General features: G+C 40.4%; 13 protein-coding genes and 1 non-coding gene across 24 annotated transcripts; 6 read left to right on the top strand and 8 right to left on the bottom strand.

Moving 5' to 3' along the window:
• The first annotated feature begins 216,909 nt into the window (after positions 1–216,909).
• On the top strand, positions 216,910–230,313 carry LOC139940165 (uncharacterized). 3 transcript variants are annotated; one of them, XM_071936455.1, is made up of 6 exons: positions 216,910–217,119; positions 220,217–220,354; positions 222,663–222,827; positions 224,905–225,157; positions 226,381–226,589; positions 227,582–230,313. In XM_071936455.1, exons 2-6 carry the CDS (start codon positions 220,247–220,249, stop codon positions 227,858–227,860), a joined length of 1,014 nt encoding a protein of 337 aa, XP_071792556.1. In that variant the 5' UTR covers positions 216,910–217,119; positions 220,217–220,246; the 3' UTR covers positions 227,861–230,313. The 3 variants fall into 3 exon arrangements, with proteins under 3 accessions (XP_071792556.1, XP_071792555.1, XP_071792557.1); XM_071936454.1 differs by having other exon boundaries at positions 220,214–220,354; XM_071936456.1 differs by lacking the exon at positions 216,910–217,119 and adding an exon at positions 217,464–217,482.
• A 274-nt stretch (positions 230,314–230,587) lies between these two features.
• LOC139940164 (band 3 anion transport protein-like) lies at positions 230,588–271,678 on the bottom strand. 2 transcript variants are annotated; one of them, XM_071936452.1, is made up of 23 exons: positions 271,569–271,678; positions 262,548–262,678; positions 261,106–261,268; positions 259,995–260,266; positions 258,802–259,004; positions 258,082–258,263; positions 257,430–257,581; positions 256,869–257,049; positions 255,863–255,998; positions 254,660–254,776; positions 252,589–252,709; positions 251,455–251,850; positions 250,876–251,104; positions 250,155–250,367; positions 248,886–249,034; positions 245,840–246,034; positions 243,480–243,764; positions 242,401–242,493; positions 241,285–241,451; positions 240,198–240,451; positions 239,437–239,606; positions 238,733–238,903; positions 230,588–235,686 (listed from the first exon to the last, which is right to left on the bottom strand). In XM_071936452.1, the coding sequence occupies exons 2-23, from the start codon at positions 262,578–262,580 to the stop codon at positions 235,612–235,614; spliced, it is 3,957 nt and encodes a 1,318-aa protein (XP_071792553.1). In that variant the 5' UTR covers positions 262,581–262,678; positions 271,569–271,678; the 3' UTR covers positions 230,588–235,611. The 2 variants fall into 2 exon arrangements, with proteins under 2 accessions (XP_071792553.1, XP_071792554.1); XM_071936453.1 differs by lacking the exon at positions 271,569–271,678 and adding an exon at positions 264,312–264,720.
• LOC139939561 (uncharacterized) lies at positions 269,616–270,551 on the bottom strand. Its single transcript, XM_071935559.1, has one exon. The coding sequence runs from the start codon at positions 270,549–270,551 to the stop codon at positions 269,616–269,618; it is 936 nt and encodes a 311-aa protein (XP_071791660.1).
• Positions 271,679–272,555: 877 nt separating the features above from the next.
• On the bottom strand, positions 272,556–387,962 carry LOC139939427 (band 3 anion transport protein-like). 5 transcript variants are annotated; one of them, XM_071935324.1, is made up of 24 exons: positions 387,845–387,962; positions 382,599–382,777; positions 336,984–337,225; positions 317,574–317,760; positions 309,740–310,197; positions 306,429–306,478; positions 305,536–305,711; positions 301,671–301,754; positions 294,063–294,178; positions 293,080–293,278; positions 292,787–292,925; positions 291,788–291,938; positions 290,254–290,580; positions 289,675–289,879; positions 288,721–288,939; positions 287,942–288,090; positions 287,124–287,318; positions 286,298–286,708; positions 285,530–285,619; positions 284,270–284,436; positions 283,118–283,371; positions 281,194–281,363; positions 279,933–280,106; positions 272,556–278,682 (listed from the first exon to the last, which is right to left on the bottom strand). In XM_071935324.1, exons 3-24 carry the CDS (start codon positions 337,035–337,037, stop codon positions 278,626–278,628), a joined length of 4,032 nt encoding a protein of 1,343 aa, XP_071791425.1. In that variant the 5' UTR covers positions 337,038–337,225; positions 382,599–382,777; positions 387,845–387,962; the 3' UTR covers positions 272,556–278,625. The 5 variants fall into 5 exon arrangements, with proteins under 5 accessions (XP_071791425.1, XP_071791429.1, XP_071791426.1 ...); XM_071935328.1 differs by lacking the exon at positions 301,671–301,754; XM_071935325.1 differs by lacking the exons at positions 382,599–382,777; positions 387,845–387,962 and adding an exon at positions 343,666–343,770.
• Positions 387,963–392,889: 4,927 nt separating this feature from the next.
• On the bottom strand, positions 392,890–412,663 carry LOC139939895 (puromycin-sensitive aminopeptidase-like). Its single transcript, XM_071936052.1, has 17 exons — positions 412,392–412,663; positions 409,645–409,726; positions 408,621–408,820; positions 407,698–407,805; positions 406,115–406,312; positions 404,845–404,975; positions 404,571–404,641; positions 402,673–402,881; positions 401,705–401,809; positions 400,646–400,880; positions 399,289–399,428; positions 398,540–398,674; positions 397,397–397,616; positions 396,621–396,820; positions 396,009–396,116; positions 395,709–395,861; positions 392,890–394,613 (listed from the first exon to the last, which is right to left on the bottom strand). The coding sequence occupies exons 1-17, from the start codon at positions 412,512–412,514 to the stop codon at positions 394,425–394,427; spliced, it is 2,607 nt and encodes an 868-aa protein (XP_071792153.1). The 5' UTR covers positions 412,515–412,663; the 3' UTR covers positions 392,890–394,424.
• A 158-nt stretch (positions 412,664–412,821) lies between these two features.
• On the top strand, positions 412,822–430,037 carry LOC139939897 (ultra-long-chain fatty acid omega-hydroxylase-like). 2 transcript variants are annotated; one of them, XM_071936057.1, is made up of 11 exons: positions 412,822–412,972; positions 416,040–416,118; positions 417,148–417,351; positions 418,299–418,443; positions 421,395–421,567; positions 423,122–423,243; positions 423,933–424,197; positions 424,999–425,195; positions 425,725–425,858; positions 426,368–426,515; positions 427,271–430,037. In XM_071936057.1, exons 3-11 carry the CDS (start codon positions 417,166–417,168, stop codon positions 427,437–427,439), a joined length of 1,539 nt encoding a protein of 512 aa, XP_071792158.1. In that variant the 5' UTR covers positions 412,822–412,972; positions 416,040–416,118; positions 417,148–417,165; the 3' UTR covers positions 427,440–430,037. The 2 variants fall into 2 exon arrangements, with proteins under 2 accessions (XP_071792158.1, XP_071792157.1); XM_071936056.1 differs by lacking the exon at positions 416,040–416,118 and having other exon boundaries at positions 412,822–412,969.
• A 1,161-nt stretch (positions 430,038–431,198) lies between these two features.
• LOC139939896 (alpha-1,6-mannosylglycoprotein 6-beta-N-acetylglucosaminyltransferase A-like) lies at positions 431,199–484,155 on the top strand. Of its 2 annotated transcripts, none has more exons than XM_071936054.1 (16): positions 431,199–431,502; positions 434,307–434,595; positions 446,708–446,959; positions 453,505–453,569; positions 455,731–455,898; positions 457,805–457,975; positions 464,131–464,300; positions 465,419–465,553; positions 468,132–468,265; positions 468,762–468,886; positions 470,055–470,225; positions 471,086–471,232; positions 475,859–476,053; positions 476,991–477,090; positions 477,929–477,986; positions 479,285–484,155. In XM_071936054.1, exons 2-16 carry the CDS (start codon positions 434,355–434,357, stop codon positions 479,487–479,489), a joined length of 2,337 nt encoding a protein of 778 aa, XP_071792155.1. In that variant the 5' UTR covers positions 431,199–431,502; positions 434,307–434,354; the 3' UTR covers positions 479,490–484,155. The 2 variants fall into 2 exon arrangements, with proteins under 2 accessions (XP_071792155.1, XP_071792154.1); XM_071936053.1 differs by having other exon boundaries at positions 453,487–453,569.
• Trnan-auu (transfer RNA asparagine (anticodon AUU)) lies at positions 460,136–460,208 on the bottom strand. The gene has a single exon. It is a non-coding gene; the product is annotated as a tRNA-Asn (tRNA).
• A 12,217-nt stretch (positions 484,156–496,372) lies between the features above and the next one.
• Positions 496,373–525,116, top strand: LOC139940110 (uncharacterized). Its single transcript, XM_071936356.1, has 9 exons — positions 496,373–496,753; positions 511,925–512,068; positions 514,981–515,244; positions 516,022–516,144; positions 517,088–517,207; positions 518,392–518,523; positions 519,205–519,345; positions 520,240–520,388; positions 522,369–525,116. Exons 1-9 carry the CDS (start codon positions 496,453–496,455, stop codon positions 522,459–522,461), a joined length of 1,467 nt encoding a protein of 488 aa, XP_071792457.1. The 5' UTR covers positions 496,373–496,452; the 3' UTR covers positions 522,462–525,116.
• Positions 525,117–528,251: 3,135 nt separating this feature from the next.
• Positions 528,252–540,633, bottom strand: LOC139939726 (syntaxin-17-like). 2 transcript variants are annotated; one of them, XM_071935817.1, is made up of 7 exons: positions 540,470–540,633; positions 537,839–538,102; positions 537,208–537,273; positions 535,062–535,305; positions 534,205–534,389; positions 532,237–532,323; positions 528,252–531,812 (listed from the first exon to the last, which is right to left on the bottom strand). In XM_071935817.1, the coding sequence occupies exons 2-7, from the start codon at positions 538,001–538,003 to the stop codon at positions 531,537–531,539; spliced, it is 1,023 nt and encodes a 340-aa protein (XP_071791918.1). In that variant the 5' UTR covers positions 538,004–538,102; positions 540,470–540,633; the 3' UTR covers positions 528,252–531,536. The 2 variants fall into 2 exon arrangements, with proteins under 2 accessions (XP_071791918.1, XP_071791917.1); XM_071935816.1 differs by having other exon boundaries at positions 537,839–538,082.
• Positions 540,634–544,372: 3,739 nt separating this feature from the next.
• On the bottom strand, positions 544,373–556,797 carry LOC139939660 (doenitin-1-like). Its single transcript, XM_071935713.1, has 6 exons — positions 556,512–556,797; positions 547,204–547,365; positions 546,437–546,521; positions 545,669–545,706; positions 545,448–545,555; positions 544,373–544,557 (listed from the first exon to the last, which is right to left on the bottom strand). The coding sequence occupies exons 1-6, from the start codon at positions 556,585–556,587 to the stop codon at positions 544,451–544,453; spliced, it is 576 nt and encodes a 191-aa protein (XP_071791814.1). The 5' UTR covers positions 556,588–556,797; the 3' UTR covers positions 544,373–544,450.
• A 2,368-nt stretch (positions 556,798–559,165) lies between these two features.
• Positions 559,166–560,471, bottom strand: LOC139939318 (beta-1 adrenergic receptor-like). The gene has a single exon (XM_071935095.1). The coding sequence runs from the start codon at positions 560,469–560,471 to the stop codon at positions 559,368–559,370; it is 1,104 nt and encodes a 367-aa protein (XP_071791196.1). The 3' UTR covers positions 559,166–559,367.
• A 2,835-nt stretch (positions 560,472–563,306) lies between these two features.
• LOC139939721 (melatonin receptor type 1B-B-like) lies at positions 563,307–567,239 on the top strand. Its single transcript, XM_071935812.1, has one exon. It carries the CDS (start codon positions 563,356–563,358, stop codon positions 564,475–564,477), a length of 1,122 nt encoding a protein of 373 aa, XP_071791913.1. The 5' UTR covers positions 563,307–563,355; the 3' UTR covers positions 564,478–567,239.
• Positions 567,240–570,230: 2,991 nt separating this feature from the next.
• LOC139939949 (probable G-protein coupled receptor 21) lies at positions 570,231–572,255 on the top strand. The gene has a single exon (XM_071936118.1). The coding sequence runs from the start codon at positions 570,306–570,308 to the stop codon at positions 571,467–571,469; it is 1,164 nt and encodes a 387-aa protein (XP_071792219.1). The 5' UTR covers positions 570,231–570,305; the 3' UTR covers positions 571,470–572,255.
• Positions 572,256–576,716: the final 4,461 nt, after the last annotated feature.

Genomic DNA, 576,716 nt, shown 5'->3' with positions numbered 1-576,716 from the left:
ATGCTGGCATATTCCTGCGTCCATTTCTTAAAGGTTTAGGGCGACTTGCACACTTCTTGATAGGAAAAACCTCAAGTAGGCGGGGTTGCTCAGTAACGATTTCAACAGCCTCCACTATGGGAGTTTTGCGCACAGAGCTGTCGGAGAGGAAAACAAAATGTACAACGGTTAATTTCGATCCCGGTATCCTGCTCAATCTTCAAAATTTTACCACCACAGGATTGCCATGTTCAAGGGCTTTCCTCTCGTACCAAACTTAAAGCTCTGACGATTTTTAAGGTGGGGCCAGATGCGACGGCGCCAGCAGGCACCCACTAGAAATTGACGTACACTGTGCGTGTATACAGCGTATACAAAGACACGGCGCAGTCAGGGTTCCAACCGACAATAAGGGGGTCATTGAACAAAAATAGGCCGGACAATTAAAAACTTTCAGCTACGCTCTGGAATAACTCTGCAACCAAAAATGCTAAGGAGATGCAGTTTGTACCTTAGTCATGCTGGCATATTCCTGCGTCCATTTCTTAAAGGTTTAGGGCGACTTGCACACTTCTTGATAGGTAAAACCTCAAGTAGGCGGGGTTGTTCAGAAACGATTTCAACAGCATCCACTATGGGAGTTTTGCGCACAGAGCTGTCGGAGAGAAAAACAAAATGTACAACGGGTAATTTCGATCCCAGTATCCTGCTCAATCTTCAAAATTTTACCACCACAGGATTGCCATGTTCAAGGGCTTTCCTCTCGTACCAAACTTAAAGCTCTGACTATTTTAAAGGTGGGGCCAGATGCGACGGCGCGAGCAGGCACCCACTAGAAATTGACGTACACTGTGCGTGTATAGAGTGTATACAAAGACACGGCGCAGTCAGGGTTCCAACCGACAATAAGGGGGTCATTAAAAAAAAATAGGCCAGACAATTAAAAACGTTCAGCTACGCTCTGGATTAACTCTGCAACCAAAAATGCTAGGGAGATGCAGTTTGAACCTTAGTCATGCTGGCATATTCCTGCGTCCATTTCTTAAAGGTTTAGGGCGACTTGCACACTTCTTGATAGGAAAAACCTCAAGTAGGCGGGGTTGCTCAGAAACGATTTCAACAGCCTCCACTATGGGAGTTTAGCGCACAGAGCTGTCGGAGAGAAAAACAAAATGTACAACGGTTAATTTCGATCCCAGTATCCTGCTCAATCTTCAAAATTTTACCACCACGGGATTGCCATGTTCAAGGGCTTTCCTCTCGTACCAAACTTAAAGCTCTGACGATTTTTAAGGTGGGGCCAGATGCGACGGCGCGAGCAGGCACCCACTAGAAATTGACGTACACTGTGCGTGTATACAGCGTATACAAAGACACGGCGCAGTCAGGGTTCCAACCGACAATAAAGGGGGTCATTGAAAACAATAGGCCGGACAATTAAAAACTTTCAGCTACGCTCTGGAATAACTCTTCAACCAAAAATGCTAGGGAGATGCAGTTTGTACCTTAGTCATGCTGGCATATTCCTGCGTCCATTTCTTAAAGGTTTAGGGCGACTTGCACACTTCTTGATAGGTAAAACCTCAAGTAGGCGGGGTTGCTCAGAAACGATTTCAACAGCATCCACTATTGGAGTTTTGCGCACAGAGCTGTCGGAGAGAAAAACAAAATGTACAACGGGTAATTTCGATCCCAGTATCCTGCTCAATCTTCAAAATTTTACCACCACAGGATTGCCATGTTCAAGGGCTTTCCTCTCGTACCAAACTTAAAGCTCTGACGATTTTTAAGGTGGGGCCAGATGCGACGGCGCCAGCAGGCACCCACTAGAAATTGACGTACACTGTGCGTGTATACAGCGTTTACAAAGACACGGCGCAGTCAGGGTTCCAACCGACAATAAACGGGGTCATTGAAAAAAATCGGCCGGACAATTAAAAACTTTCAGCTACGCTCTGGAATATTAAACTCTGCAACCAAAAATGCTAGGGAGATGCAGTTTGTACCTTAGTCATGCTGGCATATTCCTGCGTCCATTTCTTAAAGGTTTAGGGCGACTTGCACACTTCTTGATAGGGAAAACCTCAAGTAGGCGGGGTTGCTCAGAAACGATTTCAACAGCATCCACTATGGGAGTTTTGCGCACAGAGCTGTCGGAGAGAAAAACAAAATGTACAACGGGTAATTTCGATCCCAGTATCCTGCTCAATCTTGAAAATTGTACCACCACAGGATTGCCATGTTCAAGGGCTTTCCTCTCGTACCAAACTTAAAGCTCTGACGATTTTTAAGGTGGGGCCAGATGCGACGGCGCCAGCAGGCACCCACTAGAAATTGACGTACACTGTGCGTGTATACAGCGTATACAAAGACACGGCGCAGTCAGGGTTCCAACCGACAATAAAGGGGGTCATTGAAAAAAATAGGCCGGACAATTAAAAACTTTCAGCTACGCTCTGGAATAACTCTGCAACCAAAAATGCTAGGGAGATGCAGTTTGTACCTTAGTCATGCTGGCATATTCCTGCGTCCATTTCTAAAGGTTTAGGGCGACTTGCACACTTCTTGATAGGAAAAACCTCAAGTAGGCGGGGTTGCTCAGAAACGTTTTCAACAGCCTCCACTATGGGAGTTTAGCGCACAGAGCTGTCGGAGAGAAAAACAAAATGTACAACGGGTAATTTCGATCCCAGTATCCTGCTCAATCTTGAAAATTGTACCACCACAGGATTGCCATGTTCAAGGGCTTTCCTCTCGTACCAAACTTAAAGGTCTGACGATTTTTAAGGTGGGGCCAGATGCGACGGCGCCAGCAGGCACCCACTAGAAACTGACGTACACTGTGCGTGTATACAGCGTATACAAAGACACGGCGCAGTCAGGGTTCCAACCGACAATAAAGGGGGTCATTGAAAAAAATAGGCCGGACAATTAAAAACTTTCAGCTACGCTCTGGAATAACTCTGCAACCAAAAATGCTAGGGAGATGCAGTTTGTACCTTAGTCATGCTGGCATATTCCTGCGTCCATTTCTTAAAGGTTTAGGGCGACTTGCACACTTCTTGATAGGGAAAACCTCAAGTAGGCGGGGTTGCTCAGAAACGATTTCAACAGCATCCACTATGGGAGTTTTGCGCACAGAGCTGTCGGAGAGAAAAACAAAATGTACAACGGGTAATTTCGATCCCAGTATCCTGCTCAATCTTGAAAATTGTACCACCACAGGATTGCCATGTTCAAGGGCTTTCCTCTCGTACCAAACTTAAAGCTCTGACGATTTTTAAGGTGGGGCCAGATGCGACGGCGCCAGCAGGCACCCACTAGAAATTGACGTACACTGTGCGTGTATACAGCGTATACAAAGACACGGCGCAGTCAGGGTTCCAACCGACAATAAAGGGGGTCATTGAAAAAAATAGGCCGGACAATTAAAAACTTTCAGCTACGCTCTGGAATAACTCTGCAACCAAAAATGCTAGGGAGATGCAGTTTGTACCTTAGTCATGCTGGCATATTCCTGCGTCCATTTCTAAAGGTTTAGGGCGACTTGCACACTTCTTGATAGGAAAAACCTCAAGTAGGCGGGGTTGCTCAGAAACGTTTTCAACAGCCTCCACTATGGGAGTTTAGCGCACAGAGCTGTCGGAGAGAAAAACAAAATGTACAACGGGTAATTTCGATCCCAGTATCCTGCTCAATCTTGAAAATTGTACCACCACAGGATTGCCATGTTCAAGGGCTTTCCTCTCGTACCAAACTTAAAGGTCTGACGATTTTTAAGGTGGGGCCAGATGCGACGGCGCCAGCAGGCACCCACTAGAAACTGACGTACACTGTGCGTGTATACAGCGTATACAAAGACACGGCGCAGTCAGGGTTCCAACCGACAATAAAGGGGGTCATTGAAAAAAATTAGCCGGACAATTAAAAACTTTCAGCTACGCTCTGGAATAACTCTGCAACCAAAAATGCTAGGGAGATGCAGTTTGTACCTTAGTCATGCTGGCATATTCCTGCGTCCATTTCTAAAGGTTTAGGGCGACTTGCACACTTCTTGATAGGAAAAACCTCAAGTAGGCGGGGTTGCTCAGAAACGTTTTCAACAGCCTCCACTATGGGAGTTTAGCGCACAGAGCTGTCGTAGAGAAAAACAAAATGTACAACGGGTAATTTCGATCCCAGTATCCTGCTCAATCTTGAAAATTGTACCACCACAGGATTGCCATGTTCAAGGGCTTTCCTCTCGTACCAAACTTAAAGGTCTGACGATTTTTAAGGTGGGGCCAGATGCGACGGCGCGAGCAGGCACCCACTAGAAATTGACGTACACTGTGCGTGTATACAGCGTATACAGAGACACGGCGCAGTCAGGGTTCCAACCGACAATAAAGGGGGTCATTGAAAAAAATAGGCCGGACAATTAAAAACTTTCAGCTACGCTCTGGAACAACTCTGCAACCTAAAATGCTAGGGAGATGCAGTTTGTACCTTAGTCATGCTGGCATATTCCTGCGTCCATTTCTTAAAGGTTCAGGGCGACTTGCACACTTCTTGATAGGAAAAACCTCAAGTAGGCGGGGTTGCTCAGAAACGATTTCAACAGCCTCCACTATGGGAGTTTAGCGCACAGAGCTGTCGGAGAGAAAAACAAAATGTACAACGGGTAATTTCGATCCCAGTATCCTGCTCAATCTTCAAAATTTTACCACCACAGGATTGCCATGTTCAAGGGCTTTCCTCTCGTACCAAACTTAAAGCTCTGACGATTTTTAAGATGGGGCCAGATGCGACGGCGCGAGCAGGCACCCACTAGAAATTGACGTACACTGTGCGTGTATACAGCGTATACAAAGACACGCCGCAGTCAGGGTTCCAACCGACAATAAAGGGGGTCATTGAAAAAAATAGGCCGGACAATTAAAAACTTTCAGCTACGCTCTGGAATAACTCTGCAACCTAAAATGCTAGGGAGATGCAGTTTGTACCTTAGACATGCTGGCATATTCCTGCGTCAATTTCTTAAAGGTTTAGGGCGACTTGCACACTTCTTGATAGGAAAAACCTCAAGTAGGCGGGGTTGCTCAGAAACGATTTCAACAGCCTCCACTATGGGAGTTTTGCGCACAGAGCTGTCGGAGAGAAAAACAAAATGTACAACGGGTAATTTCGATCCCAGTATCCTGCTCAATCTTCAAAATTTTACCACCACAGGATTGCCATGTTCAAGGGCTTTCCTCTCGTACCAATTTTAAAGCTCTGACGATTTTTAAGGTGGGGCCAGATGCGACGGCGCGAGCAGGCACCCACTAGAAATTGACGTACACTGTGCGTGTATGCAGCGTATACAAAGACACGGCGCAGTCAGGGTTCCAACCGACAATAAGGGGGTCATTGAAAAAAATAGGCCGGACAATTAAAAACTTTCAGCTACGCTCTGGAATAACTCTGCAACCAAAAATTGCTAGGGAGATGCAGTTTGTACCTTAGTCATGCTGGCATATTCCTGCGTCCATTTCTTAAAGGTTTAGGGCGACTTGCACACTTCTTGATAGGAAAAACCTCAAGTAGGCGGGGTTGCTCAGAAACGATTTCAACAGCCTCCACTATGGGAGTTTTGCGCACAGAGCTGTCGGAGAGAAAAACAAAATGTACAACGGGTACTTTCGATCCCAGTATCCTGCTCAATCTTCAAAATTTTACCACCACAGGATTGCCATGTTCAAGGGCTTTCCTCTCGTACCAAACTTGAAGCTCTGACGATTGTTAAGGTGGGGCCAGATGCGACGGCGCGAGCAGGCGCCCACTAGAAATTGACGTACACTGTGCGTGTATACAGCGTATACAAAGACACGGCGCAGTCAGGGTTCCAACCGACAATAAGGGGGTCATTGAAAAAAATAGGCCAGACCATTAAAAACAGTTATAAAAATGGGCTTTTTAGTTAGCCCGTTTTGGCACCCCTCATGTAGCCACTGTGATTCAATAGAGTGTATTTTTGTATTCATTTTACTCTCTGTACATGAGTATAGACTCTTCATAAAGGGTGCCAATTGGCAACCCTCATAGCCAAAGCAACTTTATGGTTTGCCTGTTTGTATTAATTTTACTCTCTGATAGACTCCTCACGAAGGGTGCCAATTGGCACCCCTCATAGCCAAAACAACTTTATGGTTTGCCTTTTTGTATTAATTTTACTCTCGGTACATAGTAGTATAGAATCTTTATGAAAGGTGCCAATCGGCACCCCTCATAGCCAAGTTACTTTATTGTTTGTCTTTTTGTATTCATTTTACTCTCTGTACATAAGAGTATAGACTACTCATGAAGGGTGCCAATTGGCACCCCTCATACCCAAAGCAACTTTATGGTTTGCCTTTTTGTATTCATTTTACTCTCTGTACATAGGAGTATAGACTCTTCATGAAGGGTGCCAATCGGCACCCCTCATACCCAAAGCATTTTTATGGTTTGCCTTTTTGTATTCATTTCAGTCTCTGATAGACTCTTCATGAAGGGTGCCAATCGGCACCCCTCATAGCCAAGTTACTTTATTGTTTGTCTTTTTGTACTCATTTTACTCTCTGTACATAGGAGTATAGACTCTTTATGAAGGGTGCCAATTGGCACCCCTCATAGCCAAACTGACTTTATGGTTTGCCTTTTTGTATTCATTTTACTCTCTGTGGGTGGGAGTATAGAATCTTCATGAAGGGTGCCAATTGGCACCGCTCATAGCCAATGTGGCTTTATGGTATGCCTTTTTGTACTTTGTGTCTTAAAATTATTGAAGATCGTTCAAGTGACAGTTTGGTGGAAAATAAAGTGCCATCTGAAACAATATTAATGCTTTTACCAATATGTCTGTTATTATTTCACAAATGTGGAGTTTTATGTGGTAAATCCATCGCAAAGCTAATTTTGAAGCTAAAAGAATGAGTTTCATGAAATGAACAACTTAAATGTTGCTTTGTTGAATTGTAACTTAGTAAAAATAACTGAGATAGAGAAACACATACTTTAGTTGCATATTTCCATGTTTCGAATTTGAAGGAAAAGTGGAAGTTTTCGACAAAGGTACGTTTTGGTAATGCAAAAACTGTGCTCGTAAAGCTACATCGAGTTTTTGATTGATTAAAAATAAGAATCATTAAAACAATTGTACAAAGTGAACAATTTGTCTGTGAAAATGTAAAAAATTAATGATTTTGGTGACAAAAGAGTAAATTGTTCATACAAAAATCAAACAACTGCAAATCCAATAAAGACAAAATGTTTCCTATTGTGTTAAGGGCTTTCTTTTCGTATCAAACATAAATTAATGACGCATGAACTGTGTTTCGTCATCATCAAACCTTGTTTTTTGACAGAAATTAGTATATTGGTCCGCAAACAAACAATAATCCTGTATTTCTTTCAATATTCTCAACACGGATCCTTAAAACAAACTAAAACAAAATTGTTCCTTTTAATATCAAGGGCCCCCTTTTGATCTTAAAATCAAAATAGTTGCTGGCAGTGTAAGCACTTTATGTAATCCACCATATACATAAACTGACAAATCCGTAGAAGTTTCAAATTGATCGGCCATCTGGGTCACGAGAAATAGTAAAAAAAAGATTACACATTTTGCATGGCATTGATGCAAACAAAAAATTTAACAAAACGCTCACTGAGCGATAAACTCTAAATGCAAAGTTAAGTTATTTATTTCTTATCAAATATGAGATTGCAGACATAAATATTTCATGGGATGCTTTCAACCATCATTATCATTAGAACGTGTAAGTTTTGTGTAAATCTGTGATTTTCACGATTTTGTTTCTTACCAATTCTGTAACGTTCCTTTAAACAGGCTACTATATTCTATGTACAAAAAAACAAGAGTTTCCCACAAGATTAGATACGAAAACAATGTGTTTTCACTAAGGCAGTAGCTCCCTCCTTTTCAAACAAAAGTGAACCCGCCTTCGTATTAGAGAGAACAAGTCTGACCTAGTTAATTAATGTAAACACTGTTTAAAACAATTACCAGATACATACCAGTTATACCAGTATGCGTGATAAATAATAACAACAATAATAACATATAACAATAAATATTATAGAGAAAATTAATTTTGTTTTTGACCCATACACCGATGTGTGTTAGCACTGTAAACTCAGGATACTTTCCCGAGTCCCGTGAACAAAAATATTCCGTGAACAAAATATCATGTTCCTCGGGTGGGATTCGAACCCGGGACCCCTAAAGTTCAAGAGCGGTGTATTATCAACTAGGCTACCGACGTTGCCCGATAACTAGAGGAAGTTTGAGTCCTAATGTTTTGGCAGCGGGTAAGACAAAACGGACAATAAAGAAATTGAAGAATGCAAACTTAATCTGGTGGAAAAATATAAAAGGTTACGCTCCGGAAGTGTCAGGCATTCAGGCGCCGGTTCAGTTAATGGCACACACTGGCCCCTCCCCTTTGCCATATAGAACCCTTCAGGATTTGCATCCGACCCAGAGCACATCCCCCCCCCCCTGCCTCGAACCCTAGCCACCACGCGGGCCCTGTCCCTTTAGGGGAGAAAACAAGGCAGATCCCAATCACACTGTCCCATCAGGGGCAGCAAAAAGCCTTGAATCTATATTAGAGACAGACGGTATTCGAACCCGGACCGGGTGATCCGAGTTGCTGAAACAGTCCCAGCACCTTACGCACTGCGCTACAGTGTTGGTGCTTAAAATCTGGTGTTTTCATGGTCATAATCAATAGACCGATTGCGCTCCGTGCCTCACGTGACATAGTGGGTAAAATGTAAACAAACACGGCGTACTGCATATAAACGTACTATAAGAAGACACGATTACTGTTGCAATTTCTGGCTCAATAAAGACTCAATTCGAAGAATAATCCGGATTTTGTCATTTGAGACCTTACGGATGGCTGAACAATGCCAGTCACAGGTAAAACAAACAGTCGCCCAACTAGGAAATTCCACGAGAATGTTAACACGATGTCATGTGTGGTTTCATTGCCCTCGTTGTAATGATTTTGTTGCTAATATTGTAAATACAAATCTCCTGAAGAAGCTGCAAATTCATTTATTTTCACCCTCAAGTTATTTTAAATTGGAAGGGGTAGCTAGAGTCGGACGCCTTAAAAATTGCGGTCTCGGCCAATGGTCCAGCCCGACTTCACGCCGTGTACAGCACAAAATCCACGGCGCGTGAGCTCGCTCTAACCTCAGTAATTTACGTAATCTAACAGTACTCTCAAAAGAACCCGTTTTGTAGAAGAATACTTTAAATATGAACAGCAAAAGTGATTTAAATCAACAGCACAACATTCAACTTAATAATAGGGCTTCGTTTTTAGTCGAAAATACAGCCGATTATGGCCCATCGGCGCGCGTTTCCCAATATCTTTCCTATGCAGCTTTGTTTTTCTATAACAAATTGAAAATAATATGATAACAAAAAATCACAAAAACAAAAAGCCTGGCAGAAATGTACAAACAGTTTGACTACATATATTTAAAGGGTCTATATACTTTTTGTAGACCAAAAAAACACAATGTCCACATATTTACATTAAACTGACACAGTTTAAATAGAATGATAGTAGAAAGCTTCCCTGAAGTTACCTCCTGAAGTGTTGTAGTTTTTGACAAATGAGTAAAACAATGTCATGAAAATAATTTTCAGTGATCATGAGACGAACATTATTTTAGCATGTAAAAACGTAATTCCATGACATTGTTTTACTCACTCAAAAACTACAGCACCTCAGCAACTATTACCATTATCTTCAAACGGTGAAAGTTTAATGTAATTTTGATATCTGTTGGTTTTACAGCTAAACAAAGCAAACTTGGCTGTTTGCGCAATTGCAGGGACGAGTTGTTTTCAGACGCAGTGAACCACCTCGAAAATTTCACAGAATCTCACATAATTGTGTGCTATGTGTAATCATTGATGAAGACATTTTAACTCGCACAACAAGTTTAAAATGCGACAATTGCCATGCCCTCACGTACAAAAACATATTGCCGTATTGCACTTGCACCCTTCAGCATCTGTGCGCCCCTACCCAGCATCTGCGCCCGTCCCAGCATCTATGGGTGAGACCAGGAAGCTTGAACCCAGCAAACTGTGTCCCTGGTGTGCCAAAGCAAGGGCTTGCTCTGTGTCCAAATGAACAGAGGAAACTTACCAAAGACAAACAAATTGATCCAGTTGAATATTGAAATAAGACTTCACATCATTCGGCCATCACAATCCTGTCCACTTGGGTTGCCTTTCTGACCATGATGTTGCCTTTGTTTCCTCGTAATACGCAAATGTACAGGTTTTACGAAGAATACCATCAAAAGTCAACCCACGGGCTGGTCCAGGGAGACTGCAAACAAACTAGTGTCGGCACTGAAGGCTTTGTCTTAAAGAACTGGGACGCTGACCGTAATACATACAGTGACTTCGATAGCATTCACCCACCTGAAGTACGGTTTAAGATGACCAAGTATTGTAGTAAATTAACTTCACCATTCTTTGTATGACGAACCAAGAATGTTCTTTATTTAAGGTTGGCATACTGCACAGCCATTTGGTGTTTGAGATGTATGTATACCCCCCAACACCCTCCTCATGTGTCTCCATTGTGTTCTGGAATCTCATGAATGAACTCCTTCGATGACTTTTTTGAGGTTTGGTATTTTAGAATTATATGGTCACCATCTGTCACATACCAGCAGTGTTCAGCGTTTGGTTTCTTGCCAAAGTGGTGGCAATTCAATGGCATACGCCAGCACAAAATATTCATGAGTAGTGGGCTCCCTGTGAAAGCAATCGCAAGCCCCCCTTTCTTCTTATTGTGTTTTCATTATGTTCTGTGTATGTCGATAAAGAATTATTTCCATGAGTTTACAGGTTGTGAATAGATCTGTACAAGAGTAGATAGTATGTTAACTTATGAGGTCATTTGGGCACACCTCCTGCCAAATTTCGGCCCGTGCAAAGTGGCAGCATTTCGTGTCAAACGCCACCACCAAATCATGAAACAGTTATGGTCGACTCATTGTAAAAGCAATAGCAATTACCCCCACCCCTTCAATGCAGAGCCATTCGTTGATCGAAATATGTGTTACCCCCCCCCCCCATATTTTGTCTTCGCTGTGTTCTGTGGAACTTAGAAATTAATTCTTTCGGGGATTTAAGAAGGGGATTGGGTAAATTTGTACATGAGAAAAATAGTGTGCTAAAGATTTTGAACATTGTGGACAAACCCCAAGGCACACCCCACCACTTAGGCATGTCGGGCAAAACTCAACTTGGTTTCGGTTGCTTGCCACAGTAGAAGCAGTTCGTGGAAAACGCCGACAATTTTTTTTAACAAAAGTGTTGAATCAGCACAGGCGCGGTTCTAATGGGGGAGGGGGCTATAGCCCCGCCCAAAAACGTTTAAGGGTAAGGGGAATACGGGTAAAAAATAAAAAAATAAAATTCCAGCTGTTTAAAATATCTAGCAAAATTCAATATGGCCGCCATTTTAAGTCCTAAATACGTTTTTCCTTGAAGGTTGTGTTTAAGTCGGTTTCAATGCGAAAATGTACAGTTCACACGGAATGGGATACTTTCGTAGCTGAACTGTTGATGTAAAGTTTCACGCATAAATATTACCTATAGCAATTAGGTAAATGTTATGGAAAACACTCGAATATTGTCATTACCTGGATGCATGTCCCAACATTTGATGTATTCACTTTTGAATGCTTTTTTTTTTAATGAAGACGATAATAAAACTCAGACAGGGAAAATGAAATTCAACCTATCGCTCTTGCGAGTTGCTCATAAACGATTTCAACAACCTCCACTATGATACCGAAAATGTGCTCCGAAACGAACTCAACAAGCCTCTCTATGTGATTTTTGTGCATAGAGAAAATCAGAAGTACAACGGGCCAATTTGACCAAAAATCATTGCTCAATCTAAACAAGTTTTGCACCATTGGATGGACAATTTCAAGGGCTTTCCTCTCGTACAAAAATTAGTGCTATGGGGATTTGGGATTTTCAAAGCGACGCTAGAGGCCAGGGAGTAGACCCGACACACCCCGAAACGATTTCAACAGCCTCCACTATGGGAGTTTTGTGCACAGAGCTGTCGGAGAGAAAAACAAAATGTACAACGGGTAATTTCGATCCCAGTATCATGCTCAATCTTCAAAATTATACCACCACAGGATTGCCATGTTCAAGGGCTTTCCTCTTGTACAAAACATGCTCTGACGATTTTTAAGGCGGGGCCAGATACGACGGCGCGAGCAGGCACCCATTAGAAATTGACGTACACTGTGCGTGTATACAACGTATACAAAGACACGGCGCAGTCAGGATTCCAACCAACAATAAGGGGGGTCATTCAAAAAAAAGGCCCGGACAATTAAAAACTTTCAGCAACGCTCTGGAATAACTCTGGAACAAAAAATGCTAGGGAGATGCAGTTTGTACCTTAGTCATCCTGGCATGTTCCTGCGTCCATTTTTAAAAGGTTTAGGGCGACTTGCTCACTTCTTGATAGAAAAAAGCTCAAGTAGGCGTGGTTGCTCAGAAACGATTTCAACAGCCTCCACTATGGGAGTTTTGTGCACAGAGCTGTCGGAGAGAAAAACAAAATGTACAACGGGTAATTTCGATCCCAGTATCATGCTCAATCTTCAAAGTTTTACCACCACAGGATTGCCATGTTCAAGGGCTTTCCTCTCGTACAAAACTTAATGCTCTGACGATTTTTAAGTCGGGGCCAGATGCGACGGCGCGAGCAGGTACCCATTAGAAATTGACTTACACTCTGCGTGTATACAACGTATACAAATACACGGCGCAGTCAGGATTCCAACCAACAATAAGGGGGTCATTCAACAAATAGGCCCGGACAATTACAAACTTTCAGCAACGCTCTGGAATAACTCTGGAACAAAAAATGCTAGGGAGATGCAGTTTGTACCTTAGTCATGCTGGCATATTCCTGCGTCCATTTTTTAAAGTTTAGGGCGACTTGCAAACTTCTTGATAGAAAAAAGCTCAAGTAGGCGGGGTTGCTCAGAAACGATTTCAACAACCTCCACTATGGGAGTTTTGTGCACAGAGCTGTCGGAGAGAAAAACAAAATGTACAACGGGTAATTTCGATCCCAGTATCATGCTCAATCTTCAAAATTTTACCACCACAGGATTGCCATGTTCAAGGGCTTTCCTCTCGTACATAACATAATGCTCTGAATAACTTAATAACTTAAGGCGGGCCAGATGCCACGGCGCGAGCAGGCACCCATTAGAAATTGACGTACACTGTGCGTGTATACAACGTATACAAAGACACGGCGCAGTCAGGATTCCAGTCAACAATAAGGGGGGTCATTCAAAAAAAAGGCCCGGACAATTAAAAACTTTCAGCAACGCTCTGGAATAACTCTGGAACAAAAAATGCTAGGGAGATGCAGTTTGTACCTTAGTCATCCTGGCATGTTCCTGCGTCCATTTTTAAAAGGTTTAGGGCGACTTGCTCACTTCTTGATAGAAAAAAGCTCAAGTAGGCGTGGTTGCTCAGAAACGATTTCAACAGCCTCCACTATGGGAGTTTTGTGCACAGAGCTGTCGGAGAGAAAAACAAAATGTACAACGGGTAATTTCGATCCCAGTATCATGCTCAATCTTCAAAGTTTTACCACCACAGGATTGCCATGTTCAAGGGCTTTCCTCTCGTACAAAACTTAATGCTCTGACGATTTTTAAGTCGGGGCCAGATGCGACGGCGCGAGCAGGTACCCATTAGAAATTGACTTACACTCTGCGTGTATACAACGTATACAAATACACGGCGCAGTCAGGATTCCAACCAACAATAAGGGGGTCATTCAACAAATAGGCCCGGACAATTACAAACTTTCAGCAACGCTCTGGAATAACTCTGGAACAAAAAATGCTAGGGAGATGCAGTTTGTACCTTAGTCATGCTGGCATATTCCTGCGTCCATTTTTTAAAGTTTAGGGCGACTTGCAAACTTCTTGATAGAAAAAAGCTCAAGTAGGCGGGGTTGCTCAGAAACGATTTCAACAACCTCCACTATGGGAGTTTTGTGCACAGAGCTGTCGGAGAGAAAAACAAAATGTACAACGGGTAATTTCGATCCCAGTATCATGCTCAATCTTCAAAATTTTACCACCACAGGATTGCCATGTTCAAGGGCTTTCCTCTCGTACATAACATAATGCTCTGAATAACTTAATAACTTAAGGCGGGCCAGATGCCACGGCGCGAGCAGGCACCCATTAGAAATTGACGTACACTGTGCGTGTATACAACGTATACAAAGACACGGCGCAGTCAGGATTCCAGTCAACAATAAGGGGGGTCATTCAAAAAAAAGGCCCGGACAATTAAAAACTTTCAGCAACGCTCTGGAATAACTCTGGAACAAAAAATGCTAGGGAGATGCAGTTTGTACCTTAGTCATCCTGGCATGTTCCTGCGTCCATTTTTAAAAGGTTTAGGGCGACTTGCTCACTTCTTGATAGAAAAAAGCTCAAGTAGGCGTGGTTGCTCAGAAACGATTTCAACAGCCTCCACTATGGGAGTTTTGTGCACAGAGCTGTCGGAGAGAAAAACAAAATGTACAACGGGTAATTTCGATCCCAGTATCATGCTCAATCTTCAAAGTTTTACCACCACAGGATTGCCATGTTCAAGGGCTTTCCTCTCGTACAAAACTTAATGCTCTGACGATTTTTAAGTCGGGGCCAGATGCGACGGCGCGAGCAGGTACCCATTAGAAATTGACTTACACTCTGCGTGTATACAACGTATACAAATACACGGCGCAGTCAGGATTCCAACCAACAATAAGGGGGTCATTCAACAAATAGGCCCGGACAATTACAAACTTTCAGCAACGCTCTGGAATAACTCTGGAACAAAAAATGCTAGGGAGATGCAGTTTGTACCTTAGTCATGCTGGCATATTCCTGCGTCCATTTTTTAAAGTTTAGGGCGACTTGCAAACTTCTTGATAGAAAAAAGCTCAAGTAGGCGGGGTTGCTCAGAAACGATTTCAACAACCTCCACTATGGGAGTTTTGTGCACAGAGCTGTCGGAGAGAAAAACAAAATGTACAACGGGTAATTTCGATCCCAGTATCATGCTCAATCTTCAAAATTTTACCACCACAGGATTGCCATGTTCAAGGGCTTTCCTCTCGTACATAACATAATGCTCTGAATAACTTAATAACTTAAGGCGGGCCAGATGCCACGGCGCGAGCAGGCACCCATTAGAAATTGACGTACACTGTGCGTGTATACAACGTATACAAAGACACGGCGCAGTCAGGATTCCAACCAACAATAAGGGGGTCATTCAAAAAATAGGACCGGACAATTAAAAACTTTCAGCACACGACTTGCACACTTCTTGATAGAAAAAAGCTTAAGTAGGCGGGGTTGCTCGTAGCCTTGATCAAGGCGCTACAGCCAGCCGCGACCCGCAAAATCCCACTCCCAATCACTGAATTCCACCAGCGCACCCCCATACATAACACAGTGCATATAATACGTGTACAGCGTATGTACACACCTATACCTACTGTACATACACATTACTATCTATATGGTACACATACGGTACATGAGTATTTCTAAAGTAGCGCCTTGATGGTTCTGTAACTGCCAAAATTTAGGGCGGAGCTCATTATGCTAATGTTTACTAACAACCCGGTCTCATTGGTTGTTTGTTGACCTATAAACTCACGCTGCGATGTCAATCACAACCATCTGCAAGCACGCGCACGTGCTCTCCGACGTAAACAACAAGCCTTGTGGCTGCTGTGCAAAAAAATTGCAATGGCGGCGGGCGCGAGGGAGAAATCCCTACCCTAAAACAAAGTTGTGTACTGTATATCAATGGTACGGTGTATAATTTGCAACAGTTCATCGTTGCACAGCTGCAGAAGCTTTCAACAAAATAAAACAACCAGGTTTATGCACCAATCATGGATTTAGAAATAAGAAGGAAGAAAATTAGACCATACATTGTGTGAAATGTGTTTGAGAAAGGTTCAAAAAGTATCAAGGTGTCATGGGTTTCCGGCAATGGCTACTTGGTTAGAATTCTTAGATGTTGGGCATACCCATCCCCTTGAAGCACAAACACTTAATAACATTACTGTTTTCCCATTTCAGACCAGATGAGATAAGAAACCCAGCTGTTTATTTTGTCTAGACATATTATTCGTTACGCTTCTCGCGGTAAATCAAAGTTGAGGATCGAAAATAAATTATGTGTTGGTCGAAAACATACCAGACGGTAGAAGATGGTGTGTGGCTTAACAACAACTACAAGTAAAGATCAATTTCAGAAACTAACTCTTGCCATACTACTTCACTACAACGTTACACTTATAGTAAAGCAGCTTCCCATTCAGGGACAAATCTACCAGCTACATTGTACTTATGATGCTAGTCCTCGTGTTATAATGAAACACAAGACATTAAAACGGGGCCAAGGAACCCCTCCTCTCTTCGAAGTTGTTCGACACCGTACCGACCGAACGAGGCTTGTCCGGCTCACACCGGTGGCTGGCCCGTATACCGTCCGGAAGCGCATTCAGACCCATTATACATCATAGCGATTCCCACTCATGTCCATACAGCTAGCGTACAGCGTACACACACGCACACACAAGTCAATGGGAAACTACACAACCATACACAAGTCAATGGGAAACTACACAACCATACACATGTCAATGGGAAACTACACAACCATACACAAGTCAATGGGAAACTACACAACCATACACAAGTCAATGGGCACTTCACAACCATAAACAAGTCAATGGGAATTGACACAACCATACACCAGTCAATGGGAAACTACACAACCATACACAAGTCAATGGAAAACTACACAACCATACACATGTTAACGGGAAACTACACAACCACACACAAGTCAATGAAAAACTACACGACCATACACAAGTCAATGGGAAACTACACAACCATACACAAGTCAATGTGAAACTACACAACCATACACAAGTCAATGGGAAACTACACAACCATACACAAGTCACGGGGAAACTACACAACCATACACAAGTCAATGAGAAACTACAGAACCATACACAAGTCAATGGGAATCTACACAACCATACACAAGTCAATGGGAAACTACACAACCATACACAAGTCAATGGGAAACTACACAACCATACACAAGACAATGGGAAACTACACAGCCATACACAAGTCAATGGGACACTTCACAACCTTACACAAGTCAATGGAAATTGACACAACCATACACCGGTCAATGGAAAACTATACAACCATACACAAGTCAATTGGAAACTACACAACCATACACAAGTCAATGAGAAACTACACAACCATACACAAGTCAATGGGAATCTACACAACCATAAACAAGTCAAAGGGAAACTACACAACCATACACAAGTCAATGGGAAACTACACAACCATACACAAGTCAATTGGAAACTACACAACCATACACAAGTCAATGAGAAACTACACAACCATACACAAGTCAATGGGAATCTACACAACCATACACAAGTCAACGGGAAACTACACAACCATACACAAGTCAATGGGAAACTACACAACCATACACAAGTCAATGGGAAAGTACACAACCATACACAAGTCAATGGGAAACTACACAACCATACATAAGTCAATGGGAAACTACACAACCATACACAAGTTAATGGGAAACTACACAACCATACACAAGTCAATGAAAAACTACACAACCATACACAAGTCAATGGGAAACTACACAACAATACACCAGTCAATGGGAAACTACACAACCATACACAAGTCAAAGGGAAACTACACAACCATACACAAGTCAATGGGAAACTACACAACCATACACAAGTCAATGGGAAACTGCACAACCATACACAAGTCAATGGGAAACTACACAACCATACACAAGTCAATGGGAATTGAGACAACCATACGCCAGTCAATGGGAAACTATACAACCATACACAAGTCAATGGGAAACTACACAACCATACACCAGTGAATGGGGAACTACACAACCGGCCATGCACACGGACGTGGCATGATTGCTGGCAGTAATACGTCATTCTCAATCGCGCCTGTGATTGGCCAATGTTTAGAATGACATGCCCAGATCATGCACGCCCTTTTACCGGAATTCCGATAAAGCTGTTACAGACCCATCAAGGCTGTTGGTTGAGCCTTGTGTGCGAGGTTGAAAGTAGAAAGACACGACCGTACTCACGACTTCGATATTATGTTCTCGATGTACAATTTACTGTACAATGTACTGTAAACATGTACGTTGTTCGTGTTGTACAGCGTGCAGACTGCCGAATTGTGCCGCGCCGGACCGGGCCGGGCCGGGGCACACTACGCCAACAGCCTTGAGTCAAGGCTAGGTTAATCAGAAACGATTTCAACAACCTCCACTATGGGAGTTTTGTGCACAGAGCTGTCGGAGAGAAAAACAAAATGTACAACGGGTAATTTCGAACCCAGTATCATGCTCAATCTTCAAAATTTCACCACCACAGGATTGCCATGTTCAAAGGCTTTCCTCTCGTACCAAACTTAATGCTCTGACGATTTTTAAGACGGGGCCAGATGCGACGGCGCGAGCAGGCATCCATTATCAATTGACTTATACTGTGCGTGTATACAGCGTATACAAAGACACTGCGCAGTCAGGGTTCCAACCGACAATAAGGGGGTCATTGAAAAAAATAGGCCGGACAATTAAAAACTTTCAGCTACGCTCTGGAATAACTCTGCAACCAAAAATTGCTAGGGAGATGCAGTTTGTACCTTAGTCATGCTGGCATATTCCTGCGTCCATTTCTTAAAGGTTTAGGGCGACTTGCACACTTCTTGATAGGAAAAACCTCAAGTAGGCGGGGTTGCTCAGAAACGATTTCAACAGCCTCCACTATGGGAGTTTTGCGCACAGAGCTGTCGGAGAGAAAAACAAAATGCACAACGGTTAATTTCGATCCCAGTATCCTGCTCAATCTTCAAAATTTTACCACCACAGGATTGCCATGTTCAAGGGCTTTCCTCTCGTACCAAATTTAAAGCTCTGACGATTTTTAAGGTGGGGCCAGATGCGACGGCGCCAGCAGGCACCCACTAGAAATTGACTTACACTGTGCGTGTATACAGCGTATACAAAGACACGGAGCAGTCAGGGTTCCTACCGACAATAAGGGGGTCATTGAAAAAAATAGGCCGGACAATTAAAAACTTTCAGCTACGCTCTGGAATAACTCTGCAACCAAAAATGCTAGGGAGATGCAGTTTGTACCTTAGTCATGCTGGCATATTCCTGCGTCCATTTCTTAAAGGTTTAGGGCGACTTGCACACTTCTTGATAGGAAAAACCTCAAGTAGGCGGGGTTGCTCAGAAACGATTTCAACAGCCTCCACTATGGGAGTTTTGCGCACAGAGCTGTCGGAGAGAAAAACAAAATGTACAACGGTTAATTTCGATCCCAGAATCCTTCTCAATCTTCAAAATTTTACCACCACAGGATTGCCATGTTCAAAGGCTTTCCTCTCGTACCAAACTTAAAGCTCTGACGATTTTAAAGGTGGGGCCAGATGCGACAACACGAGCAGGCACCCACTAGAAATTGACGTACACTGTGCGTGTATACAGCGTATACAAAGACATGGCGCAGTCTGGGTTCCAACCGACAATAAGGGGGTCATTGAAAATAATAGGCCGGACAATTAAAAACTTTCAGCTACGCTCTGGAATAACTCTGCAACCAAAAATGCTAGGGACATGCAGTTTGTACCTTAGTCATGCTGGCATATTCCTGCGTCCATTTCTTAAAGGTTTAGGGCGACTTGCACACTTCTTGATAGGAAAAACCTCAAGTAGGCGGGGTTGCTCAGAAACGATTTCAACAGCCTCCACTATGGGAGTTTTGCGCACAGAGCTGTCGGAGAGAAAAACAAAATGTACAACGGCTAATTTCGATCCCAGTATTCTGCTCAATCTTCAAAATTTTACCACCACAGGATTGCCATGTTCAAGGGCTTTCCTCTCGTACCAAACTTAAAGCTCTGACGATTTTTCAGGTGGGGCCAGATGCGACGGCGCGAGCAGGCACCCACTAGAAATTGACGTACACTGTGCGTGTATACAGCGTATACAAAGACACGGCGCAGTCAGGGTTCCAACCGACAATAAGGGGGTCATTGAAAAAATAGGCCGGACAATTAAAAACTTTCAGCTACGCTCTGGAATAACTCTGCAACCAAAAATGCTAGGGAGATGCAGTTTGTACCTTAGTCATTCTAGCATATTCCTGCGTCCATTTCTTAAAAGTTGAGGGCGACTTGCACACTTCTTGATAGGAAAAACCTCAAGTAGGCGGGGTTGCTTAGAAACGATTTCAACAGCCTCCACTATGGGAGTTTTGCGCACAGAGCTGTCGGAGAGAAAAACAAAATGCACAACGGTTAATTTCGATCCCAGTATCCTGCTCAATCTTCACAATTTTACCACCACAGGATTGCCATGTTCAAGGGCTTTCCTCTCGTACCAAGTTTAAAGCTCTGACGATTTTTAAGGTGGGGCCAGATGCGACGGCGCGAGCAGGCACCCACTAGAAATTGACGTACACTGTGCGTGTATACAGCGTATACAAAGACACGGAGCAGTCAGGGTTCCTACCGACAATAAGGGGGTCATTGAACAAAATAGGCCGGACAATTAAAAACTTTCAGCTACGCTCTGGAATAACTCTGCAACCAAAAATGCTAGGGACATGCAGTTTGTACCTTAGTCATGCTGGCATATTCCTGCGTCCATTTCTTAAAGGTTTAGGGCGACTTGCACACTTCTTGATAGGAAAAACCTCAAGTAGGCGGGGTTGCTCAGAAACGATTTCAACAGCCTCCACTATGGGAGTTTTGCGCACAGAGCTGTCGGAGAGAAAAACAAAATGTACAACGGCTAATTTCGATCCCAGTATCCTGCTCAATCTTCACAATTTTACCACCACAGGATTGCCATGTTCAAGGGCTTTCCTCTCGTACCAAACTTAAAGCTCTGACGATTTTTCAGGTGGGGCCAGATGCGACGGCGCGAGCAGGCACCCACTAGAAATTGACGTACACTGTGCGTGTATACAGCGTATACAAAGACACGGCGCAGTCAGGGTTCCAACCGACAATAAGGGGGTCATTGAACAAAATAGGCCGGACAATTAAAAACTTTCAGCTACGCTCTGAAATAACTCTGCAACCAAAAATGCTAGGGAGATGCAGTTTGTACCTTAGTCATGCTGGCATATTCCTGCGTTCATTTCTTAAAGGTTTAGGGCGACTTGCACACTTCTTGATAGGAAAAACCTCAAGTAGGCGGGGTTGCTCAGAAACGATTTCAACAGCCTCCACTATGGGAGTTTTGCGCACAGAGCTGTCGGAGAGAAAAACAAAATGCACAACGGGTAATTTCGATCCCAGTATCCTGCTCAATCTTCAAAATTTTACCACCACAGGATTGCCATGTTCAAGGGCTTTCCTCTCGTTTCAAACTTAAAGCTCTGACGATTTTTCAGGTGGGGCCAGATGCGACGGCGCGAGCAGGCACCCACTAGAAATTGACGTACACTGTGCGTGTATACAGCGTATACAAAGACACGGCGCAGTCAGGGTTCCAACCGACAATAAGGGGGTCATTGAAAAAAATAGGCTGGACAATTAAAAACTTTCAGCTACGCTCTGGAATAACTCTGCAACCAAAAATGCTAGGGAGATGCAGTTTGTACCTTAGTCATGCTGGCATATTCCTGCGTCCATTTCTTAAAGGTTTAGGGCGACTTGCACACTTCTTGATAGGAAAAACCTCAAGTAGGCGGGGTTGCTCAGAAACGATTTCAACAGCCTCCACTATGGGAGTTTTGCGCACAGAGCTGTCGGAGAGAAAAACAAAATGTACAACGGTTAATTTCGATCCCAGAATCCTTCTCAATCTTCAAAATTTTACCACCACAGGATTGCCATGTTCAAAGGCTTTCCTCTCGTACCAAACTTAAAGCTCTGACGATTTTAAGGGTGGGGCCAGATGCGACGGCACGAGCAGGCACCCACTAGAAATTGACGTACACTGTGCGTGTATACAGCGTATACAAAGACATGGCGCAGTCAGGGTTCCAACCGACAATAAGGGGGTCATTAAAAATAATAGGCCGGACAATTAAAAACTTTCAGCTACGCTCTGGAATAACTCTGCAACCAAAAATGCTAGGGACATGCAGTTTGTACCTTAGTCATGCTGGCATATTCCTGCGTTCATTTCTTAAAGGTTTAGGGCGACTTGCACACTTCTTGATAGGAAAAACCTCAAGTAGGCGGGGTTGCTCAGAAACGATTTCAACAGCCTCCACTATGGGAGTTTTGCGCACAGAGCTGTCGGAGAGAAAAACAAAATGCACAACGGGTAATTTCGATCCCAGTATCCTGCTCAATCTTCAAAATTTTACCACCACAGGATTGCCATGTTCAAGGGCTTTCCTCTCGTTTCAAACTTAAAGCTCTGACGATTTTTCAGGTGGGGCCAGATGCGACGGCGCGAGCAGGCACCCACTAGAAATTGACGTACACTGTGCGTGTATACAGCGTATACAAAGACACGGCGCAGTCAGGGTTCCAACCGACAATAAGGGGGTCATTGAAAAAAATAGGCTGGACAATTAAAAACTTTCAGCTACGCTCTGGAATAACTCTGCAACCAAAAATGCTAGGGAGATGCAGTTTGTACCTTAGTCATGCTGGCATATTCCTGCGTCCATTTCTTAAAGGTTTAGGGCGACTTGCACACTTCTTGATAGGAAAAACCTCAAGTAGGCGGGGTTGCTCAGAAACGATTTCAACAGCCTCCACTATGGGAGTTTTGCGCACAGAGCTGTCGGAGAGAAAAACAAAATGTACAACGGTTAATTTCGATCCCAGAATCCTTCTCAATCTTCAAAATTTTACCACCACAGGATTGCCATGTTCAAAGGCTTTCCTCTCGTACCAAACTTAAAGCTCTGACGATTTTAAAGGTGGGGCCAGATGCGACGGCACGAGCAGGCACCCACTAGAAATTGACGTACACTGTGCGTGTATACAGCGTATACAAAGACATGGCGCAGTCAGGGTTCCAACCGACAATAAGGGGGTCATTGAAAATAATAGGCCGGACAATTAAAAACTTTCAGCTACGCTCTGGAATAACTCTGCAACCAAAAATGCTAGGGACATGCAGTTTGTACCTTAGTCATGCTGGCATATTCCTGCGTCCATTTCTTAAAGGTTTAGGGCGACTTGCACACTTCTTGATAGGAAAAACCTCAAGTAGGCGGGGTTGCTCAGAAACGATTTCAACAGCCTCCACTATGGGAGTTTTGCGCACAGAGCTGTCGGAGAGAAAAACAAAATGTACAACGGCTAATTTCGATCCCAGTATCCTGCTCAATCTTCAAAATTTTACCACCACAGGATTGCCATTTTCAAGGGCTTTCCTCTCGTACCAAACTTAAAGCTCTGACGATTTTTAAGGTGGGGCCAGATGCGACGGCGCGAGCAGGCACCCACTAGAAATTGACGTACACTGTGCGTGTATACAGCGTATACAAAGACACGGCGCAGTCAGGGTTCCAACCGACAATAAGGGGGTCATTGAAAAAAATAGGCCGGACAATTAAAAACTTTCAGCTACGCTCTGGAATAACTCTGCAACCAAAAATGCTAGGGAGATGCAGTTTGTACCTTAGTCATTCTAGCATATTCCTGCGTCCATTTCTTAAAAGTTGAGGGCGACTTGCACACTTCTTGATAGGAAAAACCTCAAGTAGGCGGGGTTGCTTAGAAACGATTTCAACAGCCTCCACTATGGGAGTTTTGCGCACAGAGCTGTCGGAGAGAAAAACAAAATGCACAACGGTTAATTTCGATCCCAGTATCCTGCTCAATCTTCACAATTTTACCACCACAGGATTGCCATGTTCAAGGGCTTTCCTCTCGTACCAAGTTTAAAGCTCTGACGATTTTTAAGGTGGGGCCAGATGCGACGGCGCGAGCAGGCACCCACTAGAAATTGACTTACACTGTGCGTGTATACAGCGTATACAAAGACACGGAGCAGTCAGGGTTCCTACCGACAATAAGGGGGTCATTGAACAAAATAGGCCGGACAATTAAAAACTTTCAGCTACGCTCTGGAATAACTCTGCAACCAAAAATGCTAGGGACATGCAGTTTGTACCTTAGTCATGCTGGCATATTCCTGCGTCCATTTCTTAAAGGTTTAGGGCGACTTGCACACTTCTTGATAGGAAAAACCTCAAGTAGGCGGGGTTGCTCAGAAACGATTTCAACAGCCTCCACTATGGGAGTTTTGCGCACAGAGCTGTCGGAGAGAAAAACAAAATGTACAACGGCTAATTTCGATCCCAGTATCCTGCTCAATCTTCACAATTTTACCACCACAGGATTGCCATGTTCAAGGGCTTTCCTCTCGTACCAAACTTAAAGCTCTGACGATTTTTCAGGTGGGGCCAGATGCGACGGCGCGAGCAGGCACCCACTAGAAATTGACGTACACTGTGCGTGTATACAGCGTATACAAAGACACGGCGCAGTCAGGGTTCCAACCGACAATAAGGGGGTCATTGAACAAAATAGGCCGGACAATTAAAAACTTTCAGCTACGCTCTGAAATAACTCTGCAACCAAAAATGCTAGGGAGATGCAGTTTGTACCTTAGTCATGCTGGCATATTCCTGCGTTCATTTCTTAAAGGTTTAGGGCGACTTGCACACTTCTTGATAGGAAAAACCTCAAGTAGGCGGGGTTGCTCAGAAACGATTTCAACAGCCTCCACTATGGGAGTTTTGCGCACAGAGATGTCGGAGAGAAAAACAAAATGCACAACGGGTAATTTCGATCCCAGTATCCTGCTCAATCTTCAAAATTTTACCACCACAGGATTGCCATGTTCAAGGGCTTTCCTCTCGTTTCAAACTTAAAGCTCTGACGATTTTTCAGGTGGGGCCAGATGCGACGGCGCGAGCAGGCACCCACTAGAAATTGACGTACACTGTGCGTGTATACAGCGTATACAAAGACACGGCGCAGTCAGGGTTCCAACCGACAATAAGGGGGTCATTGAAAAAAATAGGCTGGACAATTAAAAACTTTCAGCTACGCTCTGGAATAACTCTGCAACCAAAAATGCTAGGGAGATGCAGTTTGTACCTTAGTCATGCTGGCATATTCCTGCGTCCATTTCTTAAAGGTTTAGGGCGACTTGCACACTTCTTGATAGGAAAAACCTCAAGTAGGCGGGGTTGCTCAGAAACGATTTCAACAGCCTCCACTATGGGAGTTTTGCGCACAGAGCTGTCGGAGAGAAAAACAAAATATACAACGGTTAATTTCGATCCCAGAATCCTTCTCAATCTTCAAAATTTTACCACCACAGGATTGCCATGTTCAAAGGCTTTCCTCTCGTACCAAACTTAAAGCTCTGACGATTTTAAAGGTGGGGCCAGATGCGACGGCACGAGCAGGCACCCACTAGAAATTGACGTACACTGTGCGTGTATACAGCGTATACAAAGACATGGCGCAGTCAGGGTTCCAACCGACAATAAGGGGGTCATTGAAAATAATAGGCCGGACAATTAAAAACTTTCAGCTACGCTCTGGAATAACTCTGCAACCAAAAATGCTAGGGACATGCAGTTTGTACCTTAGTCATGCTGGCATATTCCTGCGTCCATTTCTTAAAGGTTTAGGGCGACTTGCACACTTCTTGATAGGAAAAACCTCAAGTAGGCGGGGTTGCTCAGAAACGATTTCAACAGCCTCCACTATGGGAGTTTTGCGCACAGAGCTGTCGGAGAGAAAAACAAAATGTACAACGGCTAATTTCGATCCCAGTATCCTGCTCAATCTTCAAAATTTTACCACGACAGGATTGCCATTTTCAAGGGCTTTCCTCTCGTACCAAACTTAAAGCTCTGACGATTTTTAAGGTGGGACCAGATGCGACGGCGCGAGCAGGCACCCACTAAAAATTGACGTACACTGTGCGTGTATACAGCGTATACAAAGACACGGCGCATTCAGGGTTCCAACCGACAATAAGGGGGTCATTGAAAAAAATAGGCCGGACAATTAAAAACTTTCAGCTACGCTCTGGAATAACTCTGCAACCAAAAATGCTAGGGAGATGCAGTTTGTACCTTAGTCATGCTGGCATATTCCTGCGTCCATTTCTTAAAGGTTTAGGGCGACTTGCACACTTCTTGATAGGAAAAACCTCAAGTAGGCGGGGTTGCTCAGAAACGATTTCAACAGCCTCCACTTTGGGAGTTTTGCGCACAGAGCTGTCGGAGAGAAAAACAAAATGTACAACGGGTAATTTCGATCCCAGTATCCTGCTCAATCTTCAAAATTTTACCACCACAGGATTGCCATGTTCAAGGGCTTTCCTCTCGTACCAAACTTAAAGCTCTGACGATTTTTAAGGTGGGCCAGATGCGACGGCGCGAGCAGGCACCCACTAGAAATTGACGTACACTGTGCGTGTATACAGCGTATACAAAGACACGGCGCAGTCAGGGTTCCAACCGACAATAAGGGGGTCATTGAAAAAAAAAGGCCGGACAATTAAAACTTTCAGCTACCCTCAGGAATAACTCTGCAACCAAAAATGCTAGGGAGATGCAGTTTGTACCTTAGTCATGCTGGCATAATTCTGCGTCCATTTCTTAAAGGTTTAGGGCGACTTGCACACTTCTTGATAGGGAAAACCTCAAGTAGGCGGGGTTGCTCAGAAACGATTTCAACAGCCTCCACTATGGGAGTTTTGCGCACAGAGCTGTCGGAGAGAAAAACAAAATGTACAACGGGTAATTTCGATCCCAGTGTCCTGCTCAATCTTCAAAATTTTACCACCACAGGATTGCCATGTTCAAGGGCTTTCCTCTCGTACCAAACTTAAAGCTCTGACGATTTTTAAGGTGGGGCCAGATGCGACGGCGCGAGCAGGCACCCACTAGAAATTGACGTACACTGTGCGTGTATACAGCGTATACAAAGACACGGCGCAGTCAGGGTTCCAACCGACAATAAGGGGGTCATTGAAAAAAATAGGCCGGACAATTAAAAACTTTCAGCTACGCTCTGGAATAACTCTGCAACCAAAAATGCTAGGGAGATGCAGTTTGTACCTTAGTCATGCTGGCATATTCCTGCGTCCATTTCTTAAAGGTTTAGGGCGACTTGCACACTTCTTGATAGAAAAAACCTCAAGTAGGCGGGGTTGCTCAGAAACGATTTTAACAGCCTCCACTGTGGGAGTTTTGCGCACAGAGCTGTCGGAGAGAAAAACAAAATGTACAACGGGTAAGTTCGATCCCAGTATCCTGCTCAATCTTCAAAATTTTACCACCACAGGATTGCCATGTTCAAGGGCTTTCCTCTCGTACCAAACTTAAAGCTCTGACGATTTTTCAGGTGGGGCCAGATGCGACGGCGCGAGCAGGCACCCACTAGAATTTGACGTACACTGTGCGTGTATACAGCGTATACAAAGACACGGCGCAGTCAGGGTTCCAACCGACAATAAGGGGGTCATTGAAAAAAATAGGCCGGACAATTAACAACTTTCAGCTACGCTCTGGAATAACTCTGCAACCAAAAATGCTAGAGAGATGCAATTTGTACCTTAGTCATGCTGGCATATTCCTGCGTCCATTTCTTAAAGGTTTAGGGCGACTTGCACACTTCTTGATAGGAAAAACCTCAAGTAGGCGGGGTTGCTCAGAATAATTTCAACAGCCTCCACTTTGGGAGTTTTGCGCACAGAGCTGTCGGAGAGAAAAACAAAATGTACAACGGGTAATTTCGATCCCAGTATCCTGCTCAATCTTCAAAATTTTACCACCACAGGATTGCCATGTTCAAGGGCTTTCCTCTCGTACCAAACTTAAAGCTCTGACGATTTTTAAGGTGGGCCAGATGCGACGGCGCGAGCAGGCACCCACTAGAAATTGACGTACACTGTGCGTGTATACAGCGTATACAAAGACACGGCGCAGTCAGGGTTCCAACCGACAATAAGGGGGTCATTGAAAAAAAAAGGCCGGACAATTAAAACTTTCAGCTACCCTCAGGAATAACTCTGCAACCAAAAATGCTAGGGAGATGCAGTTTGTACCTTAGTCATGCTGGCATAATTCTGCGTCCATTTCTTAAAGGTTTAGGGCGACTTGCACACTTCTTGATAGGGAAAACCTCAAGTAGGCGGGGTTGCTCAGAAACGATTTCAACAGCCTCCACTATGGGAGTTTTGCGCACAGAGCTGTCGGAGAGAAAAACAAAATGTACAACGGGTAATTTCGATCCCAGTGTCCTGCTCAATCTTCAAAATTTTACCACCACAGGATTGCCATGTTCAAGGGCTTTCCTCTCGTACCAAACTTAAAGCTCTGACGATTTTTAAGGTGGGGCCAGATGCGACGGCGCGAGCAGGCACCCACTAGAAATTGACGTACACTGTGCGTGTATACAGCGTATACAAAGACACGGCGCAGTCAGGGTTCCAACCGACAATAAGGGGGTCATTGAAAAAAATAGGCCGGACAATTAAAAACTTTCAGCTACGCTCTGGAATAACTCTGCAACCAAAAATGCTAGGGAGATGCAGTTTGTACCTTAGTCATGCTGGCATATTCCTGCGTCCATTTCTTAAAGGTTTAGGGCGACTTGCACACTTCTTGATAGAAAAAACCTCAAGTAGGCGGGGTTGCTCAGAAACGATTTTAACAGCCTCCACTGTGGGAGTTTTGCGCACAGAGCTGTCGGAGAGAAAAACAAAATGTACAACGGGTAAGTTCGATCCCAGTATCCTGCTCAATCTTCAAAATTTTACCACCACAGGATTGCCATGTTCAAGGGCTTTCCTCTCGTACCAAACTTAAAGCTCTGACGATTTTTCAGGTGGGGCCAGATGCGACGGCGCGAGCAGGCACCCACTAGAATTTGACGTACACTGTGCGTGTATACAGCGTATACAAAGACACGGCGCAGTCAGGGTTCCAACCGACAATAAGGGGGTCATTGAAAAAAATAGGCCGGACAATTAACAACTTTCAGCTACGCTCTGGAATAACTCTGCAACCAAAAATGCTAGAGAGATGCAATTTGTACCTTAGTCATGCTGGCATATTCCTGCGTCCATTTCTTAAAGGTTTAGGGCGACTTGCACACTTCTTGATAGGAAAAACCTCAAGTAGGCGGGGTTGCTCAGAATAATTTCAACAGCCTCCACTATGGGAGTTTTGCGCACAGAGCTGTCGGAGAGAAAAACAAAATGTACAACGGGTAATTTCGATCCCAGTATCCTGCTCAATCTTCAAAATTTTACCACCACAGGATTGCCATGTTCAAGGGCTTTCCTCTCGTACCAAACTTAAAGCTCTGACGATTTTTAAGGTGGGGCCAGATGCGACGGCGCGAGCAGGCACCCACTAGAAATTGACGTACACTGTGCGTGTATACAGCGTATACAAAGACACGGCGCAGTCAGGGTTCCAACCGACAATAAGGGGGTCATTGAAAAAAATAGGCCGGACAATTAACAACTTTCAGCTACGCTCTGGAATAACTCTGCAACCAAAAATGCTTGAGAGATGCAATTTGTACCTTAGTCATGCTGGCATATTCCTGCGTCCATTTCTTAAAGGTTTAGGGCGACTTGCACACTTCTTGATAGGAAAAACCTCAAGTAGGCGGGGTTGCTCAGAAACGATTTCAACAGCCTCCACTATGGGCATTTTGCGCACAGAGCTGTCGGAGAGAAAAACACAATGTACAACGGGTAATTTCGATCCCAGTATCCTGCTCAATCTTCAAAATTTTACCACCACAGGATTGCCATGTTCAAGGGCTTTCCTCTCGTACCAAACTTAAAGCTCTGACGATTTTTAAGGTGGGGCCAGATGCGACGGCGCGAGCAGGCACCCACTAGAAATTGACGTACACTGTGCGTGTATACAGCGTATACAAAGACACGGCGCAGTCAGGGTTCCAACCGACAATAAGGGGGTCATTGAAAAAAATAGGCCGGACAATTAAAAACTTTCAGCTACGCTCTGGAATAACTCTGCAACCAAAAATGCTAGGGAGATGCAGTTTGTACCTTAGTCATGCTGGCATATTCCTGCGTCCATTTCTTAAAGGTTTAGGGCGACTTGCACACTTCTTGAAAGGAAAAACCTCAAGTAGGCGGGGTTGCTCAGAAACGATTTCAACAGCCTCCACTATGGGATTTTTGCGCACAGAGCTGTCGGAGAGAAAAACAAAATGTACAACGGGTAATTTCGATCCCAGTATCCTGCTCAATCTTCAAAATTTTACCACCACAGGATTGCCATGTTCAAGGGCTTTCCTCTCGTACCAAACTTGAAGCTCTGACGATTTTTAAGGTGGGGCCAGATGCGACGGCGCGAGCAGGCACCCATTAGAAATTGACGTACACTGTGCGTGTATACAGCGTATACAAAGACACGGAGCAGTCACGGTTCCAACCGACAATAAGGGGGTCATTGAAAAAAATAGGCCGGACAATTAAAAACTTTCAGCTACGCTCTGGAATAACTCTGCAACCAAAAATGCTAGGGAGATGCAGTTTGTACCTTAGTCATGCTGGCATATTCCTGCGTCCATTTCTTAAAGGTTTAGGGCGACTTGCACACTGCTTGATAGGAAAAACCTCAAGTAGGCGGGGTTGCTCAGAAACGATTTCAACAGCCTCCACTATGGGAGTTTTGCGCACAGAGCTGTCGGAGAGAAAAAAAAAATGTACTACGGGTAATTTCGATCCCAGTATCCTGCTCAATCTTCAAAATTTTACCACCACAGGATTGCCATGTTCAAGGGCTTTCCTCTCGTACCAAACTTAAAGCTCTGACGATTTTTCAGGTGGGGCCAGATGCGACGGCGCGAGCAGGCACCCACTAGAAATTGACGTACACTGTGCGTGTATACAGCGTATACAAAGACACGGCGCAGTCAGGGTTCCAACCGACAATAAGGGGGTCATTGAAAAAAATAGGCCGGACAATTAAAAACTTTCAGCTACGCTCTGGAATAACTCTGCAACCAAAAATGCTAGGGAGATGCAGTTTGTACCTTAGTCATGCTGGCATATTCCTGCGTCCATTTCTTAAAGGTTTAGGGCGACTTGCACACTTCTTGATAGGAAAAACCTCAAGTAGGCGGGGTTGCTCAGAAACGATTTCAACAGCCTCCACTATGGGAGTTTTGCGCACAGAGCTGTCGGAGAGAAAAACAAAATGTACAACGGGTAATTTCGATCCCAGTATCCTGCTCAATCTTCAAAATTTTACCACCACAGGATTGCCATGTTCAAGGGCTTTCCTCTCGTACCAAACTTAAAGGTCTGACGATTTTTAAGGTGGGGCCAGATGCGACGGCGCGAGCAGGCACCCACTAGAAATTGACTTACACTGTGCGTGTATACAGCGTATACAAAGACACGGAGCAGTCAGGGTTCCAACCGACAATAAGGGGGTCATTGAAAAAAATAGGCCGGACAATTAAAAACTTTCAGCTACGCTCTGGAATAACTCTGCAACCAAAAATGCTAGGGAGATGCAGTTTGTACCTTAGTCATGCTGGCATATTCCTGCGTCCATTTCTTAAAGGTTTAGGGCGACTTGCACACTTCTTGATAGGAAAAACCTCAAGTAGGCGGGGTTGCTCAGAAACGATTTCAACAGCCTCCACTATGGGAGTTTTGCGCACAGAGCTGTCGGAGAGAAAAACAAAATGCACAACGGGTAATTTCGATCCCAGTATCCTGCTCAATCTTCAAAATTTTACCACCACAGGATTGCCATGTTCAAGGGCTTTCCTCTCGTTCCAAACTTAAAGCTCTGACGATTTTTAAGGTGGGGCCAGATGCGACGCGCGAGCAGGCACCCACTAGAAATTGACGTACACTGTGCGTGTATACAGCGTATAAAAAGACACGGCGCAGTCAGGGTTCCAACCGACAATAAGGGGGTCATTGAAAAAAATAGGCCGGACAATTAAAAACTTTCAGCTACGCTCTGGAATAACTCTGCAACCAAAAATGCTAGGGAGATGCAGTTTGTATCTTAGTCATGCTGGCATATTCCTGCGTCCATTTCTTAAAGGTTTAGGGCGACTTGCACACTTCTTGATAGGAAAAACCTCAAGTAGGCGGGGTTGCTCAGAAACGATTTCAACAGCCTCCACTATGGGAGTTTTGCGCACAGAGCTGTCGGACAAAAAAACAAAATGTACAACGGGTAATTTCGATCCCAGTATCCTGCTCAATCTTCAAAATTTTACCACCACAGGATTGCCATGTTCAAGGGCTTTCCTCTCGTACCAAACTTAAAGCTCTGACGATTTTTAAGATGGGGCCAGATGCGACGGCGCGAGCAGGCACCCACTAGAAATTGACGTACACTGTGCGTGTATACAGCGTATACAAAGACACGGCGCAGTCAGGGTTCCAACCGACAATAAGGGGGTCATTGAAAAAAATAGGCCGGACAATTAAAAACGTTCAGCTACGCTCTGGAATAACTCTGCAACCAAAAATGCTGGGGAGATGCAATTTGTAACTTAGTCATGCTTGCATATTCCTGCGTCCGTTTCTTAAAGGTTTAGGGCGACTTGCACACTTCTTGATAGGAAAAACCTCAAGTAGGCGGGGTTGCTCAGAAACGATTTTAACAGCCTCCACTATGGGAGTTTTGCGCAAAGAGCTGTCGGAGAGAAAAACAAAATGTACAACGGGTAATTTCGATCCCAGTATCCTGCTCAATCTTCAAAATTTTACCACCACAGGATTGCCATGTTCAAGGGCTTTCCTCTCGTACCAAACTTAAAGCTCTGACGATTTTTAAGGTGGGGCCAGATGCGACGGCGCGAGCAGGCACCCACTAGAAAATGACGTACACTGTGCGTGTATACAGCGTATACAAAGACACGACGCAGTCAGGGTTCCAACCGACAATAAGGGGGTCATTGAAAACAATAGGCTAGACAATTAAAAACTTTCAGCTACGCTCTGGAATAACTCTTCAACCAAAAACGCTAGGGAGATGCAGTTTATACCTTAGTCATGCTGGCATATTCCTGCGTCAATTTCTTAAAGGTTTAGGGCGACTTGCACACTTCTTGATAGGAAAAACCTCAAGTAGGCGGGGTTGCTCAGAAACGATTTTAACAGCCTCCACTATGGGAGTTTTGCGCAAAGAGCTGTCGGAGAGAAAAACAAAATGTACAACGGGTAATTTCGATCCCAGTATACTGCTCAATCTTCAAAATTTTACCACCACAGGATTTCCATGTTCAAGGGCTTTCCTCTCGTACCAAACTTAAAGCTCTGACGATTTTTAAGGTGGGGCCAGATGCGACGGCGCCAGCAGGCACCCACTAGAAATTGACGTACACTGTGCGTGTATACAGCGTATACAAAGACACGGCGCAGTCAGGGTTCCAACCGACAATAAGGGGGTCCTTGAAAAAAATAGGCCGGACAATTAAAAACTTTCAGCTACGCTCTGGAATAACTCTGCAACCAAAAATGCTAGGGAGATGCAGTTTGTACCTTAGTCATGCTGGCATATTCCTGCGTCCACTTCTTAAAGGTTTAGGGCGACTTGCACACTTCTTGATAGGAAAAACCTCAAGTAGGCGGGGTTGCTCAGAAACGATTTCAACAGCCTCCACTATGGGAGTTTTGCGCACAGAGCTGTCGGAGAGAAAAACAAAATGTACAACGGGTAATTTCGATCCCAGTATCCTGCTCAATCTTCAAAATTTTACCACCTCAGGATTGCCATGTTCAAGGGCTTTCCTTCGTACCAAACTTAAAGCTCTGACGATTTTTAAGGTGGGGCCAGATGCGACGGCGCGAGCAGGCACCCACTAGAAATTGACGTACACTGTGCGTGTATACAGCGTATACAAAGACACGGCGCAGTCAGGGTTCCAACCGACAATAAGGGGGTCATTGAAAAAAATAGGCCGGACAATTAAAAACTTTCAGCTACGCTCTGGAATAACTCTGCAACCAAAAATGCTAGGGAGATGCAATTTGTAACTTAGTCATGCTTGCATATTCCTGCGTCCGTTTCTTAAAGGTTTAGGGCGACTTGCACACTTCTTGATAGGAAAAACCTCAAGTAGGCGGGGTTGCTCAGAAACGATTTTAACAGCCTCCACTATGGGAGTTTTGCGCACGGAGCTGTCGGAGAGAAAAACAAAATGTACAACGGGTAATTTCGATCCCAGTATCCTGCTCAATCTTCAAAATTTTACCACCACAGGATTGCCATGTTCAAGGGCTTTCCTCTCGTACCAAACTTAAAGCTCTGACGATTTTTAAGGTGGGGCCAGATGCGACGGCGCGAGCAGGCACCCACTAGAAATTGACTTACACTGTGCGTGTATACAGCGTATACAAAGACACGGAGCAGTCAGGGTTCCAACCGACAATAAGGGGGTCATTGAAAAAAATAGGCCGGACAATTAAAAACTTTCAGCTATTCTCTGGAATAACTCTGCAACCAAAAATGCTAGGGAGATGCAATTTGTACCTTAGTCATGCTTGCATATTCCTGCGTCCGTTTCTTAAAGGTTTAGGGCGACTTGCACACTTCTTGATAGGAAAAACCTCAAGTAGGCGGGGTTGCTCAGAAACGATTTTAACAGCCTCCACTATGGGAGTTTTGCGCAAAGAGCTGTCGGAGAGAAAAACAAAATGTACAACGGGTAATTTCGATCGCAGTATCCTGCTCAATCTTCAAAATTTTACCACCACAGGATTGCCATGTTCAAGGGCTTTCCTCTCGTACCAAACTTAAAGCTCTGACGATTTTTAAGGTGGGGCCAGATGCGACGGCGCGAGCAGGCACCCACTAGAAATTGACGTACACTGTGCGTGTATACAGCGTATACAAAGACACGACGCAGTCAGGGTTCCAACCGACAATAAGGGGGTCATTGAAAAAAATAGGCTGGACAATTAAAAACTTTCAGCTACGCTCTGGAATAACTCTGCAACCAAAAATGCTAGGGAGATGCAGTTTGTATCTTAGTCATGCTGGCATATTCCTGCGTCCATTTCTTAAAGGTTTAGGGCGACTTGCACACTTCTTGATAGGAAAAACCTCAAGTAGGCGGGGTTGCTCAGAAACGATTTCAACAGCCTCCACTATGGGAGTTTTGCGCACAGAGCTGTCGGACAAAAAAACAAAATGTACAACGGGTAATTTCGATCCCAGTATCCTGCTCAATCTTCAAAATTTTATCACCACAGGATTGCCATGTTCAAGGGCTTTCCTCTCGTACCAAACTTAAAGCTCTGACGATTTTTAAGGTGGGGCCAGATGCGACGGCGCGAGCAGGCACCCACTAGAAATTGACGTACACTGTGCGTGTATACAGCGTATACAAAGACACGGCGCAGTCAGGGTTCCAACCGACAATAAGGGGGTCCTTGAAAAAAATAGGCCGGACAATTAAAAACTTTCAGCTACGCTCTGGAATAACTCTGCAACCAAAAATGCTAGGGAGATGCAGTTTGTACCTTAGTCATGCTGGCATATTCCTGCGTCCACTTCTTAAAGGTTTAGGGCGACTTGCACACTTCTTGATAGGAAAAACCTCAAGTAGGCGGGGTTGCTCAGAAACGATTTCAACAGCCTCCACTATGGGAGTTTTGCGCACAGAGCTGTCGGAGAGAAAAACAAAATGTACAACGGGTAATTTCGATCCCAGTATCCTGCTCAATCTTCAAAATTTTACCACCTCAGGATTGCCATGTTCAAGGGCTTTCCTTCGTACCAAACTTAAAGCTCTGACGATTTTTAAGGTGGGGCCAGATGCGACGGCGCGAGCAGGCACCCACTAGAAATTGACGTACACTGTGCGTGTATACAGCGTATACAAAGACACGGCGCAGTCAGGGTTCCAACCGACAATAAGGGGGTCATTGAAAAAAATAGGCCGGACAATTAAAAACGTTCAGCTACGCTCTGGAATAACTCTGCAACCAAAAATGCTAGGGAGATGCAATTTGTAACTTAGTCATGCTTGCACATTCCTGCGTCCGTTTCTTAAAGGTTTAGGGCGACTTGCACACTTCTTGATAGGAAAAACCTCAAGTAGGCGGGGTTGCTCAGAAACGATTTTAACAGCCTCCACTATGGGAGTTTTGCGCAAAGAGCTGTCGGAGAGAAAAACAAAATGTACAACGGGTAATTTCGATCCCAGTATCCTGCTCAATCTTCAAAATTTTACCACCACAGGATTGCCATGTTCAAGGGCTTTCCTCTCGTACCAAACTTAAAGCTCTGACGATTTTTAAGGTGGGGCCAGATGCGACGGCGCCAGCAGGCACCCACTAGAAATTGACGTACACTGTGCGTGTATACAGCGTATACAAAGACACGACGCAGTCAGGGTTCCAACCGACAATAAGGGGGTCATTGAAAAAAATAGGCTGGACAATTAAAAACTTTCAGCTACGCTCTGGAATAACTCTTCAACCAAAAATGCTAGGGAGATGCAGTTTATACCTTAGTCATGCTGGCATATTCCTGCGTCAATTTCTTAAAGGTTTAGGGCGACTTGCACACTTCTTGATAGGAAAAACCTCAAGTAGGCGGGGTTGCTCAGAAACGATTTCAACAGCCTCCACTATGGGAGTTTTGCGCACAGAGCTGTCGGAGAGAAAAACAAAATGCACAACGGATAAAATCTCGATCCCAGTATCCTGCTCAATCTTCAAAATTTTACCACCACAGGATTGCCATGTTCAAGGGCTCTCCTCTCGTACCAAACTTAAAGCTCTGACGATTTTTAAGGTGGGGCCAGATGCGACGGCGCGAGCAGGCACCCACTAGAAATTGACGTACACTGTGCGTGTATACAGCGTATACAAAGACACGGCGCAGTCAGGGTTCCAACCGACAATAAGGGGGTCATTGAAAAAAATAGGCCGGACAATTAAAAACTTTTAGCTACGCTCTGGAATAACTCTGCAACCAAAAATGCTAGAGAGATGCAATTTGTATCTTAGTCATGCTGGCATATTCCTGCGTCCATTTCTTAAAGGTTTAGGGCGACTTGCACACTTCTTGATAGGAAAAACCTCAAGTAGGCGGGGTTGCTCAGAAACGATTTCAACAGCCTCCACTATGGGAGTTTTGCGCACAGAGCTGTCGGAGAGAAAAACAAAATGTACAACGGGTAATTTCGATCGCAGTATCCTGCTCAATCTTCAAAATTTTACCACCACAGGATTGCCATGTTCAAGGGCTTTCCTCTCGTACCAAACTTAAAGCTCTGACGATTTTTAAGGTGGGACCAGATGCGACGGCGCGAGCAGGCACCCACTAGAAATTGACGTACACTGTGCGTGTATACAGCGTATACAAAGACACGACGCAGTCAGGGTTCCAACCGACAATAAGGGGGTCATTGACAAAAATAGGCTGGACAATTAAAAACTTTCAGCTACGCTCTGGAATAACTCTTCAACCAAAAATGCTAGGGAGATGCAGTTTATACCTTAGTCATGCTGGCATATTCCTGCGTCAATTTCTTAAAGGTTTAGGGCGACTTGCACACTTCTTGATAGGAAAAACCTCAAGTAGGCGGGGTTGCTCAGAAACGATTTCAACAGCCTCCACTATGGGAGTTTTGCGCACAGAGCTGTCGGAGAGAAAAACAAAATGTACAACGGGTAATTTCGATCCCAGTATCCTGCTCAATCTTCAAAATTTTACCACCACAGGATTGCCATGTTCAAGGGCTTTCCTCTCGTACCAAACTTAAAGCTCTGACGATTTTTAAGGTGGGGCCAGATGCGACGGCGCGAGCAGGCACCCACTAGAAATTGACGTACACTGTGCGTGTATACAGCGTATACAAAGACACGGCGCAGTCAGGGTTCCAACCGACAATAAGGGGGTCATTGAAAAAAATAGGCCGAACAATTAAAAACTTTCAGCTACGCTCTGGAATAACTCTGCAACCAAAAATGCTAGGGAGATGCAGTTTGTACCTTAGTCATGCTGGCATATTCCTGCGTCCATTTCTTAAAGGTTTAGGGCGACTTGCACACTTCTTGATAGGAAAAACCTCAAGTAGGCGGGGTTGCTCAGAAACGATTTCAACAGCCTCCACTATGGGAGTTTTGCGCACAGAGCTGTCGGAGAGAAAAACAAAATGCACAACGGATAAAATCTCGATCCCAGTATCCTGCTCAATCTTCAAAATTTTACCACCACAGGATTGCCATGTTCAAGGGCTCTCCTCTCGTACCAAACTTAAAGCTCTGACGATTTTTAAGGTGGGGCCAGATGCGACGGCGCGAGCAGGCACCCACTAGAAATTGACGTACACTGTGCGTGTATACAGCGTATACAAAGACACGGCGCAGTCAGGGTTCCAACCGACAATAAGGGGGTCATTGATAAAAATAGTCCGGACAATTAAAAACTTTCAGCTACGCTCTGGAATAACTCTTCAACCAAAAATGCTAGGGAGATGCAGTTTGTACCTTAGTCATGCTGGCATATTCCTGCGTCAATTTCTTAAAGGTTTAGGGCGACTTGCACACTTCTTGATAGGAAAAACCTCAAGTAGGCGGGGTTGCTCAGAAACGATTTCAACAGCCTCCACTATGGGAGTTTTGCGCACAGAGCTGTCGGAGAGAAAAACAAAATGCACAACGGGTAATTTCGATCCCAGTATCCTGCTCAATCTTCAAAATTTTACCACCACAGGATTGCCATGTTCAAGGGCTTTCCTCTCGTACCAAACTTAAAGCTCTGACGATTTTTAAGGTGGGGCCAGATGCGACGGCGCGAGCAGGCACCCACTAGAAATTGACTTACACTGTGCGTGTATACAGCGTATACAAAGACACGGAGCAGTCAGGGTTCCAACCGACAATAAGGGGGTCATTGAAAAAAATAGGCCGGACAATTAAAAACTTTCAGCTACGCTCTGGAATAACTCTGCAACCATAAATGCTAGGGAGAAGCAGTTTGTACCTTAGTCATGCTGGCATATTCCTGCGTTCATTTCTTAAAGGTTTAGGGCGACTTGCACACTTCTTGATAGGAAAAACCTCAAGTAGGCGGGGTTGCTCAGAAACGATTTCAACAGCCTCCACTATGGGAGTTTTGCGCACAGAGCTGTCGGAGAGAAAAACAAAATGCACACCGGGTAATTTCGATCCCAGTATCCTGCTCAATCTTCAAAATTTTACCACCACAGGATTGCCATGTTCAAGGGCTTTCCTCTCGTTCCAAACTTAAAGCTCTGACGATTTTTAAGGTGGGGCCAGATGCGACGGCGCGAGCAGGCACCCACTAGAAATTGACGTACACTGTGCGTGTATACAGCGTATACAAAGACACGGCGCAGTCAGGGTTCCAACCGACAATAAGGGGGTCATTGAAAAAAATAGGCCGGACAATTAAAAACTTTCAGCTACGCTCTGGAATAACTCTGCAACCAAAAATGCTAGGGAGATGCAGTTTGTATCTTAGTCATGCTGGCATATTCCTGCGTCCATTTCTTAAAGGTTTAGGGCGACTTGCACACTTCTTGATAGGAAAAACCTGAAGTAGGCGGGGTTGCTCAGAAACGATTTCAACAGCCTCCACTATGGGAGTTTTGCGCACAGAGCTGTCGGAGAGAAAAACAAAATGTACAACGGGTAATTTCGATCCCAGTATCCTGCTCAATCTTCAAAATTTTACCACCACAGGATTTCCATGTTCAAGGGCTTTCCTCTCGTACCAAACTTAAAGCTCTGACGATTTTTAAGGTGGGGCCAGATGCGACGGCGCCAGCAGGCACCCACTAGAAATTGACGTACACTGTGCATGTATACAGCGTATTCAAAGACACGGCGCAGTCAGGGTTCCAACCGACAATAAGGGGGTCATTGAAAAAAATAGGCCGGACAATTAAAAACTTTCATCTACGCTCTGGAATAACTCTGCAACCAAAAATGCTAGGGAGATGCAGTTTGTACCTTAGTCATACTGGCATATTCCTGCGTCTATTTCTTAAAGGTTTAGGGCGACTTGCACACTTCTTGATAGGAAAAACCTCAAGTAGGCGGGGTTGCTCAGAAACGATTTCAACAGCCTCTACTAAGGGAGTTTTGCGCACAGAGCTGTCGGAGAGAAAAACAAAATGTACAACGGGTAATTTCGATCCCAGTATCCTGCTCAATCTTCAAAATTTTACCACCACAGGATTGCCATGTTCAAGGGCTTTCCTCTCGTACCAAACTTGAAGCTCTGACGATTGTTAAGGTGGGGCCAGATGCGACGGCGCGAGCAGGCACCCACTAGAAATTGACGTACACTGTGCGTGTATACAGCGTATACAAAGACACGGCGCAGTCAGGGTTCCATTCGACAATAAGGAGGACATTGAAAAAAATAGGCCGGACAATTAAAAACTTTCAGCTACGCTCTGGAATAACTCTGCAACCAAAAATGCTAGGGAGATGCAGTTTGTACCTTAGTCATGCTGGCATATTCCTGCGTCCACTTCTTAAAGGTTTAGGGCGACTTGCACACTTCTTGATAGGAAAAACCTCAAGTAGGCGGGGTTGCTCAGAAACGATTTCAACAACCTCCACTATGAGAGTTTTGCGCACAGAGCTGTCGGAGAGAAAAACAAAATGTACAACGGGTAATTTCGATCCCAGTATCCTGCTCAATCTTCAAAATTGTACCACCACAGGATTTCCATGTTCAAGGGCTTTCCTCTCGTACCAAACTTAAAGCTCTGACGATTTTTAAGGTGGGGCCAGATGCGACGGCGCCAGCAGGCACCCACTAGAAATTGACGTACACTGTGCGTGTATACAGCGTATACAAAGACACGGAGCAGTCAGGGTTCCAACCGACAATAAGGGGTTCATTGAAAAAAATAGGCCGGACAATTAAAAACTTTCAGCTACGCTCTGGAATAAATCTGCAACCAAAAATGCTAGGGAGATGCAGTTTGTACCTTAGTCATGCTGGCATATTCCTGCGTCCATTTCTTAAAGGTTTAGGGCGACTTGCACACTTCTTGATAGGAAAAACCTCAAGTAGGCGGGGTTGCTCAGAAACGATTTCAACAGCCTCCACTATGGGAGTTTAGCGCACAGAGCTGTCGGAGAGAAAAACAAAATGTACAACGGGTAATTTCGATCCCAGTATCCTGCTTAATCTTCAAAATTTTACCACCACAGGATTGCCATGTTCAAGGGCTTTTCTCTCGTACCAAACTTAAAGCTCTGACGATTTTTAAGGTGGGGCCAGATGCGACGGCGCGAGCAGGCACCCACTAGAAATTGACGTACACTGTGCGTGTATACAGCGTATACAAAGACACGGCGCAGTCAGGGTTCCAACCGACAATAAGGGGGTCATTGAAAAAAATAGGCCGGTCAATTAAAAACTTTCAGCTACGCTCTGGAATAACTCTGCAACCAAAAATGCTAGGGAGATGCAGTTTGTACCTTAGTCATGCTGGCATATTCCTGCGTCCATTTCTTAAAGGTTTAGGGCGACTTGCACACTTCTTGATAGGAAAAACCTCAAGTAGGCGGGGTTGCTCAGAAACGATTTCAACAGCCTCTACTAAGGGAGATGCAGTTTGTACCTTAGTCATGCTGGCATATTCCTGCGTCCACTTCTTAAAGGTTTAGGGCGACTTGCACACTTCTTGATAGGAAAAACCTCAAGTAGGCGGGGTTGCTCAGAAACGATTTCAACAGCCTCCACTATGGGAGTTTTGCGCACAGAGCTGTCGGAGAGAAAAACAAAATGTACAACGGGTAATTTCGATCCCAGTATCCTGCTCAATCTTCAAAATTTTACCACCTCAGGATTGCCATGTTCAAGGGCTTTCCTTCGTACCAAACTTAAAGCTCTGACGATTTTTAAGGTGGGGCCAGATGCGACGGCGCGAGCAGGCACCCACTAGAAATTGACGTACACTGTGCGTGTATACAGCGTATACAAAGACACGGCGCAGTCAGGGTTCCAACCGACAATAAGGGGGTCATTGAAAAAAATAGGCCGGACAATTAAAAACGTTCAGCTACGCTCTGGAATAACTCTGCAACCAAAAATGCTAGGGAGATGCAATTTGTAACTTAGTCATGCTTGCACATTCCTGCGTCCGTTTCTTAAAGGTTTAGGGCGACTTGCACACTTCTTGATAGGAAAAACCTCAAGTAGGCGGGGTTGCTCAGAAACGATTTTAACAGCCTCCACTATGGGAGTTTTGCGCAAAGAGCTGTCGGAGAGAAAAACAAAATGTACAACGGGTAATTTCGATCCCAGTATCCTGCTCAATCTTCAAAATTTTACCACCACAGGATTGCCATGTTCAAGGGCTTTCCTCTCGTACCAAACTTAAAGCTCTGACGATTTTTAAGGTGGGGCCAGATGCGACGGCGCCAGCAGGCACCCACTAGAAATTGACGTACACTGTGCGTGTATACAGCGTATACAAAGACACGACGCAGTCAGGGTTCCAACCGACAATAAGGGGGTCATTGAAAAAAATAGGCTGGACAATTAAAAACTTTCAGCTACGCTCTGGAATAACTCTTCAACCAAAAATGCTAGGGAGATGCAGTTTATACCTTAGTCATGCTGGCATATTCCTGCGTCAATTTCTTAAAGGTTTAGGGCGACTTGCACACTTCTTGATAGGAAAAACCTCAAGTAGGCGGGGTTGCTCAGAAACGAATCAACAGCCTCCACTATGGGAGTTTTGCGCACAGAGCTGTCGGAGAGAAAAACAAAATGCACAACGGATAAAATCTCGATCCCAGTATCCTGCTCAATCTTCAAAATTTTACCACCACAGGATTGCCATGTTCAAGGGCTCTCCTCTCGTACCAAACTTAAAGCTCTGACGATTTTTAAGGTGGGGCCAGATGCGACGGCGCGAGCAGGCACCCACTAGAAATTGACGTACACTGTGCGTGTATACAGCGTATACAAAGACACGGCGCAGTCAGGGTTCCAACCGACAATAAGGGGGTCATTGATAAAAATAGTCCGGACAATTAAAAACTTTCAGCTACGCTCTGGAATAACTCTTCAACCAAAAATGCTAGGGAGATGCAGTTTGTACCTTAGTCATGCTGGCATATTCCTGCGTCAATTTCTTAAAGGTTTAGGGCGACTTGCACACTTCTTGATAGGAAAAACCTCAAGTAGGCGGGGTTGCTCAGAAACGATTTCAACAGCCTCCACTATGGGAGTTTTGCGCACAGAGCTGTCGGAGAGAAAAACAAAATGCACAACGGGTAATTTCGATCCCAGTATCCTGCTCAATCTTCAAAATTTTACCACCACAGGATTGCCATGTTCAAGGGCTTTCCTCTCGTACCAAACTTAAAGCTCTGACGATTTTTAAGGTGGGGCCAGATGCGACGGCGCGAGCAGGCACCCACTAGAAATTGACGTACACTGTGCGTGTATACAGCGTATACAAAGACACGGCGCAGTCAGGGTTCCAACCGACAATAAGGGGGTCATTGAAAAAAATAGGCCGGACAATTAAAAACTTTTAGCTACGCTCTGGAATAACTCTGCAACCAAAAATGCTAGAGAGATGCAATTTGTATCTTAGTCATGCTGGCATATTCCTGCGTCCATTTCTTAAAGGTTTAGGGCGACTTGCACACTTCTTGATAGGAAAAACCTCAAGTAGGCGGGGTTGCTCAGAAACGATTTCAACAGCCTCCACTATGGGAGTTTTGCGCACAGAGCTGTCGGAGAGAAAAACAAAATGTACAACGGGTAATTTCGATCGCAGTATCCTGCTCAATCTTCAAAATTTTACCACCACAGGATTGCCATGTTCAAGGGCTTTCCTCTCGTACCAAACTTAAAGCCCTGACGATTTTTAAGGTGGGGCCAGATGCGACGGCGCGAGCAGGCACCCACTAGAAATTGACGTACACTGTGCGTGTATACAGCGTATACAAAGACACGACGCAGTCAGGGTTCCAACCGACAATAAGGGGGTCATTGACAAAAATAGGCTGGACAATTAAAAACTTTCAGCTACGCTCTGGAATAACTCTTCAACCAAAAATGCTAGGGAGATGCAGTTTATACCTTAGTCATGCTGGCATATTCCTGCGTCAATTTCTTAAAGGTTTAGGGCGACTTGCACACTTCTTGATAGGAAAAACCTCAAGTAGGCGGGGTTGCTCAGAAACGATTTCAACAGCCTCCACTATGGGAGTTTTGCGCACAGAGCTGTCGGAGAGAAAAACAAAATGTACAACGGGTAATTTCGATCCCAGTATCCTGCTCAATCTTCAAAATTTTACCACCACAGGATTGCCATGTTCAAGGGCTTTCCTCTCGTACCAAACTTAAAGCTCTGACGATTTTTAAGGTGGGGCCAGATGCGACGGCGCGAGCAGGCACCCACTAGAAATTGACGTACACTGTGCGTGTATACAGCGTATACAAAGACACGGCGCAGTCAGGGTTCCAACCGACAATAAGGGGGTCATTGAAAAAAATAGGCCGAACAATTAAAAACTTTCAGCTACGCTCTGGAATAACTCTGCAACCAAAAATGCTAGGGAGATGCAGTTTGTACCTTAGTCATGCTGGCATATTCCTGCGTCCATTTCTTAAAGGTTTAGGGCGACTTGCACACTTCTTGATAGGAAAAACCTCAAGTAGGCGGGGTTGCTCAGAAACGATTTCAACAGCCTCCACTATGGGAGTTTTGCGCACAGAGCTGTCGGAGAGAAAAACAAAATGCACAACGGATAAAATCTCGATCCCAGTATCCTGCTCAATCTTCAAAATTTTACCACCACAGGATTGCCATGTTCAAGGGCTCTCCTCTCGTACCAAACTTAAAGCTCTGACGATTTTTAAGGTGGGGCCAGATGCGACGGCGCGAGCAGGCACCCACTAGAAATTGACGTACACTGTGCGTGTATACAGCGTATACAAAGACACGGCGCAGTCAGGGTTCCAACCGACAATAAGGGGGTCATTGATAAAAATAGTCCGGACAACTAAAAACTTTCAGCTACGCTCTGGAATAACTCTTCAACCAAAAATGCTAGGGAGATGCAGTTTGTACCTTAGTCATGCTGGCATATTCCTGCGTCAATTTCTTAAAGGTTTAGGGCGACTTGCACACTTCTTGATAGGAAAAACCTCAAGTAGGCGGGGTTGCTCAGAAACGATTTCAACAGCCTCCACTATGGGAGTTTTGCGCACAGAGCTGTCGGAGAGAAAAACAAAATGCACAACGGGTAATTTCGATCCCAGTATCCTGCTCAATCTTCAAAATTTTACCACCACAGGATTGCCATGTTCAAGGGCTTTCCTCTCGTACCAAACTTAAAGCTCTGACGATTTTTAAGGTGGGGCCAGATGCGACGGCGCGAGCAGGCACCCACTAGAAATTGACTTACACTGTGCGTGTATACAGCGTATACAAAGACACGGAGCAGTCAGGGTTCCAACCGACAATAAGGGGGTCATTGAAAAAAATAGGCCGGACAATTAAAAACTTTCAGCTACGCTCTGGAATAACTCTGCAACCATAAATGCTAGGGAGAAGCAGTTTGTACCTTAGTCATGCTGGCATATTCCTGCGTTCATTTCTTAAAGGTTTAGGGCGACTTGCACACTTCTTGATAGGAAAAACCTCAAGTAGGCGGGGTTGCTCAGAAACGATTTCAACAGCCTCCACTATGGGAGTTTTGCGCACAGAGCTGTCGGAGAGAAAAACAAAATGTACAACGGGTAATTTCGATCCCAGTATCCTGCTCAATCTTCAAAATTTTACCACCACAGGATTTCCATGTTCAAGGGCTTTCCTCTCGTACCAAACTTAAAGCTCTGACGATTTTTAAGGTGGGGCCAGATGCGACGGCGCCAGCAGGCACCCACTAGAAATTGACGTACACTGTGCATGTATACAGCGTATTCAAAGACACGGCGCAGTCAGGGTTCCAACCGACAATAAGGGGGTCATTGAAAAAAATAGGCCGGACAATTAAAAACTTTCATCTACGCTCTGGAATAACTCTGCAACCAAAAATGCTAGGGAGATGCAGTTTGTACCTTAGTCATACTGGCATATTCCTGCGTCTATTTCTTAAAGGTTTAGGGCGACTTGCACACTTCTTGATAGGAAAAACCTCAAGTAGGCGGGGTTGCTCAGAAACGATTTCAACAGCCTCTACTAAGGGAGTTTTGCGCACAGAGCTGTCGGAGAGAAAAACAAAATGTACAACGGGTAATTTCGATCCCAGTATCCTGCTCAATCTTCAAAATTTTACCACCACAGGATTGCCATGTTCAAGGGCTTTCCTCTCGTACCAAACTTAAAGCTCTGACGATTTTTAAGGTGGGGCCAGATGCGACGGCGCGAGCAGGCACCCACTAGAAATTGACTTACACTGTGCGTGTATACAGCGTATACAAAGACACGGAGCAGTCAGGGTTCCAACCGACAATAAGGGGGTCATTGAAAAAAATAGGCCGGACAATTAAAAACTTTCAGCTACGCTCTGGAATAACTCTGCAACCATAAATGCTAGGGAGAAGCAGTTTGTACCTTAGTCATGCTGGCATATTCCTGCGTTAATTTCTTAAAGGTTTAGGGCGACTTGCACACTTCTTGATAGGAAAAACCTCAAGTAGGCGGGGTTGCTCAGAAACGATTTCAACAGCCTCCACTATGGGAGTTTTGCGCACAGAGCTGTCGGAGAGAAAAACAAAATGTACAACGGGTAATTTCGATCCCAGTATCCTGCTCAATCTTCAAAATTTTACCACCACAGGATTTCCATGTTCAAGGGCTTTCCTCTCGTACCAAACTTAAAGCTCTGACGATTTTTAAGGTGGGGCCAGATGCGACGGCGCCAGCAGGCACCCACTAGAAATTGACGTACACTGTGCATGTATACAGCGTATTCAAAGACACGGCGCAGTCAGGGTTCCAACCGACAATAAGGGGGTCATTGAAAAAAATAGGCCGGACAATTAAAAACTTTCATCTACGCTCTGGAATAACTCTGCAACCAAAAATGCTAGGGAGATGCAGTTTGTACCTTAGTCATACTGGCATATTCCTGCGTCTATTTCTTAAAGGTTTAGGGCGACTTGCACACTTCTTGATAGGAAAAACCTCAAGTAGGCGGGGTTGCTCAGAAACGATTTCAACAGCCTCCACTATGGGAGTTTTGCGCACAGAGCTGTCGGAGAGAAAAACAAAATGTACAACGGGTAATTTCGATCCCAGTATCCTGCTCAATCTTCAAAATTTGACCACCACAGGATTTCCATGTTCAAGGGCTTTCCTCTCGTACCAAACTTAAAGCTCTGACGATTTTTAAGGTGGGGCCAGATGCGACGGCGCCAGCAGGCACCCACTAGAAATTGACGTACACTGTGCATGTATACAGCGTATTCAAAGACACGGCGCAGTCAGGGTTCCAACCGACAATAAGGGGGTCATTGAAAAAAATAGGCCGGACAATTAAAAACTTTCATCTACGCTCTGGAATAACTCTGCAACCAAAAATGCTAGGGAGATGCAGTTTGTACCTTAGTCATACTGGCATATTCCTGCGTCTATTTCTTAAAGGTTTAGGGCGACTTGCACACTTCTTGATAGGAAAAACCTCAAGTAGGCGGGGTTGCTCAGAAACGATTTCAACAGCCTCTACTAAGGGAGTTTTGCGCACAGAGCTGTCGGAGAGAAAAACAAAATGTACAACGGGTAATTTCGATCCCAGTATCCTGCTCAATCTTCAAAATTTTACCACCACAGGATTGCCATGTTCAAGGGCTTTCCTCTCGTACCAAACTTGAAGCTCTGACGATTGTTAAGGTGGGGCCAGATGCGACGGCGCGAGCAGGCACCCACTAGAAATTGACGTACACTGTGCGTGTATACAGCGTATACAAAGACACGGCGCAGGCAGGGTTCCATTCGACAATAAGGAGGACATTGAAAAAAATAGGCCGGACAATTAAAAACTTTCAGCTACGCTCTGGAATAACTCTGCAACCAAAAATGCTAGGGAGATGCAGTTTGTACCTTAGTCATGCTGGCATATTCCTGCGTCCACTTCTTAAAGGTTTAGGGCGACTTGCACACTTCTTGATAGGAAAAACCTCAAGTAGGCGGGGTTGCTCAGAAACGATTTCAACAACCTCCACTATGAGAGTTTTGCGCACAGAGCTGTCGGAGAGAAAAACAAAATGTACAACGGGTAATTTCGATCCCAGTATCCTGCTCAATCTTCAAAATTGTACCACCACAGGATTTCCATGTTCAAGGGCTTTCCTCTCGTACCAAACTTAAAGCTCTGACGATTTTTAAGGTGGGGCCAGATGCGACGGCGCCAGCAGGCACCCACTAGAAATTGACGTACACTGTGCGTGTATACAGCGTATACAAAGACACGGAGCAGTCAGGGTTCCAACCGACAATAAGGGGTTCATTGAAAAAAATAGGCCGGACAATTAAAAACTTTCAGCTACGCTCTGGAATAAATCTGCAACCAAAAATGCTAGGGAGATGCAGTTTGTACCTTAGTCATGCTGGCATATTCCTGCGTCCATTTCTTAAAGGTTTAGGGCGACTTGCACACTTCTTGATAGGAAAAACCTCAAGTAGGCGGGGTTGCTCAGAAACGATTTCAACAGCCTCCACTATGGGAGTTTAGCGCACAGAGCTGTCGGAGAGAAAAACAAAATGTACAACGGGTAATTTCGATCCCAGTATCCTGATTAATCTTCAAAATTTTACCACCACAGGATTGCCATGTTCAAGGGCTTTTCTCTCGTACCAAACTTAAAGCTCTGACGATTTTTAAGGTGGGGCCAGATGCGACGGCGCGAGCAGGCACCCACTAGAAATTGACGTACACTGTGCGTGTATACAGCGTATACAAAGACACGGCGCAGTCAGGGTTCCAACCGACAATAAGGGGGTCATTGAAAAAAATAGGCCGGTCAATTAAAAACTTTCAGCTACGCTCTGGAATAACTCTGCAACCAAAAATGCTAGGGAGATGCAGTTTGTACCTTAGTCATGCTGGCATATTTCTGCGTCCATTTCTTAAAGGTTTAGGGCGACTTGCACACTTCTTGATAGGAAAAACCTCAAGTAGGCGGGGTTGCTCAGAAACGATTTCAACAGCCTCTACTAAGGGAGATGCAGTTTGTACCTTAGTCATGCTGGCATATTCCTGCGTCCATTTCTTAAAGGTTTAGGGCGACTTGCACACTTCTTGATAGGAAAAAACCTCAAGTAGGCGGGGTTGCTCAGAAACGATTTCAACAGCCTCCACTATGGGAGTTTTGCTCACAGAGCTGTCGGAGAGAAAAACAAAATGTACAACGGGTAATTTCGATCCCAGTATCCTGCTCAATCTTCAAAATTTTACCACCACAGGATTGCCATGTTCAAGGGCTTTCCTCTCGTACCAAACTTAAAGCTCTGACGATTTTTAAGGTGGGGCCAGATGCGACGGCGCGAGCAGGCACCCACTAGAAATTGACGTACACTGTGCGTGTATACAGCGTTTACAAAGACACGGCGCAGTCAGGGTTCCAACCGACAATAAGGGGGTCATTGAAAAAAATAGGCCGGACAATTAAAAACTTTCAGCTACGCTCTGGAATAACTCTGCAACCAAAAATGCTAGGGAGATGCAGTTTGTACCTTAGTCATGCTGGCATATTCCTGCGTCCATTTCTTAAAGGTTCATGGCGACTTGCACACTTCTTGATAGGAAAAACCTCAAGTAGGCGGGGTTTCTCAGAAACGATTTCAAAAGCCTCAACTATGGGAGTTTTGCGCACAGAGCTGTCGGAGAGAAAAACAAAATGTACAACGGGTAATTTCGATTACAGTATCCTGCTCAATCTTCAAAATTTTACCACCACAGGATTGCCATGTTCAAGGGCTTTCCTCTCGTACCAAACTTAAAGCTCTGACGATTTTTAAGGTGGGGCCAGATGCGACGGCGCGAGCAGGCACCCACTAGAAATTGACGTACACTGTGCGTGTATACAGCGTATACAAAGACACGGCGCAGTCAGGGTTCCAACCGACAATAAGGGGGTCATTGAAAAAAATAGGCCGGACAATTAAAAACTTTCAGCTACGCTCTGGAATAACTCTGCAACCAAAAATGCTAGGGAGATGCAGTTTGTACCTTAGTCATGCTGGCATATTCCTGCGTCCATTTCTGAAAAGTTTAGGGCGACTTGCACACTTCTTGATAGGAAAAACCTCAAGTAGGCGGGGTTGCTCAGAAACGATTTCAACAGCCTCCACTATGGGAGTTTTGCGCACAGAGCTGTCGGAGAGAAAAACAAAATGTACAACGGGTAATTTCGATTCCAGTATCCTGCTCAATCTTCAAAATTTTACCACCACAGGATTGCCATGTTCAAGGGCTTTCCTCTCGTACCAAACTGAAAGCTCTGACGATTTTTAAGATGGGGCCAGATGCGACGGCGCGAGCAGGCACCCACTAGAAATTGACGTACACTGTGCGTGTATACAGCGTATACAAAGACACGGCGCAGTCAGGGTTCCAACCGACAATAAGGGGGTCATTGAAAAAATCAGGCCGGACAATTAAAAACTTTCAGCTACGCTCTGGAATAACTCTGCAACCAAAAAAGCTAGGGAGATGCAGTTTGTACCTTAGTCATGCTGGCATTTTCCTGCGTCCATTTCTTAAAGGTTTAGGGCGACTTGCACACTTCTTGATAGGGAAAACCTCAAGTAGGCGGGGTTGCTCAGAAACGATTTCAACAGCCTCCACTATGGGAGTTTTGCGCACAAAGCTGTCGGAGAGAAAAACAAAATGTACAACGGGTAATTTCGATTACAGTATCCTGCTCAATCTTCAAAATTTTACCACCACAGGATTGCCATGTTCAAGGGCTTTCCTCTCGTACCAAACTTAAAGCTCTGACGATTTTTAAGGTGGGGCCAGATGCGACGGCGCGAGCAGGCACCCACTAGAAATTGACGTACACTGTGCGTGTATACAGCGTATACAAAGACACGGCGCAGTCAGGGTTCCAACCGACAATAAGGGGGTCATTGAAAAAAATAGGCCGGACAATTAAAAACTTTCAGCTACGCTCTGGAATAACTCTGCAACCAAAAATGCTAGGGAGATGCAGTTTGTACCTTAGTCATGCTGGCATATTCCTGCGTCCATTTCTGAAAAGTTTAGGGCGACTTGCACACTTCTTGATAGGAAAAACCTCAAGTAGGCGGGGTTGCTCAGAAACGATTTCAACAGCCTCCACTATGGGAGTTTTGCGCACAGAGCTGTCGGAGAGAAAAACAAAATGTACAACGGGTAATTTCGATTCCAGTATCCTGCTCAATCTTCAAAATTTTACCACCACAGGATTGCCATGTTCAAGGGCTTTCCTCTCGTACCAAACTTAAAGCTCTGACGATTTTTAAGGTGGGGCCAGATGCGACGGCGCGAGCAGGCACCCACTAGAAATTGACGTACACTGTGCGTGTATACAGCGTATACAAAGACACGGCGCAGTCAGGGTTCCAACCGACAATAAGGGGGTCATTGAAAAAAATAGGCCGGACAATTGAAAACTTTTAGCTACGCTCTGGAATAACTCTGCAACCAAAAATGCTAGGGAGATGCAGTTTGTACCTTAGTCATGCTGGCATATTCCTGCGTCAATTTCTTAAAAGTTTAGGGCGACTTGCACACTTCTTGATAGGAAAAACCTCAAGTAGGCGGGGTTGCTCAGAAACGATTTCAACAACCTCCACTATGGGATTTTTGCGCACAGAGCTGTCGGAGAGAAAAACAAAATGTACAACGGGTAATTTCGATCCCAGTATCCTGCTCAATCTTCAAACTTTTACCACCACAGGATTGCCATGTTCAAGGGCTTTCCTCTCGTACCAAACTTAAAGCTCTGACGATTTTTCAGGTGGGGCCAGATGCGACGGCGCGAGCAGGCACCTACTAGAAATTGACGTACACTCTGCGTGTATACAGCGTATACAAAGACACGGCGCAGTCAGGGTTCCAACCGACAATAAGGGGGTCATTGAAAAAAATAGGCCGGACAATTAAAAACTTTCAGCTACGCTCTGGAATAACTCTGCAACCAAAAATGCTAGGGAGATGCAGTTTGTACCTTAGTCATGCTGGCATATTCCTGCGTCCATTTCTGAAAAGTTTAGGGCGACTTGCACACTTCTTGATAGGAAAAACCTCAAGTAGGCGGGGTTGCTCAGAAACGATTTCAACAGCCTCCACTATGGGAGTTTTGCGCACAGAGCTGTCGGAGAGAAAAACAAAATGTACAACGGGTAATTTCGATTCCAGTATCCTGCTCAATCTTCAAAATTTTACCACCACAGGATTGCCATGTTCAAGGGCTTTCCTCTCGTACCAAACTGAAAGCTCTGACGATTTTTAAGATGGGGCCAGATGCGACGGCGCGAGCAGGCACCCACTAGAAATTGACGTACACTGTGCGTGTATACAGCGTATACAAAGACACGGCGCAGTCAGGGTTCCAACCGACAATAAGGGGGTCATTGAAAAAATCAGGCCGGACAATTAAAAACTTTCAGCTACGCTCTGGAATAACTCTGCAACCAAAAAAGCTAGGGAGATGCAGTTTGTACCTTAGTCATGCTGGCATTTTCCTGCGTCCATTTCTTAAAGGTTTAGGGCGACTTGCACACTTCTTGATAGGGAAAACCTCAAGTAGGCGGGGTTGCTCAGAAACGATTTCAACAGCCTCCACTATGGGAGTTTTGCGCACAAAGCTGTCGGAGAGAAAAACAAAATGTACAACGGGTAATTTCGATTACAGTATCCTGCTCAATCTTCAAAATTTTACCACCACAGGATTGCCATGTTCAAGGGCTTTCCTCTCGTACCAAACTTAAAGCTCTGACGATTTTTAAGGTGGGGCCAGATGCGACGGCGCGAGCAGGCACCCACTAGAAATTGACGTACACTGTGCGTGTATACAGCGTATACAAAGACACGGCGCAGTCAGGGTTCCAACCGACAATAAGGGGGTCATTGAAAAAAATAGGCCGGACAATTAAAAACTTTCAGCTACGCTCTGGAATAACTCTGCAACCAAAAATGCTAGGGAGATGCAGTTTGTACCTTAGTCATGCTGGCATATTCCTGCGTCCATTTCTGAAAAGTTTAGGGCGACTTGCACACTTCTTGATAGGAAAAACCTCAAGTAGGCGGGGTTGCTCAGAAACGATTTCAACAGCCTCCACTATGGGAGTTTTGCGCACAGAGCTGTCGGAGAGAAAAACAAAATGTACAACGGGTAATTTCGATTCCAGTATCCTGCTCAATCTTCAAAATTTTACCACCACAGGATTGCCATGTTCAAGGGCTTTCCTCTCGTACCAAACTTAAAGCTCTGACGATTTTTAAGGTGGGGCCAGATGCGACGGCGCGAGCAGGCACCCACTAGAAATTGACGTACACTGTGCGTGTATACAGCGTATACAAAGACACGGCGCAGTCAGGGTTCCAACCGACAATAAGGGGGTCATTGAAAAAAATAGGCCGGACAATTGAAAACTTTTAGCTACGCTCTGGAATAACTCTGCAACCAAAAATGCTAGGGAGATGCAGTTTGTACCTTAGTCATGCTGGCATATTCCTGCGTCAATTTCTTAAAAGTTTAGGGCGACTTGCACACTTCTTGATAGGAAAAACCTCAAGTAGGCGGGGTTGCTCAGAAACGATTTCAACAACCTCCACTATGGGATTTTTGCGCACAGAGCTGTCGGAGAGAAAAACAAAATGTACAACGGGTAATTTCGATCCCAGTATCCTGCTCAATCTTCAAACTTTTACCACCACAGGATTGCCATGTTCAAGGGCTTTCCTCTCGTACCAAACTTAAAGCTCTGACGATTTTTCAGGTGGGGCCAGATGCGACGGCGCGAGCAGGCACCTACTAGAAATTGACGTACACTCTGCGTGTATACAGCGTATACAAAGACACGGCGCAGTCAGGGTTCCAACCGACAATAAGGGGGTCATTGAAAAAAATAGGCCGGACAATTAAAAACTTTCATCTACGCTCTGGAATAACTCTGCAACCAAAAATGCTAGGGAGATGCAGTTTGTACCTTAGTCATGCTGGCATATTCCTGCGTTCATTTCGTAAAAGTTTAGGGCGACTTGCACACTTCTTGATAGGAACAACCTCAAGTAGGCGGGGTTGCTCAGAAACGATTTCAGCAGCCTCCACTATGGGAGTTTTGCGCAGAGAGCTGTCGGAGAGAAAAACAAAATGTACAACGGGTAATTTCGATCCCAGTATCCTGCTCAATCTTCACAATTTTACCACCACAGGATTGCCATGTTCAAGGGCTTTCCTCTCGTACCAAACTTAAAGCTCTGACGATTTTTAAGGTGGGGCCAGATGCGACGGCGCGAGCAGGCACCCACTAGAAATTGACGTACACTGTGCGTGTATACAGCGTATACAAAGACACGGCGCAGTCAGGGTTCCAACCGACAATAGGGGGGGGGGGTCATTGAAAAAAATAGGCCGGACAATTTAAGACTTTCAGCTACGCTCTGGAATAACTCTGCAACCAAAAATGCTAGGGAGATGCAGTTTGTACCTTAGTCATGCTGGCATATTCCTGCGTCCATTTCTTAAAGGTTTAGGGCGACTTGCACACTTCTTGATAGGAAAAACCTCAAGTAGGCGGGGTTGCTCAGAAACGATTTCAACAACCTCCACTATGGGATTTTTGCGCACAGAGCTGTCGGAGAGAAAAACAAAATGTACAACGGGTAATTTCGATCCCAGTATCCTGCTCAATCTTCAAAATTTTACAACCACAGGATTGCCATGTTCAAGGGCTTTCCTCTCGTACAAAACTTAAAGCTCTGACGATTTTTAAGGTGGGGCCAGATGCGACGGCGCGAGCAGGCACCCACTAGAAATTGACGTACACTGTGCGTGTATACAGCGTATACAAAGACACGGCGCAGTCAGGGTTCTAACCGACAATAAGGGGGGTCATTGAAAAAAATAGGCCGGACAATTTAAAACTTTCAGCTACGCTCTGGAATAACTCTGCAACCAAAAATGCTAGGGAGATGCAGTTTGTACCTTAGTCATGCTGGCATATTCCTGCGTTCATTTCGTAAAAGTTTAGGGCGACTTGCACACTTCTTGATAGGAAAAACCTCAAGTAGGCGGGGTTGCTCAGAAACGTTTTCAACAACCTCCACTATGGGATTTTTGCGCACAGAGCTGTCGGAGAGAAAAACAAAATGTACAACGGGTAATTTCGATCCCAGTATCCTGCTCAATCTTCAAAATTTTACCACCACAGGATTGCCATGTTCAAGGGCTTTCCTCTCGTACCAAACTTAAAGCTCTGACGATTTTTAAGGTGGGGCCAGATGCGACGGCGCGAGCAGGCACCCACTAGAAATTGACGTACACTGTGCGTGTATACAGCGTATACAAAGAAAAGGCGCAGTCAGGGTTCCAACCGACAATAAGGGGGGTCATTGAAAAAAATAGGCCGGACAGTTAAAAACTTTCAGCTACGCTCTGGAATAACTCTGCAACCAAAAATGCTAGGGACATGCAGTTTGTACCTTAGTCATGCTGGCATATTCCTGCGTCCATTTCTTAAAGGTTTCAGGGGACTTGCACACTTCTTGATAGGAAAAACTTCAAGTAGGCGGGGTTGCTCAGAAACGATTTCAACAGCCTCCACTATGGGAGTTTTGCGCACAGAGCTGTCGGAGAGAAAAAACAAAATGTACAACGGGTAATTTCGATCCCAGTATCCTGCTCAATTTTCAAAATTTTACCACCACAGGATTGCCATGTTCAAGGGCTTTCCTCTCGTACCAAACTTGAAGCTCTGACGATTGTTAAGGTGGGGCAAGATGCGACGGCGCGAGCAGGCACCCACTAGAAATTGACGTACACTGTGCGTGTATACAGCGTATACAAAGACACGGCGCAGTCAGGGTTCCAACCGACAATAAGGGGGTCATTGAAAAAATTAGGGTGGACAATTAAAAACTTTCAGCTACGATCCGGAATAACTCTGCAACCAAAAATGCTAGGGAGATGCAGTTTGTACCTTAGTCATGCTGGCATAATTCTGCGTCCATTTCTTAAAGGTTTAGGGCGACTTGCACACTTCTTGATAGGGAAAACCTCAAGTAGGCGGGGTTGCTCAGAAACGATTTCAACAGCCTCCACTATGGGAGTTTTGCGCACAAAGCTGTCGGAGAGAAAAACAAAATGTACAACGGGTAATTTCGATCCCAGTATCCTGCTCAATCTTCAAAATTTTACCACCACAGGATTGCCATGTTCAAGGGCTTTCCTCTCGTTCCAAACTTAAAGCTCTGACGATTTTTCAGGTGGGGCCAGATGCGACCGCGCGAGCAGGCACCCACTAGAAATTGACGTACACTGTGCGTGTATACAGCGTATACAAAGACATGGCGCAGTCAGGGTTCTAACCGACAATAAGGGGGTCATTGAAAAAAATAGGCCGGACAATTAAAAACTTTCAGCTACGCTCTGGAATAACTCTGCAACCAAAAATGCTAGGGAGATGCAGTTTGTACCTTAGTCATGCTGGCATATTCCTGCTTCCATTTCTTAAAGGTTTAGGGCGACTTGCACACTTCTTGATAGGAAAAACCTCAAGTAGGCGGGGTTGCTCAGAAACGATTTCAACAGCCTCCACTATGGGAGTTTTGCGCACAGAGCTGTCGGAGAGAAAAACAAAATGTACAACGGTTAATTTCGATCCCAGAATCCTTCTCACTCTTCAAAATTTTACCACCACAGGATTGCCATGTTCAAAGGCTTTCCTCTCGTACCAAACTTAAAGCTCTGACGATTTTAAAGGTGGGGCCAGATGCGACGGCACGAGCAGGCACCCACTAGAAATTGACGTACACTGTGCGTGTATACAGCGTATACAAAGACATGGCGCAGTCAGGGTTCTAACCGACAATAAGGGGGTCATTGAAAAAATAGGCCGGACAATTAAAAACTTTCAGCTACGCTCTGGAATAACTCTGCAACCAAAAATGCAAGGGGGATGCAGTTTGTACCTTAGTCATGCTGGCATATTCCTGCGTCCATTTCTTAAAAGTTTAGGGCGACTTGCACACTTCTTGATAGGAAAAACCTCAAGTAGGCGGGGTTGCTCAGAAACGATTTCAACAGCCTCCACTATGGGAGTTTTGCGCACAGAGCTGTCGGAGAGAAAAACAAAATGCACAACGGTTAATTTCGATCCCAGTATCCTGCTCAATCTTCAAAATTTTACCACCACAGGATTGCCATGTTCAAGGGCTTTCCTCTCGTACCAAACTTAAAGCTCTGACGATTTTTAAGGTGGGGCCAGATGCGACGGCGCGAGCAGGCACCCACTAGAAATTGACTTACACTGTGCGTGTATACAGCGTATACAAAGACACGGAGCAGTCAGGGTTCCTACCGACAATAAGGGGGTCATTGAAAAAAATAGGCCGGACAATTAAAAACTTTCAGCTACGCTCTGGAATAACTCTGCAACCAAAAATGCTAGGGAGATGCAGTTTGTACCTTAGTCGTGCTGGCATATTCCTGCGTCCATTTCTTAAAGGTTTAGGGCGACTTGCACACTTCTTGATAGGAAAAACCTCAAGTAGGCGGGGTTGCTCAGAAACGATTTCAACAGCCTCCACTATGGGAGTTTTGCGCACAGAGCTGTCGGAGAGAAAAACAAAATGCACAACGGGTAATTTCGATCCCAGTATCCTGCTCAATCTTCAAAATTTTACCACCACAGGATTGCCATGTTCAAGGGCTTTCCTCTCGTTTCAAACTTAAAGCTCTGACGATTTTTCAGGTGGGGCCAGATGCGACGGCGCGAGCAGGCACCCACTAGAAATTGACGTACACTGTGCGTGTATACAGCGTATACAAAGACACGGCGCAGTCAGGGTTCCAACCGACAATAAGGGGGTCATTGAAAAAAATAGGCCGGACAATTAAAAACTTTCAGCTACGCTCTGGAATAACTCTGCAACCAAAAATGCTAGGGAGATGCAGTTTGTACCTTAGTCATGCTGGCATATTCCTGCGTCCATTTCTTAAAAGTTTAGGGCGACTTGCACACTTCTTGATAGGAAAAACCTCAAGTAGGCGGGGTTGCTCAGAAACGATTTCAACAGCCTCCACTATGGGAGTTTTGCGCACAGAGCTGTCGGAGAGAAAAACAAAATGTACAACGGGTAATTTCGATCCCAGTATCCTGCTCAATCTTCAAAATTTTACCACCACAGGATTGCCATGTTCAAGGGCTTTCCTCTCGTACCAAACTTAAAGCTCTGACGATTTTTAAGGTGGGGCCAGATGCGACGGCGCGAGCAGGCACCCACTAGAAATTGACTTACACTGTGCGTGTATACAGCGTATACAAAGACACGGAGCAGTCAGGGTTCCTACCGACAATAAGGGGGTCATTGAAAAAAATAGGCCGGACAATTAAAAACTTTCAGCTACGCTCTGGAATAACTCTGCAACCAAAAATGCTAGGGAGATGCAGTTTGTACCTTAGTCATGCTGGCATATTCTTGCGTCCATTTCTTAAAGGTTTAGGGCGACTTGCACACTTCTTGATAGGAAAAACCTCAAGTAGGCGGGGTTGCTCAGAAACGATTTCAACAGCCTCCACTATGGGAGTTTTGCGCACAGAGCTGTCGGAGAGAAAAACAAAATGCACAACGGGTAATTTCGATCCCAGTATCCTGCTCAATCTTCAAAATTTTACCACCACAGGATTGCCATGTTCAAGGGCTTTCCTCTCGTTTCAAACTTAAAGCTCTGACGATTTTTCAGGTGGGGCCAGATGCGACGGCGCGAGCAGGCACCCACTAGAAATTGACGTACACTGTGCGTGTATACAGCGTATACAAAGACACGGCGCAGTCAGGGTTCCAACCGACAATAAGGGGGTCATTGAAAAAAATAGGCCGGACAATTAAAAACTTTCAGCTACGCTCTGGAATAACTCTGCAACCAAGAATGCTAGGGAGATGCAGTTTGTACCTTAGTCATGCTGGCATATTCCTGCGTCCATTTCTTAAAGGTTTAGGGCGACTTGCACACTTCTTGATAGGAAAAACCTCAAGTAGGCGGGGTTGCTCAGAAACGATTTCAACAGCCTCCACTATGGGAGTTTTGCGCACAGAGCTGTCGGAGAGAAAAACAAAATGCACAACGGGTAATTTCGATCCCAGTATCCTGCTCAATCTTCAAAATTTTACCACCACAGGATTGCCATGTTCAAGGGCTTTCCTCTCGTTTCAAACTTAAAGCTCTGACGATTTTTCAGGTGGGGCCAGATGCGACGGCGCGAGCAGGCACCCACTAGAAATTGACGTACACTGTGCGTGTATACAGCGTATACAAAGACACGGCGCAGTCAGGGTTCCAACCGACAATAAGGGGGTCATTGAAAAAAATAGGCCGGACAATTAAAAACTTTCAGCTACGCTCTGGAATAACTCTGCAACCAAAAATGCTAGGGAGATGCAGTTTGTACCTTAGTCATGCTGGCATATTCCTGCTTCCATTTCTTAAAGGTTTAGGGCGACTTGCACACTTCTTGATATGAACAACCTCAAGTAGGCGGGGTTGCTCAGAAACGATTTCAACAGCCTCCACTATGGGAGTTTTGCGCACAGAGCTGTCGGAGAGAAAAACAAAATGCACAACGGGTAATTTCGATCCCAGTATCCTGCTCAATCTTCAAAATTTTACCACCACAGGATTGCCATGTTCAAGGGCTTTCCTCTCGTTTCAAACTTAAAGCTCTGACGATTTTTCAGGTGGGGCCAGATGCGACGGCGCGAGCAGGCACCCACTAGAAATTGACGTACACTGTGCGTGTATACAGCGTATACAAAGACACGGCGCAGTCAGGGTTCCAACCGACAATAAGGGGGTCATTGAAAAAAATAGGCCGGACAATTAAAAACTTTCAGCTACGCTCTGGAATAACTCTGCAACCAAAAATGCTAGGGAGATGCAGTTTGTACCTTAGTCATGCTGGCATATTCCTGCTTCCATTTCTTAAAGGTTTAGGGCGACTTGCACACTTCTTGATAGGAACAACCTCAAGTAGGCGGGGTTGCTCAGAAACGATTTCAACAGCCTCCACTATGGGAGTTTTGCGCACAGAGCTGTCGGAGAGAAAAACAAAATGTACAACGGTTAATTTCGATCCCAGAATCCTTCTCAATCTTCAAAATTTTACCACCACAGGATTGCCATGTTCAAAGGCTTTCCTCTCGTACCAAACTTAAAGCTCTGACGATTTTAAAGGTGGGGCCAGATGCGACGGCACGAGCAGGCACCCACTAGAAATTGACGTACACTGTGCGTGTATACAGCGTATACAAAGACACGGCGCAGTCAGGGTTCCAACCGACAATAAGGGGGTCATTGAAAAAAATAGGCCGGACAATTAAAAACTTTCAGCTACGCTCTGGAATAACTCTGCAACCAAAAATGCTAGGGAGATGCAGTTTGTACCTTAGTCATGCTGGCATATTCCTGCGTCCATTTCTTAAAGGTTTAGGGCGACTTGCACACTTCTTGATAGGAAAAACCTCAAGTAGGCGGGGTTGCTCAGAAACGATTTCAACAGCCTCCACTATGGGAGTTTTGCGCACAGAGCTGTCGGAGAGAAAAACAAAATGTACAACGGCTAATTTCGATCCCAGTATCCTGCTCAATCTTCAAAATTTTACCACCACAGGATTGCCATGTTCAAGGGCTTTCCTCTCGTACCAAACTTAAAGCTCTGACGATTTTTAAGGTGGGGCCAGATGCGACGGCGCGAGCAGGCACCCACTAGAAATTGACGTACACTGTGCGTGTATACAGCGTATACAAAGACACGGCGCAGTCAGGGTTCCAACCGACAATAAGGGGGTCATTGAAAAAAATAGGCCGGACAATTAAAAACTTTCAGCTACGCTTTGGAATAACTCTGCAACCAAAAATGCTAGAGAGATGCAATTTGTACCTTAGTCATGCTGGCATATTCCTGCGTCCATTTCTTAAAGGTTTAGGGCGACTTGCACACTTCTTGATAGGAAAAACCTCAAGTAGGCGGGGTTGCTCAGAAACGATTTCAACAGCCTCCACTATGGGAGTTTTGCGCACAGAGCTGTCGGAGAGAAAAACAAAATGTACAACGGGTAATTTCGATCCCAGTATCCTGCTCAATCTTCACAATTTTACCACCACAGGATTGCCATGTTCAAGGGCTTTCCTCTCGTACCAAACTTAAAGCTCTGACGATTTTTCAGGTGGGGCCAGATGCGACGGCGCGAGCAGGCACCCACTAGAAATTGACGTACACTGTGCGTGTATACAGCGTATACAAAGACACGGAGCAGTCAGGGTTCCAACCGACAATAAGGGGGTCATTGAAAAAAATAGGCCGGACAATTAAAAACTTTCAGCTACGCTCTGGAATAACTCTTCAACCAAAAATTCTAGGGAGATGCAGTTTGTACCTTAGTTTTGCTGGCATATTCCTGCGTCCATTTCTTAAAGGTTTAGGGCGACTTGCACACTTCTTGATAGGAAAAACCTCAAGTAGGCGGGGTTGCTCAGAAACGATTTCAACAGCCTCCACTATGGGAGTTTTGCGCACAGAGCTGTCGGAAAGAAAAACAAAATGTACAACGGGTAGTTTCGATCCCAGTATCCTGCTCAATCTTCAAAATTTTACCACCACAGGATTGCCATGTTCAAGGGCTTTCCTCTCGTACCAAACTTAAAGCTCTGACGATTTTTAAGGTGGGGCCAGATGCGACGGCGCGAGCAGGCACCCACTAGAAATTGACGTAAACTGTGCGTGTATACAGCGTATACAAAGACACGGCGCAGTCAGGGTTCCAACCGACAATAAGGGGGTCATTGAACAAAATAGGCCGGACAATTAACAACTTTCAGCTACGCTCTGGAATAACTCTGCAACCAAAAATGCTAGAGAGATGCAATTTGTACCTTAGTCATGCTGGCATATTCCTGCGTCCATTTCTTAAAGGTTTAGGGCGACTTGCACACTTCTTGATAGGAAAAACCTCAAGTAGGCGGGGTTGCTCAGAAACGATTTCAACAGCCTCCACTATGGGAGTTTTGCGCACAGAGCTGTCGGAGAGAAAAACAAAATGTACAACGGGTAATTTCGATCCCAGTATCCTGCTCAATCTTCAAAATTTTACCACCACAGGATTGCCATGTTCAAGGGCTTTCCTCTCGTACCAAACTTAAAGCTCTGACGATTTTTCAGGTGGGGCCAGATGCGACGGCGCGAGCAGGCACCCACTAGAAATTGACGTACACTGTGCGTGTATACAGCGTATACAAAGACACGGCGCAGTCAGGGTTCCAACCGACAATAAGGGGGTCATTGAAAAAAATAGGCCGGACAATTAAAAACTTTCAGCTACGCTCTGGAATAACTCTTCAACCAAAAATGCTAGGGAGATGCAGTTTGTACCTTAGTTTTGCTGGCATATTCCTGTGTCCATTTCTTAAAGGTTTAGGGCGACTTGCACACTTCTTGATAGGAAAAACCTCAAGTAGGCGGGGTTGCTCAGAAACGATTTCAACAGCCTCCACTATGGGAGTTTTGCGCACAGAGCTGTCGGAAAGAAAAACAAAATGTACAACGGGTAGTTTCGATCCCAGTATCCTGCTCAATCTTCAAAATTTTACCACCACAGGATTGCCATGTTCAAGGGCTTTCCTCTCGTACCAAACTTAAAGCTCTGACGATTTTTAAAGTGGGGCCAGATGCGACGCGCGAGCAGGCACCCACTAGAAATTGACGTACACTGTGCGTGTATACAGCGTATACAAAGACACGGCGCAGTCAGGGTTCCAACCGACAATAAGGGGGTCATTGAAAAAAATAGGCCGGACAATTAAAAACTTTCAGCTACGCTCTGGAAGAACTCTGCAACCAAAAATGCTAGGGAGATGCAGTTTGTGCCTTAGTCATGCTGGCATATTCCTGCGTCCATTTCTTAAAAGTTTAGGGCGACTTGCACACTTCTTGATAGGAAAAACCTCAAGTAGGCGGGGTTGCTCAGAAACGATTTCAACAGCCTCCACTATGGGAGTTTTGCGCACAGAGCTGTCGGAGAGAAAAACAAAATGTACAACGGGTAATTTCGATCCCAGTATCCTGCTCAATCTTCAAAATTTTACCACCACAGGATTGCCATGTTCAAGGGCTTTCCTCTCGTACCAAACTTAAAGCTCTGACGATTTTTAAGGTGGGGCCAGATGCGACGGCGCGAGCAGGCACCCACTAGAAATTGACGTACACTGTGCGTGTATACAGCGTATACAAAGACACGGCGCAGTCAGGGTTCCAACCGACAATAAGGGGGTCATTGAAAAAAATAGGCCGGACAATTAAAAACTTTCAGCTACGCTCTGGAATAACTCTGCAACCAAAAATGCTAGGGAGATGCAGTTTGTACCTTAGTCATGCTGGCATATTCCTGCGTCAATTTCTTAAAAGTTTAGGGCGACTTGCACACTTCTTGATAGGAAAAACCTCAAGTAGGCGGGGTTGCTCAGAAACGATTTCAACAGCCTCCACTATGGGAGTTTTGCGCACAGAGCTGTCGGAGAGAAAAACAAAATGTACAACGGGTAATTTCGATTCCAGTATCCTGCTCAATCTTCAAAATTTTACCACCACAGGATTGCCATGTTCAAGGGCTTTCCTCTCGTACCAAACTTAAAGCTCTGACGATTTTTAAGGTGGGGCCAGATGCGACGGCGCGAGCAGGCACCCACTAGAAATTGACGTACACTGTGCGTGTATACAGCGTATACAAAGACACGGCGCAGTCAGGGTTCCAACGGACAATAAGGGGGGTCATTAAATAAAATAGGCCGGACAATTAAAAACTTTCAGCTACGCTCTGGAATAACTCTGCAACCAAACATGCTAGGGAGATGCAGTTTGTACCTTAGTCATGCTGGCATATTCCTGCGTTCATTTCTTAAAGGTTTAGGGCGACTTGCACACTTCTTGATAGGAAAAACCTCAAGTAGGCGGGGTTGCTCAGAAACGATTTCAACAGCCTCCACTATGGGAGTTTAGCGCACAGAGCTGTCGGAGAGAAAAACAAAATGTACAACGGGTAATTTCGATCCCAGTATCCTGCTCAATCTTCAAAATTTTACCACCACAGGATTGCCATGTTCAAGGGCTTTCCTCTCGTACCAAACTTAAAGCTCTGACGATTTTTAAGGTGGGGCCAGATGCGACGGCGCGAGCAGGCACCCATTAGAAATTGACGTACACTGTGCGTGTATACAGCGTATACAAAGACACGGCGCAGTCAGGGTTCCAACCGACAATAAGGGGGGTCATTAAAAAAAATAGGCCGGACAATTAAAAACTTTCAGCTACGCTCTGGAATAACTATGCAACCAACAATGCTAGGGAGATGCAGTTTGTACCTTAGTCATGCTGGCATATTCCTGCGTCCATTTCTTAAAGGTTTAGGGCGACTTGCACACTTCTTGATAGGAAAAACCTCAAGTAGGCGGGGTTGCTCAGAAACGATTTCAACAGCCTCCACTATGGGAGTTTTGCGCACAGAGCTGTCGGAGAGAAAAACAAAATGTACAACGGGTAATTTCGATCCCAGTATCCTGCTCAATCTTCAAAGTTTTACCACCACAGGATTGCCATGTTCAAGGGCTTTCCTCTCGTACCAAACTTGAAGCTCTGACGATTGTTAAGGTGGGGCCAGATGCGACGGCGCGAGCAGGCACCCACTAGAAATTGACGAACACTGTGCGTGTATACAGCGTATACAAAGACACGGCGCAGTCAGGGTTCCAACCGACAATAAGGGGGTCATTGAAAAAAATAGGCCGGACAATTAAAAACTTTCAGCTACGCTCTGGAATAACTCTGCAACCAAAAATGCTAGGGAGATGCAGTTTGTACCTTAGTCATGCTGGCATATTCCTGCGTCAATTTCTTAAAAGTGTAGGGCGACTTGCACACTTCTTGATAGGAAAAACCTCAAGTAGGCGGGGTTGCTCAGAAACGATTTCAACAGCCTCCACTATGGGAGTTTTGCGCACAGAGCTGTCGGAGAGAAAAACAAAATGTACAACGGGTAATTTCGATTCCAGTATCCTGCTCAATCTTCAAAATTTTACCACCACAGGATTGCCATGTTCAAGGGCTTTCCTCTCGTACCAAACTTAAAGCTCTGACGATTGTTAAGGTGGGGCCAGATGCGACGGCGCGAGCAGGCACCCACTAGAAATTGACGTACACTGTGCGTGTATACAGCGTATACAAAGACACGGCGCAGTCAGGGTTCCAACCGACAATAAGGGGGTCATTGAAAAAAATAGGCCGGACAATTAAAAACTTTCAGCTACGCTCTGGAATAACTCTGCAACCAAAAATGCTAGGGAGATGCAGTTTGTACCTTAGTCATGCTGGCATATTCCTGCGTCCATTTCTTAAAAGTTTAGGGCGACTTGCACACTTCTTGATAGGAAAAACCTCAAGTAGGCGGGGTTGCTCAGAAACGATTTCAACAGCCTCCACTATGGGAGTTTTGCGCACAGAGCTGTCGGAGAGAAAAACAAAATGTACAACGGGTAATTTAGATTCCATTATCCTGCTCAATCTTCAAAATTTTACCACCACAGGATTGCCATGTTCAAGGGCTTTCCTCTCGTACTAAACTTAAAGCTCTGACGATTTTTAAGGTGGGCCAGATGCGACGGCGCGAGCAGGCACCCACTAGAAATTGACGAACACTGTGCGTGTATACAGCGTATACAAAGACACGGCGCAGTCAGGGTTCCAACCGACAATAAGGGGGTCATTGAAAAAAATAGGCCGGACAATTAAAAACTTTCAGCTACGCTCTGGAATAACTCTGCAACCAAAAATGCTAGGGAGATGCAGTTTGTACCTTAGTCATGCTGGCATATTCCTGCGTCCATTTCTTAAAGGTTTAGGGTGACTTGCACACTTCTTGATAGGAAAAACCTCAAGTAGGCGGGGTTGCTCAGAAACGATTTCAACAGCCTCCACTATGGGAGTTTTGCGCACAGAGCTGTCGGAGAGAAAAACAAAATGTACAACGGGTAATTTCGATCCCAGTATCCTGCTCAATCTTCAAATTTTTACCACCACAGGATTGCCATGTTCAAGGGCTTTCCTCTCGTACCAAACTTAAAGCTCTGACGATCGTTAAGGTGGGGCCAGATGCGACGGCGCGAGCAGGCACCCACTAGAAATTGACGAACACTGTGCGTGTATACAGCGTATACAAAGACACGGCGCAGTCAGGGTTCCAACCGACAATAAGGGGGTCATTGAAAAAAATAGGCCGTACAATTAAAAACTTTCAGCTACGCTCTGGAATAACTCTGCAACCAAAAATGCTAGGGAGATGCAGTTTGTACCTTAGTCATGCTGGCATATTCCTGCGTCCATTTCTGAAAAGTTTAGGGCGACTTGCACACTTCTTGATAGGAAAAACCTCAAGTAGGCGGGGTTGCTCAGAAACGATTTCAACAGCCTCCACTATGGGAGTTTTGCGCACAGAGCTGTCGGAGAGAAAAACAAAATGTACAACGGGTAATTTCGATTCCAGTATCCTGCTCAATCTTCAAAATTTTACCACCACAGGATTGCCACGTTCAAGGGCTTTCCTCTCGTACCAAACCTAAAGCTCTGACGATTTTTAAGGTGGGGCCAGATGCGACGGCGCGAGCAGGCACCCACTAGAAATTGACGTACACTGTGCGTGTATACAGCGTATACAAAGACACGGCGCAGTCAGGGTTCCAACCGACAATAAGGGGGTCATTGAAAAAAATAGGCCGGACAATTAAAAACTTTCAGCTACGCTCTGGAATAACTCTGCAACCAAAAATGCTAGGGAGATGCAGTTTGTACCTTAGTCATGCTGGCATATTCCTGCGTCCATTTCTTAAAGGTTTAGGGCGACTTGCACACTTCTTGATAGGAAAAACCTCAAGTAGGCGGGGTTGCTCAGAAACGATTTCAACAGCCTCCACTATGGGAGTTTTGCGCACAGAGCTGTCGGAGAGAAAAACAAAATGTACAACGGGTAATTTCGATCCCAGTATCCTGCTCAATCTTCAAAATTTTACCACCACAGGATTGCCATGTTCAAGGGCTTTCCTCTCGTACTAAACTTAAAGCTCTGACGATTTTTAAGGTGGGCCAGATGCGACGGCGCGAGCAGGCACCCACTAGAAATTGACGAACACTGTGCGTGTATACAGCGTATACAAAGACACGGCGCAGTCAGGGTTCCAACCGACAATAAGGGGGTCATTGAAAAAAATAGGCCGGACAATTAAAAACTTTCAGCTACGCTCTGGAATAACTCTGCAACCAAAAATGCTAGGGAGATGCAGTTTGTACCTTAGTCATGCTGGCATATTCCTGCGTCCATTTCTTAAAGGTTTAGGGTGACTTGCACACTTCTTGATAGGAAAAACCTCAAGTAGGCGGGGTTGCTCAGAAACGATTTCAACAGCCTCCACTATGGGAGTTTTGCGCACAGAGCTGTCGGAGAGAAAAACAAAATGTACAACGGGTAATTTCGATCCCAGTATCCTGCTCAATCTTCAAATTTTTACCACCACAGGATTGCCATGTTCAAGGGCTTTCCTCTCGTACCAAACTTAAAGCTCTGACGATCGTTAAGGTAGGGCCAGATGCGACGGCGCGAGCAGGCACCCACTAGAAATTGACGAACACTGTGCGTGTATACAGCGTATACAAAGACACGGCGCAGTCAGGGTTCCAACCGACAATAAGGGGGTCATTGAAAAAAATAGGCCGTACAATTAAAAACTTTCAGCTACGCTCTGGAATAACTCTGCAACCAAAAATGCTAGGGAGATGCAGTTTGTACCTTAGTCATGCTGGCATATTCCTGCGTCCATTTCTGAAAAGTTTAGGGCGACTTGCACACTTCTTGATAGGAAAAACCTCAAGTAGGCGGGGTTGCTCAGAAACGATTTCAACAGCCTCCACTATGGGAGTTTTGCGCACAGAGCTGTCGGAGAGAAAAACAAAATGTACAACGGGTAATTTCGATTCCAGTATCCTGCTCAATCTTCAAAATTTTACCACCACAGGATTGCCACGTTCAAGGGCTTTCCTCTCGTACCAAACCTAAAGCTCTGACGATTTTTAAGGTGGGGCCAGATGCGACGGCGCGAGCAGGCACCCACTAGAAATTGACGTACACTGTGCGTGTATACAGCGTATACAAAGACACGGCGCAGTCAGGGTTCCAACCGACAATAAGGGGGTCATTGAAAAAAATAGGCCGGACAATTAAAAACTTTCAGCTACGCTCTGGAATAACTCTGCAACCAAAAATGCTAGGGAGATGCAGTTTGTACCTTAGTCATGCTGGCATATTCCTGCGTCCATTTCTTAAAGGTTTAGGGCGACTTGCACACTTCTTGATAGGAAAAACCTCAAGTAGGCGGGGTTGCTCAGAAACGATTTCAACAGCCTCCACTATGGGAGTTTTGCGCACAGAGCTGTCGGAGAGAAAAACAAAATGTACAACGGGTAATTTCGATCCCAGTATCCTGCTCAATCTTCAAATTTTTACCACCACAGGATTGCCATGTTCAAGGGCTTTCCTCTCGTACCAATATTAAAGCTCTGACGATCGTTAAGGTGGGGCCAGATGCGAAGGCGCGAGCAGGCACCCACTAGAAATTGACGTACACTGTGCGTGTATACAGCGTATACAAAGACACGGCGCAGTCAGGGTTCCAACCGACAATAAGGGGGTCATTGAAAAAAATAGGCCGTACAATTAAAAACTTTCAGCTACGCTCTGGAATAACTCTGCAACCAAAAATGCTAGGGAGATGCAGTTTGTACCTTAGTCATGCTGGCATATTCCTGCGTCCATTTCTGAAAAGTTTAGGGCGACTTGCACACTTCTTGATAGGAAAAACCTCAAGTAGGCGGGGTTGCTCAGAAACGATTTCAACAGCCTCCACTATGGGAGTTTTGCGCACAGAGCTGTCGGAGAGAAAAACAAAATGTACAACGGGTAATTTCGATTCCAGTATCCTGCTCAATCTTCAAAATCTTACCACCACAGGATTGCCACGTTCAAGGGCTTTCCTCTCGTACCAAACCTAAAGCTCTGACGATTTTTAAGGTGGGGCCAGATGCGACGGCGCGAGCAGGCACCCACTAGAAATTGACGTACACTGTGCGTGTATACAGCGTATACAAAGACACGGCGCAGTCAGGGTTCCAACCGACAATAAGGGGGTCATTGAAAAAAATAGGCCGGACAATTAAAAACTTTCAGCTACGCTCTGGAATAACTCTGCAACCAAAAATGCTAGGGAGATGCAGTTTGTACCTTAGTCATGCTGGCATATTCCTGCGTCCATTTCTTAAAGGTTGAGGGCGACTTGCACACTTCTTGATAGGAAAAACCTCAAGTAGGCGGGGTTGCTCAGAAACGATTTCAACAGCCTCCACTATGGGAGTTTTGCGCACAGAGCTGTCGGAGAGAAAAACAAAATGTACAACGGGTAATTTCGATTCCAGTATCCTGCTCAATCTTCATAATTTTACCACCACAGGATTGCCATGTTCAAGGGCTTTCCTCTCGTACCAAACTTAAAGCTCTGACGATTTTTAAGGTGGGGCCAGATGCGACGGCGCGAGCAGGCACCCACTAGAAATTGACGTACACTGTGCGTGTATACAGCGTATACAAAGACACGGCGCAGTCAGGGTTTCAACCGACAATAAGGGGGTCATTGAAAAAAATAGGCCGGACAATTAAAAACTTTCAGCTACGCTCTGGAATAACTCTGCAACCAAAAATGCTAGGGAGATGCAGTTTGTACCTTAGTCATGCTGGCATATTCCTGCGTCCATTTCTGAAAAGTTTAGGGCGACTTGCACACTTCTTGATAGGAAAAACCTCAAGTAGGCGGGGTTGCTCAGAAACGATTTCAACAGCCTCCACTATGGGAGTTTTGCGCACAGAGCTGTCGGAGAGAAAAACAAAATGTACAACGGGTAATTTCGATTCCAGTATCCTGCTCAATCTTCAAAATTTTACCACCACAGGATTGCCATGTTCAAGGGCTTTCCTCTCGTACCAAACTTAAAGCTCTGACGATTTTTAAGGTGGGGCAGATGCGACGGCGCGAGCAGGCACCCACTAGAAATTGACGTACACTGTGCGTGTATACAGCGTATACAAAGACACGGCGCAGTCAGGGTTCAAACCGACAATAAGGGGGTCATTGAAAAAAATAGGCCGGACAATTAAAAACTTTCAGCTACGCTCTGGAATAACTCTGCAACCAAAAATGCTAGGGATATGCAGTTTGTACCTTAGTCATGCTGGCATATTCCTGCGTCCATTTCTTAAAGGTTTAGGGTGACTTGCACACTTCTTGATAGGAAAAACCTCAAGTAGGCGGGGTTGCTCAGAAACGATTTCAACAGCCTCCACTATGGGAGTATTGCGCACAGAGCTGTCGGAGAGAAAAACAAAATGTACAACGGGTAATTTCGATCCCAGTATCCTGCTCAATCTTCAAAATTTTACCACCACAGGATTGCCATGTTCAAGGGCTTTCCTCTCGTACCAAACTTAAAGCTCTGACGATCGTTAAGGTGGGGCCAGATGCGACGGCGCGAGCAGGCACCCACTAGAAATTGACGTACACTGTGCGTGTATACAGCGTATACAAAGACACGGCGCAGTCAGGGTTCCAACCGACAATAAGGGGGTCATTGAAAAAAATAGGCCGTACAATTAAAAACTTTCAGCTACGCTCTGGAATAACTCTGCAACCAAAAATGCTAGGGAGATGCAGTTTGTACCTTAGTCATGCTGGCATATTCCTGCGTCCATTTCTTAAAAGTTTAGGGCGACTTGCACACTTCTTGATAGGAAAAACCTCAAGTAGGCGGGGTTGCTCAGAAACGATTTCAACAGCCTCCACTATGGGAGTTTTGCGCACAGAGCTGTCGGAGAGAAAAACAAAATGTACAACGGGTAATTTCGATTCCAGTATCCTGCTCAATCTTCAAAATTTTACCACCACAGGATTGCCATGTTCAAGGGCTTTCCTCTCGTACCAAACTTAAAGCTCTGACGATTGTTAAGGTGGGGCCAGATGCGACGGCGCGAGCAGGCACCCACTAGAAATTGACGAACACTGTGCGTGTATACAGCGTATACAAAGACACGGCGCAGTCAGGGTTCCAACCGACAATAAGGGGGTCATTGAAAAAAATAGGCCGGACAATTAAAAACTTTCATCTACGCTCTGGAAGAACTCTGCAACCAAAAATGCTAGGGAGATGCAGTTTGTACCTTAGTCATGCTGGCATATTCCTGCGTCCATTTTTGAAAAGTTTAGGGCGACTTGCACACTTCTTGATAGGAAAAACCTCAAGTAGGCGGGGTTGCTCAGAAACGATTTCAACAGCCTCCACTATGGGAGTTTTGCGCACAGAGCTGTCGGAGAGAAAAACAAAATGTACAACGGGTAATTTCGATTCCAGTATCCTGCTCAATCTTCAAAATTTTACCACCACAGGATTGCCATGTTCAAGGGCTTTCCTCTCGTACCAAACTTAAAGCTCTGACGATTTTTAAGGTGGGGCCAGATGCGACGGCGCGAGCAGGCACCCACTAGAAATTGACGTACACTGTGCGTGTATACAGCGTATACAAAGACACGGCGCAGTCAGGGTTCCAACCGACAATAAGGGGGTCATTGAAAAAAATAGGCCGGACAATTAAAAACTTTCATCTACGCTCTGGAAGAACTCTGCAACCAAAAATGCTAGGGAGATGCAGTTTGTACCTTAGTCATGCTGGCATATTCCTGCGTCCATTTTTGAAAAGTTTAGGGCGACTTGCACACTTCTTGATAGGAAAAACCTCAAGTAGGCGGGGTTGCTCAGAAACGATTTCAACAGCCTCCACTATGGGAGTTTTGCGCACAGAGCTGTCGGAGAGAAAAACAAAATGTACAACGGGTAATTTCGATTCCAGTATCCTGCTCAATCTTCAAAATTTTACCACCACAGGATTGCCATGTTCAAGGGCTTTCCTCTCGTACCAAACTTAAAGCTCTGACGATTGTTAAGGTGGGGCCAGATGCGACGGCGCGAGCAGGCACCCACTAGAAATTGACGTACACTGTGCGTGTATACTGCGTATAAAAAGACACGGGCAGTCAGGGTTCCAACCGACAATAAGGGGGTCATTGAAAAAAAAAGGCCGGAAAATTAAAAACTTTCAGCTACGCTCTGGAATAACTCTGCAACCAAAAATGCTAGGGAGATGCAGTTTGTACCTTAGTCATGCTGGCATATTCCTGCGTCCATTTCTGAAAAGTTTAGGGCGACTTGCACACTTCTTGATAGGAAAAACCTCAAGTAGGCGGGGTTGCTCAGAAACGATTTCAACAGCCTCCACTATGGGAGTTTTGCGCACAGAGCTGTCGGAGAGAAAAAACAAAATGTACAACGGGTAATTTCGATCCCAGTGTCCTGCTCAATCTTCAAAATTTTACCACCACAGGATTGCCATGTTCAAGGGCTTTCCTCTCGTACCAAACTTAAAGCTCTGACGATTTTTAAGGTGGGGCCAGATGCGACGGCGCGAGCAGGCACCCACTAGAAATTGACGTACACTGTGCGTGTATACAGCGTATACAAAGACACGGCGCAGTCAGGGTTCCAACCGACAATAAGGGGGTCATTGAAAAAAATAGGCCGGACAATTAAAAACTTTCAGCTACGCTCTGGAATAACTCTGCAACCAAAAATGCTAGGGACATGCAGTTTGTACCTTAGTCATGCTGGCATATTCCTGCGTCCATTTCTTAAAGGTTTAGGGCGACTTGCACACTTCTTGATAGGAAAAACCTCAAGTAGGCGGGGTTGCTCAGAAACGATTTCAACAGCCTCCACTATGGGAGTTTTGCGCACAGAGCTGTCGGAGAGAAAAACAAAATGTACAACGGGTAATTTCGATCGCAGTATCCTGCTCAATCTTCAAAATTTTACCACCACAGGATTGCCATGTTCAAGGGCTTTCCTCTCGTACCAAACTTAAAGCTCTGACGATTGTTAAGGTGGGGCCAGATGCGACGGCGCGAGCAGGCACCCACTAGAAATTGACGTACACTGTGCGTGTATACTGCGTATACAAAGACACGGGCAGTCAGGGTTCCAACCGACAATAAGGGGGTCATTGAAAAAAAAAGGCCGGAAAATTAAAAACTTTCAGCTACGCTCTGGAATAACTCTGCAACCAAAAATGCTAGGGAGATGCAGTTTGTACCTTAGTCATGCTGGAATATTCCTGCGTCAATTTCTTAAAAGTTTAGGGCGACTTGCACACTTCTTGATAGGAAAAACCTCAAGTAGGCGGGGTTGCTCAGAAACGATTTCAACAGCCTCCACTATGGGAGTTTTGCGCACAGAGCTGTCGGAGAGAAAAAACAAAATGTACAACGGGTAATTTCGATCCCAGTATCCTGCTCAATTTTCAAAATTTTACCACCACAGGATTGCCATGTTCAAGGGCTTTCCTCTCGTACCAAACTTGAAGCTCTGACGATTGTTAAGGTGGGGCAAGATGCGACGGCGCGAGCAGGCACCCACTAGAAATTGACGAACACTGTGCGTGTATACAGCGTATACAAAGACACGGCGCAGTCAGGGTTCCAACCGACAATAGGGGGGTCATTGAAAAAAAAAGGCCGGAAAATTAAAAACTTTCAGCTACGCTCTGGAATAACTCTGCAACCAAAAATGCTAGGGAGATGCAGTTTGTACCTTAGTCATGCTGGCATATTCCTGCGTCCATTTCTTAAAGGTTTAGGGCGTCTTGCACACTTCTTGATAGGAAAAACCTCAAGTAGGCGGGGTTGCTCAGAAACGATTTCAACCGCCTCCACTATGGGAGTTTTGCGCACAGATCTGTCGGAGAGAAAAACAAAATGTACAACGGGTAATTTCGATTCCAGTATCCTGCTCAATCTTCAAATTTTACCACCACAGGATTGCCATGTTCAAGGGCTTTCCTCTCGTACCAAACTTAAAGCTCTGACGATTTTTAAGGGTGGGGCCAGATGCGACGGCGCGAGCAGGCACCCACTAGAAATTGACGAACACTGTGCGTGTATACAGCGTATACAAAGACACGGCGCAGTCAGGGTTCCAACCGACAATAAGGGGGTCATTGAAAAAAATAGGCCGGACAATTAAAAACTTTCAGCTACGCTCTGGAATAACTCTGCAACCAAAAATGCTAGGGAGATGCAGTTTGTACCTTAGTCATGCTGGCATATTCCTGCGTCCATTTCTTAAAGGTTTAGGGCGTCTTGCACACTTCTTGATAGGAAAAACCTCAAGTAGGCGGGGTTGCTCAGAAACGATTTCAACCGCCTCCACTATGGGAGTTTTGCGCACAGATCTGTCGGAGAGAAAAACAAAATGTACAACGGGTAATTTCGATTCCGGTATCCTGCTCAATCTTCAAATTTTACCACCACAGGATTGCCATGTTCAAGGGCTTTCCTCTCGTACCAAACTTAAAGCTCTGACGATTTTTAAGGTGGGGCCAGATGCGACGGCGCGAGCAGGCACCCACTAGAAATTGACGTACACTGTGCGTGTATACAGCGTATACAAAGACACGGCGCAGTCAGGGTTCCAACCGACAATAAGGGGGTCATTGAAAAAAATAGGCCGGACAATTAAAAACTTTCAGCTACGCTCTGGAATAACTCTGCAACCAAAAATGCTAGGGAGATGCAGTTTGTACCTTAGTCATGCTGGCATATTCCTGCGTCCATTTCTTAAAGGTTTAGGGCGACTTGCACACTTCTTGATAGGAAAAACCTCAAGTAGGCGGGGTTGCTCAGAAACGATTTCAACAGCCTCCACTATGGGAGTTTTGCGCACAGAGCTGTCGGAGAGAAAAAACAAAATGTACAACGGGTAATTTCGATCCCAGTATCCTGCTCAATTTTCAAAATTTTACCACCACAGGATTGCCATGTTCAAGGGCTTTCCTCTCGTACCAAACTTGAAGCTCTGACGATTGTTAAGGTGGGGCAAGATGCGACGGCGCGAGCAGGCACCCACTAGAAATTGACGAACACTGTGCGTGTATACAGCGTGTACAAAGACACGGCGCAGTCAGGGTTCCAACCGACAATAAGGGGGTCATTGAAAAAAATAGGCCGGACAATTAAAAACTTTCAGCTACGCTCTGGAATAACTCTGCAACCAAAAATGCTAGGGACATGCAGTTTGTACCTTAGTCATGCTGGCATATTCCTGCGTCCATTTCTTAAAGGTTTAGGGCGACTTGCACACTTCTTGATAGGAAAAACCTCAAGTAGGCGGGGTTGCTCAGAAACGATTTCAACAGCCTCCACTATGGGAGTTTTGCGCACAGAGCTGTCGGAGAGAAAAACAAAATGTACAACGGGTAATTTCGATCCCAGTATCCTGCTCAATCTTCAAAATTTTACCACCACAGGATTGCCATGTTCAAGGGCTTTCCTCTCGTACCAAACTTAAAGCTCTGACGATTGTTAAGGTGGGGCCAGATGCGACGGCGCGAGCAGGCACCCACTAGAAATTGACGAACACTGTGCGTGTATACAGCGTATACAAAGACACGGCGCAGTCAGGGTTCCAACCGACAATAAGGGGGTCATTGAAAAAAATAGGCCGGACAATTAAAAACTTTCAGCTACGCTCTGGAATAACTCTGCAACCAAAAATGCTAGGGAGATGCAGTTTGTACCTTAGTCATGCTGGCATATTCCTGCGTCCATTTCTGAAAAGTTTAGGGCGACTTGCACACTTCTTGATAGGAAAAACCTCAAGTAGGCGGGGTTGCTCAGAAACGATTTCAACAGCCTCCACTATGGGAGTTTTGCGCACAGAGCTGTCGGAGAGAAAAACAAAATGTACAACGGGTAATTTCGATTCCAGTATCCTGCTCAATCTTCAAAATTTTACCACCACAGGATTGCCATGTTCAAGGGCTTTCCTCTCGTACCAAACTTAAAGCTCTGACGATTTTTAAGGTGGGGCCAGATGCGACGGCGCGAGCAGGCACCCACTAGAAATTGACGTACACTGTGCGTGTATACAGCGTATACAAAGACACGGCGCAGTCAGGGTGCCAACCGACAATAAGGGGGTCATTGAAAAAAATAGGCCGGACAATTAAAAACTTTCAGCTACGCCCTGGAATAACTCTGCAACCAAAAATGCTAGGGACATGCAGTTTGTACCTTAGTCATGCTGGCATATTCCTGCGTCCATTTCTTAAAGGTTTAGGGCGACTTGCACACTTCTTGATAGGAAAAACCTCAAGTAGGCGGGGTTGCTCAGAAACGATTTCAACAGCCTCCACTATGGGAGTTTTGCGCACAGAGCTGTCGGAGAGAAAAACAAAATGTACAACGGGTAATTTCGATTCCAGTATCCTGCTCAATCTTCAAAATTTTACCACCACAGGATTGCCATGTTCAAGGGCTTTCCTCTCGTACCAAACTTAAAGCTCTGACGATTGTTAAGGTGGGGCCAGATGCGACGGCGCGAGCAGGCACCCACTAGAAATTGACGTACACTGTGCGTGTATACAGCGTATACAAAGACACGGCGCAGTCAGGGTTCCAACCGACAATAAGGGGGTCATTGAAAAAAATAGGCCGGACAATTAAAAACTTTCAGCTACGCTCTGGAATAACTCTGCAACCAAAAATGCTAGGGAGATGCAGTTTGTACCTTAGTCATGCTGGCATATTCCTGCGTCCATTTCTTAAAGGTTTAGGGCGACTTGCACACTTCTTGATAGGAAAAACCTCAAGTAGGCGGGGTTGCTCAGAAACGATTTCAACAGCCTCCACTATGGGAGTTTTGCGCACAGAGCTGTCGGAGAGAAAAAACAAAATGTACAACGGGTAATTTCGATCCCAGTATCCTGCTCAATTTTCAAAATTTTACCACCACAGGATTGCCATGTTCAAGGGCTTTCCTCTCGTACCAAACTTGAAGCTCTGACGATTGTTAAGGTGGGGCAAGATGCGACGGCGCGAGCAGGCACCCACTAGAAATTGACGAACACTGTGCGTGTATACAGCGTATACAAAGACACGGCGCAGTCAGGGTTCCAACCGACAATAAGGGGGTCATTGAAAAAAATAGGCCGGACAATTAAAAACTTTCAGCTACGCTCTGGAATAACTCTGCAACCAAAAATGCTAGGGACATGCAGTTTGTACCTTAGTCATGCTGGCATATTCCTGCGTCCATTTCTTAAAGGTTTAGGGCGACTTGCACACTTCTTGATAGGAAAAACCTCAAGTAGGCGGGGTTGCTCAGAAACGATTTCAACAGCCTCCACTATGGGAGTTTTGCGCACAGAGCTGTCGGAGAGAAAAACAAAATGTACAACGGGTAATTTCGATCCCAGTATCCTGCTCAATCTTCAAAATTTTACCACCACAGGATTGCCATGTTCAAGGGCTTTCCTCTCGTACCAAACTTAAAGCTCTGACGATTGTTAAGGTGGGGCCAGATGCGACGGCGCGAGCAGGCACCCACTAGAAATTGACGTACACTGTGCGTGTATACTGCGTATACAAAGACACGGGCAGTCAGGGTTCCAACCGACAATAAGGGGGTCATTGAAAAAAAAAGGCCGGAAAATTAAAAACTTTCAGCTACGCTCTGGAATAACTCTGCAACCAAAAATGCTAGGGAGATGCAGTTTGTACCTTAGTCATGCTGGCATATTCCTGCGTCAATTTCTTAAAAGTTTAGGGCGACTTGCACACTTCTTGATAGGAAAAACCTCAAGTAGGCGGGGTTGCTCAGAAACGATTTCAACAGCCTCCACTATGGGAGTTTTGCGCACAGAGCTGTCGGAGAGAAAAAACAAAATGTACAACGGGTAATTTCGATCCCAGTATCCTGCTCAATTTTCAAAATTTTACCACCACAGGATTGCCATGTTCAAGGGCTTTCCTCTCGTACCAAACTTGAAGCTCTGACGATTGTTAAGGTGGGGCAAGATGCGACGGCGCGAGCAGGCACCCACTAGAAATTGACGAACACTGTGCGTGTATACAGCGTATACAAAGACACGGCGCAGTCAGGGTTCCAACCGACAATAAGGGGGTCATTGAAAAAAATAGGCCGGACAATTAAAAACTTTCAGCTACGCTCTGGAATAACTCTGCAACCAAAAATGCTAGGGAGATGCAGTTTGTACCTTAGTCATGCTGGCATATTCCTGCGTCCATTTCTTAAAGGTTTAGGGCGTCTTGCACACTTCTTGATAGGAAAAACCTCAAGTAGGCGGGGTTGCTCAGAAACGATTTCAACCGCCTCCACTATGGGAGTTTTGCGCACAGAGCTGTCGGAGAGAAAAACAAAATGTACAACGGGTAATTTCGATTCCAGTATCCTGCTCAATCTTCAAATTTTACCACCACAGGATTGCCATGTTCAAGGGCTTTCCTCTCGTACCAAACTTAAAGCTCTGACGATTTTTAAGGTGGGGCCAGATGCGACGGCGCGAGCAGGCACCCACTAGAAATTGACGTACACTGTGCGTGTATACAGCGTATACAAAGACACGGCGCAGTCAGGGTTCCAACCGACAATAAGGGGGTCATTGAAAAAAATAGGCCGGACAATTAAAAACTTTCAGCTACGCTCTGGAATAACTCTGCAACCAAAAATGCTAGGGAGATGCAGTTTGTACCTTAGTCATGCTGGCATATTCCTGCGTCCATTTCTTAAAAGTTTAGGGCGACTTGCACACTTCTTGATAGGAAAAACCTCAAGTAGGCGGGGTTGCTCAGAAACGATTTCAACAGCCTCCACTATGGGAGTTTTGCGCACAGAGCTGTCGGAGAGAAAAACAAAATGTACAACGGGTAATTTCGATTCCAGTATCCTGCTCAATCTTCAAAATTTTACCACCACAGGATTGCCATGTTCAAGGGCTTTCCTCTCGTACCAAACTTAAAGCTCTGACGATTTTTAAGGTGGGGCCAGATGCGACGGCGCGAGCAGGCACCCACTAGAAATTGACGTACACTGTGCGTGTATACAGCGTATACAAAGACACGGCGCAGTCAGGGTGCCAACCGACAATAAGGGGGTCATTGAAAAAAATAGGCCGGACAATTAAAAACTTTCAGCTACGCTCTGGAATAACTCTGCAACCAAAAATGCTAGGGACATGCAGTTTGTACCTTAGTCATGCTGGCATATTCCTGCGTCCATTTCTTAAAGGTTTAGGGCGACTTGCACACTTCTTGATAGAAAAAAACCTCAAGTAGGCGGGGTTGCTCAGAAACGATTTCAACAGCCTCCACTATGGGAGTTTTGCGCACAGAGCTGTCGGAGAGAAAAACAAAATGTACAACGGGTAATTTCGATTCCAGTATCCTGCTCAATCTTCAAAATTTTACCACCACAGGATTGCCATGTTCAAGGGCTTTCCTCTCGTACCAAACTTAAAGCTCTGACGATTGTTAAGGTGGGGCCAGATGCGACGGCGCGAGCAGGCACCCACTAGAAATTGACGTACACTGTGCGTGTATACAGCGTATACAAAGACACGGCGCAGTCAGGGTTCCAACCGACAATAAGGGGGTCATTGAAAAAAATAGGCCGGACAATTAAAAACTTTCAGCTACGCTCTGGAATAACTCTGCAACCAAAAATGCTAGGGAGATGCAGTTTGTACCTTAGTCATGCTGGCATATTCCTGCGTCCATTTCTTAAAGGTTTAGGGCGACTTGCACACTTCTTGATAGGAAAAACCTCAAGTAGGCGGGGTTGCTCAGAAACGATTTCAACAGCCTCCACTATGGGAGTTTTGCGCACAGAGCTGTCGGAGAGAAAAAACAAAATGTACAACGGGTAATTTCGATCCCAGTATCCTGCTCAATTTTCAAAATTTTACCACCACAGGATTGCCACGTTCAAGGGCTTTCCTCTCGTACCAAACCTAAAGCTCTGACGATTGTTAAGGTGGGGCAAGATGCGACGGCGCGAGCAGGCACCCACTAGAAATGGACGAACACTGTGCGTGTATACAGCGTATACAAAGACACGGCGCAGTCAGGGTTCCAACCGACAATAAGGGGGTCATTGAAAAAAATAGGCCGGACAATTAAAAACTTTCAGCTACGCTCTGGAATAACTCTGCAACCAAAAATGCTAGGGACATGCAGTTTGTACCTTAGTCATGCTGGCATATTCCTGCGTCCATTTCTGAAAAGTTTAGGGCGACTTGCACACTTCTTGATAGGAAAAACCTCAAGTAGGCGGGGTTGCTCAGAAACGATTTCAACAGCCTCCACTATGGGAGTTTTGCGCACAGAGCTGTCGGAGAGAAAAACAAAATGTACAACGGGTAATTTCGATTCCAGTATCCTGCTCAATCTTCAAAATTTTACCACCACAGGATTGCCATGTTCAAGGGCTTTCCTCTCGTACCAAACTTAAAGCTCTGACGATTTTTAAGGTGGGGCAGATGCGACGGCGCGAGCAGGCACCCACTAGAAATTGACGTACACTGTGCGTATACAGCGTATACAAAGACACGGCGCAGTCAGGGTTCCAACCGACAATAAGGGGGTCATTGAAAAAAATAGGCCGGACAATTAAAAACTTTCAGCTACGCTCTGGAATAACTCTGCAACCAAAAATGCTAGGGAGATGCAGTTTGTACCTTAGTCATGCTGGCATATTCCTGCGTCCATTTCTTAAAGGTTTAGGGCGTCTTGCACACTTCTTGATAGGAAAAACCTCAAGTAGGCGGGGTTGCTCAGAAACGATTTCAACCGCCTCCACTATGGGAGTTTTGCGCACAGAGCTGTCGGAGAGAAAAACAAAATGTACAACGGGTAATTTCGATTCCAGTATCCTGCTCAATCTTCAAATTTTACCACCACAGGATTGCCATGTTCAAGGGCTTTCCTCTCGTACCAAACTTAAAGCTCTGACGATTTTTAAGGTGGGGCCAGATGCGACGGCGCGAGCAGGCACCCACTAGAAATTGACGTACACTGTGCGTGTATACAGCGTATACAAAGACACGGCGCAGTCAGGGTTCCAACCGACAATAAGGGGGTCATTGAAAAAAATAGGCCGGACAATTAAAAACTTTCAGCTACGCTCTGGAATAACTCTGCAACCAAAAATGCTAGGGACATGCAGTTTGTACCTTAGTCATGCTGGCATATTCCTGCGTCCATTTCTTAAAAGTTTAGGGCGACTTGCACACTTCTTGATAGGAAAAACCTCAAGTAGGCGGGGTTGCTCAGAAACGATTTCAACAGCCTCCACTATGGGAGTTTTGCGCACAGAGCTGTCGGAGAGAAAAACAAAATGTACAACGGGTAATTTCGATTCCAGTATCCTGCTCAATCTTCAAAATTTTACCACCACAGGATTGCCATGTTCAAGGGCTTTCCTCTCGTACCAAACTTAAAGCTCTGACGATTTTTAAGGTGGGGCCAGATGCGACGGCGCGAACAGGCACCCACTAGAAATTGACGTACACTGTGCGTGTATACAGCGTATACAAAGACACGGCGCAGTCAGGGTGCCAACCGACAATAAGGGGGTCATTGAAAAAAATAGGCCGGACAATTAAAAACTTTCAGCTACGCTCTGGAATAACTCTGCAACCAAAAATGCTAGGGACATGCAGTTTGTACCTTAGTCATGCTGGCATATTCCTGCGTCCATTTCTTAAAGGTTTAGGGCGACTTGCACACTTCTTGATAGAAAAAAACCTCAAGTAGGCGGGGTTGCTCAGAAACGATTTCAACAGCCTCCACTATGGGAGTTTTGCGCACAGAGCTGTCGGAGAGAAAAACAAAATGTACAACGGGTAATTTCGATTCCAGTATCCTGCTCAATCTTCAAAATTTTACCACCACAGGATTGCCATGTTCAAGGGCTTTCCTCTCGTACCAAACTTAAAGCTCTGACGATTGTTAAGGTGGGGCCAGATGCGACGGCGCGAGCAGGCACCCACTAGAAATTGACGTACACTGTGCGTGTATACAGCGTATACAAAGACACGGCGCAGTCAGGGTTCCAACCGACAATAAGGGGGTCATTGAAAAAAATAGGCCGGACAATTAAAAACTTTCAGCTACGCTCTGGAATAACTCTGCAACCAAAAATGCTAGGGAGATGCAGTTTGTACCTTAGTCATGCTGGCATATTCCTGCGTCCATTTCTTAAAGGTTTAGGGCGACTTGCACACTTCTTGATAGGAAAAACCTCAAGTAGGCGGGGTTGCTCAGAAACGATTTCAACAGCCTCCACTATGGGAGTTTTGCGCACAGAGCTGTCGGAGAGAAAAAACAAAATGTACAACGGGTAATTTCGATCCCAGTATCCTGCTCAATTTTCAAAATTTTACCACCACAGGATTGCCACGTTCAAGGGCTTTCCTCTCGTACCAAACCTAAAGCTCTGACGATTGTTAAGGTGGGGCAAGATGCGACGGCGCGAGCAGGCACCCACTAGAAATGGACGAACACTGTGCGTGTATACAGCGTATACAAAGACACGGCGCAGTCAGGGTTCCAACCGACAATAAGGGGGTCATTGAAAAAAATAGGCCGGACAATTAACAACTTTCAGCTACGCTCTGGAATAACTCTGCAACCAAAAATGCTAGGGACATGCAGTTTGTACCTTAGTCATGCTGGCATATTCCTGCGTCCATTTCTTAAAGGTTTAGGGCGACTTGCACACTTCTTGATAGGAAAAACCTCAAGTAGGCGGGGTTGCTCAGAAACGATTTCAACAGCCTCCACTATGGGAGTTTTGCGCACAGAGCTGTCGGAGAGAAAAACAAAATGTACAACGGGTAATTTCGATTCCAGTATCCTGCTCAATCTTCATAATTTTACCACCACAGGATTGCCATGTTCAAGGGCTTTCCTCTCGTACCAAACTTAAAGCTCTGACGATTTTTAAGGTGGGGCCAGATGCGACGGCGCGAGCAGGCACCCACTAGAAATTGACATACACTGTGCGTGTATACAGCGTATACAAAGACACGGCGCAGTCAGGGTTCCAACCGACAATAAGGGGGTCATTGAAAAAAATAGGCCGGACAATTAAAAACTTTCAGCTACGCTCTGGAATAACTCTGCAACCAAAAATGCTAGGGAGATGCAGTTTGTACCTTAGTCATGCTGGCATATTCCTGCGTCCATTTCTGAAAAGTTTAGGGCGACTTGCACACTTCTTGATAGGAAAAACCTCAAGTAGGCGGGGTTGATCAGAAACGATTTCAACAGCCTCCACTATGGGAGTTTTGCGCACAGAGCTGTCGGAGAGAAAAACAAAATGTACAACGGGTAATTTCGATCCCAGTATCCTGCTCAATCTTCAAAATTTTACCACCACAGGATTGCCATGTTCAAGGGCTTTCCTCTCGTACCAAACTTAAAGCTCTGACGATCGTTAAGGTGGGGCCAGATGCGACGGCGCGAGCAGGCACCCACTAGAAATTGACGTACACTGTGCGTGTATACAGCGTATACAAAGACACGGCGCAGTCAGGGTTCCAACCGACAATAAGGGGGTCATTGAAAAAAATAGGCCGGACAATTAAAAACTTTCAGCTACGCTCTGGAATAACTCTGCAACCAAAAATGCTAGGGACATGCAGTTTGTACCTTAGTCATGCTGGCATATTCCTGCGTCCATTTCTTAAAAGTTTAGGGCGACTTGCACACTTCTTGATAGGAAAAACCTCAAGTAGGCGGGGTTGCTCAGAAACGATTTCAACAGCCTCCACTATGGGAGTTTTGCGCACAGAGCTGTCGGAGAGAAAAACAAAATGTACAACGGGTAATTTCGATTCCAGTATCCTGCTCAATCTTCAAAATTTTACCACCACAGGATTGCCATGTTCAAGGGCTTTCCTCTCGTACCAAACTTAAAGCTCTGACGATTTTTAAGGTGGGGCCAGATGCGACGGCGCGAGCAGGCACCCACTAGAAATTGACGTACACTGTGCGTGTATACAGCGTATACAAAGACACGGCGCAGTCAGGGTGCCAACCGACAATAAGGGGGTCATTGAAAAAAATAGGCCGGACAATTAAAAACTTTCAGCTACGCTCTGGAATAACTCTGCAACCAAAAATGCTAGGGACATGCAGTTTGTACCTTAGTCATGCTGGCATATTCCTGCGTCCATTTCTTAAAGGTTTAGGGCGACTTGCACACTTCTTGATAGAAAAAAACCTCAAGTAGGCGGGGTTGCTCAGAAACGATTTCAACAGCCTCCACTATGGGAGTTTTGCGCACAGAGCTGTCGGAGAGAAAAACAAAATGTACAACGGGTAATTTCGATTCCAGTATCCTGCTCAATCTTCAAAATTTTACCACCACAGGATTGCCATGTTCAAGGGCTTTCCTCTCGTACCAAACTTAAAGCTCTGACGATTGTTAAGGTGGGGCCAGATGCGACGGCGCGAGCAGGCACCCACTAGAAATTGACGTACACTGTGCGTGTATACAGCGTATACAAAGACACGGCGCAGTCAGGGTTCCAACCGACAATAAGGGGGTCATTGAAAAAAATAGGCCGGACAATTAAAAACTTTCAGCTACGCTCTGGAATAACTCTGCAACCAAAAATGCTAGGGAGATGCAGTTTGTACCTTAGTCATGCTGGCATATTCCTGCGTCCATTTCTTAAAGGTTTAGGGCGACTTGCACACTTCTTGATAGGAAAAACCTCAAGTAGGCGGGGTTGCTCAGAAACGATTTCAACAGCCTCCACTATGGGAGTTTTGCGCACAGAGCTGTCGGAGAGAAAAAACAAAATGTACAACGGGTAATTTCGATCCCAGTATCCTGCTCAATTTTCAAAATTTTACCACCACAGGATTGCCACGTTCAAGGGCTTTCCTCTCGTACCAAACCTAAAGCTCTGACGATTGTTAAGGTGGGGCAAGATGCGACGGCGCGAGCAGGCACCCACTAGAAATGGACGAACACTGTGCGTGTATACAGCGTATACAAAGACACGGCGCAGTCAGGGTTCCAACCGACAATAAGGGGGTCATTGAAAAAAATAGGCCGGACAATTAACAACTTTCAGCTACGCTCTGGAATAACTCTGCAACCAAAAATGCTAGGGACATGCAGTTTGTACCTTAGTCATGCTGGCATATTCCTGCGTCCATTTCTTAAAGGTTTAGGGCGACTTGCACACTTCTTGATAGGAAAAACCTCAAGTAGGCGGGGTTGCTCAGAAACGATTTCAACAGCCTCCACTATGGGAGTTTTGCGCACAGAGCTGTCGGAGAGAAAAACAAAATGTACAACGGGTAATTTCGATTCCAGTATCCTGCTCAATCTTCATAATTTTACCACCACAGGATTGCCATGTTCAAGGGCTTTCCTCTCGTACCAAACTTAAAGCTCTGACGATTTTTAAGGTGGGGCCAGATGCGACGGCGCGAGCAGGCACCCACTAGAAATTGACATACACTGTGCGTGTATACAGCGTATACAAAGACACGGCGCAGTCAGGGTTCCAACCGACAATAAGGGGGTCATTGAAAAAAATAGGCCGGACAATTAAAAACTTTCAGCTACGCTCTGGAATAACTCTGCAACCAAAAATGCTAGGGAGATGTAGTTTGTACCTTAGTCATGCTGGCATATTCCTGCGTCCATTTCTGAAAAGTTTAGGGCGACTTGCACACTTCTTGATAGGAAAAACCTCAAGTAGGCGGGGTTGCTCAGAAACGATTTCAACAGCCTCCACTATGGGAGTTTTGCGCACAGAGCTGTCGGAGAGAAAAACAAAATGTACAACGGGTAATTTCGATTCCAGTATCCTGCTCAATCTTCAAAATTTTACCACCACAGGATTGCCATGTTCAAGGGCTTTCCTCTCGTACCAAACTTAAAGCTCTGACGATTTTTAAGGTGGGGCAGATGCGACGGCGCGAGCAGGCACCCACTAGAAATTGACGTACACTGTGCGTATACAGCGTATACAAAGACACGGCGCAGTCAGGGTTCCAACCGACAATAAGGGGGTCATTGAAAAAAATAGGCCGGACAATTAAAAACTTTCAGCTACGCTCTGGAATAACTCTGCAACCAAAAATGCTAGGGAGATGCAGTTTGTACCTTAGTCATGCTGGCATATTCCTGCGTCCATTTCTTAAAGGTTTAGGGTGACTTGCACACTTCTTGATAGGAAAAACCTCAAGTAGGCGGGGTTGATCAGAAACGATTTCAACAGCCTCCACTATGGGAGTTTTGCGCACAGAGCTGTCGGAGAGAAAAACAAAATGTACAACGGGTAATTTCGATCCCAGTATCCTGCTCAATCTTCAAAATTTTACCACCACAGGATTGCCATGTTCAAGGGCTTTCCTCTCGTACCAAACTTAAAGCTCTGACGATCGTTAAGGTGGGGCCAGATGCGACGGCGCGAGCAGGCACCCACTAGAAATTGACGTACACTGTGCGTGTATACAGCGTATACAAAGACACGGCGCAGTCAGGGTTCCAACCGACAATAAGGGGGTCATTGAAAAAAATAGGCCGTACAATTAAAAACTTTCAGCTACGCTCTGGAATAACTCTGCAACCAAAAATGCTAGGGACATGCAGTTTGTACCTTAGTCATGCTGGCATATTCCTGCGTCCATTTCTGAAAAGTTTAGGGCGACTTGCACACTTCTTGATAGGAAAAACCTCAAGTAGGCGGGGTTGCTCAGAAACGATTTCAACAGCCTCCACTATGGGAGTTTTGCGCACAGAGCTGTCGGAGAGAAAAACAAAATGTACAACGGGTAATTTCGATTCCAGTATCCTGCTCAATCTTCAAAATTTTACCACCACAGGATTGCCACGTTCAAGGGCTTTCCTCTCGTACCAAACCTAAAGCTCTGACGATTGTTAAGGTGGGGCAAGATGCGACGGCGCGAGCAGGCACCCACTAGAAATTGACGTACACTGTGCGTGTATACAGCGTATACAAAGACACGGCGCAGTCAGGGTTCCAACCGACAATAAGGGGGTCATTGAAAAAAATAGGCCGGACAATTAAAAACTTTCAGCTACGCTCTGGAATAACTCTGCAACCAAAAATGCTAGGGACATGCAGTTTGTACCTTAGTCATGCTGGCATATTCCTGCGTCCATTTCTGAAAAGTTTAGGGCGACTTGCACACTTCTTGATAGGAAAAACCTCAAGTAGGCGGGGTTGCTCAGAAACGATTTCAACAGCCTCCACTATGGGAGTTTTGCGCACAGAGCTGTCGGAGAGAAAAACAAAATGTACAACGGGTAATTTCGATTCCAGTATCCTGCTCAATCTTCATAATTTTACCACTACAGGATTGCCATGTTCAAGGGCTTTCCTCTCGTACCAAACATAAAGCTCTGACGATTTTTAAGGTGGGGCCAGATGCGACGGCGCGAGCAGGCACCCACTAGAAATTGACATACACTGTGCGTGTATACAGCGTATACAAAGACACGGCGCAGTCAGGGTTCCAACCGACAATAAGGGGGTCATTGAAAAAAATAGGCCGGACAATTAAAAACTTTCAGCTACGCTCTGGAATAACTCTGCAACCAAAAATGCTAGGGAGATGCAGTTTGTACCTTAGTCATGCTGGCATATTCCTGCGTCCATTTCTGAAAAGTTTAGGGCGACTTGCACACTTCTTGATAGGAAAAACCTCAAGTAGGCGGGGTTGCTCAGAAACGATTTCAACAGCCTCCACTATGGGAGTTTTGCGCACAGAGCTGTCGGAGAGAAAAACAAAATGTACAACGGGTAATTTCGATTCCAGTATCTTGCTCAATCTTCAAAATTTTACCACCACAGGATTGCCATGTTCAAGGGCTTTCCTCTCGTACCAAACTTAAAGCTCTGACGATTTTTAAGGTGGGGCAGATGCGACGGCGCGAGCAGGCACCCACTAGAAATTGACGTACACTGTGCGTGTATACAGCGTATACAAAGACACGGCGCAGTCAGGGTTCCAACCGACAATAAGGGGGTCATTGAAAAAAATAGGCCGGACAATTAAAAACTTTCAGCTACGCTCTGGAATAACTCTGCAACCAAAAATGCTAGGGAGATGCAGTTTGTACCTTAGTCATGCTGGCATATTCCTGCGTCCATTTCTTAAAGGTTTAGGGTGACTTGCACACTTCTTGATAGGAAAAACCTCAAGTAGGCGGGGTTGCTCAGAAACGATTTCAACAGCCTCCACTATGGGAGTTTTGCGCACAGAGCTGTCGGAGAGAAAAACAAAATGTACAACGGGTAATTTCGATCCCAGTATCCTGCTCAATCTTCAAAATTTTACCACCACAGGATTGCCATGTTCAAGGGCTTTCCTCTCGTACCAAACTTAAAGCTCTGACGATTTTTAAGGTGGGGCCAGATGCGACGGCGCGAGCAGGCACCCACTAGAAATTGACGTACACTGTGCGTGTATACAGCGTATACAAAGACACGGCGCAGTCAGGGTTCCAACCGACAATAAGGGGGTCATTGAAAAAAATAGGCCGTACAATTAAAAACTTTCAGCTACGCTCTGGAATAACTCTGCAACCAAAAATGCTAGGGAGATGCAGTTTGTACCTTAGTCATGCTGGCATATTCCTGCGTCCATTTCTGAAAAGTTTAGGGCGACTTGCACACTTCTTGATAGGAAAAACCTCAAGTAGGCGGGGTTGCTCAGAAACGATTTCAACAGCCTCCACTATGGGAGTTTTGCGCACAGAGCTGTCGGAGAGAAAAACAAAATGTACAACGGGTAATTTCGATTCCAGTATCCTGCTCAATCTTCAAAATTTTACCACCACAGGATTGCCATGTTCAAGGGCTTTCCTCTCGTACCAAACTTAAAGCTCTGACGATTGTTAAGGTGGGGCCAGATGCGACGGCGCGAGCAGGCACCCACTAGAAATTGACGTACACTGTGCGTGTATACAGCGTATACAACGACACGGCGCAGTCAGGGTTCCAACCGACAATAAGGGGGTCATTGAAAAAAATAGGCCGGACAATTAAAAACTTTCATCTACGCTCTGGAAGAACTCTGCAACCAAAAATGCTAGGGAGATGCAGTTTGTACCTTAGTCATGCTGGCATATTCCTGCGTCCATTTCTTAAAGGTTTCAGGGGACTTGCACACTTCTTGATAGGAAAAACCTCAAGTAGGCGGGGTTGCTCAGAAACGATTTCAACAACCTCCACTATGGGAGTTTTGCGCACAGAGCTGTCGGAGAGAAAAACAAATGTACAACGGCTAATTTCGATCCCAGTATCCTGCTCAATCTTCAAAATTTTACCACCACAGGATTGCCATGTTCAAGGGCTTTCCTCTCGTACCAAACTTAAAGCTCTGACGATTTTTAAGGTGGGGCCAGATGCGACGGCGCGAGCAGGCACCCACTAGAAATTGACGTACACTGTGCGTGTATACAGCGTATACAAAGACACGGCGCAGTCAGGGTTCCAACCGACAATAAGGGGGGTCATTGAAAAAAATAGTCCGGACAATTTAAAACTTTCAGCTACGCTCTGGAATAACTCTGCAACCAAAAATGCTAGGGAGATGCAGTTTGTACCTTAGTCATGCTGGCATATTCCTGCGTCCATTTCTTAAAGGTTTCAGGGGACTTGCACACTTCTTGATAGGAAAAACCTCAAGTAGGCGGGGTTGCTCAGAAACGATTTCAACAACCTCCACTATGGGAGTTTTGCGCACAGAGCTGTCGGAGAGAAAAACAAAATGTACAACGGCTAATTTCGATCCCAGTATCCTGCTCAATCTTCAAAGTTTTACCACCACAGGATTGCCATGTTCAAGGGCTTTCCTCTCGTACCAAACTTAAAGCTCTGACGATTTTTAAGGTGGGGCCAGATGCGACGGCGCGAGCAGGCACCCACTAGAAATTGACGTACACTGTGCGTGTATACAGCGTATACAAAGACACGGCGCAGTCAGGGTTCCAACCGACAATAAGGGGGTCATTGAAAAAAATAGGCCGGACAATTAAAAACTTTCAGCTACGCTCTGGAATGACTCTGCAACCAAAAATGCTAGGGACATGCAGTTTGTACCTTAGTCATGCTGGCATATTCCTGCGTCCATTTCTTAAAGGTTTAGGGCGACTTGCACACTTCTTGATAGGAAAAACCTCAAGTAGGCGGGGTTGCTCAGAAACGATTTCAACAGCTTCCACTATGGGAGTTTTGCGCACAGAGCTGTCGGAGAGAAAAACAAAATGTACAACGGGTAATTTCGATCCCAGTATCCTGCTCAATCTTCAAAATTTTACCACCACAGGATTGCCATGTTCAAGGGCTTTCCTCTCGTACCAAACTTAAAGCTCTGACGATTGTTAAGGTGGGGCCAGATGCGACGGCGCGAGCAGGCACCCACTAGAAATTGACGTACACTGTGCGTGTATACTGCGTATACAAAGACACGGGCAGTCAGGGTTCCAACCGACAATAAGGGGGTCATTGAAAAAAAAAGGCCGGAAAATTAAAAACTTTCAGCTACGCTCTGGAATAACTCTGCAACCAAAAATGCTAGGGAGATGCAGTTTGTACCTTAGTCATGCTGGCATATTCCCGCGTCAATTTCTTAAAAGTTTAGGGCGACTTGCACACTTCTTGATAGGAAAAACCTCAAGTAGGCGGGGTTGCTCAGAAACGATTTCAACAGCCTCCACTATGGGAGTTTTGCGCACAGAGCTGTCGGAGAGAAAAAACAAAATGTACAACGGGTAATTTCGATCCCAGTATCCTGCTCAATTTTCAAAATTTTACCACCACAGGATTGCCATGTTCAAGGGCTTTCCTCTCGTACCAAACTTAAAGCTCTGACGATTGTTAAGGTGGGGCAAGATGCGACGGCGCGAGCAGGCACCCACTAGAAATTGACGAACACTGTGCGTGTTTACAGCGTATACAAAGACACGGCGCAGTCAGGGTTCCAACCGACAATAAGGGGGTCATTGAAAAAAATAGGCCGGACAATTAAAAACTTTCAGCTACGCTCTGGAATAACTCTGCAACCAAAAATGCTAGGGACATGCAGTTTGTACCTTAGTCATGCTGGCATATTCCTGCGTCCATTTCTTAAAGGTTTAGGGCGACTTGCACACTTCTTGATAGGAAAAACCTCAAGTAGGCGGGGTTGCTCAGAAACGATTTCAACAGCCTCCACTATGGGAGTTTTGCGCACAGAGCTGTCGGAGAGAAAAACAAAATGTACAACGGGTAATTTCGATTCCAGTATCCTGCTCAATCTTCAAAATTTTACCACCACAGGATTGCCATGTTCAAGGGCTTTCCTCTCGTACCAAACTTGAAGCTCTGACGATTTTTAAGGTGGGCCAGATGCGACGGCGCGAGCAGGCACCCACTAGAAATTGACGTACACTGTGCGTGTATACAGCGTATACAAAGACACGGCGCAGTCAGGGTTCCAACCGACAATAAGGGGGTCATTGAAAAAAATAGGCCGGACAATTAAAAACTTTCAGCTACGCTATGGAATAACTCTGCAACCAAAAATGCTAGGGACATGCAGTTTGTACCTTAGTCATGCTGGCATATTCCTGCGTCCATTTCTTAAAGGTTTAGGGCGACTTGCACACTTCTTGATAGGAAAAACCTCAAGTAGGCGGGGTTGCTCAGAAACGATTTCAACAGCTTCCACTATGGGAGTTTTGCGCACAGAGCTGTCGGAGAGAAAAACAAAATGTACAACGGGTAATTTCGATCCCAGTATCCTGCTCAATCTTCAAAATTTTACCACCACAGGATTGCCATGTTCAAGGGCTTTCCTCTCGTACCAAACTTAAAGCTCTGACGATTGTTAAGGTGGGGCCAGATGCGACGGCGCGAGCAGGCACCCACTAGAAATTGACGTACACTGTGCGTGTATACTGCGTATACAAAGACACGGGCAGTCAGGGTTCCAACCGACAATAAGGGGGTCATTGAAAAAAAAAGGCCGGAAAATTAAAAACTTTCAGCTACGCTCTGGAATAACTCTGCAACCAAAAATGCTAGGGAGATGCAGTTTGTACCTTAGTCATGCTGGCATATTCCTGCGTCAATTTCTTAAAAGTTTAGGGCGACTTGCACACTTCTTGATAGGAAAAACCTCAAGTAGGCGGGGTTGCTCAGAAACGATTTCAACAGCCTCCACTATGGGAGTTTTGCGCACAGAGCTGTCGGAGAGAAAAAACAAAATGTACAACGGGTAATTTCGATCCCAGTATCCTGCTCAATTTTCAAAATTTTACCACCACAGGATTGCCATGTTCAAGGGCTTTCCTCTCGTACCAAACTTAAAGCTCTGACGATTGTTAAGGTGGGGCAAGATGCGACGGCGCGAGCAGGCACCCACTAGAAATTGACGAACACTGTGCGTGTTTACAGCGTATACAAAGACACGGCGCAGTCAGGGTTCCAACCGACAATAAGGGGGTCATTGAAAAAAATAGGCCGGACAATTAAAAACTTTCAGCTACGCTCTGGAATAACTCTGCAACCAAAAATGCTAGGGAGATGCAGTTTGTACCTTAGTCATGCTGGCATATTCCTGCGTCCATTTCTGAAAAGTTTAGGGCGACTTGCACACTTCTTGATAGGAAAAACCTCAAGTAGGCGGGGTTGCTCAGAAACGATTTCAACAGCCTCCACTATGGGAGTTTTGCGCACGGAGCTGTCGGAGAGAAAAACAAAATGTACAACGGGTAATTTCGATTCCAGTATCCTGCTCAATCTTCAAAATTTTACCACCACAGGATTGCCATGTTCAAGGGCTTTCCTCTCGTACCAAACTTGAAGCTCTGACGATTTTTAAGGTGGGCCAGATGCGACGGCGCGAGCAGGCACCCACTAGAAATTGACGTACACTGTGCGTGTATACAGCGTATACAAAGACACGGCGCAGTCAGGGTTCCAACCGACAATAAGGGGGTCATTGAAAAAAATAGGCTGGACAATTAAAAACTTTCAGCTACGCTCTGGAATAACTCTGCAACCAAAAATGCTAGGGAGATGCAGTTTGTACCTTAGTCATGCTGGCATATTCCTGCGTCCATTTCTTAAAGGTTTAGGGCGACTTGCACACTTCTTGATAGGAAAAACCTCAAGTAGGCGGGGTTGCTCAGAAACGATTTCAACAGCCTCCACTATGGGAGTTTTGCGCACAGAGCTGTCGGAGAGAAAAACAAAATGTACAACGGGTAATTTCGATTCCAGTATCCTGCTCAATCTTCAAAATTTTACCACCACAGGATTGCCATGTTCAAGGGCTTTCCTCTCGTACCAAACTTGAAGCTCTGACGATTTTTAAGGTGGGCCAGATGCGACGGCGCGAGCAGGCACCCACTAGAAATTGACGTACACTGTGCGTGTATACAGCGTATACAAAGACACGGCGCAGTCAGGGTTCCAACCGACAATAAGGGGGTCATTGAAAAAAATAGGCCGGACAATTAAAAACTTTCATCTACGCTCTGGAAGAACTCTGCAACCAAAAATGCTAGGGAGATGCAGTTTGTACATTAGTCATGCTGGCATATTCCTGCGTCCATTTTTGAAAAGTTTAGGGCGACTTGCACACTTCTTGATAGGAAAAACCTCAAGTAGGCGGGGTTGCTCAGAAACGATTTCAACAGCCTCCACTATGGGAGTTTTGCGCACAGAGCTGTCGGAGAGAAAAACAAAATGTACAACGGGTAATTTCGATTCCAGTATCCTGCTCAATCTTCAAAATTTTACCACCACAGGATTGCCATGTTCAAGGGCTTTCCTCTCGTACCAAACTTAAAGCTCTGACGATTTTTAAGGTGGGGCCAGATGCGACGGCGCGAGCAGGCACCCACTAGAAATTGACGTACACTGTGCGTGTATACAGCGTATACAAAGACACGGCGCAGTCAGGGTTCCAACCGACAATAAGGGGGTCATTGAAAAAAATAGGCCGGACAATTAAAAACTTTCAGCTACGCTCTGGAATAACTCTGCAACCAAAAATGCTAGGGACATGCAGTTTGTACCTTAGTCATGCTGGCATATTCCTGCGTTCATTTCTTAAAGGTTTAGGGCGACTTGCACACTTCTTGATAGGAAAAACCTCAAGTAGGCGGGGTTGCTCAGAAACGATTTCAACAGCCTCCACTATGGGAGTTTTGCGCACAGAGCTGTCGGAGAGAAAAACAAAATGTACAACGGGTAATTTCGATCCCAGTATCCTGCTCAATCTTCAAAATTTTACCACCACAGGATTGCCATGTTCAAGGGCTTTCCTCTCGTACCAAACTTAAAGCTCTGACGATTGTTAAGGTGGGGCCAGATGCGACGGCGCGAGCAGGCACCCACTAGAAATTGACGTACACTGTGCGTGTATACTGCGTATACAAAGACACGGGCAGTCAGGGTTCCAACCGACAATAAGGGGGTCATTGAAAAAAAAAGGCCGGAAAATTAAAAACTTTCAGCTACGCTCTGGAATAACTCTGCAACCAAAAATGCTAGGGAGATGCAGTTTGTACCTTAGTCATGCTGGCATATTCCTGCGTCAATTTCTTAAAAGTTTAGGGCGACTTGCACACTTCTTGATAGGAAAAACCTCAAGTAGGCGGGGTTGCTCAGAAACGATTTCAACAGCCTCCACTATGGGAGTTTTGCGCACAGAGCTGTCGGAGAGAAAAAACAAAATGTACAACGGGTAATTTCGATCCCAGTATCCTGCTCAATTTTCAAAATTTTACCACCACAGGATTGCCATGTTCAAGGGCTTTCCTCTCGTACCAAACTTGAAGCTCTGACGATTGTTAAGGTGGGGCAAGATGCGACGGCGCGAGCAGGCACCCACTAGAAATTGACGAACACTGTGCGTGTATACAGCGTATACAAAGACACGGCGCAGTCAGGGTTCCAACCGACAATAAGGGGGTCATTGAAAAAAATAGGCCGGACAATTAAAAACTTTCAGCTACGCTCTGGAATAACTCTGCAACCAAAAATGCTAGGGACATGCAGTTTGTACCTTAGTCATGCTGGCATATTCCTGCGTCCATTTCTGAAAAGTTTAGGGCGACTTGCACACTTCTTGATAGGAAAAACCTCAAGTAGGCGGGGTTGCTCAGAAACGATTTCAACAGCCTCCACTATGGGAGTTTTGCGCACAGAGCTGTCGGAGAGAAAAACAAAATGTACAACGGGTAATTTCGATTCCAGTATCCTGCTCAATCTTCAAAATTTTACCACCACAGGATTGCCATGTTCAAGGGCTTTCCTCTCGTACCAAACTTGAAGCTCTGACGATTTTTAAGGTGGGCCAGATGCGACGGCGCGAGCAGGCACCCACTAGAAATTGACGTACACTGTGCGTGTATACAGCGTATACAAAGACACGGCGCAGTCAGGGTTCCAACCGACAATAAGGGGGTCATTGAAAAAAATAGGCCGGACAATTAAAAACTTTCAGCTACGCTATGGAATAACTCTGCAACCAAAAATGCTAGGGACATGCAGTTTGTACCTTAGTCATGCTGGCATATTCCTGCGTCCATTTCTTAAAGGTTTAGGGCGACTTGCACACTTCTTGATAGGAAAAACCTCAAGTAGGCGGGGTTGCTCAGAAACGATTTCAACAGCTTCCACTATGGGAGTTTTGCGCACAGAGCTGTCGGAGAGAAAAACAAAATGTACAACGGGTAATTTCGATCCCAGTATCCTGCTCAATCTTCAAAATTTTACCACCACAGGATTGCCATGTTCAAGGGCTTTCCTCTCGTACCAAACTTAAAGCTCTGACGATTGTTAAGGTGGGGCCAGATGCGACGGCGCGAGCAGGCACCCACTAGAAATTGACGTACACTGTGCGTGTATACTGCGTATACAAAGACACGGGCAGTCAGGGTTCCAACCGACAATAAGGGGGTCATTGAAAAAAAAAGGCCGGAAAATTAAAAACTTTCAGCTACGCTCTGGAATAACTCTGCAACCAAAAATGCTAGGGAGATGCAGTTTGTACCTTAGTCATGCTGGCATATTCCTGCGTCAATTTCTTAAAAGTTTAGGGCGACTTGCACACTTCTTGATAGGAAAAACCTCAAGTAGGCGGGGTTGCTCAGAAACGATTTCAACAGCCTCCACTATGGGAGTTTTGCGCACAGAGCTGTCGGAGAGAAAAAACAAAATGTACAACGGGTAATTTCGATTCCAGTATCCTGCTCAATTTTCAAAATTTTACCACCACAGGATTGCCATGTTCAAGGGCTTTCCTCTCGTACCAAACTTAAAGCTCTGACGATTGTTAAGGTGGGGCAAGATGCGACGGCGCGAGCAGGCACCCACTAGAAATTGACGAACACTGTGCGTGTTTACAGCGTATACAAAGACACGGCGCAGTCAGGGTTCCAACCGACAATAAGGGGGTCATTGAAAAAAATAGGCCGGACAATTAAAAACTTTCAGCTACGCTCTGGAATAACTCTGCAACCAAAAATGCTAGGGAGATGCAGTTTGTACCTTAGTCATGCTGGCATATTCCTGCGTCCATTTCTGAAAAGTTTAGGGCGACTTGCACACTTCTTGATAGGAAAAACCTCAAGTAGGCGGGGTTGCTCAGAAACGATTTCAACAGCCTCCACTATGGGAGTTTTGCGCACGGAGCTGTCGGAGAGAAAAACAAAATGTACAACGGGTAATTTCGATTCCAGTATCCTGCTCAATCTTGAAAATTTTACCACCACAGGATTGCCATGTTCAAGGGCTTTCCTCTCGTACCAAACTTGAAGCTCTGACGATTTTTAAGGTGGGCCAGATGCGACGGCGCGAGCAGGCACCCACTAGAAATTGACGTACACTGTGCGTGTATACAGCGTATACAAAGACACGGCGCAGTCAGGGTTCCAACCGACAATAAGGGGGTCATTGAAAAAAATAGGCCGGACAATTAAAAACTTTCAGCTACGCTCTGGAATAACTCTGCAACCAAAAATGCTAGGGAGATGCAGTTTGTACATTAGTCATGCTGGCATATTCCTGCGTCCATTTTTGAAAAGTTTAGGGCGACTTGCACACTTCTTGATAGGAAAAACCTCAAGTAGGCGGGGTTGCTCAGAAACGATTTCAACAGCCTCCACTATGGGAGTTTTGCGCACAGAGCTGTCGGAGAGAAAAACAAAATGTACAACGGGTAATTTCGATTCCAGTATCCTGCTCAATCTTCAAAATTTTACCACCACAGGATTGCCATGTTCAAGGGCTTTCCTCTCGTACCAAACTTAAAGCTCTGACGATTTTTAAGGTGGGGCCAGATGCGACGGCGCGAGCAGGCACCCACTAGAAATTGACGTACACTGTGCGTGTATACAGCGTATACAAAGACACGGCGCAGTCAGGGTTCCAACCGACAATAAGGGGGTCATTGAAAAAAATAGGCCGGACAATTAAAAACTTTCAGCTACGCTCTGGAATAACTCTGCAACCAAAAATGCTAGGGACATGCAGTTTGTACCTTAGTCATGCTGGCATATTCCTGCGTTCATTTCTTAAAGGTTTAGGGCGACTTGCACACTTCTTGATAGGAAAAACCTCAAGTAGGCGGGGTTGCTCAGAAACGATTTCAACAGCCTCCACTATGGGAGTTTTGCGCACAGAGCTGTCGGAGAGAAAAACAAAATGTACAACGGGTAATTTCGATCCCAGTATCCTGCTCAATCTTCAAAATTTTACCACCACAGGATTGCCATGTTCAAGGGCTTTCCTCTCGTACCAAACTTAAAGCTCTGACGATTGTTAAGGTGGGGCCAGATGCGACGGCGCGAGCAGGCACCCACTAGAAATTGACGTACACTGTGCGTGTATACTGCGTATACAAAGACACGGGCAGTCAGGGTTCCAACCGACAATAAGGGGGTCATTGAAAAAAAAAGGCCGGAAAATTAAAAACTTTCAGCTACGCTCTGGAATAACTCTGCAACCAAAAATGCTAGGGAGATGCAGTTTGTACCTTAGTCATGCTGGCATATTCCTGCGTCAATTTCTTAAAAGTTTAGGGCGACTTGCACACTTCTTGATAGGAAAAACCTCAAGTAGGCGGGGTTGCTCAGAAACGATTTCAACAGCCTCCACTATGGGAGTTTTGCGCACAGAGCTGTCGGAGAGAAAAAACAAAATGTACAACGGGTAATTTCGATCCCAGTATCCTGCTCAATTTTCAAAATTTTACCACCACAGGATTGCCATGTTCAAGGGCTTTCCTCTCGTACCAAACTTGAAGCTCTGACGATTGTTAAGGTGGGGCAAGATGCGACGGCGCGAGCAGGCACCCACTAGAAATTGACGAACACTGTGCGTGTATACAGCGTATACAAAGACACGGCGCAGTCAGGGTTCCAACCGACAATAAGGGGGTCATTGAAAAAAATAGGCCGGACAATTAAAAACTTTCAGCTACGCTCTGGAATAACTCTGCAACCAAAAATGCTAGGGACATGCAGTTTGTACCTTAGTCATGCTGGCATATTCCTGCGTCCATTTCTGAAAAGTTTAGGGCGACTTGCACACTTCTTGATAGGAAAAACCTCAAGTAGGCGGGGTTGCTCAGAAACGATTTCAACAGCCTCCACTATGGGAGTTTTGCGCACAGAGCTGTCGGAGAGAAAAACAAAATGTACAACGGGTAATTTCGATTCCAGTATCCTGCTCAATCTTCAAAATTTTACCACCACAGGATTGCCATGTTCAAGGGCTTTCCTCTCGTACCAAACTTGAAGCTCTGACGATTTTTAAGGTGGGCCAGATGCGACGGCGCGAGCAGGCACCCACTAGAAATTGACGTACACTGTGCGTGTATACAGCGTATACAAAGACACGGCGCAGTCAGGGTTCCAACCGACAATAAGGGGGTCATTGAAAAAAATAGGCCGGACAATTAAAAACTTTCAGCTACGCTATGGAATAACTCTGCAACCAAAAATGCTAGGGACATGCAGTTTGTACCTTAGTCATGCTGGCATATTCCTGCGTCCATTTCTTAAAGGTTTAGGGCGACTTGCACACTTCTTGATAGGAAAAACCTCAAGTAGGCGGGGTTGCTCAGAAACGATTTCAACAGCTTCCACTATGGGAGTTTTGCGCACAGAGCTGTCGGAGAGAAAAACAAAATGTACAACGGGTAATTTCGATTCCAGTATCCTGCTCAATCTTCAAAATTTTACCACCACAGGATTGCCATGTTCAAGGGCTTTCCTCTCGTACCAAACTTAAAGCTCTGACGATTTTTAAGGTGGGGCCAGATGCGACGGCGCGAGCAGGCACCCACTAGAAATTGACGTACACTGTGCGTGTATACAGCGTATACAAAGACACGGCGCAGTCAGGGTTCCAACCGACAATAAGGGGGTCATTGAAAAAAATAGGCCGGACAATTAAAAACTTTCAGCTACGCTCTGGAATAACTCTGCAACCAAAAATGCTAGGGACATGCAGTTTGTACCTTAGTCATGCTGGCATATTCCTGCGTTCATTTCTTAAAGGTTTAGGGCGACTTGCACACTTCTTGATAGGAAAAACCTCAAGTAGGCGGGGTTGCTCAGAAACGATTTCAACAGCCTCCACTATGGGAGTTTTGCGCACAGAGCTGTCGGAGAGAAAAACAAAATGTACAACGGGTAATTTCGATCCCAGTATCCTGCTCAATCTTCAAAATTTTACCACCACAGGATTGCCATGTTCAAGGGCTTTCCTCTCGTACCAAACTTAAAGCTCTGACGATTGTTAAGGTGGGGCCAGATGCGACGGCGCGAGCAGGCACCCACTAGAAATTGACGTACACTGTGCGTGTATACTGCGTATACAAAGACACGGGCAGTCAGGGTTCCAACCGACAATAAGGGGGTCATTGAAAAAAAAAGGCCGGAAAATTAAAAACTTTCAGCTACGCTCTGGAATAACTCTGCAACCAAAAATGCTAGGGAGATGCAGTTTGTACCTTAGTCATGCTGGCATATTCCTGCGTCAATTTCTTAAAAGTTTAGGGCGACTTGCACACTTCTTGATAGGAAAAACCTCAAGTAGGCGGGGTTGCTCAGAAACGATTTCAACAGCCTCCACTATGGGAGTTTTGCGCACAGAGCTGTCGGAGAGAAAAAACAAAATGTACAACGGGTAATTTCGATCCCAGTATCCTGCTCAATTTTCAAAATTTTACCACCACAGGATTGCCATGTTCAAGGGCTTTCCTCTCGTACCAAACTTGAAGCTCTGACGATTGTTAAGGTGGGGCAAGATGCGACGGCGCGAGCAGGCACCCACTAGAAATTGACGAACACTGTGCGTGTATACAGCGTATACAAAGACACGGCGCAGTCAGGGTTCCAACCGACAATAAGGGGGTCATTGAAAAAAATAGGCCGGACAATTAAAAACTTTCAGCTACGCTCTGGAATAACTCTGCAACCAAAAATGCTAGGGACATGCAGTTTGTACCTTAGTCATGCTGGCATATTCCTGCGTCCATTTCTGAAAAGTTTAGGGCGACTTGCACACTTCTTGATAGGAAAAACCTCAAGTAGGCGGGGTTGCTCAGAAACGATTTCAACAGCCTCCACTATGGGAGTTTTGCGCACGGAGCTGTCGGAGAGAAAAACAAAATGTACAACGGGTAATTTCGATTCCAGTATCCTGCTCAATCTTCAAAATTTTACCACCACAGGATTGCCATGTTCAAGGGCTTTCCTCTCGTACCAAACTTGAATCTCTGACGATTTTTAAGGTGGGCCAGATGCGACGGCGCGAGCAGGCACCCACTAGAAATTGACGTACACTGTGCGTGTATACAGCGTATACAAAGACACGGCGCAGTCAGGGTTCCAACCGACAATAAGGGGGTCATTGAAAAAAATAGGCCGGACAATTAAAAACTTTCAGCTACGCTCTGGAATAACTCTGCAACCAAAAATGCTAGGGAGATGCAGTTTGTACCTTAGTCATGCTGGCATATTCCTGCGTCCATTTCTTAAAGGTTTAGGGCGACTTGCACACTTCTTGATAGGAAAAACCTCAAGTAGGCGGGGTTGCTCAGAAACGATTTCAACAGCCTCCACTATGGGAGTTTTGCGCACAGAGCTGTCGGAGAGAAAAACAAAATGTACAACGGGTAATTTCGATTCCAGTATCCTGCTCAATCTTCAAAATTTTACCACCACAGGATTGCCATGTTCAAGGGCTTTCCTCTCGTACCAAACTTAAAGCTCTGACGATTGTTAAGGTGGGGCCAGATGCGACGGCGCGAGCAGGCACCCACTAGAAATTGACGTACACTGTGCGTGTATACTGCGTATACAAAGACACGGGCAGTCAGGGTTCCAACCGACAATAAGGGGGTCATTGAAAAAAAAAGGCCGGAAAATTAAAAACTTTCAGCTACGCTCTGGAATAACTCTGCAACCAAAAATGCTAGGGAGATGCAGTTTGTACCTTAGTCATGCTGGCATATTCCTGCGTCAATTTCTTAAAAGTTTAGGGCGACTTGCACACTTCTTGATAGGAAAAACCTCAAGTAGGCGGGGTTGCTCAGAAACGATTTCAACAGCCTCCACTATGGGAGTTTTGCGCACAGAGCTGTCGGAGAGAAAAAACAAAATGTACAACGGGTAATTTCGATCCCAGTATCCTGCTCAATTTTCAAAATTTTACCACCACAGGATTGCCATGTTCAAGGGCTTTCCTCTCGTACCAAACTTGAAGCTCTGACGATTGTTAAGGTGGGGCAAGATGCGACGGCGCGAGCAGGCACCCACTAGAAATTGACGAACACTGTGCGTGTTTACAGCGTATACAAAGACACGGCGCAGTCAGGGTTCCAACCGACAATAAGGGGGTCATTGAAAAAAATAGGCCGGACAATTAAAAACTTTCAGCTACGCTCTGGAATAACTCTGCAACCAAAAATGCTAGGGACATGCAGTTTGTACCTTAGTCATGCTGGCATATTCCTGCGTCCATTTCTGAAAAGTTTAGGGCGACTTGCACACTTCTTGATAGGAAAAACCTCAAGTAGGCGGGGTTGCTCAGAAACGATTTCAACAGCCTCCACTATGGGAGTTTTGCGCACGGAGCTGTCGGAGAGAAAAACAAAATGTACAACGGGTAATTTCGATTCCAGTATCCTGCTCAATCTTCAAAATTTTACCACCACAGGATTGCCATGTTCAAGGGCTTTCCTCTCGTACCAAACTTGAAGCTCTGACGATTTTTAAGGTGGGCCAGATGCGACGGCGCGAGCAGGCACCCACTAGAAATTGACGTACACTGTGCGTGTATACAGCGTATACAAAGACACGGCGCAGTCAGGGTTCCAAACGACAATAAGGGGGTCATTGAAAAAAATAGGCCGGACAATTAAAAACTTTCAGCTACGCTCTGGAATAACTCTGCAACCAAAAATGCTAGGGAGATGCAGTTTGTACCTTAGTCATGCTGGCATATTCCTGCGTCCATTTCTTAAAGGTTTAGGGCGACTTGCACACTTCTTGATAGGAAAAACCTCAAGTAGGCGGGGTTGCTCAGAAACGATTTCAACAGCCTCCACTATGGGAGTTTTGCGCACAGAGCTGTCGGAGAGAAAAACAAAATGTACAACGGGTAATTTCGATTCCAGTATCCTGCTCAATCTTCAAAATTTTACCACCACAGGATTGCCATGTTCAAGGGCTTTCCTCTCGTACCAAACTTAAAGCTCTGACGATTGTTAAGGTGGGGCCAGATGCGACGGCGCGAGCAGGCACCCACTAGAAATTGACGAACACTGTGCGTGTATACAGCGTATACAAAGACACGGCGCAGTCAGGGTTCCAACCGACAATAAGGGGGTCATTGAAAAAAATAGGCCGGACAATTAAAAACTTTCAGCTACGCTCTGGAATAACTCTGCAACCAAAAATGCTAGGGACATGCAGTTTGTACCTTAGTCATGCTGGCATATTCCTGCGTCCATTTCTTAAAGGTTTAGGGCGACTTGCACACTTCTTGATAGGAAAAACCTCAAGTAGGCGGGGTTGCTCAGAAACGATTTCAACAGCCTCCACTATGGGAGTTTTGCGCACAGAGCTGTCGGAGAGAAAAAACAAAATGTACAACGGGTAATTTCGATCCCAGTATCCTGCTCAATCTTCAAATTTTTACCACCACAGGATTGCCATGTTCAAGGGCTTTCCTCTCGTACCAAACTTGAAGCTCTGACGATTGTTAAGGTGGGGCAAGATGCGACGGCGCGAGCAGGCACCCACTAGAAATTGACGAACACTGTGCGTGTATACAGCGTATACAAAGACACGGCGCAGTCAGGGTTCCAACCGACAATAAGGGGGTCATTGAAAAAAATAGGCCGGAAAATTAAAAACTTTCAGCTACGCTCTGGAATAACTCTGCAACCAAAAATGCTAGGGACATGCAGTTTGTACCTTAGTCATGCTGGCATATTCCTGCGTCCATTTCTGAAAAGTTTAGGGCGACTTGCACACTTCTTGATAGGAAAAACCTCAAGTAGGCGGGGTTGCTCAGAAACGATTTCAACAGCCTCCACTATGGGAGTTTTGCGCACGGAGCTGTCGGAGAGAAAAACAAAATGTACAACGGGTAATTTCGATTCCAGTATCCTGCTCAATCTTCAAAATTTTACCACCACAGGATTGCCATGTTCAAGGGCTTTCCTCTCGTACCAAACTTAAAGCTCTGACGATTTTTAAGGTGGGGCCAGATGCGACGGCGCGAGCAGGCACCCACTAGAAATTGACGTACACTGTGCGTGTATACAGCGTATACAAAGACACGGCGCAGTCAGGGTGCCAACCGACAATAAGGGGGTCATTGAAAAAAATAGGCCGGACAATTAAAAACTTTCAGCTACGCTCTGGAATAACTCTGCAACCAAAAATGCTAGGGAGATGCAGTTTGTACCTTAGTCATGCTGGCATATTCCTGCGTCCATTTCTTAAAGGTTTAGGGCGACTTGCACACTTCTTGATAGGAAAAACCTCAAGTAGGCGGGGTTGCTCAGAAACGATTTCAACAGCCTCCACTATGGGAGTTTTGCGCACAGAGCTGTCGGAGAGAAAAAACAAAATGTACAACGGGTAATTTCGATCCCAGTATCCTGCTCAATTTTCAAAATTTTACCACCACAGGATTGCCATGTTCAAGGGCTTTCCTCTCGTACCAAACTTGAAGCTCTGACGATTGTTAAGGTGGGGCAAGATGCGACGGCGCGAGCAGGCACCCACTAGAAATTGACGAACACTGTGCGTGTATACAGCGTATACAAAGACACGGCGCAGTCAGGGTTCCAACCGACAATAAGGGGGTCATTGAAAAAAATAGGCCGGACAATTAAAAACTTTCAGCTACGCTCTGGAATAACTCTGCAACCAAAAATGCTAGGGAGATGCAGTTTGTACCTTAGTCATGCTGGCATATTCCTGCGTCCATTTCTTAAAGGTTTAGGGCGACTTGCACACTTCTTGATAGGAAAAACCTCAAGTAGGCGGGGTTGCTCAGAAACGATTTCAACAGCCTCCACTATGGGAGTTTTGCGCACGGAGCTGTCGGAGAGAAAAACAAAATGTACAACGGGTAATTTCGATTCCAGTATCCTGCTCAATCTTCGAAATTTTACCACCACAGGATTGCCATGTTCAAGGGCTTTCCTCTCGTACCAAACTTGAAGCTCTGACGATTTTTAAGGTGGGCCAGATGCGACGGCGCGAGCAGGCACCCACTAGAAATTGACGTACACTGTGCGTGTATACAGCGTATACAAAGACACGGCGCAGTCAGGGTTCCAACCGACAATAAGGGGGTCATTGAAAAAAATAGGCCGGACAATTAAAAACTTTCAGCTACGCTCTGGAATAACTCTGCAACCAAAAATGCTAGGGAGATGCAGTTTGTACCTTAGTCATGCTGGCATATTCCTGCGTCCATTTCTTAAAGGTTTAGGGCGACTTGCACATTTCTTGATAGGAAAAACCTCAAGTAGGCGGGGTTGCTCAGAAACGATTTCAACAGCCTCCACTATGGGAGTTTTGCGCACAGAGCTGTCGGAGAGAAAAACAAAATGTACAACGGGTAATTTCGATTCCAGTATCCTGCTCAATCTTCAAAATTTTACCACCACAGGATTGCCATGTTCAAGGGCTTTCCTCTCGTACCAAACTTAAAGCTCTGACGATTGTTAAGGTGGGGCCAGACGCGACGGCGCGAGCAGGCACCCACTAGAAATTGACGTACACTGTGCGTGTATACAGCGTATACAAAGACACGGCGCAGTCAGGGTTCCAACCGACAATAAGGGGGTCATTGAAAAAAAATAGGCCGGACAATTAAAAACTTTCAGCTACGCTCTGGAATAACTCTGCAACCAAAAATGCTAGGGACATGCAGTTTGTACCTTAGTCATGCTGGCATATTCCTGCGTCCATTTCTTAAAGGTTTAGGGCGACATGCACACTTCTTGATAGGAAAAACCTCAAGTAGGCGGGGTTGCTCAGAAACGATTTCAACAGCCTCCACTATGGGAGTTTTGCGCACAGAGCTGTCGGAGAGAAAAACAAAATGTACAACGGGTAATTTCGATTCCAGTATCCTGCTCAATCTTCAAAATTTTACCACCACAGGATTGCCATGTTCAAGGGCTTTCCTCTCGTACCAAACTTAAAGCTCTGACGATTGTTAAGGTGGGGCCAGATGCGACGGCGCGAGCAGGCACCCACTAGAAATTGACGTACACTGTGCGTGTATACAGCGTATACAAAGACACGGCGCAGTCAGGGTTCCAACCGACAATAAGGGGGTCATTGAAAAAAATAGGCCGGACAATTAAAAACTTTCAGCTACGCTCTGGAATAACTCTGCAACCAAAAATGCTAGGGAGATGCAGTTTGTACCTTAGTCATGCTGGCATATTCCTGCGTCCATTTCTTAAAGGTTTAGGGCGACTTGCACACTTCTTGATAGGAAAAACCTCAAGTAGGCGGGGTTGCTCAGAAACGATTTCAACAGCCTCCACTATGGGAGTTTTGCGCACAGAGCTGTCGGAGAGAAAAAACAAAATGTACAACGGGTAATTTCGATTCCAGTATCCTGCTCAATCTTCAAAATTTTACCACCACAGGATTGCCATGTTCAAGGGCTTTCCTCTCGTACCAAACTTGAAGCTCTGACGATTGTTAAGGTGGGGCAAGATGCGACGGCGCGAGCAGGCACCCACTAGAAATTGACGAACACTGTGCGTGTATACAGCGTATACAAAGACACGGCGCAGTCAGGGTTCCAACCGACAATAAGGGGGTCATTGAAAAAAAAAGGCCGGACAATTAAAAACTTTCAGCTACGCTCTGGAATAACTCTGCAACCAAAAATGCTAGGGACATGCAGTTTGTACCTTAGTCATGCTGGCATATTCCTGCGTCCATTTCTGAAAAGTTTAGGGCGACTTGCACACTTCTTGATAGGAAAAACCTCAAGTAGGCGGGGTTGCTCAGAAACGATTTCAACAGCCTCCACTATGGGAGTTTTGCGCACGGAGCTGTCGGAGAGAAAAACAAAATGTACAACGGGTAATTTCGATTCCAGTATCCTGCTCAATCTTGAAAATTTTACCACCACAGGATTGCCATGTTCAAGGGCTTTCCTCTCGTACCAAACTTGAAGCTCTGACGATTTTTAAGGTGGGCCAGATGCGACGGCGCGAGCAGGCACCCACTAGAAATTGACGTACACTGTGCGTGTATACAGCGTATACAAAGACACGGCGCAGTCAGGGTTCCAACCGACAATAAGGGGGTCATTGAAAAAAATAGGCCGGACAATTAAAAACTTTCAGCTACGCTCTGGAATAACTCTGCAACCAAAAATGCTAGGGAGATGCAGTTTGTACCTTAGTCATGCTGGCATATTCCTGCGTCCATTTCTTAAAGGTTTAGGGCGACTTGCACACTTCTTGATAGGAAAAACCTCAAGTAGGCGGGGTTGCTCAGAAACGATTTCAACAGCCTCCACTATGGAAGTTTTGCGCACAGAGCTGTCGGAGAGAAAAACAAAATGTACAACGGGTAATTTCGATTCCAGTATCCTGCTCAATCTTCAAAATTTTACAACCACAGGATTGCCATGTTCAAGGGCTTTCCTCTCGTACCAAACTTAAAGCTCTGACGATTGTTAAGGTGGGGCCAGATGCGACGGCGCGAGCAGGCACCCACTAGAAATTGACGTACACTGTGCGTGTATACAGCGTATACAAAGACACGGCGCAGTCAGGGTTCCAACCGACAATAAGGGGGTCATTGAAAAAAATAGGCCGGACAATTAAAAACTTTCAGCTACGCTCTGGAATAACTCTGCAACCAAAAATGCTAGGGAGATGCAGTTTGTACCTTAGTCATGCTGGCATATTCCTGCGTCCATTTCTTAAAGGTTTAGGGCGTCTTGCACACTTCTTGATAGGAAAAACCTCAAGTAGGCGGGGTTGCTCAGAAACGATTTCAACCGCCTCCACTATGGGAGTTTTGCGCACAGAGCTGTCGGAGAGAAAAACAAAATGTACAACGGGTAATTTCGATTCCAGTATCCTGCTCAATCTTCAAATTTTACCACCACAGGATTGCCATGTTCAAGGGCTTTCCTCTCGTACCAAACTTAAAGCTCTGACGATTTTTAAGGTGGGGCCAGATGCGACGGCGCGAGCAGGCACCCATTAGAAATTGACGTACACTGTGCGTGTATACAGCGTATACAAAGACAAGGCGCAGTCAGGGTTCCAACCGACAATAAGGGGGTCATTGAAAAAAATAGGCCGGACAATTAAAAACTTTCAGCTACGCTCTGGAATAACTCTGCAACCAAAAATGCTAGGGACATGCAGTTTATACCTTAGTCATGCTGGCATATTCCTGCGTCCATTTCTTAAAGGTTTCAGGGGACTTGCACACTTCTTGATAGGAACAACCTCAAGTAGGCGGGGTTGCTCAGAAACGATTTCAGCAGCCTCCACTATGGGAGTTTTGCGCACAGAGCTGTCGGAGAGAAAAACAAAATGTACAACGGCTAATTTCGATCCCAGTATCCTGCTCAATCTTCAAAATTTTACCACCACAGGATTGCCATGTTCAAGGGCTTTCCTCTCGTACCAAACTTAAAGCTCTGACGATTTTTAAGGTGGGGCCAGATGCGACGGCGCGAGCAGGCACCCACTAGAAATTGACGTACACTGTGCGTGTATACAGCGTATACAAAGACACGGCGCAGTCAGGGTTCCAACCGACAATAAGGGGGTCATTGAAAAAAATAGGCCGGACAATTAAAAACTTTCAGCTACGCTCTGGAATAACTCTGCAACCAAAAATGCTAGGGAGATGCAGTTTGTACCTTAGTCATGCTGGCATATTCCTGCGTCCATTTCTGAAAAGTTTAGGGCGACTTGCACACTTCTTGATAGGAAAAACCTCAAGTAGGCGGGGTTGCTCAGAAACGATTTCAACAGCCTCCACTATGGGAGTTTTGCGCACAGAGCTGTCGGAGAGAAAAACAAAATGTACAACGGGTAATTTCGATTCCAGTATCCTGCTCAATCTTCAAAATTTTACCACCACAGGATTGCCATGTTCAAGGGCTTTCCTCTCGTACCAAACTTAAAGCTCTGACGATTTTTAAGGTGGGGCCAGATGCGACGGCGCGAGCAGGCACCCACTAGAAATTGACGTACACTGTGCGTGTATACAGCGTATACAAAGACACGGCGCAGTCAGAGTGCCAACCGACAATAAGGGGGTCATTGAAAAAAATAGGCCGGACAATTAAAAACTTTCAGCTACGCTCTGGAATAACTCTGCAACCAAAAATGCTAGGGACATGCAGTTTGTACCTTAGTCATGCTGGCATATTCCTGCGTCCATTTCTTAAAGGTTTAGGGCGACTTGCACACTTCTTGATAGGAAAAACCTCAAGTAGGCGGGGTTGCTCAGAAACGATTTCAACAGCCTCCACTATGGGAGTTTTGCGCACAGAGCTGTCGGAGAGAAAAACAAAATGTACAACGGGTAATTTCGATTCCAGTATCCTGCTCAATCTTCAAAATTTTACCACCACAGGATTGCCATGTTCAAGGGCTTTCCTCTCGTACCAAACTTAAAGCTCTGACGATTGTTAAGGTGGGGCCAGATGCGACGGCGCGAGCAGGCTCCCACTAGAAATTGACGTACACTGTGCGTGTACACAGCGTATACAAAGACACGGCGCAGTCAGGGTTCCAACCGACAATAAGGGGGTCATTGAAAAAAATAGGCCGGACAATTAAAAACTTTCAGCTACGCTCTGGAATAACTCTGCAACCAAAAATGCTAGGGACATGCAGTTTGTACCTTAGTCATGCTGGCATATTCCTGCGTCCATTTCTTAAAGGTTTAGGGCGACTTGCACACTTCTTGATAGGAAAAACCTCAAGTAGGCGGGGTTGCTCAGAAACGATTTCAACAGCCTCCACTATGGGAGTTTTGCGCACAGAGCTGTCGGAGAGAAAAACAAAATGTACAACGGGTAATTTCGATTCCAGTATCCTGCTCAATCTTCAAAATTTTACCACCACAGGATTGCCATGTTCAAGGGCTTTCCTCTCGTACCAAACTTAAAGCTCTGACGATTGTTAAGGTGGGGCCAGATGCGACGGCGCGAGCAGGCTCCCACTAGAAATTGACGTACACTGTGCGTGTATACAGCGTATACAAAGACACGGCGCAGTCAGGGTTCCAACCGACAATAAGGGGGTCATTGAAAAAAATAGGCCGGACAATTAAAAACTTTCAGCTACGCTCTGGAATAACTCTGCAACCAAAAATGCTAGGGACATGCAGTTTGTACCTTAGTCATGCTGGCATATTCCTGCGGCCATTTCTTAAAGGTTTAGGGCGACTTGCACACTTCTTGATAGGAAAAACCTCAAGTAGGCGGGGTTGCTCAGAAACGATTTCAGCAGCCTCCACTATGGGAGTTTTGCGCACAGAGCTGTCGGAGAGAAAAACAAAATGTACAACGGGTAATTTCGATCCCAGTATCCTGCTCAATCTTCAAAATTTTACCACCACAGGATTGCCATGTTCAAGGGCTTTCCTCTCGTACTGAACTTAAAGCTCTGACGATTTTTAAGGTGGGGCCAGATGCGACGGCGCGAGCAGGCACCCAGTAGAAATTGACGTACACTGTGCGTGTATACAGCGTATACAAAGACACGGCGCAGTCAGGGTTCCAACCGACAATAAGGGGGTCATTGAAAAAAAAAAAGGCCGGACAATTAAAAACTTTCAGCTACGCTCTGGAATAACTCTGCAACCAAAAATGCTAGGGAGATGCAGTTTGTACCTTAGTCATGCTGGCACATTCCTGCGTCCATTTCGTAAAAGTTTAGGGCGACTTGCACACTTCTTGATAGGAAAAACCTCAAGTAGGCGGGGTTGCTCAGAAACGATTTCAACAACCTCCACTATGGGATTTTTGCGCACAGAGCTGTCGGAGAGAAAAACAAAATGTACAACGGGTAATTTCGATCCCAGTATCCTGCTCAATCTTCAAAATTTTACCACCACAGGATTGCCATGTTCAAGGGCTTTCCTCTCGTACCAAACTTGAAGCTCTGACGATTTTTAAGGTGGGGCCACATGCGACGGCGCGAGCAGGCACCCACTAGAAATTGACGTACACTGTGCGTGTATACAGCGTATACAAAGACAAGGCGCAGTCAGGGTTCCAACCGACAATAAGGGGGTCATTGAAAAAAATAGGCCGGACAATTAAAAACTTTCAGCTACGCTCTGGAATAACTCTGCAACCAAAAATGCTAGGGAGATGCAGTTTGTACCTTAGTCATGCTGACATATTCCTGCGTCCATTTCTTAAAGGTTTAGGGCGACTTGCGCACTTCTTGATAGGAAAAAACCTCAAGTAGGCGGGGTTGCTCAGAAACGTTTTCAACAGCCTCCACTATGGGAGTTTTGCGCACAGAGCTGTCGGAGAGAAAAACAAAATGTACAACGGGTAATTTCGATCCCAGTATCCTGCTCAATCTTCAAAATTTTACCACCACAGTATTGCCATGTTCAAGGGCTTTCCTCTCGTACCAAACTTAAAGCTCTGACGATTTTTCAGGTGGGGCCAGATGCGACGGCGCGAGCAGGCACCCACTAGAAATTGACGTACACTGTGCGTGTATACAGCGTATACAAAGACACGGCGCAGTCAGGGTTCCAACCGACAATAAGGGGGGTCATTGAAAAAAAGAGTCCGGACAATTTAAAACTTTCAGCTACGCTCTGGAATAACTCTGCAACCAAAAATGCTAGGGAGATGCAGTTTGTACCTTAGTCATGCTGGCATATTCCTGCGTCCATTTCTTAAAGGTTTCAGGGGACTTGCACACTTCTTGATAGGAAAAACCTCAAGTAGGCGGGGTTGCTCAGAAACGATTTCAACAACCTCCACTATTGGAGTTTTGCGCACAGAGCTGTCGGAGAGAAAAACAAAATGTACAACGGCTAATTTCGATCCCAGTATCCTGCTCAATCTTCAAAATTTTACCACCACAGGATTGCCATGTTCAAGGGCTTTCCTCTCGTACCAAACTTGAAGCTCTGACGATTTTTAAGGTGGGGCCAGATGCGACGGCGCGAGCAGGCACCCATTAGAAATTGACGTACACTGTGCGTGTATACAGCGTATACAAAGACACGGCGCAGTCAGGGTTCCAACCGACAATAAGGGGGGTCATTGAAAAAAAGAGTCCGGACAATTTAAAACTTTCAGCTACGCTCTGGAATAACTCTGCAACCAAAAATGCTAGGGAGATGCAGTTTGTACCTTAGTCATGCTGGCATATTCCTGCGTCCATTTCTTAAAGGTTTCAGGGGACTTGCACACTTCTTGATAGAAAAAACCTCAAGTAGGCGGGGTTGCTCAGAAACGATTTCAACAACCTCCACTATGGGAGTTTTGCGCACAGAGCTGTCGGAGAGAAAAACAAAATGTACAACGGGTAATTTCGATCCCAGTATCCTGCTCAATCTTGAAAATTTTACCACCACAGGATTGCCATGTTCAAGGGCTTTCCTCTCGTACCAAACTTAAAGCTCTGACGATTTTTCAGGTGGGGCCAGATGCGACGGCGCGAGCAGGCACCCACTAGAAATTGACGTACACTGTGCGTGTATACAGCGTATACAAAGACACGGCGCAGTCAGGGTTCCATCCGACAATAAGGGGGTCATTGAAAAAATAGGCCGGACAATTAAAAACTTTCAGCTACGCTCTGGAATAACTCTGCAACCAAAAATGCTAGGGAGATGCAGTTTGTACCTTAGTCATGCTAGCATATTCCTGCGTCCATTTCTTAAAAGTTGAGGGCGACTTGCACACTTCTTGATAGGAAAAACCTCAAGTAGGCGGGGTTGCTCAGAAACGATTTCAACAGCCTCCACTATGGGAGTTTTGCGCACAGAGCTGTCGGAGAGAAAAACAAAATGCACAACGGTTAATTTCGATCCCAGTATCCTGCTCAATCTTCAAAATTTTACCACCACAGGATTGCCATGTTCAAGGGCTTTCCTCTCGTACCAAACTTGAAGCTCTGACGATTTTTAAGGTGGGGCCAGATGCGACGGCGCGAGCAGGCACCCATTAGAAATTGACGTACACTGTGCGTGTATACAGCGTATACAAAGACACGGCGCAGTCAGGGTTCCAACCGACAATAAGGGGGGTCATTGAAAAAAAGAGTCCGGACAATTTAAAACTTTCAGCTACGCTCTGGAATAACTCTGCAACCAAAAATGCTAGGGAGATGCAGTTTGTACCTTAGTCATGCTGGCATATTCCTGCGTCCATTTCTTAAAGGTTTCAGGGGACTTGCACACTTCTTGATAGGAAAAACCTCAAGTAGGCGGGGTTGCTCAGAAACGATTTCAACAACCTCCACTATGGGAGTTTTGCGCACAGAGCTGTCGGAGAGAAAAACAAAATGTACAACGGCTAATTTCGATCCCAGTATCCTGCTCAATCTTCAAAATTTTACCACCACAGGATTGCCATGTTCAAGGGCTTTCCTCTCGTACCAAACTTAAAGCTCTGACGATTTTTAAGGTGGGGCCAGATGCGACGGCGCGAGCAGGCACCCACTAGAAATTGACGTACACTGTGCGTGTATACAGCGTATACAAAGACACGGCGCAGTCAGGGTTCCAACCGACACTAAGGGGGTCATTGAAAAAAATAGGCCGGACAATTAACAACTTTCAGCTACGCTCTGGAATAACTCTGCAACCAAAAATGCTAGAGAGATGCAATTTGTACCTTAGTCATGCTGGCATATTCCTGCGTCCATTTCTTAAAGGTTTAGGGCGACTTGCACACTTCTTGATAGGAAAAACCTGAAGTAGGCGGGGTTGCTCAGAAACGATTTCAACAGCCTCCACTATGGGAGTTTTGCGCACAGAGCTGTCGGAGAGAAAAACAAAATGTACAACGGGTAATTTCGATCCCAGTATCCTGCTCAATCTTGAAAATTTTACCACCACAGGATTGCCATGTTCAAGGGCTTTCCTCTCGTACCAAACTTAAAGCTCTGACGATTTTTCAGGTGGGGCCAGATGCGACGGCGCGAGCAGGCACCCACTAGAAATTGACGTACACTGTGCGTGTATACAGCGTATACAAAGACACGGCGCAGTCAGGGTTCCATCCGACAATAAGGGGGTCATTGAAAAAATAGGCCGGACAATTAAAAACTTTCAGCTACGCTCTGGAATAACTCTGCAACCAAAAATGCTAGGGAGATGCAGTTTGTACCTTAGTCATGCTAGCATATTCCTGCGTCCATTTCTTAAAAGTTGAGGGCGACTTGCACACTTCTTGATAGGAAAAACCTCAAGTAGGCGGGGTTGCTCAGAAACGATTTCAACAGCCTCCACTATGGGAGTTTTGCGCACAGAGCTGTCGGAGAGAAAAACAAAATGCACAACGGTTAATTTCGATCCCAGTATCTTGCTCAATCTTCAAAATTTTACCACCACAGGATTGCCATGTTCAAGGGCTTTCCTCTCGTACCAAACTTGAAGCTCTGACGATTTTTAAGGTGGGGCCAGATGCGACGGCGCGAGCAGGCACCCACTAGAAATTGACGTACACTGTGCGTGTATACAGCGTATACAAAGACACGGCGCAGTCAGGGTTCCAACCGACAATAAGGGGGTCATTGAAAAAAATAGGCCGGACAATTAACAACTTTCAGCTACGCTCTGGAATAACTCTGCAACCAAAAATGCTAGAGAGATGCAATTTGTACCTTAGTCATGCTGGCATATTCCTGCGTCCATTTCTTAAAGGTTTAGGGCGACTTGCACACTTCTTGATAGGAAAAACCTCAAGTAGGCGGGGTTGCTCAGAAACGATTTCAACAGCCTCCACTATGGGAGTTTTGCGCACAGAGCTGTCGGAGAGAAAAACAAAATGTACAACGGGTAATTTCGATCCCAGTATCCTGCTCAATCTTCAAAATTTTACCACCACAGGATTGCCATGTTCAAGGGCTTTCCTCTCGTACCAAACTTAAAGCTCTGACGATTGTTAAGGTGGGGCCAGATGCGACGGCGCGAGCAGGCTCCCACTAGAAATTGACGTACACTGTGCGTGTATACAGCGTATACAAAGACACGGCGCAGTCAGGGTTCCAACCGACAATAAGGGGGTCATTGAAAAAAATAGGCCGGACAATTAAAAACTTTCAGCTACGCTCTGGAATAACTCTGCAACCAAAAATGCTAGGGACATGCAGTTTGTACCTTAGTCATGCTGGTATATTCCTGCGGCCATTTCTTAAAGGTTTAGGGCGACTTGCACACTTCTTGATAGGAAAAACCTCAAGTAGGCGGGGTTGCTCAGAAACGATTTCAGCAGCCTCCACTATGGGAGTTTTGCGCACAGAGCTGTCGGAGAGAAAAACAAAATGTACAACGGGTAATTTCGATCCCAGTATCCTGCTCAATCTTCAAAATTTTACCACCACAGGATTGCCATGTTCAAGGGCTTTCCTCTCGTACTGAACTTAAAGCTCTGACGATTTTTAAGGTGGGGCCAGATGCGACGGCGCGAGCAGGCACCCAGTAGAAATTGACGTACACTGTGCGTGTATACAGCGTATACAAAGACACGGCGCAGTCAGGGTTCCAACCGACAATAAGGGGGTCATTGAAAAAAAAAAAGGCCGGACAATTAAAAACTTTCAGCTACGCTCTGGAATAACTCTGCAACCAAAAATGCTAGGGAGATGCAGTTTGTACCTTAGTCATGCTGGCACATTCCTGCGTCCATTTCGTAAAAGTTTAGGGCGACTTGCACACTTCTTGATAGGAAAAACCTCAAGTAGGCGGGGTTGCTCAGAAACGATTTCAACAACCTCCACTATGGGATTTTTGCGCACAGAGCTGTCGGAGAGAAAAACAAAATGTACAACGGGTAATTTCGATCCCAGTATCCTGCTCAATCTTCAAAATTTTACCACCACAGGATTGCCATGTTCAAGGGCTTTCCTCTCGTACCAAACTTAAAGCTCTGACGATTTTTCAGGTGGGGCCAGATGCGACGGCGCGAGCAGGCACCCACTAGAAATTGACGTACACTGTGCGTGTATACAGCGTATACAAAGACACGGCGCAGTCAGGGTTCCATCCGACAATAAGGGGGTCATTGAAAAAATAGGCCGGACAATTAAAAACTTTCAGCTACGCTCTGGAATAACTCTGCAACCAAAAATGCTAGGGAGATGCAGTTTGTACCTTAGTCATGCTAGCATATTCCTGCGTCCATTTCTTAAAAGTTGAGGGCGACTTGCACACTTCTTGATAGGAAAAACCTCAAGTAGGCGGGGTTGCTCAGAAACGATTTCAACAGCCTCCACTATGGGAGTTTTGCGCACAGAGCTGTCGGAGAGAAAAACAAAATGCACAACGGTTAATTTCGATCCCAGTATCCTGCTCAATCTTCAAAATTTTACCACCACAGGATTGCCATGTTCAAGGGCTTTCCTCTCGTACCAAACTTGAAGCTCTGACGATTTTTAAGGTGGGGCCAGATGCGACGGCGCGAGCAGGCACCCACTAGAAATTGACGTACACTGTGCGTGTATACAGCGTATACAAAGACACGGCGCAGTCAGGGTTCCAACCGACAATAAGGGGGTCATTGAAAAAAAATAGGCCGGACAATTAACAACTTTCAGCTACGCTCTGGAATAACTCTGCAACCAAAAATGCTAGAGAGATGCAATTTGTACCTTAGTCATGCTGGCATATTCCTGCGTCCATTTCTTAAAGGTTTAGGGCGACTTGCACACTTCTTGATAGGAAAAACCTCAAGTAGGCGGGGTTGCTCAGAAACGATTTCAACAGCCTCCACTATGGGAGTTTTGCGCACAGAGCTGTCGGAGAGAAAAACAAAATGTACAACGGGTAATTTCGATCCCAGTATCCTGCTCAATCTTGAAAATTTTACCACCACAGGATTGCCATGTTCAAGGGCTTTCCTCTCGTACCAAACTTAAAGCTCTGACGATTGTTAAGGTGGGGCCAGATGCGACGGCGCGAGCAGGCTCCCACTAGAAATTGACGTACACTGTGCGTGTATACAGCGTATACAAAGACACGGCGCAGTCAGGGTTCCAACCGACAATAAGGGGGTCATTGAAAAAAATAGGCCGGACAATTAAAAACTTTCAGCTACGCTCTGGAATAACTCTGCAACCAAAAATGCTAGGGACATGCAGTTTGTACCTTAGTCATGCTGGCATATTCCTGCGGCCATTTCTTAAAGGTTTAGGGCGACTTGCACACTTCTTGATAGGAAAAACCTCAAGTAGGCGGGGTTGCTCAGAAACGATTTCAGCAGCCTCCACTATGGGAGTTTTGCGCACAGAGCTGTCGGAGAGAAAAACAAAATGTACAACGGGTAATTTCGATCCCAGTATCCTGCTCAATCTTCAAAATTTTACCACCACAGGATTGCCATGTTCAAGGGCTTTCCTCTCGTACTGAACTTAAAGCTCTGACGATTTTTAAGGTGGGGCCAGATGCGACGGCGCGAGCAGGCACCCAGTAGAAATTGACGTACACTGTGCGTGTATACAGCGTATACAAAGACACGGCGCAGTCAGGGTTCCAACCGACAATAAGGGGGTCATTGAAAAAAAAAAAGGCCGGACAATTAAAAACTTTCAGCTACGCTCTGGAATAACTCTGCAACCAAAAATGCTAGCGAGATGCAGTTTGTACCTTAGTCATGCTGGCATATTCCTGCGTCCATTTCTTAAAGGTTTCAGGGGACTTGCACACTTCTTGATAGGAAAAACCTCAAGTAGGCGGGGTTGCTCAGAAACGATTTCAACAACCTCCACTATGGGATTTTTGCGCACAGAGCTGTCGGAGAGAAAAACAAAATGTACAACGGGTAATTTCGATCCCAGTATCCTGCTCAATCTTCAAAATTTTACCACCACAGGATTGCCATGTTCAAGGGCTTTCCTCTCGTACCAAACTTGAAGCTCTGACGATTTTTAAGGTGGGGCCACATGCGACGGCGCGAGCAGGCACCCACTAGAAATTGACGTACACTGTGCGTGTATACAGCGTATACAAAGACACGGCGCAGTCAGGGTTCCATCCGACAATAAGGGGGTCATTGAAAAAATAGGCCGGACAATTAAAAACTTTCAGCTACGCTCTGGAATAACTCTGCAACCAAAAATGCTAGGGAGATGCAGTTTGTACCTTAGTCATGCTAGCATATTCCTGCGTCCATTTCTTAAAAGTTGAGGGCGACTTGCACACTTCTTGATAGGAAAAACCTCAAGTAGGCGGGGTTGCTCAGAAACGATTTCAACAGCCTCCACTATGGGAGTTTTGCGCACAGAGCTGTCGGAGAGAAAAACAAAATGCACAACGGTTAATTTCGATCCCAGTATCCTGCTCAATCTTCAAAATTTTACCACCACAGGATTGCCATGTTCAAGGGCTTTCCTCTCGTACCAAACTTGAAGCTCTGACGATTTTTAAGGTGGGGCCAGATGCGACGGCGCGAGCAGGCACCCACTAGAAATTGACGTACACTGTGCGTGTATACAGCGTATACAAAGACACGGCGCAGTCAGGGTTCCAACCGACAATAAGGGGGTCATTGAAAAAAAATAGGCCGGACAATTAACAACTTTCAGCTACGCTCTGGAATAACTCTGCAACCAAAAATGCTAGAGAGATGCAATTTGTACCTTAGTCATGCTGGCATATTCCTGCGTCCATTTCTTAAAGGTTTAGGGCGACTTGCACACTTCTTGATAGGAAAAACCTCAAGTAGGCGGGGTTGCTCAGAAACGATTTCAACAGCCTCCACTATGGGAGTTTTGCGCACAGAGCTGTCGGAGAGAAAAACAAAATGTACAACGGGTAATTTCGATCCCAGTATCCTGCTCAATCTTCAAAATTTTACCACCACAGGATTGCCATGTTCAAGGGCTTTCCTCTCGTACTGAACTTAAAGCTCTGACGATTTTTAAGGTGGGGCCAGATGCGACGGCGCGAGCAGGCACCCAGTAGAAATTGACGTACACTGTGCGTGTATACAGCGTATACAAAGACACGGCGCAGTCAGGGTTCCAACCGACAATAAGGGGGTCATTGAAAAAAAAAAAAGGCCGGACAATTAAAAACTTTCAGCTACGCTCTGGAATAACTCTGCAACCAAAAATGCTAGGGAGATGCAGTTTGTACCTTAGTCATGCTGGCACATTCCTGCGTCCATTTCGTAAAAGTTTAGGGCGACTTGCACACTTCTTGATAGGAAAAACCTCAAGTAGGCGGGGTTGCTCAGAAACGATTTCAACAACCTCCACTATGGGATTTTTGCGCACAGAGCTGTCGGAGAGAAAAACAAAATGTACAACGGGTAATTTCGATCCCAGTATCCTGCTCAATCTTCAAAATTTTACCACCACAGGATTGCCATGTTCAAGGGCTTTCCTCTCGTACCAAACTTAAAGCTCTGACGATTTTTAAGGTGGTGCCACATGCGACGGCGCGAGCAGGCACCCACTAGAAATTGACGTACACTGTGCGTGTATACAGCGTATACAAAGACAAGGCGCAGTCAGGGTTCCAACCGACAATAAGGGGGTCATTGAAAAAAATAGGCCGGACAATTAAAAACTTTCAGCTACGCTCTGGAATAACTCTGCAACCAAAAATGCTAGGGAGATGCAGTTTGTACCTTAGTCATGCTGACATATTCCTGCGTCCATTTCTTAAAGGTTTAGGGCGACTTGCGCACTTCTTGATAGGAAAAACCTCAAGTAGGCGGGGTTGCTCAGAAACGTTTTCAACAGCCTCCACTATGGGAGTTTTGCGCACAGAGCTGTCGGAGAGAAAAACAAAATGTACAACGGGTAATTTCGATCCCAGTATCCTGCTCAATCTTCAAAATTTTACCACCACAGTATTGCCATGTTCAAGGGCTTTCCTCTCGTACCAAACTTAAAGCTCTGACGATTTTTAAGGTGGGGCCAGATGCGACGGCGCGAGCAGGCACCCATTAGAAATTGACGTACACTGTGCGTGTATACAGCGTATACAAAGACACGGCGCAGTCAGGGTTCCAACCGACAATAAGGGGGGTCATTGAAAAAAATAGTCCGGACAATTTAAAACTTTCAGCTACGCTCTGGAATAACTCTGCAACCAAAAATGCTAGGGAGATGCAGTTTGTACCTTAGTCATGCTGGCATATTCCTGCGTCCATTTCTTAAAGGTTTCAGGGGACTTGCACACTTCTTGATAGGAAAAACCTCAAGTAGGCGGGGTTGCTCAGAAACGATTTCAACAACCTCCACTATGGGAGTTTTGCGCACAGAGCTGTCGGAGAGAAAAACAAAATGTACAACGGCTAATTTCGATCCCAGTATCCTGCTCAATCTTCAAAATTTTACCACCACAGGATTGCCATGTTCAAGGGCTTTCCTCTCGTACCAAACTTAAAGCTCTGACGATTTTTAAGGTGGGGCCAGATGCGACGGCGCGAGCAGGCACCCACTAGAAATTGACGTACACTGTGCGTGTATACAGCGTATACAAAGACACGGCGCAGTCAGGGTTCCAACCGACAATAAGGGGGGTCATTGAAAAAAATAGTCCGGACAATTTAAAACTTTCAGCTACGCTCTGGAATAACTCTGCAACCAAAAATGCTAGGGAGATGCAGTTTGTACCTTAGTCATGCTGGCATATTCCTGCGTCCATTTCTTAAAGGTTTCAGGGGACTTGCACACTTCTTGATAGGAAAAACCTCAAGTAGGCGGGGTTGCTCAGAAACGATTTCAACAACCTCCACTATGGGAGTTTTGCGCACAGAGCTGTCGGAGAGAAAAACAAAATGTACAACGGCTAATTTCGATCCCAGTATCCTGCTCAATCTTCAAAGTTTTACCACCACAGGATTGCCATGTTCAAGGGCTTTCCTCTCGTACCAAACTTAAAGCTCTGACGATTTTTAAGGTGGGGCCAGATGCGACGGCGCGAGCAGGCACCCACTAGAAATTGACGTACACTGTGCGTGTATACAGCGTATACAAAGACACGGTGCAGTCAGGGTTCCAACCGACACTAAGGGGGTCATTGAAAAAAATAGGCCGGACAATTAACAACTTTCAGCTACGCTCTGGAATAACTCTGCAACCAAAAATGCTAGAGAGATGCAATTTGTACCTTAGTCATGCTGGCATATTCCTGCGTCCATTTCTTAAAGGTTTAGGGCGACTTGCACACTTCTTGATAGGAAAAACCTGAAGTAGGCGGGGTTGCTCAGAAACGATTTCAACAGCCTCCACTATGGGAGTTTTGCGCACAGAGCTGTCGGAGAGAAAAACAAAATGTACAACGGGTAATTTCGATCCCAGTATCCTGCTCAATCTTGAAAATTTTACCACCACAGGATTGCCATGTTCAAGGGCTTTCCTCTCGTACCAAACTTAAAGCTCTGACGATTTTTCAGGTGGGGCCAGATGCGACGGCGCGAGCAGGCACCCACTAGAAATTGACGTACACTGTGCGTGTATACAGCGTATACAAAGACACGGCGCAGTCAGGGTTCCAACCGACAATAAGGGGGTCATTGAAAAAATAGGCCGGACAATTAAAAACTTTCAGCTACGCTCTGGAATAACTCTGCAACCAAAAATGCTAGGGAGATGCAGTTTGTACCTTAGTCATGCTAGCATATTCCTGCGTCCATTTCTTAAAAGTTGAGGGCGACTTGCACACTTCTTGATAGGAAAAACCTCAAGTAGGCGGGGTTGCTCAGAAACGATTTCAACAGCCTCCACTATGGGAGTTTTGCGCACAGAGCTGTCGGAGAGAAAAACAAAATGCACAACGGTTAATTTCGATCCCAGTATCCTGCTCAATCTTCAAAATTTTACCACCACAGGATTGCCATGTTCAAGGGCTTTCCTCTCGTACCAAACTTGAAGCTCTGACGATTTGTAAGGTGGGGCCAGATGCGACGGCGCGAGCAGGCACCCACTAGAAATTGACGTACACTGTGCGTGTATACAGCGTATACAAAGACACGGCGCAGTCAGGGTTCCAACCGACAATAAGGGGGTCATTGAAAAAAATAGGCCGGACAATTAACAACTTTCAGCTACGCTCTGGAATAACTCTGCAACCAAAAATGCTAGAGAGATGCAATGTGTACCTTAGTCATGCTGGCATATTCCTGCGTCCATTTCTTAAAGGTTTAGGGCGACTTGCACACTTCTTGATAGGAAAAACCTCAAGTAGGCGGGGTTGCTCAGAAACGATTTCAACAGCCTCCACTATGGGAGTTTTGCGCACAGAGCTGTCGGAGAGAAAAACAAAATGTACAACGGGTAATTTCGATCCCAGTATCCTGCTCAATCTTCAAAATTTTACCACCACAGGATTGCCATGTTCAAGGGCTTTCCTCTCGCACCAAACTTAAAGCTCTGACGATTTTTCAGGTGGGGCCAGATGCGACGGCGCGAGCAGGCACCCACTAGAAATTGACGTACACTGTGCGTGTATACAGCTTATACAAAGACACGGCGCAGTCAGGGTTCCAACCGACAATAAGGGGGTCATTGAAAAAAATAGGCCGGACAATTAAAAACTTTCAGCTACGCTCTGGAATAACTCTGCAACCAAAAATGCTAGGGAGATGCAGTTTGTACCTTAGTCATGCTGGCATACTCCTGCGTCCATTTCTTAAAGGTTTAGGGCGACTTGCACACTTCTTGATAGGAAAAACCTCAAGTAGGCGGGGTTGCTCAGAAACGATTTCAACAGCCTCCACTATGGGAGTTTTGCGCACAGAGCTGTCGGAGAGAAAAACAAAATGTACAACGGTTAATTTCGATCCCAGAATCCTTCTCAATCTTCAAAATTTTACCACCACAGGATTGCCATGTTCAAAGGCTTTCCTCTCGTACCAAACTTAAAGCTCTGACGATTTTAAAGGTGGGGCCAGATGCGACGGCACGAGCAGGCACCCACTAGAAATTGACGTACACTGTGCGTGTATACAGCGTATACAAAGACATGGCGCAGTCAGGGTTCCAACCGACAATAAGGGGGTCATTGAAAATAATAGGCCGGACAATTAAAAACTTTCAGCTACGCTCTGGAATAACTCTGCAACCAAAAATGCTAGGGACATGCAGTTTGTACCTTAGTCATGCTGGCATATTCCTGCGTCCATTTCTTAAAGGTTGAGGGCGACTTGCACACTTCTTGATAGGAAAAACCTCAAGTAGGCGGGGTTGCTCAGAAACGATTTCAGCAGCCTCCACTATGGGAGTTTTGCGCACAGAGCTGTCGGAGAGAAAAACAAAATGTACAACGGCTAATTTCGATCCCAGTATCCTGCTCAATCTTCAAAATTTTACCACCACAGGATTGCCATGTTCAAGGGCTTTCCTCTCGTACCAAACTTAAAGCTCTGACGATTTTTAAGGTGGGGCCAGATGCGACGGCGCGAGCAGGCACCCACTAGAAATTGACGTACACTGTGCGTGTATACAGCGTATATAAAGACACGGCGCAGTCAGGGTTCCAACCGACAATAAGGGGGTCATTGAAAAAAATAGGCCGGACAATTAAAAACTTTTAGCTACGCTCTGGAATAACTCTGCAACCAAAAATGCTAGAGAGATGCAATTTGTATCTTAGTCATGCTGGCATATTCCTGCGTCCATTTCTTAAAGGTTTAGGGCGACTTGCACACTTCTTGATAGGAAAAACCTCAAGTAGGCGGGGTTGCTCAGAAACGATTTCAACAGCCTCCACTATGGGAGTTTTGCGCACAGAGCTGTCGGAGAGAAAAACAAAATGTACAACGGGTAATTTCGATCCCAGTATCCTGCTCAATCTTCAAAATTTTACCACCACAGGATTGCCATGTTCAAGGGCTTTCCTCTCGTACCAAACTTAAAGCTCTGACGATTTTTAAGGTGGGGCCAGATGCGACGGCGCGAGCAGGCACCCACTAGAAATTGACGTACACTGTGCGTGTATACAGCTTATACAAAGACACGGCGCAGTCAGGGTTCCAACCGACAATAAGGGGGTCATTGAAAAAAATAGGCCGGACAATTAAAAACTTTCAGCTACGCTCTGGAATAACTCTGCAACCAAAAATGCTAGGGAGATGCAGTTTGTACCTTAGTCATGCTGGCATACTCCTGCGTCCATTTCTTAAAGGTTTAGGGCGACTTGCACACTTCTTGATAGGAAAAACCTCAAGTAGGCGGGGTTGCTCAGAAACGATTTCAACAGCCTCCACTATGGGAGTTTTGCGCACAGAGCTGTCGGAGAGAAAAACAAAATGTACAACGGTTAATTTCGATCCCAGAATCCTTCTCAATCTTCAAAATTTTACCACCACAGGATTGCCATGTTCAAAGGCTTTCCTCTCGTACCAAACTTAAAGCTCTGACGATTTTAAAGGTGGGGCCAGATGCGACGGCACGAGCAGGCACCCACTAGAAATTGACGTACACTGTGCGTGTATACAGCGTATACAAAGACATGGCGCAGTCAGGGTTCCAACCGACAATAAGGGGGTCATTGAAAATAATAGGCCGGACAATTAAAAACTTTCAGCTACGCTCTGGAATAACTCTGCAACCAAAAATGCTAGGGACATGCAGTTTGTACCTTAGTCATGCTGGCATATTCCTGCGTCCATTTCTTAAAGGTTGAGGGCGACTTGCACACTTCTTGATAGGAAAAACCTCAAGTAGGCGGGGTTGCTCAGAAACGATTTCAGCAGCCTCCACTATGGGAGTTTTGCGCACAGAGCTGTCGGAGAGAAAAACAAAATGTACAACGGCTAATTTCGATCCCAGTATCCTGCTCAATCTTCAAAATTTTACCACCACAGGATTGCCATGTTCAAGGGCTTTCCTCTCGTACCAAACTTAAAGCTCTGACGATTTTTAAGGTGGGGCCAGATGCGACGGCGCGAGCAGGCACCCACTAGAAATTGACGTACACTGTGCGTGTATACAGCGTATATAAAGACACGGCGCAGTCAGGGTTCCAACCGACAATAAGGGGGTCATTGAAAAAAATAGGCCGGACAATTAAAAACTTTTAGCTACGCTCTGGAATAACTCTGCAACCAAAAATGCTAGAGAGATGCAATTTGTATCTTAGTCATGCTGGCATATTCCTGCGTCCATTTCTTAAAGGTTTAGGGCGACTTGCACACTTCTTGATAGGAAAAACCTCAAGTAGGCGGGGTTGCTCAGAAACGATTTCAACAGCCTCCACTATGGGAGTTTTGCGCACAGAGCTGTCGGAGAGAAAAACAAAATGTACAACGGGTAATTTCGATCCCAGTATCCTGCTCAATCTTCAAAATTTTACCACCACAGGATTGCCATGTTCAAGGGCTTTCCTCTCGTACCAAACTTAAAGCTCTGACGATTTTTAAGGTGGGGCCAGATGCGACGGCGCGAGCAGGCACCCACTAGAAATTGACGTACACTGTGCGTGTATACAGCGTATACAAAGACACGGCGCAGTCAGGGTTCCAACCGACAATAAGGGGGTCATTGAAAAAAATAGGCCGGACAATTAACAACTTTCAGCTACGCTCTGGAATAACTCTGCAACCAAAAATGCTAGGGAGATGCAGTTTGTACCTTAGTCATGCTAGCATATTCCTGCGTCCATTTCTTAAAAGTTGAGGGCGACTTGCACAGTTCTTGATAGGAAAAACCTCAAGTAGGCGGGGTTGCTCAGAAACGATTTCAACAGCCTCCACTATGGGAGTTTTGCGCACAGAGCTGTCGGAGAGAAAAACAAAATGCACAACGGTTAATTTCGATTCTAGTATCCTGCTCAATCTTCAAATTTTTACCACCACAGGATTGCCATGTTCAAGGGCTTTCCTCTCGTACGAAATTTAAAGCTCTGACGATTTTTAAGGTGGGGCCAGATGCGACGGCGCGAGCAGGCACCCACTAGAAATTGACTTACACTGTGCGTGTATACAGCGTATACAAAGACACGGAGCAGTCAGGGTTCCTACCGACAATAAGGGGGTCATTGAAAAAAATAGGCCGGACAATTAAAAACTTTCAGCTACGCTCTGGAATAACTCTGCAACCAAAAATGCTAGGGAGATGCAGTTTGTACCTTAGTCATGCTGGCATATTCCTGCGTCCATTTCTTAAAGGTTTAGGGCGACTTGCACACTTCTTGATAGGAAAAACCTCAAGTAGGCGGGGTTGCTCAGAAACGATTTCAACAGCCTCCACTATGGGAGTTTTGCGCACAGAGCTGTCGGAGAGAAAAACAAAATGCACAACGGGTAATTTCGATCCCAGAATCCTTCTCAATCTTCAAAATTTTACCACCACAGGATTGCCATGTTCAAAGGCTTTCCTCTCGTACCAAACTTAAAGCTCTGACGATTTTAAAGGTGGGGCCAGATGCGACGGCACGAGCAGGCACCCACTAGAAATTGACGTACACTGTGCGTGTATACAGCGTATACAAAGACATGGCGCAGTCAGGGTTCCAACCGACAATAAGGGGGTCATTGAAAATAATAGGCCGGACAATTAAAAACTTTCAGCTACGCTCTGGAATAACTCTGCAACCAAAAATGCTAGGGACATGCAGTTTGTACCTTAGTCATGCTGGCATATTCCTGCGTCCATTTCTTAAAGGTTTAGGGCGACTTGCACACTTCTTGATAGGAAAAACCTCAAGTAGGCGGGGTTGCTCAGAAACGATTTCAACAGCCTCCACTATGGGAGTTTTGCGCACAGAGCTGTCGGAGAGAAAAACAAAATGTACAACGGCTAATTTCGATCCCAGTATCCTGCTCAATCTTCAAAATTTTACCACCACAGGATTGCCATGTTCAAGGGCTTTCCTCTCGTACCAAACTTAAAGCTCTGACGATTTTTAAGGTGGGGCCAGATGCGACGGCGCGAGCAGGCACCCACTAGAAATTGACGTACACTGTGCGTGTATGCAGCGTATACAAAGACACGGAGCAGTCAGGGTTCCAACCGACAATAAGGGGGTCATTGAAAAAAATAGGCCGGACAATTAACAACTTTCAGCTACGCTCTGGAATAACTCTGCAACCAAAAATGCTAGAGAGATGCAATTTGTACCTTAGTCATGCTGGCATATTCCTGCGTCCATTTCTTAAAGGTTTAGGGCGACTTGCACACTTCTTGATAGGAAAAACCTCAAGTAGGCGGGGTTGCTCAGAAACGATTTCAACAGCCTCCACTATGGGAGTTTTGCGCACAGAGCTGTCGGAGAGAAAAACAAAATGTACAACGGGTAATTTCGATCCCAGTATCCTGCTCAATCTTCAAAATTTTACCACCACAGGATTGCCATGTTCAAGGGCTTTCCTCTCGTACCAAACTTAAAGCTCTGACGATTTTTAAGGTGGGGCCAGATGCGACGGCGCGAGCAGGCACCCACTAGAAATTGACGTACACTGTGCGTGTATACAGCGTATTCCATGACACGGCGCAGTCAGGGTTCCAACCGACAATAAGGGGGTCATTGAAAAAAATAGGCCGGACAATTAACAACTTTCAGCTACGCTCTGGAATAACTCTGCAACCAAAAATGCTAGAGAGATGCAATTTGTACCTTAGTCATGCTGGCATATTCCTGCGTCCATTTCTTAAAGGTTTAGGGCGACTTGCACACTTCTTGATAGGAAAAACCTCAAGTAGGCGGGGTTGCTCAGAAACGATTTCAACAGCCTCCACTATGGGAGTTTTGCGCACAGAGCTGTCGGAGAGAAAAACAAAATGTACAACGGGTAATTTCGATCCCAGTATCCTGCTCAATCTTCAAAATTTTACCACCACAGGATTGCCATGTTCAAGGGCTTTCCTCTCGTACCAAACTTGAAGCTCTGACGATTTTTAAGGTGGGGCCAGATGCGACGGCGCGAGCAGGCACCCACTAGAAATTGACGTACACTGTGCGTGTATACAGCGTATACAAAGACACGGCGCAGTCAGGGTTCCAACCGACAATAAGGGGGTCATTGAAAAAAATAGGCCGGACAATTAACAACTTTCAGCTACGCTCTGGAATAACTCTGCAACCAAAAATGCTTGAGAGATGCAATTTGTACCTTAGTCATGCTGGCATATTCCAGCGTCCATTTCTTAAAGGTTTAGGGCGACTTGCACACTTCTTGATAGAAAAAACCTCAAGTAGGCGGGGTTGCTCAGAAACGATTTCAACAGCCTCCACTATGGGAGTTTTGCGCACAGAGCTGTCGGAAAGAAAAACAAAATGTACAACGGGTAGTTTCGATCCCAGTATCCTGCTCAATCTTCAAAATTTTACCACCACAGGATTGCCATGTTCAAAGGCTTTCCTCTCGTACCAAACTTAAAGTTCTGACGATTTTTTAGGTGGGGCCAGATGCGACGGCGCGAGCAGGCACCCACTAGAAATTGACGTACACTGTGCGTGTATACAGCGTATACAAAGACACGGAGCAGTCAGGGTTCCAACCGACAATAAGGGGGTCATTGAAAAAAATAGGCCGGACAATTAAAAACTTTCAGCTACGCTCTGGAATAACTCTGCAACCAAAAATGCTAGGGAGATGCAGTTTGTACCTTAGTCATGCTGGCATATTCCTGCGTCCATTTCGTAAAAGTTTAGGGCGACTTGCACACTTCTTGATAGGAAAAACCTCAAGTAGGCGGGGTTGCTCAGAAACGATTTCAACAGCCTCCACTATGGGAGTTTTGCGCACAGAGCTGTCGGAGAGAAAAACAAAATGCACAACGGGTAATTTCGATCCCAGTATCCTGCTCAATCTTCAAAATGTTACCACCACAGGATTGCCATGTTCAAGGGCTTTCCTCTCGTACCAAACTTAAAGCTCTGACGATTTTTAAGGTGGGGCCAGATGCGACGGCGCGAGCAGGCACCCACTAGAAATTGACGTACACTGTGCGTGTATACAGCGTATACAAAGACACGGCGCAGTCAGGGTTCCAACCGACAATAAGGGGGTCATTGAAAAAAATAGGCCGGACAATTAAAAACTTTCAGCTACGCTCTGGAATAACTCTGCAACCAAAAATGCTAGGGAGATGCAGTTTGTACCTTAGTCATGCTAGCATATTCCTGCGTCCATTTCTTAAAAGTTGAGGGCGACTTGCACAGTTCTTGATAGGAAAAACCTCAAGTAGGCGGGGTTGCTCAGAAACGATTTCAACAGCCTCCACTATGGGAGTTTTGCGCACAGAGCTGTCGGAGAGAAAAACAAAATGCACAACGGTTAATTTCGATTCTAGTATCCTGCTCAATCTTCAAAATTTTACCACCACAAGATTGCAATGTTCAAGGGCTTTCCTCTCGTACGAAATTTAAAGCTCTGACGATTTTTAAGGTGGGGCCAGATGCGACGGCGCGAGCAGGCACCCACTAGAAATTGACTTACACTGTGCGTGTATACAGCGTATACAAAGACACGGAGCAGTCAGGGTTCCTACCGACAATAAGGGGGTCATTGAAAAAAATAGGCCGGACAATTAAAAACTTTCAGCTACGCTCTGGAATAACTCTGCAACCAAAAATGCTAGGGAGATGCAGTTTGTACCTTAGTCATGCTGGCATATTCCTGCGTCCATTTCTTAAAGGTTTAGGGCGACTTGCACACTTCTTGATAGGAAAAACCTCAAGTAGGCGGGGTTGCTCAGAAACGATTTCAACAGCCTCCACTATGGGAGTTTTGCGCACAGAGCTGTCGGAGAGAAAAACAAAATGCACAACGGGTAATTTCGATCCCAGAATCCTTCTCAATCTTCAAAATTTTACCACCACAGGATTGCCATGTTCAAAGGCTTTCCTCTCGTACCAAACTTAAAGCTCTGACGATTTTAAAGGTGGGGCCAGATGCGACGGCACGAGCAGGCACCCACTAGAAATTGACGTACACTGTGCGTGTATACAGCGTATACAAAGACATGGCGCAGTCAGGGTTCCAACCGACAATAAGGGGGTCATTGAAAATAATAGGCCGGACAATTAAAAACTTTCAGCTACGCTCTGGAATAACTCTGCAACCAAAAATGCTAGGGACATGCAGTTTGTACCTTAGTCATGCTGGCATATTCCTGCGTCCATTTCTTAAAGGTTTAGGGCGACTTGCACACTTCTTGATAGGAAAAACCTCAAGTAGGCGGGGTTGCTCAGAAACGATTTCAACAGCCTCCACTATGGGAGTTTTGCGCACAGAGCTGTCGGAGAGAAAAACAAAATGTACAACGGCTAATTTCGATCCCAGTATCCTGCTCAATCTTCAAAATTTTACCACCACAGGATTGCCATGTTCAAGGGCTTTCCTCTCGTACCAAACTTAAAGCTCTGACGATTTGTAAGGTGGGGCCAGATGCGACGGCGCGAGCAGGCACCCACTAGAAATTGACGTACACTGTGCGTGTATACAGCGTTTTCCATGACACGGCGCAGTCAGGGTTCCAACCGACAATAAGGGGGTCATTGAAAAAAATAGGCCGGACAATTAACAACTTTCAGCTACGCTCTGGAATAACTCTGCAACCAAAAATGCTAGAGAGATGCAATTTGTACCTTAGTCATGCTGGCATATTCCTGCGTCCATTTCTTAAAGGTTTAGGGCGACTTGCACACTTCTTGATAGGAAAAACCTCAAGTAGGCGGGGTTGCTCAGAAACGATTTCAACAGCCTCCACTATGGGAGTTTTGCGCACAGAGCTGTCGGAGAGAAAAACAAAATGTACAACGGGTAATTTCGATCCCAGTATCCTGCTCAATCTTCAAAATTTTACCACCACAGGATTGCCATGTTCAAGGGCTTTCCTCTCATACCAAACTTGAAGCTCTGACGATTTTTAAGGTGGGGCCAGATGCGACGGCGCGAGCAGGCACCCACTAGAAATTGACGTACACTGTGCGTGTATACAGCGTATACAAAGACACGGAGCAGTCAGGGTTCCAACCGACAATAAGGGGGTCATTGAAAAAAATAGGCCGGACAATTAACAACTTTCAGCTACGCTCTGGAATAACTCTGCAACCAAAAATGCTAGGGAGATGCAGTTTGTACCTTAGTCATGCTGGCATATTCCTGCGTCCATTTCGTAAAAGTTTAGGGCGACTTGCACACTTCTTGATAGGAAAAACCTCAAGTAGGCGGGGTTGCTCAGAAACGATTTCAACAGCCTCCACTATGGGAGTTTTGCGCACAGAGCTGTCGGAGAGAAAAACAAAATGCACAACGGGTAATTTCGATCCCAGTATCCTGCTCAATCTTCAAAATGTTACCACCACAGGATTGCCATGTTCAAGGGCTTTCCTCTCGTACCAAACTTGAAGCTCTGACGATTTTTAAGGTGGGGCCAGATGCGACGGCGCGAGCAGGCACCCACTAGAAATTGACGTACACTGTGCGTGTATACAGCGTATACAAAGACACGGCGCAGTCAGGGTTCCAACCGACAATAAGGGGGTCATTGAAAAAAATAGGCCGGACAATTAACAACTTTCAGCTACGCTCTGGAATAACTCTGCAACCAAAAATGCTTGAGAGATGCAATTTGTACCTTAGTCATGCTGGCATATTCCAGCGTCCATTTCTTAAAGGTTTAGGGCGACTTGCACACTTCTTGATAGAAAAAACCTCAAGTAGGCGGGGTTGCTCAGAAACGATTTCAACAGCCTCTACTGTGGGAGTTTTGCGCACAGAGCTGTCGGAGAGAAAAACAAAATGTACAACGGGTAAGTTCGATCCCAGTATCCTGCTCAATCTTCAAAATTTTACCACCACAGGATTGCCATGTTCAAGGGCTTTCCTCTCGTACCAAACTTAAAGCTCTGACGATTTTTCAGGTGGGGCCAGATGCGACGGCGCGAGCAGGCACCCACTATAAATTGACGTACACTGTGCGTGTATACAGCGTATACAAAGACACGGCGCAGTCAGGGTTCCAACCGACAATAAGGGGGTCATTGAAAAAAATAGGCCGGACAATTAACAACTTTCAGCTACGCTCTGGAATAACTCTGCAACCAAAAATGCTAGAGAGATGCAATTTGTACCTTAGTCATGCTGGCATATTCCAGCGTCCATTTCTTAAAGGTTTAGGGCGACTTGCACACTTCTTGATAGGAAAAACCTCAAGTAGGCGGGGTTGCTCAGAAACGATTTCAACAGCCTCCACTATGGGAGTTTTGCGCACAGAGCTGTCGGAAAGAAAAACAAAATGTACAACGGGTAGTTTCGATCCCAGTATCCTGCTCAATCTTCAAAATTTTACCACCACAGGATTGCCATGTTCAAGGGCTTTCCTCTCGTACCAAACTTAAAGCTCTGACGATTTTTAAGGTGGGGCCAGATGCGACGGCGCGAGCAGGCACCCACTAGAAATTGACGTACACTGTGCGTGTATACAGCGTATACAAAGACACGGAGCAGTCAGGGTTCCAACCGACAATAAGGGGGTCATTGAAAAAAATAGGCCGGACAATTAAAAACTTTCAGCTACGCTCTGGAATAACTCTGCAACCAAAAATGCTAGGGAGATGCAGTTTGTACCTTAGTCATGCTGGCATATTCCTGCGTCCATTTCGTAAAAGTTTAGGGCGACTTGCACACTTCTTGATAGGAAAAACCTCAAGTAGGCGGGGTTGCTCAGAAACGATTTCAACAGCCTCCACTATGGGAGTTTTGCGCACAGAGCTGTCGGAGAGAAAAACAAAATGCACAACGGGTAATTTCGATCCCAGTATCCTGCTCAATCTTCAAAATGTTACCACCACAGGATTGCCATGTTCAAGGGCTTTCCTCTCGTACCAAACTTAAAGCTCTGACGATTTTTAAGGTGGGGCCAGATGCGACGGCGCGAGCAGGCACCCACTAGAAATTGACGTACACTGTGCGTGTATGCAGCGTATACAAAGACACGGAGCAGTCAGGGTTCCAACCGACAATAAGGGGGTCATTGAAAAAAATAGGCCGGACAATTAAAAACTTTCAGCTACGCTCTGGAATAACTCTGCAACCAAAAATGCTAGGGAGATGCAGTTTGTACCTTAGTCATGCTGGCATATTCCTGCGTCCATTTCTTAAAGGTTTAGGGCGACTTGCACACTTCTTGATAGGAAAAACCTCAAGTAGGCGGGGTTGCTCAGAAACGATTTCAACAGCCTCCACTATGGGAGTTTTGCGCACAGAGCTGTCGGAGAGAAAAACAAAATGTACAACGGGTAATTTCGATCCCAGTATCCTGCTCAATCTTCAAAATTTTACCACCACAAGATTGCCATGTTCAAGGGCTTTCCTCTCGTACCAAACTTGAAGCTCTGACGATTTTTAAGGTGGGGCCAGATGCGACGGTGCGAGCAGGCACCCACTAGAAATTGACGTACACTGTGCGTGTATACAGCGTATACAAAGACACGGCGCAGTCAGGGTTCCAACCGACAATAAGGGGGTCATTGAAAAAAATAGGCCGGACAATTAACAACTTTCAGCTACGCTCTGGAATAACTCTGCAACCAAAAATGCTTGAGAGATGCAATTTGTACCTTAGTCATGCTGGCATATTCCAGCGTCCATTTCTTAAAGGTTTAGGGCGACTTGCACACTTCTTGATAGAAAAAACCTCAAGTAGGCGGGGTTGCTCAGAAACGATTTCAACAGCCTCTACTGTGGGAGTTTTGCGCACAGAGCTGTCGGAGAGAAAAACAAAATGTACAACGGGTAAGTTCGATCCCAGTATCCTGCTCAATCTTCAAAATTTTACCACCACAGGATTGCCATGTTCAAGGGCTTTCCTCTCGTACCAAACTTAAAGCTCTGACGATTTTTCAGGTGGGGCCAGATGCGACGGCGCGAGCAGGCACCCACTATAAATTGACGTACACTGTGCGTGTATACAGCGTATACAAAGACACGGCGCAGTCAGGGTTCCAACCGACAATAAGGGGGTCATTGAAAAAAATAGGCCGGACAATTAACAACTTTCAGCTACGCTCTGGAATAACTCTGCAACCAAAAATGCTAGAGAGATGCAATTTGTACCTTAGTCATGCTGGCATATTCCTGCGTCCATTTCTTAAAGGTTTAGGGCGACTTGCACACTTCTTGATAGGAAAAACCTCAAGTAGGCGGGGTTGCTCAGAAACGATTTCAACAGCCTCCACTATGGGAGTTTTGCGCACAGAGCTGTCGGAGAGAAAAACAAAATGTACAACGGGTAATTTCGATCCCAGTATCCTGCTCAATCTTCAAAATTTTACCACCACAGGATTGCCATGTTCAAGGGCTTTCCTCTCGTACCAAACTTAAAGCTCTGACGATTTTTAAGGTGGGGCCAGATGCGACGGCGCGAGCAGGCACCCACTAGAAATTGACTTACACTGTGCGTGTATACAGCGTATACAAAGACACGGAGCAGTCAGGGTTCCAACCGACAATAAGGGGGTCATTGAAAAAAATAGGCCGGACAATTAAAAACTTTCAGCTACGCTCTGGAATAACTCTGCAACCAAAAATGCTAGGGAGATGCAGTTTGTACCTTAGTCATGCTGGCATATTCCTGCGTCCATTTCTTAAAGGTTTAGGGCGACTTGCACACTTCTTGATAGGAAAAACCTCAAGTAGGCGGGGTTGCTCAGAAACGATTTCAACAGCCTCCACTATGGGAGTTTTGCGCACAGAGCTGTCGGAGAGAAAAACAAAATGTACAACGGGTAATTTCGATCCCAGTATCCTGCTCAATCTTCAAAATTTTACCACCACAGGATTGCCATGTTCAAGGGCTTTCCTCTCGTATCAAACTTAAAGTTCTGACGATTTTTTAGGTGGGGCCAGATGCGACGGCGCGAGCAGGCACCCACTAGAAATTGACGTACACTGTGCGTGTATACAGCGTATACAAAGACACGGAGCAGTCAGGGTTCCAACCGACAATAAGGGGGTCATTGAAAAAAATAGGCCGGACAATTAAAAACTTTCAGCTACGCTCTGGAATAACTCTGCAACCAAAAATGCTAGGGAGATGCAGTTTGTACCTTAGTCATGCTGGCATATTCCTGCGTCCATTTCTTAAAGGTTTAGGGCGACTTGCACACTTCTTGATAGGAAAAACCTCAAGTAAGCGGCGTTGCTCAGAAACGATTTCAACAGCCTCCACTATGGGAGTTTTGCGCACAGAGCTGTCGGAAAGAAAAACAAAATGTACAACGGGTAGTTTCGATCCCAGTATCCTGCTCAATCTTCAAAATTTTACCACCACAGGATTGCCATGTTCAAGGGCTTTCCTCTCGTACCAAACTTAAAGCTCTGACGATTTTTAAGGTGGGGCCAGATGCGACGGCGCGAGCAGGCACCCACTAGAAATTGACGTACACTGTGCGTGTATACAGCGTATACAAAGACACGGAGCAGTCAGGGTTCCAACCGACAATAAGGGGGTCATTGAAAAAAATAGGCCGGACAATTAAAAACTTTCAGCTACGCTCTGGAATAACTCTGCAACCAAAAATGCTAGGGAGATGCAGTTTGTACCTTAGTCATGCTGGCATATTCCTGCGTCCATTTCTTAAAGGTTTAGGGCGACTTGCACACTTCTTGATAGGAAAAACCTCAAGTAAGCGGCGTTGCTCAGAAACGATTTCAACAGCCTCCACTATGGGAGTTTTGCGCACAGAGCTGTCGGAAAGAAAAACAAAATGTACAACGGGTAGTTTCGATCCCAGTATCCTGCTCAATCTTCAAAATTTTACCACCACAGGATTGCCATGTTCAAGGGCTTTCCTCTCGTACCAAACTTAAAGCTCTGACGATTTTTAAGGTGGGGCCAGATGCGACGGCGCGAGCAGGCACCCACTAGAAATTGACGTACACTGTGCGTGTATACAGCGTATACAAAGACACGGAGCAGTCAGGGTTCCAACCGACAATAAGGGGGTCATTGAAAAAAATAGGCCGGACAATTAACAACTTTCAGCTACGCTCTGGAATAACTCTGCAACCAAAAATGCTAGAGAGATGCAATTTGTACCTTAGTCATGCTGGCATATTCCTGCGTCCATTTCTTAAAGGTTTAGGGCGACTTGCACACTTCTTGATAGGAAAAACCTCAAGTAGGCGGGGTTGCTCAGAAACGATTTCAACAGCCTCCACTATGGGAGTTTTGCGCACAGAGCTGTCGGAGAGAAAAACAAAATGTACAACGGGTAATTTCGATCCCAGTATCCTGCTCAATCTTCAAAATTTTACCACCACAGGATTGCCATGTTCAAGGGCTTTCCTCTCGTACCAAACTTGAAGCTCTGACGATTTTTAAGGTGGGGCCAGATGCGACGGCGCGAGCAGGCACCCACTAGAAATTGACGTACACTGTGCGTGTATACAGCGTATACAAAGACACGGCGCAGTCAGGGTTCCAACCGACAATAAGGGGGTCATTGAAAAAAATAGGCCGGACAATTAACAACTTTCAGCTACGCTCTGGAATAACTCTGCAACCAAAAATGCTTGAGAGATGCAATTTGTACCTTAGTCATGCTGGCATATTCCAGCGTCCATTTCTTAAAGGTTTAGGGCGACTTGCACACTTCTTGATAGAAAAAACCTCAAGTAGGCGGGGTTGCTCAGAAACGATTTCAACAGCCTCCACTGTGGGAGTTTTGCGCACAGAGCTGTCGGAGAGAAAAACAAAATGTACAACGGGTAAGTTCGATCCCAGTATCCTGCTCAATCTTCAAAATTTTACCACCACAGGATTGCCATGTTCAAGGGCTTTCCTCTCGTACCAAACTTAAAGCTCTGACGATTTTTCAGGTGGGGCCAGATGCGACGGCGCGAGCAGGCACCCACTATAAATTGACGTACACTGTGCGTGTATACAGCGTATACAAAGACACGGCGCAGTCAGGGTTCCAACCGACAATAAGGGGGTCATTGAAAAAAATAGGCCGGACAATTAACAACTTTCAGCTACGCTCTGGAATAACTCTGCAACCAAAAATGCTAGAGAGATGCAATTTGTACCTTAGTCATGCTGGCATATTCCAGCGTCCATTTCTTAAAGGTTTAGGGCGACTTGCACACTTCTTGATAGGAAAAACCTCAAGTAGGCGGGGTTGCTCAGAAACGATTTCAACAGCCTCCACTATGGGAGTTTTGCGCACAGAGCTGTCGGAAAGAAAAACAAAATGTACAACGGGTAGTTTCGATCCCAGTATCCTGCTCAATCTTCAAAATTTTACCACCACAGGATTGCCATGTTCAAGGGCTTTCCTCTCGTACCAAACTTAAAGCTCTGACGATTGTTAAGGTGGGGCCAGATGCGACGGCGCGAGCAGGCACCCACTAGAAATTGACGAACACTGTGCGTGTATACAGCGTATACAAAGACACGGCGCAGTCAGGGTTCCAACCGACAATAAGGGGGTCATTGAAAAAAATAGGCCGGACAATTAAAAACTTTCAGCTACGCTCTGGAATAACTCTGCAACCAAAAATGCTAGGGAGATGCAGTTTGTACCTTAGTCATGCTGGCATATTCCTGCGTCCATTTCTTAAAGGTTTAGGGCGACTTGCACACTTCTTGATAGGAAAAACCTCAAGTAGGCGGGGTTGCTCAGAAACGATTTCAACAGCCTCCACTATGGGAGTTTTGCGCACAGAGCTGTCGGAGAGAAAAACAAAATGTACAACGGGTAATTTCGATCCCAGTATCCTGCTCAATCTTCAAAATTTTACCACCACAGGATTGCCATGTTCAAGGGCTTTCCTCTCGTACCAAACTTAAAGCTCTGACGATTTTTAAGGTGGGGCCAGATGCGACGGCGCGAGCAGGCACCCACTAGAAATTGACTTACACTGTGCGTGTATACAGCGTATACAAAGACACGGAGCAGTCAGGGTTCCAACCGACAATAAGGGGGTCATTGAAAAAAATAGGCCGGACAATTAAAAACTTTCAGCTACGCTCTGGAATAACTCTGCAACCAAAAATGCTAGGGAGATGCAGTTTGTACCTTAGTCATGCTGGCATATTCCTGCGTCCATTTCTTAAAGGTTTAGGGCGACTTGCACACTTCTTGATAGGAAAAACCTCAAGTAGGCGGGGTTGCTCAGAAACGATTTCAACAGCCTCCACTATGGGAGTTTTGCGCACAGAGCTGTCGGAGAGAAAAACAAAATGTACAACGGGTAATTTCGATCCCAGTATCCTGCTCAATCTTCAAAATTTTACCACCACAGGATTGCCATGTTCAAGGGCTTTCCTCTCGTATCAAACTTAAAGTTCTGACGATTTTTTAGGTGGGGCCAGATGCGACGGCGCGAGCAGGCACCCACTAGAAATTGACGTACACTGTGCGTGTATACAGCGTATACAAAGACACGGAGCAGTCAGGGTTCCAACCGACAATAAGGGGGTCATTGAAAAAAATAGGCCGGACAATTAAAAACTTTCAGCTACGCTCTGGAATAACTCTGCAACCAAAAATGCTAGGGAGATGCAGTTTGTACCTTAGTCATGCTGGCATATTCCTGCGTCCATTTCTTAAAGGTTTAGGGCGACTTGCACACTTCTTGATAGGAAAAACCTCAAGTAAGCGGCGTTGCTCAGAAACGATTTCAACAGCCTCCACTATGGGAGTTTTGCGCACAGAGCTGTCGGAAAGAAAAACAAAATGTACAACGGGTAGTTTCGATCCCAGTATCCTGCTCAATCTTCAAAATTTTACCACCACAGGATTGCCATGTTCAAGGGCTTTCCTCTCGTACCAAACTTAAAGCTCTGACGATTTTTAAGGTGGGGCCAGATGCGACGGCGCGAGCAGGCACCCACTAGAAATTGACGTACACTGTGCGTGTATACAGCGTATACAAAGACACGGAGCAGTCAGGGTTCCAACCGACAATAAGGGGGTCATTGAAAAAAATAGGCCGGACAATTAAAAACTTTCAGCTACGCTCTGGAATAACTCTGCAACCAAAAATGCTAGGGAGATGCAGTTTGTACCTTAGTCATGCTGGCATATTCCTGCGTCCATTTCTTAAAGGTTTAGGGCGACTTGCACACTTCTTGATAGGAAAAACCTCAAGTAAGCGGCGTTGCTCAGAAACGATTTCAACAGCCTCCACTATGGGAGTTTTGCGCACAGAGCTGTCGGAAAGAAAAACAAAATGTACAACGGGTAGTTTCGATCCCAGTATCCTGCTCAATCTTCAAAATTTTACCACCACAGGATTGCCATGTTCAAGGGCTTTCCTCTCGTACCAAACTTAAAGCTCTGACGATTTTTAAGGTGGGGCCAGATGCGACGGCGCGAGCAGGCACCCACTAGAAATTGACGTACACTGAGCGTGTATACAGCGTATACAAAGACACGGAGCAGTCAGGGTTCCAACCGACAATAAGGGGGTCATTGAAAAAAATAGTCCGGACAATTAAAAACTTTCAGCTACGCTCTGGAATAACTCTGCAACCAAAAATGCTAGGGAGATGCAGTTTGTACCTTAGTCATGCTGGCATATTCCTGCGTCCATTTCGTAAAGGTTTAGGGCGACTTGCACACTTCTTGATAGGAAAAACCTCAAGTAGGCGGGGTTGCTCAGAAACGATTTCAACAGCCTCCACTATGGGAGTTTTGCACACAGAGCTGTCGGAGAGAAAAACAAAATGCACAACGGGTAATTTTGATCCCAGTATCCTGCTCAATCTTCAAAATTTTACCACCACAGGATTGCCATGTTCAAGGGCTTTCCTCTCGTACCAAACTTAAAGCTCTGACGATTTTTAAGGTGGGGCCAGATGCGACGGCGCGAGCAGGCACCCACTAGAAATTGACTTACACTGTGCGTGTATACAGCGTATACAAAGACACGGAGCAGTCAGGGTTCCAACCGACAATAAGGGGGTCATTGAAAAAAATAGGCCGGACAATTAAAAACTTTCAGCTACGCTCTGGAATAACTCTGCAACCAAAAATGCTAGGGAGATGCAGTTTGTACCTTAGTCATGCTGGCATATTCCTGCGTCCATTTCTTAAAGGTTTAGGGCGACTTGCACACTTCTTGATAGGAAAAACCTCAAGTAGGCGGGGTTGCTCAGAAACGATTTCAACAGCCTCCACTATGGGAGTTTTGCGCACAGAGCTGTCGGAGAGAAAAACAAAATGCACAACGGGTAATTTCGATCCCAGTATCCGGCTCAATCTTCATAATTTTACCACCACAGGATTGCCATGTTCAAGGGCTTTCCTCTCGTACCAAACTTAAAGCTCTGACGATTTTTAAGGTGGGGCCAGATGCGACGCGCGAGCAGGCACCCACTAGAAATTGACGTACACTGTGCGTGTATACAGCGTATACAAAGACACGGCGCAGTCAGGGTTCCAACCGACAATAAGGGGGTCCTTGAAAAAAATAGGCCGGACAATTAAAAACTTTCAGCTACGCTCTGGAATAACTCTGCAACCAAAAATGCTAGGGAGATGCAGTTTGTACCTTAGTCATGCTGGCATATTCCTGCGTCCATTTCTTAAAGGTTTAGGGCGACTTGCACACTTCTTGATAGGAAAAACCTCAAGTAGGCGGGGTTGCTCAGAAACGATTTCAACAGCCTCCACTATGGGAGTTTTGCGCACAGAGCTGTCGGAGAGAAAAACAAAATGTACAACGGGTAATTTCGATCCCAGTATCCTGCTCAATCTTCAAAATTTTACCACCACAGGATTGCCATGTTCAAGGGCTGTCCTCTCGTACCAAACTTAAAGTTCTGACGATTTTTTAGGTGGGGCCAGATGCGACGGCGCGAGCAGGCACCCACTAGAAATTGACGTACACTGTGCGTGTATACAGCGTATACAAAGACACGGAGCAGTCAGGGTTCCAACCGACAATAAGGGGGTCATTGAAAAAAATAGGCCGGACAATTAAAAACTTTCAGCTACGCTCTGGAATAACTCTGCAACCAAAAATGCTAGGGAGATGCAGTTTGTACCTTAGTCATGCTGGCATATTCCTGCGTCCATTTCTTAAAGGTTTAGGGCGACTTGCACACATCTTGATAGGAAAAACCTCAAGTAGGCGGCGTTGCTCAGAAACGATTTCAACAGCCTCCACTATGGGAGTTTTGCGCACAGAGCTGTCGGAGAGAAAAACAAAATGCACAACGGGTAATTTCGATCCCAGTATCCTGCTCAATCTTCAAAATTTTACCACCACAGGATTGCCATGTTCAAGGGCTTTCCTATCGTACCAAACTTAAAGCTCTGACGATTTTTAAGGTGGGGCCAGATGCGACGGCGCGAGCAGGCACCCACTAGAAATTGACGTACACTGTGCGTGTATACAGCGTATACAAAGACACGGCGCAGTCAGGGTTCCAACCGACAATAAGGGGGTCATTGAAAAAAATAGGCCGGACAATTAAAAACTTTCAGCTACGCTCTGGAATAACTCTGCAACCAAAAATGCTAGGGAGATGCAGTTTGTATCTTAGTCATGCTGGCATATTCCTGCGTCCATTTCTTAAAGGTTTAGGGCGACTTCCACACTTCTTGATAGGAAAAACCTCAAGTAGGCGGGGTTGCTCAGAAACGATTTCAACAGCCTCCACTATGGGAGTTTTGCGCACAGAGCTGTCGGAGAGAAAAACAAAATGTACAACGGGTAATTTCGATCCCAGTATCCTGCTCAATCTTCAAAATTTTACCACCACAGGATTGCCATGTTCAAGGGCTTTCCTCTCGTTCCAAACTTAAAGCTCTGACGATTTTTAAGGTGGGGCCAGATGCGACGCGCGAGCAGGCACCCACTAGAAATTGACGTACACTGTGCGTGTATACAGCGTATACAAAGACACGGCGCAGTCAGGGTTCCAACCGACAATAAGGGGGTCATTGAAAAAAATGGCCGGACAATTAAAAACTTTCAGCTACGCTCTGGAATAACTCTGCAACCAAAAATGCTAGGGAGATGCAGTTTGTATCTTAGTCATGCTGGCATATTCCTGCGTCCATTTCTTAAAGGTTTAGGGCGACTTGCACACTTCTTGATAGGAAAAACCTGAAGTAGGCGGGGTTGCTCAGAAACGATTTCAACAGCCTCCACTATGGGAGTTTTGCGCACAGAGCTGTCGGACAAAAAAACAAAATGTACAACGGGTAATTTCGATCCCAGTATCCTGCTCAATCTTCAAAATTTTACCACCACAGGATTGCCATGTTCAAGGGCTTTCCTCTCGTACCAAACTTAAAGCTCTGACGATTTTTAAGGTGGGGCCAGATGCGACGGCGCGAGCAGGCACCCACTAGAAATTGACGTACACTGTGCGTGTATACAGCGTATACAAAGACACGGCGCAGTCAGGGTTCCAACCGACAATAAGGGGGTCCTTGAAAAAAATAGGCCGGACAATTAAAAACTTTCAGCTACGCTCTGGAATAACTCTGCAACCAAAAATGCTAGGGAGATGCAGTTTGTACCTTAGTCATGCTGGCATATTCCTGCGTCCATTTCTTAAAGGTTCAGGGCGACTTGCACAATTCTTGATAGGAAAAACCTCAAGTAGGCGGGGTTGCTCAGACACGATTTCAACAGCCTCCACTATGGGAGTTTTGCGCACAGAGCTGTCGGAAAGAAAAACAAAATGTACAACGGGTAGTTTCGATCCCAGTATCCTGCTCAATCTTCAAAATTTTACCACCACAGGATTGCCATGTTCAAGGGCTTTCCTCTCGTACCAAACTTAAAGTTCTGACGATTTTTTAGGTGGGGCCAGATGCGACGGCGCGAGCAGGCACCCACTAGAAATTGACGTACACTGTGCGTGTATACAGCGTATACAAAGACACGGAGCAGTCAGGGTTCCAACCGACAATAAGGGGGTCATTGAAAAAAATAGGCCGGACAATTAAAAACTTTCAGCTACGCTCTGGAATAACTCTGCAACCAAAAATGCTAGGGAGATGCAGTTTGTACCTTAGTCATGCTGGCTTATTCCTGCGTCCATTTCTTAAAGGTTTAGGGCGACTTGCACACATCTTGATAGGAAAAACCTCAAGTAGGCGGCGTTGCTCAGAAACGATTTCAACAGCCTCCACTATGGGAGTTTTGCGCACAGAGCTGTCGGAGAGAAAAACAAAATGCACAACGGGTAATTTCGATCCCAGTATCCTGCTCAATCTTCAAAATTTTACCACCACAGGATTGCCATGTTCAAGGGCTTTCCTATCGTACCAAACTTAAAGCTCTGACGATTTTTAAGGTGGGGCCAGATGCGACGGCGCGAGCAGGCACCCACTAGAAATTGACGTACACTGTGCGTGTATACAGCGTATACAAAGACACGGCGCAGTCAGGGTTCCAACCGACAATAAGGGGGTCATTGAAAAAAATAGGCCGGACAATTAAAAACTTTCAGCTACGCTCTGGAATAACTCTGCAACCAAAAATGCTAGGGAGATGCAGTTTGTATCTTAGTCATGCTGGCATATTCCTGCGTCCATTTCTTAAAGGTTTAGGGCGACTTGCACACTTCTTGATAGGAAAAACCTGAAGTAGGCGGGGTTGCTCAGAAACGATTTCAACAGCCTCCACTATGGGAGTTTTGCGCACAGAGCTGTCGGAGAGAAAAACAAAATGTACAACGGGTAATTTCGATCCCAGTATCCTGCTCAATCTTCAAAATTTAACCACCACAGGATTGCCATGTTCAAGGGCTTTCCTCTCGTACCAAACTTAAAGCTCTGACGATTTTTAAGGTGGGGCCAGATGCGACGGCGCGAGCAGGCACCCACTAGAAATTGACGTACACTGTGCGTGTATACAGCGTATACAAAGACACGGCGCAGTCAGGGTTCCAACCGACAATAAGGGGGTCCTTGAAAAAAATAGGCCGGACAATTAAAAACTTTCAGCTACGCTCTGGAATAACTCTGCAACCAAAAATGCTAGGGAGATGCAGTTTGTACCTTAGTCATGCTGGCATATTCCTGCGTCCATTTCTTAAAGGTTTAGGGCGACTTGCACACTTCTTGATAGGAAAAACCTCAAGTAGGCGGGGTTGCTCAGAAACGATTTCAACAGCCTCCACTATGGGAGTTTTGCGCACAGAGCTGTCGGAGAGAAAAACAAAATGTACAACGGGTAATTTCGATCCCAGTATCCTGCTCAATCTTCAAAATTTTACCACCACAGGATTGCCATGTTCAAGGGCTTTCCTCTCGTACCAAACTTAAAGTTCTGACGATTTTTTAGGTGGGGCCAGATGCGACGGCGCGAGCAGGCACCCACTAGAAATTGACGTACACTGTGCGTGTATACAGCGTATACAAAGACACGGAGCAGTCAGGGTTCCAACCGACAATAAGGGGGTCATTGAAAAAAATAGGCCGGACAATTAAAAACTTTCAGCTACGCTCTGGAATAACTCTGCAACCAAAAATGCTAGGGAGATGCAGTTTGTACCTTAGTCATGCTGGCATATTCCTGCGTCCATTTCTTAAAGGTTTAGGGCGACTTGCACACTTCTTGATAGGAAAAACCTCAAGTAGGCGGGGTTGCTCAGAAACGATTTCAACAGCCTCCACTATGGGAGTTTTGCGCACAGGGCTGTCGGAGAGAAAAACAAAATGTACAACGGGTAATTTCGATCCCAGTATCCTGCTCAATCTTCAAAATTTTACCACCACAGGATTGCCATGTTCAAGGGCTTTCCTCTCGTATCAAACTTAAAGTTCTGACGATTTTTTAGGTGGGGCCAGATGCGACGGCGCGAGCAGGCCCCCACTAGAAATTGACGTACACTGTGCGTGTATACAGCGTATACAAAGACACGGAGCAGTCAGGGTTCCAACCGACAATAAGGGGGTCATTGAAAAAAATAGGCCGGACAATTTATAACTTTCAGCTACGCTCTGGAATAACTCTGCAACCAAAAATGCTAGGGAGATGCAGTTTGTACCTTAGTCATGCTGGCATATTCCTGCGTCCATTTCTTAAAGGTTTAGGGCGACTTGCACACTTCTTGATAGGAAAAACCTCAAGTAAGCGGCGTTGCTCAGAAACGATTTCAACAGCCTCCACTATGGCAGTTTTGCGCACAGAGCTGTCGGAAAGAAAAACAAAATGTACAACGGGTAGTTTCGATCCCAGTATCCTGCTCAATCTTCAAAATTTTACCACCACAGGATTGCCATGTTCAAGGGCTTTCCTCTCGTACCAAACTTAAAGCTCTGACGATTTTTAAGGTGGGGCCAGATGCGACGGCGCGAGCAGGCACCCACTAGAAATTGACGTACACTGTGCGTGTATACAGCGTATACAAAGACACGGAGCAGTCAGGGTTCCAACCGACAATAAGGGGGTCATTGAAAAAAATAGTCCGGACAATTAAAAACTTTCAGCTACGCTCTGGAATAACTCTGCAACCAAAAATGCTAGGGAGATGCAGTTTGTACCTTAGTCATGCTGGCATATTCCTGCGTCCATTTCGTAAAGGTTTAGGGCGACTTGCACACTTCTTGATAGGAAAAACCTCAAGTAGGCGGGGTTGCTCAGAAACGATTTCAACAGCCTCCACTATGGGAGTTTTGCACACAGAGCTGTCGGAGAGAAAAACAAAATGCACAACGGGTAATTTTGATCCCAGTATCCTGCTCAATCTTCAAAATTTTACCACCACAGGATTGCCATGTTCAAGGGCTTTCCTCTCGTACCAAACTTAAAGCTCTGACGATTTTTAAGGTGGGGCCAGATGCGACGGCGCGAGCAGGCACCCACTAGAAATTGACTTACACTGTGCGTGTATACAGCGTATACAAAGACACGGAGCAGTCAGGGTTCCAACCGACAATAAGGGGGTCATTGAAAAAAATAGGCCGGACAATTAAAAACTTTCAGCTACGCTCTGGAATAACTCTGCAACCAAAAATGCTAGGGAGATGCAGTTTGTACCTTAGTCATGCTGGCATATTCCTGCGTCCATTTCTTAAAGGTTTAGGGCGACTTGCACACTTCTTGATAGGAAAAACCTCAAGTAGGCGGGGTTGCTCAGAAACGATTTCAACAGCCTCCACTATGGGGGTTTTGCGCACAGAGCTGTCGGAGAGAAAAACAAAATGTACAACGGGTAATTTCGATCCCAGTATCCTGCTCAATCTTCAAAATTTTACCACCACAGGATTGCCATGTTCAAGGGCTTTCCTCTCGTACCAAACTTAAAGTTCTGACGATTTTTTAGGTGGGGCTAGATGCGACGGCGCGAGCAGGCACCCACTAGAAATTGACGTACACTGTGCGTGTATACAGCGTATACAAAGACACGGAGCAGTCAGGGTTCCAACCGACAATAAGGGGGTCATTGAAAAAAATAGGCCGGACAATTAAAAACTTTCAGCTACGCTCTGGAATAACTCTGCAACCAAAAATGCTAGGGAGATGCAGTTTGTACCTTAGTCATGCTGGCATATTCCTGCGTCCATTTCTTAAAGGTTTAGGGCGACTTGCACACATCTTGATAGGAAAAACCTCAAGTAGGCGGCGTTGCTCAGAAACGATTTCAACAGCCTCCACTATGGGAGTTTTGCGCACAGAGCTGTCGGAGAGAAAAACAAAATGCACAACGGGTAATTTCGATCCCAGTATCCTGCTCAATCTTCAAAATTTTACCACCACAGGATTGCCATGTTCAAGGGCTTTCCTATCGTACCAAACTTAAAGCTCTGACGATTTTTAAGGTGGGGCCAGATGCGACGGCGCGAGCAGGCACCCACTAGAAATTGACGTACACTGTGCGTGTATACAGCGTATACAAAGACACGGCGCAGTCAGGGTTCCAACCGACAATAAGGGGGTCATTGAAAAAAATAGGCCGGACAATTAAAAACTTTCAGCTACGCTCTGGAATAACTCTGCAACCAAAAATGCTAGGGAGATGCAGTTTGTATCTTAGTCATGCTGGCATATTCCTGCGTCCATTTCTTAAAGGTTTAGGGCGACTTGCACACTTCTTGATAGGAAAAACCTCAAGTAGGCGGGGTTGCTCAGAAACGATTTCAACAGCCTCCACTATGGGAGTTTTGCGCACAGAGCTGTCGGAGAGAAAAACAAAATGTACAACGGGTAATTTCGATCCCAGTATCCTGCTCAATCTTCAAAATTTTACCACCACAGGATTGCCATGTTCAAGGGCTTTCCTCTCGTTCCAAACTTAAAGCTCTGACGATTTTTAAGGTGGGGCCAGATGCGACGCGCGAGCAGGCACCCACTAGAAATTGACGTACACTGTGCGTGTATACAGCGTATACAAAGACACGGCGCAGTCAGGGTTCCAACCGACAATAAGGGGGTCATTGAAAAAAATGGCCGGACAATTAAAAACTTTCAGCTACGCTCTGGAATAACTCTGCAACCAAAAATGCTAGGGAGATGCAGTTTGTATCTTAGTCATGCTGGCATATTCCTGCGTCCATTTCTTAAAGGTTTAGGGCGACTTGCACACTTCTTGATAGGAAAAACTTGAAGTAGGCGGGGTTGCTCAGAAACGATTTCAACAGCCTCCACTATGGGAGTTTTGCGCACAGAGCTGTCGGACAAAAAAAACAAAATGTACAACGGGTAATTTCGATCCCAGTATCCTGCTCAATCTTCAAAATTTTACCACCACAGGATTGCCATGTTCAAGGGCTTTCCTCTCGTACCAAACTTAAAGCTCTGACGATTTTTAAGGTGGGGCCAGATGCGACGGCGCGAGCAGGCACCCACTAGAAATTGACGTACACTGTGCGTGTATACAGCGTATACAAAGACACGGCGCAGTCAGGGTTCCAACCGACAATAAGGGGGTCCTTGAAAAAAATAGGCCGGACAATTAAAAACTTTCAGCTACGCTCTGGAATAACTCTGCAACCAAAAATGCTAGGGAGATGCAGTTTGTACCTTAGTCATGCTGGCATATTCCTGCGTCCATTTCTTAAAGGTTTAGGGCGACTTGCACACTTCTTGATAGGAAAAACCTCAAGTAGGCGGGGTTGCTCAGAAACGATTTCAACAGCCTCCACTATGGGAGTTTTGCGCACAGAGCTGTCGGAGAGAAAAACAAAATGTACAACGGGTAATTTCGATCCCAGTATCCTGCTCAATCTTCAAAATTTTACCACCACAGGATTGCCATGTTCAAGGGCTTTCCTCTCGTACCAAACTTAAAGTTCTGACGATTTTTTAGGTGGGGCCAGATGCGACGGCGCGAGCAGGCACCCACTAGAAATTGACGTACACTGTGCGTGTATACAGCGTATACAAAGACACGGAGCAGTCAGGGTTCCAACCGACAATAAGGGGGTCATTGAAAAAAATAGGCCGGACAATTAAAAACTTTCAGCTACGCTCTGGAATAACTCTGCAACCAAAAATGCTAGGGAGATGCAGTTTGTACCTTAGTCATGCTGGCATATTCCTGCGTCCATTTCTTAAAGGTTTAGGGCGACTTGCACACTTCTTGATAGGAAAAACCTCAAGTAGGCGGCGTTGCTCAGAAACGATTTCAACAGCCTCCACTATGGGAGTTTTGCGCACAGAGCTGTCGGACAAAAAAACAAAATGTACAACGGGTAGTTTCGATCCCAGTATCCTGCTCAATCTTCAAAATTTTACCACCACAGGATTGCCATGTTCAAGGGCTTTCCTCTCGTACCAAACTTAAAGCTCTGACGATTTTTAAGGTGGGGCCAGATGCGACGGCGCGAGCAGGCACCCACTAGAAATTGACGTACACTGTGCGTGTATACAGCGTATACAAAGACACGGAGCAGTCAGGGTTCCAACCGACATTAAGGGGGTCATTGAAAAAAATAGTCCGGACAATTAAAAACTTTCAGCTACGCTCTGGAATAACTCTGCAACCAAAAATGCTAGGGAGATGCAGTTTGTACCTTAGTCATGCTGGCATATTCCTGCGTCCATTTCGTAAAGGTTTAGGGCGACTTGCACACTTCTTGATAGGAAAAACCTCAAGTAGGCGGGGTTGCTCAGAAAGGATTTCAACAGCCTCCACTATGGGAGTTTTGCGCACAGAGCTGTCGGACAAAAAAACAAAATGTACAACGGGTAATTTCGATCCCAGTATCCTGCTCAATCTTCAAAATTTTACCACCAAAGGATTGCCATGTTCAAGGGCTTTCCTCTCGTACCAAACTTAAAGCTCTGACGATTTTTAAGGTGGGGCCAGATGCAACGGCGCGAGCAGGCACCCAGTAGAAATTGACGTACACTGTGCGTGTATACAGCGTATACAAAGACACGGCGCAGTCAGGGTTCCAACCGACAATAAGGGGGTCCTTGAAAAAAATAGGCCGGACAATTAAAAAACTTTCAGCTACGCTCTGGAATAACTCTGCAACCAAAAATGCTAGGGAGATGCAGTTTGTACCTTAGTCATGCTGGCATATTCCTGCGTCCATTTCTTAAAGGTTTAGGGCGACTTGCACACTTCTTGATAGAAAAAAACCTCAAGTAGGCGGGGTTGCTCAGAAACGATTTCAACAGCCTCCACTATGGGAGTTTTGCGCACAGAGCTGTCGGAGAGAAAAACAAAATGTACAACGGGTAATTTCGATCCCAGTATCCTGCTCAATCTTCAAAATTTTACCACCACAGGATTGCCATGTTCAAGGGCTTTCCTCTCGTACCAAACTTAAAGTTCTGACGATTTTTTAGGTGGGGCCAGATGCGACGGCGCGAGCAGGCACCCACTAGAAATTGACGTACACTGTGCGTGTATACAGCGTATACAAAGACACGGAGCAGTCAGGGTTCCAACCGACAATAAGGGGGTCATTGAAAAAAATAGGCCGGACAATTAAAAACTTTCAGCTACGCTCTGGAATAACTCTGCAACCAAAAATGCTAGGGAGATGCAGTTTGTATCTTAGTCATGCTGGCATATTCCTGCGTCCATTTCTTAAAGGTTTAGGGCGACTTGCACACTTCTTGATAGGAAAAACCTCAAGTAGGCGGGGTTGCTCAGAAACGATTTCAACAGCCTCCACTATGGGAGTTTTGCGCACAGAGCTGTCGGAGAGAAAAACAAAATGTACAACGGGTAATTTCGATCCCAGTATCCTGCTCAATCTTCAAAATTTTACCACCACAGGATTGCCATGTTCAAGGGCTTTCCTCTCGTTCCAAACTTAAAGCTCTGACGATTTTTAAGGTGGGGCCAGATGCGACGCGCGAGCAGGCACCCACTAGAAATTGACGTACACTGTGCGTGTATACAGCGTATACAAAGACACGGCGCAGTCAGGGTTCCAACCGACAATAAGGGGGTCATTGAAAAAAATGGCCGGACAATTAAAAACTTTCAGCTACGCTCTGGAATAACTCTGCAACCAAAAATGCTAGGGAGATGCAGTTTGTATCTTAGTCATGCTGGCATATTCCTGCGTCCATTTCTTAAAGGTTTAGGGCGACTTGCACACTTCTTGATAGGAAAAACTTGAAGTAGGCGGGGTTGCTCAGAAACGATTTCAACAGCCTCCACTATGGGAGTTTTGCGCACAGAGCTGTCGGACAAAAAAAACAAAATGTACAACGGGTAATTTCGATCCCAGTATCCTGCTCAATCTTCAAAATTTTACCACCACAGGATTGCCATGTTCAAGGGCTTTCCTCTCGTACCAAACTTAAAGCTCTGACGATTTTTAAGGTGGGGCCAGATGCGACGGCGCGAGCAGGCACCCACTAGAAATTGACGTACACTGTGCGTGTATACAGCGTATACAAAGACACGGCGCAGTCAGGGTTCCAACCGACAATAAGGGGGTCCTTGAAAAAAATAGGCCGGACAATTAAAAACTTTCAGCTACGCTCTGGAATAACTCTGCAACCAAAAATGCTAGGGAGATGCAGTTTGTACCTTAGTCATGCTGGCATATTCCTGCGTCCATTTCTTAAAGGTTTAGGGCGACTTGCACACTTCTTGATAGGAAAAACCTCAAGTAGGCGGGGTTGCTCAGAAACGATTTCAACAGCCTCCACTATGGGAGTTTTGCGCACAGAGCTGTCGGAGAGAAAAACAAAATGTACAACGGGTAATTTCGATCCCAGTATCCTGCTCAATCTTCAAAATTTTACCACCACAGGATTGCCATGTTCAAGGGCTTTCCTCTCGTACCAAACTTAAAGTTCTGACGATTTTTTAGGTGGGGCCAGATGCGACGGCGCGAGCAGGCACCCACTAGAAATTGACGTACACTGTGCGTGTATACAGCGTATACAAAGACACGGAGCAGTCAGGGTTCCAACCGACAATAAGGGGGTCATTGAAAAAAATAGGCCGGACAATTAAAAACTTTCAGCTACGCTCTGGAATAACTCTGCAACCAAAAATGCTAGGGAGATGCAGTTTGTACCTTAGTCATGCTGGCATATTCCTGCGTCCATTTCTTAAAGGTTTAGGGCGACTTGCACACTTCTTGATAGGAAAAACCTCAAGTAGGCGGCGTTGCTCAGAAACGATTTCAACAGCCTCCACTATGGGAGTTTTGCGCAAAGAGCTGTCGGACAAAAAAACAAAATGTACAACGGGTAGTTTCGATCCCAGTATCCTGCTCAATCTTCAAAATTTTACCACCACAGGATTGCCATGTTCAAGGGCTTTCCTCTCGTACCAAACTTAAAGCTCTGACGATTTTTAAGGTGGGGCCAGATGCGACGGCGCGAGCAGGCACCCACTAGAAATTGACGTACACTGTGCGTGTATACAGCGTATACAAAGACACGGAGCAGTCAGGGTTCCAACCGACATTAAGGGGGTCATTGAAAAAAATAGTCCGGACAATTAAAAACTTTCAGCTACGCTCTGGAATAACTCTGCAACCAAAAATGCTAGGGAGATGCAGTTTGTACCTTAGTCATGCTGGCATATTCCTGCGTCCATTTCGTAAAGGTTTAGGGCGACTTGCACACTTCTTGATAGGAAAAACCTCAAGTAGGCGGGGTTGCTCAGAAAGGATTTCAACAGCCTCCACTATGGGAGTTTTGCGCACAGAGCTGTCGGACAAAAAAACAAAATGTACAACGGGTAATTTCGATCCCAGTATCCTGCTCAATCTTCAAAATTTTACCACCAAAGGATTGCCATGTTCAAGGGCTTTCCTCTCGTACCAAACTTAAAGCTCTGACGATTTTTAAGGTGGGGCCAGATGCAACGGCGCGAGCAGGCACCCAGTAGAAATTGACGTACACTGTGCGTGTATACAGCGTATACAAAGACACGGCGCAGTCAGGGTTCCAACCGACAATAAGGGGGTCCTTGAAAAAAATAGGCCGGACAATTAAAAAACTTTCAGCTACGCTCTGGAATAACTCTGCAACCAAAAATGCTAGGGAGATGCAGTTTGTACCTTAGTCATGCTGGCATATTCCTGCGTCCATTTCTTAAAGGTTTAGGGCGACTTGCACACTTCTTGATAGAAAAAAACCTCAAGTAGGCGGGGTTGCTCAGAAACGATTTCAACAGCCTCCACTATGGGAGTTTTGCGCACAGAGCTGTCGGAGAGAAAAACAAAATGTACAACGGGTAATTTCGATCCCAGTATCCTGCTCAATCTTCAAAATTTTACCACCACAGGATTGCCATGTTCAAGGGCTTTCCTCTCGTACCAAACTTAAAGTTCTGACGATTTTTTAGGTGGGGCCAGATGCGACGGCGCGAGCAGGCACCCACTAGAAATTGACGTACACTGTGCGTGTATACAGCGTATACAAAGACACGGAGCAGTCAGGGTTCCAACCGACAATAAGGGGGTCATTGAAAAAAATAGGCCGGACAATTAAAAACTTTCAGCTACGCTCTGGAATAACTCTGCAACCAAAAATGCTAGGGAGATGCAGTTTGTACCTTAGTCATGCTGGCATATTCCTGCGTCCATTTCTTAAAGGTTTAGGGCGACTTGCACACTTCTTGATAGGAAAAACCTCAAGTAGGCGGCGTTGCTCAGAAACGATTTCAACAGCCTCCACTATGGGAGTTTTGCGCACAGAGCTGTCGGAGAGAAAAACAAAATGTACAACGGGTAATTTCGATCCCAGTATCCTGCTCAATCTTCAAAATTTTACCACCACAGGATTGCCATGTTCAAGGGCTTTCCTCTCGTACCAAACTTAAAGTTCTGACGATTTTTTAGGTGGGGCCAGATGCGACGGCGCGAGCAGGCACCCACTAGAAATTGACGTACACTGTGCGTGTATACAGCGTATACAAAGACACGGAGCAGTCAGGGTTCCAACCGACAATAAGGGGGTCATTGAAAAAAATAGGCCGGACAATTAAAAACTTTCAGCTACGCTCTGGAATAACTCTGCAACCAAAAATGCTAGGGAGATGCAGTTTGTACCTTAGTCATGCTGGCATATTCCTGCGTCCATTTCTTAAAGGTTTAGGGCGACTTGCACACTTCTTGATAGGAAAAACCTCAAGTAGGCGGCGTTGCTCAGAAACGATTTCAATAGCCTCCACTATGGGAGTTTTGCGCACAGAGCTGTCGGACAAAAAAACAAAATGTACAACGGGTAGTTTCGATCCCAGTATCCTGCTCAATCTTCAAAATTTTACCACCACAGGATTGCCATGTTCAAGGGCTTTCCTCTCGTACCAAACTTAAAGCTCTGACGATTTTTAAGGTGGGGCCAGATGCGACGGCGCGAGCAGGCACCCACTAGAAATTGACGTACACTGTGCGTGTATACAGCGTATACAAAGACACGGAGCAGTCAGGGTTCCAACCGACAATAAGGGGGTCATTGAAAAAAATAGTCCGGACAATTAAAAACTTTCAGCTACGCTCTGGAATAACTCTGCAACCAAAAATGCTAGGGAGATGCAGTTTGTACCTTAGTCATGCTGGCATATTCCTGCGTCCATTTCGTAAAGGTTTAGGGCGACTTGCACACTTCTTGATAGGAAAAACCTCAAGTAGGCGGGGTTGCTCAGAAAGGATTTCAACAGCCTCCACTATGGGAGTTTTGCGCACAGAGCTGTCGGACAAAAAAACAAAATGTACAACGGGTAATTTCGATCCCAGTATCCTGCTCAATCTTCAAAATTTTACCACCAAAGGATTGCCATGTTCAAGGGCTTTCCTCTCGTACCAAACTTAAAGCTCTGACGATTTTTAAGGTGGGGCCAGATGCAACGGCGCGAGCAGGCACCCAGTAGAAATTGACGTACACTGTGCGTGTATACAGCGTATACAAAGACACGGCGCAGTCAGGGTTCCAACCGACAATAAGGGGGTCCTTGAAAAAAATAGGCCGGACAATTAAAAAACTTTCAGCTACGCTCTGGAATAACTCTGCAACCAAAAATGCTAGGGAGATGCAGTTTGTACCTTAGTCATGCTGGCATATTCCTGCGTCCATTTCTTAAAGGTTTAGGGCGACTTGCACACTTCTTGATAGAAAAAAACCTCAAGTAGGCGGGGTTGCTCAGAAACGATTTCAACAGCCTCCACTATGGGAGTTTTGCGCACAGAGCTGTCGGAGAGAAAAACAAAATGTACAACGGGTAATTTCGATCCCAGTATCCTGCTCAATCTTCAAAATTTTACCACCACAGGATTGCCATGTTCAAGGGCTTTCCTCTCGTACCAAACTTAAAGTTCTGACGATTTTTTAGGTGGGGCCAGATGCGACGGCGCGAGCAGGCACCCACTAGAAATTGACGTACACTGTGCGTGTATACAGCGTATACAAAGACACGGAGCAGTCAGGGTTCCAACCGACAATAAGGGGGTCATTGAAAAAAATAGGCCGGACAATTAAAAACTTTCAGCTACGCTCTGGAATAACTCTGCAACCAAAAATGCTAGGGAGATGCAGTTTGTACCTTAGTCATGCTGGCATATTCCTGCGTCCATTTCTTAAAGGTTTAGGGCGACTTGCACACTTCTTGATAGGAAAAACCTCAAGTAGGCGGCGTTGCTCAGAAACGATTTCAACAGCCTCCACTATGGGAGTTTTGCGCACAGAGCTGTCGGAGAGAAAAACAAAATGTACAACGGGTAATTTCGATCCCAGTATCCTGCTCAATCTTCAAAATTTTACCACCACAGGATTGCCATGTTCAAGGGCTTTCCTCTCGTACCAAACTTAAAGTTCTGACGATTTTTTAGGTGGGGCCAGATGCGACGGCGCGAGCAGGCACCCACTAGAAATTGACGTACACTGTGCGTGTATACAGCGTATACAAAGACACGGAGCAGTCAGGGTTCCAACCGACAATAAGGGGGTCATTGAAAAAAATAGGCCGGACAATTAAAAACTTTCAGCTACGCTCTGGAATAACTCTGCAACCAAAAATGCTAGGGAGATGCAGTTTGTACCTTAGTCATGCTGGCATATTCCTGCGTCCATTTCTTAAAGGTTTAGGGCGACTTGCACACTTCTTGATAGGAAAAACCTCAAGTAGGCGGCGTTGCTCAGAAACGATTTCAATAGTCTCCACTATGGGAGTTTTGCGCACAGAGCTGTCGGACAAAAAAACAAAATGTACAACGGGTAGTTTCGATCCCAGTATCCTGCTCAATCTTCAAAATTTTACCACCACAGGATTGCCATGTTCAAGGGCTTTCCTCTCGTACCAAACTTAAAGCTCTGACGATTTTTAAGGTGGGGCCAGATGCGACGGCGCGAGCAGGCACCCACTAGAAATTGACGTACACTGTGCGTGTATACAGCGTATACAAAGACACGGAGCAGTCAGGGTTCCAACCGACAATAAGGGGGTCATTGAAAAAAATAGTCCGGACAATTAAAAACTTTCAGCTACGCTCTGGAATAACTCTGCAACCAAAAATGCTAGGGAGATGCAGTTTGTACCTTAGTCATGCTGGCATATTCCTGCGTCCATTTCGTAAAGGTTTAGGGCGACTTGCACACTTCTTGATAGGAAAAACCTCAAGTAGGCGGGGTTGCTCAGAAACGATTTCAACAGCCTCCACTATGGGAGTTTTGCGCACAGAGCTGTCGGAGAGAAAAACAAAATGTACAACGGGTAATTTCGATCCCAGTATCCTGCTCAATCTTCAAAATTTTACCACCACAGGATTGCCATGTTCAAGGGCTTTCCTCTCGTACCAAACTTAAAGTTCTGACGATTTTTTAGGTGGGGCCAGATGCGACGGCGCGAGCAGGCACCCACTAGAAATTGACGTACACTGTGCGTGTATACAGCGTATACAAAGACACGGCGCAGTCAGGGTTCCAACCGACAATAAGGGGGTCATTGAAAAAAATAGGCCGGACAATTAAAAACTTTCAGCTACGCTCTGGAATAACTCTGCAACCAAAAATGCTAGGGAGATGCAATTTGTAACTTAGTCATGCTTGCATATTCCTGCGTCCGTTTCTTAAAGGTTTAGGGCGACTTGCACACTTCTTGATAGGAAAAACCTCAAGTAGGCGGGGTTGCTCAGAAACGATTTTAACAGCCTCCACTATGGGAGTTTTGCGCAAAGAGCTGTCGGAGAGAAAAACAAAATGTACAACGGGTAATTTCGATCCCAGTATCCTGCTCAATCTTCAAAATTTTACCACCACAGGATTGCCATGTTCAAGGGCTTTCCTCTCGTACCAAACTTAAAGCTCTGACGATTTTTTAGGTGGGGCCAGATGCGACGGCGCGAGCAGGCACCCACTAGAAATTGACGTACACTGTGCGTGTATACAGCGTATACAAAGACACGACGCAGTCAGGGTTCCAACCGACAATAAGGGGGTCATTGAAAAAAATAGGCTGGACAATTAAAAACTTTCAGCTACGCTCTGGAATAACTCTTCAACCAAAAATGCTAGGGAGATGCAGTTTATACCTTAGTCATGCTGGCATATTCCTGCGTCAATTTCTTAAAGGTTTAGGGCGACTTGCACACTTCTTGATAGGAAAAACCTCAAGTAGGCGGGGTTGCTCAGAAACGATTTCAACAGCCTCCACTATGGGAGTTTTGCGCACAGAGCTGTCGGAGAGAAAAACAAAATGTACAACGGGTAATTTCGATCCCAGTATCCTGCTCAATCTTCAAAATTTTACCACCACAGGATTGCCATGTTCAAGGGCTTTCCTATCGTACCAAACTTAAAGCTCTGACGATTTTTAAGGTGGGGCCAGATGCGACGGCGCGAGCAGGCACCCACTAGAAATTGACGTACACTGTGCGTGTATACAGCGTATACAAAGACACGGCGCAGTCAGGGTTCCAACCGACAATAAGGGGGTCATTGAAAAAATAGCCCGGACAATTAAAAACTTTCAGCTACGCTCTGGAATAAATCTGCAACCAAAAATGCTAGGGACATGCAGTTTGTACCTTAGTCATGCTGGCATATTCCTGCGTCCATTTCTTAAAGGTTTAGGGCGACTTGCACACTTCTTGATAGGAAAAACCTCAAGTAGGCGGGGTTGCTCAGAAACGATTTCAACAGCCTCCACTACGGGAGTTTTGCGCACAGAGCTGTCGGAGAGAAAAACAAAATGCACAACGGGTAATTTCGATCCCAGTATCCTGCTCAATCTTCAAAATTTTACCACCACAGGATTGCCATGTTCAAGGGCTTTCCTCTCGTACCAAACTTAAAGCTCTGACGATTTTTAAGGTGGGGCCAGATGCGACGGCGCGAGCAGGCACCCACTAGAAATTGACTTACACTGTGCGTATATACAGCGTATACAAAGACACGGAGCAGTCAGGGTTCCAACCGACAATAAGGGGGTCATTGAAAAAAATAGGCCGGACAATTAAAAACTTTCAGCTACGCTCTGGAATAACTCTGCAACCAAAAATGCTAGGGAGATGCAGTTTGTACCTTAGTCATGCTGGCATATTCCTGCGTCCATTTCTTAAAGGTTTAGGGCGACTTGCACACTTCTTGATAGGAAAAACCTCAAGTAGGCGGGGTTGCTCAGAAACGATTTCAACAGCCTCCACTATGGGAGTTTTGCGCACAGAGCTGTCGGAGAGAAAAACAAAATGCACACCGGGTAATTTCGATCCCAGTATCCTGCTCAATCTTCAAAATTTTACCACCACAGGATTGCCATGTTCAAGGGCTTTCCTCTCGTACCAAACTTAAAGCTCTGACGATTTTTTAGGTGGGGCCAGATGCGACGGCGCGAGCAGGCACCCACTAGAAATTGACGTACACTGTGCGTGTATACAGCGTATACAAAGACACGACGCAGTCAGGGTTCCAACCGACAATAAGGGGGTCATTGAAAAAAATAGGCTGGACAATTAAAAACTTTCAGCTACGCTCTGGAATAACTCTTCAACCAAAAATGCTAGGGAGATGCAGTTTATACCTTAGTCATGCTGGCATATTCCTGCGTCAATTTCTTAAAGGTTTAGGGCGACTTGCACACTTCTTGATAGGAAAAACCTGAAGTAGGCGGGGTTGCTCAGAAACGATTTCAACAGCCTCCACTATGGGAGTTTTGCGCACAGAGCTGTCGGAGAGAAAAACAAAATGTACAACGGGTAATTTCGATCCCAGTATCCTGCTCAATCTTCAAAATTTTACCACCACAGGATTGCCATGTTCAAGGGCTTTCCTCTCGTACCAAACTTAAAGCTCTGACGATTTTTAAGGTGGGGCCAGATGCGACGGCGCGAGCAGGCACCCACTAGAAATTGACGTACACTGTGCGTGTATACAGCGTATACAAAGACACGGCGCAGTCAGGGTTCCAACCGACAATAAGGGGGTCCTTGAAAAAAATAGGCCGAACAATTAAAAACTTTCAGCTACGCTCTGGAATAACTCTGCAACCAAAAATGCTAGGGAGATGCAGTTTGTACCTTAGTCATGCTGGCATATTCCTGCGTCCATTTCTTAAAGGTTTAGGGCGACTTGCACACTTCTTGATAGGAAAAACCTCAAGTAGGCGGGGTTGCTCAGAAACGATTTCAACAGCCTCCACTACGGGAGTTTTGCGCACAGAGCTGTCGGACAGAAAAACAAAATGTACAACGGGTAATTTCGATCCCAGTATCCTGCTCAATCTTCAAAATGTTACCACCACAGGATTGCCATGTTCAAGGGCTTTCCTATCGTACCAAACTTAAAGCTCTGACGATTTTTAAGGTGGGGCCAGATGCGACGGCGCGAGCAGGCACCCACTAGAAATTGACGTACACTGTGCGTGTATACAGCGTATACAAAGACACGGCGCAGTCAGGGTTCCAACCGACAATAAGGGGGTCATTGAAAAAAATAGTCCGGACAATTAAAAACTTTCAGCTACGCTCTGGAATAACTCTTCAACCAAAAATGCTAGGGAGATGCAGTTTGTACCTTAGTCATGCTGGCATATTCCTGCGTCAATTTCTTAAAGGTTTAGGGCGACTTGCACACTTCTTGATAGGAAAAACCTCAAGTAGGCGGGGTTGCTCAGAAAGGATTTCAACAGCCTCCACTATGGGAGTTTTGCGCACAGAGCTGTCGGAGAGAAAAACAAAATGCACAACGGGTAATTTCGATCCCAGTATCCTGCTCAATCTTCAAAATTTTACCACCACAGGATTGCCATGTTCAAGGGCTTTCCTCTCGTACCAAACTTAAAGCTCTGACGATTTTTAAGGTGGGGCCAGATGCGACGGCGCGAGCAGGCACCCACTAGAAATTGACGTACACTGTGCGTGTATACAGCGTATACAAAGACACGGCGCAGTCAGGGTTCCAACCGACAATAAGGGGGTCCTTGAAAAAAATAGGCCGAACAATTAAAAACTTTCAGCTACGCTCTGGAATAACTCTGCAACCAAAAATGCTAGGGAGATGCAGTTTGTACCTTAGTCATGCTGGCATATTCCTGCGTCCATTTCTTAAAGGTTTAGGGCGACTTGCACATTTCTTGATAGGAAAAACCTCAAGTAGGCGGGGTTGCTCAGAAACGATTTCAACAGCCTCCACTACGGGAGTTTTGCGCACAGAGCTGTCGGACAGAAAAACAAAATGTACAACGGGTAATTTCGATCCCAGTATCCTGCTCAATCTTCAAAATGTTACCACCACAGGATTGCCATGTTCAAGGGCTTTCCTATCGTACCAAACTTAAAGCTCTGACGATTTTTAAGGTGGGGCCAGATGCGACGGCGCGAGCAGGCACCCACTAGAAATTGACGTACACTGTGCGTGTATACAGCGTATACAAAGACACGGCGCAGTCAGGGTTCCAACCGACAATAAGGGGGTCATTGAAAAAAATAGTACGGACAATTAAAAACTTTCAGCTACGCTCTGGAATAACTCTTCAACCAAAAATGCTAGGGAGATGCAGTTTGTACCTTAGTCATGCTGGCATATTCCTGCGTCAATTTCTTAAAGGTTTAGGGCGACTTGCACACTTCTTGATAGGAAAAACCTCAAGTAGGCGGGGTTGCTCAGAAACGATTTCAACAGCCTCCACTATGGGAGTTTTGCGCACAGAGCTGTCGGAGAGAAAAACAAAATGCACAACGGGTAATTTCGATCCCAGTATCCTGCTCAATCTTCAAAATTTTACCACCACAGGATTGCCATGTTCAAGGGCTTTCCTCTCGTACCAAACTTAAAGCTCTGACGATTTTTAAGGTGGGGCCAGATGCGACGGCGCGAGCAGGCACCCACTAGAAATTGACTAACACTGTGCGTGTATACAGCGTATACAAAGACACGGAGCAGTCAGGGTTCCAACCGACAATAAGGGGGTCATTGAAAAAAATAGGCCGGACAATTAAAAACTTTCAGCTACGCTCTGGAATAACTCTGCAACCAAAAATGCTAGGGAGATGCAGTTTGTACCTTAGTCATGCTGGCATATTCCTGCGTCCATTTCTTAAAGGTTTAGGGCGACTTGCACACTTCTTGATAGGAAAAACCTCAAGTAGGCGGGGTTGCTCAGAAACGATTTCAACAGCCTCCACTATGGGAGTTTTGCGCACAGAGCTGTCGGAGAGAAAAACAAAATGCACACCGGGTAATTTCGATCCCAGTATCCTGCTCAATCTTCAAAATTTTACCACCACAGGATTGCCATGTTCAAGGGCTTTCCTCTCGTACCAAACTTAAAGCTCTGACGATTTTTCAGGTGGGGCCAGATGCGACGGCGCGAGCAGGCACCCACTAGAAATTGACGTACACTGTGCGTGTATACAGCGTATACAAAGACACGACGCAGTCAGGGTTCCAACCGACAATAAGGGGGTCATTGAAAAAAATAGGCTGGACAATTAAAAACTTTCAGCTACGCTCTGGAATAACTCTTCAACCAAAAATGCTAGGGAGATGCAGTTTATACCTTAGTCATGCTGGCATATTCCTGCGTCAATTTCTTAAAGGTTTAGGGCGACTTGCACACTTCTTGATAGGAAAAACCTGAAGTAGGCGGGGTTGCTCAGAAACGATTTCAACAGCCTCCACTATGGGAGTTTTGCGCACAGAGCTGTCGGAGAGAAAAACAAAATGTACAACGGGTAATTTCGATCCCAGTATCCTGCTCAATCTTCAAAATTTTACCACCACAGGATTGCCATGTTCAAGGGCTTTCCTCTCGTACCAAACTTAAAGCTCTGACGATTTTTAAGGTGGGGCCAGATGCGACGGCGCGAGCAGGCACCCACTAGAAATTGACGTACACTGTGCGTGTATACAGCGTATACAAAGACACGACGCAGTCAGGGTTCCAACCGACAATAAGGGGGTCATTGAAAAAAATAGGCTGGACAATTAAAAACTTTCAGCTACGCTCTGGAATAACTCTTCAACCAAAAATGCTAGGGAGATGCAGTTTATACCTTAGTCATGCTGGCATATTCCTGCGTCAATTTCTTAAAGGTTTAGGGCGACTTGCACACTTCTTGATAGGAAAAACCTGAAGTAGGCGGGGTTGCTCAGAAACGATTTCAACAGCCTCCACTATGGGAGTTTTGCGCACAGAGCTGTCGGAGAGAAAAACAAAATGTACAACGGGTAATTTCGATCCCAGTATCCTGCTCAATCTTCAAAATTTTACCACCACAGGATTGCCATGTTCAAGGGCTTTCCTATCGTACCAAACTTAAAGCTCTGACGATTTTTAAGGTGGGGCCAGATGCGACGGCGCGAGCAGGCACCCACTAGAAATTGACGTACACTGTGCGTGTATACAGCGTATACAAAGACACGGCGCAGTCAGGGTTCCAACCGACAATAAGGGGGTCATTGAAAAAAATAGTCCGGACAATTAAAAACTTTCAGCTACGCTCTGGAATAACTCTTCAACCAAAAATGCTAGGGAGATGCAGTTTGTACCTTAGTCATGCTGGCATATTCCTGCGTCAATTTCTTAAAGGTTTAGGGCGACTTGCACACTTCTTGATAGGAAAAACCTCAAGTAGGCGGGGTTGCTCAGAAACGATTTCAACAGCCTCCACTATGGGAGTTTTGCGCACAGAGCTGTCGGAGAGAAAAACAAAATGCACAACGGGTAATTTCGATCCCAGTATCCTGCTCAATCTTCAAAATTTTACCACCACAGGATTGCCATGTTCAAGGGCTTTCCTCTCGTACCAAACTTAAAGCTCTGACGATTTTTAAGGTGGGGCCAGATGCGACGGCGCGAGCAGGCACCCACTAGAAATTGACTTACACTGTGCGTGTATACAGCGTATACAAAGACACGGAGCAGTCAGGGTTCCAACCGACAATAAGGGGGTCATTGAAAAAAATAGGCTGGACAATTAAAAACTTTCAGCTACGCTCTGGAATAACTCTTCAACCAAAAATGCTAGGGAGATGCAGTTTATACCTTAGTCATGCTGGCATATTCCTGCGTCAATTTCTTAAAGGTTTAGGGCGACTTGCACACTTCTTGATAGGAAAAACCTGAAGTAGGCGGGGTTGCTCAGAAACGATTTCAACAGCCTCCACTATGGGAGTTTTGCGCACAGAGCTGTCGGAGAGAAAAACAAAATGTACAACGGGTAATTTCGATCCCAGTATCCTGCTCAATCTTCAAAATTGTACCACCACAGGATTGCCATGTTCAAGGGCTTTCCTCTCGTACCAAACTTAAAGCTCTGACGATTTTTAAGGTGGGGCCAGATGCGACGGCGCGAGCAGGCACCCACTAGAAATTGACGTACACTGTGCGTGTATACAGCGTATACAAAGACACGGCGCAGTCAGGGTTCCAACCGACAATAAGGGGGTCCTTGAAAAAAATAGGCCGAACAATTAAAAACTTTCAGCTACGCTCTGGAATAACTCTGCAACCAAAAATGCTAGGGAGATGCAGTTTGTACCTTAGTCATGCTGGCATATTCCTGCGTCCATTTCTTAAAGGTTTAGGGCGACTTGCACACTTCTTGATAGGAAAAACCTCAAGTAGGCGGGGTTGCTCAGAAACGATTTCAACAGCCTCCACTACGGGAGTTTTGCGCACAGAGCTGTCGGACAGAAAAACAAAATGTACAACGGGTAATTTCGATCCCAGTATCCTGCTCAATCTTCAAAATTTTACCACCACAGGATTGCCATGTTCAAGGGCTTTCCTCTCGTACCAAACTTAAAGCTCTGACGATTTTTAAGGTGGGGCCAGATGCGACGGCGCGAGCAGGCACCCACTAGAAATTGACTTACACTGTGCGTGTATACAGCGTATACAAAGACACGGAGCAGTCAGGGTTCCAACCGACAATAAGGGGGTCATTGAAAAAAATAGGCCGGACAATTAAAAACTTTCAGCTACGCTCTGGAATAACTCTGCAACCAAAAATGCTAGGGAGATGCAATTTGTAACTTAGTCATGCTTGCATATTCCTGCGTCCGTTTCTTAAAGGTTTAGGGCGACTTGCACACTTCTTGATAGGAAAAACCTCAAGTAGGCGGGGTTGCTCAGAAACGATTTTAACAGCCTCTACTGAGGGAGTTTTGCGCACAGAGCTGTCGGAGAGAAAAACAAAATGTACAACGGGTAATTTCGATCCCAGTATCCTGCTCAATCTTCAAAATTTTACCACCACAGGATTGCCATGTTCAAGGGCTTTCCTCTCGTACCAAACTTTAAGCTCTGACGATTTTTAAGGTGGGGCCAGATGCGACGGCGCGAGCAGGCACCCACTAGAAATTGACGTACACTGTGCGTGTATACAGCGTATACAAAGACACGACGCAGTCAGGGTTCCAACCGACAATAAGGGGGTCATTGAAAAAAATAAGCTGGACAATTAAAAACTTTCAGCTACGCTCTGGAATAACTCTTCAACCAAAAATGCTAGGGAGATGCAGTTTATACCTTAGTCATGCTGGCATATTCCTGCGTCAATTTCTTAAAGGTTTAGGGCGACTTGCACACTTCTTGATAGGAAAAACCTCAAGTAGGCGGGGTTGCTCAGAAACGATTTCAACAGCCTCCACTATGGGAGTTTTGCGCACAGAGCTGTCGGAGAGAAAAACAAAATGTACAACGGGTAATTTCGATCCCAGTATCCTGCTCAATCTTCAAAATTTTACCACCACAGGATTGCCATGTTCAAGGGCTTTCCTCTCGTACCAAACTTAAAGCTCTGACGATTTTTAAGGTGGGGCCAGATGCGACGGCGCGAGCAGGCACCCACTAGAAATTGACGTACACTGTGCGTGTATACAGCGTATACAAAGACACGGAGCAGTCAGGGTTCCAACCGACAATAAGGTGGTCCTTGAAAAAAATAGGCCGAACAATTAAAAACTTTCAGCTACGCTCTGGAATAACTCTGCAACCAAAAATGCTAGGGAGATGCAGTTTGTACCTTTAGTCATGCTGGTATATTCCTGCGTCCATTTCTTAAAGGTTTAGGGCGACTTGCACACTTCTTGATAGGAAAAACCTCAAGTAGGCGGGGTTGCTCAGAAACGATTTCAACAGCCTCCACTATGGGAGTTTTGCGCACAGAGCTGTCGGAGAGAAAAACAAAATGTACAACGGGTAATTTCGATCCCAGTATCCTGCTCAATCTTCAACATTTTACCACCACAGGATTGCCATGTTCAAGGGCTTTCCTCTCGTACCAAAATTAAAGCTCTGACGATTTTTCAGGTGGGGCCAGATGCGACGGCGCGAGCAGGCACCCACTAGAAATTGACGTACACTGTGCGTGTATACAGCGTATACAAAGACACGGCGCAGTCAGGGTTCCAACCGACAATAAGGGGGTCATTGAAAAAAATAGGCCGGACAATTAAAAACTTTCAGCTACGCTCTGGAATAACTCTGCAACCAAAAATGCCAGGGAGATGCAGTTTGTACCTTAGTCATGCTGGCATTCTTGCGTCCATTTCTTAAAGGTTTAGGGCGACTTGCACACTTCTTGATAGGAAAAACCTCAAGTAGGCGGGGTTGCTCAGAAACGATTTCAACAGCCTCCACTATGGGAGTTTTGCGCACAGAGCTGTCGGAGAGAAAAACAAAATGTACAACGGGTAATTTCGATCCCAGTATGCTGCTCAATCTTCAAAATTTTACCACCACAGGATTGCCATGTTCAAGGGCTTTCCTCTCGTACCAAACTTAAAGCTCTGACGATTTTTAAGGTGGGGCCAGATGCGACGGCGCGAGCAGGCACCCACTAGAAGTTGACGTACACTGTGCGTGTATACAGCGTATACAAAGACACGGCGCAGTCAGGGTTCCAACCGACAATAAGGGGGTCATTGAAAAAAATAGCCTGGACAATTAAAAACTTTCATCTACGCTCTAGAATAACTCTGCAACCAAAAATGCCAGGGAGATGCAGTTTGTACCTTAGTCATGCTGGCATATTCCTGCGTCCATTTCTTAAAGGTTTAGGGCGACTTGCACACTTCTTGATAGGAAAAACCTGAAGTAGGCGGGGTTGCTCAGAAATAGTCTTGGTTCCAAGACCATTGGTGTTGCGCGGTCACACACAACCAACGTTCCGATTATGCACGGCAAAAACTGTCCACGCTTGTAATGAACGAACGCTAGCGGGCGCTGTTTCTCTGATTTACGGATCTCACCATGTCCTGTGCTCACCATGGTCTTGGATATTTGCAAATTGAAGGCGTGGCCAGACTATGTAAATTACTTTTAATGTATGCAATATTCATATCACGTGACGAATTGAAGATGACTATTCAAACTAGATCGAGTCAAAGGTCAATATGATCGGCGGTCTATTTTTAATAATCTTTGCTCAAAGAGTGATTCCGTGGTCATTATAGGCCTATTAAAAGGAAAACAGTGAAATTTTAAGTATAGGTACCTATTCAGATTATGGATACGTGACGATTTGAAATCGTAAATAATGGTCAAAAATCGAACGTAAAATTAGCATTCAGAGAGTCCGTGTATCGGACACTGTATGGCCCCACGACGTGGAGCAATCGGAACGTGAAATAGGCCTTGTGGAATATCACGTACCGCCCATGCCGTGTCTCGTGGGGGTTGGAGGTGTTAAATCCCAGGCGCTATGAACTCCCAGCTTGCGGGTGTCGAATCCGTTGTTTCTTATGATCGCAACGTTCCAATATGCTCCATTTTAATTCATGGCCCCTAATTTCTTTTTGTTATGAGTTTTCAGGTAATTTTGATGATGTCAAAACGTAGGAATATCGCATTTTATTGTTATATTGACAGTGTTATTGTGTGAGTAGCTTAAAAAAATTATGAGAATTTTTTATAAAAGGTTTAAATAAAAATAATGCTAAAACAAAATTCCCTCAAAGCATAATTTTGTCAAACAAAGTATTATTTTTTTAATTCTGTGAATGAAGAGTTATTTTTGAGGTAATGATAAAACTGGGCAACTAGTGGAATTTAATGACCCGACTATTCGCCTCAAATAACTGGGAGTTGAATAGCAGTAGTCGCCGCTGGACAAGCAATCAAAACTCGAAATTTCTCATGAGTTATTCCAAAAGATATTGTTACGACTACATTCCAAAAAAATGTTATATGGTTACGTTCCAAGCTACGCAGCTACTCGGCTACGTTTACGTTCCAAGATAGGCTTAGGTCTACGTTCCTTCAAGTTACACTATAATATCGAAAGGTATGTTTTCAAGCACAAGTCAAGCTACGCTTACATTCCAAGATACGCAGCTACGTTTACGTTCCAAGATACGCTTAGGTCTACGTTCCTTAAAGTTACACTATAATATCAAAAAGTACGCTTCCAAGCCCGAGTCAAGCAATGCCTACGTTCAAAGATACGCAGCTGCGTTTATGTTCCAAGATGCTACCCTTCAGTCCAAGATATGCTTACGTTCCAAAAGATGTCAACGTTCCAAGCTACACAGCTACTCAGCTGCGCTTACAGATCTGCTTACGTTCCTTCAAGTTACGCTATAATATCAAAAGGTACGCTTTCAATCCCATGTCAAGTTACGCTTACGTTCCAAGATACGCAGCTACGAATTACGTTCCAAGATATGCTTACGCTCCACCAAAAGAAACTGTTACGTTCCAAGTTACGTAGCTACTCAGCTACGCTTATACACTCCAAGATACTAATAGGTTACGCTACAATATCAAAAAGTACGCTTACGTTCCAAGATATGCAGCTACGGTTACGTTTCAAAATACGTTCTCACAAAGACGCTTTTGAATCCCTCAAGATTTCCTTCCCCCAAGATTAAAAAACTTTCACTGTGAATAACACTACAGGGCCCACCAGTTAATATCTGTTTGGCAGAAAATACTGTACAAAATTTCTTTACTATCCAAAAATTTACTTGGGCACTACAAAATTTCAAATTTAATTAAAAATTGGCTGGCAACCAGTTTCTGCTAAGCAATACTATTTTGTGCTAACTATAAGCAAATTGTTTAGCCAATACAGGCTTCATCAGTGTGGGCCCTGGCACGTCGGGAGCATAACGCCACGATCGCATTTCAAGCTGCATATCATGGCAATGCAGTAGTCTGGATCTGAACATTATACATAGAAATGTTTGTGCTGGTACCACAAACCTTTCTTTATCGTATTTCCACCCTGTGTCAAAGTTTCAAATCCTACTGATCTGGACATTATTATACTCCGATAAAAACATATATACCCACACACAGAGTAAAGCAAAAGTCATGCAACGGAATTACTGCATGCATTGTACACTACATGCACAACACTGATGAATTATTCATGAGCCAGCCGCAACGCAGCCTCTGATTGGCTCCACCGGAAAGTCGGGGGAGATTTGCCGAAAAACAATTAAAAAGTTAAGACCCGTCGCTGCAAATATTCAAGACCATGGTGAGATCTAAATCAGAGAAACAGAGCGCCCGCTAGCGTTCGTTCATTACAAGCGTGGACAGTTTTTGCCGTGCATAATCGGAACGTTGGTTGTGTGTGACCGCGCAACACCAATGGTCTTGGGACCAAGACTACTCAGAAACGATTTCAACAGCCTCCACTATGGGAGTTTTGCGCACAGAGCTGTCGGAGAGAAAAACAAAATGTACAACGGGTAATTTCGATCCCAGTATGCTGCTCAATCTTCAACATTGCACCACCACAGGATTGCCATGTTCAAGGGCTTTCCTCTCGTACCAAACTTAAAGCTCTGACGATTTTTAAGGTGGGGCCATATGCGACGGCGCGAGCAGGCACCCACTAGAAATTGACGTACACTGTGCGTGTATAAAGCGTATACAAAGACACGGCGCAGTCAGGGTTCCAACCGACAATAAGGGGGTCATTGAAAAAAATAAGGCCGGACAATTAAAAACTTTCATCTACGCTCTGGAATAACTCTGCAACCAAAAATGCTAGGGAGATGCAGTTTGTACCTTAGTCATGCTGGCATATTCCTGCGTCCATTTCTTAAAGGTTTAGGGCGACTTGCACACTTCTTGATAGGAAAAACCTCAAGTAGACGGGGTTGCTCAGAAACGATTTCAACAGCCTCCACTATGGGAGTTTTGCGCACAGAGCTGTCGGAGAGAAAAACAAAATGTACAACGGGTAATTTCGATCCCAGTATCCTGCTCAATCTTCAAAATTTTACCACCACAGGATTGCCATGTTCAAGGGCTTTCCTCTCGTACCAAACTTAAAGCTCTGACGATTTTTAAGGTGGGGCCAGATGCGACGGCGCGAGCAGGCACCCACTAGAAATTGACGTACACTGTGCGTGTATAAAGCGTATACAAAGACACGGGCAGTCAGGGTTCCAACCGACAATAAGGGGGGTCATTGAAAAAAATTGGCCGGACAATTAAAAGCTTTCAGCTACGCTCTGGAATAACTCTGCAACCAAAAATGCTAGGGAGATGCAGTTTGTACCTTAGTCATGCTGGCATATTCCTGCGTCCTTTTCTTAAAGGTTTAGGGCGACTTGCACACTTCTTGATAGGAAAAACCTGAAGTAGGCGGGGTTGCTCAGAAACGATTTCAACAGCCTCCACTATGGGAGTTTTGCGCACAGAGCTGTCGGAGAGAAAAACAAAATGTACAACGGGTACTTTCGATCCCAGTATCCTGCTCAATCTTCAAAATTTTACCACCACAGGATTGCCATGTTCAAGGGCTTTCCTCTCGTACCAAACTTAAAGCTCTGACGATTTTAAAGGTGGGGCCAGATGCGACGGCGCGAGCAGGCACCCACTAGAAATTGACGTACACTGTGCGTGTATACAGCGTATACAAAGACACGGCGCAGTCAGGGTTCCAACCGACAATAAGGGGGTCATTGAAAAAAATAGGCCGGACAATTAAAACTTTCAGCTACGCTCTGGAATAAATCTGCAACCAAAAATGCTAGGGAGATGCAGATTGTACCTTAGTCATGCTGGCATATTCCTGCGTCCATTTCTTAAAGGTTTAGGGCGACTTGCACACTTCTTGATAGGAAAAACCTCAAGTAGGCGGGGTTGCTCAGAAACGATTTCAACAGCCTCCACTATGGGAGTTTTGCGCACAGAGCTGTCGGAGAGAAAAACAAAATGTACATCGGGTAATTTCGATCCCAGTATCCTGCTCAATCTTCAAAATTTTACCACCACAGGATTGCCATGTTCAAGGGCTTTCCTCTCGTACCAAACTTAAAGCTCTGACGATTTTAAAGGTGGGGCCAGATGCGACGGCGCGAGCAGGCACCCACTAGAAATTGACGTACACTGTGCGTGTATACAGCGTATACAAAGACACGGCGCAGTCAGGGTTCCAACCGACAATAAGAGGGTCATTGAAAAAAATAGGCCGGACAATTAAAAACTTTCAGCTACGCTCTGGAATAACTCTGCAACCAAAAATGCTAGGGAGATGCAGTTTGTACCTTAGTCATGCTGGCATATTCCTGCGTCCATTTCTTAAAGGTTTAGGGCGACTTGCACACTTCTTGATAGGAAAAACCTGAAGTAGGCGGGGTTGCTCAGAAACGATTTCAACAGCCTCCACTATGGGAGTTTTGCGCACAGAGCTGTCGGAGAGAAAAAAAAAATGTACAACGGGTAATTTCGATCCCAGTATCCTGCTCAATCTTCAAAATTGTACCACCACAGGATTGCCATGTTCAAGGGCTTTCCTCTCGTACCAAACTTAAAGCTCTGACGATTTTTAAGGTGGGGCCATATGCGACGGCGCGAGCAGGCACCCACTAGAAATTGACGTACACTGTGCGTGTATAAAGCGTATACAAAGACACGGGCAGTCAGGGTTCCAACCGACAATAAGGGGGGTCATTGAAAAAAATTGGCCGGACAATTAAAAGCTTTCAGCTACGCTCTGGAATAACTCTGCAACCAAAAATGCTAGGGAGATGCAGTTTGTACCTTAGTCATGCTGGCATATTCCTGCGTCCTTTTCTTAAAAGTTTAGGGCGACTTGCACACTTCTTGATAGGAAAAACCTGAAGTAGGCGGGGTTGCTCAGAAACGATTTCAACAGCCTCCACTATGGGAGTTTTGCGCACAGAGCTGTCGGAGAGAAAAACAAAATGTACAACGTGTACTTTCGATCCCAGTATCCTGCTCAATCTTCAAAATTTTACCACCACAGGATTGCCATGTTCAAGGGCTTTCCTCTCGTACCAAACTTAAAGCTCTGACGATTTTTAAGGTGGGGCCAGATGCGACGGCGCGAGCAGGCACCCACTAGAAATTGACGTTCACTGTGCGTGTATACAGCGTATACAAAGACACGGCGCAGTCAGGGTTCCAACCGACAATAAGGGAGTCATTGAAAAAAATAGGCCGGACAATTAAAACTTTCAGCTACGCTCTGGAATAAATCTGCAACCAAAAATGCTAGGGAGATGCAGATTGTACCTTAGTCATGCTGGCATATTCCTGCGTCCATTTCTTAAAGGTTTAGGGCGACTTGCACACTTCTTGATAGGAAAAACCTCAAGTAGGCGGGGTTGCTCAGAAACGATTTCAACAGCCTCCACTATGGGAGTTTTGCGCACAGAGCTGTCGGAGAGAAAAACAAAATGTACAACGGGTACTTTCGGTCCCAGTATCCTGCTCAATCTTCAAAATTGTACCACCACAGGATTGCCATGTTCAAGGGCTTTCCTCTCGTACCAAACTTAAAGCTCTGACGATTTTTAAGGTGGGGCCAGATGCGACGGCGCGAGCAGGCACCCACTAGAAATTGACGTACACTGTGCGTGTATACAGCGTATACAAAGACACGGCGCAGTCAGGGTTCCAACCGACAATAAGGGAGTCATTGAAAAAAAAAGGCCGGACAATTAAAACTTTCAGCTACGCTCTGGACTAACTCTGCAACCAAAAATGCTAGGGAGATGCAGTTTGTACCTTAGTCATGCTGGCATATTCCTGCGTCCTTTTCTTAAAGGTTTAGGGCGACTTGCACACTTCTTGATAGGAAAAACCTCAAGTAGGCGGGGTTGCTCAGAAACGATTTCAACAGCCTCCACTATGGGAGTTTTGCGCACAGAGCTGTCGGAGAGAAAAACAAAATGTACAACGGGTACTTTCAAACCCAGTATCCTGCTCAATCTTCAAAATTTTACCACCACAGGATTGCCATGTTCAAGGGCTTTCCTCTCGTACCAAACTTAAAGCTCTGACGATTGTTAAGGTGGGGCCAGATGCGACGGCGCGAGCAGGCACCCACTAGAAATTGACGTACACTGTGCGTGTATACAGCGTATACAAAAACACGGCGCAGTCTGGGTTCCAACCGACAATAAGGGGGTCCTTGAAAAAAATAGGCCGGACAATTAAAAACTTTCAGCTACGCTCTGGAATAACTCTGCAACCAAAAATGCTAGGGAGATGCAGTTTGTACCTTAGTCATGCTGGCATATTCCTGCGTCCATTTCTTAAAGGTTTAGGGCGACTTGCACACTTCTTGATAGGAAAAACCTCAAGTAGGCGGGGTTGCTCAGAAACGATTTCAACAGCCTCCACTATGGGAGTTTTGCGCACAGAGCTGTCGGAGAGAAAAACAAAATGTACAACGGGTAATTTCGATCCCAGTATGCTGCTCAATCTTCAAAATTTTACCACCACGGGATTGCCATGTTCAAGGGCTTTCCTGTCGTACCAAACTTAAAGCTCTGACGATTTTTAAGGTGGGGCCAGATGCGACGGCGCGAGCAGGCACCCACTAGAAATTGACGTACACTGTGCGTGTATACAGCGTATACAAAGACACGGCGCAGTCAGGGTTCCAACCGACAATAAGGGGGTCATTGAAAAAATTAGGCCGCACAATTAAAAACTTTCAGCTACGCTCTGGAATAACTCTGCAACCAAAAATGCTAGGGAGATGCAGTTTGTACCTTAGTCATGCTGGCATATTCCTGCGTCCATTTCTTAAAGGTTTAGGGCGACTTGCACACTTCTTGATAGGAAAAACCTCAAGTAGGCGGGGTTGCTCAGAAACGATTTCAACAGCCTCCACTAAGGGAGTTTAGCGCACAGAGCTGTCGGAGAGAAAAACAAAATGTACAACGGGTACTTTCGGTCCCAGTATCCTGCTTAATCTTCAAAATTTTACCACCACAGGATTGCCATGTTCAAGGGCTTTCCTCTCGTACCAAACTTAAAGCTCTGACGATTTTTAAGGTGGGGCCAGATGCGACGGCGCGAGCAGGCACCCACTAGAAATTGACGTACACTGTGCGTGTATACAGCGTATACAAAGACACGGCGCAGTCAGGGTTCCAACCGACAATAAGGGGGTCATTGAAAAAAATAAGGCCGGACAATTAAAAACTTTCATCTACGCTCTGGAATAACTCTGCAACCAAAAATGCTAGGGAGATGCAGTTTGTACCTTAGTCATGCTGGCATATTCCTGCGTCCATTTCTTAAAGGTTTAGGGCGACTTGCACACTTCTTGATAGGAAAAACCTCAAGTAGACGGGGTTGCTCAGAAACGATTTCAACAGCCTCCACTATGGGAGTTTTGCGCACAGAGCTGTCGGAGAGAAAAACAAAATGTACAACGGGTAATTTCGATCCCAGTATCCTGCTCAATCTTCAAAATTTTACCACCACAGGATTGCCATGTTCAAGGGCTTTCCTCTCGTACCAAACTTAAAGCTCTGACGATTTTTAAGGTGGGGCCAGATGCGACGGCGCGAGCAGGCACCCACTAGAAATTGACGTACACTGTGCGTGTATAAAGCGTATACAAAGACACGGGCAGTCAGGGTTCCAACCGACAATAAGGGGGGTCATTGAAAAAAATTGGCCGGACAATTAAAAGCTTTCAGCTACGCTCTGGAATAACTCTGCAACCAAAAATGCTAGGGAGATGCAGTTTGTACCTTAGTCATGCTGGCATATTCCTGCGTCCTTTTCTTAAAGGTTTAGGGCGACTTGCACACTTCTTGATAGGAAAAACCTCAAGTAGGCGGGGTTGCTCAGAAACGATTTCAACAGCCTCCACTATGGGAGTTTTGCGCACAGAGCTGTCGGAGAGAAAAACAAAATGTACAACGGGTACTTTCGATCCCAGTATCCTGCTCAATCTTCAAAATTTTACCACCACAGGATTGCCATGTTCAAGGGCTTTCCTCTCGTACCAAACTTAAAGCTCTGACGATTTTAAAGGTGGGGCCAGATGCGACGGCGCGAGCAGGCACCCACTAGAAATTGACGTACACTGTGCGTGTATACAGCGTATACAAAGACACGGCGCAGTCAGGGTTCCAACCGGCAATAAGGGGGTCATTGAAAAAAATAGGCCGGACAATTAAAACTTTCAGCTACGCTCTGGAATAAATCTGCAACCAAAAATGCTAGGGAGATGCAGATTGTACCTTAGTCATGCTGGCATATTCCTGCGTCCATTTCTTAAAGGTTTAGGGCGACTTTCTCACTTCTTGATAGGAAAAACCTCAAGTAGGCGGGGTTGCTCAGAAACGATTTCAACAGCCTCCACTATGGGAGTTTTGCGCACAGAGCTGTCGGAGAGAAAAACAAAATGTACATCGGGTAATTTCGATCCCAGTATCCTGCTCAATCTTCAAAATTTTACAACCACAGGATTGCCATGTTCAAGGGCTTTCCTCTCGTACCAAACTTAAAGCTCTGACGATTTTAAAGGTGGGGCCAGATGCGACGGCGCGAGCAGGCACCCACTAGAAATTGACGTACACTGTGCGTGTATACAGCGTATACAAAGACACGGCGCAGTCAGGGTTCCAACCGACAATAAGAGGGTCATTGAAAAAAATAGGCCGGACAATTAAAAACTTTCAGCTACGCTCTGGAATAACTCTGCAACCAAAAATGCTAGGGAGATGCAGTTTGTACCTTAGTCATGCTGGCATATTCCTGCGTCCATTTCTTAAAGGTTTAGGGCGACTTGCACACTTCTTGATAGGAAAAACCTGAAGTAGGCGGGGTTGCTCAGAAACGATTTCAACAGCCTCCACTATGGGAGTTTTGCGCACAGAGCTGTCGGAGAGAAAAAAAAAATGTACAACGGGTAATTTCGATCCCAGTATCCTGCTCAATCTTCAAAATTGTACCACCACAGAATTGCCATGTTCAAGGGCTTTCCTCTCGTACCAAATTTAAAGCTCTGACGATTTTTAAGGTGGGGCCATATGCGACGGCGCGAGCAGGCACCCACTAGAAATTGACGTACACTGTGCGTGTATAAAGCGTATACAAAGACACGGGCAGTCAGGGTTCCAACCGACAATAAGGGGGGTCATTGAAAAAAATTGGCCGGACAATTAAAAGCTTTCAGCTACGCTCTGGAATAACTCTGCAACCAAAAATGCTAGGGAGATGCAGTTTGTACCTTAGTCATGCTGGCATATTCCTGCGTCCTTTTCTTAAAAGTTTAGGGCGACTTGCACACTTCTTGATAGGAAAAACCTGAAGTAGGCGGGGTTGCTCAGAAACGATTTCAACAGCCTCCACTATGGGAGTTTTGCGCACAGAGCTGTCGGAGAGAAAAACAAAATGTACAACGTGTACTTTCGATCCTAGTATCCTGCTCAATCTTCAAAATTTTACCACCACAGGATTGCCATGTTCAAGGGCTTTCCTCTCGTACCAAACTTAAAGCTCTGACGATTTTTAAGGTGGGGCCAGATGCGACGGCGCGAGCAGGCACCCACTAGAAATTGACGTTCACTGTGCGTGTATACAGCGTATACAAAGACACGGCGCAGTCAGGGTTCCAACCGACAATAAGGGAGTCATTGAAAAAAATAGGCCGGACAATTAAAACTTTCAGCTACGCTCTGGAATAAATCTGCAACCAAAAATGCTAGGGAGATGCAGATTGTACCTTAGTCATGCTGGCATATTCCTGCGTCCATTTCTTAAAGGTTTAGGGCGACTTGCACACTTCTTGATAGGAAAAACCTCAAGTAGGCGGGGTTGCTCAGAAACGATTTCAACAGCCTCCACTATGGGAGTTTTGCGCACAGAGCTTTCGGAGAGAAAAACAAAATGTACAACGGGTACTTTCGGTCCCAGTATCCTGCTCAATCTTCAAAATTGTACCACCACAGGATTGCCATGTTCAAGGGCTTTCCTCTCGTACCAAACTTAAAGCTCTGACGATTTTTAAGGTGGGGCCAGATGCGACGGCGCGAGCAGGCACCCACTAGAAATTGACGTACACTGTGCGTGTATACAGCGTATACAAAGACACGGCGCAGTCAGGGTTCCAACCGACAATAAGGGAGTCATTGAAAAAAATAGGCCGGACAATTAAAACTTTCAGCTACGCTCTGGACTAACTCTGCAACCAAAAATGCTAGGGAGATGCAGTTTGTACCTTAGTCATGCTGGCATATTCCTGCGTCCTTTTCTTAAAAGTTTAGGGCGACTTGCACACTTCTTGATAGGAAAAACCTCAAGTAGGCGGGGTTGCTCAGAAACGATTTCAACAGCCTCCACTATGGGAGTTTTGCGCACAGAGCTGCCGAAGAAAAAACAAAATGTACAACGGGTAATTTCGATCCCAGTATCCTGCTTAATCTTCAAAATTTTACCACCACAGGATTGCCATGTTCAAGGGCTTTCCTCTCGTACCAAACTTAAAGCTCTGACGATTTTTAAGGTGGGGCCAGATGCGACGGCGCGAGCAGGCACCCACTAGAAATTGACGTACACTGTGCGTGTATACAGCGTATACAAAGACACGGCGCAGTCAGGGTTCCAACCGACAATAAGGGGGTCATTGAAAAAAATAAGGCCGGACAATTAAAAACTTTCATCTACGCTCTAGAATAACTCTGCAACCAAAAATGCTAGGGAGATGTGCACACTTCTTGATAGGAAAAACCTCAAGTAGACGGGGTTGCTCAGAAACGATTTCAACAGCCTCCACTATGGGAGTTTTGCGCACAGAGCTGTCGGAGAGAAAAACAAAATGTACAACGGGTAATTTCGATCCCAGTATCCTGCTCAATCTTCAAAATTTTACCACCACAGGATTGCCATGTTCAAGGGCTTTCCTCTCGTACCAAACTTAAAGCTCTGACGATTTTTAAGGTGGGGCCAGATGCGACGGCGCGAGCAGGCACCCACTAGAAATTGACGTACACTGTGCGTGTATAAAGCGTATACAAAGACACGGGCAGTCAGGGTTCCAACCGACAATAAGGGGGGTCATTGAAAAAAATTGGCCGGACAATTAAAAGCTTTCAGCTACGCTCTGGAATAACTCTGCAACCAAAAATGCTAGGGAGATGCAGTTTGTACCTTAGTCATGCTGGCATATTCCTGCGTCCTTTTCTGAAAGGTTTAGGGCGACTTGCACACTTCTTGATAGGAAAAACCTGAAGTAGGCGGGGTTGCTCAGAAACGATTTCAACAGCCTCCACTATGGGAGTTTTGCGCACAGAGCTGTCGGAGAGAAAAACAAAATGTACAACGGGTACTTTCGATCCCAGTATCCTGCTCAATCTTCAAAATTTTACCACCACAGGATTGCCATGTTCAAGGGCTTTCCTCTCGTACCAAACTTAAAGCTCTGACGATTTTAAAAGTGGGGCCAGATGCGACGGCGCGAGCAGGCACCCACTAGAAATTGACGTACACTGTGCGTGTATACAGCGTATACAAAGACACGGCGCAGTAAGGGTTCCAACCGATAATAAGGGGGTCATTGAAAAAAATAGGCCGGACAATTAAAACTTTCAGCTACGCTCTGGAATAAATCTGCAACCAAAAATGCTAGGGAGATGCAGATTGTACCTTAGTCATGCTGGCATATTCCTGCGTCCATTTCTTAAAGGTTTAGGGCGACTTTCTCACTTCTTGATAGGAAAAACCTCAAGTAGGCGGGGTTGCTCAGAAACGATTTCAACAGCCTCCACTATGGGAGTTTTGCGCACAGAGCTGTCGGAGAGAAAAACAAAATGTACATCGGGTAATTTCGATCCCAGTATCCTGCTCAATCTTCAAAATTTTACAACCACAGGATTGCCATGTTCAAGGGCTTTCCTCTCGTACCAAACTTAAAGCTCTGACGATTTTAAAGGTGGGGCCAGATGCGACGGCGCGAGCAGGCACCCACTAGAAATTGCAAACACTGTGCGTGTATACAGCGTATACAAAGACACGGCGCAGTCAGGGTTCCAACCGACAATAAGAGGGTCATTGAAAAAAATAGGCCGGACAATTAAAAACTTTCAGCTACGCTCTGGAATAACTCTGCAACCAAAAATGCTAGGGAGATGCAGTTTGTACCTTAGTCATGCTGGCATATTCCTGCGTCCATTTCTTAAAGGTTTAGGGCGACTTGCACACTTCTTGATAGGAAAAACCTGAAGTAGGCGGGGTTGCTCAGAAACGATTTCAACAGCCTCCACTATGGGAGTTTTGCGCACAGAGCTGTCGGAGAGAAAAAAAAAATGTACAACGGGTAATTTCGATCCCAGTATCCTGCTCAATCTTCAAAATTGTACTACCACAGGATTGCCATGTTCAAGGGCTTTCCTCTCGTACCAAACTTAAAGCTCTGACGATTTTTAAGGTGGGGCCATATGCGACGGCGCGAGCAGGCACCCACTAGAAATTCACGTACACTGTGCGTGTATAAAGCGTATACAAAGACACGGGCAGTCAGGGTTCCAACCGACAATAAGGGGGGTCATTGAAAAAAATTGGCCGGACAATTAAAAGCTTTCAGCTACGCTCTGGAATAACTCTGCAACCAAAAATGCTAGGGAGATGCAGTTTGTACCTTAGTCATGCTGGCATATTCCTGCGTCCTTTTCTTAAAAGTTTAGGGCGACTTGCACACTTCTTGATAGGAAAAACCTCAAGTAGGCGGGGTTGCTCAGAAACGATTTCAACAGCCTCCACTATGGGAGTTTTGCGCACAGAGCTGTCGGAGAGAAAAACAAAATGTACAACGTGTACTTTCGATCCTAGTATCCTGCTCAATCTTCAAAATTTTACCACCACAGGATTGCCATGTTCAAGGGCTTTCCTCTCGTACCAAACTTAAAGCTCTGACGATTTTTAAGGTGGGGCCAGATGCGACGGCGCGAGCAGGCACCCACTAGAAATTGACGTTCACTGTGCGTGTATACAGCGTATACAAAGACACGGCGCAGTCAGGGTTCCAACCGACAATAAGGGAGTCATTGAAAAAAATAGGCCGGACAATTAAAACTTTCAGCTACGCTCTGGAATAAATCTGCAACCAAAAATGCTAGGGAGATGCAGATTGTACCTTAGTCATGCTGGCATATTCCTGCGTCCATTTCTTAAAGGTTTAGGGCGACTTGCACACTTCTTGATAGGAAAAACCTCAAGTAGGCGGGGTTGCTCAGAAACGATTTCAACAGCCTCCACTATGGGAGTTTTGCGCACAGAGCTGTCGGAGAGAAAAACAAAATGTACAACGGGTACTTTCGGTCCCAGTATCCTGCTCAATCTTCAAAATTGTACCACCACAGGATTGCCATGTTCAAGGGCTTTCCTCTCGTACCAAACTTAAAGCTCTGACGATTTTTAAGGTGGGGCCAGATGCGACGGCGCGAGCAGGCACCCACTAGAAATTGACGTACACTGTGCGTGTATACAGCGTATACAAAGACACGGCGCAGTCAGGGTTCCAACCGACAATAAGGGAGTCATTGAAAAAAATAGGCCGGACAATTAAAACTTTCAGCTACGCTCTGGACTAACTCTGCAACCAAAAATGCTAGGGAGATGCAGTTTGTACCTTAGTCATGCTGGCATATTCCTGCGTCCTTTTCTTAAAAGTTTAGGGCGACTTGCACACTTCTTGATAGGAAAAACCTCAAGTAGGCGGGGTTGCTCAGAAACGATTTCAACAGCCTCCACTATGGGAGTTTTGCGCACAGAGCTGCCGAAGAAAAAACAAAATGTACAACGGGTAATTTCGATCCCAGTATCCTGCTCAATCTTCAAAATTTTACCACCACAGGATTGCCATGTTCAAGGGCTTTCCTCTCGTACCAAACTTACAGCTCTGACGACTTTTAAGGTGGGGCCAGATGCGACGGCGCGAGCAGGCACCCACTAAAAATTGACGTACACTGTGCGTGTATACAGCGTATACAAAGACACGGGCAGTCAGGGTTCCAACCGACAATAAGGGGGGTCATTGAAAAAAATTGGCCGGACAATTAAAAGCTTTCAGCTACGCTCTGGAATAACTCTGCAACCAAAAATGCTAGGGAGATGCAGTTTGTACCTTAGTCATGCTGGCATATTCCTGCGTCCTTTTCTTAAAAGTTTAGGGCGACTTGCACACTTCTTGATAGGAAAAACCTGAAGTAGGCGGGGTTGCTCAGAAACGATTTCAGCAGCCTCCACTATGGGAGTTTTGCGCACAGAGCTGTCGGAGAGAAAAACAAAATGTACAACGGGTAATTTCGATCCCAGTATGCTGCTCAATCTTCAAAATTTTAGCACCACGGGATTGCCATGTTCAAGGGCTTTCTTGTCGTACCAAACTTAAAGCTCTGACGATTTTTAAGGTGGGGCCAGATGCGACGGCGCGAGCAGGCACCCACTAGAAATTGACGTACACTGTGCATGTATACAGCGTATACAAAGACACGGCGCAGTCAGGGTTCTAACCGACAATAAGGGGGTCATTGAAAAAATTAGGCCGGACAATTAAAAACTTTCAGCTACGCTCTGGAATAACTCTGCAACCAAAAATGCTAGGGAGATACAGTTTGTACCTTAGTCATGCTGGCATATTCCTGCGTCCATTTCTTAAAGTATTAGGGCGACTTGCACACTTCTTGATAGGTAAAACCTCAAGTAGGCGGGGTTGCTCAGAAACGATTTCAACAGCCTCCACTATGGGAGTTTTGCGCACAGAGCTGTCGGAGAGAAAAACAAAATGTACAACGGGTAATTTCGATCCCAGTATCCTGCTCAATCTTCAAAATTTTACCACTACAGGATTGCCATGTTCAGGGGCTTTCCTCTCGTACCAAACTTAAAGCTCTGACGATTTTTAAGGTGGGGCCAGATGCGACGGCGCGAGCAGGCACCCACTAGAAATTGACGTACACTGTGCGTGTATACAGCGTATACAAAGACACGGCGCAGTCAGGGTTCCAACCGACAATAAGGGAGTCATTGAAAAAAATAGGCCGGACAATTAAAACTTTCAGCTACGCTCTGGAATAACTCTGCAACCAAAAATGCTAGGGAGATGCAGTTTGTACCTTAGTCATGCTGGCATATTCCTGCGTCCTTTTCTTAAAGGTTTAGGGCGACTTGCACACTTCTTGATAGGAAAAACCTCAAGTAGGCGGGGTTGCTCAGAAACGATTTCAACAGCCTCCACTATGGGAGTTTAGCGCACAGAGCTGTCGGAGAGAAAAACAAAATGTACAACGGGTAATTTCGATCCCAGTATCCTGCTCAATCTTCAAAATTTTACCACCACAGGATTGCCATGTTCAAGGGCTTTCCTCTCGTACCAAACTTAAAGCTCTGACGATTTTTAAGGTGGGGCCAGATGCGACGGCGCGAGCAGGCACCCACTAGAAATTGACGTACACTGTGCGTGTATACAGCGTATACAAAGACACGGCGCAGTCAGGGTTCCAACCGACAATGAGGGGGTCATTGAAAAAAATAGGCCGGACAATTAAAAACTTTCATCTACGCTCTGGAATAACTCTGCAACCAAAAATGCCAGGGAGATGCAGTTTGTACCTTAGTCATGCTGGCATATTCCTGCGTCCATTTCTTAAAGGTTTAGGGCGACTTGCACACTTCTTGATAGGAAAAACCTCAAGTAGGCGGGGTTGCTCAGAAACGATTTCAACAGCCTCCACTATGGGAGTTTAGCGCACAGAGCTGTCGGAGAGAAAAACAAAATGTACAACGGGTAATTTCGATCCCAGTATCCTGCTCAATCTTGAAAATTTTACCACCACAGGATTGCCATGTTCAAGGGCTTTCCTCTCGTACCAAACTTAAAGCTCTGACGACTTTTAAGGTGGGGTCAGATGCGACGGCGCGAGCAGGCACCCACTAAAAATTGACGTACACTGTGCGTGTATACAGCATATACAAAGACACGGCGCAGTCAGGGTTCCAACCGACAATAAAGGGGGTCATTGAAAAAAATAGGCCGGACAATTAAAAACTTTCAGCTACGCTCTGGTATAACTCTGCAACCAAAAATGCTAGGGAGATGCAGTTTGTACCTCAGTCATGCTGGCATATTCCTGCGTCCATTTCTTAAAGGTTTAGGGCGACTTACACACTTCTTGATAGGTAAAACCTCAAGTAGGCGGGGTTGCTCAGAAACGATTTCAACAGCCTCCACTATGGGAGTTTTGCGCACAGAGCTGTCGGAGAGAAAATCAAAATGTACAACGGGTAATTTCGATCCCAGTATCTTGCTCAATCTTCAAAATTTTACCACCACGGGATTGCCATGTTCAAGGGCTTTCCTCTCGTACCAAACTTAAAGCTCTGACGATTTTTAAGGCGGGGCCAGATGCGCCGGCGCGAGCAGGCACCCACTAGAAATTGACGTACACTGTGCGTGTATACAGCGTATACAAAGACACGGCGCAGTCAGGGTTCCAACCGACAATAAGGGGGTCATTGAAAAAAATAGGCCGGACAATTAAAAACGTTCAGCTACGCTCTGGAATAACTCTGCAACCAACAATGCTAGGGAGATGCAGATTGTACCTTAGTCATGCTGGCATATTCCTGCGTCCATTTCTTAAAGGTTTAGGGCGACTTGCACACTTCTTGATAGGAAAAACCTCAAGTAGGCGGGGTTGCTCAGAAACGATTTCAACAGCCTCCACTATGGGAGTTTTGCGCACAGAGCTGTCGGAGAGAAAAACAAAATGTACAACGGGTAATTTCGATCCCAGTATGCTGCTCAATCTTCAAAATTTTACCACCACAGGATTGCCATGTTCAAGGGCTTTCTTGTCGTACCAAACTTAAAGCTCTGACGATTTTTAAGGTGGGGCCAGATGCGACGGCGCGAGCAGGCACCCACTAGAAATTGACGTACACTGTGCATGTATACAGCGTATACAAAGACACGGCGCAGTCAGGGTTCTAACCGACAATAAGGGGGTCATTGAAAAAATTAGGCCGGACAATTAAAAACTTTCAGCTACGCTCTGGAATAACTCTGCAACCAAAAATGCTAGGGAGATGCAGTTTGTACCTTAGTCATACTGGCATATTCCTGCGTCCTTTTCTTAAAAGTTTAGGGCGACTTGCACACTTCTTGATAGGAAAAACCTGAAGTAGGCGGGGTTGCTCAGAAACGATTTCAGCAGCCTCCACTATGGGTGTTTTGCGCACAGAGCTGTCGGAGAGAAAAACAAAATGTACAACGGGTAATTTCGATCCCAGTATGCTGCTCAATCTTCAAAATTTTAGCACCACGGGATTGCCATGTTCATGGGCTTTCTTGTCGTACCAAACTTAAAGCTCTGACGATTTTTAAGGTGGGGCCAGATGCGACGGCGCGAGCAGGCACCCACTAGAAATTGACGTACACTGTGCATGTATACAGCGTATACAAAGACACGGCGCAGTCAGGGTTCTAACCGACAATAAGGGGGTCATTGAAAAAATTAGGCCGGACAATTAAAAACTTTCAGCTACGCTCTGGAATAACTCTGCAACCAAAAATGCTAGGGAGATACAGTTTGTACCTTAGTCATGCTGGCATATTCCTGCGTCCATTTCTTAAAGTATTAGGGCGACTTGCACACTTCTTGATAGGTAAAACCTCAAGTAGGCGGGGTTGCTCAGAAACGATTTCAACAGCCTCCACTATGGGAGTTTTGCGCACAGAGCTGTCGGAGAGAAAAACAAAATGTACAACGGGTAATTTCGATCCCAGTATCCTGCTCAATCTTCAAAATTTTACCACTACAGGATTGCCATGTTCAGGGGCTTTCCTCTCGTACCAAACTTAAAGCTCTGACGATTTTTAAGGTGGGGCCAGATGCGACGGCGCGAGCAGGCACCCACTAGAAATTGACGTACACTGTGCGTGTATACAGCGTATACAAAGACACGGCGCAGTCAGGGTTCCAACCGACAATAAGGGAGTCATTGAAAAAAATAGGCCGGACAATTAAAACTTTCAGCTACGCTCTGGAATAACTCTGCAACCAAAAATGCTAGGGAGATGCAGTTTGTACCTTAGTCATGCTGGCATATTCCTGCGTCCTTTTCTTAAAGGTTTAGGGCGACTTGCACACTTCTTGATAGGAAAAACCTGAAGTAGGCGGGGTTGCTCAGAAACGATTTCAACAGCCTCCACTATGGGAGTTTAGCGCACAGAGCTGTCGGAGAGAAAAACAAAATGTACAACGGGTAATTTCGATCCCAGTATCCTGCTCAATCTTCAAAATTTTACCACCACAGGATTGCCATGTTCAAGGGCTTTCCTCTCGTACCAAACTTAAAGCTCTGACGATTTTTAAGGTGGGGCCAGATGCGACGGCGCGAGCAGGCACCCACTAGAAATTGACGTACACTGTGCGTGTATACAGCGTATACAAAGACACGGCGCAGTCAGGGTTCCAACCGACAATGAGGGGGTCATTGAAAAAAATAGGCCGGACAATTAAAAACTTTCATCTACGCTCTGGAATAACTCTGCAACCAAAAATGCCAGGGAGATGCAGTTTGTACCTTAGTCATGCTGGCATATTCCTGCGTCCATTTCTTAAAGGTTTAGGGCGACTTGCACACTTCTTGATAGGAAAAACCTCAAGTAGGCGGGGTTGCTCAGAAACGATTTCAACAGCCTCCACTATGGGAGTTTAGCGCACAGAGCTGTCGGAGAGAAAAACAAAATGTACAACGGGTAATTTCGATCCCAGTATCCTGCTCAATCTTGAAAATTTTACCACCACAGGATTGCCATGTTCAAGGGCTTTCCTCTCGTACCAAACTTAAAGCTCTGACGACTTTTAAGGTGGGGTCAGATGCGACGGCGCGAGCAGGCACCCACTAAAAATTGACGTACACTGTGCGTGTATACAGCATATACAAAGACACGGCGCAGTCAGGGTTCCAACCGACAATAAAGGGGGTCATTGAAAAAAATAGGCCGGACAATTAAAAACTTTCAGCTACGCTCTGGAATAACTCTGCAACCAAAAATGCTAGGGAGATGCAGTTTGTACCTCAGTCATGCTGGCATATTCCTGCGTCCATTTCTTAAAGGTTTAGGGCGACTTACACACTTCTTGATAGGTAAAACCTCAAGTAGGCGGGGTTGCTCAGAAACGATTTCAACAGCCTCCACTATGGGAGTTTTGCGCACAGAGCTGTCGGAGAGAAAATCAAAATGTACAACGGGTAATTTCGATCCCAGTATCTTGCTCAATCTTCAAAATTTTACCACCACGGGATTGCCATGTTCAAGGGCTTTCCTCTCGTACCAAACTTAAAGCTCTGACGATTTTTAAGGCGGGGCCAGATGCGCCGGCGCGAGCAGGCACCCACTAGAAATTGACGTACACTGTGCGTGTATACAGCGTATACAAAGACACGGCGCAGTCAGGGTTCCAACCGACAATAAGGGGGTCATTGAAAAAAATAGGCCGGACAATTAAAAACGTTCAGCTACGCTCTGGAATAACTCTGCAACCAAAAATGCTAGGGAGATGCAGATTGTACCTTAGTCATGCTGGCATATTCCTGCGTCCATTTCTTAAAGGTTTAGGGCGACTTGCACACTTCTTGATAGGAAAAACCTGAAGTAGGCGGGGTTGCTCAGAAACGATTTCAACAGCCTCCACTATGGGAGTTTTGCGCACAGAGCTGTCGGAGAGAAAAACAAAATGTACAACGGGTAATTTCGATCCCAGTATGCTGCTCAATCTTCAAAATTTTACCACCACAGGATTGCCATGTTCAAGGGCTTTCTTGTCGTACCAAACTTAAAGCTCTGACGATTTTTAAGGTGGGGCCAGATGCGACGGCGCGAGCAGGCACCCACTAGAAATTGACGTACACTGTGCATGTATACAGCGTATACAAAGACACGGCGCAGTCAGGGTTCTAACCGACAATAAGGGGGTCATTGAAAAAATTAGGCCGGACAATTAAAAACTTTCAGCTACGCTCTGGAATAACTCTGCAACCAAAAATGCTAGGGAGATACAGTTTGTACCTTAGTCATGCTGGCATATTCCTGCGTCCATTTCTTAAAGTATTAGGGCGACTTGCACACTTCTTGATAGGTAAAACCTCAAGTAGGCGGGGTTGCTCAGAAACGATTTCAACAGCCTCCACTATGGGAGTTTTGCGCACAGAGCTGTCGGAGAGAAAAACAAAATGTACAACGGGTAATTTCGATCCCAGTATCCTGCTCAATCTTCAAAATTTTACCACCACAGGATTGCCATGTTCAAGGGCTTTCCTCTCGTACCAAACTTAAAGCTCTGACGATTTTTAAGGTGGGGCCAGATGCGACGGCGCGAGCAGGCACCCACTAGAAATTGACGTACACTGTGCGTGTATACAGCGTATACAAAGACACGGCGCAGTCAGGGTTCCAACCGACAATAAAGGGGGTCATTGAAAAAAATAGGCCGGACAATTAAAACTTTCAGCTACGCTCTGGAATAACTCTGCAACCAAAAATGCTAGGGAGATGCAGTTTGTACCTTAGTCATGCTGGCATATTCCTGCGTCCATTTCTTAAAGGTTTATGGCGACTTGCACACTTCTTGATAGGAAAAACCTCAAGTAGGCGGGGTTGCTCAGAAACGATTTCAACAGCCTCCACTATGGGAGTTTTGCGCACAGAACTGTCGGAGAGAAAAACAAAATGCACAACGGGTAATTTCGATCCCAGTATCCTGCTCAATCTTCAAAATTTTACCACCACAGGATTGCCATGTTCAAGGGCTTTCCTCTCGTACCAAACTTAAAGCTCTGACGATTTTTAAGGCGGGGCCAGATGCGCCGGCGCGAGCAGGCACCCACTAGAAATTGACGTACACTTTGCGTGTATACAGCGTATACAAAGACACGGCGCAGTCAGGGTTCCAACCGACAATAAGGGGGTCATTGAAAAAAATAGGCCGGACAATTAAAAACTTTCAGCTACGCTCTGGAATAACTCTGCAACCAAAAATGCTAGGGAGATGCAGATTGTACCTTAGTCATGCTGGCATATTCCTGCATCCATTTCTTAAAGGTTTAGGGCGACTTGCACACTTCTTGATAAGAAAAACCTCAAGTAGGCGGGGTTGCTCAGAAACGATTTCAACAGTCTCCACTATGGGAGTTTAGCGCACAGAGCTGTCGGAGAGAAAATCAAAATGTACAACGGGTAATTTCGATCCCAGTATCCTGCTCAATCTTCAAAATTTTACCACCACGGGATTGCCATGTTCAAGGGCTTTCCTCTCGTACCAAACTTAAAGCTCTGACGATTTTTAAGGTGGGGCCAGATGCGACGGCGCGAGCAGGCACCCACTAGAAATTGACGTACACTGTGCGTGTATACAGCGTATACAAAGACACGGCGCAGTCAGGGTTCCAACCGACAATAAAGGGGGTCATTGAAAAAAATAGGCCGGACAATTAAAACTTTCAGCTACGCTCTGGAATAACTCTGCAACCAAAAATGCTAGGGAGATGCAGTTTGTACCTTAGTCATGCTGGCATATTCCTGCGTCCATTTCTTAAAGGTTTATGGCGACTTGCACACTTCTTGATAGGAAAAACCTCAAGTAGGCGGGGTTGCTCAGAAACGATTTCAACAGCCTCCACTATGGGAGTTTTGCGCACAGAACTGTCGGAGAGAAAAACAAAATGCACAACGGGTAATTTCGATCCCAGTATCCTGCTCAATCTTGAAAATTTTACCACCACAGGATTGCCATGTTCAAGGGCTTTCCTCTCGTACCAAACTTAAAGCTCTGACGATTTTTAAGGCGGGGCCAGATGCGCCGGCGCGAGCAGGCACCCACTAGAAATTGACGTACACTTTGCGTGTATACAGCGTATACAAAGACACGGCGCAGTCAGGGTTCCAACCGACAATAAGGGGGTCATTGAAAAAAATAGGCCGGACAATTAAAAACTTTCAGCTACGCTCTGGAATAACTCTGCAACCAAAAATGCTAGGGAGATGCAGATTGTACCTTAGTCATGCTGGCATATTCCTGCATCCATTTCTTAAAGGTTTAGGGCGACTTGCACACTTCTTGATAAGAAAAACCTCAAGTAGGCGGGGTTGCTCAGAAACGATTTCAACAGTCTCCACTATGGGAGTTTAGCGCACAGAGCTGTCGGAGAGAAAATCAAAATGTACAACGGGTAATTTCGATCCCAGTATCCTGCTCAATCTTCAAAATTTTACCACCACGGGATTGCCATGTTCAAGGGCTTTCCTCTCGTACCAAACTTAAAGCTCTGACGATTTTTAAGGCGGGGCCAGATGCGCCGGCGCGAGCAGGCACCCACTAGAAATTGACGTACACTGTGCGTGTATACAGCGTATACAAAGACACGGCGCAGTCAGGGTTCCAACCGACAATAAGGGGGTCATTGAAAAAAATAGGCCGGACAATTAAAAACGTTCAGCTACGCTCTGGAATAACTCTGCAACCAAAAATGCTAGGGAGATGCAGTTTGTACCTTAGTCATGCTGGCATATTCCTGCGTCCATTTCTTAAAGGTTTAGGGCGACTTGCACACTTCTTGATAGGAAAAACCTGAAGTAGGCGGGGTTGCTCAGAAACGATTTCAACAGCCTCCACTATGGGAGTTTTGCGCACAGAGCTGTCGGAGAGAAAAACAAAATGTACAACGGGTAATTTCGATCCCAGTATGCTGCTCAATCTTCAAAATTTTACCACCACAGGATTGCCATGTTCAAGGGCTTTCTTGTCGTACCAAACTTAAAGCTCTGACGATTTTTAAGGTGGGGCCAGATGCGACGGCGCGAGCAGGCACCCACTAGAAATTGACGTACACTGTGCATGTATACAGCGTATACAAAGACACGGCGCAGTCAGGGTTCTAACCGACAATAAGGGGGTCATTGAAAAAATTAGGCCGGACAATTAAAAACTTTCAGCTACGCTCTGGAATAACTCTGCAACCAAAAATGCTAGGGAGATACAGTTTGTACCTTAGTCATGCTGGCATATTCCTGCGTCCATTTCTTAAAGTATTAGGGCGACTTGCACACTTCTTGATAGGTAAAACCTCAAGTAGGCGGGGTTGCTCAGAAACGATTTCAACAGCCTCCACTATGGGAGTTTTGCGCACAGAGCTGTCGGAGAGAAAAACAAAATGTACAACGGGTAATTTCGATCCCAGTATCCTGCTCAATCTTCAAAATTTTACCACCACAGGATTGCCATGTTCAAGGGCTTTCCTCTCGTACCAAACTTAAAGCTCTGACGATTTTTAAGGTGGGGCCAGATGCGACGGCGCGAGCAGGCACCCACTAGAAATTGACGTACACTGTGCGTGTATACAGCGTATACAAAGACACGGCGCAGTCAGGGTTCCAACCGACAATAAAGGGGGTCATTGAAAAAAATAGGCCGGACAATTAAAACTTTCAGCTACGCTCTGGAATAACTCTGCAACCAAAAATGCTAGGGAGATGCAGTTTGTACCTTAGTCATGCTGGCATATTCCTGCGTCCATTTCTTAAAGGTTTAGGGCGACTTGCACACTTCTTGATAGGAAAAACCTCAAGTAGGCGGGGTTGCTCAGAAACGATTTCAACAGCCTCCACTATGGGAGTTTAGCGCACAGAGCTGTCGGAGAGAAAAACAAAATGTACAACGGGTAATTTCGATCCCAGTATCCTGCTCAATCTTGAAAATTTTACCACCACAGGATTGCCATGTTCAAGGGCTTTCCTCTCGTACCAAACTTAAAGCTCTGACGATTTTTAAGGCGGGGCCAGATGCGCCGGCGCGAGCAGGCACCCACTAGAAATTGACGTACACTTTGCGTGTATACAGCGTATACAAAGACACGGCGCAGTCAGGGTTCCAACCGACAATAAGGGGGTCATTGAAAAAAATAGGCCGGACAATTAAAAACTTTCATCTACGCTCTGGAATAACTCTGCAACCAAAAATGCTAGGGAGATGCAGATTGTACCTTAGTCATGCTGGCATATTCCTGCGTCCATTTCTTAAAGTATTAGGGCGACTTGCACACTTCTTGATAGGTAAAACTTCAAGTAGGCGGGGTTGCTCAGAAACGATTTCAACAGCCTCCACTATGGGAGTTTAGCGCACAGAGCTGTCGGAGAGAAAAACAAAATGTACAACGGGTAATTTCGATCCCAGTATCCTGCTCAATCTTGAAAATTTTACCACCACAGGATTGCCATGTTCAAGGGCTTTCCTCTCGTACCAAACTTAAAGCTCTGACGATTTTTAAGGCGGGACCAGATGCGCCGGCGCCAGCAGGCACCCACTAGAAATTGACGTACACTTTGCGTGTATACAGCGTATACAAAGACACGGCGCAGTCAGGGTTCCAACCGACAATAAGGGGGTCATTGAAAAAAATAGGCCGGACAATTAAAAACTTTCAGCTACGCTCTGAAATAACTCTGCAACCAAAAATGCTAGGGAGATGCAGATTGTACCTTAGTCATGCTGGCATATTCCTGCGTCCATTTCTTAAAGTATTAGGGCGACTTGCACACTTCTTGATAGGTAAAACTTCAAGTAGGCGGGGTTGCTCAGAAACGATTTCAACAGCCTCCACTATGGGAGTTTTGCGCACAGAGCTGTCGGAGAGAAAAACAAAATGTACAACGGTTAATTTCGATCCCAGCATCCTGCTCAATCTCAAAATTTTACCACCACAGGATTGCCATGTTCAAGGGCTTTCCTCTCGTACCAAACTTAAAGCTCTGACGATTTTTAAAGTGGGGCCAGATGCGACGGCGCCAGCAGGCACCCACTAGAAATTGACGTACACTGATCGTGTATACAGCGTATACAAAGACATTGCGCAGTCAGGGTTCCAACCGACAATAAAGGGGGTCATTGAAAAACATAGGCCGGACAATTAAAACTTTCAGCTACGCTCTGGAATAACTCTGCAACCAAAAATGCTAGGGAGATGCAGTTTGTACCTTAGTCATGCTGGCATATTCCTGCGTCCATTTCTTAAAGGTTTAGGGCGACTTGCACACTTCTTGATAGGAAAAACCTCAAGTAGGCGGGGTTGCTCAGAAACGATTTCAACAGCCTCCACTATGGGAGTTTAGCGCACAGAGCTTTCGGAGAGAAAAACAAAATGTACAACGGGTAATTTCGATCCCAGTATCCTGCTCAATCTTCAAAATTTTACCACCACAGGATTGCCATGTTCAAGGGCTTTCCTCTCGTACCAAACTTAAAGCTCTGACGATTTTTAAGGCGGGGCCAGATGCGCCGGCGCGAGCAGGCACCCACTAGAAATTGACGTACACTTTGCGTGTATACAGCGTATACAAAGACACGGCGCAGTCAGGGTTCTAACCGACAATAAGGGGGTCATTGAAAAAAATAGGCCGGACAATTAAAAACTTTCAGCTACGCTCTGGAATAACTCTGCAACCAAAAATGCTAGGGAGATGCAGATTGTACCTTAGTCATGCTGGCATATTCCTGCATCCATTTCTTAAAGGTTTCAGGGCGACTTGCACACTTCTTGATAGGAAAAACCTCAAGTAGGCGGGGTTGCTCAGAAACGATTTCAACAGTCTCCACTATGGGAGTTTTGCGCACAGAGCTGTCGGAGAGAAAAACAAAATGTACAACGGGTAATTTCGATCCCAGTATCCTGCTCAATCTTCAAAATTTTACCACCACAGGATTGCCATGTTCAAGGGCTTTCCTCTCGTACCAAACTTAAAGCTCTGACGATTTTTAAGGCGGGACCAGATGCGCCGGCGCCAGCAGGCACCCACTAGAAATTGACGTACACTTTGCGTGTATACAGCGTATACAAAGACACGGCGCAGTCAGGGTTCCAACCGACAATAAGGGGGTCATTGAAAAAAATAGGCCGGACAATTAAAAACTTTCAGCTACGCTCTGGAATAACTCTGCAACCAAAAATGCTAGGGAGATGCAGATTGTACCTTAGTCATGCTGGCATATTCCTGCGTCCATTTCTTAAAGGTTTAGGGCGACTTGCACACTTCGTGATAGGAAAAACCTCAAGTAGGCGGGGTTGCTCAGAAACGATTTCAACAGTCTCCACTATGGGAGTTTTGCGCACAGAGCTGTCGGAGAGAAAAACAAAATGTACAACGGGTAATTTCGATCCCAGTATCCTGCTCAATCTTGAAAATTGTACCACCACAGGATTGCCATGTTCAAGGGCTTTCCTCTCGTACCAAACTTAAAGCTCTTCCGATGTTTAAGGTGGGGCCAGATGCGACGGCGCGAGCAGGCACCCACTAGAAATTGACGTACACTGTGCGTGTATACAGCGTATACCAAGACACGGCGCAGTCAGGGTTCCAACCGACAATAAAGGGGGTCATTGAAAAAAATAGGCCGGACAATTAAAAACTTTCAGCTATGCTCTGGAATAACTCTGCAACCAAAAATGCTAGGGAGATGCAGTTTGTACCTTTAGTCATGCTGGTATATTCCTGCGTCCATTTCTTAAAGGTTTAGGGCGACTTGCACACTTCTTGATAGGAAAAACCTCAAGTAGGCGGGGTTGCTCAGAAACGATTTCAACAGCCTCCACTATGGGAGTTTAGCGCACAGAGCTGTCGGAGAGAAAAACAAAATGTACAACGGGTAATTTCGATCCCAGTATCCTGCTCAATCTTCAAAATTTTACCACCACAGGATTGCCATGTTCAAGGGCTTTCCTTTCGTACCAAATTTAAAGCTCTGACGATTTTTAAGGCGGGGCCAGATGCGCCGGCGAGAGCAGGCACCCACTGGAAATTGACGTACACTTTGCGTGTATACAGCGTATACAAAGACACGGCGCAGTCAGGGTTCCAACCGACAATAAGGGGGCCATTGAAAAAAATAGGCCGGACAATTAAAAACTTTCAACTACGCTCTGGAATAACTCTGCAACCAAAAATGCTAGGGAGATGCAGATTGTACCTTAGTCATGCTGGCATATTCCTGCGTCCATTTCTTAAAGGTTTAGGGCGACTTGCACACTTCTTGATAGGAAAAACCTCAAGTAGGCGGGGTTGCTTAGAAACGATTTCAACAGTCTCCACTATGGGAGTTTTGCGCACAGAGCTGTCGGAGAGAAAAACAAAATGTACAACGGGTAATTTCATCCCAGTATCCTGCTCAATCTTCAAAATTTTACCACCACAGGATTGCCATGTTCAAGGGCTTTCCTCTCGTACCAAACTTAAAGCTCTGACGATTTTTAAGGCGGGGCCAGATGCGCCGGCGCGAGCAGGCACCCACTAGAAATTGACGTACACTTTGCGTGTATACAGCGTATACAAAGACACGGCGCAGTCAGGGTTCCAACCGACAATAAGGGGGTCATTGAACAAAATAGGCCGGACAATTAAAAACTTTCAGCTACGCTCTGAAATAACTCTGCAACCAAAAATGCTAGGGAGATGCAGATTGTACCTTAGTCATGCTGGCATATTCCTGCGTCCATTTCTTAAAGGTTTAGGGCGACTTGCACACTTCTTGATAGGAAAAACCTCAAGTAGGCGGGGTTGCTCAGAAACGATTTCAACAGTCTCCACTATGGGAGTTTTGCGCACAGAGCTGTCGGAGAGAAAAACAAAATGTACAACGGGTAATTTCGATCCCAGTATCCTGCTCAGTCTTCAAAATTTTACCACCACAGGATTGCCATGTTCAAGGGCTTTCCTCTCGTACCAAACTTAAAGCTCTGCCGATTTTTAAGGTGGGGCCAGATGCGACGGCGCGAGCAGGCACCCACTAGAAATTGACGTACACTGTGCGTGTATACAGCGTATACAAAGACACGGCGCAGTCAGGGTTCCAACCGACAATAAGGGGGTCATTGAAAAAAGTAGTCCGGACAATTAAAAACTTTCAGCTACGCTCTAGAATAACTCTGCAACCAAAAATGCTAGGGAGATGCAGTTTGTACCTTAGTCATGCTGGCATATTCCTGCGTCCATTTCTTAAAGGTTTAGGGCGACTTGCAAACTTCTTGATAGGTAAAACCTCAAGTAGGCGGGGTTGCTCAGAAACGATTTCAACAGCCTCCACTATGGGAGTTTTGCGCACAGAGCTGTCGGAGAGAAAAACAAAATGTACAACGGGTAATTTCGATCCCAGCATCCTGCTCAATCTCAAAATTTTACCACCACAGGATTGCCATGTTCAAGGGCTTTCCTCTCGTACCAAACTTAAAGCTCTGACGATTTTTAAAGTGGGGCCAGATGCAACGGCGCCAGCAGGCACCCACTAGAAATTGACGTACACTGTGCGTGTATACAGCGTATACAAAGACACGGCGCAGTCAGGGTTCCAACCGACAATAAACGGGGTCATTAAAAAAATAGGCCGGACAATTAAAAACTTTCAGCTACGCTCTGGAATAACTCTGCAACCAAAAATGCTAGGGAGATGCAGTTTGTACCTTAGTCATGCTGGCATATTCCTGCGTCCATTTCTTAAAGGTTTAGGGCGACTTGTACACTTCTTGATAGGAAAAACCTCAAGTAGGCGGGGTTGCTCAGAAACGATTTCAACAGCCTCCACTATGGGAGTTTAGCGCACAGAGCTGTCGGAGAGAAAAAAAAATGTACAACGGGTAATTTCGATCCCAGTATCCTGCTCAATCTTCAAAATTTTACCACCACAGGATTGCCATGTTCAAGGGCTTTCCTCTCGTACCAAACTTAAAGCTCTGACGATTTTTAAGGTGGGGCCAGATGCGACGGCGCCAGCAGGCACCCACTAAAAATTGACGTACACTGTGCGTGTATACAGCGTATACAAAGACACGGCGCAGTCAGGGTTCCAACCGACAATAAGGGGGTCATTGAAAAAAATAGGCCGGACAATTAAAAACTTTCAGCTACGCTCTGGAATAACTCTGCAACCAAAAATGCTAGGGAGATGCAGATTGTACCTTAGTCATGCTGGCATATTCCTGCGTCCATTTCTTAAAGGTTTAGGGCGACTTGCACACTTCTTGATAGGAAAAACCTCAAGTAGGCGGGGTTGCTCAGAAACGATTTCAACAGTCTCCACTATGGGAGTTTTGCGCACAGAGCTGTCGGAGAGAAAAACAAAAATGTACAACGGGTAATTTCGATCCCAGTATCCTGCTCAATCTTCAAAATTTTACCACCACAGGATTGCCATGTTCAAGGGCTTTCCTCTCGTACCAAACTTAAAGCTCTGCCGATTTTTAAGGTGGGGCCAGATGCCACGGCGCGAGCAGGCACCCACTAGAAATTGACGTACACTGTGCGTGTGTACAGCGTATACAAAGACACGGCGCAGTCAGGGTTCCAACCGACAATAAGGGGGTCATTGAAAAAAATAGGCCGGACAATTAAAAACTTTCAGCTACGCTCTAGAATAACTCTGCAACCAAAAATGCTAGGGAGATGCAGTTTGTACCTTAGTCATGCTGGCATATTCCTGCTTCCATTTCTTAAAGGTTTAGGGTGACTTGCACACTTCTTGATAGGAAAAACCTCAAGTAGGCGGGGTTGCTCAGAAACGATTTCAACAGCCTCCACTATGGGAGTTTTGCGCACTGAGCTGTCGGAGAGAAAAACAAAATGTACAACGGGTAATTTCGATCCCAGTATCCTGCTCAATCTTCAAAATTTTACCACCACAGGATTGCCATGTTCAAGGGCTTTCCTCTCGTACCAAACTTAAAGCTCTGACGATTTTTAAGGTGGGGCCAGATGCGCCGGCGCGAGCAGGCACCCACTAGAAATTGACGTACACTGTGCGTGTATACAGCGTATACAAAGACACGGCGCAGTCAGGGTTCCAACCGACAATAAGGGGGTCATTGGAAAAAATAGGCCAGACAATTAAAAACGTTCAGCTACGCTCTGGATTAACTCTGCAACCAAAAATGCTAGGGAGATGCAGTTTGTACCTTAGTCATGCTGGCATATTCCTGCGTCCATTTCTTAAAGGTTTAGGGCGACTTGCACACTTCTTGATAGGTAAAACCTCAAGTAGGCGGGGTTGCTCAGAAACGATTTCAACAGCCTACACTATAGGAGTTTTGCGCACAGAGCTGTCGGACAGAAAAACAAAATGTACAACGGGTAATTTCGATCCCAGTATCCTGCTCAATCTTCAAAATTTTACCACCACAGGATTGCCATGTTCAAGGGCTTTCCTCTCGTACCAAACTTAAAGCTCTGACGATTTTTAAGGTGGGGCCAGATGCGACGGCGCCAGCAGGCACCCACTAGAAATTGACGTACACTGTGCGTGTATACAGCGTATACAAAGACACGGCGCAGTCAGGGTTCCAACCGACAATAAAGGGGGTCATTGAAAAAAATAGGCCGGACAATTAAAAACTTCAGCTCTGCTCTGGAATAACTCTGCAACCAAAAATGCTAGGGAGATGCAGTTTGTACCTTAGTCATGCTGGCATATTCCTGCGTCCATTTCTTAAAGGTTTAGGGCGACTTGCACACTTCTTGATAGGAAAAACCTCAAGTAGGCGGGGTTGCTCAGAAACGATTTCAACAGCCTCTACTATGGGAGTTTAGCGCACAGAGCTGTCGGAGAGAAAAACAAAATGTACAACGGGTAATTTCGATCCCAGTATCCTGCTCAATCTTCAAAATTTTACCACCACAGGATTGCCATGTTCAAGGGCTTTCCTCTCGTACCAAACTTAAAGCTCTGACGATTTTTAAGGCGGGGCCAGATGCGCCGGCGCGAGCAGGCACCCACTAGAAATTGACGTACACTTTGCGTGTATACAGCGTATACAAAGACACGGCGCAGTCAGGGTTCCAACCGACAATAAGGGGGTCATTGAAAAAAATAGGCCGGACAATTAAAAACTTTCAGCTACGCTCTGGAATAACTCTGCAACCAAAAATGCTAGGGAGATGCAGTTTGTACCTTAGTCATGCTGGCATATTCCTGCGTCCATTTCTTAAAGGTTTAGGGCGACTTGCACACTTCTTGATAGGAAAAACCTCAAGTAGGCGGGGTTGCTCAGAAACGATTTCAACAGCCTCCACTATGGGAGTTTTGCGCACAGAGCTGTCGGAGAGGAAAACAAAATGTACAACGGTTAATTTCGATCCCGGTGTCCTGCTCAATCTTCAAAATTTTACCACCACAGGATTGCCATGTTCAAGGGCTTTCCTCTCGTACCAAACTTAAAGCTCTGACGATTTTTAAGGTGGGGCCAGATGCGACGGCGCCAGCAGGCACCCACTAGAAATTGACGTACACTGTGCGTGTATACAGCGTATACAAAGACACGGCGCAGTCAGGGTTCCAACCGACAATAAGGGGGTCATTGAACAAAAATAGGCCGGACAATTAAAAACTTTCAGCTACGCTCTGGAATAACTCTGCAACCAAAAATGCTAAGGAGATGCAGTTTGTACCTTAGTCATGCTGGCATATTCCTGCGTCCATTTCTTAAAGGTTTAGGGCGACTTGCACACTTCTTGATAGGTAAAACCTCAAGTAGGCGGGGTTGTTCAGAAACGATTTCAACAGCATCCACTATGGGAGTTTTGCGCACAGAGCTGTCGGAGAGAAAAACAAAATGTACAACGGGTAATTTCGATCCCAGTATCCTGCTCAATCTTCAAAATTTTACCACCACAGGATTGCCATGTTCAAGGGCTTTCCTCTCGTACCAAACTTAAAGCTCTGACTATTTTAAAGGTGGGGCCAGATGCGACGGCGCGAGCAGGCACCCACTAGAAATTGACGTACACTGTGCGTGTATAGAGTGTATACAAAGACACGGCGCAGTCAGGGTTCCAACCGACAATAAGGGGGTCATTAAAAAAAAATAGGCCAGACAATTAAAAACGTTCAGCTACGCTCTGGATTAACTCTGCAACCAAAAATGCTAGGGAGATGCAGTTTGAACCTTAGTCATGCTGGCATATTCCTGCGTCCATTTCTTAAAGGTTTAGGGCGACTTGCACACTTCTTGATAGGAAAAACCTCAAGTAGGCGGGGTTGCTCAGAAACGATTTCAACAGCCTCCACTATGGGAGTTTAGCGCACAGAGCTGTCGGAGAGAAAAACAAAATGTACAACGGTTAATTTCGATCCCAGTATCCTGCTCAATCTTCAAAATTTTACCACCACGGGATTGCCATGTTCAAGGGCTTTCCTCTCGTACCAAACTTAAAGCTCTGACGATTTTTAAGGTGGGGCCAGATGCGACGGCGCGAGCAGGCACCCACTAGAAATTGACGTACACTGTGCGTGTATACAGCGTATACAAAGACACGGCGCAGTCAGGGTTCCAACCGACAATAAGGGGGTCATTGAACAAAAATAGGCCGGACAATTAAAAACTTTCAGCTACGCTCTGGAATAACTCTGCAACCAAAAATGCTAAGGAGATGCAGTTTGTACCTTAGTCATGCTGGCATATTCCTGCGTCCATTTCTTAAAGGTTTAGGGCGACTTGCACACTTCTTGATAGGTAAAACCTCAAGTAGGCGGGGTTGTTCAGAAACGATTTCAACAGCATCCACTATGGGAGTTTTGCGCACAGAGCTGTCGGAGAGAAAAACAAAATGTACAACGGGTAATTTCGATCCCAGTATCCTGCTCAATCTTCAAAATTTTACCACCACAGGATTGCCATGTTCAAGGGCTTTCCTCTCGTACCAAACTTAAAGCTCTGACTATTTTAAAGGTGGGGCCAGATGCGACGGCGCGAGCAGGCACCCACTAGAAATTGACGTACACTGTGCGTGTATAGAGTGTGTACAAAGACACGGCGCAGTCAGGGTTCCAACCGACAATAAGGGGGTCATTAAAAAAAAATAGGCCAGACAATTAAAAACGTTCAGCTACGCTCTGGATTAACTCTGCAACCAAAAATGCTAGGGAGATGCAGTTTGAACCTTAGTCATGCTGGCATATTCCTGCGTCCATTTCTTAAAGGTTTAGGGCGACTTGCACACTTCTTGATAGGAAAAACCTCAAGTAGGCGGGGTTGCTCAGAAACGATTTCAACAGCCTCCACTATGGGAGTTTAGCGCACAGAGCTGTCGGAGAGAAAAACAAAATGTACAACGGTTAATTTCGATCCCAGTATCCTGCTCAATCTTCAAAATTTTACCACCACGGGATTGCCATGTTCAAGGGCTTTCCTCTCGTACCAAACTTAAAGCTCTGACGATTTTTAAGGCGGGGCCAGATGCGCCGGCGCGAGCAGGCACCCACTAGAAATTGACGTACACTGTGCGTGTATACAGCGTATACAAAGACACGGCGCAGTCAGGGTTCCAACCGACAATAAGGGGGTCATTGAAAAAAATAGGCCGGACAATTAAAAACTTTCAGCTACGCTCTGGAATAACTCTGCAACCAAAAATGCTAGGGAGATGCAGTTTGTACCTTAGTCATGCTGGCATATTCCTGCGTCCATTTCTTAAAGGTTTAGGGCGACTTGCACACTTCTTGATAGGAAAAACCTCAAGTAGGCGGGGTTGCTCAGTAACGATTTCAACAGCCTCCACTATGGGAGTTTTGCGCACAGAGCTGTCGGAGAGGAAAACAAAATGTACAACGGTTAATTTCGATCCCGGTATCCTGCTCAATCTTCAAAATTTTACCACCACAGGATTGCCATGTTCAAGGGCTTTCCTCTCGTACCAAACTTAAAGCTCTGACGATTTTTAAGGTGGGGCCAGATGCGACGGCGCCAGCAGGCACCCACTAGAAATTGACGTACACTGTGCGTGTATACAGCGTATACAAAGACACGGCGCAGTCAGGGTTCCAACCGACAATAAGGGGGTCATTGAACAAAAATAGGCCGGACAATTAAAAACTTTCAGCTACGCTCTGGAATAACTCTGCAACCAAAAATGCTAAGGAGATGCAGTTTGTACCTTAGTCATGCTGGCATATTCCTGCGTCCATTTCTTAAAGGTTTAGGGCGACTTGCACACTTCTTGATAGGTAAAACCTCAAGTAGGCGGGGTTGTTCAGAAACGATTTCAACAGCATCCACTATGGGAGTTTTGCGCACAGAGCTGTCGGAGAGAAAAACAAAATGTACAACGGGTAATTTCGATCCCAGTATCCTGCTCAATCTTCAAAATTTTACCACCACAGGATTGCCATGTTCAAGGGCTTTCCTCTCGTACCAAACTTAAAGCTCTGACTATTTTAAAGGTGGGGCCAGATGCGACGGCGCGAGCAGGCACCCACTAGAAATTGACGTACACTGTGCGTGTATAGAGTGTATACAAAGACACGGCGCAGTCAGGGTTCCAACCGACAATAAGGGGGTCATTAAAAAAAAATAGGCCAGACAATTAAAAACGTTCAGCTACGCTCTGGATTAACTCTGCAACCAAAAATGCTAGGGAGATGCAGTTTGAACCTTAGTCATGCTGGCATATTCCTGCGTCCATTTCTTAAAGGTTTAGGGCGACTTGCACACTTCTTGATAGGAAAAACCTCAAGTAGGCGGGGTTGCTCAGAAACGATTTCAACAGCCTCCACTATGGGAGTTTAGCGCACAGAGCTGTCGGAGAGAAAAACAAAATGTACAACGGTTAATTTCGATCCCAGTATCCTGCTCAATCTTCAAAATTTTACCACCACGGGATTGCCATGTTCAAGGGCTTTCCTCTCGTACCAAACTTAAAGCTCTGACGATTTTTAAGGTGGGGCCAGATGCGACGGCGCGAGCAGGCACCCACTAGAAATTGACGTACACTGTGCGTGTATACAGCGTATACAAAGACACGGCGCAGTCAGGGTTCCAACCGACAATAAAGGGGGTCATTGAAAACAATAGGCCGGACAATTAAAAACTTTCAGCTACGCTCTGGAATAACTCTTCAACCAAAAATGCTAGGGAGATGCAGTTTGTACCTTAGTCATGCTGGCATATTCCTGCGTCCATTTCTTAAAGGTTTAGGGCGACTTGCACACTTCTTGATAGGTAAAACCTCAAGTAGGCGGGGTTGCTCAGAAACGATTTCAACAGCATCCACTATTGGAGTTTTGCGCACAGAGCTGTCGGAGAGAAAAACAAAATGTACAACGGGTAATTTCGATCCCAGTATCCTGCTCAATCTTCAAAATTTTACCACCACAGGATTGCCATGTTCAAGGGCTTTCCTCTCGTACCAAAACTTAAAGCTCTGACGATTTTTAAGGTGGGGCCAGATGCGACGGCGCCAGCAGGCACCCACTAGAAATTGACGTACACTGTGCGTGTATACAGCGTTTACAAAGACACGGCGCAGTCAGGGTTCCAACCGACAATAAACGGGGTCATTGAAAAAAATCGGCCGGACAATTAAAAACTTTCAGCTACGCTCTGGAATATTAAACTCTGCAACCAAAAATGCTAGGGAGATGCAGTTTGTACCTTAGTCATGCTGGCATATTCCTGCGTCCATTTCTTAAAGGTTTAGGGCGACTTGCACACTTCTTGATAGGGAAAACCTCAAGTAGGCGGGGGTGCTCAGAAACGATTTCAACAGCATCCACTATGGGAGTTTTGCGCACAGAGCTGTCGGAGAGAAAAACAAAATGTACAACGGGTAATTTCGATCCCAGTATCCTGCTCAATCTTGAAAATTGTACCACCACAGGATTGCCATGTTCAAGGGCTTTCCTCTCGTACCAAACTTAAAGCTCTGACGATTTTTAAGGTGGGGCCAGATGCGACGGCGCCAGCAGGCACCCACTAGAAACTGACGTACACTGTGCGTGTATACAGCGTATACAAAGACACGGCGCAGTCAGGGTTCCAACCGACAATAAAGGGGGTCATTGAAAAAAATAGGCCGGACAATTAAAAACTTTCAGCTACGCTCTGGAATAACTCTGCAACCAAAAATGCTAGGGAGATGCAGTTTGTACCTTAGTCATGCTGGCATATTCCTGCGTCCATTTCTAAAGGTTTAGGGCGACTTGCACACTTCTTGATAGGAAAAACCTCAAGTAGGCGGGGTTGCTCAGAAACGTTTTCAACAGCCTCCACTATGGGAGTTTAGCGCACAGAGCTGTCGGAGAGAAAAACAAAATGTACAACGGGTAATTTCGATCCCAGTATCCTGCTCAATCTTGAAAATTGTACCACCACAGGATTGCCATGTTCAAGGGCTTTCCTCTCGTACCAAACTTAAAGGTCTGACGATTTTTAAGGTGGGGCCAGATGCGACGGCGCCAGCAGGCACCCACTAGAAACTGACGTACACTGTGCGTGTATACAGCGTATACAAAGACACGGCGCAGTCAGGGTTCCAACCGACAATAAAGGGGGTCATTGAAAAAAATAGGCCGGACAATTAAAAACTTTCAGCTACGCTCTGGAATAACTCTGCAACCAAAAATGCTAGGGAATATGCAGTTTGTACCTTAGTCATGCTGGCATATTCCTGCGTCCATTTCTAAAGGTTTAGGGCGACTTGCACACTTCTTGATAGGAAAAACCTCAAGTAGGCGGGGTTGCTCAGAAACGTTTTCAACAGCCTCCACTATGGGAGTTTAGCGCACAGAGCTGTCGTAGAGAAAAACAAAATGTACAACGGGTAATTTCGATCCCAGTATCCTGCTCAATCTTGAAAATTGTACCACCACAGGATTGCCATGTTCAAGGGCTTTCCTCTCGTACCAAACTTAAAGGTCTGACGATTTTTAAGGTGGGGCCAGATGCGACGGCGCGAGCAGGCACCCACTAGAAATTGACGTACACTGTGCGTGTATACAGCGTATACAGAGACACGGCGCAGTCAGGGTTCCAACCGACAATAAAGGGGGTCATTGAAAAAAATAGGCCGGACAATTAAAAACTTTCAGCTACGCTCTGGAACAACTCTGCAACCTAAAATGCTAGGGAGATGCAGTTTGTACCTTAGTCATGCTGGCATATTCCTGCGTCCATTTCTTAAAGGTTCAGGGCGACTTGCACACTTCTTGATAGGAAAAACCTCAAGTAGGCGGGGTTGCTCAGAAACGATTTCAACAGCCTCCACTATGGGAGTTTAGCGCACAGAGCTGTCGGAGAGAAAAACAAAATGTACAACGGGTAATTTCGATCCCAGTATCCTGCTCAATCTTCAAAATTTTACCACCACAGGATTGCCATGTTCAAGGGCTTTCCTCTCGTACCAAACTTAAAGCTCTGACGATTTTTAAGGTGGGGCCAGATGCGACGGCGCGAGCAGGCACCCACTAGAAATTGACGTACACTGTGCGTGTATACAGCGTATACAAAGACACGCCGCAGTCAGGGTTCCAACCGACAATAAAGGGGGTCATTGAAAAAAATAGGCCGGACAATTAAAAACTTTCAGCTACGCTCTGGAATAACTCTGCAACCTAAAATGCTAGGGAGATGCAGTTTGTACCTTAGACATGCTGGCATATTCCTGCGTCAATTTCTTAAAGGTTTAGGGCGACTTGCACACTTCTTGATAGGAAAAACCTCAAGTAGGCGGGGTTGCTCAGAAACGATTTCAACAGCCTCCACTATGGGAGTTTTGCGCACAGAGCTGTCGGAGAGAAAAACAAAATGTACAACGGGTAATTTCGATCCCAGTATCCTGCTCAATCTTCAAAATTTTACCACCACAGGATTGCCATGTTCAAGGGCTTTCCTCTCGTACCAATTTTAAAGCTCTGACGATTTTTAAGGTGGGGCCAGATGCGACGGCGCGAGCAGGCACCCACTAGAAATTGACGTACACTGTGCGTGTATGCAGCGTATACAAAGACACGGCGCAGTCAGGGTTCCAACCGACAATAAGGGGGTCATTGAAAAAAATAGGCCGGACAATTAAAAACTTTCAGCTACGCTCTGGAATAACTCTGCAACCAAAAATTGCTAGGGAGATGCAGTTTGTACCTTAGTCATGCTGGCATATTCCTGCGTCCATTTCTTAAAGGTTTAGGGCGACTTGCACACTTCTTGATAGGAAAAACCTCAAGTAGGCGGGGTTGCTCAGAAACGATTTCAACAGCCTCCACTATGGGAGTTTTGCGCACAGAGCTGTCGGAGAGAAAAACAAAATGTACAACGGGTACTTTCGATCCCAGTATCCTGCTCAATCTTCAAAATTTTACCACCACAGGATTGCCATGTTCAAGGGCTTTCCTCTCGTACCAAACTTGAAGCTCTGACGATTGTTAAGGTGGGGCCAGATGCGACGGCGCGAGCAGGCGCCCACTAGAAATTGACGTACACTGTGCGTGTATACAGCGTATACAAAGACACGGCGCAGTCAGGGTTCCAACCGACAATAAGGGGGTCATTGAAAAAAATAGGCCAGACCATTAAAAACAGTTATAAAAATGGGCTTTTTAGTTAGCCCGTTTTGGCACCCCTCATGTAGCCACTGTGATTCAATAGAGTGTATTTTTGTATTCATTTTACTCTCTGTACATGAGTATAGACTCTTCATAAAGGGTGCCAATTGGCAACCCTCATAGCCAAAGCAACTTTATGGTTTGCCTGTTTGTATTAATTTTACTCTCTGATAGACTCCTCACGAAGGGTGCCAATTGGCACCCCTCATAGCCAAAACAACTTTATGGTTTGCCTTTTTGTATTAATTTTACTCTCGGTACATAGTAGTATAGAATCTTTATGAAAGGTGCCAATCGGCACCCCTCATAGCCAAGTTACTTTATTGTTTGTCTTTTTGTATTCATTTTACTCTCTGTACATAAGAGTATAGACTACTCATGAAGGGTGCCAATTGGCACCCCTCATACCCAAAGCAACTTTATGGTTTGCCTTTTTGTATTCATTTTACTCTCTGTACATAGGAGTATAGACTCTTCATGAAGGGTGCCAATCGGCACCCCTCATACCCAAAGCAACTTTATGGTTTGCCTTTTTGTATTCATTTTAGTCTCTGATAGACTCTTCATGAAGGGTGCCAATCGGCACCCCTCATAGCCAAGTTACTTTATTGTTTGTCTTTTTGTGTTCATTTTAGTCTCTGTACATAGGAGGAGTCTCCTCATGAAGGGTGCCAATTGGCACCCCTCATACCCAAAGCAACTTTATGGTTTGCCTTTTTGTATTCATTTTACTCTCTGTACATAGGAGTATAGACTCTTCATGAAGGGTGCCAATCGGCACCCCTCATACCCAAAGCATTTTTATGGTTTGCCTTTTTGTATTCATTTCAGTCTCTGATAGACTCTTCATGAAGGGTGCCAATCGGCACCCCTCATAGCCAAGTTACTTTATTGTTTGTCTTTTTGTACTCATTTTACTCTCTGTACATAGGAGTATAGACTCTTTATGAAGGGTGCCAATTGGCACCCCTCATAGCCAAACTGACTTTATGGTTTGCCTTTTTGTATTCATTTTACTCTCTGTGGGTGGGAGTATAGAATCTTCATGAAGGGTGCCAATTGGCACCGCTCATAGCCAATGTGGCTTTATGGTATGCCTTTTTGTACTTTGTGTCTTAAAATTATTGAAGATCGTTCAAGTGACAGTTTGGTGGAAAATAAAGTGCCATCTGAAACAATATTAATGCTTTTACCAATATGTCTGTTATTATTTCACAAATGTGGAGTTTTATGTGGTAAATCCATCGCAAAGCTAATTTTGAAGCTAAAAGAATGAGTTTCATGAAATGAACAACTTAAATGTTGCTTTGTTGAATTGTAACTTAGTAAAAATAACTGAGATAGAGAAACACATACTTTAGTTGCATATTTCCATGTTTCGAATTTGAAGGAAAAGTGGAAGTTTTCGACAAAGGTACGTTTTGGTAATGCAAAAACTGTGCTCGTAAAGCTACATCGAGTTTTTGATTGATTAAAAATAAGAATCATTAAAACAATTGTACAAAGTGAACAATTTGTCTGTGAAAATGTAAAAAATTAATGATTTTGGTGACAAAAGAGTAAATTGTTCATACAAAAATCAAACAACTGCAAATCCAATAAAGACAAAATGTTTCCTATTGTGTTAAGGGCTTTCTTTTCGTATCAAACATAAATTAATGACGCATGAACTGTGTTTCGTCATCATCAAACCTTGTTTTTTGACAGAAATTAGTATATTGGTCCGCAAACAAACAATAATCCTGTATTTCTTTCAATATTCTCAACACGGATCCTTAAAACAAACTAAAACAAAATTGTTCCTTTTAATATCAAGGGCCCCCTTTTGATCTTAAAATCAAAATAGTTGCTGGCAGTGTAAGCACTTTATGTAATCCACCATATACATAAACTGACAAATCCGTAGAAGTTTCAAATTGATCGGCCATCTGGGTCACGAGAAATAGTAAAAAAAAGATTACACATTTTGCATGGCATTGATGCAAACAAAAAATTTAACAAAACGCTCACTGAGCGATAAACTCTAAATGCAAAGTTAAGTTATTTATTTCTTATCAAATATGAGATTGCAGACATAAATATTTCATGGGATGTTTTCAACCATCATTATCATTAGAACGTGTAAGTTTTGTGTAAATCTGTGATTTTCACGATTTTGTTTCTTACCAATTCTGTAACGTTCCTTTAAACAGGCTACTATATTCTATGTACAAAAAAACAAGAGTTTCCCACAAGATTAGATACGAAAACAATGTGTTTTCACTAAGGCAGTAGCTCCCTCCTTTTCAAACAAAAGTGAACCCGCCTTCGTATTAGAGAGAACAAGTCTGACCTAGTTAATTAATGTAAACACTGTTTAAAACAATTACCAGATACATACCAGTTATACCAGTATGCGTGATAAATAATAACAACAATAATAACATATAACAATAAATATTATAGAGAAAATTAATTTTGTTTTTGACCCATACACCGATGTGTGTTAGCACTGTAAACTCAGGATACTTTCCCGAGTCCCGTGAACAAAAATATTCCGTGAACAAAATATCATGTTCCTCGGGTGGGATTCGAACCCGGGACCCCTAAAGTTCAAGAGCGGTGTATTATCAACTAGGCTACCGACGTTGCCCGATAACTAGAGGAAGTTTGAGTCCTAATGTTTTGGCAGCGGGTAAGACAAAACGGACAATAAAGAAATTGAAGAATGCAAACTTAATCTGGTGGAAAAATATAAAAGGTTACGCTCCGGAAGTGTCAGGCATTCAGGCGCCGGTTCAGTTAATGGCACACACTGGCCCCTCCCCTTTGCCATATAGAACCCTTCAGGATTTGCATCCGACCCAGAGCACATCCCCCCCTGCCTCGAACCCTAGCCACCACGCGGGCCCTGTCCCTTTAGGGGAGAAAACAAGGCAGATCCCAATCACACTGTCCCATCAGGGGCAGCAAAAAGCCTTGAATCTATATTAGAGACAGACGGTATTCGAACCCGGACCGGGTGATCCGAGTTGCTGAAACAGTCCCAGCACCTTACGCACTGCGCTACAGTGTTGGTGCTTAAAATCTGGTGTTTTCATGGTCATAATCAATAGACCGATTGCGCTCCGTGCCTCACGTGACATAGTGGGTAAAATGTAAACAAACACGGCGTACTGCATATAAACGTGCTATAAGAAGACACGATTACTGTTGCAATTTCTGGCTCAATAAAGACTCAATTCGAAGAATAATCCGGATTTTGTCATTTGAGACCTTACGGATGGCTGAACAATGCCAGTCACAGGTAAAACAAACAGTCGCCCAACTAGGAAATTCCACGAGAATGTTAACACGATGTCATGTGTTTTTGCACGGAAAGTGTGGTTTCATTGCCCTCGTTGTAATGATTTTGTTGCTAATATTGTAAATACAAATCTCCTGAAGAAGCTGCAAATTCATTTATTTTCACCCTCAAGTTATTTTAAATTGGAAGGGGTAGCTAGAGTCGGACGCCTTAAAAATTGCGGTCTCGGCCATTGGTCCAGCCCGACTTCACGCCGTGTACAGCACAAAATCCACGGCGCGTGAGCTCGCTCTAACCTCAGTAACTTACGTAATCTAACAGTACTCTCAAAAGAACCCGTTTCGTAGAAGAATACTTTAAATATGAAACAGCAAAAGTGATTTAAATCAACAGCACAACATTCAACTTAAAGGAACACGTTGCCTTGGATCGGACGAGTTGGTCAAAACAAAAGCGTTTGTAACCGTTTTTTTATAAAATGCATATGGTTGGAAAGATGTTTTAAAAGTAGAATACAATGATCCAAACAAGTTTGCCTCGAAATTGCGTGGTTTTCCTTCTACTGTGCGAACTAACATGGTCGGCCATTTATGGGAGTCAAAATTTTGACCCCCATAAATGGCCGACGTGTTAGTCGACGAGGTAAAAGGAAAACCACGCAATTTCGAGGCATGTTTGTGTGGATCATTGTATTCTACTTTTACAACATCTTTCTACCCATATGCATTTTATAAAAAACGGTTACAAACGCTTTTCAAAGACCAACTCGACCGATCCAAGGCAACGTGTTCCTTTAATAATAGGGCTTCGTTTTTAGTCGAAAATACAGCCGATTATGGCCCATCGGCGCGCGTTTCCCAATATCTTTCCTATGCAGCTTTGTTTTTCTATAACAAATTGAAAATAATATGATAAAAAAAAATCACAAAAACAAAAAGCCTGGCAGAAATGTACAAACAGTTTGACTACATATATTTAAAGGGTCTATATACTTTTTGTAGACCAAAAAAACACAATGTCCACATATTTACATTAAACTGACACAGTTTAAATAGAATGATAGTAGAAAGCTTCCCTGAAGTTACCTCCTGAAGTGTTGTAGTTTTTGACAAATGAGTAAAACAATGTCATGAAAATAATTTTCAGTGATCATGAGACGAACATTATTTTAGCATGTAAAAACGTAATTCCATGACATTGTTTTACTCACTCAAAAACTACAGCACCTCAGCAACTATTACCATTATCTTCAAACGGTGAAAGTTTAATGTAATTTTGATATCTGTTGGTTTTACAGCTAAACAAAGCAAACTTGGCTGTTTGCACAATTGCAGGGACGAGTTGTTTTCAGACGCAGTGAACCACCTCGAAAATTTCACAGAATCTCACATAATTGTGTGCTATGTGTAATCATTGATGAAGACATTTTAACTCGCACAACAAGTTTAAAATGCGACAATTGCCATGCCCTCACGTACAAAAACATAATGCCGTTTAGCACTTGCACCCTTCAGCATCTGTGCGCCCCTACCCAGCATCTGCGCCCGTCCCAGCATCTATGGGTGAGACCAGGAAGCTTGAACCCAGCAAACTGTGTCCCTGGTGTGCCAAAGCAAGGGCTTGCTCTGTGTCCAAATGAACAGAGGAAACTTACCAAAGACAAACAAATTGATCCAGTTGAATATTGAAATAAGACTTCACATCATTCGGCCATCACAATCCTGTCCACTTGGGTTGCCTTTCTGACCATGATGTTGCCTTTGTTTCCTCGTAATACGCAAATGTACAGGTTTTACGAAGAATACCATCAAAAGTCAACCCACGGGCTGGTCCAGGGAGACTGCAAACAAACTAGTGTCGGCACTGAAGGCTTTGTCTTAAAGAACTGGGACGCTGACCGTAATACATACAGTGACTTCGATAGCATTCACCCACCTGAAGTACGGTTTAAGATGACCAAGTATTGTAGTAAATTAACTTCGCCATTCTTTGTATGACGAACCAAGAATGTTCTTTATTTAAGGTTGGCATACTGCACAGCCATTTGGTGTTTGAGATGTATGTATACCCCCCCCCCCCCCCCAACACCCTCCTCATGTATCTCCATTGTGTTCTGGAATCTCATGAATGAACTCCTTCGATGACTTTTTTGAGGTTTGGTATTTTAGAATTATAGGGTCACCATCTGTCACATACCAGCAGTGTTCAGCGTTTGGTTTCTTGCCAAAGTGGTGGCAATTCAATGGCATACGCCAGCACAAAATATTCATGAGTAGTGGGCTCCCTGTGAAAGCAATCGCAAGCCCCCCTTTCTTCTTGTGTTTTCATTATGTTCTGTGTATGTCGATAATTAATTATTTCCATGAGTTTACAGGTTGTGAATAGATCTGTACAAGAGTAGATAGTATGTTAACTTATGAGGTCATTTGGGCACACCTCCTGCCAAATTTCGGCCCGTGCAAAGTGGCAGCATTTCGTGTCAAACGCCACCACCAAATCATGAAACAGTTATGGTCGACTCATTGTAAAAGCAATAGCAATTACCCCCACCCCTTCAATGCAGAGCCATTCGTTGATCGAAATATGTGTTACCCCCCCCCCCCCCCCATATTTTGTCTTCGCTGTGTTCTGTGGAACTTAGAAATTAATTCTTTCGGGGATTTAAGAAGGGGATTGGGTAAATTTGTACATGAGAAAAATAGTGTGCTAAAGATTTTGAACATTGTGGACAAACCCCAAGGCACACCCCACCACTTAGGCATGTCGGGCAAAACTCAACTTGGTTTCGGTTGCTTGCCACAGTAGAAGCAGTTCGTGGAAAACGCCGACAATTTTTTTTAACAAAAGTGTTGAATCAGCACAGGCGCGGTTCTAATGGGGGAGGGGGCTATAGCCCCGCCCAAAAAAGTTTAAGGGTAAGGGGAATACGGGTAAAAAATAAAAAAATAAAATTCCAGCTGTTTAAAATATCTAGCAAAATTCAATATGGCCGCCATTTTAAGTCCTAAATACGTTTTTCCTTGAAGGTTGTGTTTAAGTCGGTTTCAATGCGAAAATGTACAGTACACACGGAATGGGATACTTTCGTAGCTGAACTGTTGATGTAAAGTTTCACGCATAAATATTACCTATAGCAATTAGGTAAATGTTATGGAAAACACTCGAATATTGTCATTACCTGGATGCATGTCCCAACATTTGATGTATTCACTTTTGAATGCTTTTTTTTTTTTAATGAAGACGATAATAAAACTCAGACAGGGAAAATGAAATTCAACCTATCGCTCTTGCGAGTTGCTCAGAAACGATTTCAACAACCTCCACTATGATACCGAAATTTATAAGTAGGCGGCTGTGCTCCGAAACGAACTCAACAAGCCTCTCTATGGGATTTTTGTGCACAGAGAAAATCAGAAGTACAACGGGCCAATTTGACCAAAAATCATTGCTCAATCTAAACAAGTTTTGCACCATTGGATGGACAATTTCAAGGGCTTTCCTCTCGTACAAAAATTAGTGCTATGGGGATTTGGGATTTTCAAAGCGACGCTAGAGGCCAGGGAGTAGACCCGACACACCCCGAAAATTTGAGACATTTAATGCATGATTCACACGGCATGTGGTGATTATTGGTGAAAACAAATATATGCGTTGAAATAAAAGCCCGGACTTATAAAAACTTTCAGCTATGCTTTTGAATCATTCTGGAACTAAAAACGATAGAGAGACGCAGTTTGTACCTGCCTCATCCTGGCATGTCCCCGATACCAAATTTCAAAGTTTTAGAGCGGCTTCCAGACTTCTTGATACCGAAAATTAAAAGAAGGCGGCTGTGCTCCGAAACGAACTCAACAAGCCTCCCTACGAGATTTTTGTGCACAAAGAAAATCAAAAGTACAACGGGTCAAATTGACCCAAAATCATTGCTCAATCTATTAAAACAAGTTGAGCACCATTGGATGGACAATTTCAAGGGCTTTCCTCTCGTACAAAAATTAGTGCTATGGGGATTTTCGAAGCGACAGTAGAGGCTAAGGAGTTTTGTGCACAGAGTGTCGGAGAGAAAAACAAAATGTACAACGGGTAATTTCGATCCCAGTGTCATGCTCAATCTTCAAAATTGTACCACCACAGGATTGCCATGTTCAAGGGCTGTCCTCTCGTACAAAACTTGATGCTCTGACGATTTTTAAGGCGGGGCCAGATACGACGGCGCGAGCAGGCACCCATTAGAAATTGACGTACACTGTGCGTGTAAACAACGTATACAAAGACACGGCGCAGTCAGGATTCCAACCAACAATAAGGGGGGTCATTCAAAAAATAGGCCCGGACAATTAAAAACTTTCAGCAACGCTCTGGAATAACTCTGGAACAAAAAATGCTAGGGAGATGCAGTTTGTACCTTAGTCATGCTGGCATATTCCTGCGTCTATTTCTTAAAAGTTTAGGGCGACTTGCACACTTCTTGATAGAAAAAAGCTCAAGTAGGCGGGGTTGCTCAGAAACGATTTCAACAGCCTCCACTATGGGAGTTTTGCGCACAGAGCTGTCGGAGAGAAAAACAAAATGTACAACGGGTAATTTCGATCCCAGTATCCTGCTCAATCTTCAAAATTTTACCACCACAGGATTGCCATGTTCAAGGGCTTTCCTCTCGTACCAAACTTAAAGCTCTGACGATTTCCAAGGCGGGGCCAGATGCGACGGCGCGAGCAGGCACCCACTAGAAATTGACGTACACTGTGCGTGTATACAGCGTATACAAAGACACGGCGCAGTCAGGTTTCCAACCGACAATAAGGGGGTCATTGAAAAAAATAGGCCGGACAATTAAAAACTTTCAGCTACGCTCTGGAATAACTCTGCAACCAAAAATGCTAGGGAGATGCAGTTTGTACCTTAGTCATGCTGGCATATTCCTGCGTCCATTTCTTAAAGGTTTAGGGCGACTTGCACACTTCTTGATAGGAAAAACCTCAAGTAGGCGGGGTTGCTCAGAAACGATTTCAACAGCCTCCACTATGGGAGCTTTGCGCACAGAGCTGTCGGACAGAAAAACAAAATGTACAACGGGTAATTTCGATCCCAGTATCCTGCTCAACCTTCAAAATTATACCACCACAGGATTGCCATGTTCAAGGGCTTTCCTCTCGTACCAAACTTAAAGCTCTGACGATTTTCAAGCCGGGGCATGATGCGACGGCGCGAGCAGGCATCCACTAGAAATTGACGTACACTGTGCGTGTATACAGCGTATACAAAGACACGGCGCAGTCAGGGTTCCAACCGACAATAAGGGGGTCATTGAAAACAATAGGCCGTACATTAAAAACTTTCAGCTACGCTCTGGAATAACTCTGCAACCAAAAATGCTAGGGAGATGCAGTTTGTACCTTAGTCATGCTGGCATATTCCTGCGTCCATTTCTTAAAGGTTTAGGGCGACTTGCACACTTCTTGAGAGGAAAAACCTCAAGTAGGCGGGGTTGCTCAGAAACGATTTCAACAGCCTCCACTATGGGAGTTTTGCGCACAGAGCTGTCGAACGTAAAAACATGTACAACGGGTAATTTCGATCCCAGTATCCTGCTCAATCTTCAAAATTATACCACCACAGGATTGCCATGTTCAAGGGCTTTCCTCTCGTACCAAACTTAAAGCTCTGACGATTTTTAAAATGGGGCCAGATGCGACGGCGCGAGCAGGCACCCACTAGAAATTGACGTACACTGTGCGTGTCTACAGCGTATACAAAGACACGGCGCAGTCAGGGTTCCAACCGACAATAAGGGGGTCATTGAAAAAAATAGGCCGGACAATTAAAAACTTTCAGCTACGCTCTGGAATAACTCTGCAACCAAAAATGCTAGGGAGATGCAGTTTGTACCTAAGTCATGCTGGCATATTCCTGCGTCCATTTCTTAAAGGTTTGGGGCGACTTGCACACTTCTTGATAGGAAAAACCTCAAGTAGGCCGGGATGCTCAGAAACGATTTCAACAGCCTCCACTATGGGAGTTTTGCGCACAGAGCTGTCGGAGAGAAAAACAAAATGTACAACGGGTAATTTCGATCCCAGTATCCTGCTCAATCTTCAAAATTTTACCACCACAGGATTGCCATGTTCAAGGGCTTTCCTCTCGTACCAAACTTAAAGCTCTGACGATTTCCAAGGCGGGGCCAGATGCGACGGCGCGAGCAGGCACCCACTAGAAATTGACGTACACTGTGCGTGTATACAGCGTATACAAAGACACGGCGCAGTCAGGTTTCCAACCGACAATAAGGGGGTCATTGAAAAAAATAGGCCGGACAATTAAAAACTTTCAGCTACGCTCTGGAATAACTCTGCAACCAAAAATGCTAGGGAGATGCAGTTTGTACCTTAGTCATGCTGGCATATTCCTGCGTCCATTTCTTAAAGGTTTAGGGCGACTTGCACACTTCTTGATAGGAAAAACCTAAAGTAGGCGGGGTTGCTCAGAAACGATTTCAACAGCCTCCACTATGGGAGTTTTGCGCACAGAGCTGTCGGAGAGAAAAACAAAATGTACAACGGGTAATTTCGATCCCAGTATCCTGCTCAACCTTCAAAATTTTACCACCACAGGATTGCCATGTTCAAGTTTCAGGATCGGCGGTCTACTTTTTGAGATATGGTGTTAACTAGGTTTGCTAATTAAATATTCATAAGCTTAATTAAGGCTTATTAATTAACAATTTTAATTTTTTTTACGATAAGAATTAAGCTTATGTTCTAAGCTTCAATTTGGTATAATAAACTCACTCTTTCGTATTATGGTTTAGGAGATTAGGCTGCCGCAAAAACGTGTACAAACGCTTTGGGATTTAGGGGAGAAACAAAGAATAATAATAAAAACAATAAAATTCTAGACGAAAACAATACCTGTTCCGACGGACGGTCGGAACAGCTAATAATAATAAAAATAATACAAATCTCGACGAAAACAATACCTGTTCCGACGGACTGTCGGAACAGCTAATAATAAAAATAATAAAAATCTCGACGAAAACAATACCTGTTCCGACGAACGGTCGGAACAGCTAACAATAAAAATCTAGACGAAAACAATACCTGTTCCGACGGACGGTCGGAACAGCTAATAATAATAAAGTCTGCCTACTAGAGGTATGGGCAATAGAGCCATAGCTCTATGGGTATGAACTATCAGATTATGAAATAAAATTCCGTTTTTTATGTACCGTGAAGGGTGTATTTACTTTACGTCAAAGGTGGTCTCTGTGCTATACGGTTAACGTAGTGTGTAGAAAATGGCGTGTACTCGAGCGGCTAATTAGGTATTAATTAGTGGACCGATTTAGCTTCCTCCATCCAAATGTGAAGTGTGCCCAATATCAGATGATGGAATAAAATGTTGTCTTTTCTGCACAAGGGTACATTTACTTTGGGTGCAAGTTTTGTTTAGTAACAGCAGGGGCGTCAATCCGTCTTGAAAGGTGGGGGGACATAACATTTACGGCGTGGGGTCCGGGGCCGCTTTAGGGCCCGGGATTTCTTTTTAGCCCGTAGATACTCTCTGGTGCAGTCTAGTGGATCTGAGGGGTGATGTTCCCCCTTTCAGATGTTGGAATTGAATGCCTATTTCAAGGTATGATGCACCTACTCTTGCTATCATGGTTATTGTACCTAAAAATCATAGCTTCGTTATATCCATAATGTTTCTGCATTCTAATGCTCAGACGGCGTTTCATCCCTATCATCACTAGTCTTGGCCCAAGACGATGGTGCTTGATTCTGGGGAGTGTACTACGCGCGGTTGAATCGCCAAAGCGCGCCCGCCACGGTATGATTCAGTTACGTGGACGCCTCGAAATTTAGACTACACTGTGCAAGCTATTGCACAGTGTAGTCTAAATTTCGAGCCGTCCACGTAAAAAATTCATAATATTTTCCAATTAAGATGGAACTCTTGGCTTTGTAATTGCCCATACCTTACGCGTGTTCTTTGTAAAGCATAATGTACGGCGTATAAAGTGCAAAAACTCGTAAATTTTTCCTATATTAAACTAATTGGGCTAAGCTAATTAGCAGACTTAACACGTTGGGGCGCTAATCTGATCATGGAGGAATAAACTAGTTTATTCCTCCATGATCTGATGTAGCCAAGGGTATGAGGAATGGATTTATGAAATAAAAATTAAAAAGATTTGCCAATTAAGATGGAACTCTTGGTTTTGCATATGCCCGTACCCAAACGCTTGTTCTTTGCATTGCATATAAACAGTGTATAAAGTAGAAAAACTCGCAAATTCTTCCCTTATTTAATTAATTGGGCTGAGCTAATTAGCAGACTTAACAAGTTGGGGCGCTAGTCTGATATAGCCAGGGGTATGAGAAATAGATTTATGAAATAAAATTTAGTAATATTTTCCAATTAAGATGAAACTCTTGGCTTTGTATTTGCCCATACCTTACGCGTGTGTTTAGTATTATCATACAACGTATAGTAAGAAATTCGTGAATGCTTCTCTTGATTAATTTAATTGGGCTGAGCTAATTAGGTAAGTTAACACGTCGAGGTGCTAATGTGATTTAGCCATGGGTATGTGGAACACATTTATGAGATAAATGATATTAATATTTTCCATCTTAAATGGAATTCGTTTGTTTAGTTTTTGCCTATACCCCACGCATGTATTAGGCATAATAGCGAATACAGTAAGTAATTCGCAATTTCTTTCCTAATTGGATTAATTGGGCTGAGCTAATTAGCGGACTTAAAACACTGGGGCGCTAATTTGATATAGCCAAAGGTATAATGAACAGATTAATGAAATAAAAATTAATTTAAATTTTCCAAATAAGATGGAACTTTTGCCTTTTTATTTGCCTATACCTTACTCATACAGCGCATACAGCACATAATGACGGTCGTTGACAGTTTTTTTTAAATTTGGTGCTAGCACCAAGTTTGTTTGCCAGCACCAAATTTGGTGTTGGGCCCAAATTTGGTGCTCACTTCAGCCTGGTATAATTATTGTTGTTTAGACTAGAGACGGACCGGAAGAGAAGAGACGAACACGAAGGTTGCGCTCAAACCGTCACTGTTGAATGTTTTCTATCAAGAGCTACATCTACAAACTACGTTGTGGAGAGACGGTTAACCTCTGATCAGTGCCGATTTCGTTTTGTTTGGTTGGGAACCGGTGATCCGATAAATGACGATTTCATAACAAACAAGGGGTTTTGTAAGTTTTTTTTTTTTTTTTTTTTTTGCATTATCCTGGATTCCCGGTGTCATGTGTTTTCAGTAGGATAACAGGAAAAATTTTCACAATCAAATTCAAAAACTATTTTTTTTTTTTTTTCAAATCATCTGTCCAATTTTTTTAACAATAACACTTTTAGTTGCGATAACTTAACCCTCCTCCCGACGGCCGCCAGGAGGAGGAGGGTTACGTTATCGCAACTATAACACGTTCACTTCATGGTGTGTTGAAATTTTCAAAAAAGTTTGGATTTTACGTTGCGAGAGACAGTCCGCCATTAACAGTGCTTATTATGCATGCACGACACTGGAGCAACGTCATATGTTTTCACACCTTTCATTGGTCGGTATTTTATTGAATTTTCAGAAGCTAGTATGGCGTGCAAAATAAACCCAAAATATTATTCAATTACTACTTAACAAATTTAATTACAGTTTTGTCCTAAGGCATTATGGCTACTTTATAGAATCCAGAGACATCATAAGGCATGAAAGTAAAGCACCCCACCCCACCCCCCTTGATGCACTCAAACTTCATAACAATCCGTTTTTCCCCATTTCAGACCAGTAATTTTTTATTTCAGGAGATAAGAAACCAATCTATGATATTTTCTCTTTAATGTAGACTTAATATATATAACGCTTATCGGAATTTATTACACTACAGTATGCATGAGTAAATCAAAAAAAAATTGTTGTCATTTTCACTTAAAATATTTTAATATCTTCCCCACATATGCACACCATAGAATCCAAAATAGTAACCACCTCACGTGATCCATCTAGTGACTTAAGCAGAATGAAACTCAATCTAGCAGATAGTAATTTTGTTTTGAACTTTCGAGGTTGGATGGTGTTTCTTTGAATCATTTGAATGTTGGCATAATAATGCACTAGTGATTAGTACCAAAAATCAATCATTTTATAAGTGTTTGAGCACAAACAGCGACAGGAAACTTTATTCTCAGCACCATTAAGCTTGATGAAAATACAGACCATGAGTAAACTGCATAGCTTCTGTCACTGGTGCAGCTTGCACAATTTCGCGATAAACGGGAATCAAAGCTGGGGACCTAAAACATATGAGGGTCGATAACCTATGACACTACGATGTAATTATATTACTAAAGTTTGTGCATAGAGTTATATATAAGAACTAGAGAGTGCACTTGCCTATAATATGCGCCCCGGCATGCGCCCAGGCGGCCATTTTCTAAGTTGACAAAACTGGCATCTCACAGCGTGTGTTTGTGCAGCCATTTTGTAAGTTGAACAAACAGCATCGCGTGAGCGTTCAATAAAAAAAACCTTAAATGTGTATTTCATATTCAACCCGTGTGCAGAATGACGCACTTGTTATCTTGCGGTCCCGTGGCGTTTGTGCACAAAGCATCACTCGTACGCCCTCTAGTTCTTATATATAGCTCTATGAGTTTGTGTAGGTGTGTTGAGCCCAATATTCAAAAGGCGCACATTAAAAAAACAATATGCAGTGTGCAACTTTTGGTATACGCCATAGAGTTATATATAAGAACTCGAGGCGCACGAGTGATGCTTCATGCACAAACGCCACAGACTACGAAGAATAGTTCCCAGACGCGTGTCCTAGAAAATTCATGCGTAAAATTCACATGATTGTTACTCAAAATCTGTGATACCTACTTGAACAATTCTAAGTGTAGTGCTGTGTGCAACTTGTGTAGCATTAGATCGGTAAGTTTCATGATGCAGAACGTTGCAGATGGTTGTTCAAGGAAGCGAAAGGTTGTGATATCGGTGGTGCTGGGGCCAAGGAAACGGAGTGGATTGGACCGATATGGGGCTAGCTAGAACTATGCGGTTTTCTTTTGCGATCATCTCCGGTAACCTCATAGACGTACTGTACATCTCTCGCGACAATAAAGAGTCTGCTTTTTTTCTGGTTCTTTTGGTTGTAAAGTTTTAATATTATGAATGCAAATCTTTTTTTTTTTTTTTTTTTTTTTTTTTTGCCAAAATTAGGCTCTATGTGTCCTTCGAACTCTCATTGGCCCTGTGGGTGACAGAAAATCCACTCCGCAATCTCAAAAATTGTTAAAAGAAACTACTCCGTTTCACCACTACACTATGAATTCCAATTGTCCCCGACCATGCGAGTATTTTTTCCCCAGGACAAACGTGGAGAATTATCTGCACCTGTTCGTCCTGGAAAGAAAAAGTACCCGATCGGTGCTTTGTGTACAACAACAGTTGGACGCGCGTCTGGGAACCACTCTTCGAAGTTCCCAGATGCGCGTCCATATGGAGTAGTTGGGGACTGAATTATGAACTTCTTAACATTTTTTGAGATTGCGGAGTGGATTTTCTGTCGGCCACAGGGCCAATAAGAGTTGAAAGGACACATATAGAGCCTAATTTTCCTGAGATAAAAAAAGAAAAAGATTTGCATTTACAAAATTGTACTTTATAAAAGAACCAGAAAAAAAGCAGACTCGTTATTGTCTTGAGAGATGTACATCTATAAGGTTCACGGGAGACGATAGCGAAACGAAACCGCATAGTTCTAGGAGTAATTTTTGACCCATCAATTCGACCTGGCCCTTGCTTTATGTACTGACCATACTGCATTCCATGGATTTAATTAAACTTGTGGTTTTATTGAAATGAGGCTGTTTGGCAAGCTTGATGAAGCTTGCGCGCACAATCTTCAAGAGTGGCAGTGCAAATCGTGTTTGTCGCTTTGGCATTCTTGAAAAAAAGTCAAACTCAAAAGCGAGGCGACTAGACTTGAAAAATGCAAACAGACAGCTCTGTCATCGGCTCAATGGTAAACATGTTCATGTTGAGTAATTATAAAACATAACATTCATAATTTCAATGTGTACACATTCACCAACTGTTTGTTTTTTCAACAGAAAATAAATTTTCTTTCTATTTAGTGTTTGCAAAATTGTTTTAATCAAAAATAAATCTGTACTAGTGCACAGTAATCTGTTCTCACATCAAATTCAACTTGTGCCCCGCCATCTTGTCCCTAATCTACATATTAAATCCACCTGGAGTACTTATTTGTCTTTGTACTTGTATTGTTTCAGAAGCTGTGACAGAAGGAGGTTGGTGCAGACAGAATGGGGTCTGAGGATGCAGCCAAGATCATAGGAGTCGTAGTATGCATTGTAGTCTTGCTGATAGTTATTCTTATACCATCATCATTCCATGGTGTTGAGTATTATCAGGTAGGCCTAAGGATGGACTAAAGCTGGCTGTGGCTGAGAATTGTCTGGGTTTTTTAAAGTGGGTTTGATCAAAGACACAAAGGAGTACTGGAATTTGTATTTGTTTATTTTTTTTTCCTCAAAGATTAAGGATGAAATGCACATTTTCATTATAATTATATAATTAAAATGAATATTTATATAGTGCTTCATACAGCGTTCTTCGTTGACAGTGGTGGAAACATATTAGGAACATATTAGGACCAGTCAAAAGTCCCTCCAATTGATCCAGCTGGCTAGTTCAGTGTTGAAAAGCATCCATTTTTCAATTAAAGTACAATGTATGGTCAAGTGAAAAAAGGTGGAGGACCAGTAACATGACAAGCTAACTGGCCATACTGACCGTTCACTAAAACTTTTATGGGCATCAGTCAATGTAGTGTGAACATTTATATTTATAAAAAGCCCTTAAAGCCATTGGACACTTGCGGCAAACAGTATTGTCCAAAGGCCCACACTTCGTGTATCACAACTGATATAAAATAACAAACCTGTGAATATTTAGGCTCGATCGGTCATCGGAGCCGGGAGAAAATAACGGGGAAAACCAACCCTTGTTTCCGCACGTTTCGCCGTGTCATGACATGTGTTTAAAATAAATCTGTAATTCTCGACAACCTGAATTGATAATTGTTTTAATGTGTCATGACATGTGTTTTAATGTGTCATGACATGTGTTTAAAATAAATCTGTAATTCTCGACAACCTGAATTGATAATTGTTTTAATTTTTCTCGAAAAGTAAAGGATTTCATGGAATGATATTTTAAGTGAAGTCTTTCACCATTACCTTCTGTAAACCCTGTCAGTTGTCTGTAAATCTGTGAATTTTTTTTTTCCCTGTTTCGAAAGTGTATAATGGCTTTAACAAAATGTAATACATATGTTCCATCTGATCACTGGAATCATGTTTTTGATATAAAGTAATATAGAACTTATGAAAAAAAACAGCTTTCCAGCTAATGCCTTAAAGACACTGGACACCTTCAGTAATTGTCGAAGACCAGTCTTCTCACTAGTGCTGGGCGAATAGTGAAATTTTGTTATTCGGATACCGCTGGGCAACTATCCGAAATTAACCGGATATTCGAATAGTTTTTTTCGCCGCTAGAGGGCGCTATAAAAAAAATACAAATTAAAAAAAAAAAATTTTTTGTCGCTAGAGGGCACTGTTCGTTTGTGAATGAGATCTTCTGGGCGGATTGATATTAGTTTTAGACAGTGTCACTCGGTTCATTCATAAAAATGACCTGATCTAATTTAAAGATGGCGATTTGCTTTTTCTTTTGATCGTGGATGACTCTACGTGAAGGAAAACTTTTGTAATCTTTGAACAAATTACGTCAGAATTGTCATTGTTTTGACTCTTCACGGAGGTGAGCATAGTTAAATACTTAATTTATGCTGTTTTATGCTGTCTTAATAGAAGTTTCATTAGGATTCAGACAAAACATTCATGTCAGTTGTCGCCCGACGTCCGCGGATATTAAAGAATATCCGGTTACTTGGTTGTAATTACAGAACTATCCGGTTTATAAACAGCTATTCGCGCCCTATGCGGATATCCGGTTAAGAAAAAAAAGGCATTCACGGTTATGGATAGGAAAACCTATTCGCCATTAACCGGATATTCAAATAATTCGCCCAGGCCTACTTCTCACTTGGTGTATCTTAACATATGCACCAAACAACAGACCTGTGAAAATTTGAACCCAATTGGTTGTCGAAGTTGCGTGATAATAATGGAGGACAAAAACACCCTTGTCACACAAAGTTGTGTACTTTCAGATGCTTGACTTCGAGAACTCAACATCTAATTTTGAGGTCTTGAAATCAAATTCAAATATTTCAGTGGAAAATTACTTCTTTCAAAAACTATGTAACTTCAGAGGGAGCCTATTCTCACAATGTTTTATACTATCAACAGCTCTCCATTGATTGTGAACAAGTATGTTTTCATGCTAATAATTATTTTGAGTAATTACCAATTAGTGGTCAGTGCCTTTAAGGTTTTTTTACTCGGGGCAAATTTTCAGACAAAATAGAGGCAACCACTTGCACTGCATGCACAAGGAACACGCCAGCGGCACAAGAGGCATTCGTTTAGCAGCTCTGTAACTCACTATCCTCAGGAAAATAATGAGAAAACTGAATGATTTGTCTTATTGGCGAATATAAGCTTGATCCATTATACTCGGAACATCAAATATTGAAACAACCATTTCTATGAGCTAACCTTGTGTCTTAATTCATTTCTATTTGCTTTTCAGTATGGTTTCAGTCGAAGGAAATCCACAGGGAATGTTGATACTGACACTGTTTACTCAGGCGGCCATTACCTGATAGGAATTGATCATGAATTTAAGATATTTCAAGCTGATGCCCATCTAGTTGAGTTAACTCAAATTGCTGTTTTTACCAGTGATAGATTGGAGGTAAGAATATATTGTTGCAGAAGTTGATATGAGTTTGACTTAAGTCGGGTTCATACTTCCTGCGAAGGCAAATGCGAAGGGAATGTTGACGTCACATGGCTGTCTTCGCAGTGAATGTTTCGCAGGGGTTGAATAGTTCACCGATTGTGAATTATTAGTTGGAAATTACGAAGTGACCATCAGCTGATTCACTTGTACCCTCAGCCGAGTCACTTCGTACCTTCAATGTGTATTCCTCAATAAGTTAATGTTCGTTGAGATACAAATTAATAAATAATAATTTTTGTTTGAATGTGTGAATGTCCTTTTATTGTGAAATTAATATTTTGAATAACTTAATTACCGCCAAGGACAACATCTTTCGCCCGTATTTTTTACAAATATTTTAAAGTCAAACAATAACGCAATCGTCAAAATGGCTTCTTGGTCACAAAAAATTAGTAATATGTTGTAGCTAGGAAATTTTTAGTGGTGGGCGCAGCTGAATTTAAACTTGGTCAGAAATTGCGAGCAGTGCGCACGTACTTTGTTGTAAGGATTGTTTTCAGGGCTAAATATTAACATTCTAATCGTGCCAAATACACATTATGTAAGATTCAAGAATCACAATTTTTAAGTATAATGACAACTATTATTACAAAAATGTGTTAATACAAAATAATTGTGATGCATTTGTTGTTGTGAACAGACTGTTTGTGAAATAGTGTCTGCTGTTTGCTTGTTGTAATCCCGCCGTGATGAAGTTGAACTTGAACTTTGAAGGTGGAGTAACTGTCTCGATAGTCTCAGGTACAGTTTCATTCTCAGCACTAACTGAAGCTGTATGAGATACTGTTATATCATCTTCCAATCTTTTCCGTTTTCCCAAAAAGTCGTCCAGCTTACGTTGCGAGGCCATCATAAAATTTACACAGTTCTCATTCAAGTTAAAAACCCAGCGCGCTGTAACACGTGTGGGCGAAGCGAGCGTGTTTACTTTCCTACATCCGGGACACGCGAACTTGTACACTAGACTAAGCTTGGGCGATATCTACCTTTTATTGCTCGAAATTCTGGCTGAAAAAAATTACAAACTGCATTTAAAATGACAAAACACGAAAAAAACAACATTTTAGTCTTGCAATGTGATCAATATAGCAGAACTTTTATTTTTTATTAATTTGGGGGGAAATTTTGTGGTGGGCGGCAGTCTATTTTTCAGCTGAAGTGCCGGGCGGAAAATGTCAGTGCTGGGCGGGCCCACCCACCGCCGCCCACAGTGGCTACAACGCTGTTAATAATTTGTTTGATTTGCTTTTATTTCATAATCATCCGATCACAAAGCTCAAAATAATCATAAACCATGCAGAAATCCCGATTTAGTACGAAGATAGGAAGTGTCTTTTGAGAAAGCACAAAGTTACTCATAAGAAGGTACAAAGTGTCTTGTAAAAAGGTACTAGGTGTCCAAAGTCACTTCGTACCTTTGAAGGGTACGAAGAATCCAGGGTACGAAGTGGCAAAGGTACGAAGTGTCTTGACACTGTATGTTGTGGTAACTTTGTCATGCATGTTTTTGAGACTGCTAACAAAAATCAGCTTATTTATTGTTTAAGTCATACCTAGTTACTAAGCTGAGAATCAATTCATACATATAGTGTATACAGTGAAGCCGAATATAGTCTCAGATCACTGGCTAGTGTATTCCAGCATTAAGTGTAAGGTAGTTGGAACCATTTCATTTCATTTAATTTATTAATTTCACAGGTAAAAATGTAGAATATAAGATCCCTATGTATTTACAATAGGAGGGAAAAAAGAAAGAGAACAAAAAGAAGTAAACTAAATTACTATCGCATTAATCTCCTGATGCCACAAAGTCCGTCCAAAATTTATGTTCTGTTATGCAATTTAACATCCATTATAGAGTGATTTTTTGTCAAATGACACATTAATTTATGCCAGCTTTTGAGCTGTACTGAAAGCTTGGAGCATACAGTATAGTACACACACATGCAATGCAATGACTTCCCAACAGCATTCCTGGATAAGGTTTCTAGACACTAAATTATTCAATGAAAAACCTTCTTGTCGGTAGGTGACCCTGGACTGTACTTTCCAGTACTTCCTGCGTAGAATGGATCTTAAGCTTCTTCATGATACCTATGATGTCTACTACAAGGATATCTTACGTAATAACGCCATTGATGAGTTGAAGGGCGCCACCAAGGACTTCTCCACGCGTGACTTTGGTGAGATTCGTGCTGATATAGAGAAAGTGATGTTCACTGCAATCAAGAGTCGATTGGAGGGAGACTGCTGCAAGTTCCAATGTGAAAACTCTCCAGAAGGTACAGTCTTTAAAGCCATTGGACACTTTCGGTACAGAAAAGAAGAAAACAAAAGTTCACAGATTTATAAATAATTTACATGGTTTACAGAAGGTAATGGTGAAAGACTTCTCTTGAAATATTATTCCATGAAATGTTTTACTTTTTGAGAAAACATTAAAACAATATCAATTCTTGTTAGTGAGAATTACGGATTTGTTTAAAACACATGTCATGACACAAGAGTGGGTTTCCCTGTTATTTTCTCCCGAATCCGATTGAGCCTAAATTTTCACAGGTTTGTTATTTTATATATAAATTGTGATGCACAAAGTGTGGGACTTGGACAATACTGTTTACCGAAAGTGTATAATGGCTTTAATCAAGTTGGATTGGATTGGGTAGAACTTGAAATAATTATGGCTGGATCACTCCCCAGTTTACACTCCCCTGCCGGGAAGCGGCAGCCAAGGGATCACCCTAATGGGATTCGACTTTTCAATTTCAAATATCACATGATTCCTTGACAATGACATTCAAATAGGCTCCGTTTTCAAGAACCAACAAATGTGTCAAAAAATCACTTTGGCAAATTGTTTTTTTGTACAAATTCTTGACATAAGCATTGCTGTTAACATTTTCAGCAATTTAAAAATAAAAATTCTAATAAAGCTATTAGCAGACCGACCAATCAATAGACTGATCCACTAAGCTCCGCCCCATTTCGTATTGACCAATCACAACGCAACGAAGGTCCGACAAATAAGGTCCGACATGCGTGTGCGTAGGCTTGGCGAGCGCGACAGTGTTGTGCAGAAAGGCACTGGAGAGGCTCACGTGTTCTTGCTCACACGTGCGTCGTGGGCGGAGCCTAATGGATCGGTCTATTGTATTCATTAATATACATGATGGCACGGTGCCACCCATGCATTATATGACTTTAGCATTTGCACAGACTGCAAATCTGTTGCCCTTTATAACTTGAACCTTTCATGAGTTGATGAATCTCAAGGTGCATTTATGGCTGTTTAGGAACATGCATGACTTTTATTTATTTATTTACATATATTTTTTTTACAAAAAATTAATGTAAGAAGTTGATCCTAACAGTTTCTTGAACATTTGCAGACATGCACAGTCTACTCTTGTCTCTAATTGGCACTAAGAAGTGTTGAAATATGTTCAATTTGATGAAATAAATGGAGGTCTGGGCTATACTTTATACTTCATTTTGTAATCATCAGGTTGCGTGAGAAACTGCAAACCCTATTCAGAGTGCACCATTGAAGACAAGGGATTCTTTGCTGATGTGCGCTTCTTCCAGCTCGGCTTTGTCAATATTCCTGATGATGTATTGAGCCGCAACTTACAAACTCTCACACAGCTTGAAGATGGGATAAGAGAGGGATACATACAAAAGGCTCAGCTTGCTAGGAAGGCCACAGAAGAGAAGGTAAGTAGGTCTGGAAACTTTGCATTGTTGAAGCATAACTAAGAGAGGTTTGCCGTAACTCAACGTGAATACATCTCTTTTGAGAAGTGTTGGTTCTTATTTTGTAAGGAACCTGTCATTGAAACTCAAAATAGATACTCGCATGGTGTTCCTGCAAAGTAATGCATGTGTGTTGATACACTTATTTGACATCACAACAAGCAAATTGAATTACGTCTTAACTTACAAAAAATATTAAAAACCATTAGAAGGAAACTCAATGTTCAAAACAAATAGGAAAATTTAACTTTTCACCGAGTGTTTATATTTTGCAATAATTCACAAACCAAATGCATTTACTATAACTCACACATAGATCCTTGTCATTTAAAATTTGTTCGCAATAAACACAGCTTAAACAAGGAAACTTGGCCATCCCACTCATTGAAAATCCTTTTAAAAAACTTTCTAAACAATGTGAACAATTTCAGGATGTAGACCCTAACCTTGTCCGCTGTGATATGACCTCGCCCTTTGTGGACAAACAGCAGGGCAAACTTATTTTTGGAGCGACACTGTGGAGTGCCCAATATTTATCCATATTTCACAGATGCCTGTCCAATAATAAATTGTGCAGCGTCAAAGCAGTAACCGGTGATTCATGGGGCTTGTTCCACAAATCAAATGATAAAGATCTCTCTTTATGTACAAATAGGTATCTCGCATAGCAAGGCAATACAATGATAAAGAAGACTATCCGTATGGACTGTAAAGGGGGTTCCCTGTTTCAGCCTCAGGAGTAATTGGCAACGTACCCCTGGATAATAGTTGATTTGTAGCCCATACCTTGAAGTGGCCTTCAGGCCTTGTGTGTCTGGCTACTTGCATAACAAAACAAATTAAAACCAATTAAACAAAATCCTTTGCAGTACATTTCTTCTGATCTAATGAAAATCTACTCACCTCATGTACCTTAATGTCTTACAATTGTCTTGCTTTCATTGCAAACCTAGGTGAAGGAAATTGAAAATTCTGCCGAGGAGAAAACCCAGAATGCAACAGCTCAGGCTGCCCTGCTGACGTCCCGAGCCTCTGCCGAAGCTCAAGCCCTTGTTGAGGATGCTCATAGTAGAGGTCTAGCCAAGATCTATGGTGATCTCGGCATCACAACCCAGGATCAGAAAGCCTCATTGAATTACATTAGAGTATTGAGAGATCACAGTAATGTCTTCATGTCAGTTAACTTCAATTCATTGGTTACAGGACCTGTTTATGGACACACTAACACTTAAATAGCTCTGATGATGTGATTTTTGTGTGTGTTAGGAGATGTAAAGGGTAAAATTGGCTCTATTTCATTCAATCTTAATGAGTGATGTCACAAATGGAGATCAGAGACTGCGAAGTAATATGCCTGTGATTATTTTCACAGAGCTCAGGAAAGTACTGAGTATACAGTGCTAACATATATCGGTGTATTTGAGTAAAAACAAAATTACTATTAACAAAATTTAGACTTGATTCAGAGATTTTGGATCTTGCAGACAAACAAAAAGTATCAGGTGAATTGATTTTATAAGTACTACATACCAAATCATACCAATTCAATAATAGTATTCAAATAATTTTAATAAAATGAAGAAATATTTTTCTACTCTTTTTCCCATTTATTTCGTAGTATAGAATTTGCACTAGCATCTATTTAAAACTTGCTACTACTGCAATCTTTTATAGAAATCTTTGTTTATTCAACCAATGGGAATTACAAGCTCATGGATTACAGCATTTTGAACTAGCGTCTATTTAAAACTAGCTACTACTACAATTTTCATTGAAATCTTTATTCATTCAACCAATGGGAATTACAAGCTCATGGATTACAGCATTTTGACTTATCATGTACAGACAAATGATTAGACGAAAAGATTTAAGAATGGATACCATTCAAAGACGATTTAAAACATGACAAGTTTAGAGGGCCATGAATGCTTTAACAGTCGTTTGAAACTGTTTTCGCAGCGAATTTTTTGCAGGAGTTGAGCACAAGAAAATTGGTGCATATTATTTGATGCAAAGTATTCATTGCAAGTTTGTGACGTCCAAATACTTTCCATAATCAATTGGTGACCTTTGAGTTCAGTAATGGCTGTAAAATGACATTCTGCCCCTCACCTGGGGCTTGTACTATAGACTGTGACCAAAAACATGTTTTAGGCTAATTCAATAGGTTCAGCATTTTCGTGGTTGTATCGCAGTGACTTAGCTGTTCCAATGATGTTGTGGCTCAGATGAATTAGATTGTTACGGTACCCACTGCTAAAATATAGTATTCAAACTGCCTCTAGCCACCGGGCAATCTCGGTGTTGGTAAGACACTGCTCTAGAATTGCAAAAGGCGTGGGTTGGAATCCCACCCTAGTAATATGCCTGTGATTATTTTCACAGAGCTCAGGAAAGTACTGAGTATACAGTGCTAACACATATCGGTGTATTTGAGTAAAAACAAAATTACTATTAACAAAATTTAGACTTGATTCAGAGATTGTGGATCTTGCAGACAAACAAAAAGTATCAGGTGAATTGATTTTATAAGTACTACATACCAAATCATACCAATTCAATAATAGTATTCAAATAATTTTAATCAAATGATAAAGCCATAACTTTAAACTAAAATAAAGGATGTATATATTGAGAACATTAATAACTGCACTAATGACATTAGAGTCCTGAGCTGATAAATTAAACCTCTCCTTAGATTTGTTATGGTGTAAATTTTGTGATATTAGTACGTAGCATTTGTTTTGTATTTTATTTAGAACTGAAATGTGGTATTCTAGCAGTAGTTGTGTGATTCACATGGTGTGGGCACAAAGTTTGGTTTCTCTTAGTGTTTCACACCGTTTTCTCATCATTTGATACATTTTTATATGTGAAAATATACTTATGGAACTAATCTTCATTAATAATACTCAGAGATCTTATGAATTTGATTGATATCTTTTTGTAGTTGTTAAATATACATGTATAATTGATTAGATGTACAATTAAATGTATTTAAATGTTAACCATTTGTGTTACAGATTGTTTAAACTGCTTGTAAGTTGGTACTAACACTAGTATTCCTGATTGAAAATATTACACTTGTAGGCACTCCCGAGTCATGCTGAAAAAATTCAGTGTCACTCCTAATCTATCCGGCACGCCTGTCTGAAACAGGTGTTGCATCCTTAAACAACTGCAGGGAACCATTTCATCCAGCCATTTTGTGTTGCAAAACACTCCGACTGAACATCTCTTGTGCACACTGAATGCTGATACTTTTTGTGTAGCATATTTTGCTGAGCTATTCAATGGAGATCATTCACTGAATTGTGTTGGAATTTAGTATGATATCAATTTTTGTCGTAAAGGTAAGGGTTTAAATCTCTTTTGAGTAGTGTTGCTTCTGAGAGGAATTGACTGGAGAAAGACGATCAGATCATACTCATCAAAACTTTGAGTTGTCAACCACTGGTTCTTTTTAGAACCATCACTATGGTGCTACAGATTTACACATGGTACTTCAGCACACATTCCCCGAGTAATAATAAGGTTCAAAGAGAAGTAAACAAGTAAATGTAGAAACTGATAAATATCACTTCTTGTGAACATTACTTTGTCATTTACGTGTAGGTGGTACAATCTCTTTCTTATCAAAATGGTTCTTTCAATTTAAAAAAAAAATCAAAGCAGTGACCAATTACTGATTGGTTTCTTTGTGTATTCTTTGATGTTAATGTTTTTTTGGTAAAGATAAAGAAGTATTTAATGGATGTTGCATGTGTAACTATAAATCCAGGCTTTCTGGACTAGTTGTCTTCTAACTTTGTATTCTTTTACCAGTGGCATAACCAGACATTTTATTTTGGGATGGCGGGGGTTCACAAGTGAGCGGAGGCAAAACCCATAATAATGGATTTTGTTTTGGGTCGGTTTTTTGGGCGTTTTTTTTTTTTTTTTTTGGGGGGGGGTTGGGGGTGGGATGAGGAGGTAAGAAATCCCATTGGGTGGGTGTAGAGCAAGGGTTCTGAGCAAGCGGGAGTGGGATGGTGGACCTCTGGTTATGCCACTGTTTTTTTTAAAACTAATCTTCTCAGGGCTGGAAATGTTTTTAATTCAAATTCAGAGAGTACCATGTAATAGTTGTTGAGTTATTTGTAGTTTAACAAAGGAGATTGTCTTACTCCAAATGATTGTTGTCAAATTAAAGATCCAACTAAAATAATATTATGGCATTATGTATTTTCTAAAGAGCTGATTTTCTAAGTATTTTCTGATTATGAATTGCTTTCCCTTCAGTTATTTCCCATAAACGTTTCCAAATTTGAAAAAAAAAAAAAAAAAACTTCCCCTAAAACCCATAAAATCATGAAACAGTACATACAGATTCTAGTCGAGTCTACATATCAACATTATGTACCACAAACGCAATATGTACTTATTTTATTGTTTCCCATCATAATGGTTTGAACAATATATATGATTTCTTAACACCATTTTTAGTATGATCATAAAGAAAAACAGTAATTTGTTTTTACAAAATACTTACAAAGTAACACAAAAATTCAACAAGCTGCATGTTTTGTCTCACATTTTAGTACAAAAATAAATAGAAGGAAATACACGTTTCCTATGGTTATTTATATCTACTTTTTGAAACACAAAAACTGTACATTTAAAGATTACAGATTTTTTAAGAAAAATCAATTAAACACAGTTAAGGCACAAAAAGAAGCGTTAGTTCATTGTCAAAATAAGATCAGAACAGATGCCTGGAAAAATAACAAAGTAGGACTTGTAGTATTGGTTTGTTGGCAAATATTTGTGGATTTACCTAAGGGTACTCCAAATTGTAATAAGCACTGTGTTCACTGCCCCCCCCCCCAAATGACCAGATGAGTCATACAGAAAATAAATCCGCAGGCACCTTATTGGGATTCGAACAAAAACTCTCCATTTTAGGGCAGAGTTCTCAAAGGGACACGTTGTCGATGAGATGACAAAAATATTAAAAATATTTGTTACGAATATAATATGGTTGGAAAGATGTTTTAAAATCAGGATTGTTTACTTATAGAGTTCCCTATTGCAGATTTTTTTTTCAAAAAATTGTATTTACTTTTCTTTAAGAATAAGTGACCAAGTTACAAGCGGTACTCAATTTGTTGGGTGCCTTGTGTGGAACCTTTTCCACCAATATAAATCCAATTCTGTATCTTAAAGTTTACAAATTCATAGTATTAAAACCTTTTTCTTATTACTTTTTGACAGCATCAAAATGAAATTTCAATAAGGCTGTTATAATGTTAATGTACAAGATTAAATGTGGTTGGCAAATCGAAATTGGGTGGAATTCACAGCAGTTCTAGAGTAGGATTTGTCAAGGTTTTGTTATAAGGCATCCCACCTCATCAAGTACAATAAATACAAACAATAGGTGATAAATATATATATAAATTTAATTGTGTGCATCTTTTTGTTTGCGTTGCTTTTTAAGTAACAGGCTTTCTGTTAACCCTTTGTTGCACAGATTAATTAAAAAACTAAAAAAAAAAAGAAAAAATCAAGAGTGTTTTTCTCAAAATTTGCCGATAGTGCACCGTTGAACATCACATGATATGAAAGCTCAACAATCGCTCTAAACAACCGAAACTGGCGGTATATGGGTGTTCATTTTTTTTTAAAACATGACGTTTCTCAAGGTGCAATTTGACATGTTTTTGGTGGGCGCTAGCGACTGCCTTAAGAACCAAAGAGTTTAGTGAACTAAATCAGTTGTTCCCTAAAAACAATTTATTGAAATATAAAATTTCAAGACCAACCACCATGGCCATGTACTGTGTGCAGCTCCAGTCTAGGTTCAACCCATTTCATTTATTCTGGTTGCAAAGCCAAGGACTCTCAGAAATGTGAACTTATTCACGGTACTAGCCAATAACCCAATGGAGAAAAGACAAGGAAGGAAGTTTAAGTTTTAGATGTGGAAAGAAACCCCAGAATAGGGGAAATCCTAGAAAAGGGACTGAAAACCAATCAACGTAGTGCTCCGGCATGATTGAAACCAGGGTCCTAGAGGTGGAAGGCATGTAATATTTCATTTCCAGCCACACTATGAGGACTTGAAGGTTGTGAATGAATAGAACCAAGGAACGGGATCCTTGTGTTGAAGGGTCAAGTAACTACTGCATTCTTCTGAAGATAGTGCACTAAAACCTAGATTTGGGCAATCAAACTTCTTGAGACATCAAATGGAAGCTAGGCTGGTGGCTGCCCCAAAAGGCATTTCCTCAATAATATCAATCCCATTCAATTTACTGTTAGTACCGTTATAACTAAGAGAGAGAAATTCACTCTGGATCATGAGTTGCTATAGTACTTCAACAGAAAGCACTGATTCCAAAGACGGCAATTAGCGTAAAGCCAAATCCTGCAAATACAAACATTCTTTGGTTTGAGATTGTTGATTTTGGTAGTACTGCTGGTTGTCAGACAAGTATTATACATGAATACCAGGAGCATGCATAGAATATCTTCAGTTGTGGATGTTGTTTCAACTAAACTGCCGATCTGATTCAAAAATGAACAATAATAAGAAAAATTGTAAATTAAAGTTAATTTTTACCTCATATTTTGATTTGTGTCTACTCAAAACAAAAATAACATAATGTAAATTTAAAATTAATCGGATAATAATAGTAATAGGTAACAACAGTAATGGTAATTGATGAAGAATTTGTGAAATAGTTCTAGTACGTAGTTCTTAGTTCAAACTATAGTGGTTGGCATAAAACATAAAAACAATAGCTAATGATGTTTATGTACTGCACACACAGAATAGCCTTGTCATTTGATTGGTGGAACATGGGTCAAGTGTCATACTTTATTTATAATATAGGAGTCCTATATTGATAAATATTGGATGCCTGGGGCACTTCCGAGCAACACCTTGCAGTGCCGCTTTCCAAAAATAATGGTTCTAATGGTTCCCTCCTTCATGGAGTTATCCATGTGTTTATACCGGGTTGTAGTTTTCAGAGCATGGGGTCAACAAGTTTTATATATTATTTTGATTTTGTTTATTGTGTAATATTGCTCAAATGACAAGGATCTATGTGTGAGTTGTAAAACAAATATATGCATTTTGATCATGCATTGTCGCAGAATATAACCACTCAGTGAAATCTGGCTTTTCCATCACTCAGTGAATAGTCCAGATTTCACTTTGTAATTATATTCTGTAACAATGCTCTCATATTCATCCAATATTTCTATAATACTCTACAGACACCCAAATGGTAAATGTCCTCTTTTTATAACGGCACAACTTAACATTGAGTGATACATTAATGCCCTATATCCCAACCTCGCTGCTGTCCATGGAGGTCATACAAATAATGATAATGTGCAACCCTCTGGTTCAACAGTTTCCAAAAATACTCTTAATATTTTAGTCTTATAAAGGAATTTGAAAAAGGCATTTGATTCTGTAGACAGGGACAAGTCTTTTGGAACTTGGTTTTGTTAATGTATACAGTTAGTAATTGTGCAGTTTTGGGCTATAATGATGTCAGTAATCGTGCTTCTTCCGACAATGTGATGATTAAGATAAGTCTGTTTTACCCTTACTATATACTTAGTACTTTCCCGAGTTCTGTGAAAAAAAACCACAGGCAAATCACTTGGGTTGGATTAGAACCCACAACCTTTGCCTTTACCACGGGTAAACATTGTAATGAGATGCCCGATGATGTCAAACCTTGAAAATCTTGACTACTTAGGTCGTTCATTTAAAGATACAAAGAATAATTGATAGTACAGCCAGGCATGTAGACTTGGGTTAAAGGTCAAATGCAAAGAAGACAAAGATCATGGTATTGAATAAGAGAAAGGAAGATGTGATGCAAGAACTATAACAGATGTGGATGAAAATTGCATACCTGGAGAAACAATAAAGCAAAGAAGGTGGAGGTGTGAGGACATGACTCTTAGAACAAATAAAGCTAGAACTGTGTTAAGTTTGGGTATGAAGATCAAAACAGGGTGGCAAGAAAAAACAAAAATGGAACTCTTTGAAACAAGAAGTCCAGTACCACTGTATGGTTGTCAATGGTGGAAAATAAACATTATGAAAGTAAAGTTCAGTGTTTTCAATACAGTGTTTGCAGTATTTTGGGTTGCATGTTGCGTGTGTAAACTGAATCAATGTGATGCACAAAATAAACTTGCTTTCTTCATTGTTGAATATTATTATATTGATATTTGGCCGTCGACACAAAGAAATTTACACACAGGCAGTCAAAAAAGATAAAACTGTAGTTATATGTGATTTGAGGCATTGCTGTAGTTGTCATGCAAGAAAATTTGCCACAATCCATGTGTCAAAAATACGGTCCATTTCAGGTATGGCTAATGATGGAAGAACTAAACAAATTCACTCACACCTCAAAAATACACACACATATGTCAGAAAGATAACACACAAGATGGAACTGGATAAAAACAAATGGTTGGTGGATACAGTTGGGGGACTGGAAACAACATGGAGGAGGATGGTAGAGAAGAAACTTAAAGAATCTAAATATGAGGTATGGGGGTCAAACATATGATAGAAATAAGTGGAAAATGAGCATGGAGGCCCGATGAGCCACCGGACACAAAAACAAAATGCAACGTTGACGGGTAAAGGACCAGGAGACCACAAATATAACCTATTGGGTTTTGCATCTGCTATAAAAAATAGTACTTCTTAAACTTCATTACAAAAATGTACAATTATTACACTTAGCAATCTGCAAAATAAAGCACATGCATAGATATTTTCTGTCCAATAAAGTAGGGAGAATTTATTGAGCTTTGGCAACAGCACATAAAATAAGACTTAAACTTGGATTGATATTCTCCATACCTTACATAGCTACTGAAATAAAGTGATAATGTAAGGAGAATTCAGTTCTGTGTCACACTATTTATCTATCTTTCCTTTCAAATTCTCCCAAGCGCTTTACACCGGCATGTGGACTGTTTTATATGCATCTTCCTCATCTTCATCGTCCTTCTCTGTTTCCTCAGAGTCAAGCTGCACAAATATAAACAAAGAGAGACAACTTCAATTATCTATACTATTAAAAGCGTAACCTGCGCCATCTTGGATTGAAAATTAGAAGGTCCAGTGGTATGGCATCCTTGTGGAATCCAACACGGTTGTTTGTGTGGAATTCAATACGTTTGTGTGGTTTCAGACGTCGGGTTGCAAGTCTGCAAAACCCGGATCCAAACTCGCACTTACAAGTCATGTGATTGGAGGAAGTTTGGGCGGCGACCGTGCGTCAACCACTGGTCGATGTTGTTACCAGACTTCCTAGAAATCTTTCTGACAGGCGACTCATTGGACAGTGTTTCGCAGATGGTGCTCCGGATTGGTTCATTCATTGCCCCTTGCCCGCCCACCCGCCATTCGATCCGCCCTTTTTGGTCAGGTTACTTTCGTGTTGTACTAAGCATGGTTCTCCGGATTGGTTCATTCATTGCCGCGCAGGGTCGAAAGGGTCGAAGAGGCTGGGTGCCAGGACAAAACCGAAACCAATCTCACGAATTTGACCGAATTTGCATTGAATGGATGAAGTACCGTAGATTGATGTTTCGCAGGTGACCATGTGTCAACCACTGGTCGACGTTGTTATCAGACTTCCTAGAAATCCTTCTGCGGGTGACTCATTTGTTGAAAAGATTAAATGGAGAATATTTATAAAAAAGCATTCACTTCCAAACGGCATGAGAATTATCATGATGAACAAGGATGGGATCAAACAGAAGCTTAATAATTTGGAAACATTGGGTAGGGCCGGCTATAAGTTGGAAGGTGTCTAAGGGAACTTTACAATTAATAACATTTTGGGGGTGGGGGGGCCTTACACAAAGAGCCATTCTGGTCAGTGTATTGTGAGTGGTGTGTTGTCTGGTTTGAGACAGGCCACCTGTTGCTTGGTGAAGAAGGTCGCCGTGGGACCACTTTAGGTTGACAGTGGGTGGCGACCTTGGACCTTTTGCCAGTAAACTCAAATGGGTAAATGAATACCGTTTTAGAATACGGTCTGTTCATGGAGGTATAATGTTGCAGTTTCAGAGTTTAACCATGGAGGTAGAATTGTGAAACCATTCCTTACTCTATGGTGAAACTTATACACACACGTCAAAGGCTGTTTTGAAGCTGTAAAAAAAGAACTTTGCTTTGCATTTGGTCAAAGTTGTTAAGCAAAACGACATTGAGTTTCCTTTTGAATAAGTCCACTCACAAAATTGGTTAGAGCAGTGTGTCGGTCAGGTCTCAGAATGTACATTTTGCCAAATCCATTTTGAAGCCTAATTTAGCCATCGGCCCGTCGGGTTGGTTACTGATGGAGATAATATTAACAAAAGAGACCTCGTGCGGCTGAATGGGGTACATTTTTAGGAGTTTGTCTATTAACCCAAACTGGACGTAACAAACCCTAAACATGACTTGACATGCTTTCTGAAAGTGAAATAAGTTAGAGACAATTAAGGAGTGGGGACGAGTTTATCGTTTTTATTTAGTTTGTACGATATAGGGTTCCAGAGATATGGGATGTATGGAGGTTTGTTCCTAGAGCAGCGTGAACATGAACACGGTCAGAAATTGTGTCGTTTGTCGTTCAAATTTCGCGAGATGCAATAAGCCCAAAGTGACAATAAAACAAAACCAGACCTGCCAAGTCTCACGCATTAGGCGTGAGACTCACGCATTTGGGCTCTGTCTCACGCTCACACGCACATCAACCATTATTGGGGCGAGATCGGGGAAAAAAAATTAACAACATTTTTTGTACAAAATTTGTACAAACAGAGCGCAAATTTGCAGATTGCGCACGCTTTTGCTCATCCAGTAGGTTTAGCTCAAATTCGGCAGAGCGCAAAACGCTTATTGCGCACAAGTTTGTTCCGACTCTTTTAGCAAATTCGTTGAAATGCGCTTCACTAGCCAAGACACAACAGGCAGAAGAAGTGAGCGATTGATTTTGGACATTTTTATAAAAAAATAAAAAAAAAAAAAAGGTTGGGCGGCGATTCAAACAGGCCTTCTTAAACTGGCAATTTTTTTTCCGGGGGGGATGGGGATTGAGCTTTGAAAAATCTCACACATAGCTAGCCTCTGGACTTGGCATCTCTGCCTGCAAAACACTTTATTGACGTTCATGTTAAGTGCTCCCTTTATACATGCAGCCTATTGACCAGAAAGTTTACTAAATAAACTAAAAAGAGGGCCTACACTTTCCAAGAGACCTAGTTAGGGTGTAACTTGCATAATGGACTGGCATGCTGTCCAGGGGGAATGGAAACACTTTCCAAGAGACCTAGTTAGGGTGTAACTTGCATAATGGACTGGCATGCTGTCCGGGGGGAATGGAAACACTTTCCAAGAGACCTAGTTAGGGTGTAACTTGCATAATGGACTGGCATGCTGTCCGGGGGGGGGGGGGGGGGGGGGGGAATGGAAACACTTTCCAAAGACCTAGTTAGGGTGTAACTTGCATAATGGACTGGCATGCTGTCCGGGGGGAATGGAAACACTTTCCAAGAGACCTAGTTAGGGTGTAACTTGCATAATGGACTGGCATGCTGTCCGGGGGGAATGGAAACACTTTCCAAGAGACCTAATTAGGGTGTAACTTGCATAATGGACTGACATGCTGTCCAGGGGGAATGGAAACACTTTCTAAGAGACCTACTTAGGGTGTAACTTGCATAATGGACTGGCATGCTGTCCAGGGGGAATGGAAACACTTTCCAAGAGACCTAATTAGGGTGTAACTTGCATAATGGACTGACATGCTGTCCAAGGGAAATGGAAACACTTTCCAAGAGACCTAGTTAGGGTGTAACTTACATAATGGACTGACATGCTGTCCACGGGAATGGAAACAAATTTGAGTGGACCATTGTATTCTACTTTAAAAACATCTTTCTAACCATATGCCTATTATAACAAACAGTTACAAACACTTTTCAAAGACCAACTCGACCGATCCAAGGCAACTTGTTCCTTTTCATTATTCAAATGATTTTTTGGGGAGAACAAAGAAAATTTACAATAAATATCTACTCACCGCTTCTAATTCTGAGGGCAAAAATACCCTACCCAGGATTTTCCGCACAGGTACCAGCATGATCAGGAAAAAAGGGAAAGCAAGGGCTGCAGCGGTGCTCTTCACGACCCATAGTACAGCAAGGCAAAGCAGCTGAACACCAGTGAAAATGTGCATACGCAGAGTTTTTACCTATAAGGATAGAAAAAAGTGGTTATCATAAGGCAGTGCCAATGAGATTTCTTAATGAACAAACTCTCCTGGCACCAAGATAGGTGACCTACTCTTATCAAAAGAGTTCAAGTTTGCATTCTTCAACACCAACATTACAACAGCACTGGTTATTTGGCTCATTTAATGCGGGAAATTTTTGATAAGGTTCTTGAATAACACTTTCTCAGCTCTACACCAAGGTATATCTGGGTTGAAATTTAGTTGTCAAATATTCACTATTTACAAAATTGCATCGGGATAAAGAATATAAATTTCAGTTTTACCGTGACACTATCTGCCTCTAACTCCCGGGCAATCTCCGTGGTCTATTTAATACAATAATACACTGCTCTAGAATTGCAAAGGGCGTGGTTGAATCCAAACACAAGTAATATTCCTGTGATTTTTTTACAGAACTTGGGAAAGTACTGAGTATTCAGTGCTAACACACATCGTTGTAAGAGTAAAACCAAAATGAATACTCTGTACAACTTTGGACATTTGATTCTCACCTTGCGAGTGTAAGATACATCCGGGTGGTGTTTAACGGGCATCAGCATGAGGATCAATCTATCCACCATTTGTACACCATTAAGAGACACAATACCCATGTAAAGAAATACTCCAAAGAGGACTGATAATGGAACCTGCCTGAGTAAAGATGCTAGAGCAATAGATAAACCTGCAAAGACAAACATCAAAACATTAATTCACTGAAAAAGTCTATCTGTGGACAATTACTACACCATCTGTAAGATGCGACATACAACTCTAGTTATTATTTCAGTAAAAATTAAAGACACAATGCAAGTTCTTCAAGCTGAGTCAGACATCTTTGCTTTGAAACAAGTTTGACTCTGCAGGAATATCTTTTAGTTTTGGGTTGAACAAAAAAGTGAAAAGAAAAACTGAGCCTGCAACATCTGGATTAACGAGCCGGCAGTCTACCAACTGAGCTGTAGAGCTCTCATGTTGGCAGAGTCCCTATGCTTTGTTCAGGGTGCCAGTCAAAGGCATTTAACCTATCACTGCCAAGTAAGCCAAGTTTGCAATCAAACCTGGAGAAGCCAAGGTCGCAGGTCATTTTTCTTTAATTCGAAATTATTTAAAATTCACCCTCATGGTTTCTTACTTAATGTGCAATAAGACCTTGCGTGAGAATTTTTTCAACTTATTTCTTCTTTGCATAAATCCATCACAGAGATTAAGTCCACCATGTAGCTGTATGAAATAAAGCACTACTTAAGTCCAAAGAAAGACAAGAATAACTTACCTATGAGGACATGTACAAAGAAGCTGGTTATGCGTTGCTCCCTAACCCCTATAACTCTTGGTTTCTCTCCAGGAGCATGGGTCCGACTAAACACAGTCAGACTACCAACATGAGTTACAGATCTCACAGTCGCTGAACACATCCAGGGTAGACCAAACAATGAGTTGAAACACGCTAAGCAGCCCACGATGAACAAGTCCAAATGATATCCAGAACCCTTCTTAAGTTTGTTCTCTTTTTGGTTGACTATCAGGCTGTACAAAGATAGATAATATTTCAAGACTGATGATTTTCACACACAAATTGTTTCACTCCAATATTTCAAATTTTTATTAAACAGCTTTCTACTTTTCCTGTGACTTGTTTTATTGAAGGAGGACCTTTCCAACAATCAATTTAACATTTAATCCCCTGCCCCCACTAAGGGAGCTTAGCGCAAAAGTTGGGAACGTTCTAAACACAAAAGAATTTTCTTCGAAGCACATGCCTGCAATCCATTGAACCACCAGAATGTTCTGCTAGACCACATCATATAGCAAAAAGTACAGGAGCAACCTTACACGAGTGAATAAGTGCGTTAGTATTTAGGTTTGTTTCAAGGGGATGTTGCAGCGGTCCAAACGAACGATCCATGTGCATGAGTTGGAATACTTATCCATTAAAATAATCCTACAGTTCCGCCTTAGGAACTCCCTCAAAGCATGGTTTATACTTCAGGCGAAAGCAAATGCGAAACTAAATTTGGTGACGCAATAATCAGTACGCGCCGTTTTTCAAATTGTAATGCCAGAAAACTCACTTTGCTTTTGCTTTTGCGCGAAGTATGAATTGGGCTTTACTAATCACTTTTTTTTCCTGCTGACTGTAAACATGTAAAGATGGTTTATTCTCGAAAAATTGTAGATACATTATCTCAGCAAAGTAAAAGGGCTCTTTTGGCCAGAATTTATAAGTACATCAAACCATGGACAACCATCTTGGGGAAAATACCTAACCAGTAATGTCTGTTTTCAGGATCTCCAATTTTCTAAAGATAAATTTGACAAAATTAGAATCGAGTGATTGACTCTGAACTGGTTATACACACCTTGTTATTTGCGATTCCATGTAGATGAGAATAAAGACAAGGAATGCTGGAATGATAGCAGCAAACATTAATCCCACATTAAGAGGCTGTTTAATTCCCAGAGGGTTGATGAACCATCCTCGTTCACAGCTGTCTGTTGGCTCTAAACCATTCGGTACATCCAGTTTCTGAAAAACCAAAAAACCAAAAACATGTTTGCAATAACAAATACCAACAAGTATGCATCTTTATAAGATGTTTAACTTGTATCGGGGAAAAAGAATATTAATTTTGGTTTTTACCCTTCCACAGATGTGTGCTCGCACTGTATACTCAGCACATTCCCTATTCTGTGCACAAAATCACAGGCATAATACTCAGGTGGGATTAGAACCCTCTCGACCTTTGCAATTCTAGAACATTGTCTTACCAAATAGACCACCGAGATTGCACACTAGCTAGAGGCAGTTTGAATCCTATAAGTACGCATCTTGTTTACTTGAGCCTACCGAAAAATTAATATTAACCTTTTGCAGTAACAGACACATAAATTCAAAAAGACATCAAATTATGAAGATTAGTTGAAATATAAAATATTTCTTGGAAATACTACATTAATGTGACACTTTAGCAGTAAACATTTTCATAGACAAAAACAATATAATAAGAGAATGTAAAAATAAATAGTTATTATTGTGTCTTAATATGACTGAAAGCTTTATTATAAAGGGTATTGATAATATCGATAAACATTTTAGTTAAAGCCATTGGACCCTTTCGGTTCAGACAAAAATAAAAAAGTTCACAGATTTACAAATAACTTACAGGGTTTACAAAAGGCAATGGTGAAAGACTTCTCTTGAAATATTACTCCATGAAATGCTTTACTTTTTGAGAAACCAGCAAAACAATATAAATTCTCGTTAACGAGAATTACGGATTTATTTGAAACACATGTCATGACACGGCGAAACGCGCGGAAACAAGGTTGGGTTTTTCTCCAGACTCCGATGACCGATTGGGCCTAAATTTTCACACGTTTGTTATTTGATATAGAAGTTGTGGTACACAAAGTGTGGGCCTTGGGCAACACTGTTTACCGAAAGGGTCCAATGGCTTTAAACGATAAAGTCTTACCTGTGTGTAAGTTGCTGAGAAGATGAGAAAGTCCAACAGAACCATTGCAATAATAGCAATGGGAATACCAAAGTCACCAATGGTCTTACGTGCCTAAAAGTAGCCACAGAAGAAAAAACTTTATAAGTTATACCATTATCACATATGAAACACATAAGAAACGAAGAACCCAGGTTAATGCACACACAAAAATCAACTTTACATTTAAAAACAGTTTTGTAATCACTTCCTGATGGCTGCAGTTTTTCAGAATCTTTCTGAACTTCTGAAATATATTTTTTTTTCTTTAAGAATATCACAACCCTCACTAAATAAAGTAAAGACATAAAGATTCTCATAAAATACTTGGTGCTTTTTCATTCTCTTTTCAAGAAATTATGTTATTTCTTCACATTGAATTGGCCAAACTTTGGCCTTAAGCTAAAGCCGATAATAGACCATGAAATACTGAAATTTCAGACTCAATGAACATCCAGTAATTGCCTCGAGGAAAATTTAAAAACTTTGAATTGAAACCCCCCCCCCAAAAAAAAATTAACAAGAAAGGGACTTTGGCCTGTGACTCTGGATTAATGTGCCGGGGCTCTTTAAACTGAGCTTTCTGCCGCTAATGTTATTGGTCTCCTTATTTTGTCAAATTACTTGTTCGGGATGCCAGAAAAGATGAAACAATAAAATTTGTTTCTATATAAGATTTGAGGCATTGCATGGTGGGGTATCAATATATATTTGGTTTGCGGTAACACCATGTGTGTATCTACTTGCCAGGTAGAGTTGTTCTTAGGGAACTGTCTTGCTTTATTCTACTGCCGTGGAGTAGAAAATCGGAGGTTCGGGAGACTTCTCAGTTCTGAAAAGAACTGTCCTGCTTTATAACTATTACCAGGGCGGATGGTATAGAAATTTGACTACTACTTTAGCTTATAGGATCGTAATAACTGTACTGCCGCGGAGTCAGTTCAGAATTGGTCTCAATGTTTCGACTAGCTTGAACTAGTCATCGTCAATTTGTTTCAATTTATAATTATTTGACACTCAGATTCATCCACAGCCATAAATAAGAAGCTGTCTGAACTCACCTCTCGACCAAGAAACTGGCTGTTTCTTAGAATACGAAGAAAGTACGCCAAGAAGAATGTTCCAAGCATCAAGATGGTTGACAGCAATGCTGTATTGGGCATGTTGGTCTTTAGTTCTTTCATTACACCACAAACCTCATCAGTACTATTTGTGTTGTTGAATTCATTCATGTCCGTCACAAACTCTGAACTATTTTCCCGTGCCGGGAACGCAGTTGTGTACGGATCAGAAAGGTTCATTGCATGAGGGCAGTAGCTCTCCACCAGAGGGTGCATTTTAAAAATCTGTGACAAGAAGAAATGGTTAAAAATAATATAAACAAGCATTTCATTACCACTATACTACAGTACATGTACCAGGATATGTCTGGAGTTAAGTCATGATTTTAACAAGTAATTCCTACTCAAAATACATTTTGAGTTAATCCAAGTGTTTGGCAACAAGCAGTAACTAAGATGCTGCAGGCATGTGGTAAAAAAAGAGGTTGATTTTAATTCCTGACAGAGAGTAATACATCAATAAAGCAGGAGGTATGAATGTTTAGGACCAGAGTGTTGGACCAGGATGGTGGCAGGCAATAAAGCAAAACATGGGTTTATAAGATCATGGCAGAGAGACATGCATCATTCAAGGAGAGGGTAAAATGGAAGGCAATTTTATTGGCAGGCAATGTTTTGGGCAGGCAATGTTATTGGCAGACACCCACAGGAAATCTCTGGGTGAATACACTTGTCATTAATATCAAACATGGAGATGTTCATAAGAAAAAAGTACATGTCAAGAAGCTTGCTGTAATACCATACAAACAAAACACTTACAATGATTCTTAGTGCATTCAAAAAACTAAATGCTTCCAAGAGAGTATGCAAGCAAACAAGAACAGAAAACCTTAAGAGCATCAATATGCATTTGTTGCAAATCCAAGTAGGGAATGATACCTTGTGTAATGAGCCGTTGGTTGAAACCAGACGATTTCAACTAGCGAGAACCAAATATTGCATTTTGAAAACAACAAAAATATTTATTTTATTGTTATGAAACCTGAACTGTAACAATGAGAGATATAGAGCATTTGGGCAAACACAAAAGTTTCAACGTAGTTGCAAGGAACATGTAAATTTTACTTCAATTCGCTTTGTAGCACAATGCCTGCTCATGAAACTTTAATCTAAACAAATGGGAATTGCAAGAATTTACAAAAATGTAACCCTATTGTGGAAGATTTACTCTCATGCAGGAAGCTATGCAAATTTAGATCCTAAAACAAACCAAGAAAAAAGAACTATACACTGGGTGAAATGCCACTCATTTTGCGCCAATAAAAGAACAGTTTTCAATTTTCCAATAAAGCAAAGACATTTTTAGAAAGTTTGAGGAAGATGTAATAGGAGCATATTATGGTACTGTAAGCAAAAAGATGACCAATGTTAAATGTAGTCAAAGGGTCTACATACATTTGGTAATGACGTTGAAAAGTAATGGCAATACAAACCTAATTGGTTGAAAGTAAAACAGCTTTGGGTAGTATAATGCATTTTGAGAAACTTTCAACTTTTAAGTACTGCAGTTATGGAAAACGATATCACTTATTATCCTGCAAAATAGGAATCTAAGAAGCATTTCATACTGACAGTAAAATTTAGATTGTGTGTTCCAATTGCAGATTATTCTTCCTATTTGTGGCATTATCTCAAAAATCGCTAGCACCTTTTGGAATGAAATTTTCACGGGTTAGTTGTATGGCACTATGTATCTCTAGCATTGAAAACGGTTGGTTCCAATAACTAAACGTTTACAATACCTTTTATCTTCAAGTACGCGCTAATCCTCCAATCAGATTCACAGAATGGAGTGGTGACAAAAACCTATATTGCACGGCTGATATCACTACCATGCGTCTTGTGTGTTCTATGTCACGCGCCAAGTTTGCCTGAAGATAAATACGTTATCACACGCGCTCGTGGAAATACGGAAAATATAGCGCGTCTGCGTCCCATATCCAACTCGGCCTTCAGCTTCGTTGGATATGGGACGCAGAAGCGCTATATTTTTTCGTATTCCACTCGCGCTTGTGTGATAACTTATATAAATGTATGACTGACTGAGAGCAAACTAATATTAATAATAGTTGGAGTGATATACCCCTTTGGTGATAGTGTTTCATTTCACTTTTGTGTTTCTCCATAGCAGACCATCTTTTTTTTTGTCTGTTGCTCCTTCTTTTCTTGTCAAATTTTAGGTTTTCGTATTTTTATACTAAATGTTTTAGTATGTACTGTGATATGCATGAATAAATTATTATTATTAGTGCAACTATATTGTGAAAACTATTGAAAGAAAAGGAACAATCTCTACTTACACTAAACAGCTTTTTAAAGACCTCAAAAATGAAGATGAGCGATATGAGAAGGGCGAAGATCTCCATGGTGAATCTGGTAAAGGATCGTACGAGAACACTGCCCTCTAGAGCTACAGTCACAGTGCTAATAATAAAGATCCATATTCCCACCCACGCCCTGAATGGAAGGAACTCAATCCCGCTGCTAGAACAAAACTAAAGATTACAAGGAGAACAACAACAAAAGTAAATTGACATGACAAAATATTGTTACGTTTTGTATCTTTTTTAATTACAGGCCTATAATTACTAGCAGGCCATAGTATTTTGAAACCCTTATTAACACTGATGTGCCGGACATAATAGTAGACTATTCTTGTCCTTTGGCTGTGATTCTAACACATGGAAGGCCAGAAATGGCCCCCATTGCACTGGTCTTGGCCTTGGTGCCCCGTCAAAATTATCCCATAGACTTTGAGATTTTCCACTGGAAGTGCCCTTTCAAAATGGAAATAGCCTTGCCAAGTCAAAGATGAAATTCCGGCCCTGTTCTTTTGAACAAACTGAAGGGGAGCATTAATCAAATTCTTCAAGAAACATTGCAAAATCTTAAATTGAGTATTAGAATAGTGGCATTCAAAAATGTCTTTAAAGGAAAGGTCCGTTTGGTAATCACTTTGAGAGTTAATGGCAGTGCAAACTTTTGGCTAGATGCCTTCAGCAGCGATCGATAGTATTAAGCATTTTAAGTAACATTAAAAAAATAATATGGTGATGGAAAAAGTTACCAGGTTTTTTTTGCCCCCAAAATTTGAATATGAGAAGGGTTATTGTGAGTAGCGCTCCTCAGTTTGTGTACACTCAGAAAACAAATGGTAAAAAGATGTTATGTAAAAAAAGCTGTGTAAGAAACTACCTAAATTAAGTAAAACACGGCCAAAAATATGTACTGATTTGTAGTGTAAAAAAATCTATACATGTTTTGAGAGTAAGTATTGCAGTTAACCAAAGTTATGTAAGATTTACCGAAGTAAAGAGAAACTTTACATGGCATTGGTAGGTCTTACTAGGAACTGTGAAAAGAATCCGGTGTTTACATGCAAGTTATGTTTTTTGTTTTTCCCCTCGTGTGCGCACGCGCGTCTGCGTGACAAGTTGCTAACGTCTCAGTCCATGCAGTCATGTCGTTCGTGCTCATCGAGCAAAAGTAACAAGAATGGAGATTTTTGCTCCTAGGTGGACGTATTAAAAGGTGAGTTTCTCAAAAGTTGTTACGATCTACAGTCATATCTACTGATGTGTGTCGTATTATTATTTGTTAGTTTTTACAACCATTCTGACCTACATGTTTGCCATGAACTTGAAGATGTCTACAGCGCTATATAGTGCTGATATAGCAAAACAACATGTTGCAACACGTTACAACACATGCCCACTTTATAGCGCTGCAGACACCTTCAAGTTTATGACAAAAATGTAGGCCGAAATGGTTGTAAAAACTAACAAATAATAATACGACACACATCAGTCTGTGTATATGACTGCAGATCGCAATTGTTTTTGAGAAACTCACCTTTCATTACGTCCATCAAGGAGCAAAATCTCCATGCTTGTAACTTTTGCTCGACGAGCACGAACAGGCAGTAAGGCCTTAATCAAACGTTCAGACGGGAAAAGGGTACAACGGTAAAAATATGTAATTGTGTACGACTACACACAATCCAAGTAAACATTTTACCTAAACAAACAGTAAAATAATAATAATTACACAGCTATAAGGTAAATTAAAGTTTTAACCCATACAAAGGGTAACGCGGAATAGTTTTACATGTCATAAAAGTGTAAGGTTTACACAATCAATGTGTAATATTTTACATATCTAGCGTTTACTTAAAATTTAGGTAAATATGTTTACTCCTAAACGAAGTAAGTTTGTAAGTATTTGTTGTGTAAGTTTTACCCTGCAACGAACTGGTAAAAGTTTACCTAACTGTTAGCAGGTTCACCCCCTGCCTCTAAAACATGTTTTTTTTTACACAACTTGTGTAAATATTTTTCTGAGTGTAGTCCTATTAGGGATTAGTCTTCCTGCATGGACATATTCACTCCTGATATGGGCGATATCTCAACAATTGCAAACACCTTTTCAAATGAAATTGCATACATCCATATTCATATAGGATTAAAACAATTTAACCCAAAACCCAAAAGGTATTCTTTGCCTTTAATGGCAGTGGACACTATTGGTAATTACTCAAAATAATTATTAGCATAAAACCTTTCTTGGTGATGATAAATGGGGAGAGGTTGATAGTATAAAACATTGCGAGAAATAGCTCCCTCTGAAGTGACATAGTTTTCGAGAAAGAAGTAATTCTCCATAAATTTGATTTCAAGACCTCAGATTTAGAACTCGAGGTCTTGAAATCAACCATCTAAACGCTCACAACTTCGTGTGACAAAGGTGTTTTTTTCGTTCATTATTATCTCCCAACTTTGATGACCGATTGGGCTCAAATTTTCACAGGATTATTTTATGCATATGTTAACTGTGAAGGCTAGTCTTTGACAACTACCAATAGTGTCCACTGCCTTTAAAGATACTGGACACTATTGGTAAATGTCAAAGACCAGTCTTCTCACTTGGTGTATCTCAACATACGCATAAAATAACAAACCTGTGAACATTTGAACTCAAGTGGTCATCGAAGTTGCCAGAGAATAATGGAAGAAAAAATACCATTGTCAAACAAGTCATGTGCTTTCAGATGCGTTGAATCCAAGACCTCACCTGAGGTCATGAATTCAATTCAAACATTTTAGGGAAAAATTACTTCTTTCTCAAAAGCTACGTTACTTCAAAGGGAGTTTTTTCTCACAATGTTTTTGTACTCTCAACAGCTCTCCATTGCTTGTTACCAAGTAAGATTTTATGCTAATAATTATTTTGAGTAATTACCAATAGTGTTCAGTGCCTTTATAATATAATGCACCATGATTCTGAGCTTTTACAACAGCATGTTTCTTAAAAGGTAATTTTAACCAAACAGCATAATAAAATACTCACCGAGTACAAGTTTTCCTCAAAGACCAAGACAGGGCCTGTACCACCAATGATGATGAGTGGCTGCCCTGAGAAGATGGCAAACACTAACCCACAAACAGATGTACCAAGAACCATCTCAGACACACCCATTAAATTGTTGGTTTTATCGGCTGTTAGACAAAAAGTAAAATACATTGGTCAATAAGTATAAGAATAAATGGTTTTTATTTGCGCTTTACACACCTGAAAGGCATAAGCTCTTCTTACTGGGAAGTTTACAACCTTTGCCCAAAATATGCAGTATTAAGGTAAATCAATCACAAGAACCATCTCTGCCCGCACAGGTACCCATTTACCCCTGGGTGGAGAGAAGCAATTATAGTTCAGTGCCTTGCTCAAGGACACAAGTGTCGTGACTTATTTTCTTATTTGTATCTTGTATCTTTCTCTCATTGTTTATTTTATTGTTCTCTTTATGCGCTTAGAGGCTTTTTGCATTAGGGGCTTTACAAATGTTTTATAATTATGACTGGGACTCGAATCTACACTCTGCTGAACACAAACACCAGAGCTTGAGTTCAGGCTCTTATCCGCTCAGCCACGACAACCCCTTTGGTAATTAATTAGTGTATTCATTAAGTCTGTGATAACATTAAATCCTTTTATCAATGGTGTGTCATGGCCGAGCGGTTTAGTGAATCGCACTCAAGTTCTGATTATTGAGCTATGAGGGTGTGGGTTTGAATCCCGACCGCGACACATTCATGTGATTGTTTTTTGGCAGTACAGGCTGTATACATGGAGCTGAGCTGGTTTAAGGGATGAAACATACATGTATGGCCTAGTGACCAGGTGTAATAATTTTTTAAGCGCAATAATCGTTTCTTGAAAGTGCTCTTAACCGCTCAGCTATAACACGCCACTTGTAGTCAAATAGTTGTGAAACTGAATATAAGAGTAGTGTTGGTTCCGAAAGGAACTGGTGGTTAACAACTCAATGTTTCGATCAGTATGCTCGGATTGTCTTCAAGAGAATGCTGCAGCCAAATTTCACGAAACGCTAGGATTAATCCTATCTCGATTTACTATGGGTAACTCATCCTAACTAAGGATGTTTTTTTTTTGTGCCTAACGTCTTTGGCTACGGAACCTAGCTTGTCCTAAGTCCCAAGATTAATCCTAAGTTAGGAAGGGTTTGGTGAAATCGAAGGCTGACTCTGTTGGTGGTTGCTGCTTATATGTACCTAGCTCAGTGGTTAATGGTGCTTTAAAAACCCGACTTGAACTCACCAAGTAGACCTCCAAAGGTAATAGCAGGTGAAAGTGCAGCGAAGAAGATAAAGAAGGTAGCAGCAATACACTGGACATTGAGAGCATCTTTAAGATCGCTCAGATACAATGGATACCTCCTCTTCACATCATTGACTAGACCTCCAAACAGGCAACCAGTCCTCTTCAATGGGTCAATGAACTTTGCTAGCCTCTTATCTGGTTTCTCCCTAACTGAAGGGACACAATGGTTAAAAGAGCTATGTGAAAATTAGTTCCTAATCAGTCTGTGATGTTGAAATACACATAAAGCTTTAAAACATATAACAATGACCAAGAATGCCATAAGTAGTTGATAATGTAGCCCTCAACCTTCACATAAAAATGAGGCAGTCAATACAAACAGTAACTGATTTTCTAAAATGAGCTATTCAAAGGGAAGGTATACTTTTGGTAACCACTTTTAAAGTTCATGGCAATAAAATCTTACTTGGTTAGAAGTAGAGTAGCTTTCGATAGTATAATGCATTTTGAGAGTCGTTTCAATCTGAAGTAATTATTTTATGGCAGAAAATATCAGTATAAGCAATCCTGACAATTACAGATTTTTGTTTCTACTCGGAAATTCCTACTCAGGATTTTCGGCAAACCTCAAGGACCCAACCACCTGTTCAAAAAACCAAAGGTATACTTTCTCTTTAACCAGAGAGCTAAAACTGGTAGACACTGACGTCACACTTACAATCAACTTCCGTCACCTTCCTATCAATCAGCTCCGCCTCTTCCTCCATGATGGCATCCTGTTTCTGCCTCCGCTGTCTCATCTTAATGTTCTGGGTACGTAGGATTGGTAAGAGTAGGTCCTTATCCCAATTACCGGCAGGCAAGACAACTGAGTCATCAATGAACTCATTCATGGCACTCAAGAGATCTTCCATACAGTCAGCGCTGTAAGCTGTTGCATGAAAATTCTGAATTCAAGAAAATGAGAAGTTTTTATTAACCTCATCCTTAAACAGAGTTCTCTCCAAGATGTTTCTAAAACTATGGCGAGGAGGACTCAATCTTGAAAGATAACCCATCAAAGTTTCTATTTTAAATCTTCACTAAAAAAGAATTTTCACTTAAAGGGAAGGTAAACGTTTAGTAATCACTCTTAAAAGCCGACAGCAGCTTTCGATAAAATAGAGCATCTTGGAGAACATTTCACTTTAAAGGAATGTGGTTATTTAAAAACATTTCAGTTTTTATGCCCAGTAATTTGAATCAGAGAAGCACGACTGCAGTAACGGACAAATAAAAGAGCTTCCAAAAGACAAACCTCACTAGACATCAGAGTGGAGAAACAGCGTCCAAGCTCGTGGTAGTCTACATTCATATTGCTGGGCCCAAGCAGAACAAAGACAAAGCGCACAGGAATGGGAACCTCTGAGAAATTCTCCAGCATTGTCCCCTCAGCCAACCTTACAAACACCAGCGCTGGCTTACTCAAGAAGTCCACTTCACCCACGAGTACTGATGTGGCTTCAGCATCAACAGGGATTTTTCTCATAATTCCGTCCAGTCGCATTTGATCAAGCTTCTTGCCAACAGAGCGGGAGAGGTGGAGGGGTCGATGGGGAGTTGTATTGTTGGAGTTGATAGGGGCTTCATCATCGACAGTCGTTATGTCTAGTTCTTCCCTGGATGGCATCAGCATGGGTGATCTCACTTCATTCTGAAATAATAATAAATAATAATAACAATAATAGAGAGTGTAAGTAGCCCCTGTGGTGGTTGGGGCTCTTCTTTTGGCACCATTCCCAAAGCACCATGAAACTAGTGACAACTGTGAGGGTAGATCCATTACAGAGAGCAACACTTTTGGGAACAGCGAGGAACCTAAAAAAAAGATCCTTGAGATCAAAGGCTACTCTATGTAGCCTGACTTGAGGAGTTAACGGAACAAATGAAAATGCATGCTGTGATAAGATGCAATAATAACAGTAATTATATAGCGCCAAAATCCCACTGAAAAGATGACAAAAGTGCTTTACAAAATGGTTTATGTTTGTAGCGTTGTCATTTATCCTTTGAGAAAGACTCTGCTAGGGTTGAAATGTCAGGCCGCTAACTGCTTTTTTGTATTTATACCATGGGTGGTTCAGGTTGGTAAGCAGTTTCTGAAAACAACTGTAAACAGAAACAAGAATGAACACCTTAGAACATGAAACTACTGAAAACTTCAAGGCATCCTAAGATGGATTACAGGAAGAACCATTAATCAAACAGTTCATACGCTTAAAGGACGTAGGCAATGCACAAAAAACTAACCATTCATCATTTATAAATAAAATCCTACTAATCTGTAGTTATTCTCTGAAATTCTCACCTTAAAAATCCTTTTTAGGTTTGCAAATAAATCCACAAATAATAAATAGAGTGCTTAAAAATCCTAGGACTATGATCAAATTACCTCATAGTGTAGATCTATATCAGCTGGTTCTGTGGCGTGTTTCTTCATAACACCCTCCTTATCAGTGAGGCTTGCTGATGATACACTATTCTTAATAATACCATGCCGATCCTTCATGTGTCTACAAAGTAGGAAATAAAGTTACAAAAATACTGCCAAATACTACCCTAGAACGGAGGTACAATCCTGGCCATACCTTGCCCCTGTCCCTGTTCAATATTGAGCTTAAGCTGGGGTTATACAACATTGAAAGGGGGAACAGGGGAAAATATGTTGATTGTGCATTGGCTCAAGCATTTTGGCCGGAATTGTAGTCCAAACACATATCATAACAGACTGAAAACAAATTAACTTTCCGGTGTTGTGTACATTTCTGAAATTTCTCTACCAACCGGTTTGAATGCAACATTCATGGACCAACTCCATATTTTCTTTGATAGAGTTTGTGATTCTATTTGCTCATGTAAAACTTCCCCATTTATGATATTGTTTTCTTAAATATACACACAACCAAGCAAATGGTAGCTTTCTTCAAGTAAACAAAATGCTCCAATGCACAGAATTTGCTGAACCATGTAGGCACAGATTTTCCAATAATATTGAAATTGGAGGAACAGCTTTTGAATATCATACTCTAAGGGAAATATTAATGCCAGAAACTCTATTCCCGAAAATTCCAAATTATGGTAGTCTTGATATAAAATAAGCCATTCGATGTATATCCCTGATAAACACAAGAAGGTGTGCACAAGTGAAAACTCATAATAAAGAAGAGGCCCAGCAAACATGAAAGATGTAAAGCATGTTGAGAAAGTAAAATAGTTTGCAAAAGATGACAAATTTTCAACTGGTATGTGTGTACCATTGCATGCAGTGATTTGCTAATATAGCACTTGTATAACACGTATATAGACCCTTTGTGAGCTGCAAGCATGCTTCTTTGAAATAGTAAATTGGCTTATGCTTTGAAATGAAGCTGAATTAATTCTGATGACCTCAGTAATTGTAAATCTACTGACATCGGGTTGTATGGAAATGAAGAAGCCAACATGCAAACAGTTGGACTTCTTTTATTTTTAAAGGGAACTGTACCTTTGGTTTTTTGGAGCCATTCGACTGTTTTAATCCTTTAAATTTATCTATAAAAACACCAAAACTAACCTGTGAAAATTTCATTTCAAAAGGTGGAAGTGTTTTTTTTTTTATAGATTCTGTTGAAAATCCAGAGCGGTTTAGTCCCGTGGAAAATAATTCTTAATTGAAATACACAATCTGGGAAACGTTTCCGACAGTAACATTTCTCAAATTCAAGCTTTGGGTAGAAAAACTGATATCTTTTTCCTCAACCACATTATTTCAACATGAAATGATTCTCAAAATTCTTTATACTATCGAAAGCTGATGTTGTACATCTAAGAATAGCAACCAAATGTACATGTATACCTTCTCTTTAAATGCTGTATCAAGTATATGCACAGGCTCTATGATTGCCATGGTCACAGGGTTAAAGGCAGTGGACACTATTGGTAATTACTCAAAATAATTATTAGCATAAAGCTTACTTGGTAAACGAGTAATGGGGAGAAGTTAGTAGTATAAAACATTGTAAGAAACGGCTCCCTCTGAAGTGCCATAGTTTTCGAGAAAGAAGTAATTTTCCACGAATTTGATTTCGAGACCTCGGATTTAGAATTTGAGGTCTCGAAACCAAGCATCTGAAAGCACACAACTTCGTGTGACAAGGGTGTTTTTTCTTTCATTACTATCTCACAACTTAGATGACCGATGGAGCTCAAATTTTCACAGGTTTGTTATTTTATGCATATGTTGAGATACAGCAAGTGAGAAGACTGGTCTTTGACATTTACCAATAGTGTCCAGTGTCTTTAAACAGGTCTGTATGCCCTCAAGTGCACTACTTTTTCTGGTAAATAACAAGTTTCAAATGTTGTCAAACATGAACAGATTGACAGCAATGTTCTAGTATATCCACCAACAACTGCTTCAACCTGGGGTATAATAACAAAATACAGTAGGAATTTCAGGACTCGGCAATAAAAAAACACCACACCTGAAATTGACTTCTGATTGGCTGTTTCGTTGCATGTTGTCATGGTGATGACCCATCATGGAGGTTAAGCTGACTGTGGATAGATTCTTCAACAGGCCATGGTGCTCACGCACGTGCCTAAGGTCAGGGGAAGGTCAGGTCAAGGGTCATGAATTTAATCACTTAAGTAATGGGTTCATAAAAATTGCTTTCCCCAGGCATGATATTTGGTCCTTGGGAAAAAAAAGTAGGAATATTCAAGTACAAGGGCCAACCTACATAGTACATATATTTCAGGATATTGAACCATAATTTGTCCAAGGGCAAACAAAATTGAAAATTAATTAGGAAGAATATCATGCCCGTTTCCCTAAACAGTGTACTGACTTTTATCAGACAATCTATTTCATGCCAAATATAAACTCAAATGAGTACATACATGTACATGTACATAGAAAGAAAATGCAATCAATGTCAACAAAAAAGTGTAACTATTGCGCTCATTGACAGGAAATTAGCTTTTAGGTAATTAATATTGTACAGATGCAAACGATAAGTTACTCAGCAGTAGGTAGGTTGGACTTAATGCTTTAGATTGATTAGGGTGAAGCAAAGACTATCATGTGTAGAACAATGTCTTTCCCCCTAACCTAATACTAATAACTGCTGAAAGCTTCTAGCAACTTCAAAGTAAACCTCACCGTCCAGCAAAACTTTAACATACAAAACATGTCACATCCGAGACTATGCATTTTGTTCAACATCAAGCAAACAACATTTTGGGTGCATAAAGAAAACAGACATCATGCAAGAGTGTGCAGCAACAATCAGTGCAAAATCTCCTCAGAACAATAGAACAAGTGCATTGGTATATACAGTACATAATAATTATATCAAAGCAAGCAATCTGGACTGTTTTAAGAGGAATATCAATTCCTACCTCCAGCTCTCCTCAGTTATTTTCATGTTTAAACATTTTCTTAGCCCCCTTCATGCATAATAGATTTCAAAATCTTGTTGCACAATACATTTCTGAATCTTGCTGACACATTTTCCCCAAGCTTTGACTTTGAGACCTCGTTGCAGCTGAAGGGCATTATTTTTAACCCAGTATAAATTGTTCAGGATCAAGTTTTGGTTTGCCAACAAAATGTCAACATAGTTGAGATATCGGTCAGAGAATGGTGAGGGAATATATCTAAATGAATTAAAGTTAAGTCCTACTTGTGTTTAAGAAGCAATGCTCTCATAATGTCTCCTCGATTTTCTTCCGTTATTTGATCTGAGATGATCATCTGCTCTACAATACGATGGAAGATATCCGACAAATGCTTCTCCTCAAGATCCAATAGGGTTGCACCTTCAATACAATACACAATAAAAAATAGTTACTTGTTACATCACTAAGATACATGTACTCCTATACCTGGGCCCAATTTCCAGGCATGCAACTGGCCGTTGAAAAAAAGAGGAAAATTTTCAACGGCACAACGCAAGTGCGGAGCGAGGCAGTCGAAACACCACGGGACATGAGACCCACAATGATACCCTAGAAAATGTTGAGGTTTATTATGCTCTTAGGTGCATTGTTAGCATGTACTAGGCTTATTTACATTATTGAAGTTGTACATTGTTTTTTGTTTTGTCTTGTTTTATAGCACCGATCATTTTTTAAAACGCGGAATTCCGCAGAGTTGCATGCCTGAATTTCATAGAGCTGCTAAAGTACAAAAATAAGCTAAGCTCAACAAAATCATGCTTACCAGAGTAAGGTTACCAGCCAAAATACCATGCCACATACACTATTTCTGACTGGTATCCTGCTAATGTCTGCTAAAAATTAATTTTTAAAGAAAAAACGGTGCTTGAGTACATGTAGATCTATGAAATTGGGCCCAGATCTGCCAACTCTCCCCGATTCTGCAAAAATCCACTGAAGTGGCCCTCTTGTTCCATGTTCTGATATGTACAGATTTGAAAAGCTCCTGAATATGGAAACTTTTTCTTTACCATGTTGAATGTAATTCTAAATATTTCCCTGATTGTTGTACAAAATCTCCCAAGTTGCAAGCTGCAAATGTTGGCAGAGCTGGTATATATTGTAGGTTACAGTATTTAGTGGATGAAATGTCACCAAACCCACACAATAAACACACTGCATTGTTTAGTTTCACCACTTTTCAATCCTACAAATGCTAGCCAAATCCAGAGATTATTTAATGAATCTTACCATGAGATAAATGTTTGCGTAGTTCAATCAAGCTGTGGAACGTCAATGAAGCAACGTGAGGCTTTCCCCATCGGTTAGACCCTTCCTCAACATCCTCCTCAAACTTAATCCAACGGGCTTTCTCCTTCCATTGCATATCATGACCTTCAACCCTAAAAAGCTCATCCAACTCAACAAACACCTAACGATCAGAAGAAAACAATCAGCATTATTGTAGGCAAGTGTACTTAAATTTAAAGGGTTTAGGTACTTTTTGTATGACACAAAACACAAACGCACAGATTAACATTACACTTACACAGTTTAATACACATCATTCATATGTAATGATCAAAAGGTCCTTAAATGAAAATGCGTACACTTTTGAAAAGAAAAATATTAATAATAAGTTTAGTGTTTTACTTGAAGAAAAAAAGTTTTGTTTTGTTGACCAGTCTTGATCAATAAACCCCATTTACCAGGAGCTCGAAAATATGCAAAAGCAAATTTATGAAATCCATTCAAATTGCACTAAGGACCTTACAGTCCTGAGCAGACCAAAATATATAAAGTAAAACTTGCCTCGTGTGGCCGATGATCAAACTCTTTTTTCTTTCCTACAGTAGACTTTGCAAGGGACACTTCAGATGCTCTTTGGCCGATGTGTATTAAGGAGCTGACTTTCTTGGTTACTCTGTGCCTATAGACACCAGGAGCATCAGCCAAACGATGTACTGTGAAAATCAAACAAAAACACTCAGGTACTTGGAATCAATTCAAATAGAAGAAGTGGCCAGGCGATAAGAGGAACAGACACAAGCTCTGGTGCTTCTGATCAGTAGAGTGTGGGTTCCAGTCCCAGTCTTAGGGATGTGATAGACTGATGAGGAAAAAACTGAACTCTGAGTACAAAGCGCGAAAGCATGCAAGCTCGAAAACTAGCGAGCATGAAGCCCAATTATTAACATTTAGCTTTAGTTTTAAAAGCCTTACTCTGCAATCTGGGGCAGTATTATATGGTATTATCTCCATTTCTTTTAGGTTTTTTTTTTTTTTTTTTTTTGGGGGGGGGGATAAAAACAAAGATAATTTCTTTTTTGATACAGCGCCCACAGCGCCCACTTTCGTCTAGCGCCCACTTCCAGGGATTCTGATCTAGCAAAGTATTCTGGGAAAGAACAAAAAAGGCGCAGCGAGATAGTACACCACTAAGAACGAGGTTGTTTATACTCACTGGCCATGTCATCCAGATCTGCTTCCTTGAGTGTCATGGCTTCATCCAGCTCAGTAGGGACCCTTGTTAGACCTTCTAGGTTAACATGACTACCCTTGCGATATCGTAACTCTGGTACATCAGTAGTGCTATGCTTTCTGTGGTGATGATGTCGATGATGTCTATGGGAAGGATCATCAGGCCTGTATGGAGGGTTTCAACATATTGAAATAAACTACGTCAACAATTGCACAAGAGAAGTAATGTTTGAGGGTATAGTGCAAGAGGGTAGAGAATTTACAATACCATAGTGGCAAACCTGCATTGCGTGCAATCCCTGGGAAATAATGCCATATTTCTCAGTGCAACAGATGGTATGGCTGAGATGCGTCTTTGTTGCTCGGAACAAGCTAACGACTTCATTTATTGTGAATGACCCGCTCTTTCATATACATGTACTTTAAGGACAATTTTTAAAATGTTACGGTTTATTAAAACAAACAAAAAAAGAACCTTATATTCAAATTCAGTTTCATGGAAAATGTGAAATACGTTCAGGATTGTGTTTTGGAGGTCATAACCAAAAACTGTTTCGGTCAATCGGCAATGATTTACCAATGGCAAACTCAATCGAAAGAGTTATTGGTTACGACCGCCAAAATGCACCCCATGTTGCACTGATGTAATGAAACAAAACAAGCAAGTAAATAAATAATCCCATATCAAGAGGAAATTACTAACGTAGAGCCATCTTTATCTCTGTGGTGATGGTGGTGGTGATGATGATGGTGATGTTTATGGTGTTTCTTAGGTTCACCATCTGCTACTTGATCAAGGTCTTCTCTATTCTCAGATTCTAACTCTGGAGTAATCACCAAGCTACTAGAAACCTCATCCTCAAGGTCTTCCTGGTCTGGATCCTGGTCAGGATCGCCGATGATGAACTGCGGGATTTTACCAAAAATGACTTTGTTTCAATTACATATAATGGATTTTGGAATGGTTTAAATCTCAATTTTTATGCAAAATTAAACAATGAGGCAGAACGTCCAAACTAGGTTGTTGAAGTCTTTCATAAACAGGGTTTTTTTTTTTTTTTAACAAGTTCTTATATAGCGCATTTCACAATAAACCGTATCAATGTGCTTTACATTAGTCCCCTGGTCATTGGGCCAATAAACATCCCTTTAATCTTTCTCAGCTCCCATTTTTTTTAGGGAGTATACAGCCCCGAGCTGCCGTGGCGCTCCGAAAGCTTTTCATTCACAATATCAACCTCTACCCTCGCAGGTACCCATTTATACCCCTGGGTGAAGAGAAGCAATTATAGTAAAGTATCTTGCTCAAGGACACAAGTGTCACGACCGGGATTCGAACCCACACTCCGGTGAATTAGCACCAGAACTTGAATTCGATGCTCTTAACCACTCGGCCGCGACACTCTAGGGTTGTCACCACGGCGGTCAACGGTGGTTGGTCCTGCTGGCACTCAGAGCTACCAACCGGGACTTTGCCTTGCTAGAGCTTTACTGACTGACACTAAATTTGAAAATTGACCAGAGTGTGGGTTTGAATCCTGGTCGTGACACTTGTGTCCTTGAGCAAGATACTATACTATAATTGCTTCTCTTTACCCAGGGGTATTAATGGGTATCTGCGAGATAGAGGTTAATATTGTGAATGAAAAAGCCTTTGGAGCGATATAAACTGTTGCCCAGGCTGTATACTCCCAAGGGAGCTGAGACACATTTAAAAAGGGATGTTAATGGCCCTATGACCAGGGCACTAATGTAAAGCGCATTGATACGGTTATTGTGAAATGCGCTATATAATTTGTTTTATTATTATTATTATTATTATTATTATTATTATTATTATTATTATCAATCATTCCAATAAACTTTTTCCATCACATTCAAGTGATGAATTCCTACCTTTGGTACATTTCTTCTTGGTTCTTCCTCCACGACCTTGACATCCTCTACATGTACATCATCAGGCCTGGCATCAATCTCCTCTACATCCAGCTCTGTGTCACCCTCTGCTATAGGACCGATGTCAGTATGATCAGTGAAGCTAGTTTTGCTTGTCTTGCCATGGCTTGGTGAAGCATGATGATGATGATGTCCCATCCTTGGGAAACTCTTGTTCTTACGGAGGGGGCTAAGGGGGTGGTGATGGTGGTGGTGGTCAGAGTGACGATGCCCTGAAGAAAAACGAGTTTAATATTAATAATAATGTACTTACAAAGCGCATTTTCCATATCCATGTTCAGATGCGCTTGACAGAGATAAATGTTTAACAGAACAGGTGAGTTTTGAGCAGTGTTTTGAACATATTGACAGATTGTTGATTACGAAGAGATATTGGGAGTTTATTCCACAGTTTGGGAGCGGCAGTAGTGAATGCTCTATCACCCAGTGTGGGTAGCATCTTGGAAGATGGGTGGTTCAGCATGATGTAGTAATGCATCAGATTCGCAAAATTCAGCGAGTACAAAACACTGCTGCTCGCCTCGTTTCTCGTTGAATTTTGGAATTGCATTGGCTCCAAGTTTTGTTCATACACTTTATTTTATTCTTTTGTTAACTTTCAAAGCTCAAACATGTCAATCTCCTGCTTATTTACCTGAACTTGTTCACCATAATTCCCCTACTCAAACTTTACAATCATCAATCATTGCTTTCAACTACAAGAGCTTCTACCATTGTTTATGGTCGAAAATCACTTTTTACACTGCTCCATTTCTTTGGAATAGTCTTCCTGTGCATGTTTGCCAGGCTTGTTCTTTGGTGCTCCTGGTTTGATTGGCTGCATATTGCACCAAAGCAACTTGTTATTGCATGGTGCTTTGTAAAGGAATAGGTCTCATACTCAGCTCCACAATACCTCACAGGAAAAAACTGAATACAGAAGTGCCTTGAGTGTCACTGAGTGAAGGATATGAGCGCTATATAAGAAGCCACTGTTGTTATTATTACATAACTTTCTATACTACTTCAAATATAAATGTCCCCTCCCTCCCCACCCCATTCAATCACTTACTTTCATAGTCATGCTCATCATAATGACCACTATATCCTGGCTGTACTTCCACAGATGTATCAATGATCTCAAACTTGACAGGTGGCTGGAACACCTTCTCCATCTCTGCATCCAGCTCTGGGTTACGATCCCGTGCTGATTCAGTGGAGGCTGAATGAGGCAACTGCAAAACCAAATAATATTAGGGGTTTAGTGACTTCATCAAATGCAACAGTCGCCTGAATACTAGATGTTTGAGACAAACAACAATAGACAGTTTGTACATCTTTTATAAGCAAAGGGTTACCAGCCAAATAATATGTCACATTTAAAATCTATGACTGGTATCCTGCTCAATTCTACTAAGCATGAAATTGTCATTATATCACCTTGGTGATTTGTATCGTATCATCAGACTTTGCTTAGCAACCAAGATTGACACATAGTTAAGATTGATCTTAGCTCTTTATGTTATCAAGTCCAGGCCTTATTTTTTTTTCTTTTTATGTGGCAAGGTGTTTTATTGTGTAAATGTACATTTTTATTGAAAATATTTCAAGCAGCTTCAAGGCAATGCCCAGGGGCATGAAGGCAATCACATCAGTTGCTCCCATCAAGTATCAGGTCTGGTTGTAATTAAATGTACTGAACTAGTGCTTAACCATTACAAATTCCATTAAAGCTTAGTTATCAGTCAAATAAATTATACAGTAGAAAAAAAGGCAGGATCAGCACTATAATTACTTTAACTTCACTACAATTTCCAAATAACATAAGCCTGTGTACAATAATGAGTGTACTATACTTATACTACACTAAGAACCTGGTACCTGGCACTAAGAACCTGGTACCTGTATATTTATAATTTATTCAGCTTGATCAACTGATGGAAATGTAATCTAATTGGTACATGCACTAATATTTCAAAATGTAATTTACAAAAGGTGTACCCACATGAATTTAAAAAGAAAATTATTTTGATCTATTTATTTCTTATTATCAAGAAATTGATTGGAACATTTTTGGCTGAAAAAAGCAAATGTTGGCGGTTTTTCCGATTTTGTCAAAATCTTTGTGCGTGGTACCAGTCCGCCCAATACAACATGCATCTTTGTGCGTGGTACCAGTCCGCCCAATTCAACATTGTAACTGCCTAAAAACATACTTTTTCTTTGAGGTTTCAGCTTTCTCAAACTGAAAACAATTTTGATTTTTGACAATGAAATAAAATCAAAACCAAGACGTATGTAGGGGCCTACAGGCTTTGTAGTGCCCGTTACAAAGCAGTATTTGAATTGGAATTCTTATAATTTCTGTGCAAGTATTTTATATGATTGTTACAAAGTCCCTTACATTGTGAGACATGTTATGGTCATTTGTTAACCCCTTCTTTATCAACAAGTACTAACTGAGAAATGTGATGATACCAAAGTCACAAACTTGATGTTAAAGTAGAATCTTACCTCTGTCATTTTAATGGCATCACTCTCCTCCATGTTGCCACTATTATTCGTTGAATCCACCTGCTAATAATCTGTTGTTGTTGTTGTTGTCGTTATCACTCCATTTAGTTTGCTCCCCTTGAAATGGGGGTCTGTAAACAAACAAGATAGTTAAATAAATAATCAAAACATAGTTCCATGCCAATGAATTAAAAAACAAGGCCAATATGATACGTAGTTCAAACTTTGTTAGTTACAGCCTGCAAAGGATGTAGAACATGCATCATCAAGTGCACTCAGCGTGCAAAAAATAGAACTTGACATTTTTGTATTTCATCTCGAGTCTGCAAGATCAGGGAATGTATCACATTTTCTCACGTGTTAAATGTTCCATACATCATACCTTTACGACTTTTTACATACATCATGACTGTCTAATGAATAAATAATTTAGCGAGCACTCATCATAATCCAACAGACTATAGACTCCAACAGACTCCAGCAAACATGTGGACTATGATGAAATTGGATTGTCCAGTTTAATGCAGAGAAAGATTTGCTTTGCTGTGCATCAACACAATGCCGAGGCACTGCATTCACCGAATCTAGAGCCAATTTGATTGAGTTTGATGAATTTGAAGTTGTCTGAACTTACAATAATTCATTTACATGTATGTGTATTGTTGTTTCCTAGCATTTTCAGAATCCAACGGAAAATAAACACTACGACACCTGCAAGATTTGTTTACGGTAGTTAATAATGTCTCAACGCATGCAAACACACCAATTGGCAATGGTATATATAATGACATTGGTGACATCTGGCAATCCATCATGATACAATTGATACCAATTGAAAGCAAGTAACCATGTTTGACCTTAAATGCACATTCACTAAGTTCATTTGAATTCATTTCTTTACATTCTCTCTGTTTCTCTACTGTACAGTTGCTACTTCATTAGAAATATGATTGATGGATACATAAATAGGTAGGATACAGGTCAATGTACTCCAAATCAACATACATGAAAACATCGCATACAATAGAAAATCCACATTTATGCACAGCAACGTTCTCCCTCAACAGTAGTACAACTGGCCAACTGTTAATTTAAAAAAACAACCAAGAACCAGTCAAAATTATCTCCAAGTGGTCCAGCTGGCTAGTTCAGTGTAAAAAAGCATTCCTAAAATGCCCTTAAATGAACTAAATGGATCAATGAAAATGCTGGCGGACTACTGGGACAACAAGCTATTTTAACTGGTCCAGCCGGCTAGTCACTGTTAAAGATAATAAGGACAAATAAAAACACAAGCTAGTTGCAAATCTACATCTGCAATGTTTTTTTGTTCAGTATTACCATCAACAGGAAAATGGAAACCTTATTAACGTCTGTATTCAGTGTTAGTAGTCAATAATCAGACCCCATTACTGTCCTTTACCACGCTGTGATTCTGAAAGAGCTTATGACAGGCAAAACAAGCAATATTACCATTGCACGACACATACAACTTATATTATTCTTTCTATTCAACCAGCCAAATTGTTTTTACTGAAAGTGAAAACTTTCTCCAACAAACACATAATTGGTGTTTCATTTTTTTTTTTTTTTAATAAATCTTGAATTGGTCTAAATTAAAAACCACTACATTTAGAGCATAGTTCCATAAGTGAACATTGAACATGCATGTCACTTTCAAGAATCAATTTTGTTCCCATTCCAGAATAGCTTTCAACTGAGTGAAAGATCACCATTCAAACTGTATCAAGTCTGGCACCTTACCTTTCACAGCTAAAAGCTTCAATTGAAGAACACAAACAGATAATCTGTACCCAGTCGATGGGTTGCGGTGTTACCCTCCGATAGTTGTGACATCTAAAATACTTAACGTTCTGGTTTTTATTTGTTGAAACTCTACAGCCACCAATCAAAACCTTGAACTAAATGAGACCTCTAAGAATTCAACCAATAGGAAGCCTTGTTTCAAACTACTCTCTAAAACTACACAGCACATGGCGGGTCTGTGGCTTCAGACCACTTAGAGTGATATGAGTCATTGGAACTATTAGCCCAGATGACTCACTGGTATACTACCATGTCTACTGAAGCAATCACTCACTCCAGTCATAGTCATGATCATGTGACTTAAGTCACATGACCAACGCTGCATGCTGGCTACCATAAAATACAAACCATGTACATGTACACAGCATTTTGTATGATTCAGCATCTATAGTGGTTTAAGCACGAAACATCATGTAGCAATTTATACTCCAATACATTACAAAATACGTAGGTGATCATTAGTCCTAATCATATTATTATTTACTGCACATAGATCCTTGACATTTAATTGGTGGAACATGTGTCTGAGCATACATTTTTTAGCCATATGTTTACTGCCATGACGTGTGACTTTCCCAAACATGTAGAAGTCATAGGAAGCTTGCGGAACGCTCTTCGCAATTTTGATTCCACCTGTTCCCCCGCCCTTTTTTGAAATGGGGCAAGGTCATGTCCAGGGGGACAAGGTTGGTCATGTATTTACACAACATATATGCATGGAGTTGTCCACATTATTTAGGTTTATTTTCTTTTGAGTTTAAAGAGTATAGGCCAGGGTGGACAAGTTTCCATTTCTCTTTTGTGTTGATTGTGAAAAAATTTTCAAATGACGAACGATCTATACATGTGTGAGTTATGTAGGGCCTATATCAAATATTGAATGCATTTCATTTGTGTATTATCGCAGGAGATAAACACTCACTGCGAAATCTGTCTTTTAAGTTTCACAAGTCAAGAGTCCATAACAGATTTCACCTCCTGATTATATTCTGAAGGAAAGCACTCATCATCCAACATTTGTATTATTACAGAACATGGACATGGTATCAGCCAAACATCTCTTTTGAACCCAATACAGAATATCAACCTTTAGCTCAACAAATATCTATATTTGTTGAGCTAAAGGTTGATATTCTGTATTGGGTGCAAAAGAGATGAGAGCGACAAGGTCACAATGCCAATACTTGTTTAACAGAAGATAAACAAATACATTTGTGAACTACATAGACATGTAGACATGGTGCTGTACTCGAACACAGGCAAGGTGTTGTGTCCAGCTATTAAGACCCCAACAAGCAGCATTGAAATACCAGAAGTAAAAGGAAGTTGCCTGGTAACGGTACAAAAAAGGTCATCATACTTTCCCTAACAAGCTGTAACCACCTCGCCCCGTACCCCACCACCCCATATAATAGAACGTTTGGACGGAGAGAGAGAGGGCTTAATAAAAAGACCATCTTGGATTTTGTACCACTACTGCGCATTGCACGTCCAGACATTTAATTTCATTTTTGAAAGGGCACAGTAGTTTTCCTTACGGTAAAGGGCACTTCTATGGGGACAATTTTAATTTGTATATATTGGAACTTTGCAAAGGGCACCGCTTAATATTTTGAGGCCTGTACATGTACATCTGAGTTAAAATTAAATCAGACTCTTATTAGAAACAATTTTTGAGATTAACTAAGGCCGCTAATTGTTATGGTCCCTGGCGCAATTAATACAGAGTGCAATAATGACCAGATATTATTTATCATGACTTGTTTCTAGAGTAGGCGGTGTGACCATATGGAAACAGGAAGACATCAAAGGAAATACAAAGGTCAGAGGTGTCATCTCAATCCAAAGATAAATTGCTCACACACTCAAAACTATATCACAGGAAATGCTAAAACCAAAGGGATACATGTGAATGACATATTTAATCACATTGATGATTAAAACATAGGAAATTGAAGTTATTTTGAATAGCTACATGTGCATAACGAGCTTTGATTTGTAAAGACCAGCTTATAAACTCCGGCTGCCACTTCCTAGGTTGTATCGTAAACTGTGGTGTGATCCCTAGGTACATGGCCTCTAATGATAATATGGTTTCAGACTGGTAACTCCGAACAGAGATATTGACTAATAGGGAGACTGCCAACATAGGGCTGGATAGTTCAGTTGGTAGATGCTGATACAACTATATACGTTAATCTTGAGGTCGTTGGTTCAAGTCCCACTCCAGTAAATTTGTCTTTGTTCGAACCCTAACTTAGTTCTAAAATCACAACAATGAGATGTACATGTGTAACAAAACTTGTTTTTGTAAATCCTTGTTTTGGTAGTGAACATTCTGCAAGAGCAAGTATCACTCAGATCATGCCAAGAGCAGACTTAAGGACAATTTGTCATCTAGCCTCTCTCTGTTTATTGATTATACGGCAGTAAGCTTAGGCGATATCACGATATTATCGAATATCGCGATACTAATTTGGAAACGATTTCGATATCGGATCGATTTGGTTTCAATCGAAATATCGATATATCGCGATATATCGCGATATCGATTAAGTATCGCAATATCGCGATGTATTTCCTAGCTGAGACATCTTGCACCCCATAGGTTTGGAGTAAAACCAGAAGAATAGGTCATAAGAACACCTCTCTTATGCTTTGACTGTCTCTTCTACAACTTTCACTGGGAGTTTGAAGACTGATGATGTCAAATTTAATTAATCGCGATTATATCGAATATCGCGATATATTGTCGGCGATATATCGTGAATAAAATAAATAGATATCGCCCAAGCTTATACGGCAGCAAATTAGTTTATTATTCACTCATTAATTATTCAAAAATAAGAGTTGTTTCAAAAGAACAGACAATTGCTCACAATATTTTACAATAATCAAGGTGCAATTAACCAGTGCAAACTTCATGTGAATTTACAAGTAACAGGTGCACATGATTACATCGTACAATATAGAAATGTGGGTCTGCGGCTCAACTGAAAGACCTAATAATGTTATTTTAAAAAAGATGTTTTTTCTATTATTGGATGTTGCGACACTGTTCTTTTTCAACCAACAACCAGATTCACTCCCTCGTGTAAACTTACAGTCTGTTTTTTATTTTTGGGCGTTCCTTGCGAAAAAGGTTTAACCATACGCATGTTTTGAAAATGTGCATCACGCTAACAATCTGAACCGGAATGCGTTGTTTTCAAAACATCTTTGCGATACATCATTGTTTCCCTTATGATTCACAATGAAAACTCAATAGTACAGTGGTAACCAGCTATTTGTACTCTCATCAAAAAGAATGTTGGTCAATTCTTTACCAGATGTCGTGTAAGAGCTTAACAGTTGCATTCCTGATTTTTGCTACATTGAATACTTCGTTAATCACAAAAATCTTATTCTTCCACGACAAAACATGTCAGCTTCTTCGGGTCACAGACACATTGTGGGAGATTTAACCGAGTCGTCGCGTGGAGAATATTTGCACACGTTCGTCCGTTCTAGAATTTAAAAAGACACTCGATCCGTGCTTTGTGTACAAAACAAATGGACACGCGTCTAGGAATCAGATGTCTGGTTCCCAGACGCGTGTCCATATGTTTTTGTACGCAAAGCACGAATTGAGTGTTTTTTAAATCTAGGACAAACGTGTGTAGATAATTCTCCACGTTAGTCCTGGGAAAAAAATAATATGCGCACGCTCGTCACGTGTCGTGACTTCGTGGTGCGTTCGGGACAATCAGCATTTGTAGTGTAGTGGTAAAACGGAGTATTTGGGGACTGAATTACGGTAAGAATTTATAACTTTTAACATTTTTTGAGATTGCGGAGTGGGTTCTCTGCGCTGTGCACGATTCGATGAAATTAGAGTCAGCAAAAGGTAGCAAAGTTATCGTTAAAATTTTCTTTTTAAAATTTTATTTGTTTCACTTTTCAATACACACAAAGCAAGCTAAGAGTTAGGTGAACACGCTCAGCCGGTTTATACCGCTGGGTGGCTCGTAGATAAGGCGCCAGAATTTTGTTATTTCTTAGCTGCATGAGGAAATGGGGTGGACGTGTGGCTAAGGATTCAGCTATCCTGGGCCACACAAGTGGGGCTAGTATTTGGTTAGTTGCGATAATCGTAACCCTCCTCCCGACGGCCGCCCTCCGGCCTGGGCGTCGGCGGCGGGTGAACCTTTATAAAGACATAATTTATCTTGGTCAGGAACTGTGTGTGATGGTCTTTGGAATGAAAACTCACAGTTTATTATCGTCATCCATCCATCATCCCCCCCCCCCCCCACAAAAAAAAATAATAAAAAATTAGGGCCTAACTAAACAACAAAACCCATCAAGCGACAAATAAAGCTAAAAAAAAAACTAAAAAAAACCCCACTCCCCTCCGTTGTCTGACAATTAAGGATAATCTTCCGGTCGTCGCCACCAATTTATCCGCCGTTAATTAACTCCAAAACCACTGAATTTTTTTCTTACCTGAGAAGAAGGGTTACCGCATATATACATCCAGAAAAAAAAGAGAGAAAAATAACGTAACAGTTTGTAAACAAAGGTCAAAATTGGACCGTTTTTGACTCCCAGTGACATCGAACTCCGCCATGTTTATGCTGTTTGTGTGTGTGAGTGTTGTTGTTCAACGCTCCAATCAGTCGGTCATTGTCCATGCGCAAAGAAAAAAATCGCTAGGACTGATTCATTTCCGATATGGGTAGACTGAAATTATTTAGGGAAGGGATGAGGGGAGGGAGGGAGGACGGAGGGAAATTCGAACAAACCACAAAATAACCACGTGCGTTTATGAATGTAATGTAATGTTATCAGAATAGGCTGTTATGGTTTCAATACACTGACCAACGTTGCATAATAAGCAGGTTGAACTAGCCTAAGGGTCTGTACGGCGGGGGTATTGAGTCATCTCTTATTTTAGCCACCCTGCAAAAATAAGGGGAAATGAAGTCCAACTTTCATGTAATGTATGCAGTTGGATGATATGGACATTTTGCCTTATTTGAACTTGGGGTCACCAGTTGCTTTTGAGTATGTTTTAGGTTAGGGATCATGTTGCATTATTAATCGAAATGGGACGTTTTTCTTGGAAGTTATTTAAATAAATAAACGGTAATGTGTTGGTTGGTTAACTATGATTCTATCTTTGGATTTATTTGATTGGCGTTTCTGCGGAGCAGTGCCTTAAATTAGGGTAGTCGTGAGAGTTGTCGGGGACGGTCCAATTCAAAAACGTTTTGGTGGTTTATACAACAGCAAGATGTCACTGAGGATTTGGTCGAAGTGGTCGACCAGGGCATTCTGACAGCGCCACATGTATTCGGCCAACCGGAAACCGAAGCCGTCGGTAGAGCTGGTAGCGTGGGTGCTCGGCAGACTCCTCTTGATCTGCCACCACTGGCACTCAATATTTTGAGTATGAGCGCCAGTGGTGGGATCAACGAAATTTAAGGAGTGATTTACCGTGAGATGAGTAAAATTTTCCTGACTGAGGCAATCATACGCTTTCCAACAATCCGATATGATTGTGGATCCAGCGGCCACATATTCCTTAATTAAAGGAATAAGGGTCGCTGAATCCCGCTTTGGCACCTCAATCAGGAAAATTTCCTTTGTCTCACGGCAAATGCCGCCTAACACCCACTTACCCTCGACCAAACGACCTCGGTTGTATTTCCGGCGACCGAATTTCGACTCGTCGATTTCGACCGTCATGCCCGGCCCACCAATCCCCTTGCTGCATCGTTCCTCGACGACACGAAGACAAACCTCGCGGCAAAAAGTGAACCAGTCCACGACAGTTTTACTACTTGTTTGTTCACCTTCGTGGACAGATGTTTCTCTAATTGCCGCAGAGGTTGTCGCTCGTGTCACCCAGTAGTAGGTGAGCTTGAGGATTTTTTTCAGTGACATCTTGCTGTGGCTAAACCAGCTGTCATGACGGATGCTGCAATTGCGAGACCGCTTCCGGCACCCCTGATGTGTGCACCGCCACGAGAACCTGTCGGCATGGTCCGTCTTCACGGACCATGTCAACGGGTGGCGGCAGTACCGACAATCGGGGGCGTCGGCAATTAGTCCACGTTCTTTGCAGAACGCAATTGCAGCATCCGTCGTGGCAACAGTTTCAAACAATCTCTCAGCATTCCAAAAGGTAGCCATGGTTCAAGCATGACAAGATGACTTCAAGTCTTCAAGAGCTTCCTTATATAGCCCAAAAGAACAATTGGGAGACTTTCTAAATAATGACTCTGGGTGATTATGTGCGTCCTCGGTGGAACTCCCCTCGGGACTCGTACTAGTGGAACAATCCAAAATAACCTTTCACGTGACTGATGTGTGAAGGAGTTCGTCATTCAGGACGGTATGAATATTCAACTTATGCAAAGCACTGGACAATGACATCTTATTTTAATATTCATTAAAATTACATATTCATTATGACCTTTATTGACCCAGGTAATGGCAAACACATCTAGGACAGACAACTAAGTTTGGTATCAACGCCTCGTAGCCCGGTTGGTTAGGCTATGGACTATGAATGTATAATAACTTGTTAACTCTGCTTTACAGGTTCGACTCCCGGTACTGCATTACATTATTTAATTGATTGCTAACTAACTATCCATTTCTTCCAGCAGAGACACCAGATAGAGATACATGGAGACTGGATGAGAGAGACGGCAGGAGCGAGGAGAGAAGGGAGAAACGAGATCTGTAGAAAAATCACGGGGTGTTTTTTTATATACATTTTAGAGGTTTTTACATTTTTTTTTCCTTTTTTTTTTTTGAACCGCTCCCCTATAAAAACCACTTTTTCTAAATTATTCATCCTAGCCCATTCGATTGAAAACATCCTCAGGTGCAAAAAAAAAAAAAAAACAGGCCGGAAGTTGGTGGCGAGGTCGTAAAATTTTTCCACAATTAAAATTGACATGCAAAGGAGTACATTTGGGTAAGGAAATCTCAGAAATTGTGTATGACCGGATATTGGGCAATGCACCGTGACTATGTCGTGTAATGTAACGTAATGTGTACGTGATCGAATGGCATGACTGGTTTTCAGTTCAAGTCGTGGCACTGGTTTGTCCGATCCTACCCTACCTAGCCTGCTGCAATGCATACTTAAACTACTCATTCCGTCTGAAAAACAAAGTTTGGTTAATCGGATTTACTCACACTTATCAGATTACGGCTTAAATCTCATCGGCAGTGCTGAATTTTCTGGAAAAGCCTGCCATAAAAAGGTACGCCTACCTATAAACGTCACGCGCCATTTTGGAAATGACTTCCAGCCAATGATCATGCGTGAAATGGGTCACCTGACAGATATAAATGAATTATGCATTTTGACCTTTGAACAATAAGGTCATGAAAACAAAAAAGCACATGGGTTGTGTTTACATGTGTGCCTGGGTGTTGACATTCTGTTAAGATCGGCGGAGGCGCGCTATCGATAATGGCATTAACAATAAAATTTCAATGTTTTTGAACACACGTATAAACCTGCTCATCATGCGATGGTCGCGTGCTATTTCATAACTTTATGTTTGTTGTTCATTTATTAGTGTTTAATTAATTAATTTTAAGTAACTGTTCTCATCCCTATAAGAGTGAATGGTACTTCTCCCTCTCCGTTTGTCTGTGTAAGATGTTTTACTCCACATTTTTAACTATGTAACTGTTCATGTAATTCTGCTGCTGGCAGCGAATTTAATAAACCATTGAATGAATGAAGCACAAAAATTTACTAAGCATCACAAATTTTGCCTTGATAAAAACATGATCACCAACCAAATTTCCATGTGATTTTCAGGATAAGCCAACAACAGCTGAATACCCGTAACAAGCAACAAATGGAAATTTGGTTGGTAATCCTGTTTTAAACAAGGAAGAAATTTCATACTAAGCAATTTTTTTGTGTTCAGCAGCTCTATGAAATTGGGCCATGGTTAAACAAATTTAACAGAATTGTTAAATTAAGATCCAAAATTACTCAATGTGCCATAAAGTTAAATACTTAACATGAATACGACACAAAATTATAAAATGCCTGATGGCAAAAAAAGTACACAGAGAAAACTTCTCAGTTTGAGTAATTGTTGATTTATTTCAATCTCAGAATCATCCTGAGATATACATGAATATTTCTCTGAAAAAGTCTTCAAGTAATAGTAAGTATATATTATATAAATAGTTATGTTTCTACATCATTCATCCAGTTAGATTAAAATAAAATACAATCTCAAATACTCCTTTTACAGCAGCCCCTAATTAACATTTTATAGCCTGATATAAAAAGCTTTTAAAAATTATTTTAAAGATAACAAGTTCAACTTGCACGATAAAATCCTGAATATTGACTCAACATAATCATATAAGGTTTGTTGTATTACAGCTATGCCCATGCTATAAAATCTTCTTCACATTCTTTAAAAATACTTGAACTCTATACAGGACATCTTTGACTGTTCAAATCTTATCCTCTATATCATTACATAAAGCCAGTCACACACTTATTTCATGCTATGCAAAGATAATTGTGAGAAGCCAAAAATGTTTTGTATATGTCTTTGAACAATTTCACTTTTTTCATTTCCAGTACACTCCCAACAAATCTGAAGTTTTATCCGACTAATTCTTCCATTCGTGACACATAAATTGTGTTATCCCATTATGAAACAGCAGAGCTATAACTTGATATGACCTCCATCTGGGCATGCAAAAGAAAAAAAGGAGAAAAAAACTCAAACTTGATCTTTCACTGCTCCAACTTATAAAAACCAATCTATACTTCACTCAATCCAGACCTCTGTCTAAGCACTACCCTGACCTCATTTCAAACCTCTCGATAACCCCCGCTCCCAAATAGCCGACCACTCATGCTGGTTTCAAATTTGATGCAACTTCTGCTTTTTATTGAACACTTTTAGCCTTTGGATCACTTGATTAAATTTAATTGATGTTAATGAGTAAATAAACCGGATATATCATTCAATCCTCAAGTATAAGACACTTTTTCATGCATATACCACTTTCGTCATTAAATACATCTTTCCATCCTTTACCTACTGGATCTGAACTTAAAACACACATATACAACCACTCCACTGGAGCATAACCTCAAAAGTAACTCAGTACCTCACTGATCTACCTCATCAATGTACCTCTTCAAGCTGTGGCATGCACTATCAGACACATACAAATAATTCCACACCTAGGAAACAACAAGTCCCAAACTTGATACAAACACCAGTTATTGTAGCACTACATACACTCTGCCGACCATTCTCTGCAAGTGAACCTCAAACTTCAAATCCTACAAACTCATCCATCATCTTGTCCGCCAAACCGTCACAAATACAGAAACCTACCAGCTTTGAAACAATTAAACCCCAACAAACCTGGACCTCATTCCTATCAACACAACTTGCCCGCTCAGCCACCACGTGGATACCGACCTTCTCAACATTCTTCACAACCCACAACCATTCAAACCCTTATATAAACCAGGGATGAGAGTAATTTCTGGCAAAACAAATCTGAAAGTACATGTTGGATCCAAATTTTATGACATAGGGCCTACATGTATGTTGAAATGATAGCATTTCTACCTTTAAATGACCCCTAGGGAGGGTTTGGAATTTAAAGGGCTTTTAGGAACAGTGTCTATAAAGCACTAGTGTTGTAGATCAAATGGCAGCCTTTCTTTTTTGTGGAACAATGAAAAATAGTCGGAGTTCAGATAAAAGTCTGAAAAATCTCATCGCAGTCACACCAATAAAACCATGCTCACTTATACTGTCACCACCAAACCTACACATAATGCATCGCCAATGAGGCACCAATCTCCAATAAACATATAATTATGAATGTACCCTAAACATCCCAATTAATCCTAATCCTACAAAACCTCTACCTTAAACATTTAACGATATAAACCTGAACTTAGACCACAGCACCTCAACCGTGATGATCCAGTCACCACTATGCAACCTCACCTTCACACTCAATAAACCTGAGGTGATATGCCCTACCAACTTTTATCAACTAATTTGACTCCCTGTTAGCATACGTATTCTCAACCTTACTTCTTTCACAGCTATCAGGTCATTCACAAGTCACAAAATGTAAGTCTGACATACATTGTTGAGGACCTCGAACAATGGCATCCATCTTGCATCCAGTGTGTCCGAAGTGAAGCGAATATTAAGAGCATTCCTACTTGTGTCATCAAAACTCCAATTAGAATCTACTCTTACTTCCAATGACACCCTTTTTAAAAGGATCCAGTTTCTGGGGTCCTGCTATTGTTGTTTTATTATTCCCTTTTCTAAATAATTCCATTGTGGGGTCCATTTTTCCAATATGTAGAACACAGGCACACCGTAAGCTCACACATTTCAAAACACACATAACCTGTCCCACAGTCATCTTTTCCTTCAAAATATCCAAACATCACCTTCTATTATTACTTTGCACGTTGGCTTCATCTGCTTGCAATCCTTATTTAATTATCCCGCAGGCATATCTAATGTATATAGAGAAAAAGGGTAGTAACATCTGACCTACCAGCAAAGAATTTATAGCAAAACAAAATCCCATGAGGCTATTAGAGGCTAAATATTATCACACCTTTCTTTAGCTTCCAATGAATAACACATTAATACAGAAAATCATTCACATTCCTAAGACCCTCTCACACTATCCACTCTAGGTGCAAGCTGAGCAGCAAGTATAGGGCAGATGTCAATTTACTTCTTAGTCTTACTTTCAAAATGTATTTCAATTGCTACAAAATATATTTGCACTTCGGCCATCGGTCAAATTACAGTAAACTGTCATTGCTACAATTTAATTGGTTCACGCCTGGCATTTTACTTTACGGTAACCATTATATTGTTAGGTAGTAAGCTACCTAGCTGTTGATTTAGACAATAGATATCAACTGTTCATACAATAAATTTTAATTATGGCTACCAATTTGTAGATGGATATGGGTTTTTTTGGCGAGAATTAAGGACGTGCCTAAAAATCAGCCCCAATTTATTTAAAATACTTACAATCGTCATTTAACAATCATTACAAAATATTCCCATTCTATTTTATTGCATATTTATCAGAATCCTTACATATAAATATAATGAATTTTTATCTACTTCAAAATAATAAAAACACCAGGTTTAACAAAAGCTTCTTTAAAGATACACAGCCATTATTTTCATTTGCCAGTCAAATCAAAATGAGTTTCTCTGTGAGTTAAAAGTCCTTTGTGAAGACAAATGCCCATTTATTTGTTAATAAACCCTTTTCGTCATCAAACTCAATTGTGTACTCCTCAAGGCAAAATGTTGAAACTAAACACTTCATTTAGAACTGTTTCTGCAAAGGTGTCTGCAAAAGCATGTATTAAAAAGCAACCTATGAATAAATCAAAACACAACCACTCGCAAAGAAAATTGTTCTTTCGTTGAACAGAGCATCCATAAAAATTATATTGATAACAGTTTTATAAATAATAGAAAAAATCTGCTAAAAAAGAAACAATTTAAAAAGTAATTTGAGGGTAGCTAAAAATTACCACTCAGTCATTCAAATGTTTAATTATATAATTAAAAAACGCCATGAGTTCTAATTTCCTAAACTCAATGCAGCTAAATTGATGGTGGAATTAAAACAAAGTTTTACGTCGTAAAATTAATGTGGGAATACTTGATGTGGTTCTGGTGGTGGGCTGTGGAAAATCCAACCTCATCTTCATATTCATACTCTTAACACATTTTTTTCTAAAAATTTCAACTTCTGGATGCAGTCCTTATATACGTGTAAATAAAAACATGCAACATTATTTTTGAAATAAATTTATTAACTAAGCAGTGATACAATTTTGCTCGTTTTAATGATCATTCAACTTGTTTTCCTATTTATTTTAAACTCGATTTTCATGTCAATCTTTTAAGTTTGCAGAAATATATAATAACTTGGGGTTTAACAAAGACAAAATTACCAGAGCGGGATTTTAACCAACAACCTACTGATTAATGTGCCGGCGCTCTACCTATTGAGCAAAAAATAATTAGTCAATCTTGAAGCTAATCTTAAAATGTTAAGTCACATTTTTATCAATGTTTAATGCTCAATATTTTCCCACATCCTGTCAGACTTGACTGATTTCTCCTGAGATGAAACTGAAGTGAGTTAAGAAATACTCCTGCGCTTGTGAATAAGGTTTGGCCTTGTGTGACACTCATTTTTGAAACGAGGATAAACAACAAGTTTGTGTTTTGGGGCGTACAAAAAAAGAGTTGTTCCAAAATTGTTGAACTCTGGACAGTTGAAGTAGCAAACAAAAAGCATCTGTTAAGTGTTTGATTTAAACATAAACATGCAAATAAAACCCAAGTGCATGTATATGTAACATGGATTGGTCAACGAAATGATTAATTACTTCACAAGAAAGTGAGATGTTTAACATATGACATCACACAGCATTACGTAAGATCAAGCTTTTGGCATTTCAGGTTTAGTGTCCCTATTATTTTGTTAAATTAATGACATGTATAAGACAACGGTTATAATAACATCGTAAACTTGTAATTTACTTCACTATAGATAACGACCAGTGAATAATCTACAAAAATAAAAGGGGCAATTTAATTGTGCCCATCTTTACTAAATTTGTGTTAAAATTGCATATATATTTGTCTTCTTTCTTACATATCATTTACAGAGATTGATCTATCAACAACATATTATGATAATACATACAGACTATATCAGTATAAAAAGACTGCAGCAAATGCTAATAGGAAATACAGATGGAAAGATTTGTATTCATGTCAAAGGTCAGTTGTTATAATATTGCAACTTACTCCCCATTGAACCAAACAATGCCAATATATTGGACTTCTCCCTATTTTCAGTCATGGTGACCACTAATGATTGTGTGATTTGTTCTTACCCATACACCATTGTGTATCAAGCACTGTGTACTCAGTACTTTCCAAAGTTCTGTGGAAACAAATACACGGGCAAATCACTTTTGTTGTTGAGAATTGAGTTACTTGTTATTTAATTGTTAATTTACTGGTTGTCTTTTGAGTTCAAATCCCATTTTTTGAAAAGTTGTTCACTATTTTCTTGTTGCTTTTAGAGGTTCACTATTTCATGTGTTGGATCACATCAAGTGTGGATACTGGTATTTGATAATAACCAATGTTCACTGCAGGCTTAAGTGTCTAAAATATTCAAAATTATTTGACTCTGTGAGTTTCAAAGACTCCCCAGTGTCTCATAATTGTGACTATAACAAAATCAATGGAAAACCTTACTTATTTGATGTAAATCTTGCATTTGAGTGTTTACCTCCATCAGATGGAATAAGCAATGTGGCTGCTAACAGATACAAATGCTGTTGTACTGATTATTTGTAAGAAGATAAAGTTTTGAATTTCAAGCAATTAATTTCATTTCACATCTACTATGATACTCCGTAAGATGGTTATTTGAAATCTTAATATGTTAAAACTTCAGTTACTGACAACACTGACCAATAAATGTGAAGATACACTGATCTTATGATGTAAAAATATGCGTTGTACTCTTTCTTAAAAAATGCCTCTAAATGTGGGATCCAATGATAATATTTTAGCTGTCTTTAGTTGCTGTAGAAGATGTCGAATTGGAACCAAGTTATTTCTATTTTTCTTAAACTACTCCAATCAATAGAAATGATTTGTTTACATAAATAATCTCTGGTCTTGATAATACTCATTACATTTTGGTCGATTCCTTTTGGTCATATTTGCTCCCTGTCTACAGCCATCAAAAGCTGTTTTAAAGAGCCTGCAACAAAAAGACACTCAAGTTGAAAACTCCAGTTTTTCAATGAGAATTGAGCACTCTCAAATTAACAGCACCTTCTGCCCATCTGTCCTTCCATAATCAAGCTTGTAAGGTTTGAAAGATATCCGAATTTTTTTTGTCAAGTTTGCCAAACATCTGTCTTGGCTCCAAATATTACAAAAGTTAACAGCTCTTTAGGAGAATTGAGCGCCTATATTGACCACTGTCCTCATCAGATAGACAGCTCCTTTTTGCCACATTCAAGCAATGTGAAACAATAATGAACAGCCAGGGAATCAGCTTCTCATATTAGACAAGATGAACAATTTTGTGTAGTTTGAAAGTGGCTGATAGTTGTCTCTCTTAGCTCCAAGTATATTGCAAGAGTTCTTTATGGCTCGTCTGACACATCATATCCTTCATGTTCTTCTTCTTCTTCACTATCCAGCTGAGGAGGAAATAAGAATAATAGATAAGAATCCATGCTTGTTTGATACCAGTCATATACTTTATTAATAATCAGGTACGCTAAGGTTTAATACATTATCTCAGTTATCGCTGAGGTATGATGAAACTGAACGAATGAGGGCACCTAAGTTTTGTTTATTCCAAACTAGAATGAATACTTTTCCATCAAAACCATCATTTATCGTTTGATAACTAGTGCTAATATATTTCTGAGGAAAGGGCTGTGAATACAAGAGGGTAACGCCAAGAAGAAAAACATTTCAATTGAAAGGAGAAAGTTGTCTTTTAAGCCCTTCTTCTGTACTATATAGCAGAGCCGCCAACATTTGCATCTTGTGATCAGAAACAAATTGAGACTTATAAGCCGTGTTCCCATTGGACTTTTTCTTATCGTGGCTGCACGGAAGTCCCCCGGTAAAATGGCAGGAAGGTTAGTTTACAATGCGTCCCTATTGGATTTAATTTTGTCATTCTATACAAAAAAAAGACTAGGACTTTTTTCATCAAAACCATCATTTATTGTTTGTTAACTATGGCGCTTTTATATTTATGAGGATAGGGTTTTGATTGCATGAGGGTTAAAAAAAGCTTCAATTGAAAGGAGAAAGTTGTCTTTTAAGCCCTTCTTCTGCACTATATAGCAGAGCCGCCAACATTTGCATCTTGTGATCAGAAACAAATTGAGACTTATAAGCCGTGTTCCCATTGGACTTTTTCTTATCGTGGCTGCACGGAAGTCCCCCGGTAAAATGGCAGGAAGGTTAGTTTACAATGCGTCCCTATTGGATTTAATTTTGTCATTCTATACAAAAAAAAGACTAAGACTTTTTCCATCAAAACCATCATTTATTGTTTGTTAACTATGGCGCTTTTATATTTATGAGGATAGGGTTTTGATTGCATGAGGGTTAAAAAAAGCTTCAATTGAAAGGAGAAAGTTGTCTTTTAAGCCCTTCTTCTGTACTATATAGCAGAGCCGCCAACATTTGCATCTTGTGATCAGAAACAAATTGAGACTTAAGCCGTGTTCCCATAGGACTTTTTTTCTATCAGGGCTGTGCAGAAGTCTTTCACGATCAAATGACAGGAAGGTTATTTAGTTAACAATGTGTTCCCATTGGATTTAATTTTGTCATTCTACATAAAAGTTGCAGTGCTTTTAAAAAAAGAAAAAAGTCCAATGGGAACATGGCTTTAGAGACTTGATACCAATCTCTGGGAGTTACTTACCGCTTCTAGTTCCGGCCAAGTGTAGAACAAACCAAGAAGTTTCCGTCTCATGATCACAAGAAGGATGAGGCCAAAGGGGAATGCCATTGCAATAATAGACGTCTTAATCGCCCACAAGACAACAAGAGAGACGATCTGGATTAAGGTGAAGATGTGCATCTTCCAGGCTTTGACCTTCAATAAAAGTAAAGATCAATGTTAGTATCTTATTTAGTTTATTTTATCAATTTGTTTTACCCATACACTGATGTGTGTTAGCACTGTATACCCAGTACTTTCCCGAGCTCTGTAAAAAAAAAGAAACAGGTAGATATATCAAATCCAGAGCTCGGGTTAAGTACTGAGTATATACAGTGCTAACAAACATCAGTGTATATTGGTAAAACCAAAATTAATATTCTTTATCCCTGATGCAAACAAAAATTCCATCTTTTTGGTTGTTTTTATTTCACAACCAACAGCACAATTAGCACCAATAACAGGATGCATAGTTAACAAGAAGAAGTGTTCAGCTTAAAATGTGGGAGGAAAACCCCCAAATCAGGTAAGAACTGATAACCCAATCCACATGCAAGGCTCCAGTCTTTGGAACCAGGGTCTCCACACAGGTAAAAGACAATGAAAAAACCACTGAACCAACCTGATCCCCCTTGTGTGTGCCTTGATTGGAAATATACTACACTAGAATATTGAAATGAGTGACTGTCTAAACGCACTACTAGGAATACACTTTTAAAAATAACAAGAAATACCGAAGGACTTTTCTTTTGTAAAAGACGGTAAGATGTAAAATTTAGAACTGCTTCTGTTGGCATTACAAATGTACATTGTACATTTTTAAATATTGTATATGTTAAGCGCTAAAGCTGAATGAGTCATCTTGTCGGAAATATTATTATGGAGAAACCAGCCAAAACAGGCAACTTGGGGGAAATTTTCTCAAGTTTTGTTTTTTGTAAATTTAAATGCTTAAAAATATCTTATTTGATATTGACATTGAAAGATAATATGGCGATGAATAACAACTCTACTTTAAGCCACTTTTTCTCAGTTTCATTCTTACTCATCTCTTGGTGTTTCTACTTTCACAACTTTTGAATCAAAGGTGGTATCAACATATATTTAATAGTATTAAAGCAAAGATTATGCTCTTTTCAAATGCATAATAAAAAAAATTACTTGGGTCAAAAAAATTACTCAGTTTGCGTGATCACATAATTTGTTTAATATAAAAATCTGACTTTCGCAAAACATGACTGACCATGCGGACATATTTTTTGTCCGGGTGGTGTTTTCCTGGCATGAAGACGATCTTAATTCTCTCAATAATTTGGATACCACTCAAGGAGCTGAGACCAAGGTAGAGGAAGACACCATAAAGGACGGCAATAGGAACTTCTCTCAAGAGAGGAGCTATGAAGTGAGTCAAACCTAGAAGAAGAAAAAGGCAAAATACTTCGTTAGAACCCAAAGTAGGTGACAGGGGTCGACGAGTAGGTTAGCTAATGGTTGGTAGGGGTGTCATGGCTGAGACTAAAGCTCTGGTGTTTCTGATCAGCAGATTATGGGTTCAGCTCCCGCTCTTGACACTTAATTGTGTCCTTAAAGCCATTGGACCCTTTCGGTAAACAGTGTTGTCCAAGGCCCACACTTTGTGTACCACAACTTCTATATCAAATAACAAACCTGTGAAAATTTAGGCTCAATCGGTCATCAGAGTCAGGAGAAAACAACGGAAAACCCCACCCTTGTTTCCACGCGTTTCGCCGTGTCATGACATGTGTTCAAAATAAATCCGTAATTCTCGTTAACGAGAATTTATATTGTTTTGCTGTTTTCTCAAAAAGTAAAGCATTTCATGGGATAATATTTCAAGAGAAGTCTTTCACCATTGCCTTCTGTAAACCCTGTAAGTTATTTGTAAATCTGTGAACTTTTATTCTTTTCTGAACCGAAAGGGTCCAATGGCTTTAAGCAAGACACTTAGGCCTATTGCTGAGGGCTTCAGATGGTATGTAAAGCTGTAGGTCTCATTTCAGGAACAACACAAAAGGTCTGATGAAATAACTACTTTTAGTTTACACATTGGCAAAGCATAAATTTTTACTAGTTATTATATTAAACAAAACTTTTGACCCAAAAGGAAGGGGAGAAGAAAAGAAAACATTTACACAAAAAAACGCTTGCATTTGTAGGCCTAATAAAAACTTTCTGCCCCAAAAGACTTGCAAAAAGTTAATGAAGATTAAAGCCATTGGACCCTTTCGGTACAGAAAAAAAAAAAAAAGTTCACAGATTTACAAATAATTTACAGGGTTTACAGAAGGTAATGGTGAAAGACTTCTCTTGAAATATTAGTCCATGAAATGCTTTACTTTTTGAGAAAACGGTAAAACAATATAAATTCTCGTTAACGAGAATTACGGATTTGTTATAAACACATGTCATGACACGGCGAAACGCGCGAAAACAGGAGTGGGTTTTCCCGTTATTTTCTCCCGACTCCGATGTCCGATTGAGCCTAAATTTCCACAGGATTGTTATTTTATATATAAGTTGTGATACACGAAGTGTGGGACTTGGACAATACTGTTTACCGAAAGTGTATAATGGCTTTAAATGTAATTATGACAATGATTTGCTCCCCCAGAAAATGTCTCAAAAATTACTCACTTGGGTGAGCACAGAAAAAAATTCTGAAATTGTGGTGGTAATAATAATAAAACTGCATTTGTAAAGTGCATATCATTGCTAAGTCCCTATGCGCTGGATAGGGGGAAAAACAAAAACAAAAAACAGGACAATAAATACACACTAGAAGAACAACTTATGGTGAATTAAAGGTTTTTTAGATCGATTTGTTATTGCCCAACGGTGACTGTTTCTTTAACAGACTCTGGTATGCCCTTCTATACAGTTCAGCTGCAGCTACTTGGGATGACTGAGCCCCGTAAGATTTTGTGACAGGGGTGGAAGTGATGAGAAGGGACTTTGATTTGGAAAGTACATTTCTAGAAGGCATATATTTGGTTTCTGTAGATAAATAGTGGATGTGCCTTGTAAACAATTAAAAATATGGAGGACAATTTTAAACCTAATTGAGCTAGAACAGGGAGCCAAAAACATTTTAAAGTTTCACTCACTCAGGTAATCACAGTGAGTGGTTAAAGAAAACACAAATTTACCTATAAGTAAGCTGACAGTAAAATTTGTCATGCGTTGATCCTTGATGTGATCTAGTCTAGGTTTGACACCAGGGGCTTCAGTCCTAGTTAGCACACTCAAACTACCAAGATGAGATACAGTACGGACTGTGCCAGCACACATCCATGGTAGACCAAAGAGACCAGCTAGTAGAGATAGCGCACCCATCAGAAACAAGTCTAAATGGAATCCGGTCCCTTTACGCAGCTTGTGCTCCTTCTTACTAACGTATTGCCTAGGTGAAGAAAGCAAAGTAAGATGTTGTAATAGATTAATGGATGCAACAAAAAGTTGTATTTTGTGTAAGGGAGTAAATAGGTTTTTTTAAAGGCACTGGACACTATTGGTAATTACCCAAAATAATTAGTAGCATAGAAACTTACTTGGTAATGAGCAATGGGTAGCTGAAACGACTCCTTCTAAAGTAAAATAGTTTTCGAGAAAGAAGTAATTTCTCACTCAAACTTCCTTCTGAAGTAACTTTTTTTTTATTAGGCATCTTTTATTAGGCATCTGAAAGCACACAAATTGCGTTTTTTGGTTTGTTCATTATTATCTTGCAACTTTGACGCCAAATGTATTCAAAATGTTCACAGGTTTGTTATTTTGTGCACTGGTCTTTGACAATTACCAAAGGAGTCAAGTGCCTTTAAACACTTTCATTCAAATAGGGAACCAAAATGTTCATGTTTCCCGAATTCAATGAAACAGTAACATTATTTTCAACCACACACAAATACATTTTCCCTATTATGAAGTCAAGGAATGAGCAAAATTGTTGTTATTATCATTATAGCTTTCTTGTTATAAAACCAAGGGAGCCTCAAAAGCTACTAGCATTGTGACCTATAGGCATGCAGATACCAATGTAGAGATGAAGGAGAAATCTCAGTTTTTGATCTTTGAGGAAAACACAAAATAAGAAAAATCCATGCATCGGTTAGGGATTTAAACCCTCATCAACAAGCAAGGCTCCGGACAGAGTTGGGATTCAAACCAGGGTTCACAGAGGTGAAATGCAGGAAAGCACTGAGACAACATGATTGGTATCAAGTATATATGATTTATAAAAACTATGCAAACATTTGTTATCTGTCATACAAATCATTAAAAAAAATAGAAGTATCACCTACCCAGTCAAGAGTATTTCCATGTACAAAAGAATTGAGAGTAAAAAAGCGGGTACAATTGCACCAAAGACGGCACCCACTGGGAGTGGGTGGTTGAGACCCAATGGGTTAATAATCCAACCTCTCTTACAGGGATCTGTTGGGGTGAAACCATGCGTGATGCTCAATTTCTGCCAAAAGATAAAATACAAAAGAATGTTACAAGACGAGCTGCAACATTATGAACCAGCTGTAAATGATTTGTTTGATTGTTAGGTAAGACAAAAGTAAAGAATTACGATTTCTAGATATAAGGTGAAGAAGGCATGAGTAAGCTGTTCAGTTGCCACAGGTACCTAAATCATTGACATTATAAGGATTTTTATACAAAACTTTCAAAGGGCACACAAATATAGTCACACATCCATGCACATAATTATAGGAAAACGTTTGGACAAACACTTTTTGAGGGTGGACAGTTGATATTAGCTCCCCAATGTATTTGACTGGCTTAATTTTTGTTTACCCCCAAAATGCCAAAAGCCCAGAGGGTCCACCACTGGGGCATTACACCTGGACCCACCAGGGGGCCTTCAGGCTGTACCCTGGACCACACCCAAAATATTTGTTGAGACCCTCCCCCCCCCCCAAAAAAAAAAAAGACACAATCCTAGGTGCACCCTTGCATTTTTGCCCTTAGTTTTTAATGTTGTGGTATTAACTTTATCTTGTGTTATCATGAAACACTGCCCTCATTTGACAAAACATGACCGATTTTGTAAGGAGGGAAGTGGCCCCCTACTAAAAAACATGTGGGTAAGAAAAGTACATTTCAAAGAACTGATGGATTTGAGGGTTAACCACAACAATTTTCATATAACACTAAATATAAGGGAGTTCAGAAGAAAAATAAAACAACATTTTACTTTACATATTAACAAATGTTATAGATTGTTACAGATTCAAACTTTGTACTAGTGTACAGAAGCATTGCTAATTGATTAATTTGTCAGTGCTTTCACAAAGAGGCACTTCTTACACAATTTGCATGATTTAAGATCTCTACTTTCATGCTTAGTAAAATGTCAACGGTTAAATTGTAAAGAGTATTCTAAATTGTAAAGACTATCCGAAACAATGATTTAAAAAAAAAGTTTGGCTGCAGTGGCAAAAGTTCTCTAAGACAAAAATGGTCATGAATTGTGAACCAAATCCCTAGTATTATCCACTGACCAAACTATATTCAGAAGGAATGTTTAAAAGAATAAAGGAAAGAGAATTTACCTGTGTGTATGTATCCTTTATTAGGTAATCCAAAGTCACCATCAAGATTATTGCAATAGCTATGCCAAAGTTGCCCATGGCGCGGCGGGACTGTAAGACAAGATATAAGTAGATGAAAAGCAAAACTATGGCTATTGAATATTAAGTTTGGTTTTACCCATTATACACAGATGTGTGTTAGCATTGTATACTCAGTACTTTCAGACCCCTGTGAACAAATCACAAGCATATTACTTGGGTGGGATTCGAAACCACGACCTTTGTAATTCTAGAGCAGTGTCATACCAACTACACCACGAATGCTATCTGCAACGATTTAATAGATGGAAATTTAAGCTAGTCTTTCCAACAAAATGTACATAAAAAGTTTCCATCAGGTTATCAGGTTAAATATTTCATGATATGATTTAGAAATTTTCTCTCTCAATAGCTCTGATTTTGTATGTGACACAAACACTAGCCGTACAAATCTCTGAGATATTAAATTTCACACTGACTTAGACTCAGTAAAAAGCTCTGTAAGAATAAGCCAAGGTTGCTCCAGTTACGAACCAGTATTTTACTGCAATTCAATATGTTGTCTTTTCTTTGGAAATCATGTCAGATTGTGGCCAGGTGGATTATGAATAGGCCCATGGGAATACTACCATTTACACAACAATTGAAGTGAACAAACGCAACAATGAACTAGCCAGATCAAATTCGTCTCAGATTATTAATGAAAAACTGTCCCTATAGAAAATACTATAAAAAGAACTTTCTACTCACAGTTCTCCCAAGGAAGCTACTATTCCGAAGGATCCGTAAAAAGTACGCAATGAAGAAAGTGCCGCATGTAAGGATGATAGATAATAACGCCGTGTTTGGCCGAGGCGTCCAGTGCCCAGGTGAACACGTATCCCCGTGAAATGATTCCGAAACAGCGGACTCCAAACAGTTGGGATCTTTGTGCAAGTCTGGTGCATGTGATATGGTTGTTGAATGGTGGTAGCTGTTTGTTGGATAAGGCGTTGAGGAGGGTACATGGTATGCTAACGGAGCAGTCACATTGACGGTGTAGTTCCCATTAAGGTCCGCATCCCCAGTATAGTTGGACATATGGTTTGTTACTGGGTTCACATCGTGGTGAAGATTATCTCCAAAGCAATACTCTGGAAGCAAAGGATTGGCACAGACTGTCTGGAAGAGAAAACAAGATAAGCCCTTCTTCAAATGTCCCCAAAATTTTTTAAGATTTACCATTTCTTACACACTGATCAAATATTTGTATTGGTTTAGGTTTTGAAAACATCTTTTAATTACTTTTAAGTCATCAGTTAAAGCAATTTATAATACTGGGTGCAGAGAAGCAATTATGGTTTGCAAGAAATACATGGTGAAAAGTATGGTTGATCAATTAGGGTAATTCTGAAGCCACCATATCTCCCAGTATATCAATTTCTAATACTGGGTGCAGAGAAGCAATCATGGTACTCAAGAAATACATTATGAATATGGACGAGATTCAAACCTACATCAATTGTGGCCACATGTTGAATTCCTATCCACTTAAAAAGAACGTTTAGTATTTTGTTTCAAATGAAATTCTACTCACATGATACAAGCCCAGGTAGGTCTCATATAAGAAAATCAGTGATATGAGTGTAGAAAAAATCTCCTCAGTGAAGCGTGTGAAATAGCGCACCAGTATACTGCCCTCAAAGGCCACCACGACGATGGATATTATGAAGATCCAGAAGCCGACCCATGCTCTAAACGGTAGTAACTCTATTCCTATTGTCTCACAGAACTAGATGAGGAAAAATAGCAAAAGTACATCATTGGTTCTCGGACAAATCAATCGTTTCAAATCCAGTGCATTATAATTAACATACATCATGCTTGCAACCAACATTTGAATATTATATCAACATTGGTGGTCACATTTAGTGAAATCAAAATATAAAGTCCTTGTTCTGTTAGGGGCTGTTTGTATACCCTATCAGGGTAGCAATACGCAATTTTTTGACTGCTCTCCCAAAAAATTGTATCAATGTCGGGTATGCGTGTCATTGTCTGCACAAATTTATAATTGGCGTTCTGGCAGTGTCACGTCTGTGCGCAGTATATTTTTAAAATAAAGACTACTAAAGGAGCCTTTTTAACCTGCCTCAGAAGCATTAAAAACTTTATTGCGCATAGAAGTGCAAATGATAATCACATATGCTCCTCAAGTGATACTAATATTTTTAAGAGCACCCTCGCGCATTTAAAACACGGCGGATTGTACTTTGATAGAATTTAGATGACTTAATAAGATGATACTTATATCAGACAACAGAAATGGTAAATTCCTACAAGGAGTGAATAAAAAGCGACTGAGAGCCATGTTTGAATCTCTTCTAGGAGAAGTCAGAGAGCACACATACTAACCACAAACATTTGCTCTTCAAAGACTAGAAATGGACCCGTTCCTCCTATGATGACAAGGGGCTGGCCAGAGAATAATGAGAAGAGCATTCCACAGACAGATGTAGAAACAATCATCTCACTCACTCCCATCCACTTCTTAGTCTTCTCACCTGAAAATAGCAGGTTTGGCAAAAATAATGCATCATCAACAAATTTCAGTAATAATCAGCAAGGATGAGAGTCAATTCCTAACGAAAAAAGTCTGAAACTATTATCTAAATTTGACGAGGTATATTGAAATGGTAGCATTGCCACCTTAAGGTAATTATTATTCTAAAGATTCCAAGGACAGTGTCCTCACCACTAGAGAAGTAGATCAAAAAGCAGGAGTTATTTGTATTGCAAAAACAGCTATTTTTGACACCAAGTCTGAAATTCCTCATCCCTGATTCAGGTTTTTCTGCATGTGTTTTTTTTTTTCAAAAATAAAGTTAACATCAAATCAAAACAGATCACTAGCCAATGTTCTTTAGAACAGGAATAAATCAACCGACATGATCTCAAAGTTCAAAAGATTTTGTTTCTGGATCTTTTGATTTGGGTGATCTTTTAGTTTGGGCGATCTTTGATTTGGGCGATTTAGCTTGGAATGACAAAAAACCTACAATCTCAAAGCAGAAGTGATTTAACACAAAAATAGTTTAATAAGTAAAAATGTAACATATATACAGTTATAAAGTAGTTTTTGTGAGCAGTATTTTTCTTCAATGTTCTGTAGCAAGAAAAACACCTATACTCACTCAAAAGGCCCCCAAATGTAATTGCAGGTGACAAACACGCAAAGTAAATGAAAACAAACGCAGCAAGGCACTGAAAGTTGAGGGCGTCTGTGATATCACTCCAGTAATGTGGGTATCTTCGTTTGACATCGTTCACTAGACCTCCAAAAAGACGACCTGTTCTCTTTAGAGGATCAAGGCTCAATTCTAGGCGGATCTTTTTGGTGAATGCAATGACGGCTACAAAGAGAAGGACAAAAACATGTTCTTTATTACCTGTATTTTCAGACACAGTTTCAAAGCAAAGCTTTTTTCATTAATCTGTTCAAGCATTTAACTTAAATTCCCAAATATTACACTCTGACAATTTGACCTATTTCAAGTAAAGTAAATTAGAATAAATATAGAAAAAGTTGCACTAAAAATAAAAACATGGCCAACTCAAATACAAACAAATGCAAATTTAAATAAAAGGTGAACAAATTCATTCTTCAACCAGAATCAGTTTTGTATTTGCGTATCGTAGCCAAGCAGTCCAACTCATTACGCTTGTGCCCTTGATCAAAGAACTTAACAAAGCTACATAAAGAGTTGGAAAGGTGGTGCATTCTGCTCTACCCTGGCTCCTAGCGAATGATACCCATGCCCACATCCTCACGGACTGTGAAGGCTGTAACCCTGTTTCAGCCCCAGGAGTAGATGGCAAAGTGCCCCCGGTGGCAGTTTATCTGGGTCGACAACCCAAATCAGTGAAGTGTAGCCCTCACCTTCATGTGGCCTTCCAACTTAAGGTTATCTCTTACTTACAAAATTGTTTAAGAAATTATATCAGACGAGCAGAGTATACTGCTTGAAACGCCGAGACCACATCGCTCTTTTCAGATCCAACACTTCATCATAAGAGATCTTATATGCATGGTTTACTTAGTTTACTTCTTAGATTAAAAATGATCTAACTTGTAGTTTGTGGCTCACCATCTGTGTCTTCTTTGGTTGGTTTCAGAGTTTTGCGTCTTCTCATGACCTTTGCCTGTTCCTTCTTCTGGATGCGAGTGATGGGTAGAAGTAACTCTCGGTCCCAGTCTCCTGGAGGTAGCACCATGGTGTCATTCAGAAACTCACTGATTCCCTTCAGCATGTCGTGCTTGTCTAGACCAGTATAGGCAATATCACGGAACACCTGCAGATATTTGGAATAATAAAAATATTAGTTTCTCTTTAAAGCGCCGGGGTTGAGAGTTCAAACTGTCCTTTAGTTTTATTGTGCATTTATTTATCGATTTCATTACACATTCAACAGCACAAATAGCACCAATAACAAGGTGAATAGGAAACAAGAAAGTTTAGATGTGGGAGTACAACCCCAAAGGGCGAAAACCCCACACAATTAGGTAGGGACTGCGAACAAAATCCACATGCAAGGCTCCAGGTCTGAGGTGGGATTTGAACCGGGGTCTCCACAGAGGTGAAAGGCAAGGAAAGAAACCACTGAGCTAACCTAATCCCCAGATTTACCATATCCTTTACCCCTCCCAGAATGCAACTATTGCCTACCTCATCTGAGAACAGTGTCGCCATTGCCCGCCCCACTTCATGGTAGTCTGTATTGCCAAAGCTAGGTCCAACCATAAAGAAGATGAACCTCAGTGGAACAGGCACTTCAAGAAAGTTCTCAAACACCGTGGCTTCTTCCAGTCTGACAAGGGTCATGACACACTCCTCAAAGGATTCCTCAGTGGCTACCATAACGATAGCAGCCTCAGCACCTGCAGGAATCTTGCGCATGATACCATCACCATGCATAGTTTGACGTCTACTCAACGGTAGGTCTACATTGCTGTTGTTGTTGTTTTCTAGCATGGATATCCTCACCTCATCTACCTGGTGAGTCAAAACAACAAGTTAACAATTCAAGTCCGAAACATTAACTCCTCCAACTTTGAAACAAAAATTAAGAACAGATATATGTGTGACCCTCGGTTGATTTTAGGTTGAAATAATCGTGAAAGAGGACTTGGCTTTTGTTGTACTCGAATGCAGTCTAATTTTAAAGGGGGTACTATTCATACTGGTCGCATATGTACTAAGGATTCAAATTTTCATTGGTCCAGTGGTACGACCTCATCATCATCATCAGTCTGCTGCACAGCATGCGGACACAAGCTTTTCCCATTCTCTCTTGTCTTGAGCTATTATTCTCTGAATCTCAAGCGGGAAGAGCAGAAATCCGGGGAGACTAATCTTCCGATATACTCAAGGTACAGTAGGAAAAGTACCGAGTATACAGTGCTTATACATCTATGTAAGGGTAAAAAAACAAATTACATTTTTTATGTATGAATGGATGCACTATTGCACATTGTGTGATTTACTTAAACTTTGGTATTTGGGCAAATTTGAATTTTTTTCTTAAATTCAAATTCAACTTAAACCAATAAATTCACAACAATCAACAAAAATAAGAAGTCAATGACCGGTGCATTTTGCATAAAGTGTCATTCCTGTGAAGAGCAAATTAAATTAATTCATATTTTGAATGTATGAATGATATCTTTGAATGCAATAACTCCCTATAGTGAACCAAGGCCAGACTTATTAATACTGTATAACTCAATCCTATTACCTAATCAATATGGAAATAACAAACTGGAAAAAGCACTTACAAATAATCCCATTAGGTAATGGATAGGTTAGAACTGACAACAACTCTTTAAGGGAAGTCAGAACATGCTTGGTAATAATCAGTGGATCTAGCCATTTGTTTGTTTGCTTTTCATTTTTCACGCCTGATAACTTTCAAAGGGACCCCCGTATCCATTTATTTATAATCAAAACCACTCATGATTATTTTACATGGTTTGTACTCAATTTTGTGCATTGTGTGACTGCAACAAAAAACAATTTCAAAAGCAAAGAATGTTTCATTTAATACCCTTTTGATTTTCTATTGACTAAGGCCATGTCTGAAACAGCAACTTCTGCCATATGTTGAAGAATAGGTAGACGTGCGCAATCTAGCCGTGACTGTAGCCAAAGAAGCCAATTCGGACCCGGCCTTACTATGGGATTGTACTATAATTCTCCTTACCCCATTGGTATGGCCGTCAACAAAAGGTGGTAAGAGTGTTGCATTACTTGTTGGTGAGATGCTTAGAGAAGTCTTACGAGGCTCAGAGGTGGCATACATAGACAGACGCCGAACAGACGCCTGGAAAAGACCTATTTGTTCAGTCACATTCCTGGAATCAAGTTTATAGATTTAGACAAGATGAGAGAGGAACATTGTTCATAGGTGTAAAGGTAACAATCAAAGAGCTTCTTAAGCAGAATATGGTGCTTAACATTTTTCTACTTAGCAGCATTGAGCAGGATACCAGTTTCACATGTGGTGCATGTGAAATAGTGTTTTGGCTGGTAGCCTTCTTTGGTCAGCATTTTGTTGTTGTGCATAGCTCCTTTTTATGTTTAAGCAGTTTTATAAAAATTTTCCAAGGGCAGTCAAGTTTGAATTTGTTTCTGCACATGATAGCTTCAGGACTTCAATGCCCAAGTATGGAGAATTGAATATTAATAATTCAGTGGCCTTAGGTACCTTATCCTGATGGATTTAATCCAACCTAACGTGTGTTTATGTTTTCTCAACTCAAGAAAGTTCAGAAACTGAGACAACTGTTTAAATCTTTCTAAATTTGGATTTAAACATCAACATACTGACTTGTTTAAGTTGTTGTTTTTTGCTAAATTTTCTCATGAAAACCCCCCACAAAAATACACATACATACAAAATGGCTACAATTAAAGAACCAAGTTTTTACCAAAACTATTTGATAATGTCATTTGAGACCAGTTTTATTATTTGATATATTGTTTTACTGCTTTAGGGTGATCAAATTGCCTAGCCAATAACTGGTTTCCACCCGCATTGTTTGGTCAGTTCATAACTCAAATCATCCCTGAAAGCGTCTTTGAAACCACTTCTGAAACGGTCTGGCAACTACCTGTAAATAGTTTTCAATTTGTAATGCCCATTCATAACACACAAAAACCCTGCAGTTATAATTTGCTGATTTAATGATTATGATCATACTTCCTGAATGACTGGTGCAGCATGCGTAAAACCATTCCATGTTGTTCTGGTTGAATTAACTCCACATTAAGCATCCCCTCTACCATGACATTGAAAATTGCTGGTAACTGGGTCTCAGGAATATCCAATAACACAAGTCCTGAAAAATAAAAAGGAGATTATTGAGTAATTTTATCTCTTGAGGTTTCTCTTTGGGATCTGTTCGAATCATTGATTAACTTCTATTCACTTTTCTGAGAGTCCTTGGTTTCATAACCAGAACAAATGAAATGCAATTATCTAATAGTATTTACCATGCTCTATCCCTTTGCGTAGCTGTGGAAGACAGTTAAATGTCAGAGATGCAACATGAGGTTTGCCCCATCGGTCCGAACCTTCCTCCCGGTCTTCTTCAAACTTTATCCAACGAGCTTTCTCTTTCCAATGGATACTACTGGCTCCAATCCCTGCGTATTGCTCACTCCGCTGGAGCTCATCTAGCTGCACAAAAAGCTGAGGAACAAAAACAAAAGGTTTTTTATTTTTATTTAGGAAATATGATAGACAAGGCCAGAATATCCTTTGAGTTTATTGTCATACAGTAATAATAATAATAATAATAATAACATCGAAGTCTTATATAGCGCACGTTTCTGCCAAACAAGGTACTCAAGGCGCTGAGTATATACAAACTTACAGAAAGATAGGTTATTATAGTGATGAATTCTGAGACCAATTATTTACTACTGTGGTTTAAAGCTATTAACTAAAAGTATTGAAAGATTCTAACATTTACAGTTAGCTCAGCTTGTAGCGCACCAATGGGTGATTAAGAACAGTAAATAAGAATACTGTTGTATGTTATCCGATGTATGTAAGCACTGTATACTCAGTACTTTCTCAAGTTCTTTGAACCAAACACAGCCTTTTACTGGGGTGGGATGTGAACCCGACCTTTGACATTCTAGAGTAGATGTCTAACCAAACAGACCACCAAGATTGCCCAGTAGCTAGAGGCAGTTTGAATCTTATAGTTTAGCAGCGGGTACAGCAACGGTTTAATAGTTAAGTTTATTCCGGAAAGTATTGAAAAAACAGCGCTTATACACATAGGTCTAAGGGTAAAACCAAATTAATAATGATCTTTATCCCATACAAAATAATTAACATCTATTAAAGTGATAATCAGCTTGAATTTCTTCCGATTCATTAGATGCCTCAAATTTCAAGTTAATTTGCTGATATATTTTATTTATTCCCTGCACATGACAATGAATCAATATAGCTGGTATACTACCTCATGAGGCTTTTGGCTGCGTGCACTGGGGTAACTTAACGTCCTCGAGGATGGTGACGGTGTCTTTAAGATCTTAGATTTCCGTCGACTGATACCCACGTCGTCATAGCGATGACCTTTCAATCAAACAACCCAATAACTAGGATTAATTACGCAGTCCTTATAACCGCAGTCCAAATCCATAAGTTAACAATAAAACAGTCATAACATAACAATTCACAACAAAAACTGCCACAAGTTTGTACTTACTTTCTGGCGCCAGCACATTCACTGTGTACAAGTAAAATGTTTCCATTGTGTGTCGTACTAAAAAAGATTTAAATTATATGTTCAAGCATAATTACCTACTTCTAACTGCAATTAAATTCAAAGTGTAAAATTGTCAGGCTTCCACAATAAACTATGAAGTTAAAAACAAAATATAAAGTGCAGAATTTCTAGCAACATCAGTTCTAACATCTACCAAAGTATGCAAAATGGTGTGTTATTTGCATTTGCATTTGAAATGCAAGTTGTATGTAGCAAAAGTGGAGTATTTTCTGGAGTATACAGTGATTAAAATAACTGTGCTAATCCTTTGCTAAACTTGCAAAGTGTAACATAGTAAAAGATTGTTTCAACATATCATAATCCTTTTGAAAAATAACTCACTAGATAGATTTCTGCATTGCGTCTTCAAAAGTTTTCATGCATAGTAAAAAGTTGGAGGTTTACTTTTTAAGAATCTTATTTGTTAAATTAAGATTTACCAATGTAAGAGTGTGTATACTAATGGTTAAACTACCCAAGATGCTCCGGGAAAAGTATCACCCAAGACTTGGTGGAAAAAATCGTGATAAATATTCATCATGATAAATATCTACTAAATTTTATCAAAGTATCAAACAACAGATTTCCAGTGATTTCAAAAATGGATGCAATAAGAAGTCGTTCGCAGAGTGTAAGACGTAAGAGAAATGTATAGAGAGCAAATAATTAACCTTCACCATCCGATGAGCTGTGGCCACTGCTACTTTCAAAAAGAAAGTCAACTTTTCTCTTGGGTTTGGGTCTGGAGATGGGTACTGAATCAAAATCAGTTAAATCATGTTCTATTATCAGTATAGGGTGGAAAACGGTATAGGTTGATGGTTGGCTGTGTGAGAGTCAGGCAGGCATGCAATAGTGTAGTGCTGTTATGCAAGCAGTCAGCAAGCAGCAAGAAAGTATTGCAGTGAGCTTTATTGACAATTTGATTGTTAAGGTGTGATGAGTACATGTATGCAAATATAGGTCAAAATACAACTAATCAATAGCAATGTCATTTTGACTCTTTGTAAAACCTTTTATAATTCTTTCCAGGACTTTAAGGACTATATCAACTGATTTGAGAGATTGAGGCACTGCACACCTAGTGGTTATTACTCAAAATAATTTTTAGCATAAAATTGTTGTGGTAAAGAGCAATGGAGAGCATTTGATAGTATATAAAACATTGTGAGAAACGGCTCTCTCTGAAGTTACAAATTTTCTGAGAAAGAGGCAATTTCTCACTCAAGTATTAACAGACTTTAGGCCTGAAGTCTTTTATTAGGCATTTGAAAGCTTAAAGGTTTGTTATTGTATGCACATGTTGGGATACACAAAGTGAAAATATTGGTCTTTGACAATTACCAAACGTGTCCAGTGCCTTTAAACAGAACCTTGAACGTATTAGTAAAATATTAAAATATTCTGATTTGAGTAGATAAGGAGACTCAAATCTTTGCACTTCGACATTGATTTAAATGAAACTCAAAACGAGATAGTTCAGTGAAATATAATTAAAGTAAATGTATGTGGGACATGGCAAGATTGTAAAAGCTAGACAATTATTGTGTGCATCTCCGAGATAGAATTTGAGAATAATGTCACTTTAGTTTGTTGAGGATTTAAAGCTAGAATGTTTCCAACAGGATGGAAGGGGTCGGGTGAATATTACCTATTTAGTATTACCAGCTGAGGTTTTCAAGCTAGAATGTTTCCAACAGGATGGAAGGGGTCGGGTGAATATTACCTATTTAGTATTACCAGCTGAGGTTTTCAAGCTAGAATGTTTCCAACTGGATGGAACGGGGTGGTTGAATATAACCTATTCAGTATTCCAACAGCTGAGGTTTTAAGGCTAGAATGTTTCCAACTGGATGGAACGGGGTGGTTGAATATAACCTATTCAGTATTCCAACAGCTGAGGTTTTAAGGCTAGAATGTTTCAAACGGGATGGAAGGGGGCGGGTGAATATAACCTTTTCAGTATTCCAACAGTTGAGGTTTAAGCTAGAATGTTTCAAACGGGATGGAAGGGGGCGGGTGAATATTACCTATTCAGTATTCCAACAGCTTCCCACCTCAGTGGAATGCCGAAGCCTTGGTCTTTTGGGTCTTATTCATTGTGAAGCTGAATGTTAAATTTAATCTATGCATAGCATTGGTAGATCAGAGATGGGCAGAGTGGCTGAACTTGTCTGCTTAGAATAATCAACACATTTGAAGAGAATGATCCAATATTTCTCTTCTTGAATGTGAAAGTGGATTTGATGAAGTAAACCATTGATATATTTCATTAAGTTGGTAGTATTGTCTACAGCTTTCTTTTTAGAAACTGTCTTAAAAGTTCCACTTCCCAGTGAGCTTACATTTGTGTTTTTCTAAGAACATGATATTCATATCATACATCATTAAGGGTCACATTAAACAATGATCAAATTAGTTTTTAACATACGTATGCAACTTGTGATAACTATATTGCTTTTAGCACTTCTGTAATTGTGTTATAAAATTTAGTATGATAGAGTCAATAAACTTGATTCTGATAAAGTATGAAATCATCTACGACCACGATATCAAGTGTCATAATTTGCCAGGGTTTGGGTACTTTTTGTACGACACAAAACATAAACGTCCACATATTTACATTAAACTTACACAGTTTAAAGATATGCTAGTAGAAAGCTTCCCTTGAATTATTACTTGCCGAGGTGCTGTAGTTTTTGAGAAATGAGTAATACAATTCCCCCCCCCCTCCAAAAAAAACAAAAAAAAACAACAACATTGCTCTGTGATTTTTACTTTCGTTTTCCCTCAAAAACTAATGAAGGAGAAACTTCTACCGGTAAATTAAATCACATCCTTCTTTATTCACAGTGAGTAAGGATTCATGTCATAACCAAAAACTTGATCTACAAGCTATAGAGTGACTTGTGTTTGTAACACCAGGTCATCAATGTTCCAAGCTCAACTATCATTAATAAGGTGGAGTCAGCAGAATATGTCACATGCTTCAATAAAACCAAATTGTGAAATGTTTCAATTACAGTTATGGCCTGACAGCAATATTGTAAAGTGTGATTTGCTCAACATGTTTAAATTAAATGTGATATCATTTTCACTGTCTCTCTCTCTCTCTTTCTCCTCAAAATCAATCCACAAATGATGTACTATCGATTTCAGAAATGCGGCCAGGAAACAAATGAGCAAATTCATGATTGTTTTCAACGTGAATTGGAAGAAAAAGGCATCCAAGGTCTGTATTTGCAAATATTTTCCAGCTATCAGCCGTTTTTATAATTCAAGAGCTTGTGTTTAGTGTTTTTGCAGGTTTTGTTTTAATGTGTCTTATGTTTGCCCGTCTTCTAGGGCTGCCTTATCACTTATTTTAGACTCATTACATAGATCTACTAGGGTTAGAGGTGTCTGTCTCCTGAAAACACCAAAACATCACCGATGCCAGCAGGGATAAATAAGTAACTTTTAGTTCTCTGTTGGAATTGGCGGGACAGAAGTATTCCCATACTGTGGTCCGGGCACTGCCATTGTTACCAGTCTTATCTTTTCATCCCATTCTGTGCATTTTAAAATTATGGTGTTTTTTTTTTTATCGTTTGTATGTATAGAGGTGCAATATAAATTTGAGTTATTTGTATTACTCTTATTATCTCCGTCTGGAGTTGTTTTCTGGAGTTGTTTGGACTCAGAACAGAAGAGGTGATGTTAATAAACATCAACAGAAACAAATTCTAATTAGTAAGTTGACATTTTGTATTTAACTGGCCACTTCATTTCAAATGCTTCCCTTACACCACCAGAATGCCTTCATTCTGCGCATAACTGGCCCGAATAATATATGTTCAGTTCTATCTCACTCCAGTAGCAAGACTTAATCATCATAAATGATTTCCTTCTTGATATTGCCCTCAGTTTGGCAAAAGCCTATTTGACATAGCAATACAAGCTACACACCCAGCAACAATAACCAATCATTGTTGGTAGGCCTATACCATACATCAATAGAAGAAAATCCAACAAATCGACCACCTTAATCTCTAACCAAACCAGCATCCATAACAACACACAGACAGATGTGTGTAACAGATTCCAGCCAATTTGCCGCAGAGCAAAACGACAAAAACATATTTTGCGGATTGAATCTTCTTGGATACAATCTTTGTAGCTCTTTTATCAGCTACGTCTTTGGTGAGTGGGCAATGTAAGACAAGGAACTCCCTGCCCCAAGACACAGCTGGTCCCTTAGGATCATTAGCTACATGGAGTTGAACTGATTCTGAGATACTGCTGTACAAAGTGATTGCATTAAGATTTGGCATTAATTGGAAGATCTATTAATCAGCTTGGGTCCTCTGTGATAAACTCAATCTGGCAGGTTTTTTTTGGAGCAGTTCGAGAATAGAGTGGGACGTGCTATTATTTGCAATACATGCTGAGGAAGAACGTTTTAAAATATTATTATTTGGTTTGCGGTAACGACATGTCTACCTTGCAAGTATTCACTACTTGCCAGGCAGATTTGTGATTTTTTTTTTTGAGAACTATAGTCTTGCTTTATATTGTACTACTGCATAGTAGATTTCCTGAATTCAGGAGACTTCTCAGTTCTGAAAAAAACTGTCGCCCTTATTAACTACTACCTTGGCGGAAGGTTTGAAATAGGCCAGGACTATAGCTTAGTGGAACGAGGGGACTTCACTACTGCGGTGTGAGCCCTTAATCTATCCGTTTACAACTTTAAATTCTCAATATAGAATTCTTGCACTTATTTAACAAGGTGAAGTATAACTTTCTGGGAAAAGGGTTTCTATTTGAACTAGCAGCGGTCACTACCTCAGGAGTTAAACTTTGAGGTCAGAACAAAAGTGAGTTGAATATTTACAGCTTAGATGATGTACTACCATGTCACTGGTATTCAAATGTGTAGCGAATATCAACTCAGAAAAATTCATCCATGACACGTGAAGTGAGGTTATGTATTATTTACATACAAGATTAATTGAAGTTTCCAAACAGCAGGATCAATATTTCACAAGGTCTTTGAGAATGATGGTCTTTGACACTTCTTAATGACATCCCAAGGAATATATGACATAGGCCTTAGATCTCAAATTTTAGTATGTATAATGTTATCGACTTTGTTTTGGGGTGGGGAGAGCTACCCATCTAAATCTGAATCTGAACCTGAACCATATACAGCCACTAAAGCATCATAATGGAAATGTCATACACATTTTTTTGTAAATAAGATATTGAAAAAACTTCAGTTTTGGACATTGGAGGAAAACCTTTGTCCGGAAACCAGTGCAGTTGGGTAAGGACTGAAACCCCAATCCACATGCAAGGCTCCTGTCCAATGGGCCATACGGGGTCCCCAGAGGTGAAAGGCAGGAACAAAAAACACTGAGTCAAACTGCCTGCTATGATCTTCAACAAAGCTGGTGCCGATGTCCTCAAAGGAATACCTTAATGAAGTTGTTGCATGCAGATGACGTACATAGCAAGAATATTAAAAGCAAACATGCACATGCAAGAAGTTATACATCCACACCCTGTACCACAGGTACCAAATTCAAAGTAGAAGCACACAGATTTGCTCTGCACAATTGGGTTTTGCATCACACAAAACATTTGCAAGTTAAAAGCCTATCATGTCACATGATGTTTAATTTGTTGTGGTTGTTGTTGCTAATTACCCCCTCCCCTTTTTTGTTGGGGGGAGGGGGGTGGGCAGTGAAAAGCAGGTCACCTATTTCAAAGAAAATATGATTTGTTTTATCAGATAAACTGATGACAGTTGATTATATTAGCGAGCAATTGACCTGACAATTACAAGAATTGTGCTGGTGGCAATGGTGCAGAGGGCATACACAGGGCAGTGCCCAGGGCAGTGTCTATTTCAGCCTGATAAGGTCAAAACCGAGTGTCCACTCAGTGAATTATCTGAGGTAACCTACTTCTTCATCATACAAAGGCCTACTTAAAGTCATTGTATACTTGTGGTAATTGTCAAAGACCAATGCCCTTAAACAAAGTAACAAATCTGTGACAAATTTTCTAAATTGATCATCAAAGTTTAAAGAAAATATTTCCAAAAAAACACTCTCTTGTTGCATAATAATTGTGTCCTTTCAGATGCACAAGAAAATAATAATAATAATCATCACCTGTGTTTATAAAGCGGTTTTCAAACATGGAGGGCGACCTAAAGCGCTTCACATTATAGAAAAAGCTTTGTGCCTAAAGGCTTTCTCGGACTCAAATTCTCGGGTGAAAAATTACCTCTTTCTCTTAATCAACATTACTTCACAGGGGTCGTTTGTAAGAACGTTTTACAACAGCTCTCCAGTGCTCATTAGGCTGTAAGCTTTCATGTATGTCATTAACTTGTGGAGTAATTACCAAAAGTACACCCTGCCTTTAATTGCTATAATAGCATCTTAAATTGTAAAACCGTGACAAGCTTTGGATCATCATTTGATTTGAGATCTTAAATATTTGTTGGCGTAGTCTTCTTTTTTTTGCTCCTTACACTCCACATTTTGATCCAAGGCATACTTTACTCTCTCACATCTTGAAGTGGTGCATGTGTACCGGGTTGGACTAATATACAGGAAGATATAACACAGGTTTGAGTTGACAGACATCCATCCCTCTGTTCCAGTTTCCACAGGATACACTATGCAACAGATCTATACGTTACAGTTCTGTCTTGTTTTTAGTATTTAAGGGATGGTTTTTCGCTTGGTAATTGCAACCCACTTTTGTTTTCCATCCTACATAGCTGTAAATATATAGGCCTACCATAAAACTAATCTATTAGAATTTCATTTCAAAAGGAAGTAGAGTTTTTGAGATATTGTTGAAAATCTGGATCGGTTATGCCATGTAGCCTAAATAGGAAGAATAATCTTCAATTGGAACTCACAATCTGAGAAAAATTACTCTCAGTATTCAAATTTTGGGGTAGAAGAAGTGATACCATTTTCATAACCGCAGTACTTCAAAGTGAAAAGTTTCTCAAAATGTGTTATACCAAAAATCTAGCGTACTTCTCTAATTTGTCCTCCATGTTCTTACCTAGTCAGTTTTTATAGCCATTAATTTTCAGAGTCATACTCATTACCAAACGTATACAGACCCTTTAAAAGAAGAAGAACAACTGCTTTCACAGTTCTGAAGTTGATTAATACAACAACAGAACAGTGGTTTCGAGAGAATGCAGAATATTGACTACGCTCAACCAATGTTTTACCTTCCGTTTAGAAATTAGTAGCGAGCAAATTATCCGGGATTCTATCTCACCTGAAAGACTACTTTTGCTCTCCAGTTGAGGATGTTTCTTGCCGACCACGGGACTTCCTTGTATATGATGAAAGTCAGCCTCTTCTACATGAGCAATGAAATGAAGGAAAACATGCAAGGATATGAAGATGCTGATGATGACATGCATTATGGCAAAACAAATTAGACATGATTGCATGCAATCTAAGGGCCTTGTCACACGCGGCAACTTGGGAGGTAACCTGCTGGTAGTGCATGCTACAGGACGTGTATATTTTTTTGCTTAACCACAGAGAGGAGTTTTGTACTATAAATTGCCAATTCCTGTCTTAAAGGAACATTACAGAATTGGTTTTGCTTGCAAAAATGTTGCTGGCAGTGTATATAAGCACTTTATGTAATCCACCATATATATAAACTGACAAACCTGTAGAAGTTTGAGATCGATCGGCCATCTGGGTCACGAGAGGATAGTGAAAAACCGATCACAAATTTTGCATTGCATTGATGCCGAAACAAAAATGAATAAAACGCTACCTGAGCGATAAACTCCAATCGTGAAATTAGACTATTTGTTTCTCATCAAATATGACATTTCAGACAGAAATATTTCAACGGATGTTTTCTACTATCATCATCATTGGACCGTGTAAGTTTTATGTAAATCTGTGATCTTCACGATTTTTGTTTCTTACCAATTCTGTAACATTACTTTAAGTAGGAGAATACATTATTAATAACTCCGTTGTGGGCACGTTCCATATTGGAGGATTATCATATAATGTAGTCTCATCTCAAGTTAGGAATTGGCAGTGTTACAGTACAAAACCCTCGCTGTGGTGTAAAAAACGCCATTTTTCAGACCATGTCTTATGATCTCCAAGAATAATAAGTGAACATTCAAATGTGAATGGTTTCTCGTCTTGAAGATTGCCTGGAACTGGTTGCCTGTAAATTGCCGCTGGTGAACTGATCTTAAAGCCGTTTTTGTTATCTTTAAGTCAGTTTCAAAGAATGCCTTGATGTTCACAAATAAAACCTTGACAAAATCAGCTGAGCTACCTTCTCTTGGCTGAAAGTAAATGCATAAGCCAATTTTCAATTTGGCGAATTGTTAGCAGATTTTAAACTTGTTAGCAAATTAGTGACACAAGATGGTTTATTGTTTAAAGCAAGCTGGGGCAGCATGTATGCTTTGCATTTTAGTTTAGTTTTTTCAGCAACCATTTACACTAGCCATAAAAGACTAAGTTGGGTTTAGATTTGAATTTGGTTATTAAATCATTTGTCTTTGATTTGACAGCAACTGGAGGGAAATACTTCATTAATTCCTTTGCAGTTTTAAACAAACATAAATACTGGTAACTTCAGAATAACCAATTTGTAAGGGGACAGCTTACAAAATCTTTTTTGTTAAAGTCTGTGAAATGAGACAGCACCTGGATGCCTCCATACAGATATGACAATGCAGCAACTACAATATACAGAGAGATGGTTGGCTTATGGGGACCAGTTAGATGCCAACAACAGGAATTAATCAAGTAGACTTGAAGACACAATCAGAAGTTTAAACAAAACTTTTCAAAACTTAAAAACAAACAATGGAGATGTTATCATTGGTAATTTGATTCATCTCACAGACTTATACACTTTACCTCACCCTTTCCTAAACATATTTTGGTGAAGTTCATCATTTTGAATTCAATAAAGACATACCTTTTAACATTCTGGGCAAAATGTATAATGTTAGCAGTTCTGGGATTAAACATGACCCCTACCACTAAATATGTACTGTATAACACCTGTTGAATGTTAGATAAATACCAGATTTAAATTTCGAAACTATTAATATTCACTTTCAAGTTGATTTTTACTACACCCAATTAATAGCAACTTAGAAAAGGGGGAAAGAATACCACTTACCACAAAAAAACAACTTTGTTTGAACCAGACTAGTTTGTGATAGACTGTAGACTGTGGACTGGAGGCAAAGTTTAAATGTTTTACATGCCCCCCACCCCCCTCCCAGCACCAAAAATACACCCCGGGTACAAATATAAATGAAACAAGAACTAGACAATAATAATCAAACAAATCAAAGAAAGAATTTGAAATACTGTAGACTTATGTAAATGTTGTTAACACACTAGTTATTAGTTCACACTGCAAGCAATAAACACAGTGATTGTGATTAGGATTGTGTAAGGGGTTGTAGTCAAACCCAGGGAAAGATATGATATAAAATACAGGCACGGCCCGAGGAAAACATAAAATGGGGGCGTCTGTGTTCAAGATGAATAGGGCAATGAACCAATCAACAACAGATGAAAAACCTCTAGCTGAGACTAAAGGGTGTTGCTAACAAATGCATTTAAACACCCCTTAAAGGAACACGTTGCCTTGGATCGGACGAGTTGGTCAAAACAAAAGCGTTTTTAACCGTTTTTTATATAATGCATATGGTTGAAAAGATGTTTTAAAAGTAGCATACAATGATCCACACAAGTTTGCCTCGAAATTGCGTGGTTTTCCTTCTACTGTGCGAACTATCACCGTCGGCCATTTATGGGAGTCAAAATTTTGACCCCCATAAATGGCCGACGTGTTAGTCGACGAGGTAAAAGGAAAACCATGCAATTTCGAGGCATGTTTGTGTGGATCATTGTATTCTACTTTTACAACATCTTTCTACCCATATGCATTTTATAAAAAACGGTTACAAACGTTTTTCAAAGACCAACTCGACCGATCCAAGGCAACGTGTTCCTTTAAGCACAAAGATTCTAAATTTAGATTGGTTAAAGTCACTTGGAAGTGGTATTTTTTCAAAATAAAGCTTTTGTCACTAATATATGTGTTTTGATGAGTGGAATATGAATAAACAGTTAACTAAGGTTTTAAAAAATCAGTTCTTATGTTATTTACAAATTTAAGAGTAGACCCCGACCCGAGAGGGCGCTGTTCGTGACGTCAATCGAGGCAGACTTTGCCTGTAATGCGTAGAGTAAACATAATTGCAAAGTACATGTACGGACCAAGTCGTGAGTTTGTACGTTTCAAAAAAATATTTTTTTTGTTTTTTTTCCGGCAATGCCGACCAGATGTATTGCTGCTGAATGCAGAAAAACACTTTTTGACACGTACCAACTCACGACTTGGACGTACATGTACTTTGCACGTGTGTTTACTATACGCATTGCAGGCAAAGTCTGCCTCGATTGACGTCACAAAAGGGGTAGGCGGAGACAGCCCCCCAAACAACTTTATATATTTTTTAAACATATAAATCGTGACAAACAATTACTAAAAAAATTGTTTTATTGTTCGTAAGCATATACTCTTATGTTTGAAAGAAAAAAAATTCTATTTCCAGGTGACTTTAAGAGCATGTCACATGATACATAAAATCTGTCACTTGTCGTTAGTACCCTGTATCTACTTTGCATACTGACAATACTAATACTAACTTCTTAAAAAGGGACCAGGCTACATTTTCCTTCAACCTCATTTTGATTACAGTAAACTGTATGGAAGCAAGCAGGATGTCATGGCATGTCTATATTAGGACTACTATTGACATTCCCAAAAGGCAAGCACAGGAGATGTTTTTCATCTTTACCCTCCATGTGGTGCCGTAACCAATTTTTCTGGTGTGCCTCCCCAGTCCGGACATCTTTCTCTTTTCCTGGCAACTTCAAACGACCTTCAGAACCTTTTCTCTCATCGAGATTTGTCACACCCTCTCCCAACTGAAAGCTCAAGCGAGGCCCGCATTTTTCCTTAGGGGAGATTCCCGTGATGTTTGATTGGTCACCATCATCATCATCATCATCAACCAATGAAAACTCTATACTTGGTTTTGAGATCTTAACACGTATACACTCACTTGCAATGCGCTGTAGGGCATGCTGGTCCAGCCTGGATGCTTCCTCTAGATCGGTGATCTCTGTGAGTTGCTGGGGTGAGCCGGGGCCGTTGTCGGGAAAACCTTCACCATCATGGTTTTCAGTGTTGAGTTGGAGACTATGAATTCTTGGAGGTTTATGCCGGCGGCCGGAAGACCTTCAGGATACCCAAGAAACAGAATCAAATCTATAACTCAATGCTTGTGGTCTTGGGTTCAAATGCCACCCGACTAATGTGCCTGTGATTTTGTTCACAGAGATCGGAAAAGTACTCAGTATACAGCTGCTAATGCACATCGGTGTATACGGGTAAAACCAAAATCAATGCTGTCCTGTAGAAAGTTACTTTAAGGGCTGTCTATGAGTCTAAGAAAAATATAGGTGGAGTATTTTTTTGTTTGATTTGAGATTCCTTGCAATATTGTGAAACAAACAGCCCATACACCTCCCTTTCACGTTACTTTTTTATGCACACTTTTGGGGTGACAATATAAAAGATTTGACGGTGCAGGGTGATAGAGTAGGATCGCCTAAGCAATATTTCTGTGTGGGGACATGCTCAATTCACAATACTTTAGAAATTGCAACTTTGTTATCAATGTGGCAAGTTTCTCCTGCTCTGCGAAAAAACATCTAGAATAACTAGACACAAGTTTTTGTTGAAAAAAAAAACCATGGTGTTCGGTATAGATATGTCCAAGTTAGCAGATTTGGTAAAAAGTAGAGACACATTTGGTAAACGTGTTTTGTGGGAAGTATTTGACAGTTACTTCTTTTTGGCTAAATCTGGCTTCTTTTATTTCTCTCAGCTTTGCCTCATGAAATGAAATAATCTAGATTTAAACTTCAGTCTGCAAATATGAAATGAACCAACCTTTTTCTATGACGATAACTTGCATCACGGGTAAACACAGGCGATAATCTCTGAAAAGAAAATATAGTGTTCAAATGTTACTTGACTTAAAGGGACTGGACAACTTTGGTAATTGTCAAAGACTAGTAACTCACTTGGTATATATCCAAACATATGCATAAAATATCAAATCTGTGACAATTTTGTCTCAAATGGCTCTATGAGTAGAATGAGAATTGTAGCACATAAGTTGTCCTTTGTAAGAGGAGTTTTCCTGTATTTGACATTTTATTTACACCACGTGTTATCTCAATTGAATTTGTTGTTCCTATTGCGTTGTTACCTTTCATTAAAGTTTAAGTCTGCACCCCATAAATTTGAAATGCAAAACTAATTATTTTGCTTTTTAGCCTTGATATTTTTTGGGGTCTGGTTGGGTTGTCTTTAAAAAAAAAAAATTATGTCAGGACCATTCCAACTTAGAACTTAGCAAATGTTTCAAAGGAAATCAAATCTTACAATCATAAGGGGGTCGTTATACAATTTAAAATTAAATTAATGTTTTTCTTGAATGCTTCAACCCTATATTCACTGCTCTGTACCAACCTGGGGCAGCCATCTTTTTAGCCAAAATTAGTACTTGGAGATAATGCCAAACTGATGTAGAAATAAAGTTTCCCACAAAGTATCTGCCTTTGAATAGGCAGATGTACCAATCAGAAAGCACTTAATATAGAATTGAATTTGAACGCAAACATTTTGAAAATGTTTGCTCATAAATAAAATTGAATGGTTGACCCGGTCTCGATGCTGGCTTTAACAAAATTTAATGATTCTTGACGCCTAGTGAAGTTGAATGATCTGATTGACCAGTGAATACTGAACTAGTGAAATTGAATTACTCTTTTTGACTGTTGAATGCTGATTCATCGGAGCATTCGTTTTCAAACAAAATTGAATCAGCCAGGAGTTAAAACAAATGGATTTTTTATGAAATTGGTCGGGAAATGAATTTGAGTGAGGAATTGCGTATTTAACTATGTTACTTCAGAGGGAGCGGTTTCCCAAAATGTTTTATACTTTCGACATTGCTTGTTACCAAGTAAGTTTTTAACAATTGTTTTGAATAATACCAATAGTGTCTAGTGCCGTTAAAGGGGAATTACATCTCAACTAAATTGTAAATTATATAGCGGTGTACATATCAAGACACCTGCCTAGACACATCTACAACTTTGCTGCCTATTAGCATTACACATGCAAGGCATGACACACAAGAATAAATGTTTGAATATGAAAACAAAACATCTCCACAAATAAATGCAGTTCTGCAGGGACAGATATTTTCTTAAACTTCTTGATATTTGTAAGTGTGGTTTTGGGTGTTGATCTTGATTTAACACAAACACGGTATTTCCTAGAAGTGCAAATCTTCAACTTGAAGATATTTTATAAGATATGTGTAAGTGGTCGGATAATCTTCTTCTTACAGTCCCTGTTCTGCCTTTGGCTGTATCAAAGGTTCAAGAACCGAAGTGTCAGATCAATGCACATTTTGTATCTCCCACGAAAATATTGTCATTAGACAAGCAGACAAGATTAAATTTCATTAAAGGAACGCGTTGCCTTGGATCGGTCGAGTTGGTCTTTGAAAAGCGTTTGTAACTGTTTGTTATAAAATGCATATGGTTAGAAAGATGTTTTAAAAGTAGAATACAATGATCTACACACATTTGCCTCGAAATTGCGTGGTTTTCCTTTTACTTTGCGAACAAACACGGTCGGCCATTTATGGGAGTCAAAAATTTGACCATAAATGACCGATCGTCTTTGTCGACGAAAACCACGCAATTTCGACTGATATTTGTGTGGATCATTATATTCTACTTTTAAAATGTAATTACTCAAAATAATTGTTAGCATACAAACTCAATTGGTAACGAGCAATGGAGAGCTGTTGATCGTATGCACACATTGTGAGAAATGGCTCCCTCTGAAGTAACGTAGGTTTTAAAAAAGAGGTCATTTATCCCTGAAATATTGGGTGTGTTCGTTTAGCTTCCCTGGGTCGACCCCAGTCTGCCCCGGTACGTTCGTAAAGCTTTGACGGGGCTCACCCGGGTCAGCCCCTAGTGCCCTGCTTGTGGAGTGGGTCACTTGGGGGTGACCTGAGGTGCATGCCGTCACCAGGAGAGGGCGAGTGTGATCGTTCGATTAGCTCTTGTAAAGGGGCTAACCCGATTGAGCACTGCGGGGTCGACCCAGGGAAGCTTATCGAACGCACCCATAAAAAGGCCTGAAGCCTTTTATTGGGCATCTGATTTATTTGGGTTGTATTTTATTTCATTATTCTCTTGCAACTTGCTTCAATGACCAATTGAATCAAAATTTTCATAGATTCTTTTCTTTTTAATGCATATATTATGTAAGGATGAGAGAATACTGGTCTTTGACAATTACCACAGGTGTCCAGTGCCTTTAAAGTAAACTGATTTTATTGTTATTGTATCACTGAGCTGTAAGGAATTGTTGCTTGTTCCTTGGCCTACATATTTAAAGTTATTGAGAGAATTTGACATCTGAGAACCTATGCAAAGGTAAATATTTAACTCGGATGAAAAACTGTTGATGCTTATTCGCAATTAATATGTTAATATTTATTAGCTCTCCAGAGATTTTGTTTGACATTGGAAAGTGTGAAACTGAGCGGGGAGGTTGACAAACACTCGCTAAGACAACAAATTGTCTTATGGAGGTAATTTATTATGTCCTGAGTGTGGATGTAGGCTTAACACGTCAGGGAATTCATCAATAACTAATCATATAGTGAAAAGATTTATAAGTACACCCAGAAACGTATTGCTGAAATGTTTGGCAATGAGAAACAATGAGAAACAATGAGTTAAGTGTGTTATTTCTTAAATGTGACTGAGGGCAACAGAGGGCACCATGACTTTTGTGCAATAGCCAACCAGATGCCATGATTGTCGTGAATGTTGCCTGTAAGACACAAGCCATTAATATTACCTAGGTAAAATTTATCGTAGAAATGCATGAGTAAGTAACACATATATATTCAAAAAGAAAGTAACACAAAAAAAGGAAGTAGTTTGCTTGTGAGGCTTTTTTGCAATAAATGAGAAGCAAGTTTGCCTACAGTGTGGCTAGTTCTCCCTTGATGAAAGCGCTAATATTGACCACAGCATGTGATTAACTTTTGGGTATCTTAGGGTATGATAAGTCTCACATTCAGGCTAAACATAAACTGAACTCAAGACGAGCTCTTGTAGTAATCACCACATAGTCCTAGTCTGACTTTCTTCTCGACTCACCTTGATTTTCTCGGCTTTTTGCTCATCTGTCTCAAGTTCCTCATGTTGGCTTGTCTCATCATCCTCCTTAATTCTCAATTCCAGCATACTCTCCTTACCACTTCCATCATCTTCACCTCCATCCTTGTTGTTGTCCTCCGATGTATTCCCTGCATCCAACTTTTCCTTCTCACTAGTTCTACTTATTGCTTCGCTGGACGGCGTTTTAGAATCCTCATCCCTGTTTTCCTCAATCAGAGTTCCCTCAGCAGTCCGACACTTTTTTAAGACGGTGGCGCTTCCATTTTTCCCGCCATTTTCCTTGGCGTGTCTGCCTGACCCGTACCTCTTAGAATTTTTGGGGACTCCATGGATGGTGATTGCTCGTCGCCATGGTGACCCTGTATCCAGATGGGGTTCGCAGTAGAGGGAGTTACTGTAATGGGTTCGATGACCTTTGGAGGGAGACGTCCTGTGACCTGAAATCATTTACACAATAAAGTTTAGCCCGGCAGTTTATGCATCTACAATAAAACAGTTGATAAATAAATAAGATTGATTTATGGCTAGATAATTGACAAAATGAGTCCTATTAGCCTTGGCAGTGATGAAAGTGAGTCATCATCAGTCAAGGAACCAAGGAAACCAACTTATCAGACCAGATTTATCTTTTTATATTTCACACTCGCTGATGCTGGAGGGCTCTTAAAGGAACACGTTGCCTTGGATCGGACGAGTTGGTCAAAACAAAAGCGTTTGTAACCGTTTTTTATTAAACGCATATGGTTGGAAAGATGTTTTAAAAGTAGAATACAATGAACCACACAAGTTTGCCTCCGAAATTGCGTGGTTTTCCTTCTACTGTGCGAACTAACATGGTCGGCCATTTATGGGAGTCAAAATTTTGACCCCATAAATGGCCGACGTGTTAGTCGACGAGGTAAAAGGAAAACCACGCAATTTCGAGGCATGTTTGTGTGGATCATTGTATTCTACTTTTACAACATCTTTCTACCCATATGCATTTTATAAAAAACGGTTACAAACGCTTTTCAAAGACCAACTCGACCGATCCAAGGCAACGTGTTCCTTTAACGACTTGTTATAATCACAAAAAGTTGCTCTGTTCAAAATACAAAACAATAATCAAGTAAATAACAAAGTTTTTATTTTATTTTATTTTTTATAGGCATATTCTAAAAGGGATTTGGGCTGGCCATATCACATTTAAGAGTCAGTTCAGGTAAATAGTTGACATAGTTGCTCACGGTCAAAAAAATGAATTTTTTTTATACTTTGTGGGTGGAAGGGCCTTGGGGTGCAAGTAAACAAAATTGCATTTTCAATTTTATATATAGCCCGTTGCCATGGTTACGGCTCATTTTAATTTTTTGCCATTTTAGGTCGATTTTTGGGTCTGAAAAACTGGTTTTTAGCTCATATTTACAACTCCACCCCACCAAAATGCAATATTAATTAAAAAAACCTTTTATATCACTACAAAGTATCATCCTTGGCCTTCCTTGAGAAAAAAAATTATTGCTTGAAATATCACCCTTGTGCTATTTTTGCATCATGCATTACAGTATGTTTTTAGAACTTGCAAAATCGACATTTTTACCCTATTTTTGGACCCCAAAATGTCAACTTGCCAGGGGTCTCAGAAAATTTTCCTTTCGTCTGTGATTAGGGCCAACATTGGTCTTTCCATATCTGGTGTCAAAAACTTGGGCAATTGTATCCTGTTGGGCCAGTACTGCCTCAAAACTAGACTTTTTTCCCCAAAACATGAAAAATGCCTTTTTAAGGGTCTTTTCACATAATATCGACATACATGTCCATGGTAAAAGAAAAGGAATATTTTTCCTATACTTTGTGGATGGTAGGGACTTGGGGTGCAAATAAACAACATTAACATTTCAAATCATAATATAACACGTTGCCATGGTAACCGTTCATTTGTGTTTAGGCCACTTTGGGCCGATATTGGGGGAATGAAAAACTGTTTTCTTAAGTTAATATTTACAACTCCTCCCCACCAAAAAACAAAATTATTTCATAAAACCTTTTACATCACTACAAAGTATCATCCTTGGCTTTACTTGAGACAAAAAAATATTGCTATAAATTTCACCCTTGTGCTATTTTAAGAACGTGCATTACAGTATGTTTTTAGAACTTGCAAAATCAACATTTTTACCATATTTTTTGCCCTCAAAATTCCATTTTTTCAGGGGTCTCAGAAGATTTTCCTTTCGGTTTTGATCAGGGCCATAATTTGTCTTTTTATTTCTGGTAAGAAAAACTCGGGCAATTGTATCCTGATGTAACAGAACTGTCTCAAAAATAGACCCTTTTCCCCGAAAACATAGAGAAATGCATTTTGAAATATTTGCTTCATTTTGAATTTATAACATGAAGAAGTTAGCTATAATTCCATCAATCTGGCAGCTTTTATAAGCACTTTGTAGGTTTAGTGCATTACCAAACATTGATCAGGACTTGTTGATGACCTAAATCTTATAATTTGCCCCACCCCGGCCCTGGTCCAATCATATTTTTTGACATTGCATAAAATAAAATAACAGTTTTGTGAACAGCGCCTCTTTTTTGAAAGTCACATTTTTTAATTCCCCTTGCACATCAAGAAAGTTTGTACTGTCTTTAATGTTTTATTGGTTCTCGGAATATTTCCCTTTTTGTTTTGATGGGCTATCATTATGGTTTGCATGTCTACTGGGGAGAAACACTTTGGTTTATTGTATCCTGTTGTGACACTTCTGCCTCAAAAATGGTAATTTTTCCAAAAACAATAAAAATGCATTTTGAAGTTATCCCTTAGTTTGAATTGATAAAAAACAAAAACGAGCATGCTTGTTAAAAGAATATGGCACTGTTTCCATGCTCTTTAAGCCACTGAGTTCTTGTTTTGTCATAACTACTTTACCTAGTTGTACAGGTATGATTCACATTGCAAGAAGAGAAGTAGTGCGATGAGCAATCTTTACTGTTCTTGTCTTTACATGGCCTTATAACAGTCTTCTTGGTCCCCTGCCCGCTACCAAACTAAACATTATCATCCTAATCAGAACAAAGAGGCTCTAAAAGTGAGCAAGTACTGTATCCAAAGTATCTAACCATTTAGCCGCTGTACCACCCGGCCGCATTATAGCGATACACTGTATGCGGTACGAGGAAACCTCGCTAGCTTGTGTTTGTAGAAAAAAAGGAACATCAAAAGAAAACTCGATAGTCATTAGTAGGTCTACGCATTTGTTAATATATCTAGTTGTTATAGATCGTTGTTAATTCTCCCTTCACAGTTGACTTGTCAAAGCTAATGATGATGAAATAATTTAGCTCTTACGAAAAATAAAACGCTCATTAGTAAACAGGAAACTGTTCATCATTTATGATATAGTCAAAAATTAACGCCTTCGCATTTAATCAGTATGAGCATTGAGCCAGAAAAAAGCCTTGAAAAACTATTGTGTTCATTTTATCCGTGCACAAAAATATTCGCCATAAAAATTACCGTAGCCGTTTAACGAGAGGCATTTATTGTTCCCATGAGAACTTTTATACAAATATTACCGAAAGGGTAAAAAATTGTGCATACACATTAACCATGGCTATCTTTTAAAATTTGAACTATGATTCCAGTAATTTACTGCAAGACTCTTGAGAAATTAGATTTCAGCAAACTCGGGCGGTGCAGGGACTAAAGGGCTAAATGGCCATTCACCTGCTTTGGCCTTCTGTAAGCAGTTCCCCCATCTATGGTGGGGTTCCTTTCAATTGTACTGTTGCAAACAATAAAAGAGTGGGTTTATTTAACGTGATAAACAATTCAATGTTTTTTGTTGATTGTTCTCAGAGACATATATAATTATGAATTAGTAAGATAGTGAATGGAAAAAATATCAAACTAGCCTGAATAGACTTTTGTCACTGCAAATGCATCTTACTTATTTATGTTCAGCAGGTGCAAGTTTTTACAACTTCTTTCAATGTTGTTTCATTAAAGGAACACGTTGCCTTGGATCGGTCGAGTTGGTATTTGAAAAGCGTTTGTAAACGTTTATTAAACAAAGCATATGATTAGAAAGATATTTTAAAAGTAGAATATAATGATCCACACAAGTATCACTCAAAAACATCTTTCTAACCATGCATTTTAAAACAAACCGTTACAAACGCATTTCAAAGACCAACTTAACCGATCCCAGGCAACGTGTTCCTTTTAAATAATCTCTTACGCTCATCTTGCAAATCGTTAGTATCATTGTTTTTAATAAGATCTTGGCAAACTTTTCCAACACTTTTAAGCGGGCTTTTTAATTTCCCACGTTTGTGTTGGACATGATTGGATGCTCCAAACCATCTGCCGCAAGCACAGAAACTACATTGTTTATGATCTCTATCTCTAAGAAAAGTTTTACATTTGGTAGCAGGCAGGGACCAAGGAGAGTAGGCCCTGTATTAAAGACAACTTGTAAAGAATGCTCATCGCACTCTACTTGCAATGGGAATCATACCTGTACAATAGGTAAAGTAGCCAAATCAAGAACTCTCAGTGGCAAAGCATTGGTTATGGTTTGGTTGGATACCATTATGTTTAAATAAAAACTTTGTATTCATTACTCAAAGGGCATGGAAACAGAGCCAGATTTTTAACAAGCATGCATTGTTTTTGGAAAAAATTACTATACTTAAGGCATGATCAGTCACAACAGGATACAATAAACACAGTGTTTCTACCCAGAAGACATGAAAACACCAATAACAACCGAACACTTTCACAAAAAGAGGCGCTATTCACAAAACATTGTTTTATGCAATGTCAAGAAATATGATTGGGGCTGGGCCGGGCAAATTGTAAAATTAAGGTCATCAACAGTTCCTGATCAATGTTGGGTAATCCACTAGTGCTAAGGAAAAGCTGCAAGATTGATAGAATTATTACTTTTTAATGTTAGAAATTCAATATGAAGAAGAAACAATTCAAAATGCATTTTTCTGTTTGAGGAAAAAAGTCTATTTTGGAGACAGTACTGTTAACATCAGGATACACTTGCTCAGGGAAGTTTTCTGAGACCCCTGGCAAGTTGACATTTTGGGGTCCAAAAATAGGGTAAAAATGTTGATTTTGCAAGTTCTAAAAACATACTGTAATGCATATTGCAAAAATAGCACAAGGGTGTCATTTAAAGCAATAATTTTTTATCTCAAGGAAGGCCAAGGATGATACTTTGTAGTGATATAAAAGGTTTTTTGAAATAATGTTGCATTTTGGTTGGGTGGAGTTGTAAATATGAGCTAAAAACCAGTTTTTCAGACCCCAAAAATCGGCCTAAAATGGCCAAAAAACAAAATGAGCCGTAACCATGGCAACGGGCTATATATAGAATTGAAAATGCAATTTTGTTTACTTGCACCCCAAGGCCCTTCCACCAACAAAGTAAAAAAAAAAAATTCATTTTTTGACCGTGAGCAAGTATGTCAACTAACTACCTGAACTGACTCTTAAAAGCATTTTGAATTGTCTAGTTACCTGATACTGGTAAGCAAACTCAATGATAATGGCCTCCAATATGCATCAGGGACAAAACTCTCATCACTGAGTGATAGAAATGTCATCATTCATGTAGGCCTCATTGTTTTCATGCCATTAATATTCCCTCCGGGCAAATAGACATTCAGTATACATCATCAGAGAACTGCAATTCTATTTGCCCAGATAGAAATGTTGGGACCCCAAATGGTCAACATAGGAGGAAGATTGGTCGCCTGCAGGGTGTTGATCAAGAAAATATAACTGCCGCGCTAAATGGGCCATTAGACAGAGAACACTGAGCATGGTCTTGAATGACAGTGCCCCTAGCAGTGAGTAACATCGCCACAATAGGAGAATGCACTAGGGGACTATCTACAATTACACCAGTCTTTGTGGCACACATTAGACAAATTTATACACTCGGTTTTTACATACTGTTAATTGACTTTCCACGAAGTCTGTGTGAGATCAGACGTGACTACACAACGCATATGAAAGATGACCTATTTTGATGGTAGTTAGGGCAAGAAACTTCTAGAGGAAACATATGCTGGCAATTTTAACTGGTTTTAGCGTGAGTAAACATCGAATGTTTACTCATGGCATTATTTCATGTTTTTCGTAAAGAGTTAAAACAATATTTGTTCAGAAACTTTTGATGACACTTCTTGCCGACATTCAAGGGGATAAAGATGTATGATTCCTGTACACATATTGCGGCTCATGGCCAGAGTTTCAAATTTCAAGTTTCAAACATCAGGTTTATTGGACTGAGTATTCAAGAAGTTTGAGGAAAAATACAAACAACATGTTAGTGGCTTTTACTAAAAACCATTGAGTTTTGAAAATTAATAACTCAAACTGACAGGCTGCATGACAGAAATATTATTTCATGTTGTCCTTGGTTCAGGTTTAGGAGACATTTATCAAACCTGAATGTATAGCTGCTGTGAATCAAAATAAATATTGACAAAGAGAAGTTTAGTCTACACATTACTAAATTCAAAGAAATGGATTAAGTTGTTCTTATCAACAAATAAAGCCTAGTAGATAACTGATAATTGTCAAGTTATTCAGACAAAGCCGATTAACCTATTAAAGACACTTTGTTTATGTCTGTCATGACCAAAGACATTTAAATTAATTCAGCAAGAACCTTTTCTTTTTTTCTGTGGGTGGAGGCAGGAGAAGCAAACGGCTGCAAAAACCCAAATTCCAATTTTTTGATATAATTTATAATGGTTAAGCATTATGAGCAAATTTCTAGTTTTATAAATAGGAATCACCTTTTCCAAACTTATTACGTTTGTTATACTTTATTCTAATCCTTTGTATTACGTGTTAATTGTTGACTGCTTTAATATTATTGTTGTACAGCATTGTGGAAGTTTTTCTGTGTAAGAAAATGCTATATAAATGATTATTAGTGTAGTAGTATTGTTTCAAAACCTGCTACATCATTGGTTCTTGAGGCAAACATTGGAAAGTTACCATGAAACATAGATCAAGTACAATATGATGGTACATGTATCAATCTCCATTAAAACTAATGGAAGTCCCACTTACTTTAGTGTATGAAAAGAACCCCACATTCATAAGCTACATTTCAACTCAGGTTACATTAAAAGCTGGGAAGCAAATGTAACAGATACGGTTACAAAACAACAAGTATCAATGATTCATATCATCAAGATTCAAAAGGCAGTTTTCATATTCTGTACCAGTTGATTCTCTCTTAATGTAAATGAGTGAACATTTCACTCTCTTGTCTGAGTGGTGTCAGTTTCGCTCTTTCCCTCTCCATCGCCAGCATGCAAAACATGCTGACAAACATGGTAAAAAAACAACAGTCGGCTACTACTCGATTTAGAGTGAAGTTTGTTCAAATTTCACTAAAAAAGAGTGACATAGATTGACTTTCACTCTGGTTTGGGTCATAACAGTTTCCCTGTTGCACAACGAAATCATCAACATCAAACATATTGTCGACTGGTTCTTTGCAAGAGTGGTACGGCGGACAAAACAAGTGTTTTTTTTTTTTTTCTTCTCTCTTTTACAAAAAGAAAGTAGCAGCTGTTCCTTTAATCAGAATGGAACAGAACAGAGGTACATGGTAACCATAAGATTAACTATTATTTCAAATCCTTAATTACTTTGAAGTAATCAAACCACAATGATTGATACTTTTGAAAGCTGTACTGTATTCTAACCAAGTAAGTTTGTATTGCCATAAATTTTAAGAGTGATAACCAAAGGTGTACCTTCCCTTTATATACATGAAAATGGAAGGCAACTTACTATGGAAGTCATTTTCACTGAAGCGTCGATTATACCGGCTGGTAGCCTCAGCATCAAACTCAACTTGGCCGTACAGCTGCTGCACAAACTGCTGCCTTTGGGGAACCTCTCCCAGTAATTTCTCTATCTCATCATGGTCTACCTTGGGCTTCGGAGGTAACTTATCACCAATCAGGATGACAGGGTCCTGAGTGAAACAAAACAATTTGAACGAAATATGATAATTAGATAAGACGAGTTTAAAGATTGAAAAAGCAGGCATAGTAGTAGCTTTAAGATATTAAAAAGAAAAGCTGTTGCAAACTGCTTACCAACTAAATGAATTGTAGTAAATATGCAAAAAGTGATAGTGGCCAGCCTGGATAACAAGGTTAAAGCCATTGACACTTTTTGTAGGTAATTGAGAAACAGTTCTTGGAAGAACCATTTAATCAATAAGTCACAAAGTACCACAAAGTATTGTACTGCAACTTATTAATAACAAAATAATACAATCTATTCAGTACATGTTCTACACAACAATGAAAGAGCTACCGGGTATACACTTTTTAAAACCTTTAAAACTCCAAAGGAAATTGAGGGGAGGGGGGGGGGGGGGGCTTAATGTGCAGGCACCCAACCAACTGAGCTACATAGCCCTAATGTTAACGGTCTCCCTATTTTATCAGTACCTTTTTTTTTTCAGAAAGGCATTCAGAAACCGTTTAATCTGTAACTGCCATTATAGGCAGAGATCAAATCAGTTAGAATGTAATAAAACAAAGTTTATAAAAGCATTTCTGACCTCTAGGTAGCCTATATGAAAGAGGTTTAAAAAGATAGTTTACGCTTTCCCTGTGACTAAAAATAGTAGTATGACGTATGAAGGTAAGAATTGAAAATTAAAAAAATGTACATATTGACCCAATTCATCTGGGCCCAATTTCAGGGCTCTGCTTACTGTAAGCACAGAATCTGCATTTACAGAAGCAAGGAATTAGGTGCAAACAGCAAGCATAGTTCACAGGTTAGCGGCAAATTTTGGCTTTTGCGCATGCGTACTCCACGTTACTAGACACTCTAGCATACAAGGCTAGCGCAGAAATTCAGTGATCGGAATCGTGATCGTCAGCTCAGAATTAGGCGGTTAGCAGAGCCATGAAATTGGGCCCAAACGTCATCATCAGAATAATCTTAGATCCTCGTTTGTCACTATGCGTTTTTCAGTGAAGTGCGTATTTTAGGCGACACGGCATTTACATCACCAAAATGGTGGGTGTGCCACAGTCACCGCGTTTGACGTGCATGCAAGGGGTCAATACACTGATCGTATACCTAAGGGATTATTGGTACTCCTCAGGGTAAGTACACCTATTGAACAGAGATAATAATGAGGTAAAGCGCCTTGATCATATTAACCCAGTAATAGGCTGTCAGGTTCAGAGTTAGAGTTTTATTCCAGCTGTTGGCAGACTGCACCCTTTGGATCGTCCCCTATTAAGACCCAGCCAAATGGAATAAAGCCAACAACAAACCAGCGATGACAGATGTGATTGTGATGACATGAAACCAGATACTTATGCATGAGTGTATTAGTATTAAATCAAAAATCTACTTTTTTATCATATCTCGCTTACACCAACACTCGGGAAAAAAAGTAGATTTGTCGTTCTAGATATAGAAGTACATGTAACATTGCAGTAGATATACAACTGAATGATGTTATGCGGTTAATGTAAATAGCAAATTCATTCAGCAGTCTGTTGTGATCAAGAGTTATTGATCAGTTGGCGCAAAGAGCATGGTTGGTGCATTTCCAAAATTTCCCTTGGGCAAATCATTGAATGCTGATTACTGTTTTTTGCAACATGTAGTCTGTGGGTAGGGCTATGGTCCTAAAAACCAACCACTCCAGCAACAGGTCTTGCTGAAGGGTGATATGTAAAGCTCAAACATAATGAAAGGGAACATGATTACAAAAGCAATATGATTCATCTTGTGATGAATCAATACTGCCATAGTGATTTATATTGACAGATTGTTCTTTGCTAAGCAGAGAAAATTTATTCTCAGTTAAGATTAATTTTAGCTCTATCGGAGCCTAGGGCTAAAATCAAGGCCCAATTTTAAAAAGCTGCTTAGAAAAATTATGGTATTTTGGCTGGTAACCTTATTCTGGTAAGCAGAACTTTGTTACGCTAAGCTCCTGTCCAATTTCATAGAGCTGCTTAAGCAGAAAATAATACAACTCACTGCTTAGCAATAATGAGCAGTGTGCCATCATTCTTGATGTGACGTGGTATTTTGGCTGTTAACCTTATTCTAGTAAGCATAATGTTTTTGTGCTAAGCTCCAATTTGTGCAAGAGGGACATTTGAAATAAATTACAACCAGTTAGCCTATATAAAACTTGGCAAATTTCTGTTATTAAAGTACAGCACACTCTCAAAGTCTAAACAGCTTTCATAAGCTTACAATGTCAAGTGAAACGATCAAACCCTAATTGGTTTTGTCATTCCCTTCCTGAAGACCACAGCCATATGCACATCACTAGCTTCCAGCAGTAACATAAAACACTTGTTCATGCTTGCTTTCAAAACAAATATGATGATGCTTGTACTTAACTTCTACTAGAACCGCACCTTTTATAGGTTTACAGGAAAGTGTGCCTATCAAATGATGTACTATTATTATCATTTTGTCAAAACAACTATTACCCAGCAGTAGATTTATGTTATACAAGAGTAAATTCAACAGAAACTGGCCTTTGATTTTTCTTCCTGTTAAGCCTCACTGTCCCCAAAAACCTCCTTCAAATCCAGCACTTTAAATATTTATTTGGCTTCAATTGATAAAGAAGTTAATATTGAAGAAACACTTTCAAAAAATAATGGATGTGCACGTTTTTATAAGTATATTAAGTCACAAATTATGGTTAAACCCACAATCCTCATTTTAAACTACCACCTGAAAATAAAACGAAAAAAAAACACACATAAAAAAAACAGTCTCTCCAAGACCAAGAGTCTAGCGCATTTCTGTGAGTGATTAGATTTCAAATCCCATAAATCAGATAATCTCTTGATTTCTTACACAGCTGATACAGACCACGGGTCACTGGACTTGTGGTCTTGTTTTGGACAATCTATTGAGCCCCTAGTATTTCTAAATTGTAACACTGAACAACGAGAGCTGTTAGAATAATTACATATTGCTGACAGGCACCGATGCATGAAATTAATTACTCTGAAATTGAATACATTTTGAAGGTCTAATAATAAAATACTAGTAATAACATTACCATAATTTAATCTATACTATATATGCAAATGCAAAAATACGTTTTAAAGAGAGCAGCAGTTATCTAAACACAAAAGTTTTGCACAGAAATTGCACCCCAAAAAAGGGAATAATCCAAATTAAAAAGAATATTGTATAATTCTTTGCAACTAGTGAGAACATGGAATTAGCTGTTGCAAACTGTTTGGTTAACCAACTAAAAGGACCTATTTTATAAATACAAAAAAGAGGTAATGGCCTGACATGTTTTTCCTAGAAGCAGAGTCATTCAGGCCATTAACTCATTGCAATTAGTGTCCATAGAAAATTCTTCGGCAAAAAAACAAGTATATGTGATCGTCATTCTGCACAAAATAAAAGTCTTTCTTGAACGAGAAAGACCCTGCTAGGGTCAAAACATCAGGCCATTCACCCATTGCAATTAGTATAACAAAATTCTAGGAAGAAAACAAATACTTGTGATCGTCATATTGCCCAAATATTTTCCAAGGAAAGCTAGATCAAACCAACCACAAACTGACAGTTCTGTTTCAGTGTGACATAATTCCTCTGTAAGCCAAGACTATTTGATATACAAATTTGCTCCAGGGATTACCACTTGAGTTACGGTAGTTTTCCTTGGAGGATTTATGTAAGAAAAAACTCATCCTCTTCCTGCGTCTACATAATTATTTTGACCGTTTTCTTGAAGAGGCAATTTAGCCTCTGCATACAAACCTTCACGTTTGGAGAAAACAGGGTTTAAAGTTAAAACTATTAATTTTTTTAAATCATTGTTATGGACACTGTTTACCCTTTTATAGTTGATATTTTACCAAACATGAAAGTGGAGATCCTAAATCATGCAAATTTGTTTTTTAAATAGACATAGCAATTTAAGTTATTGAGTAATTAACAGTTAAACACAAGTGTATTTTTATGAAAACTGTGCAACCCAGGTCTGTGTGCAGCTGTCACGTACAAACCAATGCGTAAACAAGGGTTCCTGTATGTAAAAACTTATAATTATCTCGGTCACACAAATTGTCCTTTCGTGAACACGTATACCCAGAGTATTCATTGTTTGGCATCATCTGTCAGTATTATGTACTTGGATGGAAAAAAAAAGGAAATCAAAATGTGGCTGTTCCGTGAAAAGGCAAAATTTGGTAAAACTGTCTTGTGCTATGAGTTATACAAAACTGTAACCTTTTATCACTTGAAACTTTTATGTCAATTACAAACATATATAAACATATATAACATCAGAAATGTGTAAAATCACTGATTTGCCAAATATACGATTATTTTTTTTGAAGAATTATGAAAACGATGATATGTCTACAAAAATTTACATTTTTGTATGATCAGTTTTTGTTTTATGGAATTACTTCTTACGATGAAATGAGTGAGTTTTTGAAGAAATAAACTCAAATGCAACTTCGGAGCCAGAACTACAGGCAGTGGTAGCGTGCTGTAATAATAATACTAAAAGGATAACTATTTGACTTACTGTATGTCATTGTTTCAACTTTACCGATTTCCTATTCAAGTATATACTCTTTAAACATAGACTTTAATTCACACCTAGTCCCATGGTCTGGCTGGGGGGGGGGGAGTGTTCCTAGCTCTATGGTAGTATGTAGCACCAGAGCAGCCAAGGCAGTGACAGTCAATGAGTCACACTTTTCCTAGATCAATAGTTAAAGGGAAGGTGTAACAAGTTTTCAAAATTGCAACAACGAAAAAGTTAAAGGCCTGATGTTTGGACAACCTAACACACACAAACAGGTGTGTAATTGTTCAACAGATGCAGCCAAATGGAAATACATGAAACAGAGAGGCTGAAGTCAATACAGGTAAAGCAATAGTTAACAATGAAATAAGGTGGCAATGGGGGGGGGGGTTGGATGGAAGGGGCTGGTTTGACCAAAAGAGGATGGACATTCAAATATGGCAAACATTTTTTCACTCCAATATTTAAAGACTTCAGGTCTGAAGCTTTTTATTGTGCATCTGAATGCACACAAATTTGTGCGACAAGGGTGTTTTTTTCTTTCATTATCCTCTTGCAACTTTGATTACACATTGAGTCCAAATTTTCACAGGTTTGTTATTTTGATGCCAGCACTGTTTGATGCAAATGCTGGGATACATCAAGCGAGAATACTGGTCTTTGACATACCAAAGGTGTCCAGTGCCTTTTAATTTTGAGGAACACTTGGATCTTTACATGATGGGGCAATATTGGGTTTTTGAGAAAACACTTTTTGAATGAGCTCACTTTTATTTCTAACATGTGGATATGTATTGACTGAATGCCTATAATTTCTGAATCTAAAACATGTTGTTGAAAAATATGTTCTTAGCAAAAAGTACATTTATCTGTTTAAAAAAAAAAGAAGAAAAAAAAAGTGTTCAATGTTATAAATTTGATGAAAGTTGAACTCTTAACAATTAGTTTTATTTGCATAAATAGGATGTTTAGTGTTGGTATTAATTTCTACATTCAGTGAGCCTTGGTAATAAATGATTTGTCAATTTTTAAATCAAAAAAAGGTTTGCAGTTCTGGGAAATAGTTTTGGGCAGCTCTGAATAGAACTGGTGGGCGTCAAAACAACCATTGTGGTTATTTAAAAAACAGATCATCAAAATATTTTTAAATACTAATTTCTATTATTAAATGACACCTTAAACAACGGCATGTACAGTAAGACCTTGGGCCTGAGTCTATGCAGTCATAACAGGAATTGAAGGTTATTACAATCATATACATAATAAAATACAGCTTTGACATTAACCACATAAGCTTGCGGTCACTCAAAATTAAAAATTAACATCACAAAATATGTTTTACTTTGGTGTATGTCATAGAAATAGAACCCGGAGAACGCTGAGCTCGACCACCCTCTGTGTCGTCTGTGGACGCGGCGTATCAATACCGCGCAATACACGCGTATGGCAAAATTATCATCGTGTGACACGCGCGTATGGCAAAATGGCAAGATGTCAGCGCACATAGACCATTTCTAGTGTTTTCATTGGTCAATGATGATGTCATTGTATGGCAAAATTGTATGGCAAAATGGCATGTGCGCGTCCATAAAAATGGTCTCACAACGTATCCGCACGCACAATGAGACACTCGGCGTTCTCCGGGTTCTATTTCTATGGTGTATGTACATGTATAATAAGGCTATTCTATGTGCATGGTGCTGACCTTAGAAATGCATAATAAAGTAAAATGCTTAATAAAGTATACCGTATAAATTTATGCAAAAATAGTTAATGGCCTGACGTTTTGACCCTAGCAGAGTCTTTCTAATTGAAGGCTAAATGACAACACAACAAACATGAACAGGTAACTAAGTGAAACATAAGCAGTGAAGTGGAAATACATGTGCATGAATTGAGTGAGAGAGAGAGAGAAAGTCTTTAAAGATTTTTTAAATTAAATTTACTAAATTAAATTGCCAAAATGCAGCATTTGCTACAACTGCTACCAAGTCTTGAAAAAATGTTGGAAAAAAGAGTTGAAAATTTGTACTGAGATATTACAAATTTATTGAGTATAGGACCTACAGGCCTTTGTTTATTCCTTACCTCAAACTGGACAGAGTTTCTGGTGCTCATGGTATTAAGCAACCACTAGTTGGAATATGAAACATGCAGATCCATGATCATCAATAGTCCAGACACTTGACAATGTTAGATGGTTACCATCAGTTATAAGGTTTGTCCTTACACAAGCTTTCCTTTCACATTCCTTCTATGTCCCCTTAGCAGGGTAAGTAAAATAGGGTATTCCAGAAATCTACGTAGACTGGAAGAGCTTCAAAAGTTTCACAAAGCAATTTGAGTAGTCATGGTTTTACTTCCAAATTATCTGATGCTCAACCTATTCAAATCACCTTAATGAAATGGATTCACTTCTTCTTGTCTTATTTTTCCTGGCAATTCGTAACCACTGGACACAACTTCTTAAAAGGCCTTGTTTCAGTACAGCTATAATGTTGACTCAATGTTCAGCGATCCAGGTTTTCACGAAGGCACGGGTGCAAACACCTGAAGTGAAAGGACCCTTTCTCTGTCAGAGATAATGGTAAAAGCAGTTCCACCAGAATCTAAATGCAAGCCTTACTTTAAAAAACACCAATGGGTTGATATAGGCAGTCTTGTCAGCTTGTTGATTCCTTATCAACACCAAGAACACAGTTTTCTGATCGACACTTTAAACTGTGAACGGGAATTGTTTGTCGGTAAACAATACTTCCATAGAGACAATGACGATCCAATGACACAGACATTGAAGCACTCGCCCAACTTCAACTGGCACCACTATATGCACATGTTGATTGATAGACGCGCTTGCAAAGATGCAAATTCAAAATGTGTGTAATAATCCTGCGGAACCGCAGCACTGCAGTAATTAATTAAAGTTTTGACATCACAGCTCATCCATATCGTCATAAATCCGTCCTAATTAGAATGACGACCAGCAGAATTCACAACCATCTGTAAGCTGTCGCCTATTGGAATTCTTTTTACAACAGCATCCAAGTTGGTAGCATCCAGGTCGAGTACCGCTATGTAACTAACCTTTAACCAAACTGTTATCTTAAAGTTGTCGTCATATATAAGATTAATCCATGATGTCTGCACTCTGCAGTTCATAGTCCATGTGGAAAGTGTAACAGCTTTGTCTGATGTAATCATTTTGTCCAAAAAAAAGGATTGAAATTTAAATTAATGCCATATTTTGTAGAAGACACATATTAATTTTGTTAACAGGCTGCTTTCACCATTCCAAGGCCTCAATGCAATCTGTGGATCATCACTTGATCAATTTGTTTGAGTTCTGTGGCTACTGAAGTCAACTTACAAAACTATAGGCTATGCTTACCCTTTGGTCTTGTTTTTAAGTATAAAGTCCAAATGTTAACAATTTATTACCTAACATGTATGTATCTTGTTTATCTGTAGTCTCTAATAGTCTCTTATCGAGGAAAATACAATTTTGATTTGTATTTTTCTTAAAGCAGGCCTTAAAATTAATACTGGACACACAAGCCAAGGAAAAGTGATTTCAGCTGAATGCTATTAAACTTGCACCGCAGTCTTGTGTTTTTCAATTGAGTTATTACTACCGGTAATACTTCACTGTGGAATATCTTTAAAACAAAAAATAATATCCAATGTTTAATGTAATTCTAATAAATATCTTTTAATTCTGTTGAGTATTGAAACATTTAAAAGCCAATATCAAATAAAAACAGTTTGTAGTTATATTTGTAAGATGTTTTTTTTTTTCTCATTTTGATTCTGGTCCAGTAAATGTTTTGAGGTACAAGCCCTGGCGACTTGTGGGTTTCCCCATAAGTAATATTTTATAATATCCTTTTTCATCAAGTGTTTCCTTGAACCATTATTAATTTAGTGTTGTAATTGCTAATTTCCCGTTCAGCTCTATTTGAACAGGGGATGACTCTTCACTTCATCATGGTGACTTCTCAGAAAATATAATACTATGTGCCCGGCCAGTGTTTAAAGGCATTTGGACACCTTTGGTGGTGTCAAAGACCAGTGTTCTCAATTCTTGTATCCAAAAAATGCATACAATAACAAATTTGTAAAAATTTGTCATCGAAGTTGCAAGAAAAAATGAAGGAAAAACCACCTTTGTTGCACAAATTCCTGTGCTTTCCGATGTTTAGTCAAAGTCTTTCAATATTTGAGTGAGAATTACCTCTTTCTTAAAAACTAAATTACTTCAAAGAGGGAGCCATTCTCACAATGTTTTTACTATCATCAGCTCTCATTGTTCATGACCAAGTAAGATTTGATATGCTAAACATTATTTTGAGTAAATACTGTAGTGTACAGAACCTTTAAAGCTACACTTATTGTCAATCTGTCTCTTTATTATCATGATAGGACTTTAGTAGGCAAAACAAAGAGTTGTTTACTCTATGTTGTATTTCTTGTGTTGGCTACTGATTTAAAACAAGGTCAGTCAGCTCACACCCCTCTATTTTACAAGAGTTCACATATAGGCCAATACTAATATACTCCATGATAGTAGAATATAAAGCAAGTTCTCAAAAGAACATAATCTACCTAACACACATAGTGTTACCGCAAATTAATCATTTCACAGTGATGTCTACTTTTGCACTGAAGCTCTGAAAATACTCTACAAATGGTATTTTGTAGTTTTCATAAAGTTTATTTATAATGACCACAAGAAAATTAGTGTAGTTTTTTTCTGAGGTTAAAATATATCTGACTGGGAAACTAGTTTCTGATAATTTTACACATTGAAAGAGATAAATAATAATAATAATAATAGTGGCTTCTTATATGGTGCTCTAACATACTCAGTATTTTCATGTAAGGTAATGCAGGGATTGAAGTATATGAGACCAATTCCTTAACATAGCACCATGTAATGATTTGCAATTTGCAGCCAATCAGATGCAAACATTTGTAATGTATTCTGATTCTTCAAAACGTCATACAACGGCCATGTTTTGAGTTTCCACCTTGAAAGGCTTATCAATTTTTGCGAGAAATTTGGGAATAGTTCACATGGGGCTCTTAATTTAATGTGATATATCAATGAGACCATACTCTAAAAACTAAAGAGTTGAATCCAACACTTGCAAGAGTTCAGTGAGTGACATCACTTTGAAAGTGTTGGATCCAGCATTTTATATGTTAAATCCAGCATTTTAAAGTATTCAGTCAACAATTTAAGTGCCAGTTTATCATTTAAAAAGTTAATCCAACAACTCCAAGAAATTTTTTGAGAACTGTTGAGTTAATACTTAAATTGTTGGGTTAACCACTGGATCAAAAGTTTTAAATGCTAGATTTAACAAACAGAACGCTGGATCCAACACTTTCAAAGTGTTGTCACTATCCGAGCTATTCCAAGCATGAATTCAACTCTTTAGTTTTTAAAGTGCACTCACTTAAAAAAAATTGTGGTTTATATTGATCACTTAAAAAAATCAGAGATATTTGGCAAAGATTTATTTCTGCATTAAGTAAAGACAATGTTGCTTTAAGATACAAACTTTGGTATCTTGATTGAATGACTATTTTATTCCAGTCATTCAGATGATATTAAAGCATATTTTCTGAAAACGTCACAAAAGTACACAAAACATGGAGAGCAAAACAAAACGATCATCAAAGGGTGAAATGTTTTTTAGGTCGTTAGTAATAGGTAATACTAGTGTTATTATAGTAATCCATATATTTTCAGATTGATATCTAAAAACATCCCATGAAACTAATTTTGCACACTCACTGCTGTCATATTTTAATTAATTCTATTCTACGCCAGATGGTTGTTTGCCATGACTTTAGGCCCAAGGGAAATACTAGTAAAATAAGTCCTAGTTTATTTAGGTCCAACAGAGATATGAGAAATGTTCTCCACCAAATTTCACATTTGGTATTCATAACGATTTCTTTTCTGTATTATTTTTTACTTTACTTTAAAAAAAACATAGGCCAAGTGCAAGTTATAACTTTTTCTCACAATAGTTCATTTGACATCTTTACGACTATTTATGAGCTGCACTGTATCAAATAATACCAAACAGCCCTAATTCCATGATCCACTCCCCCCGAAATAGCACAAATTAATAAAAAAGGCATATTACAAAAAAACTCCCTACCATAAATTCCACCTGTTGCATTTTTCTGGTCGACGCTGTATACACTTCATCCTGATGCACGGCATTACTGATAGTATGTACTGGCTCCTGCTTGCCCTGTGTTAACAACTCTCCATCTACACTCTGCATCATGATTCAAGCATCACACAAACCCACACACTTTCCAACAGTCACTCTGCAAGCTTGCTCAAAACCCATGGCACGCAAAGAGTGTACTAAACAATATTGCACTGGCGTGCAGTATCAGCACAGACGTATATCCGTAGCAGGTCTCACTTGCTATGTACACACTGTCAATCCATGCAGCACCAGAGCATCTACAGTTTCTCTTCAATGATCAGCGCACAGATTCATATCAGAGCCATCTGGCAGTGTGTGTATCACCACGGCAAACACTTACTACAGACCGAAGTAAGGCCTACTCAGTCTGGCCCCAAGGCAGGCCCTGGCCACTGATCTAGGGTAAATATTGACCAAAGACTGGTGAAGGCCAGAAGACACGCTCCATTAAAGCCCTACAAACAATCAACGTTATTGAACTACATAGAAAAATCAAACATTAAAAGCTCATCAAAAAGATGCTAGTATTTCACTCCCGAGTCTCAGCAACCAACTGAATATTCCTCCTTACTGTTGATCCATTTGTATTATGAAGCTTTCTTTGTTTTTTATGACTCAACATTTATCCTTTCACCTGATTGGACCGGAGCCTAAACAGCAGTGCCTATTTTCCCAGCGGGTTCTTGACATTCATATGGCCTCATCTACCGTCCCCTCCCTCACTAAAAGAGGAAGTTTGTTAAGATGCATCCAGACTTCATAAAACATGCTGTCCCGGATGAACAAGAAATTAGTCACAAATTAAAGTTTCATTCACGAAAAAAGTGTTGATCAAGAGTTCCAGTATAACTGACCCCCGGCCTCAGCAAATAAGTCTTTCTTGGTATTGTACATAGTTTAATAAAGTGAGATAGAAATATCCAGTGAGCTATGCCCCCAGGGATAGTGCCCTCATTTTGGGTACATGATGGGTACATTAATATTCAGAGCACTGCTAGAATTCAAGTTAAAAGACCAGTCACAGGCTTTTGACCACTTGAGAGTCGCAACAATTGTGGTTTTGAATTGTTGAAATTCTACTTATCTCAGACAGCCACATGAGAGATGTCCTTATTAAAGTCACCTGGAAGTGGTATTTTGTCAAAATGAAGCTTTTGTCACTAATATATGTGTTTTGATGAGTGGAATGTGAATAAACAGTTAACTAAGGTTCAACAAACTTAGTTCTTATCTTATTTACAAATTTAACGTCAATCGAGGCGGAATATTTGAAGAGAAAATGCTGCACAGTACTGAAAAAGACGTCGGACCGGACCACTAGGCACTATTGCTCTTGTGAGTCTGACCAACCATGCAGACTGATCCCATCTTTAGTTGTTTTGCTGCATCCACTTGGTCGGCATTGCCGGAAAAATGCAAGAAAACAACTTCTTTGAAACGTACAAACACAATGACTTGGACTTGCATGTACTTTGCACGTGTGTTTACTCTTTGCATCAAGGCAAAGTCTGCCTCGATTGACGTCACAAAAGGGGTAGGTGGAGTCCACCCCCAAACAACTTTAACTCTTTTTAAACATATAAATCGTGACAAACAATTACTAAAATAAATTGTTTTATTGTTACTACACATGTACTCTTATGTTTGACAAAATAAAGTTATATTTCCTGGTGACTTTAACCTATCTTTTGTCGCAGTACCAAATTAATTTATAAAGTCAGGGTAATCAAAAACTAGCAGATTGTAGATATATATAACACCTGCTATATAAGGATCATCCAGGGCAATAAATTAATTGTTTTCCCTCAAAACATTAATGAAGAAAATTTGTCCTGAGTGTTGGAGTCACAGTCTTGGTCTGATAAATGTGGACTTTCATTGCAAAGTAGACTTCCGGTATCTGTCTTTGTCTCTGGTATGTTTCACTTAAAAAGAAACTTAACTGAGGAAAAGTCACCCCACACAATACAAACAAATCAAAAACTCCCCACCGGCCCCCTAAAAAAAAAAAAAAAAAAAAAAAAAACCGCCCTTCTCAACCAAAAAGTCCCCCAAAACCGCCCACGTTTGTTTTTAAATGAAAAAAAATCTGGCCCCCAAACAAAACCCACAACAAATTTAAAAATACAATCTGCCCCCCCCCCTTAAAAAATCCATATTCGCCCCCCCCCCCCCCCCAAAAAAAAGGAAAAAAAAAAACCTGGTTACGGGCCTGCTCCCAGGTAATGACAAACCATTATTTCATAGTCTTGCTTGGGGACACATTGATCACAATTCAAACCATCACTGTGATGACTCAGCCATCAGAACCCGAGTTTGACAATCAAGACCACTCAGTCATCAACTCACAATAAATAATATCCTCTTCTGATCATTAGAGATTGTCGGACATCATCAACCCTAATAGGCCTACCTCATCCGACCCTATTAAAGTAGACAATCAGAAAAATCTCTGGATGTCACAACAACCCATCCTTGTTAGAGGCATCAGCAGCGTGGTGCCATTTTCATTTTAAACGAAATGTTGACACAAATTTGTGTAAGAAAAAAGGGATATTTAATAGATAATTTGCATCGGGGGTAAAGAATATTAATTTTGGTTTAACCCTACACCAATGTGTAGTATACTCAGTACTAACCCGAGTTTTGTGGAAATATATTACAGGCATTAATGTGGGATTCAAAGCCACAAGCTTCGCAATTCTTGAGAGGTGTCTTACCAACTATAGAGCACCGAGATTGCCCAGTACCTAGAGGCAGAAGAGGGGGGATATCTTCTTAAAATAGAAAGTTTCTCATCTTTCTGCTCTACCAAAGAAAAAACTGTTGAGGCTCAAAAAACTTCAGAGTTGGGCAGCTCGACTGGTAGTATGTTCCAAGAAATGTGATCCTGCGACACCAATCCTGAAGAGCCTTCACTTCGTCTCGGTAAATTATCAAGAACCAGGCCTCGTTGGGATTAAACCACTAGTTGAAAACCTCTTCACCACACGTTGATTCCCTTATTCAAATTAACATCAATTTTGTTGAAGCAAAATATTGATTTCTTCAACTTTGTGTGAGAGAAACAAAGAACATTTGGTTACAGCATTTATCTCACAGTGAATGTTGAATGAAACGCGTTGAATGATGTTTACAAACAGGGATAAACCACAAATTAATAGGAGAATCAATTTATACACATGTTCATTTAATTAAGAGGTGTCAACTTACAGCTAATGCGATTATAAGCCGGAGTTAACACACAAACACCAATAATGAAATTATTCTCATAAAATTTAGATTAGTTTGGTATAATCTGTATGGTGTGATGGTATTTCTGTTATAAATACAGTCCAGCCAACTTTATGACAGGTCATTAACCTGCACCACTAATAAGATACCATTTGCCGTGTTGACTATTTTTCAGTGTTATGAGAGGATAGCATATCGCTGGTTTTGCAAATGTAAATGACCCGACATTTTTACCCTAAATATAGCACTGAGTGTACTCGCTCAATGCCTATTTAATGACAACATAACACACATAAGCAGGTAAATTGTTAAAACAGATTTGCAGTCGATTGGAAAGCTTATTTTTTCTATTTTCTAATCTGAAGGGCACACAAAATTTATTTCTCATGCACTTTCCCTAAACATTACAGTAACTAGACAGTTTCCCAAGTCATGAGGATAATTGTTGTTTCTTAGGCCTATCCAATTACACGATTCTTCAAATACCATTTGACCCAACACAAACTGCGCACAAAAATATAGATGACATTGTGTGGATGTGCTGAAAATAACTGAAATGTGTTGATGGTCTGATCTGTCTCACACAAGCCAGTGTGGCCACATCAAAATCTTCCAAACACAAAGTTTCTTAGAATGGTAAACATTCCATTGAAGTCAGTCGTTGCACTTCCATCATTGAGCTGCTTTTGAGTTACTTAGAATTGCAGCTCCGATTCAAAGGGCACTTTTTCCATAAATCCATACAAGTGAAGAGTTTACGTGCATTTCTACACAAAGCTTTCTATAGGAATATATGTAATTTAAATTGGGGATATAATATGCCAGATATGGATTACATATTCCTTTAAAAAAAAACTGAATTATTCAGGGGCAATATTTGGCTGTGCTCTGGTCTCATTCTATGACATCAAACAGAGACAAAAACTATTACCGATGAAATAATAATCATAATCATAATAACACCATGTTTATAAAATGCCCTGGAGCATGCAAGCATTTACAGAGAAAATAGTACTGGTTAAAGGTACTGGACACTAGTGGTAGTTTCTCAAAATAATTGTCAGTGTAAAACCTTACTTGGTAACAAGCAATTGGAGGGCTGTTGAATAAAACATTGTCGTAAACGGCTCCCTCTGAAGTATCATAGTTTTTTTTTAGAAAGAGGTTATTTCTCACCCAAATAATAAAATACTTCATATGCCTGATGCCTTTTATTAGACACCTGGAAAAAAAAACAAATTTTTGTGCAACAAGGCTGTTTTTCTTTCATTAATCTCTTGCAACTTCGATGACCAATTGAGTTCAAATTTACACAATTTTTTTATTTTATGTCATGCTGGGAAACACCAAGTGAGAATACTTGTCTTTGACAATTACCAAAGGTGTCCAGTGCCTTTAAAAAGGTAAAGTGAAAGAAATAAAAAAAACTGTACAACAAGATTATTTCTTGATCAGGTTGCTGAGTTTGATCCTACAATAATTTCAAAGTCCAAATCCAGAATGTTTTCATTGGTTGCTATCATAACACACTTCTTGTAGGACAGTAAACACACATTTTTTAATTAACAAAAATTGTGAAATGAGGCATAACCCATAACCCTAGTAAAAATAAGAATAAATTGTGCCACTCATCCAGTGTGCAGATCAAGCTGGATTAAAGGAAGATACTCAAGGAGGATTTGAGGTGGATTACTACATCTCTCAATAGGTTTAACTTTCAGCCCTGACACACCATGACTTTATTTGCCAAGTTAATCCCAGCATCCCTGTGTAATACGCAGACATGGACTAATATTTAAAGAGTGACGAGCTTCATTAAGAGTGGATTACACTCCAGCTAATGGCATGGAACAATAAAAAAAGACAGCGCTGGACATGATCAGTTTTCCTGAGCACAAAAAAACTAGTTAACATGAGGACTGCGCTCAAACAAAAGTCAAGTGTAGTATTTTGTCATGTGGACTTCGGATCTAACCAAAAGGGAGATGTTTTTCTGGAAAAAACATGTGTAAATCAACTGGCTGCAAAGACCAATGGGCAGTTAAATTGTACCAACAAGATCTGACCATGAAGCAAAGTATGCCCCATGCCCTGCGCAATCCGCCAGACCGCCTAGTGGCAATCAATTATTTGAAGCTCAAATATTGACCTCAAATCGATAAATACCTTGTTTGAAATCTTAAATGAAAATGAGCAGCATGTGAATGCCATGCCCCCCCCCCCAACCACCACCTCCACAGTTTCTACAGAGATTCCCTTTTTCAATTGGTCATAATGTGATTTTCGATACTACTCACTTGGAAACTACACACAGTGGCTGGTAGATTATTGCATTAGTAGTCATCGCTGTTAGTAGTTTGAAACAAAAAACAGCGATAGGTTTAGTGTAAAAAACAGTCAGTATTTGTCCTGCAAGATTCTGATGATCACATTTTATTAACTGTCCCCACCTCTGGGCTCTGTTTAAAGGCACTGGACACTATTGGTAATGGAATTACTCAGAAAAGTTGCTAGCATAAACAAGCAGTTAGCAGTAACAAGCAATGGAGAGCTGGTTATTACGAGAAACAGAGAAACGGCTCCCTCTGAAGTAACGTTGTTTTTGAGAAAGAAGTAGTTTCTCACTCAAATATTTATTAGACTTCAGGCCTGCAGCCTTTTATTATGCAACTGAAAGCAACTGAAATCAAGGTTTTTTTTTCTTTTATTCTTCTCTTGCAACTTTGATGACCAATTAAGTCAAAAATTTCACAGATTTGTTAATTGTATGCATATTGCTGGGATACACCAAGTGAGAATACTGGTCTTTGACAATTACCAAAGGTGTCCAGTGCCTTTAATGTAAAAATACTTTCAATTTGTCAAAGTTCTGAATCGGATAAATACCTCATGTTTTATGACTCATATACACTGTAACAATTCATAAGGTCATTTAAAAAAGTGTAAATACAAAAAATGTATAACCTTAGCATGGTTATCCAACAGGGACTTCATGTACGCAGACAAGACCCTGCCAGACCGGGAGGCAAAGTTAAAACGCCCACACGTCTATAAAAACTAACTCCATGGTTGATTTAGGAAGACTGGTTACACCCTTCAGTAAAGTCCTCATGTGACATACTGGAGAACTGATTAACTAAAATAGGTAGATTGTGATGAAACCCATCTTGGCGTCATGCTCAGGGCACTGACGTTTTGATCAAGCCTCCAGGTCAACAGGTAACTCAGAATCATTCCCAGTTGGTTTTGAACTTTTCAACCTTCTACTGGCAGCAAAACACCCATCCAGACAATCCATGTGGTTTATCGTTAATGATAACGCAAATGCCATCAGTGGTCCAAAAGGTTGAGTTACAACATCACAACCTTTTCAGGTTCAACACATGAGTCATAGTGGAAATAGTTGTTCTCTCAAACTACCCTGCAACCTTTTTTTGGCTCAGTAGAGTCTTGGTTACACCCCTAAGTCTTTTTTCTCCTGAAGACGTGTATATATTGCTCGCCATGATGAGACCAAACCAGCTCCTTCTGAAGCCGACACTCCCTCAACAGAGACTTATGTTGTACATGCAAGTTTACTGTTATTGATAGTTTGTTCTTGTCATCCACACCATGCAAAGCTTCTAAACATCACTTACACCCCTATGTTCCAATGATCCCTATGTTTCAACATCCCATATATGTTTCAACTAGTTCAGACATCTCTATGTTCCAAATAGTTCCGACATCTCTATGTTCCAACATCCCCATGTTTCAACATCCCATATGTTTCAACTAGTTCAGACATCTCTATGTTCCAAATAGTTCCGACATCTCTATGTTCCAACATCCCCATGTTTCGACACCCCTATGTTTCAACACCCCTATTTTTCAACACCCCAATGTTCTGACACCCCCTAGAGTATTTTCCTAATCTTATCCCTAGCACATCACGTTTTTTTTTCTTCAGATCATATGATTGTTAAGACATAGGAGTTTCAGAACTCCTATGATGAGATGCTGTTACTGAGTGCTACAGCAAACCTTCTTCGATTTCAATCGATCATATACACATGCATCAATCTTATGCACTGCTATGTATCCTTAATGGCCAGCCAGGCTGAACCAACAGTGATCTGCCACATCTTGCAAAATTCACCACGGCAAAAACACGTCTTCAAGTATGAACCTCATGTGCAGTTTGCAAAAGAATTAAAGTACCGTCTTGACACATTCCGCACTTACTTCATGCTCTGCACTTGAGCAATCACTCAAAAAAAGTTCACCACCGTGCTTACTGATGCTGGCTGACATAAAATATTCATTTTTATGACCATTAGTTGCGGGCATTAGGAACCAAGATGTACTGTGATAAATAAAGACCATGACCTATGACTCTGCTTTAGGAAAAAAAGAGGGAAATGACAGTGCACAGTGCATGATGAAGTAGCTGTTTTAATGACCGTCTGAGAAAATTTGTAGAAAAAAAAAACCCTGTAAAAATGATATGCTACAGCATTTGTAACAACCCATAATCACATTGTTTCTGTATATTTACATTAAAGGCAGTGGACACTATTCGTAATTACTCAAAATGATTATTGGCACATGTAAAACCTCATTTGGTAATGAGTAATGGGGAGAGGTTGATAGTATAAAACATTGTGAGTAACGGCTCCCTCTGAAGTGACATAGTTTTCGAGAAAGAAGTAATTATCCATGAATTTGATTTCGAGACCTCAAATTTAGAATTTGAGGTCTCGAGGTCTCGAAATCAAGCATCTGAAAGCACAAAACTTTGTGTGACAAGGGTGTTTTTTTTCTTCCATAGTTATCTCGGAACTCCAACGTCCAATCAAGCTCAAATTTTCACAGGTTTGTTATTTTATGCATTGAGATACACCAAGTGAGGAAACGTGTCTTTGACAATTACCAATTGTGTCCATTGTCTTTAAAAAGAAACAACTGTTTTTAGCATTCCATCTTGGTTTACAGCATCATTCAGCCATTTCATCACGATTAAAAAATAAATTATTCGTAGCTTATTATGGTATGCAATCTTGCTGTGACATATTGTCTGAAAATATGCAGAACAAAGTTAATGTCGTGATAAGGCTTCAGCCAATCAAAAGCAAGATGCCACTCGGTGACATTTCGTAATTAACATAAATCAGGTCTATCAATTCTCACCTCACATATCCGCGCCACGTGGAACGACGCCACTCTCTTGACTTTACTTGCCATCTTGCTTCTCCTGTCGTCTTGAACTCAAGAAATCAAACACTTTTCCCCTGGCTGTAATTTTGAAGCATGTTCCCTGGTGGTGTGTCGATGGTGTCGCAAAGGTGGTGATGTAACGTGACGGACCCGACAATGTGACGTGAATCCATTAGTATGATCACGCCTCCTTGCACTCCGTACTTTTTATATTTCTGTCGAGAGAAAGACAGAGAGAGTTACGAGACATGTAAAGCTGATCGGAAAGGCTGTATTTAAACTTCATGGTCTTCCATGTAATTTTGGCTGACAGGGCTTTGGCCGGATCCATCATCTGACATTTTTGGATTTATATCAGATTATCAACATTTCTACACTAATTTTTCCCAAGAAAATACTTGAGACTACTGGAAAGCATGGTACAGACTTTTTAGGTGTTCACAGGAGGCTGAAGACATCATTTTTTGTTCCAGTGAAATTTACGTTTTTAATATTTGTCTCTCCTTAATCAATTATTTCTTAAATAATATGTAACAGTGTTTTTTTTAACTTTTAAAATAGAACTGATGTTAATTCTCTTTATACAACCACACTGTGTCTAGTTTCTTAGCATTTTTGTTTTGTTTTTGGCAAAGTTTAATTATTAAACATCTACTTTCATCTATTTGCACATTAATGTGTTTTAGAATGTGTACTTTCTAAATCCATGTTAAATTCTTAATACATTTTACATTTATGCCTTCTCATTGACAATAAAATCTCCTCCAGCCTGGGGTTAGTTGCATTGAGTTTACTTCAGATAGCAACAACATGGCTGCATAAAGGTTCCATTTTAATAAAAAATACACAGAGTTGAACTATGGCTTATCAACTTTATTATGATTCTCCAAGAGAAGACATCAAGAGAAGAACATGTTTGATGAAATAGAGAGAAAGGCTTTCTCTTCATTGTCTGCAGACTGACATTAACCAATAAGCTACACTAAGCTTACAGATTGCCGAACGTGACCGCTGAGCACTCTTCAAGACTCCGAAGGCATTGGGGGCCAGTGAGTTTGGGAACGTGTGAAGAGGTGGAACCAAATGAAGCTATGAGAGACTACAAAGTGAAGACGATGTTTACCATGGGTTATTTTATTCCTATTTCTCTTTTAATTATATAGACAAGGCGGACTAGTGTAATTTAATCACTTCTAAACAGATAAAGCTGATTTAAAGGGCAAACAATTTGATTTAAAGGGCAAGTTCAACTGTTTTTTTACAGACTAGTTGCAAGTGATTAAAGAGCACACAGAAAAATTGATTTGTAAAAAAAAAAAAGAATCTTTCTGGGAAATATAGATAACTCTAGTTGAACTTGTTTTTGACTAAAGTTGAAATTATTTAAAAACAGAATCAGAGCATAATATGATTACTTTAAAATGCAATATTAAGTACATTTCCTTTTACAAGTTAAAGTTAATAGTTTAGGAAAACTTGGTTTAAAATGCAGTATGTAGAACTTGTGATCTTCTGTAATATGCAAATTAATTTTTATTTTGAAGTCACTATATGCAGATTTCCTATTGGCTATTCCCATTCCAGTTCAGTTTTCAAAAACCTTTCTAAAGTCTACAACACAGTCTAGCCGCTTCACTTACTAGTTAAAAAAATTTAGTACCAGCCTCAACCAATGTATTCAACATCAACATCAAAATTGTAATCATACACCACTTTAATAGTAAGTTCAGTTACACAGATTGGCTTTTGCTTTATAAAGCCTGGTTCATACTTCCTGCGAATGCGATACAAATTTTGACATCACAGGGCTGTTTTTGCAGTGAACGTTTTGCAATAATTGAGCTCAAGTAAACTGTTGCGAATTATTCCTTGCGAATTTGTGATGTTAACATGTAGTTCGTATCACGCTCGCCATTGGCAGGAAATGAAACAGGCTTTATTCATACGAAAAATCACTTTTTAGAAGTGTTTTGATTTTCCAATTTCTGATAAAACATCTCTTATCATTGGTAAACAGATTTATAAAAATAAAATAAAAAATAGTACTTGATGTCAAATATCTAGGTCCAATCTTTAATAGCTACTTAAGAAGCAAAAATAAGCAGATCATCGGTCACAAATTGTAGCCATGACATGGCAATTCAGCTGGTATCTTTACTCTGTTAAGCATGTATTTTTTGTGCTTTGCTACTATTTGTGCTTATCCAGCTCTATAAAATCAGGCCCCGATGTTTATTTATTTGAATCAAAGTGTGTTTAGAACTTGTCACCTTTATTCCATTTTGCACTGTATGAACTTGTGCACACTATTACAAAGCACCTAAAAATTGAGTTCCACCTAACATTTCAGAATGTTTTGACTGCTTTGATTTTCTTCCAATACATCATTAAAAATTGTTTGAAGACCCTTATCTAATAACGACTACCGTCTACGCACTTCAACATCATCAGTTATTCCCTCGCCCTAAGGGAAATAGATTAGTCATCGTGTAAACAAAACAGTGAAAATCCCTTATTGGTTTTCATTGGGAGAAAACAATTGCTTTTGGCTAAGATTACATGGATGAGCATTACATGACAACTTAATATGAATATTTTTTCATTCCTGTTCTTTTTGGACTGAATTTATTAAAAAAAACTGAAAGGGGGCAGGGGAGAAATAGGAGATACAAAATAAAAACAATCTTAGATAATATGTACACCATCTGCCATGCATCATCAGTATTGAGAAAAAGATTCCCCTAAGCTTTGAAATGAATTTTTTGAGGCAGGGAAAAGACCCTAAAGAAAAGGAATTTCATGTCGTTGCTGTGATTTTGGATGAAAATAAGAAAGAAAGAGGATGCCTGAGTTGATTGTAAAAAAAGTCACAAGACAAGCACAAAACAAAACCAGCGTACATCTTGCGAGGATGTGGCGTCTCCAGCCGTGCAATCGACAGGATATCTGTAAGACGATCGGCCAGCGATCTAGGAAGTACGGAATACCTGATGTTACGGGCACCCCAGAGTGTACTCAGATGTTAAAAGTAGATAGAGGAAGGAGTCTGGATAGCGGCATGCTAGGTTTACAGTGTATGTCTTAGCTTGATGCCATCTACTCCCCATGTTGGAAATATGTAAGAGTTAATGGTTTACTGCCACCTCCATTGCTTTTATGTCAAGTTAAATCCTCACTTGACGTCAGAATTGCAAAATGTGAATTCCACTTTTGATAAATTTCAGCTGAATATTTTGCAATAATTGGAATAAGTACCTTACCAGATTCAAGATTAAGCAATGCAATGGAAAAACGATGCTGAAGATTCATAGAGTAAGTTCTCGTAGCTCATTACGTATAATTTATCAATGTACTTGACATCAGTGTCATTTGAGCTATTAACATTCTCCTAAACTTTCTCAGCTCCCTTGTAGTAAATAGCCCCGGGATGACGTGGCACTCAGAAAGCTTTTTCCAGCACAATGTCAACCTCACCCATGCAGGAACCCATTTATACCCCTGGGTTAAGAGAAGCCACTAGAGAAAGCATCTTGCTCAAAGACACAAGTGTCATCGACCAGGATTCGAACCCACACCCTGATAACTAATGAACCACCATAACTTGAATTTGATGCTCTAAATCCGGCCATGACATCCTAATAAACTACGTAGTTAAGGCAATTTGATTAGATGCAATAAGGCTCATGAGAGTTACTATTAGAAAATCAAAGATAGACATTGATGAGGAAAATCAACATACACAGCAAGGTTTATGTTAAAACTGACTTGCTGGACACCTTTGTTAACTGTCAAAAACCAGTATTCTCTCACTTTAATCCCAACATGTGCACACAATAACAAACCTGTGAACACAACTTTGCTCAAAGTTGCAAGAAAAAACACCCAGTTGCACAACTTTGTAATTTCAGATGCGTCATCAATCTAAAGACTTCAGGCCTCTTTCTCAAAAACTATTTTACTTCAGAGGGAGTCGTTTCTCACAATGTTTTATACTAGCTATCAACAGCTCTCCAATGTTCGTTACTTAGTATATGCTAACAGTAACAATTATTTTAAGTAATTACCAGTAATGTCCATAGTGCCTTAGTTGTAATGTGTTAATTTTAAACAAGTCAAGTCAAACAGAACCGTGCATATTCCTTATTAATACATCCACAACTACTTCATTACATGTCACCACAGAGACAGCCTGACAATTAACATGCCTGCCTCATTCATTAAGTACTGCCAAAGAATAGCCAAATGGTCAGATAAGTAAACACAGTCAGAGCTAATTATATCACAGACTAATTAATACATGGCAACATTTTACATTCACAGTTGCACACCTAAATCTGCTCTGAATGTCAATTGCTTCAGATAAAAAAATAATTTAGTTACAGACTTGGAAATTTAGAAAATTAAGAAAGAAAAAAAGAGCAGTGATTTATCTTGAGATCATTGATTTATTCTAGCGTGTATTCCCAATGGACGTGTAATCAAGACATGTTTTTTCTGAGAATCAATCTGATGTAACATAACAGCTATTGACCCCTTGCACGCGTGTCACACACGGCGACTGATGCCACGCTCACCATGTTGATGGGCAGTTAGGTTTACGTGTATTAACGCCGTGTCGTCTAAAACGCGCACTTCACTGCATAACGCACAGCATTCTCAATGCATAGAGTTATATATGAAAACGCACAGTGAAATTGCCCACCAGTATGGCGCATTCAAGATTTTTCTGATGATGACGTCAGGTGAAATGGGTCAACAGGCACCTTGGCCTGTGGCTGTATGTGGCTATATCCTATGATGTCAATGTTGAAGTATGGATATAGACAATGTGATATAGCCACATGCAGCCATAGTCGATGCACTAATGTCAAAATGAAGTGGCTGCTGTAGCTACCCCATGTTGTTAATGTTGAAGTATGGGTAGACAAGGTGATAGCCACGCATCCAGTCATAGCCAACGCTCTTGTTTTAAAATGAATTGTGGCTATAATTGCTGTGGCTACCCCATGTTGTCAATGTCAAAGTAGGTAGACACGCATGCAGTCATAGCCGACGCTCTTGCGTCCAAATGAAGTGGCTGTAATTGCTGTGGCTCCCCATGCCTGTGTGTCAGAGAGTGGCGTTGGTTGTTGCCAATCACGCTTGGTTCTGCTTAGCAGAAAGGTGTCAGTAATATTTTCTGCTTAAGCATCTCAATGAAATTGGGCCCAGTACAGCTTCATAGAGCTGCTTCAGCATAAAAAGTAGTTTAAAGCGCTAGCTATAACAAGGCTACACGTCATGTGTAAAACTTGAGACTGGTAAAAGCTCATTTCTGCTTATTAGAACAATTTTAAGCATTATCTCTATATAGTTAGCCCAGGTTGTACCGAGTAAGTAGGTGGTACAGCACAAGCACACATGTGCAAATAATTCAGACATCACCTCAGACAGACCAATTCTTGACGTCATCCACATCATGTTTCTGTCACACTGGCTAGACGCTTGACGTCATAACCACCATCTAGCTTACAGTGTCTATTCCCAGATCCTTCAAGTCTCATGACCTTATTTCCTCTTTTTAGCAAACAGTGGGTGTTAAAACTAACAAGCATTTGATGAATTTCCATCAGCCATGACAATCAACAACCAACTAGGTTATTGTCAGACAAGTTCAAATGGGTGATTTGATTCCTTAAGGACAATTCATCCCTTCAGCAATGGTACATGATTTTCTTAAAGACATTGGACACTATTGGTAAGTGTCAAAGACCAGTCTTCTCACTTGGTGTATCTCAACATATACATAAAATAACAAACATGTGAAAATTTGAGCTCAATCGGTCGTCGAAGTTGCGAGATAATAATGAAAGAAAAAACACCCTTGTCACACGAAGTTGTGTGCTTTTGGATGGTTGATTTCGAGACCTCAAATTCTAAACTTGAGGTCTCGAAATCAAATTCGTAGAAAAATACCTCTTTCTCGAAAACTACGTCACTTCAGAGGGAGCCGTTTCTCACAATGTTTTATACCGTCAACCTCTCCCCATTACTCGTTACCAAGTAAGGTTTTATGCTAATAAACTTTTTGAGTAATTACCAATAGTGTCCACTGCCTTTAAAGAACTAAACTTTTTGATCAATCCTTTTGAAAAGATTCAAACAGTTCTGATCAGGATTTGAACCAACAACCTCTGGATTAATATTCCAGTGCTCTACAAACTGAAATCAGTTGATAGAGCGTGGACATGTTTATCTAAAGGTCGTTAGTTCAAATCCCAAGTACTTGCATTGGGCTAGCTCAATTTAGCTTAGTAAAAGGTTGTTTCTAAATGTTTTTCCAATTGTTTTTTTAAAGGTTTTATACAGGATTGGTTTACTGAGCTGACGAAATAGTTACAGACAGGGTTCGTTTTGTGTGATCAACAATTAAAATGTACCAGTGAAAATGTGGGCTTAATTCAAATCATTGTGTGAATTGTGAATATGAACTTCAAAATTCATGAGTAGAGTACCAGCATTAAATGAAATATTTATCCTGACAACACAGTATTCCAGGAATTCTGAATCTCATTCATGTTAATTTAAAACAACATATAATAATCCATAAAATGAGATGAGACTGGACATCTATGATTCAAGCTGAGTTCAAAATAGATGTAGGTTAATTACTCACTTGTTTACACAGAATTCACACACACAATTCATGGCCAAACGTTTCTCAAGCTAAAGCATAGAGCTCTTTACTGCATTCAATGTAAACAGGTGTTTTATCCACCACACAAATCCATGCCATGTATTGATTGCATATCATCAATATAGTTTGATGACGATTAAGAATGAGAACACGACTGTAAAGAACTACCCATCCAATATCAGAAACAATGTCTGATACATGCCTCTCCGGCAGGCGTTAGGCACAATACAAGGCGGACTTCCTGTGATAGGTGTAATAATTCAAGGAACAGGAAATAGCTCATGAAAGTATCGTCTTTCATGTATTTCCCATCATTAGAACGTAGCAGACTCGGACATTTAACTCTCTAGGGGATGGATCTTCTTCCATTCCGACTCAAAAAGGGAAAAAGAGAGTAGAAAGAAAACAAAAATGAACACATTTCATAAACCATAAATGTCAAACATCAGAGATGTTATCAAAGAAATCAAGTCTGGGCAATTTCTCAGTCTGTCATAGTTAGCCTGTGGCATAAGTATGCAACTAACTTGTCAAAGAGTATGCTTAACATTTGTTCACAGAGTTGAACATCTTACATGGTAATGGTATACAGATAGTCATTGTGGAAAACTTCCCTTATTTTGCATAAAATGCTATCATTATTATTACAATAATTAATAAATTGATAATATCACCAGATTTACTATTTTTTGTGAGTGCAATTTTTCACATCAAAGTACGTAACCCTAGCAGTGCCAAAAATGGGGTGCTAGGCCTTCTTGAGTTGCAAGCAGAGGGAATAGATGACCTATTTAGGAACTGAGTCAATTACCAATAATGTCCCACATGAGTGTAATTTGTCACATGTACAAACTGAGGTTACAGTTGCCCATTTATTTGGGAGGGAAATAAGAAGTCAATCAATCAATCAGTCAATTAATCAACCAACCAATCAATCAGTCAATAACGAGTTTGGAACACTCTTCCAAGAGAAATTGCTACTGCTACTTCCCTTCAATGCTTCAAGACCGGACTAAAGACATATTTATTCAAGCATTCTTACTAATTCAGTTTCAAGTTTTCTGTTACATTTGACTTTCTTTTTTTGTGCGCCTTGGGTGTCTCTATCGAGACAGATATGTGCGCGTTATAAATTTATAATTATTAATTAAAATTATAAATAAATTGTTAAACTTAAGTGACACCTTGATGAAGAACGAATGTAGATACTATTAAAAACTAGCCATCAAAGAAAACAGCATTGGCCTGTGAAGTGACTTGTACAATATGTAAATGAGGGCTCCAGCAGCAATTGAAGGCAAAACTAATTAACATAAGGTCTATGTTTATATTAGGTTAACAAGGTTGACCAATAACAATTTACTATATAACTTTCAACCAATGGGAGTCCGCTGCTTTCTCATGTGGTGGAATGGTTACGTTTTGCTTGTCTCATATTGTGTAAGGGAACTACTAAATAAGCTTTGGGTGGTTGTTTGATAATGTTGTAACGAAAAGCCAGGTTAAAGATGTAGCCAGATCATCAAATTGCTTTTGACATATTGTCATCAATATGTACATGACTACATAATAAGTAAGGACGATTTACTCATACACCTCATGAATGTACATCCCAAGATTATGTTAGAGGATCATTTTGGGTCTCATGAATCAATCATGATCTAATGATGGCTGGCTCTACCCAGCCTCCTACCACTCTCCCCTACCTACCCCCTCCCCAATTCAGCTAGATAAATTTTCATTTGAAAACTGACAGCTCAATAAAACCTGCATCAGAGTTCTCCAAATTAGTCCTCTGGAACCAATAAGCAAATCATTTATCATTCTGGGGTGCTTTTTCTTGGAGCAGAGGGACCTTTGTACCAGGATATTGAGTAAATTATAGGAACGATGCACTTCTTGGATGTGGAAGTTCAAAGCAAGATGAGCTGTCAGTTGCAGTCAAAAGTGGAAACTTGTCATCACAAAGATGTACCTTACTAATAAGAAAAACAACTGATGTAGGAGTCTTTTGCATTAATTATATTGATGATTGCAATCTGGTTTTGGTTTTTTTCAGAGCAGATGGTTCCTTCAGTTTTGTTTATAAGGGAATCAATATATGGTGAAGAGGTTTTCAACTAGTGGTTTAATCCCAACGAGGCCTGGTTCTTGATAATTTTACCGAGACGAAGTCAAGGTAAATTATAAAGAACCAGGCCTCGGCGGGTTTAAACCACTAGTTAAAAACCGATTCAACACACTTTGATTCCCATTCATAAATACCTTTTCGGTCATAAAAGTCATCACTTTTTGGTCAAAAAGTGAAATAAATGCAAAAATTGTAAATTGTTAAATGATTTCTTTCAACACCCTTCCAGCTATGTAATGGTAAAGCCCTCCGCCGCCCTTGGGTAAACAACTCCTTATAAGGGAATGCTGTGCACGTGGCGCGTATCGCGTGATGTGGCACAACTGTTTCAGCCGTTGCTCTCGACCAATAGGAATGAAGAAACTGTCTTAGAACAGGTGCAAGGTCGCGTGTCACGCCCATGAATTAACACTTTTTACCGGTCATAAACAAAGGTTTATACACACCCACGTGACGTGCTCTCCACCAATAGGAATAGCGAAACCAGAATGTTCTGCTTGTCCGTGACATTGTGTCAAACCCTGAGAACATTTCTACTCCTATAGAATGTGCAGGTTGGCACTTTGAACATTCCAACGTTTTAGTCTTTGTACTTCTAAAGCCCGGTTCATACTTTCTGGGAATGCGAATGCGAATCAAATTTTACGTGAATTTGACGTCAAAACCTCCTTTCGCACTAATATTCGCAAGTGAGTTGAGCAGAGTTGAACTGCTGCGAATTATTCGTGGCGAATTTGTGACGTCAACATTCGTATCGCATTCACATTCGCAGGAAGTATGAACCAGGCTTAACTTATCCACTTAGAACAGTCCTACCATTTGGACCTTTTAGACGCTTCCTAAGTACTATACACTCATGTCACACTTACATTGTGGCTTATAAAAATTGCATTACCTGAAGTAATTTACTTTTTGTATTGCAAAAAGGCATACAAAATTGAACAATTCAATGTTGTTTTCTTTACATGTTCAAGTATCATTTGACAAAACAAATCCAATACATTCAAGACACACAGTATCGGAAATTCAATCAAATACATCGCTATTAGTAACCACTCTGATTGCTCAAGGAAGAAGTATCTTTGTTCAAATACTGGACTCCAAGATTTCAAAATACCCTCATGGCTGATGGTGAGACTAAAATATTGCATATTGATAGTTCTTTGAAGCAATATATGGAGGGAGATCCCCCTGTCACCTAAACAGTACAGATAAATCCGCATCTACCGATAGTTACAAACACGTTTATGGCATCATTCAATAAGAAAATCAAGACCACACTGAAATGTAGACCCTGCTAATTTACTTCCCACCAAATTACAGTCCAAATTGCATCTCAGTTAGATTTAGCTCCCATGGAAACTGCCATAAACACCCCTCTCTAGCCCATCTGAGTCGCCGAGTATTTTTGCATTCCATTCACTCACGATTGCTTCTTAATTACAAAAAAGCCATTAGATAATCAAACAAGGGTTTGACATGACATAAAACAGTGCCTGTCTCAACATCCTGCACAAATCTCGGGCCTAGCATTCGTGCTTTAACAGCCCTCTTCTTTTTTTACCAAACTAGTAAGAGATGATGACTTGATGACTTTGCTAATCATGTTTGTTGTAACTTCAGTTGCATTTCATTGAAGGCAGGGAGCAAGATTGGTTGAGAGCAAAAGTGCTTTGAGAAAGAACACCACACTTTGATTAAAGATATAAATCAACAGGCACAGGTTTTCCTATGTGGTTATGTTTGCTAGTGGTTACTGTGACTAGCGTTCTTATTGTAGCATTGAACAAAAATGAAATTATACAACAGACTGTGCAAGTCTCGCACATGTTCAGACATCATTGGTGAAGGAAGTTAACTTGTGGTTTACAATGTTCAAACAAACACTGAACTTGCATAGTCTATTGGCAGATGATATTAGGTGGGAGGTCCAGTATTAATTGCTATCTGTTTTTATTTTTGTTTTTGTTAAGAATATACTATCAATAGTAGTAAACTAGCATATGGCAAAGTTCATCGTTAAAAGAAAATCCAACACTCCCTTTAACACATGGTTGTACCCGCGCTTTTACTATTATTGATAGTTTTACTCACGGTGTTTACACCTGCAAAGCTTCAAACATCACCTTGTTTTGTTGTTGTAGTTGTTGTAGTTTTTGGTTTTTGGGGATTGGTTTGGGGTTTTTTTTGGGGGGGGGGGCTGGGTTTTGGGGGTTTTTTTTGTCTTGTTTGTTTTGTTGTCTTTGGTTGCTTTTTGTTTTGCTTTTTTTCGGGTCATCAAAAACAGAGAAAAGTGCTTCAGTCTCCATCGTAGGCAAACTCAGGCTCACTAACTGATGCAGCATTGCCTTGAGAGCTGAAAGTTAACACCAGAACATGAAGCAAGTAAATATTTGGAACCCTACTGTGTGTATTGACAGAATAATGAACACGATGTCCCATTGCGGACCAGTACCCATCTACAGAAACATGATTCTGCATCTGATCTCAATGCAATGTTACCCAATGCTGAGTAACTTAACATTGGACTATAAGATGGAAACCAAGACACCGGTGTACTAATTGAAAGAAGGAAAGTGTTCTTCAAACGCTACTTTCAACTCATTAGTGATATTTCAAGAAGTTCTACACAACTTCCGAATACTTTCAAAAACGCACTGGACATTATTGGGAAACTGCTCCCTCTGAAGTAAAAAAGCTTTTGAGAAAAAGGTATTTTCTCACTCAATTTTAAAAGACTTTGAGCCTGAAAGCACACAAATTTGTACAAGGGTGTATTTTCTTTCATTATTCTTGATGTGGAGAAACAATTTTAAAACAAAGAAGAAAAGGTAGGAAACATTGTGATTCTACCCAAAATTCTGAAAAGTCTAAGCTGTCTAAAATGATGCCATTTTTGTAAAAATGTCAAATAACCCACCTTTTTAATCATTTTTTCAAAACACAGACCCTCACAACAAAGCACAATGGTCATGAGACATGTTAGAATCTATTTTAATATAAGTTATAATATAAGTATCACAGATCACAGATGATATAGAGCAAGAACTTCGTCTAGGTTTTTCCCAGCTCAAGCATATTGATTCTCAAGAAAGTCTTTCAGATACTTCATTCAAGGTTATTGAAAACTCCTGTACCTGCAGCCGGATGCAGTTCAGCTAGTGAAGGAGAGATCTGAAAGAGATATAGTTACACTAGCGGGAGGATTAGACTTTTACCCATTTCTGAGCATATATGATATGGGATTGCTGTTTGATCTTTCAATTTGCAATAAATGTTTGCCACAGTTTCTCCCACGTACAGTAAATACTTTTGATGCTGTGATGAGTGACCAATTTGTACCAGGGGTGTTTCATATAGAGTTCAATTTAGGGGCATGTGAAGAACTGTACCAAAGAGGCAGCACACTTAAAGGCCTGGAATTTCATCTTTGACCATGTTGAAAGGACAAGGACAATTTCATTTTGCAAAGCGCACTTCCATTGGATAATCTTAAAGTCAAGGGGGCCAAGGTAAGACCATGGGCACGGGAGCCATGGCCTCTCAGGCCTGCAATTCGTCGGTCGTACCACAAACTGACCTAACTGACTCAAATCACACATTTTTGCAAATTTCTTTTTTGAACAAATTATTGACAAACTCAATTCTGTTAACATTATCAGCAATTTTCAGTGCCTAGTATGTAATAGTTGTGTAATTACACTAATTAGTAAGAACGACGCATTGCCATTTTGTAACAAATTTTCGTAACACGAAGTTACCTAACTGGGGAGCGTAGTGTTTTCACAAAGTGACCAATCTCGATAGGTCGCTATTACGCATTGGTTTGCACACAGCGCACTGCAGGCAAAAATTAAACTTTCATTTTCACAAAGTGACCTATCTGTTTAGGAATTAATTACTAATCAAAATAGTTTTAAGGATGAAAACACATTGATAGTTTGTATGAATAAAGTATTCAGCTTTGCTTTTGTCATAAAATAATACAATAAAATTAGTAAGCAGACTCCGAATCAGCAGTTTGAAAAGTAGTGCAACTTCAGTCGTGATTTTCTCCGAACACGTTTTTTATAATTGTGAACGAGTTAGGTCAGTTCGTGGTACGAACGACGAATTATAAGAACCTACTAGCAACTTTTGTTTTTCCTTTAGACGGTTTGTAATGGCTGAAATGCTGAACAATAGAAACAGCCAATTAACATGTAATCACTGAGTGAGCAACGCCTATGCGCTGCACCAGCATATACCTCACCATGATGATGATGATGATGCCATGTAAATAAAACAAAACAATGACATTCGAGATTGGTTTGTGTTTTCAAGTTATTTAGACAACTGTTGAAGTTTGTAAGTCCACTCAAAATGTCACTCAATTTTGAATTTTACAAATAGTGGCATGCACTGTTGTAGATGTTTGTTGGGCCCTTTCTTTTGTTGTCACTTTTCTTATTTTGTTTTGTTGCATTTCCCCCATGTTTAACCAGACGTAGAGTTTTCAAAAGGATTGAATTATCTTAAACAAGACAATGATAATCAATCAAACAAAGGGTGGACCTGTGAACAATTGAGGTTCACACCTTGTTCTTACTTTTAGTAACTTATGGAGACCAAGGACAAAACAAACAAGGCAAAGTTCTCAATGAAGAATTCTACAGACCGGGATGCTCCACAAGGATATTCGTAAAAAAGTTGTGTGGGGACACACCTACCAACAATTCAGAAACTGTTATTCTGGCCCTGACAAAACAACTCACAGGAAAATTCTTCCTTTAAACGGACAGAGAAAAATCAAATCAATAAATTTGTGATCGAGGCCTTTACATGAGGGTATTTACCTGTGCATTTACTACATCCCATTAAACCAAACGACACGAACAATCTCACCTAATCACAATCTTCTGGATTGTCGCCCAAGGTGATTCCAAGATTTAATTTCTGTTTTTCAGTCACAACAAAGTTCGTTTACCTATTGGTCACCTAATGAAAAAACATGTATGTTTAAAGATAAGTTGTGTTAAAGGTTGTATTGTGCTGTGCTGCTGGTATAATTTTCAGTATAAAAATTAAGCACAAAAACAAGTTTTGCTAAAAGAGGTGCTCCAATGGTTGAAATTGAGTTTTCAAATTCACTCATTTTTCAATGGTAGATTCTTTATGAAAGTCAGTTAGAAGTTACAATTCACGTCAACACAGTGTAAAATGTCTTTAGTGATCTTAAATGTTTTTTTAGCTTACATAGCAAAATTTGAAAAGAGACATCATCGAACATCAACAAAAATTGGTCTGTACAATCCAAAGAGGAATTTGTTGTGTAAGCCCAAATAACCACAACACTTTTTTTTTTAATTTAGGATGTAACACACTAAAAAAAAAAATTAAAAGAGGTCAGCTCTATACTTCAATGCCTTAAAAGGTTATCATTATATCATAGCTTGCAAAATTGTTCTTTCTCACACATAATAAAAAAAATATTATTACAAGACAACTATACCTAGAGGTATACAGAGTAATTTGTTTTACTAATCCAGATGAATCAAGTCCCCTAAAAGTTAAACCCGACACCACAATGCACCTTCCCTTTAAACCCCAACTGAAGAAAGTCCCCATAGAAGTGTCATTTCAATCCTTCCTGGATATTTTCCGAAAGGGGTCAAAACGATTGGGTCAATCTTGCTATTTCAGGCACAAAAGTATGTCAGTATCGATGCAACAAATAGTCAAATCAATACAGCCTCTACAGTGGATAAAAGATTGAGAGAGAAAAAAGAAGAAAATCCAATAATTCATAGCATCTTATATCTACCTTGCATTTGGGAATGGTTGAACATGAAAGTCAAAAAGTGCGCTTCGTTAAAACATTAAGAAAAACAGCTATACTATTGAATAGAGAACTATAATAGACTGGTTGAAAAAGTACCTGTAAATTCGAAGTGTAACCGTACATTACTTTAAGGCTCAAGTATTAAAAATATATATTTTGAAAATTTTGAAAATGTTACTTGTTACCCACAAAATTATTTTGAATTGGTGATCATAAACTAAACACAGTTTAACTACCATCTAAGTCAGTTATAGTCAGGTCTAAATGTAATTTCTAATATCAAAGGAAAATCCTTGAGTCTTCCGCATTAATTTTACAAATTAGCTAAGTACCCGGATCTCACCCAAATCAAACATCCTCACCTGAATTCCGTACCACAGATTTACAAAGTAAATTGTTACTTCATAGTACACACATCAGCCTGTTAGCAACCTCCGGTCCATACCACACCACACGTTTCTTATTTGTAATTTACATTCTCGCCAAGAACAAGATGAGAGAAACAGTAACACTGTCAAATAGTATTTCAGCACATGCTGACTCTCTCCCCTTCTTCCCTTCTCTCTGCTGTAAATTTCAAGATTGATACTCAACCACTGTTTACACAATTTTCTGAGTGGGTATCCCATGTCATAACAAAACAAGAGAGAGAGGTAATGGAATGGTGAATAAGTGAAAGAGAAATTGGTTAAAGAAATGGATGTTGTTAACAGCTATTTATCTTTTTGGTGGAGGAGAGAATTGTGAACAAACAAAAACTGATCAAATAAAAAGCCACTAGGGAACCTGACCGATGAGTAACTTGTTTTTAATGATTTGAAAAAAGACAAATTGACTAGCGCAGGATTTGAACAAACAGCTACCGGATTAACATGATTAGCCAACTTATGTATAACAACATTTAAACATACAAGCCAATGTTTATGTAGTGTAATATCTGGGTTAGGAAGCTTTAAGATTTGTGGAGACACAGCTTGGTCTTTTCAAGGAAAGACTCCATACAATGCCTCTAGAGCAAACAAAGGCAGAAGCCTGGCATTACATTTAGACTACAAAGGCCATGACCTTAATTGCCCCTGGTCTTGACCTCAATTGCCCCTGGTTTTGGCTTTGGAGCCCCTTCAAAAGTTTCCCATAAACTTAAAAGATTTTCCAATGGAAGTGCCCTTTGCAAAATGAAAATGGCCTTGCCCTTTCAAATATGAAATTCCAGGCCTGCAAAGAAATAAGGCTGACCCTACTTAGAACGGAAAGTACAACTGTTTGCTTTCACACGATATATAAACTCTTGAGAATGAGATTCCTAAAACTCCGGTGACTACAATAATACCACTGAGCTATATGTCTCTCTTACAACAATATTTATCTCTCTTCTTAACTCACGCATGAAAATGGAAGTGAGCAAAACTAATATAAACAGCACAGCGTCACTCCACCAGACCACATTCTAAACCTGGCATGGTCGATATGATAAAAAATGGAAATGAGATTGTGGATTAATTGTTGGGATGTCAGAGGGTGCGTATATATCAATTAGAGAAAACATTGAATGATAGGAAGAGTCTAAACATTGCAGAGAGGTTTGTAGCTATAGCATTTATAAATCACAAAAATATTTATGCCAACTCACGGCAGTTGCACTGATGATATAAGGTTATGCTGAAATATTTCAGCATCAGACGGTGCTAATGGTGCTTAGCTTTTATTTATGCAGTGGTCAGTCTTAATCGTGATTGACCTATTTAAATGCACATAATTCTGCAAGTACTTTCCTACCCCACTTAGGAAAACAAATGGAAACTTTGATGTAGCGATCAAATAGTTATAATCTTTCACAAGTATGCTTCGAGAATGTTTTGATAGCATGGTTGGAATTTCTTCTTTGATTTTGAAGTAGATTTGGACTTTGTGGAAGTGAAGCTTTTTCTCTGGTATAAGGTTGATTTATTTAGCTTTTTTTCTTTGACAGAGGATTAATACAAACAGAAGTTATTTGAGTGCGGTGGATGTTTTACTTGTGACGGTCACATAATACGAAACCGGTTTCAGTGACAGATTGTATAGCGCCCTCCTTGATGCGTACACTCAGTAGCCAACAATGAACTAAAATTACCAAATTTATCGTTCACACCCTAGTAGCCTTAGAGGACTATGCTCCCACTTATCAAACAACACGCCCTCACATTTGCACTGCTTGCTGATGCTATCTCCCAGTGCTATAAGCATTTGGCAAAATACATATTTTCATCTCAAAAACTGAAAAAATCTTCTTCTTTTATTATGTGAAAATGTACTCCTACATTAAACTGGATACTACATGTGTTTTATCTTTTCTTTTTCTTAAATTGTGGCAGCCAAGAACTTGTTTTAAGGAAATTAAAGTCTGAAATTGAGTTACAGCAAAATAGCATTACAGGTTATTTTATGCACACTTCAACGCACAATGATGCAGATATAGCTGCAGCTGCCAACTCATCACACATTACCAATTGTTGAAAGTAGTCAGTGCTAAAGTGTAGACTGAGGTTCGCTCTTTAATAACAACCAAAGAGCTAATATTGATCTTTAACTGTGAATCACCCTTATTTGTCACAATACAAATCACTATGGTGACATTGGCAACTCGTCTAAGATGAATCTAAGTGCTTTGTGAAATTGAGCCCTGGGCAGGGACGTACATTGTGTGCCTTACAGGTAAAACATTATCTCACATCACAACGACTATAAGAGTAAGTGGCTGAAATATCATAATTTGATTTGCATGTCACCTGCTTCATTGAGGAATCATTCATCATACAAATAGACTAGGTAAACATTGCTCTAATGGAGTATGCACTATCCAAATAAAAATGTCATTTCAATTTCCGGCTAAGAATAACAGTCAATAAAATCGGGCGTTGATTTTTTTTCTTTTCCAAACTCTGCATTTTTCTTCACTATTTCTTTCCCTTTCTTTTTCTTCCCATTTTGGAGAGTCAATCAAGGCTGCTGTTTTGTGTAGGAGCTGTCAGGAAGCACCAACTGATTACAACGGAAAACCTTGATAAATTTGAAAGTATTTGTTTATGGGAGTGGGAGGGGAAGGTGATGTAAAAGTGTGTCTCTTTATATAAAGACAGGTGGTAAATTTGTAGGGTGTGTAATAGAGCTTAAAGGAATATCTTAGGAGCATATGATTTGAGACTAGTTAATCCTTTAAAGAATATTCATTTCTGTGTAACCACACTAGCCTTGGCATTGCTTATCTTGTTGATTTGTTTACTCCTTTATTTTCAGGAAAAGTTATTAAGAAATACAAACATATGGGCTTGTTTTGGAACTGTAGAGTCTTTGTTAACATTGAAAACATTGAAGATTACTACGTAACAGAAGTTTCAGAACATAAGTTTGTTTTTAAGCTCTTGCTGTTGCTATTGTTTGAGCACAAGTAGGTCAAATCTTGTGTCAGTGGCTGCAGAGCAATTCGGTACAAGCCGTTTGTTGCCGCTATGGTCTCTAAAGGGGCAATATTCTTTAAATTGCAAATTTTCAAGACACAATCTATAAACTTTCACTTATGAGTTTGTGTTTTTTAGTATAGATGATTATGTTTTTAAGAGAACGGGGAATAACTATGTATCCTTTGTTGCTTGAGTTGAAGATGCATTGTAATAAGAGATGGCTATAAGCAGAAAGATTAACCATTTTATTATTATACACATATTGACTGGCAATGAGGTAAACAGTGTAGGTCTATTCCCCAAGGGACTTTGAGTAACCAGAAGAGGGACCAACCCGAGGCCTAAGGCCCAGGGAAATAGGCCCCTCTTCTGGTCACTCACAAGCCCGAGGGGGAATAGACGTACACTAGTTACCGAATTATACCAGTCAATATGTCTTCAATGTGAAATAAGAACAGAAATCTAGAAAAAAAAAAGAAAAAACAAGTTTTGTAGTTGCTGTTCACGGTTCAAGTCAAGAGAGGGTGCTGTAACCAGGCACTATTTTTAAAGACTAGTACCAAGCGAGCACTATTCCTGCAAAATGCGCACACGGGATCACTAGATTATATTAGTTCACCCCTACGGAACCGTGTTTCAGCCAACCAGAGTAAAGAACAAGCAAGAGCTGCATTATAAACAGTTTTAGAGAATGTGTTTGTTACATGATCCAAACAAATAAAAGCTAGATGTTCGCTGAAAAATATTTTAAAAATTTGTTTTATTTTATGTTGTTTTATATTTCTTTTTAAACCAACTTGAAATTGTAAGGTGAAAAAGGTTATAAGGAGTCTGTAAATGTGAGTGAGGTTATGGAGTGAGTAGTGCCATTGCACTTACACTCCTAAAACATGATGGTGTGATGCTGCTCTTTCTTATAAACCACCAGTTAAACTTGTGTCGTCAATTCTAAGCCAAATATATAGGAATACTGGTGTGATGAAATATTATTATTATTATTATTATTATTATTATTATTATTATTATTATTATTATTATTATTATTATTATTATTATTATTTTTATTATTATTTATTTGACCTCAACAAATACAAGTACATCAACAAGCACAGCAAAAGTTAAACGAAAAGCAATGAACCAATCAAAATAATAACGAAAACAATAATTATTCAAGCAAAAAGCACACAATAAATGTAAAAAATAAAAATAAAAACCCAGAACAGAACATGACAGGAGGGCAACTTGATGAGCAAAAAAAGGAATGAATTGAAGAGGAGCATGCAGGCAGGCAATATAAGCTACCTTCGATGAGCAGAAGGAAATATAAGACGGACCAACGCTTGACGCTTTAATTAAAAATGCCTAGTGTGATTTGCCAGCAGATGAATTAACAAGACTCAATTAACGGGGTACGGTGCACTGCCAATAAATATCATGTCTTGAAATATGGCCCAGTCTCCAAAATGACACCTGCTTTTAAATTATTTTTTTGTAAAGCTAATTCTAAATGTGTTTGATTCATTACATTTTCAGAGCCCTTAAACGCTATCTGTTTGTAAATCAGCTCCATATCTTTTGTATAATACGCTTGCACTTTAACTGACCATTGCTATCAGTTAATATTATTCCGCAGCGCACTTGGTGTAGTAAGCATGGAGAACCTTACACAGTAGTACCAATTCCACTGGGAAACTTTTAGTGTTTACAAAATTAAACTGATTGAAAAAGGCAAGTTACTACTAGTTTTAAAATATATCACAAACTATAGACAACGTCTTGAAAAGCACAAATATTTCGTTAACTATAATTATAACAAACTCTATTTTAAATTTAAGAAATTTGACAATAATTTAAGGTATTTGACAAATCAAGATAGACAACTATGGAATCAATATCTTGAAAAATGTGAAATGTTGTTTTCAAACTTTCTTAAAGCAATTGAAATAAGGATAGTTAGAATGTTGAACTAAGCAATGTTACTGTGAATCAATATGATTGAATCCACCCTTTCATCACCCTGTGCAGTTTATTCAGTACCTTGTTGACGTTGGCATATTCAAAGCCCAAGCTTTTTAAAATGCATGGCAGAAACTAGGAATTCCAGGTGAAAGGCTGTGACGCACTCTAGTGTTTACAAAGATTGAATTCTGTGCGTTTCTTGTTCTTTAGAATTCCTAGCACCTGCCCTACTGAAAATCTAGAGTTTAACTGATTTACAGTGTGGCTTGGTTACATTTCAATTCGTGATCAGAACAAAGTTGTTGAGGAATTGTGACCTGTATGTTTCATTGCAAAGTAGGTACTGTTACCATCTGAGAAATATTCTCATGGAAATACTGTCCTAAAATAAAGTGGAATTATTTATTATGCAGATGAAAGTAGGCCAGCCTTAACATGAATATAAAGTAGGATTTGAAACCTTGCATGGTGGAAATACAATATGGAAAGGTTAGCGGTAACACAATCTAATGACTATCTCTAATGAGTTGGGATGGTTCTGAAAAGAACTGTCGGTTTCAACAAAAAAAACCCCAACTCATGAGATAGTCATTATATGGTGTTACCCCAAACCTTTCTATATGATAAAGAAAATAGAGGGTCATGTGAGTAGCAATATTGAAAACTTCAAAGTAGCAGTCCAGGAAAAAAAATTGGAGATAGTAAACCACTACAACTATCTGGGCAAGAAGATCACCTTCAATAACGAAACAGGAGAGGAATTAAAGAGAAGAATCCAGTTTGGATGAAGTTTGGCACACTCAGCTACGTCTTCTGAGACCACACCCTTCCTTTATCCCTGAAAAGCCAGGTATTTGATCAGTGCATCATACTTGGCCGGTCGTATGGTGCCAAGACATGGACAACCACCAAAAGTCTTGAGTCAAGTCTAAGGCAAAAAAAGCATTCCAGTTTATTTTTGTCTTTAGGTTTAAAGATCTTAAAATGCTTGCCATTCTCAACCACCAAGCATCTTGAGAAAAGACTAAGGGTGACAGAGAGGGCTTTGGGCAGAATACTGACATGAGTCACAAAAAATGGACAGGGTGACAAATGAGGATAATTGAATGAAATTCCAGCTTATTTTTGTCTTTTGATTTTAAAGATCTTAAAATGCTTGCCATTCTCAACAGAGCATCCTTCAACATTCCAATCTAACTTACATAATTTTACAGGTTTTGCTTTTGTTATCTCCGTCAGACTTAATAAGACACTTGCATCTTGTTATGTTTACCTCAATTCAAACATAGAGATCGGTATTCTGAGAAAAACACAGATGACGTTGAAGATGAACCAAGAGTACTTTCGTTTTTAATTAGAATTGAAGATCAGTCAGTTTATCATCCTATTTGAAAATCTGTTTTTTTTATTGGACAGTGCAAGTTCACCCTTTAAGTTAATGTTGATTTTGTGAGACCAAACTCTGTAATCTTGCTCAGCTTAACCTATTTAATACTTATATTAGCCTACGTCACCGTTTCAATGCCTCTCATTTTAGTTTCTAGCCTTTTCAGTGTATAATAACACATTATAAATAGCCAATTCTTTGACAATAATGCTGACTGACTGTTATTCTTGGAAACACCTGTATAGTGCTATAGACTTTGACGTACACGTAATACCCAGAGGGAACGACGGCTTAACATTGAAGGACTAGTGTAGTTAAATCTGATTTGAGACTCTGTCAACACTGGACAATGAAACATCAATACATTCTCCACAAAAACTCACATTCAGATATTAATGAGCTTCCTGAAATAGTAATGGAAAGAAAACAGCCAAAGATTATGAACAGAATGCTTTCTCCAGGACTGAATAACAATAAAATAAGAATGTTGTGATGTGATTTTGGGAGATTGACATGTGAAATTGCTAAAGGCAAAGTCACATTGCCATAAATAAGTTATTGAAGTACATTTTGAGTTTTAAGAGGTTTACATGCAGGGGTCGAAATTAAGTGTATTTCCATGGTAGTCAGCAGGGCTAGTGACCAATAATTTTTAGTAGCCCTGATTAGATTTTGGTAGCCCGAAAGACACATTATGTCTCGCGTCACGGCTCAAACTTTACAATACACCAATAACATAGTTCTTTATTGTTTGTGATGATGATTTTTGCATTATTTTTCCACTAGCCTGTCGGGCTATCAAACTGGAAAAATGAGTAGCCCGGCTGTAAATCTGGTAGTCCCGGGCTAGCGGGCTAGTGGCAATTTCGACCCCTGACATGTGGCCTATGGGGACCTCATGAACATTTTAGAACCTGAACAACGTAATTGATGTTAAATTTGCATCAGGGACAAAGAATATTCATTTTGGTTTTACCCACACACACCAATGTGTGAACTCTTTCCCCGAGTTCTGTGAAAAAAATCATAGGCATATTACCTGGGTGGAATCCGGACCCACGACCCCTACAATTCTAGAGCAGTGAACAATATAAATAACCCCTAAACGATGTTCCCAGTATCACAGGCATTCATCATCAACTCTGCACATTAGAATGGAGTGGAAATTATTCTCTGACAAGAACAACCAAAAATCAAAGTGCCTATATGCAAAAGGGTGCACTTCAATCTGTTGTGAATGTAACAAAAGAAGTGGAAAGTAAGTAGGCCTACTTATAATCAGAGAATGTTTATAAGTTTCAGCACCAGCTACAGGACTCAAATTTGCAGGGCTTGTAGCTCAATATTTATACTTAAGTGTATTTTACAAGACCAGATTCAAAATGAGTTTCAAGGCACTGGACACTATTGATATAAATACTCAAAATAATTGTTACCATAAAAACTTACTTGGTAACAAGCAATGGAGAGCTGTTGATAGAATACAACATTGTGAGAAACAGCTCGCTCTAGTTTTAAATTTTTATGCTTAAAGCCATTGGACCCTTTCAGTACAGAAAAAAAAAAGTTCACAGATTTACAAATAATTTACAGGGTTTACAGAAGGTAATGGTGAAAGACTTCTCTTGAAATATTAGTCCATGAAATGCTTTACTTTTTGAGAAAACGGTAAAACAATATAAATTCTTGTTAACGAGAATTACGGATTTGTTATAAACACATGTCATGACACGGCGAAACGCGCGAAAACAGGAGTGGGTTTTCCCGTTATTTTCTCCCGACTCCGATGTCCGATTGAGCCTAAATTTCCACAGGATTGTTATTTTATATATAAGTTGTGATACACGAAGTGTGGGACTTGGACAATACTGTTTACCGAAAGTGTATAATGGCTTTAACCAATCATCCTTATACCATAGTAATAGGACTCAATTTTAGATCAAAGTAACCAAACAAGTTTTTGATTAGAGCCTGTGCCCATAACAGGATAATAATAATTTGGGGGGGGGGGGGGGGCTAATCACCCTTACTCGCAGCTAAGAGCTGAATTGTGAAGGATGCGGCTCACCATGTTAGAGAAGCTGGCATCAAGGGTGCTTTGGCTGCCAGCCATATCAACCCATTATGACCAAGGAGCACAGCCAAAGATCGAAAGTGCTTGATTTTATTTCCCGAGGGAGGAAAACCCTCGTGGCACAGCAGAGGACTAACTCACAACTCAACTCACACATGGCCCCGGCCGGGAATCGAACCAGTGTCACCTTGGTGAGAGGCGAGCGCTTTACGCACAAGTTAAACGTGCCAGGATGATTAGGAAATGAGAAGAGTTAGTGTTCAGTTTTAGATGTGAGAGGGAACTTCAATGGGGAAGAAACCCATGCAATCAGGTAGGGACTGAAAACCATATCTACATGCAAGGCTCTGGTCTGAGGTGGGATTTGAACCAGGGTTCACTGAGGTGAAAGATGGGGAAAAAAACACTGAGCCGACCTGATCCCCATGGAAACATATCGGATGCTTCCACATCTCAGAATGATCACTTACTAGAGCCAAGCTTTCTGCTAAACATTAAGTTTGTTTTTACACTACAAGTTTATTGTCAACAGTGTCATGACTAATTATCTAATATTTCAAAAACCATAAAACGCAAGTATTAACAAACCAACTCTAACACACTCTATATACATTACCAGTTTTCTAATTAAGTTAAAATAGCATTATATTTACAATCTCAAACCTTCTGTTCAGTAACAGCAAATAAATTTGTGTGTAAATCATTTGAAATATAAATGATCCTCTCCACAACAACCTAAACTTGTAACAAATAAAAATACTTTCTATTAGACTCTGCATTTACTTTGACTTTTCCCTGCCCTTTTCAGTGTAAAATGAAAAACGTTGGATTTGCGCATGAGTGCTAATGGGTTTTAAATAATTATGACAAATTCCACGCAACCTTTTCTGCGATGACAAGTCTAACGTAAAATTCACATTGGCTAAAGTGCATAATTCATAGTTTAAAAAACTCATATGATAGATATTTGACGGGCTGATTTGAATGAGTTAACCTACTTTACTAACCTTTCATGTTTGTGTTGGAATGCAGCTTTATGGGAAAAAATTACAGTTAATTAATAGTCCCTGTCCAACACCAGTGTATTAAGACTGAATCATGCCTGTTTTAGTGTACAAAAGACATTGTTTACTGTGTTTATCGTGCTTACAGCTTCTCTAAAGATTATGAGCAATGTTTGCATGTTTTGTTTATTAAAAATTTAGTCAAAATTGTTGAGTATTGTGCCGTCACTAAAGAGCATTTTTAAATAATTTTAAATGATTGTTTTTGTATACTGTACATTTTGGCTTTTAGCTGTTGTAATGCAGTACTGTTAATAATACACCACTAATAATAATAATAATACAAATAACATCTAGATCTACAAAAAGTGTTCTCAGACTGAGGACTTTATATGTATATCATTGATAATAACATTTGAGCCGTAGTTCTAGTTTACTCATCCTTCATGCTAATACATGACTTGACCTGATATTCCCAATTTCACAGACATCTGAAACCAAAAAGAATTCCAGCGACTGTCCCCCCTAAACTCATTAATAGCCCACAGTACCGCATCCCTAAGGCAGTGGGGTTAGAATCGAGTTAGTCCCATGTATAACCCTTTAATGAGTGCATATTATAGAGAGTGTAGAGAAACCCCCTAGCTGTCATGAAGTGACACTCACTTCAACCGCTCGTCAATAACGGAAATCAATGTGATGAGATTCTGACATGTATCCTGTGGAAAGCATCACAGTTTGGATGCGAGTGTATCAGGTAGGATTTGCTTCTCCACCAATGGATAAATCGGACTCATTCAGCGACAAAAGACAGTCGGTTGTGAATCTTCAGAGGTTTTAGAGTGACAGTCAAAAGGCAAAAAGGAAAAAAAGAAATTGAAGGAAGTACATGTTTATACAGTCAGTTATGAAATCATGTCAGGGAAAATGTTAAACATTTGGGAAATTCATCTGATGTTTGAAATGGCTGTTTGTAAAACAAATCCACAAATTTTAAAGGATATTTTGGATTCACAAGAAGCATCCCGTAAAACAGTCAAGTCCTCCAAGAATTAAGCCTCCCCTTAAGCATTTGTTAAATATTGTTTGGGTAAGGGGAGGCTTAATTCTTGGAGGACTTGACTGTTTTACGGGATGCTTCTTGTGAATCCAAAATATCCTTTAAAATTTGTGGATTTGTTTTACAAACAGCCATTTCAAACATCAGATGAATTTCCCAAATGTTTAACATTTTCCCTGACATGATTTCATAACTGACTGTATAAACATGTACTTCCTTCAATTTCTTTTTTTCCTTTTTGCCTTTTGACTGTCACTCTAAAACCTCTGAAGATTCACAACCGACTGTCTTTTGTCGCTGAATGAGTCCGATTTATCCATTGGTGGAGAAGCAAATCCTACCTGATACACTCGCATCCAAACTGTGATGCTTTCCACAGGATACATGTCAGAATCTCATCACATTGATTTCCGTTATTGACGAGCGGTTGAAGTGAGTGTCACTTCATGACAGCTAGGGGGTTTCTCTACACTCTCTATAATATGCACTCATTAAAGGGTTATACATGGGACTAACTCGATTCTAACCCCACTGCCTTAGGGATGCGGTACTGTGGGCTATTAATGAGTTTAGGGGGGACAGTCGCTGGAATTCTTTTTGGTTTCAGATGTCTGTGAAATTGGGAATATCAGGTCAAGTCATGTATTAGCATGAAGGATGAGTAAACTAGAACTACGGCTCAAATGTTATTATCAATGATATACATATAAAGTCCTCAGTCTGAGAACACTTTTTGTAGATCTAGATGTTATTTGTATTATTATTATTATTAGTGGTGTATTATTAACAGTACTGCATTACAACAGCTAAAAGCCAAAATGTACAGTATACAAAAACAATCATTTAAAATTATTTAAAAATGCTCTTTAGTGACGGCACAATACTCAACAATTTTGACTAAATTTTTAATAAACAAAACATGCAAACATTGCTCATAATCTTTAGAGAAGCTGTAAGCACGATAAACACAGTAAACAATGTCTTTTGTACACTAAAACAGGCATGATTCAGTCTTAATACACTGGTGTTGGACAGGGACTATTAATTAACTGTAATTTTTTCCCATAAAGCTGCATTCCAACACAAACATGAAAGGTTAGTAAAGTAGGTTAACTCATTCAAATCAGCCCGTCAAATATCTATCATATGAGTTTTTTAAACTATGAATTATGCACTTTAGCCAATGTGAATTTTACGTTAGACTTGTCATCGCAGAAAAGGTTGCGTGGAATTTGTCATAATTATTTAAAACCCATTAGCACTCATGCGCAAATCCAACGTTTTTCATTTTACACTGAAAAGGGCAGGGAAAAGTCAAAGTAAATGCAGAGTCTAATAGAAAGTATTTTTATTTGTTACAAGTTTAGGTTGTTGTGGAGAGGATCATTTATATTTCAAATGATTTACACACAAATTTATTTGCTGTTACTGAACAGAAGGTTTGAGATTGTAAATATAATGCTATTTTAACTTAATTAGAAAACTGGTAATGTATATAGAGTGTGTTAGAGTTGGTTTGTTAATACTTGCGTTTTATGGTTTTTGAAATATTAGATAATTAGTCATGACACTGTTGACAATAAACTTGTAGTGTAAAAACAAACTTAATGTTTAGCAGAAAGCTTGGCTCTAGTAAGTGATCATTCTGAGATGTGGAAGCATCCGATATGTTTCCATGGGGATCAGGTCGGCTCAGTGTTTTTTTCCCCATCTTTCACCTCAGTGAACCCTGGTTCAAATCCCACCTCAGACCAGAGCCTTGCATGTAGATATGGTTTTCAGTCCCTACCTGATTGCATGGGTTTCTTCCCCATTGAAGTTCCCTCTCACATCTAAAACTGAACACTAACTCTTCTCATTTCCTAATCATCCTGGCACGTTTAACTTGTGCGTAAAGCGCTCGCCTCTCACCAAGGTGACACTGGTTCGATTCCCGGCCGGGGCCATGTGTGAGTTGAGTTGTGAGTTAGTCCTCTGCTGTGCCACGAGGGTTTTCCTCCCTCGGGAAATAAAATCAAGCACTTTCGATCTTTGGCTGTGCTCCTTGGTCATAATGGGTTGATATGGCTGGCAGCCAAAGCACCCTTGATGCCAGCTTCTCTAACATGGTGAGCCGCATCCTTCACAATTCAGCTCTTAGCTGCGAGTAAGGGTGATTAGCCCCCCCCCCCCCCCCAAATTATTATTATCCTGTTATGGGCACAGGCTCTAATCAAAAACTTGTTTGGTTACTTTGATCTAAAATTGAGTCCTATTACTATGGTATAAGGATGATTGGTTAAAGCCATTATACACTTTCGGTAAACAGTATTGTCCAAGTCCCACACTTCGTGTATCACAACTTATATATAAAATAACAATCCTGTGGAAATTTAGGCTCAATCGGACATCGGAGTCGGGAGAAAATAACGGGAAAACCCACTCCTGTTTTCGCGCGTTTCGCCGTGTCATGACATGTGTTTATAACAAATCCGTAATTCTCGTTAACAAGAATTTATATTGTTTTACCGTTTTCTCAAAAAGTAAAGCATTTCATGGACTAATATTTCAAGAGAAGTCTTTCACCATTACCTTCTGTAAACCCTGTAAATTATTTGTAAATCTGTGAACTTTTTTTTTTCTGTACTGAAAGGGTCCAATGGCTTTAAGCATAAAAATTTAAAACTAGAGCGAGCTGTTTCTCACAATGTTGTATTCTATCAACAGCTCTCCATTGCTTGTTACCAAGTAAGTTTTTATGGTAACAATTATTTTGAGTATTTATATCAACAGTGTCCAGTGCCTTGAAACTCATTTTGAATCTGGTCTTGTAAAATACACTTAAGTATAAATATTGAGCTACAAGCCCTGCAAATTTGAGTCCTGTAGCTGGTGCTGAAACTTATAAACATTCTCTGATTATAAGTAGGCCTACTTACTTTCCACTTCTTTTGTTACATTCACAACAGATTGAAGTGCACCCTTTTGCATATAGGCACTTTGATTTTTGGTTGTTCTTGTCAGAGAATAATTTCCACTCCATTCTAATGTGCAGAGTTGATGATGAATGCCTGTGATACTGGGAACATCGTTTAGGGGTTATTATATTGTTCACTGCTCTAGAATTGTAGGGGTCGTGGGTCCGGATTCCACCCAGGTAATATGCCTATGATTTTTTTCACAGAACTCGGGGAAAGAGTTCACACATTGGTGTGTGTGGGTAAAACCAAAATGAATATTCTTTGTCCCTGATGCAAATTTAACATCAATTACGTTGTTCAGGTTCTAAAATGTTCCTGAGGTCCCCATAGGCCACATGTCAGGGGTCGAAATTGCCACTAGCCCGCTAGCCCGGGACTACCAGATTTACAGCCGGGCTACTCATTTTTCCAGTTTGATAGCCCGACAGGCTAGTGGAAAAATAATGCAAAAATCATCATCACAAACAATAAAGAACTATGTTATTGGTGTATTGTAAAGTTTGAGCCGTGACGCGAGACATAATGTGTCTTTCGGGCTACCAAAATCTAATCAGGGCTACTAAAAATTATTGGTCACTAGCCCTGCTGACTACCATGGAAATACACTTAATTTCGACCCCTGCATGTAAACCTCTTAAAACTCAAAATGTACTTCAATAACTTATTTATGGCAATGTGACTTTGCCTTTAGCAATTTCACATGTCAATCTCCCAAAATCACATCACAACATTCTTATTTTATTGTTATTCAGTCCTGGAGAAAGCATTCTGTTCATAATCTTTGGCTGTTTTCTTTCCATTACTATTTCAGGAAGCTCATTAATATCTGAATGTGAGTTTTTGTGGAGAATGTATTGATGTTTCATTGTCCAGTGTTGACAGAGTCTCAAATCAGATTTAACTACACTAGTCCTTCAATGTTAAGCCGTCGTTCCCCTTGGGTATTACGTGTACGTCAAAGTCTATAGCACTATACAGGTGTTTCCAAGAATAACAGTCAGTCAGCATTATTGTCAAAGGATTGGCTATTTATAATGTGTTATTATACACTGAAAAGGCTAGAAACTAAAATGAGAGGCATTGAAACGGTGACGTAGGCTAATATAAGTATTAAATAGGTTAAGCTGAGCAAGATTACAGAGTTTGGTCTCACAAAATCAACATTAACTTAAAGGGTGAACTTGCACTGTCCAATAAAAAAACCAGATTTTCAAATAGGATAATAAACTGACTGATCTTCAATTCTAATTAAAAACGAAAGTACTCTTGGTTCATCTTCAACGTCATCTGTGTTTTTCTCAGAATACCGATCTTTATGTTTGAATTGAGGTAAACATAACAAGATGCAAGTGTCTTATTAAGTCTGCTGTGAGATAACAAAAGCAAAACCTGTAAAATTATGTAAACACTGGCTGTTGTGTTAGATTGGAATGTTGAAGGATGCTCTGTTGAGAATGGCAAGCATTTTAAGATCTTTAAAATCAAAAGACAAAAATAAGCTGGAATTTCATTCAATTATCCTCATTTGTCACCCTGTCCTTTTTTGTGACTCATGTCAGTATTCTGCCCAAAGCCCTCTCTGTCACCCTTAGTCTTTTCTCAAGATGCTTGGTGGTTGAGAATGGCAAGCATTTTAAGATCTTTAAACCTAAAGACAAAAATAAACTGGAATGCTTTTTTTGCCTTGGACTTGACTCAAGACTTTTGGTGGTTGTCCATGTCTTGGCACCATACGACCGGCCAAGTATGATGCACTGATCAAATACCTGGCTTTTCAGGGATAAAGGAAGGGTGTGGTCTCAGAAGACGTAGCTGAGTGTGCCAAACTTCATCCAAATTGGATTCTTCTCTTTAATTCCTCTCCTGTTTCGTTATTGAAGGTGATCTTCTTGCCCAGATAGTTGTAGTGGTTTACTATCTCCAATTTTTTTTCCTGGACTGCTACTTTGAAGTTTTCAATATTGCTACTCACATGACCCTCTATTTTCTTTATCATATAGAAAGGTTTGCGGTAACACCATATAATGACTATCTCATGAGTTGGGTTTTTTTTTGTTGAAACCGACAGTTCTTTTCAGAACCATCCCAACTCATTAGAGATAGTCATTAGATTGTGTTACCACTAACCTTTCCATATTGTATTTCCACCATGCAAGGTTTCAAATCCTACTTTATATTCATGTTAAGGCTGGCCTACTTTCATCTGCATAATAAATAATTCCACTTTATTTTAGGACAGTATTTCCATGAGAATATTTCTCAGATGGTAACAGTACCTACTTTACAATGAAACATACAGGTCACAATTCCTCAACAACTTTGTTCTGATCACGAATTGAAATGTAACCAAGCCACACTGTAAATCAGTTAAACTCTAGATTTTCAGTAGGGCAGGTGCTAGGAATTCTAAAGAACAAGAAACGCACAGAATTCAATCTTTGTAAACACTAGAGTGCGTCACAGCCTTTCACCTGGAATTCCTAGTTTCTGCCATGCATTTTAAGAAGCTTGGGCTTTGAATATGCCAATGTCAACTTCAACAAGGTACTGAATAAACTGCACAGGGTGATGAAAGGGTGGATTCAATCATATTGATTCACAGTAACATTGCTTAGTTCAACATTCTAACTATCCTTATTTCAATTGCTTTAAGAAAGTTTGAAAACAACATTTTACATTTTTCAAGATATTGATTCCATAGTTGTCTATCTTGATTTGTCAAATACCTTAAATTATTGTCAAATTTCTTAAATTTAAAATAAGAGTTTGTTATAATTATAGTTAACGAAATATTTGTGCTTTTCAAGATGTTGTCTATAGTTTGTGATATATTTTAAAACTAGTAGTAACTTGCCTTTTTCAATCAGTTTAATTTTGTAAACACTAAAAGTTTCCCAGTGGAATTGGTACTACTGTGTAAGGTTCTCCATGCTTACTACACCAAGTGCGCTGCGGAATAATATTAACTGATAGCAATGGTCAGTTAAAGTGCAAGCGTATTATACAAAAGATATGGAGCTGATTTACAAACAGATAGCGTTTAAGGGCTCTGAAAATGTAATGAATCAAACACATTTAGAATTAGCTTTACAAAAAAATAATTTAAAAGCAGGTGTCATTTTGGAGACTGGGCCATATTTCAAGACATGATATTTATTGGCAGTGCACCGTACCCCGTTAATTGAGTCTTGTTAATTCATCTGCTGGCAAATCACACTAGGCATTTTTAATTAAAACGTCAAGCGTTGGTCCGTCTTATATTTCCTTCTGCTCATCGAAGGTAGCTTATATTGCCTGCCTGCATGCTCCTCTTCAATTCATTCCTTTTTTTGCTCATCAAGTTGCCCTCCTGTCATGTTCTGTTCTGGGTTTTTTATTTTTATTTTTTATATTTATTGTGTGCTTTTTGCTTGAATAATTATTGTTTTCGTTATTATTTTGATTGGTTCATTGCTTTTTGTTTAACTTTTGCTGTGCTTGTTGATGTACTTGTATTTGTTGAGGTCAAATAAATAATAATAATAATAATAATAATAATAATAATAATAATAATAATAATAATAATAATATTTCATCACACCAGTATTCCTAAATATTTGGCTTAGAATTGACGACACAAGTTTAACTGGTGGTTTATAAGAAAGAGCAGCATCATACCATCATGTTCTAGGAGTGTAAGTGCAATGGCACTACTCACTCCATAACCTCACTCATATTTACAGACTCCTTATAACCTTTTTCACCTTACAATTTCAAGTTGGTTTAAAAAGAAATATAAAACAACATAAAATAAAACAAATTTTTAAAATATTTTTCAGCGAACATCTAGCTTTTATTTGCTTGGATCATGTAACAAACACATTCTCTAAAACTGTTTATAATGCACCTCTTGCTTGTTCTTTACTCTGGTTGGCTGAAACACGGTTCCGTAGGGGTGAACTAATATAATCTAGTGATCCCGTGTGCACATTTTGCAGGAATAGTGCTCGCTTGGTACTAGTCTTTGAAAATAGTGCCTGGTTACAGCACCCTCTCTTGACTTGAACCGTGAACAGCAACTACAAAACTTTTTTTTCTTTTTTTTTCTAGATTTCTGTTCTTATTTCACATTGAAGACATATTGACTGGTATAATTCGATAACTAGTGTACGTCTATTCCCCCTCGGGCTCTGCAGCCACTGACACAAGATTTGACCTACTTGTGCTCAAACAATAGCAACAGCAAGAGCTTAAAAACAAACTTTTGTTCTGAAACTTCTGTTACGTAGTAATCTTCAATGTTTTCAATGTTAACAAAGACTCTACAGTTCCAAAACAAGCCCATATGTTTGTATTTCTTAATAACTTTTCCTGAAAATAAAGGAGTAAACAAATCAACAAGATAAGCAATGCCAAGGCTAGTGTGGTTACACAAAAATGAATATTCTTTAAAGGATTAACTAGTCTCAAATCATATGCTCCCAAGATATTCCTTTAAGCTCTATTACACACCCTACAAATTTACCACCTGTCTTTATATAAAGAGACACACTTTTACATCACCTTCCCCTCCCACTCCCATAAACAAATACTTTCAAATTTATCAAGGTTTTCCGTTGTAATCAGTTGGTGCTTCCTGACAGCTCCTACACAAAACAGCAGCCTTGATTGACTCTCCAAAATGGGAAGAAAAAGAAAGGGAAAAAAATAGTGAAGAAAAATGTAGAGTTTGGAAAAGAAAAAAAATCAACGCCCGATTTTATTGACTGTTATTCTTAGCCGGAAATTGAAATGACATTTTTATTTGGATAGTGCATACTCCATTAGAGCAATGTTTACCTAGTCTATTTGTATGATGAATGATTCCTCAATGAAGCAGGTGACATGCAAATCAAATTATGATGTTTCAGCCACTTACTCTTATAGTCGTTGTGATGTGAGATAATGTTTTACCTGTAAGGCACACAATGTACGTCCCTGCCCAGGGCTCAATTTCACAAAGCACTTAGATTCATCTTAGACGAGTTGCCAATGTCACCATAGTGATTTGTATTGTGACAAATAAGGGTGATTCACAGTTAAAGATCAATATTAGCTCTTTGGTTGTTATTAAAGAGCGAACCTCAGTCTACACTTTAGCACTGACTACTTTCAACAATTGGTAATGTGTGATGAGTTGGCAGCTGCAGCTATATCTGCATCATTGTGCGTTGAAGTGTGCATAAAATAACCTGTAATGCTATTTTGCTGTAACTCAATTTCAGACTTTAATTTCCTTAAAACAAGTTCTTGGCTGCCACAATTTAAGAAAAAGAAAAGATAACACATGTAGTATCCAGTTTAATGTAGGAGTACATTTTCACGTAATAAAAGAAGAAGATTGTTTTCAGTTTTTGAGATGAAAATATGTATTTTGCCAAATGCTTATAGCACTGGGAGATAGCATCAGCAAGCAGTGCAAATGTGAGGGCGTGTTGTTTGATAAGTGGGAGCATAGTCCTCTAAGGCTACCAGGGTGTGAACGATAAATTTGGTAATTTTAGTTCATTGTTGGCTACTGAGTGTACGCATCAAGGAGGGCGCTATACAATCTGTCACTGAAACCGGTTTCGTATTATGTGACCGTCACAAGTAAAACATCCACCGCACTCAAATAACTTCTGTTTGTATTAATCCTCTGTCAAAGAAAAAAAGCTAAATAAATCAACCTTATACCAGAGAAAAAGCTTCACTTCCACAAAGTCCAAATCTACTTCAAAATCAAAGAAGAAATTCCAACCATGCTATCAAAACATTCTCGAAGCATACTTGTGAAAGATTATAACTATTTGATCGCTACATCAAAGTTTCTATTTGTTTTCCTAAGTGGGGTAGGAAAGTACTTGCAGAATTATGTGCATTTAAATAGGTCAATCACGATTAAGACTGACCACTGCATAAATAAAAGCTAAGCACCATTAGCACCGTCTGATGCTGAAATATTTCAGCATAACCTTATATCATCAGTGCAACTGCCGTGAGTTGGCATAAATATTTTTGTGATTTATAAATGCTATAGCTACAAACCTCTCTGCAATGTTTAGACTCTTCCTATCATTCAATGTTTTCTCTAATTGATATATACGCACCCTCTGACATCCCAACAATTAATCCACAATCTCATTTCCATTTTTTATCATATCGACCATGCCAGGTTTAGAATGTGGTCTGGTGGAGTGACGCTGTGCTGTTTATATTAGTTTTGCTCACTTCCATTTTCATGCGTGAGTTAAGAAGAGAGATAAATATTGTTGTAAGAGAGACATATAGCTCAGTGGTATTATTGTAGTCACCGGAGTTTTAGGAATCTCATTCTCAAGAGTTTATATATCGTGTGAAAGCAAACAGTTGTACTTTCCGTTCTAAGTAGGGTCAGCCTTATTTCTTTGCAGGCCTGGAATTTCATATTTGAAAGGGCAAGGCCATTTTCATTTTGCAAAGGGCACTTCCATTGGAAAATCTTTTAAGTTTATGGGAAACTTTTGAAGGGGCTCCAAAGCCAAGACCAGGGGCAGTTGAGGCCAAGACCAGGGGCAATTAAGGCCATGGCCTTTGTAGCCTTCATGTAATGCCAGGCTTCTGCCTTTGTTTGCTCTAGAGGCATTGTATGGAGTCTTTCCTTGAAAAGACCAAGCTGTGTCTCCACAAATCTTAAAGCTTCCTAACCCAGATATTACACTACATAAACATTGGCTTGTATGTTTAAATGTTGTTATACATAAGTTGGCTAATCATGTTAATCCGGTAGCTGTTTGTTCAAATCCTGCGCTAGTCAATTTGTCTTTTTTCAAATCATTAAAAACAAGTTACTCATCGGTCAGTTTCCCTAGTGGCTTTTTATTTGATCAGTTTTTGTTTGTTCACAATTCTCTCCTCCACCAAAAAGATAAATAGCTGTTAACAACATCCATTTCCTTAACCAATTTCTCTTTCACTTATTCACCATTCCATTACCTACCTCTCTTGTTTTGTTATGACATGGGATACCCACTCAGAAAATTGTGTAAACAGTGGTTGAGTATCAATCTTGAAATTTACAGCAGAGAGAAGGGAAGAAGGGGAGAGAGTCAGCATGTGCTGAATAACTATTTGACAGTGTTACTGTTTCTCTCATCTTGTTCTTGGCGAGAATGTAAATTACAAATAAGAAACGTGTGGTGTGGTATGGACCGGAGGTTGCTAACAGGCTGATGTGTGTACTATGAAGTAACAATTTACTTTGTAAATCTGTGGTACGGAATTCAGATGAGGATGTTTGATTTGGGTGAGATCCGGGTACTTAGCTAATTTGTAAAATTAATGCGGAAGACTCAAGGATTTTCCTTTGATATTAGAAATTACATTTAGACCTGACTATAACTGACTTAGATGGTAGTTAAACTGTGTTTAGTTTATGATCACCAATTCAAAATAATTTTGTGGGTAACAAGTAACATTTTCAAAATTTTCAAAATATATATTTTTAATACTTGAGCCTTAAAGTAATGTACGGTTACACTTTGAATTTACAGGTACTTTTTCAACCAGTCTATTATAGTTCTCTATTCAATAGTATAGCTGTTTTTCTTAATGTTTTAACGAAGCGCACTTTTTGACTTTCATGTTCAACCATTCCCAAATGCAAGGTAGATATAAGATGCTATGAATTATTGGATTTTCTTCTTTTTTCTCTCTCAACATCATGTTATTGATGTTTCGTTCGGAACTCCATGTAGAATTTTGTGCTGTGACATACAGTTTTGAAGAGGCAGACAGCATTTATGTGATTAAACTTTCTACACAATTAAAGTTATAGAGTCTCAAACCTCAGGCTTATTGGAACTGTTCCATGGGGAAGTGAAGACTACTTACTGATGCTTTCTGGAAACACCGACTCCGTTGGGAACAAGTGTTATATTCCTTGCATTAAAGGCACTGGACACCTTTGGTTATTGTTAAAGACCGATATTTTCACTTGGTGTATCCCAAATTATGCATAAAATAACAAATTTTTGAAAATTTGTGTCAAAACTGTGTCACTTCAGAGGGAGCCATTTCCCAAACATGTTTTATACTATCAACAGCTCTCCATTGCTCGGTACCAAGTAATTTTTATGCCAAGTATTATTTTGAGTAATTTAGTTACCAATAGTGTCCAGTACCTTTAAGAAACATGAAGTGTTCCTTCAAGGATGCTACAACATCAGGTGTTTTTATTAGGAGCAGCAGATGTTCCAAATAGGGATGTTAGGTGTTCCTAAAACGAATGTTCCATGACTGGAGGACTTTATAAAAGAATATTATAGATGCTCTTTTTTTCAACAGCTGGTGTTCCACATTGAATGCACTTTACACCATGTCCTCAGTTACTATAACATATTTTTAACTGAATTAGGTATGAGAAATGCTCTGTTCCAGATGGTCAATTTATTCAGGGAGTTTTCAACCCTAGCCTTAAACGAAAGGAAGAGAATGCTGTTTTTCTTTCAAACATAAGGTGACCTAGATTTCAGCTAGGTTCAGGGGAACATAAAAATGGAATAGAGAACTTTAGTCAATGATCCACGAGAGTTTTTCATTCAGTTTGTTCACCATAAAATTCATGTTATCACTTTTTCTTTAACCCTCAGACTTAAGGTACTGCCCATGAGTCTATAATTTCAAAACAAGAATGTATGCAACAAAATAAATTAGATAAATAATATTCAAAATATTATTGTACACATCCCTTTTGTGTCACATCACTCATTTATCATCATAAAAAGTGTTGAATTACATGCTGGAGGGATTGGGGGCTCCTACTGAATTAATAATGCGGAATCAATATTCTTTTACTCTCTCACTGAGTTAAAATGTAGGGCTCAATTTTGACACTGGATTTCAGGCTTCAGGTAGCCTTGCTCAAGGCAGTCGAATTATTCACTCCGAAAAAAGACTGCCGCTGTATAAAAACCCAGCCGTATCCACTGTGCGTAAAACCCAGCCGTATTCACTGTGCGTAACATCGCACGACACGATGCCCCCGTACACTATCCGCATGCGGAGGCCGTCAGGCCGACAGCCTTGTAGGATCTGTGTCGAAGCCACTGACCTCATTACTATAATAAGCGAAGAGTTCCCACGGTCAGCTCATTACCATAATGCCCGCGAAAGACGAGACATGTTTACCTCACACACCACCACCACGGACGCATGATAGGGTCCAAAGGTCGTGATAAGGGAAGTGCGTGATTGGACGTCAAAATGAATAATTCATTTGCCTCACATCCTGTGTTGTCTGATAGGTCTGACAAACGATATACATATTCATGAGCTGCATACTAGCATATCCTCGAGCCCCCCCAATTTCGTCCACTATTGGAATTTTTTCAATACAACACATTAAAACGGGAAGATACAGATCCGACAAGGCTGTCGGCCTGACGGCCTCCGCATGCGGTTAGTGGTGTACGAGTGCGATGACTTGTGTGAACAGTATTCGTGCGATGTGACAGTGTGTATACGGGTGGGTCATTCGGTGTGATCGCACACACCATGCACAGAGTATACGGCGGGTGGGTTTACAGCTGCGTCTTTTCGGAGCGAATAATGCGACTGCCTTGAGCAAGGCTAGGCTTCAGGCCAATGATTGAGTTTAGCCCCAGGACACTAAACTCAAGACTGGTGAGTGCTGTGGTCTTAGGTTTTTCAGTTGAATATCGATAACTAGATAGACTGTGTGAAATAATTTAAAAATTCAACAATTATATTAAATTTTTGACTTTAAGTCTGATCTAACTGTCTAAACAAAGAACAATTTACTAAGCGGTATTTGGACCAGTGGCCTCCAGATTACCAGGCCAGGCACTCTACAAACTGAGCTATCTAACCCTATGTTGGTAGTGTAATGTACTGCCAGGGTCCTTGTTTGCTCTGTAGCCAAACGCAGACAGAAAAACAAACGAACTCAAATTCCGTTCAATATGAAACACACTGATTTATTTAATACTGTGAGAGGGACAACTTATTCCATGCTCACTCACTGAACTCAGCATTTGGTCTGTCTACACATCTTAATCACACAATACATTGCTAGAAAGGGCGCCAAAACAACGCATCCGGTCAGCGCACAATTATCATTTTGTTGTACATTGTTATACAATATCAATAATTCGTCCAATCACTAAACAGTTCACCAAGAGTTCAAGCCAGCTGCCATGGGAGCGTTGTCCTCCAAGATCCGGCGGGGCCACTCCAACACACCGGTGGGGCGCACAGTTTCAGTTTGTTACAGTAGTCTCCCTATTTTGTCAATTTCTTTATTCGGGGGAATTTGATATCAAAAATAAGAGTAAAAAGACCCAAACTAGGCCTAATGATATTATGCAGTGTAAGATGTTTTCACTAAATTCTGGGCAATTGTGTTGCTCCACTTCATAGGTTATTTCCATCATTTAGGCTTTTCCTCAAAACCATACTCCTTACAATAATAAGATAACACTTTGAAAAGTAAATGCTTTTCCATCTAACATACAAACTCTTCCTGTCAAAATAAACCACACCGACAAAGTTTCATTTTTTACATCAGATCCAGAGCGAGAGGAAGATAAATAATTTAAGATACCCCTGGTTAAATAAACCCATCACATTGCAATGCGCTCCGTTAACAAATCAATACAGGGTTGGCATCCCGCCTCACCTAGCATACTTAATCATTGCATGCCTCACCAGATACAGAGTACCAATTCACATTCCTTTTCAATCAAGGTTTCTTTGCCCCCAGGTTGCGAAAGTCGATCGCTGCGCATTCTCTCAAAACCCAGCAAAAGAAAATACAAGGGAATAAGCAATCTGCACCGCCCTCTTTGTATTGAACGAAAGTGCGCATACACACTTTTTCTGTGGAACTAAGGCTTTAGATACTGTGGGGCAAGTTGTGTATCAAATAGGTGTATCAGGTTAGTTGGGCAAGTGTTTGGACACTCAATGGTGTACTTGGATACCTAAATTACCTGGGGGTGTTGTAAGCGTTGAACCAAATATAGAACATGATAATTCACTGAGTAAGCAATATGTGTAGGGAGGTATACCATACTGGAATTTAATATTCCAACAAGACGGAGAGGAAAAAATCAATGGCTTAAAGATATCAACATTTATTTCCAAAGCTTTATCAAAGGTTTTCAAAACAGTTATTTTCAAAGGTTTTCAAAAAATGCAAGTTTGTTTCCTCCTAAAGCTATCATTGTGTTTAATCTATTTTTCTAGGCGATGGTAAGGTATGGTTGGAAAGTGTATCACCATAAATTACTTTGCCCTTAAGACACAAGAGTTATCCAGTATGAATTGATTTTTCTTCAAATGAGGTTGGATTCAAGCACAGGTCTTGAGGGCTTAGATTCTTTTTACCTCAATCCAGATCAACAGATATACATTCTTGAAATTAAATTTTACAAGATTTTGATCAACCGGAGACGAGTTTTGAGCAAACCAAAGAGTTATGTTGAAGCCATAAAATTGATAGCTGAATATGCTTTGTATCTATTTGCTTGTCATCGAAGTAAAGTTCTTAATGTTGAATTGTTATCTTTTATTTTCATCTCTGAAATTATAAACCATTCTGAAATGTTGGTTAATCAGGAATTATTGCAAGACCAAGTGAATTTCAGGTACAGTTTCCTAACAAAATACTTGACAAAATACATGCCCGACATCATGTAATTCTGAGACTTGCTATACACACCATCTGAATACGAATTTGTGTATTCATGGCACAGAATCCAGGGATAGGTATTAAAGCATAAATTCATCAGTTGTTAACCCAAAATAACAAGCATCACCAATTATTTATAAGATACTAAATCATGTAAAAGGCTGCGAGAAATAGTAACACCTCTCTGTGCAGCGTTCATTCACATGTTAAAAGGTCTGGAATAAATTTGATATGAATATAGGTCTATCTTAATTTAAACATTTAAAAGCTCCCTTTTCAACTGCAAATTGGCTTGTTTTATTCTAGCTATATTGGTTTATATGTTGATTAGAAGTGCTTAAATTTCAGTTTATTATGGATTTTGACTAACCTTTTTTTAGAAATAATTTGCATACTTTAAAATGATCAAAACCTTATCTGAAGTGTGAGGATGGATTATTTCAGCGTGCAGCATTCCTTTGAACACATTTTGTTGACTTGTCGTCCTCTGTTTAATGCATTGTTGATTTGTTTTGTCCTAGTCACAGGCCTGGGCTAAACACCACACTTTTGCCGAGTCAAACTCAAACAATTAGAAAATTATGAATTCAATTCAACAAAAGAGCGACTAGTAATAGTGCAAACTTTTGATTTAAGTTTTACACTGGTGTCGGGGAGGTCTTCCGTGCTACACAGTATAGCTGCACGATGTGGTGACAAATGTCGCACTCTTGCCACGTCCAATCGAGTTGAATTCTCAGTCAGGCGATGCTCTTTGGGAGCATGCACATACGTGTACAGTTTTAGAAAAGCATTTTAAGTGCATTATCGTCTAATAAAATGGAGGTTCTCCGTAGCTGGGAGTACTGACTGGAATAAACAGAACCTGTAATTTTTATGTAATATATTTTGTTTGAAAATCTTTTAAAATGCCACCCACTAACAATGATACTTTTTAGGGAAACAATCCTCAAGACTTACAACAAACAAATTTAAAACAAAATATTACCAGAAGACATGAAAAACAGAAATTTATTAACACACAGATCCATAAAACTAGAAAAATCTTCTGACAAATAACGAGGTCGATTCAGTGATGGAAATCTGCTTCGGAGTCCCGTAAAAGCAGCATGTGTATTTTTTTTCTTCTTCAGGACTCGAAAAACCACTGAGTATTCAGCAATTATCATAAACTGGAGTAAAGTTAAAAACCAAAATAAGATTCTTCATCCCTGATGCAACTATTGCATCAATAAGACAGTGTGCATGCACATAAATTGATTTGAAATTAAATGTTCAAAGGGTACTCACCCTTATGTTCTCTAGACCACATAGAAATGCACTTCTTCACAGCACAGCAATAATGATTAATATGCTAAAATGCAACTTGATCTCTTAAACGTTTGCCAGCTAAAAGGGTTTGGACGAAAAAAGTCTCAAGTTACGAGGGAACATTTAGAATAAGTTGTCACATACTTGAGTTCTGCACTGGAAATGAGCAAGCAGTCTATGCGCTCTTTACTATGCCAGTCCATGTTACTGACATAAAGACCTAATGACAATCTATGACAAGCCCTATCATCTGTGATCTTAGCTAGGCTTGCCTAGCTTTACGAAGATAGAGTTGCACGCTCCGTGAAGTACCTCCTAAATGGGTAATTATTTGAAGGAAGCTGAAGGTTAATTAATTCTGAAAACTGGAATTTCATTATCTGCCTGTCTGTGGTTGGTATATAATTCTAAACATAATCAATGTACTGCTAAAACAAGAACTGCAAAGCGCTCGATATCGATTAGTGGTTCTGAAGGGAATAAACAAATAGAGTAAAGGTGAAATAAGTGTCAGGTCTATCTGAGCGCATCTCCAGAGAGCTGTCCACAGAAGGTGAATTGAACCAACCCCAGACCTAACTATCGTATCCTAGCAAAAGCAGGACATAGTGGAATCCAGGTTGATGTGGATTCTATTAGGGATGAGACAGAAGTTATGCTCGAGGGAGCTCAAGGATTGATTTGAAAAAGAAAAACAGAAGAATTAAACATCTTTGATCTTCCATTGGAATATTTTCCACTTCTGGTCCTACTGATGGCTTCACAAAATAGAAAAATTGTATTGTGGGATGGTGGTGGGTGGGGGGGGGGGAGGCATTCTCTCTCTAACTTTTCCCCCAATTTATTTTTCTCTGATTAAAATCCAAAGACTGTGGTGTCGTGGCAAGCGGCGATCTAAGGCTAATTTATTTTGTTAGACTAATTTGTCCCATTCAAAATAAGCATACATTATATAAAGGATTTGAGCTTCATGACTACCTGCTACAAAACATTGGATGTGTGAAACAAACAAATGGCCCTCATTGAGATTTAAACCCAAGACCCATAACATTCTGGGCATATGCACAGCGGTATTTTTGCTCCTCCAGGTTTTTTCCAAGAACCACATTTTTCTCTCAGTGTTGCATGGATGGTGCCTATAATCACCATAGATTAGTGAAATAACAAAACATGGGATGAGAACAAAATGTTTGGCTTCATTTTATGGATTAGGCACCATACCAAATCAAAAAAAATGTGTTTCTTACATGCTACAAGACATTTCAAGCTACCAGGTCTAAAAGCAGATGTTCCCCACCGGTCATTGCATTTCTCTTTTGAACTGTAAATGTGAATATAAGTACTTGACAGCAGACGCCTTTTCAATTGCACTTGCCGGACTCATCACACATATAAACACTCAAACACCCAAAGGCATTAATCTAGTGTCTGAGAAAGGCGTTAAACAACACGCTGGCAGAGCGAAGTCATGCTAAACCTCCAGGGTTCTCCATAGGGTAAAATCATGTCCGGGCGCTAAACCAATCCTGCACTATTATCAAATTGCGCAAACCATTCCTGCACTGTTTTCAAATTGCGCAAATTATTCCGTATCTATCGGCATATTGCGCACACTACTCCTGTACTATCGGCAAATTGCGCAAACTATTCATGCTCAATTAGATAAGCCAATTACACAAACCACAAACCATTCCTGCACGATCGGCAGTTGCACAAACTATTCCTGCAAGATCGACTGATTGTGCAAACAATTTTGCGCAAATCATTTCAGAACGAACAAAACCACTTCATGCACGATCGCCCCCCCAAAAAATCGAGTTGCAAACTTTATTCCGGGTATTTTTCGATCTCTGATCGGTCTCCTCATACCACGTAAACTTGATTTCAAGTCTGAGAGTGCGGTAATTTCTCTTCAGCGACGTAGAATTTTCCCGTAGATTTGCTACCACGCTCTAAATACGGATGTTAATTCACGAGAGGGCGCTGTTTCAGCCAATAATATATCAGGGCGACTAAACCGCATGATTCACAGACTTGGAACCAAGTCTAAATACCACGCTGTTGTCAAATGGTAATCAGGATCCCCTGCATGCGACACAGAGAAAAATGCACGCGTAATGCCGTTACGAATTAGCTGAGATCTGGGTACCAGTCTTTGCACACTATTATTATATACAAAAAGGTAAGTGATACAGCGCATCGAACGGTGGTTTGAGTTCGTCGTGAAGTGTTTTTCAATTTTTATTGTCCGGGCGCACAATGATTTTGTCCGGGCGCGGCATTTTTTGTCCGGGCGCGGCATTTTTTGTCCGGGTGCATTTGGTATTTTCAGAATTTTGTCCGGGCGCAGCGCCCGGACAAAACCAAATGTGGAGAACCCTGAACCTCACAAGATTGTCATGCTAAACCTTAACAAGATTTTCAAACCAGAGAAAAATTAGCAACTCGGCATGGAGCAATAAAAAAAGTCACTGAAAGAATTAGCAACGTTAGATTTTGATTTCTAAGTTTGGCACAGGCTAATTCCAGGGCCCAATTTCATGGCTGTGCATATCGCCAAATTCGTCGCTCATGATCATGGATGACCGCTCTCCGCTTACAGCCAAGCCCGACCGTTCTGCACTCGCTAAGTAAATGAAGAATATCTAGTATTGTGGAGTGGATTATGCCGGGCAAAAGCCAAAATTCCCTGCCACCCGTGAAATACGCTTGACGTTAGCGCAGAATTTCCTGCTACGCGAACGTCAATTCTTCGCTTTCAGTAAGCAGGATGGGAATTGGTATCTTCATCAAGGTATCACCACCTGTATTAGTATAGTGTGCAGTCCCCCATGATAAGACTGCCTGGCTTAGACCATGGACCAACTCATCAGCTTCACTATGCTATTTCATACACAAACTGTTCACAGTTATATAGTGACCAACTGTTCACAGTTATCTGGCAATCCAATTATGTCATTGTTATGTCTGTCACAATTGACATTCCCTTTTAAACCATGGCCATTAAGCTGCTCAAGACTTGTGCCACTTATCCTCCAATTATCAGCTGCTAATCCCTCTATTGATACAAAAAGACTAGATTAGCTTGGTATTTACACAGTTTACAATTGACACTAGTGCATTACAAGAGCACAATATGTCCACTTAGAGCTGTGAAAGCTATGCCTATTTGCAGTTTGTCCCTTTATAAACCTGAGAGACCATTTATAATAGCCAATGCTACAACAAATTCTGGTGGGTCAAACGAAAAAAATAATAATCAAAATGATGTACATCTATATTGATAAACAAAATGGAAAAGAAAAAATACCCAGCTGGCCAAGACCACATTTTTATTCCTGCTTAAACTACAAAGTTGTTTGTTGTCAAGAAAAGCTTTAGACAGATTGTGTTTAGTCTCAAGTTCCCAAGTAAAATAATAATAATACAATTTAGACAGCCCTTATTACTGCTGTTTTTTTAAGCACATTACCTTAATTACAAAGCGGTGAGACTTTTTAATAAAGATTTGAATGAATCAGTGGAGGAAGCTTGACGGATGTTGAGATGGACATAACAAATCTCTGTTTTGTGTAAAATGCAAGACTTTTTAAGTCTTAGTGTTCTAATAGGGTTTTTCTAAAGTACACCTCACCCAGAATTTGTTTTAAACTAAACGAGCAAAGAAGAAAACATAAACCTGGCAAATATATTAAAGAAATTCAACAATTTCATTCAATGGTTTTTGTTTGTTTTACTTCTTATTTGATTGGCTTGTTCCTTAAAATATATAAGTTATTAGTGCAAGAAATCCTGTAGTGATTTATTCATAACAAAAGAAGCTCACATTCTGCTTGTATTATGTAGCACCTGTTGTGTACTATAAGTTGCTTTAAGTGTGGTTGCACCTTTAATGCAGGCAAGCATGCCATGATGATGTACCCCTTGATGCAATATATGTTATAATCTCTGTATATATCCCTGCACATCACAAACCTTAAATCATTTTTTATAGAATCAGTCATGGGACATCGCAATAGCTCAATTTACAATCAACTATATGTATTTTAAAAAATATTTAAAAAAGAACTACTTACCTTTCTTGACCTTTAAGATGCTGGACTCGCATCAACTCCTACTCCACTAATTTAATTTGATGAAAATACAGTTTGTTGAGTATTCCCATACGCCGCACAGGCACTCAAGGCGAGTTCTCACTTTCCTCTCCAAAAGCACAGATTCCTGTTCTCAGTGTATGGTTCTCTATTCCACTGAACTGCAAGTTGGAAATTGAGAGCTGTTAAACCACCACTCCACAATTAATGTCACAAAATGTATGAAAATCGTGTCTATTTCTCAAACTGCTTTAGAATTTTTCTCTTTAAGAGTAGTCAAGATTAGACTTGGTTGATTCCCAAGTGCCGAATAAGCACCACAAAGGGTCTGTAAATCCACCACTACTGCCGACGATAAAGCTGGAGCATCAAAATTGCTGCGCCACAAGATTGCCAATGGATTAACGTTAAATATGCTATAGCCTGAAGATATACCACCACTCAACTTAGTCTGTGGTTGCAGACTGAAGATTTAGTCTTGTATGAGTTGAGACTGCAGTGATGACGAGAGCATTTAAGACTGATCAAGTGTGGGACACCGTCCTGTGGCTCAGTGGGAAATCAATTAAGTCAATATCAACATAAGCAGCTCAGATGACCAATGACCATAAGGAAAAACGTAGCGGGTCCATGTCCCATACATAAGCAGGAATTCAAGCATCATTAGCAATCATCAAGGAGAGCTCCAGCTTACCAGAATATGAGAGCAATTCAACCAAGCATCCTCTTGATAAATGGAAATTAAATTTTCATATGTAGAGCAGTGCAGTGAGGTGTGCATCCATAACCATTAAGGCCTGTGTTTCAGTGAGAATTTGTTCTCTATGTATACAGGGAACCCACCAGCAAAAGTGAGAGTGGGGTACCCATCATGTCAAACAGTGGGAATTCAATCTGTATGGGTTTTATAACTCGAACATGTAACTGATCCTGTACAGGGCCCAACTTCGTAAAGCCTGTAAGTATAGCAACCAGGTAAGCGCAGATCAATCTTACAGAAAACTGGTGACTAAGAGAACCTCCATTAAATTTACATTGTTGCAACTGTTGCAATATTTTCTGCTTAACAGCTTTATAAAATTGGACCCAGATATGAAGGTATGGGGTGCAAGGGGTGTCCTAAGCAGAGGTAGGATTTTAGTCATGTGACACCTGGAAGAGGACACACACATTACTCTCCGTTTCTCACAATGAAAATGCCTCAAAAAGGTTAAATCACTTATCAACATGGATTATCTCAACTTTTTGAATCTGCTGAAGGAAATTAGTTCTTTTTCAGAATTATAATTATCCTGTTCAATCTTGTAGAGAATGTTTCATATTTCTTGACCCATCAAGGAACCGCTTCTTTTATTTGTTTTAACAACAAACTCTCAGCATGATCTACATACTGCAACTGATTTAGTAATTTTGACAATACACATGAAACATTTCCTCCTTCATCTGACAGTAAAGGTCAGTCATTCAAAAGATACATCAAATCCAGACAACATAATGGCAACCAGAAAAGAGGGGTTTACCAAACAAAAGTACAAATAACAGGGAATACTTTAAAAACACTTGCTGAAAAAAATTTGATATATCAAATTGTACTGCAATAAACAACAATTTAATTACAGTTTGCTAATTTATGCCAAGTGCCAAGTCGAGACCTGTGTTTTAACATACAGACAAATAAAACTTTATTACTCCAGGCACAACAATGCAGTCAAGGCTTTTGTTGAAATTGGCTCAAATACATCAGTAAAGCTGATAATCTATTCTACCAAACAGATTATCCACAAAGTTTTTGAAATAAAATATGTTCAAACCTCAAATTTTTGATTGTCAAAGTGCGTATAGTTTTATTTTTTTGTTTTTAACAAAAGGGCATTTATGAATGGGAATAAGAGTAGTGACTTGTTTTAAACGGCCGTTTTAAACCTTGCAGGGTCATGGCTGTGCGGTAAAGGCCCTTTATCTTTTGATATTTGAGTGAGAAATTACCTCATTCTCGAAAACTGCGTTACATCAGAGGAACCATATCTTACAATGTTTTATACAACAACAGCTCTCCATTGCTCAATACCAAGTAAGTTTTTATGCCATTTTTAAAAGTATATCACCAATAGTGCCTTTAAGCTTTCAATAAGTAATCTGTTTTGATTTCCCATACTAAAAAAATAACGGAAAATACATCTATTTGTGATCTTCTTATCATTGCCAATGCATCCTATCATGTAAGACTATCATAAATCCATTCATCTACACCGAAGAGATGGAGAAAAAACAGAAACCAACTTGTGAGAATCAAAGAGGGCTTCGCAACCCCCTGGGGGTATTCTGAATAGGACTGCTAAGCGGTTAATTTCCACCTCTGCACAGCTGGCCTTCCACCAACTACTACCCCCCCCCCCCCCCATCCATGTACACATAAAAGAAAACTAGGTCAAGTTGACATTTATAATTTACAAAGAGAATATTTTTCCCAAGGATGGTTCTCTTTTGAGATCATTATTTTTAATAAATTTAAGAGTGAAAGTATTACAGAATTCTAATAGTGTCAAGTGTTCAATAATTAAAAGCACTGGACACCTTTGTTGGTAAATGTCAAAGACCAGTGTTCTCACTTGGCGTATCATTCCCAACATATGCATATAACAATTCTGTGAAAAATTTGACTAAATTGGTCATCAGAATTGCAAAAAAAATAATGGAAAAAATAAAAAACACCCTTTATGTGATTTGAAAAGGCTTCAAGCCTTATCCTGATACTTCCTCAAAACCACAATTTGCCAATAATTCGATTAAAAACAAATCAAGCTGATACGGTAATCGTTTCAGAAATGGTATCGCGATTTTCGATAATGTCAAGATATCGTCCAAGCTTAATAATCCCAACATAATTATGCATATTATAACAATTCTGTGAAATTTTTTACTCAATTGGTCATCAGAGTTGATAATGAAAAAAAAAACACCTTGTTGAATTTGTGTGCTGTGCTTTAAAGTGATTGGACACCTTCTGAACAAAAACTAAAAGTTCACAGATTTACAGATAACTTTCCGGGTTTACAGAAGGTAATGATGAAAGACTTCCCTTGAAATATTGTCCATGAAATGCTTTACTTTTTGAGAAAAAATAAAAACAGTGATCAATTCTCGATATCAAGAATAACAGATTTATTTCAAACACTTGTCATGACACGGCGAAACGTGCGCAAAAAAAAGGGTGAGTTTTCGCGTTATTTTTTCCTGACTCCGATGATCGATTGAGCCTAAATTGTCACAGGTTTGTTATTCTATATATAATGATATAAAGGCCTACCTAATTGTGAAAGATCGCTAAAGTTGATTCAATTATCAATTTGTTTCCTAACTTTATAGAAGTATGTGTGAATTAAAAGAACTTAACACCTTGCCTTGTCAAAAAGCTCCCACCCCAAATGTCAGCCGACTATAAATGGTCAAATTTAAGACTGTTTAGACCCTTTTAAGAAATAGTTAATAAAGCAGGGTAAAAACAGCTATATCCTCATACTTAATTTTACTTTGTTACACTCAGCTTAGTTCATTACCTGCTTCTTCATTTCTTGTAAGAACTGCATTAATAAATTGATTCTATTAAAATGCTTCTTTTAAAAGGCCTTTAAAGCCATTATACACTTTCGGTACAGAAAAAAAAAAAGTTCACAGATTTACAAATAATTTACAGGGTTTACAGAATGTAATGGTGAAAGACTTCTCTTGAAATATTATTTCATGAAATGCTTTACTTTTTGAGAAAACATTAAAACAATATCAATTCTCGATATCAAGAATTACGGATTTGTTTTAAACACATGTCATGTCATCGTGAAACGTGCGGAAACAAGGGTGGGTTTTCCCGTTATTTTCTCCCGACTCCGATGACCAATTGAGCCTTAATTTTCACAGGTTTGTTATTTCATATTAAAGTTGTGATACACAAAGTGTGGGCCTTGGACAATACTGTTTACCGAAAGTGTCCAATAGCTTTAATATGAGATGTTTTGGTAAATTGTGATTGGATTGACCCCCTCTTCGATTTGGATAAAAATGCATCCACACACATTTCCAGTTAAGGTTTGAAACAGTTGAAACAGTTTAATTAAATGTAGCTGAGTCTAAAGTTGCCTTCATTATCTGGATAGTTTCTTCTCATAACCTTCTTTCAAATGAAACGCAACCTGTCAGTACTAACTTCCTGTTCAGTTCTATTTGAACAGGGGATGACTCTTCACTTCATCATGGTGACTGCTCAGAAAATATAATAATGTGCCCAGCCAGTGTTTAAAGGCATTGGACACCCTTGGTAATTGTCAAAGACCAGTATTCTCACTAGGTGTATCTCAACAAATGCATAAAAATAACGAACCTGTTAAAGTTTGGGCTTAACTGGTCATCAAAGTTGCAAGAGAAGATAAAGAAAAAAACACCTCTGTTGCACAATTTGGTGTGCTATCACTAACCAGGATGCCTTATTAAAGGGTTTAGGCCTGACGTCTATTAATATTTCTCAAAGGTTACAGCTATGTTACATCAGAGGGAGCTGTTTCTTACAATGTTTATCAACAGCTCTCTCCATTACTCGTTACTATGTTGTTATGCTACAATTATTTTTAGTAATTACCAATAGTGTCCAGTGCCTTTAAAGAAAAACAAGAAGGTTGTAAACAAAATTAAAACAATGTTACATAATTGTTTTCAACGGGCTTGTGGGGTCCATGGATGTTCATTTTAAAGGGATTTAAAAATTTAAAGGGATTTAAAGGGATTCAAAAAGTAAAGCATTTTCAAAAAGTAAAGCATTTCATGGAATAGTATTTCAAGAGAAGTTTTCACCACTACCTTCTGTAAACCCTGTAAGTTATTTGTAAATCTATGAACTTTAATTTTTGTTCTGTTCCGAAATTGGATGTTATAAAATATAACCAATGAAAATAATTTCACTGGTTTTGGAGCTAATTAACGACGGATAAATTGATGGCGACGTGCGGAAGATTATCCCATTATTTTTGTGTGTAATTCTGGTCGTCACATACGCAGCACCATTGGTCCACGGTGTGGGTTGTACCAATAAATGGGTCTGTACATCACCAACATGGTCCATGGATGTACTATAAAAAAAATGCACTAGAGATAAAGGGGTAGTCTTCTTGCCTCGACTTGTCAGTAAAAATACATTTGTATGTATTTATTTGTAGTGTTCCTACATTAGCTATACATACCTTCCTTTCGTCATATGGGTTCATATTTCCTTTTCTAAACGGAAAGGAATACTCTTCAATAATTTTCCTTAGACTTTGAGAGCTGAAGTTTGACAGCGATGACAGTGAAAACAGAGGGCGCTCAGTCAGGCAGTCAGTCGAGTCCTACACTGGTCCCCTGGTTTTATCCGTAACTTGCTTAACAGAACCAGTGAATTTAATGGATGTAATCATTTCATTGGATAAACGTGTGTGACGTAAGCTTTCTATAGCTGTGTCTTGATTGGTCCGCAGCTGCACTGTGCGGTTGTCTGCATGAATATGGTGAACAGTGTAAAAAAGCCCATAAAAACATTCTGTAATGCTTTTTATTCGGTAGCTAATTAATTAGGCACCCCTATAAATAGCCACACGCTTTTTTTCACGAACAATATGCCTTGGTGACGGAGATCCCGCTGCGGCAGTGTTGATCAACACTTGCTAATTTAGAATAAATAAATAAATAAAACACTCAAAACAAACTTTTACGAACTTTCGAAAAATATTCTATACCTTATAAACGCAGTGGACCGAAGAATGTGAGTCATTTGATCATCGAACTTGGCTCTTCTTCTGAAGGCGCGAGGTCGTTCCACGATCTAAAAGAAATGACGGTGTGGACAGAGATTCTGTTCCAATATACGGATAAAGTCAAACCGGATTTCTGGTAACAAACAAGTAGAAAAGCAGAAACTGCATTTTCACAAAACGTTAAATTTGATTTTCAGATGGCAGAAAAGAAGAAATTCATACAAAACAAACATAAAATCTACTTTTCTATACTGTTCCAATACTAAAAACGCAGATGGCCACTTTTTGTCCTCCATACTGTGTTTCTTCTTCTTCATGTTTTCATTTATTTTATTCCTTTTTGTTATTTCTGATGTGGATTGCTATAATGCGCGCTGTTTCTTCTTTGAATAGTGTCATGTTTCAAATAGTGTAGAATTATTAAAAAAGGCTTATACAGACCCTTGTCCAACGTCATTTTAAGAACATGCCGTCGATTTCAACAAACTCACCCAGGATTATACCTATATGACTTGGGACGAGTTATTTTCTGTATCCTCAAAAGCATTGAACCCATCATGTTTAGGACGAGTTACTCGTCCTAACTCGATAATAAGTAGGATTAATCCCAGCGCTTCGTGAAATCAGCTGCTGGGTTGGTTTTATTTAGTGGTCAGCGCTGTTCTCCTTGTCCGAGTGACCTCTATACGGACCCTTTTTTTTTAGGACAACAGGTATACAATAAGGCTTATAAAGTTGTAGAATACATTCTATGAAAATTACAAACGTTGCTTGCTGTTGTCCTTGTTGATGTTGTTGTTACGTGTTTACTTATAACTTCTGTGGTTGTAGATCATACAAAAAAAACGTGTCACACTAAACTTCACCGAAGCATTACGTAGTTGATAAGCAATTGCACTGGACACTTTACTGTCAAAGACCATTGCTTCCTTTACCTCGATACTAGATGTATCCCAACATTAGCTTCAAATCTGTGAAAATTTTGTCATCGAAGTTGCGAGATAATGTGGGCTTTCAGATGCCTAACAAGGGCTTAAGGTCTGATGTCTTATATTGAATTTAAATATTTGAGTGATAAATTACCCCTTTAGATTATAATAAATTGTGGCTGCTGCGAGGTTGTTACAGAGTGTGGCTTTGGGCTTCCAATCCTAAGCTTTTGTGCGCTAATTCGGTCAGGGCCACAGTTATTGTGTATTGGCCATGTGCAGTTTACTTTTACAGCTGCTGCTAACTTGAGTAAAACTAAGGCAGTGACGATTTAATCGCAAATTAAACGCAGAGTGGTCTATTTATAAAATTCTGTTTGTGGCCTACTTGTAGTTAATTTGCTTTTACGTGCAGCATGCATGGATTTACCGGTAGAATTAGATCGTTCACGGCGTCTCGAGGTATGTTCCCCTCCCTCACTAGTCTTGGCCCAAGACGATGGTGCTTGATTCTGGATAGTGTACTACGCGCGGTTGAATCGCCAAAGCGCGCCCGCCACGGTATGATTTAGTTACGTGGACGGCTCGAAATTTAGACTACACTGTGCAAGCTACCATCGTCTTGGTAGCCTTGCTCAAGGCAGTCGAATTATTCACACCGAAAAAAGACCGCCGCTGTATAAAAACCCACCCGTATTCACTGTGCGTAAAACCCACCCGTATTCACTGTGCGTAACATCGCACGACACGATGCCCCCGTACACTATCCGCATGCGGAGGCCGTCAGGCCGACAGCCTTGTAGGGTCTGTGTTGAAGCCACTGACCTCATTACTATAATAAGCGAAGAGTTCCCACGTTTAGCTCATTACCATAATGCCCGCGAAAGATGAGACATGTCTACATCTTCACACACCACCACCACGGACGCTCAGCGAGCATGATAGGCGTGTGTGATTGGACGTCAAAATGAATGATTCATTTGCCTCACATCCTGTGTTGTCTGATAGGTCTGACGAACGATATACATATTCATGAGCTGCATACTAGCATATCCTAGAGCCCCCCCCCCCCAATTTCGTCCACTATTGGAATTTTTTCAATACAACACATTAAAACGGGAAGATACAGACCCGACAAGGCTGTCGGCCTGACGGCCTCCGCATGCGGTTAGTGGTGTACGAGTGCGATGACTTGTGTGAACAGTATTCGTGCGATGTGACAGTGTGTATACGGGTGGGTCATTCGGTGTGATCGCACACACCATGCACAGGGTATACGGCGGGTGGGTTTACAGCTGCGTCTTTTCGGAGCGAATAATGCGACTGCCTTGAGCAAGGCTACGCACGCGCACAACTGGAAACAGACAAGCGTGTTGTGAAAAATGTCGTGAAACAACTCGCGAATATGTGCGCACACGTATGCAATGTCGTGAAACAATTCGCAAATATGTGCGCACACGTATGCAATGTCGTGAAACAATTCGCGAATAAGTGCGCACACGTATGCAATGTCGTGAAACAATTCGCGAATATGTGCGCACACGTCTGCGAATATTATTTGCGATGTCGTGAATTTTATTGCATACCATGTTGCATACCTTTGAATAATTAAAATGTCTAATGATCTGGGGGGTTTGTTTCCAACAGTGAGATAAGCGGTAGTCATTGCAGCAGTAGTCTTTGTTGTGAGGCAAGCGAGGCGTGTGGTCGTCCTTGGCCTGGTGCCAAGTTCCTGGGTATACACATGCTTTACAGAGGGAGCCTGCTGTAGCGCCACAGTACTCGCCACAGATCGGTAACAAATTATCCACAACTGACATCATCCTAATGGTATGCAACATGGTATGCAATAAAATTCACGACATTGCAAAACAAATCACACTCGTGTGCGCACATATTCACGATTTGGTTCACGAAATTGCATACGTGTGCGCACATATTCACGATTTGGTTCACGAGATTGCATACGACATTGCATACGTGTGCGCACATATTCGCGAATTGTTTCACGACATTGCATACGTGTGTGCACATATTCGCGAATTGTTTCACGATATTGTATACGTGTGCGCATATATTCGCGATTTGTTTCACGACATTGCATCACATATTCCATAGGTATGGTATCATTATTCGAAATGGCCGCCAAACCAAATTATGGCCGCCATTTTAAAAATGGGACACCTCAAAATGTTACCCCTTTAAAATTTCTTTTGACCCGTTAGACTCTTCAAACCTATATATAAACACCCAAATAAGAAAATTACAACTTTTACATCACGTTGTTATTAACTATGTTGAGAACTGTTGCCACCGTTTCGAACAAAATTACTGCCATTTTGAAAACGAAAGACATGAAAGTTTGATGCTTTCGACTGCTTTAGACCCTACAAACGAACAAAAAGACACGGTTTGTAGATTTTAGACTTCTTATTACTTCCTATATTTGATGCAAAATTACCACCATGGCCATTTCAAATTGTGGCACTAAATCTAATTTTCACATGGTTTTCGTTACAAAATACGTGCGTCAAGTTGGGTAGGCCCATGCTTTTACTTAAAGACAATGGACACCTTTAGTAATTGTCAAAAACTAGTCTTCTCACTTGGTGTATCTCAAATTCACAAAATAACAAGCGTGAAAATTTGAACTCTATTGGTCGTCGAAGTTACGAGATAATAATGGAAGAAAAAAACCGACACACGAAGTTGTGTGCTTTCAGATGCTTGATTTTGCGGTCTCGAAATCAAATTCAAATATTTTAGTGGAAAATTAATTCTTTCTCGAAAACTACGTTACTTCAGAAGGAGCAGTTTGTCACAATGTTTTATACTATCAATAGCTCTCCATTGCTTGTTACCAAGTAAGTTTTTATGCTAACATTTATTTTGAGTAATTACCAATAGTGTCCACTGTATGTAAGAAGTGCACGAAGTTTCCACTTATCTTCTGGTGGACTACTATTAAATGAGGTGTGCATTTAAACAGTTGTTTGAAAGAGTTATAAGACTTCCCCTTGTTAATGGTTGAGATGACTCTGTCACTGTATTATGGCTTACTGTGGGTTTTTCAAAATCACCCAAAAATTTCAAAGCATAAACTTAAAGGCACAGGACACTATTGGCAATTACTTAAAAACAATTGTTAGCATACAACGAGCAATGGAGAGCTATTGTTAGCATAAAACATTGTGGAAAACGTCTCTTGCAGAAGTAATTTAGTTTTCGAGAAAGAGGTCATTTTTCACTCAAATAAAAAAAGACTTCAGATCTGATGTTTTTTGTCGGGCATGTAAAGCACATTTGTGCAAGAATACAAGGGTTTCTTCCATTATTCTCTTGTGACTTCGATGACCAATATTTATAATAACAGATTTGTTATTTTATGCATATGTTGAGATACACCAAGTGAGAAGGCTGGTCTTTGACACGTTACAAAACGTGTCCAGTGTCTTTAACAGACTGACAGACGGACGTCTTCATCATAAAGCCTTGCTCTGCCAGACTGCCACCACCTTACCCAAAATAAACTAAATACAATTCAAATAAACTACAACACACAAAATGTTTATTTCCAGAATGAATGATTTTATTTCGATTTGAAGTAAAGCATGATTACCACCTAGTGGTCAATAAATCCACTTGTACACACATCTGAAATAAACGTTTTGTAACCATTTCAATCAATTATTATAGACAACATTTGGTATCAGGTTGCCGATTGTATTAGCATATCACACATTATTTTTGGTCAATTACAGAATGATCGTGACAAATTACTTTTTGATTATAATTTCCGCGTCATCATTTACGTCCAAACACTGAACAATTCCACGCAAAGGAAAACAAAATGGTGACAAACTGTTAATTTTCAGCTTGCACTCGCAAAAAATAAGAACTTGATGAAAAGTAAAAATCGTCAAATTTGCACTTGTAAAAACAAACAGTGTGCAACAATTTCTGTGTACATAATTACTCTCGTTATCAAAAAGCTCCTGGAATTAATTTTGTTAAACGTAATGAATATTTGTTTGCAGTTAATTACCATAACAACTTGTTCATTAGCAACATCTAGAACAGCTATGGTCGTTAACCATTTGTAAATTCACTTGATAAGGAGACTACATGTGCTCATCATTTGCTCCATCTACATTTTAAATTTGTCACTGACCATCTCAATTTTATATCAAGACAGCTTTTGACAACTCTGATATATAGAGGCCAGTTTTTCTAGACTCCCTAAAGGCCGGTTTATAGTCGGTCGCGCGATGGTACGCGATGGAAATTTGGCCGCAGGACACAGTTTATAGTAATCGCTGAGGCCTAAAACTGTGTCTTTTTTTGATCACGCATTAAGATTTCTATCATCCGACCATCGCACGATCATCGCGCGACCGACTATAAACTGGCCTTAAGAGTCAATTGGTGCCTCTAGTACTAGGCAAAACTCTTATCCATGTTTTCACAAGCTAAGTTTTCACTTGAAAAAAAAAATCAGCAAGATGTCCCTGATCAGGATAACAATCATTTCAATTGAGATAGTATTTTAGGGAAATTGTCAAACTGTGCTCCGTGGTCTTATATGGGGTGGTTGCCGTAAGCACCCTTGCATGCATGCCTGGAACTTGACCATGTTGTAGCCGCGTCCCTTACAACACAACTTCTCAGCTTTGAGTAGCGATGATTTGCCTCCCAAATTATAAATATCATTGTTTCTTACCACTAAGCTGTCTTTCTAATCCTTTGTCTCCCAAACTTTCAAAGTTTAGGTGACATTAAATTTATTGGCTTACTTGAAAACTCTTTTTTTCATGATGTATTCTGTTGTCCCTAATTAAAGGCGATAATTTTGATATAGTTGCTTAATAATTGTTTGTATAAGACATAAGTTTGATAATAAGAACAAAGTAAATTGTGGTTTTAAACCGCTATGAAATTTCAGGGGAAAAAGAAATTGTTATCAACCATTTGAGCAAGTACAAAATCAAGTTTCCAAGTCTCCACACTGAAAATCAGAACTGGAAGTTGGAATTTGGTTCAGAACCAATCTCGACCCTTAGACCAACTTTGGAAAACTGACATCCATTTTGACTGTTTGATGATTAGAGTTGGGACTTGGTCTTAAGCCAGGCTTGGATACTGGCTGCGTCACGTTCTAGCCACTTAGCGCTGAGGCGAATGTTTTCTAGCGACTGCTTGATGGTACGTTCTGCTGCAGGGGCCTCATGAGTCTTGAAGAATGTCTCAATATCCAAAGCTTTCTCTTCAGAGGCAAAACCCTCAGTACAATACTGTAAAGGCACAGAAGAAATAAGAACAAGTGATAAAGTAGTGAAGTACAGTTACAATGAAGATGGATTGCAGATGATGTCATTGACTACCGTCTTTGATGAAATGTACACACGTATAAAGGCTATCATTGGCTGAGAGTTGTACGCAGTACGTACATACATGCCTGCACTTATCCGCTGTTCATGATCAAATATGGCGGTCGATGACACTATGAGCAATTCATCTATAGACAAGAATTCTAGGGCATTCTCAAATTTTGGGACAAGTTAACTAAAGATTTTATTTCTTTCACAGGTTAAACAATGTATGCAGAGATATATAGGCCATTATCACACAGGGCAACTTTTACAGGTAACCTGGAGGTAACCAAGTGAGATGTATGCACAAGGAACACTTCAGCAGCACTAGAGACATTCCTCTAAGCTGTACCTCACCATCACCAAGAAAATAAGGAAACTTAAATGTTAATGAGCTTTCTTATTGGAGATTGCCTGAGTCGACTGTATATAGCCTAATTATGACATGGCTTTTTAAAGATTTTCACAAATATTTGTAAATACACGGGAGACAATCACAGTCTGTTACAAATGTAAACATCAAGTGATTCACTTAAAAAAAAAAAACATGGAATGAATCTTAAAAGGTCTGTATCCACTTGGTAATCACTCTTAAAATAAATTGCAATAAAGACCAACGTGGCAATTTGTACAGCAGCTTTCCGTAGTAAAGTATTTTGAATTTAAATCTGAGAAGTGTGACTGAAAGTATCATCTCTCAGATTGTGTATTCCGATAAAGGATTATTTTTTCAGCGTTGACGTAATCACTCCGGATTCTATATCTAAAAACACACAACCACCAGTTGAAATTAAATTTTCACAGGTTAGTTTGATTATATATATCTACATTAATATAGAATTACAACAATCAAATGGTTCCAAAAAAGTATAATTTCTCTTTAAAGTAAAATATATTTTAATCATGCAATCCGACTATCAAAAAGAATTGTTAGTTTTATCATTGAAGCTCCAGAAATAGGGGGTGGGGGGTGGGGAGGGGGGGGTATGGGAGGGGAACATTTTATTCATGACATACCTGTACAACTCTGGAGAGTAAGAAGCCACTTGAGTAACGTGTTATCAGCTCCTTCCAATTCTTCTGCAGGAATTCCCACGCTAAGGCCTGACCTTCCTTGGTACCCGTCACTCCACCGATAACAAACACTGTGTCTTGAGCACGGACTTCATCCTGTTAATGAGAGACAGCCCAAATCAGTTAAGTGAAGTCCTCACCTTATGGTCGTCCAGCCTTGTGTTGTTGGCAAGCTTTCATAATTTCTTTTTAAAGGTAATTTTTAGCATCTATATAAATCTAGATAGTCTCTGATTGACTTACTGTGAGGGAGAAGTCCAAGACTCTTTGCATCATGGCTGGGTTACTGACAGCTCCAAGATTTCTTAAGATGCGCTCCTTCTCCTCAGGAAGATCTTGTGCTCTGAAAAGCTGAAGGTGAAGAAACAAAACGATGAGAGATTATGTCCACTCAACTCTAACCCCAATCATGTGTCTTCTAGACAGCCTGCTAAATACAGCAAAATGCAACACAGTTGAAACAAACCCTGCTAAATGTAGCAAAATGCAACATAGTTGAAATGACAACCCTGCTAAAAGAAAAATCTGCTGAATGTAGCAAAATGTATCGGAGGAGTGTGTTGCATTGTAAACTGAACTGGTTTTACACCAGCCTTGGCACCACCAGCCTCGGCAAATGGTCTGGCCCCTGTAATGTTTTGTTTCTATAATAAAAACTGCAAACGCGGAAGCAGACCAGACCTATTTTCCTTCCTTGTGCCTGCTGCTAGCCGTATCCGAATTGGCGGCTACAGCTACGACTACCGCTGTTGTTAAGTCTGTTGCTAAGGATGTCCTATACTTCAACGCATGATGACACGGAAATCTAGCCGTAGTCATAGCTGAAGCCAATAACTCAAACACAGCCAAAGTTACCTTCAGCATCTCTTCAAAGGTTGCCTCATCTCCATGGGCCAAGACGGTCTGATAAACTGGTGCCCTGAGGTCGGCTGGTATCTGCTCTCCTCCTGCACAATGACTCTTGAACTGTTTCTTGGCTTCCTCGATGGCATGGGGGTGGCCATTACGTCCCATAACACGAACAACAAGGCTTCGTAACATTGAGTCCAAATGACCTATTGTGTCAAATAAAAAACATTACTTGTTTATCAAATTTAAAGAAAAACCTCTAAAATAAGAACAGTTAGAAAGTCACTCAAACTACATCATGGATATGAAAACAAACTATTGGAAGTTTCGGAGTAAATTCATTTTAATATTCTACTTTAAATACACCGTACAACCAACTTTTGAACCTTCATCATACTCGGATCAATCAAATCTAAAACATCATTTCCATATCAAAATCAAACAGAGAGAGAATAGATAGTACATAAAAGGAAACCGGATTGTTTTCTGCGTGGGCATAACCGTTCCAGATTTTCTGCAATATCTCAAAAACTTGACCACCCTTTGAAATAAAATGTGTGTGCTTTTAGATGCATAAAAGTCTTTTATTATTAGAGTGAGAAATTACCCTCTTCTCAAAAACTACGTTACTTCAGAGGAAGCCATTTCTCGTAATGTTTCATACTTTTAACAGCTCTCCATTGCTTGTTACCAAGTAAGATTTCATGCTAACAATTATTTTGAGTAATTACCAAAAGTGTCCAGTGCCTTTAAAGTAGGTGTATGAGTGGAGTTATGCTTACCTTCATCATCCTTAGGTGTCCAGCCAAGCTTCTGATAGATGTCCGTAAACAAAGTCTTGACAAACTCCTTGAAGAGTTGACCAAAGTCTGTGTTAGTCAGAAGCTTAGACAGAGTTCCTAGGTTGGTTGCGAGCTCAGTCCACACAGTGTAGTTTGTCTCATTCGAGAATGCTTCCATTACCTTCAAGACATCAACTGTATTAGCCTGCCCTGCTTTGGCCTGTAAGAAAAGATGTCTTCATATTGTTATATGGTCATTTAGCCTTTGAGAAAGACTCTGGTAGGGTTGAAACGTCAGGCAATTAACTATTTTTTGCACAGGTCGTTTTGGTTGGTTAAAAGTTTGCAACAGCTAGTTCTATAGTCTCCCATATAAATATAGGCGCAACAAATAATAAACTGAATGTTCTCTGCATTTTAAATTCATATTAAATGAGAAGTTAAATAAGGCTTGAAAGCATAATCGAAATGTCTTATTGGTTAATATGTTTTTGAACAAAAATAATATTATCGTGGAAAGCATTGTGTATACAGCACTCATCACAGATTGGTGTAGGATTAAATCAAACAAATAAAGATAGATACAGTAGGGCTTTAAATTTGAAAAAAAAAAAAAGAAGTGTTATTGAGTCCTGACAAAACATAAAGATATCTGTGAAGAAGTTTTATGTGATCTGTCTTGCGAGGTATTAAGTATTAATTTACAAAATTAAAAGGTATTTTCAAGACTCAAGGTCAGCATTTGAGAATTTGTTTCTGTTCAAAGCCACTGGAATTGTCCAGTCTTAAGTCTTATGATCCGACAAGTGACAAACATAGGATTCGAACTGCCTCTAGCTACCAAGCAATCTCAGTAGTCTAGTTGGTAAGACACTGCTCTAGAATTGCAAGGGTCGTGGGTTCGAATCCCACCCGAGTAACATGCATGTGATATTTTTTCACAGGACTCGGGAAAGTACCGAGTATACAGTGCTAACACACATTGGTGTATGGGTACAAAAGAAAAAAAAATTAATATTCTTTATCCCTGAAGCAGATTTAACATCTATTATAAGTAACAACTGGCCTGGGGCCTGCGGTCCAGTGTAAAATTTGAGCCCTGTTACATTCTAGAGACACCTAAAGACCAACGGTTTAACGTACCAATGCAAACAGATCATTCTCAAGTCCCAATCTATCTCGGGGAGGAAGTGAACCATCTCGAATACCTGGTAGTAGAGCGTCAAGCATCTCAGAGGAGTAGTGCACACGGTAAAATCCAATTGTTCCTGGGTTCAACTATTGAGGGGAAACAAAATGAAATCACTTGTTAACTCAAGTTAAGGCATTCAGCTCTCGACAAATGCAAAGTAGAATTTGAAACTTTGCATGGTGGAAAAACAATATGGAGAGGTTTGAGGTAACATCATGTAATGACTATTTCTAAAGGAGTTTCTCCAGAAGACGATTAGAGCATACTGATCGAACGTCGAAATGCAAAGTAATAAAATTTCACTGGATTAGACAAAAAGGTATTGGGAGTGTTCCAAGCATAGCCAAGTGGTCTAGTACGCCAGACCCAAGCTTTGGTGTTGTCAGCAGCAGAGTGTGGTTTTGAATCCCCGTCAGGAAATTTTTGTCCTTGAGCAAGGCACTAAACCATAGTTACTTTGTAAAAAGTTGGAATGCAGTGCATTCTGCTCTACCAGCCAGGCTCCTTGTGGATGATAACAATGCTAACATTTTTATGGATTGTGAAGAGGGTTACCCTGTTTCAGCCCCAATAGTAGGCAGCAAAGTGCCCCGTGGGATAATTGATTTGAGTGGATTGCCCAAATCAGTTAAGCGAAGCCCTCACCTTGAAGTGTAAAGTTGAAGGTAAAAAAAAAATAAAAAATTCAATGTCAACTTACTTTAATCCATTGGTCTGGTTTGATATCTTCCAGTGTGACGGTGGTGCTTGGTTTATCCAGTAGGATACTAGATAGTGGTTTGATAGTATGATCAGTACTGGTAGCAATACTGACTGGTACAATCCATTGTGGACTCTCTCCTATATCAATATTACAATAAGACAGAGTTATTACTTGGTTTATCTAGTAGGATATTAGAGAGTGGTTTGATAGTATGATCAGTACTGGTAGCAATGCTGACTGGTACAATCCATTGTGGACTCTCTCCTATATCAATATCACAATAAGACAGAGTTATTACTTGGTTTATCTAGTAGGATGTTAGAGAGTGGTTTGATAGTATGATCAGTACTGGTAGCAATGCTGACTGGTACAATCCATTGTGGACTCTCTCCTATATCAATATCACAATAATACAGAGTTATTACTTGGTTTATCTTGTTGGCCTGACTAGAGCAAGCTAGTCGAAGCGTTGCAGCCAATTTAAGAACTCACTCTGTAGTAGTGCAGTTATTACAGGTGTATATAAGCTAAAGTAGTAGTCCCAGCCAATTTTCTATACCTTCCCCCCAGTAGTAGTTATAAAAAAAGATAGTTCTTTTCAGAACTGAGATATCTCCCGACCAATTGGATAACTCTACTTCGCTGTAGTGGAATATATAAAGACAGTTCTCTAGAGAACAAACTCTACCTGGCAAGTAGATACACACATGGTGTTACCGCAAACCAAATATATAAACATGCGTCTTAAAGTCTATATAAGAAAATTTTGAAAGTGCACCAAGACCAAGACCAGGGCTACAGAGGTCATGGTCTCCAAGAAATTTGTGTTATTCCAGCCCAGTCAAGTTTTGTTGCAAAGCTTCTAGCATGAATTATGGCTTCTGGTTTGAGAAAAGGCAACATTACTTTGTGTTTTTATTGCAACGAAAACACCATAACTGAAAGATTTGTTTTCTTTACAAATGCAATTCTCTGTTTTTAAGGTTCTGTTTGGCAAGTAAATTACAAACTCATCTCCAAATTCAAAGTTTGACAGAGTCAAATTAAAAGTTCAAATTCAAAGTCCAAATTCAAAGTCCAAATTCCAAAATCCAAATTCAAAGTTCAAAATTTAATTTTGAATTTCAAAATTCTTGTGACTGTTCCAGTGTATGGACAGGTTGTACATAAACCTCAATCACAAAATCAACACTTCATATAAGAAGGTCAAATAGTTAATGGCTTGATGTATCAACCCTTGCACAGTTTTTCTTGAGGCTAAATGACAACACACGCAACACAACACACATCAGCAGGCATACAAGTGTAACATAAGCATTCAACTGGAAATACATGAATAGATTCAGTACTATACCTTCCATTGGTCCATCTGCACAGAATTTACTCTGAGAGATAGTCAGCACCCTTGATGTGCCTTTCTGTTCAGCAGATACCTTCAGTACAGGGAATCCCATCTGTAGAGTCCAGGTACTCATCATCTCCTCAATGTTTTTGCCACTTGCTCCTGCTAGAGCTCCCCATAGGTCCTCAGTCAGAGTGTTAGAGTACTTGTAGCGCTCAAGATAAACATTCATTCCCTTCTTAAAGGCCTAGAAGAAAATGTTGTTTTGAATTAGAAACATTCACCAAGAAACCATGGCTAAATTTCACAAAGTGTTTGCCAAGGAGCAATTCTCCATGTTAAACCCGGTTCATACTTCTCGCAAATGCGATGCGAATTTGATGTGAATTTGACGTCACAACGCTCCTTTCGCAGCGATATTCGCAAGTGAATTGAGCAGAGTTGAACTGCTGCAAATTATTTGGTGCGAATTTGTGACACCAACATTCGCTTCAGATTCGCATAATCCGGAAGTATGAACCAGGCTTTACAGTGTTAGTTGCATCTATCAAAGTTAGGGCACGTATAATTAGTAACTTGGTGGCACCCTGAAATGTTCACAAGTAATTTATACTGCTGTGGTAATCCAATGTAAGTAAAGTTAGCATGGCTTTTATCATTCGTACAGCTAAAAGTGCTACAAAATGTTTCACATTTCAAGTAAGCAAATGGTTTGCAGCTGCTTGGTTTTGGATCCTGATGGAATTCCATATAATGTAGCTGCCTTTCACACAATATTGATAGTATTCTTGTAAGGGCATCAATGCATTTCTTAAAGCATTGACACTAGTCCGAGTGAAGTTGGTGTGGTTAGAGTTTGATGAATATCAAATTTTAAACCGAAAGGTACTTAGTCACTGACCAAGCCCCCCCCCCCCCCAAACTAACCGACACACACAGTCACTGTTGCAGTCACTGTTTGGACATTCCTTTGTTTTGTACACATAAGGAAAACTGTATTCTTCAACATTGCAAATAACACTGTGTGGCATGTGTTAGTCCACATAGGGATCAATTATGGGTAATACTCACATCATTTCCAATGTAGTCATGTAACATGCGGATGATTGAACTGCCTTTAGAGTAGGAGATCAGATCAAATATCTCATCCACTTCATCCGGGTGGTTCACTGGAACCTTAAGGGAAGAAAATAGGAATTTATCACACTGAACATTGATGCTGCTTTTCTTCTTCTAACACTCTAAGAATTTCTTGAGAAATGAAGAAGCAAAGAGAGAAATATTTGTTTATGTGGGTTTTGAGGCATTGCATGGTGAGGTTTCAATGTATATTCAGTTTGCGGAAACACCATTTGTATCTACTTTGCTGTGTAGATTTGTGTAGGGTAGAGTGACTCAAGGGTCAAAGTGCATGAACATATTGTTTTTGAACACTTGAAATTTTCTTGAGAAAGAAGACCTTCAAACTATACTTCTCTATGTGAAATACTTCAATGCCTACTGATTGACTACAATGTACTAACTGAAAGTACCCAGAAAAAGTAAAAGCATCATTCTATAAATAGTGAAGATTAACAAAAATATTATGCAATATGCGTGTCATAGCCTTGCAGTTTAGAGCACCAGATTCAAACACTGGCGTTTCTGATGAGCAGAGTGTGGGCTCAAGTCACACTCGTGACACCCTGTGTCCTTAAGCAAGACACTTGTAAGTTACAGTGATGTTTCGTTCTTTGGATGGGACGTAAAGTCATTGGTCCTGTGTGTTGTGTGACGCACGTAAAATAACCCAGTCGCTTATCGAAAAGAGAAGGGGTTAGCCTCAGTGTTCCTGGTTTGATTGGCTGCATTGTACGCCATAGCACCTTGAAAACCATAACATGGTGCCAAATAAAAAGGAGGTCTCATAACTCAAAACCTAGTCCCACATAACTTGCAGGAAAATATTGAATGTTAAAGCGCCTTGAGCGTCACTGAGTGATGGATTTGAGTGCTATATAAGAAGCCACTATTATTATTACTATTATCAATACACTAACCTCTATAGGATGACTGCTCTTGAGTGCATCGAGTCCAAGTGCTCTGGTATAATCTGTAGTAATGAACTGGGTCCAGATATCATACTCCGGGAAGCAATGATCCACACATAGATATTCAATCCAAGATGCAAAACCTTCATTTAACCATAGATGAGTCCACCATTCCATAGTCACTAGATTACCAAACCACTGGTGGGCAAGCTCATGACCTGCAGCATCAAAATTCAAGTTTAACTTTAATATACGTTGAACAAAACAATACAAAAACAAACAAATAAGTAAAAATTAAGGCAGAGTCATAGATTGGTTTTAGTCAATGTAATGCTGATTAAAAAATTATAAAGACACATTCATAAATACCTCAGACAGTTTCGCTATTCCTATTGGTGGAGAGCGCGTCACGTGGGTGTGTATAAACCTTTGTTTATGACTGGTAAAAAGTGTTAATTCATGGGCGTGACACGCGACCTTGCACCTGTTCTTATAAGACAGTTTCTTCATTCCTATTGGTAGAGAGCAACGGCTGAAACAGTTGTGCCACATCACGCGATACGCGCGACGCGCACAGCATTCCCTTATAAGGAGTTGTTTACCCCAGGGCGGCGGAGGGCTTTACCATTTCATAGCTGGAGGGGTGTTGTGTTGAAAGAAATCATTTAACAATTATAATTTTTGCATTTGTTTTACTTTTTGACCAAAAAGTGATGATGTTTTTTACCGAAAAGGTATTTATGAATGGGAATCAAAGTGTGTTGAATCGGTTTTCAACTAGTGGTTTAAACCCGCCGAGGCCTGGTTCTTGTTAATTTACCTTGGTAAAATTATCAAGAACCAGGCCTTGTTGGGATTAAACCACTAGTTGAAAACCTCCTCATCACACATTGATTCCCTTAAAGCCATTGGACCCTTTCGGTACAGAAAAAAAAAAAAGTTCACAGATTTACAAATAATTTACAGGGTTTACAGAAGGTAATGGTGAAAGACTTCTCTTGAAATATTAGTCCATGAAATGCTTTACTTTTTGAGCTAACGGTAAAACAAAATAAATTCTCGTTAACGAGAATTACGGATTTGTTATAAACACATGTCATGACACGGCGAAACGCGCGAAAACAGGAGTGGGTTTTCCCGTTATTTTCTCCCGACTCCGATGTCCGATTGAGCCTAAATTTCCACAGGATTATTATTTTACATATAAGTTGTGATACACGAAGTGTGGGACTTGGACAATACTGTTTACCGAAAGTGTATAATGGCTTTAATAAAAGTCACATGTGAAAGTTCAGCTGAATACAGAGTTTTTTTGCTGAGAAAACAGCAAACAACTGTCTTCAATGAATCGTTTCTCAGGACATTCAAATGAGTTAGGGTGAACAATTATCCAAACCAAGTTCTAAGAAAATCCCTTTTCAAAAAATAGTTAACACAATCAACAGCTGCAGTGCTTCTCACAAAGTAAATTTTGATGGTCTTTATTTGTTGGAGTATTTACCAATCTATGGCCCTGCGAATACAAATGCACAGCTAATATATCATCACATGACAAATGACTAGAGCAAGCTAGTCGAAGCGTTGAGACCAATTCAAGAACTGACTCCGCGGTAGTGCAGTTAATTACGATCCTATAAGCTAAAGTAGTAGTCCCAGCCAATTTTCGATACCTTCTGCCCAGGTAGTACTTAAAAAGCAGGACAGTTCTTTTCAGTACTGAGAAGTCTCCCGAACAGCCGATAAATCTACTCCGCGGTAGTAGAATAAAGAAAGACATTTCTCAAAGAATATACTCTACCTAACAAGTAGATACACACATGGTATTACCGGAACCAAATATAAATTGATACCTCAACATGCAATGCCTCAAATCCTACAAGTGTGATAATATTATGAATAAATCTTACCCACAACTAATGCTACCCATTGTTTGGCTGATGCAGATGAGTTCTTGGGATCCACAAGTAGAGCTGTCTCTCTGATGAAGAAAACAATGCCAGGAATTACGTGAATTAGTCAGTGCACGGCACACTGATGTATTACAAATTAATTTACAAATTTACCATCCTTATTAGAATGCACATGTTCCTCTACTGCCAAATGTCTCTTAAAATTTGAGGGAATGTCTTCACCCTTTCAACCACAAACTTTTCTTCTTGAGTTTGCTGAATGCTACCATACCTGTAGGTGACGAGACCCCAATTCTCCATAGCACCAGCAGCAAAGTCTGGTATAGCAATCAGATCAATCTTTGGTAGAGGGTACGCCACATCAAAATAGTCCTTGTAAAATGGCAAAGTCTTTACAGCTACCTGTATCATCAAACGTACAAAAATAAATTAGCAAAGTCTGGTATAGCAATAAGATTAATCTTTGGTAGAGGGTACGCCACTTCAAAGTTGTCCTTATAAAATGGCAAAGTCTTTACAGCTACCTGTATCATTAAAAGTAGAAACATAAATTAGCAAAGTGTGGTACAGCACTTTTTTGTTGTTGTTGTTGTTGTTGTAGAGAAGACAATAAACAAATTTCTGTTATAGACATTGGAGGAAAATACTTATAGGGAAAACTAGACTTGACTCAAGTCCCAATCCCGTGCCATCCCCAGAAAACTACTGTTTAGTGATGCTCTGCATTCCCAAACCTGTTCCGCTTACGGGACAGGGACTTGACGATGTCGCAGTCGCCTGATATGTAAATATATTCACTTATGAATATGTAACATTGTTACGCGATACGTTTTGACCAATCAAACGCACCCAAAAAGAAGACTAGTTCATTTGTCACTTGTGGGTTAAGTACTTAGTTGATGATTGAAATACATTTTTAAATAACCAATTAATTATAAAAAAGAAAGCACTAAATGTTCATTTGAATTTAAGTAATACGTTGTAACATACATTTGGGGTCGGTTTTGTATGCAAAATTTGAATTTTGGGAAGTGCAATAAAACGACTTATGACACCGACACCCCCTTGCCTGCTAATGAGTTTACCCGCCCCACGTGCGTGCCTTACAACGTCTTCTACTGTGATGTCACAGAGTATAATGAATATTTTACCGGCAGGGCAGCGCTTCAACGTTCCCATTGGTTTTGTACATCTCCCCATTTGGGGAGATTTTCCAATAACAATAATTCTCGGGACCACATTTTGACGGCGAGCGCGCACTGTACTGGTACGGGGTTGTTTCATAGTAAGTTGAGGTAATAGCTTAGGGATCTCTCACACGAGAATGGGACTTGAATCAAGTCTAAGGGAAAACCAACGCAGTCAGGTAGGACTAAAAAACCTAATCCACATAAAGGCTCCGGTCTAGTCCAGGTATCAAAATGGTGTCCACAGAGGTGAAGTGAGAGACAGAAACCACTGAGCCAACCTGACTGCCCTTAACCACTCATCATAATGCAACCAGCTTGTTAATAAGTAAAAGTAAACATTTGTACACATACCTCTAGAGCAAACTGGCCATGTTCCTTCTTGCTGAGTGGGGTGTAGACTCGAACACAGACTCCGTCCAAGGACTTACCCTCCACATAGTCAAATTCACCGACAACAAACGCCAGAAGGTACGTAGACATGATGGGAGTCTTACCAAAGGTCATGACCTTGAGTTTGCCATCGGAACTAGGTTGCTCACTGACAACATTCTGAGACAAGGGGAAAAACCAGAAAAAAGAGTTTGAATTTTTTTCAATTCAATTCAATTCAATAACATGATGGCAGTTACAAAGACAATAACACTTGGAGGTTATTTGACATTTTATGTTATTTTCTAGGTGTGAATAATGAATGTCCCATAAAACAGCACATCAAAAACGCAACTCTTCAAAAATATCAAGCCGTTGAGTTCACAAAAATCTTCCTAACTTAAGACTAATCTTAGGACTTAGGACGAGTCCCAACCCTGCACTGTAGTATGCAGACCTTAAGATTAATCCTAAGTTAGGAAGAGTTACTCGTCCTAACTCGAGATAAGACGAGTCTTAACTCTTTGTGAAATCGACGGCTGAACCCTTAAATCATAAATGTAGGACAAACGTGGAGCATAGTGTTTTTAAGCTTGGATGTTCAGTATAAAAGACAAATACAATTAATAACAAATATAATATACTGATAAAGCCAATGTGTCAAAGTACAATTATGTCACCACTTTCAGATTCCAGTACAAAAAGGCTCAATGTGCATGAGCTATTAGGGTTAACAGGGCTCCAAACTTGGGGGAAACCTACAAGACTAATTCATTACTCAACAGAACTAAAAAGACATTTATAAGACTCAAAGTCAACATTTCAACATACTTGTTTAAATATTATACACAGTGATGTATTGTAAAGCCCGGTTCATACTTCGAATGTGAATGCGAATGCGATGTGAATTTGACCTCACAACTCTGTTTTTGCAGCGATATTCGCAGGAATTTGTGACATAAACATTCGTATTGCATTCGCAGGAAGTATGAAGCAGGCTTTACTCAATAGACCGATCCAGTAGGCTCCGCCCACGACACACGTTTGAGCAAGAACACGTGCGCCTCTCCAATGCCTTTCTGCACAATTCTGTTGCGCGCCCAAAGATACGCACACGCATGTCGGACCTTTTTTGTCGGACCTTCATTGCGCTGTGATTGGTCAATATGCAGTAGGGCGGAGCTTAATGGATCGGTCTATTGAAAAAAACACAGGACCGCTACACTTGTCTAGTCACATGTTTACTGGCCCGACGCCTGCAGTCAGTGTAATTTTTTAGCTTTATGGATCAAAGTTCATACCTCTGTTCAAGGTTTTAGCCAGGATTTAGTAAAAGGGTGTCCAAATTTGCTGGAAATTTTAAAACTGGGTGTCCAAATTGTTCACTTACAATAAATTTACATGTAAATGACAGATGAAACAGGGTGTCCAAATTAAAAACAGAGTGTCCAAAAGACACCCAGACACCCCTCTGGCTAACACTATGCCTCTGTTTATTAAAAAGACCACGTGATAGCCATGTGATTCTGACCTGATTTGAAACTGATCCTATTGATTCAACTCACCATATTAGACAATGCTACACGATCTGCTGGCACAACAAGAGTGACATCAAAAGATGCCTTGATTGCTGGTTCATCCCAGCATGGGAAAGATCTTCTTGCATCAGTAGCCTGTAAATTAATGAACAGTTTGCATATCAAGAAATGGTGCAGATTTTATTTTATTGCCATAATCAATAACCACTTTGTTTGAGTAAAGAGAATTTTGAGCAACCAAACAGCAAAAAAAAAAGCAGCATATAAAATACTTTAAAACACTTTTTAGGTACAGGTACTAAATGTAAAATCCCTTGATTGATGAACCCAGCCAGGAACACCTGGCAAAAGTAATATTCTTTATCCCCCGATATAAATTTAACATCTATTATATCGTTGCGGTACCTAATGCCAAAACATAGGACTCAAACTGCCTCTAGCTACTGGGAAATCTTGGTAGTCTAGTAAGTAAGACACTGCTCTGGAATTGCAAGGGTCGTTGGTTCAAATCCCACCTGAGTAATATGCCTGTGATTTTTATTCAAAGGACATCGGTAAAGCACCGAGTATACAGTGCTAACACACATCAGTGTACATGGGTTAAACAAATAAAATTAATATTCTTTATCCTCGATGCAAATTTGACTTAAATTATGGCAGAAGTATTAATTTTGCTACTCTTGAAACTGTAGTTTTTTTCTTCCAATGCCGTCTGTTCCTGATTGTCAATTGAACATCATTGTATTTATACTTGTGTTGGAAACAATCGGCGACTGATTTGTCTCTGACGTTCTTAGTTCAGGCAGTCATCCTGAAAAGTCAGTCAACTGACTGCTTTTGTGTCATCACCAGGTTAACCTGAGGGCAACTTTAGATTGAAATCCTCATTATTCCTATATTTTTACCAATCCCACATTTTGCTCTTTAAACAAGTGGTGGATGTTACTGACCTCGAATTGAGTGACAGCACAGAAGTGTTCCTTTCCTTCAGGCGTGGTATATTTACTGCGATAGAATCCTTTCATCTTATCATTCAGCTCCCCAGTGAACTCAAGATAGAGCTGACCAACTCCAGTTGCCAAAGTCTCGGGAAACGTCACGGTAGCCGTCTCATTTTCTACACTGTAGCTTATGTCACTGGAGGAGATGTCTAATGAAGTACAATTAAAACCAAGGGAATTAACCTTTATTCATCGGGGTTCTGCCCACAGTGGTCGGTGCCGGAAAACCTGCCTGGCACTCAAGATTGCCCAACCACCACTGGAAGAATTTCGGAACACTACCAGACTACACATCTGTTTCTGATCACCACACAATTACAAAATTTTAAAAGGGTTTTCAACAAATGTAAAATTGGGTATTTACAAGTAAAAATGGTATCTGAAGCCATTAACTTTGGGCACTTCATTGATTTGAGTGTACTGTAAACATGTATGATCTACCATGTAACTGACCCATCTCACACAATGGTTTCCAGGGAAACATTTTTCAACAACTAAAGAAATCCTGGCCAGAACCCGATTCAGGGGTGAGAGTTGATGTCTCAGAAAATTCATGACAATAACTTGAGGCCCTCTTGTTTAAAGACCCTGAACCCCCAGATATTTACAACTTTTAGAACGTCTGGCCCAGAGTGAGCCTGTGTCTTTTTGTCCATTTTATGATGCATTAGGCCAAATTTTAAAAACACCAGTTGATCGTCCAAATTTTTTCCAACAAGAAGGATGAAGCCTTTTCATTTTATTTCCCAAGATGGCCGCTAAGTATTTCAAATCACACAGGCCACCAATTTTTCAGTTTAAACCCACAGCAAACTTATTTTATAGCTATTTTTTGCATGAGGACCCAGGTTAACAGGGTCGAATTAATTACACTAAAAAGATTTGCTGGTATGCATTCATTAATTTTGTTTTATGAAAAAGAAGGTAACAGGTGTTCGAAAGCTTATAACTTTATAAAGCAATTTTTACGTACCCTTGCCTCCTGATGCATAACATGTCTTTGTTATGTTGATATCAAGACAGTTCAGGATTACTTTGTCTGTTGCTTCATTTACCTGCAAAATAAAAAAACAAAGAATTTTTTTAAGAACAGTTTCAGGTACAATGCAACACAAGTTTACTCTAGTACTAGTAGTAGGTTGTCCATCATATCCATTGATGATGTCTTTGCACACCTCAGCTTTTACATCCAGAAGTGGACTATGCTGAGTACCAGCGTAGATGTAGATGTAGATGGTCCCTTACAATCAGGTACAGAGATAAGATTCTCCTTTACAGCCATTGGACATTTTCGGTAAACAGTATTGTCCAAAGGCCCACACTTCGTGTATCACAACTTATATTTAAAAATAACAAACCTGTGAAAATTTAGGCTCAATTGGTCATCGGAGAAAATAACGGGAAAACCCACTCCTGTTTCCGCACGTTTCGACGTGTCATGACATTTGTTTAAGTTAATCCGTAATTCTCAATATCGAGAATTGATATTGTTTTAATGTTTTCTCAAAAAGTAAAACATTTCATGGAATAATATTTCAAGAGAAGTCTTTCACCATTACCTTCTGTAAACCCTGTAAGTTATTTGTAATCTGTGAACTTTAAAGTTTGTTTCTGTTCAGACAGTGTCCTATGGCTTTAAAAGCAGTGGACATTATTGGTAATTACTCAAAATAATTGTTAGCACAACACCTTCCTTCGTAACGACTAATGGGGAGCTGTTGATACAGTATAAAACATTGTGAGAAACGGCTCCCTCTGAAATGAAGTACTTATGAGAAAGAAGTAATTTTCCACAAATGTTATTTCGAGACCTCAGATTTAGAATTGGAGGTCTCGAAATCAAGCATCTGAAAGCACACAACTTCGTGTTTTACAAGGGTGTTTTTTTTCTTCATTATTATCTCGCAACTTCGACGACCAATTTAGCTCAAACTTTCACAGGTTTGTAATTTTATGCACTTGTTGAGTAGGGATACACCTACCAAAGTGAGAAGCATGTTCTTTGACAATTATCAATAGTGTCCAGTGTCTTTAAAACAATTTGTTATGATGAGCAATTTATATATCGTAGGAGGTCCTGTTTTCAACGTGCCCCAATCGTGGCAATTCTTTTACCTCTCTGTGCATGATGTAAACAGTCCCTAGATACACTTTTTCATATCACCATTCACGATGATCAAATCATGTCACTAAACTTTCTGCTGAGCATTCCGGAAAACAAATTCAGAGGGTTTAATAAAGAAGCCATGTGCCTTATATAATTTTCTATTATTTTTGGAGAATTCTTGTTTTAACAATATTATTATTAATATTAAAATTTAAAGGCAGTGGACACTGTTGGTAATTACTCAAAATAATTTTTAGCATAAAACCTTACTTGGTAATAAGTAATGGGGAGAGGTTGATAGTATAAAACATTGTGAGAAACAGCTCCCTCTGAAGTAACGTAGTTTTTGAGAAAGAAGTACTATTCCTCATTGATTTTGAGACCTCAAGTTTTAGAACTTGAGGTCTCGAAATCAAGCAGATGTTTATTCAACGTATGGCCTCACCGGGAAACCATACTTTCTCGTTTGCCTTGAAAACAGGAAAAACTAAAAAAAAATGGGACCAGTTGCAGTCATCGAAGATCGGTGTGTGGTGTGAAAATGTTAATGTCCATCAAGTTTTAATATATGTTTTTAAAATTTGTATACTTCGTATAACCAAATGAAGATAATTTGGGCATTGGTTGATTTAGGCTGTGGCATCATTATCTTTTTGCCAATTCAAAGAAAAGGACATATTACCAAGAAAACAGCTACGAGGAGGATATAGTCACTAGCTGCAGCACAGGCTGAGCACAATTTCAGATCTGCTTCTTGTAAGCAAAGAATCAGCGCTTACATAGAAGCAGGGAGATGTGCTTACGTCAAGCGTATTTCACAGGTTAGAACAGAAGAACGTGGCACCATCATGGAGCTTTCTCCATGGTCATGATGGTAGCACCATGGAGCTTCTTCCTTCTATAAGGCTCCCCTGAGAAGGGAGCCTTATAGTTTCTAGAAGTAGGAGCTACTAACTAAACAGTAGTAGACTGGCAGGCTGATTTGAGTTAAAGAATAAAAAGAAGAAATATAATTTATTTTTGGGGTTGAACAAAGAATTGACTAGAGTTGAACCAACGACCTCCGGATTAACGTGCCGGCACTCTACCAACTGAGCTATCTAGCCCTATATTGGCAGTGTCCCTATTTTGTCAATATCTTTGTTCGGGGGTGCCAGTCAGAAGCCATACAACCGTTTACTGCCGTGTAGCCAGAGATCACACCCAAATTACGATACAACCTGGGATACAACCTGGAAATATAATTTAACTAATTAAATTTGAAACAAAACAACATTGGTATTTTTAAAAATAAATATTGTAAAGTCTGTCCAATCTCTGTCCGGAAAAGTGTCTGTATGGCGCCACCACTTTTCCATTCGATATGAAATATCTAAGCTACCTCAATGAGATATCCCTTTTTGTAAAAACGAGTGAAAAAGTGGTGGCGCCATACGGCGTCTTTCCGGGAAAGTTATCCCTCTGTCCTTACTCTCTCAATAAATTGAGTTTATGGACCATGTGATCGATACAGCCACTAGACTCCTAGTCAGAGCACTGACAAAGAAATAGGAGTTAATAGTCAAATCAAAATTTGTTATTTTAATTAATAACAACAAAAAACCACTGCCTACCGAAACAGTAATGTTAACATTGCCAGAAAATGTGAATTTTTCCAAATCCGGTTCAAGTTTCAGCTTGTAGTTCGATGGCACAACCGTTTTTGGTAAGCGTTCAAATGGTTTCTTGGCAGGCATTTTGAATGATTTCAGTCTGCAATTGATCAAAAGTTCCAGCTACAATGACCAGTTCCTTCTTGCTGCAGGTACAAGCTTCCTCACCGTCTGCGGGTAGTGTGTGAACGGTGACTTGTGATTTTTGGCCGGCGGTTGCGCGACACATGACACACACGTGATTAAGGGTCGAGTTGGTAATTCCAAGTCGAGTTGGTCAGCCATGAGACAATCTCTTTCCCGAAAGGGTGAATGGTCTTGGCCGTTAAGAAGGCTGTACACCCTGGATGCATTTATCTGTACAGTACTACACACGCGGGGCTAGAAGAATGCCAAGCATGTGGTCGAGTTGTTTCTCTAAAGCCGAGTCGGGCATAATGACAACTTGCTAGCATCAAATGACAATGACCCTGTGGCGAGAGCAGTGACGCTGTTGTTATTTTGCGGCGGGCCGCGGGAATGTCAAACTCAAAAGACGGGTAAATAAAATAACAAATTGCAATGAATGTATTTAAAATACTATTAATTTAATCTGTCAAAAAGGCAATGTTTTATTTTTATTGGTGAGCTGCTTTAGCAGTATGCGAGCCTATGTAATACCGATTTTGTCCATCCGTCTGTCCGTGCGTCGGTCCGGCCGTCCGTCCGCTCTCAGTGGAAATGTTAAAGTTTTTGGTTTAAGTTTCAGTCTTTGAGTTGAGTTGTTTTTGGAATGTACAAGCCCAAGTGAGATTGTTATATTATATACTTGTCAGTCATTTTTTGTAGTTGTTTGCTATGTTGAAGTTTTTGGAATAAGAAAATGTTAAAGTTTTTGGAATAATTTTTTTTAAAAAAGTTTTTGGAATACAAAAAATGTTACAGGTTTTTTTTTTCAGGCTCAAAGTCAAACCTTGACATCTGGATTTTAAAGAACCAAACTCAAACATAAATCTTTAAGTTTTGAAATAATTTGTTTAAACAAAAATCAATCTCTCTGTTACTGGTTTCAGTTGAATGAGCTGAAACAATAAAAAAACATAAAATGATCATAACTCCTGATTGCAATGATGTACTGACTTGAAACTTCAGTCAAATATTGCTTCTGTCGTACATGTCGTATAGGTACATATGAAAAGATAAAATTCAAAGAGTGCATCAATGGTTCCAGTTGAATGAGCTGAAACAATGAAAACCTTAAATGGTCATAACTTCTTATTGCAACGATGTACTGACTTGAAACCTAATTACGTTGCTTCTGTCGTATAGATACATATGAAAAGATAAAATTCAAAGAGTGCATCAATGGTTCCAGTTGAATGAGCTGAAACAATGAAACCTTAAATGGTCATAACCTCTTATTGCACTGATGTACTGAATTGAAACTGTTCTTCTGGAAAAGGCAACGTGTCCCTTTAAATGGTCATCACTCTTTATTGCGATGATGTACAGATTTAAAACTTCAATCAAATGTTGCTGCTTACATGCAGATAAAATGAAAAGGTGAAAACCTTAAATGGTCTTAACTTCATACTTGTCAATGTCCCCAGCCCTTTGACCATCAGTTGATCAAATGATTTGTTTTTCTGTCAGTCATTGGTTCTATCTGGTGACCGGCAGCTCACCATGGCAGCTTCGCTGTCTAGTTTTAAGAAGTTTTATTATATAATTATAAACATCAATAATGATGACTAAAGGGCTAAAAAGACAAGCATTTAAAAAATAATAATTATAAAAATAAGCATTTATTTACCCCCTCCCCTCTACTCATCTATCTACTTCTAGAAAAAAAAAAGTAAGGCTCCCCTACTGCCTAGAGTCCTTGAACTATTTTGGTTTCGTCTGCTATTGTCTCCCGTAATGATAGCGGACTAAACCGAAATAGTTCTAGGACTAGTACTAGTAGGAGTAAGGCTCCCCATGCGATTGAGAGCCTAGTTTCTAGAATAGAAGTTCTATGGAGTATGGGACATGCCATGTATAAAATTATAGTTTGATAAAATGATAATTATTTATATTATTTTCAATTACGATATTTTTTTAGTCAGTGGATAGTGCTGGAATCAACAACTTGCATAGTAATCTGTTTGTTGGTTTGTTTGTTTGTTTCCGTATGGCACCACCACCTTTTCACTCGATATGAAATAATATAGTATCTAATTGACCTCTTAAATGAGATCTCCCTTTTTGTAAAAATTAGTGAAAAAGTTATCCGTTGTTTGTTTAGAATTAAAGGATCTTCCCATCAATCAAGGTAGTTGCGATTTAACGAAACCCACCTGCCAGGAGGGTTACGTTATAAATCGCCACTTCATCAAGGAAACTCTGCATATCTGTGATTGCAAGTCCTGCAGTCTAACCACTGGACCGCAGTGACGTGGCATAGGGAGTCCAGCGTATAAAATAAATAAATTTACACAATTTTTTATACCTACATGTAGACCCAGTGACTGGGGCGCTAGATTCCTTTTTACGAAAAAAGGAATCTAGCGCCCCACAGTCACTGGGTCTTACTAATAATAGTACAACCCTAATAATAATAGAGTATTTTTAGAGTAACTATGGCCGGCCGCAGGCCATGGGGCTGAGCTGAGTGCAGAGTGAATTGCCCTGTGAGTGACTGAGTGTCTCTGTCATACAGTGCCGCACGTCTGTGTGCATGTAGGACCTATTCATTTTTGTACTATTTTGACTTTTGTCTTAAATTCGTAAAAAGATTCTGCCGAGGATCAAAGTAGAAGTAAGTCTAGAATTTTTTTTTTTTTTTTCCGGGTTGGTGGGAGGAGGTTGGGGGGTTGGTAGGGGGGGGGGAAACATGCACCCCACCACAGCCCCATGTAGTGCCAAATACTATGCTGGACACCCTCTTCACCTTCCAGAGAGAGGTAGGCCTATGATTGGTAATTGTCAAAGACCAGTCGTCTCACTTGGTGTATCTCAACATATGCATACATAACAAACCTGTGAAAATTTGAACTTGATTGGTCGTTGGAGTTGCAAGATAACTATGAAAGGAAAAACACCCTTGTCACACGAAGTTGTGTGCTTTCAGATGCTTGGTTTTGAGACCTCAAATTCTTAAGTTGAGGTCTCAGAATCAAAATAACTTATTTCTCGAAAACTACGTCACTTAAGGTTATTTTTCTTCAGAGGGAGCTGTTTCTCACAATGTTTTATATTACCAACCTCTCCCCATTAGGCCTACTTGTTACCAAGTTTAGTTTTATGCTGATAATTATTTTGAGTAATTATTGATAGTGTCCACTGCCTTTAAGATGAGGAGGGAGTCCAGCATGTTGGCACTGTTTATCAATGGCCACCCCCCCAACACACACCAAACTTGTACTACAGGTAGCTATGCTACTGTTTACAATTGGCCTACTGACTGGTCTGTAAGCAGTGGCTGCGCACTAATTGATGCCCAACAACATTAGCTTGACAAATTGACACCACGCAAGTCAACTTTGTTATCTCATCATAGGTCAAAGGTTTTGCAAGGGAAACACATAGGAAGAGTCAACATTAACCGGACTCATTAGGTAATTGTGTGTTGTTCACATTGTATATGTAGCTATGCTTGTGATAAAGGTCCATGGTCCACCTGCCCTTCGCTGCAACTTCTTGCACTAATTGTCTTGTCTACTTTTAGGTTTGTAAAAATCAGTGTGTTCTAGTAACATTTTCCATTTCAGATATACATTTATTTCATGTCAACATCAGTCAATAAAAAGTGTGATAAACATTTAATGTGACATTAAAGGCAGTGGACACTTATTGGTAATCAGTCAAAATAATTGTTGTCATAAAACCTTTCTTGATAAGGAGTAATGGGAAGAGGTTGATAGTATAAAACATTGTGAGAAACAGCTCCCTCTGAAGTGACGTACATGTAGTTTTCAAGAAAGAAGTAATTTTCCACATATTTGATTTTGAGACCTCGGATTAGAATTTGAGGTTTCGAAATCAAGCATTTGAAAGCACACAACTTCTTGTGACCATGGTGCGACATAGGTGTTTTTTCTATCATTTTTTTGCAACTGCGACGACCGATTGAGCTCAAATTTACACAGGTTTGTTATTTTATGCTTATTTTGAGATACAACAAATGTGAAGACATGTCTTTGGTAGTTATCAATAGTGTCCAGTGTCTTTACATGATGTAGAAAAAAGGATGAGCAAATTATGCTGTTTGTTCTCCTTCCCTATAAAGACAAAGACAAAAGAAACGAATACAAGAAAAAACGATATCGTTATGTACACAAACAAATTGAGACACGGAAATGTTATGCATGAGTGAGGGCATATTATGGTTACTAATGATTCATTAGGTGTATTAAAATAAAATGGATACAAATAAACTAAGTGGCGTATAAATCAATCAATATCTTAAGTTTTTTACAAAAAGATAAAACACTGTGTGACTGTTTCAGTTCTGCGTTAAGACTATTCCAAAAGAACAAAATAATTAAATGTTTTACTCATTTCTAAAAAAAACCCTGTAAACTCAGGCAACCACTATGACCATCTTTTTATACCAAATTGATGTAAGTAAGTTGTGTGCAAATCTGTGAACATTGATATTTACTCTTGCCAATGTTGTGCACACTCATTAGGGAATGTAAAAATGAATTGTATTGTTTTTAAATGCATGTCACACTTTTTTTGTTTTGTTTTACAGATCAAGAGTAATGCTTGAATGATGGGTCTCTTCAGTAACTCCCTGTCCCTGATGGAATCCTGTCTGCTTGTGGTTATTCTTCTAGTCACAGTAGCTGTTGTATTCTTGATTAGACTGCTTATTCAAACACGGCAACTCAAGGAAAAACTGTCCGCTTTCCCAGAAATGCCTGATAGACACTGGCTCCTCGGTCATATGCACAAGGTAAAATCATTCAAAAATGTTTGTTATAACTCCATTCTTCCTGTTCTTTTGTATGAGCAGTGTTCTCCCTCCAGTGATCCGCTGGCAAAATGCCAGTCAGAACGCCTGAGGACCAGTCGAAATTCTCTCTAAGTGGTCTGACTGGCTAGTTAAGTATTGGAAAGCATTGATATTGACCAGTGAAAAAACCAATGGACTAGTAAAATGACACGCTAACTGCTCCTGCTGGCCAGCCACTCAAAAAAAGTTAAGGGCAAACCCTGTTCAATAATATACAGATATTGACCGCTGCGCCTCGGTAAAATAGAACGCTCTGGGGATCACCTCGGGAGTCGTAGTTTCAACCATAGCAGGAGTTAAAGCGGTCAATATTTGTTTTATAACACCCCAACAGACTATTTATCATCTTCATACACGTAACGTTCACGGATGCACAACTGATTGGGTTCGAGGTGAGTAAAAAGACGTCTGGGTACTGCACGCCGCGTGACAGTCTTCGGACTATCACACGGCAAAGGATGCACTATCACACGGCCGCTGTCTGGTAAAACTAAGACATGTCATGTGACACGCTCTAAACCAACGAACAGGCAGAATATTTGTAAAGGGTGTTATAACATGACATAGACCCATGGCCAATAGAACGAACATCCGTGATAAACTGACAAATCACATTCTGGATTGTTAAAATCAACAACCAGATCATAAAAACAATTTGATTTTAGATTTTTGGTTGAGCTCAGCTAGGCAAAGTTCAAGACATTACAGTTCTGGACCGAAACTGCTTTTATGACCTCTATTCCACTCTCCCCACCTTCCTCATCCAATCCCTACCGGCCTCAATTGTTGTAAGCCCTACTGTTCATTCAGTGCAGAATTCTAGAATGGCTGTTCATCTCAACTTTTGTACCATTATCTTTTCCCCTCTATCTGAACTGACTTTTAAGGTGACCTTTGATGAGAAAGAATTAACTTGGGGGACAAAAATGGTGAATAAATTATCTCATGCTGCAGTCATGTGGGTGGGGCCATTCCTTCCAATGGTCACTGTGTTCCATCATGAAACCATCAAAGCGATTCTCAGCACTGGAGGTAGGCTTTCAAAGTTTTACAGTAGACCTTTTCAGAAAATACCTCTATTCATAACATTCTGGGCCCAATTTCATGGCTATGCTTATCAAAGAATCAGCACTTGCAGAAGCAGGGAATTCTGTGCTGACGACAAGTGTACTTCACTGGGTAGCGGGGAATTTTGGCTTGTGCGGGTGGGTACTCCACGTATATACTAGGCATTCTACAACTACACAGCTAGCGCAGAAATTCGGCACTTGCTTCGCAGGCAGAGAATGGTGATTGTAAGCGCAGAATTCCGCGGTAAGCAGAGGCATGAAATTGGGCCCTGTAGGTTTACTTTATTCCTCCATCCCTCTCATTGAAAAAGAGCTGCATTAAAATGCTGACTCTCAGTGAGGCCTTTAACAGATCTGTCTGCATTTATCACAGGTGTCAGAAATGTTTACTGAATATTTTTTTGCCACTTGAATTTAGTTTAAAGCACAGGACACCCTTGGTAATTGTCAGAGACCAGTATTCTCACTTGTTGTATATCCACACACATGACATATATGCATAAAAAATGTTTTGCAATCAACTGGTCATAGAAGTTGCAAGAGAATAATGAAAGTAAAAACACCATTGTTGCACACATTTGTGTGCTTTCAGATGCCTAATGAAATACTTCAGGCCCGAAGTCTTTTAATATCTGAGTGAAAATTACCTTTTTCTCAAAAACTATGTTACATCATGGAAAGAGCTGTTTCTCACAATGTTTTATATTATCAACAGCTCTCCATTGCTTGTTACCAATTAAGTTTTTATGCTAGCAATTATTTTGAGTAATTAGCATTAGTATCCAGTGCCTTTAACATTTGCTGTTATCAACAAAGTGTCATTACATCAAATCACATAAAGGAATCAAATTTTGTAATACGACAGTGCAATGTGAGTGAGTAAAAGGAATTTGGTTTAGAGATTTCGTACAAAAGTTAAAAGCAAGTTATTAAAAACAAGAGTAACTGAATGGTTTCTCCCATCCATCAACTTTCCTCCATCAGTGTCAAATGGCCAGTGATGCACAACTTGGTTTGGTTGTTTAAAGAGTATATCTGCACAGTTTTCCCTCAGTGCTCAGTGACTGGTTACTATACTTACACTCATTAAAGGGACGCTAACATGCCACTCAAATTTGTGGAGTCAAATGTTGACCGTGTTAGTTCCAAGTAAAAGGAAAACCACGCAATATTTATGTTGATCATTTCACTTCTAAATTATCTTCTTAACCATGAATGCATTTTTTATAACAAATGATTTCAAACACTTTTCATAGACCAATTCGTCCGTTCCAAGGCAACATCTCCCTTTAATATTAGCAGTTAAAGCCATTATCACTCTTACATGTATTTAACCTAGTCTATGGTGGACACAGGTAATTATGATTCAACCCTCTGGGACACATATTGAAAAATGATAAATATTAATATGGACAGGATAGCGCCAATAATTGATGCTCATGGTGCATGAACATTATTATTCCAATCAGTCCATTTATTTCATTCTTTAAACTACAGGCTCTATAGTTCCTTCGGGAGTAGCCTATGGAGCCTGTGCTGCCAGGCGTGTAGCGCATCAAGCTAAAACATTCACAAGAGCCATCTCTGAACTCACCAGACCCTGTTTCACTCAAAGACAAAGTTTCAAAGATCAGCTTTTGAAAAGCATTGAAAGTAGCTAAACACAATGGGAGACTTTTTGAAAGCTCTGCCACTAGAGGGCAGCAGACCTACCAGGTAAGGGTGCACAACTCCTATAGCAAACAATGGTAAACGCTAAAAATTCAAAAATACTCAAAAAATATTTAGAAGTCTCTCAGCCTCTTGAAAATTAAATCAGATACATTGTCATACAACTAAACAGATTTCTTCTCAATTTTTGGTAGGTCAGCATTTTGTAATTTTAGCTAATTACCCTAGAAGAAACACTCCCAAAAACTCATGCACACCGCTTGTTATCCTTGGGGAACTCATGTCCAGTACGTCCTGTTCCAGAACAGTTTGGTTAATGCTGGCAATGTGTTACGAAAAACAAAATACAGTTTGGCTAAATCTAAAATACAAAATCAAAAACACGCAAAACACAAGGTATTTGCTGTCAGTGACCGTCACTCATGCTTCTCCTATTCCTAAGTTGTTGACATTACCTGGTGAAGAGCGCCCTCTCTTGGTGATTGGCAGATAGTCTAAAGTTTCCCATTACCCGAATAAGGTTAACAGCCAAACCACCACGTCAAATGATAAATTTGTGACTAGTATCTTGCTGATTTCTGCTAAGCAGACAATTGTTATTTAAAGCAATATTTTTTGCCTCAACCAGCTCTTTGAATAAAGATGCAATTATATTATATTGAGGTGTCTTTATTGTCAAGGATCGTGACCAGGATTCAATTGCTTACCCTGATGATTTAGTCACCGGCAGGGTCGGCGGCCGTGTGATAAAGGCCCGAGCAGATCGCACGGCAACGACCCTGAAACATTTTAAACGGATGTTTAAGAACGAGTCACTACTCTTTTATTTACATTCGTAAATGCCCTTTTGTTTTAAAAAACGTTAAAAAATTGTGAGGTTTGAAATATTTTTTTCAAAAACTTTGTGAAGAATCTGTTCGATGCACGTGGGTTGTGTGTACGCGCGCGCGCTTAGATTAAGCGCGCGCGCTTAGATTATGCATTGTTATAGCTATGAATTGCGTTCCGCGTGATAATCTTGCGCGCCCCACACGCGGAAGCCAGCTTGTTATAAACAGCTTCAGCTGGTCATTATCAAACGTTTAAACACCCCCCTGTGATGCGCTCTCCACCAATAGAAGTAGAGAAACTGTCTGAGGTATTAATGAATGTGAAATAATAATGATAAACCTTGAGACTGGTGTACTCTAGGCACATATGTTGATTTAAAACCTCAGTTTTTCCTTTTTTTTCTTCAACAAGAACCTAAGGCCGAGTATACATACTCGTTTATCCGGCCATGGATTGGAGATGGGTTACTGTTATCAAGTGGAAAGAAGTGGGCACGGAATCGACGCCTACTCACACCAGGTTTCCACTTTGACATCTTGAAGCCATATGTCAACGTTTTCCAGCAGTCAGCAGATATTCTTGTGGTAAGAGAATGTACATTGTGACCCATTCCTTGGAGCTGCTCCATCCATAAAATAGCTGGCATCTTTTCCCATTATGTTTTTTGTTTGTAGATCGATGGGTTGCACAGTTAAATTGTATAAAGGGGCGCAACATGAAGGATTTTGATTGGATTATTATACAGAGTTTGCTGTATTAGTGTTGATTAAATATGAAATGTCATAATAGCTTAATAATAACCCGACATTTTTCTCCAAAAATTTTGTCCACTTTGTCCACTTTGAACCAAACATTTTGTTGACGTTTCCTACAGGGGTTTTACAGAGTATAATATACATAAACTAAGTTTCAACCATTATCTGTAAAAATGTCAAAGAGCTGCCTTTATAAGCAGGAAATATTACTTAATAATAATAATAATAATAATAATAATAATAATAATAATAATAATAATAATAATAATAATAATAATAATAATAATAATAATAATAATAATAATAATAATAATAATAATAATAATAATAATAATAATAATAATAATAATAATAATAACAACAGCAACAGCAACAGCAACAGCAACAGCAACAGCAACAGCAACAGCAACAGCAACAGCAACAGCAACAGCAACAGCAACAGCAACAGCAACAGCAACAGCAACAGCAACAGCAACAGCAATAATAAGATTTGTAATGCGCACGTATCCTCCCTGCTAGGTGTTCAAGGCGCAGTAAAAACCAACAACAAAACAAAGAAAAACAGACACAACAAAATTAGTCCTTGAAAACCTGTGACATAAGATAAGTTTTGAGAAGAGATTTGAATGTTGTGGTACAATGACAAGATCTAAGATTTAGTGGTAGAGAGTTCCAGATGCGTGGCGCAGCTGAAGAAAAAGACCTGTCTCCCCATGAGTGTCGAGACTTGGGTTCAATTAGAAGAAGCATGGAACTTGATCGAAGATTTCTTGATGGAGTGAAAACTTGAAGAAGTTCAGAAATATAGTGGGGAGCCTTGCCATTAAGTTCTTTGTGGACAATGAGCATCAGCTTGAAGACGATTCATTGAGAGATAGAGAGCCAGTGTAGTTGTTTCAGAATGGGGGTGATGGAACAGGATTTCTTAGACAGTGTCACAATGCGGGCAGCAGTATTTTGGAGGCGTTGAAGACGGGAAATCTGGTTGTTAGGAAGTCTGTAGAGAAGAGCATTGCCGTTTTCAAGACGAGAAGTAACAAATGCATGAATGTGGCACTTTTGTCCAAGTACTTACAAATCTTACCAATATTCATGATGTGGTATGATGACAGACGAACGATGTTGTTGATGTGTGGTTGAAGTGTCATCGATGAATCAAAAATAACCCCTAAGTTCCGAGCTTGAACATTTTCTGTACAGTGTAAGGAGACCAGTCAAAAACAGTACACTCATCATACTCAATTGGCTGGTAACCCTTTCCAGGTTAGTAATTGTTTTGTGCTGAGTAAACCTGTGTGTATTAATATGCAGGCAGCAGCTCTGTGTCATTGTGCCCTGTTGTGGAAACATGATTACTTTTATTTATTCATTTTGTTTTAATAGGATAAGTGGAAACTTGCTTGTAATGGAGAGACAAAGTCAATGGAAATGTTAGGTGATATGAGCCTCTTGATGCTGGATAGCCTTCTCAAGTGTATTTTTAGCGTAGAAAGCAACTGCCAAACGTGAGTTTTTAGTAACATTTCTAAGTGTCCAACGTTGTTATTTATGGTTCTTTATGCACACAGCACTGTCTCAAAAAGTGAAGCAACCAAGATTTATTGTAGTGATGGCATAATGCAGGAGCTTCTATGCGCAACAAAAAGCAAAACAATGAAAAAACATATTACATTGTAAAAGGAATTGTTTCAAAAGAAAGATTGAAACAATTGGATCTTTAACCCTCCTACTCTGAGGTTGATTATGGAGGCCACTGTCTCACCATTCAAAACCATTTACGCACTTCACTGATCATGCATGGTTGTGTTACACTTTGGTCCAATGATAAAGCTATTGAGTGCGTACAAAGCAATGGCGAGGGTGAGGAATGGATTTTCTAATGGTTTCCAATGGTCAGTCAGCAGGAGGGTTAAAAGTCCCTTGAAAGTCTGAAGAGAGTCATCTTGGCAAGTAATAATAATAATAATAAAACCGTTCTTATATAGCGCATATCACCGTGAGGCCCCTATACGCTGTAAAAAGGAAATCAACAATTATTGTACAAAGTAAACAGATGGAATTGGAAGGCTCTTTGACCATACTTTAGTTAAAAGGTGGTTTAAGTCAGTAGGGATTGCCCAGCAGAGCGAAGAGGACGAACAGGAATGCATTTTTGTAGAAGATGCTTTTTTAATAAATTTTGTTCAATTCACAGTGTCGTCAATCATCCATATATACAAGGTATATATGATATAGCAACGTTGGTCGTGGATCGGTTCCGGTTTCTACCCTTTCATAGTGATTTCATCTACCAGTGGAGTCCAAGTGGTAGACGCTATCGCCGTGCCTACGAGTCAGTCCATGAATATGCTCGCAATATCATTGGAAAACGGAAACAGATGTTAGCTGAGGAAAAGGCTCAAGGCAAGACTAGTCAATCGAAATATGTTGACTTCTTGGATATTCTACTCTGTGCTAAGGTACGGTAAACAGGGCTGGCTTGGGACAGGGGGGGTGACTTGGATGGAGCATAGGAAAAAATAATATTTCATGTAGTTTCTTTTACTTATTTATATTTCTCACAATGTTTCTATGTATTTAGAAATATTTTCAGAGTGCTACTTTGAGGTTTCAGTGACGGTTTTGTTGGTTTTTAGCTCCACTTTTAAAGCACTACCAGGCATCATATTTTTAGTTTTTCCCTATAGCTAGAAAAATCTATATTGCTAAGGAAAATAATTAAACTTTTTGGTTGTTAATGTTTTGTAAATCTTTGTTGCAGTTGCAGGCATTCTGCTAGCATAAGTGATCATGTAATGTGTTTTATATTTACCAGAAATTATTCCTTAGTTTACCATGAACTCATGGTTGAATGAGTATCAGGAATGGATTTATCTTTATCGTTAAAATAAAGGATGTTTTAAAGGCAAAGTATACCTTGATTTTCTGAACTGTTTGGTTGTTTTAATCCTACATAAATCTAGACGTATACAATTAAACTACTATGTGAAAATTCAAAATGTGGTAGCGTTAACGTCCACATTTGAAGACTAATCCCTAATTGGAATACACAATTTGAGAAGTGTTACTGGCAGTAACGCTTCTTGGATTCAAATTTTGGGCCATAAAAACCTGATATTTTTTTACATCACCACATTACTTTGAAGTGAAATGTTTCTAAAAATGCTTTATACCATCGGTAGCTGCTGTAGGCTTCCAACCAAAAGTTGTTATTGCCATTTTAAAAGTGATTACCAAACATGTTATACCTTCCCTTTCAGGACTCAGATGGCAAGGGGTTGTCGGACCAAGAGATCTATGATGAAGTAGACACTTTCATGTTTGAAGGACACGATACTACAGCAGCAGGAGTCTCATGGTTTTTATACAACATGGCAAGGTTTCCCAAATTCCAACAAAAGTGTCGTGAAGAGATAGATGAGCTACTACAAGGCAGAGAATGTGACAAGTTTGAATGGTATGTGTGTTATTATTGGCCCTGTTGGCACTGGACTCAATTTGGGTAAACTACCTGAGCCAGTGGTTAACTTACCCAGTGCGAACAGCCCTGGTAACTTTCCTCACTGGTAACTTATCTGTTCAGTATTCTCACTTGGTGTTTCCCAACATAGGCAAAACATAACAAGCCTGTGAACATTTGGGCTCAATTGGTCGTCGAATTTGCTGGAGAAAATGAAAAAAAAGCACCCTTGTTGCAATACTTTGTGTGGTGTCAAATGCATAATAAAATGCTTCAGCTGAAGTCTGTTATTATTTGAGTCAGAATTTACATCTTTTTCAAAATCTATGTTGCTTCAGAGGGAGCTGTTTCCCACAATGTTTTTTTATTATCAACAGCTCTCCATTGCTGGTTACCTAGTCAGTGTTTATGCTAACAATTATTTTGAATAACAGTGCCTTTAACACAGTACCTCAACTTGATTCAAAGAAAGAGCAGTCATTTATATATTAAATAAAACAAATTATTGTGATTTTAACACTTGAAGGAATGATCTGAACAACCTGCCATACCTGACAAATTGTCTGAAGGAGAGTCTACGTTTTCATCCCCCTGTCAATTTAATCATGAGGAAGTTGACCCAGCCGTTGACCTTTCCTGATGGCAGAACAGTCCCCAAAGGTGAGGCAAGAAGATAGTGCATTAAATGTTACATTAACCCCAACAGCCCTCAGCAGACAAAGGGAACCGCTCAAACAGCAATGTCTTTGGAACATCGGGTGACACTTAAATCCTTGTCATTTTGTTTGTCAAGCACTTATATGGCATCCATTTTTTGCCATTAATGTACTGTTCTGACATGCCAACATTTAATATAGCAGTCCTATATTGATAAATATAAGATGATTTGGGTGCTTTTCAACTAAGCTTCATCCTAAAATAGATTTTGTATGTATTGATTGCGTTACTTGTTATTAGTGACTGGGTAAGCACGTGCGCTTACAAGCATATGGCTATGAATGTCACAAACCTTATTTGATCGTTTTTCCACCATGCAAAGTTTAAAATCCTACTCATTTTTACTTCATTTTTGCTTCATTTAAAGCTCTCTTGAGGACAGAAGGATATCCCCATACTGTGGGATTGCTGGAAATATGGCTAACGATGTTTTGATCTTCCAATATTGACAGATACATTTGTTACTGCGGCAATCAGTGGAGTACACCACAATGAAAACGTATGGGATGAACCAGAAGTATTTGACCCGGATAGGTTTTCACCCGACAGAGCTAAATCCATACCACCATTTGCTTTTGTGCCTTTCTCTGCTGGCCCAAGGTAATTACCATACAGCGTTTCATGAAAAAATTGTCCTTTATGTAAGCGTTTTTGAAACTGAGCTTTAAATAAGCCCACTCTTCTCTTACCTCTTCAGTCTCCTGACGATGACTAGAGCAAGCTAGTCGAAACGTTGAGACCAATTTCAGAACTGACTCCGCGGCAGTACAGTTAATTACGATCCTATAAGCTAAAGTAGTAGTCCAGTCTAATTTCTATACCATCCGCCCTGGTAATAGTTAAATAAAAAGCAGGACAGTTCTTTTCAGAACTGAGAAGTCTCCCGAATCTACTCCACGGCAGTAGAATAAAGCAAGACAGTTCCCTAAGAACAACTCTACCTGGCAAGTAGATACACACATGGTGTTACCGCAAACCAAATATACAATAATTAAGTTGCATTTTAAATACTTTACTTTACTCTTATCACTCACTGACTCTACCACATAGACATCTGGGGTACATCTCTCCTATGTCCACGGTTAGTAGCTAGGTTCCAGAGTCTGTCAACCATGCTTGGTGGGTCCAGTTTAATCAATCAATCAATCAATCAGAAAAAAAATATACATTGACAACATCAACAACAAATGTTCTAAGGTGCTTGATTCAAGATGTCCTCGGGCGTCCTCTAGATCTTGACCAACCAGGTCCTGGGGGATTCTGCCAGGTTTTAGTTAATTAGAAATTGGGAAGAAGTCAAAACAATTATTTATTGTTCCCGCATGTTTTAATATTTTGATTGTTCTATCCTCCAGGAATTGCATCGGGCAGAATTTTGCAATGAACGAGATGAAAGTGATTGCAGCGATGATCTTAAGAAACTTCAACCTGGCTGTCAACGAGTCTATCCCTGTTATGCGGATCAATTCGCTGGTCCTGCGAGCAGAAAAAGGAATCAATTTATTGATAACACCTCGTGCGTAAATAGGAGCAAAAACACATCCAATTTTGTTATCCATTTGAGATATGATTTGTACAATCTTTTCTGACCTTTTAAACAGAATGCAGGTATTATCTACAAATTAAAATTATGTTAAGGAGAATGAACGAGAAAGTGTAGATTCGTGGATAGAATGTGCGAGCCGAAGGCGAGTATATTATAGTCATGAATCTACAATTTAAGAGTTTCTTCTCTAACTTAAACTATTTCCCCTATTGATTATGTGATCAATTAATTGGGTTTCTCAATAATAATAATACTTTTTAGTCTACCGTATTTTGTGTAATTTGTCAAACAACTTTTTAAGACCACCTCGTAAAGTTAAACTGGTTCAGGTCTAACTTAGTACGCTGTCTGAACATACCCTTGGTCACATTGATTTAATATAATGGGACAAGTACTTGTTCAAACACAAACATGAACTCAGCAGAAAACCAGTACCCATTGTTTAGCCCAATGGATTTGTTAGGTTTTACTACACAATTTGACTTCAATAGTAACTCTTCCGTCATAATGTAACCCTCAGTTGTGTTATTTGAAGTACGGTTTTAACCCTTCCCCAGGGTTATGGTGAATGTTCCTTTTGGAATAAAAGAAGAAATCAAATTGGATCAAATCAGTTCCATCTACAATTATCAACAGCCAAGTAAGTTCTTAAAGGCAGTGGACACTATTGGTAATTACTCAAAATAATTGAATTATTTTGAGTATAATTACCAAAGTGTCCACTGCCTTTAAACAGCTACCTGAGCGGAATGTTTTCAACGGCAATGGTATTTTAACTTGTTTATAATGCACTTGTTCACCATTTTAATGTAATTTTGATATGTGTACACTTCTGAATTTTTCGTAATTATCGATTAAAAAATCAGGCCCCAACCTAAAGGTTTTGAAAAACTAAAAACACTTCTGCCGTTGCGAGCGCGCGTCAAAGGACAATGCCGCTGACGTCATATCTGGGAGCTTGCTTTGTTATGCCTCCATGCTGCAACAAAGCGGCTTTACAAATTGGAGCTCCCAGAGATGACGTTTTGAGAGTGATTACGTAACAGGGCTTTTCGCAAATCTCTCAGAAAAGCGCTGAATAAGGGCATTCAAAATGATTGTTTTTTTTACACAATTAAAAGCGTTTTATAGTCATATGAATCGATTTCCCTATTCTTTGAAAACATTTTAAGTGAATTTCAGCAGTTTACGACTTGGCATTTTCGTTCAAGCAGGTCTTTAAGAAAAGTGCAAACCAAAACTAAAGTTTTAACTTTGCCAGAATTGCTCCCCTAAAATTTTAACCTAGTTTCGGCACTGTGTGAAGGTCAACTGATATGTTTAAACAGGACACTAAAAGCCCTCCCCTAAAAGCCCTCCTTTCAGTTGTTATTACATTTTAAAAACGTAAATTCTATTCAGATTTTATGTTTGATTTTATGATATAGTTTGTGTGCAAGTCATTCTTAGGACTGATTTTTATTTTTATTCAATAGTTATTCTAAAAAGCAAAATTCAGGGTGTTTTCATTTGTACTAAAGTATTTGCAATGATGACAAATATAAAATGTTTGTGCGAAACATAAACAAATATATTTTAATTCAAGGTCTTTGAAAATTCACAGATCAGACATTTCAGACTTTTATATTTGTCTGCTGTTATTTTCTACCTATAAAGAGTTCCTGATCTATGATCTACTTTTCTAGCTTATTTGTGGATATGTTCCCGGAAGCTCTACAAAATCTTAATCTGGGTTACCAGAAAGCTGTCATTGCAGCATACCTTCAGACATTAAGAGATTTGCTCAGCATATCTTAGGTTTATACTTGACATTATTGATATGATCAGTGGTATTAAGGTTTGACTGCAGTGATTTACTTTGATAAACCTTTTAATGAGCGAATAATTAATTTACAAAAGTGATCAATAGTGGTGTCTGAGCCGAAGAATTTGGCAAAACATTGTATTAAAAAGATGTATAACTAATGATATCCATTTTGGCATCAACAAACAAATAAAAACAACAATATTTTGATAATAAATCCTTGTGTTAGGTTGGTATATTTCTGTATGATGATAGGTATCATTAAAGACACTGGACACTATTGGTAATTGCCAGAGACCAAGCTTCTCACTTGGTGTATCTTAACATATGCATTGGTCGTCAAAGTTGTGGGATAATAGTGAAAGAAAAAACACCCTTGTCACACGGATGTGTGTGCTTTCAGAAGCTTGATTGCTCAAAATCTAATTCTGAGGTCTCAAAATCAAATTTAAATATTTTAGTGGAAAAAAACTTCTTTCTCGTAAATTATGTCACTTCAACAGCTCCCCATTGCTCGTTACCAAGTAAGTTTTTTATGCAAACAATTATTTTGAGTAATTACTGATAGTGTCAAGTGCCTTTAAGGATGGGTGATTAATACAATTTGAGATCTCAACTTTTGAGATAAAAAATGTGATTGTGAATCTGAGCTTGATAACTATTTGTGGCAAAACATAAATTTCTTAAAACAACATATTACCCAGTGATTCCATTTGATTGTAAAACAAACATTTATTAGATGTAAAATTTGTTGAACTACCAAATTAATAGCCTACTGACGATATCTTCTCAACTTCAAAACACCAAATATGTTGCTAGATCTAAACTAGCCCTGTCCCTGAATGCTTTTTGTCCCTGAAAAGAAAATGTAGATATCGGATATCCAGGGCCCAATTTCATAAAGCCTGTAAGTAAAAAATAAAATGTGCTAGGTACAGAAACAGGTTACCAGCAAAAATTAACATCAAGTCAACACATTTGTTTGGCTCAGCAAAGAAGTTATTGCTAGGCAGTATGTTCTGCTTGACAACTTTATGCAATAGGCCCTGGTGGTAAACCGCAATTTTTTTTTTTTAAATAAGGGAATAACGGGGTAGCGACGAGTTCTTCAACGGCTGGTTAAAGCCGGCAGGGGCGGCGACCAGTGAATCAAGGCCCGAGCAGAAGTGAGGGCCGTTATCGCATGGCAACGACCCTGCAAGGTTTTAAACAGACGTTTAAGAACGAGTCACTACTCTTTTATTCCCATTCATAAATGCCCTTTTGTTAAAAAAACGTGTTAAAAACAAATTTGATGCGTGTGGGTTGTGTGTACGCGTGCGCGCTTAGATTACGCGTGCGCGCTTAGATTACGCGCTGTTACTATAGCTATGAATTGCGTTCCTTGTGATAATCTTGCGGGCCTGACACGCGGAAGCCAGCTTGTTATAAACAGCTCCAGCTGGTCATTATCAAAGGTTTAAACACCCCCATGTGATGCGCTCTCCACCTATAGGAGTAGAGAAACTGTCTGGGGTATTTATGAATGCTGATTTCTGTTTCAAGCAGCCCGGCCTCCTGCTGTTGAATAAACCATTTTATGATATGAATAAACTACACGGTGGACTGTACTCAAATCTAGTCATTCTTATTTTATTGCACCACATACATTTTTTTTCAGCACAGTTTCACTCTATTTTTTTTCTAATTTGCAGTTATTTTATAAGTTTATGGCAAGGCTTTTGAATCGAATTTACGGAGACGGATGGCACCTCCAGAGCTCCGTACAATGCCTTTAGTGCCAACTCGACCGCGACAGGTCGACCTATCCTTACTCGACCTATGAGAAAACGAACCACTTGTGAAGTCGACCTTTGAAACTACACACACCACCACCAATCGATGCCGGTCGGCTGTCGTCGCGCGCGTGTGTGTACTGTACGTACGACGTGCGTGGTACGCACACATACATTTACGATAGAGGAAATGTAACGCTGGCCGCTGTATTGCTGTGGTATGCTTGCTTTCAAATCATCGTAGTCTTTCATCATGTTTGTCACTTAAATAAGCTGCTTTTTATACACAAACTCGTTACTGTTGTGTTGGTGATCACAACAGTGTTAAAATAAAACAGAACAGTGTCTCAACAACAAAAGTACAAACAAAGCGTCCTTGGTCACGGTGGTGTCACTCAGCAGTGGTGGTGATGGTCGGCAAGGCCTTCTTCTTCCTCCAGCAGAGTCCATGGTCGAGGCCGGGTAAGGTGCTAGGCTAGGGAGAGGTGTATGTGCAAACTACTTATTACGGTTATGGGTAAATTATTAATTAGATAGTCTTTGTGACACCATATCCTATCCTTTCCTCTCCACCCACAGTGTCGGTGAGAATCAAGTCTTGTCTGATCCTGCTTATAACAGTTTTGCATCAATATCATCACTGCTTTGTTTTTGTTGTGGTGTGGAAGGGAATTCCAGATGTTTATCACTTGTTGTTGGTTGTGTGAAGAAGTTCTTTCTGAATCCAATGTAAGCCCCCTTTTCTATCCTATAATGCCTTGTGACATGGAGGTTCAAGCATAAACTATCATTTTTACATTAGACTACCTGCTCTTGAATTACTCCTAGAACAACACTGTACTGTATGACCGAGCATCATCATCATCATCGGTTAGCATGCACCGGCTGCCTGACTTGTGAGACGCTTCCAAATAGAACGGTATTAAAGGAACACATTGCCTTGGATCGGTCGAGTTGGTCTTTGAAAAGCGCTATGTAACCGTTTGTTATAAAATCGGTATGGTTACAAAGATGTTGTAAAAGTAGAATACAATGATCTACACAAATATGCCTCGATATCGCGTGGTTTTCGTTTTACCTCGTCGACAAACACGGTCGGCCATATATGGGGGTCAAAAATTTGACTCCCATAAATGGCCGACCGTGTTAGTTCGCGACGTAAAATGAAAACCGTGCAATTTTGAGTGATACTTGTGTGGATCATTATATTCTACATTTAAAACATCTTTCTAACCATATGCATTTCATGACAAATGGGTTCAAACGCTTTTCATAGACCAACTCGTTCGATCCAAGGCAACGTGTTCCTTTAAGCTGCCACTTCTGCCTCCTCCACAGACCACCCCGTGCCCAGTCTGGAGAGGTCCCTCTGGATTACATTTTCCCATGATGTCCTAGGGCGCCCTCGTCTGCATTTCCCATGGGTTGGTGACCAGTTGTAGAGTTGTTCATAGTGATGCGTTTTGTTCCCATTCGTTGGAGGTGACCAAATCACTGCAATCTGCGTTTTCTAATGATGCTTGTGAGTGGGGGCTGTTTGGTCATTGTTCATGCTTATTTGTGGTGTATGTGCAAACTACTTATTACGGTTATGGGTAAATTATTAATTAGATAGTCTTTGTGACACCATATCCTATCCTTTCCTCTCCACCCACAGTGTCGGTGAGAATCAAGTCTTGTCTGATCCTGCTTATAACAGTTTTGCATCAATATCATCACTGCTTTGTTTTTGTTGTGGTGTGGAAGGGAATTCCAGATGTTTATCACTTGTTGTTGGTTGTGTGAAGAAGGGTTCAAACTTCTGTTCTCTTTTGTTTTGACATTGGTCTTGCTCTTTATCATAAATGTAATAAAGCGGAAGATGGCCCAGTAAATTAACTTCACTGCGGGTACAACCCTGTGTAAATCTCTTTTGTGTGAGTGGGTTTGGTCTTGACGTTTTGAACAGTATACTCTGCTCGTCTTCGGGAGAATGCTGGACTACTGGTGGTGGTCGAGTTTTTGTACTGCTGGATCTAAGCTGTTCTTGGCTGGTAAAGCGTGAGAGTTGGCTGCTGGCAGGTTGTGTTTGCGTTGGAGTGAGACATTCTTGTGGTGAGCTGCTGCTGGAAGGGTTGTGTTTACTGTTTATTCATAGTTTCTTCATATAAAAAGCAAAGCTTCAAACAATATTTGAGTGTTTGAGATGTTTGCCGCCAGGGTTGTAGCTAGACCATTTTAGTGGTGGGCAATACACTTATACTGCAGGTATATATTTTTGGGCGACGTCTACCAAGAGTGAGTGATCAACAAAATTTGTTATGTTAACTTATATTATATTATATTATATTTATTGACAAAACCAACAGCGGACGAGCCGCAAATTCCAGGAAAGGATAATACACAAATTAAAAATATTCATATAGACTATAAAATAATATTTGGTGTACAAAGTTAACAATTAAAATAAAAAACCTTAGGAAAGAAAACTGAAGCAAAAATTGAGAAAATAAAACTTATTGCTGAAGTGCAAGCTTCAGGCATAATGCCAGGTTTTCAAAATGTTATGGGGCCATGCAGTAAGTTGAATGGACATTTGACTGTGTTCTTTCTCTGTGACATCCTTTTTGTTAGCTTTGTCTCAGATCAATGCACAGGCAGCAGACAATACTTTGATTTATTCTAGGGGAAATCTGTGCATGATGGCACAATGTAGTTTGCTCAGAGTGCGGGAAAAAATTGTGAGTCCTCGGGGCAGGCCCGCTCAGCACCGCCCACCGTAGCTACAACACTGATGCTGGTCTATTATATTTGCCCTGGGTCGATCAGTCATTTGCCGGTAGAACCTCGAACTTGGGACAGCAGTGAATAGCTAAAGTGATCATTATAAACTCTAAAGTAGTGTAATAACACTTTCATCCAAACAATACAACTGACATGACTGAAGCATGAAGTCTGCTCTATGCACGCACATTCACAATGGCAGGTTTGTGCAAAGAGCCAATCAGAGGTTTCAAGGTTGTCTCTGATTGGTTCTTCTGAGATGAGAACTCTGTGTTTGGTGGGTTCAATGTTTTGTGGGTGACTGAGTCAAGGTGTGGTGCCTCTGTAAGGGGGCAGGATTATTCAGACAGTTAGCTTGCTTGGGAAACAATTTTGTTGTGGGTGATTTTGTAGTGGGGGGCTATGCAGTTGGTTTCAAGTGCCACACCCCAGACCTCCCATGACTCCCATTGATATTATTTATTTTCAATAATCTTTGATATATTGTTTTTTTGTTGTTGTAGGTGGCTGTTACATATAAACCCTAGGGTTTTCCACATGCTGACTAAATCATGGCCATCCGCAAAACCTGCCGTATTGTTACATCCAGTAGGATAGGTATCCTGCTACTCTTTCTGATGCTGACATGGGTGTATGCGTTCATGAACTATTCCATGTATCGTGCACAATCAGGGTTACTGGAGAGTGATAGAATCAGACAGAGAATTCTTGATGATAGTGAAAACTATGTGAAGGCACTCGCTAGCGAAGAGAAACAAGGACTCAACGTACAGAACTCAGGGGTAGTTTATGGTGAGTTAATTTTCATTACACTTTTGTCTCTAAAACCAAACACCGGTGTACTATCGAAGATTCGTTCACTTAAATTAAAGAACAATTCATTCCTTAGGTTGCAATGTTGAACACATCATACATTTGCAGGCTTGATACCTGTACTTCATGAGGGCAACCAGTCAATTGCCTTTTTGCCCCCTCGTCATTGCCTTGGTGCCTTTGAAATGCTCCAGTAGAAATTTGCAATTTCCTCATAGGTTGCCCTTTACCAAGGAGAAAACGTTGAAGCATACACTACAGGCCTACAGTTGTCATACAATCAACCTGTGAAAATGTCTCAGTTAATGGTACTTAAAAGCACTGTACACGTTTGGTAATTGTCAAAGACCAGCGTCCTCACTAGGTGTATCTCAACATATGCATAAAATAACAAACCTGTGAAAATTTGGGCTCAATTGGTCATCGGAGTTGCGAGAAAATGATGAAGGAAAAAACACCCTTGTTGGACGAATTTGTGTGCTTTCAGATAGGAATAAAAGACTTGAGAAATTACCTCTTTCTCAAAAACTACGTTATTTCAGAGGGAGTCGATTCCCACAATGTTTTATACTATCAACAGCACTCCAATGCTCGTTACCAAGTCGGGTTTTAAGTTAATATTTGTTTTGAGTAATTAACAAACGTGTACCTTCCCTTTAATGTAGCCATTGTTTGGATTGGTCAAAAGAAATATCTGAAAATCTGAAGTCGTTTTTTACTTTAAAAATATATGAACAAACAAAAAACAAGAATAAAAAATGCCTAGCTTACCTAAATTAAAGCTGACCTTTTTATTCGCTTTAGTTTATTCCAGACTTTACTAGAAAGTTGTTTGTTAAAGCCAGGAAAAGCCATTGAAAATTACTGATGTTTGTGAATTTTGACATAATAATAATAACGATAATAATAATAACCAGATTTGTATAGCGCCATTCCATCTAGATCATGACATAAAATATCTGGTTCATTTGAGGCATTACTTTGTTTTTTTTAGTTTACTTAAGCCATTCAATATATATTAGTCAGACTTTGGGGTGGCTTGCTAGGTAGGTCAACAAAATGCGAAATTCTTTTTTGCAGCATTGAGCAGTATCATTTGAGCTTGAAAGTCAGCCACACTTTAGAGTTCTAGAGCATTGAATCAAAGTGAAACAAATTGGAACTTGTTTGTGTTTGTTCACGAACACCTAATGTCTAGTTATCTATAGATATAGATACTACTACATGTTATGTATAAAGCTGTAACCTGCGCCATCTGGATTGGAAGCATGCCTTCACAGAAACTCTCGGATTAGAACATGTCATCTTATTTTTGGTGTTGTCGACTTCCCTGATTTCTTATGTCCCGTATCCTGATATGGCAGGTTCTGTGGACAGTTGCCTGAATTGCCATGGTACATGTGCGAGTCATCTGGTTGGTTGGTGGAGACAGGCCTCTTACATGTAAATGGTCGAAGGTGGAGTGATTTTTTCAAAATTAGGTCGGACTCTGGTCGGACACGCAAGTCACACGCAGAGGGATCTCATTGGACGGTGGACTTTCAAGAAATCTCTCAAACTGCCGTGTTCAAGTGTGGCTCTATGTCTGTTTCAGTGACAGTTCTCCTGATTGGTTCACTCCTTGCTCTATGCCTTTTGAACCGTGCGCCCTTTTGGTCAGGTGACTCCCGTGTTGTGCTCTGTAATCGTGGGTTCCACGAAGGTGTCAGAGAGCAAAAATGCTCATCGATTTCACCATGTAACGTAATGATTGATTGGCCGTTTATCGCAGACCTTCTGATTTGTAGATGTGGGTGTTTATTCCCATTTTTTTTCAGGGTTCCTTTTTAGTTGGATGAGAACTGCTGTTGTACTCTTATTGTGGGGTCGAGGAGAGTGTCAGATAGCAAAACATTCACCGATTTCACTGTGTAATGTAATGTTTGATTGGTGGTTTCTCACAGACCTTCTGATTTCTAGATGTAGGTTGGCGTTCCTTGCAGCAGTTGGTATAAAAAAGTATGAGACAGCTTCGATGCTTAAAAATGCAATTAGTTTTGTGTGTATGAATTCAGCACCACTGAATTTGTGTGGGTGGTATGTCTACTAAAAATGCAATATTCTACTTGTGGATGAAAAATCCTATGCAGTATCCCGGTGCTTGTGAACAAAACAAGTTAGCTAGATGTACAGTAGTTGTTTTTTGTGATACTCGCAAGGCCTGTCATACAGTATGAAGCTCTTTGCTCAATGTTTTTGAACAAATTATGTGCAAAGACTGATCTACATGTAATAAGCATTATAACCCATTGTGTATGAGACTCGATGATGAAATTAACTTCCTCACTCCATGCCTGATTGGTTTTGGGCTGGACTCTTGGGAACATTAACGTATGGGTAGCTTTACTGATAAAAATACAAGACTTGATCTTTGGACTCAGCACAACCCTAAGCACAACCCTGTGTATATTTTACAGATCCAAAATAATGAGCTTTCCTTAGCTTGCTTTCAATAATACGTATTTACATCCATTTTATTTAATACCTTTTTAATATTTTTTTATATGAAGTGAGACTTTTTTGTGACCCGTTCAAAGTATAAAAAAGAAATGTCAAAAAAGTTTTTATATGAAATATATTGTATTAGTATTGTGCAACAATTAAAGGGGAGAAGTTGAATGTGCAAATTCGGTAAGATACGGTTGCATGTAGGATTCACTGCAAGATAGAATCAGGGATGAGATTTTCCTTGTTGGCGGAATTCTGACTTTCTGACTTTGAAAAACCGTCTTTTGTATTTCAGTTCCGACTTTTTAAGATATTCAACTTTGGGTAATTGACTTTAGAAGCAGCAGGCAAGTAATACAGGTGTATACAGTTATTAGGTGTTCGGTCATAACTTTTGATATACATGAGGGATTTTTACAATCAATACATCATCGGAAAGGTCATTAAAAACTCTGTAAACGCCTCACAGACATGACCCCTTTTTGACCTTGTCTTCTGGTTCAAATCGAATTTATTGTATATTTGCTTCAATCGTACATTTTGTGGTTTATCTACGACCGTACTGCGTTGATAACATCGGTTCCCGTCCGATCACTGAAGTTAAGCAAAATCGGGCCTGGTCAGTTCTTGAATGGGAGACCAATTGGCGACCAAATTTTGTATTATTTATTTTTTTGTTACATTTTTTTCTTCTCCTATAAATAGCTTCGTCTTAGTCTGTTTTCAAGGCGTTTCCAACAAAAATTACTCTTCCGTTTAGTTAGTCTCTACTCCAGTCGTCAGTATTCATCAGTTCACATTTCCTCAACCACTAAAGCAATTTTGACAATCTATACATCATATGAAAGTGCCTTACGTACTTCACAAAAATGGGTAGGTTGGTGACCTTCTCTTGCCCTTTTGACCTTTCTAAACCAGACATTGATGCTTAACCATATCACACATCGAGAAAACATTTTCGTTTGATTTCTTTGAACTTTGACGAGCTATTAACAACACTTTTTTATTGATTCAAACACTGACCCAACAATAGCCGAACACCTAGTGTTTGTTTCTTCCTCCATAGTTTTTCGATAAACAGTGTTTATCGAGATAAACAATGTTTATCACGTGATAAACATAGTTTTTCTCGAAAAACTGTTAATCGGTCGAAAAACATAGTTTATGGGCGATAAACAGTGTTTATCGGCGATAAACAGTGTTTATCAAATTATTGGGCATTATGGCTTGCCACGCTCAATTGCTCATCCATAAAGCGCCCCAGCTTCGTGTATAGTCTGCGTTCAAGGCGTTTTCAAAATACATTTCCCCCCTTTCAATAAGTTAGTCTCTTCTACAGTCATCAGTATTTAATAAGTTCATGTTTTCCTCAACCACATAAGCTATTTTGACAATCTTTACATCATATGAAAGAGCTTTACGTACTTCATAAAAATGGATATGTTGGTGACCTTCTCTTGACCTTTTGACATGTCTTAAGCGAGGTTATGAAACGAAAAGTTTGCTAGTTGCGCCCAATAAGCACAAAATCGACCGTTAAGCAGCTCTATGGGGCCCTGCTCTAGCAGCGGTGAGAGATCTGCTCCAGCAGTGCAAACCTTGTAGGTTCGAATCCCACCCATTTTATAAAACACATTGGGTTAGGATTAAAGCGGTTAAGTTCTGATTTAAAAAATTAGATGTGTACACCAAACATGTGTATTTACAAACAATTAGTGTTTGTAAATATACAACCACTACATTTGAAGTTTTTCTTTATAAATCTTTTTCGAAAGAACCATATACCTGAAGATACTCGTGTAGTGGTTAAGAAATTTCAGTTTTAGATGTGGTATAGGCAACCATTAAAGAGGGAAACCCCAAACAATCACGTAGGGTCTGAACAATCAATCCACACGATTCAAGCCTTCGTCCCTAGATTTTAACTGGGGTGCACTAAAAGTTCACATGCTAAAATGTTCACCTTAGTTTGTATTTGTGAATTATTCATGTTTGGAGCATTATTAAGGGTTCCAACAGCCGGTGTGGAAGCAACTATTAGTGCAACTTTTGACATTGCAACAATGTTAGCTCACCATTTAACTGTTTACATCTGTTTTCATAAATATAAAAGTCATAAAAAAACTTATTCAGTTTTTTTTAATGACGTTTATATTTATGAAAACAGATGTAAACAGTATAATGGGGAGCTAACATTGTTTGTTATGTCAAAAGTTGCACTATTAGTTGCTAGCTCATAAATGACAATAAAAAACGTCCACACCGGCTGTTGGAACCTTAATAATGCTCCAAACATGAATAATTCACAAATACAAACTAAGGTGAAAATGTTAATAATATTATCTTCACAAGCATATCAATCTGAAAAGTACAAATCAGTACTTGCAGTAAGTGGAATAATTATGTCAAACAGCAGTGCAAGATGAAATTTGAATTAACTCCAGTTTGTATGAACGGAGACCTAATTATAATTTTCGTTCATTTTTTTCATCATGACATCATTAGATGTTAGGTCACGCGAATTCAATGCTTATAGGTAACCAAAGATAATCTCCTGCACCATGTGTCATCGAGTCGTAATGTTTGCTCTTTCTTGTAGCTCTTTGGTCGGACACTTTCCCTGCATGTGCAAAAGTTGCTGTTTCAGTAAAAACAAATTCCTACGATATGGGCCAAGAGCTAATTTATTTCTTTATCCCTTACGTTTTGCCGACATCTTGTTCAAAGATAATTTCGACAAGCGTAATTGCGCCGACCGAATTCAAAATTTAAGGAGTCTCGAAACGGTCTGAATTGTGCACCACTGCATGCTATTTCCTCACTTAAAACGCATGAAAACGGCTTTGAATGTACCCATCATTTCTCATACATACAGCTTTTGGAATCGGCTCAGAAATGCGCCCACCGTTTTCCATACTTAGCAGCTTTTTGGAAGCGTTTGGGATAAGCACGAACTATAGCTTATAAATCCATGCTTACTAACAATGCCTCGAACATTTCTGGAAACAGTTTTCTGATATGCATCCACTTTGTTATTCAGTGTTGAAAATCGCTGGAAATGTGCGCCGGTGTCGCATGCAATTATGTCCTCTATAATGCAATATATCCGGAGAATAATGTCCGCCGGACGGTTTTGCATAATGCAATCGTGTCCGCCCGGACGCTGCTGCATAATGCAATTGTGTCCGCCCGGACACATTTGCATATGCAGTTGTGTCCACCTCCTTGCAAAACCGTCCTTGCAGTAAATTAAACGCCCTTGGTCGACGGAACACGTTTGCCGTTTTGTTAAAAGCTAAGTGCATCTCATGAATGACAAGGTAAATGTTCGGCCGTTGGGTATTCGCTGCAATCATAAAATACGTGATTATGCTGCATATTATTCGTTTGTAGGTTCAGTGCATGCACGCTCGCTTACGCGCGCACATTAGTCATGTACATGTCAGCCGGACGGTCTTTGCATAGCCCCGGACACGATTGCATATGCAAAAGTGTCCTTAGCGGACAGTATTGCATGGCGGACACAATTGCATCTGACACCGGCCGCTTCATATAATGTTTGAGCAGCACTTAAAACTTGAAAAGGCACTATTTAAAGGCTTTTAGGTTGAAATGTACACTTTTTGATGCTTTATCATAAAATTATTTTAAATCGAGAAAACTATTTGGTTTTGATTACTTTGCAATTTGACGAGCTATCAACAACACTTTTTTCATTGATTCAACTACTGACCCAACAATAGCCGAACACCTAGTGTTTGTTTCTACAAACACTATATCTAGTTATATTTTGTGTTTATTTGTAGTTACTTTGTACAGCGCTTTGTAAGCTGGGCGATATTGCTTTTATTAATCCACGATGTATAGTCAAAAAAGTATCACGATATTCGATAATATCGCAATTTGTATTTGAAGTTTAAAAAACTGGAATCGTATGATCTTAAATTTTCACATTTCAAAACAAATTATAAGTTGAGGTATACAGCTGTCGGTTGTACTGTCTACCAATGGTGTGAAAACCTGGGCCTTTCAGTTACACACAAATAAAGTGTCTACTGCGCATGACTGTTCTTACATGTGTGCATATTTAGCTAGATCCCGCCCATTTCATTCTAGTTAACCAATAAGCATCCATAGCGCACAAACAGTACTGATGGGTTTTGGCTTGTGTAATATGATTCCAATGTGGTAGGCATTTCGCGGCACAAGGCTCCACATAAGGGAGGTAAATGTTACTGTGTTACTTCTGTATGTCTGTGTGAGACCGCCTGGGCGCTATATTAGTCTGATGTTGGTTTTTTAAAAGAAACCCTGTCATTTCGGGATCAATTGGGGAATCTTGGGGTTGGTTCTGGGACTCTATATTGTTTGAAATAGCCCTATGTGGTTGCAAGGTGTTTCAATTAGGGAAGACATTGTGATAATTCGTCAAAACCGAAAAAAAATTGTTTGGGGGGGGGTGGGGGCATTGCGACTTATACGCCAGGCGGCCTATATGCCAAAGATTAATGAATACAGGTGTATTATCTATTGTCTTTAAGACAAAACCTGCTTTTGCTTTTGTCAACATTTGTATTTCGCAGAGTGAGTCTATTCAAGTTGCCCTTGCCCATCTATCGTTTATTTAATCTAAGCTCAGTCCAAACTCTGCATTTTAATATTAAGTGTCAATTATTTCAGCACATACACATGGCAAAGCCATTAGTCAAAATTGTATCATTCAAAACCATTAGGCCTAACTCAACTGTTTTGACTAAATGGTGTATTATTGTTTGACTCGTCCAAATATAAAAGCGCATTGATTGTGAAATGCGCTATATTTAAGACTTATTATTATTGATTATTTATTTATTACTGTTTTTCAAATCAGTGTGCTATGGTTACTGATTTGCCAGCAAAAATGGCAACTGAGGTTTGTGTTTTTATCCAAGGTACAATAGCTCATTTTCAGCTTTCCCGCGACCCCGCACCATAACGCGCTATGGCGATCAGGCTTTTTCAGTCATAGCTCCAACACTTTGGAACAAGCTACCCATCCACATTCAAGCAGCTCCTTCATTGGACACTTTCAAATCTCAACTTAATATAAAACCCATCTGTTTTGTCAATCTGGTTATAGCGCTTAGGAACATCCGTATAGGGCTCTATAAATGTTGTAATTATTATTATTATTTATTACATGTATGGCTAACTGAATCTCCAGGCAACAATATCTAAACTTGAGTTTTAGTTGTCTACACACATTATACTCTTTTCGATTTACAACATGTTGTAAATATCACTTGCGAATGTTGCAGCAAAATGCTTGAACTGTTCAAGAGCAGATAAAAACAGCAAGATCACCTACATGTACATATGTAAAACTCGCTTAAACTGTTGAAATGCAATATTTGTACAGTAATATATAATGTAGCAATTTATAAAAAATTGCACAAAAAGTCAATAAAATGCAATTAGGGGAAGCTTCATGCATGTACATTTGTAGTCATGGTAGTACCTGTTCTACCAATTCATCAAAACCATTGATGAACCCAGTTTAAAGGGACACGTTGTGCCTGCATCGTTTTTATCTTGTTTGCTCTACATAGTCATTATCGCTTAAGCAATAGGCAGCCTATATAGCCTTGGATCGGTCGAATTGGTCTCTAAAAAGGGTTTGAAACCATTTCTTTCATTATTTTTAAAATGCATCGACATTTTTGGTAATTGTCAAAGACCAGTGTTCTCACTTGTATCCCATCATACATGTAAGCATAAAATAACAAGCCTGTGAAAATTTGGGCTCAATTGATCATTGAAGTTGGGAGAAAATGGTGAAAGAAAAAACACCCTTGTTGCACAAATTTGTGTGCTTTCAGATTACCCCTTTCTCAAAAACTACGTTTCTTCAGAGGGAGTTGTTTCCCACAATGTTTTATACTATCAACAGCTCTCAAATGCTCATTACCAATAGTGAATATTTGTTTTGAGTAATTACCAAACATATACCTTCCCTTTAATGCATTCATTGTTAGAAAGATGTTTTAAAAGTAGGATTATATCGTTCAACACAAATATGCCTCGAAATTGCATGGTTTTCCTTTACTTTGCAAACTAACACCCTCGGCCATTTTAAGGAGTCAAAAACTTGACTCTACAAAATGGCGTGTCGAGTTTAGTTCACAATGCATGGTAAACCGTGCAATTTTGAGGCAGATTTGTGTTGACATTATATCTACTTTTGAAGGTGGTGGACACGTAATTAGTAATTACTCAAAATAAATATTAGCATAAAACCTTACTTGGTAACAAGTAATGGGAGAGGTTGATTATAAAACATTGTGAGAAACGGCTCCCTCTGAAGAAACGTAGTTTTTGAGAAAGATGTAATTTTCCATGAATTTGATTTTGAGACCTCAGAATGAGATTTTGAGGTCCCAAAATCAAGCATCTGAAAGCACACAACTTTGTGTGACGGGAGGGTGTTTTTTCTTTCATTATTATCTTGCAACTTCAACAACCAATTAAGCTCAAATTTTCCAAGTTTGTTATTTTATGTGTTTAAAATAAATCCGTAATTCTCGTTAACGAGAAATTATATTGTTTTGCTGTTTTCTCAAAAAGTAAAGCATTTCATGGAATAATATTTCAAGAGAAGTCTTTCACCATTGCCTTCTGTAAACCCTGTAAGTTATTTGTAAATCTGTGAACTTTTTTTTTTTTTTCTGAACCGAAAGGGTCCAATGGCTTTTTTTTTTTTTTCTGAACCGAAAGGGTCCAATGGCTTTAAAGCCATTGGACCCATTCAGTACAAAAAACAAAACAAAAAGTTCGCAGATTTACAAATAACTTACAGGGTTTACAGAAGGTAGTGGTTCATGAAATGCTTTACTTTTTGAGAAAACAGTAAAACAATATCAATTCTCGTTAACGAGAATTACGGATTTATTTTAAACACATGTCATGACACGGCGAAACGCGCGGACACAAGGGTGGGTTTTCCCGTTATTTTCTCCTGACTCTGATGACCGATTAAGCCCAAATTTTCACAGGTTTGTTATTTGATATAGAAGTTGTGATACACGAAGTGTGGGCCTTGGACAATACTGTTTACCGAAAGGGTCCAATGGCTTTAAATGATGTAATAAATAAAAAAAAGCTAAGTACTTGTAGGTTCTTCTTCTTACAAAGGGTACAAAGCTACACATACTTTATGTTGAAAAGTCACGACTTCAGTAGTTCTTTTAAAGAGCACACACTGAAAAAGCATTCTGCACTGACAATGTAAGGCCACTCATTATAGCAGGATGATCAATAGAGAACGCTCTGTCACTGCCTTTGAGGAAATATTGGATATTAGTTTTAAAAAATTGTATTGTGGGTGAAAACAACTCCTAGGAAGTAGGAACTACATGTACAGACTGATACGATGCAGTAATTCTATCAGTAGCAACTTAAAGGCATCTGACACATTTGGAAATTGTATAAGACTAGTATTGTCATTTAAAGCTTAGGAACACAATCTGCTTACCATAAAAAGATTTTGATTAACAAAATTGTTAACACTTTACCTGAATGAATACATATTTCGACTGGTCTATGCTACAATGAACTCTCCACTCAGCAATTCAGTTGTTAATGAAAACAGCCTTCGTTGCTTTCCTCTCAGCCAAATTCTTGTTATGTTGAAATTTATGGCAGAATTACACAGCGGTATTAAAGGTACTGGACACCTTTGGTAATTGTTGAAGACGATTATTCTCACTTGGTTTATCCCAACATGTACATAAAATAACAAATCTGTTTTTGATGCAATTTGTCATCGAAATTGCAAGAGAAAGGTGAAAGAAAAAAAAACCTTTTTTGCACACATTTTGTATGTTTTCAGATGCCTAATTTTCAGGCCTGAAGTCTTTTAATGTTTGAGTGAAGAAAAAAAACCTTAAAGGTGTCCAGTGCCTTTAATACCGCTGTGTAATTCTGTCTCGAAAACTATGTTAATTTAGAAAAAGTGGTTTCTCACAATGTTTTATAATATATGGTTCAACAACTCTTCATATGCTAACAATTATTTTGAGTAAATATTTTGAGAATACCAAAAGTTTCCAGTGCCTTTCATTCTCTTGCAACTTCGATGACCAATTAAGTTCAATTTTTTACAGAGTCATTTCCCTTATATTGTACTGACTATATAATGGTATGGAAATAGACCTGAAACCTGAAACCTACATGTTTAGTGCATACACTGTTTACAGCTATTGTCATAATGTATTCATTACAGTAATGTCACGATTTAAAGTCACCTGGAAGTGGTATTTTTTTTAAATAAAGCTTTTGTCACTAAAATATGTGTTTTTATGAGAGGAATGTGAATAAAAAATTAACTAAGGTTTAAAAATCTTAGTTTTGATTGTATTTACAAATTTACGAGTAGGCCCCGACCCGAGAGGGCGCTGTTCGTGACGTTTTTCAAGGCGCGATATTTGGAGAGAAAATTTGTAGTCGGGCCCCCGTACATTACGTCTGGGAACATGGCACATCAAAACAAATTTAGACACAATTTTACACACATACGTACATTGAAACTTGATCATGTTGAACGCCTAGTGGTTTTTACAAAAGCTATTGCTGCTATTTTTATTTAACTATGCGACTTTTTAGTGACCAAATGGGTTGTAAGATGTGGGTCTGCCTACGTATTATTATAGAAATACGGCCACGGAGCAGACTGCACGCACGCACTATGGCTGCTGTATGGGCGGACGGTCACATAGGACCTGCACGCACGGTGAATCGCATGCGATACCAACAAAAAATCGTGTCACTTGGCAAAAGCTAAAAACATACCCTCAAAGTTCAAACTTACCCGAATTTTTTCACGTTTAGCAAATGCTCCTCTGAGTTCGTCACTTCTTTCAGATACCTTCTTCGACTTCCCACTAGCTAGAAAAATTGTTGGGACGGCGTCGTGTTTAAAAATGGCTCTTCTCGTCATGTCAAATGAATTGTGTATCCAGGATTCGAAGCACGACGGCTCTAAGTGTTCGCTGCAGCGCTGAAAAAGACGTCGGACCGGACCACTTTGCTCTAGTTAATCTGACTTTCGCAGCCCACAACCGCCTATACTTGGGATCTGCAGGAAACAGATGAAGACTGACCCCATCTTTAGTTGTTTTGCTGCATCCAGCAGCAATACACCTGGTCGGCATTGCCGGAAAAATGCCAGAAAAAAAACTTTTTCGCAGCGTACAAACTCACGTCTTAGAATTACATGTACTTTTGCACGTGTGTTTATCTACGCATCGAGGGGGGTCTATGTTTGATCGAGGCAAAGTCTTCCTTTTCCTACGTCACAAAAGGGGTAGGCGGAGTCAACCCCCCAGTCACTTAATTAATTTTTTAACATAAATCGTGACAAACAATTACTAAAAAAATTGTTTTATTGTTAATAAACATATACTCTTATGTTTAAAAGAAAAAAATCCTATTTCCAGGTGCCTTTAAAACCATTGAACTTGTCAACTTGTTTGTATGAAAGATGTGCTTCTAATTTTAAAATGACTTGTTAAATTAGTGTAATGGAACATTCCTCTCTATTAATATCTTGTCTGTTTTTTATTACTAGATTTGAAGCGTACATTGGCTGTACTACTGGAGAGCATTCTGGAACGTCTGGGCAATGTGGAGCAGAAAGTGGATGTTATTTATAATAATAATAGTCAACTCCTGAGAAATGTTACTGGCCTCGCTGAACACAAACACAACCAGGCAAAGAATGAGGTAGAACACCAAAATGAAAGTATTTTCACCAACAAGAAGAAAGTTGTTGTTAAGAAGGACTTGGGCATTGAAGGAGACCAGCCGCTGTTAGCAAAAGGTACGAGTCTGACTATTATTTTTTATATACTTGAATGCACAAATGCATGAATTTTAGTTCCAGCCTGTTATAAACTTCATATTTTGCATTGGGTGTTTTTTTTTTTTTTATAATGCAGCCCAAAAATACTCCAGTTAATAGTGGTTTAGGGTTGAACAGTTTCCCTTGTGGTTTATAATATTTGATTTAACAGTTAATTGTGGGAATGATTTTCTTGACTTGATGTGTTGAAATCAGTTGAGGTCAATAACAAATATTTATCCTATTAAGTCACAGAAACCATCCAGAAAACAATATTGTGAATTAATTTTGAAATTGTTGTTGATGATATGCATCATCATCATTAAACAAGCTTCAAAGCTTTGTTTTCATCCGACAGTGTTAGTAGTCGTTGGTTTTTCCCCCTGTATCAATTTGCTCATTTTGTTTACTTTAAAGGGTGTAGGTACTTTTTGCACAGTGTCTACATAATTAAATTTAACTTACACAGTTTCAAGATAGTGATAGTAGAAAGTTACCTTTAAAATATTCCTTGCTGAAGTGCTGTAGTTTTTCAGATGAGTAAAACAATGTCATGAAATAGTTTTCGTCTCAGTTTTATAGCATTTAAAACGAATTGTTTTCCTGCTAAAATAATGTTTGTCTTGCTGAGACACGGCTTGTTTCACTCATTTAACCACAAAATAAAGCACCTCAGCATGTAATATTTTAAGGGAAGTTTTCTACCACCATTATCTTCAAACTGTGTAAGTTTAATGTAAATACATGTATGTGGACATTGTGTTTGTGTCAGTACAAAAAGTACCAAAATCCAATGCTTTCCAATGCCACTTAATACAAAGCGATTGTTGATTATACCTTCAGAAATAAGGGAATCAATGTGTGGTGAAGACGTTTTCAACTAGTGGTTTAATCCCAACGAGGCCTGGTTCTTGATAATTTTGACGACATTTTCAACACACTTTGATTCCCATTCATAAATACATTTTCGGTCAAAAAACATCAACACTTATATGGTCAAAAAGTAAAATAAATGCAAAAGTTATAATTGTTAAATGATTTCTTTCAACACAACACCCCACCAGCTATGAAATGGTAAGGCCCAGTCAAGGCCTTCGGGTAAACAACTCCTTATAAGGGAATGCTGTGCGCGTTGCGCGTATCGCGTGATGTGGCACAACTGTCTCGGCCGTTGCTCTCGACCAATAGGAATGAAGAAACTGTCTGATAAGAACAGGTGCACACTCGCGTGTCACGCCCATGTTGCAACACTTTTTACTGTTCATAAACAAAGTTTATACACACCCACGTGACGCGCTCTCCACCAATAGGAATAGCGAAACTGTCTGAGGTATTTATGAATACCCATTTAAATTCGGACCAACAAAATGACCAGGAACATAATATAATGCATTATATTAAATACCATTACACAGCCAACTTAAAGCTCCCCCAATCCATCTTTACTAGCTGTAAATATTGTATGAGGTTTTGCTTTGCAGTTTTGTATTTAATAGTGCCATTTTAAAAACAGCTAGAGCTACCCACATAACAGTAGTTAGGATTTGGTTACAATTTAAGTTGCAGTCCATAACAGGGTTGGTTCAAGAAGAAAACGTTTTTAATGAAACAAAATTTCTTGCTTCATGAATTTTTTTTCTCTATATGAACCAACCCTGTTGATGGACTGCAACTTTTTACATTCCAGGTGGACCTTTAAAGTTAAATATACATGTAGATGATCCATGTTGACCCAGAATTGTCAATGTTTACCTAAACTTTGAGTCACCCTTGTTCACCCCACTTTAAACCGGCAATGTTTACCCAGGCTTTATAAATCCTAATTGCTTTTAAACCCGACTTTGTTATTAGCATGTGTGCATAATTTATTGTGACATCTTTCAAATATTTACATGGAATGTAATTTCATTCGCATTTTGCTTTTCTGAGCGTCCTTCACATTATGCTAATGTCCTCGGGCTCTAGTCTATTAAATTTATATAAAATTTAACAGCATTTTGAATTTGAATAGGAAGTCGTACCAGTCCAATGATGTATATTTAATTCCTTCATCAAGAATGTACGTCTCTGTATTTCAGTCACGCACAATTACCACTTCCTAGTAAGCGTGTTAGATTTGAATATTGTCTGGTTCAATGACGTGCTTGATCACAAGTTACACCTTAAATTTGAGCTCCTCAGACTATAGAGAGACAGTTGCTACATGTATGTCACATGATTAGGGGAAAGCTTTTGCGCTGTTACGTAAAAGACGGTGGACACCCATAAACATCTAAAAGGATGTGTATGGCACTTGCTCATCTGGAGGCCTGCCTCTATAGCTTGTTGGAATTGAAATTTAAGCGGTACAATGGGACTAAGCAAGTCATTAAACCAGATATTAACTCGAAATATGGCTTAATTTCAAGTTAATAATGTACCTGAGCAGGTAGGTGAACACGTTTTATAAGTGAAGGTACAAAGTATTTCACTTTACCTACAAGGTTTTACATTAAAGGCAGTGGACACTATTGGTAATTGTCAAAGACTAGCCTTCACAGTTGGTGTATCTCAACATATATACATAAAATAACAAACCTGTGAAAATTTGAGCTCAATTGATCATCAAAGTTGCCAGATAATAATGAAAGGAAAATAACCCTTGTCACATGAAGTTGTGTGCGTTTAGATGGTCGATTTCGAGACCTCAAGTTCTAAATCTGAGGTCTCGAAATCAAATTCGTGGAAAATTACTTCTTTCTCGAAAACTATGGCACTTCAGAGGGAGCCGTTTCTCACAATGTTTTATATCATCAGCCTCTCCCCATTACTCGTCACCAAGAAAGGTTTTATGCCAATAAATCACCGAGTGAGAAGACTATTCTTTGACAATTACCAATAGTGTCCAGTATCTACATGTACAAGAAAACAGGGTTAAAAGTTCTGTCCAAATTCAAAACACTGTGTAAAAGACACCTGGACACCCACGTGAATTAAATAGAATTTTTCCCTCATTATGTAGCTCTAGCGATCTACGTCGAACGTCCTGCAATAAAAGGTTGTGTGAAGTAAAGAAACCAGGTGAATTAATAATGTGTTTTCCGGACCTGTGTTCCTATAAACTAATTGTTAATGTTCTAATAAACTCAAGTTTACATTTTCCTCTTTTTTGTATTTTTTTGTTGTGCTATACAAAGTCTCCAAACCCATTGTACCCATTTTCCTCCCCCCCCCCCTCAAAAACGAAGTTGCATGTCTACATATTGTGATCTCTCTTTGAATCATTCTTCTCTCTCATTTTTCATGATGGCGGCTTTGAAAAAACAAATGAAATGTTCATGTAAGTTCTTCATTCAAGTAATTTGTCTATACTGACTCAAGTTGTGAAATAATATGTGTTAACCACTGATCAATAACTCTTTCTTTTCCTAAATTTCAAACCAGATATTCATTTTGTGATTTTTGTTCTCTCCTTTTTGATTTCTTTCTTCACGAAACTGTTTTTAAAGCCTGATTGTTATACATGTACTTATGTGATCAAGCATGAATTTTGTTCTGGCTAAACCAAGAAGACCTACATGTACTGTTGTTGTGTGTGGACTGTAGAAGTCTCTACTTGGTGAAACCAAGAACTTAGAAAAAAGTTATCCGGGTTTGCATGTCCTTGCTTTGCTTTCGTGTGCAAAAACAATAAGGACCTAGTAAAAGAATCAAAATAAATCAAAAAATGGGAGAACAAAGAGAATTCCTTGATAAAAGGTTGACCAAGTGCATTGGTGTAGTTGTATTAACATTCAAACTGAGAACTTCCCAGAATAGTTCCCTGTTTTCGTTCACAAAAGAAAACAATGTGGTTATGTGGTCCATGTTTGTCAGGAAATAAAGTTGAACACATGAGGGTGTCACTGTGCACGCAGCTCTGTGTTGCAGTCACTATGTGGACACATTCCTTTGTTCTGTACACTTATGGAAAACCCTATTCTTTGACACTGTAACTAACACTGTGTGGACATGTGTAAGTCCACTTAGTGTCTGAAGTCCTCACATTACATATGTGGACCTCTTGTTTCAACAGAGCCACTTTTCCTACATTGTATGTACCATGTATATATGTAGCATAAAATGTGACTGGAGGTCATTATACACTCATGTTTTGAAGATGAACTTAAAAATAATCTGATATTACCGAAATTATTTGTTTGAAATTTCATTTTACAGAAAATTGTGAATGGAGAGTCTTAAATCTACACAATATTTATGTGTACATGTAGTTGCAGCTAAATATTGTTTATCAAGCAGCATCTTTGTGGAAACGTGATGGATCTAATTCCACAGTTCTAATATAACAACTGAATTCTAATTAGTTTGTATTGAATTGAATTGCAGTGGTTAAATGAACAAATTCTTCAATTTAACATTTCTTCCAACCTGTGGTGCTCCAAGAGTTTTGAATTCAGTCTTAAGAGTGGCTTGCGTAAATATTGATACCAAAAAGCAAAGTGTCAACTCATCCATGAATTGATGGCAGGATTATTACGTTGTTACCTTGAAAGGTGCATGGATTGCCTTTGAGACGTGTTAAGTGCGTGTTGTTTCTGTGGTGATATTCACGTTTTTCGCTTCTCACACAATGGCATCAAGCGTCAATATTTTCACTTTAATGAGATGTGAGATTGCACTCCTTTGGTGTGGTTTATATTAATATTTACAGCCTGTGGTCCATTTCTTTAAACTGTGTTATTAATAGATGTTTTAACCTGTGTGCTTTTCTTAAACTAATGATTTGTGTTACGTTATTTACTTCATTAATATTGTGAACAGAGACAAATTTACGAGATTTTTTTCGTTTTTTTTAATATCCCAAATTGATTAATCCCGGGTCAGTTTCATATTTTTTTTATTACTTGACATTTGAAATAAAATATCAAATTCCCTTTAAAGGTGATCCCTTTTCTGCCGCTTACCATGTTGTATCGTAAACTTGGGTGTGATCCCTCGCTATACAAGTTGCCAGTTACAGGTTGAATGACTTCTGACTCGCAGCCTTGAATAGAGATTGACAAAAAATTGGAGAACCCCAACCCTAGGGAGGTTACAGGTCAAAATCCTGCTCCAGTACATTTTTTTAACCCAAAATTTAATAAAAATTCACTATGAGAGTCAGTTTCTCTTGTGTTTATTACTTTTTTTTTTCAATCTTGAGTGCACCTTGTGTTTTGCATAATTAGTAATACCAGTTAGTTTTTATTAGGTTGAACTTCTTGTATTTTTCAAATGTTTTATCAGTTGAAAATGTTGAACCTGTAAATGCACGTACTATGCAGGTAACCTTCATGTCCAAATGTGTTGTTCGTACATGATCTTTGAATTATAATGTACAATGATTTCCCCATATACTGCATTCTCTACCTACACTGTACTCATGGTGAATGTGTTTACATAACTCTATGCACTATGCAGTAGCCAAGTGCACCTGGATGTTTTATTTTTGGGCTAACTTATATAAACTCTAAATCTAACCTTCAAGGGTTTGAGTACTTTTTGTAACACAAAACACAGGTTCTACATAATTATTTACATTAAACTTACACAGTTTGAAGAAATATAACATGCTGAGGTGCTGCAGTTTTTGGGAAAAAGGTAAAGCAGTGCACAAATATAATTTTTGTCTCGTTTTTAAGCATGTAAAACGTTCTTAACAGACATGGTATAAAAAATAAATACCCAAACCAGTAAATTCATTTTACTGTAAAACGTACAGTGTATATTTTCCAATTTGGGTATAAATACCCAACTGGTAATTATGTACATTTTTGTGCAATGTTTTACTCATTTCTCACAGCTGTGTAAAGCACCTCAAAAAGCAATATTTTTAGGGAAGCTTTCTACATGTACCATCATTACCTTCAACACGTGTTACACAATGTAGTTTAATGTAAATCTGTGGACATTGTGTTTTGTGGCCTACAATAAAGTATTCAAACCCTTTGACACAACAAAAAACTGTCTGAGAAATGTTTGGATTTTTATTTGTTTAACTCGCATCCACTTAGATTCCTTTTTGATAACTGAAGCACTGCACATTTTGAGACGATCTCAATTTTGATGGTTGTATACTATGTATGTGATTAATTAATAATGATGATAAAATTAACCAATTTATAACCACATGTTTTTGCTTTTTTACTTTATGCAGTGTAAATTTAAAGAACGTTATACTTTTCTCTGAAAGTTTTTAATGTCTGTATGCATTACCAAGATTACACTTGATTATTTAAATTATTCTTCAAAATATTCGCTTGAATATCACAGTTTTAACGTTAATACAATTCATGTTCATATAGTTCATAGCTTCTAAAATTTGTTAAATTTAATAATGAAAAACAAATAATTGAAAAATAAACATTTTTGTTACTTTCAAGGTAAAAAGTTCACAGTAAACATAGATATTCGGGGACAAAGGTTTCCTTAACTAGTTAATTATGAAAAGTTCATTTAAACGTTATTCGCTTTGATCATCTCTACAGATCTTATTATGCAACCAGAAGCCAAATGTTCCTATCTTGATGATGAGCTAAGAGGATTTCCAGATTGTACAAAGAAAGTCGCTGTAAGTTCATATTGATCTTAGTGTGTAGTGTAATGATACAACATGCACGTACAATGCACTGGACCGTCTATTGGTAGTTACTATCAAGCAATGGAGAGCTGTTGACATGGCTGCCTCTCAAGTAACGTAGTTTTTGAGAAAGAGGTATTTTTCACTCAACTAATCAAAGACTTCAGACCAGAGACCTTTTTATTAGCATCTGAAAGCACATAAAAAGGGTGCTTTTCTTTCATTATTCACTTGCAACTTCAATGACCAATTGAGCCCAAACTTTCACAGATTTGTTATTTATGCATAATGTTGTGATACACCAAGTTAGAATACTGGTCTTTGACAATTACCAAATGTGTCCAGTGCCTTTTATACCGCTGCCATTAATTTCAACATTCTTCAGTCAGTAAATCGCAAATGGTTTATTACTTGAAATTTGAAATTAACCGTGGGATTTCTTAAGCTTTAAGGTGATCCCTGTCCTGCCACTTCCAAGGGTGTATGGTAAACTTGGGCATGATCCCTGGTGCAACAGTTTGAGGTTGAATGGCTTCTGACTGGCACCCCTGAACAAACTAAATATTGACAAAACTCGACCCCCTACCCTAGGACTAGAGATTGCAAGTCCAACTCCTGCTCTGTACCATAATTTTTCTTTGTTCAACCCCAAATTAAATAAAAATTTACTCAAGTCAGTTTTCTCTTGTGGTTTATTACCTTTTATTGACCCAGATGGCCAATCGATCTCAAACTTCTTTAGGCTTGGCAGTTTATGTACATGTATATGGTGGATTAGATTATGTGTTTACTGTCAGCAACTGTTTTGCTAGCAAAAACCAATTCTGTAATGTTCTTTTTAAAGCATTCGTGAAACCATCTCAATTCCCTAGGAGTATAGATGTAACACCGGCAGCTGAATTGGCGCACAGCTTACTAATTGTTCACATCAACAATCGCTATTCACACGTGTCCATTTACTCCTAGGTGATGAAAAGCAATTATAATGTATGTAGTTATGTGTTATACCTAGCCGCGAGAATTTTGAGTTTCATGCGCTAGACTTCTCAGCCGTGACCTGCATCACTCATGTTGTGTAATATTTTTATGATAATGCTAAATTCCCCTGGCCATCCATGCATATGAAAGAAAAGGATGGTTTCTGTACAATTTTTCAGGAATGACAGTTTTTCAACCTGAATTATGAGAATGATTTTTTAGCAAGCCAATAAACTGAGCAAGTCCATATTCAAATCGCATTAGTATCAAATTGCAATGGGAATTATTATTTTCAAGATTTTTTTACAGAAATTAGAATTTAAAAAGAAGATTTAATTTCATAGGAATATGTTGTCTTCGTCCGAGTTGTTTTCTTGTTTGCAGATGCCCAAGACTCGCACAAATTATTTGCCAATGCAGCTTGTTTTAGGTCAGCAACTACATTAAATGTCGTTGTACAAATTGTAGACTTACAGATACTGGACTCTATTGGTTAATACTCAAAATAATTGTTAGCATAAAACCTTACACGGTAACAAGCAATTGAGAGCTGCTGATAGTAAAAAACATTGTGAGAAATGGCTCCCTCTGAAGTACATGTAAAGTAGTTTTTTAGAAAGAAGAAATTTTTTGTTAAAACAATGAGAGACTTCAGGCCTGAAGCGTTTTATTAGGCATCTGAAAGCACACAAATTTGTGCAACAAAGGTGTTTTTTATTTCATTATTCTCTTGCAACTTCGATGACCAATGAGTCAAAATTTTCACAGATTTGTTATTTTATGCGAATGTTTGAAGTGCACCAAGTGAGAATACTGGTCTTTGACAATTACCAGAGGTGTCTAGTGCCTTTAACTGTTCTCTGAGCAGGATCAGCAGGGAAACTCTGGTTTCTCTAACCCTTGTTACCAGTCATAGGTGTTTGAATTATGCTGTAAGAATACTTTATGTCCTGATGTTTTTACCCTAGTCTTCTGAATTGGCTTAATGACATCGCAACCTACATCAAATGGGTAACAGAAGCAGTCAAGTGGAAAGGCATGCTTGAATTATGACCATAGACTGCTTTATGAGTTCCCCTTGAGACAGTACAAACGACAGACCCAATTATTTTTTACAGGAACACTTTGGCAGTAGTGTGATAACATAGATCATTTGTCTTTCTATTTGACGCAGTGGATGAAAGAAATGTGGTCATCTGATCCTTGTTATAAAAAGTATGGCGTCGATGGCAGTGACTGCTCATTTCTTATTTACCTGAGTGAGGTAGAAACATGGTGTCCTAAGCTCAAATGGAGAACAAAGACACCCAAATCTCTCCTGGTAAATCCAGAAAGACCAAAGGTACAGTTTAATAAATTTGAAGTATTTTTATTAAAGATTTTAATTTTACCAATAAGCCATTTTTGCAAGTTTGATTTGAATGATGTCTGGTACAATGACTTGCTTAGTCACAATGTACCGCTTGCATTTGAATTCCGACAGACTATAGAGGCAGTTACTATGTCGGATGGTTTGGGCAAGCCTATGCAAAGCAATCTCCAGACGAGCGAACCTCCAGATGAGCAAACCCTGGTACCATTGTGCCATACACATCCATTCAGAATTGTGTATGGGTGGTTACCGTCTCTTACGTACATGTACCTATGAAAAGGCTTGCCCCTGATCATGTGACGTAGCAACTGTCTCAATAAACTGAGGATTTTAAGTTGTAACTTGTGATCAAGCACACCATCGATGTACTTGACAATATTCAAATTTAACACACAAATGACTGATTCCAGTATGGATGAAAAAATGGAGAATAAATTCACACAATTTTCAATGATGTTTCACCCGCACACTAGTGGCTTCATCAGACTGGTAACTCATCACAGCTGGTTTTTTCCTTTTATTGATAAAATTGATATCTTTACTGAAGTTTTAGTGGACATTCCTAATGAAACTATTTAGGTGTTCGGGCCAACAGCCCGGAACACCTCTTATTTTTGTTAGTTTTTTTTTATTTTATTGATACTTCTTCTTCTTCTTCTGTACGTCCCTTGTCCCCCTACAAAAACATCTTTCCAAACATCGTATGAACTTGAAACTTCACACATAGTTAGATATTTATTAGGAGAAGAAACCGTGTGAGTTACGTCATGATGACGTCATCAATTGTTGAGTTATGAATATTCAAAGTTTATTAATTCAAAAAATCATAACTTTTGATCTACATGAGGGATTCTTACAATCGAAACACCATCGGAATCGTTATTGAAAACTCCGTAAACGCCTCACAGACATGACCCCATTTCGATGTTGTCTTCTGGCTCAAAAAAGAGGTTGGAAATTTCAAAATTCACGTCTAAAGAACAGAACGTAAATCCCCATTGGTATGTGCATAAACATTGCACGTAGGCATACACACAACGTGTAGTGTATTAGTGGTGCAACAGAGTCACGCTCCGTTGATCATCCATAGAGCGCGAAAAAGCTTCATGAAGAATAGTCTTCCTTCAAGGCGGTTAAAACATACATGCCCATTACAATCTTTTCTACAGTCGTCAATATTTCCTAAGTTCATATTTCCAAAACTACATAAGCTATTTTGACAATCTATACATCATATGAAAGGGCTTTATGTACTTTACAGAAATGGATATGTTGGTGAATTTTCGTTGACCTTTTGACCTGTTTAAACCAGAAGTGACTCTGAAATGATTTGAAAGGGCGTTGTTTAATGCCTTTTAGGTTGAAATCATGGAGGAGTAAAGAAATATACATCCTTTGATGCTTTACCATCACAGCATACAAGTCTGGCAAAGGTCTGGTTTAAAACAAATATTACCGATGACATCACCAAACATCTTTTACTAGAGTAATCAGGTTGTTTTGACAGTTTTTGCAATTTGAATCATTTATTACAAATCTTGAGAACAAAGCAAGGTGTAACTATTTGTTTTTTAATCTAGGCTTTTACTCCCGGTAACCGAACACCTTGAGTTTGTCCACAAACTCTCAATCTCTAGTTAATAATTTTGTGGTATCTTAGAAGGAGTATTATCTTGAGTGAAGATGCAATATTTTCTTGTGTATTTTGTATAATATTGAGACCAATGGTGTTTGAAGCTTTGCATGATGTGGAAATAAGAGAAAAATGACCTCGGTCGAGAAACGACTCATTTCGCTTGATCGCACCACAAATTGTATGATTTACTTCTTTTTACAAAATGATCGTACTTGATTTTTGTAAAATATTTTTCATCAGGCGACGATTCAGAAAGACAAGGCTGGCCTGATGACCGTCCTAAACAAGGCGTATTTGAATAAGTTGGAGTGGGTGAGACTGCGTATTGACAGAATGTGGGACAGTAAATGGATGCCCGCTGCGGAAGTGCTGGAGAAAAAACAAGACCTTACAAACAGAGAGCAGAAAAAGGTAGACAAACACATTAACAATGTAATTTTTGTTGTTGCCAATTGAACAAACCAAAACTGATGACTTTTCTGTGGGTTTGTTATTTTCGCATGATGTCTGGCCCACGTTAGCTCAAAACAAAATATGTCAAGGCGTCTGATGTTTATTTTGGATAATTGTATTTGCGCTGGTCGTGATAATTTTGCACTTAACAATAACTATGGTTGGATTTGTTGAAGCGTTATAACCAAAGAAATGTGCCAGAGACTTTTAAAAACATATGTGATTTTGCATAAATGTGGGTGTACAATATATTACATGTAGATCATTGTGTTGTTATTTTGCAGCATGTATTTCCTTAAACAAAATAGTTTTGGAGTGTCATGGCAGAACTGTTAGTGTATTGGAGTTATATTCTTGTGTTGTCCTTGAGCGAGACACTTAACCATAACTGCTTCATCCTTTGGATGAGATGTTACCAATCCAGTACAATTAATGTAAGAGAGGGGGGGGGGGTGCCCCTGTTTTTCTGGCATGGTTGACGGTACAGTCATATACATTGTGGATTGTGCCAAATGACAGTGTGCTGTATCATTGGATCTGCATGCCTGTTACTTCACAAAGGCAACAAAGGCAATTGCCTCCATGCCCCCCTGGTCATTAACATGGTGCCCTTGAAATGCCCCAGTAGGTGCATACATGTAGGTCTGCCCTTTAACAAGGAGTTACATGTAGTGGCTTGGTGCCCCTGCACTTTCAAAATCGAAGTATACAGGCCGGGGTCTGGTAATTCAAACATGTCTTAGCAGACATGTTGTTTGTTGATTAAAAAGCACTTAGAGACATGTGTAGATAAAGTGCAGTAAAAGAAGAAATATATTTACTATTGCGATAGTCCAGTACAATATTGTTCATTTTGCTTAATTCAGTATACATGTACATGTTTATGAGTGCAATAGTTCGAATATTTTCATGAGTTGAATGATGAAATGTTCAATCAACGAGGTGGAGCCGAGTTGAATCAAACATTCCATTTTTCAACAAATGAAAAAATTCTTACTATTGCACGAATGAAAAACAATCATTATTTGTTTCATATAACATCCAAGTAGATCTTTGTCATTTTGATTGGAGGATACAACTTTCAAAATAAACTAGAATTTAGTGTTTGTAGAAACAAACACTAGGTGTTCGGCTATTGTTGGGTCAGTGTTTGAATCAATGAACAAAAACATGTTGCGTTTCTAAGCGACCATTGTAATATTGACAAGCTGTATAGGGGACATGTCATCAGCGCAGAGAACAAATATGATTTCTTGTTTAAAGTGCATTATATGAAACGGCCGGCGCAGATTTCCAGCGATTTTCAACACACTGAATAACAAAGTGGATGCATATCGGAAAACTGATTCCAGCAATTTTCCAGGCATTGTAAGTAATCATGGAGAAGCGGTACGGTCCGTGCTTATCCCAGACGCTTCCGAAAAGTATGGGAAACGTTGGGCGCATTTCCGAGCCGATTCCAAAAGCTGTATGATGAAAAATGATGGGTACAGATCAAAGCCGTTTTCATGCATGCAGTGGTGCACAATTCAGGCCGTTTTGAGACTCCTAAAGCTTTGAATTCGGTCGGTGTAATTACGCTTGTCGAAATGATCTTTGAACAAAATGTCAGAAAGTGTCTGTTACTTTGGTTCGGGCTGTTGGATTCAACAGTGACTATGTGCATTCTGTACAGCTATTTTGAGACACGCAAACGCTTTTATGTAGTATGTGCGTTGCAGTAACTGTACTGCTGCATTACCAGAGACACGCTCACGCAGTGATGTTTTTACGCACCTTGTAATAGTACTAATCGAATGGCACCAAAAATGCACGGTGAGTGACATACATTTGTAGCATGCAATGGTACATTTATTTGCTATCACGTGACGGACAATCCTCCAATCAAACACCAAGGATCTGATTGGGTGTTATATAATCATTTTAATGAATACTTGCAAAAATCATTATTACAAAATTCAAGAAAACAGAGTTCTTTACCCTTCTGATTGCATTTTCTTTGATAATGTACACACACTGTACAATCTACCGGTACATGTACCACAGCATAAGGTATGGTAGAATTTGTCACCCAATTTGTTCTAAATACAGACATGATTTTGGGGTTGAACAAAGAATTGACTAGAGTGGGATTCGAACCAACGACCTCTGGATTAATGTGCCGGCGCTCTACCAACTGAGCTATCTAGCCCTATATCATGTATATTGGCGGTGTCCCTATTTTGTCAATATCTTTGTTCGGGGTGCCAGTCAGAAGCCATACAACCGTTAACTGCGGTGTAGCCAGGGATCACACCCAAATTACGATACAACCTGGCAGACATGTTACATGAGTGTAACAACCCATGACTAAATAGTCAAGCAAATCATCCAAAGATAACTGAATTTTAACTGCTTAGAGTACACATTAACCTGGGAAATGTTTTAGCTGGAAGTGATTTATTCCTTGAAAAGCCCTAAGTGCATATACCATCAGAGAGCAATGCCTTTCTTGAGAATAGAAGTACATTTTGTCATGTTAGTTGGACAATACATATTTTTAAAAACTAGACCAGCAGTATTTATCATTTTTGATCGTTGGGTTCTCTAAATGAAAGAGCTTGAAATGTGTCATGGGATTTTTACAACTATTACCAACTCGACTGTAATTTACAGTTGAGTAAAGGAACATTCAAATATATATTTTGTTCATTTTCATTTTCAGGGATCAGGTTGGTTCAGTGGTTTCTTTTGATGGGGGGTCGAGAAAGTTACAGGCTTTCATTTGAGCCATTGCTCGAAAAAGTCCGCCAATTATAAGTAGCAGTAAAATAAAGTGCTCAAAATTAGTTTTTGATGGGATCCCGACAATATATCAGGTGACCAATTCTTATGTGATTTATTATAAAAAAAGGTTTTAAATTTTTGTCATGGTTCCTGACCATTAAAAATAAAAGTTGAACTTTTTTTCGTTAGATCGGGTGATACTCTTTGAAATACCATTCACATTTTTTAATGTTTGGGGCAAAAAATCTGACAAAGCATCTTTAAGGGCAGTGCTCATGACAGACTTACTAGAGTGTATTAAACTTTTGCTTAGTGGAGTTGGGTTTGCTCTCAATATATCATGGAGGCCTTATAGTTTTGACTGGTGGCCTATTAATAGTTTTTTGGGAAACTTGCCAATGGGAAGCATGCAGGGATTGTAGAGTAAGCAGGGTTGATTAATGCTGTTGCACAGGTGAGCAAATGGTGGTAGCTGGGGCATCTCTTATTGCTTGTTTGCTTACATATATTTAGAAAAACTAATAATACATAGGTGTTTGAAAGTACTACTAATGTATTCTATAAATACAGCTAAGTCATTCATAGTTACATGTAGGATGGGAACTTGCATCCTACCACAAAATCCGGGTCACCCTACCCCAACCCTGGGTCCAAATTCATAGAACTGCTTAAGCAGAGATTTATGCTTAGCAAAGCAGAAATAAGCATGATACCAGTTACATATTGTACATGTGACATGGTAGTTTGGTTGGTAACCTTATTCTGGTAAACATAATGTTGTTGTGCTTAGCTACTTGTTTTGCTTTAAAAGCAACTCTATGAAATTGTGCTCAGATCTTTGAATTATGTATCTACATGTAGGCTACCACCCAAGTCTCTGGGAAAGTATTTAATTGATTTCCTTATTTTCCTTAAGTTACGACTTGTTAATTACCAACCAAACTTGTGGCGTGTCATGGTCTAGCGGTTAAGAGTACCGGATTCAAACTCAGGCATTTCCAACCAGCAGAGTGTGGGTTCGAGTCCCAGTCCTGACATCTGTGTCCTTAAGCAAGGCACTTAACCATGATGCTTCATCAGAACCTGTTTCACACCAAGAAGTTGTTTCTATCAGTTAATGACATAAGAAAGCTGCCTTTTTCATAAGGGCCAAAATATGCTCCTGTGATCCATCATGGCGCTAGGTCACTCTGTTTTGGAGTGGGGTTTTTTTGCGCTGTTTTATATTTGATTTGATATCCTTGTCCTTCCCATTCCTTTTAAAGACACTATACACTGTTGGTAATCGTCAAAGACCAGTCTTTTCACTTGGTATATCTCAATATAAATGCATGAAATAACAAATCTGTGAAAATTTGGACTCGAAGTTGCAAGAAGCTACAAAATAAAAAACACCCTTGCTGCACAAATTTGTGTGCTTTCAGGTGCATAATAAAATGCTTCAGGCCTAAAGTCTTTTAAAATTTGAGCAAGAAATTACCTCTATCTTAAACACTTTATGTTACTTCAGAGGAAGTCGTTTTGCACAATGTTTTATACTATTAACAGCTCTCCATTGCTCATTACCAAGTAAGTTTTTATGCTAACAATTATTTTGAGTAACTACAAATAGTGTCCAGTGCCTTTAAGAGGTTGAAGAAAAATAACCATCACTCTATTAGAATGACTAGTAGCTGAATAAAACTTATGTTAATTTGACAATCATGTAGAACAAATATTAACCCTCTTCTTGTTGGAATACAGAACAATACTTCAAAGGTTACACTAATATTAGTTGTATACCGCACACACCATATCCTTGTCATTTGATTGGTGGAAAACGCATCACATTTCATCCTTTATTTTGCCATGTATACTGCCGCTCCGCTCCACTCCAACATTTCAAGGCAAAGTATAGCTTTGGTTTTTGGAACTATTTGATTGTTCTAATCCTGTAGATGTTGTATACAATCATAAACTACCCTGTGAAAATATCATTTCAAACGGTGGTATCGTTTTTGCGATATTGCAAAAAAAGCTGGAGCGGTTATGTCCACACAGGAATAATCAATATATTGGAATACACAATCTGAGAAAAGTTTCATGCTGAAGTGTTTTTGAATCCCTTTCTCTACAACCACATTCCTTTGAAGAGAATTGTTTTTTCAAAATGTTATACATTTCTTAACAGCTGCTGCGCTCCTTACCAAGTAAGTTTTTATGGCCTTTCATTTTTGGAGTAATTACCAAAGGTATAACCCTCCCTTTAAAGACACTAGACACTATTGGTAATTGTCCTCACAGTCTTCACAGTTAGTGTATCTCAACATATACATTAAATAACAAACCTGTGAAAATTTGAGCTCAATCGGTCGTCCAAGTTGCGAGATATTGATGAAAAAAAAAAAAAAAAAACCATTGTCACACGAAGTTGTGTGCTTTCAGATGCTTGATTTCGAGTCCTCCAATTCTAAATCTGAGGTCTCTAAATTAAATTCGTGGAAAATTACTTCTTTCTCAAAAACTACCTCACTTCAGAGGGAGCTGTTTCTCACAACGTTTTATACCATCAACCTCTCCCACTACTCGTAATCAAGAAAGGTTTTATGCTAATAATTATTTTGAGTAATTACCAATAGTGTCCACTGCCTTTACTTAGGACTCCTATGTGGAAAAATACTGGACACTTTAGACGCTTTGGCAGTGTTATTGCAAAAATAAATTGTTCTCGCCTGTTTGTCACAAAGATTAATGGTTACATGTGCATGTATGGGGACAAGCTTGGTTTCTACATGGAGTCATCCTTGGTGTCTCGAAGGAGTTAGGGCCGGGTCACCAAATATCCGTGTCTATTTTCCATTCATTGTGAAAAACATCAAACAAATATTGAATGCATTTTGTTTGTGCATTGTCGCAGAATAGCTTGGTGAAAGTGTGGCTTTTCTATTTCACCTCGTGATTTTATACTCCGACAATGCAACATGTGCACCCTTTATTTGTTCATCCACAGAGCATGTACAGTTCCACAATCGGTGGATAAAATCTATACATAAAGTGTGATTGCTATCAGTGTAATTTTAGATCTTGTGTTTGTACCACAACATTTAAAGCTCTTCTCAAAACTTATCTTAAGTCACAGGTTTTCAGGGGATAATTTAGTTGTATCTGTTTCCTTTCTCTTGTTTTTGGTTTACTGTGCCTTTAACAGCACCCTGCAAGTGGATATGTGTGCATTACAAGTTTTTTAGTATTTTCTTAAAAATGCAATCTATACATCCTATAGAGCCGTACCCAGACTATTGTGGATCTGAGGCGCTACAGGGAGACGTTATGATTATTATTAATATGCTATGTTTGTTTTCGTCTAGATCTTGATCCACATGGGTTTGCTTACTAAGGAGTCAGGGTTTAAGATTGCCGAGAAGGCCTTCTCTGGTGGACCTCTTGGTGAGCTCGTTCAGTGGAGCGATATATTGGCCTCGCTTTACATCCTTGGGCATGAACTGGAAGTCTCTGTTACTTATTCATCTTTAAAAACGTAAGTGGAATTCTGTATTAATTTTAAGTGAAGTGCCCCGTAGACCTTGGCTCAAATTCATACAGGCTTAAGCAGAAACTATTGCAGTTTTTCTGCTAAGCAAAACAGAGCAGGATACCAGTTAAATTGTGTTTATATGTCAAATGGAATTTTAGCTGGTAACGTTATTCTGGTAAGCAAACTTTCATTTTGCTAAGCAACATTTTATGCTTAAGCAGCTCAGTGAAATTGGGCCCGGGCTCTATTTCATAGAGCTGCTTAAGCACCCAAAAAAGTAGCTAAGCGCAACAAAACTATGCTTAGCAGAATAAAGTTACCAGCAAAATTACCATGCCATGTGTACAATTTGTGACTGGTATCCAGTTTTGCTAAGCAGTTTCTTCTGCTTAAGCAGCTCCATGAAATTAGGCCCTGGGCTCAGAGCTGCTTTAAAGCAGAAAAATCTTGCTTAAAAAGTCTCTGCTCAGCAAATATTAGCAGGATGCCAGTCAACGATTGTACATGAGAAATGGCATTTTGGCTGGTAACCATCTTTTGGTAGTCCTAATTTTGCTGTGCTTATAAGCAGCTTTATGAAATTGAGACCTGAGTGCACTTAATACTTTTTTATTTATCACGTACAAGAATGTTGTGCAGCATTTAGTGGCTACATGTGCTTTGTAATAATATAAAGATAGGAAAGATTTACTTCACACACTGCCACCAATGTGACATATTAATATTGCAGTACAGCAGTGTTAACAATTGAAGCAATTCATATGAAAATAGGCTCATATGCGCACATGAATAATAATACGTTGTAATAATAACTAGTTCTTCACAATAACGTCTCAATGTGCTTTACATTAGTGTCCTGGTCACTGGGCCAATAACATTCATTTTAATATTTCTCAACTCCCTTGTGGGTATACAGCCCGAGCTGCCGGGACGCTCCAGTTGTTTTTTCATACACAATATCAACCTTTACCTTTGCAGAGATTAGTTGTTGGTCTTGAAACACAATCGAAAGTAAAAATAAAAAAGCACTGTTTTTCTAATCACTGAAACAAAGCTCTTGTACAGATTTTAAAATGCTATTTGTAAAAAAAGAACTATTTTTGTATCCATTTTCATTTTAGATTTCTGAAAGGGAAGGGTGTGGTCAGCCAAAGTTGCCCCATCGGAGGTGAACGCCCTTTCGACCTGGTCTACATTGACATTGTTGGTCTGAAACAATTTAAGAAAGCATCAGGGTCACTCTGGAAGCAGCTCAAGTAAGAAAAAGCATTCATGTGTAATATTCAGAGAGAGTATAGCACTGGTTTTATGGCTGGGTTGATACAGTGGTTTATTTCCTTGTCTTCAACCTCTAGGACCCTGGTTAGAAACAAATCAGTGGCACTAATAATAATAATAATAATAATAATAATAGTGGCTTCTTATATAACGCTCATATCCATCACTCAGTGACGCTCAAGGCGCTTTGAACAACCTTCAGCATTTTTCCTACAAGGTATGTGGGACTACGTTTGAAGTATGAGACCTACTCCTTTTACATAGCACTATGTAACGGTTTACAAGGTGCTGTGGGGCAGTATGCTGCCAATCAAGCCAGGAACACCAGAGGGATCCCTTACTCTTTTTCCCCCTACTGTGTTCTTGTACGTGCGTTACACAAAACAAAGGAGCTACTGCTTTACGTCCCATCAAAATGCTAAACATGTGAATTGGGTTCTCTGTCTCTACTTGACTGCATTGGATTACCCTGGCATGTCTGGAATAATTCTCTGGGGTTTGCCTCCAACATCTAAAACTGAAACTTCCTTCCTTGTCTTCCCTCCCTCGGATACTTTGCTAAGGCGGTGATTAATTTCACTTTTCTGAGAGTCCTTGGCTTAACAGCCAGAATAAATGAAATGAAATGGAGCAGTAGCTGATGATGCAAGAACCGAGACTTTAACACAAGAACTTAATTTGCAACCTTGTCATTTATAAATACACACTTGAGATCTCAACTATTAAAAATCCTCTCATCATAAAAACAGAAGGCCATACAAATAGTAACAGAAACAATTAATGTTGTGAAAACAAGATCTTATTTTTTGAATGTCACTCTTGATTCCTGCAGTGTTGATTCATGTCCCAAAAGGTAAACAAAGGAGGTGGCCTAATAGCGTTTGGTTCAGATGATGATATTGAGGGTTAGTCATTGCAGCAACATGTAATTGGAAGAAGTACAATAAGCACAAGAAGGCCAACAAAATATAGATAACTAATTGGTTTAGTCAATAAAAACAAGGACATTGGAAAAATAGATAAGAAATGAATGATCAACAATGGGTGCGTTCGATTAGCTTCCCTGTGTTTACCCCACGGTGCTCACTCGGGTGAGCCCCTGACAAGAGCTAATCCAACGATCACTCACCCTCTCGTGGTGACGTTATGCACCTGGGGCCAGCCCCCAAGTGACCCACTCCACAAGCAGGGCACTTTGGTCTGACCCAGGTGAGCCCCTGGAATGACGTCAAAGCTATTCCAACGCACCTGGGGAAGACCGCGGCTAACCCTGGGAAGCTAATCGTACACACCCATAGTGAGAAGGTGTTCTCTACTACTTGGTATTGGTTGGGTTCGTGGCATGCTGCTGTTTATGAGCGGAGCCAAAGTCAAGGTTAATCAATAGAGATCATTGTCATTACCACACTGTGAAGACAAGCTCCTCACCAACTCTATTTATTGCATCCCCCTGTGGAGTTGTTCTTTCCATTGTCCATGTAGTTAAGAACCTCCCATTGACTTTGTACACACAATTCCTTGTGGGGCATCCCAGTCTTTAGAATTTCCCTATGGAGACCTTTTGTTTTCCCTTTTCTGTTCTGCTCTCGGTCTCCATAAGGTAGTGAAAATGAAATCACCTTTAGCGAAAAAAAAAGTAAAAACGTCAGAATTTGTGGTTTTTTCTATTGCTGAATTTTTGTTGTTGTTTTATTCATGATCCGGGGCCATTCTGTGGGTTGTTCAATTTGTGTGTTGCACCTTAACTCATATTAACTATCTTTGCATTAGGTAAAGAACTATACTAAGAGTTTTAAAATTAAACTGCACCATAATGGAAGTACTTTGGTTGGTATTCATCTATATGGTTTGCCTTATGTTGGTTTCATGTAGGTACCAGCAATTGATACACTTACTGCAGAATCACACATATCGTGTGTCTCCCAAAAAAACTATCCACTTTTGAAATGGCTGCCGAATAAAAAATATATGATTCTGGGAAAAAATGTTTAGATGTATGGATAGCTGATGGACTCAACTTTCATATGACACCAAATAGTCTGTAAATAATTTATTCTTGGTTGAGCACTGCTCAATGAAGAATAAGTAGCCGACATCTTGGATTGAATTTTGTAAGCTCAAAAGGACTTACCTCTCACAAATTGGAAGGCTAATTCCTGTGCAACCTAATTGTCATACCCTTTACAAAAGTGAGCAGTGCTCACTTACCCAAGCATGAATTATTTTGGACTTTTTGATGTCATATGAAAGTTGAGACTATAAGCTATCTAAACATCTAAAACCTTTCTCCCAGAATCATACAAATTTGTTAACCGGCAGCAATTTCAAAAGTGTATAGTTTTTTTTTTAGACACCCTGTAATGCCTGAGATACATTTTTTTTGTGAGAAATAAATACACCATTTTTTTCTCTTTCTTTTTTAAAGCTGGTTATTTTAGGTTCAAAACGCAAAAAAGAAAGAAAACGGCACTGAAAGACTTAAACAATAAATTATATTTCTACTGAAACTCCTTGACCAACATGTTGTTAATTTTGCAATTTGTCAATCTTCAACAGTTGCATGCTGCGAGTTATAGATTCGTTTGGCACGGAACCAGCCTACAACATCCGCAAGTACATGAAGAGAACAGGCCGGAAAACTGACTGGGGAGGCTGGGAACTTCTCCCAACACAATTCTTTACCATGTTTCGTAAGTTACTTAAGCTGCTTACTTAAACAAAAAGTGTTCATGAGACGGTAATAAAGACTATCCCACAGAGTTTACTCAATTTTCCTTTAAATGTACTTTTTTTCTTCTTTTGTAATCGTACATGTATTACTTACCGCGTTTTTATCCATCCGCCAATTTAGTTCATTTTAGAAGCGTTTAAAAAACAGATTAACCTGTTTACACCATAACCTGTTAATACCATAACTGGTAAATGCGATTTTACATGCTAAAATAATTTTCGTCTCGCTGAGACAAATTTTTTAGGGTAACTTGTTTACAAATTTCTCAAAAACTATAGAACCCCAGTTAGAAGCTTCCCACTACCATTATTTTCACACCCTGTGAGTTTAATGTAAATCTGTGGACATTTTTAAAGGGATACTTCAATTTCGATACTGCAAACGTCTCAAGATGTGACTTCCAAGTTGTTCATATTATCCAAAAACAAATGTTTTCTTATCTTCTTTGTCCTCAGCCCACACTCCTGATAACTCTTACATGGGTTTTGTTGTTGAAAACAATGAAGAAACTCAAACAAAGAAATCTAGGAAAAGAGACAATAAAGCCTTGGTATATGGCAAGATGTCTTACATGTGGAAGGTAGGGTTCTTGCTATGTTAATTACATCAACCTTAAATCCCTCAGTCTTTATTATATATAGACCAATGCTTATTTACTCATTCTTTAAAGGCACTGGACACTTTTGGTAATTGTCAAAGACCAGTAATCCCACTTGGTGTATCTCAACATATGCACAAAATAACAAACCTGTGAAAATTTGAACTCAATTGGTCATCGAAGTTGCGAGAAAATAATTGAAGAAAAAACACCCTTGTCACATGAAGTTGTGTGCTTTTGGATGCTTGATTTTGGAACCTCAAAATTTAATTCTGAGGTCTCAAAATCAAATTCGTGGAAAATAACATCTTTCTCAAAGACTTCATGTACGTTATTACTTCAGAGGGAGCCGTTTCTCACAATGTTTGATACTATCAACAGCACTCCATTGCTTGTTACCATTAAGTTTGTATGCTAATAATTATTTTGAGTAATTACCAATTGTGTCTACTGCCTTTAAACCTTCTTACCAATAGGTTTTATGCTAATAATTATTTTGAGCAATTACCAATAGTGTCCACTGCCTTTAAGTATACCTTTCGTAATCACTCTTAAAGATTATTGGCAGAAAACTGACTTGGTTTAAAATACAGTAGCTTTCGATTGCATAAAGCACTTTTAGAATCTATTCGCTCATTGAGCAATGTGGGTAAGTGGAAAGGATATCAATTTTTGTCCGAAAGAATTTGAATCTGAGGAGTTTTTCTGTCTGAAAGGTTTTTCTTCCTGCCATGACATAACCGCTCCGGATTCTCAAAAACGCTACCCCCTTTTAGAATGAAATTTTCACAGATTTATCAAGTGAACATTGAGTTACTGTGCAGGGATACCAGAAGAGCAATCAATTAACTTGTCAGTGTATAGCGATTCAAAGCATTGTGACCCAAATCCTTGAAAATTCTAGGTCTGTTTCAAACTGAAACAAACTTCTGAACAAGCAACAACTCGGATAAGACTGTTTTTTGTTGGTTATAATAAACATGTGATAGAATGAGGAAATGTGTAGTTTACATGAATATAGACTTGCATGATATCATTGTTTTCATTAGAAATAGTCATTACCTGGTGTTACCGCAAATCTTTCCATATCGTATTTCCACAATGCAAAGTTTCAAATCCTACTTAATTATTCTGTTTGTTTTTCTAACAGGAAGCAAATGCACATAAGTTTCTGGAGATTATTAATCAGAGGTTTGAGATTCATGCGACTGTTCATGTTGATCAGAATCAAACTGAAGAGGTGGATGCTGTACCATCCTATATACACAATCATGGCATACTCTCAGTACATGATCTTCAGCATCTACTTAAAGAAACAAAGGTAAAAATGTCACTTGGACCCAATGGGAGACTTGTGTAGGCTCCTTTTTTTACAGTTCTTGCCATAATTGCCCATGCTCAGACCTCTGCGCATGTGCCTGCATGCTCAGAGCTGCAATAAAAGGACTTTTATGTCTGTTGCCACCACCGTCTCAAAGTTTCCCATTGTGCAGCAAGGATATAACTTCATTAGAAAATTTCCGATATACACATACTGGCAGGTAGGGTTTTGGTTTTGCGCTGTGTCAAGCATACATTTTTTTTTTGGGGGGGGGGGGGGTTCTAGGGGAACCCACAAGAACACAGGGCTTGTTGCTGAAAATGTTTTTTAGACCATTAAATGACTAGCGTTGCTTGTGAATCGACTTTACCTACAACTAAGTTTAGAGTACAGTATTTATAATTTGTTTGGTTCTAGGCAGCAAGGTCACATCTTATTCATACAAATAAATATTAATATGTTTGGTTCCATGCAATTCGTCATTAATCTGGATCACTTCTAAATATTGTGTTTGATGTGTAACCTCTTGAACATTGTCCAAGGACAACCAGTTTCCTTCTACTCAACCAATTGGTACTAAATAATAATATTCCTGGTCCTCGCACTTTAACTCTATTAATTAAAGTGTCATTTTATGCATTTATTAATATTTATCTTGCTAAGTTTATTGTTCAATTTTCAATCTTATTGTACTTACCTGAACACACTCAAGCAGTAGGAGAAATCTTTGAAGATACACTTATTGCTAAATTAAACTATACAACTTTTTGCTGCAAAGTTTTGACTTTATTTTGATCCTAATTAAGTTTCATTTGCATTTGAACTGTTTTCCTGACCATAATTGCTTTTCTCTGTTTTAGCTTTTTATTGGACTAGGGTTTCCTTATGAAGGCCCAGCACCATTGGAAGCTATTGCTAATGGCTGTATATTCCTCAACCCATCATTTGGACCACCAAAGAGTAAATCTAATACTAAGTTCTTCAAGAACAAGCCAACTGAGAGGGAGGTATGTGTTTACATTCAAACATTATCTCATTGTGATGTGCTTATGTGCGTTTGTTTGCACAATTATGTCACGTGTGATGACAGAAAAGAAAAACATGTGTTGATTTTGTTGATTTTTTGTGTGAGAGATTGCCTAACATCACTAGGCCAATTGGCCACTTCATTGTGAGGGCTAACGATTTGGGCTATGGAACTAAATCAACTACCACCAGGGATATGTTGCTACATGTACCTACTCTTGGGGCTGAAACAGGGTTACCCCCTTCATGTAAGGATGTAGGCATGGGTGTCATCCACTAGGAGCCACCTACTCTTGGGGCTGAAACAGGGTTACCCCCTTCATGTAAGGATGTAGGCATGGGTGTCATCCACTAGGAGCCACCTACTCTTGGGGCTGAAACAGGGTTACCCCCTTCATGTAAGGATGTAGGCATGGGTATCATCCACTAGGAGCCACCTACTCTTGGGGCTGAAACAGGGTTACCCCCTTCATGTATGGATGTAGGCATGGGTGTCATCCACTAGGAGCCACCTACTCTTGGGGCTGAAACAGGGTTACCCCCTTCATGTATGGATGTAGGCATGGGTATCATCCACTAGGAGCCACCTACTCTTGGGGCTGAAACAGGGTTACCCCCTTCATGTTAGGATGTAGGCATGGGTATCATCCACTAGGAGCCACCTACTCTTGGGGCTGAAACAGGGTTACCCCCTTCATGTAAGGATGTAGGCATGGGTATCATCCACTAGGAGCCACCTACTCTTGGGGCTGAAACAGGGTTACCCCCTTCATGTTAGGATGTAGGCATGGGTATCATCCACTAGGAGCCACCTACTCTTGGGGCTGAAACAGGGTTACCCCCTTCATGTATGGATGTAGGCATGGGTATCATCCACTAGGAGCCACCTACTCTTGGGGCTGAAACAGGGTTACCCCCTTCATGTTAGGATGTAGGCATGGGTATCATCCACTAGAAGCCACCTACTCTTGGGGCTGAAACAAGGTTACCCCCTTCATGTTAGGATGTAGGCATGGGTGTCATCCACTAGGAGCCACCTACTCCTGGGGCTGAAACAGGGTTACCCCCTTCATGTAAGGATGTAGGCATGGGTATCATCCACTAGGAGCCACCTACTCTTGTGGCTGAAACAGGGTTACCCCCTTCATGTAAGGATGTAGACATGGGTGTCATCCACTAGGAGCCACCTACTCCTGGGGCTGAAACAGGGTTACCCCCTTCATGTAAGGATGTAGACATGGGTGTCATCCACTAGGAGCCACCTGCTCTTGGGGCTGAAACAGGGTTACCCCCTTCATGTATGGATGTAGGCATGGGTATCATCCACTAGGAGCCACCTACTCTTGGGGCTGAAACAGGGTTACCCCCTTCATGTTAGGATGTAGGCATGGGTATCATCCACTAGGAGCCACCTACTCTTGGGGCTGAAACAAGGTTACCCCCTTCATGTTAGGATGTAGGCATGGGTGTCATCCACTAGGAGCCACCTACTCCTGGGGCTGAAACAGGGTTACCCCCTTCATGGTAGGATGTAGGCATGGGTGTCATCCACTAGGAGCCACCTACTCTTGGGGCTGAAACAGGGTTACCCCCTTCATGTAAGGATGTAGGCATGGGTGTCATCCACTAGGAGCCACCTACTCCTGGGGCTAAAACAGGGTTACCCCCTTCATGTAAGGATGTAGGCATGGGTGTCATCCACTAGGAGCCACCTACTCTTGGGGCTGAAACAGGGTTACCCCCTTCATGTATGGATGTAGGCATGGGTATCATCCACTAGGAGCCACCTACTCTTGGCGCTGAAACAGGGTTACCCCCTTCATGTTAGGATGTAGGCATGGGTATCATCCACTAGGAGCCACCTACTCTTGGGGCTGAAACAGGGTTACCCCCTTCATGTTAGGATGTAGGCATGGGTATCATCCACTAGGAGCCACCTACTCTTGGGGCTGAAACAGGGTTACCCCCTTCATGTATGGATGTAGGCATGGGTATCATCCACTAGGAGCCACCTACTCTTGGGGCTGAAACAGGGTTACCCCCTTCATGTTAGGATGTAGGCATGGGTATCATCCACTAGAAGCCACCTACTCTTGGGGCTGAAACAAGGTTACCCCCTTCATGTTAGGATGTAGGCATGGGTGTCATCCACTAGGAGCCACCTACTCCTGGGGCTGAAACAGGGTTACCCCCTTCATGTAAGGATGTAGGCATGGGTATCATCCACTAGGAGCCACCTACTCTTGTGGCTGAAACAGGGTTACCCCCTTCATGTAAGGATGTAGACATGGGTGTCATCCACTAGGAGCCACCTACTCCTGGGGCTGAAACAGGGTTACCCCCTTCATGTAAGGATGTAGACATGGGTGTCATCCACTAGGAGCCACCTGCTCTTGGGGCTGAAACAGGGTTACCCCCTTCATGTATGGATGTAGGCATGGGTATCATCCACTAGGAGCCACCTACTCTTGGGGCTGAAACAGGGTTACCCCCTTCATGTTAGGATGTAGGCATGGGTATCATCCACTAGGAGCCACCTACTCTTGGGGCTGAAACAAGGTTACCCCCTTCATGTTAGGATGTAGGCATGGGTGTCATCCACTAGGAGCCACCTACTCCTGGGGCTGAAACAGGGTTACCCCCTTCATGGTAGGATGTAGGCATGGGTGTCATCCACTAGGAGCCACCTACTCTTGGGGCTGAAACAGGGTTACCCCCTTCATGTAAGGATGTAGGCATGGGTGTCATCCACTAGGAGCCACCTACTCCTGGGGCTAAAACAGGGTTACCCCCTTCATGTAAGGATGTAGGCATGGGTGTCATCCACTAGGAGCCACCTACTCTTGGGGCTGAAACAGGGTTACCCCCTTCATGTATGGATGTAGGCATGGGTATCATCCACTAGGAGCCACCTACTCTTGGCGCTGAAACAGGGTTACCCCCTTCATGTTAGGATGTAGGCATGGGTATCATCCACTAGGAGCCACCTACTCTTGGGGCTGAAACAGGGTTACCCCCTTCATGTTAGGATGTAGGCATGGGTATCATCCACTAGGAGCCACCTGTTCTTGGGGCTGAAACAGGGTTACCCCCTTCATGTAAGGATGTAGGCATGGGTATTTTCCGCCTAGCTGGCAGTTTGCATTGTTATTCAATGCTTTGTTCAACGTCACGAAAGCATGCCACCCAGGCGATATCAAAATGGAAAAGTTCAAATAACTGACTCATAAAAAGGAAAACTGGTTTATTACTTGATACTTAAAGACAGTGGACACTATTGGTAATTGTCAAAGACTAGCCTTCACAGTTCGTGTATCTCAACATATGCATAAAATAACAAACCTGTGAAAATTTGAGCACAATCGGTCGTCGAAACTGTGAGATAATAATGAAAGAAGAGAACACCTTGTCACACGAAGTTGTGTGCTTTCTGATGCTTGATTTCAAGACCTCCAATTCTAAACTTGAGGTCTCGAAATCAAATTCGTGGAAAATTACTTCTTTCTCAAAAACTACGTCACTTCAGAGGGAGCTGTTTCTCACAATGTTTTATATTATCAACCTCTCCCCATTACTCGTAATCAAGAAAGGTTTTATGATGATAATTATTTTGAGTAATTCCCAATAGTGTCCACTGCCTTTAAAATAGAAAGTATTATTAATTATTCATCCAAAACCACACTAAGCCAAAAAAAAGTAAAACATATTACTTGATAGAACCTTTAAAAGGGACATCTACATGATGTAATTTTCAGATTTATATTTTCAAATATTTGGGGTTGAACAAAGAATTGACTTGAACAGGATTAAACCAATGACATTAAGATTAACGTGCTCGTGCCCTACCAGCTGAGCTATCTAGCCCTATGTCAGCGGTCTCCTTATTTTGTCAAGATCTAGATATTTTGACTATATATTTTGTTGGCGCAGTTTGTTGGCTGCTGCTGCCCAGGTTGTATAGCTTGACTGGTACCCTCGAACAAAGATATTGACAAAATAGGTAGACCACCAACATATGGCTAGATAGCTCATATGGTAGAGTGGCGGCACATTTATCAGTAGGTCGTTGTTTAAAACCCCATTTTAATGAAATTGTCTTTGTTCAACCCCAAATTATGTAAAACTAACCCAACCGTTTCCCTCTTGGTTTATCATTTTATGTTTATGTATATGTGGCGTATCATGGCCTAGCGGTTTTAAAAGAGCACCGGACTCGAGCTCTGGTGTTTCTGATCAGCAGAGTGTGGGTTCGAGTCCCAATTGTAACACCTGTGTCCTTAAGCAAGACACTTAACCCCGCTGCTCCTTCCTTTGGATGGACGTAAAGCTGTTTGGTCCTGCGTGTTGTGTAATGCACGAACAAAAACTCAGTGCACTTATTGCAATGAGAAGGGGTTTGCCCCGTTGTTCCTGGTTTGATCAGCAGCTTATTGTGCCACAGCACCTTGTAAACCATGACATGTTGCTATGTGAAAGGAGGTCTCATAATTCTAATGTAGTCCCACATACCTTGCAGGAAAATACTGAATGTTGAAGCTGAGTGACGAAAATGAGCGCTATATATAAAGCCACTAAATATGTATTTATATTCTCATTCTTTAAAACAGTTGACATCCCAGCATCCGTATGCAGAGGTATACATTGGCAAGCCACACGTATGGACTATTAATGTTCAGAACTCCTCCGCTGTTCAAGAAGCCATTGATGAAATCAGCAGAGTGGATTCACCTCAGCCCTACTTACCTTATGAATTCCAATGTGAAGGAATGCTGCAGAGATTAAATGCCTACATCTCAAATCAGGTAAAGATCTCGAGCTGTGTTCTCATTGGACTTGTTCCTCTGCTGCCTTGCGAAAAGTTACCATGACTGGCTATAGTGTAATTGTACTGTGCGTTCCCACTTAACACATAGTCACGGTAGGTTTACAGTGCGGAGCTGTCCAATGAGAGACTTTTAAAATGCTGGCGGCAGCAGACATACAGTCCGTTTTTTGCGGCTCTGAGCATGCGTGAGCATGCTCGGCACTCAGCGCGTAGGTCTGAGAACGTGCAATATTGTGAAAAAGGACCTTCTAAAAGTCTCCCATTGGACTTTTTGGGAGCACTGTTAAGTTCCTGTGGCTGCATGGAAGTCTTCCTCGACTTCTTTCGCCCTGTTAATTTGACATCTTGGTCGTGGTACAGGGAAGTCAATGGATTAGTTTTGTCATTCTACAGAAAAGTTGTGTTACTTTTAAATCAAACAAAGTCCAATGGGAACAGTAAAGATTGTAGATAAACGACCTGAAGATTGTGTTTTGTATCTGGCACAAATGTTTGGAGCTATATTACAAAGTGACAATGTCACCATTTTCATGCATTTTAAAAACCATCCTCATCAAATTTTGTAAATTCTATATTGGTGTAAGCTGCCCTTTCTTGGCGAAACCGCCCAATTCGAAAATTTAGGTTTTTTATACAAGATCATTTATTTGTAAACCGAGGGCGCTTTCTATTTCAAAGTTTTCAAGGCACACTGTGCATGGATGTGAACATAACATATAATTTACACTTTCGTCCATTTTTATTAACAAAACAGCTTGATAACTGTATTTTTGTTTTTTATAAACATAAAATTGTGATCCTATTTTCCCTGTTGTATACTGCATAACAATTAACAATTCTTATTGCGATCAAAGTACTATATACGTTTAGCCAACACAAACCGCAACTGACTCAATGGCATTTATCTCTCACAGGATTTCTGCAATCATCCCAATTCCTGGCCACCTAAATCAGCAATGCACATCAGAACATCTAAGTTGAACCAATCCTGCAAAAAGAGATGTATGGAAGATGGTGAGTCCTAATGGGATATCAATGTCGGACTTGAGTTTCTTTAAATTTCCAGAATGAAATCTGCTTTAATATTATTAGAAGTGCTATGTTAAAAAATGTTAATGTCATTTGGCGTGTCATGGCTGAGCTCTTGTGTTTCTGATTAGCAGAGTGTGGGTTCGAGTCCAAGTCTTTACACTTATTACAAGACACTTGACCATTGTTTCTTCGTCCTTCGGATGGGACATAAAGCCTTAGGCTTTACGTGTATGGGATGTTAAGCCTTAGGCTTTACATGTATTGTGTAACGTTTTTCCTGGGGGAAAAAGCATGCTCAATAAGCTATCCCTTGGTTATTTTGCTTAACCCTACTCCCAAGCATGCTTAGCTATTTCCTAAGTAATGTTTTTTTTTTCCTGGGAGTTTTCAAGGGTTAGCAATGCAATTTTTCTTTGAGTTTTTCAATGACATTCATGTAGTGCGAGTCTCTCTGTAAGCTTTAGGAGTTCAACTTCCAGGATTTAAATGTTTACAAACAAACGCCACTCTTTGTTATCAATTTTGATTTTAAGTTACTGAAAATTTGCTCGGTACTTTGGAAATCTCATATGCAAATTGTATTTCAAGTTCTATCCTAAAACTTTGTTTAATGATAAGTTAGGCCTACTTATATTTATTTCAAAATTGTATATTTCTGATAAAGTATGTGAGTATACACCGGTAGTGATTGAGTTATGTTTACTGGCTGGTATTAATGAATGTGTCTAGCCGTCATGTCTAGGGGTTGTACATGTATTTGATTGATTCTATTAATTATGTGTTCATATTAATTTTTTTTTTTCGTTTTTTTGTTATTCAGATTTAATTTGTGAACCAACATGGTTTCATCATCTGAATTATAAAGATGTCATTGAAAAGTGAGTATTAATGTTCATACATCTCAATGTGTTTAACCACATTTTTCACTGAGTTTCTTGAGTTAAAGACAGTGGACACTATTGGTAATTGTCAAAGATCAGTCTTCTCACTTGGTGTATCTCAACATATGCATAAAATAACAAACCTGTGAACAATTGAGCTCACTTGGTGGTTGAAGTTGCGAGATAATAATGAAAGAATTCACACGAAGTTGTGTGATTTCAGATGCTTGATTTCGAGACCTACAATTCTAAATCTGAGGTCTCAAAATCAAATTCGTGAAAAATTACTTCTCTCTAGAAAACTACGTTACTTCAGAGGAAGCCGTTTTTCACATGATTTATACTATCAACCTCTCCCCATTACTGGTTACCAAGTAAGGTGAACTATTTATGGCCACAATGAAACCCTGCTACGACAAAAGAAATCAACAATCATTTTCATAATACAAACCAGGGTTTGTCATTCTCTTGAGAGAAAATACGTGTATAAACTTTTACCGAAAGCCAGGGCTGAAAATCTGCAAAGATCTGCTGGAATCTTTTACCACTCTGACTTAATGATAAATGGAGGTGGCAGCTTGTCCATTAATGTAAGCCAATTTTGTTTATGTCATACGGACAAAGGTCTGGAATCAGGGCTTCACAATAACCCCTAGAAAAATGGAGATTTTGAGCATGAATTTCATTACCATCTGTCCCTCGTACACGGGAAACAAAGAGTAGAACAGTAGGTGCATACCTCACAATGGAATGTACAGGTGAACATTCACATTAGCTGGTCAACTGACCAAGAAAAAAGGGCGCAAAAAACAACTTGAATCTGCTGTTTTTTCATTTCCAACATGTTGACGGTATAGGTGTATCGCTACCATAATTACTTTTAAAAAAATCAAATGAGCGGAAACTTCAGAGAAGAAAATGCTTTGAATTTTATATCACTCTTAGTTTAAACAATGGGAGACTTTTGATGGCACAATGTGGCAGCAGACTTACCAGGTAAATCCATTGTTCTTAGTAATGTGTGTATGCTAAGATTTATGGAAACAGTAGAAATTTACCTGGTAAGTCTGCTGCCACCTAGTGTCATCAAAAGTCTCCCATTGGACTAGACTGGTACCCTGTCCTTATACGCAAGGATAAGGACAGGTATTGGTTGTACAGAAGCAGCGATCAGAATATTGACTCAAGGCCACTCTCTGGCGTAATTCACAAACCTCAAAGTGTGACGACAGATGTTTAGGCTACCATTTGGACTTAATTTGTTGATTTTTTTAAAATTCTTTCTTATATTACAGAAAGTTTGGTGCAGAGTGCAAGAGTGTGGATGAAGTTGATGAGGTGTATGTGCCATCAATCAATCCAGTATTATCATCCTGTAAAATACAAACCAATAGCCTTTTATTTAGCTGCGCTGGACAGGATCAAGATTTGAGACGAATCTGTCCGTGCAGAACTTACATCAAAGGCCAAGTAGCCTTATGCCAAGAATGTATATTATGATGAAATCAACAAGAAACAGTATTTAAATTTATGATGCATTGTTAAAAATTATGATCCATGGTTGTGAAGATCAAAAAGGTAAAATAACCATGTTTAATGTGTAAGCTTACTTTTTTATACAGACAGTTACCAACTGCCCTGAGAAATCTGCCACCTGTAATACTGCCTTTTGGCAGGTACTATTTGCCCCGTCAAATCTGCCCTCCTGAAAAACTGCTGTTTTGCAGAATGTTTCCCTCAAATGTTGCTTGGATTTTACAAATCATGAATGAGTAAGCAAAAAAAATTTCCTTGACAAAGCATCAACTGTGATTTGTTTTGCCTTCAGGAAAACCTGACCTCATAATTTGGTGCTGTTTTTCGCAGAATTTTCGTATCTTTTGTTTTTTATAAAGTTCAAATACATGTAGGATAAGCATCAAAATAAATTGCCTCCCACACAAACCAATGGTGTATCTTTCCTTTGATAATGAAGCTTCAACATACAGTGGTACCGTATGAGAAAATCTATTGCTTTTGGTAAACTTGTTCTTTAAGATTTAAGATATGCGCACAAATAAGTGATGTGGAGACAAATGTGTTGTTACTGATACTTGTGCTTCACTAGAACCAAGATAAGGTACATCATTCATTGGGACTGTGTGTAGAACTACAGCTACATTTACTTTATAGTATGCACACAATCCTGGGGTACACTAGTGCCTAGTGGTAGTATTGACAAATCTGCTGCCACTTCTAGGCTACCAGATTAGAACTCAGATGAGCACGGGTGCTTGGCAAAACCACCTAGGCCCAATTTCACTGAGCTGCTTTAACACAAAATAAGCTGAGCATAACAAAATATGCTTACCAGAATATGGTTACACACCAAAATAACATGTCACATGTACAATGTGTGACTGGTATCCGGCTCATTTCTGAAAATTGTTAAGCAACTATTTGTTGCTAAGCAGCTCTATGAAATTGAGCTCTGCTACTTGCGATAAGCATCATCAGTGGAAGATAGATTATAAAATTTTCAGATTGCAATGTGAACATATAACAATTTTTGTATTTACTTTGTTAAAAGTAATGTTAAGTGTTTCTCAGTATTTGAGTAATATCTGACTGGAAAGTTTGGTGCAGTGTTTAAAATTTCAAGAATTATATTAGTTCAAATACTAACTATTTTAGCGTTTATGCCACAAGGAACCACAGGAACCAATAAGGTCCCACAAGAAACCACAACGAGACATTGTCTTTGCCATCAACTTACAAGGTTGTTAGATTAATCATAAAATTGTATGAAGATTTATTTAAAACATATAATAAGATTTACAATGAATAAATGTTGATATTTATATTTAAATTATATTGTGATTGAAAGAAATTGATTTGAATGAAATAGATACTGTAATAGTTTTTCACTTGATTTTCTAAACACTAAGTATCCCAACTACTTTCAGTTAAACCTCTATTATTATTTTAACTTGTATTTCTGCTGAGCTATTGGATCTATGGACCGATCCGGCCTGTCAATCAAACTGTGCGCGTTCACCCATTTGACCAATCACAGCAATGATTGTGGTTGGACAAACTCGGTCGTGCGTACGCGTATATTTGGCACGCGCGGCAGAATCGTGCATAATGTCATTGGGAGTGTTCGTACACGTGTCTTGCTCACGTGTGCGGTGGGTGGAGCTTAGTGGAAAGCCGGAACGGTCCATTGAAAGTAAAGCTATTGTGTTAGGTATGTAGGCTACAGTAGGTTAACAAAACACTTACTTTTAATGCATAGACTAATTAATGCAAATTTTTTAATTGTTTAAATTTTAGTTCATATTTATGAATTGGATGAGTGAAGCATCGATGCAGGAAAAGAAAGTTACTGAAATCTGAAACTGAACTGCATGGATAGGTTCTACATAGCTGGTATAGGGTGTTGAGCTACACCACTCTAACCCAATGCCTACTAGACTTGTGGACAAGTCGTTGAGTCTGTATCGGTGAAAGCATTCTGACTCTCACAGCAATTCTAGCGACACTTGCAATATTCTCGCAAGACTACTACCTCGGTTCAGACTACTGTTCTCACGCTCTGCGAGTATTTGGCAGCCAGCAGCTTCCTGCAAGAGCATTGATCACGGGAGAGCAGTATTCGATCGCAGAAATCTTGATCATTATGCCACCCCCACGACTCGACTATCTCATCGCGATAGACCAATAACGACTTGTCCTCAAGTCTAAATGCCTACCAAATCCAAACACATCGGAATCCATACAAGAAAATATGAAAAATTCTAGAAATACTGCCGGGCTTAAGAAAATCATCCTTCAAAATAGTTGAACAGAAGCTGCTTTGTTTTCTTATAAGCAGTAACTTATAGAAAGTTAACTGTTTACTTGTAGTGATTAAGTGGGGGCTACAAGGATTTGAATCTGTACTACCTGGCTTTCTTAAATACAAAAATAAACACTTTACCACAACTGTAGGGGTAGAAAGGGCCTCTTTACATTTCAAATCGAAAACCTAAATCTAAATCATCGTTCATCAGGTTTAAACCCTTGGGCCCGCATCCAGAAATAGCATCAGCAAATGTGTGGTCCAACTGTTTAGTTTGCTCATTTGTCCTGAGATAAATTTTAATTAACTGAAAGTAACAGGTTGGCAGAAAGTAGTTTTGGACCATTAAGATTGAGTTTTCAATGCACTGATAACGATCATCACCATTTTAAAGAGTAGCAAAACAAAGTTATATAAATTATGTTTCATTTTGGTTTTATCACATTATCTTGTTCTCCAGAGTCCAGAGTAATAGATTTTAAATATTGCTTTGTTGTTATTTAAAAGAAAATTTGATGGAATGTTTATATAGATAGTAAAAGTGTCAAAGGAATGGTTCATATAATCTAGCACAACTTGCCTTGTACAGTCTTGTATTTTGTTTTGTTTTAGCATATTATGTTGGTCATTGCACTGTTTTAGTGAATAGTTCACTATACATGTACATCTATTTACCATTTTAAAAAGTGCCTTACAAAAACCACCAGTTTATGAACAGGGGAGAGATAGTATGTGTACAACTTATATCAAATCAAGAATGAATTGGACCACTGAGCTTTGGCAAAAATAATGATTTTTTTTTCTCTGTTGATTAGTTTACGCTTTGTGCTATTTGCTGTATGGCATGCACAACATCACCAATTCATTGTAGGGTAAATATCATTGTTTGAAACTATTTCTTCATAATGTCAATTTTGCTGTTTTATGTATTACATTGACTTTTTTTGATAAGAAAAAAAGGTTTAATCACATCAATTGTTTAATATTGCCAAGGCTTGTAATAGATAGCCAGCATTATTGGTTTTATGCTATAAATCGTGTGACATTTTTTACAAAATAGTGCTTTTGTACATTCCAATGCATTCTCTGGCAGGCAAGACACTGCACAAGTCATGAGGGAAATGTTACAGTTTGTGTCAGAATTTTAACACAAATCCAAGAGTTCTAAAAAGTAAGATCCAAATATGTTTTGGGATGTGTCCCCCTTCAGACCTGTATGTTCTTTTTGGAAGGGCAAGAGCACCAAGGCATTCTCTTCTTGGAACCCTTTGAGGAAATTGTAAATTTCTACTTGGAGCATTTTAAGGGCACCAAGGCAACTACCAGTGAATGGAGGCAACTGCATACGCCTCTTTCTTCATATCGAAAGTTGTTAACCATACAGGGCAATCTCCATAAAATAAAAGATGTAATGTTTTCTTTTATTGGGCTGTTCACAATCTGTTCTTGCAGAAATTCCAGTCTTTGTGGCTCTTTTGTAAACATGTCACATGTCGTATCACATGTCGTGTCACATGTCATGTCACATGTCATGTCACATGATCTATAGTTAACCATAATAGGTCTACTTCTTAAAAATAATCTACCGAATAATCCGTCACAAATCGTTGCCACATCTGAGGTGTTTTTTGTTGATAGATTCAGTACTATAATAAATATAGCTTTATAATACCATTGTTCACATGGATGCCAGACATCTTTTAAGTGATAATGATTCGGTTGTTGGTTAGGTTATTCCGAAGGATTCTGATTGAAACGAGACCATTCAGAACCCAAAATCACGTGATTGGTTCTCGACCAATCAAACTCCACAGTTTGTTACCGAGTTATAACAAGAGATGATGGTGATGGGGTGACACATACAGACGTGTTTGTCAGATTAAATACACATGTAAGTAAGGATAGTTTTACCCTTTTTTTGACGTAAAATACGTCAAATTTATTTAATTTTACCATTATCACAAAGGGGTAAAACTAACTTGCGTCCACAGCCTCAGTCTTGACTCATGATTTTTTTTGGAAGATGAAAAACAATTGTATTATATAAACAAATGAAATATTTATTGCTGAGTTAATTGCTTGGCTGTAATTGTGCATATACGCCTTCGTCTTATTTTTTACTTTATTAAATGTGGCAAAGAAGTGATTTTACAGTAGTGTGTTTATTAGTGCGAATTTTAAACGAACAAATAGGTTTATTTATTTTACCATATTAAATGTTGTGATAATCGTTGGTGTATATTATACACATGAAACGAATGGCAAGAAGACCATGGTTTGAAATTAACTGTAATGATCAGAGAATGCATCTTTCAGTTAAAATAAAAGCAAACATTTATTAAAATGAAGTGACAATTTGTAGTTCTAGCCTTTTCTGTCGACTATTTTCGTGAAAGTTTCCACCTGTTTGGGTTAATAACTATGCATTATTGTTGTATAATACTTAAAATAGAGACTGGATTTTAATCGTGGGAGTGGAAATGTTGAGCCGATGGCCGAACTTGTAGTCGACTTTTTAAAGTTGTTTTCCCCCCTTCTTGTTTGCTCAGGCCTACGGGCTGGAAACTCCCTTGAGAATTTAAAAAATAACGTCTCATTGCCAAAAAGCTGATTATTCCTGTAACACACCAAAAACAACAACAATTACAGTCACTCATATTTTACTCCTTCACACTACCGCATTGATAAAGAGACCCATTCGTCACATGTGACCGGTTGGCGTTGTTTTGGCTGGTGCATTTTTTTTTAAGTGTGCGGCTCTTTTGTTGCTTTGTATTTCTAACTTCTCTTATTTTGTAATTTATATAGTTTGATGTTGATTGTTTGTACTTGTATTTGGCCAATGGATGTCAAATGTCTATGTTTTTTTTAACGTGGACAATAAAATCTAAATCTAAATCTAAATTTAATATACTGTACGTTGACACAGGGGGGGGGGGGCAACGAGAAAGTTCACTGTTTAAATTCATACAAGGCTGTTGATATAATATTCCCCACCTGCTGTATCCCATTTGCGGTTTTTTTAAACGAAACAAAAATCAAGGAATGTGTTTTGAGATTGTCTGAAATGCCATAAGATCACACACACCTACAGGCTATTGTTTTTGATGGTAATTATTCATAGAATGTTTAACCTTGAGCGGGTAATTCAGTTCTGCTTTAAGACACAGAAATGTCAATCTTTAGAATTAACCCGTTTCGGATTTTGATGTATTTGGACTGGTCATTTTGGACCCGGCGGCACTAATAGGCATAACGGGTGAGTTAAAGCATGGTTGCTCCATGGTTAAGGTGGCAAAAACAGTGCATAGTTTATTTTGAGTAGCTGCATGTCAGTTTGAATTTTAAAGACACAGGACACTATTGTATAAGATACTTTCATTAACTTTCTTATGTTTGCAAGGTTTAGGCCCAACTTATCTCAAGGAACTCATCCAAAAAGATCATCCAGTTCGTAATCTCTGCTCTAAATTCAGGTCTCTCTTAGTTTGTCCCTCGACTTTTACTAAATTTTATGGGGCCAGAGCTTTTGCAGCAGCAGCAGAATTATGGAATAGTCTTCCAGACACCGTAAAACAAGCTCAAACAGTGAATTTATTTAAGACAAAGTTAAAAACACATTTATTTTTGCAATAGCCTTCAGTACTTCTTTCTGTATCAACTAAGTTTTGCTTTTGTATTTACTTCACATCTCTATTAACTTTTATTTCTCTTGTGTTTTCATCTCTAGGCGCATAGGGACTTCTCTGTGATTGTGATATGCGCTCTACAAAAATGGTTCATTATTATTATTATTATTATTATTATTATTATTATTATTATTATTATTATTATTATTATTATTATTATTATTATTATTATTATTATTATTATTATTATTATTATTATTATTATTATTATTATTATTATTATTATTATTATTATTATTATTATTATTATTATTATTATTATTATTATTATTATTATTATTATTATTATTGTTATTGTTATTGTTATTGTTATTGTTATTGTTATTGTTATTGTTATTGTTATTGTTATTGTTATTGTTATTGTTATTGTTATTGTTATTGTTATTGTTATTGTTATTGTTATTGTTATTGTTATTGTTATTGTTATTGTTATTGTTATTGTTATTGTTATTGTTATTGTTATTGTTATTGTTATTGTTATTGTTATTGTTATTGTTATTGTTATTGTTATTGTTATTGTTATTGTTATTGTTATTGTTATTGTTATTGTTATTGTTATTGTTATTGTTATTGTTATTGTTATTGTTATTGTTATTGTTATTGTTATTGTTATTGTTATTGTTATTGTTATTGTTATTGTTATTGTTATTGTTATTGTTATTGTTATTGTTATTGTTATTGTTATTGTTATTGTTATTGTTATTGTTATTGTTATTGTTATTGTTATTGTTATTGTTATTGTTATTGTTATTGTTATTGTTATTGTTATTGTTATTGTTATTGTTATTGTTATTGTTATTGTTATTGTTATTGTTATTGTTATTGTTATTGTTATTGTTATTGTTATTGTTATTGTTATTGTTATTGTTATTGTTATTGTTATTGTTATTGTTATTGTTATTGTTATTGTTATTGTTATTGTTATTGTTATTGTTATTGTTATTGTTATTGTTATTGTTATTGTTATTGTTATTGTTATTGTTATTGTTATTGTTATTGTTATTGTTATTGTTATTGTTATTGTTATTGTTATTGTTATTGTTATTGTTATTGTTATTGTTATTGTTATTGTTATTGTTATTGTTATTGTTATTGTTATTGTTATTGTTATTGTTATTGTTATTGTTATTGTTATTGTTATTGTTATTGTTATTGTTATTGTTATTGTTATTGTTATTGTTATTGTTATTGTTATTGTTATTGTTATTGTTATTGTTATTGTTATTGTTATTGTTATTGTTATTGTTATTGTTATTGTTATTGTTATTGTTATTGTTATTGTTATTGTTATTGTTATTGTTATTGTTATTGTTATTGTTATTGTTATTGTTATTATTATTATTATTATTATTATTATTATTATTACTATTACTATTATTATTATTATTGGTAATTACTCAAAATAATTTATTGGACAAGCAATGGAGAGCTGTATACAGTACACTGTGAGAAACGGCTCCATCTATAGTAACGTAGTTTTTGAGAAAGCGGTAATTTCTCTCAAATAATAGAAGATTCAGCTGATGCCTTGTATTATGCATCTGAAAGCACGCAAAGAAATGCAACAAGGGTGCTTTTCTTTCATTATTCAATTGCAATTCGACGACCAGTTGAGCCCAAATATTTGTACAGGTTTGTTATTTTGTGCTTGGGATATGGTCTTTGACAATTGCCAATAGTGTCCAGCCGTCGATGTCACCAAACTCCTCCTTACTTATGATTAATCTTATTTAATCTTATTTAATCTTAATTACACAATTCACCTTTATGGGTGACGGAATCTCCTGCCACTTTAGCCCAGTTTTCAATCAAATTATTTATTTTTTTAGTTCTGATATATAATGCCTACTGAAGCGATAGAGGCAACGAAACACTGATGGAAACGGGGCACATAAATAGAACCAGACGCATTTGGGAGAAACTTCTAAATAGAAGGAGAAAACCTACAAGAGCAAAGTTTGAACTACTCCAGTGATGCATTTGGCACATTAGCAACATTGTTGGTCAATGACTGAGAAGAAATGTCCTTGTGTTATATTGATTGATCGTTTCGTGTTTCTTTTTGCAAACTACCCCAAACCACGAAGCTTTGGAAGATTCAATCTCGATCCTGGCCGAAGTATAAGGAAATCAGTGAGATACGGTCACTTTAGGCTGGCTTAAAAAAGCACTGAGTCCTTACTTAGGACTAGTCCTAGGAGATGTACAAATTGCATGGATAGTCCTAAGTTAGGACGAGTAACTGGTCCTAACTCGAGATAAGACTAGTCCTAACTCTTTGTGAAATCCACCCCTGGACACTTGACTCAAAATAAATGTACCATCATGGTAACGCGCAACGGAGAGCTGTTGATAGTATAAAACATTGTGATTAACGGCTCCCTCTGAGTAAAGTTATAGTTTTTGAGAAAGAGGTAATTTCTCTCTCAAATATTAGCCTTAGGCCTTTTAATAGTCATCTGAAATCACTCAAATTGTGCTTCTCTTTTCAAATTAGATGACCAACTGAGACCATCAAGTTTTGACTGGTTTGTTATTTTAAGTGTATATTTTTGGATACATCAAGTGAGAATACTGGTACTTGGCAATTACCGGAGGTGACCATGCCTTTAAATCCAACATTTCGAATCGATATTCCAATTTCTTCTTATCTTACGCCGCTCTCATTTTTTTTTATTCCCTCGTGGAATGCGAAGTTGAAGCCCACATTGGAATCTCCCGAATGTCAATCTATTTTACATTTATGTCAGTTATATCTACTTACAAAATAGTGACGTCAGTATTGAAACAGACGATCACCAGAATTATACTTTTGTGATTATGGAACACACGTAAACACCCATTTTTAATCTGCAGATTAGAACCGCGTATGACGATTCGTGACGTAATGATGCCTTTTTTTTTATTATAAACCAGCATGCATGGGCGACAGTCCCTCAGGATATCCAGTAATCGGTTGTGTGGGTTCGCAGTGTCAGAAACTGAATCATGACACTCAATCCCACCCCGAAGGATCGTCTATCGACAAACAACTTATTAAAGTCTTATTAATTGGTAATTGAACTGTTTGTTCACTCGCTGGCGGGTATAATTATTTGGTGTTTACACTTAAATAACGTCATTAAGTATAACTTCTCATACAAAAAACATCAATAATAGTACACAAAAATTAATATGAAAAGCCTGAAATCGGACATAATACATTAAGAGTACAGTGCCTAAGGCACCCAAGAAGTCACCCACCTTTCGTCCCTTGGGTGTCTGGAATCTTAAAAGAGACAGAAACGAAGGGTCCCGTCCCAGTTGTTCTGAAGGAGGATTTTGTATCTAAGCCTCCCCTCCCCCTTCCCCTATGGATGATGTGGGCGGGTGTATCGTTCGGAAGTACACGACATGCACAATACGCTAAATTTATTACAATGTTTCACTCTAAAAACTCCCGGTCAAATTTGACCGGGATTCTTGTTCGTAGAGGGCCTGACCAATTTCTGAGTCAGGTTGATCCGGAAACTGGTTGAAAAGGAATGGGATTTTAACTTAGATTCTGTTTGATGGGTCATTTGACACGGAATCCGGGTCAAAGTGACCCGGATATTGGGTCACATGCCCACGGGGACTTAGAATCCGGGTCAATGTTTTTGACCCGGTATTGGATTGACCCACCTTCATCCCCTCCCGGCCCCCAAAAGGAAGAGTGTTTCCCAAAACCATGCCCAAACATAATAAATTCCCCCAGTTAAAGAAAAAGAAAGAGAGATTTGGGTGAGTAATGGCTTTAGAAAACACTGTCAGTGGAAGTGGCCCAACAAAGTATCTCCATATTGGCAATGTGCTGCGGATGCCAGAGGACACTGTAATGAGATACTTGGAATTTACCATAGGGGCCAATAGATACAAAAGCTTGCATATCGGTCCACCTTGTTCTAACCTACCAAATGGACTTTAAAGATGCAGGAATGGGAACACTGACATCCGGTGATAAACTCAAGGAGCTAGAATACTCGCAGAGGACAAGAAGCTGTGGAAAAGTGAAGAAGAACTGATTGCAATTGTAGGGTGGCAGAACACAACATAATGTACATACAACATTCTTAGATTGACACCCCTTCAAAAATCATAGCAACAGTGAAAAGGGCAGTGCACTAATGTTCAGGCGTATATCATTATTAAGTAGAATTTGAAACTTTGCATGGTGGAAATACGATATGGAAAGGTGATATCATTATTGTTAACGCTTCATCATTTTTGTCAAGGAACGCGCAAGTGTTTTATAACATGTAGCATCAGTTGCTGCTTGAAGACACGGTTCGGTTTTCAGTTGGTGAATTCAAAAGTCTGCCTGCAATGGGCTGTCCCCTGTAACTAAACCAGCGAAACTGGGGTACAATTAGGAGCATACTTCTAGATGATGACTCATAAAGAGCTAAGATTGATCTTAGCTGAGAATCATCTTAACTGCTAAGCTATCACAATACATATCCTATAATGTCAATATCGGCAACTCATCTTTTATGGTGCGTTGTGAAATCGAGCTCTTATAGTACGGTCTTTAGGAGACGACTTTAGCTTTTTGCGGATTGACCATGTAGTGCCTTGAATTTGATTAGGAATTATTTGAATTGAATTTTGTGAATTAAGAGGAAGCCGGTTCAGTTTAAGACGGGGTAAAACTGCCGTATGTTTTAGTGGCAATACAGAGACGTGTTGCGTGGTTCTGTGTGGATTGTAGATGAGTCAGTGTTAACAATAAGTGTGTAGGCCGGTACAGAAGTCAAGTTTAGATGCGATGAATGCTTGGATGAGTTACTTGCACTCTCTGGCTCTTATAACCAAAGACGCCGATTCTGCTAATGTGTCTGCCAGAGAATGTCTGACATAATAAGGTACTAATATCGAAGTCTTATAGCGAACGATCTACCAACAAGGCACTCAAGGCACTCAATATGCACGTGTTTTCCCCCCAAAAGATAGGTTTTTGGAAGTTATGAATTCTTAGACGCAATTATGTAACACCATAAAGGGTTTCTGACGACGTATTCAGCAGCCACTGCCATGAACACCGGGGCGAACCCCTTCTCTTAGCGATACGTAGGCAGTGGACACTATTTTGTAATTACTAAAAATAGTTATTTGCATAAAAAACTTACTTGGTATTACGAGTAATGGGGAGCTGTTGGTAGTATAAAACATTGTGCGAAACGGCTCCCTCTATTAAGTAACGTAGTTTTCGAGAAAGAAGCAATTTTCCGCGAATTTGATTTCAAGACCTCATATTAGATTTCGAGGTCTCAAAATCAAGCATCTGAAAGCACACAACTGTTACTCTCGCAAGTTCGACCACCAATTGAGCTCAAATTTTTACATCAGGTTTGTTATTTTATGCATAAGTTGAGATACAAGTCAGCAGATTGGTCTTTGACAATAGTGTCCAGTGGCTTTAACACAACACACGAGACCAATGGCATATGGAGTGTATAGGAAATCACACTATAGCAGACATCTGGCGTTTGCATACATTTTGATTTAACCTTTTCTCTTTTGAATAACTTTGTAGAAAACATAGAATGTCTCATGTTCCCTTCTTATGTGGTTTTCTTTATTCTCTAACACTAAGGCCTTATCTGAATAAGCGGCTTCAGCTACGGCCATGACTGTTGCTATAGATAGTTGCTAAGGACGTCCTATACTTCAACGCACGATAGAAGTAACCGTTAATTCTGACACGGCCTACCTCACTAAGTTCCCAGAATCATACATCTTTCAGCAAAATGGGCCCATATTTGACCGGTATGTAGGCGGGTTGTTGATTTGCAACAATGACACAAGCTTAGGGCCTATACACGAAGATTAATTATTTGAGAATTAAGCAATTTGGTCGTTTCACGTGCGTCATTGCATGATCCTATTTTGAATATAAAATATTAATACCTATTAAACGGCCATTGGGTTATCTGGATTACACAATGAAAGTTTTATGAATGTTAGAGATAAATATCTAATATTCCTCCAGCAAGGCTGTTCCTATAAATTATCAAATTATAAACCACAAGGGAAACTGACTGGATCAAAATCTTTGTTCTGAATATCACCCCGAACTACAAAGGGAGACCCCCTCCAAAAAAAAAAAAAAAAATCATGGGACTATAATATTACAGTTGGTAAACCGCCGGTATCCAGATGTCGTTGGTTCACATCCAGCTTCACTCAATTTCTTTTTTTTTTAAAGATTCAAACCAAAGACCTATAACAAAAGAGGGCAATATAGGGTCCACGATAAGCCCCACAGTTGGAAAACGTATACAAAACCAATGTGAGCTGTTGGAAAAGAGTTAGAAAACGTATACAAAACCAATGGGAGCTGTTGGAAAAGAGAATAAACAAAAGAGGGACAGTTGCAGGCATATCAAGCTTGTGTGTGTGTATTTCCTGCACTGCCTGGGCCCAATGCATAGAGCTGCTTAAACAGAAAGAGTAAGCACATCTACATGACTACCAGAATAAGTTACGTTAACAACTTTTTGACTGGTATCCTACTCACTTCTGCTAAGCAGAAAATTGTTAACACTATTTTCTGCTTAAGAAGTACTCTGAATATGAGCTCCAGTCATACGTGATAAACACTTGACGCTAGTTTGTCCCTCGAGTGCTTTCCTTTTGCTATGAGAGAATATGCGACTAGATGGGAGTAGCATAAAATTCTGGCATCTCGTCGACATTCAGGTTTTTGTGTATGGCAGAGACATCTTCTCAAGGTCGCCGGTTCTATTCCCACCGAAGGTGCTGGTATTTATTTAAAGACAAGCACTTCAGTTGTATACTCTATTCGATTGAAACTATAGCAACCTACATAATTATGAGCAGCACTTTCATGAATCATTTGGGAATTTTGTTATAATTATCAATCCCATGACTCGACAGTAGAAGATGAGAAAAGACTTGAGCCTAGTAGTGAAATTATGACTGGAGTGGCGTTTTTTGTATAGGCCTATGCTACGTGAAACTTATGTCTGGGCGAAAAAAAGCGAAGAACCCAGTGTCATGAAAACACTAATGTTATTTGTATCTTTATGGCAAATCTTGTCTAATAAGTGGTATACAAACAAAATAAAACTGATGAAGAATATGGATGGAGCAAAGAATGATCTTCTTTGTAAGAAATCTTTCTGATGTGCCTGGAGTGATGACCAAAATATTACATTCGAGATGTCCAGTACGGCCATATTGTATTATGATGTCTTGTGGTGTATATGAACGAAAAATTACCTTCATTGGCCCAATGGCTGGGAGTCCTCGTTAAAAAGGGTATAGACAAAAAGTATGCTAAATGACGGTACCGAGCACTTAACTGGCGAGCAAAGCATTCATTGCACTTGTCTTGGCATCCATTGTACAAGGAAAACACCCACAGACTCTTGAGTCTGTCTCCTTTCATACAACAAGTTTGTCTCTGAATTCTTTCAATACTGGTAATTTGAAAAGGTCATCACACTCAATCCTTCCCCCAATCGGCAGGAAACTTGTACCGATATGACAAAAGAGTCCGTAACATTTTCCCCTTTTACCCCCCAAAGGCAGTCATTTACCGGCAATTAGAGTCCATCTTTCGGGCAGATACAGAGTGGAATATTTCCATCTTGATCAATGACATTGTTTGCCTGAGGTGGGACAAAACAAATTACAAAGGAACACGGCGTGTTAGACCGCTCTCTATACGTTGATGGGCACCTTACGGTCACCCGGGTCTGTACGTCATTGACTCTGGTAGTTTTTTTAGACATTTAATCTGACTTCTCTATACGTCGAAGATGATAAAAAACGTTGATGAAAACAATATTTATAGTGTTTGAGAATCTGGCTATATATTTTGTTAGCTCCATGGTTTGAATCTAATGTATTCATTTTCCCCTTACCAAGCAATGTGATTTATTCATATAAGGATACACTTCTGAAGTTTTGCAGGCGGTTCAAATCTCGCCCACTGTCACTATTTTGGATAGCTGTTTCTCATTTTAAGTGGATATAGCATCTGAGCTCAAACTTGCAGTGTAAATTGCATTATGGTGATGTGCTAATGACATTTAGATGGAAATTAAGATGACGATGAAAACAAAATGGTTGGGTTTGAATCCTGCTTTAAAATGTATTGCAATTTTCTAACCGGAAGACAAAATATACCTGATAGGCCTTTTCACACTACGAACAATCTCCGTGTTGGACACGGGTCGTGGATTTCACAAAGAGTTAGGACTAGTCTTATCTCGAGTTAGGACGAGTTACTAGTCCTAACTTAAGACTAGCCGTACGTTTTTGATATCTCTTAGGAACTCTTTGTGAAATCGACCCCAGCATCATCTTTTTCACACTGCAGCATTTAAGCACGGCACTAAACCGTGTAGAGCGCTTACCCCGTGTCTCCAACTAAAATTCCCTTTTGTGCCTCTACGTTGGCAAAAAACAAAACAAAGGTAAAATCTAATCATTATTCAGTTTACTCTTCGCATTGATTCCATCAAATAAAGCAAATTACGGAACGATCCCTTTGCTATAACAAGTTGGCTCAGATCAATAGCAAGTCACGTAGTTGCCTTAAGAAATGTTGATTTTGCACGGACGCAGTTCGATGGTGCAGCAGTGTTTCCAGAAAAGTTGATCCACTCAAACAATAATAGGCCTGCCACTTTTAACTATCTTGTTGGGCATACGCATTCACAGAATCAGAACACCATTTTCAAAGATGACTGCATTTCAAAGACAAGTTATCAAAAACATCACTTGAAGCAAAGTCAACTGTTTCAAGATTTATAATCAGTGATGATGAATTACCATAACTTGTGTTCTATTTTTGGTTTTATTTCATTGTCTTTTCTCATGTTGTTATGTATGTATTTTTGGCATGTTCTTGCTGTAGTTATATCCGAATAAATTCAACCAATTATCAATAAATTAATCAACTACAACACGATTTCTTAGGATTGTTTCATAAAAGCGGTAAATCAATGGTAGTTGAAGAACTTGAAAACACACAACTTTATGTGACAAGGGTGTTTTTTCTTTCATTATTATCCCGCAACTTCGACGACCAATTGAGCTCAAATTTTCACAGGTGTGTTATTTTATGCACATGTTGAGATACACCAACTGTGAAGACTAGTCTTTGAGAATTACCAATAGTGGCCAGTGTCTTTAACCGTTGCGATTTTGTGACGTCAAAATTCGTATCGCATTCGCGGAAAGTATAAACTAGCTTTATGGCACTACCTCCTACATAGGCCACAGTAGTGTGTTGATTTGAAAACCAACCGGATTACGATTCTTTTAACTGTAATATAAAAGTACAACAATTCAGCACAAACGAAAACAATTATTGTCCCGCCTTTGTGGCTATGGTTTTCTAATATGTAGAACTCTTAAAAGTGACAAGATGAATAACTAGTGGATGTTTCGAACCCTTGTTTTCCTTTTTTTTTCATACGGATGGTTATGTACCGATCTTACCCATTGCTTTTTGATAATTCTACTCGTTGCTATAAATCTAAAGAGCCTACTTAAATTTAATCTGACATATCCTGAATGATTATCCCTCGTTAAAACATCTTCAAGAGGCTATTCGAGAATGTCAACTAGGATTTAGTCTTCCTCTAAAAGACATTTATTAGATTGGAGTCAAAATAAAGTGCTTGCTGAATTTTGTTTAAATCTGTACTTTACTGGGTTGTTGCTTATCTTATGGGTTCGCTTTAGCTAAATTGTGATCTTATTGTCTATTTCAATCTTTACATGCATGAAATACAGAAAACAACCGTGGATTTCGAAGAACAAAATATGTCAAATAAATCGCCGTTGCCTCAAAGCATTTAGCTCATAGACATGTAAAACTTGGTATAGGCCTATACAATTTTGTAAAAGACACACAAGTACACCGAACCCAAAGGTTTGTGTTTGGTATCATGTTCCGATCCTTTGCAAACCCTCTATATTTGAATCTCGTCTTTAGCTTAAACATGACTTCCTCTTCTTGTCTTCGTGGGTTTCTTCACTGCCCGCGGCCTTAAAGAGTCACGTACTTATGAGGCATCTTCAGTTCCATTAAGCATTCTACAATCAATGGGTCTACCTACCGTATAGAACGATAATAGCATGCACTTGCTTAGGCATTGGGCTGTTAAATGTCGACAGCGAACAAAACCTTGCAACCAGTGATTTCTCAAAATTGACTTTTATTACAAGATGATCTGGGCCCAGTTTCAGAAAGCCTGAAAGCACAGAAAAGTATTGCTGAACAAAACCAGGTTGCCAGCCAAAATTGCATTCAGCTTAAATTGTGGTGACTTGTGCCTTGTTTATTTTTTCTGCTTAGCAAAGAAATTTATCAAGCAGCATTTTCTGCTAAGCAGCTTTATGTCGCGATGTTTAATCACATTTTGTATGTGTTTACCCCTTAAAGAAATCAAGCTTGCCTTATACTATAGTATAAAAACAACGCATCAAGTGTCAGATTACTTTTTACAACATAAGCAAAGATTTCAACCACACTCTCATAAAATACTGTGACCAACCGAAAACAATGTTGTATAGGCATACAATCTTTTAGCTTTAGTCTCTGTAGTCAAACACGGTAGAATTTGTAAACGGCTGACGGAGTATGGACAGTATGAAAACTGTTTCACATCGATTCCTGTGCAATAGATCACCTTGATGCATATTTAATAAATTATCATAAATATCAATATTAACTTCGTCTACGTATCCTCTCAGGAAATTCACTAAATAAATCACGTGTATGTACAACACAGTGCGTGGGCCTGCTTGTTGTGGATGGTCGTATATAAAAACTTGCGCACTTTACCGTCACTAAAGAAGTTTTACAAATCTCAACAACCACGAATGTTCAGGAGTTCTTCCTCTCAACACTATTTTTCTTTCATCATCTGATAAGTGACAATTTACACCAATGAGAAATTTGACGACAAAACCATGTGCGCTTTCACTAGCGTATTTGTGTCTAGTTTTATGCATCTGCAGCGGTGTTCAAGGTATTTGGTTTGGACGGCCAGGGGATAGCTGGATGCGGAGCAAGGTAATTTGGCAACGCCCGCAGAATGAGGAGATGGACGGGCCAGCCCCAGCGGACCGGGGCCGCTACCCTTCCCCGGGGGATGAGCCCCAAGAAGCCCTCTACTCCTGGTCCGCGGAAGAAGAAGATGACAAAAGGGACGGAGTCTCATCAAAGATACTTTTTAATTTAATCAGAGGTGAGTATTTCAAACGTTTCCGTATCCTGCCACCACGTTTTCATGCGTTATTTTACCTGAATGATACAATTCCCATTTTGTAAAAATGAGTGAAAAAGTGGTGGCAGAGTACGGAAAGTTTCCCTTTAATCAAATTATTCAACTGTCTCATCACAACCTCATGTTATTGGTGTGGACGACAATAGAAACAAAACATGTGTATCCGAAAAATGGCAAACGCATAATGGATCCTCACTTTGAGAAGCTTTAAAAAACTCCTCCCATAAACTGCCCCTTTGTGCTCGAAATTTTCAGCATTGTAATGAATTGTATGGTATTTAGTTCAATGATACTCAATCTTGAGCACATAGTTTAAGTTGGAATGTTTTATTACGTAATTGAATCCTATTCAAAGTATAAACCCACTTGGGGCACACACTCTCGTGGTCTGTCGTCCGGAGGCGCGTGTGTGCCGGCCACCTTACCTCGGCTATTTTCTTGTGGATAGGGTTGAATGCTGTACCGGTGAGTTTTTGTCCCATGTTAAAATTAAAAAGGGGTATTTGGCAACAGTATAAAATTGTATAGTAACACAATAAATTACCTGAGCACGGAGTTTGTGCCTGCGTTTGCTATTTATTATGTTCACATTGGCAAATTATGATCCCAAAAGATGGTTGGAAAATCCTCCATCTTAGCATTACACAGTTAATAATGTTGTGTTCGCATTGTAATAAGATCGTTGACATCTGTGTAAAAAGATTCAATGCAAAATAAACCACTTATATACAAAATTTAAAAAAATAAAGAAATAACAATACCCTTCAAGTGTTAGTGCAGCTTTTCTTTTCAAGTCATCTAGTTTGAATTCGGCAACAATTCTAGTTTGAATTCGGTTATAACAAGATAACAACTTATTTAAACAGTGTTTTTAAACACTGTTCACGGCACTGAATAACTATGTGGTAGATGTTGATTTTGCATCAGGCATACTGCAGTATTCTTTTATAAAAACTGTTTAAGCTCACTTCTCCATATTCATTCTTTATTTATCCATGGATGAAAGAGCTACAACTTCACATCACATATTGCCAGTCCGTGTTTCAGACTGAGTGATTTTGTTCTGTTAGACAGTCAGCAAGTAAAACGGTTGTTTATGGCCAGTTTAAACTGTTTGTAAATTACTCTGTTATATAACATCTATTATATCGTTGCGGTACCCGCTGCCAAAACATAGGATTCGAACTGCCTCTAGCTGCCGGCAACCTCGGTAGTCTAGTTGGTAAGACACTGCTCTAGAATTGCAAGGGTCGTGGGTTCGAATCCCACCCGAGTAACATGCCTGTGATATTTTTTCACAGGACTCGGGAAAGTACTGAGTATACAGTGCTAACACACATCGGTGTATGGGTAAAAACCAAAATTAATATTCTTTATCCCCGATGCAAATTTAACATCTATTATGTGGTGACATTGTTCTCACAGCTATATATTTGAAACACGCACGGATCATCTAACTAAATTTGCGAACATAGTGTCAAAATAAATAACGTAGATCTGTTATATATAATAAACGATGACCTGCCGTCGATTTCACAAAACTCTTCCTAACTTAGGATTAATCTTAGGACTGAGGATGAGTCCCGACTCCGCACTGTTGCATGCAGACCTTAAGATTAATCCTAAGTTTGGACGACTTTACTCGTCCTAACTTGAGATAAGATGAGTCCTATCTCTTTGTGAAATCGACATTGTGGGGTTATTTTTTGGACCGGGTTGTACTTGTTTCTACTTTGAGTCCCGGGACCGGGCAGCTGTGGCACTCGGCAGCAGAGCGCATTGGTTGGGCGGCTCTACGACCCCCTGATTGATCAAGAGGATGATGATGATGATGATGTTGTAGTTGTTGTGTGTTTGACTTTGGAAAGTTGTTAACAGGAAAGATTAAAGAAAAGCGATCATATACAACACCTGGGAGAGCGTCGCTCTGCTAAACATATTATCTGTTTCGTTATAATAGGCATATTGCTTATGTAAAGGGAGTAGTTTTTGTAATTTGCTATGGAAGAGACTACTTGATACCGATTTGACTGGGGTTGGAGGGAGGAGTGGGGTGTGTTAATTTTGAAATTAAAATTCATCAGAATAAAATATTACACTTTATAATTATTTCAATGTTTTGAGAATTTTAGAACTTAATTTTAGAACATTGTTTTTGATTTTACCTCCTAGCAGTTTTATCTTACAATTTCTGGTACACGGCATAACAGAGCTATGGAAACGGGATTATTTTGAAAAGGGTCAAAGGGAAAGTAGATCGTATTTGTTATTGGTCATAAATGCCCCTAAGATATGACACAACTCTTTCCCCTAAAAATGGTACGTCTTAGCTTCGCCATGGTGTTTGGTATTGTGCTAGTTCTTGTACGTTGTATCCGGTTTGAAGTAAGTGTTTAAAACGTCGACTTGTTGATTTCGTTTTCCTATTTTGCAGTTCTCGCCTTACCACCAATTGGGTATATGCTCAAATAAAACGCTTCGATCCAATTACCTTTATTGGTCAAGACTAGAGACACAGATGGTTTCACTGCAAATCAAAACTACATGCATGTAGCTACAAAATATATAATATATACTTATTTTGCATCGTGGATATATACAAAATATATCTTGATTTTTTTTTCAAAGCGATGTGTTCAAGGCACTAATTGTCAAAGACCAGTCTTTTCACTTGGTGTATCCCAATATTGTATGCATGAAATATCAAACATGAGAAAATTTGAACTCAATTGGTCGTCGACGTTGCCAGATAATAATGGAAGAAAAAATACCCTTGTCACACGAAGTTGTGTGCTTTTAGATGCTTGATTTCGGGACCTCAAAATCTAATTATGATCTCTTTAAATCAACTTCAAACATTTTAGTGGCAAATTACTTCTTTCTCAAAAACTACGTAACTTCAGATGGAGTCGTTTTCAGAATGTTTTATACTATCAACAGCTCTCCAATGCTCGTTACTAAATAAGTTGTATGCTAACAATTATTTTAAGTAATTAGCAACCTTTAGACAGTATATACCCTTGGGTGAGATTCGAACCCATGACCTTTGTCATTCTAGAGAAGGTGCCATAGAAACCGAGCTAGACCACCGATTCATATGTTAAAGGGAAGCTACATGTTTGGTAATCAGTCAAAACAAATATAACTTAAAAACTGACTTGGTAACGAGCATTGGCGAGCTGTTGATAGTATAAAACCCTCCGAAGTAGCAAAGATTTTGAAATAGGGGTAATTTCTAACTAAAATAGTATAATACTTCTAGCTAGAAGTCTTTTACTCCTATCTGAAAGCACACAAATTTGTCCAATATGGGTGTTTATTCTTTCATCATTTTCTCCCAACTCCGATGACCAATTGAGCTCAAATTTCCACATGTTTGTTATTTTATGCATGTTTTGAGATACACCAAGTGAGAACACTGGTCTTTGACAATTATCAATAGTGTACCTTCCCTTTAAGATTGCATTATACTATCAAGAATTTTGTTTTTGTGGTTACGAAATATTAACTGTTTTTCCGCTTGACTGTTTTGATATAACAAGATTAGCCAGAATTTGACTTGCTGATTAAACCTACATTTTATCAATAGCAATGTTTTATATTATCAACAGCTCTCCATTGCTTGTTACCAAGTTAAACAATAACCTTAATAAAAAAATAAAAAAATAAATTTTAATGATTTTTATATTTTTATTTTATTTATTCAGGTTATTTTTTTCTGTGGTATTGTGGTTTAACTTGTGCAATTTTTGCATTTCAATATTTTATGTGTTGCCGTACAAAAGGATTTTAAATTTCATGTATTTTTATATACTTGACGAAAAAACAATTCAATTCAATTCAATTCAATTCAAGTACGTTTTTCTGCCATTTTTTTTTAATAATTACCGATAGTGTCTAATTCCCATAAAATAAGTGATGACACACTTGGGACCCTCCCATAATTACCTGCTGACTCTCGACAGCTTCTAACACATTCCCGCTTCCGTGTGGCACCCTTTTATGTTACCGTTAAAGTAGGCCCAATCAGGTTTGGGTGGGTTGAGTTGGGGTGGTTTTGAAAAGAATCATAGTTTCAACTCAACGTTTCTATCAGTAGCTCTGATCATCGTCCATCTTGCAAAGTTTAAAATCCTACTAACTGTCTTCTGCGTAAACGTTCAATTTGAAAAACTTGTTTTTAAACCCTGTGGCCAAAACAATTGTGGGCTGTAAATTATTGTTAAACAATTGATCATCCAGATGGATAATTCATTGTTCTGTGCCACACTACACTTAAATAGTCCAATTCATCTTTGAAGACCACGAACAGTGAATTCAGGGCCAATCTCGAATCATCCAGCGCATACTTATACCAATTTGGGTGAACAGACGGGGAACAAATTGGTGGGGGGGGGGGGGGAATCAGAGACAATCGGGCAGAACGGTCATTGTAATAAAAAGTATGTGTTTACATTGTTTAATATAAAATATCATAGAGTCAAATCTTCAAGAAATACAATAATGCAATGAATGAGACAAAAACAATGAAACAAACTTCTTTGCTAAGGTATTTTACAAATCTTGTCAAGACGCATCCTGTCCACTGCCATCTGATTGGCCAAGTCTGTGCCTACGTCACATTTTCGTTGTTGAGTCTCAGGTTTTGTTAAAGGGGTTTGGGTCCTTTTCATACCACACAAAACACAACGTCCACAAATTTACTTTGAAACTTGGTTTGCAAGTAATGATGGAAGCCATTCTCAGTAAAATAGGGATTCATTCATTCATTTCATGGCAAAAACTTTATCTACAAAAGGTATCAAAAATCCTTTAAAGTTTAAATAGGCAGAGTGGATAAAGTAAGCTGAATCTAAAGTTGTTTGGCTCAATGTTGTAATGTGTTCGTATACTATATAGTATTCACATGTGAGTTATATTCCCATTATATTGAATACAAACTGTGCCCGTTACTTCCAATACGTGAATAATGCATGAAGCAGCAATTGCCCATCCACGGGTCCTGAAGGCCCATGACAGTAATTAAATATTTATTACATTTACAGTCATGGACAATGTTTCTCTGTCACTTTGGCTTAGGTTCCGTTGATTTATTTGAAAAGAACACGACGATAACAACAACCGAAGAAAGAAAAAAATAGTTCCACCATCTAAAATGCAAGCTCAATAATAGTTGTTATATGCGCACGAAGAAGTAGCCTGCAGCTGCATGGCACCCTGTCGTCTCGTTTTTGATTGATGCAATACAGGAAACAAACGATTACGTTACCAACCTGTAATGTTGAGAAAGTTTGTTTGGTGTGTGGGGTGTTGGTTTTGTTTGATTGGTCGTGTTTTTTTTATATAAAAAATTATGACGTATGTCACATCGTGCTCATTCCAGTTCACCACTACCACACAATCCATGATCAATTGAAACGTACGCATATTGGCTATTGAAGTATAATTCATTGTGTAAACCAACTGAAGAGTTTTCTTGTCAAAGCAAATTCTGTTTCGAAATACTTCGATTCCTCTCGGTCTGATGCTTTAAAATGTCATAATCTGGATGTCGTTCCAACGTTGTAACCTTATGCATGGAGCCCAATTTGTAATTGTTGACGAAACCTGGTCAGAATTAATTGCAAACAAACTTTATAATAATCAAATATTTGTTACAACCCCTCTGCCGATTGCTCTTCTTGACCAATATTTTACTGCTGTGCAGTACAGGCAAACATTAATATCTTATGTCCCCTAGCCTCGTTGTGTGTGTAACTTAGTTCTTTTCATTAAGTGTGTATATACAATCTAAAATGCTGTATGTAATTAATACTTGTTGTAGCTACACACGTCATGAGGTCTCCACTCAAAACTCTGCTTTTTGGACATCCCACCACTTAATCACTTTCAGTTCTGTATTGATCCCTGTATGTATAACTGATTGATTGGAAATAAAAATGTTAAAATAAATATTGCAAGGAGGATGGTGGCTACCAACAGTTAGTATACACGAGAAATAACGACTGTTTTTACACGTAAAATAAACAACAAGTTGCATGTTTGCTCCAAATTTACCCTACAAATTCATACTATATTTTATTATTAAGCCAGAAAAAAACTTGAAAATATTATCACAATATTGTGTGAATGGTAAACACCCATTTCGTGTCCAGTTTTACGTTGAAGCCATTATCAGTTTTTAATCAAAATCGCGGCGTCGTTAATTGAGGAAAACATATTTGGACAGTGGATTAAATCAGATTGATTTTACAAGAGTGATTTTTATTTATTAATCAGCATATACCGCTGGGATTTTAGAAACATTGATGAAGGTTTTACGGCGTCGGAGGAAACGAGAGTAAACTCCATTTGTTCAAAAATAAACATTGATTTTCTCAACTTGCGTGATACTGAAAAAGCAAAATTGAGTTGTAAGATTAAATTATTTTTTTCCCAAGCGGTTTTAAAACTTATTTTTTTACCAATAACTAAAGAGCATCAAAACGGGGGCGGTTCAAATTTATTGTGAGTACGGTAGACAATGTAGTAAATTTTAATAGTTTTACAGGAGTCTCGGAAGACCATTATCATTATAGGTTGCATTAAAAAAAATAATAAATGGTTCCCTCTGCTGTGAGGAACATCCTGATACAGGAAATAACATCTCAGTGCTTGGTATTTATTTATTTTTTTTATTTTTTTTTTTATTTTTTTTTTTTATTCTTGCGAAGTGGGTCGGTTCATTTTCGGTGAGCTAGTTCAAATAAACGCTAAGGAAGAAGTTAAATCCAAAAGTGCCGGGGTGGATTTCACAAAGAGTTAGGACTAGTCTTATCTCGAGATAGGATGAGTAACTCGTCCTAGCTTAGGACTAGCCATACATTGTAAGGTCGATTTCACAAACAGTTAGGACTAGTCCTAGCTTATATAGGACTAGTCCTAGGAGATATAAATAAATGTATGGCTAGTCCTAAGTTAGGACGAGTTACTCATCCTAACTCGAGATAAGACTAGTTCTAACTCTTTGTTGAAGTCCACCCCGGACACTTTTGGATTTAGTATAAAACCTTACTTGGTAATGAGCAATGAGAGCTAATGATAGTTTAAAACATTATTAGGAACGGCTCACTCAGATGTAAGGTAGTTTTTGAGAAAAAGGTAATTTCTCACTAAAATACTAAAAGACTTCATGTCTGAAGCCTTTTATTAGGCATCTAAAAGCACACAAAGTTGCTCAACGATGGCGTTTTTTCTGTCATTATTCTCTTGCAATCTCGATGAACAATTTAGTCAAATTTTCCACCGATTCGTTATTTTTTGCATAATTTTATGTTGGGATACACTAAGTGAGAATATTGATCTTTGACAATTACCAAATGTGTCCAGTACCATTAATGTAGGAATGTCAATCCACAATCTGTTCTTCTCCTTAACGAAAATAGTTCCATACATCAATCCCTATCCAAACCGTAGCAATGAAACATCCCACGCGGTCTCACCTCTCCCCCTCTTAAACACTCCCTTACTCCCTCCCGTCCAGCCCCCGGTCTTTCTTCGGTGTTTTCCCTTTCTCCGTCCTCCCCCTGCACAGGACGCGTAACATGTTTTCTAAAACTTGCCTTTTAATACATAACATTTTATAGGATTCCCATTTGTCAGCTTTTAAAAAAAGTATTCAAATTTTCTTGGAACAAAAGACATAAACATAATTATCACCAAAAGGAGAGAAGTAATCAAATAGATATATTCTATTCAAACCTGTATCTTTATTTCTGGGGATGCACATATTTTGCAAACATGCTAAATAATGTAACATCGACAGATTCTGTTCGTAAATCGGGAGGGGATGTTGGGAAAAGCAGACCTGAAAGCCTTTTCAAGGAAATTTAACATTCATCCAATCTCATTCATGTACTCTAAAATCAAACTCAATATAACTAGCGGATTGGGCCTTGCGGGGCCTGACCCATTTCGGGTCAGAGTGACCCGGAATCACCGTGTCAAAATAACTTAGGGATGCGCCAACTATAAGATACTAACATTAGCACGTTGCAGTGATCATAGCCACGGTGGCCTTTCACTCTCGTGTTATATATTGTACAGAGAACGAGTCCAATATTGGGCTACAGTGATTACAATGAACTAATATTTATAGTTTTCTCAAATGTTTTGATTTCTTTATAAAAAAGTAATAAGCAAACGGTTTTGTGTATTGGGCAACAGTAATGATACTTCTTAAACTGAAACAACTTCATGACAAGTGTGCTGTATTGTTTATACAAAACGCAAGTAATTGCTCGGTTTATTATTTGAGTTGTAATCTTGCATATTACAGTTAGGGCCACACTCATCACATCAATAGGGAAAAGTGATATAGTGCTACACATTTGGAATGCAAGTTTAAAACCTCTGAACTAACAATGCAACATTTTTAATGCTGATCTATAATTAATTTTTACAAAGGTGTTAAATTAAAGGCAGTGGACACTATTGGTAATTACTCAAAATAATTATTAGCATAAAACCTTACTTGGTATTGAGTAATGGGGAGAGGTTGATGGTAAAAAACATTTTGAGAAACGGCTCCCTCTGAAGTGCCATTATAGTTTTCGAGCAAGAAGTAATTTTCCACGAATTTGATTTCGAGACCTCATATTTAGAACTTGAGGTCTCGAAATCAACCATCTAAACGCACACAACTTCGTGTGACAAGGGTGTTTTTTTCTTTCATTATTATCTCGCAAGTTCGATGACCAATTGAGCTCAAATTTTCACAGGTTTGTTATTTTATGCATATGTTGAGATACACCAACTGTGAGGACTAGTCTTTGACAATTACCAATAATGTCCACTGCCTTTACACTTCAACTTTATAGCTAATGTCTCTTCATGTTGAGAGCAACATTTCAGTATTTATAATCTATCAGAATAATGTTCGGTAACGCAACTTTCAAGTAGACAAAAATATTCTCATCAACATTAATAATGTAAGAAATGATTAGCGGAATCATCCCAAACACACAGTCGCATATTTTATTTACAACACTAGTTTATACAACTCTTGAATTGTCTTATATATAATTCAAGATATTAATGGACGTAAGGTTTGCACTATTATGGACGCTGCATTGACATAGAAACACCTCGGTTGACATTGTGTTCTGTGGTCCATTGAAGTTATCACAGTTGTAACATTACGCGAGGGAATTCCATTGCAAACTTCAGTATGCTTTATGTGGCCATTTCCAATTGACGCCTTTTCAATGTCTTTGTTCTAATCTGTTCGTTCGATCTTGTTCTTGACACTGGACACATTTGGTAATTGTCAAAGTTCTCACTTGGTGCATCTCAACATTATGCACAAAATAACAAACCTGTGAAAATTTGAACTCAACTGATCGTCGAAGTTGCGAGATAATAGTGAAAGAAAAAAACACCATTGTCACACGAAGTTGAGTGCTTTCATGTTCTTGGTTTCGGGACCTCAAAATCTAACTCTGAGGTCTCGAAATCAAATTAAAATATTTTAGTGGAAAATTACTTCTTTCTGAAAGCTACGTTACTTCAGAGGAAGCCGTTTATACTCACAATGTTTTATACTATAGCAACATCTCTCAATTGCTTGTTACCAAGTAAGTTTTTATGCTTTCTATTATTTTGAGTAATGACCAATAGCGTCCAGTGCCGTGTCTGTTCATCAGACATCTCACCTCAAGCCTCGGCTTCTAGATGATGCTTCCATACTTTATCAATCCACTTTCTGCCGTGTAAAAGAGCTATGTTTATTGGTCACTTCTTCATAAATTATTGTTGAGGCATTTTACTATTTTTAATGAAGTATGGAAATGTGCGTTTGAATTTTGAATTGAATGTGCCATTTTGTCAACTTCAATGGACAAAATATCGGTTCGGATACGCTTGTTTTTCCCTTCTATCCAACATATTTTGCAAGATACAATTTAATATCAAAATGTGAACGCCACGGTCGCAAAATATGCTTCCATTTCAAAAGGGCTAGCACCAAACTTCATTTTGTCTATAGTACCTTCGGCCCCAGGGAAATGTGCTTCGGGTCAGACCTATCTCTCTCTCATTAGACGTGGACTTGATTTATGCCCGTTTGGTCAGTCAAAATAACCACAAAAAAGTACAATGACTGAAACAAATATCACAGAAAACATTACTACTACACTATGGTTTAAACTCATATTTCATGTTTAGATATATCATTGTTCAATTTATTTGAAATCTGGTAATTTCAAAAACAGTGAGACAAACTGTCAGTTGTTAACAAATCGTTTCTATTATAGGTCTTTATCACATGCAGTTTGTTATCGAATGATTGCATGAGAATACTAATCACATGTTTACAAGTTTACGAATAAATAACTTTCATCAACATGAAAACTCCCAGGTCAGAATTTATCCAAACTCCGGGTTCCTTTGGGGGCCTTGATCATTTCTGGGTCAGTATGACTCGGAATCCGTGTCAATCTGACCCGAATTTATGTCAAACTGACGGACAATCCGAGTCATGCATTCTCCCCAATTCGTTTTACTTCAATTTCCGGTTCAGCACAACCAGAAATGGCCCATATAGGGACCAAGAATCTGGGATTTTTGTCTGATCCGGGAGTTTTTAGTGTGTACCTGTTCATATCTTTGCAGTATATAGAATTTATTTTACTGTTCACCTTGTACATAAGTATTGCGCAAACATCCGTAAATGGAAACAGTTTTTTAAAGTTACGCAATAAGTTGTTTGCAAAGCTTCAACCGGCCTAGTAATAATTATATTATAACTATTGCCCATTCAGTTTGAAGCGTATAAAGCAAACAACAGTCTATATCAATCACAATGATTACCATACACACTATTGTCTATACATGTAAAGCTTTCGCGTATATAGCTGGCTGTATAAGTCGCAATAAGCTCGTTCACCCTTTTAAGCGACTATTCATGAAGACTGAAAACTGTCTTTAAGCGATTTATCCAGCACTTGTTTATCATTTCTGCGTTAAGAAGCCCATAGTAATGCTGACAGAAGATGGGGTTTTGATTTGTATTTTGTCCTCCTCTTTACAGGTTCTTGTTACAAAGCGCGACAAATTGTAAGCCTGGGGACTGACTTGCTTGATCACATTGATTACCTCGTCACTAGTTTTGTACTCGGCTCAATTTCCCCCGAGTTGAAGTTTCTTTTATTCCCAACATTATTCAAAGCTACGGTGGTACACGAAAACACGCCAACCTCAGGCAGCTTAGGAAACCAGAATCATCGTCAAGAGGCCGACGAGCTTAATGGTGTGATCCGAGCTCCGGGCCAAAAGTATCAAATTAAATTCCGGCCACTTGGGACTGATAGACCTTTGTGGTGAAAAGCCAATCACAATCGAGGCAATTTGGGGGTTTCTTTTTTTCACCAAAGGTGGCGATTAACAAGTAAAGATTCCTGTAAACAGAGAAGCTTGAGACATTTTCATGTATAGGCCTTAACACACTTCATTCGTGGGCTTCAAAGTATACGCAAATTTCTCCTCTTGGATTACAATGGCTTTTATTTTAAACCCATAAAATCCAAATAAGTCAAGAAGAAGAAGAGAATATGCTGGGGCTAGATGGTTGGCATTTGAATGTTTTGCTAAATGTCAGGGTACTTTTTTAAGAGTACACAATATTAACTATTTTCATTTAAAGGCAGTGGACACTATTGGTAATTACTCAAAAAAAAATTTGGCATAAAACCTCACTTGGTATTGAGTAATGGGGAGAGGTTGATAGGATAAAATATTGTGAGAAACAGATCCCTCTGAAGTGACGTAGTTTTCGAGAAAGAAGTAATTTTCCACGAATTTGATTTCGAGACCTCAAGTTTAGAATTTGAGGTCTCGAATTCAAGCATCTGAAAGCACACAACTTGGTGTGACAAGGGTGTTTTTATTTCATTCATTATCTCGCAACTTCAACGACCAATTGAGCTCAAATTTTCACAGGTTTGTTATTTTATGCATATGTTGAGATACAGCAAGTGAGGAGACTGGTCTTTGACAACTACCAATAGTGTCCACTGTCTTTAAAAGTACAAAACTGCAAACAGATGTGACACATTAAATCCTTTTACAAAAGATTTAATGGCAACATAACAAAGTGCTTGGTGGTCACTCAGAAAAACCCAAAGTTTCAGAATTTATAATTTTACCTGGCACTTCCCAGTTAAAATTACCGCAAACTATAGGAGTAAACGAGATATGGGCCTTTAAGATTCTAGAAAAATACTGTATTGTGGTTCTGTTATCTTCAAAAAATGACTTGCGTTTCTTTTTAAAATACCAAAGAAATCGAAAATTATAATTACAATATTTGATGAAGAAACCATCTTATTGTACTCTCTAGCATTCCATTTTAGAATTATAACATTCTATAAGATTTCTGTGAGATAACCCGACAACCCTTGAAAAGTTATCCTTCAAAATATACCTGTAAATAATAAATAAAATGCGTATTCTGAATGTTTGGAGCAAATAAGGTTTGTCATGACAGAGCTAAGCTAATTAAAAGTTTCGCCCGATGTAGATAACTATACAAGTCCAAACTTAATTACACCTTAGCTACTGATCCTGGCAAAACTGTGAAATGACTCCAGAAATGCAATGATGGACCATCACATTTCACACATGTGAACGAGTTATGTGTTAAAGACACTGGACACTATCAGTAATTGTCAAAGACCAGTCTTCTCACTTGGTGTATCTCAAAATATGCATAAAATAACAATACCGTGCAAATTTCAGCTCAATTGGTCGTCGAAGTTGCGAGATAACTATGAAAGAAAAATCACCCTTGTCGCACGAAGTTGTGTGCATTTAGATGCTTGATTTCGAGCAACAAGCTCTTGTAACTCTGAGGTCTCAAAATCAAATTCGTGGAAAATTACTTTCTCGAAAACTTCGTTACTTCAGAGGGAGCCGTTTCTCACAATGTTTTATACTATCAACCTCTCCCCATTACTCGTTACCAAGTAAGGTTAAATGCTAATAATTATTTTGAGTAATTAACAATAGTGTCCACTGACTTTAAAGCTTGAAGAAAATGTAACAAAAAAGACTTGGGAATTCCTGAAGTTTAGTAAACTTAATTCAAACCAAAGAGAGCCTCATTTGTTCTTAGAAAACAGAAAAACGTAGCATTGCGGTAAAGACACATTAAGCACCCTTGATAAAAACCAGTCAATAACCAGTCTTCTCGCTTGGTGTATTCCAACATATGCATCAAATAACAAATCTGTGAAAGTTTGGGTTAAATTTAAAGATTACTTCAAATAACTTCTTCCTCAAAAAAACTACGTTTCTCCCAGTGTTTTATCAACATATCTCCATTGCTTTTTACCAAGTAAGTTGTTACGCTAACAAACATTTTGAGTAATTTCAAATAGTGTCCATCACTGCCACTCCCGGTCTTGATTCGTACTTCAGATGGGACGTATAAAAGTAGATCACGTGTGTTGTATACAATGCATGTAAACTAACCCAGTTACACTTATCGCTAAGTAGAAGGGGTTTGCCCCACAGTGCTGTGGCACCAACGTCGACATTCTGAGAATAATCTTAAAATTAAACTTGGACACTTATTGTTTCCTTCATTTAAACTGTGTCCATTCTGTGCTTATAGCTTCAAACCTTAATAATTGTATAGAGAGTCATTTTCATTGACTGTAAACACCTATTCTGTTGGAGGTTTTACTCCTGCCCGTGGTCAATTGTTCCGCGTGTATTTTTAACAGAGCCTCAAATTGCCTTTCAGTGCGTTTTTTGTTCCTAATGTAATAGTTTGTTCGTGGAAACTTGCGAAAATACATTTTCAGCTTTGACTTCCTTTGTTCTGCGTCTAAATTTAAAGTTACAGTTTATCTTCGATTATAACCGAACAAGATATAGCTTTAGCATGTCGTTTCATTTATCAGCCATTTATCTGCCCTGCAAGTTTAGACATATTTCTCTCATTGCAAGCCAGTGTGATTTTGGTAATTGTTTATCATGCTGCCTCCATCTTGGTCACGTTCCGTGGTTTCGAAAAACAATAATGAATGCGAATAATCAATTTGCAATTAGGAACCAGACAATTTTGTTATTTCTCCCATTAATGTCAATGTTACCAAACCGAGGCTGGAATAACAAAAAAGTCTGGTTCCTATACTTGCAAAATTTTCACAGGTTCGTTATTTAATGCATATGTTGAGATACATCAACTGTGAAGACCAGTCTTTGACAATTACCAATAGTGTCCACTGTCCACAACTGTGGAAACGTTCCCAACTGTTTTCCCATGGTCCAAATTCAACAATTATAACACATTGTCTGAATGCGGATACCATACGTATTGTCTGTCCTCTTGTACAACAGCAATGGCGAGTCTATACTTCTTTCATTGCAACTACTTTATTTTCCCTCCATGTGTTTGATTCGAAGCATATCTGAATCATAGAGAACTAACATACTTTCGTACGACACAGTTGTACTTTCAGCGTTTTACCTCTACTGTGTTTTGACCCGTTTACCTGAACTTTACCATTGATTTTTATACAATTATTTCAGTCATAAGTGAATTTACATCATTTAATTTTCTTAACATACCCCACACTCCTTTTTGAGAATTTGATTATGGCATTGAGACTGTCATGAAACACCAATGCTTTTAGGCCGCCAACGAGCTCAGTGAGAACAGGCCAGAGAATAATATCTTGCGTAGACTTAGGTCGTAACCATTTTGATATCCCAACAGTATTATACGATTCGAGATGTTGACAAAATAATATTTATTTAAAATCAGAGATCGTACACAAATCTAACTTGTATCAATCCTCAAACATTTGCCCTAACTAAGATATCTACTTAAATGTTGGGTCATCGTTCGGTTTGTTTCAATAACAAAAGGCTTCGGCAGAAGTATTTTTTTTATTTGAGTGGAAATTACATCTTTCTCAAACTGCGTTACTTCAGAGGGAGCCGTTTCTCGCAATGTTTTATACCATAAACAGCTGTCCATTGCTCGTAACCAAGTAATTGTATATGCTGACAACTATTTTTGAGTAGTTACCATTAGTGTCCAGTGCCTTTGATTTTTCTTGATGATTTTGTTTTTCCCATGCATAGGAAAGGGTCGTTCAAGTACAACAAAGCGCAGTGCCGAGTGTCAGACAGACGAGTTTCGATGTGGTGACGGCAGTTGCATTCGCAGTGAGTTGGTGTGTGATGGACAACAAGATTGCCAACTCGGCTCAGACGAACTTGTGTGCAGTGAGTAGTAAAACCCATGGTAGTCACATGCCCTGAAAATTAACCTGATAGATTGAAAGGAAACTCTACAAAGTTATAACTTACATCCCGTAAAATGAGAGTAAAACTATACACTTTGACAACACTTAGATGTGCCTTTATTTTACTTATCTAAATAGTTGGTCGCAGGAAGTGAGGATCTCTATTTCCTATGGAAGCAAAGGTCGCCTAAAGAGTCTGAAGCTTGCGAAGGAAAAAAGGACTGGTCTTGGGAAGTCAAAAGTTTTACCCCACAAAAAAATATTGGACTCTGTGACTCTCTCTCAAGCAGGATATTCTACTAGGTTTTTTTTTTAATTCTCTAGTGTTAGTTATCAATTGCCTTCTCGGATGGAGAAAATCCCTTATTTATTGGAGTAGTTAATATGCCTTTAAATGTGCACGTCATAGTGGTCGTCAGAAGCTAAGCTTCGGCAATGAATCTGTCGATCTCTTGCTGATGGCACATGGCTCTTAGAGATATTCATGTCAAGTAAATGACTTCCCGTAAGGCGGTTTTGGATTGCAAAAGACAGCTCAGGCTTAGAGCTGTCAATTTAAATACTAAGGAATTGGGGTTTACTTTCTCTGTTAGTGTTTAAGGTTTCAGCATTTATCCCTTCAGCTTTACTCCTGTAATGGCAAACTAATATTTATTGGTTTCATACATTGAAAACAAGTCTAGTTTGATGATTTAACCACTAACGATTCACAAACAAGAAACATGGCATCTTCGGTATATAGCGCCCGAATCCTTCTAATTTCGACATCTTCTATTTTGTTATTTCATATAAACTTAGTTGTAATATGTTGAACTCCGTATAAATAAGCAACTGTCACTAACTATGGGCATGCTGGTATCTTGAACGCATGCTCTATGTTCACTAATAAATAATGGTTGTGCTCCACTCACAATCGGAGCAAGATTGTGTGTTTTATGTTTGTGAAGTTTGTATCAATAATAAATGACAGTACTGATATATTGAAATAAAGACCTTAACTAGTCCATGCTCTTATGCTATGGTTATTTGTTAAACTCAACTAAAGGATCAATGTTTTCCTATCAAACAAGTTAAGTAATACACTCTAAAACCCAGAACTGACCCGAATTCTCGGTGTAATGGGGCTTGACCTATTTTTGGGTCAAGCTGACCCGGAAAATAGTTTCTCAAAATTGGGTTATCAACTCAGTTATTGCGTCAGTTTGACCCACTTCTGGATAATTGATCCGTATTCCGGGTCATACTGACCCATAAATGGGTCAGGCCCCACGGACCGGAATTGACTTTTTCGTTCACTCTAAAAACAATTATTGCAAGGCATTAACACTGTTTATTACCCAACTTTTAGAAATTAACATTTGTTTTCATAACGAAGAAATTGAAAGAGAATCGTATAGCTTTGCGCTTTTCGCTTGATGTAGATATTTGATGAAGCACCCGACAAATCGAGAACTGCTAATTTAAAAAGTCAACTTTCCCCAAATTGTTTACAATAGCGGCCTTATGTTTTGTTTTGATGAGCTGTGACGTGTGGAGACTGAAAACAGTTAAAAATATAAAGTCCCAACAAACGGTTGCCAATGGAAAAAAATATGACTCGTTAAGTGCTCATTCAAACTTTGAAATCTCACGAATATAGTTTTCCAATTCTTTCAGAAAAGTTGCAAAATCAGTGGCATTTAAATGCCCTCAAATCGCAGTGGCTTATTTCTATTGCTGTATACAATCTAAATAAGTTCGATAGTCCGATAGTCACATAAAATAATTTCCGACAACATGCACATCAATGTTTAACAGAGATGTGATCACTGAATTATAATAAATTCAAATATTTTGTTGAATGTATTTTGTGTATAATAAAAAGCATCTGCAAATTAATTGACTTTTATCGAAAAAACAACATGTTTTTTTTCCTTTACCCAAAATGTACTTTATCAATACCCGTGAAAAGAGCATCCGTAGGCCTACATGAAAAAAACAGGAATCCGACAATTATTTTATCTTATCACTAGGGAAACATCCACAGGTCAATAGTTGTAGAAAAAATGCTCATCAGGAATGAAGTAGCAATCAACCAGAGTGCTCCATTAGATTGTTATGCCCCTTGAGTTCTCAAATACCGGACAATATTAAAGTACGACTTCCGAAGATTGGTAACATAAACAACGACACACCTGGGGACGAGGTTTCTTCAGGTGACGACGATTTCGGACGATTTTATTTGTACCGTGGGAAGGGGGGGGGGGTGGGGGCAATGATGAATGTGGTCAGTGCACAGAATAACAACTAACAACACTTGCACCAGTTAGCATTGCACGAGTAACTAACTCCACTTTTAAAGGAACACGTTGCCTGGGATCGGCCGAGTAGGTCTTTGAAAAGCGTTTGTAACCGTTTGTTATAAAATGCATATGGTTAGTTATAAACACACTTGCTTCGAAATTGCGTGGTTTTCCTTTTACTTTGCGAAGTAACACGGTCGGCCATTTATTTATGGGAGTAAAAAATTTGGCCCTCATAAGTGGCCGACCGTGTTTGTCGGCGAGGTAAAAGGAAAACCGTGCAATTTCGAGTGATACTTGTTTGGATCATTTTATTCTACTTTTAGAAATGTCTTTCTAATCATATGCATTTTATAACAAATACTTAAAAACTCTTTTCACAGACCAGCTCGACCGATCAAAGTCGATGTGTTCCTTTAATTTCGATTCAAACTTGAAGATGACTTCCCTCGGCCACACAATATTTATTTGTAACGAGCGAATTTACAACTCAGATGGACTTCGTCATTGAGTTGTCACTTCGTCACTGTTGCATGTTTTAATACAACTAAAGCATGATGTGTTCCCCCCTTCCCTACCCCTTTTCATTTCCCTCCCCCAAACAAATTAGAATTTCCCATGGGAAACGATGTACCCCCGAAGCATGACTCGACCCTTGGTGCCAGTGTAGGCAACCGCCAGCACGACAGAATGAATCAAGAATGCCTACACAAGCTGATTACCGGCTTACGTATTGCAGGCCCATTCACTCGAAGCTATAACTGTCCAGTAGGTTATATGAAGTGCGCCACCATCCAACGCCAGTGTTATGACGAACGTTACGCCTGTGACGGTCTTATCGACTGTTGGGACGGTTCTGATGAAGCTGATTGTGGTTAGTAAAAGAAAACATCTTTAAATTAAGATTTTAACTTCAATAAATCACTTTAAAATCCCAACTATCACGATTTGAACTTATAACGACAACAAACTTACCGTTCTTTTAAGAGCAGGGCGCCCTCAATGGTTTGCTCCTGTGACATGGTTTCCAGGTTGTCAGATTTAAATTTCGAAGCTTCACCCAAGGTTTCGCCTACACTGGTATAGGCCTATACATAGAACATGCCGTTTATTATTATATGCAGTGATTTTTTAGTTCAAATGTTCACATTTTCCCACTTATTTTCCGGCATTACTACTATAACAATATTCTAGAATGCAACACTGCCGTCTGTGTCCCACATGCACTGCATGGTTCCCATGTGGCGTAAAGGCAGTGGACACTATTGGTTATTACTCAAAATAGTTGTAAGCATACAAACTTACTTCGTAATGAGCAATGGAAAGCTGTTGATAGTATAAACATTGTGAGAAACGTCTCCCTCTGAGGTAACGTAGTATTTGAGAAAGAATTTATTTCTCAATCTTATAATGCAACTTCGATGTCACATCGACGACGTCACATCGAGTCAAAATGTTCACATAATTGTTATTTTATGCATATGTTGAGATACACCGAGTGAGGATACTGGTCTTTGACAATTACCAATAGTGTCCAGAGCCTTTAAAATCAACTCAGTGGTACAGTCCACTATCACCAAAACATAAAAGTCAAGCTTCCTTGTGTTTTTGAATCTGACTATTGGATTTGTCCCCCCTCTACATATTTTAGCCATAATTCCGTGTCCCGCAGAAGGATACATAAAATGTGACAACCAGTGGCAGTGTTTTGATACAACTCGTACTTGTGACGGACAGGTGGATTGCAACGATGGATCAGACGAGAGAAATTGTGGTATTTAAACAGTCAATTCATTATCATATCATCTATATATTGACTAATCATAAATATTTCATCAGATACTTTCCATTTGCCGATATGTCATTTCAGAAACACCAATTAATTATTTATTACGAAGTATATAGAGTACTTTGTATCCACAGGTTGAATTTGGCATTGCATTTCTCACGGTCTGTTCCCATAACCAGGAGGAATGTTATTGCAAATTTTCGAGTTTTTAGGATCAGAGTTGTTGTTTTTTCTATGACGGAGAATGATATACAATAGTCATTTTACGGAGTCAAATTTTTGACTCCCCAAAATGGCCGATCTTTGTTTGTTAGCAAAAGTAAAAGGAAAACCGTGCAATATCAAGGTATGTTTGTGTGGATCATTATATTTATTAAAAACATTTTCCAACCATAAATTATGCTTATTATAACAAACGGTTTCAAATGCTTTTCATATACCAACTCGCCCAATCAAAGGCAACGTGTCCCTTTAACATTTACAACGATCATCGTACGGTACAGTTTATTGTTTATTACCTCAAGAACAGGTAAATAATGCATGGAGCCCGGAGAAGCTGTTCAAAATAAAACACGAGGCAGGATCAGTTTTAGTATGAGTCCGTGGTGTTTGGGCCAGCAGCATTTTTATGCTTAGCTTAAGTCGCGCCTCCTTAAAAGACTTGTGTATTATCAATTTTATAACAATTTGTATTATTGTCGGGTATGAGAGTGTATTTCTGCAAGAGTTGATGATCTGACGTTTCGACCCTATCGTGCATGGAGCAATAAACTCATGATCTCTGCTAGGGTCAAAACGTCAGGCCATCAATATATTTGTCTGTTTTAAACCAGAGGTCCTTTTGGTTGGTAAGCAGTTGGCAACAGCCAATTCTTTTTCTCAGGGTGTATTTCTAACATTATTTATTGCTAATGTTAATGTATCATAGCAAGTAAACCATGCGCCAGTGACCATGTGAAATGTGCTGATAAGAAGCAATGCTACCCAGCAATCTACACGTGTGACGCCGTCATTGATTGTGTCGACGGTTCAGACGAACAGAATTGCTGTAAGTTTAAATCGCAATACAACCCCTTATTGTGCACTGCTGATGATCAATATTTGGTATTTTTTAGTTTGGCACTATTCTATCCCTAACCCAACCTAACCATGACACTAACACCAGTATACAAACAATGAATGTTTATGAGTGCAATAGTGCGAATATTTTCATGACTTGAAATCTTGCGCATTAATGACACTCAATTAGAAAATGTGCAATAATATGTTAAAGTATTGGGTGAGATTATTCAAGACAATTTAAAGTGGGACAGACATGTCAATAAGATAATCAAAAAATGTAACAGAAAGTTGTACATGTTGCATTGTTTACGTACTCATAATCTACCTGTGAATGATCTATTGGCAATTTACAAGGGTTATGTAAGACCTGTTTTAGACTACTGTGTTCCTTTGTTTAATGGTAATCTTACTAAAGAGCAAGTCAACAAATTGGAACGTATTCAAAAAAGGGTGTGTCGGGTAATTTCTGGTAAGAACTATTCTACTAATAGAGGATGCTTTAAGTGTGTGCAAACTTGAAACCCCTGAAAACCGTAGAGACAAACTGTGTAGCGACTTTGCTCTTTCAATCGAATCCCATCACATGTGTAGAAATTGGCTACCTCCCCATAGAAAGTGTCAGATCAATTTTAAGACACACCAACCAATGTGAACCACCCAGATGTGGAACAGTTCGCTACAAACAAAGTGCAATTCCTCAAATCGTCAGTCTTTTCAAATGACTTTAAATATAATTATGTGTGTATATAATAATTGTGCCTACTGGTTGTTTTACCAACGTATTTTTGACAATGTATATAATAATAAATTCTTGTTTAATATCCTTTTCTTTGTTAATTTCTACTTGATGTAATGTTTTTTTAACATGTGGTGTTGACATGTGCAATTCAGTTTTTTATTGCGAGACATGTTTTAATAAACCATTTTTGAGTTGAATTGATTTGAATTGAAAGATTGAATGTTCTATTCAGCGAGTTGAAATAGAACATTCCACCTTTCAACGAATGGAAATATTCTCACTATTGCACGAATGAAAAACCTTTATTATTTGTTTTAATTGTGATGTCGAATTCTGCTCTCCGTTTGCACTTGTACGAGTGCAGTTTGTGAGCGGATGCGGTCAACTTAGGTTAATTTCAACTATTCTGATTTTTGCCATTTTTTGTATAGCTACTTACCAATGCTTGACTGGGTTTAAGAAGTGCGCCAACAACCAACAGTGTTACAATGAATCTCAGCAGTGTGATGGGATAAATCAGTGTGTTGATGGGAGTGACGAAGTGGACTGTCGTAACAACGCAGGTTAGACATATATTATTCTCGGGTTTAGAAGGTGATGATAATGGGAATAAAAATGGGTTAATGCCCTTAGAGGCAGTGGACACTATTGGTCATTACTTATAATAATTGTGAGCATAATAACCTTACTTGGTAACTGGCAATGGAAAGCAGCTGCTCAAAGTATGAAACGTAACGTAGTTTTTGATAAAAAGGTTATTTCGCACTCAAATTTTAAAAGACTTCAGGCCTGAAGCCTATTATTATGCTTCTGAAAGCTTACAACGATAACCAATTGAGTCAAAATTTTAAAGAGAGGGGTTTATTTAAAAAAAAAAAAACTTAAACAAAAAACCGCTAGCATATTTTTTCCCGGTTAGTTTTGTTGTTTTGTTGTATTTATCTACATAAACTATATCTTATATAAGAACAATCGAATGGTTCCGAAAATCAAAAGTATACTTTGCTTTTAAAACGAAGACTTGCCGTTGATCAAGCAACATACATTTTCCCCCAATTATTGGTTATGTGTAAAAGTTACAATAAATATATACCTTGTTTTGTTTGGAACAAATCAACCAAACCACGTGGTAATTACACGGAAGCTCAACATTGATCAAGAACCATCAGCCGTTTCGAAAAAGGCGCCAAGAAAAATGTGTGACGTTTCCATACTCAGTATTATCCGTTCTTACTTTCCAACAGAAGTGAACTCGTCTTCAATGACTTCTAGCACTTGGCAATGCAAGCATCACCTATGTGAAGATGGGAAAAAGTGTTACCTATGGCATCTACGATGTGACGGTGTCCCTGCATGTGATGACGGTAGTGACGAGTGGGAATGTGGTAAGTTTGATACAGTGGTTTCTTATAACGCGCATATCCGTCACTCAGTGACGCTCCTGGCGTTGTAACTTACAGTATTCCCCGAAGGTATGTGGGACTACGCTAAAATTATGAGACCTATTCCTTTATTGAGCACCATGTAATGGTTTACAAGACGTTGCGGTGCAATATGCAGCCGATCAGACCAGAAACGCCGGGGCGAACCCCTTTAAGATAAGTGCACTTGTTTCTTTAACGTACACTAACCAACGCACGGGACATACGGCTTTATGTCTCATCCGAAGGACGCAGCAATAATGATTATGTGTCTTGCTAAAGGACACAAGTGTCACGACTCTCGACCCCAAACACTCTGCTGAACAGAAACACCAGAGCTCGAGTCCGGTGCTCTTGTCTGCTCGGCCAACGACACGCCCCTGATGCACACATGACGATTTTGTGGTTGAGGTTGGAGAATTAGATTGGGAATTTTGCCGACTGTTTAGTACTTTGAACTGATTGGGTCAGGTGTGTCAAACAATATACAGACCAAAGGCTATTCATGGTGTATGGGTCACAATGGGGAATTCTCGAAAGTCAGCGGACAATCTAGCTGTAAAAAAAAAACGGCAGGTAAACGACCATGCCCTGGCCAATCGACCTTTAAATTGTGTTTCTCAAGCGTATGATTAAGTTTAGGAAGTTCTGGGTGAGAGCAGTGTGTCTATGGAAGAGTTGGATTGAGGCCCTTTCAAAATAATTTGTTGTCACATCCCTCCAACGTCCATTCTTTTTACTTCTGGTTTACAACTTTTACAAAAATTAATTTCATCCCCAAATCTGCCCGACCATTCCTCTATGATCCTTCCCCGTTACCCCTTGCCCCAATTTTCTTCAACAACAACCATAATACAGCCTCCTCGTCATGCCCTCCTCGCAAAGTCAAATGTCAGGACAGACAGCAGTGCATATGGGAAGAATGGCTGTGTGATGGTGAAGTACAATGCAAAGATGGCAGCGAGGAACGGGGGTGTTCAGCCTATGTACCACAGTTTGACTACCAGGTACGAATTAAAAGCCCAACTTGGAATCAGTGCATGAATTCCCCAGCTTTAGAAGTTGTTATACACAGTTGGGCAAGATTAGGGTCATTCATCGAGAGCGTGTCTTTTTATCGGCTCATGTTAAAGGCACTGGACACTATTGGTAATTACTCAAAATAATTGTTAGCATAGAAACTTACTTGGTAACGAGTAATGGAAAGCTGTTGATAGTATAAAACATTGTGAGAAACGGCTCCCTCTGAAATAACGTAGTTTTCGAGAAAGAAGTAATTTTCAACGAATTTGATTTCGAGACTCAGCTTTAGATTTTGAGGTCTCGAAATCAAGCATCTGAAAGCACACAACTTCGTGTGATAATGGTAATTTTTCTTTCGTTATTATCTCGCAACTTCGACGACCAATGATTGAGCTCAAATTTTCACAGGTTCGTTATTTTATGCATAATGTTGAGATACACTAAGTGAGGAGACTGGGCTTTGACAATTACAAATAGTGTCCAGTGTCTTTAAGACTATAATAGATGTATTTTCTATAAGCTTCGACACTTCAATATTGTGACTGCCGTTGATGCAAACAGCCACAAACCAAAACCCCCTAAATTCTTCATCCCTCCTTCTTTTCAATCGACGTAAATTCGACTTTAGGGGACCTAAGTTTCAGATAACTCAGACCATATTTGTTTGTCTTCTGTGTTCTTGGGTTATTTTTTATTTTTATGACAAACATTGGCACTCCAAAAAAATAACAATTTTTTGTTGTTGCTCAGAATAGATTAGCATTCTGGGCATACAAAATGATCTGAAACGAAGTCTAATGCACATTATGGGTCAAAATTATACTGGGGCCATCTCGATATCCGACGGCACATTCGTCAGATTTGTATATAGGCGATGGTGTGGTCACATTATAGATACAGAAACAAATTTTATATAAAAAGGGTGTCAAAGGGTCTGTACTTTTTCCTAACAAGACAATGTCCACAGATTTACATTAAACTTACACGGTTTGAAGATTATGATAGTAGAAAGCTTCCCTTGAAATTTTACTTACTGAGGTGCTGTAGTTTTTGAGAAATGAGTTAAAGTAATAATTTTCGTCTCAGTTTTAGCATGTACAACTCTGCTTAAAGGCAGTGGACACTATTGGTTGTTACTCAAAATAATTATTAGCATAAAACCTTTCTTGGTGACGAGTAATGGGGAGAGGTTGATGGTATAAAACATTGTGAGAAACGGCTCCCTCTAGAGTGCCATAGTTTTCGATAAAGAAGTAATTTTCCACGGATTTGATTTCGTGACCTCAGATTCAGAACTTGAGGTCCCGAAATCAACCATCTAAACGCACACAACTTCGTACGACAAGGGTGTTTTTTCTTTCATTGTTATCTCGCAACTTCGATGACCAATTGAGCTCAAATTTTCACAGGTTAGTTATTTTATGCATATGTTGAGATACACCAACTGCGAAGGCTAGTCTTTGACAATTACCAATAGTGTCCACTGCCTTTAACCAGTTATGCTATGGTTTTGGTATAATATCATAACTGGTCAAGGGGATTTTACATGCTAAAATAATTTTGGTCTCATGAGACCAAAATGATTTTGTGACTTGTTTTACTAATTTCTCAAAAACTACACAACCTTAGTTAGTAATTTTTGAAGGGAAGCTTTCCACTATCATTACCTTCAAACCCTGTAAGTTTAATGTAAATCTGTGGACATATTGAAAAAGTACCCGAATCTTTTAACACCCTATGATGTTAATTTTGATTCTCGCGTGTGTATCTTTGTGACAACAACCTCAGTGTACATTTTGGCATGTGCATGTTCAGACTGCATATTTTGAGGAAGAGTTTTGGCCAGTGAGACTTGTTCCTTGCTCATAGTGAGCCCCGCTACCCAAGGTATCATGATATGACACCAGTGATTTGGGCTGAATTGAATTGTGTTTTGTTCTATTTTTTTTTTAATGTCCACGCAGGGTTGGATCAGTGATGTGACGGATGCTTTAAATTCATCGATAGAAGTGACTTCACAAAACCCTCGAGGAGATACGTTTGAAACAATCGCTTGAGAGACTGGTACAAGTTAACTATTGTGCAATATCGGTATGGCTGATGGAATAACTCATTCGACTTTATAATTATACGGCGCACTAAATGATACACATTTTTAACATAATTGGCCACGTGGCTATGCTTGAAAGCACCCCAATTTCTAAAATGTCATAAAGAAAATCAGTATATCAGACCCCATTGAAAAACTAAATCAAATCGCTTTGAATGTACAATTTCTTATTGAACAAAATATTTGATATTTCGACTCACCTCTCAGAAGTCGTCCTATTCGGTTACTTTAAATACGAGTTTGTTGCCGCCCTTGATTTCCAAAACTTTAACTTTCCCGGTATCAACTAATTTTGTTTGTAAGATGTCTATATATTGATATAACCTTATTATGCTTTGAGTGGAATAAACTGATTAGCTATAAACATGTTTAAGAAAAGAAAACTGGCGGGCTTTAATTACATTACTGATAGGTTGAAATAATGTATGTAACTATACACCTGAGAGTTGACTATACACTGTTTACAAGAAAGGGGACAAATAGTTCTTGCCCTGATAATTGACCCTATAGCATAGTCTTTCTCAGAGGAAAAGAAAACACATACAAATACTAAATGGCCTGACGTTTCGACCCTAGCAGAGTCTTTCTTTAAAGGCAGTGGACACTGTTGGTAATTACTCAAAATATTTACTAGCATAAAACCTTACTTGGTAACGAGTAATGGGGAGAGGTTGGTAGTATAAAACCTTGTGAGAAACGGCTCCCTCTGAAGTAACGTAGTTTTCGAGAAAGATGTAATTTCCCACGAATTTGATTTCGACACCTAAGGTTCAGAATTTGAGGTCTCGAAATCAAGCATCTGAAAGCACACAACTTCGTGTGACAAGGGTGTTTTTTCTTTTATTATTATCTCGCAACTTCGTCCACCGATTGAGCTCAAATTTTCACAGGTTTGTTATTTTATGCATATGTTGAGATACAGCAAGTGAGAAGACTGGTCTTTGACAACTACCAATTGTGTCCAGGTGTCTTTAAGGCTCAATGACAACACAACAAACTTGAACAGGTAACTTATTAGTGTAACATAGTTACCTTCTTCCCATGATATTCAAGAAGTGAGGTGCAAATACGTGAATAGAGAAAAGAGAGAGGGAAAGAGAGCGAGTCAGAAAGCACACAGAAAAAGGAAGGTGGAAAACAATAAATAGGGAGACAAAGGGAGGGGGTTTTGAGGAAAGGGGGGCTGGAATAACCACAAGAAGATGGAAACACAAAGGACAAAATCAAGGGTGGGAAGAGGGGCAAAGTAGTAAATTAGTGTATAAGGCAGACTAAAAAGGGGATATCTGTGGGGGAAAGGAAACTACAAAGACAAAAGGAGGTTATTAGTAATTTTATCCTTGGGTGTCCAGATCATTGAATGGTCTGAGGGAGACATATTTACAACGAAAACATAGTGAAGTTGTCCCACACTGTTCTTGATGGTTACCAGAAACCCACCCATAAATATTGTATGGCTGTATTATATTGGACAACGCACAATCAATATATCAATATGCCAAATATGTTATGCATTCCTTAAAATATTCATGTACTCGCTATGTAGGTCACCATTGGCTCTAAATCAACGATATAGGGCAGTTTTTTATAATGGTTCCACATAATTGACGATTACACATGTATGATCAAGGAGCTGTCAACGCGTTGGTTACATGGCCAGTCGATATATAAATAAGTGAATTATTAATCGAGTATAGATTACTATGATAAATAACCTTTTTGAATAATACAAGCCCACAGGTCTGCTGTGTGCATTTAATATTAATATAAGGATGTATGGTTCCTTCAGATGCTTGATATACGTTCTCTTTAAGGCACTGGACACCATTGGCAATATTGTCAAAGTGTTCTCACTTGGTATATCCCATCATAACCAGAAAATAACAAGCCTGAACATTTTGGGCTCAATATTGGTCATCGAAGTTGCGAGAAAATGATGAAGGAAAAAACACCCTTGTTGGACGAATTTGAACAAAAGACTTCTAGCTAGAAGTTTTTTAATATTTTAGTGAGAAATTACTTCTTTCTCAATACGTTACTTCAGAGAGAGTCGTTTCCCACAATGTTGTATACTATCAAAAGCTCTCCAATGCTCGTTTACAAGTCAGTTTTTAAGTTAATATTTGTTTTGAGTAATAACCAAACGTGTACCTTCCTTTTAATGACTTTAAAAAGCATCAAAAAACAAGTATGCGCGTGTTTGAATGATTGGTGGTCTAAGTACGCCACTTACTGCGCATGACAAACAACCACTACCACAAAAGTCATTTTCGAATCCACGGCTTCGCTCCAGATTCGATTCAGGCTAGCTTGGCCCCGCGGTTGTTTTGACAATATTGCACTTGCTTTGCATACGCACTCAGGTCTTCAGACGAGAGGGTGGAGTCTGAAGCCGAATCCAAAGCAGAAGCCGTGGTTTCGAAAAGGGCCTAAAAATTCCACGTGTTCTTCGTAGCTTTGTTTATAATTTAACCACGGTTCCTATAGCTCCATCATCTGCCCCAGGTATTGTTGAATTATGCTGATTAATATTCGAATTGATGTTCATATTTTGTTTCAATGCCTGATCTGTATATTCTATGATGGTAAATAAAGAACAATCAACAGGGAAAATTGTGTTTTTTTCTTTTGATTGGAGTTATTCTACTCCGTTTATGCTACAAACGACAACATTGTGTTTAAGATTGGTGCTCCCGTTTTTCTGACGTTTATTCTTTAACAACAATAGGGAAATGTTTTGTACTTTGAGTTGCAAATTATTTCTTTAAAGGTCAACATTAGACTTGTGTACAAATCGTTGTCGAGGTGATAGTGAAACGGCTTTCTCGTGAGACTGCTTCTCCTGCTCTCACGACTATCCCAATGGGTTATTGGCAAAAGACATACATTCAACGACTTGTCCATAAGTCTAGGTCAACCTTCGTTCGATTCGGATAAAAAAAAACATTATTTCCACAACAACAAGGAATGACAGAAAAAAACAAAATCGTAGTATAATTGATCGAATGATGAAACACTAAAATCTCCCGGGTCATAATTGAACCAACTTTAAGCATTCTAACAGTTAACCAGCTGCTAAGAAATCGGATGAGAATGGATTCCGGATCCCAGAGGGACTGACCCGTTTCTGGGTCAGTGTAACCAGAACAGGTGTCAAATGACCCAGAAATGGCTCTGACGCTAACTATATACCCCTCTTCTAATACCAGTTTCCGGGTCAACCTGACTAAAAATGGGTCAGGCCCTCTGACACACAGAACCTTGGAGAATTTTTCTTTGTTGTATTTGGATTTTGTTTCGTATAATCTTTTAAAAACAAGTTGCGCTTGCGGAGTTTGTAGAGTGCAGTGCAACTTGAGAGGAACTCCGGTGTTTGTGAGATCATTTGCCTATTGGCTTACGTTAATTTACATAACAGACAAAGCATGCGTTGTATTATTTGTCTTTACCTGACGTTCAAAGATTCAACTGAATCCTGGACCAGACGGCGTTTTGTATCCATCCTCACGCAAGCTTTCTATTGTTTTGCTGTTGTACCGCCTGGGACGTTAATAAAGAAAGTCAACTCAAAATAAACTTGCTTTACTCATTATTTATGACGGGGTTATCAATTTATTTAAACAATATAGTTTTCAATTTACACTATTAAGAAATAGAGATCCCGAACCCAACGATACAACACCCAGAAGTTGTAAAACACCATGGAATAAAAAAGCAACATATTGTAATCGTACCTGGTTTCAACCCAAAAAGCAAAATCAATTTAATTGTTAATACATGAATACTTATCTTAGATCTTACCTATTATTACAAAATGAGCTTAAGGTTACACTTTGGTGGAAATGGGGACTGCATGCCACATGGACGTTAGATACAATAATAAAAAACGTTTGAATTACACTTTCTGATTCCAAAATAACAGTATAACTATGTCACCAACTGGGTGTACGTTTATGTGTAACGGCCATTTGAATTCAATCTTTTTCAGGAAAAAGTTTCGACCCAACAAGACCCATGGAATCTTGACGTTTCGATTAATGTGCTTTGTATATTTTCAGGAAAATTCCATGGCCCAATTTACTTCCTAATCGTATTTGTACAATGTCAACTCAAACTATTGAAAATAATGCTTGAGATATCTCCAACTAAACGTAAACGTATTAGTTATTGTACAGACATGAGTGAAATGCTTATGAAATAGGTGATGGGGGCAGACAAACTCATGTGCGTTTGAAACATGAATAAAGTAACAGATGCGTTGTGTTTCACTCCAAAACCAGTAAGAGAAATTCTTAGATAGTAAGATAGCAAGTGAATTCTGCATCACAAAGATCGTCATTATATAGACAACTATATAAAGCAATTAAATACAAGCAAAATAGATTCCCGTCTTTTTCAAAAATAAAAGGTCGACAAGTTACGGTCAAAAAGTGTGTTTAAAACCATGGAATGTATCACCGTTAACAATTTCAGGGACAGAATTGACCAGGATTCCGGATCCCATTGGGCCTGACCATTTCTGGGTCACTTTGGCCCAGAAATTGTGTCAAAGTGACCAATAAACTCTGACAAACTGGTGCATCATCTGAGCACAATCTAAATTGTGAACTAGTTTCCAGAAGTAGGTCAGGCCAAATGGGCTCAGGAGTCTGGGTTGAATTTGATCCAGGAGGTTTTTAAGAGTGAACATGACACCCTACTTCCGTTTTCGATTCACCACAAACAAAAACGCGCTTAGAAAACAGTGACAAAAAATAGTACAATTTGTGAAAAACAGAGATAGATAATTAGATCTGGATTAAGGTTTTGAGAGACTGGAGGAGTTATTAAGAACACGGTGTGATGTGGATTAACAACTAAGATGCCTTGAAGCTTGTGTTCTCCAGTCTTGTTCTCGTCTTGTAAACAAGACAAGGGTTCAAACAACTAGAAGCTCAACCATCCTTCGGGGCCAGAACACAGGTCGAAAACACAAAGTATCTAACCGGTTTTTGTTTTGGTCTTTTTTTATGATATGCAAATAATATATGATTGACTTGCTCTTAAAGGCAGTGGACACTATTGGTAATTACTCAAAATAATTATTAGCATAAAACCTAACTTGGTAACGAGTAATGGGGAGAGGTTGGTAGTACAAAACATTGTGAGAACCGGCTCCCTCTGAAGTGGAGTAGTTTTCGAGAAAGAAGTAATTTTCCACGAATTTGATTTTGAGACCTCAAGTTTAGAATTTGAGGTCTCGAAATCAAGCATCTGAAAGCACACAACTTCGTGTGACAAGGGCGTTTTTTTCTTTCATAGTTATCTCGCAACTCCGACGACCAATCGAGCTCAAATTTTCACAGGTTTGTTATTTTATGCATATGTTAGGAGACAGCAAGTGAGAAGGCTGGACTTTGACATTTACCAGTGTCCACTGGCTTTAAAACAGCAACTTTTAGGCCTCTGATGCGAGAAATACGAGGTTTTCCCTTTCTAAAAAAAACACAAATCACGATGTCTGTTAATCGTCTGCCTCATTGGTGGGTTTAAAAGCTGATCAGAGCTGTGTAATGAGAGAATTGGACTGCTTGCAAGTAAAGGCCATTTGGGTACTAAAAAACGCATGTGCGCACACAGGGTGCCAGACTATAGACTGTACGTTTGGTTGTGCTACATGAAACGAAAAGGCGACGAGCAACAACGTGACTAAAGAAAACTGTCCCTCCAAGTTGGAACCCTCTCAGTAAACAACTCTGAAACAGGTGAGTTTATTCTCTATATAAGCACAAATATTTAGCACAAATATTTCCTGAACATTTTTGTTCAACTTGACTATAATACAGCAATAGTGTAAATTCATTAAAACTATTCCGGTGTGGCAGCTAAGAGATTCTGTTCCCCCGGAAATTCTGTTCTCACACATGGCGAACTGTGCACAAAACTTCTTCTTGTTCTGGATCTGGATTTAATATTCTCAACGCTCTAATTAGAGCAAACCGATAAGAGAAGATGTTGAAGAAATTTCAGTTTTAGTTGTGGGAGGAAAACCCCAGAGAATTATATCAGGGAAAACCCACGCAGTCAAATAGGGACTGAAAACCCAATCCACATAGTGCCCTGTTGGATTCGAACCGGGGTCCTAGAGGTGGAAGGTGAGGCAATAACACACGACAGCACCGTCATTTGAATAAACCTCATCCATGTTAAATTCCCATTTGGGGGACAGAATCTCTAGCAAAAGATTTCCCATTAAAGGCAATGGACACTATTTATTGGTAATTACTCAATAGTGTCCAGTGTCTTTAACAGAACACAAGCTCAAAACTTCAAAGTACTGACTATAAGTGAATTCAAACTCCTCAAGAGAAATTCTACTTTGGCTAAGATTTCCCACTTGTTGATAAAACAAATTAAAAGCATTTAAACTGTTTTCTGTTGAGTGAAACAACTGCACCCTTTATTGTAGGCGTAATATTTGGTCCTTGGAGGTTTTTTTTTGTTATTAAAGACACTGGACACTATTGATAATTGTCAAAGACCAGTCTTCTCACTTGGTGTATCTCAACATACATGCATAAAATAACAAACCTGTGAAAATTTGAGCTCATTAATTGGTCGTCGAAGTTGCGAGCTAAAACTAAAAGAAAAAACACCCTTGTCACTTGAAGTTGTGTGCTTTCAGATGCTTGACTTCGAGACCTCAAAATCTAATTCCAAGGTCTCGAAATAAAATTTGTGGAAAATTACTTATTTCTTGAAAACTATGTTACTTCAGAGGGAGCCGTTTCTCACAACGTTTTATACTATCAACCTCTCCCCTTTACTCGTTACCAAGTAAGGTTTTATGCTAACAATTATTTTGAGTAATTACCAATAGTGTCCACTGCCTTTTATTAAGTACAAAGGCTGACCTACATGTACACATGTTGAAGGCTCTACATTTCATGCCTTTATTAATAATCGGAAACCACACTTGGGAAAGATTTCCATATCCTGCCACCACCTTTTTTACCCACTTTTTACCAAAGGGAATATTTCTTTTGAGTAAATTAGATACTTTAAAAAAAAATTACATATGAACAATTGGTGACAGGATACAGAATTGTTTCCGGCCGTTGGCTTTACATATTTCTGCTAAGAAAGCATACAACAACGTTCACAAAAACAAAAAGTCATCATCAGTTAAATGAAATCATGGTAGCAATCTCATGGGATAACTTTCCGTATGGCGCCACCACTTTTTCACTCATTTTTACAAAAAGGGATATATCAATGAGGTAAATTACTCAGTATATTATTACATATCGAATGAAAAAGTGGTGGCGTCATGCAGAAACTAGAAGACATAGTTATTGTCGTAACTACAAGTATGCTTTTCCATTCTTATGTCAATTGTCAGATATTCAACTTCCTACATTGACCATTAATTGCCTGAAACTCTTTTCTGTTCAGTTTTCTTGTGAATGGTTTCACACACTCAGTTTAAAGGCACTGGACACTATTGGTAACTGTCAAAGACCAGTCTGCGCACTTGGTGTATCTCAACATATGCATTAAATAAATTGTGCAAATTCGAACTCAATTGGTCGAAACGAAAAAACACCCGTCACACAAAGTTGTGTTCTTTCAGATGTTTGATTTTGAGACCTCAAAATCTAATTCTGAGGTCTTGAAATCAAATTCGTGGAAAATAACTTCTTTCTCGAAAACTACATCACTTCAGAGGTAGCAGTTTTTCACAATGCTTTATTCTAGCAACCTCTTTCCATTACTTGTTACCAAGTGATAATTTGAGTATAGATTACCAAAAGTGTCCACTGGCTTTAAGTACAAAGACTGAACTACATGTACACATGGTGAAGGCTCTACAGTTCAGGCATTTATTAAAATTTGTAATCGGAAACCACACTTAGATTAGGAAAGATTTCCATGTCCTGCTACAACTTTTTTACCCATTTTTACCAAAAAAGGAATATATCATTTGAGTAAATTAGATACAAATTTGTCTTATTACATATGAAAAATCGATGGCAGGATACAGAGTTGTTTCCGGCCGTTGTGCTTGACACCTTTCTGCTAAGAATGCTTATAACAAAATTCACAATAATAACAGAAAATTATCAACAGTAAATGAAATCATAAAAGTAATCTCATTAATTTCAAATACTGTTGTAACTATGCTTTTCCATTCCTATGTCAAGTGTCAAATTTAAACTTCCTACATTGACCAATAACTTTCTGAAACTCTTTTGGGCGGAGTTTTCTTGTAAAAGGTTTCACACACTCAATTTAAACCCCTCCTTTTCTTGGCAACATCTCCATTCTCCAGCGAGTTGACCACATGAATTCACTTAACGGATAACTTCCCGTATGGCGCCACAACTTTTTCACTCAACAAAAAGGGATATCTCATTAAGATAAAATTAGATACTTTATTAACTCATATCGAATGAAAAAGTGGTGGCACCATACTGAAACTTTTCCCAAAGAAATTCGTAATTGAATGGTTCAATCAATACATTTAATGGCCCTCTGCTTGCTCCTCCCCCGCCCCCCCCCCCAAAAAAAAAAAAAAAAGATGAAAAGAAAAAATAACACCACTAGTGTAGATACCTCCACCACATGATATCATATAACATGTATTTTTGTATGTATATTTTGGTGTTTGCCTGGAAAAGGACAATAGGTTCTACACCCTTCTTGTAGGCACACAAAGTACCTTTCCCAGTAACAAAGGGCCGTAAATAACTTGAATGGCTCCTGACAAAAGAAAACATGTCAAATTACCCCAAAGAGATGTTTTCCCATCTATTCAGAATTAAACCTCCCAATGCTGACCAATGAATGGCAGAAACCTGACCAAACTTTCACACTCAATAGTCTTGACACACAATAATTTGTTCGTCGCATCCTTCTTTCAAGCACACAATGACTTGTCTATGCCAGACATCCAATGAGTAAGAAAACATGGAGTCACATTTTACTACAACACCATAACCTAGCATGACCATCAATACAGTATCAAATCTTCAAGAATACTTCATCTTGTTTTCTTGACTTCATTATTCAACCCTGGATCAGACGATGTTCTCCTTCTACTCTCAGCGGTTTGTTCCCTCATCTCTTCCAGCTCCAAACTTGCCTGCCTGTCTTTCTTTTTCTTCAAGAACCTACCACTGGCGTAGCCTAGAGCACCCCCACCCAGAGCAGCGACAGTTCCCACCTTCATGCCTGCATAAAGGCCCACTGGACCCCCAAGACATCCTCCAATGATAGCCCCACTGACTGGAAAGAGAGCAGCTTTAAGAGTGGAAGCCTGCCATAGGAACAGATGTAAACATATAGTTTTTGTATAAGTGGGCAACCATATTTTGTAATGACTCAATCATTAGTAGGATTTGAAACTTTGCATGGTGGAAATACGATATAGAAAGGTTTGCGGTAACACCATGTAATGACTATCTCTAATGAGTTGGGGTGGTTCTGAAAAGAACCGTACGTTTCAACTCGACGGAGAAAAGATGACGATCAGAAGACGATCAGAGCATACTGATTTAAATGTCGAGTTGAAACCAACGGCTCTTTTCAGAACCACCCCAACTCATTAGAGATAGTCATTACATGGTGGTACTGCAAACCTATGTTGACTTAATCATTGATGGTAAAAAATTGAAACCAAGTTGGTTTTCAGCTGGTATGGCTGCTGCAACAAGTAACCTTTTTTTTTCATTCAAACATACCTTTATAAGATACCTGCGACCTGTAGACACATGATCTTGTGATTTGTCAACATGATCCTCAATGCTGTCGACTATTTCACCCTGAACCTTTAAAAAGAGAAAATGTCATCCATGAAAAAGTTAATTCAGTGACATTTCAACAGATTAAATTAGAAACAAGACTAAGTGATTGAAAGCATGGGACGTCTGCTTCCCTCCTGTAAGCCCTTTAATAAAGTGCTACATGAATTCGTCACATAATGTGTATTATCTTCCAGTATGCGCTAGTCCTCCAATCAGATGCTCAAACGGGAATGTGATATGAGATGATAACCTACTCCAAGTTTTTATATTGCACTCTGCGTATTGTGAGTGTCATCACTGCGTCACGCTCCGCATACGGTCAGTGCAAAAAATTACATTCTAAACTTTGCGTCTGCAAAATCTTTAAAAAAAACATAACCTAACCTCATTGACTTAATGAGGCTGGAAGATAAACATTTATCCATCACACTTGCGCTCGTGGAATACAGAAAAATATAGCGCGTCTGCATCCCATATCCAACTCTGCCTTCAGCCTTGTTGGATATGGGACGCAGAAGTGCTATATTTTTCTGTGTTCCACTCATGCTTGTGTGATAACTTATAATAACTTCAAAACCGGTCTTTAAAAAGTGTCTCTCTTTGTTAAAGTGCTTCTGAAAGCCTCATTCATGGATACGTACGCTACATGTATGCAAGACTACATTATTATATTCAACCCCCTCGGATGCCCACACTACTCAGGTTGTATCATAAATTGAGCATAAACTTAAACCCTGGGTTTACGGCAGTATTTGGTCCTATGCCTTCAGACTGGCATCCCCTGACAAATCTATTGACATAATGGGGACATTTCAAAGATTGGGCTAGACAGCCAACAAGGAGCAGGCTCAAATTTTGTTTCATTTTTTTTGTTCCTGGTTCACCCCAACATAAATATCTTGAATTATAACACCCCTTGCAAGTATTGTGCCTGCTCATTGGTTTAGAGCGCGTCACATGACATGTCTTAGTTTTGCTAGACGACGGCCGTGTGATAGAGCGTCGGTTTGCCATGCGCTAGTCCGAAGACTAGCACATGGCGCCGTGCGCTAGTCCGACAGACTAGCACACGGCGTGCAGTACCCAGACGTCCGTTGCGTGTACGAGGATGATAAATTAATAGTCTGTAACCATTTCGGATTGTCCGACACTACATGCAACACAGTAGGTAAAAGTGTTTGCAATCTGTGTTCGCGTCGTCCGTGGATTGTAGCATTCAGGTCTGTAACTTAATAATAATAATACAGGTTTTAGAAATGTTTGGGGTGTTATAAAACAAATATTGACTGCTTTTACTCGTGCAATGGTTAAAAACTATGACTCCCTCGGTGATCCCCGGAGCGTTCTATTTTCCCTCGGCTTCGCCTCGGGAAAATAGAACGCTCCGTGGATCACCTCGGGAGTCATAGTTTTAACCATAGCACTCGAAGCAGTCAATATTTGTGTACTATGCGAATTGGAAAATGAACTGTATTTTATTTATACACCATTCTGTATGAGGCACTGTATACTCAGTACTTGCCCGATTTTATTTCAGGAAAAACCCCCCAGCCAAATCACTCGGGTGGGATTCGAACCTCAGCCTTTGCATTGAGAGCAGACCCCATTTTCATAGAGCTGCTTAAGCACAAAAAAGCTCAGCACAGCAGAGTTATGCTTACTATAAGGTTAGCAGCCGAAATGACATGTCACATGTACAATTTGTGACTGGTATCCTGCTCATTGTTGCTAAGCAGGAATTTTTAAGCCATATTTTCTGCTGGAGCAGCTCTATGGTATTGGGCCAAGACGTCTTACCACTAGACCATCGAGTTAGCTCGAAGGCTAGAGTGAACTTGGGTTTTTGATGTCTACTGGGCACTATGTACAATGCTCTCTCACTAATATAACAACTGTTTCCCTCACCCTAACGTGTGTAGCAAACTCATGAATGACTGAGTTTAATGAGATTAGATCGTTGTGAAGATTCTCCCATGCTTCTAATGACGCCTTGCTTTGTGCATCTGCTTGCTGCTGCATCAAACATTCCAACTGGCGTTCTGACTCGGCTTGGTGGGTGTCTTCAGGAATGGTTTCTTGTGCATTAATGACTACATAACAAACAAGGGAGACATGAGTGAAGAATAAGTATCATTAAAATGTTTTCCAATAGAAATAAACAAAAGAGTGTTATTTTTCAGCACTTGAATATAAGTATCACATGTTGATCTGCTTGCAAAATTATCATTTACTGCATTTTCAATCTTTACAAATACCATGTCAATAACCCCAAAATACTGTGATAACTGACACACCAAGAATTTATTGAGAGTTTGTTTGATGTTTGCAACCTGATAACTGTTTTATTTCACTGTATTATATTTCAATGTTCCAATTCATTAAGGCCGGTTCATACATGTACCTTTTGAGACTTGGCACAAAATTGCAACAAATAATTCGCATCATTTGACTTGTGCTGAACTCCTGCCAAACATTCGCTGCTAAAACAGCCCTGTGACGTCAAAATTTGTATCGCATTCGCAGGAAGTACGAACCGGGCTTTACTCTGTTTCACCGTTTCATTTCACTGTATTTTTCAGTAATCTGTTTGACCAATTTGTTTCAATGGCCTGTTTCACTATATTGTTTCACTGTTCAGTTTCTGTAGCCTCCAACAGGGCTTCAACTAAACTCATCCCTAGTTCAATAGTTAGAATTCCAACATAAAAGTAAGCCCAAATTCATTCATTTAAACACAAATAACCGTTCAAGAATTTACAAACCTTCAAATTCATCGCTGGAACCAAAATTTCTGTGTCTCAACATTGAGTCCCCTTGTGATACAAAGTTCCTAGTCTGAGCACCCCCTAGTGGTGCTTGCTCAGTATCAGTCATCTCAAGGAAATCAACAACAGCATGGATTGCTTCCTCTTTCACAGGGGACACCCTACTATCAAAGGACGGGAGATCTTCTTCTCTAATAAGGCTCCTTGTCTTTTCCATCTCACGTATGTTTGCTTTTAGTTGCTGTTGATAAATTACACAAAAGTGTTAACCCTTTTGCAAAATCAAGAGAAATACAACAAATAAACAAACTACAAAATATTTTTCAGAATCCAAGGAAAAGGGGGAAAAAATGGGGGTGAGGACACAATGCCACATATTGAAGACCAAAAAAAGGTCACAATAAATAGCCTTGCTTCAACCATGATATATAGTATTCAAGTTATCCCTTAAATACAGGTTACCTTCCTCAGTCATTATAAAAATGAATCAGAGTAACTGATGGTCAATAATGGATTTACCTGGACTGTTTGCTGGGCATTATTTTGCCATTAAAACGCACCATACTGCTGGTCAATAACAGGTTTACCTGAACTGTTTGCCAGGCATTAGTTTGCTATTATAAAACATTTATAAAGCCATCAGTTATTGGTTCTTTCTTATCCCTGTTGGATACAGCTCCGGGGAAACCCCATGGTTACCCGGCACACTTTCACACATCCTTATTCCACATGGTTCCGGTTGCACATTTTAAGAATACCCCAGCGTTTTATCGCTTACCCCTAGTCAAGAGCACGGGTTGCCCTTACCCGGGGTTGCCCTTACCAGGGGTTGCCATTAGCCGGGGTTGCCCTTACCCGGGGTTGCCCTTACCCGGGGTTGCCATTAGCCGGGGTTGCCATTAGCCGGGGTTGCCCTTACCCGGGGTTGCCCTTAGCCGGGGTTGCCCTTAGCCGGGGTTGCCCTTACCCGGGGTTGCCCTTACCCGGGGTTGCCCTTACCAGGGGTTGCCATTAGCCGGGGTTGCCCTTACCCGGGGTTGCCCTTACCCGGGGTTGCCCTTACCCGGGGTTGCCCTTACCTGGGTTGCCCTTACCAGGGGTTGCCATTAGCCGGGGTTGCCCTTACCCGGGGTTGCCCTTACCCGGGGTTGCCATTAGCCGGGGTTGCCCTTACCCGAGGTTGCCCTTACCCGGGGTTGCCCTTACCCGGGGTTGCCCTTACCCGGGGTTGCCCTTACCCGGGTTGCCCTTACCAGGGGTTGCCATTAGCCGGGGTTGCCCTTACCAGGGGTTGCCATTAGCCGGGTTGCCCTTACCCGGGGTTGCCATTAGCCGGGGTTGCCCTTACCCGGGGTTGCCCTTACCCAGGGATGCCCTTACCAGGGGTTGCCATTAGCCGGGGTTGCCCTTACCCGGGGTTGCCCTTACCCGGGGTTGCCCTTACCTGGGTTGCCCTTACCAGGGGTTGCCATTAGCCGGGGTTGCCCTTACCCGGGGTTGCCCTTACCCGGGGTTGCCATTAGCCGGGGGTTGCCCTTACCCGGGGTTACCCTTACCCGGGGTTGCCCTTACCCGGGGTTGCCCTTACCCGGGGTTGCCCTTACCCGGGGTTGCCCTTACCCGGGGTTGCCCTTACCCGGGTTGCCCTTACCCGGGGTTGCCCTTACCAGGGGTTGCCATTAGCCGGGGTTGCCCTTACCAGGGGTTGCCATTAGCCGGGTTGCCCTTACCCGGGGTTGCCATTAGCCGGGGTTGCCCTTACCCGGTGTTGCCCTTACCCGGGGTTGCCATTAGCCGGGGTTGCCCTTACCCGGGGTTGCCCTTACCCGGGGTTGCCCTTACCCGGGGTTGCCCTTACCCGGGTTGCCCTTACCAGGGGTTGCCATTAGCCGTGTTTGCCCTTACCCGGGGTGCCATTAGCCGGGGTTGCCCTTACCAGGGGTTGCCATTAGCCGGGGTTGCCCTTACCGGGGGTTGGCCTTACCCGGGGTTGCCCTTACCCGGGGTTGCCATTAGCCGGGGTTGCCATTAGCCGAGGTAGATCAGGGGTAAAGCAATCCAAGTGTGAAACGGCTGGTCGTTAATCCCCAAGGTTGCTCCCAGGGAATAGAGTAGAGTAACTGCTGGTCAATAATTGATTTACCTGAACTGTTTGCCGGGCATTAATTTGCTCTGTAGTAAGCTTCTCCCAGTTTCTTTGTTTGTGAAACTAAAGAAAACAAAAGGCAAATATTATTACAACAAGAACATTGTTTGCCAGGTATTCCTGTGTCTCGCTGAGATGGTCTGTTTTGAATGTAAGCAATTTGCAAGCAAGATTTGGAATAAAGTTAAGTACAATGTCTTGTTTGATTGGTCACAAGTGAGCACTTAAATTGGATTTACCAAAACTAAAAACAATGAATGGTTCAGGGGGGTCGGGCCAAGATTTTGTATAGCATCACTTCACTACACAAGCAGAACATACTTCGTTAACAAGAACTTGTACGAGCTCTTCAGCTCTTCCCAGAAGTCTTGGATGAGACCGACTGGGGCTGAGCAAAATTAAGGTTAAGGCAAATAACGTACATAAGCATTTCAACCAGTCTCTCTTCGCCCACCTTTAATTTTCCTTCAGTCCTTTGCAGACGAATCAAATCACTCCTCAATAATTGATATATTGGTTTCTTTCCTAAACTCAGTTACCCAAAACAAGTTACAAAACCACAACCAATTCCATCAATACCAGAAATAGTCTGAAGCAGTGAATAATATTGACATGAGAATCACAATACCTTCACAATGTTGACTTTGTGTTGCCGTAGTCTCTCTAAATCTGTTGGGACGACAATTTTGGTGAACTTGAGCACGGACGGCTCAACACGTTTTAATGACTGAGAACCCTGCGTTGTGTCATACAGACTACTAGTCATGCAGTCCTCCTCACCAAACGCAGCCATGGTGTCCACTAATTTGCCAGAGCAAACAAGACTCCTGCTTGTGTTGACTTACAGTGTGTTTCCTGCCTTCTGGTTGTTCCTGGGAGTATAACAATCACGCTAGAATATCAATCAAAATACTACATCAATGTTTGGCCAATGTCACAAACTTGACCCAATTTCATGGCTATGCTTACCGTAAGCAAAAAATCGGCTCTTGCGGAAGCAGAGAATTCTGCGCTTACGTCAAGCGTACTTCATAGGTTAACAGGGAATTTTGACTTGTGCACGATACTAGGCATTCTTGCTTACACAGCTATAGTGCAGAAATATGCAAGCAGAGAACAGAAATCGTTAGCGCAGAATTTTGCGGTAGGCAGAGCCAAGACAGTGGGCCCCGGCGGCTTATCGTCTGAAAATTACAGTGGTATTTCAATTTTGTCTTATCTTGAACTAAGCTTGAATGGCTATCGACAGGCCCCACTGCAAGAAGTCTTAGATCTGTACAGACTCTATCAATCAATTTATAAACTACATGCAATTATGATGAAATGTTTTGCTTTCTTTTAAGACAATGTCAGCCTCGGAGGACTAAGGTCTCCTTGTATTTTGTCCCAAATGAATTTCTTGAAAAATCAACCATTTACCAATGATGTATTTTCCCTTTTAATTGTTCTTTTAAAAAAAATCCTCTTTATCCCGACTTAACTATTATATTTAAATGAAACTTATTTGTTTTGTCGGTCATCTTCTTTAAATTATAGGAATTGAACTAGCCTCTCAACACCAGGGCTCACTTTTATAAAGCTGTCAAGTAGATAATTCTGTTTAGCAAATAATATTCAAGTATGGTTCCAGTCGCATCAATGATAAACGGTATGGTATTTAGGGTGGTAACATGTTTCTCCTAAGCAATACATTTCTGTGCTTACTAAGTTTTTATGCTTTATGCTTTATGAAACAGGGCCCCGGCAGGTCGAGTGCGCAAGTGGTGGTTAACACATTTGCAGAATGCAGAGTATTTTGGGTTATAAATCCTTCCCAAGGTGCACAATGCTATAAATAAATAAATCACACATCGGTTAAAGGTAAAACCAACAATATAAATCTTATTTAAAGGACATCAAATGAATATTTGAGTCGTCATTCTATTTCGTAATGGTAGGCCACTCAGCCTTGAACACATCGTGTTAATCCTGCAGGGTGTATACATGTGGTGTTTTTTTTTGTGGGACTTGGGAAAACACTGAGCACACAGTGCTTTTCACAGACCAGTGTAGGGTAAAATAAAATGTAACATTGTTCTTTATCCTCAATACATCACTACTTCCCTGTCAATCTGTGGTTTCTACTATGAGTTATCACACAAGCTCGAGTGGAATACGGGCCGAAAAAAACCGCTTCTGCGTCCCATACCAACAAGGCCGAAAGCTGTTGGATATGGGACGCAGTGAGACGCACTATATTTTTCTGTAATCCACGAGCACGCTTGTGATAACAAATTTATCTTTCAGTCAACCTCATTAAGAAACAATGCACGCGCAAAATTTGGAATGTAATTTTTGCACTGACGGTATGCAGAGCGTGACGCATTGACACTCACAATACACAGAGTGCAATATAGGCCTACAAACTGGGAGTAGATTATGGCTTATTATATCACACTCCGGTTCGAGCATCTGATTGGTGGATTAGTGAGTACTGGTGGAAGATCATCATCTTCCAATACCATCTTCCTATACTGTGCAGAAACCTCCTCTGGATTATACTCGCACAGATATGATTGTATGACCCATAACTGCATAACTTGCTGGACTTTTGTTTTGTTACTGAAAGTAAAGGCTCCAACTCCCGGTAGGATTTAACACTTTGTTGAAAAGTTGTTGTGTGAATAGGTCAGTCCAAGACCGAGATAGAGACCTCTGTCGAGGCCGCAACCACTAGTACATCGTCATTGTGCCCTGCATGAAAATAGTTGGCCAGTTCCAACCTGTGGGGCTGAGTGAGCTTACTCCCATGGAGTCAATTGCGGAACAAATACAGCTCTAGGAGCACAACAACCCGTCCCCTCACTTATCCTCATTATAGGTCTAACCTAAGTCATAAGTGGCCAAGATTAAGAAGAGAACAGGTAGAGATGCAGCAAATGAAAGTGAAAAACCTGGGCATAATCGCAAGATAGTGAACATTCTTCGGGAAAGACTCAGCACAGACAGATGGCCCAATTCTCTATTAAAGGCAAATCATGGATTTATGCACATTATCAATATCATGTTAGTCTGTCACTGTCCAATGGTCAGCATGGAGCAATAGAGTTGCTCCATGGTGTCATCCGCATTCGCCATCCATGAACTTACTCAACTGACAAACTATTATAATAATATGTGGATGTGAATACCTGACGTACGGACTACGTACGACGTGTAGTGTGTACAACTTTGAAATTTCACACATCGGATTGTCAATGTCAATTTTGAGTGTGCATACCTCTAATTCCACTTGCGTAAGTTCGACATGGAAGATGGTAAATCTTTCTCGTCTCTGCATGCAGGCCGATCCTGTCCTTGATAAACCTCTACCGTCTACAGAAACAAAGGAAACCGTGAAAAGCTGTCTGGGTTAACATTTGTAGCAATCGTCATGGAATGAAGGTCGGGGAACTCCGAACGTAAACAGTGTGCACAGTACAACTAAAGAGGGCGCTATTCACTTTGCAGAGCCCGATTTATTGGGAAGGACGTCGGGTCACACATTATCAAATGGAGCATTGCAAACTGATTCAGAGGATGAAACTTAGTTTATTCTCCCAAAATCACCAAAAAGTAATGACATTCAATGAAAAACTTGGAAAAATGACACGTCCGCTTGAAGATCAATAGACCTTTATTGATGGTGTAGCCATCTTGATTTACTCCCTCTCAAATCAACCAAACCGAGGCTGGAAGGAGAAGTCTCGATCTTTTTCCGGAGGCCTAGGCCTACACCGAATTCATTGCTGGTATTATTTGATATAGTGAACATGACCAAGAGAGTGCGGCCGCATGACACAACTAGCCACCCCACCCCCGCGCCCTTCCCCCTCCGCAACCCCGCCCTCTTTATTAATATTTCTGTTGGAAGGACCGACAAGCGTGAAAGTGGTGTTTAGAAATTACCCAAAAAGGAAGGGCTGGATCTATTACAATTTGAGCTTGCTCTGTGAGGACATGTCGATGGTACAGAATACACAAAAGAGCATATTCGCATCATCTATACAATTTTGTTCGGGTTCATTGAGCGGGCACTGGAACACCACACCTATGAGATGCCCAGTTTCACTCGCACAGCCTCCTCTTTTTTGTTCGGGTTCATTGAGCGGGCACTGGAACACCACACCTATGAGATGCCCAGTTTCACTCGCGCAGCCTCCTCTTTTTTGTTCGAGTTCATTGATCTGGCACTGGAACACCACACCTATGAGATGCCCAGTTTCACTCGCACAGCCTCCTCTTTTTTGTTCGGGTTCATTGAGCGGGCACTGGAACACCACACCTATGAGATGCCCAGTTTCACTCGCACAGCCTCCTCTTGTTTCGTTTTGCTGAATGAAGTTTCCCTTGTATAGATTAGAAGACTCTGTGGTGTCTCCGCCCGGTCCCCGACGATTACGGTGCCCCACCCCTTTTACACACCCCGAAGATTCTGTCCAAAATAATAATGTTTATAATAATGGCAATTTATGTAGACTGAGAAGTTCTAGAGCTATGTCTTTTGAGACAGTTGCGACATGATGGCGCCAGTGATTGTTGGACGCCATTTTCGGTCCAAATGCAACACAACCCACATACAAAAACTGGTCCATGCAGCACCGTGTATGTGCACATCTGGGTTTTTTTTTTACACATAACAATTAATGGCTAGCCGTCTAAATAGGTGCGTTCGATTTGCTTCCCTGGGTCGACCCCGATTGGCCCCGGTACGTTCGAATAGCTTTGACGTCATTGGTCAGCCCCAAGTGCCCTGCTTGTGGAACGGATCACTTCTGGCCCGAGGTGCATGACGTCACCACGAGAGGGTGTGATTGTTCGATTAGCTCTTTTCAGAGACTCACCCAAATGAGCACCGCAGATTCGACACAGGGAAGTCGAACACACCCACACATACGGCTTTGAGAAATTCCATCTGATAGCGCCCTCTTGAATCAGCTTCCTTGCATAATTCAGTCCATGTTGATTACCGATTATGGAACACCATAGAATTATATAATAGAACTATAGAGAACTCAATACACGTAACTGCGCTAGCCCACAATGGGTTCGAATCCCTACGAGTAAAATGTATACAAAATTACCCCGTACAATGCTGGTTGTGTGAACTGGTATGTGACCTGTGTAATACGATGGGTCAGTACCATTTTCTCAACGGCAAAACAATGCTCTTCGACGCCCCTGTATTATAACTCTAGCCGAGTAACAAAATCCCCAAGGAACTTGGACTCGTATTCCTGCTATCTTGAAGGTATTGGTCAATTGGAAAGTTCGCCAGATAATTATTAACTGTTCATTTTATTCACCAAGATGACGTTGATGAAACAGTGGACACAGCAAAACACAACAAGTCTTGAGGGTTTGGACCCTGTTCGAGTTGTAAACTGCTGGGCACAGGGCCCGGACCCCGAACTGAAACTGATACGAGAGTAAGGTCCAACCTGGCGTGGCCAGAGAGTGGTCAACATACTGGAATTTATTCCCAATGGTGGCAATAGAAGCATACCTTTGTGAACACACTAAAGGGCCTTGTAGAATAAATTTTTCAAGAACTGTTTGTATATAAACTGTGTCCCTTCAGAAGCCCTGGTAGGACGTAGTGGGCTTAATCTACCTCTAACCAGAACCAGTGTTTCCTCTCCATATTTGATGGCGTCGGTGGATTCAAGTCAAGTCAAGTAAAGTCACATGTCTCACCTTCAGCCCTTCCAAAGATAAACCCACGGTGATCCCGTAAAGGTTACAGGTAGGACACATTCATTATTCTGTTTACATTTCCATTGGTAAAAATTTCCGTAGCCTGCCACCACTTTTACAAGAATTTTTCACAAAAAGGAATAATAATATCGAGTCATTTTTTAGGCTCGAGCATCCACATGGCGCTCGACTTGATGACTCGATTATTATCTCAATTGAGTAAATTTATATACTATTTTGTTTCATAAAAAATGACAAAGTGGTGGCAGTATACGGAAACTTATCCTTAAAAAAATTATCTTTAGAAAGAAATTAATAACAGTTTTTTTTTAAGTAGCCAAAACCTTGTATGATACCGATATCCCCAAACCTACACAAAAAACCGTCACACTTCACATTAACTTAAAAAAATAAATCATACGCCTTCCTCATTTTGTGTATATAACCGTATAGTTATTTATTTCAAACGTTACATCATCAGGTGGAATGCATTTTTGTATTCAAACGTTCGACTTTGCTTGTGTAACTCATACAGTGGAAGTCACTGTCAATGTTACCTTTGTTGGCACATTTTAAGCTGAGGATGTAAGGCAGTATTACTCCTCCAATCGGTGATTATGATGATACTTTTAAAAAGATGTAAAAAATGAAAACTACCCGAACATTGTGTTTTCTCGCCTTGTGGTTTACAATTTTGTTAATACATAACAGAATTGTACACCGATACTTTTCACAGTAGTCTTGGACCAAGACGTTATTGTTTGTTCACTAAACCGAACCATTAACAGAACAAGAGGGCGCTGCTCTCACGGTCAGAGCCGTATGTCTGTGGTATAGCCTAAACATTTTACAGCTCTGTGCACGGTTCATCAATAAACTGACTTTTCAAGGGACCCACACAAGTCGCTATCAAACAAATACAATGACTCTTTTCGCCACTGCTCCGGCTTTGGGCTCAGGCTCAGGCTATCGAAAGGCACACGTTTCAAATTAACTGACAAGCCAGCGCCCAAGACCAAAGCCGTGGTTTCGAAAACGGTTTTCTCACTGCAAAAATCGAACGCCCTCTACTGTTGGAATTGTCTCGCCACCACCGTCACGAAAACCAAACCAACAAGTTATTGAAAATAAATAACAACATAAGCTGATTATCTTCTAAATTGTTTAAGATCTTATCATCCAGGAATCAAACTTGTATACTTGAAATGATTTTGTGATGGATATGACACAGCCAACAAGTATTAGGCCAGTTATTGATAAAGCAAAACAATAAGCTACAATTTTCGGTTGAAAAAAACTCACTAGGAAATTACAATGTTCATCATTGTTGTTTACTTATACTACTGAAAACAAAAAGATGATGCCTTACCGGTGTCCAACCACATTCCAAAATAAAAATGGAAAATGTTGTAGTCTGCATACAAGTTCAGCTTTATGTTCATTGCCATTTTGTTTAATAGTTGAAGTATACGGCACTTGTAAATACAGTGATTACATTGGTTAACATGTAAAGTTCAAGCTAAACTTATATCTTGTTGTAGCAACCACACTGCGGAGGACACTTTACTTTAGTGTTGACCCGGCAGAAGTTACACACTTCATTACAGTAGAAACTGAAACTTTCAAGGTGGCCTGAAAAAAAGGAAATAAATAAAAAACTAATATTATTTTGTATCATACAGTGCACCGGGTGCGACGAGCAATATTTATTCTCTATTTTTTTTCAAGATTTTTGCGGGATTCGAACCCACGACCTCCTTATTCTTGAGTGCATGCAAATCATACCACTAGCAATAATTGCATCAGACCAAAATACAACTTAGGTGTTCTTTATCCCCGATGCAATTCGTAAAAGTAAAACACATGACCGTATACTCATTCCCTTTATACACAGGATAAAGATTACAACTTTGTCATACATAGTCATTTGTGCAATATGGTTACAAGAAAGTTCAACGAGTGTTAAAAAGAAGGGTCATACTCCTGGCTAGAGAGTTTCACGGGTGGAAAAGGGAATGTGTTTCTGTTTATAATAGCTTCACTGTCTACGGTAAAACTGTGATACACAATGTTGTTTAATAATCTATCCTGAACATGAACCCGGAAAACCTTTGAGCAACCGTGTAAGCGTTTCGAAGTTGGGTCTTGCCGATGTCAAAGGGAAGTCTGTTCCCGGAGATTGTGTCCACCATGAAATAAATAAGGGCTGGAGGGGGATGATTAAAAAGAGGGCGCTACCACAAGAATGCGAACATCTTTCGCCGTTTTTGGTGGGGGAGGGGGGGGGGCTAGAATGTATTGCCACACTTACATGTACATGGATATTCTGACAATACCGTAAACGAGGTTTTGGCTCTGCTAGGCTTGGTTTCAAGATGGCGGATATTACAAACTAACGCAAAGTGTTTAAATTTTAGCAAGATGTACTGAACTACTTGCAAGCATTACATTCTGCCCCCCCCCCCCATCGTGTACCCCTGTTCGTGTAAGGTTACAAAATCACCATTTGTAAGTGACCGTACCTGGTTCGGGTTTGCAGTCACATGTCTCGCATCCCATCTCGTCAATCTTGGATCCATAGCGGCATTTATCCTCACAATTGATCTTAGCGCACACCAAAGGGATTAAATCTGAAATGTAATGAGTGAAATTGCTATCAGTGTCAAAGTCTTCATACAGAAAATAATATTCTTAAAACAATCAATCAATAACTTGTTATTTTGCGAAGAAAACATAAACTTACTGCAGCTGGAACATTCGAACAATCCATCGTTGCAAGTGCTTCAAGAAGAGAAAAAGAAAAACAAAAGTATGAAAAGAAATATACAATTTTACAGTTCACGTTAGACTGAGGAATATGGAAATAATTATAGTGTTGATTGCAAAAAAAGTACATCGAGTTGTCTGCTTATATCGTCCTTGCTATAACCGTCCTAGCAGGGTGAACTAAGAAAAGCAAGAAAAGGGACGTTCATACTTGAAAAATACATGTATTATATTTTGCCTACAAATTGTTAAACAAAACATTGATTTTATTCGAATGATGTAAAGTGCACTGAGGATTCATACCACTACCAATCCTCAATCCAAACGTCGGAATTCCTTTAAAAAGAATGATGTAACAAATGAGTGTTTGTGATCGTAATGGTGAGATTATTTTTATGAGTTGAAAGAACAAATGTTCAAATCTTTGTTAAGCATACCAAATTGAACATAATAAAGAAGTGCATGTCTATCGAACTGAAAAGTAGAACAATTCTGCATTGTTCTCAAGTTTATAAGATTGTGTCCTTTATGGACCATTTGTCGACTTATATTTTAACACCATGGCTTTCAGTGTTACGAGTAGGCCTACATCTACTCAGTGATGTGTTGTTTCTTCGTTCAATAACCCAATCACAGTCTTGAGCCAAGACTAAGTCACCACCAGACCCACGATCAGACAGCCATTTTACTGATGTCAGACCCAGTCCCAGACAGACTCTATACAAGGAAGTGATTTTGATCCTACCATCCGCCACATCCGGCTCCTCCGTTCTTAGACTCTTGGTGATAGTACCACATGTTGTCTTCTTTATCGAAACATGAACGGGGATCTAAAACAAACAACCCCAAAACAATAAGGAGTAAGTAAGTGAGTTTCCGAACACGTTTTATCATCAAATCTGCTTTTGAGTTAGCCACTGAATTTGTTATTTAAACGAACCGGAGCAAAATAGCAACTGTATCTTTGCAGTTCAACCATGTTTCCACTTCCGTATTCAAACTTTTTTCGGTACTCAAAAATTTAGACTTGTATAGGTTTTCCTAATCAAATTCGGCAAATGGGCAGTCAATTTCATTTTCATGTGTTCGCATTAAAGCTGTTTTGCCTCTCCTGTTGTTACTGCGTTTCAAATTCAGAATTCGGCCATTCAATTTCGTTTAGAGTCGAGTCAAAGTCCTTTAGCACTCTGTTCAATTTAGCGTACTGTCATTCTTTTTCGTGACACACCCGCCTCAAGAAGTGTCTGCGAATTTGAATGCTGCTTTGATGAATTTTAAATTGAATGATTATTTTGTTAAATCGAATGACGCAACATTACATTTGACTAATCATAAAACATAATCGAATGACAATTTTCAATAGCATTCGATTTCGCTCGAATTAGAATAGCTTGGTGGTTAAATTGGCTGCTCATTTGCCGAAAGTAACCGAGAAAACCTACATTATGCAGTCTAAAAAGTATGTTTAAGTTCAATGGGCTAAAGTTTGTTGGGACTATGTTGATTTCTTACGTTCACACATCTCGATACATTCTTCTTCAGTCAGGAAGTTGTTAGGATTGCCTCCGCAACCACCATAGATAAACTCTCTGCATTGTTCAAGCTCGGTATCGTAGCCCCAGCTTGGCATACGTCCCCTACAAGGTCCATGATCCAACTTGGCCTCACATTTATCTGATGGATAAATAAATCAATGATCAGGAAAACAAATCAGGAAACATATTCGTTGACATGTATTATTGGGGTTTTTTTAATGCTGATCACTGGACTGTGGTGCGTATCGACTATGAGGCCGTGCCCACAGCTACGGCCATACGGCTAGGTTTATGCGTCGCTAACAACAACGACAACAACAGCAACAAGAACAAGAACAAAACAAAAGAACACAAAATCATCAAAACATCAACAGCATTTACAGCAGCAACAACAACAACGACAACGACAGGACAACGACGACGACATCGAAAGCAACAGCGACAGCAACAGCAATAGCAAAACAGCAAAAAACAACAAAAACAACAACACAAACAACACCAACAACAAGACTACAATGGTAATAACAAATAATAAATAATAATAATAATTTATTTTTAGTATAGCGCCATACACAAAAAATCTCAAAACGCTGTACAGTGTTTTAAATATTATAAACATTCAGCTAAAAAGAGTAAGCAAAATACAGCAAAATTACATTGCACAATAAGAACGACAAAAAAACAATGACAAACACCAAAACGAGACAATCAACAAAATTATAACACCATAGAAAAGACAATAAAAAAAGAAATGTAAAGACTCAGAGATAATGTCTTTTAAAAAGAAATGTTTTGAGGTGGGTTTTAAAAAATATCAAAGTTGGTGATCATCCTCAGATGAATGGGTAAATTATTCCAAAGGGTGGGAGTCAGCATAAATAGAAAAAGCCCGATCCCCATAAGATTTGCTAGGCTTTGGGCCAACTATAAAAGGAAAAATTAAGTTTGACACCACCACAACTTCTAGTATGAATATGAGGAACGTAAATTGAAATTAATTCTGACAGATAGCGAGGGGCTGATTTAAAAATAACACAGACGATTTTATTTTCAACACGAACTTTGACTGGCGCTTCAAAATTACATAATTGAATTATGACTCCATACTTTTGATGTCCCCAGTAATAGGACAGTATGATCGTTAATTAAATAACCATCGTAAAACCCAAATCAATCAGAATGTTATAGAACACGTGGGCTAGATTTTCATATGGAAAAATAATGTATTGACCTACGCAATTACACCACCCATCATATTCATCTGTCATTATCATCCGTCATTGCTTCAAAGTAGGCGTTCTGAATCCAATATTCTTTCTCAATGAAAGGTCGTAATCTCTTGAAGCATATCGAGACAAAAATGTCAAACCAAATTGATTTGTTGTTGGTATGTCCGTTTGATGACATCAAATCATGCGTAGTTAGGAGCCCTTTGTTAATGTTTATGATGGGCAAGGGGTAATTGGGTTCAAAGGATTACAATTTTATGACTGGTTTCGTTTTAATTGGCGCGCGTAGAATGAAACAGATGGTGTCTCATTCTATCGCTTAATTGGAAGCTGATATTGGCCTAATTCTTTTGCTCTAAGACTGTAATATTTTAATTAATTAATCGTTCAAGTGCCCTTATGCAAACCACAATATTGTGGTTTACGGTAATACTGGAGGAGTTTGAAATGCCTGGCTGATTTGACGTACTTAATGGTGGATTTTTTTCTGTATAATCATTGCCCTAAAATAGACGTCTGTTTTTATTACATGTAGGCCTACTTCCAACGTCCTGACGTCATACCTGCTGCCTGCTTTGACGTTTATGTCAACATATTTTCTGGACATAGTATATTTAAAGGGGGAAGAATATAGTTCACGGGAAAAATAAATCAGACAGCTTTACTTTTTTCCGTCTGAAGGAAAGTTTGGCTGATGGGCAGTTGGACAAACTGATGCATCAATTTTGCTTTGCTAATTTAAGTTTTGCACTGGAAACGAGTTGTGGAAATACAGTGGGAAATAAAATGGTGTTTATTTGGCTGTACAGAATAGTCAGTTGGACAGACGGACCAGTCCGACTGCCGTACTCTACGGCACGGGTATAAGCCAATCTCTCTGCCCATACAAACAAGCAAGGCAGAGCGCAGAGGGCAGAGGGCAGAGGGCAGAGGGTGTGACCGCGTGACCCATCCCAATAACAATTCGTGTACGTATACCATAAGTACATTGTATCGTGTATTAACGACAGTGGACACTATTGGTAATTATCAAAGACCAGTCTTCTCACTTTCTCACTTGGTGTATCTCAACATATGCATGAAATAACAAACCTGTGAAAATTTGAGCTCAATTGGTCTTTCAAGTTGCGAGATAATAATGAAAGAAAAAAAACACCCTCGTCACACGAAGTTGTGTGCGTTTAGATTGTCGATTTCGAGAACTCAAGTTCTAAACTTGAGGTCTCGAAGTCAAATTCGTGGAAAATTACTTCCTTCTCGAAAATTATGGCACTTCAGAGGGAGCCGTTTCTCACAATGTTTTACACTATCAACCTCTCCCCATTACTCGTTACCAAGTAAGGTTTCATGCTGATAATTATTTTGAGTAATTACCAGTAGTGTCCACTGCCTTTAACGAGGGATGTTGTGTTTTATTAATGTGTTGGCAATAGGCTTCCGTACGTATAGGATTCACGTGAAAGAAATTTGAAAAGGCCACGTTTCCCTAAAAATCGTGTTTGCAAGTTCGTGAAAAGTTTTTTTGAGAATCAAACAACACAAACTAGATTTGATTGGTAGGATTTGAAACTTTGCATGGTGGAAATAAGATATAAAAGAGTTTGCGGTAACACTATGTATAATGACTATCTCTAAATGAGTTGGGGTGGTTCTGAAAAGAACCGTTGGTTTCAACTCGACGTTTCGATCAGTATGCTCTGGTCTTCTGGAGAAAGATTAGATTTGATGTGGCAGTTTTTGTTTGAACTTCTAAAGAAATATAAAATGCAACTGGATTATTCGATTAAAAAATATATCGGCCTTTATATGTTATGTAGTTGGTACCAATGACAGATCTAAGACGTCGCCACTCGGGGGATCCGTTTTAAAGTTGCAATAATTTCGCTTGGCGATCCTTTCCGACTCTTGGCGCCCCTCGGCAGCAACTCAAATACTGTGTCAAACTATGAAGTGGAAAGGTTTCGTATAAAAAAATGTGCAATTAATGGGAAACGGAAAATCCCTGCTGCGCTCTGAGTTTCGACAATAAAAAGTAAATTGGGTAACATCTTAATCTTCAGGCCCCAGGCCAAAATAATTACTACTTTGTGAAAAGAAACCTACCTCAAACTTACATAAAATGAAACTGAGTTGTTTGGACAGACGCCAGAAGGTTACAGATTGTCAGTTTTGCATTGTGGGACGGGTAAAAATATCAAGACACATCGAGCTGACATTTCTTTTTACAGCTACAAAGGTCGGTTAAAGGATTCGGATACTTTTTCAAAATGTCCACAGATTTACATTAAACTTACAGGGTTTGAAGAGAATGATAGTGGAAAGCTTCCCTTCAAATATAGGTTGTGTAGTTTTTGAGAAATGAGTAAAACAAGTCACAAAATCATTTTCGTCTCATGAGACCAAAATGATTTTAGCATGTAAAATCCCCTTAACCAGTTATGATATTATACCAAAACCATAGCATAACTGGTTAAAGGAACACGTTGCCTTGGATCGGTCGAGTTAGTCTTTGAAAAGCGTTTTGTGACCGTTTGTTATAAAATACATATGGTTAGAAAGATGATGTAAAAGTAGAATACAATGATCTACACAAATATGCCTCGAAATTGCGTGGTTTTCTTTTGTACCTCGTCCAATAACACGGTTGGCCATTTATGGGAGTCAAAACTTTGACTCCCATAAATGTCCGACCGTGATAGTTCGCAACGTAAAACGAAAACCGTGCAATTTTGAGTGATACTTGTGTGGATCATTATATTCTACTTTTACAACATCTTTCTAACCATATACATTTTATAACAAACGGTTTTAAACGCTTTTTATAGACCAACTCGTCCGATCCAAGGCAACGTGTTCCTTTAATACGTTTTTACATGCTAAAACTGAGACGAAAATTATTACTTTTACTAATTTCTCAAATACTACAGCACTTCAGCAAGTACAATTTCAAGGGAAGCTTTTTATACGATCATAATCTTAAAATGTGTAAGTTTAATATAAATCTGTGGACATTGTGGTTTTTTTTTTGTTAGGAAATAGTACATATAATACCCTTTAATACGAGGATTCTTTCCCAAACTCGAAAGACATCGCAACTCATCGCGAAGCCATTTGCTCCCATCATTGACCCACATCTCTCCTAAACCCCTCTCCACGTCCCGGCACACACCAATCTATGACGTAGCACACACCAATCTATGACGTAGTACACACATAACGTTGAAACTACATAGCCATTTTATTATTGTCTTCTGTAATTTGAATCTTAAAGGCGCTGGACACTATTGGTAATTGTCAAAGACCAGTCTTCTCACTTGGTGTATCTCAATAAATGCATAACATTAACAAATCTGTCAACATTTGGACTCAATTGGTCATCAAAGTTGCAAGAGAATAATGAAGTAAAAAATACACTTGTCATACAAACGTGTGTGCTTTCAAATGCCTAAAAAGGCTCTAGGCCTTGACGTTTTGTAAAAATGTGAGTGAGAAACTACCTCTTTCTCAAAAACTATGTTACTTCAGAGGGAGCCGTTTCTCATAATGTTTTATACTATCAACAGCTCCCCATTGCATGTGTTGAGTAATTACCAATTGTGTCCTGCGCCTTTAAAACACTTTGTCCCAAAGCAAAGTACCGAATCAAAATCGTCTACTTGAAACGGTTGGTCAACCATGGTATGGTGACCACATGGCGCGAAAGTACAAGAAAAATTAGTGGGGGCAAAATCCACTCTTTGAAATTTAATCTGTTTGAAAACACGAGGACTGACATGCCGCTTACTCCTGCAGAAACATTTGGAATAATGTCAGCAATCTTGCTAGTCTTGGTTACAAGACCTTTGCATGGATTATGTATCAGCCTCGGTATCATAGAACCGTTACACTACGAGTATGATATAGTGACGTCTTGGACAAAGACTACGATCTTGACAAATATGGTGGCCCAATTAATGAATCTGTCTTTATTAAATTTGTGCCCACTGAGGCGAGTAACTCAATAACTGCGCTCCCAAAGATTTATGGAAATATTATCCGCTGTTCTAATTGAATTGTCATGTGTTTAGGCAAAAGACGTTCTGTTGTGTCTTCCAAGCAGGAAGTCAGCTCTAATTAAGAAATTATTTCGTATAGCAACCACTAAAACATAACAGAAACAAACCAATGTTGCCAAGAAACCCTTGCGATAGGCTTAAAGGAACACGTTGCCTTGGATCGGTCGAGTTGGTCTTTGAAAAGCGTTTGTAACCGTTTTTTATAAAATGCATATGGGTAGAAAGATGTTGTAAAAGTAGAATACAATGATCCACACAAACATGCCTCGAAATTGCGTGGTTTTCCTTTTACCTTGTCGACTAAACACGTCGGCCATTTATGGGGGTCAAAATTTTGACTCCCATAAATGGCCGACCATGTTAGTTCGCACAGTAGAAGGAAAACCACGCAATTTCGAGGCAAACTTGTGTGGATCATTGTATTCTACTTTTAAAACATCTTTCCAACCATATGCATTTTATAAAAAACGGTTACAAACGCTTTTGTTTTGACCAACTCGTCCGATCCAAGGCAACGTGTTCCTTTAAGAATGGAAAATTTATTTTGATCACTTTTCAAGTGGATTCCCAACTCGTAATTGGAAACCTTAGCCTCGCTATCACTCTTGCTAACGGGTCGTTTGAGAATACTGTGGTTAGGGGGGCTTAATATTATCATTGTTCGGTTTCAGAAACAAATTTGAAGTAGCTACATACTATGACGCGGTTTGTTTTGGAGTTCCATCCACTATTCGTTTTACCCTATTTCTATCCTTTTTTCCGAACGGAATTTGACAAATTACACAAAGTAATGATTAAGTACATTATGTAGGGCCCGTGTTTTTATTGTTTATTTTGCATTTTTTGTTATTTTTTATTTTAGTATAGCCTTTTGGGGTTACCAATACATACATCTGTCTATGCATCAAGCTTCTGGTAATGTTAAGTGATACAAACATTAAAATGAAAGCAATCAAGTTCTGGTCGCCACTTGCCAGACTGTTGTTGAATACTGTCTGATCTGCACAATGTCTTCATTGTTGCTTGTAAATGGTTGAAAATATACACTAATAGAATATCTATTCAACATTGCTCAATAACTCTTTGTTGGTATGTATTTCTGGAATTTTTATTTGACCGCCTTTTCAAGCAACGGATTATGTTTATGTTTTTTGGGTCAAACTAGAGTGCGGTTAAAATGTTTTTAGTTTTATTTGACCGATGCTGGTTTATTTATTTATTTGTTTTGACTTGAAAGGTGCATCATTAAAGGGAAGGTACACGTTTGGTAATTACTCAAAACAAATTAATATTAACTTAAAAACTGACTTGCATGGTAATGAGCATTGGAGAGCTGTTGATAGTATAACGCATTGTGGGAAACGACTCCCTCTGAAGTAGCATATATTTTGAGAAAGAGGTAATTTCTCACTAAAATAATAAAAGACTTCTAGCAGAAGTCTTTTATTCCTTTCTGTAAGCACACAAATTCGTCAACAAGGGTGTTTTTTTCTCAAACCGTTTTCTCACAACTTCGATGACTAATTTAGCCCAAATTTTCATAGGTTTGTTATTTTATGCTTATGTTGGGATACACCAAGTGAGAAGACTGGTCTTTGACAATTACCAAACGTGTACCTTCCCTTTAATTGTTTTTTGTCAACATAATGTTCATGTACAAGCCAAATCATCAACACAAATACAATACAAGTCACATGTGAAAGTTTCAGTTGAATACAGTGCCTTTGTTAAGAAAACAGCCAATAACTCGTCAAGGTAATTTCATAAAAAAATAGTTTGCGAGGTGCCAGCGGGTACCAACCGCACCTCTGACCGCAGTATTCACAAACGGACACCATGGACATTTGAATCTCAACAAATCGCCTGAAGGCGATCATTTGAGATTGAATTTCGTTTACATAATTGATTTCTACTCAACGGGGGCACTTCAGACAAAATCATTTCGCAGGATGCTTACAACCATTGCGACCTTTGTACTCTTGGCTTTCGGAGAATTTACCTCAATTATAAAATGCTTATTTAAATAATCAAAAATAAATGTTTCATAATAAGATTGTATGTTGTTGTACAAGGTGGAATGGACAGTGTTTCTCTGACCATTCTCTGACTATTTTAGGAAACTTTCTTACTACAATTATTTAAAATGTATACAAAAGAATCAAACAATTTCAAACTGCACATGGCAAAAAATGTACTATCGACACGCTCGAAATATTAAACTACTGTCAAAATGTAAAGAACAAAAATATATTGTTAAGAACTTTTCAGAACTATATTAGTATCAGTACAACTCCTTTAAAAGTTTTTTTTTGTGATAGCACAGGAAACTTTTGATTTTGTAAAGCGATTGTTGTCAAAGTTATTTATCTGAGTGTTTCTCGACTCTTTTCAACAAAGAATGACAGGGGGTCAGGAAGTTGACATACTTGGGATCAAAACTGGCATTTTTGTGTTGAACGCCAGAGGCGCTTTCGACACTTTTTTACAGTGTCTGTTTGTGTAATGGTCGTTTTAGGTCTCGCTTAAAACAAAGTTTTGTGATAGTAGATTTTTGTAAACTTATTTCACAAGCTTCCATCATTTTCATTTTACCTTAGAAAAGGTTATATAAATTGATAACTATTACCAAATATGCACACTTTTAGCTGGTGAGTTGTTTTGTTTTTCAACATATATAATTATTTTGCTTTTGTTATCGTTTTGCCATAAGAGTAGGCCTATAATTTCACAAGTACAGTTCCATCCGAATCCTTGATGCAATCATGGACTTGATGGGCCTAGGTTTGACATTAGAATAAGACACTGACTGAATTGACTATAAAACATCAATCAAATCTTTCTTAACTAAACCAAGGAAATAACTATAAACGGGACGTACATGTATGGGTTTTTTCAAGCTACTGTGGTGATACTGTACTTCAGCACCCTGTGAAAATACGTTCGCAGCAGGGCTGTCTAATAGACAGCAAGCTACACCGACCCATTGCAATGACCACATCCGTAATATATCGAAAGTGTTTGTTATTTCCGGAAGGAGGAAAACCGGCGGGCCTGGGGAAAACTCTCATAGCATAGAATAGAATAAACACTCTATCTTATACTTATAACCTTAGCCGGATTTCGAACCAGGAAAGTTATGAGAGGCGAATTATTCTGGAAAGTTCTATACTTTCTAATATAAATATTCAATATCTTTCTCACTAACTCTTCTGCTGGTAATAACAATATCACCTTTGTGAAACATCACACTAATGCAGGAGCACAGAGTATCATAAAGTGTTGACATTGTGGGTTTCCAGAAAAAGCTGTAAATTCAAGAAGAATCTAGAATGGACCACCGGACTCTTATCGATTTCACCACTGGGACGAAACAAATCTTCCCAACAATTACTAAGATAATCAAACGTAATGAAAAGCTGATCAGCTTTCGCAGAGTTTGTTTTGTACACATTCCTCTATCAAAATATACATTTTTACTTTCGAAATGGGACGGTATAGGCGTGCAATCTAATAAACTTTACGTTTTATTTGATTTTATATTAGCTTTGTAATTATTTTTGGGGAAAACACTGATTTATTCTCCTTGGCGTGTCCTGGCCTAGCGGTTAAGAGCACCGGACTCAAACTCTGGTGTTTCTGGTCCGCAGAGTTGGTTCGAGTCCCAGTCGTGACACTTGTTTCCTAAAGAAAGACACTCATCGATGCTTCGTCCTTCGGGTGGGGGAGGTAAAGCCGTTGGTCCCGTGTGTTGTGCAACGCACGTAAAATAACCAAGTGCACTTGTGGAAAAGAGAGGGTGTTCGCCCCGGTGTTCCTGGCTTGATTGGCAGCATATTGCGCCACAGCACCTTGCAAACCATTACATGGTGCAATGTAAAAGGAGTAAAGGCCTCATATTTCAAATGTAGTCCCACATATCTTACAGGAAAATACTGAATGTCGACGGATATGCGCGCTATTTAATTATTGGAAGCCACTATTATTAATATAATTGTACCTACCTTTAACGTAGCGGTCACTGCCTCCATTGACACACATTACCATTACCATAACTCCCAAAATCACGTACGTTGCCATTTAAAAGTCTTTATAACGGTAGCACAGAAAAACACGAACTTATTAGATACCAAATTGTAACTTGTTCTCTCTAGAGCTAGAAATAACCACAAGTAAAACGGATCCAGGCAAGGTCGAAGCTTTTATCAAGTTATTTTAAGAAACGCCCACTTGCGTTGACCAATGAACTTATCCTGGCATGAGATACCAGATGAAATATCATTATGGCATACACTCCTCGTTTATTCAACTTTCGCTGATCACCAGCGAAGCGATACGAGTGTTGACGTCATCGTTATACTATCCCGTCATACTTATTAATTAATGACCTCAGAAAATGTTCTTCTATTACTTATTGGGCTGTAAAGACATGGGTGTGTTTGCTTTGACGGGCAAATTAGCAAATGAAGCAAAAACAATTACCCTTTTTTCCGGAATAGGGCAATTTGTTATGTTTTGTAATGAATGATGGCGACGTATGCTGCTCGTCCGTGCATACTTCCTTTGTATACATAGCCGGCTGGGTGTGACACAATAAGTTTCCTTTGTTTTATGGGTCTGCTCTTATAACTTAAAGAGAATTGTCTGCAAATTGAAACAAAACGTCCAGCCGTGGTCGATATGTTAGTGTAGTAACAGTTATAGCCACATGCAATCTGCTTCATGGAAATTTCACTATAAATAGCCGCCGCTGCAAATCTGTTTGTGTTCGACATGAAAGCGCTGCCATTTGACACAGATGTTTCTCGTTCTCTCAAATAAAGCATTTCATTTGTCATTAGGCAGTTATTTCAAGGGTTATGCCCTATGGAATAAAGTGATGGGTGTATCACGCGGTGGAATATTTAAATTGTTTAAATGTTTAAATTAAAATTAAAATTGTATTTATCAATTTAATGATTAACAATGAACTGTTTGTTGTTATCGCTTTACTAAAAGATAACTTGACACTATATAAATCTGGAGTATACTTCCGTCTATACCATACCTCCATGTCTATGGCCGTGTCAGAATTGGCGATTACATGCTACGGCTACGCCTACGACTGTTGCTAAGGAAGTTACTATATAAAGAACCGCCAGTTATAGACTCTAAAAAAACAAGTTACACAAAGGCTGTATTTTGTTGTAAAACGAAATCTTATATTTAATGTAGGCCCTATGTGATTATGAATAGATATATAAACTGTGATTAAATAACTACGACAATATTTATTCTAATCATTCTGAAATCAGCGGTTAGCTTGGGGATTCGAACCCACAACCTTCGAATGCAAGTCAGTCTTACCATTTCATCATGGCGAAAATACCATTTGCAATTCAATTTGTGACTTATGGTGTGTACAAATTTTAAAGATCCTTTAAAACATTCAAACAAACACCCCGATACAGATTCCTGTATAGTCAACAGTAGGCTCGTAATAACAGATCCTGTCACAAGTGGGCGCACTTTGATTTGAGGAGACTTGATTTCAAAGACCCATGGGTAATGTTAACAGTGTATTTTAACTTCAGCCAATTCCTTTGATCAATATATTGCAGGTAAATTTTATAAGCAAAACTATAATCAGTCGGACTTGATCTTTCTGTAGATTATTAGTTTATTTATTTTTCTCTGCCTCATTATTAGGGAAGGTACACTATTGGTAATTGTCAAAGACCAGTTTTCTCACTTGGTGTATCCCAACATAAGCATAAAATAACAAACCTGTGACAATTTTAGCTGAATTGGCCATCGAAGTTGCGAGAAAATGATGAGAGAAAGAACACCCTCGTTGGGCGAATTTTTGTGCTTGTAGATAGGAATAAAAGACTTCTAGCTAGAAGTCTTTTATTATTTTAGTGAGAAATTACCTCTTTATCAAAATCCATGCTACTTCAGAGGGAGCCGTTTTTCACAATGTTTTATACTCACCAACAGCTCTCCAATGCTCGTTACCAAGTCAGTTTTTAAGTTAATATTTGTTTTGAGTAATTACCAAACGCGTACCTTCCCTTTAAATAGCTTTGTTTATTGGTTGTTCTTTAAAAAAAAGTTTGTGTGCTCTGTTTTCATGAAGTAAGGAAATAAATAGCCTTCGAGAAAGACTCGGCTAAGGTAGAAACGTCAGGCCATTAAGTATTTTTTGAAATAAATATAAATTTGAATGAATGTAATGAAAGGAACGGTATATGAAATATAGTATTTAAAAACAGCAGATCAGATTCAATATGAGCTTCCCAGCCTACTTTCCACATAAATACACCAAGTCAACCAATAAGCCATTATTTTGTGTGTTAAATTGTAATGTTGTCTGGTACAACGACGCGCTTGATGACAAGTTACCACTAAAACTGAATTGACTATCGAGACATTTGCCATTGTTACATGATTAGGGCAGGCTTTTGCCTAGGTGCGTCAGAGACAGTGAAAACTCTACATGATTCTGAATGGATGTGTATGGCACAATGTTACCAGGTTCTGCTCATCTGGAGGTTGTTACGCAAGCTTGCCCGAACCATTTGACATCAAAATGTAAGCGGTACATTGTGACTAAAGTCCCTTCACGCTACACTTTAATCCGAAGAATCTCGGTGTTGAGGAATAATTTAACACCAGACACTATTCATATCTAACTTGCAAATGGCTTATATGACGAAATAAATCATCAAATATGGGAATTGCTTTTAACAAAATAAGACCGAGTTGAGAAATATTACGCAATTTTTGTTTGAAGAAAGTCAATCGAGACGCCAGTTTTTAGTGTCACATTGTCTTGGAGCAACCTCTTTTAAAGACAGTCCACCAGCAATATATCAATACTATATATTAGATGTGGTGCCTTTTGGGAAAACGGTAAGTTCGACAGCTAGTCTATTGTCAGAGTTTGTGCTCGGATCTGCCCTCCTTATTCCCTTCACGACAAAACACAGACAACAACACAGCTGTGCAGAGATCTCCTTGGCGCGGACACGAAAGAGCTTCAACATGAAAAAGTAAATCAATGTATTGAAGAGCGTGTTTGAGATGAGCAGCCACTGTGCAGCGAATTCAAAGATTGGTGAACTTTCCAAAATGTTTGGATCTGCAACATTCAATATGGCACCGACGATAGCTGGTATCCATGAGATGTAGAACGTAGTTGCTATGAGCACAGTTACTTTGAAGATGCGAGAGTTTTGTGCGGACACCATGGACGCGTTAGATTGTATATGTGATGCGTGCACGCCCTCAAATAAACGTTTGCTTTCATTTGACCGTCGCACCACTGCCCTTAACATTGTAACGGAGGTATAACTCACCACGGCAAAGCTGAAAATCAACAATATGGACGATAGAGCCATAAATGCCCCACGAATGTCATCATTTTTAGTACGGCGACAAACGTATTGGCGTGGTTTATACTCGAATTCTGGTTGTGTTACTGCGAGTATGGTTAGAAACACACAAGAAATCATCGTGCTGACACCAATGGCGATCTTGGTCTTAGTTTTAGTGATGAGTACTCTGTATTTCAATGGATTTACAATGGCAATGTACCTCTCTCCACTCAATAGAACCACGATAAAGAGATTGAAAACCATACAGAATTCGAACAAATATGCAGATAACTGGCAAATGATGGTCCCGTACAACCAGCATTTTGTCACAACTGGGTAGATGGATAGAGTAGCATTACATCCAACTATGAATCCACCAATGGCAAGTGCTGACAGGAGATAACCATGAGCAGTGCGGAGTGACTTAGTTGTACCCAAAATGGCCAAATTGATTGCATTTCCCGCCAAAATGAAGACAGTTGTGGCGATTACTGTAATCAGTTGCCCTGTTGATCCAGAGAGCGGTTTTAATCCGGTCAATCCACACGCTAGAATTGTTGTATTTGTAGCTTCAAATGTCATGTTCTTTTCCGTCTGAGAATCCATTTTCAAGCCATTATTTCCCGCCTTCGTGCATCAGCAAGCCAATCCGCACCACCGGTACTGAATTAAGCAGCATGCAGCGTCAGAGTACAGCCTTCTCCAGAAGTCGATCAGAGCATACTGATCGAAACGTTGAGTTAAAACCTACGGTTCTTTTGAACCACCCAACTCAATTAGATATTATCGCTACGTGTTACTGCAAACCTTACTACAATTTCCACACTGCAATGTTTCAAATCCTACTCATTTTGAAGCTGTTTCCACGGCATCACCCTCCAGAGAGCACTTTGCAAATACAAGACATTTACACAGACCTCATAAATGTCTGGGTGCAATGAATGTTCTTCTTTGAAGGACTCTGCTAATGGAACTGTAATTAGCACATACAATCAATACAAAACGAGACAACCAATTATGTAATCAGAATCGTAGCCTTCATCACAGGAAAAGATGTTAACTATCAGGTCAGGCTCAGTAGTCACCATACTGTAGAGACCCTGCCTGAACATCTCATACCACACTTGTGAATTACGCCAGCGTTCTGCCGTTGAGCCCTCGTCCACAATCATCTTTGACCTCGCATCAACCACCTGGCTTTCGAGGTTCTTGAGATTTGCATTTAATTCTGACGTACACGTGTATACATACAATCCATCACCTGCCCTGGGGACAAGTCTGAGACTGATCCTGGTATTTCAGTGTTTATTGTTTTGTATCAAGTTTCATTCAACGTTCATCCCTTGCTTTTCTATGTGCGCTTTTATACGCCCCTTATTTCAACTTAATTAAAGACACTGGACACTTTGGTAATTGTCAAAGACCAGTATTCTCATTACAAAAAATATGCAGGAAATAACAAACTTATGAAAACTTCGACTCAATTTAATCGACGAAGTTTCGAGAGAATAATGGAAGAAAGAAACTACCAATGTCGCTACACAAGTTTTGTCAGATTTCTTGAATTCGAGATTCAAGTCAAATATTTTCGTGATAAGAAAAACTACGTTACTAGAGGGAGCCGTTTCTCACAATGTTTTATACTATCAACAGCTCTCCATTGCTCTTTACCAAGTAAATTTTTAGTGCTAAAAATTATTTGTGAGTAATTACCAATAGTGTAAATCGCCTTTAAACATCATTGACGTATTCTGTTACACTAGTAGATAGGCATTAATTTTTGATGTATGTTGTGTTGTCAATAGTCTTCGAGGAAGACTGCAAGAGTCGAAACATCACTCCACAAACTTATAAAAAAAAATAGTTAAATAACAAAGAAAGAGAAAACAATATTTACGGCTGAAGATAATTAAAAAAGCAACCAATATTTTAGCCACTGTGGTTAGCTATGTAATGGACCTTATTGCAATAAACTGGGTACGCCCACGTAGGCGTGTAATGAGGTGCATGCTAGTTTGATCGCTAGCTAGACTAGCATGTTCCGCGTTCAACAGTTAGCGTTTGCGCGATTGGTTGTGAAAAGGTCCATTGCTACATTTACGGATGAAGCTAAAACGCCCTCATTCATGTATACTTGAACAACCCCATGTTCTCCTAGAGTCTTAGCCTGAAGAGTGCACCCCACTTATATGGAAATATTGACCGCTATGAGGGGTATAATTATAGGCCCACGGTGATGTCAAAACCATGACTAAGACCGAAGCGAAGCTGAGGGGATAGCCGCTCTGTTTTCTCCCTATAATTGGGTGCACACTTAGCATGCAATGTAGACGGGGACCTTGATTCTGCAAATGATCAAAATGCGCAATGCCGACGCCATGACGTCGCTTACACCATATTTGGGGCAAGCTTCTCCCCGTCTCTATTGTTTCAATATACTACGATTGGTGTGCATAGCATTAAACAAAAAACCCATAAAATAACAAATTATATAAAAACAACCCTTTTTAAGTTCAGTGGAACACCTTATAATCTAAAGTCTAAATTAAGATCACCTTATTTGGATGAACATGCTAGCATAAGTCTTCTTAAAGGCAGTGGACACTATTGGTAATTACTCAAAATATTTATTAGCATAAAACCTTTCTTGGTGACGGGTAATGGGGAGAGGTTAATGGTTTAAAACATTTTGAGAAACGGCTCCCTCTGAAGTGCCATAGTTGTCGAGAAAGAAGTAATTTTCCACGAATTTGATTTCGAGACCTCAGGTTTAGAACTTGAGGCCTCGAAATCAACCATCCAAACGCACACAACTTCGTGTGACAAGGGTGTTTTTTTCTTTCATTATTATCTCGCAAGTTCGATGACCGATTGAGCTCAAATTTTCACAGGTTTGTTATTTTATGCATATGTTGAGATACACCAACTGTGAAGGCTAGTCTTTGACAATTACCAATAGTGTCCACTGCCTTTAAAGGTAATGATTAGCCAGCAGGAAAAGGTAAACAAATTTAACTATTTAAATGTTGGTCCGAGTAAAAACACGGATCGCTATGAATCAAGTTATTTACACACTGTTGTTCCATCTACCTCCATGGTTGTTCACATTATGATTAAACACGTCGAATAACTGTATTAAATGCTCAAATAAACAAACATAATCGTCAATATTTTCAGGTCACTGTGACCATGCTCCAAAGCACGTGTATATTAACAAACACTTCCTTACTAGAGTGCCTGTGTTTGTCACCACTTGAAGCAAAAACACATAAGCGTTGTCTACGTCATATGACCCCGTGGCTGTTTGAAGGTCGTTTAAAACTGAAACTGTTGAAAGGTGAGTTCAAATTTTACTTCCTGAGTGGTTTCGACTAAAAAACTGCATGGGTTGTCCCTCAACAAACTTTCAAATTACAACACCATTAAAAGGTAACAAGTTAGCACTGCAAGGGCACTGTGTGATCCGCCATTAAGTGGTTTAAAATACAAAATGGATGACTTGACATGTGATGGTAATTCTTCATGTCTGAACTTCTGTCGGTACCCGACACTATGCTACATGGATCTCATGTTTGTCATCGCAATAACGTTTCTCATCTTGATTGGAAATATTGGGAACTTATTTGTCTTTTTGTTGACTCCATCCTTCCGGAATGGTCACGGAATAATCCTGATATCTCTCGCAATTGCTGATTTTGGAACTGGTATTATATCATGTTTCTCCATCTACCCAATGGCTACTTTTCTTGTAACACCAGAGGCTTGGCCATACGGGGACACGGCGTGTAAACTGACAGCGTATTTTGGGCAATTGTTCATTACATCATCGGGGACTACTCTGACTTTCCTTGCCATTGAACGCTACATCGCTATTGTTCACCCTTTCAAATATTCCAGGTTTGTCACCAAGAAAGTCACATTGACTTGTGTGGTAGTCAGCTGGGTTGGTATTGCTCTGGCGTATGTGACTACATTAACTGATGTTGCTTCTTATGAGTATGTACCGGCGTTGCATACATGCACGATTGCATTCCTGGGCGAGCCAGTGATGATCGCGTTTGTGTTGTTCGTCATTTTAGTACCAGACATCATCATCGTATCTGTGACTTCTTGTATAGTAACTCGGACACTAAAATCAAGCGACCGTATCCGTGCCAACATGGCGATTGTTGCTACAACCCCATCCCCAAGCCAACCGGGTTCGACCAACAGAGCAGCAGCCAGTAAGAAGACGTTGAAACTGTTCCAAATGGTAAGGGTTATGACGATTGCCGTGCTTGTCAGCTGGTTACCGTACTTCTGTGTAGCCTTTCTCATATCGGTTGTCAAGCTGGAACTACCACACGAAATTCTCTCCACGAGTCGCTTGCTACTCGTGTCCAATGGGTTCTTCAACTCTGTGATTTACTTCCTCATGAATAAGACATACCACGACAGACTTGATGAATTGTGTAAGAAAATGATACCGCGGTTTTGTTTTCGACTGAATGATTGTGAGATTAAAACAACATATTTCTGCTGTACCAACAACCGTGGAGGTATACAGGAGAACAACGACAATATCGAACATGAAGGACCAAAGGTTCCCGTGGATTTAGAGCCAAAAGCGTAAAGACATTATTCCTTCCATGCCAGATGACATGCAAGTCACTCATAATAATAGCGCACAAAATACAGACAAAACATCAACTGTTAATTGGTGTTTTCAGAAAGCGACATTATGATGAATATAACCCATTTTAAAGGCACCGGAAACTTTTGGTAGTTACAACAAAATAATTGTAAGCATGACAACTTATTTGGTAACGAGCAATGGAGGGCTGTTGATAGTATAAAACATTTAGAAATTGGCAATTTCTCACTCAAAATAATATTTAAAGACTTCAAGCCTGAAGCCTTTTTAGGTATCTCAAAAGCAAAGACATTTGCGCAACAAGGGTGTTTTTCTGTCATTATTTTCTTGTACCTTCGATGACTATTGAGACCAAATCATCACTTGTTGAGATACACCAAAGACGTGAGAACACTGGTCTTTGACAATTACTAAAGGTGTCCACTGACTTTAAGTGCTTTATAAGAGCCGGTTGGTAACCACGCTCCATCTACCATTTTCAATTAAAATCAGTGAAGTGAAATTCCTAATTTAAAACCATGATAACTGAAGCATTAAATAATGTCAAGATATACTCCGATGAAGTTAGGCGTAGAATGACGTGTCGTGACTTAGCGGTTAAGAGCACCGGACTCAAGTTCTGGGTTTGCTGATCACCAGATTGTGGGTTCGAGTCCCAGCAATGACATTTATGTCCTTAAGCAAGCACTCAACATGCATGATGCGTCGTCCTTCGGGTGGGACGTTAAGATGTTGGTCCCGTGTTTTGTGTAACACACGTATACTAATCCAGTGCACGTATCGAAAAGAGAAGGGATTCCTGGTTTGATTGGCAGCATATTGGGCTACATCACCTTGTAAACCATAACATGTACATGTAGATCTCATTAATTTAAAGATAGTCCTACATATATAGCAGGAAACACTGTATGTTGAAGCGCGTTGAGCGTCACTGAGTGAAGGATGATCGCTAGTATATAAATATTGACTGCTTCGAGTGCTATGGTTAAAACTATGACTCGCGAGGTGATCCCCGGAGCGTTCTATTTTCCCGAGGCGAAGCCGAGGGAAAATAGAACGCTACGGGGATCACCGAGGGAGTCATAGTTTTTAACCATTGCACGAGTAAAAGCAGTAAATATTTGTTTTATTACACCCCAAACATTTCTAAATGCTGTACTGTTATTATTAAGTTACAGACCTGAATGCTACAATCCACGGACGACGCGAATACAGATTGCATACACTTTTACTTACTGTGTTGCATGTAGTGTCGTGCAATTCGAAGTGGTTACAGACTATTAATTTATAATCTTCGTACACGCACAGGACGTCTGGGTACTGCACGCCATGTGCTAGTCTGTCGGACTAGCGCATGGCAAACCGGCGCTCTATCACACGGCCGTCGTCTGGCAAAACTAAGACATGTCATGTGACGCCCTCTAAACCAATGAGCAGGCAGAATACTTGCAAGGGGTGTTATAAAAGCCAATACTTCTATAGACCTTTTCGCAAATACTGGGGCGCGCGCGTAAAGCTTGGAATTAGGTGCATTGTGGTCCAGCTGGTATCAAACTTTGATCCATATCTATCCCACAATGCACCTCATTCAACAGTCTGCGCTTGCGCATTGGTATTTGCGATAAGGTCTATGAAGACAGATTTATGTCGAAAATTGACGCATGTGTTAGTTTCACTTTGTCATTGGCTCTTCAATATTATCAAATATGAGACTACATTTTGATAGTTCGTGTACACTCTGATAGAAATCATGTGAAGGTCGTAACCTTAACTTTGACTGCCCTAAAGGGACACCAATCATATATATTATTTTTTGTAAATAGTATTTAATTGTCTCAACCAATACTTATGCTCACTTACTCAAAGTCTGGGCTGTGGCGTGACGTCGTACTGCTTAGGGACCAGTCCAAATTTACCGTCATTAAATAAATTTGTTATTGTTCCTGCAGTGTAGTAGCCTTCAATAATTGTTGTAAGATTAAAACTCTCGTCCCAGTGTCTTAATTGAAATATAATTAATTAGATTGCTTAGCATGTATTGTTTTGTTTTTCTAAGCGCCGTTTCCGATGTGGCGTCAAACCCAGATTGTCTGATTGTAGCTCAAGCGTTTTGGACTGCCGCATGCCTGAAATGGAAGGTACACGTTTGGTAATTAAAATTAAAAACAAATATTAACTTAAAAACTGACTTAGTTACGAGCATTGGAGAGCTGTTGATAGTATAACACATTGTGAGAAACGGCTTCCTCTGAAGTAGCATAGATTTTGAGAATGAGGTAATTTAATTTCTCACTAAAAATAATAAAAGACTTCTTGCCAGAAAGCACACAAATTCGTTTCAACAAGGGTGTTTTTTCTCTCATCATTTTCTCGCAACTTCGATGATAACCAATTTAGCTCAAATTTTCACAGGCTAGTTATTTTATGCTTATGTTGGGATACACCAAGTGAGAAGACTGGTCTTTTACAATTACCAATCGTGTACCATCCATTTACAATGATTTATATAAATTGTACTTTTGCTAATTAAATAAGGGAATAAAAGGGTAGCGACGATTTCTTTCACGGCCGTTTAAAACAGGCAGGGTCGTTGCCGTGTGATCACGGCAACGACCCTGCAAGGAGTCACTACTCTGTTATTCCCATTCATAAATGCCTTTTTGGTTGAAAGGCGTAATAAAGTAAGAAACTCTGTAAAACTTATCCGTTTCGGACGTGCTTGAGCTCTGTATGTACGACGTCCGTGTGTTGCATTGTTATGATTGAGACGCCCAGTTTCCGGATCATATCCGTTCGTGCGCGTTGTAGTCTTTGTGCAAGACGTTATCGTTTTCCTTTCACACAAAGCGCGGCCAACTCACCGACAGCGCCCGCATCGCCCTTAACAAGAAACGTCTTGCACCAAGACTAACCGGTTATAAACAGCGTCCAGCTGGTCATTATCAACCGTTTAAACACCCCCACGTGACGCGCTCTCCACCAATAGGAATAGCCACACTGTCTGAGGTATTTACGAATGAGCAATTTAACTCGGAAAACGTTAAAACCTGCTTCTTGCTTCTTATGTTTGAAGAAGAAACATCTAATCTATGACAGATGAAATAATGTGATTAAATTTACGACATTGCAAATAATTTGCTATGTAATGTTTGAAGGGACACATTGTCTTCGGATTGGGCACTTTCGGCTCAAAAGCGTTTGTTCCGATATAAACATAGTTTGAAATATGTTTTAAAGTAGAATATTATTAAAATGATCCACACAAACATACCTCGAAATTGTACGGTTTTTCTTTTACTTTATAAACAATACGGTTCGCCATTTTGTAGTGACCACTTCGACTCCACAAAATGGTAACCGTGTTATAGTTCACGAAGTAAAATAAAAACTACACAATTGCGAAGGTTTTTTCAGTGGATAATTTTATTCTAATATTCAAAAATCTGTCCCATCATATTAATTTCATAGTGCTCGAGCGCTTTTATAGCCCAAAGGTGCCCAAATCCGAAGGCAACGTGTCCATAAAGCGTCTGTTTATTCGTTTGGTTTTCGGAGCCCTTCGAATGTTTCAACTCTAAAGAAATGAAGGTATACAATAAAACAAACCAATGAAAATTTTATTTAAAAATCGCCGGATTGATGTCCATGCAGGAAAAACAATCTCTTCCAGGAATACACATAATCTTAGTAGCGTTACCGGTGACACTCCTTATATTTAAAACTGTTATGATTAAAAGTGTACCCCTTTTCCAGAACCCGAGTACTCAAAGAAACTGGACACTATTGGTAATTGTCAAAGACCAGTCTTCTCACTTGGTGTATCTCAACATATGCATATAGTAACAAACCTGAGAATATTTGAGCTCAATTGGTCGTCAAATTTGCGAGAGAATAATGAAAGAAAATACACCCTTGTTGCACAAGTTGTTCGCTTTCAGATGCTTGATTTGGAGACCATAAAAACAAATTCCGAGGTCTCGAAATCAAACTCAAATATTTTAGTTAGAAATTACTTCTTTCTCAAAAACTACGTTACTTCATAGGGAGCTGTTTCTCATAACGTTTTATACTATCAACCGCTCCCCATTACTCGTTACCAAGTAAGGTTTTATGCTAATCATTATTGTGAGTTATTAGTTACCAATAGTGTCCAGTGCCTTCATTAGCGAAATGTTCCTGAAAATGCATTAGACTGTCGAAAGCTATTTTGCTTCTTACAACGTAATTTTCAGATGAATCCCACCAGACTGTCCCTTTGTGGCTGTTTTGCTTTATGCGCACGAGTAATAAGGAATAAGACTGGCCCTACGTTAATAGACCCTTCCCATGAAATATGTAAATTGCACATAGCGCGTGCGCACTAACGTTTTGGTTGGCAAAAGAGGGAACATTTGCGCTGTTTTGTACACGGCTAATGGGTGCGTGACGCAGACGCGATTGCGCGTCTGCTTAGTGCACAACTCTATGGCGTTTGCCAACCAACAGGGTCTGTACGCATGCGTGAATGTGATTAACATATTTCATGGGAAGGGTCCATTTAGTTAACCCTGATTGCTTGAAACTAAAAAGAAACCTCATGAATATTTATCTTGATTAATCTTGATTGTCGTCACTGTCAATTATCCATCCATCATTCCAAAATTACACAAAATAACTGGTCATTAAAGAACGAATCGCTCAGTAGATGACACGGTTTCTCGACTTCAACTTCCACTCTCATTTGCTTGTGACTGATGCCCTTCTTGTTTATTATGGTCGACAGCAATTAAATTGTTCACCATTATTTTCGGTTTCCTAACAGCTTTTGATAATATCGTTACATTAAAGGTACTGAACACGTTAGGTAAATGTCAAAGACAAGTATTCTCACTTGGTGTACATATCCCAACATATATATAAAATAACAAACCTGTGAACATTTGGGCTTAATTGGTCATAGACATTGCAAGGGATTAATGAAAGTAAAAAACACCCTTGTTGCACTTTGTGTGGTTTCAGATGCATAAACAAGTCCTGAGTTTGAAGTATTTAAATTTTTGAGAAAGAAATTACCTCTTTTTTAAACTATGTTACTGCAGAGGGAGCCGTTTCTCACACTGATTTATACTATCAACAGCTCTCCTTTACTCGTTACCAAGTGAGTTTTTATGCTAATAAATATTTTGAGTAACAACCAGTAGTGTCCAGTGCCTTTATCACGTTGCTCAAAACCGTCGCCCGGGCCATGAGAAATATAAATATAGATACGAGGTTTATATGTAATAACTTGGACCGGTAAAAGTGTATTGATAAGACATGGTGGATCTGTTTTGATTAATTTGAACGGTTATATTAAAACTTCTGCCCGGTGTATTTGATAATTAGTTTCTTGGCGTGCCGTAATTTATATGAGTCTGTGAGGCACTTAATGACATTGAGCTGCCATTAGGGATGTATGCATAACGTAAGTGAGCGTGACTATCATTGGTAATGGGTTGTCTGTGATTATGAGCGCAGTATTGTAGTCTTGCGATGCTCTGTGATGAAATTAGAAAGATGTGGAATCGGTTAGTTACACAAAGGCGTCGCAAAGCATCAAGTCCGCATTGCTTTCAGTTCGAGAACAGATATATAGGTCACCATTGCCAGTTTGTACAGACTGAACAATTCTGGTTCTGGTGATTACTGCACAATCTCCAAATATTCAGATGTACACGAACAGATGCTAAGACCCTGTGTTTATAAAAAAAAAACACTTCACAGCTCAGAGACCAGTGCTGTGCCGATAAACACAAGATCAGGCAGAGGTTGTGTGAGCTTTTGCAGATATGGAAACTAATACATCAACTACAGAGATATCAGTTTGTGAGGGTTTCACCTGCATTCTTGAACTAAGCATTGCAATTGGAGTGACGTATTGTGTACTGATAAGTAACTTACTAAACCTGATCGTTCTGGGGCTTACTCCTTCTCTTCGAAACTGCCATGGTTATCTGTTGATTTCTCTGAGCGTAGCTGACTTTGGAATTGGAGTGTTTTCAGCCTTGTCCATCTACCCCCTGGCCAAGGCAAGCATTGACTGGCCATACGGAGACGCCCTTTGCCTGATAACGGCGTATATCCTCGATACGTGCAGAGATACGTCTGCACTCATAATAGTCGCACTCAGCATCGAGCGATATATCGCCGTTGTACACCCGTTACGTTACTCACGACTAGTCACCAAAACTCGAACCCTAACCGTCTCTCTCCTATGCTGGACGGTGGGTTTGCTACTCTACTCGGCGGTATTCTTTGAGGACTTTGTCGGTTACGGGTATCACCAGGAGTTCTACACATGTCTGCCTCAATATAAGAGTAATTATACATATACATTATTGATTATCTTTGGTCTAGCGATACCATGTTTGATAGTCGTACTATTCACATCACATTCAGTGAAACGGTCCTTGATAAGGCACCGAAAACTCCGGGCCGAACTGACCCAAGCGTCATCCACAAGTCAACGAGGATCATCAACACATCATCACATCGTGAGTGAAACTGGACAAACTATGAAACTGTTTAAGATGGTCCGAGTGATGTGTATTGTTTATATCGTATCATGGATGCCGTTTTTGATTGTGATTTCTTACAGCACAATCACAAATACACCCATCAACCAGTTTCTTTTGTTCTGCACTAGCTGGATGGTCAATTTCAATAGCTTCCTAAACGCAGTCATCTACTTTTCCATGAACAAAACATTCATGAACAGAGCTCAAGAGATTTTCAAACTTATTCAACCAAAATGTTGTATCCGTGTGAACACATGGCACCTATGTTTTGACAATGTTTGCGCAGAGGTTTGCTGCATTCGTGGCGAGTTTGACTTGCGTAAAGAACTGAGGGTCGAGTCGTCTGGAATAACACCATATACTATCGACTGTGAACTCTTAACTTTTAAGACTCCTGTTAACAAACCAGATACTACACATTTTAATATAGAATAGAGTCAATGCATCTCGCGCTCACTTAAAGTGACACGTTGTCTTGGATCGTGCGAGTTGGTCTATGAAAAGTATATGAAATCGTTCATTATCAAATGCATATGGCTAGAAAGACTTTTTAAAGGTAGAATATAATGATCCACCCAAAAGTTCCTCGAAATTGCATGTTTTTTTTTTCTTAAAACGGCACGCCAATTTGCCAAAATTGTTGACTCCACAAAATGGCCGACCGTGTTTGTTCACAAATTTACAACTGGTGCCATACTCGTTTTTTCGCTTAGTGCACAGCCACAAGACACCGATGAACAACTCTTAATATCGAGTAACTTTTGGCTGGTCTTGTATTAGAAACACTCAAGTGTATTAGGTCACCAATAGAAGAGTTACTGCATTGGTATATAAATAACATTAAAATAACATTAAGTGCATGGTTTTCAAGCCTACCTATGATTTTGCTATAGCCTACCTATGGTTTTCTCCGGAACAGTTGTTTCGAAATTCGACCGAAGTATTTTTGGTCTATAGGCCTAAGCAGTTTTTTACAGCTATGTTTGATCAGTTTGTTAAATTTTTTTGTGCTATTTCAAGACTATTCCATTTCAAACTAGTCACTCATGTATGGCACCGTGCATTACGGTTTGGGTATAATTATTGTTCATGATTGTAGTGTTCATTTTGGTTAGTCTAGGAAATGGTGTTAGTTTCTTTCCAATAAATTGGAAATATTATTGTTGTATGAAGAAATGATGTGTTGTGTTTCGTGTACACCGACATTATTGATTATCTTTGGTCTAGCGATACCATGTTTGATAGTCGTACTATTCACATCAATTTCAGTGAAACGGTCCTTGATAAGGCACCGTGCATTACGGTTTGGGTATAATTATTGTTCATGATTGTAGTGTTCATTTTGGTTAGTCTAGGAAACGGTGTTAGTTTCTTTCCAATAAATTGGAAATATTATTGTTGTATGAAGAAATGATGTGTTGTGTTTCGTGTACACCGATTTAGTATATTAACTTCTTGATTTAGTAAGAGATGGGCAACAATTTCCCCCGCGATACGGCGAGTCATTCCTGATGCGTTTTCCCGAGTCAAAAGACCTACCCTCCCGTTCTAAAAAAAAAAAAAACTTCTAAAGGTTAAATGCACTGGACACCTTCGGTTGTTGTCAAAGACAAGTATTCTCACTTGGTGTATCACAACATGAGCATAAAATAACAAGTCTGTGAATATTTGGGCTCAATCGATCATCGAAGTTGTAAGAGAATAATGAAAGAATGGTTGCAAAAATGTGTGTGCTTTCAGCTGCTAGTAAAATGCTTCATGTGACGCGCTCTCCACCAATAGGAATAACGAAACTGTCTGATGTATGTATGAATGCATTTTAAAAGAATTTTAGTAAAAGATCACTTGTTGTCGTTTGTTCAAGCTCGTCTTAAACTAAAAATACATTTGAAGCTGCCAGCGAAGAGCCACTTTGCACTGGGGGCTGACGTATGACAACTCTTTCTCATGCTTGCTCCCCGGCTCGAACCATTCTAGAGGCATTCTGGTTATAATTAATAGATAAATTAAATATTGAAAAGACGACTGCAAAATTCATGACAGAGGCTTATTCAATCCATCAGGTGGGCTGATTAAAAAACGAGCAATAATCCATCCGTGTTGTGTACATGGTGGATTAATCAGCATGGCAATAAAAAAATATAAACGTAGACAAAGACACGTAATTATTTGTTTGTGGACCAGCAGAAAAGTCTTGCATCATGACTTGGGTGGCTTTGCGATGGCACACAGTCTCACTGCACACCATCCACAAGTTGAGCCATAGGCACAGTCATTTACTAACACTAGAGGCATTGATGACACTGCAAAAACGATTTCTCTGTTCAGTCTAAAGGATTTTAGGTTTAAAATCACCATGGAAAATGAGATGGAGAATCAGACTTTATCGTCCCCTGTTTGCCAAGGATTTGTATGTGTTATCGAGTTAGCTATTGCCATTGGTGTAACCTTATGCGTCTTGCTTGGGAACTTGGCGAGTTTGACTGTTTTAATTTCAACTCCCTTACTTCGGAACTGCCATGGCTACCTCTTGTTTTCACTGACTGTTGCTGATTTTGGAGTTGGTGTGTTTTCAGCCTTGTCTCTCTACCCCCTAGCTACGTTGGGCACGTCGTGGCCTTACGGTGATGAGCTTTGTCTTATAAACATCGTACATCCACGAAACATGCCGTAACGTGTCTGCTGTGACACTGGCCCTACTCAGTGTGGAAAGGTACGTTGCTGTTGTGCACCCATTGAGATACTTGGGCACGTCGTGGCCTTACGGTGATGAGCTTTGTCTTATAAACATCGTACATCCACGAAACATGCCGTAACGTGTCTGCTGTGACACTGGCCCTACTCAGTGTGGCGAGGTACATTGCTGTTGTGCACCCATTGAGATACTCTAGCATCTTGACCAAGAAAAGAGCCCTGTGGGCAGTTGTGTTCAGCTGGGTTCTCTTTCTGTCGCTCTACTGTGTGGTTTTCTTCGATTTCTTCGGATTTCACTACATATCAAACTTGTACACGTGTTTACCACTGTATGAAAATGCCCCTGTCTATACACTTACCATTGTGATGACTTTAGCATTACCAGTTGCGTTGGTCATATTGGTTACGTCGATTTTAGTGAGAAAGTCACTTGATAATTATCAACGCACAAGAGCCAGCTTAACTCATTCGTCCTCACTTCAGCAGGGTTCTGCCAAGACGAACCTTCCACACAATGCAGGCATTAAACAAACTATTAAACTCTTTAAAATGATCAGGATTATGAGTTTAGTATTTTACGCATGCTGGGTACCGCATATGATAACCGTGTCATACTCAATCATAATGCAGACATCTGTCAACCAATTGCTTATCTTCTGCACCTATTGGACCTTGGCGTCCAACAGCTTTCTCAATGCTGCCATCTACTTCGCTATGAATAAAGTCTACATGAAGAGAGGAGAGGCGATTCTGAAGAAGCTTCTTCCAGCATGTTGTGTCCATGTGAATACTTGGCATCGGCATGTGGACAAATTTTGTTTAGGGTGTTTTGTGGTCGCAGAAGAGGAGAAACTGACCCCTCTACGTCAAACAGTGCATCGTCTGTGATGACAGATAATACTGAGTGCAATATGGTGACATTTCATACTAACAGACTTTTCAAGTGATGCTGACGTCAACAGCAGCGTATAAGCATACACCATTTACATTCACAATATTTTTACTGTCATACATTTATGGAGTGTATACATTTAAAGGATTTGGGTACTTTATGTATCACAAAACACTATGTCCAAAGATTTACATTAAACTCGCGCTGCAGTTTGAAGATAGTGATGGTAGAAGGCTTCCCTAAAAATATTACTGAGGTGCTGTAGTTTTTGAGAAATGAGTAAAACAAGTCACGAAAATTATTTTAGCATGTAGAATGTATTTTTGTGAGATTGTTTTACTCACTATTAAAAAACTACAGCACCTCAGCAAGTAAGCTTTCTACTATCATTACCTTCAAACGGTGTAAATTTAATGTAATAATGTGAACAATGTATTTTGTGTTGCAAAAAGTAGTAACCATTTAAAGTAGTTCAGGTCCTTATTAGCTTAAACTTCAGAACACAATTTTTTAGGGAGGAACTTTTAAATTTCTGAAGATAAATATATCACACACTTGTTTTTTTCTTGTTTCACTTTTATCTTTTTGTAAAATAAATTCGCTCTGGAATCTGTATGCATTTTTACTCGCGTTTCCTCGTTTAAACGGCAATTACTAACTGCAGTACTGCAACAATGAAAGACATTATATTCGGCTTTGAATAAAGTCATTGCAACTCTATAATATAGTTTCGATCTATAACTTTATAAAAGATATGTCACTGTATGTGTGAGAGAGCATGAGTTGGAGTGTGTTGTGACATGTATTTCGTATTCTCCAGAGCCCATTTTCAATACAATGGTTTTTGGCTTGGGCTATGGCTTTAATTGAGTTGCCGTGACTGCAAAAGTGGCGTAACTAGCAGGTGCCCCCCCCCCCCCCGCCCCCAACAATCCACCCACGTGATGTCAGTGCCCCGGATGCCCGCCCCCTTGAGATGTATTCTGTAGGAACTTGGGTGTTCTGAAGCAAGGGCGGATCCTGGGGGGGGGGGGCAAAAAATATATTTCAAACCGACCAACCCTTACTGCGTTGGTGATTTAACTGGAAATTCAACTCAACTTTTTCCCTTGCATTTTGAAAGAATCTGATACTACGCTACATATGTCTTGTAACGAAAGTTTAAGTATTGCCCACGGCCCATACTCTACAGCTCAAGTTATGAAGGTGTTTTGTTCTGTTTCCTTCATCAATTAGGCCTATATAATAGTATGCCTCTAAATGGCCTCAGATTGCACCACACAGCATCTAGAATGCTAAATTTTCCGGGGACCGGACCTTTTGTCTGGATCCGCCTCTATTCTGAAGTGCCTCTCCCCCCCCCCTAGAAAAATATGTGCCCCCCCCCCTTGTGCCCCCTAAGAATGTACTTTAGTCACGCCACATGGGTTGCAAAAGACCCTCATCATGCTGCCATAATCTTGATCATGTTCACTGTATCCAATAACATTGCTGAATGCTAATTATGCATTGCATAAAAAAGGAACCAGACGTTTTCTCCTTCCAGCCACGGTTTAAAAACATTGTTTTGAATGAAAGTAAATCAAGATGGCCGCTCCATGATAAAGGCATTTTGTGTATCCAAGAGAGCCGGATGCATTAGCCTGCAAGATTAAATATTATCAAGGTTATGAAACTATACCGTTGCGGAAGTAGAACGGGAAACTGTGCTTTTGTTACATGTGTGGGCCTAGAACTTTCTTTTGTAATTCACCAAACCGCCTTGGTTGGCATTGACGGCCGTATGTTAAAAACATGTTTTTAAAGTGTCATGCAAACTTTCTATTAATAAAATACCTTCCATCATTATTTGTTTTGTTCTCAACAAGTTCAACACAATGTTTGAATATGTTTTCAATGTTACAAACAGTAGTGATCTGTTTTTGATTTGCAATAATGGCTTTCGATAGTTTTCCAACCTGGGTTGGCAAAAACTCGGGCTTTGACGTTGCAAAAAAAAAGGTCCAGGGGTGGATTTCTCAAAGAGTTAGGACTAGTCTTATCTCGAGTTAGGACTAGGTACTCGTCCTAACTTAGGACTATCCATGCAATTTGTA

Source organism: Asterias amurensis, chromosome 7 (genome assembly GCF_032118995.1).
Source record: "Asterias amurensis chromosome 7, ASM3211899v1".
Classification (NCBI taxonomy): Eukaryota; Metazoa; Echinodermata; class Asteroidea; order Forcipulatida; family Asteriidae; genus Asterias; species Asterias amurensis.
The sequence above is the reverse complement of the archived record's forward strand: the minus strand, read 5'-3'. Positions and strand labels throughout refer to the sequence as shown.

Coding starts and splice junctions, on each gene's coding strand:
- LOC139940110 (XM_071936356.1), top strand. CDS start 496,453: ATGAGAAATTTGACGACAAAACCATGTGCGCTTTCACTAGCGTATTTG. Junction 517,208..518,391: donor TTCAGACGAACAGAATTGCT/GTAAGTTTAAAT, acceptor TTTTTTGTATAG/CTACTTACCAATGCTTGACT. Junction 519,346..520,239: donor TAGTGACGAGTGGGAATGTG/GTAAGTTTGATA, acceptor ACCATAATACAG/CCTCCTCGTCATGCCCTCCT.
- LOC139939318 (XM_071935095.1), bottom strand. CDS start 560,471: ATGGATTCTCAGACGGAAAAGAACATGACATTTGAAGCTACAAATACA.
- LOC139939427 (XM_071935324.1), bottom strand. CDS start 337,037: ATGGCAAGTAAAGTCAAGAGAGTGGCGTCGTTCCACGTGGCGCGGATA. Junction 290,581..291,787: donor TTGACGGCCATACCAATGGG/GTAAGGAGAATT, acceptor TTGACTCACCAG/GTAGATGAGGTGAGGATATC. Junction 285,620..286,297: donor GTAGCTTCCTTGGGAGAACT/GTGAGTAGAAAG, acceptor CTTGTCTTACAG/TCCCGCCGCGCCATGGGCAA.
- LOC139939949 (XM_071936118.1), top strand. CDS start 570,306: ATGGAAACTAATACATCAACTACAGAGATATCAGTTTGTGAGGGTTTC.
- LOC139939896 (XM_071936053.1), top strand. CDS start 434,355: ATGGCCATCCGCAAAACCTGCCGTATTGTTACATCCAGTAGGATAGGT. Junction 465,554..468,131: donor TCACTCTGGAAGCAGCTCAA/GTAAGAAAAAGC, acceptor AATCTTCAACAG/TTGCATGCTGCGAGTTATAG. Junction 468,887..470,054: donor AGATGTCTTACATGTGGAAG/GTAGGGTTCTTG, acceptor TTTTTCTAACAG/GAAGCAAATGCACATAAGTT.
- LOC139939895 (XM_071936052.1), bottom strand. CDS start 412,514: ATGCCTGCCAAGAAACCATTTGAACGCTTACCAAAAACGGTTGTGCCA. Junction 406,313..407,697: donor GTGTAGCATTGTCTAATATG/GTGAGTTGAATC, acceptor CCCTTGTCTCAG/AATGTTGTCAGTGAGCAACC. Junction 400,881..401,704: donor ATGACTACATTGGAAATGAT/GTGAGTATTACC, acceptor ATTTTCTTCTAG/GCCTTTAAGAAGGGAATGAA.
- LOC139939561 (XM_071935559.1), bottom strand. CDS start 270,551: ATGGCTACCTTTTGGAATGCTGAGAGATTGTTTGAAACTGTTGCCACG.
- LOC139939897 (XM_071936056.1), top strand. CDS start 417,166: ATGATGGGTCTCTTCAGTAACTCCCTGTCCCTGATGGAATCCTGTCTG. Junction 423,244..423,932: donor GTAGAAAGCAACTGCCAAAC/GTGAGTTTTTAG, acceptor TTCAATTCACAG/TGTCGTCAATCATCCATATA. Junction 426,516..427,270: donor CCTTTCTCTGCTGGCCCAAG/GTAATTACCATA, acceptor TCTATCCTCCAG/GAATTGCATCGGGCAGAATT.
- LOC139939721 (XM_071935812.1), top strand. CDS start 563,356: ATGGATGACTTGACATGTGATGGTAATTCTTCATGTCTGAACTTCTGT.
- LOC139940164 (XM_071936452.1), bottom strand. CDS start 262,580: ATGGAGGAGAGTGATGCCATTAAAATGACAGAG. Junction 242,494..243,479: donor GCCAGTTTCTTGGTCGAGAG/GTGAGTTCAGAC, acceptor GGCTACTTTTAG/GCACGTAAGACCATTGGTGA. Junction 241,452..242,400: donor TCTCAGCAACTTACACACAG/GTAAGACTTTAT, acceptor TTGGTTTTTCAG/AAACTGGATGTACCGAATGG.
- LOC139939660 (XM_071935713.1), bottom strand. CDS start 556,587: ATGGCAACGTACGTGATTTTGGGAGTTATGGTAATGGTAATGTGTGTC. Junction 546,522..547,203: donor ATGTATCGAGATGTGTGAAC/GTAAGAAATCAA, acceptor TGTTTGTTTTAG/ATCCCCGTTCATGTTTCGAT. Junction 544,558..545,447: donor TGACTGCAAACCCGAACCAG/GTACGGTCACTT, acceptor CCTTTTTTTCAG/GCCACCTTGAAAGTTTCAGT.
- LOC139940165 (XM_071936455.1), top strand. CDS start 220,247: ATGGGGTCTGAGGATGCAGCCAAGATCATAGGAGTCGTAGTATGCATT. Junction 222,828..224,904: donor TTACCAGTGATAGATTGGAG/GTAAGAATATAT, acceptor TCTTGTCGGTAG/GTGACCCTGGACTGTACTTT. Junction 226,590..227,581: donor GGAAGGCCACAGAAGAGAAG/GTAAGTAGGTCT, acceptor TTGCAAACCTAG/GTGAAGGAAATTGAAAATTC.
- LOC139939726 (XM_071935817.1), bottom strand. CDS start 538,003: ATGGCTGCGTTTGGTGAGGAGGACTGCATGACTAGTAGTCTGTATGAC. Junction 532,324..534,204: donor AGTTTGCTACACACGTTAGG/GTGAGGGAAACA, acceptor CTCTTTTTAAAG/GTTCAGGGTGAAATAGTCGA. Junction 531,813..532,236: donor GTCGCAGGTATCTTATAAAG/GTATGTTTGAAT, acceptor TTCCTATGGCAG/GCTTCCACTCTTAAAGCTGC.